A 576,716-nucleotide genomic window follows, 5' to 3' on the forward strand; every position below is an offset into this window, starting at 1 on the left:
GGTCCTGTATTTGGCTGCATCCATCTTCCCCTCAATTTTAACCATCTTCCCTGTCCCTGCTGAAGAAAAGCAGGCCCAAACCATGATGCTGCCACCACCATGTGTGACAGTGGGGATGGTGTGTTGAGGGTGATGAGCTGTGTTGCTTTTACGCCAAACATTTCGTTTTGCATTGTGGGCAAAAAGTTAGATTTTGGTTTCATCTGACCAGAGCACCTTCTTCCACATGTTTGGTGTGTCTCCCAGGTGGCTTGTGGCAAACTTTAGACGAGACTTTTTATGGATATCTTTGAGAAATGGCTTTCTTCTTGCCACTCTTCCATAAAGGCCAGATTTGTGCAGTGTACGACTGATTGTTGTCCTATGGACAGACTCTCCCACCTCAGCTGTAGTTCTCTGCAGTTCATCCAGAGTGATCATGGGCCTCTTGGCTGCATCTCTGATCAGTCTTCTCCTTGTCTGAGCTGAAAGTTTAGAGGGACGGCCAGGTCTTGGTAGATTTGCAGTGGTCTGATACTCCTTCCATTTCAAAATGATCGCTTACACAGTGCTCCTTGGGATATTTAAAGCTTGGGAAATCTTTTTGTATCCAACTCCGGCTTTAAACTTCTCCACAGCAGTATTACGGACCTGCCTGGTGTGTTCCTTGGTCTTCATGATGCTCTCTGCGCTTTCAACAGAACCCTGAGACTATCACAGAGCAGGTGCATTTATACAGAGACTTGATTACACACAGGGGGATTCTATTTATCACCATCAGTCATTTAGGACAACATTGGATCATTCAGAGATCCTCGCTGAACTTCTGGAGTGAGTTTGCTGCACTGAAAGTAAAGGGGCCGAATAATTTTGCATGCACCACTTTTCAGTTTTTTATTTGCTAAAAAAGTTTAAAATATCCAATAGATTTCGTTCCACTTCACAATTGTGTCCCACTTGTTGGTGATTCTTCACAAAAAATTTTAATTTTATATCTTTATGTTTGAAGCCTGAAATGTGGCAAAAGGTTGAAAAGTTCCAGGGGGCTGAATACTTTTGCAAGGCACTGTATATATATATATATATATATATATATATATATATATATATATATGATCCAGCACACAGGTGCCGTCCTGTAGCAGTAAAACTGCTATAGGAAGGACTTAAAGTAGCTAATGTGGCCACATGACCATATTTGGGTAATGACAGTCCAAATATGACCATGTAGTCATATTGGGACAAGGATGTCATAAGCATCCCAACCCCTTTGTTTCATGTGGTGGAATGCTCTGACTGCGGCTGATTGGTCGTTGATTTAGCTTAAACTTATGTTTAAACCAAACCAGAGCACATCTCGTCACCCACTCCTTTATCTTTTCCCCAGCACATATTAATATTTCTTCTCTCTAACCACTGTAAGTCTTGCGAGTTTCTCATGAAATGTTCATTGTATCTTCTTTAGACCAGTGTTTCTAAACCAGAGTGCCATCTGGGTTCCCGGGGTACCGCTAGCACAGAACCCAGTTTTCCCTGGTTTAGCATCATGAGTTGCCATGGTGCAGGTGGGCCATCTGCCAGCCCCAAAACATCCAGTGACACTCTAGGGCCAGGACGAATGGCGTCATTGGCCTCTATGGTGATGGAGGCCAGCTCACTGGAACATGGCAATTTATGACTTTGATGCAGGGCCTCCTGCATCCTTCACCCTTTTGCACTGTGCTGGAGCCAAACATTTACGCTATGATGTGAAGAGGGGACTGTATGATTGAAAGGCTCTATTCTGGATGGGTTTGAGGGCTATGTGATAGGAGACTGTGTGTTGATGGCATTCTATTGTTCTCGGGAGGAACTGATGTTATGGGGAACTCTGATGTGATAAAAATTGCCAGCACAAAATGGATCTTTAGATTGAGTCCAAATGATTTTTTATTGAAGAATGATCATACCACAAACAGAAGAATGCAACATTTTAGAGCCGCGAATGACCCCTTCATCAGGGATGTAATGGGGGAGGATATATAGGGAGGCTGATGTGATGGGGTGCTCTTATGTAGAGGGGGCCTCTGATGTGATGGGGGTCTATGGTGTGAAGGGGTGACTCTCACGTGAAGAAGGGACTCTGAAATGATGGTGGGACCTCCTACATGATGGGAGACCTCTGATGTGAAGAGGACTTCTGATGTAATTTCATCAATGTGATGGTATACATTGTCCCAGTCTCAGGTTTCCCATAAGTAACATTTAGTTTTTTTTTTTTACAATTTAGACTGAAGTGCCTCAAGATTTTTAATACTTTTTCAGGTGCCCTCCTAATCCCTATCTGATCACTGGACAAATAACCCCTATCTAAATGCTCATTTATACTCACCTTAAACTATGGTAATGCATTGCCACAACCCCAAGTCTTCCCTTCTATTTACTTTCTGCTTGGGTTATATATTGTCTTCATTATGTAGACTTCCTATTGGATATCCAGTGGTTGGGTCCTCTCATGATCCAGAAGAGGACTGACATCACCAAAGGTGGGCAGTCGGGGACCAGCAATCTGGTTTTGCAGTGCCCCAGAGCCGGCAGTGGCAAGAATTGGTGAGTGTATCTGTAACAAAGGGAGAGGGAGAGTGGAGTTAGGGTTAAAAATATTTTAGACCAGAGCTACTAGACTGAAATTGTATCTATTTGGGATGTATCTAGTTACCTATGCTGATTTATTTGACTTATGATGCAATCCATTCCATGTAAGGATCAGAACAATTTTCACTTTCGTTTTTCTCACACCGGGACACAATAACTCTATAGGAAATTTCATCCGCTAGAGAGTATTTCCTAATAAATATTTGTAGATTTTGTTTCTACATCATGTTTGTTAAGTCTTTTGTTTAGCTGGATTATGCAAATAAGCCAATCATTTATCAGTATATATAGAGGCATGTTGGAGCTATTGTGCTACACCTGATTGATTCAGATTTCGACTGCATATGTCGGTGAGTACTTGATCAGGTACTATTTGAATTATATTTATATGATTCTATTTGTATGTACTGTAGCTGCAACACAAAATAATTCCTGCGGGCTGTTTCTATTTTCTAACCATTAAAACATGCACTCCAACATGGGTAGGTTTCCAAATAGTGACAAGAGTAGATCATGCTCTGTTGGAAGCCTGTGTGATGGGGTTACAAAGCAGGAGCAATGAGTGCTGTCACCCTTAACAAGAAGTGTTTCAACAAAGACCTTCATGGCAGGGTCATCGGGGGCTGTTTTACTGAAAACTACTGATTTGAGAAGATTGAAAATAACTTTTAAAATTATATTAAAATTGTGAACTTTTTTTTAATAATATTTTAGTAATTGGGTTTACATTTACTGTTATATGTTTTCAGTTTATTGATTTTTTTAGGTGGTTGAGTCAACATATACTTTTCCCACTCTAATTTGATCTTGTTGAAGCTTACACAAGGACCAAAGCTGTAGAAATTTGTGGTGAGGCCCCATAGCAAAACCATTAAAGTAGCCCACAGTAACCTCAATCTGGAAGACTATTCCTCTAGTGATACAACATACTAACTGTTATTATAGCAGTTGTATAGAGCAGCAATTCCAAACCAAGGTTCCTCCAGAGATTGCTGAGGTTTTCTTGAGCTGATTGACCTTCCATCTGTTTTTGCATGTATAGTTCCAGGTCCAAATCCACCATGTCCAATGTCATTTGGCAGAATCAGCAGTATAATACCAATGAACTTTTTTAGCCGTTGGTAAGTGTGTCATTCAGACTACCAATGAAACGAGCATTCTTCTCACTGACCACCAATGTAAGGGGAATCCTTCCCACTAATCACCGATGTAAGGTACATTCTTCACACTGATCACCAATGTAAAGGGCATTCTTCCCACTGATCGCCAATGTAAGGAACATTCTTCAACTGATCACCAGTGTAAGGGATATTCTTCCCAATGATCACCACCAATATAAGGGGCATTACTCCCAAAGATCACCAATGTAAAGGGCATTCTTCCCCCTGATCACCATAGTAAGGTATATTCTTCTCAATGATCACCAACGTAAGGGGCATTCATCCCAATGAAAACCAATGTAAGGGGCATTCTCCGCACTGATCACCAATGTAATGCTGCGTACACACGACCGGACTTTTCGACAGCAAATGTCCGACGGAACGAATCCGCCAGACAATTCGATCGTGTGTAGGCTTCATCGGACCTTTGCTGTCTAAAAATCAGACGGACTTTAGAAATGGAACATGTTTCAAATTTGAACCAGTTCCTATTGAGAAATCCGTTCGTGTGTATGCTAGTCCGACGGACAAAAACCGATGTTAGGGCAGCTATTGGCTATGAACTTCCTTATTCTAGTCCGGTCGTACGTCATCACATTCGAATCCGTCGGACTTTGGTGTAATTTTGTGTGTCCAAGTCCGTTCGTTTGTAAAGTCCGTATGAACTCTGCCGAAAGTCCATCTTGAAGACCGTCGGACCTAGTCTGCCGGAAAGTCCGGTCGTGTGTACGCGGCATTAGAGGCATTCTTCCCAATGATCTGTAGCTGAACCAATGTAACTATAGCAAATTTGCTGTACCTAAACTTTATCTTTAAGCCCTTGATATAAGTCCTAGGTTACAGATATAACCCTAACAGATGGTCTTCATGCCTGGTGATATTCAGGCATCTGGCATTGTGCCATAAAAGGCAAGATAATGAGACCCATACTCTACTGCAACAAAAGCATCAAGTATTTCAATTTGTCTGCGGTGGGTGAACAGTATGGCAGAGGAGCAAACAGAATGTGATTGTAAGCACCAGGGGAGCAATTGTCTGCTCTAGATGTCCTAGAGCCATGTTAGATGTCTTAGCGTAGCCCTAGATATCCTAGGGTAGTCTTAGATGTCCTAGAGTAGTCATAGATGCCCTAGAGCAGTATAATAGCTTATATACAGTTACTATTACCTCAAATGTTTTTTTCTTCCATCCAGTCCAGCTGTATTTGGAATATGTCAATCTTGAAGATTCTTGGACTACTCTTGCTTCATGTGGCTTTAGTGACTCCAGGTGTTCAGATATGCCAAGACCCTGATGAGAATGCCTACTCAATCATCACATGTGGAGCTCCTGGGAAGGATGGTCTACCAGGCATGAATGGAATAAATGGATCGAAAGGGGAAAAGGGTGAACCTGGTAAAAATAGACACAATTGTAATACAATTAAAGACGTGTAGCCCAAGCCAGACCCCAATCCAGCAGGTGGATTCTGGGGGTTAGTGAACCTCCAGAATCCCTGGAAGTAGTACACCAATGCAGGACCCTGTATCCCATGTGACAAATTCAATCAAGAAGAGCTGATGTCAAAAGTACAGGAAGAACCTTTAGAATTGGTGTTACTGGTTACTGATCCCCTTTGCAGGCTGTGAAGTAAGAAGAATGTAAGTACCTTTCTTAGTAATGTAGGTTTATTGTCCTCAGGGATTCTGGTCATCACTGCCAGCATTAAAATAACCCTATATGCCTGACACAGTCTTCCTCAGTTAGAAAAACATTCATAGCTGTTTGTAGTTAAAAAAAATAAATAAAAATAGTTTAACCTCTTTGGATCTTTGGACCTGCCTAATAAATTGAAAGTCTGAAGTGGTTCAGTTTTGCTCAGCAGGTTCTGGGCTTCTGTGTAAAATTGATTTGGACTTCTATGGAGTTTCCAGATCACTTTTATAAACATAGAATGCATAAGGTCCCTCATTTATGGTTAACCAAACTGCTGAGCTGTGAAGGCATTTAAAGAGTTACCTATTGATAAATTTGAGTTTGGTCATTTTTTGCCCTTTCGAAGGCGTGCAGTTTTTAGGCTTGACATGTTTAGCATCCATTTAGCCAACGCTACCTCATCTTTTATTTTATTTTGAATTAAATTGCCTTTGTGTTCATTAAAATAAAGGTTTGTGTATTAGATTGTTGAGGGGGCCCTGCTTAACTTGAAAAATTATATCTGATGGGAGGTCCACTTTAGTTCTTTATATGTATTCAATAATTAGGTCTGCCTGGAACACCGGGGAAAACTGGACAAACTGGACCAAGAGGAGAACAGGGGCCAGCAGGACCAAAGGGAGAAAGAGGAGACAGAGGAGCATCAGGTAATCTCTGGACTGTAAATTTCCTGCCAATTCAAAAATGAAATCCATGGTACATAGGTATAGAAGTCTTCATTGGCAGAAAACAGGAATAACCGCTTTCAATCCTTGGATTTCAGTTATTTTAATCATTGTGGCTCAGCATCACATCTGCACATTAATTATTGCAGTCTGCATGCAAATGCAGTCTGCCTAGGAACATCCACTCCTCCAGACTGACATCCATCCATCAAATCATTTTGATATTTGCATACCTCCCAATAGGAATGGCTGAACGGTTCGCCCGGCGGTCGTTTCGTGGCGAATTTCGGCTGTTCGCCGTCCGCCCGATCGGCGGAGTATTGCCACCGTTCGCCCGGCGGACTTCCGTGTTTACTGTGTAAAAGAACTTTTTTTTTTTTAACAAATATTTTTTATTGAGAGGACAAGCATTACATCATATAAGTCAAAACATTCACAATAAGTATAAATGCACTGAACAATATATTCAACTTGTGGTAATTCAAACAATAAAGCTAGTTATAGATTGAGTCATCATAAAAAGCTACAAAAGAAAAGTGCCTGACCTCTCATGGATAACTTTTGTGTACATATATTGATCAAAGTAGGTTGATAAACCAAAGGACTGAAAGAAAAATGCAAGAGTCAGAATAACAAAACTTATACAATATTCCTGGTGCTGACCCATGGTGCCCACAAAGAGTACAGTCTATGGGATTTCCCTTCCGTGGAGGCAAGAATCTGTTCGTATTTGAAAGTTTCATCTATTTTTTTAATAAGCTCACTGACATTGGGAGAGGTAGGGTTTTTCCAGTGACATGCGATTAGGAGCCTAGCTGAGGATAGAATCTGAATCGTTATCATTCTGAGAGGCGGGGGGAATAAGTCAATATTTAAATTCAGAATTGCCAATTCTGGAGTGGCTTCTCTAATAACGCCAGTAGTTTTGGAGATTAGAGAAAATACTCCCCTCCAAAAACTCCTTAAATGAGGGCATTCCCATACCATATGAATCAAAGTGCCCATCCTCCCACATCCCCGCCAGCAATCATGAGAGGAATCCTTCTTGAACTTCGCCATAATGTAGGGGGTATAATACCATCTAAGCAGCATTTTTTGGGTAGTCTCCCAATGGGAAACGGATCTGATGAAGCGACTATTACTTCGTATCGCTACTTTCCACTGACTTGTAGAGAAGGATTGCGCCAGATCCCTTTCCCATTTCAAAATGGGGGACATTTTGCTAAATTGGCCTTTTTCCTGTAATAAATTGTAAAAGAGTGAAATCCCCCCCTTTACATTCGTCCCAGTGGACCAAAATGACCATGCCTGATGAGGTATTTTAATGGAAAAACCCCTATGTTGGGATAGAAAGGAAGATATTCTTAAATATGAGAAATAAGCTGATGATGGCAACGAAAATTTGTCTACCAGGGTTTTGAAGGGAATTAATCTATCCTTCTCCCACAGGTCCGAAACCCATGAGATTCCCAGCTGTTCCCATATTTCTATATTTAAGTCCTCCAGCACTGCACATAAAGAGGATATGGGGGCATGTATCTCCGTTAAGTTCTGTTGATCCTGTACGCTGTATATAAAGTTGTTCCAAACGTCCAAAACTAATTGAATCGTGGGATGTTTCGATGTAAGTTTTGTGTCTGCGAAAGAGGAGGCCAACAATGTAGCATATAAGGAGTTGGGATGTAACCAAGATTGCTATATCGCTACCCATTTTTTCTCAACTTTATTGGGGAACCAGAACTGCAATTGATCTAGCAAAGATGCCATATAGTAATCTTTCAACACAGGAAAACCCATTCCACCCGCCTCCCTCTTCCTACAGAGAATATTTTTAGGACATCTGGGCTTTCTCCCTTGCCATACAAAATTTGAAAGTTGAGTTTGGGCTGAAGCAAAGAAGGACAGGGGGATTTGTGTAAAAGAACTTTGACCTATGATGACACATCCATCATGGGGTACAGGACAGCCAATTGAGACATTACAGCACATGGACACTTGGACATTCCCCCTAACTTATAAATAGACCCGATCCGGCGGCCATTTTACATTCTTTCTTCTGTCACTATAGGGAGAGGTTGCTGTGTGGAGCAGGGAGAGATTGCAGTGACCCAAATCACTAGCTATTTGGTACACAAAAGTTCTTTTCAGGACTGGTATAGGTGTTAGGTGTAGTTCAGGATAGAGGTTTGAGGCACTGCTGTGCTACTGATTTTTGCAGCAGCCTGCCTTTTGTCAGTGTAGAGAGAGGGACAGGACGCTGTTTGCTGCAGGGACAGTCAGTTTAATCATTAGCTGTTACTATTAGGTCCACAAAAGTGCTATTCAAGTTATTGTTCCAGCAGCCTCTGTTTTTTCAGTTTAAATAGGGACAGGCAGGAAGCTGTGTGTGAGGCAGTGAGGGACAGTCAGTTCAATCAGTAGCTGTTACTATTAGGTCCACAAAGGTTCTTTTCAGGACTGGTATGGTAATAGACTTGTACACGTATAATATTCTTTCTTCCAAATATAGAAAGAATATTATACTTGACTGCTGCCCTTCTGCTGCAGTAGTCCTTTATCAGTATAGGGACTGAGGTACAGTCTGCTAATCATTCACAACCTACTTGTTCCACAAAGGTCCTTATAAGGACTGGTAAGGTATAGGGTACTACAGTACATAGGGTTGAGTGAGGTACAGTCTGCTATTCCTTAAGGACTGGTATAGGTCCACAATACATAGGGTTGAGGTGCACTACTGCTGACTGCTGCCCTACTTCTGCAGTAGTCCTTTATCAGTATAGGGACTGAGGTACAGTCTGCTAATCCTTCACAACCTACTTGTTCCAAAAAGGTCCTTATAAGGACTGGTAAGGTATAGGGTACTACAGTACATAGGGTTGAGTGAGGTACAGTCTGCTATTCCTTAAGGACTGGTATAGGTCCACAATACATAGGGTTGAGGTGCACTACTGCTGACTGCTGCCCTTCTTCTGCAGCAGTCCTTTATCAGTATAGGGACTAAGGTACAGTCTGCTAATCATTCACAACCTACTTGTTCCACAAAGGTCCTTGTAAGGACTGGTAAGGTATAGGGTACTACCGTACATAGGGTTGAGTGAGGTACAGTCTGCTATTCCTTAAGGACTGGTATAGGTCCACAATACATAGGGTTGAGGTGCACTACTGCTGACTGCTGCCCTTCTGCTGCAGTAGTCCTTTATCAGTATAGGGACTGAGAGTTTTGTCACAGGGTCATTTAAAAATGACAGGCAGAGGAAGAGGCAGGCCCGTCCGCAGGGGTGGTAGGGGTAGGGCAGGAGCAACAGGCTTGAGCCAAAGTGGGAAGTTGCAGAAGGTGCGTTCAATTACTTTAAAGGACGCACCAGACTTGGTTGAGTGGCTCACTCAGCCTTACTCTTCTGCACCCTCCTCATCCTCTCGATCTGCACCCTCTTCTTCACTCTCTGCTATGTGCACCCCCAAAGACCATACCATCAACAACACCACCACCACAACATACCTTCCGCTTGAGTCACAGGAATTATTTTCCGATCCATATCAAGACATTTCTGATGCGCAGCCACTCTTGGTATTGGATCAGGAAGAGGAGGTAGCAACAACCGCCACTCAGCAGTCTGACGACAGTACCCAGATCAGCCTAAGGAGGAGGTTGGTCCCCGGTGTTGCTGCCTACTCCGAGATCTCTACTTATAGCAGTGGGGAAGGTGACGTAGATGATGACGTGTCTAGTGATGTCACGTGGGTGCCCACAAGAGAGGAAGAGGAGGGGAGTTCAGAGGGAGATATGGACCAGCAGATAGGGAGGAGAAGCAGGAATAACTTACATTCCACAGGAGGGACAAAACAGACTGCAAATGTAACAGGAGCGAGTCATCGACCATGAACGGTCACATCTGGGGCTCCCAGGACACCGGCACATTGCTCCGCAGTGTGGGCTTTTTTTAACGTGTCCGCTGCTGACAATAGCGTTGCCCTCTGCAATCTTTGCAGTCAACGCATTAGTCGCGGTAAGCCCAACACTCACCTAGGGACGACCGCCTTAAGAAGGCACATGATCAGCCATCACCGAGCCCAGTGGGAGCAACGGAACACACAAAGCCACACTCCAGGCTCTCACCGTCCAGCCTCGTCTTCTACTTCTTCTCCTCTCTCCTCACAATTGTCCTCCACTCCACCTTCCATCACGCCAAGCTCACGTTTTTCTGTAAAAACCAGGCTTCCGTGGGCCTAATGTTCGAGCGTAAAAAAAATGATGACGCCGGATAACCCTCTTGCCCAACGGTTGACGGATGGCTTGTCAGAACTCATAGCCCGCCAACTACTGCCATATAAACTGGTGGACTCGGAGGCCTTTCGAAAATTTGTGGCCATTGGAACACCACAATGGAAGGTCCCAGAAAGGAAGTATTTCTCACAGAAGGGCATCCCAGAGCTATTTGGCCATGTTCAGCGGCAAGTGAATGTATCTCTGGCACACAGTGTCGGTGCCAAGATGCATCTGACCACAAACATGTGGTCTAGCAAACACGGGCAGGGAAGTTATATCACTTTTACTGCCCACTGGGTGAACCTTCTGACGGCCGTCAAGCATGTAACCCGTGGCACCCGTGTAGATTTGGTTTTACCGCCACGGATTGCATGCAGGCTTGGCTCTTCTTCTGCTCCTCCTCCTACTCCATCCTCCTCCCTCTCCTCCTCGGCTGACTCCTCCTTTTCCGCTGCTAGCGTCTCTTCCGCTGCGCCGCCCAAGCTCCCCAGAACCTATTCGACATGCCAGGTGAGACGTTGCCATGCCGTGCTGCGTCTGTTGTGCCTGGAAGCCAAGAGCCACACTGGCCCGGCACTCTTTTCAGCTTTGCGTTCACAGGCAGATCAGTGGCTAACACCGCTCAATTTGACAGTTGCTAAAGTGGTGTGTGACAACGGTGCCAATCTGCTTAGCGCATTGAAACAGGGCAAAATTATGCACGTGCCATGCGTGGCACACGTTTTAAACTTGGTCGTGCAGCAATTCATTGTCAAATACCCTGGGGTCCAGGACATCTTGCGGCAGGCAAGGAAAATCTCGGCCCATTTCAGAAGATCTTACATGGCCATGGCTCGCCTTGCTGACATTCAGCGGCGACACAATCTGCCGGTCAGACGTCTTATTTGCGATTGCTCGACGTGATGGAACTCAACCTTCTATATGCTTGATAGGCTGCTCCAGCAGAAACGTGCAGTTAATGTCTACCTGTATGAACTCTGCGGCAGAACAGGTTCTGGGGAGCTGTGTTTTTTTTCACCGCGCCAGTGGCTGCTCATGCGTGACGCATGCAGACTTCTGCGGCCATTTGAGGAGATCACTGGTCAGTCGCAGCCATGGCGCCATCAGTGACATGGTACCTTATGCCTTCTTTATGGAGCGTGCATTGCGTCGTGTCATTGATCAAGCTGTGGAGGAGCAGGAGCGGGAAGATGAGGAAGTCGCAATGCTGGATGAATTCCCAGGGGGGGCTACTCTATCTGAGACAAGTGAACAACAGGAGTCTGAAGAGGAGTCAGAGGAGGATGGTGCCGGGGCGGATGAGGAGGAGCAAGAAGAGCATGCTTTAAACCTTTCTGGGATCCCTGTTGTTGTGCGTGGATGGGGAGAGGAGAATGAAGAGGATGACATTATCCTGGATGATGAGCAGGAGCCAGGCCACCACACCGCTTCCAGTTTAGTGCAAATGGGGGCCTTTATGCTCCAGTGTTTTAATAGGGACCCCGGTATAAAAAGCATAAGGGTCAAGGACCAGTACTGGGTGGCAACTTACTTAGACCCCCGGTACAAACACAAAACGGCGGAAATGTTACTGCCGTCACAGAGGGCTGTCAGAATGGAGCACTTCCAGGCCTTGCTTCGAGAAATGCTGCATTCTGCTTTTGCGTGCGCTGGCAGAGGAGCAATTCCCACTCCCAGAGAAGGAGTTCCAGGTACCAATCTAACAGCGCCTGCAAGAAGAGGCCGGTTTGAAGATGTGTTGGTGACTTCGGATATGAGGTCATTCTTTCAGCCGACCCATCGACAGGTGTCATCCGGATCCAGCATCAGGGAACGCCTAGACCGTCAGGTGTCCGACTACATCGGGTTAACGGCCGATGTGGACACTCTGAGAAGTGATGAACCCCTGGACTACTGGGTGGGCAGGCTTGACCTCTGGCCAGAGCTTGCCCAATTTGCAATCGAACTGTTGGCCTGCCCCTCGTCCAGTGTCCTATCCGAAAGGACGTTCAGCGCAGCAGGGGGGATCGTGACCGATAAGCGTACTCGCTTAGCTCACGACAGTGTTAACTACCTCACATTTCTAAAAATGAATGAGGCGTGGATCTCGGAGGAATTCAACACATGTGACCAGTAGACCATGTATATGTCTATAAACAATTTTTTTAATCGAGCACACAGACCTTCTTTCTTCATTTGGCTCACTTCCTTGTCCAAAAAAAGCACACCGTACTATATGCCCGTACCCTCCTGTTTGAAGAGGTTGAGCGGTGTCATATTTCTACTGGGGCTGCTTATTATGAGGGGCTCCCACCATCCCTGTGCTGTGCTGACTTCCTCCTGGGGCTGCTTATTATGAGTGGCTCCCACCATCCCTGTGCTGTGCTGACTTCCTCCTGGGGCTGTACCTCTGCTGTGCATTTTATGAGGGGCTCTCACCATCCCTGTGCTATGCTCATTATGAGTGGCTCCCACCATCCCTGTGCTATGCTCATTATGAGGGGCTCCCACCATCCCTGTGCTCTGCTGACTTCCTCCTGGGGCTGCTTACGGTGCAGGTGTCAGTGCTGTATATCGCGGTGCTGGTGTCAGTGCTGTATGTCACGGTGCTGGTGTCAGTGCTTTATGTCACGCTGCTGATGTCAGTGCTCTCTATCACGGTGCTGCTGTCAGTGCTGTATATCACGGTGCTGGTGTTAGTGCTTTATGTCACGCTGCTGATGTCAGTGCTCTCTATCACGGTGCTGGTGTCAGATCACTCTATCACGGTGCAGGTGTCATTGCTGTATGTCACGCTGCTGATGTCAGTGCTCTCTATCACGGTGCTGCTGTCAGTGCTGTATATAACTGTGCTGGTGTTAGTGCTTTATGTCACGCTGCTGATGTCAGTGCTCTCTATCACGGTGCTGGTGTCAGATCACTCTATCACGGTGCAGGTGTCATTGCTGTATGGCACGCTGCTGATGTCAGTGCTCTCTATCACAGTGCTGCTGTCAGTGCTGTATATCACGATGCTGGTGTCAGTGCTTTATGTCACGCTGCTGATGTCGGTGCTCTCTATCACTGTGCTGGTGTCAGATCACTCTATCATGGTGCTGGTGTCATTGCTTATTATGAGTGGCTCCCACCATCCCTGTGCTGTGCTGACTTCCTCCTGGGGCTGTACCTCTGCTGTGCATTTTATGAGGGGCTCCCACCATCCCTGTGCTATGCTCATTATGAGTGGCTCCCACCATCCCTGTGCTATGCTCATTATGAGGGGCTCCCACCATCCCTGTGCTCTGCTGACTTCCTCCTGGGGCTGCTTATGGTGCAGGTGTCAGTGCTGTATATCACGGTGCTGGTGTCAGTGCTGTATATCATGGTGCTGGTGTCAGTGATTTATGTCACGCTGCTGATGTCAGTGCTCTCTATCACGGTGCTGGTGTCAGATCACTCTATCACGGTGCAGGTGTCATTGCTGTATGTCACGCTGCTGATGTCAGTGCTCTCTATCACGGTGCTGCTGTCAGTGCTGTATATCACGGTGCTGGTGTTAGTGCTTTATGTCACGCTGCTGATGTCAGTGCTCTCTATCACGGTGCTGCTGTCAGTGCTGTATATCACGGTGCTGGTGTTAGTGCTTTATGTCACGCTGCTGATGTCAGTGCTCTCTATCATGGTGCTGCTGTCAGTGCTGTATATAACGGTGCTGGTGTTAGTGCTTTATGTCACGCTGCTGATGTCAGTGCTCTCTATCACGGTGCTGCTGTCAGTGCTGTATATCACGGTGCTGGTGTTAGTGCTTTATGTCACGCTGCTGATGTCAGTGCTCTCTATCATGGTGCTGCTGTCAGTGCTGTATATAACGGTGCTGGTGTTAGTGCTTTATGTCACGCTGCTGATGTCAGTGCTCTCTATCACGGTGCTGGTGTCAGATCACGCTATCACGGTGCAGGTGTCATTGCTGTATGGCACGCTGCTGATGTCAGTGCTCTCTATCACGGTGCTGTTGTCAGTGCTGTATATCACGGTGCTGGTGTTAGTGCTTTATGTCACGCTGCTGATGTCAGTGCTCTCTATCATGGTGCTGCTGTCAGTGCTGTATATAACGGTGCTGGTGTTAGTGCTTTATGTCACGCTGCTGATGTCAGTGCTCTCTATCACGGTGCTGGTGTCAGATCACTCTATCACGATGCTGGTGTCAGTGCTTTATGTCACGCTGCTGATCTAAGTGCTCTCTATCACGGTGCTGGTGTCAGATCACTCTATCATGGTGCTGGTGTCATTGCTTATTATGAGGGGCTCCCACCATCCCTGTGCTGTGCTGACTTCCTCCTGGGGCTGCTTATTATGAGTGGCTCCCACCATCCCTGTGCTGTGCTGACTTCCTCCTGGGGCTGTACCTCTGCTGTGCATTTTATGAGGGGCTCCCACCATCCCTGTGCTATGCTCATTATGAGTGGCTCCCACCATCCCTGTGCTATGCTCATTATGAGGGGCTCCCACCATCCCTGTGCTCTGCTGACTTCCTCCTGGGGCTGCTTACGGTGCAGGTGTCAGTGCTGTATATCACGGTGCTGGTGTCAGTGCTGTATATCACGGTGCTGGTGTCAGTGCTTTATGTCACGCTGCTGATGTCAGTGCTCTCTATCACGGTGCTGCTGTCAGTGCTGTATATCACGGTGCTGGTGTTAGTGCTTTATGTCACGCTGCTGATATCAGTGCTCTCTATCACGGTGCTGGTGTCAGATCACTCTATCACGGTGCAGGTGTCATTGCTGTATGGCACGCTGCTGATGTCAGTGCTCTCTATCACGGTGCTGCTGTCAGTGCTGTATATCACGATGCTGGTGTCAGTGCTTTATGTCACGCTGCTGATGTCAGTGCTCTCTATCACGGTGCTGGTGTCAGATCACTCTATCACGGTGCAGGTGTCATTGCTGTATGTCACGCTGCTGATGTCAGTGCTCTCTATCATGGTGCTGCTGTCAGTGCTGTATATCACGGTGCTGGTGTTAGTGCTTTATGTCACGCTGCTGATGTCAGTGCTCTCTATCACGGTGCTGGTGTCAGATCACTCTATCACGGTGCAGTTGTCATTGCTGTATGTCACGCTGCTGATGTCAGTGCTCTCTATCACGGTGCTGATGTCAGATGACTCTATCACGGTGCAGGTGTCATTGCTGTATGTCACGCTGCTGGTGATCATCTCCTGTACCCTCTTCTTTGCCTACCCTGACCTTCCCTCTCCTCCATTGCCTTCATGCGCTCCACAGTCCTGAATTGTCACAACAATTTCACATATAAAAAAAGAATGCTTGTAGTTGTCGATCCCAGATTCACCTCATACATGTGTTATGTCATTGGCCATGTGGTGGGACTATGCTTGCACAGCTAGTAATTATTTTGTGGCTGCAAATTTGACCTGTAGGTTTGCAAAGTTCACCTCCCATTGAAGTCAATGGGGCCCGCCGCGAACGTTACGGTTCGTGAACTATCGGCTGCGTTCGCGGTCCGCGTTCGCGAAACGTCCCGTCGGAAGTTCGTCCATCACTACCTCCCAACTTTTGAACTTCAGAATGAGGGACACTTAAGGGAGGAAGCGACTGGCAGCACACTGTACGCACAACGGCAGATACAGATACGTTGTTCAACACTTAACAGTGGGAGGGGCTTAATGGGTACAGAGTACAAGGTTTAGGAGAGTACTAGATACAGAGTGCGGGGTTCTGAAGTGTGTTATGCACAGGGTTCATGGCTCAGGATAGTGCTATTTACAGAGTGCAGGATTCTGGAGTGCGTTATTTACAGCAAGGTGGGCTCTGCAGTATGTTATGCACAGGGTGCAGGTTTCTGTAATGAACTATGTACAGAGTGCAGGAGAGTGCTAGGCACAAAGTGCAGGATTCTGGAGTGCATCACCTATAGAGTTCAGGGTTCTGGAGTGCATTATGTACAGAATGCAGGGTTCTGGAATGTGTTACGTACAGAGTGCAGGGTTCTGGAATGTGTTACGTACAGAGTGCAGGGTTCTGGAGTGTGTTATGTACAGAGTGCAGGGTTCTGGAGTGTGTTATGTACAGAGTTCAGGGTTCTGGAGTGTGTTACGTACAGAGTGCAGGATTTTGAAGTGTTAAGTACAGAGTGTAGGGTCCTGGAGTTTGTACAAACATACAAACACACACAAATACAAACATACAAACACATACATACACATACAAACACACACATATGCACTTTAGAGTTGATTTTTTATTGTCTACACATAACATTTCACATTATATATTGTTCACAATTTATGTTGTATCCACTAGTGACATCTAGTGGTCATTTATTATATTGCACTTTACACGTTATGCAGATATTGTTTAGTAGTGTTATTCACAAGGTAGTAGGGAGCATGGTTTATTATAAATTTTCCATACACTAAAGGTCATTAGCCTTATAACTAGCAGTCCCTATAAATATAAGTATTAGCATTTGCGCAGGTAAGGGAATATCAACAATTTACAACTTTCCCCAATTTTATACTGTTTATACTGTTTGAAAAAGGCTATGCATACTATAATGAGTTTTTTTCTCTTGATTTGGCCTGTTCAGAGTTAGCAGCTCTGACACAATTGTATTATCCTGATCCTGCAAGTCCACACACTGCATGATTACTGGGAGAAGGGAAGTCCACATAACCATTTTGTTGACCCCTAGGTAGCTCTTTATAACCAGGACAAACCATTTTGCATCTGCATGTAGCTTATAATGTGTAGCATCAGATGGAATCATATTCGACAAATTCTTTGAATTTTTTAGAGATGAACATATTCACACTGATCTTGATCTAAGTGGTGGTTCTCAGGAAGGGTAGAGTCAGTGTTTAAAGACCTCTTCCTTACCAGTTACCACTGCTTTCACAACTGTAGGGTTCTTTTAAAGGCTTATGAGGTGATAGTTTATTTGCACCACAGGTCCTGTTAGAAATTTGTTGGGGATGAAGAAGAAACCAGGGAAGTCAAAAACCAAGCAGATTAAACTAAAGCTTTTACTCTTTCTTGACTAACTAGGCCCTCCTGGATTACAAGGGATTTCCGGACCAACTGGAGCAAAAGGGGAAAGAGGAGTCAATGGGGCACCAGGTAACCGGGAACTTTGCCCACTAAAGTGAACCCTCTCTGTTTACATGAATGATTTGTATGACTTTAAATGAAACCACAGAGAGGAATATATGAACCGTAGCTGAATGTGAACTGGTATAACTGGGTTTGCAAAACAGGGTGCCTAGGTTTATGAAGGCTTCTATCAGAGGTTATATGGTAAGGAGCCGAACACCCCCCCCCCCCCCCCCGGCACCAGAACATGTGAACATGCAAAAAATGTTTGCGAAGAACCGTGCTCCTTTTAAAGGCTTATTTGCAAGTTATTTCCATAAAAAGTGTATGGGGACCCAGGTCCTGCCCCAGGGGACATGTATCAATGCAAAAAAAAGTTTTAAAAACAACAATTTTTTCAGGAGCAGTGATTTTAATGATGATTAAAGTGAAACAATAAAAATTAAATATCGTGCCCGGTGGTCCCTTTAGTCTGCCTGTAAAGTAGCACATCTTTCCGATGTTTATTACAGTCCTGCATAAAAATGACATTTCTAAAAGAAAAAAATGTCATTTAAAATTGCTTGCGTCTGTAATGTATTGCCAGATTCCGGCAATATAGATGAAACATTTTTTTTCTTTTAAATGGAGTGGGATCCACCCCCAAAATCTATACCAGGCCGTTCAGGTCTGGTATGGATTTTAAGGGGAACCCTTTAAAAAAATGGTGTGGGGGTCCCCCCAAAATCCACACCAGACCCTTATCAAAGCAAGCAGCCTGGCAGGCCAGGAAAGAAAGGAGACGAGCGAGCCCCTACAATGTACCCCTACCCACATGGGGGACTGGGATCTGGGGGCTCCCTTGTTAAAGTGGCTTCCAGATTCCAATAATCCCCCTGCCCTCAGACCTCCATAACCACCGGGCAAGGGTTGTGGGGATGAGGCCCTGGTCCCCATCAACATGGGGACAATGTGCTTTGGGGGACCCCAAAGCACCCTCTCCATGTTGAGGGCACGTGGCCTGGTATGGTTCAGGAGGGGGGGCACTTGCTTGTCCATCTCCCATCCTGACCTTCCAGGTTGCATGCTGGGATAAGGGTCTGTTATTTTTTTAATTTTGGCTCAGGGTTCTCCTTAAAATCCATACCAGACCTGAAGGGCCTGGTACGGATTTTGGGGGGAGGGCCCATGCAGGTTTTTTTTAAATTTTGGTGTGGCTTTCCCCTTAAAATGTAAGGTTTTTTAGTAAATACTATTTTAGCAATCCTTCTAACAATATTCTTGTTGTATATAAATGTTATCCTATATGTTGTTCTATCTTTAATTCATGTGGTCACTGTATTACATGGCTTTTCAGGAGCACCTGGTACACCAGGGGTTGCCGGACCAACAGGCACAAAAGGAGAAAGAGGAAGCAGCGGACTTGCAGGTAAATAAGGAACATATTGTTTGTGTACATGAAGGAAATTAAGACTCATTTCTTTTTTCTCTGGTCTGCATTTCAACCCAAGCTTCCATTAATGGTATCTCACCAAAACTCTGCTGTAACTCAAAACCCACTTTCATCAAAAAATCTTTTGCTTTGGATAGAACAAGAGAAGGTCAGTGTGAGGTATACACTCAGTCTAGGGCAGGGGTCTCCAAACTCTTTAAACAAAGTGCCAGTTTACTGTCCTTCAAGCGTCAAGGGGGCCAGACTTTGGCCAATGAATGCAGAAAATGTCCCGGCATAAGTGGGAGTAAACACTGTCCCATTACTGGTTTTAACAGGAGGAATAGCGAATAGCATTCTATTGATGATGTCAGTGGGAGAAATGATGGCCCATTATTGGTCATGGCAGGAGAAACAGTGCCCTATCAATGGTGTAAGTGGGAGGAATAATGCCCCATAATTGGTCATAGTAGGAGGAACAGTGCCCCACAGATGGGGTCAGTGGGACGAATAATGCCCCATAATTGGTCTTAGTAGGGGGAGCAGTGCCCCATGGATGATGTCAGTGGGAGGAATAGCACCCCATCATTGGTCTTGGTAGGGGGGACAATGCCCCATAGATGGTGTCAGTGGGAGGAATATTGTTCCATCATTGGTCTTCGTAGGAGGAAGAGCGCCCCATTATTGGTGTCAGTGGGAGAGAGGGTGTCTCATCATTGTCAGTTGGAGGAATAGTGTCCCGAGGGCCGGATAGAAGCAAGCAAATGGGCCACATCTGGCCCCTGGGCCGCAGTTTGGAGACCACTGGTCTAGGGTGACCACATTTCCAAACTTCCATTCAGGGACTCCCCCCAGCATGCACCGGTCAGTGATGTCCCAAGGGGGCGGTGCCACCTAGTGACGTCTCATTTAAGAAATGTCACTCGGCTTACAATGTAGTCGGCGGATGGCCGTGTTTGAGAGTGGAGTGGGGGTTTATATGCAACTTTAGTGCCTCAGATAAAAAAATTATTTGTTTAATGTATGTTTGCAGTTTCATGTAGCCACTTAGATTCAAAGGGTGTAATTGTTCTTTCAATGTTCGGCTAACATACATTAAACAAATGCTCTTTATATCTAAGGCACTGACAGGGCTGGACTGGGACAAAAATTTGGCCCTGGAGTTTATCCAGACCAGCCCACTTTAATTTTGCAAACAAGCACAAAAACAGTATATAAAACTATACTTAATTGTGCAAAAAAACATAAGTAGCATAACATAAGGAGTCCTCACTAACCTCTTTTATTATTTCACTTATTCTCCTCTGTATTTTTCTCATCTTTCTCACATCGCTGCGAGAAGTTGAGGGCAAGCCACGCAGCTATTACTTTGTCACTGAAACCGGCCCACTGAGCCATCGGCCCACCGGGAAACTCCCTGTAGTCCCAATGGCCAGTACATGCCTGGGCACTGAAGTTGCATATAAAAAAAAAACATACTTTAGACTACAAAAGGAATACAAATGACCTAAATTCAAACTAAATTCAGCTATAGGGAACTAATAGTACTTAATGTACCTGATGTCTGTAACACATTGAGGAGGAGGACTGAGCACTGCAGCATTCAGTATTCTATCTGGGAGTCTGGACTCTCAGGACTCCCACGGCTAGAAGACATGCCAAACACTGTCATGTGGGCATGATGTCCATGGCAGGAGGCTCCTCCTTTGTGAAAGTGAAGGGGAGGGGGCTTTGTCCACCTCTTGTTGTGTGTCTCCAGGAGAGGCAGGAAGCCTCAGGCCACACGTCGCGCCGGGGTGATGTCATCGTCAATCAGTGCAGCCTTTCTCTGCATTAATATAGAAATGGAAACGGCTGCATCAGCTGTGTCAGTTTCATACCAGGGCACTGTATTGTCCCGAAATGAGGATGCCCGGAACCCAGGACAGACCTACAAAATGCAGGACTGTCCAGGGCAATCCGGGACACGTGGTCGGGTTATGTCAGTCTCACCTGGCAAAAAGATTTTCCCAATTGCAGGACAACAATCTAAATACCAGCAAAACTGAGAGTGATTGTCACTGGGAAAGGTCAGGTGATCAATTAACCCTTTACACACAGAAAGCAGCCACAAAGTTGTAATGTAAACATGCACCATTCACTGTATCCCCTGTTGTCATGCTGTCCTTTAAAAAAAAATGTTTGTATCACTCAAAACCATACGCAGACAGGAATGTAACAGAGTTTTTACTATTACAAAACAGACATAAGCGACAGTAAAATTAAAAGGGCTAAAAAATGAAAAAATACTTAAGAATAGTCTGGTTCCAATGGTAAAATGAGTGCCCCCAGCCAATTTTGCAAAGCTAACTACACCCAATCAAAAGGTCTGTGTGGTATGTTGTAGGTGTGCTGGAGTGTTTTTAAAATGCCCAAAACCCTTAACCATTTGCATACTGGGCACTTTCACTCCCTTCCTGACCAGGAAAATGTTCAGCTTTCAGCTCTGTCACACTTTTATGATTGTACGGCCATGCAACACTGTAACTAACCAACATTTTTATAATTTTTTTGAGACAGATAGAGCTTTCTTTCGTTGGTATTTAGTCACCACTGAGTTTTTTTTTTTTTTTTTGCTAAGAAAAATGTTGAAAGAAGACGTTTTTCTTACAAAATTTCTGTTATTAAATTTTGTGAATACGTTTTTTTTCTCCTTCACTGATGTGCGCTGATGGACACTGATTGGACACCGATGAGCACTAAAGAGGTGGCACTGATGAGGAGGCACTAATATGCAGCACTGATGGGCACTGATAGGCGACACTGATGAGCACTGATAGGTGGCACTAATGGGCACTGATAGGCGACACTGATGAGCACTGATAGGTGGCACTGATGGGCACGATATGCAGAACCTATAGACACTAATTGGCAGCACTGAGGGACACTAATTGAAGACACTGATGGACAGGACTGATGAGAAGGCACTGATGGGCACTGAAAGGCAGCACTGATGGGAACTGATTGGCATTACTGATGGGTACTTTTGGGGCTACACTGAAAATGATGGCACTGATTATCAGTGCCCTGGATTTTCTGTGCAGATCTCTCCTGTGAGGAAATGCTGCTAACGACTCTTCTCTCGTCCCACGCTGTCAACGTGTGGAAAGGAAAGCTGATAATCATAATTTCCTTGTTTACATGTGATCAGCTGGGATTGAATTGCTGATCACATGGGTAAAGAGCCTCGTCATCAGCTCTTTACAAGGATCGGTGATACGCCATGTCTGAGGGCCAGAGCTCACCACCGATCGTCGAGCTACTCACCCCCGTGGGCACACATGCGTGGCCAGAGTGAAATTACGTCATATGATGTCCTCCCAAAACAAGAGAGCCACCGCCCGCTCATCATTTGACAATACAGTGTGCGGGAGGCAGTTTTTGCCCACAATCCTGAGTAAGTCTTAGCCCTTGTACACACGGTCGGAGAATCTGTCGGAATGAGTCTTATCGGACCGTGCCGTCAGATAATCCGACTGTGTGTGGTATGCATCGGTTTCCTTCCGAATCTCCGTCCGACCCAATTTTCCAACATGTTGGAAATATTTCCCGACCAACTGGGCCAGACGGACCTAATCCGATCATGTGTAGAGCATTTTCATCGGACCAAGTACCACGCATGCTCAGATCAAATTCCTACATTAAAGGTATTGGTTACTAGCCTGAATGTAGTCCCATCGTAACGAAATTACGTCATCACGTTCTGAAAGATCGGATTTTTCGCCAACTTGGCCCGACCGTGTGTATGCAACAGTTTCGGACACAATCCGTCGGACTAAATCGGACCAGCAAAATCCGACGGATTTGGTTGGCAAAATCTCCGACCGTGTGTACGTGGGCTCACTGTATATTCATAGGACAATGCCCCACAATCAGAAAACCATAATTTCCTTCATCAGAGAAGGAACTTAAGATTTGAAAGAGAAAACTTGATATACTGTATACAGTATCTAATGTATATTTCTCCTAGGAGTTCTAATTAGTCCTACTAGCCTTCTTGCATAGCCGTGTTTGGTGTCAGAGTACTGTTCTCTTCTACATTAATGTAACTGTTTTTTAGGAACCTCATGACATTTGTAGGACTTAAGCCCCCTAAAAATGCATATCCATAACCTTCCACCCATGACAGGCACCCCCTCCAAACCCGATCCCCACCTTTAACAAACCACGGACAAGGTACGGAGTAAATGGCCAACCGGCTTTAATTTATTAACAAAATATATACTTTAATAAAAATACCATAAATAACTTTAAATTGTAAACATTCCCAGCCTTTAAACGGGTCATGGGTACTAGCATAACAACATACTGGTCACTGCGAATGACTTCCCACTTTTTGACCTCTTGACCTCCAGACAGAATTCCCCGTCTCGGAGGCTATACCCAAACCATCGCAGTGACCTACCTCTTTTTAACCCTTCCAGGTTAACCCCTCGTAACCTGAAAGTACATTAACCACCCCCATCCCATGGATGGGTACAACAGTCTTTTATACCTGTAATCTCCCTTTTCCTACTCAAAATACCCAAGCACCGCCTGCGGACCACCCCTATAACCCCAACCTGACATATCCAATAGAACCAGGGAGGGTAGGTGGGAATCGCTTCCTCCTCTGCTCTCCGAGTGAAAGCATGGTACGCCGCTATCACGTACCATGCCGTAGCTCCGCCCCCCAGCTCCGCCTGGCCCTGCTCTTAAAGTGGCCCGAGGCTCCTTTCTTAAAACAGCGACAGGGCTGTCCCTGCACCTGTCATGCCGTCCCTGCGCTGACCCCCCCCCCCCTTTAGGGGTGTATGGCTGTGGGATTCTCTTTACAGTAAGAATTATAGAAAATGTATGAAATGGAGTTATGGAGAGTTCAGCTCAAAATCAGTAAAGGTTATTTCATCAGCCTCATAGTTATATATTTCTTAAACTGCACAACAGACCATATACAATAGGACCATTTAAGCACAGGGTTTTTTTAGAAGTCCTTAGAAGGCTTATGATGTCTCAGCATTCTCTTAAATTGGACTGCCCTTTGTGAAATGTGTTGCCTTCCATAACTGCTTAAACGAAAATAGGATATTCTAATCTGACTGTTCTTTTATCGACTTTTGAATCTTGGAGAAAAAGCTATGCCCACAATGTGAGGTTCATCACACCTTATTATCATCACTGTGGGATCCTCTGTTTTTTTGCAGTCTGTGTCCCTAATAGTTCAATTCATCCCTCACTTTTAAGAACTAGAAGATTGGAAATCAATTTTCTTCAGGGTTAAATGAGCTCTAGAAAATGATATAACAAAATGCTTTCAATGACAGACCAAAAGCGAGTGAGATGACAAAAAACTGATCATCAGCATGGCCCGTGGTCTCTCTGCAGAAGATATTTTCCCCATTACTGAGTTGCCAGGCCATGTTCTGCACTGTGTCTCTGTATGGAGGTGGTCACCTTGCTAGAGGCAGGGTTTTGCTTTCTTATGTCAGAGCCTCCAGCAAGGAGAACAGTGAGTAGCACAGTGGTAATATCATCAAATCTCACTCCATATTTGATGACTAAGGATGAGCCGAACACCCCCCTGTTCGGTTCGCACCAGAACCTGCGAACAGACCTAAACTTTGTGTGAACTTTAGAACCCTATTAAAGTCTATGGGACTGGAAAGTTCAAAATTTAAAGTGCTAATTTTAAAGGCTAATATGCAAGTTACTGTCCTAAAAAGTATTTGGGGACCTGGGTCCTGCCCCAGGGGACATGGATCAATGCAAAAAAAAGTTTTAAAAATGGCTGTTTTTTCAGGAGCAGGGATTTTAATAATGATTAAAGTGAAACAATAAAGGTGTCTATAGTATGCCTGTGAAGGGGGGCATGTTTACCATGCTTAGAACTGTCCCTGCACAAAGTGTCATTTCTGCAGATAAAAAATTCTTTTAAAATCACTCGTGGCTATAATGAATTGTCAGCTCCGTAATACAGAGAACACTCAGGCTGGATTCACACCTATGCATTTTGTGCTTTTTGCATTTTGCAGATTTGCAATAAAGATCGTGTTCCATAGGAAACCATGTTAAATGGACTGTAGTGCAAATCTGCAAAATGCAAAAAGCACTAAAACTGCATAGGTGTGAATCCAGCCTAAATGAGTGTTCTCTGTATTATGGGAGCCGACAATTCATTCATTGATTAAAAAAAAAAAAGCGTGGGGTTCCCCCAAATTCAATTACCAGGCCCTTCAGGTCTGGTATGGACATTAAGGGGAACCCCGCATCAAATTTAAAAAAGAAATTGACGTGGGGTTCCCCCTAAAAATTCATACCAGACCCTTTATCCGTGTACGCAACCTGGCAGGCTGCAGGAAAAGAGGGGGGGACGAGAGAGTGCCCCCCCCTCCTGAACTGTACCAGGCCACATGCCCTCAACATTGGGAGGATGCTTTGGGGGTCTGTGACCCCTCAAAGCACCATGTCCCCATGTTGATGAGGACAAGGGCCTCATCCCCACAACCCTGGCCGGTGGTTGTGGGGGTCTGTGGGAGGGGGGCTTATCAGAATCTGTAAGCTCCCTTTAACAAGGGAACCCCCAGATTCTAGCCTCCCCCTGTTTGAAATGGTAAGGGGGTACTCCTACCATTTCACAAAGAAAGTGTAAAAAATGGTTAAATAAGACAAACACACTTTTGAAAAATTCCTTTATTAAAAATAAAAAAAATTAAAAAAAGATTCCAGCGGTGGTAATCCACTCTTGTTATCCAGGCAGGTTTCCGTTACAGCAGAGGGGGCGGGGTCACCCATACGTCATTGGGGGAAGCCCTGGCTTTCCTCACTAGCGTCAGAGGGGGCGGGGTCAGGTGATGGGTGGCCCCGCCCTCCTAATATACGAAACGTCAGTCACCGGGATCCCCGCAGTGTCTCCTCAGTGGAGATAGAAGATGGATGCATGGATGGACTGCGCTAGACTGAAAATCACCCGTCGCTGGATCAGATCAGCCATCGCTGAACCCCGGAGAGATGATCATCTGTCGCTGGATAGCAAGAGTGGATTACCACCGCTGGAATCTTTTTTTATTTTATTTTTATTTTTAATAAAGGAATTTTTCAAAAGTGTATTTGTCTTATTTAACCATTTTTTACACTGTCTTTGTGAAATGGTAGGGGTACTTTTGTACCCCCTTACCATTTCAAGCAGGGGGGGCTGGATCTGGGGGTCCCCTTGTTAAAGGGGGCTTCCAGATTCTGATAAGTCCCCCGCCTGCAGACCCCCCCAACCACCGGCCAGGGTTGTGGGGATGAGGCCCTTGTCCCCATCAACATGGGGACATGGTGCGTTGAGGGGTCACAGACCCCCAAAGCATCCTCCTAATGTTGAGGGCATGTGGCCTGGTATGGTTCAGGAAGGGGGGGCGCTCTCTCGCCCCCCTCTTTTCCTGTGGCCTGCCAGGTTGTGTGCTCGGATAAAGGGTCTGGTATGGATATTTAGGGGGAACCCTGCGTCAATTTTTTTTTCATTTGACGCAGGGTTCCTCTTAATATCCATACCAGACCTGAAGGGCCTGGTAATTGAATTTGGGGGACCCCCACGCTTTTATTTTATTTTTTTTATCAATGAATGAATTGTTGGCTCCCGTAATACAGAGAACACTCATTGAGCGTTCTCTGTATTACGGAGCCAACAATTCATTATAGCCGCGAGTGATTTGAAATTAATTTTTTTTCTGCAGAAATGACACTTTGTGCAGGGACAGTTCTAAGCACGGGAAACATGCGCCCCTTTACAGGCATACTATAGACACCCCCCAGGTACGAAATTTAAAGGAATATTACACTTTTATTGTTTCACTTTAATCATTATTAAAATCCCTGCTCCTGAAAAAACGGCTGTTTTTAAAACTTTTTTTGCATTGATCCATGTCCCCTGGGGCAGGACCCGGGTCCCCAAACACTTTTTAGGACAGTAACTTGCATATTAGCCTTTAAAGTAGCACTTTAGATTTCTCCCATAGACTTGTACAGGGTGTTCCAGCTTTTCGAATTTGCCGCAAACAGCCCAAATTGTTCACTGTTCGCTGAACAGGCGAACAGGCAATGTTCGAGTCGAACATGAGTTCGACTCGAACTCGAAGCTCATCCTACTGGTGACATAGTTAGAGGCAGCAGTGCCCTACATCTCACACTGCAGATATACAGTTATTGGGCAGTAGGTACAAGAATGCCTAAACACCCTCACATATCTATTAGCAGAAAGTAAACAGACAGACTGTCATCAATATTTTGCTTAAAATTATGATCTTCAACCAACATATATTCATAGGCTGCAATTTATTTTGACCTTCTTCTGCACAGATTATTTAAAGTTTTAACTGTATGGGTTTTGTTTAATTAACACTTTTAATAAATATGTTCTATAACTAACAGGACCACAGGGACCGAAAGGTGAAAGAGGAGACAGCACGGCTCCAGGTAACAGGCCATGTCAATTGTTCCTTACATAATCACATATTACATTGATTTCATTCAGTATTAAACTGTTCAGCCAGATTCACATCTACAGTATCTGGTCTGTTTTTCTTTAGCACATTTCTTAATGCTGGTTGTAGCACGTCTACACACCTGTAAGAAGTAGTCTGAGTAGCGCCTTTCAGTGACCAACGTTTTTAAGACTGGATGAGTCCCCCCTGTGGCACCAAGTGTGCCTTAGCAAACTAGGCACTTGCTTTTTTTTTTTCCACTCAGTGTAAATCCATTTAATTGCTATGGGACCACCTCAGCTTTCAGCTCAACGTCCCTTCCAACAATCACATCATAGTGGTAAGTTTTTTTTTTTTTTTGTTATTGGGAGTGTTAGTACCAGACTTACTATTTTTCATATTAATCTTCTAATCCCTCTCTGTCACACATTCCCATTTTCTTCATCCTCTTTACCCCTGACCCCCCCCCCCCCCCTCCTGCCTATCTGTGGAGGCACTTGCTTTTTGACCTGCACACACACTCTGCCTGTGCTACCTTTCTTTCAGTAGGATTATTGTGGTTATACACCCTGCCTCTTTCTCTATCTGGGAAGTACGTTGGATTAGCAACGTCTCCTGGTTTTCTCCTGTGGGCACAATATAGCAGTTGTTATCATGCTTCCTGTGTTACTGTGGCCTTCCTCTCTACTGCTGTGAAGATCATGAGTAGCCCTCTGGGGACCATGCATTTACAAGCATTGCAGATCTTAAGAGCAAGGAAAAAGGATCGGATGGTCTTGCTAGCTCAGGCTCAGTTGTTAGCTCTAATAGGGGTGGTAGTTTACCTACTCAGGACCCTTGTAACCTTTACTCTGATGGTTGCTCACCTTCCTATTAACATTCCTGGGCTCAGAGTAATTCGGTTGTCTTCACTTTCGTGAGAATATCCTAGGAAAGTAAGACAATACCATGGCCATGGCTTACATAAGCACTATAGAGATATCAAAAGTCATGCCACACGAAAGAAAGCTGACTTAATCCTTTCTTGGGCAGACCTGCAGGTTTCAACCTTGTTCATAGTAAACATCCCAGTTATCGAAAATGGTCAGGCAGACTTTTTCAATTGTCAGCATCTAGATCCAGAAGAATGTTCTCTCCTTTCAGAGGTATTTCAAGCTCTTTGCCACAGGTGGTAGACAAAAGACATAATTATGCTACCGTCCAGATTCAACATCAAACTGGACAGGTTTTTGCCAGGTCTAGGGACCCTCATGCCTTTTCAGTGGACTTGCTGGCGAAGTTCACTGGTTCAGCCTTTCTGTCCCTCTAGATCAGGTATGTCCAAAGTCTGGCCCGTGGGCCAATTGTGGCCCACATTCCGGTTTCGAATGGCCCGCCTGGTAATTTGGACATATATGTCTTTTGTGGCCCCCAACGAATCTCCGAGCGCCAGGGGCACAAAAGATATATATATTCTGGGTGCCTAGAAGGGGACAGGAAGGGGACGGGATGAGTGCCGTAAATACAGGAGTATTTCCTGTTTACATGGTGGCCTCTCTAATAGGAGGTCCCATCTTCTACGCTGCCATTGGACGACTGTTCTGCCCCTATTAAATATTTACACCTTAAGCAAGATATTGTCCTTCCCTCTTTTTATCTTGCTCAAAAACAACCAAAGAAAAGTCCCCTGCACACACTCAGTAGACTCTCTAGAAGTGGTGGTTTCTGGACAGGTGTAACAGTATAACGCCAATCCAGTAAGACAGTTAAGCACTGGTTCTCCATTTGAGAATTTCCTCAGCAGGTAGTTTCCAAACTTTTTTCTCCTGCTCCAGCTCACTCTCCTTTTGGGACTTGTAGTCCCACATAGTTCTTCTATTAATTTATCTATCCTCCTAGGAACTAAATCCTCTATTATTCTTTGAGCCCTTCTCCCATTTTCAAATGTCAGGCTTTCCTTTTCCCAGGCTGTCCTGCAGCTAATCATGGTGTCCTATTGCTGTCCCAGGCATAGACAGGGATTCTTTCCCATGGTTGGGCTACACTCCCCGAGCCTGTTAAGGCACACTCCAACAGATCTGTTATTATTGCTTCACAAGGTTTTTAGCAGCAGGGCTTCTATTCACATGTTTAATTTCTGCCATAGGAATGAGCTTGATGTTCGAGTGGAACATAAGTTGCACTCGAACATTGGGTGTTTGCCCGTTTCCCGAACAGCAAACAATATGGTTACAGTTTCTAATACGCTTCAGGCAGTGTAAACAGTATATAATACAGTGCAACTGGTGTACCATTTCTAATACAGTGCAGGCAGTATACACAGTATATAATACAGTGTAGTATGCTGTGAAAAGAAAAAATCCCCATCATGTCTGGAATTCCACCATGGGGAGGCAGACGCTCACAGGCTAATAAAAGAGGGGAAGCAGCCTTTGTGTCTACAGTCAACAGTGGTGGTCGTCGACATGGTTCATTCTCTGCAGGTGGCCTTGGGGCATGCTTGTCCTTTTTTTTTCTGCTGCTGGCTGTGTTATTGAGCCACAACATGCAGAAGAGTTGGTGGAGTGGATAATGAAGCTGTCCTCATCCTACTCATCCTCTGTCACCCAGGCTCATAGTAGTTTGCCTTCTGGCGCCGCTTCAAAAGCGGCCTATTACACTGGCTCCTTGTCCACAGTCATTCCTTCTGTAGCCCCACCATCATGCACAGAGGAGTCCCCTGAATTATTCGACTACAGTGTCGGTTACATGCTGCTGGAGGATGTGCAGCAATGTGAAGGCTCCAATGTTGGTTCCCAAGTGGAGGAAGGGAGTAACGTGAGCCCACATCATAGAAAAAGGCAGACTTCTCCTTTCTCCTCATCTGGGATCTCAAACCCTACTATACCTCCAGTCCTCTCAAATACCTGCCCCGGGAGGAATTAAGGTATAGCAATAGGTGTCACAAGTACTTGCAGCCAATCTGCGAGCAGTACACCACCAGTTGATTTCAGCAGGCAAATTTCCCTATCTCAAATGTTAAACCGTAAAAAGAAATTCGATCCCAGCCATCCACATTCTCTCATCTACATCTAAATGCTAGCTTGGCCAAATTTCTAGCACTGCAACTGCTGCCTTTTCAGCTGGTAGACTCAGGCCCCTTTCGTGAATTTGTGGAATGTGTTGTACCATAGTGACAGGTTCCAAAACGCCATTTCTTTTCAGGTAAGGCCAATCCAGCTCTCTACCAGGGCTGTCTTTAAGGAAGGGCCAAAGGGGCAGCTTCCCTGGGCCCTGTCATTGTTGTGGGGCCCAAAACAGCTGCCTCATACTTGCCAACTATCCGGGTTTAAATTTCCTTGTCCCTTGAAGTTTTAGTCCTGTGCTGTGTCCTAATATCTCAGTGTGAAGTGCTGGTACTAATGCTGCACAGCTCTGCCCTATTGTTGTGTACAGATGACGCACCTGCAGGCCCTGTGTTTACATGTAAATAACCGGCATTCATATGTAAATATTGGCGACAATACTAAATAAATAGCTGCGGTCGGCAGCATTGATATGTAAATAAAGGTAGCATTTGTATGTAAATCATGCACCCCTGCAGTGAGGAGATGATGTGCTGTAACCTCTAGCAACCAATCAGTGAGCCATAATGTGTGCTGTAACCTCTAGCAACCAGTCAGTAAGCAGTAAGGATATGCTGTAACTGCTGGCAACCAATCGCATTTGCTGCCTGATCTGATACAGTAAACTGATTTTAAGTCTAGCTGCTATTTATTGTATGTCTCAGAGCAGGTGGAGAGTGAAATTGCATGGGGGAAGCCCAAGGGTCCATTCAATATTAAAGACTGCCCTGCTCTCTACTGCCACGTGGAAGGCTATGTTTTGGCCTAATTGGACAGGGCAGTCAGCAGTAAGGTTCATATTACCACTGACTCATGGTCCAGCAGGCATGGGCAAGGACATTACCTTTCCTTCACGGTGCACTGGGTAACTCTGCTGGCAGCTGGAAAGGATGCAGGACAGTTTTTAGTGTTGAAGCTTGTTCTGCCACCATGCCACAAAAAAGGCTAGTGGTGATTCTGCCACAACATCTGTACCCAGGCTTATAAGATCTTCTGAAGTAGGTCAAAAGTCTGTGGTCCTTTCCACCGGTCCTACAATGTCAGTGCTCAGCTGGCTGGCATTCAAACGGAATGCAACCTGCCCATCAACCGTCTCATTTGTGACATGCCCACCAGGTGGAACTCAATGTTGGCAATGCTGTAGCGGCTGCACACCCAGCAGTGGGCCATCAACCAGTACCTGTGCGAGTATGGCACCAGGACAGAGTCAGGGGAGCTTGGCTTCTTTTCGCCACTCCAGTGACTACTGATCAAGGATGCATGCACTGTCCTGTCATCATTTGATGAGGCCACAAGGATGGTGAGCAGCAACAATGCATGCATTAGTGACACTGTCCCTCTGGTCTTCTTGCTGGAACACACGATTTGTGGAAACATGGACAGGACACTTGAGGCAGAACAGCGGGAGGAAGAAAAGGACTTCCTTTCCTCTCAAGGCCCCCTTATCCAGATAGCATTCCTGCGGGTGCGCCAAACACACAGGAAGAAGAGGAGGAGGAGGACGATTGTGTCAGCATGGATGTCAAGGATAACATGCAGCAGTCTTAAAGGGATGGTTTTCAGTCACCAGAAACCCAAGAAGTTGTACGTGGCTGGGAGGAGGTAGTTATGGAGAATGTGATCCTTATGCCGCGTACACACGATCGAATTGTATGACGTGCATTTCAACGGACAATCCGCTCGTGTGTGGGCTTCAGCGGACTTTTTCAGCGTGAAGTCCGGAGTACTAAGAAGGTCGGTTTGCACACCAATCTTCCCGTCGTACTTTGGTTTCAGCGGACAATACGGTCGTCAGTATGCTAGTCCGACGGACTAAGAATGGCGCATGCCCAGAAAGGATTTACAGGGCGGAAGCGCTCTGTCTTGTAAAACTAGTGTTCGTATTGAAGCTAGCATATTCGTCATGCTGCTAATTTTGTGATCTTTTAATATAGCACATTCTTTTCTTCTTCATAATGCGAGAAAAGTGAAGTTGCTTTGCTGCTTATATTCACACAGAGTTATCACAAATGTCTTTATTCATCCTCATATTATGATTAATATTCCAATTCGAGAATAAATAGAAAAAAAAAAAAAACGGATGAATTAAGCTGAAGTCTGAAAAGCGCGAATCGTCTCTAACCAAACTTCCACTAACGCAAAGTCAGCAGAAGGAGCCCAAAGGGTGCTTTGCTGTGTCAGGGACTTCCTATTTCTAGTCCCGTCGTACGTGCTGTACGTCATTGCGCAAGCTTTCGTCGGACTGTTTGTGTATCCGTGTGTGGTCAAGTCCGTTCAGTAGAAAGTACGCCGGATTGTCCGTAGGATTGTATGACGGACTAAGTCCGTCATACAATTCGATCGTGTGTACGCGGCTTTAGTGACCCAGAGGACTCAGAATGGAATGCCTCTGCAAACTCACGCTGCATGCCCTATCTGATTTTGAAAATCCTTCAAAAGAACCCTAGAATTGGTGGTTTTAAGGAGAGGGATCATTACTGGCTGGCAACCCTTCTTGATCCACGTTAAAAGAGTAAAGTTGCAGATCTCATCCTGCCTTCGCAGAGGGAGTAGAGGATGAAACACCTTCAGGAGGCCTTGAAGAAAAGTGTGTGTAATGAATTTCCAGACACTGGGAGGTTAACATTTCCTGGTGCTGGAGAACGTGCTTCTGAGGCTTTGTTCAGTCAGAGGAAGAGCGGTGGAGAAGGTGGCTGGCTGACCGATGCCTTTAAACAATTTTTCAGTCCTCAGTGCCAAGGTCCAGCAACCATTACCAACGTCTGCATTATATGGTGCAGGGATATCTAGGGGGAAGAGCAGACTTGGAGACCTTCCCAACAGAGCATTCACTGGGTTACATGGTCTTGAGGTTGGTCCCCTTGCCAGAGCTTGCTCAATATGCAATTGAGTTACTTGCCTGTCCTGCATCCAGCGTGCTTTCTGAATGCACATTCAGTGCTGCTGGAGGGTTTGTAACGGATCAAATCGTGCCTGTCCACAGACTCCGTTTATAGGCCCACATTTATAAAAATGAATCAGTCTTGGATCAACAGCTATCAAGCACCTGATGTTTGGGGATTGAATTTGCTATGCATCTGGGATCCCTTGAAGACTATGCCTATCTATGCTACCAGGGGTGAACTGAAAACTCATGGGGCCCCTGGGCAATAGGAGATTATGTGGCCCCTAGGCAATCAGAGATTATGGGGCCACACAGTATATACATACACACATACACAGTATACAGAAACATCTTTCTATTGGCTGAGAAGGTACTGGAGACTTGGGGCAGCTATAATCTCAGGATTTTTAGACCAAAAGGATGTCGGTAAGGGACATTTCAGCGACAGATATACAGTGCCTTGCGAAAGTATTCGGCCCCCTTGAACTTTTCAACCTTTTGCCACATTTCAGGCTTCAAACATAAAGATATAAAATTTTTATTTTTTGTGAAGAATCACCAACAAGTGGGACACAATTGTGAAGTGGAGCGAAATCTATTGGATCTTTGAAACTTTTTTAACTAATAAAAAAATGAAAAGTGGGGCGTGCAAAATTATTCGGCCTTCTTGCGTTAATACTTTGTAGAGCCACCTTTTGCTGCGATTACAGCTGCAAGTCGCTTGGGGTATGTCTCTATCAGTTTTGCACATCGAGAGACTGAAATTCTTGCCCATTCTTCCTTGCAAAACAGCTCGAACTCAGTGAGGTTGGATGGAGAGCGTTTGTGAACAGCAGTTTTCAGCTCTTTCCACAGATTCTCGATTGGATTCAGGTCTGGACTTTGACTTGGCCATTCTAACACCTGGATACGTTTATTTGTGAACCATTCCTTTGTAGATTTTTCTGTATGTTTGAGATCATTGTCTTGTTGGAAGATAAATCTCCGTCCCAGTTTCAGGTCTTTTGCAGACTCCAACAGGTTTTCATCCAGAATGGTCCTGTATTTGGCTGCATCCATCTTCCCCTCAATTTTAACCATCTTCCCTGTCCCTGCTGAAGAAAAGCAGGCCCAAACCATGATGCTGCCACCACCATGTGTGACAGTGGGGATGGTGTGTTGAGGGTGATGAGCTGTGTTGCTTTTACGCCAAACATATCGTTTTGCATTGTGGGCAAAAAGTTGGATTTTGGTTTCATCTGACCAGAGCACCTTCTTCCACATGTTTGGTGTGTCTCCCAGGTGGCTTGTGGCAAACTTTAGACGAGACTTTTTATGGATATCTTTGAGAAATGGCTTTCTTCTTGCCACTCTTCCATAAAGGCCAGACTTGTGCAGTGCACGACTGATTGTTGTCCTATGGACAGACTCTCCCACCTCAGCTGTAGTTCTCTGCAGTTCATCCAGAGTGATCATGGGCCTCTTGGCTGCATCTCTGATCAGTCTTCTCCTTGTCTGAGCTGAAAGTTTAGAGGGACGGCCAGGTCTTGGTAGATTTGCAGTGGTCTGATACTCCTTCCATTTCAAAATAATCGCTTGCACGGATGTTTAAAGCTTGGGAAATCTTTTTGTATCCAAATCCGGCTTTAAACTTCTCCACAACAGTATTACGGACCTGCCTGGTGTGTTCCTTGGTCTTCATGATGCTCTCTGCACTTTCAACAGAACCCTGAGACTATCACAGAGCAGGTGCATTTATACAGAGACTTGATTACACACAGGTGGATTCTATTTATCACCATCAGTCATTTAGGACAACATTGGATCATTCAGAGATCCTCGCTGAACTTCTGGAGTGAGTTTGCTGCACTGAAAGTAAAGGGGCCGAATAATTTTGCACGCACCACTTTTCAGTTTTTTATTTGCTAAAAAAGTTTAAAATATCCAATAGATTTCGTTCCACTTCACAATTGTGCCCCACTTGTTGGTGATTCTTCACAAAAAATTAAAATTTTATATCTTTATGTTTGAAGCCGGAAATGTGGCAAAAGGTTGAAAAGGTGGCAAAAGGTTGAAAAGGTGGCAAAAGGTTGAAAAGTTCAAGGGGGCCGAATATTTTCGCAAGGCACTGTAAAAAACACACAGATTTTTACACACTGTCCCTGGTTTTACTGAGGCTGGCAGCCCTGATGAGCCCCCTAGTGGCCCGGGGTCCTTGGGCAGTGCCCGAGTGGCCGAATGGTCAGTCCGCCCCTGTATGCTACCTATCCTATTCCTCCTCAATCATGATGATGCTAGCTTACAACAATATTTGTAAGGCACCGCCAACACCAAATTTTTCTGTCCCTGTTTAACAGGGGCATGTAATTAGAAATTTTGAAATAATATTTAACAGCAGGGACCGTTCCTGCGACCAACAAGAATAACTGTGAGGTGTTACTGTGTTCTGGCACCACCAACACCTAGGGCCCAATGTTTCTGCCCCGTTTAACAGGGCCATGTAATTACAATTTTTGAAATAATATTTAACAGCAGGCCCCATTCCTGCACTCAACAAGAGTACCTGTGAGGGGTTAACATGTTCTGCCACCACCAACACCTAAGGCCCAATTTTTAAGCAGAGTATATAGCGCAGTCCGTATAGTATATATACTGCAGTTCAGAGTATGTAGTGCAGTCCATATAGTAAATATAATGCAGTTCAGAGTATATAATGCAGTCAGTGTAGTATACATAATATAGTGCAGGATATATAGTGCAGTGTACAATATATAATATAGTGTATTGAAGTGGTTAAGGGGAGTCCTATGACAGAATTTAAAAAAAAATTACGTGGAGTTTCCCTTAATATTCTAATATCCATACCAGACCCGGAGTGCCTGGTGTGGACTTTTTTCATGTATTTTTATGTATATTGCTGGGATCTGGCAATACAATGTAGCCGTGAGCAATTTTAAATACATTTTTTTTTCCTTTAGAAATTTCATTTTGCCGCAGTACTGTTTTAAACATTGGGAAAATGCGCTACTTTACAGGGAGACACGATATTTAAAGGAATATTTAATTTTTATTGTATCACTTTAAGCATTCTTAAAATCACTGCTCCTTTAAAAACTTTTTTTGCATTGATGCATGTCCCCTGGGGCAGGACTTGCATATAAGCCTTTAAAAATGGGATTTTTATATACAGCTTACCTGTAAAATCCTTTTCTTGAGAGTACATCACGGGACACAGGAGCTTCATTACATAGTGGGTTATATAGGCACCTCTGGTGATTGGACACTGGTTGACCCTAATTAAGGAGAATTCCTCCCCTATATAACCCCTCCCATCTGGGAGGCACCTCAGTTTTGTAGCAAAGCAATAAGAAACCACGTAAAACCCAAGAGGGGCGGGAGCCCTGTGTCCCGTGATGTACTCTCAAGAAAAGGATTTTACAGGTAAGCTGTATATAAAAATCCCATTTTCTTGATCATACATCACGGGACACAGGAGCTTCATTACATAGTGGGATGTCCCATAGCAATGCTCAGATTGAGGGGAGGGAGACACAGATCATAAATATAGACCGCCAGGGACCGGAGGACCTACACTGCAGCCTGCAGTATACTGCGCCCGAAGGCGATATCCTCTTGCCCTCTGACATCCACCTGATAGAATCTGGTGAATGTGTGGACTGATGACAAAGTTGCAGCCTTACAGATCTGAGCCAGGGAGGCCTGGTGATGCACTGCCAAAGAAGCACTAACAGCCCTAGTAGAGTGCGCTTTCACCCGAAAAGGAGGAATCTTCCCCTTTAAACCATAGGCCTGAGAAATAACTTGTCTGATCCACCTTGAGAGAGTGGATTTTGACGCCGCCTGGCCCTTTCTAGGGCCTTCCGGCAAAATAAATAAGCAATCAGTTTTCCTTATCTGAGTAGTTGCCTGAAGATAAATACTGATTGCTCTAACCACATCCAAAGTGTGTAAAGATTCTTCTTCTGTGGACTGAGGGTCCGGAAAAAAGGATGGTAGGATTACATCCTGATTCAAATGGAAACCCGAAACCACCTTAGGTAGAAAGGACCTGTTGGGACGCATGACCACCCGGTCCTTATGGATAATTAAATACGGCTCTTTGCTGGAAAGAGCTGCCAATTCTGATACTCTTCTAGCCGTAGATATGGCTACCAAGAAGACCAGCTTTTTAGTCAGGAGAACTAAAGAAGCCAGATGCAAAGGTTCAAATGGTTGCCCCTGTAAGGCCGAGAGAACCAAATTCAGATCCCATGGGCATACCGGAGGTTTAACTGGCGGTCTTGTCCGCATGGCCCCCTGGATAAAAGCCCGTACTAGGGAATGTGATGCAAGCGGCTTTTGAAAAAATATTGACAGGGCCGAAATCTGCACCTTGATAGTGCTTATGGCCAAATTTATTTCTAGGCCTGACTGGAGAAAGGCCAAGATTCTGTTAATGACATACTTTCTAGGATGCCATTTCCTGAGCTCACACCAGGAAACATATGTCCTCCAGACCTTGTAATAAATAAGCCTGGAGGCCGGCTTTCTGGCATTGACCAGAGTAGAAAGGACTGGCCCCGAAAGGCCACGGTCCCTCAGAATGTGGGTCTCAGCAGCCAAACCGTCAAATTCAGACTGCGTAAAGCAGGATGGTAGATTGGACCCTGTGAGAGCAGATCTGGCCGGAGAGGGAGGGTCCATGGCCTGCCTACTGCCAACTTCATGATTTCCGCGTACCATGGTCGCCTGGGCCAAGCCGAGGCCACCAAAAGGACCGACTTTGTCTCCCTCTTGACTCTTCCCAGGAACCGCGACGGAAGCGGGCTCAGGGGGAAGGCATAGATCAGATTGTACTGATCCCAGGGAACTGTCAGAGCATCTGACCCCTGAGCAAGTGCATCTCTTGTCCTTGACACAAACTTGTCCAGTTTCCTGTTGAACCTGGATGCAAACAGATCTACGTCCGGAGTACCCCACTTGTGACATATGTTCTGAAACACGTCGGGGTGCAGAGCCCATTCTCCTGGGCACAACTGCTGGCGGCTGAGAAAATCCGCCTGCCAATTTTCCACTCCTGGAATGAAGACTGCAGAAAGACACGGAACATGCTTTTCTGCCCAGACAAGTATGCGATTCACCTCTTTTTGGGCCACCAGACTTCTGGTACCACCCTGGTGATTGATATAAGCCACTGCTGTGGCATTGTCGGACTGAACCCGAACCGGGAAACCTCGCAGTCTGTAAGACCACTCTATGAGAGCCATGTAAACTGCCCGGATCTCCAAGATATTTATGGGCAGTAGTTTCTCGGTCGCAGACCATTTCCCCTGCGAGCACGTTTCCTCCAATACAGCTCCCCAGCCTGTCAGGCTGGCATCTGTTGTGATAATCTTCCATGGAAGAGGAAGAAAAGTTTTGCCCTTCAGCAAATTCTTGGTTTGCAACCACCAGACAAGACTCTTGCGTGTCCCTGGGGATAGACGCATAGGAAGATCCATGGATTGGGGCTTCCTGTTCCAAGCCGCAAGGATGCTTTTTTGCAGGGGCCTTGAGTGGAACTGGGCGAATGGGACGGCCTCGAAGGAGGCGACCATTTTCCCTAACAGTCTCATGCACAACCGAATGGGGTAAGATCTTCTGCCCAGAATCAGGCGCACCAGATCCCCAATGGCCAAGGCTTTTAGCCTTGGAAGAAACACCCTGCCCTGAACGGTGTCGATGACCATACCCAGGTATTCCAACCTGGTGGCCGGTTGTAGGGACGGCTTTTCTAGGTTTATGATCCAACCTAGGCGTTCTAGGTGTTCTAGCGTTTTGGTGACGCTGTGACTTAGGAACGCTGCTGTTTTCTCCATGAGAAGCAAGTCGTCTAGATAAGCCATGACGGCTATGCCCTGAGCTCTTACGTTTGCTAAGAGAGGGTCCAGAATCTTTGTGAAGACTCGAGGGGCCGTAGCAAGCCCGAATGGCAAGGCCACAAATTGAAAATGGCGCCGCTCTACCGCGAACCTTAGAAATTTTTGGTGTGCGGAAAAAATTGGCACATGGAGATATGCATCCTTGATATCTATTGATGCCATGAATTCTACCCCTTGCAGGGAGGAGACCACAGTGCGGATTGACTGCATTCGGAAGGACCGGATGTGTAAAAACCGGTTCAGATCCTTCAGATCCAGGATAGGTCTGACACTTCCATTTGGTTTTAGAACGGTGAAGAGATTTGAGTAAAACCCCGAACCCTGTTCTTTCGGGTTCACTTCTACTATCACCCCCTGGGATAGTAACTGATCCAAGGCCAGAAATAGCGGTTTTTGCTTTACTGGATCCCTGGGGATCCTTAACCTTAGGAAACGAGAAGGTGGAATCTCCTGAAACTCTAGCCTGTAGCCCAGAGATACTGAAGAGATCACCCACTTATCCTGGATCTCTTCCCGCCAGGCTCCTGCAAACTGCAGGAGCCTTCCCCCCACTCTGCCGAGCGGGGGCGCCCCTCCACAAGGAAGCTTTTGGGCTCTGCTTGGCAGGCTTTCGCCCCCAAGTCTTTTTCTGCCCCTGGGCTCGGCCTTGAGCCTTTCTAGTAGAGGAGGACTGAGAAGGCCGTCGCCACTGCTTAGAGCTTGATGCTTCGGGAGAGAGAGCACGCCTGAATGAAGGACGCTTGCTCCTTTTGACTGGAAGGAGAGTAGATTTACCCCCTGAAATATTTTGGATGAATTTATCTAATTCTTCTCCAAACAAACGTTCCCCTTTAAACAGGAACCCAATCAAATGCTTCTTGCATGACAGCTCAGCTGCCCAATTCTTTAGCCATAGGGCCCTTCGCATGTGAACCAACATGAGAGACAAACGTGATGCTTGTTGGACGGAATCCAAAATCGCATCAATTATGAAACACAGAATGTGAGGCAATTCTGCATAATTTTCTACTTCCTCACTGGGAAGGAGCCCAAGCATCTGCTTAACCTGTTCCTTGAGGAACTGACACAACCCCACGGCTGCGACTGTAGGTTGCACCACAGTGCCAGCCATGGAAAAGGAGGCTTTTAATAAGGTTTCCAGCTTTTTATCAGCTGGATCCTTGAATACCTGCACATTATCCAAAGGACAAGTTAGGTTCTTATTCACACAAGAAACAGCCGCATCGACAGATGGGACCCCCCACTTCTTGGTGAAACTTTCCTCCACAGGATAATGCATAGAAAACCTTTTAGGAGGAGCAAACAGTTTATCGGGATGTCCCCAATCCTCATACATCAATTCATCCATTAAGGGATGAATTGGGAAGGAATAGGCAGTCTGTGGGTCTTTCCTGACTCCAAGGGAAGAAACAGAGGATGTAGCGACTTCAGCAGCAGGCATTCTGAATGTGGTACGCACCAATTCAGTATAATACTGCACCTGCTTTCTGAGTGCCTGGGAGGAGGGGACTATCTCCTCTTCCTCTGACTCATCCGACTGCTCATGATCCCTATCTCAAGATAGGGATCCCTCCTCATTTTCAGAAGAATCATCTGAGAGAGGGATTTCAGCAGAGGGAGGGGTCCTACCCCTTTTCCTGCTATCTTTCAGGGAAGCAGAAATAAAATTCATGATTCTCCCTTCAAAACCCTCCAATGTAGCCCTAAGGGAGTCCTCAGTGACATAAACCGGGGCTGAGACATTAGGAGAGGCTGCAAAACCTGACAGGGGCACTGACTCGTCTTGAGAGGCTGGCTCCAGTCTTGCAGGGGGGGATGGTAACTTACAGGCACTTTTGGAACCCCTGGACCTAGGCGGTGATTTACCAGTGCCTTTGCTACCTCCCCCTGAGACCCTCTTACGAGGAGACATAGTCCTAAGCTACAAAGCAGAGGTACTAGTACAAGTGCAATCACTGTTGTGCTTAAAGTCTCACAATAATATATATGCTTAAACTGCACAACCTGATGCTGAGTAGGTGTCTAAGGTTTGCCTGGATCCAATCCCCAGGGATGCTTACTGCCCACAGCTCCTGTGTCTCCAATTACAGCCCCCTGATGCTCTGGGCTTTTTAAAATTGCCGCCTGGCGCCTGCGCAGTACAGCGCCGTGCACACTGACATGCACGGCTCGCAACCACACCCCCCCCTCCTCCATTAGGCCGGGAACGCGCCCGGCGCGCGTGCACGAGGACCGCGGGATCCAGGGGGGGAAGGAGAACCCAAACGGAGCTGCGTGGGACCCCCGAACTACGTGGGACCCCTGTTTACCTTGTTGTGGCAGGGACTGCAATGGAGACGTGAGTCAGCTGAAGAACCAGGCTTCACTGAGCGTGTGTATTGAAAGGCATGTAAGTATGCATCAGGCTGCTCTTACTCCCTCTAGTGGTGGAACCAGGTAAGACATACAACTACTCATAATGAAGAAATCCATTCATATATTTATATATACAGGATTAACTTCCCTTACCTGTCCTCGCCGCAGGAATTGCTGAACCAGACAAATTCCAGCCTTCACCCATCACGGCGGGTATTGTTAGCCAACCTTCAGGTTTATCTGGGGCTCTTTACCGGAAGAACCTCCTACCTGGGCCATGTAGAAAGCTCTGCCAGAAACTTTCGTGCGCTCTGTATAAACAGTACACCAAGTCTGGTTTTCCCAGAGCCCAGTCTTCCAATGGAGAGGACTTGCAGGCAAAACCTCGCTTCTTCGGCTGACGAGGCCCGGGTACCATACCATCTTGGGAGTCAAAATATCGGCCCGAGGTATGGATCCGGTTTGTTGTAGCCCTTAGGCCCTCGCAGGGACCTGCATAGAGCTAATGTTTTATGTGACCAACCACCATAGACACTGGCGAAAAAACTGAGGTGCCTCCCAGATGGGAGGGGTTATATAGGGGAGGAACTCACCTTAATTGGGGTCAACCAGTGTCCAATCACCAGAGGTGCCTATATAACCCACTATGTAATGAAGCTCCTGTGTCCCGTGATGTATGATCAAGAAATTAGCATTTTTGATGTTTCACATCATGCCAGTTTAAGAAGTCAGGTTCTGCAAGTGGCTCTCTGAGTCTGTCAAGCCTTCATTACCTGTTTGTTATGTGGGCCTTTTCAGAGTGGTTGCTGTTTGGTCAGTCCTCAGCTGGACTGCTTTCGGACATTCAATTTTTTTAATGATTAAAGACCATGTACACAGTATAACTAAGAAAATGGGATTTTTTTACTTATTGGTAAAATTTGTTTCTTGGAGTACAGTACCAGACACTGGTCCTCCGTCTTTGTTCTTATGACCTCTGTTATACAGAGAGATTGTCCGTGCAAGCCTCTTTTTATGTCCAATAAACTGAAGGTAGCTGCATTGAACCCAGGCATAATGAATAAATAGCCTATGTCAGATAACATACTCCAAGAAATTATTTACTGGTAAGTACTTTTAGTGTCTGGTAAATGCTAGAACATTCAATTGTGTCTTCTATCTCTCAGGAACTCTATTTTAAGATCTCTGAGTTCCTGGGTCTAAAGAAATGCTGTGCCGATTATGAGAGGTTCTCAACACCGATGCTGGATTTTTTATTTATTTAAAATTATGGAGAGTGTAGAAGGAGAAACTGGAATGCACAAAGGGGAACAGAAACATCAAAAACTCACAGGGGCACAGGAAAAGAATTAGGAACTATGGCAGGGAGAGCTCACTGGCAGAACATGCTTTTGGATACAAGGATCCTTCTTATTTTGCTTGGCCATTAACTTTCCGATGCAACTATGATTATGTTCAGGGATAAAAATAACTAAACTGTAAAGTGGTTTTATACTTCTACTACTGATGTTAAAGCCCTAGGAACACATGCAGTCCATACATTAAATGCTCAGATCTTGGAAACCACAGAAGTCAAAAGGAATAGTTGAACATAGTAAAGAGACAAATGTTTGGTAGTCTGGACACATCCATAGGAGGTTTCTGCTTTGGGTAATATGGTGGAAATGCTCATTTGTTTTGCCATTAGTCAATTAGAGCTACAGACTGGAAAACTGGAATGAAAAGTTTCCTCTCAAATTCTCAATGTCTCCTGACCAATCAGAAGTAAATAAAGTTTACATTTTTGGCCCTTAGCATATTAAAGAAAAACAAATTATTTATCATGTGATATTTACACCTTAATCGTGTCAACTCTTTTCTTAGCAATCGAAAATCTTAAATTGCAAGTGACTGGTTTGGATAGACGGATGAGAGATCTGCAATCAGACCTTGAGAAGCATGGAAAAGGTTAGCTGCATGCCTTTTATTTGGATGACTTTCACCTTGGTAATGTATATCTCGTGTTTGGGGCCAATGGGTAGGTAGGCAGATGTTGCCTTGAGCTCTTCGGTGAGGGGAGGAAGGCTAAAAGGATTGGAAGTCCATCCTATGAAGCAGTCCGCAACTCATGGCATGGTCAGAAGCAGTCTGTTAACCCAATAAAACAAACGCTAAAAATTAGTGTGGCAAGCTTAAAGCCCAACTACAGGAAACCCAAAAACGTTCCCTTGCAGTGTGGGCACAGCCACACTTTAAGGGAGGATTTTTAGGCATCCTTGAGTTCAGCTTTAAGTGCACAAGAGCTTCTGCTGGGCCTTCAGTTTAGATTTTTAGATTTTAGGAAGCTGAGCTCTCTAAATGATAATTTTTAGATGGAGGTCATCAATGGTTGCCACAGTTGTCCACTTAGAGGATCTCTTTAACCTAATAAAAAGTGGTAGATGTTACTTTCTAATATATGTTCCAAGTCTAATGATGAAAATATTTTCTCTTTCTCTTATTCCCACTGTTACAGCTTTATCCTTTACAAAAGGATTCACTAGAAGCGGTGACAAAATTTATATTATAAACGGCATTGAAGCCAATTATTTTGACGCCAAAACTAGTTGTGCTATTAGTGGAGGTCAGCTGGCCTCTCCCCGAACCCCCGAAGAAAACCAAGCCATCTTTTCTCTCCGTAAGCAAGTTGATAAGCATGCATACATGGGTATAAACGACCTACAGAAAGAGGGTGATTTTAGATATCCGTCTGGAGGAACCATCATCTACTCCAACTGGGCCCCAGGTGAACCCAACAATGTTGGTGGCAAAGAGCACTGTGTGGAAATGCGTGAAACTGGAAAGTGGAATGATGAGAATTGCACACAAAAACGGCTTTTTGTTTGTGAGTTTTAAATCAATGCAAATAAGCTGATTCTGTGAATAATAATAATTGTTTTAATAAAAAGAAAAACATTTCAGTGTCAGGATACAACCGGCCTCTGGCAAGAATTTCAACCTACATAGTAATGGCTCCTATACTATCTATTGTGTTTAATTCTGTAATTGAGTGTTCCTGTTATTCCAACAACATTTACTAAAATAATATGAATGTATCTATACAGTTGTAAGTTTATCTTAATACAATACACTTAGGATATACCTCCATTCCATATTATCAGTATACATCCATTGAAGTATATATTTCCAATAGTAAGTATTTTACATAAATTATCCTCTTACATGTATTACCTATACAACAAATGTAATCTTAAAGCGTTTCTTAACCCTGATTCCACCTACCAGCCACTAATACCTTGATCATGTCATACTGTCAATATAGTCAGCCCAGATATTTCATTAGCTTTACTTTTGTGTTTTCCCACAACGTCTATTCAGCCCCAAACTTTTTCCCCTTTTCTCCATCCCTACACCTACAATAGCACAGTAGTACTATAACAGTCATTAAGGGGCTTTTATGGCAGTCACTGCTACACTAAGTCAGAGTCCTAATTGTAAATACTCTGGCATCACTTCTGACTTCTAGATCTTAAAACAAAAATCATCAAAAAAATCACATTAAAATGAAAAGAAAACATATTAAAAATGACAAATTTCCAATTCTTAGTTTCTTCTGAAACTATGCCATGGTCCTGGAGTGAAACACCCTCATGTATAGTCAGATTGTTGGCTTCCTGGAAACATCTGTTCAGGCGTTATCATCATCAATCTATAGATTTGTCTCATGTACCTCTCATCCATGTGTGTTCTATTACTCTATTTGCATTAAAATGTGACTTCTTCTCTATTATTCAATGTTACCATGCTGCTTATGCTTTGATGATGTGCTATCGAACATGCTGTAAACCTGACTTCTAAATGTTTGCAATTGGAACTTTCATTTTCATATTATGTGACCTCATTTTAGAAATAAAGGAATAAAAAAAAAATCTCCAATTCCTTTATTTTAATTTCTTTAATCTTAATTAATCTTTAATCTATCTATCTATCTATCTATCTATCTATCTATCTATCTATCTATCTATCTATCTATCTATCTATCTATCTATCTATCTAATCTATCACACACATACTGTACATCTTGCTTCCTTATAAGGTTGAATATATTTTTATTTTTGCATTTTTTTTAATTTTTTGTTGTAGAAGAATAATCTCTACATCAGAAGAGTGAGAAAACAATCTTGTCCATATAAAAAAAGATGTAGTAACAACAGTATTAAAGTACATCTTCTGAAGCAGTGGAGCCCTCATGTGTCCTGACATGGGAATATGCCATCATAGAGAACAAAAATATATAGGAATGAGGGCAAATATGACAACAATTAATTTTGCTTCCTTTTTACTGTATGTATCCCCTTACACAGGGGTCTCCAAACTTTCTAAACAAAGAGACAGTTTACTGTCCTTAAGACTTTTGGGGGCCAGACTATGGCCACTGGGAGTAAAAAAGGTCCTGATGTCAGTTGAAAAATACATTGCCCTAACTTTGGTGTCATTGGGAGGAATTCGTTTCTGGTATCAGTGGATGAAACAGTGTCCCAGGGGCTGTATAAAAGCAAGCAAAGGGCCACATCTGGCCCCTAGGTCACACCTTGGAGACCACTTCCCTAACAGGCAGATAAGGGTTCTTTCCCACAGTGTGCAAGATATCAGGATATACGCTATACACATTACCAAATGTATTGGGACTCCTGCCTTTACACGCACGTGAACTTTAATGGCATACCAGTCTTAGTCCATAGGGTTCAACAGAGACGGCTCTAGGCTTTGTGAGGACTTAGGCAAACCTTAGACATGAGGCCCCACTAACTCCCACAATGAGAAAAATAATTCAAGCAATAAAAATTAATGGTATAAATTGCATATATAAAGAGCCTTAAATCCTATGAATTATGAATTTACAGTTTCTAGAACTTTGTCTAACCAATTCTTCTTTAATCAAATATATATACACTACATATATATTATATTACATATATATATATATATATATATATATATATATATATATATATATAAGAGGGCCAGTATGGTGGCCCGTAATTATGGGAGGAGCCCGGAGGGTATATAATCAGACCACCCACAACGGTCTGTGTCGGTTCCAGTGCAAGGTACTGCACATCAAGGGGCCGACTCGTCTCAGCTCCCTCACGGTCGGCTATCTGTGCGTCCAATCGCAGGTGCACTTCGGCTTCTTCGTTCGTGGTCTTCGTCGGCGGTTCCCGCTCATGGTCGCAGGTAAGTAGTATCCGAATCTTTTCATATCATGTGCAAACTTGCGGCTTATCGTGCTTACTATCCTGCACCCCTTTTGCAAAACCTACCTCTGAGTTGTTGACACTCATGTCCCGACATCTTTCGGCACAGGCATAGTACATTTGTAAATTCCTTCTACCAAACATACGATTCATTCATAGATCCAAGCCTCCGAGTCGCTGTCGGTCGTTCTCCAATATCACTCGCCATAGGCTTCACTAGTTATAAGATTCACTGTTCTCATCCTTTTTTGAGATAAACAGGTATTGTTTGTATGGGTTTCTGTGGCTGATTGAGGTGTAATTAAACCCACCTGATGTCTTTCCTGCACTTGACTAGCCTGGGGGATGGGTGGTTGATAGGTGTTTGGTTTCACAGCAAGGAATGGCATACACTCTACAACCAATTCGTATCAGATACTCCTTACTGCCAATTTATATCAGATTCATCTCATACATTTTTTAAGCTGATTCGTGTCAAATGCATTGCACAGGCTGACTCTGCCAACTCACTGCGTGTCCACGTAGTTGTACCTTCGGTCGTATATCTTCATCGATTGTCCCACACTCGGACCGCTACACACTCGCTGTTGCAGGTAGGACTTTGTTGTTACCGCTCCTCCAAACTCTAGTAGTTACGTTATCATGTTCGTTTATCATGTTCGTTTTGCAAAAAGTCGCACTTACGCCACCGTAAGTCTTTCCATGTCATCTTTCATGTATTTCATGCTTTCTACCCAACGCGGGTTTACTCGAGCCATTCACTTCACGGCGATGCGGTCAAATCCGACATTCAAGCCCCTTACTCACCTCGCGTCTACGGCCGATTCGAAACTAGTCGCAACTTCGCTTCTATGTTTCGGATCCTCGGCAATCACAAAGCCCCTTCAACCGCCATCACCATTTAGTTGATTCGAACCCAGCCATATCATCGGCAATACGGTCAGATCTGTCATACGAGCCCCGTAGTCACCTCACATCTATGGCCGATTCGAAACTAGTCGCAACTTCGCTTCTATGTTTCGGATCCTCGGCAATCACAAAGCCCCTTCAACCGCCATCACCATTTAGTCGATTCAAACCCAGCCATATCATCGGCAATACGGGCAGATCTGTCATACGAGCCCTGTAGTCGCCTCGCATCTACGGCCGATTCGAATCTAGTCGCAACTTCGCTTCTATGTTTCGGATCATTGGCAATCACCAGCCCCTTCAACCACCATCACAATTCAATCAATCCGAACCCAGCCATATCCTTAGCGATGCGGTCGGATCCCATATATGAGCTTCTCAGTCGCATCTACGGAAGATTCGAGTCTAGTCGCAGCATCGGCGCAACGATTCCAGTCCTTGCCAAACGCAACTCTAACAACCAAGCCGAATCCTGTTGCATCTCCGACTCAAATGAGTCAAATCAGACTATTCCATAGCTATAGCCCAGTTCAAACTAGTCACATCGACTGTACGAATTCAGCAGTACTTACGTTTGACTTTCTCAGTCTATCCATACATGATCATACACAATTCTCTCCACCAATTTTCTCAGTGTTGCGCACGGTCATTCCTACATAATCACATTTCCTCTATAACCTTTTCTTTCGCATTTCAACAAAGCTCCTTGCAATCGCTGCAAGCATCAATGCAATGGCTCAAATACGGCCACTCATCTCCAGTAGCAACACAGCTGCTCACCTCATTCATCCATTCATTCATTCTCACCTCATAATTCAAATAAAGCCGCTTCCTTGCAATCGCTGCAAGCATTTCAGCAAGTGGCTCAAACTGCCACTCATCGTCTCCAGTAGCAACACGGCTGCTCATCATTTTCTCTGTCGCTTTCCCCTTTTTAGGCCAGTTAGAACACCAGATAGTCCACCCTGCACCAGGTTTGGACAGTATCTCCCAAAAAACCCCCCAAAAAAACAAAAAAAACAAAAACAAAACCAAAACCCATTGTTGAGGGCTTGCATCTTCACCAGGGGGCCAGCTTTGCCCCAAAGAGCTCTTTGCAATCCCCCTTGTCAAAACGAAATTCTCATGTCACCTTACTACAGGCTCCCGGTCAACTCAGTTCTCGACCCCAACCAGTCGACTTCACAACTAGTGCATAAAGTCAGGTGTTTAGTTCAATGGGATTCCCCCTTTCTCTTAAACATTCTTTCACTACATATTTTTACTTCACATACAGAATTTGACCTGCTCCTGAGGCGTTAGCAACTGTCACAAACTTCTGTGCACTTTGTGCACTCTGTTTTCGAAGCACAAGCCTTCCATACGCAGACAAGGTCGCCTAATCTCCATACTTGCTGGCAGTGCAAGCATTAGTAGACCGAAACCCACGTCAATTAACTACAGATTGCAACATTCCTACTTAGTATACCAGACTTCAGCTACCCACCCCAGTCCGCCCTGGGGCGCTCTGGTTCATTATTCTGTGCCGAGCACAGACTGACACCCGAGCTATCGGTTACCTAGCCAGTCACCTCCTGGCTCACCTCGGTTGTCACGCATTCTTTTGAGTTTTCTAAAGTCACACTCAACAGCGCTCGAGCGCAAACCAACTGTCACTATAGCTGTCGTTCCTTGTCCTGTTCTTCTTGTTTCCTTCCGCCTTTCATCTTATCTACCCAACGCAACTATCCCCTCCTACCTTTGCAACTTACCTCAAACATACGCACCCCCCCCCCCCCCTTACTTTTAGTTGACGCCATGTCGCAGGCAGACAGTGAGGACTTTGCCTCAGCCCTGCCATCACCCTTTATGGGCTCAGTAAGCAGCGGTTTACAGTCTCACAAGAGCTTGGATCAATAAAAAAAATAACTCATAGCAGAACGGTGTCGCAGGAGTAAATCCTACCCTGCCGCAGCCAGGAAACCAAGCCTTTAGGCTACTGTTTCCACCGCCAGTGGCACCCCTTCCAGGCACCACTTCAGTCTATCTTCTTTGCGACTACTCAGCGGTACTCCTGGGTCACCACACTGTCAACAGCAGTCGCCAAAGTCCAAGCAGAGTGACAGCCCTGGAGGTACACCCAGCCGTGCCCCTACCAGCTCCAGTCACCACCGTCATTCCCGTACCTTCACTTACAGATACACCCAACTTCTGCACCATCGTCTTCCCTGCACACCTTGTCCTAGCAGGGCATCTAGGAGGACATCTTGGATGACAGCGACGTTAACTTAGCATCCCTCCTCATAGCAGTACACAACTTGGCCTAAAACAAGTCATATTCGCGGTGAGATGTCTCAGTCATCCTGAAGGCCAGAGACCCTTTACTTAATCGCAAGCTCACTGTCACAGAGTTTGTGCTGGCCTTGGGGACAGTCAGAGACATGTTAGGCAGAGCAACCCCAACAGGAGGGTAGAATTGGACCCGTATCTGCATGATACAGGAAATGGTCGGAGACTGCAGACATAATACAGGAGATGGTCAGAGACTGTAGACATACTAAAGGAGATGGTCAGAGACTGCAGATATACTACAGAATATGGTCAGAGACTGCAGACATAATACAGGAGATGGTCAGAGACTGCAGACATACTACAGGAGATGGTCAGAGACTGCATATATGATACAAGTGATGGTCAGAGAGTTTGTGGACATGACACAAGAGATGGTCAGAGACTGCAGACATACTACAGGAGATGACCAGAGAGTGTGCAGACATAATTTGGCTGAAATTGCACCCGGGTCACTCGTGCATTGCACAGAATGCACAGCGTGTTCCTGTGTTTTTCACTTTGCTGCACTAACATGCCTAGAAAGGGGGCACTCGTTTGGGCACCTGGAGCAATTGTGCATATCAGTTGTGGGGTGCCAAGGGCCACTCCCTCTGTGGTAGACAGCATCTCTTTGATTGGGGGGGAGAGGATATGTGCTAAGGGGGTGGATTTCATATCCAAACCCCCTTGGAGCACAAGTCCTAAAGTGCCCCCTAAAACATATCCTCTCCCCCCAAATCATTCAAAGTGAACTGCAGGCTGCTTACGGGCGGCATGCGGGAATGAAAATAGCCTGCACGAATGCTGGAAAGGGTGAGGTACAGGTAAATTAGGCAACCGCGGGGTCCCTGGGATTTGCGAGGCCTGAAGCGGTCGTCTAATTTGCCTAATTAGAGAGCCGCCTCTGCATTTAAGCTTAAAGTATGAGAAGATCTGTACCATGATCACCACAAAAAGATGACACGGCCATCTGATTCATCTGAGGATGCACAGACAAAGCCACACCACACTATTCCAGGCTCCTCCGAACCCTAAACGGATCGGGAGCATCTTGATGTTAAAAGGGATGCAGTTTCTCAGGCCCAGGAGAAATCCAAATTGGGATATTATTGTGAAGCCACATTTCTACAATGTGAAGGAGGAAGTCATGAGGAGGTGGAGGGAAGCAGACCATCTCACTATCCAGGGCCACCCTGTTCAGGTGTTCGCTGACCTATCCCCTTACAATATCCAGAGGAGATGATCCCTTAAACTGCTGCTGCTTGTACTATCCCAGAAATCTATTAAATATCGGTAGGCCCTTCAAGTTTACCTTTACTTATCAGAACAAGTCACATGGCTTCGCTACCATCCAGGAAAGTGATGGGCTTCTTCATCTCTCAAGCTACCTCAGTAATGCCTGAATCTGCCTCTTCACACAAGACCCCAGGATCTTTTAAGCGACCACCTCCAGTGAGCCCTATCGCCCCTCTATAGTAGAGGCAACACACCAAGCGATCCAAGGACGCTCAACCTCCTTGATACCACATCTGACTTGACTGGTGCTTTCTTTTTCTATTTTTTAAAAGGTCTTATTCTACCTGGTTTTATACTGACTCAAGTATCCCCTCAACGCTGATGAACATTTTTTGATTTTTCTTTATCTAAGTTATGTAGCTAATGTACTGTTCCGGAAAAAATAATGTTTCGTAACAATTTGCTTTCTCCTTTGTTATTGTCTTAGCCGTGTTTACGGGTGGGTGTGTGGGCACATTTCTGTTGGTGTGCACGGGTGTGCATGTGTACATGTGCACACTGAAAGTTATACATGTTTGACTGTTACTTCCCACACATTCACCCAGTACAGTTCCTATATATAGTTATTAGAACTATCTGTTTGAAGGGAGGGCCTGGGCAGCTCTTTTTGCCTCCCAGGCTATCACTACAAATTTTTCTCCTTTAACACATTTGCCTGTTTATCTGGTTATAATGACTCTCATCTTGGTCCTCACCCTAAGATCTCACTAGCCAACCCCCTTTGTGGGGCTGTACTTACTAAGATTGGTCTAGGCCTGAGCAGACTACATGCGTCTCCATCTGCCTCAATGCTGAGGATTTTCCTTAAGGTGGAGGCAGATCCCTGCCCTCCGATTTGGTGGGCATTTTCAAGGTACCCTGCCCATGTGGGATTTGGCAGGCCCATTCCCACCCTGGTAGAATCCGCGGTATCCAAAGGGAGGATGCCACGTGAGCCTCTACCCTTTCTCTTCTTGCTCTCTTTCCTCCTCCTATGCTCACATTCTCTTCTTCGGATCTTCCGATCTTAGCTCCCACTCTTTTCCACTCTATGGTCCTGTGTGATACAATCCTTGCCAACCCAGCACTCACCTCTGAACTCTGCCCTTTAAGACACCTCTTTAATAATCCTCACTTCCCACCAGGTTTGGACATCAGAGCATTCCAGTGGTGGTTAAATAAAGGCCTATTTAGAATAGGGCCCTTTTTTTTCGCTATGAGACCTCTTATTCTGAACCACTGTGTACAAAAACTGGAGATGCCCAAATCCGAAAACTTCAGACTGATTCAAATCCACAATTTCTTGCTCTCTATTTGGAAAGCTGGTTCAGAAGTCCCGAGAGTCACACCCTATGAAAAAGGGTGCTGCGCTATCAGAGATCAGAAAGTGGGCATATCTTTGATATACACTTCTTGGGCAGACTTCAGGCAAGCCTTCGTATGCTTTAATATGTGAACAAGACTTGACTATAGATTGGGACATGGAAACCTGGTATCAACACTTCTCCCGTTCCTTTAAAGGTATTGTTAATGTTTCGCTAGTAGAGGCTAGTGTCAAACTCCTGACCTGCTGATATTTGGTCCCCTTTCGCCTAGCCCATATCTTACCTAGGGCTTCCTCCCTATGTTTTAGGGGTTGTGGCCAATGGAGAGATCTACTCCATATATGGTGGAATTGTCCCTGTTTAAGGGGTTTCTGGATAGGGATGAGCCGAACACCCCCCGGTTCGGTTCGCACCAGAACTTGCGAACGACCCCCGCGTTCGGTACGAACGTTAGAACCCCATTGAAGTCTATGGGACTCGAACGTTCGAATTGGAAAGTGCTAATTTTAACGGCTAATATGCAAGATAGTGTCCTAAAAAGGGTTTGGCGACCTGCCTCCTGCCTCAGGGGACATGGGTCACTGCAAAAAAAAGTTTTAAAAACTACCGTTTTGGCGGGAGCACTGATTTTAATGACGATTAAAGTGAAAAAAAAAAAGTGAAATATTCCTTTAAATATGGTGCCTGGGGGGTGTCTGTAGTATGCCTGTGAAGTGCCACGTGTTTCCCGTGTTTAGAACAGTCCCTGCACAAAATGACATTAAACGGAAATAACACCATTTAAAACTGCTTGCGGTTTTAATGTTATATCTGGTTCCTGCAATATGGTTGAAAATCATTCAGAAAAATGGCATGGGTAGCCCTCCCTGCCCATTACCAGCCCCTTTGGGTTTTGTACGCATATTAAGGGGAACCCCGTACCCATATTAAAAAAAAAGGAAATGCGTGTGGCCCCCAGGCCCTATATACTCAGAACAGCAGTATACAGGCGGTGCAAACAAGACAGGGACTGTGTAGGTTTGTTGTGTTAAGTTGAATCTGTTTGTAATTTTCAACTGGTACATTTTTAAAGTGTAGCTCCAGTCAAAAAAACTATTTTTAAGCTTTTTGGAAAACATAGGGAAGGGTTATCACCCCTGTATAATTTGTTTTGTCGTCCATCTTTTTTCATCTCACTTGCTGTTGTCTCCTTCCGTTTGCAAGTAGGAGATGTTTGTAAATTGGATGTTTGAAAGTAGGGGCCTGCCCTATATGCTCTTCAGAAATGGCGGAACAAGGTGTTGGTTTTGCAACAACATTGTAAGCCCTCAAAGTGACTCTTGGTGGGCGCTGGAGCGCCCTGCTGTGAACGATTATATCAAGAATTGTAATTACATGCCATTGTTGAACAGTGGTAGAAAAATTGACCTTTGGTGGTTGTGGTGCTGGTGCCACAACACTATAAGTCCTCACCGTTACTCTGGGTGGGCACAGGAAGGGGCCCTCCTGTGAAATATTATATCAAGAATTGTAATTACATGTCCCTGTTAAACAGGGGCAGAAAAATTGGGCCTTAGGCACTGGTGCCATCACACTGCAACCTCTGCCATACACTCTAGTTTTATTGCAGGAATTAGCCCTGCTGCAAAGCATTGCATCAAAAATTGTACTTAAACGCCCCTGTTAAACAGGGGCAGAAAAATTGGGCTGCTGGCATCACCCAGAACCAAAAATGTTCTTCCAACATATCAGCGGAGGAGGAAGAGGATAGACAATCAACATAACAGGACAGTCACTCAGCATCAGCATAGGCAGTCTTGAAGGGATGTGGTATTTCAAAAAAAATTATTCGGTTACATCAGCTTCAGGTGCTTGGTAGCTGTGGGTGATCCAAGACTGATTCATCTTGATGAAGGTCAGTCGATCAACTGATTCGGTGGACAGGCGCACCCTGTGATCGGTAACGAAGCCACCAGCAGCACTGAAGGTGCGTTCCGAAAGAACGCTGGATGCAGGACAGGCCAGTAGCTCAATTGCATACTGTGCAAGCTCTGCTCCAGTGATCCATCCTCAAGACCCAGTAAGCCAGAGGATTTTCGGTGGGAAAGGTGTCCAAGTCTGACCTTGCCCCTAGGTATTCCTGCACCATGTAAATTAGACGCTGGCGATGGGTGCTGGAACCAATCATACCTTGGGGCTGCGGACTAAAAAATTGTCTGAAAGCATCAGTCAGACGGCCACCTTCTCCACCGCTCCTTCTGACTGATGCCTCAGCAACACGTTGTCCAGGACCAGGAGTTTGTGACCTCCCAGTCTCTGGGAACGCGTTGCACAGACCTTTCTGCAAGGCCTCCCGGAGATGTCTCATCCTCTGCTCCCTCTGCGATGGCAAGATAAGGTCGGCAACCTTACCCTTGTACCGTGGATCAAGGAGAGTGGCCAGCCAGTAATGGTCCCTCTCCTTGATCCGAAGAATACGAGGATCCTTCCGCAGGCTTTGCAGGATCAGGGAGGCCATGCAGCGTAGGTTAGCTGAGGCATTCGGTCCGGAGTCCTCTGGGTCACTAAGGACAACATGATCCGCAGCTACCTCCTCCCAGCCACGTACAAGTCCACGTGTTTCTTGGGACTGTAAATCATCCCTATAAGACTGCTGCTGCTGATGCTGAGTGCCAGCCTCCACCTCCATGCTGACACAATCATCCTCCTCCTCCTCTTCCTCCTCCTCACCCTCTTCCTGTGTGATGGGTGGCACAGCAGGAACACTGTCTGGATAAAGGGGGCCTTGAGAGGCAAGGAAGTCCTCCTCTTCCTGCCTCTGTTCTGCCTCAAGTGCCCTGTCCATTATTCCACGCAGCGTATGCTCCAAGAGGTGGACAAGAGGTATAGTGTCACTGATGCATGCACTGTCACTGCTCACCATCCTTGTGGCCTCCTCAAACGGTGACAGGACAGTGCATGCATCCCTGATCATGCCCCACTGGCGTGGTGAGAAAAAACCAAGCTCCCCTGACCCTGTCCTGGTGCCGTAGTCGCACAGGTACTCATTGATGGCCCTCTGCTGCGTGTGCAGCCGCTGCAGCATGGCCAATGTTGAGTTCCATCTGGTGGGCATGTCACATATAAGGCGGTTCTTGGGCAGGTTCAACTCCTTTTGGAGCTCAGCCAGCCGAGCACAGGCATTAAATGATCGGCGGAGTGGGCCGGGATGGGAGGAGCCGTGGACACGTAGCGGCCGTCGGCTCGCGTCCTTTCCCCCCGCCGCACCCGCCCATGCCTCCTGATCCACCCGCCCCGCCCACCCGCCATCAGCTGTTCGCTTCCACGAGGCGAGCGGACGCCCCGGATCAAGCCAGGAGAGAGAGCGAGCGGAGAATGCTTCCTGTGAAGCGGAGACACAGCGGTGGGAAGGTGGCTCTGTAGGAAGCCTTACGCCCCCCCCTCCTTTCAGCGGAGCAGGCTTGACGGCACGGACCTTCTCTACCCTCCATAGGTCGGTAAGGCAAAGAATTAGAGGGTCATTGACAGAGTGGAGGAGCAGTGAGAGGTGAGCAACCGTATGGATGAGTGGAGGGGAGATGGCCCGCTGGAGATTTGGTCATCATCAGTGATCAGAAGTTATCATTCTAAAGACCTCTCTTTGAAAGCGGTAAGGTACATACATGTATAAACTGGTTAACGATTGCTGCTAATGTGACATCTACTACCTGCCTATCAGTGTACTACCAATACCGCCTGATTAGTCGGACACGGACCTTTCCACCCCTGCACAGGCCGGCAAGGTTATGAATGAGATAATCAGCGACAGAGTGGAGGAGCAATGATAGCTGAGCAATCTGTATGAATGAAAGGAGGGGTGATGGTCGGCTGCATATCTTGTCATCATCATTGACTAGAAGCTGTTATTGTAATAACTTTTCTTGGAAAGTGGTAAGGCGGATATATATATAAGCACGCTAACAACTGCTCTTAATGTGATTTCTTCTCTGGAACTATCAGATTGTTACCAACACTGCTTGATTAGCCGGATATAAACCCTGCAGGGGGAGGAATGATGAGAGGTGAACAGATGGACATTTGAAGGATTAATAATCAGTAATGCTATGTGGAGTTCTTTTTCTTTTTCCTCTATTCACAATTTTAGATAGAGGCATAAAATAGCGGTCGGGTTGGGGGCTCATTTCACAATTGTCGGTCCTTCGCCCATCGTGCACCCAGCACTCCCTGACAGCAATCTTATCTTGTAGCTGCCTGCAGGCATACAGGTACAAGGGAGTGAGGTATCCCGCCCCCAGAAAGTGATCTGAGCAACCCGGACCCCATAAGAGTTATAGGGAAAGGGACAGGGCCTGGATCTGGGTGTTAACCTGCAACAAAGGAGAATGCCGGGGAAGATGAATAAAAGGGGGGGTACGGGACCTGTTAGCCCGGGGGGGATACAACGATACTTAGTGGGGGAGATAAGTGTGCTGGAAAGCAGCCAGGAAACCCCTAGCCAGAAGACATCAAGAAAATCAGGTGCAGGCATGAGTAAAACTATAGACACGGGAGAAGTGCGGGGAGCAGGAAAATCTAAGGACGTAGGCCCAACTCGTACCAGGACGGGGGGGGTAAGCTCCCGAGATGAAGATAAAGGGAAAAAAAGGGAAGAACTGGGGAGAAAAGGAGAGGCTACCCCCCTATCCGAAATTCAACCTGAAATCCAACCCGAATTAGGAGGAGCCCTAGTGCTGGCAGACCCACAAGTGAGCCTGAGCATGCTGAGAGAGGTATTTACAGAGGCATTGACCAAGGTTGAAACATCACTTAAATCTGATATAGCCGGGATTAAGACAGATATTGGCCGAGTGCTAGGAAGGGTGGAAGAGTTGGAGGAAAGAATGAATGGATATGAACAAAATATGAGGGATCTAAAAGAACAAGTGAAATTAGCCCAAAAAACAAACAGATCGATCTTATATAAAATCGAGGACCAAGAAAATTGCGGAAGAAGGAAAAATTTAAGGATAAAAGGCCTAGAAGAAAAATTTAGGAATGAAGAGCTCCCTAGGGTGATGCAGGATTTGTTCAATCCCATTCTAGGTAGGACGGAGAAGGACAAATTAAAAATAGACAGAGTACATCGAGTCATGGGATACCGCGCCCAAGCCACAGAAAAACCTAGAGACGTAATAATTAGATTCCATTTTTTCGAGGATAAAGCGTTAGTGTTGGAGAATATCCGAAGGTTGGACAAAATTTTGTTTCAGGAGGCGGAGATACAGATATTCTCGGACCTAGCAGGGGTTAGGGGGTAATCTCTCTCTCAAACAGGGTTTAGGTGCTCTCTCTCCCGCTCTCTCGCCCCCCCCTTCTCTCTTCCCCCGCGTCGACCTCCGGTGGGGGGGGATGTTTCCCTCCCGGAGGGGCGGGGGAGGAGAGGAGGGGGAGGGGATCAGTGAGATATGACAAGACTGAAATTGATAACATATAATGTAAGGGGTATAAGTACTCCCCAAAAAAAGTTCAGAGTTAATAGGGAGTTGGAATTGTATGGAGCGAATGTGGTCTGCTTGCAGGAAACACATTTATCACACGAGGCTACAGGGAGACTGACGTCCCGGGGGTTCCCAACATGGTTCTACGGTGACTCTACAACATGTAACGCCAGGGGGGTAGCAATAGGCTTTGAGAGAAGTGTTAGGTTTGAAGTCGAGAAACAGATGGCCGACCCGGAAGGGAGATTCTTGTTTATAAGAGGGAAACTATCGGATGGAATATACACCTTCGCGAATATATACTCTCCAAACAGGGACCCAGATAAATTTTTAAGGAAGGTTTTGGAACTATTAGCGGAGTTTAAAAAAGGTAAACTGATAGTAGCGGGAGATCTGAATATGAGCATCGACCCTCGGGTGGACTCCTCAGCTGGGTCCCCGCGATGGCCGGAGCTTAGATATAAAAAAATAAAGGCCCTGCTCTTAGAATTTCAGTTGGTTGACGCTTGGAGGATTAAACATCCGAACAGCAGAGACTATACTTTCTACTCTTCGGTGCATGGGACATTCACCCGAATTGATTATGTTCTGATTGAACATCAAATGCTCCCAGCTCTCAAAGATACAGTAATAAAATCTATCTCCTTATCTGACCACGCCCCAGTCATGGTGCAGCTGGAGCTTGTAATGGATCAGGCTAAAAGAGAGACATGGAGATTAAATGAAACTTTGATCCAGGACCCAGAAACTAGAAGCAGAATTGAAATAGAACTAGAAGAGTTTTTTATAAGAAATGATTCCCCTGCGGTTACGAGGAGTACGATATGGGAGACCCACAAAGCATATATACGAGGAATCCTAATAAGCATCGGGACAGGGAAAAAAAAGGAAATAGGGAAAAGGTTACAAGATCTAAATAAGGAGATTTGGGAACTGGAGCAACAAACTAGATCAAAGGGGATCCCAGAGAAAGTAGAGCTAAAAGAGAAGAAGCTACAATTAGAAGAACTTATGGAGGAGGAAAGGGTGCGAGTTAACCACTGGGCAGAGAGCATAAGATACCAGGAGGGGAACAAACCTGGGAAATGGTTAGCGAGAGTAGTGCGGGAGAGAAGGAATGCGTCTTTTATACCCAAAATTTAAAATGAAAAGGGGGAAATGAAGCACTCCACCCCTGAAATAGCGACGGTCTTCCATAAATATTATAGTCTGTTATATAAGGTAGGACAGGGAATGGAGAAAAACAGAGCTACTGAGTATTTAAAAGGGATAGATCTTCCTAAAGTCCCAGAGGAAGAGCTGGAAATGTTGGAGACCCCGGTCACGGTAGACGAGGTGGCGAGGGCAATAAGAGGGATGGCAATAGGGAAAAGTCCAGGCCCGGATGGGTTCCCAATTTTATATTATAAAAAGTTTGAAAAGATATTGGCCCCCAAATTATGCGAGTATATGAATGCAGTTGCAGAAGGGGAAGATCTGAGGGAAGAGGCATTGATGGCTTACATAACTTTGATATTAAAGGAGGGGAAGGAGCCAACAACCCCTGGGAGTTATAGACCAATCTCTCTCCTGAACACGGATGTGAAGATATTCTTAAAAGTGATAGCAGAGAGATTGAAACCGTTGCTCCCCCAATGGGTCCATAGGGACCAAACGGGGTTTGTTATGGGCAGGGAGGGGAGGGATAACTGTCTTAAAACCCTAATGTTGATTCATGGGGCGGAGAGCAGTGGACCCCCAGTCGCCCTGTTATCGGTGGATGCTGAAAAAGCATTCGACAGGGTAGACTGGGGCTTCATGTTTGAGACTTTAAGATATCTGGGGTTAAAAGAAAAAATATTACGATGGATAAAAGCATTTTATTCCCGCCCGTCGGCAAAAATTAAAATTAACGGTAACCTCTCCCCGGTAGTGAAGCTGTACAATGGAACTAGACAGGGATGCCCCCTGTCTCCAATGCTGTTTATACTCGCCTTGGAACCCTTGTTGGCTTCAATTAGGAAGAATGGAGACATAAGGGGGGTGAGAATGGGCGGAGAAGAGTATAAGATCTCTGCGTATGCGGATGACATATTATTTTATGTTTCGGACCTCAGGGTGACTTTGCCAAATATAATCAGGGAGATCCATAAATATGGGAAGCTGACAAATTTCAAGATTAACATGTCAAAAACTGAGATTCTGAACATAACGGTACCAAAAAAAGAACAAGAGGAACTCCAGAGGTTCTTCCCTTTCATCTGGTGTAGGGAAGATTTGAGGTACCTGGGAGTAAAAATCACACCCACATTGTCATCCACATACGCAGCTAATTATACAGATATATTGAATAGGGTGAAAGAATGGATAAAACGCATGAGATATAAACCCCTGTCGCTAATAGGAAGAGTAAACGCGTTGAAAATGTTTATTTTACCAAAACTGATATATGTGTTTCAAATGATCCCAATAAAAGTTCCGCAGGAGTTCTTTAGGAAACTCCAAACCCTAATTTTAAAACATATATGGGGACGTAGGAATCCTAGAATCTCATATGCGACTCTGGAAAGGGGGAAAGTAGAAGGGGGATTAGCCGCCCCGAACTTTAGAAGATATTATCAGGCAGCAGTAATTTCACGGGTGGTGGATTGGGTGTATGATAAAGGCGATAAAGGGTGGGTAAATATAGAGAAAACACAAAGTGGAGTTAATTTAGGAAAAAGGATCTGGATACCTAGGGACTACCGTGACTTGGGGAGAAGCACTAACCCACTAACTACTAATTTGTTTAGAATATGGGATAAAGTGGGCGAATTAAATCACTGTTTATTTTACCAAAACTGATATATGTGTTTCAAATGATCCCAATAAAAGTTCCGCAGGAGTTCTTTAGGAAACTCCAAACCCTAATTTTAAAACATATATGGGGACGTAGGAATCCTAGAATCTCATATGCGACTCTGGAAAGGGGGAAAGTAGAAGGGGGATTAGCCGCCCCGAACTTTAGAAGATATTATCAGGCAGCAGTAATTTCACGGGTGGTGGATTGGGTGTATGATAAAGGCGATAAAGGGTGGGTAAATATAGAGAAAACACAAAGTGGAGTTAATTTAGGAAAAAGGATCTGGATACCTAGGGACTACCGTGACTTGGGGAGAAGCACTAACCCACTAACTACTAATTTGTTTAGAATATGGGATAAAGTGGGCGAATTAAATCACTGGCAGCACAATTCACCTTTAATTTCTCTATTAGACACAAGTTTTTTTAAACCAGGGAAGGAAGAATATGTTTATTTCACAAAATGGGCAAAAAGGGATGATATTTTTTTGAAAGATGTGATGAATGGGGATAGAGTTTGTACTTTAGGAGAAATAAGACAAAAATGGGGATGTAGGAAATTAGACAGTTGGAGATATGCACAAATTAAACATTTTGTTCAGGCGCTACCCCGACCACTCCGCGGGGAAGGAGATCTTAGACCTATGGAGAGAATGCTTTCAGACCCGGGCTGTAAAAAAAAAAGTTTGTCCAAAATCTATAAAATTCTGCAGGAGGAAAAGGAACCAGGAGAACCATTGTTTTTAAAAAAATGGGAAGAAGAGTTGGGTACTCTGGGAGATAAGGAACGTAGAAAGAAGATTTTAAGAATAGCAGGTACAATATCTAAGGACAATATGTCAGCGGAAATGTCATTTAAATTAATGGCAAGATGGTATATTGTCCCACAAAGAGCGCATAAGAGAAGGCCGGACATATCAGCACTCTGCTGGAGGGGTTGTGATAAGGTGGGAACTTTTGCACATATCTGGTGGGAGTGTGGTAAGATTGGCCCTTATTGGGAGAAAATAATAGGAAACATCTTCCAGATAACAGGGGAACAGGTAAAGAAGGATCCTTGGACATGTCTATTCCATGACACAGATAAAACAATAGGGGAATATAAAAATTCATTGATACCTCACTTATTGATTGCTGCAAAAAGCCTGATCCCAAAGAGATGGGGCTCTGTTGAACCCCCATCCATGAGGGAATGGTTAGCTAAAGTAGAGTGGTTAAGATCAATGGAGGAATCAATATTTAAAAGAGGAGATCAAGTGGAAATTTATCATAGCAAATGGGGAAAATGGTTGGAGTATAAGAAACAAGGGAATGTCCCAGAATGAGTGGTCCCGAGGGGAGAGGAGGGGGAGGGCGGGAGAGAGAGACGGAGAGAGAGAGGGGGGGGTTGGGGAGGGAGATCTGAGGGGGAGGGGACGGGAAAATATAAATTTATGGAATAGGAAGCATATTTTTGTAACATTCCTACTTTTTTGAAATTCTTTAAAATAAATAAAAATAAAATGGAGGAAGATGTTAAAAAAAAGAAAAAAAGGAAAAAGGATTGCATGTGATGTCAAAGTAGCACTGCCAATAGGCAAAATAGTGGCGATGAGAAGAAGGGCACCAAAAAATCACAAGGGCGTAAAACTTGCCACAAATTTGTTGACAAGAGAGTATGGCGTGCTATAAACTGATGCAAAAAAAAAAAAAAATGATCGGCGGAAATGCACACAGACTCTCCTGGCCTGTTTCAGGACATCCTGTAAGCCGGGTACCTGCCAAAGAACCGCTGCACCACCAGGTTAAGGACGTGAGCTACACAGGGCACATGGGTCAGTTGTCCCTGTCGGAGGGCGGAGAGGAGGTTGGTGCCATTGTCGCAAACCACCATTCCTGGCTTAAGCTGGCGTGGCGTCAACCACCTCTCGGCCTGCCCCTGCAGAGCTGACAAAACATCCGCCCCAGTGTGGCTCCTGTCCCCCAAACAAACCAGCGCAAGCACGGCATGGCATCGTTTTGCCTGCGTACTTGCGTAGCCCCTGCAACGCCTACGGAGCACCGCTGGTTCTGAGGACAGAGCACTGGAAGAGGCCATGGAGGAAGAAGAAGAGGAGGGGGTGGAGGAGAGAGGTGTGTCACAACCAATAGTAGCATTTTGGAGGCGTGGTGGCGGAACAACCTCCAACACTACTGCACCTTGTCCTGCATCCTTCCCAGCAGCCAGAAGAGTGACCCAATGGGCCGTGAAAGACAGGTAACGTCCCTGTCCATGCCTGCTGGACCATGAGTCAGCGGTAATATGCACCTTACCGCTGACCGCCCTGTCCAGCGAGGCAAGGACATTGCCTTCCACATGCCGGTAGAGAGCCGGAATCGCCTTCCGTGAGAAAAAGTGGCGTTTGGGGACCTGCCACTGAGGAACCGCACATTGTACAAACTCACGGAAGGGGGCCGAGTCTACCAACTGAAAAGGCAGCAGTTGAAGTGCTAGCAATTTAGCCAAGCTAGCATTCAACCGCTGGGCATGTGGATGGCTGGGAGTAAATTTCTTCCGCCGGTCCAGCAGCTGGGGCAGGGACATTTGCCTGCTATAATCGGACGTGGATGTACCACTAGCAGAGTTCCCGGAAGCACTTGGCTGTGACACACCTAATTCTACACCTTCATTCCTCTCAGAGCAGGTGTCAGAGAGGACTGAAGGTCTAGTGGGGTTGGAGATGCCAGCTGATGAGGAGCAAGGAGAGGTCCGCTTTGTTCTTTGGTGTGGGTCTTTGAGGTATGCTTGCCAACAAGCTGCATGGCAGGTCAACATATGTCTGGTCAAGCATGTGGTGCCCAAGTGGCTGATGTTTTGGCCACGTGAGATACACTTGAGACATATGTTGCAAATAGCAGCGGTGCGATCTGATGCACTCGTCTCAAAAAAGGCCCACACCAAAGAACTTTTAGAATAACGCGCAGAGGAAGCGCTCTGCGCAGGCGGAGCTCTGCGGTGTGATTCAGTCGGTGTGCTGCCCCTAAGCTGGCCCCCGGAGGGCATCCTGCCTCTTTGGACATGTGCCTCCTCCTCCTCCTCCTCCTCCTCCCTCCTTCCAGGCACCCACGTGGAGTCAGTGCCCTCATCATCCCCTCCCTCTTCATCGCTGTAGCAAACCTGGCAGTATGCTGCAGCTTGTGGAACATGACTGCCAGATTGCTGTGCTTCTTGAGCATCCTCTCTCTCTGCGCTCACGCTACTGCCTTCCTCTAGCTGAGTGTCATCATCAGAGCCCACCAAACACTGGGCATCCTCCTGGAGCATGTACCCAACACTGTGCTCAAAGAGTTCAGGAGACTCCTCAGGAGGACGTGGTGGGTCTAGGGAAGGAGTCACTGATGATGACATTGAGAGGAGGGAAGACGATGTGTTGGCAGCTGCTTTTCTACTACCCTGAGACTGGGTGAGAGAGGATGAGGAGGATGAAGAGGGCTTGGTCATCCACTCTACCAAGTCGTTGGCATGTTGCGGTTCAACATGTCCAGCTGCAGAAAAGAAGGACAAGCATGTCCCATGGCCACGTGCTGATGACAATGCACCGCGTCCACGACCAGCACTGTTGTCTCTAGACACAGAGCCTGCTTGCCCTCTTTTATCGGCTCGCGCCTGTCTGCCTCTCCTTGCTGGCCTTCCAGACATGGTAATAGCCTGAAGGGAGTTGGGTAAAACAGTAGTTGGGTAGTTTATATTGTGCTGGAGGCACACAACACCCACTAACTCCTGCAGATGCCTTTTTTATAGAACAGCAGAGTTAAAGGGGTATATACAGATGTATACTGTGCTGTGCTGGAAGCACACACAACTTCCAATAACTCCTGCAGATGACAATCGGGCCCAAATAGAGAACAGCTATGTAGGTGGATAATAGCGGTATGTACTGGGTACAGAGCACGCACACAGCACGCACTATCTCCTGAGTGACACTACTGACTGCAAGCTCTATTGTTAAAGATGGACCACTAGCTATATAGGTGAGGTGAATATCACGGTGTATACTGCGGTCAGGGCACGCAGACAATAACCAGAAAACAGCAGAGTTAAAGGGGTATATACAGATGTATACTGTGCTGTGCTGGAAGCACACACAACTTCCAATAACTCCCGCAGATGACAATCGGGCCCAAATAGAGAACAGCTATGTAGGTGGATAATAGCGGTATGTACTGGGTACAGACTGCACGCACACAGCACGCACTATCTCCTGAGTGACACTACTGACTGCAAGCTCTATTGTTAAAGATGGACCACTAGCTATATAGGTGAGGTGAATATCACGGTGTATACTGCGGTCAGGGCACGCAGACAATAACCAGAAAACAGCAGAGTTAAAGGGGTATATACAGATGTATACTGTGCTGTGCTGGAAGCACACACAACTTCCAATAACTCCCGCAGATGACAATCGGGCCCAAATAGAGAACAGCTATGTAGGTGGATAATAGCGGTATGTACTGGGTACAGACTGCACGCACACAGCACGCACTATCTCCTGAGTGACACTACTGACTGCAAGCTCTATTGTTAAAGATGGACCACTAGCTATATAGGTGAGGTGAATATCACGGTGTATACTGCGGTCAGGGCACGCAGACAATAACCAGAAAACAGCAGAGTTAAAGGGGTATATATAGATATACAGATGTATACTGTGCTGTGCTGGAGGCACACACAACTTCCAATAACTCCCGCAGATGACAATCGGGCCCAAATAGAGATCAGCTATGTAGGTGGATAATAGCGGTATGTACTGGGTACAGACTGCACGCACACAGCACGCACTATCTCCTGAGTGACACTACTGACTGCAAGCTCTATTGTTAAAGATGGACCACTAGCTATATAGGTGAGGTGAATATCACGGTGTATACTGCGGTCAGGGCACGCAGACAATAACCAGAAAACAGCAGAGTTAAAGGGGTATATACAGATGTATACTGTGCTGTGCTGGAGGCACACACAACTTCCAATAACTCCCGCAGATGACAATCGGGCCCAAATAGAGAACAGCTATGTAGGTGGATAATAGCGGTATGTACTGGGTACAGAGCACGCAAACAGCACGCACTATCTCCTGAGTGACACTACTGACTGCAAGCTCTATTGTTAAAGATGGACCACTAGCTATATAGGTGAGGTGAATATCACGGTGTATACTGCGGTCAGGGCACGCAGACAATAACCAGAAAACAGCAGAGTTAAAGGGGTATATACAGATTGTAGACATGTCACTGGAGAAGTGGTTGAGGGGGTGTACATCTCACCTAGGTTGCTACACAGTGTGAGATGGTAAATCCAGGATGGATCAGTTTCTCAGCAGCGATATGCTGCTGAGTTGTTATTTAAATTTTGCCGGGCCTGGGTTTATATGGAATGGCAGGTAGGTTTGGTAGAGGGACCTGTCATTCCACATCCCCCGATCCAGTTCTGGGTTTGGGATCAGGTGAGCTTTGATCCTAATCAGCCTGGGAAGCTAAAGGCTCTGCAGAGTCTGCAGGTGATTGCTTCTCAGCCAGGGAATGAACAATCTGTGTGTTGAAGGAAGCTGCAAGCACAGCCACTGCTGGAGCTAAAACTCACCCTGCGATGTCCAGGCGAAAGACGCTGTGTTTGTAAGTGTCAGATAGGTGAGCAGAACCTGTTAGTAAGCGCCCAGCCGGGCTAGGACTTTTATTTTTGTTGTACTTAGAAAGCACGGTGTTGCTGTATATTTTGTTTGCTGGACTGTTTGTACCACGAATAAACGCCAAGATCTGCTTTATCAAATTCCAAGTCTGCTGTGAACTGTGTCCAAACACACCCTACCCCGGGAAGATCCCTTACAATTGGTGGAGGTAGCGGGCAACGCGGTTGCTAGGGGCAACGGTGTGGACAGACTTGGCTACAGCTGCTGATGTCCTGGGTGAAAGCTGCAACTACACTCCAAAAACAGTCCAGCAACATGGAGGAGATGCTGAAGCAGTTTATGCAAGTGAGTTTGCAACAACAGCAGGCTCAGACAGAGGCCAATAGACGACATGAACAGTCCATGGCTGAACAACAGCAGATGATCGCTGCACAACAGCAGGCTCAGATAGAGGCCAATAGACGACATGAACAGTCCATGGCTGCACAACAACAACTTATTGAGCACCTGATAGCAAATCGAGAGGCGCCTGTGGTGATGGGAGCCGCTCCAGAGATTTTTTCTGGGAGAAGGACTGTGCAGAAAGCGCTGCAAAAGATGACTGCTGAGGACGATGTTGAGGCCTATCTAACAGTATTTGAGCGCGTGGCTGAGCGAGAGAAGTTACCAGCCGCTGAGTGGGCAGAGGTAATTGCGCCCTATTTAACAGGTGAACCTCAAAAGGCCTACTATGACCTCAGTGAGCAAGAGGTTAAGGACTATACTCGGCTAAAAGAGGAGATACTTGCCCGACTAGGAGTTACTACTGCAGTCCGTGCCCGGAGGGTACGCAACTGGAGCTACAGTCTGGACAAATCAGCGAGGTCCCAGATGTATGACCTAATCCATTTGGCAAGAAAGTGGTTGGAGCCAGACACTTCTACTCCTGCACAAATCCTAGAGAAGGTCGTGATGGATCGCTACCTCCGAGCCCTTCCTACTGACTTGCAACGCTGGGTGGGACAAGGTGATCCTAAGAATGCAAACGAACTTGTCAACCTTGTGGAGAGGTTCCAGGCGACTGAGGACTACCTCCGTGATGTTCCTGCAGCATCTTCACCTCCCCGGAGCGCCAGATCTGTGCCGTCGGCTGGTAAGAGACTTCCATCTATTGGGGGAGTGTGGAGGGGTGCTGATGGGGGGAAAAGGGCTCAAGTGGTGTCTCAGGGACAAAAGACTGGTGATGGTCCCGGGTGGCTAAGGGGCTCTGAAAAGGACTCCTTGCCAAAGAGACCAGGCCCTATCCAGTGTTGGAGATGCCATGAGGCGGGACACGTGTCGGCCCATTGCCCTCTTACCTCTGAACCCATGGAATGTGACGCTAGCCGGCGTCAGTCGCTATTTGCGGAACCATCTTGTGCTGCAGTTCCTGGACTAGAGACTGAACCGCAAATCTGCGATATTACAATCAATGACTTTCCTGTTAAAGCGTTAATGGACTCAGGAAGCCTTGTAACCTTGGTGCATGCTAGCCTGGTGACTGGGGACTTAGAGTCTAAAAAGCATATGAGCGTTGTGTGTATACATGGTGATACAAAAGTGTACCCTATAGTGCTGGCTAAAGTCGGGACTGAACAAGGCACAGTACAATATGAAGTGGGTGTGGTTAAAAACCTCATGCATAATGTAATATTGGGGCGCGATTTTCCTTTATTCTGGGCTCTCTGGGAAAAAAGAAAAATCCCCAAAAGGAGTGAGGATACCTCTAAGGTGGTTGCCTTGTCCACTGTGAATGATAAAAGTGTGCAGGATGAAAATGATTGTTTTCCTTTGCAGGTCCTGGCTGGGGAGGAGGAGGCTCCTCCCACTGAGCAAAATATACTAGACTTAGAGGTGTCTAGCGATAATTTTGGGACTGCACAATTACAGGACCCCACTCTCAAAAATGCGAGAGAGCAGGTTGCTGTTATGAACGGGGTACCTCAGGAACCAGATGCTGAAAAAAGATTTCCACATTTTTCGGTGACTAATGATCTTTTCTATAGAGTTAATAAGGTTAAGGATGAGATTGTGGAACAGCTTCTGGTACCTAAGCCGTACCGGCGTCAGGTGCTTGACATGGCACATAACCATGTTCTTGGGGGACACTTGGGGACTGACAAAACGCGAGAGAGGGTTCTCCAGAGGTTTTTTTGGCCGGCCATATATGATGACATTAAAAAATACTGTGAGTCGTGCCCCACATGTCAGGTTAGTGCCCCAGTGTCACATTTTCGCAGTCCTTTGGTTTCGCTCCCTATTATAGAGGTGCCTTTTGAGCGTATTGCCATGGATTTAGTGGGTCCCATTGTAAAGTCAGCTAGAGGACACCAGTATATTTTGGTAGTCCTGGATTATGCGACCCGCTATCCTGAGGCTGTACCCTTAAGAAACACTGCATCTAAAACAATTGCATGTGAGTTGTTTTATATGTTCTCTAGGACTGGGATCCCCAAAGAAATCCTAACTGACCAAGGTACGCCATTTATGTCGAAAGTAATGAAGGAATTATGCAGACTATTTAAAATCTCACACATCCGTACCTCTGTGTACCACCCCCAGACGGACGGATTGGTGGAGAGATTTAATAAAACTTTGAAACATATGTTGAAGAAAGTGGTGGCAAAAGATGGGCGTGACTGGGATCATTTATTACCCTACCTCATGTTTGCTATTAGGGAGGTGCCCCAAGCGTCCACAGGGTTCTCACCATTCGAGTTGGTCTATGGTCATCACCCTAGGGGTCTACTAGACATTGCAAAAGAGACATGGGAGAATGAGTCCACCCCATACAAGAGTGTTATTGAGCATGTAGCACAAATGCAGGACCGTATAGCCACTGTAATGCCCCTGGTAAGGGAACACCTCCAGAGGGCTCAAGAGGCCCAAAGTAGAATTTACAACCGGTCCGCAAGAATCAGGACATTCAACCCAGGCGATAGGGTCCTTATACTAGTCCCCACTGTTGAGAGTAAATTCTTGGCGAAGTGGCAAGGTCCCTATGAAATTGTTGAAAAGGTCAGTGAGGTGAACTACAAGGTGCACCAACCAGGTAGAAGGAAGCCTTTCCAAGTTTATCACATAAACTTGATCAAGCCCTGGAAAGACAGGGAATCCTTGGTGGCGACAAATACTGTTAATAATTTGTCACCACCAATCCCTCCAGTCAAGGTAGGTGATACTCTATCAGTGTCACAGAAACAGGAGGCTCAGGAATTTTTACAGAAAAACAAAAACAAGTTCTCTGACCTCCCAGGGCGTACACACCTCATCCATCATCACATTGAAACTGAGCCTAGAAGCAGAGTAAACCTTAAGCCCTATAGGATACCCGAGGCACGTAGGGAAGCCGTATCTGCCGAGGTAAAACGTATGCTTGATCTGGGGGTAATTGAGGTGTCCCAGAGTGAATGGTCCAGCCCAATTGTGCTAATCCCAAAGCCCAATGGAACTTGGAGGTTCTGTAACGATTTCAGAAAGTTGAATGAGATCTCCAAGTTCGATGCGTATCCTATGCCCAGGGTAGATGAGTTGATTGAGAAGTTGGGTAACGCCAGGTACATAACCACCCTCGATCTCACAAAGGGCTACTGGCAGATTCCACTTTCTGGTGAGGCTAAAGAGAACTGCATTCTCCACCCCTGATGGGCTATTCCAGTATGTAGTGATGCCATTCGGGTTACATGGAGCGCCTGCAACTTTCCAGAGGTTGATGGACTTGATTCTGCGACCACATCGTGATTACTCAGCTGCCTACCTCGATGATGTGGTCATTTTTAGCCCTGATTGGGAAAGTCACCTCTGTAAGGTACAGGCCGTGTTGGATGCCATAAGTGATGCGGGGTTGACCATAAATGCCGAGAAGTGTGCTCTAGCCCTAGAAGAGGCCAAATATCTAGGCTACATTATTGGGAGAGGGTTGATTAAGCCACAGCTAAATAAAATTGAGGCAATACAGAATTGGCCTAGACCCCTGACAAGGAAACAGGTTAGAGCTTTCCTGGGTATTACGGGGTATTACCGTAGATTTGTGCCGAACTTTGCCTCAGTTGCTGCTCCACTAACTGACTTGACAAAGGGCGGAAAGACAGCAATGGTCACGTGGACCCCAGAGGCCGAGAAGGCTTTCCAAAGCCTTAAGTCTGCCTTGTGCCAACCACCTGTCTTAGTTACCCCCGATTTCAGGCGAGAATTTCTGGTCCAGACAGATGCCTCTAACACAGGCTTAGGTGCAGTACTCTCACAAATAGTGAATGGTGAGGAGCATCCAGTGACGTACTTGAGTAGAAAACTAACCCCGGCCGAGAAAAATTATGCCATTGTGGAGCGAGAATGTTTGGCAGTAAAGTGGGCCCTAGAATCGTTAAAGTATTACTTGCTAGGCAGGAAATTCAAGTTGGTGACAGACCATGCCCCCCTAACATGGATGAAGTTAAACAAGGAGAGAAATGCAAGAGTGACTAGATGGTTTCTCTCCCTACAAAACTTTAATTTCACTGTGGAACACAGGCCAGGGAAATTACAGGCAAATGCTGACGCATTGTCAAGGGTAAGTTGTCTGTGGGGACAAAAGGCTCAGCCCTCCGGTCTGAAAAAGAGGGGGGGGATATGTAGACATGTCACTGGAGAAGTGGTTGAGGGGGTGTACATCTCACCTAGGTTGCTACACAGTGTGAGATGGTAAATCCAGGATGGATCAGTTTCTCAGCAGCGATATGCTGCTGAGTTGTTATTTAAATTTTGCCGGGCCTGGGTTTATATGGAATGGCAGGTAGGTTTGGTAGAGGGACCTGTCATTCCACATCCCCCGATCCAGTTCTGGGTTTGGGATCAGGTGAGCTTTGATCCTAATTAGCCTGGGAAGCTAAAGGCTCTGCAGAGTCTGCAGGTGATTGCTTCTCAGCCAGGGAATGAACAATCTGTGTGTTGAAGGAAGCTGCAAGCACAGCCACTGCTGGAGCTAAAACTCACCCTGCGATGTCCAGGCGAAAGACGCTGTGTTTGTAAGTGTCAGATAGGTGAGCAGAACCTGTTAGTAAGCGCCCAGCCGGGCTAGGACTTTTATTTTTGTTGTACTTAGAAAGCACGGTGTTGCTGTATATTTTGTTTGCTGGACTGTTTGTACCACGAATAAACGCCAAGATCTGCTTTATCAAATTCCAAGTCTGCTGTGAACTGTGTCCAAACACACCCTACCCCGGGAAGATCCCTTACAAGATGTATACTGTGCTGTGCTGGAAGCACACACAACTTCCAATAACTCCCGCAGATGACAATCGGGCTCAAATAGAGAACAGCTATGTAGGTGTATATAGTGGTATGTACTGGGTACAGAGCACGCAGACAGCACGCACTAACACTACTGACTGCAAGCTCTATTATTAAAGCTAGATCACTAGCTATATAGGTGAGGTGAATATAGTGGTGTATACTGCGGTCAGGGCACAGACAGTAACCACTACACAAGAGCAAAATAGTAAATCAGCCAAAAACGATTGGTGTGTAACTGTGTTGAAGGTACACAGAACACCCACTGCTTCAGATGCTAACAAACACTACACGAGGCCGCCTGAAAGGCAGCTTTATATAGTGTGGGGCGTGCACTACACAGCCTGAGCTATGATTGGCCACAGGCAGGATGCCTGTGGCCAACCATTGCTCTCCTCGCTACTGGCGCTGCGATTGGCCAAGCATGCGGGGTCACAGTGCATGCTTGGCCAATCGTGAGACAACAATGCATTGCGCCATCGCAGTGCATTGTGGGCCACACGAATTTTGCCGCGAACGGCCCAAACGTTCGGAATTCGGCGAACGCACGAACGACCGATGTTCGAGTCGAACATGCGTTCGACTCGAACACGAAGCTCATCCCTATTTCTGGAATAGGGTTTTCTACTTGCTGCGGAAGGTCACAGGCGTGGCTGTCAACAAATCGCTGCTCATTGCCTTAATGAATGAAAAAATAAAAAAGATACCTGTGAGCACCCAAAAACTGATCTACTTTATTCTATTGGGGCAAAGATTACCATTGCACATGCCTGGAAGCAGCCTTCTGTGTCCTACCTGACAGCAAAGAGGAAAATACCTTGGATATTGGCCCAAGAAAAAGCAATAGGTATTATTCAATACAGTGTTAAGAGATTTGACATGATCTGGGCACCCTGAACTGACTATGTCTTCTTCTTATCATAACTGACCAGGTTTTCTTCCTCCCCCTTGGTGTCTATGCTGACCTCTGTCTCTCTTCTTCTCCTCTTTTCTATACTCTCCTTGCCTCTAGTGCTTTCCTCTCTTACTCTTTTGCTATCCCTTAATTGCTTCCTTTGTCCTGTTTCACGTCATAGCGTGATCAGCAACACAGCTTTTCTCAATGTAGAAATATTCTCAAGTTCCTATAGGTTATGTTGGCGAGCATTATGTATATAAGTTTTCATACCTAGAAGTGAAAGGTTGTATGTTGTGGCAAACTGCCCAATCCACCCACTACTGGGATTACATCTTGGGAGCTCAGCCTGGAGGGCCTGGGAAGCCTACACTCCCGAGTCCTCTCTAGTGATCTTCACAAGGACATGATTACTACTGAGGTTCTTGATCATCTCTTTATTCCTCTTATAGTAAGGCATAACTTTGTTCTCAGGCTAATAATCTTTCCTACCTGGTTAGCTTGATTTCTACCTCACTCCCCCAATCTCTCTCCCATATATATGCTCAGCCTGTATTATGTTGTACTCTGTTGTCGACTTCTTTTGTTCAACCTTTTATATGAAACTTGTTACTGTATTATACTTGCATAACAATAAAAATATTGAAAGATAAAAAGATGACAAGGCCATATGAAAAAGATACTTGGGGTATATGGATGCTGGAGTCAGCAAATAAAACAGAGGAAATTACTGTTTTTACTATGGGATTTAAGGAAAAGTCATTCCAAACAAAGAATCAAAATTGGGATGATCAGGGAGACAAGGAGCAATTGTCAGGACTTGGGCCTTATGCAGTTCCCCTGTCTTTGTCAGCAAAGTGCTCAGGGGCTGACATGAACTGTCACCTTTCAGTGGCTGACAAAGGGGGAGAGCTACAACATAAGTCTGATACTCCAGTAAAATGTGAAGTACAGGGGGATTGGGAGGTACAGGAAGAGGAAGGCAGAGCAGCAGGACATGGAGAGGAAATGGCCATGCTAGCAATAAGGGAGGAAAGTCTCCAAGCAGAAAGGACACTTTCTGTCCTGCTGCCGGGAGAGGATGTGAAATTAAATGTCACTGGAAAAAGCTGTACTAAGCGCACGGGAAAAACACTGCTAATCTTTGCAGCCAGGTGGTTAGCGAAACCGTATGAACATTTGAAAGTGCAAAACACATCCCCAAAAGAAGCGCTAGAAATACCAAAGATAACCTCAGTACTTTAGAAGCTTCTATGTCAAATTCTGAGGCTATCCACCAGCAATTAGTACTAGAAAACCAAAGCTTACAGGAGGACGTTCATCAGTTGGAAAAAGACTGAAGAATGCAGAAAGTGAACTGAAACCATTATCCGTCGGCTGTTAGAAGCCGTTTGCTCAGTTCTCAGAGTGGATAACAAAGCAACGGATTCGGGTATCTCTGAACTCAGGTGGACATCCTCCACACCTAAGGTATGTACCAACAAGAATAAATCCCTGGAAGGTAAGATAAAATTTCCCCTATATCTTGTAAATAGCCAGCTACTAATCCAGTTGTAGCCATCGAACATTCTTGTCTAAAACAAACCTGCTTGTTAAGAGATGCTGTACCACATTAGATAAGATAAAGTGTTAATTATGTGGGGTATTTAGTCACATATCTAAGTTCTATCTATCCAGTCCCATTGAAAAAGTCAGTAAACATAATCCATATAGGACCACAAGACGTGATTTTGAAGTGTACTCTGCACGTTTTGCCACGTGGCCTAGGTGTAAGAAGTATGGTCCACCTAGGTCATGGATCCCATTCCAAAATCCTGAGAATGCATCCATACAGGCTGAGAAGGGGCTAATGAAATGGGATGGATCTCTGAAAGAATGCAAACCTTACAAAACAGATGTTATGGGTTTAAGAAGAAGTTCCAGTTATTATACAAAACATGCTGATATGTGTGATGTCTAGAGTTGTCTTTAACCTAGCTAATTGTGTGAGTGTGTGCATGGAATATGGAATATATGTTGCGTCATCTAACTCTGAGCTCTACTGTCTCAACTGCTGAGAACCCACCCAAATGACCACCCCTTCTTTCTGACCAGGTCGGTGAGAGTGTAAAGTGAACTGTATTAACATGCAAATTACCTGAGCCAAGATAAATATCTCTAATAGTGAATTAAAATGTGTATTTACTAAGATGTGTTTGTTTTCCAGAGAGACAGTTCTGCGAGAGGTTCGTTGTGGTGAGGTATTATGATTTGTAGATAAATGGTACCCCTAAAAGATTTATTACGAGTTGCTAATTCTTTTTCTCACCATGGTGAATACATTTTTTTGGGGGAAATTAATGGTATACCATGAAACAAAAATCCATGTGGTAGTAATGAAATTAGAGCTCAACAATTTTTGGTATTTTAAAAAGTGCTAAAACAAATAAGAAAGACTTTCTTTATAGAATGTAATGTAATGTATATTTGTGTTTCATATGCTAATGTCTTGTTACAGGTACTGTATATATAACCAGTGCTTTATTTTGTGTCTCGTCGAAAAACATAATGTTTATTATTCAATTTTACTGGTGTTTTATCCCTCAGATTCGATAATTGGGTTTCATGGCTTTCAGAATAAAACGAAATCACAGCCTCCATAGACAACTTTAAACAAAATTGTTTTTCTTTTTCCTGCTTTGTCGGGATTCACATGTGAATGTTTTAGGCCTTCAGCACCAGTATTTAGTTGGTGCTTCTATTTGTCAGTCCGCTCAGCTGTGTTTTGGACTACCTAGTGTGTGTTGTATGTTCTGATCCGACATGTATTAAGCTTTGGTGTGAACGAGTTTCTTTGCTCCACTGATTAGCAGAACCAACTAACTGAAGTCTGCATCTCCAGTTCTCACTTAGTTTTTTTTAATGAAAAGTTGAGTAAGAATGCAGGGGATAATTGTCACTCTAAGCCCTGGTCGGACATTCTGACGGAAAATGTCCGATCGGACTGTGTTGTCGGATAATCTGACTGTGTGTGGGTTCCATCGGACTGTTTCCGTCGGAATATCCGACGGGCAAAGTTTTAGAGCTGGGCTATAAAACTTTCCGGCAACATGATCCGATCGGACTTTGTCCAATTGTGTGTAGAGAATTCCGATCGGACAAAGCGCCACGCATGCTCAGATCAAATTCCTAGACCAAAGCTATTGGCTACTAGCCTGAACGTAGTCCCGTCCTAACGAAATAACGTCGTCACGTTATGTACGATCTGATTTTCCGACAGCTTTGTCTGACCGTGTGTATGCAACACAAGTTTTGGACAAAATCCGAATGTCCGACCGTGTGTACGAGGGCTAACACATATATTATATGAATCTCTGTCTCTGCCAGTGTTATTGCATTTAGTGGTAAGAGTGTTTTTCTTTTATCCAGAGTTTAAATTGGATCTGTCATAGATCTGTTACATATCTGTTTCCTATTCCTAAAGATCAGTGGCTACGCTGATACTTGCAGTTCCAAGGCTTTAAAGGGTAAAGGTCTTATGTTACTTTTGTGTAGACTTGTGTTTATGACTGCCTAAACCCCCTGCTGTTATTGTAATTAGTTACATGCCCAGCCATGCCTGGCTGTTCAAGGTATGTTAATGTCCCTAGCAGTCTATCTGTGTATCCCCATGTGTATTTGAAGCCTGTTTCCTGCCCAGTGTCACCATGCAACTCTATTTGTTTCCTATTTGTCTGTTTTTACATGGTAATTTGTTACCAATTGTCTAATGTGTCTTTGGCATATCTGTCACTAATATCTTTCGTTTCAATTGTTGTGTTTCATTGTTCAGTGATCCAGGTGCCTCAGTGCTGCAAGGGACTTTTCTTTACCTGTTGGCCAGTTGTGTCTGGTAGCAGCAGTTCCCTGAGCTGGATACACATAATGCAATTTTTGTTTTTCAGTTTCCTTTAGATTTACCTTCAGATGCGTAGTACGAGGACCTGCCTGATTGCATACAAGTTGAGAGTGTATATGTCTGACCTCATTTTGTATTGTTTTGGGTGAGTCTGGAGAAGAGTTGTGTAGGAAGATTGTTCTTGTTACCAGCTCTTGGCTGTTCCAAGGGCCCTCACTTTCGTTATATGTGTGGGCATGCTGTATTCTCCTCAGTTAATACCCATAGGTGTCCTTCCTGTCCTAGACTCGTGTACCTTAACTAGTTGTCTGTGTCCTGCATGTCAGGAAGACCAACACCCCAGTGTTGCACTATGCCCGTATCATTTATGTAAGTCCTGTCTGAAGAGTGTAGGAAGTCTATTTTGTATGGGTGAAGGATAGGCTTGTCTGATTACCAAATTGATAAAGGACGGTAAAGGGGTGCAGCTTCTATAAAGAATCGAGTGTACCTGTTGGCAGGTGGTTTTCAATCTGGGTATTCAGACTATTTCCCATACTTATGATAAAGAGAGGCTTAATGGAGCCTGCCTTTGAAGCTGGAGGTGGGGCACTGGGTACCTTAAAACACTATGGAGCTGCAGATACTCAGGACCACATTAGGAGGTCTTGTGCTATATATCAGTGAACGGGTTAGGAAATCCAACTTGCTCTGTCCAGCATCCAGGACCTCGGAGAAGTGACTGACTCTTTCTCAGTGGGACAATTTTCACTTTGCAAGAACAGGCAGGTGGGGATAGTATCCAGGTGGCCTATGCGTCTTAGTAGATTGGTGGATGACTCATTTCCAGGATGGTCAAAATTGATCTTGCACTATTCTCATCCCTAATGGCAGAGATGTAACATTGTGCAGATATTACAGTCAATTTGGGTACTATCCTATCAGGCTTTACTGTGTTACACCCCGGAGTCCATCTTGTTCTGACGTTTTGAGTCCAGACAGCCTCAGATGACTGGTACTGATGAGTGCTGGAGAAAGGAAGGTGTTGTGTTTCCTTGGGAAAAGGACAGAATCGTGAGACAACAATGCTGGCACAGGAGGGGGTCGTGTCTAATGGATGCAGGGTTAGTGTCCCAACTGGTCTTAAACAAAGTTAAAAATACTTGGACCAGGGACCAGAGTACTGGTTCTGGTATCACATGTTTAACCAGTTGCCGACCGCCGCACGACGATGTACGTCGATAGCATGGCACGGGCAGGCATATTGGCGTACATGTACGTCCCTTGCCTCCCGCGGGTCGGGGGCCCGATCGGGCCCCCGCCCGGTGCCTGCGGCGGTCGGTATTCGTGCGGGAGCGATCCCGGACGAGGGGACGGCCATTCGTTCATGGCCACCCCCTCGCGATCGCTCCCGACGAATAGGAATCCCCCGTGACATCACTTCCTCTCCTGTAATGTAAACACAGGAGAGGAAGTGATGTATTCTCTCCTCCGTGTCGGTATTTTTCGTTCCGACACGGAGGAGAGCGGATCGGTGAGTTGCACCAACACTCTACACACACAGTAGAACATGCCAGGCACACTCACACCCCCCCTTTACCCCCCGATCACCCCCCCAATTACCCCTGCCCCCCAGTCACAGTGACACCAATGTCATTTTTTTTTTTTTTTTTTTTTTTTTTTGCATTGGTGTCATTTGTGACTGTAATAACTGTTAGGGCAGTTAGAGTTAGCCCCCTTTAGTTCTAATGTACCCCCCTAACCCCCCCAATAAAGGTTTAACCCCGTGATCACCCCCCGTCGCCAGTGTCACTAAGGCTGGGTTCACATTGCAGCGGTTTATGAGAACGAATGTGATTCGCACCGCACTGCAGTGCAAATCACATCCGATCTCTGTGCGATTCGAGTTCAGCCATTCGCCGCACCCGCCGCACCCGCCACACCCGCCGCACCCACCGCAAATTCGCACGGGACCCTTTTTTTGGCTCGCAGCAGAATCGGATCGCATGGGTGTTCACACCATGCGATCCGAGTTTGCAGATCGCACTGCGATATGCGAACTGATCTGGGGGTGTCAGTAACATTTCACTGACACTCCCAGCAGTTCGCATAGGGCAGTGTGAACTGCCGCCGGGAGGCATGCGATGCGGGAACCCGCCGCGGATTTGCGGCGTTTCCGCATCGCTCCAGTGTGAACCCAGCCTAATAAGCGATCATTTTTCTGATCGCCGTATTAGTGTCACAGGTGACGCTAGTTAGGCAGGTAGGTATTTAGGTTCGCCGCAGCTTTTTATAGCGCCGGGGACCCCCATATACTACCGCATAAAGCCCCCTGATTGCCCCCTAGTTAACCCTTTCACCAGTGATCACCATATAACTGTTACAGGTGACGCTGGTTGGTTAGTTATTTTTTATAGTTTCAGGGCACCCGCCATTTATTACCTAATAAAGGTTTAACCCCCTGATCACCCGGCGGGTGTCATTTGTGACTAATAACTGTTAGGGCAGTTAGGGTTAGCCCCCTTTAGTTCTAAGGTACCCCCCTAACCCCCCCAATAAAGGTTTAACCCCGTGATCACCCCCCGTCGCCAGTGTCACTAAGGCTGGGTTCACATTGCAGCGGTTTATGAGAACGGATGTGATTCGCACCGCACTGCAGTGCAAATCACATCCGATCTCTGTGCGATTCGAGTTCAGCCATTCGCCGCACCCGCCACACCCGCCGCACCCGCCGCAAATTCGCACGGGACCCTTTTTTTGGCCCGCAGCAGAATCGGATCGCATGGGTGTTCACACCATGCGATCCGAGTTTGCAGATCGCACTGCGATATGCGAACTGATCTGGGGGTGTCAGTAACATTTCACTGACACTCCCAGCAGTTCGCATAGGGCAGTGTGAACTGCCGCCGGGAGGCATGCGATGCGGGAACCCGCCGCGCATTCGTGGCGTTCCCGCATCGCTCCAGTGTGAACCCAGCCTAATAAGCGATCGTTTTTCTGATCGCTGTATTAGTGTCACAGGTGACGCTAGTTAGGCAGGTAGGTATTTAGGTTCGCCGCAGCTTTTTATAGCGCCAGGGACCCCCATATACTACCGCATAAAGCCCCCTGATTGCCCCCTAGTTAACCCTTTCACCAGTGATCACCATATAACTGTTACAGGTGACGCTGGTTGGTTAGTTATTTTTTTATAGTTTCAGGGCACCCGCCATTTATTACCTAGTCTCACTAGTGTACCCCTAAATTTAGGGGTGTCTACTTTCCAAAATGGGGTCATTTGGGGGGGGTTTGTGCCATCTTGGCATTTTATGGCCTTCAAAACTGTAACGCCCTTAGAAAGCCTGAAGGCGGTGCTTGGTTTTCGGGGCCCCGTACGCGGCTAGGCTCCCAAAAAGTCCCACATATGTGGTATCCCCGTACTCAGGAGAAGCAGCAGAATTTATTTTGGGGTGTCATTTCACATATGCCCATGGCATGCGTGAGCAATATATCATTTAGTGACAACTTTGTGAAAAAAAAAAAAAAAAAAAAAAGTTTGTAATTTTCCCGCAACTTGTGGCAAAATATAAAATATTCCATGGACTCAACATGCCTCTCAGCAAATAGCTTGGGGTGTCTACTTTCTAAAATGGGGTCATTTGTGGGGGTTTTGTGCCATCTTGGCATTTTATGGCCTTCAAAACTGTAATAGGTAGTGAGAAGTGAACTCAAAAATGTACGCCCTTAGAAAGCCTGAAGGCGGTGCTTGGTTTTCGGGGCCCCGTACGCGGCTAGGCTCCCAAAAAGTCCCACATATGTGGTATCCCCGTACTCAGGAGAAGCAGCAGAATTTATTTTGGGGTGTCATTTCACATATGCCCATGGCATGTGTGAGCAATATATCATTTAGTGACAACTTTGTGAAAAAAAAAAAAAAAAAAAAGTTTGTAATTTTCCCGCAACTTGTGGCAAAATATAAAATATTCCATGAACTCAACATGCCTCTCAGCAAATAGCTTGGGGTGTCTACTTTCTAAAATGGGGTCATTTGTGGGGGTTTTGTGCCATCTTGGCATTTTATGGCCTTCAAAACTGTAATAGGTAGTGAGAAGTGAACTCAAAAATTTACGCCCTTAGAAAGCCTGAAGGCGGTGCTTGGTTTTCGGGGCCCCGTACGCGGCTAGGCTCCCAAAAAGTCCCACATATGTGGTATCCCCGTACTCAGGAGAAGCAGCAGAATTTATTTTGGGGTGTTATTTCACATACGCCCATAGCATGTGTGAGCAATATATCATTTAGTGACAACTTTGTGTAAAAAAAAAAAAAAATTTTTTTTTTTGTCATTATTCAATCGCTTGAGGCAAAAAAATAAAATATTCAATGGGCTCAACATGCCTCTTATCAATTTCCTTAGGGGGTCTACTTTCCAAAATGGGGTCATTTGGGGGGGTTTTGTACTGCCCTGCCATTTTAGCACCTCAAGAAATGAGATAGGCAGTCGTAAACTAAAAGCTGCGTAAATTGCAGAAAACGTACCTTAGTTTGTAGATGTGACAACTTTTGCGCAAACCAATAAATATACAATTATTGACTTTTTTTTTACCAAAGACATGTGGCTGAATACATTTTGGCCTAAATGTATGACTAAAATTGAGTTTATTGGATTTTTCTAATAACAAAAAGTAGAAAATATCATTTTTTTTCAAAATTTGCGGTCTTTTTACGTTTATATCGCAAAAAATAAAAATCGCAGAGGCAATCAAATACCATCAAAAGAAAGCTCTATTTGTGGGAAGAAAAGGACGCAAATTTTGTTTGGGTACAACATTGCATGACCGCGCAATTACCAGTTAAAGCAGCGCAGTGCCAAAGTGTAAAAAGACCTCTGGTCATTTACCAGCAAAATGGTCCGGTCTGAAAGTGGTTAATGATGCACTGTTTTCAGCATCAGATTAAATTGTACTCAGCAGGGTATACTACCTCGAGGAGACTATTATACATCTCCTCTTGCCCTTGGCGTGGATATAGCAGGAACACCAGGTTGTACCCCGATCAAACCTGAAGAAAAGTTTTATAGCAAACCTGACATCCTCTTACACTGACTGAAACTTCCATTGGGATTCGGGGAGGAGTTAAAAGTTGAGTAGTTGGGTAGTTTGGACAACAGGATTTAGTGCCAACAGTTTGTGCAGGGCGTGAATAGAAGGGCCCTGCTCGAGAGGTTTATGATCTAAGGGGAGGAGGGTGGTAAAGAAAATAAAAATAAATAGCTGCTGGGAATTATCTGATATGGCGTTAACATTTTAGGTGGAGCCGGTGTAGGCTTCCCAGAATAAAAGAGTTTTTAGGGATTATCTAGTGGTAGACAGGGTAGGAACTGGCTGGACATATTGGGGTAGGGAGTTCCAGAGGTTCTGGAGCGGTCCTGATGTTGAGCATGGGAGGAGGTAACAAGGGAGCTGGAAATCAGGATGTCTTAGGTGGAGCAGAGTGGGCAGTTTAAGTGATATTTCAAAATCGAAAGAGGTTAATCCAAATATCTCAAACTAATGCCGCGTACACACGTAGCCTTGTCTGAGCATGCTACCCGGCCGGCCAGGAAAGGGGGGGCGATCGAGCGCCCCCCCTCCTGAGCCATACCAGGCCGCGTGCCCTCAACATGGGGGGAGCCTTGGGGAAGGGGGGGCCACGCGCCCCCCCCCACCCCAAAGCACCTTGTCCCCATGTTGATGAGGACAAAGGCCTCTTCCCGACAACCCTGGCCGTTGGTTGTCGGGGTCTGCGGGCGGGGGGCTTATCGGAATCCGGGAGCCCCCTTTGATAAGGGGGCCCTCGGATACCGGCCCCCCCACCCTATGTAAATGAGTATGGGGTACAATGTACCCCTACCCATTCACCTGTAAAATAAAGTACAAAAAAACACAACACACAAGGATTAAAGTTTATTGCACAGCTCCGGGGTCTTCGGGGGTCTTCTCGCTGGACTCCTCCGCTATCTTCTTCTAGCTTTTTTACTAGCAGAGGAGCCCGGCTTTCTTCCTCGCCGCCGCCCTCTTCTTCCGACTTCGGGGGTCTTGTCCCCCTCTTTGGTTCTTCTGCCAGGCCACCACGCCTTCTTCTAGCTATTTTACAGGTGGTGGCTCGATCTGCTTAACATCTCCAACACGTTTCTGACATGGTGGGTTCGAATTTATAAATTACAGTTGGAGTGCAATACCAGCATGATTGTATTTTATAGCTGGCTGTTGGTCCAAAAAAGGAGGGAGTTGGTTGTGGAAATGAGATGAGTTTGGGGTGGTTTTTATGTGCCTCTTTCGAAAGGCATCAGTGCTCTGAAGCAGGGTTTTTTGTCCAATGTCTTTAGAAAGTGTGTGAGCTGTAGGTATGTCCATGATGGGATAGGGGGCTTATCCTTGAGTGTGGCAAGTCAGGAGGCTGAAAGTATTTGCTCTTGATCATAGAAATTATGTGCCATGATTTGGTCTCAGGACCAGAACTGGTGTAGGAAGCTGTTAGTCATGCCCAGGGGGAAGTCTGGGTTCATTTTTATCTGGGTCATGGGGCCTGGAATGGTCGATAATTGGGTGTGTTTATTTTCTATGGAAACAGGTTATGGTGGGTTTGATTAATGTGTGTGAGCCAATGTACTGGGAAGTGTGATTACTCTGCATCCATGGCATGGATTTAAGAGGCAGGGCTGTAAAGAATGCCTCTAGTCCTACCCAGACTTTCGTTGATGCATATAAATTCCAGTCAATGATACAAGTCAGATAGACGGCCTTGTAGTAGTTCTGTAAGTCCAGTAGGCCGACCCCCCCTAATTGTTTGGGCAGGGAGAGTATACTTTATTCTGGGTCTATGATCCCCCATAGGAATTTGAAGCAGAGGCCTCTATATGTCATGAAAAAGGCAGGTGGGAGGTGGATGGGTACTGTTTGTAATATGTATAAAATTCTCGGTAGGGCGTTAATTTTTAGGATTGCTGCCCTACCAAACCACAAGAAAAGTGGTTTGTTCCAGTTTCTTAGGTCTGCTGTCAGTTTGTTCAAGATTGGTATGTAGTTTCTTACGTATAGGTCTTGCAGCTTGGATGGGAGTTGAATACCCAAGTAGGTAATTGCATTTTATTTCCATTGGAAAGGGAAGTTTTCTTTACATTGTGCCACTAGCGGTGAAGGCAGGGAAGCATTAAGGTCAAACGATTTTGAAAAGTTAATTTTCAGATTAGAGATCACATTGAAGTGGTGGAATTCTTTTAATAGAACTGGCAGCGTTGTGTGGGGGTTTGTAAGGAACAGAAGTATGTCGTCTGCAAATGCAGAGAGTTGTGACCATTTTTCCCTTTAACCAGCAATCCCAGTGCCATCTTGTGATGGGTTTTTGGGATTGATTTATCCACTTTTTTGCTTTTTGTGGATGCCAATTAATATATAATCCCCTTTCCTGACAGACTCCATGGCAGCAATGTGTGGGTTAAGTCTCGCCTCCACTACCCTATAGGACACTATTCCCATAAATCTTATAAACAGATACTCTAGTTGGAGTGCAGGAAGGAGCCCTGCTGCAAAGTATTGCATCAAAAATTGTAATTACTCACCCCTGTTAAACAGGGGCTGAAAAATTGGGCCTTAGCCACTGGTGGCGGCACCCAGAACCAAAAATGTTCTTACAAGCTATCAGCATGATCATTGAGGAGGAAGAGGATAGTCACTCAGCATAACAGGATAGTCACTCAGCATCAGCATAGGCAGTCTTGAAGGGATCTGACATTTCAAAAAAAATTATTCGGTTACATCAAAATCAGGTGTTTGGTAGCTGGTGGTGATCCACGACTGATTCATTTTTATGAAGGTCAGTCGATCAACCGAGTCGGTGGACAGGCGCACCCTGGGATCGGTTACAAAGCCTCCAGCAACACTGAATGTGCTCTGGCCAGTGATCCATCCTCAAGCCCCAGTAACCCAGAGGATTTTAAGTGGGAAAGGTTTCCAAGTCTGATCTTGCCCCTAGGTATTCCTGCACCATGTAAATCAGATGCTGGCAATGGTTGCTGGAACCGGTCATACTTTGGGACTGCTGACTAAAAAATTGTCTGAACGCATCGGTCAGGCGGCCACCTTCTCCACCGCTCCTTCTGTGACTGACCGAAGCCTCAGAAACACGTTGTCCAGGACCAGGAATTTTTAAACTCCCAGTCTCTGGGAATGCATTGCACAGACCTTTCTGCATCCTCTGCTTCCTCTGCGACTGCAAGATAAGGTCTGCAACCTTACCCTTGTATCGTGAATCAAGGAGGGTTGCCAGACAGTAATGATCACTTTCCTTGATCCAACGAATACGAGGATCCTTCCGCAGGCTTTGCAGGATCAGGGAGGCCCTGCAGTGTAGGTTAGCTGAGGCATTCGCCCGGAGTCCTCTGGGTCAATAAGGATGACATGATCCACCTCCTCCCAGTCATGTATAAGTCCACGGGTTTCTTGGTGATCCCTAAAAGACTGCTGCTGATGTTGAGTGCCAGGCTCCACCTCCTTGCTGACACAATCCTCCTCCTCCTCATCTTCTTCCTGTGTGATCGGCAGGGCAGCAGAAACACTGTCTGGATAAAGGGGGCCTTAAGAGGTAAGGAAGTCCTCCTCTTCCTGCCTCTGTTCTGCCTCAAGTGCCCTGTCCATTATTCCATGCAGCGTGTGCTCCAACAGGTAGACAAGAGGGATAGCGTCACTGATGCATGCACTGTCATTGTTCACCATCTTCGTGGCCTCCTCAAATGGTGACAGGACAGTGCATGCATCGTGGGGAAAAAACCAAGCTCCTCTGACCCTGTCCTGGTGCCGTAGTGCACAGGTACTCATCGATGGCCCTCTACTGCATGTGCAGCCACTGCAGAATGGCCAATGTTGAGTTCCACCTGGTGGGCATGTCACAGATTAGGCGGTTCTTGGGCAGGTTAAATTCCTTTTGGAGGTCAGACAGGCAAGCACTGGCATTATATGACCGGCGGAAATGCACACAGACTTTCCTGGCCTGCCACAGGACATCCTTTAAGCCCGGGTACCTGCCCAAGAACCGCTGCACCACCAAGTTAATGACGTGAGCCAAACAGGGCACATGGGTCAGTTGTCCCTGTCGGAGGGTGGAGAGGAGGTTGGTGCCATTGTCGCAAACCATCATTCCTGGCTTAAGATAGCGTGGCATCAACCACCTCTCAGCCTGCCCCTGCAGAGCTGACAGAATCTCTGCCTCAGTGTGGCTCCTGTCCCCCAAGCACACTAACGGAAGCACCACATGGCATCTTTTTGCCTGCGCACTTGTGTAGCCCATTGAATGCGTACGAAGCACCGCTGGTTCCGAGGACAGAGCACTGGAAGAGGCCAAGGAGGAAGAAGAAGTGGAGGGGTGGAGGAGAGAGATGTGTTAGAATTACCAGTAGTAGCATTTTAGAGGCGTGGTGGTGGAACAACCTCCAACGCTACTGCACCTTGTCCTGCATCCTTCCCAGCTGCCAGCAAAGTTACCCACCTCGCCGTGAAAGATAGATAGCGTCCCAGTCCATGCCTGCTGGACCATAAGTAAGCGGTAATATACACCTTACTGCGGACCGCCCTGTCCAGCGACGCCAAGACATTGCCTTCCACATGCCGGTAGAGAGCCAGAATTGCCTTCCGTGTGAAAAAGTGGCATTTGGGAAGCTGCCACTGAGAAACTGCACATTGTACAAACTCACAGAAGGGGGCAGAGTCTACCAACTGAAAAGGCAGCAGTTGAAGTGCTAGCAATTTAGCCAAGCTAGCATTCAACTGCAGGACATGTGTATGGCTGCTTTCTTTCGGTGGTGAAGCAGCTGGGGCAGGGAAATTTGCCAAGTACAATCGGTCGTTGGTGTACTACTAGCAGAGTGCCCGCAAGTGCTTGGCTGTGACACACCTAATTCTACAACTTCATTCCTCTCAGTGCAGGTTTCAGAGAGGACTGAAGGTACAGTGGGGTTGGAGATCCCAACTGATGAGGAGCAATGAGAAGTTCGCTTTGTTCTTTGGTGTGGGTCTTTTAGGTACGATTGCCAACGAACTGCATGGCAGGTTGACATATGTCTGGTTGAGCATGTGGTGCCCAAGCGGCTGATATTTTGGCAACGCGAGTTACTCTTGAGACATATGTTCCAAATAGCAGCAGTGCGATCTGATGCAAGTCTCAAAAAAGGCCCACACCAAAGAACTTTTAGAATAACACGCAGAGGCAGCGTCCTGCACATGCAGAGCTCTGCGGTGGGATGCAGTCGGTCTACCTTTAAGCTGGCCACTGGTGGGCATCCTGTCTCATTGGAGATGTACCTCCTCCTCCTCTTTCTCCTCCTCCTCCTCTCTCCTATCAGGCACCCACGTGGAGTCAGTAACCTCATCATCCCCTCCCTCCTTATCACTGGAGCAAACCTGGCAGTATGCTGCAGCTGGTGGAACATGACTACCAGATTGCTGTCCTTCTTGGGCACCCCCTCTCTAGGCTCACATTACTGCCTTCCTCTAGCTGGGTATCATCATCAGAGCCTTCAAAACGCTGGGCATTCTCGTGGAGCATGTATCCAACACTGTGCTCAAACAGTTCGGGGGACTCCTCAGGACATGGTTGGGCTAGGGAAGGAGTGACTGATGCCATTGAGCCAAGGGAAGAGGCCACGTTGGCAGCTGCTTTTCCAGTACCCTGAGCCAGGGTGAAAGAGGATGAGGAGGATGAGGAAGGCTTGGTCACTCACTCTACCAAGTCTTCGGCATGTTGTGGCTCAACAAGGCCGGCTGCCAAAAAAAAGGACAAGCATGTCCCATGGCCACATGCTGATGAGGATGCACTGTGTCCACGACCAGCACTGTTGCCTCTAGACACAGAGCCTGCATACCCTCTTTTACTGGCTTGTGACTGTCTGCCTCTCCTAGTTGGCCTTCCAGACACACTAATGGCCTGCAGGGAGATGTAGCTGCACAAAGCTGGGATGTATATACTGATATACTGCAGCTAGCAGAATCAACTGCCTGCCAGTAGTATTATTAGTATGAGAACACCAGCAATTGGGATAGCTTTAAGTGCACACTGTGCAGAATACACAGTACACCAACTGTAATCACTGCAGCTGCCTGCGGTATAGGATCAGAAGAACACCAGCAATTGGGGTAGCTTTAAGTGCACACTGTGCAGATGAAACAATACACCAATACACCAACTGTAATTACTGCCGCTGCCTGCCTGTGGTATAGGATCAGAAGAACACCAGCAATTGGTGTAGCTTTAGGTGCATACTGAGCAAAGTAACCAGTAAACCAACTGTAATTACTGCAGCTGCCTGTGGTATAGGATCAGAAGAACACCGGCAATTGGGGTAGCTTTAGGTGCACACTGTGCAGATGACACAATACAATAACTGTAATTACTGCAGCTGCCTGCCTGCGGTATATGATCAGAAGAACACCAGCAATTGGGGTAGCTTTAGGTGCACACAATGCAGATGATACAATACACCAACTGTAATTACTGCAGATGCCTGTCTGTAGTATAGGATCAGAAGAACACCAGCAATTGGGGTAGCTTTAGGTGCACAATGTGCAGAGTACACAGTACACCAACTGTAATTACTGCAGTTGCCTGCGGTATAGGATCAGAAGAACTCCAGCAATTGGGGTAGCTTTAGGTGCACAGAGTGCAGATGACACAATACACCAATTGTAATTACTGCAGCTGCCTGCCTGTGGTATAGGATCAGAAGAACACCAGCAATTGGGGTAGCTTTAAGTGCACACTGTGCAGAGTACACAGTACACCAACTGTAATTACTGCAGCTGCCTGCCTGTGGTATAGGATAAGAAGAACACCAGCAATTGGGGTAGCTTTAGGTGCACACTGTGCAGATGACACAATACACCAACTGTAATTACTGCAGCTGCCTGCCTGTGGTATAGGATCTGATGAACACCAGCAATTAGGGTAGCTTTAGGTGCACACTGTGCAGATGGCACAGTACACCAACTGTAATTGCTACAGCTGCCTGCGGATAGGATCAGCAGAACACCAGCAATCGGGGTAGCTTTAAGTGAACACTTTGCAAAGGACACAGTACACAGGAACGACTCTAGCTAAACTGAATACAGTATATATATATATATATATATATATATATATATATATAGACACAACACCTAAGATGCATATATATACACAATACACTGACTGTAGCTAACTGACTAGCCTCCTGCCTGCTCTATCTAACTCAAATGAAATGAAATCACACTGTCTCTCTGTCTATCTGTCTCCGCAGCCACAAGACACTACACAAGGCCACCACGCAGGTGGCCTTATATAGTGTGGGGCGTGTACTAAACCCTCTGAGACATAATTGGCCAAAGCCACCCTGGCTTTGGGCAATTACGGCTCTCTGTACAGATGGCCAAGCATGCGGTACGTGATTGGCCAAGCATGCGGGTCGTAGTGCATGCTTGGCCAATCATCAGCCAGCAATGCACTACGATGGCGTAGTGAATTATGGGCCATGACGCGCCACTCGAATTTGGTGTGAGCGGCCCATAATGTTCAGGATTCACCGAACAGACGAACAGACGATGTTCGAGTCGAACATGGGTTCGACTTGAACACGAGGCTCATCCCTAGTCTCCACATGTCGAGATGCTAGAAGTAACCTTGGACTCTGAACTGTCCTTTCTGCAACACATCCATTCCTTGTCCAAACCATGCCATCTCAACCTCTGCAACATCTCCAGAATACACCCCTTTTAACTAATGACACCACAAAGTTTCTAATTCATTTCCTGGTCATCTCTCACCTCAACTACTGCAACTCCCTCCTCATTGGATTACCTTTATATAGGCTATACCCCTTAAGTTCATCATGAATGCCACTGCCAGACTCATCCACTTTACCAACTGCACAGTGTCTGCCATCCCTCTCTGCCTGAAAACATAACCTGTTGGGGCGCCTTGAGGACTGGAGTTAAGATACACTGTGATAATACATAGATGATAAGTCAACTCTGAGTTTGAAGAATTTTTTTAATATAATTTTTTGTTCATATAATCAAAGATATTTTTTTAGAAATTCTGAAGAATTATTACATACATTTATTAAAACTGACTATGTTTGGTAATGATTTGAGGAAATGAGGATCTGAGCCTTGTAAGGAAGATGTTAAATGTAACATGCACTAATAGAAATATAAACACATCCATTGCTGACAACCTTTAGAAAATACATGGCCTGGCTGCGTCTGGCTCCAATACTGTTTGAGCTTCTTATCTAGAACAAGTATGGAAATTTGAGAACCAGAACCCTGATCTGCAAACTTGTTCATAGCTAAAAAAAAGGTTTTGAAAATACTAAATAGTATTTTTGAAAAAAAAATAGAAAATAGTAATACAAAGTAATACTAATATGAAGTTATATGAAGCAATACTTCATATGTCCAGGTATTTGAGAGCTTGGGACTCACCTCCTTCCCAACCATTGGGTGCCTATGCAACCAGTCACAAAACCCCAGATGGGGAGGAGAGTCCTAAGCTTTGTGTAAGCTCCAACTAAGCCATATTGGATATCACATAAGGGAAGATGAATATAACAAATAATGAGAATTGGGTTGGGTTAGGAAATTAAGTAAACAGGGTCACTTCAGAAGCTAATAGCTTCACCAGATCCATAATCCCAGAGGGTAAGACCAATGCATTTCTGAGGATTTAGAACTCACAAACGACAAGTTTTGACATTTCACAAGGGTAGTCATTCCATTTTCCAGAATAAAGAACCTCCACACAATCCTCATTTATTCCCCTATGATTATTGGGTTCTTCGTAATCCCAGTTCTGGTAGGAGATGACCATGTTGATGAGATATTGGAAAATTCCCTGTGTCTGTTTGTCATTCATACCAAGGACTGCATTTGTGCCAAATTGGTTGCGGAGGGTAAGTATAGCATTATTCTCTGCCGAGTTTAGCGGTACAGCCAGCTGACCTCCAGCTGTTTTACAAATGGTTATGGCTGCATCATAGGTGGCTATAGCACCGCTTGAAATATAAATTTTGGCACCGGCTGTGGCTCGCTGTCCCGTTGGTAAACCTGTAACAAGAAGAGGAAAAGGGATAAGGAAAGAAACCTATTTGATCATAGAACTGTACTTTAGTTGCTTAGTAAAATAAAATATATTCTTTGCTGGATGATTACCTATGTAGCACCCTCCTAGTTAGGTTGCTAATAGGTTTAGGTAAAATGTTTACATTTTTTTTTGGCTCCTTGTAGCCAGTGCAGCAGAATTTGCTTACTTCTGGCTGTTATGGGTTCTGCTTCCTACAGCTTCCCCTTGCATTCCAATAGGTTCTGGAATATAGTGGGTTGGGAAAGGCAGACCTTAGCGCCAGGAAAGTGTTCAGCTGCTGGTGGCACTGTGGCTCCTAGACCTATAAGCTGCAGTTCCGGTGTCCACCAGTGGGTGTCTCAGCAGCCAGAAGCTCATGGTAATCAGGCATCACCTGATGTTCATAGCAGGAAGTGTATTTAAGCCCTGCCTATGCCTTTCCTCTTTGCCTTGGTGTTTGTTCCATGTACCCCTGACCTGCGTTCATACATCCTGATTCTGAACCCTGACCCTGCAGCATGATCCCTTACTTCCCTGCTTGTTCCTTCTCCTGTTTACCCTCTCCCTCTTACCTTTCTCCCAGCTCCCTCTGCCTAATCTCCCGTGTATGACCCTGACTCTGACACTGACTATTCTTCTCATATCCTGCTATCCATATATACTTGGTTTGGGCAGTTGTTCAATATGTGTTCACTCACTTATTAGGTGCTCAGGTTTGATTTTTACAGTTCTGGTATATTGGAGGTGTGTTTATATATATGTTATCCACTTATTCTTAATAAATTACATTATTTTACATTTTACTTGTGCCTGGTATTCTCTGTAGAAGTCCACACATTTCTGGTCACACCTGTTTCTGACATTTGGGCAGAATATTCATGCAGCCTCAGCCAATCCGTGGTCGAGAGGATGATTAACCAGCAAGAGGCTGAGGTGTGCATAAATCTTTTGGGGCTGCAGAGTCCTTGCCCTGGTGGAGAGAACCCCAGCCTGGAAGGGCTGTTTGCCCTCCTAGGCCATCTAGCTGAAGACTGCTGAAGGCCCACTGCAGTCTCAACCCAGGAAGAGTTGGCAGATGAACTTTTGATGATATGGGAATTGTCTGTAAAAAAGTCTGCTGAGGATCTGGCCGAGAAGCTCACGGTACTAGGTGGGTGTTACTGGAAGGAGGCATCTATGTATACAGGGACATAGTGAGTAAAGACTGAGATCCTGGAGAGACTTTCTGCTTTTGTCTTTTTCTGTGAAGAGACTGTTCCACATTTGCTGGCTCTGAGCTGTTTCCAGTGTGGGATCTCTGAGCTGCATGACCACAACCACTTATCTTAGAGGCCTACTTTGAAGAAGTTAACCTTTACTAGAGCGTGTCCTTGGTTAAAGTTACGCTGGTTCTGGGGTCTCCCAAGGCTAACCCTATCCCCATGGAAGTTCTTTAAACAATAAACCTCCAAAAAACAAACTTCTGCCTGGCTATTGTGTAGAGAGACTGGAAACTGCTGTGTGCCTGGCTGCTGTGCACCCAATTGGTAATAGAACCTGGGACAAACAATACAATATGGCTTGGGGTCTGACTACACCTACCTAACAAGTAAATGTCATTGCCCGGCATTGCTTCTGTGTGATAGATACTAGCACAGGTTGCCCCAGTCAATTCATGAAATTGCTGGAAGATCTACTTGCTGTAATCCGGTCTACCTGGCTATTCAAATTCCCCCTTGTCTGTGTTGGTCTTTTTCCCATCTCCTGTCACAGTACACAAACAGACTAAGCTAAGATCTGTCTGTGCTTCCAGATAGTATCGAGCCTCTTTCAGGCTCGAGCTAGAAATTGGCAGCTGGTGGAGAAAAAGCCCTCTTTCTTTTTTAGACTTTTTAAAAATGAGACCCATTGGTAGCTTAAAGGGTCAGTTCACTAAAAAAACTATGTTTTATTCTTTGGTGAATGCTGGAGAGTTGACCCCCAGATAGCCCCTTTTATCGCTGTACTCTTGATATATCTACACTAAGATTTTGGGTCTGCACACCTATTGTGCCCATTATGAGGGATTCACACTAACCTTATGCTGAGTTCTCAAGTGTGCTATTTCCATAGTGTGGTCATGGTTAATGCTAATCTATTGTAGTACTCCTTAAACTTTTTTCAGTCACAGTATCCTTTATAAAATTGCAAAACCTTGAGGCACACTATTCTAAAATGTGTAAAGTATGACTTATCAATGGGAAACCTGAGCCTGGGACAATGCACACAGCGACTTTAAAGAAATTGCATAGTTATATAGTTACATAGTTATTCAGGTTGAAAAAAGACACATGTTCATCTAGTTCAACCATAAACAAAAATAAAAATAAAATAAAATATATCATACAATCCCATATACCGAATACTATACCCACAGTTGATCCAGTGGAAGGCGAAAACCCCCCAGAAAAGCATGATCCAATTTGCTACAGCATGGGAAAAAATTTCTTCCTGATCCAAGAGAAGCAATTGGATTTTCCCTGGATCAACTTTACCTATAAATGTTAGTACTCAGTTATGTACATTTAGGAAATAATCCAGTCCTTTCTTAAAACAATCTACTGAGCTGGCTAGAACCACCTCTGGAGGGAATCTATTCCACAATTTCACAACTCTTAAGCCTCATACACACGATCGGACTTTGTACAAACTTTCCTGTGGATTTTTTCTCAAAGGGCGTCGGCTGTGAACTTGTATTGCATACACACGGCAGGACTTTTTCAGTCAACTTTCACCAAATGACGTGTTTTTTCTGCTCTTTCCCGCCACCTTTGGTCAACTTCTGTATTGATGTCTGATCTTTTTGAATTAGTTCTGAGCATGCGTGTTTGTACTTTGTACAAAAGTCCTATGGTTTTCTGTACACACGATCGGACTTTGCTCCATCTGACTTTTGTTGCCGGAAAGTTTGTCCATTCGCACAGCCAACAAAAGTCAGATGAAAACCAAAAAAGTTTGTCTGATGGAACATACACGCGGTCCGATGTTGCCTTAAAACAGCTAATTTGCATGTTTGTTGTCAAAAAGTCTGATCGTGTGTATGGGCCTTTACTGTGAAGAAGCCTTTCCGTATTTGGAGATGAAATCTCTTTTCCTCTAGACATATAGAGTGCCCCCTTGTCATCAGTGTTAACATCACTTTAGTAGCTCTTTCACATCAGAGTTCTCTCCTTCATGTCAGAGGCCCCTAAACATCAAACTTCCCCCTATACATCTGAGACCCTCCCATCACATTAAAGTCTTTCCTCTAAACAAAAGCCCCCCCCCATCACATCAGAGTACCCCCACGCCAGAGTCCTCCCCTCACATCAGAATCTTCCAATCACCACAGAGTTCCCCCATCATAGAGCTCTCTCATTCATGTGGAAACAGTGAATAGTGGGTCTCATGCTTTCAGCAGCCCAGGGAAACCCAATTGGCAACCCTGATGCCATGGCACCCTGGTTGTGAAACAATGGTTTAAAGCATCCAGCTAACCTTTGCTCTGCGAGATTAATGCTGATTTAAGTCGTGTGTCCAAATCCAAGATTTGCTTTTTAAGATCTTCAAGTGCTAAGAAAAGAGAAGTCAGTTAGTACTCCCAAAACTTAAAACAGCAAAGACTACTTATTTTTTAAGCCTACAGGTAAAACACATTCAGCGAATACTGTGTATTTGCTATATACTTTAAAGCCACATAATACAGATTACAGTGAACCTGTGCTTCATGTAAAGGAGGCTAAACTATAGCAAGACTGAAACCAATCGCCTACAGGTGCCCGAGAATACAATGAGAGAATTTCCAAGCTCCTTGGAAGCCCAGACACCAGAAGAAACTCAGTTATGGGCTTTGCAGTCAGAGCTCTGACCTGCCCAGTCCTGCTTTCTACATATCATTATTGGTCAGTAAAGCCATTAATCGTATAGAAGGACTGAGAGTATGATGAAGGAGGCATGAGAACTCTTACTTCAGAACCAAAGTTGCTATTTGCATAATGGAGCTTCTCAGGTTTTTGTACTTCCCGATTGGCTTCTGAAGCTTCTGAAAAGTAAATGTAGGCAACAATGGCCTTCTATCTTATAGCCTTGGTTTTGGTTTGAGGTTAATTTAAGGAAAAAACATAGGGCCATGCAAAAGGTTACATTTTGGAATCTCTTCTTCTTCCCGCACTGCTTCATTTTCCCAGAGTTACCAAGAGTTCTAGTTATGCGGGAGCATGTAACTCACCCCTCTTCCTCCCACATGACTACTCTGATGCTTGGTGATTGGCTAAGCAAGCAATTCATGTACTGTGATTATTTAACATATTTTTGTTTATAATTCACTATAAAATGAACCCCCGCTGCCGCCTCCCGGACCTTTAAGAGCTTCTAAATCCTGGGAGGAAGAGGTGCAATTCCGGTCATGTGACTGCTGTGATTGGCTGTCACAGTGGTCACATGAGTGGAAAGCTCCTAATCGCATGTATGCATTTGGGAACATTCCTGTCCCCGCCGATGACTGTGCTGGGAGTGCACAGGGCGAACGCTCTCAGCAAAGAAATCTGTTTACACCGGGCTGCATATATACAGCCTCTCTGGCATTAAAGACCATCTGCCGAGCTGCCACATATGTGTGATACATCGGCGGGAAGAGGATAAGAAAATTGAATTAAAAAAAAATACATTTTATCTACTCATATCTACTAGCATATCTGAAGAGGTTAAAACATGTTATATATCACCACCCACTTTGGAGTTAGAGCGATAATCCCTGGTCCCTCGTTTATGGTTAACTCTAAACTAATGAGCTATAAAGAAATTTAAAGTGTCACCTGTTAATAATTTTGGGTAACACCATTTTTTGCCATTTCACTGGCATACAACATTTTGAGGCTTGACATATTTGATCTCTACTTGACCCATCTTTTATTTTGAAGAAAAAAAAATGGGGTTAAGTTGTTTTTGCATGCACTGAAATTCATTTTAGTATATTTCTTCCTAAAAAATATGGGTATAAAAAACAGTTGCATAGTTATATTATAATGTGAAACTCATTGAAGATGACTTTATAAGCACCATAAAAAAAGGAGGGATATAATAAACAGGAACATAATGTCAATAACATTATATTGACTGAATCCTTGTGGCTGACAGAAGCCAGTGTTCAAAAAAAGACTAGAAAAACGTAATCTGAATAAATGATCAGGATGGCTTACACCCAAGAGTTCTCAAAGAACTAAGCCATGTTAGGCCCCTTTCACACTGGGGCACTTTGCGGGGGCGCTACAGCACTAAAAATAGCACCCGCAAAGCGCCCTGAAACAGCCGCTGTTGTCTCTCCAGTGTGAAAGCCAGAGGGCTTTCATACTGGAGAGGGGCACTTGCAGGACGGTTAAAAAAGTCCTGCAAGCCGCATCTTTGGATCGCTGTAGGATCGGTGTATTTACCACTCCTAAAGCGCCCCTTCCCAGCGGCTGCAGCAGCGATTTGCGGGTGGTTTTAACCACCTCAGATCTCTCAGGGAAGGATACCATTGTAGAGATGAGCTTAGGCTTTTTAGAGCTTGAAGGAGTCCCTCTTGAGCCCTTTTTTGGGGTGTTTCTACCTCCCCTTCTGACCATAGTCTGATGCACAAATGCAGAGGTACTGCTAGAAGAAATTGCACTTATTGCTTGAGCAAATAGTCCAGCAACTGAAACTGCTATTATTGCTCAGCCTGGTGCTTTAGTAAATGTACCAAGGGAATGCCTGTGTTACCACTTGCATGCCCCCTTTTGCTCATGTGTCCCTCCGACAGTTGCAGACAGCAATGCCAATGCCATGCAAAGCCACGCCCCCACTCTATTCCCACTGCCCCCCCTCCTCTTTTAAAAAAAAGAGCCTTTCATGAGCGCGGGCCTCTGATCTGATGGGATTTGCATGTGTGTGTGTGTGTGTGGGGGGGGGGGGGGTGACGAGGAGGCTGTGACAAACCGCAGTGCAGGCAGTGGAAAATAAAGCGGCATCCACCGATCGTTTCCAGCTTCCCCCTCTATCTAAAGAGAGAGATGGCTCTGTGTCCCGTGATATATGATAAATAAATTGAATTTCTTCATAAATTTTGGCTAATATGTATTCTGCTACATATTTTTGGTAAAAAAATAAAACCCAGTAAGCATATATTGATTGGTTTGGGCAATAGTTATAGCGTCGACAAACTATGGGATATTTTTATTCCTTTTTATTTATTTTTTTACTAATAAAAGAGATGATCGGCAACTTAGAACATGACTGTGATATTGCAGCCAACGTTCTGACACTAACTGACACTTTTTGGGAACCAGTGACACTAATACAGTGATTAGTGCTAAAAATTATGCACTGTCACTGCACTAATGTCACTGGCCGGAAAGGGTTTACCATCAAGGGCGATCAAAGGTTAACTGTGTGTCTAGCCAGTGTTTTACTACAGTGTGGGAGGTGCTTTTACTAGGGAAAGATCCGGATCCTTGTCCCTGCTTTGCATAGACTCAGGATCAATGTTTTCCTCCTGTCAAAACGGCGATCTGCCTTGTTTACATTCTGCAGGCAGATGATAGGCAGGTGCCAGTGGACATCGAGTCCACGGTAGCTACTGATCAGCTCCCACTGTGTATAATCACAGCAGGAGCGAGCTGCTGGTAGAGCGCATTCAAGGCCCCTACCTGGGATACGTGATCGTGCACGCAGTTGCCGCCCTGTAGCAGTAACACTGCTGTGTATAGTTAGGGAATGGTTTTTCATGAGAAATAATTTTCAACAATTGAAATTTCAAATAAATATATGTTTAGGACTATTCTTAAAGCTTTTTGATTAAATAACCCCCGCCTACCATAAAGAAAAATATAGTGTATGGTATCCCCTCTCGTTCTGGGGCAATGTCATATGGCGTTGCCCCAGTGTCACTGCCTTGCAGTGCGGCAGTCACGCCATGTTCCTAGGACACAACGTGACCTCGATCTCTGTAAAGAGCTGATGACATGGCTCTTTACTCATGTGATCGGCTGTGTCCAATAACAGATGATCACATGTAAATGAGGAAGTGTTGTTTATCGGCTCTCCTTGCCTCACACTGACAAAGTGTGAGGTGAGCAGAGCCAATCAGCGGCATCACCTCGCAGGGGAGACTGTACAGATAATCAGGGCACTGATCATCAGTGCAGCCCCAGCAGTGCCCCGATCACCCGATTGTTCTGCAATAAACAAAGCTCCCGCTGATTGGAGAACTTTGGCTCTAACTCAGCGGGATCACTGCTTTCTAATAGAGAAAAAGGGTCCCATTCTGCAGCATGCTAGCTGGGGACAAGCTTTTCTATTCAAGGTGTGACTTATAGTAAAAAACTAAGGCTTTGCACAGTTCAGAAAATGTTAAAATGAGGATGAACCAGATTACACCTAAAGTTCACAATTTCAGCTGCCCTTCTATATGGCATGAACAATGCATTTATTTGAAATATGTGTTTAGAGAGCCTTATTTCACATAAACACTCATGAGCTAGACATTTTATACAATCCAACCTTAATATCTTCAAATAAATGATTTGTAGACGCAACTATGTGCTCTCCTATATGGCTTCATTTTTACCTGCATTTGCACTGTCTCCTCTTTCTCCTTTTGCTCCTGGTGTCCCCTGTTCTCCTCTTGGTCCAGGTGGTCCAGCAACCCCTGCAGGTCCCTGTGATCCTGGAAGTCCCCGTGGTCCTGCTGGCCCTGTTTAATCAAGTCAATGCATTTACTGACAGAGTTTATGTTTTCAATAATAAAACACACAGATATAGGTATATTTAAGAACAACCCCGGTTCTGTGTGCACCAGAACTTGCGACCAGGCAAAAAAATTGTGCAAACACCGTTAAAGTCTATGGAACACAAACATGAAAACTCAAAAGTTCTAATTTTAACCACTTCAGCCATGGAAGGTTTTACCCCCTTCCTGACAGAACACTTTTTACAATTTGGCACTGCGCTGCTTTAACTGGTAATTGCGCGGTCATGCATTGCTGTAGCCAAACAAATTGTGCATTTTTTTCCCCCACAAATAGAGCTTTCTTTTGGTGGTATTTGATCACCTCTGTGGGTTTTATTTTCTGCGATATGAATGAAAAAAGACCAAATATTTTGAAAAAAAAAAGATATTTTCTACTTTTTGTTATAAAAAAATCCAATAAACTCAATTTTAGTCATACATTTAGGCCAAAATATATTCAACCACTTTGGAAAAAGAAATGTCAATAAGCGCAAAAGTTATAACGTCTACCAACTAGGGTACATTTTCTGGAATTTACGCAGCTTTTAGTTTATGACTACTTATATCATTTCTTGAAGTGCTAAAATGGCAGGGCAGTACAACCCCTCACCCCCCAAATGACCTCATTTTGGAAAGTAGACACCCCAAGGAGATTGCTAAGAGGCATGTTGAGCCCATTGATTTTTTTTTTTCACAAGTGATTGAATAATGACAAAAAAAAAGTTTTTTTACAAAAAGTTGTCACTAAATGACATTTTGCTCACACATGCCATGGTTATATGTGGAATTGCACCCCAAAATACATTTTGATACTTCTCCTGAGTATGGGGATACCTCATGTGTGAAACTTTTTGGGAGCCTAGCCATGTACAGCACCCCGAAAACCAAGCACCGTCTTCAGGATTTCTAAGGGAGTACATTTTTGATTTCACTCCTCACTACCTATCACAATTTTGCAGGCCATGAAATGTCAAGATAGCACAAACCCCCCCCCCCCCCCCCCCAAATGACCCCATTTTGGAAAGCAAACACCCCAAGCTATTTGCTAAGAGGCATGTTGATTATTTTGCAGATGTCCCTTTTTGTCACAAAGTTTGGAAAGTTGAAAAAAGAAAATAAATAAATGTTTCTTTTCTTTGTTCATTTTCAAAAATAAATGAGAGTTGCAAAATACTCACCATGCCTCTTAGTAAATACCTTGGGGTGTCTACTTTTCCAAAATGGGGTCATATGCCCCCCTGAAGGCGGTGATTGGTTTTCGGGGTCCTGAACACGGCTAAGCTCCCAAAAAGTCTCACACATGTGATATCCACATACTCAAGAGAAGCAGCAAAATGTATTTTGGGGTGTAATTCCACATATTAGACATATGTGGAAATTCATACATTCAGGAGGATCTGAAATACAAATTTTTATGCATACCAATTTTGTACGAAATATGAAATTTAGTTTACAAACTTTGGATCCAAATTCCATTACAAAAGAATCGAACAGAATTTTCGTTAATTACAATTATTCATTATGATGAAATTAAAAACCCCAGGAAGTCAGCACAGCACACGGATGGTGGGAGCCCCTCATAATGATAAATTCATCATAACGAAAATTTGTATTTCGTACGAATCCGAATTGAATTTTAGACACGAATTACAAATTAATTTTAATACGAAACGGAACAGAACAAAACAAATTTATTGACCACACACACGTCTACCACATATGCATATGGCATGTTTGAGCAATATATCATTTAGTGACAACTTTGTGCAAAAAAAAAAGGTTTGTCATATTCCAAAAACTTGTGGCAAAATATAAAATATTCCATGGAATCAACATGCCTATCAGCAAATAGTTGGGGTGTCTACTTTCCAAAAAGGGGTCATTTGGGGGAGTTGAAATGTCCTGGCATTCTATGCACAACATTAGAAGCTTATGTTGCCCATCACCCACTCGTCTAACCCCTTGAACACAAAGCCCTTTCTGATACTTTTTGTTTACATGAAAAACATTTTTTTTTTTGCTGGAAAATTACTTCGAACTCCCAAACATTATATATATATATATATATTTTTAAAGCAAAGGCCCTAAAGCTTAAGATGGTGGGTTTTGAAAATTAGTTTTTTTACACAGTATTTGTGCATCGATTTTTCGAACGCAATTTTTTGGGAAAAAAAAAACACTTTTTTTATTTTAATGCACTAAAACACACTATATTGACCAAATGTTTGATGAAATAAAAAGTATGATCTTATTCTAAGTACATGGATACTAAACATGGCAACTACATACATTTTTAAAAGCCTTTAAATCCTTTACAGGTTACCACTTAAAATTTACAGAGGAGGTCTACTGCTAAAATTACTGCCTTTGATCTGAACTTCACAGTGATACCTCACATGTATAGTGTAATTGCATATGACACCAGACCAACGCTTGCGTTCGCCTTTGAGCATTAGTATGGGGGGGACAGGGGTGCTTTCTTTTTTTTAAAACTGTTTCTTTCATTTTTTTTTTTTTATAATTTTTATTGTTATCTCAGGGAATGTAAATATCCCCTATGATAGCAATAGGTAAAGGTACTCTTTTTTGAAAAAAATTGGGGTTTCGGTGTGATAAAATGCTTTCCCAATTTCCCAGTGGCACTGTTTACATCTGGCGAAACCTAAGTCATGAAATTCTTGTAGCTTACGGTTTCTTAGGCCATAGAGATGATTGGAGCCATTCTGGTCTCTGATCAGCTCTATGGTCAGTTGGCGGAACCACCGGCTGCATTCTCGCGTTCCCTGTTGGGACAGGAGATCACGAGAAAACCATGGAAGATGGTAGAAGGGGGATGTTCCCTCCCACTGCTTGTAAAAGCAGTCTAGAGGCTAATTAGCAACTAGGATTGCTTTTAGATGAAAGCCAACCGCTGGCTGAAAAGAATGATACCTAAACCTGCAGGCATCAAGTCCAGCAGCATACCAGTACGTTGTTGGGAATATATTGTAATGTTCTTTTTTTCATGCAGCCAGTGAGCCGTAGGAAAAAAAGAGATTGTTCAGTGGGTATGCCCACCATTAGAATACTGCCCTTCATCCACCCACTTCTAATGATGGGCATACATGCACCATTTTTTTAATTTTTTTAACTGTAGTGGTGAAATCACCTCCTACAGCAATGGAGTCACTGATTTACATATAATGAGAGCAAACGCTGTTGCTGTCAAGATGAATAAATCAGTGTTGCAGCTGAATGGCATACCTGAAAAGCAAACAATGGTAATGATAAAACATTAACTCATCTAAAACAACTTGATTTTTTAACGCAATCTGTGCCTAAAAAATATATGCTGAAGCATTTGGGGCAATCCGCCCCTAATGTTAGGAGCAAATCGCTCCTCCACCTCTGCCCCCATGCTTCGGATATATGCTCTTTTTTTCATTGTTTTGGTGAAATCACCTCCTACAGTGCTGGAGTCACGGCTTTACGTATCGTGGGAGCAAATGCTGTTGCTGTCAGAATAAATAAACCAGTGCTGCAGCTGAATGGCATACCTGCTAAGCAAACGTTAGGTTTTTCCAACAACAAAAGTGTTATACCTGTACATGTACTGCCACTTTAAGGCTGGCTCCACCCATGGGTGATGCCAAGGGTCAAGGGGTATGGTAGCCATCTTGGACACATGTAAGAGCCTAATAAGATGTACTGTCCTGAGATGCATGTTGCAGTGTACAGTGAGTACTGGAAATAAACTTCCATTGTTCCAGACCAAAGTCTTGTGTCTCTCACAACACAGAGGATATAACAGTGGCGACAAGGATGGGATCTACAAAGTGTCTATCAGTCTGAGAGAGAGACAAAGACATTGTGGATTGTTACCTGGATAAAAGCAATCACAGATCCCAGCAGGAAAATGTCATTGATCGGGACATTAAGTGAATTTGATGGAGAACAGACATCCTGGAGTTCCTGGGTGGAGAGACTGGAACAGTATTTCAGTGCAAATGCCATCCCAGGTGAAAGGCAAGTAGCAGTATTTCTGACAGTGGTCGGTGCTCAGACATATGACACTCTCAGGGATCTCCTTTCCCCTGTAAAACCAGCAACTAAGACATTGGCAGAGCTCCTGACACTGTTAGAGGGTAGCTTCCAGCCTAAACCACTAGAGATTGCAGAAAGATTTCGTTTTTATCAGAGGCAGCAGCAGCCAGGTGAAGAAATTAAAGCTTATGTGCTCGCCCTTCGCAGACTAGCCTCTACCTGTTCTTTTGGGGAGTACCTACCTACTGCACTGAGAGATAAGTTTGTCATGGGACTGAATTGTGACTCTAGCCAAAAGAGACTGTTAACAGAGAAAGACCTTACCCTTGCAAAGGCAATTGAGATAGCTTCAATGATGGAAATGGCTGTGAAAGATACAGAGGAATTGAACCCCCAGGGCAGAAGAGAAGAGGTGAAACAAGAAGTTTTCAGAACAGCAGTCAAGCCCACAGTCACAAACTGGAAATACAGACCTCCACCAAGCCGGGGGTCAGCTTGCTACCATTGTGGGAATACAGACCATGATCACAAAGTCTGCAGGTTTAAGGATCAGACCTGTCATAATTGTGGTAAAACAGGACATCTGAAACGAGTTTGCCGGAGCAAGAAGGTGCGAGATAAACAACCTCTGAACCCCAAGACAAAGACCTATATGGTGGGAAGATATACATCACCATCTGAGTCAGAGGATGAGGAAGTTCTCCACAGTTTAGACATACATCATATGCATTCAGCACCCTCTGCAATGACTGTAGAGGTAACCATTGAGGGAAAGAAACTAAAGATGGATGTAGACACAGGAGCAGCAGTTTCAGTTATCACTCAGAAACAATGGAGACAACTTCAGACCCGAACAACTGTCCGCCCAACGCCAATCAAACTGCAGACATACTCAAAGCAGATACTCCACCCACTGGGTTATGCAAAAGTGCAGGTATTGTACAAGGGTCAGACAAAGAGACTGCCATTATATATACTAGAGAATGGGGGACCCCCTCTCTTTGGGAGAGACTGGATTGCTCACTTTGGTATGCCAGACATCACCATAAATCCCTGTAACACTGTGACAATTCCATTAGGAGATAATGAGGGATGGGTGGTGTCCCTGAAGCAGCGGTTCCCAAAGATCTTTGATGACCAGTTGGGGAAAATAAAGCATGACTGTGTGAGACTCAAGCTGAAACCCAACGCCCAGCCTAAATTCTTCAAAGCTCGCACAGTACCTTTCGCACTCTGAGCAGGAGTGGAAGCAGAACTAAGTCGGCTGGAGGAACAAGGTGTCATCTCAAAGGTAGAGCACAGCGAGTGGGCATCACCTGTTGAACCAGTGAAGAAAGCGAATGGGGACTTGCGCATTTGTGGCGATTTCCGCATGGCACTGAACTCCCAACTGGAAATAGACCAGTACCCTCTACCCAGAGTAGATGACATTTTTGCCTCTCTTGCAGGGGGTCAAAAGTTCACCAAGCTTGATCTCAAACAAGCATATTTACAGTTTGAGGTCCATCCTTCTTCCCGCAAGTTTCTGACCATCAACATCCACAAGGGACTGTATGAGTACAATCGGATGGTGTTTGGTGTAGCCTCTGCCCCAGCCATTTGGCAACGGAAGATGGATGAGATTTTGGCGGACATTCCTTTCACTCAGTGCCTGTTAGATGACATGCTCATCACGGGACGGACGGACCAGGAACACAAGCAAAACGTGGAGCTTGTGTTGGAAAGACTCCAAGAGCAGGGTCTGAAAGTGAACTTAGCAAAATGCCAATTCATGGTGCCAAAATTGGAGTTTTGTGGCCACCTTGTGGATGCAGACGGTATACACACCACAGAAGCCAAGGTTGATGCCTTAGTCAAAGCTCCTGCCCCAACCAATGTCCAGCAGCTGCGATCATACCTTGGCTTGCTGAACTATTACCACAAATTTCTGCCAGATCTGGCACACACCTTGTTTCCGTTGAACAAGCTTTTGGAGAAACACTCCAGATGGGACTGGTCGGCTGCATGCCAACGCGCTTTTGAAGTCTCTAAGCGGAAGCTGTTGGCGTCACGCATGCTTGTTCACTATGACCTCCAGAAGCCTCTGACCTTGGCTTGTGATGCCTCACCCTATGGTCTGGGGGCTGTACTGTCTCACATCTTACCTGATGGGTCAGAAAAACCAGTGGCATTTGCCTCCAGGTCTTTGACAAAAGCAGAAAGCAATTACTTACACATTGACAAAGAGGCTCTTGCGCTGATATGGGCAATTAAGAAGTTTCATCTTTACCTGTATGGTAGGGAATTCACCATACTGACAGACCATAAACCACTCCTTCAGATCTTTAGCCCTGACAAAGGCATCTCTCAGACTACTGCGGCCTGCCTCCAACGCTATGCCCTGTTCTTGGGAGCGTACAGTTATAAAATCCAGTATCGCGGTCATGATGCCAATGCTAATGCGGATGCAATGTCCCGACTGACAGGGAGGTCAATGGACTCCTCTCCACCGGTCAAGAGTTGTCGTTACACCAGCCTGTCCTTCTTGTCTTCTGGGGAGATAGCAGCCCATACAGCCAAGGATACCTTTCTGAAAACAATACTCTCCTGGGTACGGTCCGGTTGGCCTGCAACCGTCACACAGGATTATGAACCTTATTTCCGTAGGCGTATGGAATTAACTGTGGCTGGTAACTGTGTTTTATGGGGAGACCGAGTGATCATTCCACAGACCCTCCGGAGACACATTCTGGACTTGCTACATACTGGTCATCCCGGGGGCACACGTATGAAACAAAAGGCCCGAGGCTATGTGTGGTGGCCAAACTTAGACTCGGATATCACAACATATGTGAATGCTTGTGCTGGATGTGCACAAACTGCAAGAGACCCTCCTCGAGGGTGCGTCCAGCCCTGGACTTGGCCCACGGTTCCTTGGTTTCGACTACACTTGGACTTTGCAGGTCCGATCAGAGGACACATCTTCTTGATCATAGTGGACGCCCATTCAAAGTGGCCTGAGGTCATTCCTGTTACTCAGCCAACAACTAAGGCAACAGTTTCCATACTGTTACATCTCGCTGCTACATTTGGATACCCCAGAGAAATCGTCACAGACAACGGTGCACAATTCACCAGTCAGGAGTTTCAGCGTTTCTTGACTGCCCACAACATCAAACACAAGTTGACCGCACCTTACCACCCAGCTACAAATGGTCAAGCAGAGCGGTTTGTGCAGACTTTTAAACGCTATTTCAAAGCTACAGTGGTTACAAGTAAACAGCAGTCCCTGTCACCCCAGCAGCTGGACTCCTTCCTTTCTGCTTACAGAAACACACCACATGCAACCACCGGGAAAACTCCAGCAGAACTCCTTCTGGGTCGGCAGCCATGGACTGTTTTGGACATGCTCCGCCCACAAACAGTCCAGGAACATGTACTGCAGTCCCAAGACAAGATGGTCAAACACCATGAGATCCCCCGATTCACAGCCCAACAAAAGGTATGGGCCCAATCTTATGGGGCTTCCAACACCCGTTGGCTTCCTGCTGTCATTGCAGAGACTTTGGGACCCAAGATGTATAGGGTCTGCCTGGAAGATGGTTCTATTTGCAGAAGGCATGCGGACCAACTGCGCCCTCGTTTTCAGCTGCATGAATCCCTGACGCCGGCTGAACCACCAGTGTTGCAAGGAACTGCTCCCAGCGGATCAGGATGCATGGGAACTGATGATTGGGGGGACTCTGATCTTTTGAACTCAGCTCCAACAGAGCCCTCCAGCCCTGGTCCGGAGGTTGGTTCACCCACTGAGCTGGGGGATCCCTTCTTGGCACCGCCAGTGCCCATTCCAGTCGACCCTGTTTCCTCCGATCCCGAGTCGATGGGTGCCCGCCCTCAACGACACTGTCGCCCTCCTGACCGGTTTCAGCTTCAAGACCGGTTACGAGACTTTCGAGCGGGGCCGCCGAAAGTGATCCAATGACATTGTATCCCCGCAACTGTCCCTGGAATCTTGCTCTCACATCTGGATGCAGGAAAAGTCCTGTGCATCTCCTGTGTTTGGAGGACTGTTATTGGACAGTTATTAGTTAATGTTTTGTGCCTTTTCTCGTTTTTTTTGTTTGTTTTTTTGTTTTGTTTTTTTAGGGATGGATGGAAGGTGTTATACCTGAAGGGTTCCACATGTACTGCCACTTTAAGGCTGGCTCCACCCAGGAGTGATGCCAAGGGTCAAGGGGTATGGTAGCCATCTTGGACACATGTAAGAGCCTAATAAGATGTACTGTCCTGAGATGCATGTTGCAGTGTACAGTGAGTACTGGAAATAAACTTCCATTGTTCCAGACCAGAGTCTTGTGTCTCTCACAACACAGAGGATATAACAAAAAGCATGGATTTTTTTCCAAAGGATGTAGGCTCTTGCATACACACGGTCACACAAATGTTGTTAGAAATTCCGAATGCCAAGAATGCGGTGACATACAACACGTACAACGAGCCGAGAAAAATCAAGTTCAATAGCCAGTGCAGCTCTTCTGCTTGATTCCAAGCATGCGTGGGTTTTTTTGGGTTGGAATCGTGTACACACATTCAGAATTTCCAACAGCAAGTCTTGTTGTTGGAAAATTTGATAACCTGCTCTCAAACATTTGTTGGTGGAAATTCCGACAACAAATATTTGTATGAAGCATACACATGGTCGGACTTTCAGGCAACAAGCTCACATCGAACATTTGTTGTCGGAAAATCCTATTATATGTATATTGCCCATAAGACATACCATACCTGAAAAGCAAATACAATAAAAAATAGTAAAAATAAAACATTACAGTTCTAAAATACAGTAACAATAGAGAGAGAGAACAATAGAGATAGAACAATAGAGAGCGAACAATAGAGCGGCCAATAGAGAGCGAACATAAAAGAGAGAACAATAGAGAGAGAAGAAAAATAAAACCACAACTATTTTTGGCTTTTTTATTTTTTGTGTGTGTGTTTTTTTTTATTGCACTTTTATATAAACTATAAACTCGAAACTTTCCAGATTAGGGTCTCTCAAAATATTTCGAGATCCTGTGTAAGTGTGCCCTAGGACTGTGCAATGCTGTACCCTATGCTAATACTCCACTAGTGTGTGATAGCATTCAAAACATTCACCAATCCGAAGACCAGGTTGGTCAGGACAGGAGGGACAATAAAAGCATCTGTCACACCTATATCCATGCTTTCTGCAGACACAACATCTTATTTGGGGTGATCATTGGGTAGGGGTACCAGGAAGGACATCCAGAAAAATGCCTCCCATGCAGCCATCTCACTGCATTTGGATTGGGAAGTTGGGCCACAGCACCATCTGGAAACAGAAGGGCTGTGATGTTCTCTTCCTGGAATTTAAGGAAGGATCCAGTTCATCCTGAAGCTTTGTATAGCACATAAGCCATCAGCAGAGCCAATTAGAATAAATATACAGGCACTTTTTTATACCAGCATCTGGCCTTATGGGCTATTAGGTATGGTGCCAACAACTGGTCATTGAGGTCCACCCCTCCTATATTAAGGTTATATTCGTGGACACAGAGGGGTTTCTCTATGACACCAGTCGCCGTTTGAATTTGGACCGTCGTGTCTGTGTGAAGGGAGGACAGAAAGAAAACATTCTTATTATCCCTCCACTTCACAGCGAGCAAATTATTACATCTCAAGCAAGCTTCCTCCCCCAGCCTAAGACGGCAATCTACAAGCCACTGGGGTAAGCCCCGGCGATTAGATCGCACAATGTCACATGCCTCAATTCCATGATCAAACAAGTGACTAAAAAGTGTCACGCTTGTGTAATAATTGTCCACATACGAGTGGTACCCCTTTCCAAATAAGGGTGACATCAAGTCCCACACAATCTTACCAGTGCTCCATATGTGGTCTGGGCAGTACTCTGGCTCTATGTAACTATCTCTTCCCTCGTTAACCATAAAAGTATATGTATAGCCTGATGCCCTGGTACAGAGCTTATACATCTTGACCCCATATCTGGCATGCTTGCAGGGAAGATACTGTTTGAATGACAGGCAGCCAGAAAACGTAATCAGGGACTTATCAACGTAGACAACTTGATCAGGAGTAAACAAGGCTGTAATCTGCTCGTATCGTGTCCTGGTCATGCAAGAACACAGGCATATGGTGAATTGGGTCAGTGCACTAATATGACCGCAACTCACTTTTTTTTAGTTATGCCCATGAGGAGGGATAGGCCAAGGAAAATCTTAAAGTCAGAGACCATAATAGTTCTCCAATCTCTGGCAAGGGTCAACTGGAGATTAGCGGCGATGAATTGAGCAGCATACAAATTGCTTTGGTTGACAAAAGATCTATAGAGATCTTCCTTGAAAAACAGCGAATAAAAATCAAATGACATAAAATCAACTCTTTCCACCTGAATTCTGGGTTGGCCAGTGAATGGGGGAAGTACAGGTGCTGCAGAAGTGGTGGGCTCCCAATTCAGATTGGCAAATGCAGCAGGAAGGTCACTATGGGCTTGACAGGCTTAACTTTGTCTTCTTGGTGGCTGCGGGACACTAGTTGTGCTAGCCACCTTACCACCTTGAACTGCACTTATGGGCCTTGCCACGTCACCACCTGTTTACTGCAGTGCTGGATGTACGACCAGGATGTACTAGGCTGCTGGTGCTTGCCAGTTCACTAGTACTGGCTCTCTGCTCCATACGAAAGCCCTGTGGTTCTTGCACCTCACCAACAGCAGAAGAGGGTTGGGTACGCCTGACCTTGGCAGGGACCACTACTCCTTCGTCAGAGCTATCTGTCTGTGTGCTGCTGCTGTCTACAGGTTTGTATTCTGTGCCTGAATCTGACAGATGGGTGACTTCCTCATGTAGGACTCTTTTCTAGTGTACCTTCGAATGGACATTTTGGCCTCTAAATGTACTGGTACAACTAGTGAGACTCACAGGATAAAAGAGCACCTGGCTGTCAGTGACTGATTCAAATGCTACCAAAAAAACTGTTAGCATTCGCAGGGAACAGGCTTGATATCTTGCGAATGCTGCAGTTATGTGTTTAGTGTTTTTTAAGCAACAGTGATCGATTGATACTCCAATTGAAACACTGAAACCTAATCAAGCTGCTCCACAAAACCTCACCTAGAGATGCTTTATGGTCGTGGAAGTAGCTGTTCTATAGACATGGAGATGGCTGTTCTATGGACCAAGAGGTGGTTGCTCTATGAACCTAGATATGGCATTACTATGGTCCCGGAAGTAACTGCTCTGTGGACTTAGAAATTTCAATGGATCTAGTGGTAGCTGCTTTATAGCCCTGGAGCTGGCTCGAACAATCTGCAGCTTCTTTATAAACTTGCCTCATACAGTTTAAGCATTTGAAAGCATTCAAATATTTTTTTCATACCTGTTTCTCCCTTTTCCCCTCTTTCTCCATTTGTTCCATTTTTGCCATTCTTTCCAGGAGCTCCACATGTGATAATAGAGTAGGCATTCTCATTTGAGTCATAGCACACTTGTGTGGCTGGTGTCACTAAAGCTACATGAAGCAAAAGAACACCAAGCACCTTCACAATCTGTATATTCCACATTTTTTAGTCTGTAGAGGAGAAAGAAATTTTTTTGTCACTGACCGCCAAAAAAAACTTCAAAACACAATATTATCTGCAGACAAGCAAATTAATTGCACATGGCTCCCGTATTAAAAAAGAGGAACAGAAAGAGATTGAAGATCTATTAGATAGAATTCATAAACTTGAAGTCAGACATAAGATACACTTTCGATCTCGTAGATGCCCAAGAATTGGAGAGCCTGCGAATAAAGCTGTTACAGTGTCTGGATCAAAAGACCAAAGATAGGTATAGATATTTTGCCCATTGTTTTTATGAGCAGGGAAATAAGTGTGGTCGGTTGTTGGCAACACATCTAAAAAAACAATAAGAATCTCACCACATTTATTCTCTGTTGGTAAATAAAAAACAAGTAGTAGATACTCAATTAATAGCGGTAGAATTCCACCATTTTTATACATCTTTATATAATGTTTCCTCTCCTTCTTTGAATGCTGCAATGACTTTGTTGCCATCTGCGGCCTTGGAAGAAATGGAACGTCCAATTACTACAGAGGGATTGGATAATAGTAATAGCTACATTACCTTTAGGTAAGAGCCCTGGGCCGGATGGCTTCACAAATGTATATTATAAAAAATTCCTTTCAACTTTGATACATTCTCTTTGCAATTATCGTAACTCTATGACTGCTTCAAACCCGCTGTCCTCAGAAGCTGTACTGGTCCATGTTGTGATCCTTTCAAAATCTGGGAAGGATCCACAACAATGTGCGAACTATAGGCCCATATCCCTTCTTAATTCAGATATTAAAATCTTTTCTAAAATGTGGTGAAATCAATTCATCTGGATCAGACTGGCTTTATGAAGAATCGAGAAGCTAGAGATAACACAATTCAAGCTATTCATATTCTTCACTAGGCTCAAAATGGACCTAAACAAACTCCACGAGCGGTAATATCAATGGATGCTGAGAAAGCATTTGATAGGGTAAATTGCAATCCCACAAAGCTTTTTTAAACGTATGCGCAGAGCCTTTCAGACTTTTGTATGGAATGACAAACATCCCAGACTGGCTTATCATATACTGCGCAGACCTAAGTGGGAGGGAGGGGTCGGGCTTCTCGATATCACTCTATACTATAAGGCCATGTTTCTAATACGTGTCCTAAATTGGTGTTATGACACAACAAATAAAAAATGAGTCTCTTTGGAGAAAACAATGGCAGGTAGGAACTTGGCAGGGGCACCTTGGATTCCAAGCGTGTCAAGGGGTCTTTCAGAATGGACATCTCCCTTAACGTTGACATCCTTGTCGATATGGGATAAAATGAATATAATGGGCAAACTGGCCCCACAGACATCTCCTTTGGCCCCAATGGGGGTATATCCTTGGTTCTCCCCAGGGGAAGAACTTAGAACACTGGGAGTATGGGGTACAGATGGGAATACAATGTTCGCCCCAAGGGGTAAATTGTCCCCCCTTTTGGAGCTGACATCATCTCTTGGGAGATCTAGAATAAGATCTTTAAGCTTTTTAACTGCATTTTAAGTGTTATGTTTTCATATCTCAGAATCTGGACACCTATTAGCTCAAATGTATAGACTCGTCCTTAGTGGGCAATACACCTCAACTCCATATTGTATTAGAGAATGGGAGAGAGAGCTGGGGTGTCATTTTGCATCTTTACAACTTAAGAGATTGATTAAAAGGACCCAAGCCTCCTCTATAAGTTCTCAAATTCAGGAGATGTCATATAAATTCTTAAACAGATGGTATCAGACTCCTATGCCTAGCACAGATATACGTGACAAGAGATGATCGCTGCTGGAGAGGTTGTGGACAACGGGGCACATACATCCATATATGGTGTATGTGCCCCAAGATTAAACCGTTTTGGGAACCAATTGCACCATGGATTAAACAACTGACAATTAGACCCATAGAAGTTACTCCTTTACATTTTCTGTTTCATGGGATGCCATGTTCTAAAAAGCTCTATAAAAAAAGCATTACACCTTATCTGTTTAATGCAGCAAAAGCATTAATACCAAGGCTCTGGAAGCAGGAGAGAGCCCCCACTAGGGATGAGCCGAACACCCCCCGGTTCGGTTCGCACCAGAACTTGCGAACGGCCCCCACGTTCGTTACGAACGTTAGAACCCCATTGAAGTCTATGGGACTCGAACGTTCGAAATGGAAAGTGCTAATTTTAACGGCTAATATGCAAGATACTGTCCTAAAAAGGGTTTGGGGACCTGCCTCCTGCCTCAGGGGACATGGGTCAATGCAAAAAAAAGTTTTAAAAACGGACGTTTTGGCGGGAGCACTGATTTTAATGACGATTAAAGTGGAAAAAAAAAGTGAAATATTCCTTTAAATATGGTGCATGGGGGTGTCTATAGTATGCCTGTGAAGTGCCACGTGTTTCCCGTGTTTAGAACAGTCCCTGCACAAAATGACATTAAACGGAAATAACACCATTTAAAACTGCTTGCGGTTTTAATGTTATATCTGGTTCCTGCAATATGGTTGAAAATCATTGAGAAAAATGGCATGGGTAGCCCTCCCTGCCCATTACCAGCCTATTTGGGTCTTGTACACATATTAAGGGGAACCCCGTACCCATATTAAAAAAAGGAAATGCGTGTGGCCCCCAGGCCCTATATACTCAGAACAGCAGTATACAGGCGGTGCAAACAAGACAGGGACTGTGTAGGTTTGTTGTGTTAAGTTGAATCTGTTTGTAATTTTCAACTGGTACATTTTTAAAGTGTAGCTCCAGTCAAAAAAACTATTTTTAAGCTTTTTGGAAAACATAGGGAAGGGTTATCACCCCTGTATAATTTGTTTTGTCGTCCGTCTTTTTTCATCTCACTTGCTGCTGTCTCCTTGCGTTTGCAAGTAGGAGATGTTTGTAAGTTGGATGTTTGAAAGTAGGGGCTTGCCCTATATTATAGCGGTATGTACTGGGTACAGAGCACGCAGACAGCACGCACTATCTCCTAACACTACTGACTGCAAGCTCTATTATTAACCACTTGACCACTGGGCACTTAAACACCCTTAATAACCAGACCAATTTTCAGCTTTTGGTGCTCTCACATTTTGAATGACAATTACTCAGTCATGCAACACTGGACCTATAGGAAATGTTTGTCCTTTTTTTCACACAAATAGCGCTTTCTTTTGGTGGTATTTAATCACCTCTCAGTTTTTTATTTTTTGTGCTATAAAAGAAAAAAGACCGGAAATTCTGCGAAAAAATGAATTTTTCTTTGTTTCTGTTATAAAATTTAGCAGATTAGTAATTTTTTCTTCATAATTTTTTTTTTACTGGTTACATGTTTTGAGTTGCAGAGGAGGTCTAGGACTAGAATTATTGCTCTCGCTCTAACGTTCTCGGCGATACCTCACATGTGTGGTTTGAACACCGTTTTCATATGTGGGCGGGGCTTACGCGTGCGTTCGCTTCTGCATGCGAGCACATGGGGACATGGGCGCTTAAATTTTATTTTATTTTTTTAATTGTTCATTTTACTTTATTTATTTTAGTTTGACATTTTTTTCCCCAAAAATATTTTTTTGATCACTTTTATTCCTATTACAAGGAATGTAAACATCCCTTGTAATAGGAATATGGGGTGACAGGTCCTCTTTACAGTGAAATCTGGGGGTCAATATGACCCCACATCTCACCTCTAGGCTGGGAAGCCTGAAATAAAAAATAAAAAAAAGATTCTGGCTTTGATCGTACTGGCGAGTTGGTAGAAGCACCGGAGGGCGGTGAGGGGTGGGGGGCGTCTATGGCTGGGTATTTCAGGGTATCACCGAGTATGGCTGGGTATGGCAATTTATTGCAGGGTATTGCAGAGTATTGGCGGGGTATTGGCGGGGTACTACAGAGCAATAGCAGGGTACTGCAGAGTATTGGGGAGTACTACAGAGTAATGGCAGGGTACTGCAGAGTAATGGGGGTTACTTCAGAGTAATGGGGGGTACTGCATAGTAATGGCAGGGTACTGCAGAGTAATGGCAGGGTACTGCACTGCAGAGTAATGGCGGGGTACTGCAGAGTAATGGCAGGGTACTGCAGAGTAATGGCAGGGTACTGCAGAGTAATGGCGGGTACTGCAGAGTATTGGGGGGTACTGCAGAGTATTGGGGGGTACTGCAGAGTAATGGCAGGGTACTGCAGAGTAATGGGGGTTACTGCAGAGTAATGGGGGGTACTGCAGAGTAATGGCAGGGTACTGCAGAGTAATGGGGGTTACTGCAGAGTAATGGGGGGTACTGCAGAGTAATGGCAGGGTACTGCAGAGTAATGGCAGGGTACTGCAGAGTAATGGCAGGGTACTGCAGAGTAATGGGGGGTACTGCAGAGTAATGGCAGGGTACTGCAGAGTATGCACTGGTATTGCAGAGTATTGGCAGGGAATTGAGGGGTTAAATTCGGTGAGCAGCGATGTGGGCACTGCAGATGCAGCCCACATCGCTGCTGACACCGATCTCTTTCCCCTCCGCTGTACCGATCGGTACAGAGAGGGGAGGGAGGAACCGGCGTCATAACATGACGCCGGTTTGTTTACAAGTGATCACTCCGTCATTTGACGGAGCGATATCGTGGTAAACGGCCGCGACGAGCGGCCGTTTACCGTGATCCGTGATGCGCCGGGTCCTGTGGACCCGGCGGTCACGGATGCTCTCGAGTGCGCGCCCCAGGGGGCGCGCGAGAGCAGAATTCTGGGAGGCCGTTAATTAACGGCCTCTCAGAGTTAAACAACCGCCCTGAAGCCCTTAATCGGCAATGGGCGGTTGTTAGGTGGTTAAAGATAGATCACTAGCTAGCTATATAGGTGAGGTGAATATAGTATAGTGGTGTATACTGCGGTCAGGGCACAGACAATAACCACTACACAACAGCAAGATAGGAAATCAGCCAAAAACGATTGGTGTGTACTGTGTTGAAGGTACACAGAACACCCACTGCTTCAGATGCCAACACACTACACGAGGCTGCCTCAAAGGCGGCCTTATATAGTGTGGGGCGTGCACTACACAGCCTGAGCTATGATTGGCCACAGGCAGGATGCCTGTGGCCAAACATGGCTCTCCTCGCTGCTGGCGCTGCGATTGGCCAAGCATGCGGGGTCACAGTGCATGCTTGGCCAATCATGAGCCAGCAATGCACTGCGCCACCGCAGTGCATTGTGGTCCGCGCGCGCCACACGAATTTTGACGCGAACGGACCAAGAGTTCGGATTTCGTCGAACGGACGAACAGCCAATGTTCGAGTCGAACGTACGTTTGACTCGAACACGAAGCTCATCCCTAGCCCCCACCTTGATGCAATGGAAAAAGGAGGTTAATGCAATAATGGAGGTGGAATGATGGTTATTTACAGTTAAGGATCAAAAGGATAAGTTTAAAGATATATGGGCAGGTTGGATGTATTACTCAAGAGAAATATCAGCTGACTAGGGTTACTGGTGATCCCCTTATATTGGTTAAAGTATATATAACAATAGATTTCCCCCTTAGATGCACCTGTTATTAGTTAATGGTTAATTTATTTTAGTATGAGAAAACCCACATGGGAAAGGTTTTTTCTTTCCAACCAGTTGATGGAACAGATATGAGAAGGAGAGGAGGAGAGTGAAGGGACAGTTGGTGGGAGGAAAGAGATGAGAGAGGGAGGGGAAGAGGGAAAGGGCAAAGGGAAATAGATTTTTTTTGTTAAGGGGCTTTTAAAGTTATATGCACTAAATATAGATCACTTGAGTGTAGTTTTTAAATTTATATTGTAAATGTTTTAGAAATTTTAGATTATGTTTGGTATAAATGGATTATAGTGAATTTTCACTGCACATTTGAAGAATTGTAGATGAACAGTGTTCATCCCTAATTATAAAACATGTTTATTTATTTATTTAGTTATTTATTTATTTATGCACATATGAGGAAATGGAACAGGGCATCCCTAAATTAAATTCATTTTTTTTTTCTCCTTCCTTCTTTTGTTGCTGTCTTTCTCCTTTTCACGCTCTCTTTCATTGAAGAGAGGCAGGATTTAATGCTAGAGGGTTTCTGGGGTTCTTTTTTGTATTTTTTTTTGTATTTATTTATTTATTTTATTTATGTTATGTGTTAATTGTATATAAATATACAGTAAGTAGAAAAAACAAGGTATTTATAAACATTAAAATTTGTACAATGTAGATAAAAAAGGAATATATGTTGATATATGTTAATGTTCTCCCAATTGGAGATGTTTATTATAGCACTTTGATTCAATAAAAAAATATTAAAAAAAAAAAAATTATTCATACTGGTTTCTCCCTTTTCCCCCTCATTTTCCATCTGTCTAATTTCTGCAATTTTTTTCAGGAGCTCCACATGTGATAATAGAGTAGGCATTCTCATTTGAGTCATAGCATACTTGTGTGGCTGGTGTCTTTAATAGGGATGGGCTGAACGGACCCCTTTTCTGTTCGCACCAGAACTTTCAAACACCAGGAAAGTTCGGACCAGTATAACAAACTCCATTAAAGTCAATGGGACCCGAAAGTTAAAAATCTAAAGTGCCCATTTTGAAGGCTTATATGCAAGTAATTGAGCATACAATCATTATAGGGGTCCGGGTCCTGTATCAATAAAAAAAGTTAGCAAAAATTAATTTTTAAATGAACAGTGATTTTTTGATTTTTAAAGTGAAAGCATAAAAATGAAAAACTCCTTCCAATATAGTGCCTGGGGGGTCCCCTTAGTCTACCTATAAATTGGCACATCTGTACCATGTCTAGAATCTGCTGCAGGGATAATTGCATTTATGCAGCCAAAAAAAATTATTTTGCTCAGTAACAGCTGGGGAGCCAGTGTGCATGATGAGGCCACAATGTAATGCACTGGGAACAAGAGAGATTAGAGATTTTTTTTATATATTCTGGTGTCACAGAAACAAGTGTGTAAAAATTGGCCTTTGGGTGTCAGTGGTGCCTTATAGAGGTACTCTTGATGAAAGCAAGAATTGGCCTTGCTGTAAAAAATCGCAATGCTATGCACCTGTCAAACAGGTGCAGAAAAATTGGTCTTTGGGTGTCAGTGGTGCCTTCCCACCATAACCCTATAGAGGCACTCTTGATAAAGGAAGAATTGGCCTTGCTTAAAAAAAATTGCAATGATATGCACCTGTCAAACAGGTGCAGAAAAATTACTCTTTGGATGTTAATTGTGCCTATGAAACCTATACCAATAACATTCTTCCAGATGAAATGATTGACCACCCTCAAAGCTAGGCAGCCTCAAAGTCCTGCAGAGATTCCACATCCCAAAAAGACTTAATCAGTGACATCGGCATCAGAGGCTTCATAGCTGGTAATCCAGGACTGATTCATTTTTTATAAAAGTCAAACGGTCCACGGAGTCTGTGGACAGACACGTTCTATGATCAGTAACAATACCTCCTGCAGCACTGAATGTCCATTCTGAAAGCACGTTGGGCAGCCCAACAACTCAATAGAAAAAGTAGAGTACTAATGCGCTATCTAGAAAGTGCTTGACAGTCAATATTAAAAAGCTAAAAATATATAAAAAAAAATTGAAAAATAATATTTTCATATAAAGTGCTTAGTGGAAAGTAGAAAGCAGCTAGACTTCTATAGTGTTACTGGCACCAATAAATCTGTGTATAAATAATGAAGTAGCGCTAAAAAAAAAAAAACAAGTGCAAATGTGCTTAGAAATACACTGATTCCTCCTGAAAATGTGTCTTAGCACAAACAATTATTAACAAACAATTATAGTGATGAATAAAACGTTCAAAACACGAATAAGTCTGATCCAGTGAATAAAGTGCAATAAAATCCAGTGAATAAAGTGCATCACATCTTCTTATTATTATTCAATTAATTAGATTAAAAATGATCACATTTCAATATTTAAAGTGCATCAATAATCAGTCTAAAAAAATGTTCCCATCAAAAAGTACATCCAAAAAGTAGTTTGACAATTCAAGGAAATGTTCAGTCTCTTAATTCTATGTGATCAAGCAGAGATGAGGGGGTCAGGGATGAATAAGGGAGTCCAATCTAAAATACTGCTATGAATATATTCAGAATCCTCCCCCAGTTGTACCAGCCTCTCACCTTCAAGGAAGACCCCCACGGGTCAAATGGTGTATCAATGGACAACAGTGTGGTCACTTTTTCCTCCTTGATGGATCCAGGGCTTGTATAGCATGGGCAAACTCACTAAACAGAAGAAATGATGCCCTGCCTAATGACTGACCACCATGTCCACCTTTGCCTGTGGACACATTTTTTGCTGACCCCCTTACTGTGCCAAAGGAGCATCTGCCTCATCTAATGATGAAATGCGTCTGGAGGAAAGCACGTAGTGACGTTACCACTCAATCTTACTAGGAGGATGGGCTCTGTGTGTTTGTGCCGGCTGGCATCTTTTTAATATGCATGCAATCTTATACTTAAATGTAAGAGCATTACCTTGCTTTTTAATTAATGCAATTGTCGCAGTATCACGCTATGGTCAGTTTGCTTTCTTTTGGAGCATCAATTTGAGTATAAGAGAGGAAGTGATTTATACGATCCAGCCTTCGTGACATTCGCAAGCTAAAGGCCTTGGCTGGGTTATAGCCATCTGCCCTTTATGCTTGCCATCTGGTAAGCAGATATCAGTTACAGTGGTTGGGCACTCTCTTGTCTGTGTGTATACACTGTGGTGACATCAAGATTTACAAGTGTTTCATATGGAATTTTCTTATATAGTTTATGGTTTTAAATGGATTTACTGATTGAGACTTTTTTTAGCGCAGCTTCTCCATTTCCAATGTAAAAAGGTGTTTGGTGCACTTTAATTTGAGTACTCACACTACACAGACACTCTCCACGGATACACTATAGTATACTGCAATATAATGTGCCAAACATACAGTGGCGCACAGAATTATATTTTACTACAGTATATATACTACAGTAACTCACACAGAAGTAAATGGCACTAAACTGGCAGGAACACACAAAACTATATGCCGTTAAACTGACAGTAACACACACAAAACGATATGGTGTTAAATTGGCAGTAACACACACAGAAGTAAATGACATTAAACTGGCAGTAACGCACGCAAAACCATATGGCGTTAAACTGGCAGTAATGCACACAGAGCTATATGGCGTTAAATTGGCAGTAACACACGCAAAACTATATTACGTTAAACTGGCAGTAATGCACACAGAAATAAATAGCGCTAAACTGACAGTAACGCACCAAACGATATGGCGTTAAACTGCCAGTAACGCACACAAAACTATATGGCGTTGAACTGGCAGTAACACACAAAGCATTATGGCGTTAAACTGGCACTAAAGCACATAAAACTATATGGCTTTAAACTGGCAGTAACGCACATAGAACTATATGGCGTTAAACTGGCAGTAACGTACGCAAAACTATATGATATTAAACTGGCAGTAATGCACACAGAAGTAAATGGCGTTAAACTGGCAGTAGTGCACAAAACTATATGGCGTTAAACTGGCAGTAACGCACACAAAATGATATGGCGATAAACTGGCAGTAACGAACACAGACGTAAATGCTGTTAAACGGGCAGTAATGCACACAGAACTATATGGCATTGAACTGGCAGTAGTGCACAAAACTATATGGCGTTAAACTGGAAGTAACACACACAGAACTATATAGCGTTAAACTGTCAGTAACGCACACAAAACTATATGGCATTAAACTGGCAGTAACACACAGAACTATGTGGCACTGAACTGGAAGTAACGCACGCAAAACGATATGGCGTTAAACTGGCAGTAACACAAGCAAATAGATGGTGTTCAACCATCACTACACTGATGCTATCTGAACTGTCCCTACTCTAGCTATACACTAATCTAAAGATTACTGACACGGTCTTACTACACTACACTGAAACTATATGTCCTGTCCCTATTCTACACTAATGTATGTATGAATGACACGGTCTCACTACACTCACACTATCCCTAGACTGACACTAAACTAATATTCTAGACTGACAATTGAAGCAAAATAGCACAGTATAGCACACTAACTAACTGATAGCACTGAACAGAGCCATGTCCTATCTCTCTGCACGTCGAAATCACACTGAAAATGTCTGCCATTAAAAGAATACTTTTATACTGTGGGACGGGAATGAGCCGTGATTGAATAAAGTCATGATGACAGTGTCCAATCGTGATTCTGACAGCTTTCACCGCTTCAGCCAATTAGGGCTTGCAATGCACTGTTTAGCACCGCAATGCATTATGGTCAGTACTGGGGGGTGAAAAAATGGTCGAACAGCTGTATCTCCTCTTTAAATTGGTCATTGGTAAGCATATCCTTTTATATTAGTGGTCAGTGGGAAGAATGTCCCTTACATTGGTGGTCAGAAAGCCACACTTACGAACAGCTAAAAAAATTATTGGTATAATTCAGCTGACTTTGCCAAATGGCACTGGACCTGGAACTATGCAAGCACCATCAGATAGAAGGTCAATCAGTCACAGCTCAAGGAGTCCCAAGTAACCTCTGGAGGAACCCTGGTTAAGAATGGCTGTTCTATACAACTGCTGTGATAACAGACATTATTCTGTGTATAGCTAGAAGAATAGTCTTTCATATGGAGATTGCTGGGGGCCCCTTTAATGTTTTTGCTATTGGGCCTCACCACAAATATCTACATCTTTAGTCCTTGTGTAAGCTCCAATCAGCTCAACTTAGAATGGGCAAAGTACATGTTGATTTCAACCAAACTCAACCATCTAAAAAAAAACAATAGACTGAAAAAAAAAGGGTACAGTAGATATATTAATCAATAAGATGTTAATATAATTTTAAAAGTAATTTTCACTCTTCAAATCAGTAACATAACCTCTGATGATCCTGCCATGAAGGTAATTGTTTAAGCACTCTGTTCCTATCTCTTTTCACGGGCGTTGTAACCCCACCACATGGGTTGCATGGTCTACACTTGTCACTATCTGGAAACCTATCCGAGAAAATTCTATACTTAGTGCATGTCTAGTTGGCTACAGAGAGGCTGCAGGAATTATTCTGTGTTGCAATTACATAGAAATGCAATCATATAAATATCATTCAAATAGTACCCGAAAGTGTAATTCTACTCACCGACTTGAGCACGTAGAAATCTGAATCAGGTGTAGTGCAATAGCTTCAACCTGCCTCTATATATATATATTGATAAGATGACAGTTTATGTGCATAATCTAAATAAACAAAAGACTAGAAATATGTATAAACACAGTAAAATTTTGCATATTTTACTGTGTTTATACATATTTCTAGTCTTTTGTTTATTTGACATTTTGACATTTAACATTTGACATTAGAGTTTGACATTTCCTGTAGAGTTACTTTGTCATGGGTAATAAGGAGGACACCCTTCTGAAAAAAGTGTGGGAACAAGGAAATTGTTCTGTTCCTAACATTGAATGCATGGCATTAATAAGTCTAGTAAATCAGCATAGGTAACTAGATACTTTCTATATGGAATGACCAATAGGAGGAACATTTTCAGTCCAGTAGCTAAACATTCAAAATCTCCATTATGGGCTAACATCATTTTTTCCCCAATCCTGCCTCTCACCATGATCTAACCCATCCTACAAGACATTTTCCCCATTTAAAGGAAAAAGTAAGTATTTGCAATATCTCACATTACAACGTCCCAAGTGATTGCGGACTCACCTCTTAGCGGTGCAACCCAGAGTTTTTTTGGGTAAAGGACCCCAAATAAGGAAGTCACAATAGGACCATGCAGCTTAATCATGGGAAAATTTTAATCAAAAATTAAAGTACAAAAAACACTGCGTAAAAAACTCCACCAACACCTTCACAAAGTCTAAAATAGGTCTAAAATGATAATGTTGTCTGGGATAGATGCAACTGTGATCACATAGCACACACACATACACAGTCATACTAATAGTCAGTATATAACATCATAAAGCTGTCAGCTATAAGGAATGTAGTCTGTATTGGGCACTAAATGTTAGTAATGCTACTTTCACACTGGGGATGCAAGAGCGTTGGAACTATAGCGTCACTTGTTTTAGAGACATTTTTTGGCTGCTAGGGGAGTGCTTTTAACCCCCCCACTAGCGGCCAAGGAAGGGGTTAAAAGTGCCTGTGTTGCAGCACTTTGGAAGCGGTGCCCATTCATTTCAATGGGTAGGGTGTTTTGGAAGCACTGTACATGGCGCTCCCAAACCACCCCAAAGATGCTGCTTGCAGGATTTTTCTCTGTGCTTTAAGACTTAGAAGGGATTGCAATTTCTTACGTAGGTCAAGCAAGAGTGTATCAGTTTCCAGTGCTAATGATTGTTTATGCTTACTTTCAAGTTCACCTATAGCCGTGTCAGATTAGTAAGTTCCTTTTCCGTCTCCCTCTATTTGGCAGTGCCAGTTTTCATAAATTCTCCCCGTATTTTGTGTACACTTATGGGCTGCCCACACTGTCAGTGGTCCCATCAGTGATGTTTTCCTTAAAGTACAGTTTTATCGCTTCTGTTATCTTTTCTACAGTTGATGTGTCTGGGAGTAATGAGGAATTCAACCTCCAGTTGGGGGTTCCAAGTCGTCTAACAGTTTTGTGTAATGACACTGAGATCGGTGCATGGTCTGAGAACGTTTTTATGCCTATCTTGGCAGTTCGCAAAAGGTGTAGGTCTCACTGTGATAATAAAATGTAATCAATGCGTGTAAATTTGTTGTGTAAAGCCGAGTAGAATCTAAAATCTCTACCTGTGGGATTGCTCAAGCGCCAGGTATCAAATAAAGTAAGTGAAGTTAGAAGTTTTATTAATTTTACGTCATTTTTTTGTATAGCAAACTGGATTTGCCATCTGATGTGTCCTGTAGGGGGTTTAGCGCCAAGTTAAAGTCCTTGCAGGACTTTTCTAACGTCCTGCAAGTGCACCACCCAGTGTGAAAGCACTCAGGCGTTCACATTCGGGCAGCATGGGAAGCAGTTTTCAGGCACTTTACATGCACATTTTCTAGTGCTAAAATGCCTGAAAACTGTCTCAGTGTGAAAGGGGTCATAATTATTATGGCCCATTCAGGTCTGTAGCAGATGGATATTTAGGTGGATCACCAGATTGGGCTTGTCCTCATCTGGATTAGGAATGTATGCACAATAGTGGGACTGAATGTAGAGTAGCACAGGGCTGGAGCGGATAGAGTCTCTTGGACCTTCAGCACTGTATAGTATCAGTTATTATGCAAATTTATTAATACTGATATGAGTCAGTTGGTTCAAACACTCATACAGGCAGCAGTAAAGTGCACCCACACTGTAAGCAAAGTATGGGGTCGTTGGATCTGCTCACCCAACCAATACATCAGTATGTCAAATTTCTGGATCAGAGTAGGAGCGCATGGTCCTTGCAGATCTATATCTCACAGGGAATTAGGTTGGCTGCCAATGTTGGTACTCAATTGCTCTGGTCTCTCGCAGGGGTTAGAGCAGTCTGTAGTCATCTAGTCAGTATGCGTGGCCTGTGCTGAAGATGGCATCCACTGCCTCAATAGGTACATCAAGGGTGTGCCAGTGTGAAGCCACGTCAACCCCCCCCCCCAGTGACAGCAGGCAGGCATCTTCTCATGGCACCCATTGTCACTGTTTTGAAAATAACATGGCCGTGTGGTGCTCCTCCGGCCTGGACACATCATTCATTCACAGTCCTCTAGGAATGGGAAACTACAAGTCCTGAAATTCTTTGCAGCTGTCGACTCGAAGTTTCCATGAACTACCATGGTGCTGTTGAGCGCTCTGGTAGTTCATTGTCTTTTTCTGTTAGCCCTTGTACACACGGTCGGAGATTCCGACAACCAAATCCGTCAGATTTTGTCAGTCGGATTTTGTCCAACGGATGTTGTCCGAAACTGTTGCATACACACGGTCAGACGAAGTTGTCGGAAAATCCGATCGTTCGGAATGTGATGACGTAATTTCGTTACGATGGGACTACACTCAGGCTAGTAGCCAATAGCTTTGATGTAGGAATTTGATCTGAGCATGCGTGGCACTTTGTCCGATCGGAATTCTCTACACATGATCGGAGTATGTCCGATCGGAGCATTTTGTCGGAAAATATTTCCGGTTAGTTGGAAAATTTGGTCGGACGGATATTCAGATGGAAACAGTCCGATGCAGACCACACACAGTTGGAATATCCGACAAAACGCTCCGATCGGACACATTCCGTCGGAATCTCCCATCGTGTGTACAAGGGCTTAGTGTTTATCTTCTTGTATGAGGTATGAGCAGATACACTGTCAAGTCTGGAGGAGTCCTTTCCAGGCTCCAAATAAAATAAAATAAAATGTAAATGCACATGTCTTTACCTGCAAAAATAAAATAAATAAATAGATGCGGCGCTACCTAAAATACATAAATAATAAATAAAGCTGATATGTCCAAATAGGACTAAAGTGCAAATGGGATATTAACCCACTATAATATAAATGGTGAATTTGCAAATAAAATATGTATTATGCAATAAATGAGAACCTACATAAATATTCCAAGTACATAAAAAGATTCAAAATATACGCGTTGCCCTTTGAAAAAGTCACGAGGTGTGACGCAACGCGTCAGGGAAGGAGTTTGGTGTCGCACATACTACTTCCGGTTACGGCCGAAACCGGAAGTTCACGTCTGCCGAGTGTATTCCTGTGTTTTCTTTCATGTAAGTGCGGATATCTTTTATCTAATAAATTGTTACTAGTTACTACACATAAAAAACCCCTTGTGTTCTTCCATTCCATATTTACTGGATATCTTGGAGAAATTGGGAGGAAGTTAACTGCTTATATATACAGCGATACACTAAACAGCGGTAGAACACTGAGACTGGATGAATAAGGATTCAGCAGCATTTCTGATTACATACAGCGCTTTTTTGCCATATATTGGAGGTGAGAGGCTGGGGGAAATAGGTGGTGCACATAATAGGCACTGAAGTTTGCAGTGGACTGTCACCTCTGGAAATCACTTTACAATTTCTGCATGGACTTTGTTTTTTATTAGTTCATAATTATCTGTGCATGGTTTTGTGGACAATCATTTGCTAATATTGCATTTTTTGCACACAATCACTGGATTGGTTTATATTTGTTTTCACATATCTTTTCACGTATATTTTGAATCTTTTTATGTACTTGGAATATTTATGTAGGTTCTCATTTATTGCATAATACATATTTTATTTGCAAATTCACCATTTATATTATAGTGGGTTAATATCCCAAATGCACTTTAGTCCTATTTGGACATATCAGCTTTATTCATTATTTATGTATTTTAGGTAGCGCCGCATCTATTTATTTATTTTATTCACTTATTTTTGGTGTTGAGATCACCGTTTTTTGCTGGCTGCTTCCTGTGTATACTATTTTATTTATTTAGTCGTATAGTTAACTACTAGGTGGAGCACATTAGTATTTCTTAATATATTTACCTGCAAAAAGTTGTGCATTTATTTTTATTTTTTTCATAGGTGAACTTAGCCTTTAAGCCCGATATACTCACCTAAGACCCCCCACAGGTTCTGTAAATCCAACTGTGATGAAGTCTGAGATCATTGGTCCCCTACTCTTCCCAGTGATGATGTCATTCTCTTCTGAATCCTGAGTGACCCCACCACTGGACATCCAAAAGGAAATGTCAATGTCATGAAGGCACTGAAGGAGCCAAGCGGAAAGTAATCAGAAGAGAAACTCTAGGCTATGGCATTACGTGACTAAGTAAAAAGGGCATTTACTTTTTTTTGATACAGCAATCAGATAGAGGTAGGTGTGAGAAAAGAGGAAGCAGTGGGCAGTACCCCCAGTATAAAATGTAAAAAAATTTACAATGGACAATGCATACAACTGCCTTGATGAAATTACATCAGAAGAAGCCCTTCACTTCAGAGGCGATAATTACTACCTGAGTTTGCTGGTAATATCAGCAGGTGGTAATTGGCTATCCCCTGAGGGTGTTGGAGTCTGGTTGGAGAGAGTGTGCAGCTCAGTCATGCATGTGTTTGAGTGCAATCTGCTCCTGTTTAACCTCCTGAGGAGGAGAAGAGTTGACATCATGGCACCCAGGCATTTTACTGTGCACACTTTAATGGAAGCCCTGAAAAGGTTTAATCAGACAAAGGAGCTCATTCTTGCACTTGAGTTTAGTGTTAGAAACCACAACCCAGCAAAGTCACACAATACCTGGCATGACAAAATTGTTAGCGGTGCTCCACTTCCTGGGAAAGGCATACTTCCAAATGGTTGCTGGTGACATGGAAGGAACATCACAGGCTTCTTTCTCACGTGTACTAGAAAGAGTTCTTCGTGACTTCCATACCATAGCAGATACTCACATATATCATATGCCTTATATGCCATCATTGTGGAATTATATAAACAGTGGAGTTCATGCCATGGTATCCATGCCCAATGTATTGAATGCTATTGATTGCACACATGTCCACTTTTTCCCATCCAGTCACAAGGGGCATATACTGTATACCTCAATAGAAAGGCAAATCATCTTATCATTATCCAAGTGGTTTGTGATGCCGAATTGTGATTGATGTTGTCAGAGGTTTTCTTGTATCTGTGTATGATGCACAGGTGGGCAGGGTCTACTGTGCCCGTGCATGTAGGGTAACACTTGCGCAGAATATGCTTGTCAATGTCAGGGACCAGGCAGAGACTGCGGACATGTGAAAAATCAAGCATTAAAGCAGTTCCCTGACTTAGAGATGAACCTTCACTATGTGCCGTAATAAAGTGCAGAGTTCCTCTGAAAAGTGACTTGTCCCATGTCACTACACCCTGTCCCATGTCACTACACCCTGTAACTTGTATGTTGTATTAGAAGCGACATGTTGAGTCTGCACCCAATTCGGCATTCCAGCGTACCTCTGTTACCTCACTCCCAGTAGCAGAATGGGGTCCTGCTGAACACATAGTATATGCCTCATGCATGCTCTCATTCAACCTGCCCTTCCTATACCATGTGACAAGGCCATAAATCTCTGAGATGCTAGTCTTCTCCCAGTTGTCACGGGAGACCTACTGCTTGGGAGGGAGCCAGAACATTGACCCCTTCATTACCAGAGGACCAGTCACCTTACTAGGTACCATGCCTAATGACTGGTTGATTTTAGATTGTTCCTTACCTTTCCCTGACTCTAACTAATATAGCATAATGGCCCAGGCATACCTACACAAGGTGAGAAACCATATAGGCATTGTGTATGACTTGGATGCTGTCTGTGGCTCCCATTATCTTTAGCGCCATCTGTGTGCTCACAGGTGGATCTCTAAACCAACTACACGCTCTCCACTCTGACTACCAGCTTGACCCACACAGCTCCCAGTCTCAACACTCCCTCTCTTTATATAACTGGTGGGCCCGCCAAAATCAAAAGCCTAGGAACTAAGCCAAAAATGTTTTAACCCCTTTCCCAACCTGGGCCGGCTGTTGGAACTAACAACACATGTTTCAACTTGCCCATACACATATTCTACGATAGTCACAGCTGTAGATCCATATTTTAGGAGATTTAGGCAGGATATCCTTGTCCACCCTCATTCCAAAACTTGAATTGTTAATGAGCATACCTTTGTAGTTCTTCTTAAATCAAATACATATTTTTAGAAGACAGATCTTGGATTCAAATGCTAATATTTGTATATAAGGTCTGCCGGCTTAATAATGCTATTAAGAATTGGCTTGTATATTTTGTTTTGGTGACTTGCATGTTTGTATTCACATTGCAGACCATGCCATGGTTTTCTCTAGTTAATTCAAGCTATTAAGTTGATTCTGATAATGTGATCTCTGTGCTTCTATCCCTACAACTATACTAGTTGTAAAAGATACAAGCTGTAAGATCAGCCAACATTCAATTTTGCTTTCCACAATCCAAATAATATTAATAATTAAATCAGTGTAGCATGCCCTGCTCCCTTAAAGCACTTTTCCACCCTATATCCTTAAAATAGTGAATCCCCAATTCCTTAAAATAAAAACAAAAAAACTCAATATATAAGTAATACCTCCCATTATAATGCATAAAATAGCCAGAACAAAAAAACATTCCCACTCCACTCATATACTGTGACCTTCAACGTGTCCTTTCCATTTACAAGTGCATATGAATACAGAAAATTCCATTACATAATATATTTCACACAGTGCATCTATAATGTGAGATTTTCAATCAATTCATGCATAATTATAGTCCTTGGTGAACCAGCGTGTGAAATATGCAGTATTTTTTTTTCTTCCACACGTGAGCCCTCTTCTACACCATATGCTTATGGTGATGCTCTCATTCTGACAGATAATTGTCTAGAAGTGTGGCCCACATGTTGTAGCCCACACAGGCATTCTAACATTTAATCATATATGGGATATCCGCACTTCCATAAAAACTTCACACATAAATTATGAAAAATAGCAGCCAACACAATTTGTTTGATTCACAAACAAAAAGCATAAAAAGTCCACATTTGGTACTAAGAATAAATATTAAATGTCTTTAAAGTCTGGAAGAGGAAGAGATGAGATCCCTGCATCAGCTACAGTGTGAATTTGCAGCACATCACACCACAGTGCCAAATCCAATCTCCTTACCAGAAAGAGAATAATTACAAACATGTAACAGAATCTGTCAGCAACTCCAACATCAAGGACGTTCAATGGATGGATATGCATATGTGCTGTGGCAGCATCACAGGACAGGCTTACATTAATCACCTCTTTCCAAACTCAACTAGGACATCTGATATCCAAGTTCACTCATAACATTCCCCCAATCATGAGACCGGTGTCACAAACAAATGAAAAACACCACATAGTGAAGCCGGTAGAGGAATGTTAAGCAATTTATTAAAGGTTGTACTTCCATAAGAGTAGATAAAAATGAATATTTGGTTAAAAAGCAAGTGTTGCTGCGGCTCAGAGCATGCTTGTTTCTCCAGAGGCCCGCCTAACGCATTTCCTCCAATAGCACATTGTCAGAGGCGTGGCCTTATGACACAAGCATGCATATCTATGTTCATTCCGGATGTCGCATCAATCAGAAATTGACACTTGGAACGCACAACATATCTGTCCAGGCTTAAAATTTGCTCCAGATAAATTAAATTTGGGGCCTTTATTGATGTGCAAAAGTACATCAGAAAAATAACATCAAAATATATCTTCTCTCTTATCCCCCGAGAGGGAGGGATGCCATTGAAGGTGGAGTGAGGCACTCAGGATTGTCCAATGCCTCTCTTTCAATCCACCAGGGAATGAATGTACTTCCATCTAGCTTGGTATTTAAAGACTTAGTGATGAAAGACATCGAAAAATTAAGGATCAAAAGAGACAGCAATAATCAAAGGTTTAAAGAGAGTTGGAATCCCTGAAAAGTATAGAGTAGGTATGAGCTGAACACCCCCCCATTCGGTTCGCACCAGAACATGCGAACAGGCAAAAAATTAGTTTTTGTTTTTTTAAATTGTATTTTTTATTGAAAAATTTCAAAGAGAATATACAAAAGGAAGTATAACATCAAACAATTGTCAGTGTCAGCAATGTTACAGACAAAAGCAGAAGAATAAGCAAGAAAAAAAAAAAAAGCAACAAAAATGCAGTGGTCAGGCAATATCTGGTCACAAACGCACCCATTGTACTAATTCACCCAACATGCTTAAAAGAGTCAGGGGGAAGCGGCTGGAGGGGGATGGGGAAGGATCCATTGTGCAAGTAGGCCAAACATATGGACAACCCACATAAGAAGCATAGCCATCCACTGGATCTGGGATACGCTCATTCCCCGAATAGCCTATACCAGACTGAGGCAGCCTCAGGGTGAAACTCACATAGGTGTAGGGGTGAGGGAGAATACCAAAGGATTCCTGAGAGGGCTATAGGTAGGGGACAGTGGAAATACCTCACCACACATCTGTTCAAGGGGTTGAGCATTGCCAGGGGGGGCTGTAGGAAGCCCTGGGTTAAGCTGTGAATGGTCCCACAAGTCCCAAACTCGGAAGAACCTAGGCAGTGTGTCATGAACAGTAGCGATAAGGTGCTCCATTCTACGAATCTGTTCCAGAGTTTGTAATACCTGTGGGAGCGTGGGCGGAGATTGCGATAGCCATCTCAATGGTATGGCTCGTTTCGCTGCCAATAGAATAAAACCTATTCATTTCTGGGCGTTTGTGGATAGATCAGGAAAGGGCAAGCCTAGTACAAAATGGATTGGGGTTAGCGGGAGGGAGGTGTCGAAAAGTTTTTGCAGGTATGCATGGATAGAGGACCAAAAAGGTTGAATGACAGAACATTCCCAGAAGATGTGAAAAAGAGAGCCAGTATCCTTCCGGCATCTCCAGCATAGTGGGGAGACCCCAGAATGGTATTTATGTAGAATCTCCGGAGTCCTATACCAAAACATTAGAATCTTATAGATTGTCTCCCTTTGTTCTACACATCGAGATGATTTAGAGGCTATCTCCCAAATTTTCTGCCACTGGGGAGTAGTTATGGTCCGGCTAATAATCCAGGACAACTTGTGCATATAGAGGTGACTGGAGCCAGGGAGAGAGGGAGTGATCTGTAGGTATTTGTAAATCTCAGAGATGAGACAGGTTTGGTATGGGCCTTGGGAACATAGAATCTCAAAGGGGGTAGGTTTGTTCAGGGTAAGGGTGGGATTTTTGGAGATAAAATGTCTAATAAAGATAAGATAATAAAAGATAACGTGTCTAATTTGGAGATAGGAGTAGAATAGACCTTTGAGAACCTGAAATTTACGTTGGATGTCTGCGAAAGACAGAAGCGAATGAGTAAGTGGGTGTACCAAATTACGGAGTTGGAAGATTCCAGCATGCTTCCAGGGGAGCATACGAAAGTAAGATAGGCTGTCTGGAATGTCAGGGTTAAACATTACATTTAATAAGGGTGAACATGGGGAGGCCAGGGAGAAACGCTGGGAACATTTCTTCCATATGGAAAGAGTAAAGAGCATGGGACATAGGCAAAGATTTCTAAGCTGATGAATGGAAGTCTCCAACTCTGCCCAGACCATCGAGCAGGGGTGGACCGGGGTTGTAATACTCATTTCAATGTCAGACCATACACTGGACGACATCCTGTGTGACCACACTATGATCGGTTTCAAATGTGTAGCAAAATAGTATTTAAGAAGGTCAGGGGCCCCTAGTCCACCTCCGGCTCTGGGAGCGAGCACAACTGAGCTAGCTATCCTATGGGCTTTATAGTGCCAGATAAAATTAAGAAAAGACCTCTGGGTCGCTTTAAGTTGGGACATGGGAACGGGGATTGGTAAGGTTTCAAACAAATATAGAAGTCGTGGCATGACAGACATCTTCAAGACATTGATTCGACCCAAGAGAGAAATGGGATAAGGGTCCCATTGTCGCAAGAGTCGGTCAATGTCCCAGAAGAGTGGCGGGAAATTAGCTTGATAAAGACTAGAGTAGGAGGATGTAAGGTTAACCCCTAGGTATTTAAGGGAGTCAGTACACCAATGGTAAGTGTAGTTACGCTGCAAAATAAGGAGATCTGAGGGGGGAATAAGAATAGGTAAAGCTTCTGTCTTGTTGGTGTTGATTTTATATCCAGAGAGGGAGCTAAATTGTTGCAGTAGGGCATGTAAATTGGGAAGGGAGGTGTGAGGCCTGGTCAAGGTCAGCAGAATATCTTCAGCATATAGAGACAATTTATATTCTGTTTGGCGTAATGTCACCCCTCAAATATCAGGGTGATTACGAATAGCAGCTGCCAAAGGTTCCAGACAAAGAATAAAGAGCAAGGGGGACAACTGGCAGCCCTGTCTAGTGCCATTGCTCAAAGAGAAGGAGGGTGATAGATAGGAGGATAGCTGGACCTGCGAAGAGGGTCTGGAATAAAGGGCACGTAGGGCATCAACAAAGGGACCTTCAATGCCAAAGTGAGAGAGCGTGGCAAACATAAATGGCCAGCTGAGTCTATTGAATGCTTTTTGAGCGTCGAGGCTCAATATTAGGGCTGGGCGGTTTGTTTTATTTAGTAAATCTATCAAATCTACGGTGCACCTGGTATTGTCACCCGCATGTCTAGCCATTACAAAACCCACTTGGTCCTTGTGGATGAGCTGTGGTATTAAACGGGATAACCTATTCGCCAAGATCTTGGTGAAGATTTTGTAGTCAGAATTTAGCAGCGCAATGGTCCTGTAGTTATCCGGGAGGGAGGGGTCTTTACCTGGTTTCGTAATTACAGAGACATGGGCATGGAGAAACTGGGGGTCAGATATGGCGCCTTTCAGTAAGGAGGAGAATAGGGAGAGTAAGTGTGGGCCCAGAATCAGAAGAAAGGTTTTGCAGTAGGGCCAGGGGCTTTTTGAGTGGGAAGATTCTCCACCACCTTTGCCAATTCCTCAGGGGAGATTGCGGAGTTTAGGGATGGAAGATGGTCAGGAGAGTTTGGGAAGGGGTAACGATTCCATGAAGGAATTAAATTTCTCTTGGGTAAAAGTGTAATAGTCATCAGTGAGCAGGCAGTTGTACAACTTATGGTAGAATTGGCCAAATATTTTGGACATCGTGAGAGGGCAATAAGAGGGGGTACCATCAGGCTGTTTAAGGGAGTCTGGATAAGCTTGGAACGGCCGAGGTTTGAGTTTGTTTACCAGCATCATGTGGGGCTTGTTAGAGTACTCGTAAAATTTCTGTTTGGACCATAAGAGGGATTTATCTATTTTCTGCATATCAAGTGATCTAAGGTGGTTGCGTAGGTAGACCACATTCCTGAGCCCGGACACCGTGGGAGAAGAGAGCAAACTGTCCTCAGTTTTGCGAAGCCTGAGAAGAGCCGAGGCTCGCTGATGCGTGGCATCTCTTTTGAGTGGGGAGCTCGTAGCAATACAATGCCCGCTGAACACAGTTTTATATGCCTCCCACAGGGTAGCGGGCCCAGAGATGGTGCCAGTGTTAAGCTTAAAATAATCAGTAAGGCATTCGGACAGTCGAACTTTAGTCTCAGGGTTATGCAGGAGAGTCTCATTGAGCCGCCAGTGACTGGTTCGGGGGGAGGCTGAGGATAGGGAGAGTTCCAAATGCATGGAGGAATGATCCGACCAGGGGACGGGATTAATTTCCGAGGAAACCTCAGCTGTTAAGAGGGGCGTGGAGATGAAGAAATGGTCTAATCTAGAGAAAAGTTTATGAGGGTGTGAGTAGAAGGTGTACTGTTTCTCACTAGGGTGTTTAATCCTCCCTATGTCTAAGAAACATCGGGCTCTGATAAGTCTGCGGAACGATTTGGAGAGGGAGTCCGAATTGGAGGGGGTTTTGGAGGGGAACAAGACACGCTTATCTTTACCAGGGGACATGATCATATTAAAATCTCCACCAATCACTATAAAAGGATGTGCAAACTTATCTAACATGTCAAAAACAGCAGTAAGGAAGTGAACCTGACCAGAATTGGGAGTGTATACGTTAAGGATCGTGAGAGATTGAGACTGAAATGTACAATCCAGAATAATAAATCTGCCCTGGGGGTCCAGGTATGAAGACTTAACTTGCAACGGACAGAAGCGAATGATCAGGACCGCCACACCTGCCTTACCAGATGGATCCGAAGCCAAAAAAGAGGTTCGTAAAAGTTTTGCTGGCGAATTTAAGGGAGCCCCCAGGACTCTCTTGGATCAGTATCATGTCAGCCTTAGAAGCTTTAAACTCTTTCAGAGCCAATCACCTCCTCCAAACAGAGTTTAAACTTTTCACATTACTCGTAAAAAATTTCAGCGACATAACAAATTAAACTGATGATAGAGCATATGTGGAATTACAGAACATTCAGTGTGTATAGGATCCCATGTTGTAGGGAATAAGAAGCAAGAAAAAAAAACGAAATAAGAAAAAAAAAAGAAAGCCTGACACTCTGGAGATCATTAGTATAATGGCAATATAGACAGCGACAATTATCAAAAAATAGCGGCTATTGGTCACCAAGAAAAAAAAGGAGACCGAGGCCATAACAATATAAACTTCCATAAAAGACAAAATGTAAACTTGAGTAGACTCACCGGGATATGTGAAGCACTGGAGAAGAGCTGTAGGTAAAAAACAAAAAGGCAAAAAAAGCAGTCCATGGAGGGACTGCATGGACAACAAAAAACAAAAAAACAAAAATGTAGATGACATCCGAAGAGAAACCTGGAGAAAAATAACCTCCAGAAAGCCCAGGTCTGAGCCTAGGGCCAGAGCGGGGGTCATGAAGACAACCTAGTATGGGGGAGGGGGGCCAAGAGGCCGCACCCCGCCTTCCATAGCCAAAAAATCTAGTTCAGCCAGCCTATGAAAAGAACCGAGCAGCTGTTCAGGAAGAAAAAATAACAGTCAATAAGCAACATAGTAGAACTGTAAACAGTGAACAATGAACGGTGCACCCCGTGGGTGTCGGGATATAGGTAGGGGGAATCCACCATGGTATTACGGCCAAAAACTGCGCCATGGAAGGTCCAACAAAGCCCCAGAGGGGGTAGGTAAACTCAGCTGTGTTCCGATGCGGTTCCCCTCAAGTTGGGGGTCTGAAGGACGGTCTCCTTTGAGGGGTGAGGTTTTGATCTAGAAGGCTTTGGTTGAACTGGGGTCCAAATCCGGGCTGGAAGTGCAGACGGCCTAGGAGTAGAGGGAAGCGGTGTAGGCTCCTCATCTGGAAGAGGAGGCAGGCCAAGGCTGTGCATGAAGGCATCGCTTTCATGTAGATCTCGAAGAGAGAATTGCGTGTCTTCTCGGGTCACTGAGAGGCGAAAGGGGAAACCCCATCTGTACAGAATCTTGTGGGTTTGGAGATGAAGCATCAGTGGGCGGAGGCTCCTTCATCTCGCTAAAGTAATGGGCGAGAGATCATTAAATATTTGGATCTTGGCTCCTTTAAAGTCCAGCCTGGGTTGGTTACGAGTAGCGAGTGTAAGAGCTTCCTTGCTATCAAAGTAGTGGAACCGAACCACCACGTCCCTTGGGTTAGCTCCCGCTGGGGGTTTGGGCGCCAGAGACCTGTGTGCCCTGTCTAAGCGCCAATCAATATCCAGGATCTGAGGGGCCACCACATTAAACAAGCTCAAAAGGTGGGAGTGGAGATCTCTGTCTTCTACCGCTTCAGGGATGCCTCTGATTCATAGGTTCTGTCTGCGTTCATGTTTTTCGAGGTTCTCCTGTTGTGATTGGAGTTGGGAAACAGAGTGCTTAACGGCGGCATTGTCTTCCTCCAAAACTTGGACATAGTGAACCAGTTCATCAAATTTAGTCTCCAGGGTGTCTGTTTGACAGCCTAATTGATTGATCTCCCCTCTCAACTCCTTGGCAAGTTTCCCAACTTCCTGAGTTATGGAGTGAGTGATAGCTTTGAGCAAGGATTGAAGTTTAGCATCTGGGACATCTGCTGTCAGCAAGGCGGGCGAACCCTGGTCTAGGGTGGGCGAGAGGGCATACGGAGTGCCCAAATCTGGTTTGTGGCGAGTGTGAGGGTCCGGTGTAGGGTCTCCCTCAGATTGGGAGGAGGGGACGGGTTTGTGTCAATAGCGGTCCATGGTGGATGAAGATTGGAGGAGAAGTGCAGAAGCGTAGGACTTTCTTTGGTCTCCTATTTTCCCCATGGGGTGCACGGCTGGGCTGAATGGGTGAGGATGCGACTCCCGGAGGTAGTAAATCTGCAAAACATTTAACAGGAGTCTTGGGAAGGCGGGGGTGAGGACATGGTTGTCATGGCAGGGGGACTCACATTTTCTAATAGTCAGTAGGCCTGGCCAGGCTGGCACAGGGGTGGGAGGGGGGGGGTAGGAGAGGCGCGGGCAGTATAGGGAGGGATGGGGGCAGAGCAATCAGCCCAGGTGAACGTTGGGGGAGGCCAGGGGCACAGGGGAGATAAAGGGGGGTGGAAGCAATAGAGTACCTGGCTAGAAGGCAGGAGCACTGTGCTGGAGACTGATGAATCCGGGCAGGGGGTTGAGAGCAGCAGGGAAGAACGGTCCGGAATCCTCCAGGCCCCCCGACGGGCTTCACTACAGGTGGGGTGCGGCGTTGTAAACGATCCGCCTCTTCAGGGGCTTCCAGCACCTCCGTTGATAGGGTAGGCCTCACAGGCCTGAGGCCAAAGATGGCGGCCGGCCGTGGGTGTGTGGGGCTCCGCAGTAGGCCTCAGTGCGGTCCGTAAATGCTCCGCATCCCCTCCGGAGGTGGGCCTCTTCCCGGTCGGCTGTATGGAGGCGTCAGCTGCGCCACAGAGCACAGGGGGCAGCGCGGAGGTCCGGGGAAGCGGTAGGCCCCAAGATGGCGGTCAGGGCTCTGATAGCAGGAGGCTGGCCACGAGCCTGAACAGGACTGGCCTGAACGGCCAGCGGAAGAGGCAGGAAACCCCCCGGGATGGAGCAGGAAGGGTCCGGTACTCACTGGGGAGAGTCTAAGGCTCTCTCCCCGCACGGATCACTCAGATGGCGGTGGATTAGGCGGCGGTTGTGTTGGAGCCCAGGCACAACACGTCCGCTCCCGCCGACTTTCGGTCACACCCGGCAAAAAATTAGTTTGAACACGCGAACATCATTTAAGTCTATGGGACACGAACATGAATAATCAAAAGTGCTAATTTTAAAGGCTTATATGCATGGTATTGTCATAAAAAGTGCTTGGGGACCTGGGTCCTGCCCCATTGTGTTTTTTAACCTTTTTGTCACTTTTTTTGTGAAATGGTAGGGGCACACACCATTACTAATTCACACAATTCACACGGGGGTGGGATCTAGGGTTCCTCTTATTAGTACTTTGGATTTCTCCCATAGACTTTTAAAGGGTGTTCCGCGGCTTTCGAATTTGCTGCGAACACACAAAATTGTTCGCTGTTCTGCAAACTGGCGTACAGCCAATGTTTGAGTCGAACATGAGTTCAACTCGAACGTAAAGATCATCCCTGGTAGAGAGGACATCATAGTCCGCCCTACCGATAAGGTTGATGGGATTGTTGTGTTAGACAGAACAGCTTATGTGGGTGAAATGAACAGAATTCTTTCTGATACTGATGCTTACATACCTTTGCACAACAATCCAACCACCAAATATAAAAAAGAATTGACCAAAATCATTGATTCAAGATTGTAGGGATAACTTACTCAGAGAAGAGGAGAAGGGTTTTTTAATACCAATAGCACCAAGAGTACCAATCATTTATTACCTTCCCAAAGTCCACAAAAATTAAGCTAACCCACCGGGGAGGCCCATAATTAGCAGTTTGGACTCTGTTACTTCAAGAATTGGGAAGTATATTAATGGTTTTCTACAGCTCCTAGTTTCACAAACTCCATCCTTTTTAAAGGATGCTGCTCAAGTTATTACATTATGGCTATGGCTGATATTGCTTCTCTCTACACTATTATATCACATCAAGATGGATTCGAAGCAGTGAATATGTTCCTGAAAAGGGACATTAACCTTTTACCCACCCAAAGGGATTTTGTGTTTACCAATTCACACAATTCACACGGGGGGTGAGATCTGGGGGTCCCCTTGTTAAAGGGGGCTTCCAGATTCCAATAAGCCCCCTGCCCGCAGACCCTCACAACCACCGGGCAAGGGTTTTGTGAATGAGGCCCTTCTCCTCATCAACATGGGGACAAGGTGCTTTGAGGGGCTACCTCAAAGCACTCTCCCAATGTTGAGGGCATGTGGCCTGGTTTGGTTCAGGAGGGGGGGCTATTTCTCTTCCCCCCTCTTTTCCTGCCATCTGCCAGGTTGCGTGGTCGGATAAGGGTCTGGTATGTGATTTTTGGGGGGACCCCGGGCCATTTTTTTAAAAATTTTGGTGCGGGGAACCCCTTAATATCCATACTAGACCTGAAGGGCCTGGTATGGAATTTAGGGGGACCCCAATGCATTTTTAAAATAAATATTGGTTCAGGGTTCCCCTGCGGGGAAATCCCCATGCCATTTTTATCAATGAACTTTTATGTGTATTGCGGACTGACAATTCATTATAGCCGCAAGTAGTTTTAAATGACTTTTTTCCTTTAGAAATGTCATTTTGCTGTCAGACTGTTCTAAACACGGGAAACATGTGCCCCTTTACAGGCATACTATAGACACCCCCCAGGTACAAAATGTAAACGGATATTACCCTTTTATTTTTTCACTTTAAGCATTATTAAAATCCCTGCTCCCGAAAAAAACAGTGTTTTTTAAAACATTTTCTGCATTGATATATGTCCCCTGGGGCAGGACCCAGGTCCCCAAATACTTTTTTTGACAATACCATGCATATAAGCCTTTAAAATTAGTACCCATAGACTTTTAAAGGGTGTTCCGCGGCTTTCGAATTTGCTGCGAACACACAAAATTGTTCGCTGTTTGGTGAACTGGCGAACAGCCAATGTTCGAGTCGAACATGAGTTTGACTCAAACATAAAGATCATCCCTGGTAGAGAGGACATCATAGTCTTCCCTACCGATAACATTGGTGGGATTGTTTTGTTAGACAGAACAGCTTATGTGGGTGAAATGAACAGAATTCTTTCTGATACTGATAATTACATACCGTTGCACAACAATCCAACCACCAAATATAAAAAAGAATTGACCAAAATCATTGATTCAAGATTGTAGGGATAACTTACTCACAGAAAAAGAGAAGGCTTTATTGATACCAATAGCACCAAGAGTACCAATCATTTATTACCTTCCCAAAGTCCACAAAAATTAAGCTAACCCACCGGGGAGGCCCATAATTATCAGTTTGGACTCTGTTACTTCAAGAATTGGGAAGTATATTAATGGTTTTCTACAGCCCCTAGTCTCACAAACTCCATCCTTTTTAAAGGATTCTGCTCAAGTTATTACATTATGGCTATGGCTGATGTTGCTTCTCTCTACACTATTATATCACATCAAGATGGATTTGAAGCAGTGAATATGTTCCTGAAAAGGGACATTAACCTTTTACCCACCCAAAGGGATTTTGTGTTGAGTCTACTTAGGTTTGCCATGTCTGATAATTATTTTTGGTTTGGTGGCTTCTTGTATTGGCAAAATAGGGCAGTCACCATGGGCGCTAAGTTTGCCCTGAGCATGGCAAACCTATTTATGGCTAAGTGGGAGGAGGACATCATCTATACCAACAGGAGCCAGAGCTGGACTCTGGAGGAGGTATATAGATGACGTCCTCCTCCTATTGGACTGTGACCTAAGCTCTTTGGAAATGTTTATGGAGCAGCTCAATACCAAATCTTTGAGTAGTTCCTGGCAATATGAGACTAGTCAAACTAAAATCCATTTTCTATATCTTAATATTGAGATTAGAGAGGGATCTTTAGTTACTTCCATGTACTTTAAAAATACAGATTGAAACGGCTATATAGGACAGGGGAGTTGTCATCATCCCACGTGGCTAAAAGCTGGAGATTTAAGCAGGATATCCCTGTCCACCCTGCCTGTGTACATCCATTTGAGGCGGAATTGTACCAATAAAGATGAATTTTTGGTACAGATCTGAAGAATTGGATGGGACCATAATAGAAGTGGGAAATATGGATAGGCTGCTATTTTGGATGGTACAGGGAGGCCCAAAGCAGCTAAGAAAGATCATAATTTTTCATTTGTCACCACTTTCAAAGACTAAAAGGCTTTTTCCCATGCCGTAAATGTGCTATATGTAGTTTTTTCTAGCAATAAAAGTTTTTTTGAACATAGTTAACCACTTCAGCCCCGGACCATTTTGCTGGCCAAAGACCAGACCACTTTTTGCAATTCGGCACTGTGTCACTTTAACTGACAATTGCGCGGTTGTGCGACGTGGCTCCCAAACAAAGTTGACGTCCTTTTTTCCCCACAAATAGAGCTTTCTTTTGGTGGTATTTGATCACCCCTGTGGTTTTTATTTTTTGCACTATAAACAAAAATAGAGCGACAATTTCGAAAAAAAAAAACGCATTATTTTTTACTTTTTGTTATAATAAATATCCCCCAAAAATATATATATAAAAAAAAATGTTCCCTTAGTTTAGGCCGATACATATTCTTCTACATATTTTTGGTAAAAAAAATCGCAATAAGAGATTATTGATTGGTTTGCGCAAAAGTTATAGCGTTTACAAAATAGGGGATAGTTTTATGGCATTTTTATTAATATTTTTTTTTTACTAGTAATAGTGGTGATCAGCAATTTTTATTGTGACTGTGACATTATGGAAGACACATCGGACATTTTTGAAACATTTTTGGGACCATTGTCATTTATACAGCAATCACTGCTATACAAATGCACTGATTCCTGTGTAAATGACACTGGCAGTGAAGGGGTTAACCAGTGGGTGGCAATGTAGGGGTTAAGTGTTCCTAGGGGTGTGTTACTAACTGTTGGGGGCTGGGCTTTCATTTAGTGAACACTGATCTCTGCTCCAATCACATGGAGCAGAGATCAGCCTCCCTGGTTGCTAGGCAGAATGGGGAGATGCTGTTTACAATGGCATCTCTCCGTTCAGCCGCCCCGTGAGATGATCGTGGGTATGCCCGCAGGGATCCAGTCTGCGGGACTCGCGACCGGACTCACGGGGGTTCCGACCAGCACGCGAGCACGCCACCGGCGGTGCACTCGCGATGGCAGGCCGGCATTAAAGATTGGACATACCTGTACACCAATATGCCTGCCCGTGCCATTCTGCCAACGTACATCGGTGTGCGCTGGTCGGGAACTGGTTAAATAACATGTAAAACTATTATATCGTTAACAGAATACATCAACATCTGTAAAGTTTAATACAAATTGAACATAATATCGATAAAAGATGTAGCAGGAAAATATCAACAATAACAGTCTTTTCGCATTTATCTTTAAGATTTACAAATCTTTGATAAATTAAATAAAGTCCACTACTGTACGAAGGAAGCAAAGGACTCCATTTGCAGCAGGGAAGAAATAGAATTCAAAGAAAAATAGTATAAGATCGAGATGGAAAGTAAACAGATAAAAAAAAATAAAAAATAAAGGGTCAAAATTGCCCAATAGGGGCCACAGGTACAAATATGTTAATGGCAACTCATGGATGATAGAGGTAGGATGGTCAGCCTTCTAAATGATACAGCAAATGTTCAGAAACTCCCTCACCCTGTTGTCAGTCTATCATAAGTTTCTATATATTTTAATTGAAACCTGGTGGACCATGTTTTGTGGAAATTTGTCAGAAGTTTCATCAGCTATAGCAAGCGTTTCTTCCATTTCGGAAATATGATTTACTGTGCGGGCCCATTCTCCGAATGAGTGTACTTTTGACAATTTCCAGTATTTAGGGATCAAAGCTTTTGCAGCATTCAGGAGGTGTCAAGTCAGAGATCGCTTATACAGTGGTGTGAAAAAGTGTTTGCCCCCTTCCTCATTTCCTGTTCCTTTGCATGTTTGTCACACTTAAGTGTTTCGGAACATCAAACCAATTTAAACAATAGTCAAGGACAACACAAGTAAACACAAAATGCAATTTGTAAATGAAGGTGTTTATTATTAAAGGTGAAAAAAAATCCAAACCATCATGGCCCTGTGTGAAAAAGTGATTGCCCCCCTTGTTAAAACATACTATAACTGTGGTTGTCCACACCTGAGTTCAATTTCTCTAGCCACACCCAGGCCTGATTATTGCCACACCTGTTCACAATCAAGGCATCACTTAAATAGGAGCTGCTTGACACAGTAAGGTCCACCAGAAGATCCTTAAAAGCTACACATCATGCCGAGACCCAAAGAAATTCAGGAACAATTGAGAAAGAAAGTAATTGAGATCTATCAGTCTGGAAAGGGTTATAAAGCCATTTCCAAAGCTTTGGGAATCCAGCGAACCACAGTGAGAGCCACTATCCACAAATGGCGAAGACATGGAACAGTGGTGAACCTTCCCAGGAGTGGCCGGCCGCCCAAAATTACCCCAAGAGCGCAGCGACGACTCATCCAAGAGGTCACAAAAGACCCCACAACAACGTCCAAGGAACTGCAGGCTTCACTTGCCTCAGTTAAGGTCAGCGTTCATGCCTCCACCATCAGGAAAAGACTGGGCAAAAATGGCCTGCATGGCAGAGTTCCAAGGAGAAAACCACTGCTGAGCAAAAAGAACATCAAAGCTCGTCTCAATTTCTCCACAACACATCTTGATGATCCCCAAGACTTTTGGGACAACATTCTGTGGACCGATGAGACAAAAGTGGAACTCTTTGGAAGGTGTGTGTCCAAGTATATCTGGCGTAGAAGGAACACTGCATTTCATAAAAAGAACATTATACCAACAGTAAAATATGGTGGTGGTAGTGTGATGGTCTGGGGCTGTTTTGCTGCTTCAGGACCTGGAAGACTTGCCGTGATAAAAGGAACTATGAATTCTGCTGTCTACCAAGAGATCCTGAAGGAGAATGTCCGACCATCTGTTCGTGTACTCAAGCTGAAACGAACTTGGGTTCTGCAGCAGGACAATGATCCTAAACACACCAGCAAGTCCACCACCGAATGGCTGAAGAAAAACAAAATGAAGACTTTGGAGTGGCCTAGCCAAAGTCCTGACCTGAATCCTATTGAGATGTTGTGGTATGACCTTAAAAAGGCCGTTCATGCTCGCAAAACCCTCCAATGTAACTGAATTAGGACAATTCTGCAAAGATGAGTGGGCCAAAATTCCTCCAGGACGCTGTAAAAGCCTCATTGCACGTTATCGCAAACGCTTGGTTGCAGTTGTTGCTGCTAAGGGTGGCCCAACCAGTTATTAGGTTTAGGGGGCAATCACTTTTTCACACAGGGCCATGATGGTTTGGATTTTTTTTCACCTTTAATAATAAACACCTTCATTTACAAAATGCATTTTGTGTTTACTTGTGTTGTCCTTGACTATTGTTTAAATTGGTTTGATGTTCCGAAACACTTAAGTGTGACAAACATGCAAAGGAATAGGAAATGAGGAAGGGGGCAAACACCACTGTATCTATCTAGAGGATAATTAGAGATGTGCAAGAGACAACATGCTTGGGTGAACTTAATCTTAGTGCCAGTGATGTAAAGAATTAGTTCACAGATTTTACTCCAATAGGAAGCTATTTTAGGACACTCCCACCAGATGTGCAGCATGTCTTCTCTAACCTCTCCGCATCTCCAGCACAGATCAGAAGTCTCCGGGTACAATTTTTTCACCTTCACTGGTGTTGCGTACCACTGTGGTAACAATTTGTAGGAATTTTCTTGCAATCTTATTCTAATTGAGTATGCTAGAATACATGCACTCTCCCACTGTGGGTTTGAGAAGTGCATTTGGAGAGCAGATTCCCATTGGGTTCTGAATCTGGCCGAATCTGCAGTATCTGATTGGAGACAAGAATACATCGTAGAGGTAGTTTTCTTGATCTGGTTGCCAGTCAAACAGATTGATTCAAACGAGGTAGGTTCCCTGACCATATCTCCCTTCCTATTGGAAGAGGGAAGGTAGTCACAAATAGGGATGGGCCGAACAACCCCCCCAAGTTCGGTTTGCACCAGAACTTTCGAACATCGCAAAAGTTCTGAACTGAATAATGAACCCCATTGAAGTTTATGAAACCCAAAAAATCAAAAGTGCCTGGCTTTTCTTTCAAAAACTGCAAACAGGTGTGGAAAAATTGGTCTTTGGGTGTCGTTGGCATCTTCACACCATAAGGGTCCATTCACACAGGGGCAACACGACTTGTAGGCGACTTGAGTGAGGCAACTTGGACACGACTTGAGTTTAGATCACAGCGCGACTTGGGACGACTTCAACACGACTTGTGATGACTTCAACCTGACTTGGGACGACTTACAAGTCTCCCCAGGCCAGGCAACTTTTGCCGTGGCCAATCAGAGAATGAGCTCTGAAGGGGGAACTCCACGCCAAATTTCTGAAAAAAAATTGGCGTGGGTTCCCCCTCCAAGAGCATACCAGGCCCTTAGGTCTGGTATGGACAATGGGGCGGTGTCACATGGTATATGTCACATGGGTTGGTCACATGGGTTGATGTCACATGGGGACTATGACATCGTAAGGGGGCGGGGTCACCATGTGACACCAACCCATGTGACATATACCATGTGACACCGCCCCATTGTCACTATATAAGTGGCCGCGCAGCGCGGCTCTGGCATTCCGGCCGGAGAGATCGTCGAGGCAACATCTCCTGGAGAAGAAGAAGAAGAAGCAGAAGAACGGAAGGCGGCGGCGGCGGCGGCGGCGGCGGCGGCGGCGGCGGCGACAGCGGCGACAGAAGACCGGGCCACCGCCTGTAAAAGAGCTATAAGAAGGCGCGGTGGCCCGGCAGAAGAACCGAAGAGGGGGACAAGACCCCCGAAGTCGGGAGAAGAGGCCGGCGGCGGGGAGGAAGAAAGCCGGACTCCTCCGCTAGCAAAAGAGCTACAAGAAGATAGCGGAGGAGTCCGGTGAGAAGACCCCCAAAGACGGAAGACCCCCGGAGCCGTGCAATAAAATATTTTAACCCTGTGTTGTGTTTTTTTTGGTACTTTTATTTTACAGGTGAATGGGTAGGGGTACATTGTACCCCATACTCATTCACATAGGGTGGGGGGCCGGTATCCGGGGGCCCCCTTATTAAAGGGGGCTCCCGGATTTCGATAAGCCCCCCGCCCGCAGACCCCGACAACCAACGGCCAGGGTTGTCGGGAAGAGGCCCTTGTCCTCATCGACATGGGGACAAGGTGCTTTGGGGTGGGGGGGCCGCATGCCCCCCTCCCCCAAGGCACCCCCCCATGTTGAGGGCATGCGGCCTGGTATGGCTCAGGAGGGGAGAGGCCGCCCGCTCGTCCCCACCCCCTTTCCTGGCCGGCCGGGTAGCGTGCTTGGATAAGGGTCTGGTGTGGATCTGGGGGGACCCCCACGCCATTTTTTCGGCGTAGGGGGTTCCCCTTGGAATCCATACCAGACCTAAGGGCCTGGTATGCTCTCGGAGGGGGAACCCACGCCAATTTTTTTTCAGAAATTTGGCGTGGAGTTCCCCCTTCAGAGCTCATTCTCTGATTGGCCACGGCAAAAGTCGCCTGGCCTGGGGCGACTTGTAAGTCGTCCCAAGTCAGGTTGAAGTCATCACAAGTCGTGTTGAAGTCGTCCCAAGTCGCGCTGTGATCTAAACTCAAGTCGTGTCCAAGTTGCCTCACTCAAGTCGCCTACAAGTCGTGTTGCCCCTGTGTGAACGGACCCTAACCCTATAGAGGTACTCTTGATGAAAGCAAGAATTGGACTTGCTGTCAAAAATAAAATCATATGCACCTGTCGAACAGGTGCGGAAAAGTTGGTCTTTGGGTGTTGTTGGCCCCTTCATATCATAACCCTATAGAGGTGCTCTTGATGAAAGCAATAATTGGCCTTGCTGTCAAAAATTTTAATGATATGCACCTTTCAGGTGCAGAAAAATTGGTCTTTCTTTGGGTGTTAATTTTGCCCTACACCAAAAACATTCTTCCAGATTAATTCAACACCCACCATGCTAGGCAGCCTAAAAGTCCTGCAGAGATTTCACATCCCAAAAACACTTTATCAGCGACATTGACGTCAGGGGCTTCATAACTGCTGGTAATCCAGGACTGATTAATTTTGATAAATATCAGACGGTCCACCGAGTCTGTGGAAAGACACATTCTATTATCAGTAACAAAATCTCCATTTGCACAGAATGCCCATTCGGAAAGCACGCTGGACGCAGGGCAGCCGAGCAGTTCAATTACATACTGGGCAATCTCTGGCCAGTGGTCTATTATCATGACCCATTAAGCCAGTTGATCGTCATCTGGAAAGCTCTCCATCTGTGTTTTCTCCCTTAGATAATCGTCCACCATGTGATGCAGACGCTGACGATGTGATGTGGAAGCTGACAGCTGGGCAACGAGAACTATAAAAATTGTGAAATGTATCACTTCTCTACCACTCCTCTAATGACCAACACACAAACAGGGATTATGTTACTGATGCATGCATTGTCACAGCTAACCATCCTTGTGGACTCCTCAAATTGTGACAGTACAGTGCATGCATCCTTTATGAGCAGCCATTGGCATGCGGAAAAAAGCATAGCAGGCCTGAGCCTGTCTTTGTGCCATACTCACACATGTACTCTTTGACGGCCCTCTGGAGAAGCTAACGCACTGAAATATATGGTGCTAAGCTTGCAGTAATGCAATGAACTGTACTGCGTTAAACTGAAAATAATGCACTGAAATATACAGCGTTAAACTTGCAGTAATGTACAGAAATGTAATGCGTTAAACGGCATGTAGCTAACTGAAATATAGACAAAATTGCAGTAATGCAATGAAATATACTGTGTTAAATGGTTACTGCACTCACAATGACTAAACTATCCCTACAGTCACACTAATGTAAAGATAAATGGTGTTCGCACTACACTCACACTGACTGAACTATCCCTACAGTCACACTGATGTAAAGATGAATAGTCGCAATACACTCTCACTGAACCATACTTAGATTCACACTAAACTGATATTCTACACTGACAATAGAATCACAATAGCACACTATAGCTCATTAACTGTCTAGTAGCGCTGAACAGAGTGCTGTTCTATTTCTCTCCACGCTGATATCACACTGAAAATGGCCGCTATTGAAAGAATAATTTTATAGTGTGGGATGGAACTAACAGCAGTGAGCCATGATTGGACAGAGTCATCATGACAGCATCCAATCATGGCTCTGACAGTGCTTGGTGCCCTGATTGGGCAAAGCCCTCATTGTTTCAGCCAATCAGGTCTTTCAATGCACTGTGCATTGTGGTCGTTAGGCAGGCCAAACAAATGGTTGAATGCCCTGCCTTCAACCTAAACTTTCAGTGTATCTACTGTATATCTATACACACACATATAAGTTGCTTCCTTTTACGCTGAATATATTTTTTATTTGCATTTCCTTAAACAATACATCTCTACATCAGAAACGTAAGAAAACAATCTTGTCCATTTAAGAAAATATGTAGTAAAATCAATATTCAAGTGCATCTCTAGACTCAGAGGAGCACTCATGTCTCCTGACATGGCGATATGCTGTCACAGAGAGCACAAATATATCAAAATGAGGGCACATTATATATATCAAAAATGTATTTTTCTTAGTTTTATATGAAACATAGAAACAGAGAAAAGTGGCGGCAGATTAAAAAACAAGTAGTCCTTGAGTCCCATGTTTTAGTATTTTTTTTTTGTTTGTTTTTTGTTTGTAAGTTTTTTGACTGAGTGTAGATCTTTTTTTCACATTACAACAAAAAAAATTAAGTAGCTCAGACAAGTTTTGACTACGGTAACAAAGCCAAAATATTAAAGAATCATGAAAGATTCAATACAATCAATGCAATACAATCAAAATGACTAAAAGAGGGGCAAAGTTGTCAAAACAACAAAATGCTATCTTATATAGAGTACAGCTCATCACAGCAAGTGATCAACAAAAGCCAACTATGAACGTATAAAGTATTCTCTCAGCGTAATATCGAAGTTTCCTAAAGGAGAGAAAAAAACAAAACAAACATGAGAGAAGAAATGCATCATATTAACAAGCCATGAACTACATAAAAATAAAGTATAATGTAGTAAAGTAAAATATAGCAAAATTAGTACGGAGGAGTAAGTATCAGGAAAGGGGTTCTGTATGTTGATATAACATAGGAGAACCAACATTCATTATTTGAATCTTTCCAAAAGTGTAACAAGCTTTCCAGGGGAATTTTGTGTATTTAAGGTGATAGTAGAATCAAAATAAAAATCAGGACTTCTAAAATCATATCACGTGCATAGATCTTTTAAATTAGTATAGGTATCGGAAAACTTAAAAGTAAACCAAGTATTTCATGTTTTATGGAAACTAGAGATATTATCAGATCTCCAGCAAATATCGGATGTTTGTGGAAACCAACTCTTGACTTTACCTAAATAGCACACCACTGAGTTAACATTTTATATGACGTCCCTTGAGTGTGGCTGCTAAGGAAGCATTTGTGTGCCATGATGCAAGCTCGTTGCCATTGTTTGTCAGAGAAGTTAGCTCGCAGGGCCGATTCCCATTGACTCTTCAATCAATGAGGTGCTTTCATTTTCTATTGTTGTAGACAGGCATAAGATAGTGAAGTAGCCCTTTGGACAGGTTTATCTCGTAAACACATCGATTCAAATGAGTTCAAAGGCCTGGTAATGCATTAATTCTGGTTATAACTAGTCAGGTAATTGCGTGATTGGAAATAAGACCAGAAAGGAAAGTTTGGCACATAACAATCTTCCTTCAAAAGGTGTAAACTTTTATTTCACCAGCCTGCACACAATGGGGGTCATTTACTGAGATTCCCGACAAGTCTTGGGAGGCCACTGACCATTTGTCTCCTCTCTGCTTTGACAGTTCTCATATAGGCAAGGGGCAGGAACACCCAGTTATCTCACCTGTTGGCACCGCCCCCTTCTGATGTCACATGACACATTACACCCTCTCAATGGGCCATTGTTTGCCTGGGGATACAACTACTACATATTAAACAGTATTCCTCATTTCTGTAGCACTGGGTGGCTACATACCAAACTTTCCAGAGATGGACCAAATGTTTTTATAGCTCATATGCTATGTATGCATGATGTCACTTCCTAAAATTTTTGATATCAGTTCGTTTTTTTCCTCAATATCGATTTTATGGTGAGTGGAGTCATAGACATGTTCAACCGTAATAAATTGTTGTGCTATTAAAGGTTATATATTTTTTGGTGTATCTAGTCATATGCATAACTGAGCTCTCATCCCCTCCCTCCTCCCCATCTACATTATCATTATTGTATTTTTTCTTTGAGAACATACATTTCAGATATATATGTTTATCACTGTTGATCAATTAATCATAATTATTACAGTAGGCAGCACATTGAGGGTCCTAAACGTTCAGTGTATCTACTGTATACGTATACACACACACACATTCTGCTGCTTTTTTGGCTGAATATATTTTTCTTTGCATTTCCTTAAAAAATACATCTCTACATCAGAAGAGTAAGAAAACAATCTTGTCCATTTAAGAAAATATGTAGTAAAGAGTAAGAAAACAATCTGGTCCATTTAAGAAAATATTTAGTAAAACCAATATTCAAGTAAATCTCTAGACTCTGAGGAGTCTTGACATGGCAATATGCTGTCACAGAGAGCACAAATATATCAAAATGAGGGCACGTTAAATATACCAAAAATGTATTTCCCTTCTTTTTATATAAAACATAGAAACAGAGAAAAGTAGCGGCAGAAAAAAAAACAAGTGGTCCTTGAGTCACGTGTTTTAGTATATTTTTATTTTTATTATTTTATTTGAGGACAAAGTTTCCTAAAGGCGAGAAAAAAACAAAGCAAAAACATGAGAGAAGAAATGCATCATATTAACAAGCCATGAACTACATAAAAACAAAGTATAATGTAGTAAAGTAAAATATAGCAAAATTAGTACAGAGGATTAAGTATCAGGAAAGGGGTTCTGTATGTTGAAATAACAAATAGGAGAACAAACATTCATTATCTGAATTTTTCCAAAAGTGTAACATGCTTTCCAGGGGAATTTGTGTAGACACTATTTCAGGTTATTGTAGAATCAAAATCAGGACTTCTAAAATCACATCACATGCCCAGATCTTTTAAATTCCTATAGGTATCGGAAAACTTAAAAGTAAACCAAGTATTTAGTGTTTTATGGAAACTAGAGATATTATCAGAGCTCCAGAAAATATCAGATGTTTGTGGAAACCAACTCTTGACTTTAACCTAAACAGCATACCACTAAGTTAACATTTTATATGACGTCCCTTGAGTGCGGCTACTAAGGGAGCATTTGTGTGCCATGATGCAAGCTTGTTGCCATTGTTTGTCAGAGAAGTTAGCTCGCAGGGCCGATTCCCATTGACTTATCAATCAATGAGGTGCACACAGACTTTCAGCTATTCTTCAGCATACAAAGGGTTATTCCACCATTTTGTAAAAGGGAAGACAATAGAACACATGGTCTAACTTCAAGAACTCTTTTATACCTTTTAAAACGAATGAACAATACTAGAATTTTATCATTGTACTATTTTTGTAAGTATTATTTTTCTACTTTAGTGTATACAATAAAACACACATTTTGATTTACGCTGACTCAGAACTAATTAAGGAAATTCATCTCACAATCGCAAGTTTGTCTTACCAAATACAGTGGTGTGAAAAAGTGTTTGCCCCCTTCCTCATTTCCTGTTCCTTTGCATGTTTGTCACACTTAAGTGTTTCGGAACATCAAACCAATTTAAACAATAGTCAAGGACAACACAAGTAAACACAAAATGCAATTTGTAAATGAAGGTGTTTATTATTAAAGGTGAAAAAAAATCCAAACCATCATGGCCCTGTGTGAAAAAGTGATTGCCCCCCTTGTTAAAACATACTATAACTGTGGTTGCCCAACCTGAGTTCAATTTCTCTAGCCACACCCAGGCCTGATTATTGCCACACCTGTTCACAATCAAGGCATCACTTAAATAGGAGCTGCTTGACACAGTAAGGTCCACCAGAAGATCCTTAAAAGCTACACATCATGCCGAGACCCAAAGAAATTCAGGAACAATTGAGAAAGAAAGTAATTGAGATCTATCAGTCTGGAAAGGGTTATAAAGCCATTTCCAAAGCTTTGGGAATCCAGCGAACCACAGTGAGAGCCATTATCCACAAATGGCGAAGACATGGAACAGTGGTGAACCTTCCCAGGAGTGGCCGGCCGCCCAAAATTACCCCAAGAGCGCAGCGACGACTCATCCAAGAGGTCACAAAAGACCCCACAACAACGTCTAAGGAACTGCAGGCCTCACTTGCCTCAGTTAAGGTCAGCGTTCATGCCTCCACCATCAGGAAAAGACTGGGCAAAAATGGCCTGCATGGCAGAGTTCCAAGGAGAAAACCACTGCTGAGCAAAAAGAACATCAAAGCTCGTCTCAATTTCTCCACAACACATCTTGATGATCCCCAAGACTTTTGGGACAACATTCTGTGGACCGATGAGACAAAAGTGGAACTCTTTGGAAGGTGTGTGTCCAAGTATATCTGGCGTAGAAGGAACACTGCATTTCATAAAAAGAACATTATACCAACAGTAAAATGTGGTGGTGGTAGTGTGATGGTCTGGGGCTGTTTTGCTGCTTCAGGACCTGGAAGACTTGCCGTGATAAAAGGAACTATGAATTCTGCTGTCTACCAAGAGATCCTGAAGGAGAATGTCCGACCATCTGTTCATGTACTCAAGCTGAAACGAACTTGGGTTCTGCAGCAGGACAATGATCCTAAACACACCAGCAAGTCCACCACCGAATGGCTGAAGAAAAACAAAATGAAGACTTTGGAGTGGCCTAGCCAAAGTCCTGACCTGAATCCTATTGAGATGTTGTGGTATGACCTTAAAAAGGCCGTTCATGCTCGAAAACCCTCTAATGTAACTGAATTAGGACAATTCTGCAAAGATGAGTGGGCCAAAACTCCTCCAGGACGCTGTAAAAGCCTCATTGCACGTTATCGCAAATGCTTGGTTGCAGTTGTTGCTGCTAAGGGTGGCCCAACCAGTTATTAGGTTTAGGGGGCAATCACTTTTTCACACAGGGCCATGATGGTTTGGATTTTTTTTCACCTTTAATAATAAACACCTTCATTTACAAATTGCATTTTGTGTTTACTTGTGTTGTCCTTGACTATTGTTTAAATTGGTTTGATGTTCCGAAACACTTAAGTGTGACAAACATGCAAAGGAACAGGAAATGAGGAAGGGGGCAAACACTTTTTCACACCACTGTATATATGTAAGACATATATATATATTTGCATATTTTTACATTGGCTCAGCCAGGCAGTCAATCATACGTCGGAAGTTTTTTTTTTAAAACTTCCTTCCTTTGATCAGAGGGGAAAGAAGTGATGAACAGAAATAAACTTTGCAAAGATTGAAAAGAACCTAGTGGAAATTCGATCGATTGATTGTGAAAGACCGGAGAATTTCAGTCATACAGAAGTAAATCGAGTCCAGCGGGAAAATGGAAAAGTTTTATATTTGGTGAGTAGAAAATTAATATGGAATTTGTAGATCATTTTTTAGATGATCAAGGTAAATTAGAATTTACAGGTTTATCGAAACAGGTCTCTGATGCTGTTTTATGGAAATCCATGCATAATCAATGCTTGTAAGCAAATACTGAAATTGAGAAAGCTAAATTTCATTAACGAAACAAAGAGGAAATTACGTAATGTAATGAAGTTAATTACAGTTTTTAATACAATGATATTTGATAAGCCAGAAAAACAAATGATTTGTGTAGTGAATCAAACAGCAAGTCAAAATGTAACTGAAAATATGCAAACACATGAAAATGTATTTATTGAACCTAGTTGTTCAGGTTGTGAAACTTTTTGTACGTATATTGAGCATTTAGAGAATGAAGTAGAATTGCAGAATAATGCAACTTCAAAAAACAAACATATCTCGGTAATTACAAAGAAAGATGAGAAAAAGCAGTCAGATGCAGCAAAATCATCGTTTATACCAGATAATCCTATTGACATACAGGATCCTTCGATGGATGATGTTTGAAAACAGAAACTATTAGAAAGAGTGTCTAGACTTAAGTTGCAAATACATGATCAGCTGATGAAAATATTGAAAGATATCCCGGGGATGTCTTTGAAAGTTTTTGTGATCGTTTCAACTTGAGTGACGAACAAAGGAATAACATTTTTTGTTTATGGATTCCTAGTCACATAGGAAGATGTTTAACCACTTGAGATCCGCGCTATAGTAAAAAGACGTCTACAGCGCGGATCTCAATTTCCGGGACTACGTCTATTGACGTCGTCCCCTTTAAGAGTTCCCCGCGCGCTCCCGGGAGCGCGCATCGGGGAAAATCTGTGTTGGCCGTGTCCGCTGGACACAGCCAATCACAGATCGCTGTAAACGGCCAATCACAGCGGCCGTTTACAGCGCGATCGCCTCCTCCAATGGGTGATGATCTCAAATGTAAACAAATGAGATCATCACCCATTGCCGAACGTGTCTCCTCACACAGCGATAGCGTGTGAGGAGACCGAAGGTTTTTGTGAGTGTGTGAAGTGACAGTAAACTTATAAAAACCCGACCTGTGCCCAGATCTACCCTGCCAGTGCCCAGATCTACCCTGCCAGTGCCCAGATCTACCCTGCCAGTGCCCACCTGTGCCCACCTGTGCCCACCTGTGCCCACCTGTGGCCACCTGTGCCCACCTGTGCACCGCCAGTGCCCACCTGTGCACCGCCAGTGCTCCATCTGTGCACCACCAGTGCCCGCCAGTGCCCCGCCAGTGCCCGCCAGTGCCCGCCAGTGCCCGCCAGTGCCAGCCAGTGCCAGCCAGTGCCAATCGGTGCCCATCTGTACCAATCGGTGCCCATCTGTGCCTCAGCAGTGCCCATCTGTGCCGCCTAAGCAGTGCCCATCTGTGCCGCCTCAGCAGTGCCCATCTGTGCCGCCTAAGCAGTGCCCATCTGTGCCGCCTAAGCAGTGCCCATCTGTGCCCATCTGCTGCCTTATCAGTGCACATCCGTGCAATAAATCAGTGCACAATCTTTATGATTTGCACCATAGCTTGTAGACTCTATAAATTTCACACAGATCATATAATATGCAAAAATTTGGGTTATTTTTACCAAAGATGTGTAGTAGTATAAATTGTGGCCAAAATTTATGAAGAAAAATTGCTAATTTGCTAAATTTTGTCACAGAACCGAAGAAAAATTCATTTTTTTCAAAATTTTCGGTCTTTTTTCATTTATAGCGCAGAAAATAAAAAACCGAGAGGTGATCAAATACCACCAAAAGAAAGCTCTATTGGTATGAAGAAAAGGACAAAAAAATCATTTGGTTACAGTGTTGCATGACTGAGTAATTGTCATTCAAAATGTGAGAGCACTGAAAGCTGAAAATTGGTCTAGGACTGAGGGGGGTTTAAGTGCCCAGTAAGCAAGTGGTTAATCAAATCACCCTATCTTGATAATTATGGAGCTGAAGTTCATAGTAATGCATCTGAAAGACTGCGTCAGTTGTTGAAGTGTATTACTGGGGAAGAAACCCCAACAGCTGAGTTATTGGATTCTTTAAAAGTAACAATACATGATGATCCGTTTCATTTTAGTGAAACATTTGCAAAGGCATTCAAAATGGTTTATGCAGTGGATGAAGAGAATTCCGCATTAATAAGGGCATTTGTTCGAAAATTTACATATTTAGACCCTGCATCAATGGTGTTAGCTAGTCAAAAAGAAACTTTGGATGACGCTACCTCAGTTATACATCTTGCAAGAAGGCAATTGAAGCAGAGTAATTTAAAATCAAAAATTTCTGTCATTCAGAATAGCAATTCTGAAATAGACAATCAGAAGGATGTTAAAGCAGGCAATGCTGCCACCTTCAGGAATGGCAGGGCAAGACAGTTTGATAATAAAAGACAATTACTTGTTTTTTTTTGTCAAAAGCTTGGCCATTATAAATCTCAATGTAGACAGTATTTAAAACATATTGAATTGAAAAACATTGGAAAAGAAAATGGATTAGTATCCAATAAACCTTCTGCCCCACCTTCAACAGAAGAAGTTACAAATTTTTCTCCTTACACCCCTCTGAGGAGAGAGTTAAAAGAGATTGGAATGAATATGAATGCACATTCAACCAGTGATAGCAATGGGTGACAGCCTTTGTTATCTGCCCTATGACAGATAGAGGAAAAGGAAATAATTTATCATTCTCTAGTTCATATTGCCCCTATATTTTTAGACAAGAGTGGTCGCCCTTATTTAAAAGCTAAAATGAATGGACAAAAAATAAAAACTCTTTTAGACACAGGTGCTCAGATTAGTGTCACTGGTTTAAATTTACCTGTTTTATCATACGCAGCAGTTTGTACAATTGTCGGGTTTAATGGAACAGGTGATTCTCAAGCTAAAATGTGTAAAAATTTTCCTTTTGAAATTCCAGGTTATTTGCAAACTGAAGTAGACATGTGGTTCTGTAAGGGATCTGAAAATATAATCGGAACTGATATTTTGTATCAAAGAGGATGGATTATTGATTTAGGCAATGGAGTGATTTGCAAGGGTTCAGCTAATCATAAGCCTGTGGTAATTGATCCAGCTGATTATTCAGAAGTGGGAAGCATCTGTTTAACAGAAGCAGTTGACACCGATTACAAATGGCCTGATACAGGAGAGAATTTGAAGTTAAAACAAGTGATACAGTCACACAAAAAACGTTGGAGTCAAAAAAAGAATGATGTTGGCTTATTTAAGGATATTTTAGTCAATGTCGAAGGAAAGGATCATCCCTTTGTGAAGCCATATAAATAACCACCAGATTCTGATGAACCTGTTTCATTGATCATACAAGAGTTTTTGGAACAGGGTATCATCAGGAAAGCAAATTCGGTAACAAATAAACCAACCACGGGAACTGTTTAAACTGGTTAATCAATCAATGAATCCGGTTTGTCTAGAACCCCCGGAAAGCGAATCCCAGGATTACTGTGACAAACTGTCGGATTTTTTCATCGATAAAGTCAAAACCATCAGGGAAACAATTTGTCAGAAGAAAACATCCAACCTCAGCCAGCAAAAACATAAAGAGGATGTCCGCACCAACATACCGCAACCGCCAAAATTTTCACTATCCCCAATTACCGTAGACACCGCAAAAAACATCATTAATAAACTGCGTGACAGTACCTCACCTATTGACATCATCCCCACAAAACTACTGAAAGAATGCTCCGACATCGTGGCTCCAACCATAACTCACCTCATAAACCGATCATTCCACGAAGGGATTGTTCCCAGCATCCTCAAACAAGGCATTGTCAAACCTCTACTCAAGAAACCAAACCTGGACCCTCAGGATCCAAACAACCGTAGGCCGATTACAAGCCTCAACACCATTTCTAAGATCATGGAGAAAGCTGTAGTACATCAGCTACAACTTCACCTGGATACTCACAAACTCCTGGACCCGCTGCAATCAGGCTTCCGCCCGGGTCATGGAACAGAAACAGCTCTCCTCAAGATTTGGGATGACGCCCTCGAAGCAGCAGATGACGGAGAGCCGTGTCTCCTCGTACTGCTAGACCTAAGTGCAGCGTTTGATACAGTAGATCACAATACTCTACTCGTCCGCCTCACAGAAGTAGCCGGAGTCCAAGACATAGATCTCCATTGGTTCGCGTCCTTCCTAGGAAATCGGTCACAGACAGTGAAACTAGGAAAATTCCTCTCCGAAACTCGGGCAGTCACCTGCGGAGTCAGTCAAGGCTCTCCATTGTCACCCGTTCTCTTCAACATTTACATTCGCCCACTCCTTCAAATCATCAGATGCTCAGATCTCTGCTTCCACTCTTATGCTGACGACACACAACTTTATTTCCGGATCAATGGAAAAAAAGATCACCAACAACAACTTGAAAACTGCCTCAAATCAATAGAGGACTGGATGACCACCAACTCCCTCCAGCTGAACCAATCAAAGACAGAGCTTCTTATCTTACACCCAAATCATAAGCCCGCAACCAAAACCTCCTGGTCTCCCCCAACCGTCTTTGGGCAGACTATCTCCCCAAAGACCAAAGCGAAGAGTCTCGGGGTTATTTTAGACGCACAAATGTCAATGGATGCGCAAATAGGATATGTACGATCTCACCATCTACTGCGCATGCTTCGCAGACTCATCCCTTTTATCCCAAAGAATGACAAAGCAGTGGTAGTTGGAACAATCATTAATTCAGGACTGGACTACGCAAACTCGCTTTACATAGGATTACCACAATATCAACTTGCGCGATTACAACTGATCCAAAACACGGCGGCAAGGCTGATAACAGGAAAAAAACCCTGGGAATCCATTTCTCCTTCACTGAGGAGCTTACATTGGCTAACCGTAAAAAATCGGATCACGTTCAAGACCCTTTGCCTCACCCACAAATGCGTGCATAGAGAAGCTCCGCAATACCTAATGGAGAAAATAAATCATTACACACCAAACCGCAGTCTTCGATCAGCCAACAAAAACCTCCTCCTCGTGCCCAAAGCCCGGTATAAATCCAAGGGTGATCGGAGATTCGCTGTCCAAGGGCCTCTGCTATGGAATGCTCTACCAATCAACATCCGCCTGGAAGAAAATCACCTGGCTTTTAGGAAAAAACTCAAGACCTTCCTCTTTTAGCAGATGATCAAAGCTCGCCACAGCGCCTAGAGGCGATTCAGTTCGCATTGTGCGCTATATAAGTATTTCATTCATTCATTCATTCATTTATGGGTAGTGGCTTAACGAGATGACCCTAGTGCATACAGACTTTTGATTGATCTAAGAATGCTAAACAAATACATACCCTGTTGTTCACCTATTGTAGCGGAAACACCAGATATCATGTCACAATTAAATGCTAATGCAAAAGTTTTTTCTGTATTAGATATTGCAAATGGATTTTTTAGCATTCCTTGGCCAAAAGCTGTCAATATAAATTTTTATTTGTTTTCAAAAATATATCACATGTTTTCACAAGACTTCCCCAAGGCTTTCATAGCTCTCCATCTATATTTCATCAGGCGTTGGCAAATGTTTTATCAAGGTTCTCTAGACCCGTTTGTTTGATTCAATATGTAGATGACATACTTCTTTCAAGTGAAAACGAGGAGGAGCATTTGACTCTTCTGGCAGAATTGCTGACACGTCTGCAGGAAGAAGGCCTAAAGCTGAATACACGCAAAGTTCAGCTCATGAAAAGTGAGGTAAAATTTCCAGGAATTTTGATTGGTCCAGGGAAAAAGCAGCCTTTGCAGGAGCGTATAGAGGCTATTGCATCTTTACCTGTACCAACTACATTCAAAGCATTGAGACAATTTTTGGGATTGGTGAATTTTTCCAGAGATTTTATTGAGTCATTGGTAGAGGAGGCGAAACCGCTATATGACTTGTTAAAACATACAGAGGATAATGAATTTGGTCCCTGGACAGAAGTCCAGCAAAAAGCTTTTGAAATGTTGAAAAATTATTTGCAGTCAGCTCCTGCATTAGCGACAGTGGATAAACAAGCACCATTTGCTTTGCAAGTACATGCTTAAGAAATTGCCATCTCAGCTGTTTTTCTTCAGAAACAGGGAGAAGATTGGATAATTCTTGGGTATTTTTCACGTTTAATTACCCCAGTAGAGAGGGGATTAGACAAATGTGTTCAACAATTAGTGGGTGTGCATTATGCAGTAAAAGCAACAGAGCATATTGTAGGGTTTAACAAAATCATTTTATAAACCCCACATAGTACCTTGAAGTTCCTTTTTGAGAAAAATGTTCCTGGAGTCTCCAATCAAAGATTTTCTCAATGGTTGTTGGCTCTGTCACCTAAACAAATACATGTTGAACACAATGCTAAGTATATCCTTCCTCAGTTGATGGAATACAATGGGCTAGAACATGAATGTTTGTGTGAAGTCCATGATACCCATTCTCCTCTCTTTCATAGAGAGGCAGAGAAAATTGATAAACCTGTATTTGTTGTTAGTTTGAGATATTGTATGTCAGGCAATTATTACAGTGGGTATTCAATTTGGTATCCAAAACGTAATCTTGCCATACAACACAAGTTGCCAGGACATTTTTAAGCTCAACGAGCAGAACTTGAAGCAGTAAAAATTGCATTGACTATTGACAAGGAAGAGAAGAGAGGTTCACTAGTGATTTATAGTGACGTAGAGGTTTTGTGGATTCATCCAATAAGACTCTTGTGCAGAAAGAGACATTAGAAGCAGTTTTTGACCTTGCAGAGAGTAATCCTCTTGCATATGCTATTGTAAAAATTCCAGCACATAAAAAAGTTGATAGTGAGTTATGTAGGTAATAGAACAGCAGATTCATTGGCAAAGGAAGCAGCTTTGCATGGGAAGTTAGTAGTTCAACCTAAAATGGTCTCAATTAATGTTGTGAAGAAAACAGACACACAGATTCCTTAATTTTCAGAGGAACAAAAAAGGGACACGTCACTTTTTTCTCCTTCATCGGTTGACACAGGCTCTTTGGTTTATGAAAACGGGATCTTATGTCATGACTCGGAATTCTATGTCCTGTTATACCACAACACCTACAGGTGGTATTCACTAAATATAACCATGACAGTTTAGGTCACATTGTTAAGCAAAATTACTTGAAATTCTTAAAGAGAAATTCCATTGGGACAAAATGGAGGAGACAGTAGACAGTGGAATTAAATCTTGTCTAATTTGTGGACAGGTGAATCCTAGACCAAAGGGTCAGAAACCTTCTTTGCAAAAAATTCCTCCAGCAGATGGACCTTGGTCTTCTATACAAATAGATTATATAGGGCCATTACCATCAGGAAAATATGGATTCAGGTTTGCTTTGGTGTTGGTGGACATTTTCTCAAAGTGGATAGAGATACTCCCCGTACGCAGAGATGATGCTTTAACAACTGCTAGGATGTTGATTATTCATTAATCATCATTACTTTTTTCAGGAATTAACTATAAAAATCTAACCTGAAGAAATTGCGTATTCAAAAGGAGAAAAGATGTCAGCACAACAAATGAAAAGTGTAAAAGAGAGAAAATGTATCCTCATCACAGGATTCATCTTTTCCCTAGTGACAATTTTATCTGTGGTAAAATATATCACGAACTGTTCCAGTTATGCAGAGGTTAAGGATTGAAGAATTACACAACAAAGATCACGTATTATTCAGAAATAAGAGAGATGTAGACATTGATATCAATGCAGATGAACTAAAAAATAACAATGCTGACATCATTACAAAAGGACAAAAATGATATTGATATTAATGCTCATGATAAAAATCATGATTTTAGATATGTTGATATTAATACAGCAGTAGATTTGTATGGATTTGTATGTGTAGGACAGGGATATGATTTCTGTTTGCAATTGTATTTCATTCACAGCAATAATATTAAAATCAAAGTTAAAATAGAATCCAAAACAAATTTTGATAAAATGCAGGGATCTTATAGACTAAATAACAAAACCGGGACTTTTGAATGTAACATATTGTTGAGGAGTTTCTGGTCTATATATATTTAAAAGGTAATGATTCAACAATATGGTCTGGAGATGTTACTAATACTATGTCAAGATCTGGGAAAATACTTTATTCCTTTGATCAATTTTATTACCTTTTTCAAAGTTTCGTGAAGATATTAAATCCAAAATATTTAAATATAATTGGAGATGAAAAAGGGGACGTTGTAAGAACATGGGATTTTAAAATAACAAGAAAATTTACTCAAATAAGGGTCAAAATTGATATTACCATAGTTGATAGGATTGTTAAAGAAATTAATATTTTCCCACAATCTTTGAAAATTATGGAAGATAAAGATAATTTGCATTTGATATGTAATACAAAAATATCTTTACCTCAAAATTCATTGTTAACTTGGAAAAGGAATGATGAGTTTTTGGGTAGTTTTCTTTACAATTCTACTATCATAATTCATAAAGGAATTTTTGGTAGTGTGAATTGGATCAATGATACATTTGTTTATCAACAAATGAGAGTATCTTTGAATGATACTGGTATATATGAATGTTGCATATCAATAGGAAAGTATCCGGTGAAATGTGTTAAGGCAAGTGTTATTGTTATGTCTCCAAGGAAAACTCAATGTGTCAATAAGTAAAGTTTCTCTGCGAGTCCTTTTCAGATTAACCATTTCCAATCCAGAACTCTTTTGAGAGAGGTAACATTTGTCATTATTTTGTGGAACTTTAATGTTTCAGAATGGAAAATTTCTACAAAGTTTCCACAATGTCAAGGACATTTGGTTAATATGGAATTGGGTATTGAGAGATGGTTTGGAATTAATATTAGAAATGATAACAGAAATAAGCGTGGTATTGTTGAAGGTATTTTAGGAGGGATTGGCACAATCGGGAGTATAACAAATCGTATGGATATTAATACTTTAAAGTCTGATCTAGAAACCGCTGGTTTAGTGGGAAGTAATGGTATTAAAATACAAAGACATTTAATATCAGATTTTAGGAAATATGGTTATTAAAACTGCTAATATCATGGGTCCATCTATTTTACATCTTCAAAATATTACTCTTGATTTGATGATAAGTGAACAACATTCTCATATAGCCAGAGCATGCTTAGAGATTCAAACTGAATATTCCACTAATTTTAAAATAATTGCGCAAGCATTTCAGAGTGGAATAACTCCTCTTGGCATGTTACTATATTTACCCAAAGAATATGCATATGCTATAAATCATACAGATTTATGGGTAAATAAATGGATAGGATGCAAACAGGTCATATGTTATAGTTCTTCTATGATTCCAATAGCCGGAAAAGAACAAATTTTGGTTCCAATCACTGTTTTGGGATTACCTGTCAGCAATACACAATTATTATACTATAAATTACAGTATACAGATTTTGTATTTAACAATGAAAATTCTGAATTAGAACAATTAGATCTGTCATCATGTTTACAATTCCAGTCTAAAATTATCTGTTTACCTAATCAAGATAACAGTATATTTCATTCTTGTTATCATAATCACACATTATGTTAAGCAAGAATAGAAAAAGTTGAAACAATTTTTGAATTAATTACTCGTGTAGATAAAAAGAAGGTTTGTTTTCAGATTATGTCAGATACAGAAAGTGTTAAAACTTTTTTCTCTTCTTGTACAAATACAGGAAACCTAAATCAAGGTTTGTATTGTATATGAGCCATTCTTGCAATAAGTATTAATGGGTTGAGAACAATTTTAACAAATATGTTTATGAAAAATATTAGCGCTCTTCCTACACAGTATAATATTTCCCAAATAGATGAATTTCCATGGGAAAAATGGTTTATTAATAGCTTTGGCTAAGGAATTGCAAAATGCAGAAGTATTGTTTAAACATGAACAAGGTAATTTGCAAGAAATATCACATCAATGGTCAGAATATTCAGGAAGTAATTGGTGGAAAAAATTTAATAATAGTGTATCAATTTGGGGAAAAACTTTGATAACTTCAGCAGCAGGAAATATTTTATCACATCCTATTGTAATTCTTTTTATTATTATTATGTTATTTCTTATATTCCAGTTATGTTTGATGTTTAGAATGAAAAAATTATATTATCGAATTAGAAGTGAAATTAAGAAAGAAGATGATTTATTGCAAAACAAGCTTAAAAGGAGAATGGGTTTTGGAGTTACGAATTCAGTTACACATGACAGAACATTTGGCGTTATTGGATCAGAGTCTGGGTGATTATGACATGTATGTTTTGAATGGATTTATATCTGAAAAATATGATTAGTATTCATATTTCAGAGGGGAATGTTATATTCTTAATATCTAAAATTTCAATTGGCTTTATTATACTTTATTTAGAATATGAATTCTCCATATTGTGTGAAAGAAAACTTTGAATCAATTAATCTCCATATTATCACATGCTGAAACTGAAAAAGTAGACATTTAAAACTTGTCAGGATTTTGATGAATATTGTAAATCTTATTTATGCTTTTAAAGACATTTTCCTATGTAACTGATATTTTGTTTAAAGTCTAAGGCTCCCCTTTCCCCACTTCCTGTCATTAGAATGGTCAGTCTGTGTCTGAAGAATACCAGATGTGAAAAGTAGCCCCCACTTATGAATAGAGGGAGGGTTTATTCTTTTGGCGCAAATTTAGAAGCTTTGAGTTCATATAAGCAAAAGCTAGTAGGAAGACTGCCCCCTTTTGCATCTACACTCAGCTCTGAATACATCCATCTATTTCTGCACACAGACTTTCAGCTATTCTTCAGAATACAAAGGGTTATTCCACCATTTTGTAAAAGGGAAGACAATAGAACACATGGTCTAACTTGAAGAACTCTTTTATACCTTTTAAAACGAATGAACAATACTAGAATTGTATCATTGTACTATTTTTGTAAGTATTATTTTTCTATTTTAGTGTGTACAATAAAACACACATTTTGATTTACGCTGACTCAGAACTAATTAAGGAAATTCGTCTCACAATTGCAAGTTTGTCTTACCAATTATATATATAAGACATATATATATTTTTACATATTTTTACAGCGTAATATCGAAGTTTCCTAAAGGAGAGAAAAAAAACAAAACAAACATGAGAGAAGAAACACATCATATTAACAAGCCATGAACATGAAAATGAAAATAAAGTATAATGTAGTAAAGTATATTATAGCAAAATTAGTACGAAGGCGTAAGTATCAGGTAAGGGGTTCTGTATGTTGATATAACATAGGAGAACCAACATTCATTATCTGAATCTTTCCAAAAGTGTAACATGCTTTCCAGGGGAATTTGTGCAGACACTATTTCAGGTTATAGTAGAATCAAAATCAGGACTTCTAAAATCACATCACATGCCCAGATCTTTTAAATTCTTATAGGTATCGGAAAACTTAAAGGTAAACCAAGTATTTCATGTTTTATGCAAACTAGAGATATTATCAGATCTCCAGCAAATATCAGATGTTTGTAGAAACCAACTCTTGACTTTAACCTAAACAGCATACCACTGGGTTAACATTTTATATGACGTCTCTTGAGTGCAGCTGCTGAGGGAGCATTTGTGTGCCATCATGCAAGCTTGTTGCCATTGTTTGTCAGAGAAGTTAGCTCGCAGGGCCAATTCCCATAGACTCTTCAATCAATGAGGTGCTTTAATTTTCTATTGTTGTAGCCAGGCATAAGATAGTGAAGTAGCCCTTTGGACAGGTTTACCTCATAAACACATCGATTCAAAAGCCTGGTAACGCATTCATTCTGTTTATAACTAATCAGGTAATTGCGTGATTGGAAATAAGACCAGAAAGGAAAGTTTAGCACATAACAATCTTCCTTCAAGAGGCGTAAGCTTTTATTTTACCAGCCTGCACACAATGGGGGTCATTTACTGGATGGTTGAGCTAGCACAGGTTTTTATTTTTGAGTATCTAGTCATATGTATAACCTGAGCTCCCATTCCCTCTCTCCTCCCCATCTACATTATCATTGTTGTATTTTTTCTTTGAGGACATACATTTCAGATATATATATGTTTATCACTGTTGATCAATTAATCATAATTATTAGAGTAGGCAGCACCTTGAGGGTCCTTAATGTTCCGTGTATCTACTGTATGTGTATATACACACACACACATTCTGCCTGCTTTTTTGGCTGAATACATTTTTATTTGCATTTCCTTAAAAATACATCTCTACATCAGAAGAGTGAGAAAACAATCTTGTCTATTTAAGAAAATATGTAGTAAAGAGTAAGACAACAATCTTGTCCATTTAAGAAAATATGTAGTAAAACCAATATTCAAGTAAATCTCTAGACTCAGAGGTGTCCTGACATGGCAATATGCTGTCACAGAGAGCACAAATATATCAAAATGAGGGCATGTTAAACATACCAAAAATTTATTTTGCTTCCTTTTATATGAAACATAGACACAGAAAAAAAAAAGAAGTGGTCCTTGAGTCCTGTGTTTTAGTATTTTTTTGTTTGATTTTTGTTAACTTTTTTGACTGAGTATAGATCTTTTTTTCACATTACCGAGTTTATTGAAAGCTTAATTATAACAAAAAAATTAAATAGCTAAAACAAGTTTTGACTACAAGTAACAAAGCCAAAATATTAAAGAATCATGGAAGATTCAATACAATCAATCTAATACAATCAAAAATACTAAAAGAGGGGCAACCACCAGCTACCAAGCACCTGAAGCTGATGTAACCAAATATTATTTTTTTTGAAATATCACATCCCTTCAAGACTGCCTATGCTGATGCTGAGTGACTGTCCTGTTATGTTGACTGTCTATCCTCTTCCTCCTTCCTCTTGGAAGAACATTTTTGGTTCTGGGTGATGCCACCAGCCCAATTTTTCAGCCCCTGTTTAACAGGGGTATGTAATTACAATTTTTGATGCAATGCTTTGCAGCAGTGCTCATTCCTGCACAACAAATAGAGTATATGGGAGAGGTTGCAGTGTCGTGGCACCAGCACCAGTGCCTAAGGCCCAATTTTTCAGCCCCTGCTTAACAGGGGCATGTAATTACAATTTTTGATGCAATGCTTTGCAGCAGGGCTCATTCCTGCACTCCAACTAAAGTATCTGGGAGAGGTTGCAGTGTTGTGGCACCAGCAAGCAGTGCCTAAGGCCCAATTTTTCAGCCCCTGTTTAACAGGGGCATATAATTGCAATTCTTGATATAATATTTCACAGCAGGGCTGGTTTCTGTGCCCACCGAGAGTAACTGTGAGGACTTATAGTGTTGTGGCACCAGCACCACCACCACAACCACCAAAGGCCCAATTTTTCTACCACTGTTCAACAATGGCATGTAATTACAATTCTTGATACAATCGTTCACAGCAGGGCGCTCCAGCGCCCACCAAGAGTCACTTTGAGGGCTTACAGTGTTGTGGCAACACCAACACCTTGTTCCACCATTTCTGCAGCACATATAGGGCAGGCCCCTACTTTCATAAAATCCAGCTTACAAATGTCTCCTACTTGCAAACAGAAGGAGACAACAGGAAGTGAGATGAAAAAGACGGACGGCAAAACAAATTATACAGGGGTGATAACCCTTCCCTATGTTTTCCAAAAAGCTTAAAAATAGATTTTTTGGCTGGAGCTACACTTTAAAAATGTACCAGTTCAAAATTACAAACAGATTCTACTTAAGACAACAAACCTACACAGTCCTTGTCTTGTTTGCACCGCTTGTATACTACTGTTCTGAGTATATAGGGCCTTGGGGCTCCACACCTTTCCTTTTTTAATATGGGTACAAGGTTCCCCTTAATATCCGTACAAGACCCAAAGGGGCTGGTAATGGGCAGGGGGGGCTACCCATGCCATTTTTCTCAATGATTTTCATCCATATTGCCGGAACCAGATATTACAAGCAGTTTTAAATGACTTTTTTTCATTCATTTTGTGCAGGGACTATTCTAAACACGGGAAACACGTGGCACTTCACAGGCATACTATAGATACCCCCCAGGCATGATATTTAAAGGAATATTTCATTTTTTTGCACTTTAATTGTCATTAAAATCAGTGCTCCCGAAAAAAAGGGCCATTTTTAAAAACATTTTAGGCATTGACCCATGTCCCCTGGGGCAGGAGCCAGGTCCCCAAACCCTTTTTAGGACAACATCTTGCATATTAGCCATTAAAACTAGCACTTTTTATTTCGAACGTTCGAGTCCCTTAGACTTTAATGGGGTTCTAAAGTTCGCAGGAATGTTTGGTCTGTTCCAAAGTTCTGGTGCGAACCGAACTGAGGGGTGTTTGCTCATCCCTAGTGGCAAACTTCTAAAACAGGGAGATAGGGACTGGGACAGCACAAGGCTGCACCTAGTTGTTAGTTAGGGAATCTACGTGTGTAGTAAGCTGACCAGGATTTCTTTTTTCATGTTTCATGTTTCTTTTTGTTGTGCTGTTATATTTGGGTCTTTTCTCCTCTTAGGGGTAGAATACAGTGGCGTAGCGTGGGTTGTTACCGCCCGGGGCAAGGCAAGTAATTTGCGCCCCCCTTAACCTGTGGACTTTTTGCACTCCCTGAGTTGCTTCCTTTCCTACAATAGTACTGACCAACCTGATTCCTACACTGACCTACCAGATTCCTTTGCCGACCACTACACTGACCTACCTGATTCCTATCCTCACCACTCCACTACACTGTCCACTAAACTCCCCTACACTGTCCACCCCACTACACTACACACCCCACCACACTACACTGCCCACCCCCACTACAATGTCCACTAAACTCCACTGCCCACTAAACTCCACTACACTGTTCACTAAATTCCACTACGCTGTCCACTACACTGCCCACTAAACTCCACTACACTGCCCACTAAACTACACTACACTGCCCACCCCACCACACTACACTGCCCACTAAACTCCATTCCACTCCACTACACTACACTTCCCACTAAACTACACTACACTGCCCACTAAACTCCACTATACTGCCCACTAAATTCCACTACACTGCCCACTAAACTCCAATACACTGTCCACACCCCACTACACTGCCCACTAAATTCCACTACACTGCCCATTAAACTCCACTACATTACACTGCCCACTCCACCACACTACACTACACTGCCCACTAAATTCCACTACACTGCCCACTAAACTCCACTACACTGTCCACTAAACTCCACTACACTGTCCACTAAACTCCAATACACTACACTGCCAACTAAATTCCACTACACTGCCCACTAAACTCCATTACATTACATTGTCCACTCCACCACACTACACTGCCCACTAAACTCCTCTACACTGCCCACTAAACTCCACTACACTACACTGCCCACCACACTACACTGCCCACTAAACTCCTCTACACTGCCCACTAAACTCCACTACACTACACTGCCCACCACACTACAGTGCTCACTAAACTCCATTCCACTCCACTACACTTCCCACTAAACTCCACTGTACTGCCCACCCCACTACACTGCCCACTAAACTCCACTACACTGCCCACTAAACTCCACTACACTGCCCACCCCACTTACACTACACTGGCCACCCCACTACACTACAGTGCCCACCCTACTACACTACAATGCCCATGCCACTAACACTACACTGCACACCCCACTTACACTACACTGCCCACCCTACTAATGCTACACTACCCATCCCACTAACGTTACACTGCCAACCCATCTCAACACTACACTGCCCACCCCACTTACACTACACTGCCTACCCCACTACACTGCCCACTAAACTCCACTACACTGCACTGTCAGTCATGCTGCATGTTTGTTCGCTGGCTGAAATGAATGCATGGATGTGGTGTGACTCTCCCTAACTGCTCGCTGGCTGGTGGCTGCTCCCTCCTCTGAGACGACTCACCTGCTCTTTTTCATTGATCAGTTTGCCACAATGCCAACGGGGAACGATGGCGGCAGCTCAAATAAGGAGGCGGGACGGGACTCCAGGAACAGCCTGTGATCACAGACAGGACAGGCCAGGCCCGCCGCAGTTTATTACCCCATTCACCCAATCACTGGGCACCAGCTGAGATTAAACATGGCCGCCGGATCGCAGGGGACACAGAAAATAGTAATTTGGAGGATTGAGGCAAAGTGACACACAATGGTGTGGGATTTCGCCCCCCCATATTTCGTGCCCGGGGGGCCATAGCATCCCCTGCCCCCCCATGCTATGCTACTGGTAGAGTATATTATCTAATACTACATATCCTTTTGTATTTACAGTTTATTTATGTACCCAACTCCTGATGAATGGCATATAGCCATGAAACGCGTTGATTTTCCATGGGGTGCTCAGTCAAGTCTGGCTCATTACCTATTCACTGTCCCATATATACATTTTATACATTCTAAATTCATTGGGTACTATAACTGTAAATGTGTATGTGTATCTTTTTTTTTTGTTTTTACAGCAGCTCTGTTGCATGTGGTGTACCAATGCCTGTTATTAGGAAATATCTTGTATTAAATCTACAATTAATCATGCTCAGGATTGATATTATTCATCTTATTGCCAAATGCTGTTTCTATGACACGTGTACATATTTGTATTTATACCATTTTATCACTATTCATTACTTCTCATGTGCTACCAAACTGACATATATGTATCCATTATGTTCATGCCATGTGTGCATGTGTATATATATATATATATATATATATATATATATATATATATATATATATATATATATATGTGAAGATACTTTTTACTTATTTCATACTATTGTCACTAAAAAATAATGTTTACTAACCACTCTGCCTCCACAAGACAATTGCCTCATTCAAAGTCCCATATTCCTTTCTTATTTACCTGAATCAGGAGGTAATTTAAAGTCCTAAAATCCCCCCTCTCATTTATGTACAATGACAGTTAGTATTCCATATCACTTATCTAGTCTTTCAGATGGACATTACAGTGGGCCCCTTTATTGGTTTATATAAAAAGTAAGGCCCAGAGCATTACCTGCAAGGTAATTAAGTGCAGGGCCAGCATGACAGGGGTTAACGGGGCTTATAGTGAGGAAGGGGGTGGCGCTGTTTCTGGGGATGAAAGTGAAGAGCGGAGGGGGAAGGAGCCGGCATCGAGTTAGTTAGAACGGAAGGGGAGTCACCATTAACACGAGGAGTGAGGGGAAGGAAGTTCCCTCCTGCCCACCCTACAATTTAGAGGATAGGGTGGGGGTATGCAGCAACACAGGTGGTGGGTTGCGGCAATTGGCGGGGAGCAAGATCCTTTTTTGGGTCAGATGGGCACAGCAAAAGGCATGGTGTAGGGACTCGTCTGAGGGACAACTCCCAGTTGGTATATGGGTACCTGATAGTCATCTCAAGCCAAAAAGTAACTAGCAGGTACAGTTATGGTTATGCCTATGGGGAACCTTGCACTTAATTTTGTGTAAAACTGGATATATATTAAAAAGGTTTATTTTGTTAATTATTATGTTAATTATTTTATATTTGGTTAATAAAAATGTACCCCATATCAGTGTCGTGTGGCCAATAGTGAGGAGTGGGGGGGGGGGGGGTAATGGGATAGCAGGCACAAGCCATAGCTAATGTCATAGTCATCAATTTCAATCAGCGCATACAAATATATACTACAAAAGACTTGCAAGCTGAACACCACAAAGGCAAATCACAAATCCCCAAACATGAATACAAAACAATAAAAAGGTGCAGCGCAATAAAAAAAGTTCATAAGCTGATTGAAATGCGGGATGATATTTTAGATAAGCACCTGGTGATAGATGCAGTCTTGAACTAAATCATCTCAGTGACAGGTCCTCCACCATAAGAAATGGATACTCTTACCAGGTGTGTTGGACCACTGAATGAACAAATGTTCAGCAGTGCAAGTTCCCACACATGGGGTGAAGATGTTACTCCAATCCAGCGAAATGACAACCAGGAATCAATCATACAGATTAAAGGATAAAAAAAGAAGGAATGATCTCAGTGCAGACTGTATAGATCGTAATTTATTCCAAAAATATAGTGGCTAAAATGCCGGTATGCAAGAAACTGTAAAGCATAAATCCTTTGTAAGAAGCGGCAGTGTGAATGCTAAAAACAGCGGTATGAAAAACGCACACTGAGTTCAGATGGATCACAGGTGACGACCGTAGACAGTAACTCCTCCGTACGCACGTTATGCCTAGAACTCACTTCGTCAGCAGTGGGTGGAGCTACCACATCACTCGTCATTTAATATATAGTAGCCCAGTGTTCATGGACAGGGCTGGACTGGGACAGAAATTCGGCCCTGGACGTCATCCAGACCGGCCCACTTACGTTTTGAGTGTCCCATCAGCATCCCCTTTACATCAGAGTCCCACCACCAGCTCCTTACATCAGAGTCCCACCACCAGCTCCTTGCATCAGAGTCCCACCACCAGCTCCTTGCATCAGAGTCCCACCACCAGCTCCTTGCATCAGAGTCCCACCACCAGCTCCTTGCATCAGAGTCCCACCACCAGCTCCTTGCATCAGAGTCCCACCACCAGCTCCTTGCATCAGAGTCCCACCACCAGCTCCTTGCATCAGAGTCCCACCACCAGCTCCTTGCATCAGAGTCCCACCACCAGTTCCTTGCACCAGAGTCCCACCACCAGTTCCTTGCATCAGAGTCCCACCACCAGTTCCTTGCATCAGAGTGTCCCCCTCCCACATGTACTCACGGTTCTAAAGGCAGCCTTTCTTCTTCCTCTCTCCAGTCATGTGATAACAAGCGATAGGGGAGAGAGGAAGGAAAGTCTGCTGACCGTGTCTATCTCCCCCTGCAGGCTGGAGGGAGCAGAAAGCCTAATGCTCTCTCCAGCATATCTCGGAGACTGCTCCTCCTGACAGGAGTGAAATCGAAATCACTCACTGTCAGAGAGGAGCGGCTCCAGGACTGCACCAGACCGGCCCACTGAGCCATCGGCCCACCGGGAATCTCCCGGTAGTCCCGATGGCCAGTACATGCCTGTTCATGGATAGCATCATGAGTGCAAGGAATGCCGTGACCGGAAATCCGGGAAACTGACTTATCCATTAGCACAAACAGATACCAAATCCTATGGGGACACCAGTGCGCTTGTAAACAACACAATGTAAACATCACATACTAAAAATCACTCAATTGATGAATATAAAATATAACATATTTGCCAGATCAATACAAAGTGATGAATAATCTAAATACATAGAAATGGCTAAGAAACATACAATATATTTTTTATAAAATACATTATAAAACATTATGAAAATGGACGAAAAACCCGCAACCATCTGAAAAATATATATAAATAAAAAAAATATATATAAAAAAAAAATATGAAGAACACATATGCTGTATCAAATAGCAGGGGGAACTTTCTTATGACCTACTTGTCTGAGATAAAGCAATTGAGGTCAAAGTCGACGTTCAACCCTCCTGGAACCAACACGCACATTTTCGTGGATCAAGAAGGATTCACGCCGACTAAGTTGACGAACATAATTCCCTCCTTTCCAATGCTGGTTAAACCTTGCAAAGCCCCAAAATTGGGTAATTGCAGCTGTCTTTTGTCAGTGTAGGGACAGGACGCTGTGTGGAGCAGGGACAGTCAGTTTAATCACTAGCTAGCCATTACTATTAGGTCCACAAAGGTCCTTTTAAGGACTGGTATAGGTGTACAGTACATAGGGTGCTGGTGCACTGCTGCTGACTGCTGCCAAATTATGCAGCTGTCTTTTATCAGTGTAGGGACTGAGGGACAGTCTGCAAATCACTAGCTACTAGGTCTACAAAGGTCCTTGTAAGGACTGGTATAGGTGTACAGTATATAGGGTTGTGGTGCACTGCTGCAGACTGCTGCCCGATTCTGCAGCTGTCTTTTATCAGTGTAGGGACTGAGGGACAGTCTGCAAATCACTAGCTACTAGGTCCACAAAGGTCCTTTTAAGGTCTGGTATAGGTGTACTATTTGGTGTGCAGTATATAGGTGTGTAATACACGTATAAAATACTTGCACATATAGAAAGCATAGTATAGTGCATTACCACTGTGCAGCATTGTGACTGCTGAGCGGTTCAGCAGTGATACTACAAAGAGTGACAAACGCAATAAAAAAAAAGTATTATAACTGGTGTGATAGACCAGTGGCCCCCAAAAATGACAGATTGAAGCAGGGTGTTATATACCTTCTTACACATACATACTGCACTTCCCTAGAGACTTTTGGCACAGGGTCATTTAAAAAATGACAGGCAGAGGAAGAGGCAGGCCCTTCCGCAGGGGTGGTAGGGGTAGGGCAGGAGCAACAGCCTTGATCCAAAGTGGAAAATTGCAGAAGGTGCGTGCTATTACGTCAAAGGACGCACCAGACTTAGTTGAGTGGCTCACTCAGCCTTACTCTTCTGCACCCTCCTCATCCTCTCGATCTGCACCCTCTTCTTCACCCTCTGCTGTGTGCACCCCCAATGACACTACCACAAACACCACCACAACCACAATATACCTTCCGCTTGAGTCACAGGAATTATTTTCCGATCCATATCAAGACATTTCCGATGCACAGCCACTCTTGGTATTGGATCAGGAAGAGGAGGCAGCAACAACCGCCACTCAGCAGTCTGACGACAGTACCCAGATCAGCCCGAGGAGGAGGTTGGTCCCCAGTGTTGCTGCCTACTCCAAGATCTCTAATTGTAGTGGTGGGGAAGATGATGTTGATGATGACGTGTCTAGTGATGTCACGTGGGTGCCCACAAGAGAGGAAGAGGAGGGGAGTTCAGGGGGAGATATGGACCAGCAGATAGGGAGGAGAAGCAGGAAGAACTTACATTGCACAGGAGGGACAAAGCACACTGTTAATGTATCAGGAGCGAGGCATCAACCATGTATGGTCACATCTGGCACTCCCAGGACGCCGGTACATGGCTCTGCAGTGTGGGCTTTTTTTAACGTGTCCGCTACTGACAATAGTGTTGCCATCTGCAATCTTTGCATAAGTCATGGTAAGCCCAACACTCACCTAGGGACAACCGCCTTAAGAAGGCACATGAGCTGCCATCACCAAGCCGAGTGGGAGCAACGGAACACACAAAGCCACACTCCAGGCTCTCACCGTCCAGCCTCATCTTCTACTTCTCCTTCTCCTTTCTCCTCACAATTGTCCTCCACTCCACCTTCCATCATGCCATCCTCACGTTTTTCTGCAAAAAGGCAGGCTTCCGTGGGCCAAATTTTCGAGCGTAAAAAAAATGATGACGCCGGATAATCCTCTTGCCAACGGTTGATGGCTGGCTTGTCAGAACTGATAGCCCGCCAACTACTGCCATATAAACTGGTGGACTCGGAGGCCTTTAGAAAATTTGTGGCCATTGGAACACCACAATGGAAGGTCCCAAGAAGGAAGTATTTCTCACAGAAGGGCATCCCAGAGCTATATGGCCATGTTCAGCAGCAAGTGTATCTATGGCACACAGTGTCAGTGCCAAGATGAATGGATGGCATTATACTGTAAGTCAAGTAAATCTCCATAGGTAAATAGATACATTCCAAACTGGGTGGAAACAGAATACATTATATGTGAAATGACCAATAGGAGCCCATTCTGGGCTAAGAATATATATTTTTTTTTTCACAACCCTGCCTCTCATCCTCTGCCTCTAACTCATCCAACTAGACATGTTCCACCTTCTCTTGTTAAGCCAGATATACTCACCTAAGATCCCCATCCAGGTTCGTCACCACTGCCGGTCCCAAATGACTGCAAATCCAGTGTAATGGAGTCATAGATCACTGGTCCCCTACTATCCACCTGTGGTGATTTTATCCTTTTCTAGGTCCTGGGAGAAGTCCACCACTGGACATCCAATAGGAAGTGTTCATGTCATTAAGGCACCGGAGGACCAAAATGGGAAGGCAATACATGGATCTTGGCGACAAATTATTCTATAATTTCTTCTGATTATAGAATCCCCTATTACCACCAACTGCCTAGGCCTACCTGCACTCCCGTCACCACCCCCACTAGAAGGGCTGCTCTCCCTGCTGTTAGGGGGAGCAATGACATCTAGGGCTGCCATGAGCAGCTCATACAGGGCGCAGGGGCAACACCCCCCTGATCCATGTGCCCAACCCCTAATCTACATGTAGGGTACCAGATGCATGGATTTAAATGTTTTTGTTTAACCACTTCAGCCCCGGACCATTTTGCTGGTCAAAGACCAGACCACTTTTTGCAATTCAGCACTGCGTCTCTTTAACTGACAATTGTGCAGTCATGCGACGTGGCTCCCAAACAAAATTGACGTCCTTTTTTCCCACAAATAGAGCTTTCTTTTGGTGGTATTTGATCAGGCGTTAAGTGTTCCTAGGGGTGTGTTACTAACTGTGGGGGGCTGGGCTTTCATTTAGTGAACACTGATATTTGCTCCAATCACATGGAGCAGAGATCAGCATCACTAGTTGTTAGGCAGAATGGGGAAATGCTGTTTACAACACCATTCTGCCGACGTACATCGGCGTGCGCCGGTCGGGAACTGGTTAAGCACATGATTAGAGCCTGAGGCTAAATTGGCTTCAAAAATGGTGGGCTGCAAAAAGGGGTGATGGCCCGATTGGTCACAAGTCCTAGGTCCTGTTTGGCCGGGAGGAGAAGCAACTGCCAGGACTCAGGAGACATGAGGAGGAAGCTGCCAAAGCTGCGACCTGGATGGGGTAAGTGCGGGGCTGGCGGGGACCTGGTGGGCAAGCAAAGCAGGGATCGATCGAGCGATAGGGGAGTGGTGATAGTGGCTGGATGGAGGCTGGGGGTAGTTTTTACATTTATTTTGTGGAAATTCTTGTTCGAAATTTGGCAAGCCAAGGCAAATTTCATTGAAGTCTATGAGTAGGTAAATCTTGGTGTTAAATTCTGGCAATTTTTAGGGCTAATAATCAAAACTACTGCAATCATAGGCATAACAAGGGGGACATATCCAAAGCAAGAACTTTTTTTTTAAACTAAAATACAGTGTAACAGTCCTTCACTTGTTCTATAATCTCCTATTGTATATCTTCACTCAATGTCACTTTACACTTTCACGTGATATATATTACATTTAGGAGAGACAAAAAAGACAACATAGGAGGTGCGCATGCAACATGGCTGGTGCATTACCAATGGCAATTTTATGAATAATAAAATCCATAAAAAGTGGGTACTCGCAAAACACAACTTTCAATTGAGCCATAAAAATCACAGGCTGTATGCACATGTGCAGCACCATACCACAGGGTAAGGGCCGGTTCACACTGCAGGCGAGGCGAGGCGAGGCGACACCGACTTGCCTCGCCGCGACCTGCCGCGACCTCAGCGACAACTTGCAGATGACTTCTGTATAGAAGTCAATGCAAGTCGCCCCGAGGTCGCCCAGAAGTAGTACAGGAACCTTTTTTCTGAGTCGGAGCGACTCGAGTCGCTCCTCTCAGAACGGTTCCATTGTACAGAACGGGGGCGACTTGTCACACTGCGGCGAGGCGAGTCGTGTCGCCTCGCATCGCCCGCAGTGTGAACCGGCCCTGAGGCTACTAGACATAATTCTACTTCGATTCCAGTTGCTATGGAGACTGACCACTGGGGAGAGAGGACCCATTACCTGCACTAGGTACCACACTTTACATCTGGCTTCAATGTACCTTGTGCTAGTTCTTGGTTACCCATAGCAACTGCATTCTTTCTCCTTATCTTCTTAGGTTAACCATTGTAGTAGTGTTGCTTCCTACCCTATGTGTGCTTTGCTGACCCAAGTTCTTTCCATATGCCAGAACCAACATGCACTCATTTGAATAACTTCAAACCAGGCTCAGAACAGTGGTTGCATCTTTTTTTTACAAGTCTTTAGCATACAGTTCAACGTGAACAACGCCAATAACCTGACCCTAGCCTTTACAGGTGATGGTCCATTGTTGGCATTCCCCGGGTTACCGGTTCCTCAGATTGACTGCACAACAATCACAGCATTCTCTATCTTGATTAGGCTGAAGCTCTGAAGTCCTGGGAACCCAGTCTTTGCCCTTTTTATACCACAGGTGGGTAGGCTGGATCCAAAAAGTCTGGGAACAGCAGAACACAAATTAACTCTTTCACTCTGAGCCTGGGCCAGCCACTGACTGAACTAGCATACCTGTAGGCAACCCTTGTTAGAGAGTACCTTCAGTTGTACTGGTTCTGGAGTATCCCAAGGCACACCCTTTCCCCATTAACCTTCTTCAAACAATAACCACAAAAAAAAAAAAAAACTTCTGCCTTGTTATTGTGTGGAGAGACTGAAAACTGCTGTGTGCCTGGCTGACGTGCACCCAATAGGGAATAGAACCTGGGACAAACAGTGAGACTGGCTTGGGATCTGTGCTACATACTTACAGTATCTCACAAAAGTGAGTACACCCCCCACATTTTTGCAAATATTTTATTATACCTTTTCATGTGACAACACTAACGAAATGACACTTTGCTACAATGTAAAGTAGTGAGTGTACAGCTTGTATAACAGTGTACATTTTCTGTCCCCATAAAATAACCCAACACACAGCCATTAATGTCTAAACCGCTGGCAAAAAAAGTGAGTACACCCCTAAGTGAAAATGTCCAAACTGTGCCCAAAGTGTCAATATCTTGTGTGGCCACCATTATTTTCCAGCACTGCCTTAACCCTCTTGGGCATGGAGTTCACTAGAGCTTCACAAGTTGCCACTGGAATCCTCTTCCACTCCTGCATGATGACATCACAGAGCTGTTAGAGACCTTGCGCTTCTCCATCTTCCATTTGAGGATGCCCCACAAAGGCTCAATAGGGTTTAGGTGTGGAGACATGTTTGGCTAGTCCATCCCCTTTACCCTCAGCTTCTTTAGCAAGGCAGTGGTCATCTTGGAGGTGTTTTGGGGATTGTTATCATATTGGAATACTGCCCTGCGGCCCAGTCTCCCAAGGGAGGGGATCATGCTCTGCTTCAGTGTGTCAAACTACATGTTGGCATTCTTGGTTCCCTCAATGAACTGTAGCTCCTCAGTGCCGGCAGAACTCATGCAGCCACAGACCATGACACTCCCACCACCACGCTTGTCTGTAGGCAAGACACACTTGTCTTTGTACTTCTCACCTGGTTGCCGTGACACACGCTTGACACCATCTGAATCAAATACATTTGTCTTGGTCTCATCAGACCACAGGACATGGTTTTAGTAATCCATGTTCTTAGCCCTTGTACACACGGTTGGACATTCTGACAACCAAATCCGTTGGATTTTATCAGACGAATCTTGTGCGATGGATTTTGTCTGAAACTGTTGCATACACACGGTCGGACAAAGTTGCTGGACAATCCGATTGTTCAGAACGTGGTGACATTATTTCATTATGATGGGACTACGTTCAGGCTAGTAGCCAATAGCTTTGGTCTAGGAATTTGATCTGAGCATGCGTGGCACTTTGTCCGATCGGAATCATGTTGTCGGAAAATTTTATAGCCCAGCTCTAAAACTTTGTTGGTCGGATATTCCGACAGAAACAGTCCGATGGAGCCCACACACGGTAGGATTATCCGACAACACGGTCCGATCGGACATTTTCCATCAGAATGTCCGACCGTGTGTACAAGGGATTAGTCTGCTTGTCTTCAGCAAACTGCAGGCTTTCTTGTGCTTCATCTTTAAAAGAGGCTTCCTTCTGGGACGACAGCCATGCAGATCAATTTGATGCAGTGTGCGGCGTATGGTCTGAGCACTGGCAGGCTGAACCCCCACCCCACCCCTTCAACCTCTGCAGCAATGCTGGCAGCACTCATATGTCTATTTCCCAAAGACAACCACTGAGCATGTGCACTTAACTTCTTTGGTCATCCATGGCAAGGCCTGTTCTGAGTGGAACCTGTCCTGTTAAACCGCTGTATGGTCTTGGCCATTGTGCTGCAGCTCAGTTTCAGGGCCTTGCCAATCTTCTTATAGCCTAGGCCATCTTTATGTAGAGCAACAATTCTTTTTTTCAGATCCTCAGAGAGTTCTTTGCCCTTTTTGCCCTGAGATGTCATGTTGATCTTCCAGTGACCAGTATGAGAGAGTGAGATTGATAACACCAAATTTAACACACCTGCTCCTCATTCACACCTGAGACACTAATGAGTCACATGGCACCGAAGAGGGAAAATGGCTAATTGGGCCCAATTTAAATATTTTTAATTAGGGGTGTACTCACTTTTGTTGCCAGCGGTTTAGACAACAATGGCTGTGTGTTGAGTTATTTTGAGGGGACAGCAAATTTACACTGTTATACAAGCTGTACACTCAGTGTTTTCACATGAAAAGATATAATAAAATATTTACAAAAATGTGAGGAGTGTACTCACTTTTGTGAGATACTCAGGGCAGGACTTACCATTGGGCTTGACTGGGCTCAAGCCCATGGGCCCCCGCCCATTAGGGGGCCCCACGGGCCCTGCCGAGATACATAGCCGAGTGTACCCGGCTAGGCTCCGCTTACAGTCACGCCCAGTCCCTCCCTATGATGGACATAACACAGGGACTGGTCGTGACTGTGAGCCTAGCCGAGTACACTCGGCTCAGCTCGGGACTGCGAGAGGACCCTAGAGCCACTGTAAGGACATATTCAGGAAAGCCGCGATGACGTCACTCCCGGGCATGCGCAAGGGAGCCGGGACGCGCGGCATTGCGTGGCATCTTCGTCATTGACGATGCCACGCTCAGTGCGCCTGCGCGCCACTGTCTACGGCGCATGCGCCGTAGACAGCGGTGCCTGTCTTCGGGAAAATATCTCCTAAACCGTATAGGTTTGGGAGATATTTCTTGGACCTACAGGTAAGCCTTAATCTAGGCTTACCTGTAGGTCAAAGTGGTTTGTAAGGGTTTACAACCACTTTAAAGTTAGTATATAGTGAAATACATTACTTACAACTCCGTCTGACTACTTAGATGTTGAATTTTAAAAGCAGCAAACTTCTGTCAGATTAGCATACCTGTGAGATGGGTTGCCGCTGCTTTTAAAGTTCAAGATCTAAGTAGTCAGATGGAGTTCTAAGTCCTGTATTTCACTATATAAACTGACTTTACTGTTATAAATACGTGTAAAATGCAAAACTCCGGTGGGTGTAACAACATGTCCGCTTTACCCCTTCTTAGTGTATCCTTACTGTGGACGAGTGTGGGGTGTAGCAAGATGGCGGCAACGGAACACCACTTCCGTATCAAGACTGCAGTGACAAGGCTGCAAATGACACTGGACAAGGCTTCAGACGCATGGGCAAGGCTGCAGATGGACACTGAAAAGGCTGCATTTAAATGTAAGTTTTTTCCTTAAAAAAAGAAACTTCCCTCCTAAAAGTTTTTTTTCCTTAAAATTCCCTAAACTTGGGGTACGTGTTATACACCGGTGCGTGTTATACGCCGATAAATACTGTAATGTATGGAAGGTAGGGCCTGAAATTGACTCAAGCCCAGGGGTCCCCACCACCCTAAGTCCTGCCCTGGAGATACTGTATACCTGTTCATACTGTCGCTAGGTAAATGCAATTTAGTTATGTTAATTACTGCCAGTCAGAATACTGAAGGTGTTTAACACTATCTCTCAGAGTAACATTATGGTCTTATTGATTGTATGATTGCACTTGTTAATTGTTTCTTTTTTAGGCTATATATGGCCTAATAAATCCTTTGAAATACCTTCAAGGTGTGTCAGTAAGTGCTGGGTTACTGAAATGTGTCATCTTCATGCGTGCAGAGAAATCGCAAAACAATTCAGTGAATCTTCCAGGAGTAGTGCTACATATATTTTGATTTGTAAAAATCTGTGTATGGAAACTCTGAACATAAGTGGCTTTTCTTTTCATTATTTTTATACAATTTCTTTAGAAAATGAACATGTAGAATTTAAGTTTTTTATTTATTGATGGATATACAGCAAGAATAAAATGTAATATGCTGTCACAGCTTTAGTTTACTGAAACTCACAGATAACTAGGTATTTAGCACTACATGGGATGTCATTCCAATAACCATTGGCCCACATTTCCACACAGTCTTCATTGTACATGTAGTCATCTGGCTGTAGTGCGCCCCAGTTGGTAAAAATAACCTTTTCACCTGTTAAGTATGTGAATTTTCCTTCTACTTGTGAATCTGTTACACCTAGGAATGCTGGAATTGACCCTCCCTTAGTGTTGATTATCTCTAGTATTGCACTATTTTCTTCCGCATTTCTTGGAGTAGCCAAACTTCCTCCAACTCCTTTACATATATTTTGGGCATCGTTTTGGTTTTCTTTCCGGCCATTAGTCACAAATACTTTACCACCAACTTCTTTAGCACCAACATCAAGAAACAGCATAACTGAAAAAAATAAATAAAATTAGTTAAATGCATAACAGATATGGGAATCTAGACATTTGTAGAATAAAACTTGCTTTAGAAACCATCAGATGTAGTGTACCCATAAACAAAGACGTGTAATGACATGTGACTATATACACCCTCCAATAGCTTGACTAAGATGTGCCCCCACATTTCCTGGAAACACATATAATTATAGTTAGTGAAAGAGATTGGTGGCTACAGTCTTAGCCCTTGTACACACGGTTGGATATTCCGATGGACAATGTCCGATAGGACCATGTTATCGGATAATTCGACCGTGTGTGGGCTCCATCGGACTGTTTCCGTTGGAGTATCCGACGGACCAAGTTTTCCAGCTGGGCTAAAAAAAATTCTGACACCATGATCCGATCGGACTTTGTCCGATTGTGTGTAGAAAATTCCGATCAGACAAAGTGCCACGCATGCTCAGATCAAATTCCTAGACCAAAGCTATTGGCTACTAGTCTGAATGTAGTCCCATCGTAACAAAATTACGTCATCGCGTTCTGAACGATCGGATTTTCCGTCAACTTTGTCTGAACGTGTGTATGCAACAGTTTTGGACAAAATCCATCGGACAAAATCAACGGATTTGGTTGTCAGAATGTCCGACCGTGTGTACAAGGACTTATACTGACACTGTCTTCAAGGGTACCCGATTAAAAAAATCTTTTAAAAACAAAATAAACTAGACATATTTTTTCTGGCATTAAGGTGCCCTGGAGACCATTTACAATAATCATTGTTTGTTATGCCTGTGGGCATTCCAGGTTTGATTTAAAGTGGTGCAACTTAACCACTTCCCAACCGACGCACGCCGATGTACATCGGCAGAATGGCACAGGCAGGCATATTGGCGTACAGGTACATCCAATTTTAAATGCCGCCCTGCCATCGGGACCCCCGTGAGTCCGGTCACGGGTCCCGTGGACTCGATCGCCGTGGACTCGATCGCCGTGGGCATACCCGCAATCGCCTCACGGGGCGGCTGAACTGGGAGATGCCGTTGTAACAGCATCTCCCCGTTCTGCCTAGCAACAAGTGACGCTGATCTCTGCTCCATGTGATTGGAGCAGAGATCAGTGTTCACTAAAAGAAAGCCCAGCTCCCCCACAGTTAGTAACACACCCCTAGGAACACTTAACCCCTACACTGCCACCCACTGGTTAACCCCTTCACTGCCAGTGTCATTTACACAAGAATCACTGCATTTGTATAGCAATGATTGCTGTATAAATGACAATGGTCCCAAAAATATGTCAAAAATGTCAGATGTGTCCGCTATAATGTCGCAGTCACAATAAAAATCGCTGATCGCCGCCATTACTAGTAAAAAAAAAAAAAAAATGAATAAAAATGTCATAAAACTATCCCCTATTTTGTAAACGCTATAACTTTTGTGCAAACCAATCAATAATCGCTTATTGCGTTTTTTGTTTTTTTTTACCAAAAATATGTAGAAGAATACATATCAGCCTAAACTGAGGGAAACATTTTTTTTTTAAATATATTTTTAGGGGATATTTATTATAACAAAAAGTAAAAAATAATGTGTTTTTTTCAAAATTGTCGCTCTCTTTTTGTTTATAGCGCAAAAAATAAAAACCGCAGAGGTGATCAAATACCACCAAAAGAAAGATCTATTTGTGGGGAAAAAAAGGATGTCAATTTTGTTTGGGAGCCACGTCGCACAACCGCGCAATTGTCAGTTAAAGCGACACAGTGCCGAATCGCAAAAAGTGGTCTGGTCTTGGGCCAGCAAAATGGTCCGGGGCTGAAGTGGTTAAAGCCTGACTTCAACCATGATATAATACTACTTCAGCACTACTTCTGTGAAATTTGTAACAATTTGATATGACTTCAGTGCTACTTCAGTGAGAGAGGCTGTCCATGTCACAGGGAGGAACCGTGATGTTATGAACAAAAGTTTAACTTGCAAAGGGTTAATATTTAACTTCTTTCAGGCCCAAGTGGTGCTGACACAGGTACAATTTGCAGCACAATTTACATTATAGTCTATGGCAGTGAAATCACGCTAAAGTCCTGAATAAGTAATGCATGAACTACTTCTCAAATTGCATTACTTGAAATCATACCTATTAAGGCCGCGTACACACGGACGGACTGTTCGTCCAACTTTGTCCGCTGAACAGTGTTTCAGCGGACAGTCCGCTCGTGTGTGGGCTTCAGTGGACAGTTTCAGCGGACAATCTGACGAACAAAGTTTTTCGGAATTTCCGTAAGACTGTCCGCTGAAACTTGGTTTGAGCGGACAGTCCGCTCGTGTGTAGGCTTGTTCGGCAAACTAAGTCTCGCGCATGCTCAGAAAGAATTTACACGGCGAAGGTTGCATTGCAGTGTATCGGACGCCAAATTTCTCGTCCCGTCGTACGTGCCGTTCACGTCATCGCGCAAGTTTTCAGCGGACTGTTCGTTCGTCGTGTGTGGTCAAGTCCGTTCATGCTAATTTTGAACGGACTGTTTGTCAAACTGTTTGACGAACCTAGTTGGGCGGACAGTCCGCCCGTGTGTACGCGGCCTAAGATACTCTAATGCCACGTACACACAATCGGAATTTCGGCCTGCAAAAGACCGATGAGAGTTTTTGGTAGGAAAATGCGACCGCGTGTACGCTCCATCAGTCTTTTGCTGGTTGAATTACAGCCAGCAAAAGATTGAGAGCATGCTACCAACTTTTCGGTTGGGAAAAGTTCCTATCCGAAAATGCAATCGTTTGTGGCAATTCTGACGTACAAAATTCCTACGCATGCTCGGAAACAATTCGACGCACGCTCGGAAGCATTGAACTTAATTTTCTCGACACGTCGTAGAGTTGTACATCACCACATTCTTGACGGTCGTAATTTCAGCGAACTTTTGCGGGAACGTGTGTATGCAAGGCAAACTTGAGCGCAATCCTGTCAGAAAAGCCGTCACATCTTTTTCCGATGAGAAATCTGATCGTGTGTATGCGGCATAACAGAAATACATTAGATGCATGTTGTACCTGAAGTCTTACTGATGTGACTAGGGACTAAGTGTGTTCATGATTTCCTATATCTTAGTATGTTGTATCCTTTAAGATGTACATCTAATGCCACGTACACACGACCAAACTTTTTGACAGCAAAGGTCAGATGGAACGAATCCGTCGGACAATTTCAATCATGTGTGGGCTTCATCGGACCTTTGTTGTCCAAAAATCAGACGGACTTGTAACACAGGCAGGCTTCCGTTACATCAGAGGGGGGCGGGGTCACCCATACGTCATCGGGAAGCCCGGGTTTCCCCTTGCGTCAGAGGGGGCGGGGTCAGGTGACGGGTGGCCCCGCCCTCCGCATATAACAAACGTCAGGCCGCCGGGATCACGCAGTGTCTCCTCCGTGGAGACAGAAGATGGATGGATTTGCTGCGCTGATTCAGATCAGCCATCGCTGGACCCCGGAGAGATGATTGTCCGTTGCTGGATAGCAAGAGTGAATCTTTTTTTTATTTTTTTTATTTTTAATAAAGGAATATTTCAAAAGTGTGTTTGTCTTATTTAACTATTTTTTACACTCTCTTTGTGAAATGGTAGAGGTACTTTTGTACCCCCTTACCATTTCAAACAGGGGAGGTGGGATCTAGGGGTCCCCTTGTTAAAGGGGGCTTCCAGATTCTGATAAGCCCCCCGCCCGCAGACCCCAACAACCACTGGCCAGGGTTGTGGGGATGAGGCCCTTCTCCACATCAACATGGGGACAAGGTGCTTTGAGGGGTCAAAGACCCCAAAGCATCCTCCCAATGTTGAGGGCATGTGGCCTGGTATGGTTCAGGAGGGAGGGGCCGCTCTCTCACCCCCCCTCTTTTCCTGCGGCCTGCCAGGTTGCGTGCTCGGATAAAGGGTCTGGTATGGATATTTAGGGGGAACCCGTGACAAATTTTTTTTAATTTGACGCAGGGTTCCCCTTAATATCCATACCAGACCTGAAAGGCCTGGTAATTGAATTTGGGGGACCCCCACGCTTTTTTATTTTTTATCAATGACTTTCAATGAGTGTTCTCTGTATTACAGAGCCGACAATTCATAATAGCTGCGAGTGATTTTAAAGGACTTTTTTTCCTGCATAAATGACACTTTGTGCAGGGACAGTTCTAAGCACCAGAAACATGTGCCCCTTCACAGGCATACTATAGACATCCCCCCCCCCCCCCGTACGAAATTTAAAGGAATATTACACTTTTATTGTTTCACTTTAATCATTATTAAAATCACTGCTCCCGGAAAAAACGGTAGTTTTTAAAACTTTTTTTGCATTGATACATGTCCCCTGGGGCAGGACCCGGGTCCCCAAACACTTTTTAGGACAGTAACTTGCATATTAGCCTTTAAAATTAGCACTTTAGATTTTGAACGTTCGAGTCCCATAGACTTTAATAGGGTTCTAAAGTTCACACAAAGTTTAGGTCTGTTGGCAGGTTCTGGTGCGAACCGAACAGGGCAAATGGGCACAAGAACTGCTGCACCACCAAGTTAAGGAAGTGAGCCAAACAGGGCAAATGGGCAATTATCCCTGTCAGAGGGCAGAAAGGAGGTTGGTGTCATTGTCGCAAACCACCATTCCTGGCTTAAGCTGGTGTGGCGTCAACCACCTCTGAGCCTGCGCCTGCAGAGCTGACAGAATCCCTGCCCCAGTGTGGCTCCTGTCCCCAAGCACACCAGCTCAAGCACTGCATGGCATCTTTTTACCCTTAATCTCCTACGGAGAACCGCTGGTTCCGAGGACAAATCAGCACAGGAAAAGGCCACGGAGAATGAAGTAGAGGAGGGGATGGAGGAGAGAGGTGTGGCAGAATCACCACTAGTAGAATTTTGGAGGCATGGTGGTGGAACAAGCTTCAACACTACTGCACCCTGTCCTGCATTCTTCCCAGCTGCCAGCAGAGTCACCCAATGCGTGGTGAAAGATAGGTAATGTCCCTGTCCATGCCTGATGGACCATGAGTCAGCTTTAATATGCACCTTACTGCTGACCGCCCTGTTCAGCGAGGCATGAACATTGCCTTCCACATGCCGGTAGAAAGCCGGAATCGCCTTCCCTGAAAAAAAGTGGCATTTGGGAACCTGCCACTGAGGTACCACACATTCCACAAATTCAATGAAGGGGCAGAGTCTACCAACTGAAAAGGCAGCAGTTGAAGTGCTAGCAATTTAGCCAAGCTAGCATTCAACCACTGGGCATGTGGTTGGCTGGGAGCGAACTTCTTTCGCCGGCGGAGCAACTGGGGTAGGGAAATCTGCCTGCTAGAAACGGATGGTGTACCGATAGCAAATTGCCAGCAAGTACTTGGCAGTGGCACACCTAATTCTACACCTTCATTCCTCTCAGTGCAGGTTTCTGAGAGGACTGAATATATAGGATATATAGTGGGGTTAGAGATCCCAGCTGATGAGGAGGAGCAAGGAGAGGTCCACCTTGTTCTTTGGTGTGGGTCTTTTAGGTAATGTTGCCAACGGGCTGAATGGGAGCTCGACATATGTCTGATTAAGCATGTGGTGCCCAAGCGCTTGCTGTCTAAACCACGCTTGATACACTTCAGACATATGTTGCAAATAGCAACGGTGCGATCTGCTGCACACATCTCAAAAAAGGCAACCATACCGAAGAACCTTTGGAATAACGTGTGGAGTCACCAGCACCCTGCACTGGTGGAGCTCTGCGGTGTGATGCAGTCCGTTGGCTGCCCTTAAACTGGTTCCTGGAGGGCATCCTGCCTCATTGGAGATGTGCCTCCTCCTCCTCTCTCCTATCAGGCACCCACGTGGAGTCAGTGGCCTCATCATCCCCTCCCTCCTCGTCATTGGAGCAAACCTGGCAGTATGCTGCAGCTGGGGGAACATGACTGTTTGTTGTCCTTCTTGGGCAACCCCTCTCTCTGGGCTCATGTTACTGCCTTTCTCAAGCTGGGTACCATCATCTGAGCCTTCAAAACGCTGCGCATCCTCCTGCAGCATGTACCCGACACTGTGGTCAAACAGTTCGGGGGACTCCTCCAGTGGGACTAGGGAAGGAGTAACTGATGATGACCTTGAGTCAAAGGAATAGGCTGCTTTGGCACCTGCAATGGCAGCCAAGGTAGCCTCGGTGAGAGAGGATGAGGAGGATGAGGATGGCTTGGTCTGTGACTGTCTGCTTCTCCTTGTTGGCCTTCCAGACATACTGTCTTTGATGTACTGTAATTGGTACCCAAGGAATGGCCTGCAGTGAGATGTAACTGCACAAAGCTGGGATGTATATATATACTGATTATAGTGCAGCTCGCTGAATTGCCTGCCTGCTTGTAGTATTATTAGGAAGAAAATAACAGGAATTGTCTGAAGTGAGCTTTAGTTGCACAATGGGCACAAGATGTAGTACACTGACTGAAAATACTGCAGTTGCCAGCCTGTGGTATTATTAGGAAGAGAATACCAGCAATTTAGCTGCACACTGTGCCCAGTATACAGTACACAAATATACTGCATCTAGCTGAATCAACTGCTTGCCTGTGGTATTATTAGGAAGAGAACACCAGCAATTGTCTGCAGTTAGTTTAGTTGCACACTGTGCACAGGATACAGTATACGTACTGAAAATACTGCAGCTGCCTGCCTGTGGTATTATTAGGAAGAGAAAACCAGCAATAGTCTGCTGTTAGCTTTAGTTGCACACTGTGCACAGGAAACAGTACACTGACTGAAAATACTGCAGCTGTCCGCCTGTAAGTATATTAGGAAGAGAATAAAAGGAACGGATCTAGCTAAACTGAATACAGTATATATATATATATATATATATATATATATATATATATACACACACAACACCTGGGATGCATATATATACTAAATACACTGACTGCAGCTAACTGACTCACCTGCTCGCTCTATCTAAAGCAAATTAAATGACACTCTCTCTCTCTCTCTCTCTCTCTCTCTCTATCTCTCAGCACGCCGGAACACACTACACAACGCCGAATTCCAGGTGGCCTTATATAATGTGGGACATGTACTAACTCCCGTGAGGCATAATTGGCCAAAGCCACCTTTAGCCAATTATGGCTCATCGTTCTTACGGCGCTGTGATTGGCCAAAGCATGTGGGTCATAGCGCATGCTTGGCCAATCATCAGCCAGCAATGCATTGCAATGCCGCAGTGAATTATGGGCCGTGACACGCGCCACTCCAATTTGGCGCGAATGGCCCATAATGTTTGTAATTAGACAAACGATCGAATGGCCGATGTTTGAGTCGAACTCGTAGCTCATCCCTACTAAATAGCCAAGCTCTCTGCTAATTTCCCTCTAAGCTCCCACAAAATTTCAGATGCTTTTATGTTGTGTGTCGGAGAACTTGTCAGAAGTTATCATGCTGATAACAGAAGAATGGAGCAGCAGAAAGACACAGCACTTAGACCTTTTGAGAGACATAAGTGAACACTACAGATATATGTGCCTAGATAAAATTTCAGGAATGGGGTTTACAACCACGTTAAATATACGAAACATAAAGTATGAATAAAATACAGAAACTTAGAGGTGGCAACATGTACCAAAATGTATGTTGGGTGCTCAACAATGCAAATACTTTAATAAAAAAATACTCTACTTGGGAGGGCCTACCTCAAGCATCATGAATTTTATTCATTCTATCAATCTCATAACTGGTACACTTTAGGGACTGATTTGAAAAGCACATCTTCATGTCTATATCGGTATTCAGTATTACCACTTTTTGTCCAGGAGGACCATTTCTTCTCTAAGGAAGCGATTTGACTTTCCAAATCTGTAATTTTCTTGATCGCCACATCTACAATTACAAAGACAATGTTTATTAATTTCATCTGAAATATACAACCTGCATGGTACTGCAAAATGATGTGACATATCTGCAGAAAATATTTATATTTATATCTACATCAGGTTAAAATTTGTAATTTGTATAATTTAAGTTAAAGTGTATCTACAGTATAACAAAAAACTTTTCTTGATGTTTTGGATAGTGTGGCATCAGTACTCAGATTCCTTCCATTATTGTCTAATTAAAATGTTGAGGAAATGAGAAGAACTCTCTAAGCCCCTGTACACAGGGTCGGACATTCTGCCAACCAAATCCGTCGGATTTTGTCCTACGGATTGTGTCCGACGGATTGTGTCCGACGGATTGTGTTAGAAACTGTTGCATACACACAGTCGGACCAAGTTGTCGGAAAATCCGATCATTCAGAACGTGATGACGTTATTTCATTACGATGGGACTACGTTCAGGCTAGTAGCCAATAGCTTTGGTCTAGGAATTTGATCTGAGCATGCGTGGCACTTGGTCGGATCAAAACTCTCTACACATGATCGGAGTATGTCCGATCGAACCAGTTGGTCGGAAAATATTTCCAACGTGTTGGAAAATTGGGTCTAACGGATATTCCGACGGAATCAGTCTGATGCATACCACACACAGTCGGCTTATCCGACAACACGGTCCGATAGGACACATTCCAACGGATTCTCTGACCGTGCGTACAAGGGCTAACAGTGCCTGGCTTATAGTATAATCTGACAGAAATTTTAACTTTTCCCTACTCCTCTCTATCCAGAATGAAAAAAAAAAAAAGTTTGGACTATAAATATATTTTAAACTGGTACTCTTTCATGTGTGTATGATACATAGTGGTATGTTATTTTTTACCATAAAATAAATCATTATTATACTGTGTACAATCATAGCCATGCACCTGCATATAGCTTTAGTGGAAATCTATACTTTTGCCACGTACACATGAGCGGAATTCTCATTGGACTGAATCACGATCACACCAAAGTCCGACCGTCTAGAGCGCGGTGACGTACACCAGGTCTGACGAGACTATAAAACGGAAGTTCAATTGTGAGTACGCTTTGGGCCCCTTCTGACAATTTCGTGTTTATCTCGTGTTAGTAGAAGTTTGGTGAGAGACGATTTGCGCTTTTCAGAGTTTTTACAGATCGTTTAATTGTTGTTCAGTTTGTGCTTGTGGGGTTGCTATCTGCTTTTCAGTGCGTGTAATCAGTTTGTATTTGTTAATTCAGTGCGTTCTTGTCTGCTCGTTGCAGATTTTCAGCTCACTCTTCACAGGCCTTGCTGTTCTTCAGTGCGTTTGGTTGAAGTGGTTATAAATCCTTACAAACCACTCTGACCTACAGGTAAGCCTAGATTAAGTAGGTCCAAGAAATATCTCCTAAACCCACATGGTTGAGGAGATATTTACTAAAAGACAGCGGCACGCAGGCGCACTATCGCCGCTAGATAGCATGCCGCTGCTAACTGCGATATGCCGTTAGTGGCGGCTTCCATGTGCATGCGCAGGAGTGACATCATCGCTGCTCCGGCGATGTGAGTGGCCGGAGCAGCGATACCAGGAAGAAGATGGATGCTCTGGACTACAGGGGACAGCGGTGACATCGCTGGCTCCTGTGTCAGGTAAGTGACACATCATGGGCTACAATGCAATGCATAGTAGCCCATTATGCTTTACCTTTGCAGGGAGACAAAGAGGAAGTAAACCCATCAGGGTTTACTTCCTCTTTAAGTTCGTTCTGACCAGCTGACCATTTTGAAACCATGTTGCATGTACGTACTCATCGTAGAGTTTTTGATTTGCTTCGGCTTTGTGTTGGGGTTCATTCCTTGCCCCAAGCCCAGTCCATGAACAGGGTGGGGAGGAGTTCCGAATTTTGAGATTCAAAGTCAGAATTCTGAGATTAAAAGTCAGAATTCTGAGATTCAAAGTCAGAATTCTGAGTTTATAAATATAGTAGTCTCTATTAAGAAGATTTTAGGACCAATGAGCAATAATGTAGTAACACCCACAGACCATCATTCTGCAGACATACATGTCTTCTGCTCTATATATGGATATGTAAATGTATCTTAGTTACAGCACACAGTATAGGGAAGCAGGCAGTGCTGGGTTCTCTGGTTCCTCTACTGTATTATTAGTTTCTTCTTTTTGCTGTCTTATCCTTCTTCTCTGTCATCTTCTCCAACAAGAAGAGCCATGCTGGAAACGTGTGTATTGTGTGTGAGTGGGGGAGACAAAGCTTCCATTGATAACAAAACACAATGGCCAGCGCAGCTCTGCACCCCAACTTGTAGGAAACATTGCACTATTGTCCCTACATGAGGGAATTGTGAATGGCTAGAAGGCAGCACGACAATGTGTTTTATTGTCATTGATAATGGCAATTACTTGTCTGAACTAACAGAGTTGCTTCACCAACAAATTAACCTCATATTAAACATAAAAGCAAGCTCAGCCAGCTTAAGCCCTTGTACACACGGTCGGAGATTCCGACAACCAAATCCGTCGGATTTTGTCCGTCGAATTTTGTCAGACGGATCTTGTCCGAAACTGTTGCATACACACGGTCGGACAAAGTTGTCGGAAAATCCGATCTTTTAGAACATGATGATGTAATTTCGTTACGATGGGACTACATTCAGGCTAGTAGCCAATAGCTTTGATGTATGAATTTGATCTGAGCATGCGTGGCACTTTGTCCGATCGGAATTCTCTACACATGATCGGAGTATGTCTGAAGCATTTTGTCGGAAAATATTTCCGGCAAGTTGGAAAAGTTGGTCCGACGGATATTCCGACGGAAACAGTCCGATGTAGACCACACACAGTCGGAATATCCGACAAAACGCTCCGATCGGACACGTTTCGTCAGAATCTCCAATCGTGTGTATAAGGGCTTAGAGCAGCAGGCTTATATAGGTGAAGACAAGGGTTCTAATCCAGGTGACAATGTATGTATTTATATTTTTTTTAAATATGAGATAGTGAGGGCTTAAATTGTATTTTATCAATATATCAAAATTGATTTCAAGGTATATTAACAAAGACACACTGATATATTGAGCCCACAAAGTTGTAGAATATACTGGCTACTATAAATTAGAGAGTAGAGATTTAGAAGAAAAAACAGTGTATATATTAGGGTGATCAGATGGGAGTATCAGGGGGTCATCTTCAGTTTCCTCCGGGGGCAGGTCACAATTTCAGAACAGATCGATCATAGCAATTACTTGACAAGCTAGCCTGGGACTACTTAGAAGCAGTATTACTGAAAATGGGTTTTGGAGAATGCATATTAAACTTAATAATGTCTTTGTACACAAATCCCAGAGCGAGAGTGTGAGCTAACGGGCTTCTGTCAAACGCCTTCCAAATACGAAACGGAACACGCCAGGGATGCCAATTATCCCCCTTTCTGTTCATCCTCACAATGGAACCCCTTTTACGCAAATTATGCGAAAACACAGATGTCCGAGGAATCACCACAGACAGCAAGGAATACAAGACAGCAGCATTCGCAGACGACATTCTCCTTTTCCTGTCCGACCCCCTCATATCTATCCCAAACCTCCTCAAGGATTTTAACCTATTCCAATACGTAGCACATTTTAAAGTACACTTTTCCAAATCCCATGCCCTAAACATAACCTTAACAGAGAACCAGGTCTCACTATGTAAACAAAATTTCCCATTTATCTGGAAATCAGATGCATTAACATATCTCGGGATCCAACTGCCCTTGAAATTATCAGACCTCTTCCGGACAAACGACCTCTCACTTATCAAAACAATTTCTGAAGATTTCAAAAAATGGAATAAAGCCCACTTCTCCTGGTTTGGGAGAACGGCCATAGTCAAAATGAACATCTTACCACGACTACTCTATCTTCTCCAAACAATCCCCATAAAACTACCCAATTCATTCCTTCTAACCCTTAGAAAAATTACCAGAACATATATTTGGAACCAAAAACACCCCAGAATTAGTTACGAGCAACTAATAAAACCCAAAAACAAAGGGGGAATAGGAATACCCGACATACAACGCTACTATTGGTCGTGCCATCTGCAATGAATTGTTGACTGGCATACCCACCAACAGACTAAAGACTGGGGTGTCATAGAGAACTCATTCTCCCCCCAACACATTAGTGGGACCCTCCGGATCAGAAAAACCCTCCTACCAGAAGCACTCACAAGACACCCAACCATGAGTCCCACACTGGAATGCTCCGAACAAGTCAATCGCAAACTCAAACTATCTAAAATACCAGGGCCGCGCACACCATTACTGTTTAACCCACAATTCCCTCCTGGAATGGGGAAACACCCACTAGCCAAAAAACAACCTGAAACGGGCCTACGTGTACAACATCTAATAATAGATGGTAGACCACTACTTCATGACCATATAAACTCAGCATGGGCCTTACTCAACCTGAGCTTATTGGAATACTGGCAACTCAGGAATTACATAAAGAGTATTCAAAACACAACGGACCTAACGGAGGCCCTAACCAATTTTGAAAAACTATGCTTAAAGAGGAAGTAAACCCTTCCAAACAACTTGGACCTATAGGTAAGCCTAGATTAAGGCTTACCTGTAGGTCCAAGCAATATCTCCTAAACTTATATGGTTTAGGAGATATTTACCCGAAAATGGGCACCGCTGTCTACGGCGCATGCGCCGTAGACAGCGGTGCGCAGGCGCACTAAATGCGGCAAATCCAAGAATGGATTTGCCAAATTTGTCGACTCCCGTGCGCATGCGCGGGAGTGACGTCATCGCGGCTTCGCCGTATGGCAGCGGCGGAGCTGCGAGACGCGACTCCCGTGCGCATGCGCGGGAGTGACGTCATCGCGGTTGCGCCGCTGTGATTCGTCGGAGCTGCGAGACGCCACAAGCAACATGGATGCGGCGGACTACAGGGGACAGCGGCGACTTCGCTGGCTCCTGTGTCAGGTAAGTGACACATAATGAGCTACTATGCGATGCATAGTAGTCCATTATGCTTTACCTTTGCAGGGAAAAAAAGAGGAAGTAAACCCATCAGGGTTTACTTCCTCTTTAAGCCACACCCCACAACGACATGTTATTTCCACGCTCCACAATATGTTAACACTCAAAATTGCTCAGGAATAGCGTGCAAGGCTTGGGAAAGAAATCTTAATGTAGATATGACAGAAGGAATGTGGGAGGAAGTATACCGGAATGTGCACAAGAGCTCTTTGAATGTCTCTATACAAGAGACAAATTATAAAGTCATGACGCGATGGTACCGCACCCCCGCCATACTACACAGATTTAACACATCACATCCAAACAAATGCTGGAGGTGCCATAATCCACCTAGTGACCTCCTGCATATCTGGTGGTCCTGTCCAATTATCCAAGAGTTCTGGAAACAAGTCCATGCACTAACGGAAAAAATTACCTACAGACGTGCTAGAATACTCTCCTGCACAATTCCTTTTGCATCTCCAAAAAACAAACAATACAGCATACCACAAATCACTAACAATACTGTTAATTAACGCAGCAAAAATGTGCATAACCCCCATATGGGGCTCACCAAAAGCCCCCTCCTTGTCAGATTGGTTCAAAAGAATAAACAAAATTGCAGAAATGCAGGAACTAATTGCAATCTCTAGAAATAACCCACACAAATTCTCCAAACTTTGGGCATGCTGGCTTCACTTAAAGAAATCTGAGGAGTACCTTCGAGAAATGCACTCGTGAACACCTTACCCCCTATGCATGCAGCATAACATTTAATGCACATCGGGAAATAAATTATCAAAGAACATCCAACGAACTAAGCAATAATCAAATCGAACATCACACGAACCTCCCCCTGGGAGAAACACGTGAGGAACCCCATAAGGAACAACAATACATAAAAAGTGCCACTTAGGATTGCATAACAACATATAGAATGTGTAACCAAAACGTTGTAACCCTTGCTCAGCACTTGTTCCCATTCTAGTCCCAACCCCCTCCAACCCCCCCCCCCCTCCCCAAAATGGAAAAAAATGACCCTGCATCGGTCGTGTCACTGGATGGAAAAAAATGACCCAGCATCGGTGGTGTCACTGGATGGAAAAAATGATCCTGTATTGGTGGTGTCATTAGCTGGAAAAAATTTTCCCTGTGTCAACGGTGTAGCTAAGAGGAAAATGGCACTGCATCAGTATCAGTGGGGATAAACTACAGCCAATCAGTGAAGGGGAGATATCGGTGCATGCATGTACATTGTAGCACACACACAGATTACCTTTATAGTGCAGAGCCCAGGGCTAAGTCATGAGACATGGTAGTTATCATACAGCTTCCAGGGAGTCTTCTGAAATTGAGAAACTGGCCCCATGTCAATAAAAATCCCCCTAATATATACACAGATTTGTAAAAAAAAATCCCTACTCTCTAATTTAAGCCCCTTTCACACTGGGGCGGTGGGTGTGTCGGCGGTAAAACACTGCCATTTTTAGCGGCGCTTTACTGCCAATTTTGTGGCGCTATTTGCCCACTAGCGTGGAGCTTTTACCCCCCACTAGCAGCTGAGAAAGGTTTAAACCACCGCAAAGCGCTGCCCTATTGATTTCAATGGGCAGGAGAGCTGAAGGAGCGGTGTATACACCGCCCCAGTGTGAAAGGGGTCTTATAGTAGTCAACATATACAACAATTTTAGCAATATGTCTTTGTTAATATACCTTGAAATCAATTTGGATATATCAATAAAATACAATTTAAGCCCTCACTAACTCATACTTTAAAATAAATTTAATATAAAATAAATATATTGAAAAAAAATAAATAAATAAATAAATAAAAAAAAAAAATATATATATATATATATATATATATATATATATATATATATATATATATATGTATATATATATATATATATAACCATAAAATGTGTTCTGAACTGGACTAAAACCCACAGCTTAAACAATATGAGCCTGTCACTCTCACCACTATGCTATCACTTAAAGATTTTTAATTAGTGCTTTTTATGTTTCATATGAGATTAATTCTCAGTGAAACCACTGTACTAGTCCAGACAAGTAATTGCTATGATCGATCTGTTCTGAAATTGTGACCTGCCCCCGGAGGAAACTGAAGATGACCCCCTGATACTCCCATCTGATCGCCCTAATATATATACTGTTTTTTCTTCTAAATCTCTACTCTCTAATTTATAGTAGCCAGCATATACTACAACTTTGTGTGCTCAATATATCAGTGTGTCTTTGTTAATATACCTTGAAATCAATTTTGATATATTGATAAAATACAATTTAAGCCCTCGCTATCTCATATTTAAAAAAATATAAACACATACACTGTCACCTGTATTAGAACCCTTGTCTTCATCCTATATAAGCCTGCTGCTCTAAAGCTGGTTGAGCTTGCTTTTATGTTTAATATGAGGTTAATTGTTGGTGAAGCAACTCTGTTAGTTCAGACAAGTAATTGCCATTATCAATCCGTTATGATAATAAAACACATTGTCCTGCTGCCTTCTAGCCATTCACAATTCCCTCATGTAGGGACAATAGTGCAATGTTTCCTACAAGTTGGGGTGCAGAGCTGTACCGGCCATTGTTTTCTGTTATCTATGGAAGCTTTGTCTCCCCACTCATACACAATACACACCTTTCCAGCATGGCTCTTTTTGTTGGAGCAGATGACAGAGAAGAAGGGTAAGACAGCAAAAATAGGAAACTAATAATACAGTAGAGGAACCAGAGAACCCAGCACTGCCTGCTTCCCTATACTGTGTGCTGTAACTAAGATACATTTACATATCCATATATAGAACAGAAGACATGTATGTCTGCAGAATGATGGTCTGTGGGTGTTACTACATTATTGCTCATTGGTCCTAAACTCTTCTTAATAGAGACTACTATATTTATAAACTCAGAATTCTGACTTTGAATCTCAGAATTCTGACTTTCAAACTCAGAATTCTGACTTTGAATCTCAGAATTCTGACTCTGAATCTCAGAATTCTGACTTTTAAACTCAGAATTCTGACTTTCAAACTCAGAATTCTGACTTTTAATCTCAGAATTCTGACTTTGAATCTCAGAATTCTGACTTTTAATCTCAGAATTCTGACTTTCAAACTCAGTATTCGGACTTTTAATCTCAGAATTCTGACTTTCAAACTCAGAATTCTGACTTTTAATCTCAGAATTCTGACTTTCAAACTCAGAATTCAGAATTTTTTTTTTTTTTCAAAAACATAATTCTGTATTTTTTTTTTGATGGTCCCATTGCTCTTCCATATTATTTCACATAAACACTCATGATCTAGATATTTTATGCAATCCAACCTTAATATCTTCAAATAAATGATTTGTAGACGCAACTATGTGCTCTCATAGATGGCTTTCTCTTTACCTGCATTTGCACTGTCTCCTCTTTCTCCTTTTGCTCCTGATGGCCCCTGTTCTCCTCTTGGTCCAGGTGGTCCAGCAACCCCTGCAGGTCCCTGTGATCCTGGAAGTCCCTGTGGTCCTGCTGGCCCTGGTTAATCAAGTCAATGCATTAACTGACAGAATTTATGTTTTCAATAATAAAACACACAGATATAGGTATATTGAAGAACACCCCTGGTTCTGTGTGCACCAGAACTTGCGAACAGGAAAAAAAATTGTGCAAACACCGTTAAAGTCTATGGAACACAAACATGAAAACTCAAAAGTGCTCATTTTAACCACTTCAGCCACAGAAGGTTTTACCCCCTTCCTGGCCCGAACACTTTTTACAATTTGGCACTGCGCTGCTTTAACTGGTAATTGCGCGGTCATGCATTGCGGTACCCAAACAAATTGTGCTTCCTTTTTTTCCCACAAATAGAGCTTTCTTTTGGTGGTATTTGATCACCTCTGCAGGTTTTATTTTCTGCGATATGAATGAAAAAAAAAACAAATATTTTGAATAAAAAAAAGATATTTTCTTCTTTTTGTTATAAAAAAATCCAATAAACTCAATTTTAGTCATACATTTAGGCCAAAATGTATTCAACCACTTTGGAAAAAGAAATGTCAATAAGCGCAAAAGTTATAACGTCTACCAACTAGGGTACATTTTCTGGAATTTACGCAGCTTTTAGTTTTTGACTGCCTATCTCATTTCTTGAGGTGCTAAAATGGCAGGGCAGTACAACCCCTCACCCCCCAAATGACCTCATTTTGAAAAGTAGACACCCCAAGGAGATTGCTGAGAGGCATGTTGAGCCCATTGATTTTTTTTTTTTTGTCACAAGTGATTGAATAATGACAAAAAAAAAGTTTTTTTTACAAAAAGTTGTCACTAAATGATATATTGCTCACACATGCCGTGGTTATATGTGGAATTGCACCCCAAAATACATTTTGATACTTCTCCTAAGTATGGGGATACCTCATGTGGGAGACTTTTTGGGAGCCTAGCCACGTACAGGACCCCAAAAAGCAAGCACCATCTTCAGGATTTCTAAGGGATTACACTTTTTATTTCAGTCCTCACTACCTATCACAATTTCGCAGGCCATGAAATGTCAAGATAGCACAAAACCCCCCGAAATGACCCCATTTTGGAAAGTAAACACCCCAAGCTATTTGCTAAGAGGCATGTTGAGTATTTTGCAGATGTCGCTTTTTGTCACAAAGTTTGGAAAGTTTAAAAAAGGAAATAAATAAATGTTTCTTTTCTTTGTTCATTTTCAAAAATAAATGAGAGTTGCAAAATACTCACCATGCCTCTTAGTAAATACCTTGGGTGTCGACTTTTCCAAAATGAGGTCATTTGCCCCTCTGAAGGCGGTGATTGGTTTTTGGGGTCCTGAACACGGCTAAGCTCTCAAAAAGTCTCACACATGTGGTATCCACATATTCAGGAGAACAGAAAAATGTATTTTGGGGTGTAATGCCACATATTAGACATATGCGGAAATTCGTACATTCAGGAGGATCTGAAATACAAATTTTTATGCATACCAATTTTGTACGAAATATGAAATTTAGTTTACAAACTTTGGATCCAAATTCCATTACAAAAGAATCGGACAGAATGTTCATTAATTATGATTATTCATTATGATGAAGTTAAAAAACCCAGGAAGTCAGCACAGCACAGGGATGGTGGGAGCCCCTCATAATGATAAATTCATCATAACAAACATTCGTAATTGTTACAAAAAGTTAACAAAACTAAAAGTTAAAAGTCCAGGAAGTCAGCACAAGGATGGTGGGAGCCCCTCATAATGATAAATTCATCATAACGAAAATTTGTATTTCATATGAATCTGAATTGAATTTTAGACACGAATTACGAATACAAATTGATTTTAATATGAAACAGAATGGAACGAAACAAATTTATTGACCGCGCACATGTCTACCACATATGCATATGGCATGTTTGAGCGATATATCATTTAGTGACAACTTCGTGCAAAAAAAAAAGTTTGTAATTTTCTGGAAACTTGTGGCAAAATATAAAATATTCCATGGAATCAACATGCCTATCAGCAAATAGCTTGGGGTGTCTACTTTCCAAAAAGGGCTCATTTGGGGGGAGTTGAAATGTCCTGGCATTTTATGCACAACAGAGAAGCTTATGTTGCGCATCCCCCACTCGTCTAACCCCTTGAACACAAAGCCCTTTCTGATACTTTTTGTTTACATGAAAAACATTTTTTTTTTAGCTGGAAAATTACTTTGAACTCCCAAACATTATATATATTTTTTTTAAAGCAAAGGCCCTACAGCGTAAGATGGTGGGTTATGAAAATTTGTTTTTTACACAGTATTTGTGCATCGATTTTTCAAACGCAATTTTTTAATTAAATTTTAAAGCACACTATATTGACCAAATGTTTGATGAAATAAAAAGTATCATCTTATGCCAAGTACATGGATACCAAACATAACATGTTTTAAAATTGTGCACAAATGTGCATTGGCGATTAACTACATACATTTTTAAAAGCCTTTAAAGCCTTTAAATCCTTTACAGGTTACCACTTTAGATTTACAGAGGAAGTCTACTGCTAAAATTACTGCCTTCAATCTGACCTTCACGGTGATACCTCACATGTATGGTGCAATTGCTGTTTACATATGACACCAGACCAACGCTTGCATTCGCCTTTGCGCATGAGTACGGGGGGACAGGGGTGCTTTCTTTTTTTTTAAACTGTTTCTTTCATTTTTTTATTTATTATCATTTTTATTGTTATCTCAGGGAATGTAAATATCCCCTATGATAGCAATAGGTAAAGGTACCCTTTTTTGAAAAAAATTGCGGTCTTGGTGTGATAAAATGCTTTCCCAATTTCCCAGTGGCACTGTTTATATCCGGCGAAAGTCATGAAATTCTTGTAGCTTACGGTTTCTTAGGCCATAGAGATGATTGGCCTAATTAGCCACTAGGATTGCTTTTACATGAAAGCCAACCACTGGCTGAAAAGAATGATACCAAGATGATAACTAAACCTGCAGGCATCATTCTGTTATAATAAGTCCAGCAACATACCAATACGTTGTTTGGAATATATTGTAATGTTCTTTTTTTCATGCAGCCTGTGAGCTTTATGAAAAAAAGAGATTGTTCGGTGGGTATGCCCACCATTAGAATACTGCCCTTCATCCACTAACTTCTAATGATGGGCATACATGCACCATTTTTTTTTTTTTTTTTAACTGTTGTGATGAAATCACCTCCTACAGCAATGGAGTCACTGATTTACATATCACGAGAGCAAACGCTGTTGCTGTCAAGATGAATAAATCAGTGTTGCAGCTGAATGGCGTACCTGAAAAGCAAACAATGGTAACGATAAAACATTAACTCAACTAAAACAACTTGATTTTTTAACGCAATCTGTGCCTAAAAAATATATGCTGAAAAATTGGGGGCAATCCACTCCTAATGTTAGGAGCAAATCGCTTCTCTACCCCTGCCCCCATGCTTCGTATATATGCTCTTTTTTTTGCTCAAACTTGTCTTGCATACACACGGTCACACAAATGTTGTCGGAAATTCTGAACGCCAAGAACGTGGTGACATACAACACGTACTGTACAATGAGCCGAGAAATATTAAGTTCAATAGCCAGTGCAGCTCTTATGCTTGATTCCGAACATGCGTGGATTTTTGTGGGTTGGAGTTGTGTACACACGCTCAGAATTTCCGACAAAAAGTTGGAAAATTTGAGAACCTGCTCTCAAACATTTGTTGGTGGAAATTCCAACAACAGATATTTGTATGAAGCATACACACGGTTGGACTTTCAGACAATAAGCTCACATTGAACATTTGTTGTCGGAAAATCCTATTATGTGTATATGGCCCAGAAGACATACCATACCTGCAAAGCAAATACAATAAAAAATAGCAAAAATAAAACATTACAGTTCTAAAATACAGTAACAATAGAGATAGAACAATAGAGATAGAACAATAGAGAGCGAACAATAGAGCGGCCAATAGAGAGCGAGCATAAGAGAGAGAACAATAGAGAAGAAAAATAAAACCACTATTTTTTATTTTTTTTATTTTTTCTGTGTGTGTTTTTTTATTGCACTTTTATATAAACTATAAACTCTAAACTTTCCAGATTAGGGTCTCTCAAAATCTTTCGAGACCCTGTGTAAGTGTGCCCTAGGACTGTGCAATGCTGTACCCTATGCTAATACTCCCCTAGTGTGTGGTAGCATTCAAAACATTCACCAATCCAAAGACCAGGTTGGTCAGGACAGGAGGGACAATAAAAGCATCTGTCACGCCTATATACATGCTTTCTACAGACATGACATCTTATTTGGGGTGATCATTGGTTAAGGGTACCAGGAAGGACATCCGGGAAAATGCCTCCCATGCAGCCATCTCACTGTATTTGGTTTGGGAAGTTGGGCCACAGCACCATCTGGAAACAGAAGGGCTGTGATGTTCTCTTCCTGGAATTTAAGGAAGGATCCAGTTCATCCTGAAGCTTTGTATAGCACATAAGCATTCAGCAGAGCCAATTGGAATAAATATACAGACACTTTTTTATACCAGTATCTGGCCTTATGGGCTATTAGGTATGGCGCCAACAACTGCTCGTTGAGGTCCACCCCTCCCATATTAGGGTTATATTCGTGGACACAGAGGGGTTTCTCCATGACACCAGTCGCCGTTTGAATTTGGACCGTTGTGTCTGCGTGAAGGGAGGACAGAAAGAAAACATTCTTATTATCCCTCCACTTCACAGCGAGCAAATTATTACATCTCAAGCAAGCTCCCTCCCCCAGCCTAAGACGGGTAATATACAAGCCACTGGGGTAAGCCCCGGCGATTAGATCGCACAATGTCACATGCCTCAATTCCATGATAAAACAAGTGACTAAAAAGTGTCACGCTTGTGTAATAATTGTCCACATAAGAGCGGTACCCCTTTCCGAATAAGGGTGACATTAAGTCCCACACAATCTTATCAGTGCTACCTATGTGGTCTGGGCAGTTCTCTGGCTCTACGTAACTCTTCCCTCATTAACCATAAAACTATATGTATAGCCTGATGCCCTGGTACAGAGCTTATACATCTTGACCCCATATCTGGCACACTTGCTGGGAAGATACTGTTTGAATGACAAGCGCACCAGAAAACATAATCAGGGACTTATCAATGTAGACAACTTGATCAGGAGTAAACAAGGCTGCAAACTGCTGGTTGATCTGCTCGTATCGTATCCTGATCATGCAAGAACACAGGCATATGGTGAATTGGGTCAGTGCACTAATATGACCGCAACTCACTTTTTTTAGTTATGCCCATGAGGAGGGATAGGCCAAGGAAAGTCCTAAAGTCAGAGACCATAATAGGTCTCCAATCTCTGGCAAGGGTCAACTGGAGATTAGCGGTGATGAATTGAGCAGCATACAAATTGCTTTGGTCGACAAAAGATCTATAGAGCTCTTCCGTGAAAAACAGCAAATAAAAATCAAGTGACGTAAAATCAACTCGTTCCACCTGAATTCTGGGTTGGACAGTGAATGGGGAAAGTACAGGTGCTGCAGAAGTGGTGGACTCCCAATTCAGATTGGCAAATGCAGCAGGAAGGGCACTATGGGCTTGACAGGCTTGTCTTTGTCTTCTTGGTGGCTGCGGGACACTAGTTGTGCTAGCCACCTTACCACCTTGAACTGCACTTATGGGCCTTGCCACGTCACCACCTGTTTACTGCAGTGCTGGATGTACGACCAGGATGTACTAGGCTGCTGATGCTTGCCAGTTCACTAGTACTGGCTCTCTGCTCCATACGAAAGCCCTGTGGTTCTTGCACCTCACCAACAGCAGAAGAGGGTTGGGTACGCCTGACCTTGGCAGGGACCACTACTCCTTCGTCAGAGCTATTTGTCTGTGTGCTGCTGCTGTCTACAGGTTTGTATTCTGTGCCTGAATCTGACAGATGGGTGACTTCCTCATGTAGGACTCTTTTCTAGTGTACCTTCGAATGGACATTTTGGCCTCTAAATTTACTGGTACAACTAGTGAGACTCACAGGATAAAAGAGCACCTGGCTGTCAGTGACTGCTTCAAACGCTACCAAAAAAACTGTTAGCATTCGCAGGGAACAGGCCTGACATCTTGCGAATGCTGCAGTTATGTGTTTAGTGTTTTGTAAACGACAGTGATCGATTGATACTCCAATCGAAACAATGAATCCTAATCAAGCTGCTCCACAAAAACTCACCTAGAGATACTTTATGGTCCTGGAAGTAGCTGTTCTATAGACATGGAGATGGCTGCTCTATGGACCAAGAGGTGGTTGCTCCAAGGGTCTGGAGGTGTTGTCTAAATGGACATGGAGGTGAATGTTCTATGGACTGGGAAGTGACTGCTCTATGAACCTGGATGTGGCATTACTATGTTCCCGGAAGTAACTGCTCTGTGAACTTAGAAATTTCAATGGATCAATGGATCTAGTGGTAGCTGCTTTATAGCCCTGGAGATGGCTCGAACAATTTGCAGCTTCTTTATAAACTTGCCTCATACAGTTTAAGCATTTGACAGCATTAAAATATGTTTTTCATACCTGTTTCTCCCTTTTCCCCTCTTTCTCCATTTGTTCCATTTTTGCCATTCTTTCCAGGAGCTCCACATGTGATAATAGAGTAGGCATTCTCACTTGAGTCATAGCACACTTGTGTGGCTGGTGTCACTAAAGCTACATGAAGCAAAAGAACACCAAGCACCTTCACAATCTGTATATTCCACATTTTTTAGTCTGTAGAGGAGAAAGAAATTTTTTTGTCACTGACCGCCAAAAAAAACTTCAAAACACAATATTATCTGCAGACAAGCAAACTAATTGCACATGGCTCCCGTATTAAAAAAGAGGAACAGAAAGAGATTGAAGATCTATTAGATAGAATTCATAAACTTGAAGTCAAACATAAGATACACTTTCGATTTCGTAGATGCCCAAGAATTGGAGACCCTGCGAATAAATCTGTCACAGTGTCTGGATCAAAAGACTAAAGATAGGTATAGATATTTTGCCCATTGTTTTTATGAGCAGGGAAATAAGTGTGGCAACGCAACTAAAAAAACAATAAGAATCTCACCACATTCATTCTCTGTTGGTAAATAAAAAACAAGTAGTAGATACTCAATTAATAGCGGCAGAATTCCACCATTTTTATACATCTTTATATAATGTTTCCTCTCCTTCTTTGAATGCTGCAATGACTGTGTTGCCATCTGCAGGCTTGGAAGAAATGGAATGTCCAATTACTACAGAGGGATTGGGTAATAGTAATAGCTACATTACCATTAGGTAAGAGCCCTGGGCCGGATGGCTTCACAAATGTATATTATAAAAAATTCCTTTCAACTTTGATACATCCTCTTTGCAATTATCGTAACTCTATCACTGCTTCAAACCCGCTGTCCTCAGAAGCTGTACTGGTCCATGAAAAGAAAATTGAGTAGAATTGGTGCTATACCTTTAAATCAATAATAAGTTTCAACTTACAAAGTCCTATAACCATTGGTGCTGTAAAATTGCTGCTAAGTGAAATATTTAGAAATTATTAATATATGCATGCCGTTTATTGCAAGGTCCCCTTACTAATATAAATTTCAAGTGCACCTTCTGAAAGAAAAAAAAATATATATATATGTGCAATTCTAAACGTTATAAGCCATTAATCAACATTTATAACCCATGCCAGTGATTGTGGCAAAAAAATATAATAAAAAATTAACAAACAGGGGAATTGTAATGTGCAAAAAGTTCAAATCTTCCAATTTCCTTTCCTATACTGTAAGTGTGGAAATATAGACAGATGCTTTATATTATGCAAAACAATTCACGGCCAAAGTTTTTATTTCCAAGTGGTGACATGTGCAAATTCCAGAACAACTGGTCCATGTTGTGGTCCTTCCAAAATCTGGGAAGGATCTACAACAATGTGCCAACTATAGGCCCATATCCCTTCTTAATTCAGATACTAAAATCTTTTCTAAAATATTGGCCCTTTGATTACAGGAGCATGTGGTGAAATTAATTCATCAGGATCAGACTGGCTTTATAAAGAATCGAGAAGCTAGAGATAACACAATTCAAGTTCTTCATATTCTTCACTAGGCTCAAAATGGACCTAAACAAACTCCACGAGCGGTAATATCAATGGATGCTGAGAAAGCATTTGATAGAGTAAATTGCAATCCCACAAAGCTTTTTTAAACGTATGCGCAGAGCCTTTCAGACTTTTGTATGGAATGACAAACATCTTAGACTGGCTTATGATATACTGCGCAGACCTAAGTGGGAGGGAGGGGTCGGGCTTCTTGATATCACTCTATACTATAAGGCCATGTTTCTAGTACGTGTCCTAAATTGGTGTCATGACACAACAAATAAAATATGAGTCTCTTTGGAGAAAACAATGGCAGGTAGGAACTTGACAGGGGCACCTTGGATTCCAAGAGTGTCAAGGGGTCTTTCAGAATGGGCATCTCCCTTAACGTTGACATCCAGTTCGCATTGTGCGCTATACAAGTATTTCATTCAATGAATATAATTGTCAAACTGGCCCCACAGACATCTCCTTTGGCCCCCACGGGGATATATCCTTGGTTCTCCCCAGGGGAAGAACTTAGAACACTGGGAGTATGGGGTACAGATGGGAATACAATGTTTGCCCCAAGGGGTAAATTGACCCCTCTAGGAGCTGACATCATCTCTTGGGAGATCTAGAATAAGATCTTTAAGCTCGTTAACTGCATTTGAAGTGTTATGTTTTTATATCTCAGAATCTGGACGCCTATTAGCTCAAATGTATAGACTGGTCCTTAGTGGGCAATACACCTCAACTCCATATTTTATTAGAGAATGGGGGAGAGAGCTGGGGTGTCATTTCGCATCTTTACAACTTAAGAGATTGATTAAAAGGACCCAAGCATCCTCTATAAGTTCCCAAATTCAGGAGATGTCATATAAATTCTTAAACAGATGGTATCAGACTCCTATGCCTAGCACAGATATACGTGACAAGAGATGATCGCTGCTGGAGAGGTTGTGGACAACGGGGCACATACATCCATATATGGTGTACGTGCCCCAAGATTAAACCGATTTGGGAACCAATTGCACCATGGATTAAACAACTGAGAATTAGACCCATAGAAGTTACTCCTTTACATTTTCTGTTTCATGGGATGCCATGTTCTAAAAAGTTCTATAAAAAAGCATTACACCTTATCTGTTTAATGCAGCAAAAGCATTAATACCAAGGCTCTGGAAGCAGGAGAGAGCCCCCACCTTGATGCAATGGAAAAAGGAGGTTAATGCAATAATGGAGGTGGAATGATGGTTATTTACAGTTAAGGATCAAAAGGATAAGTTTAAAGATATATGGGCAGGTTGGATGTATTACTCAAGAGAAATATCAGCTGACTAGGGTTACTGGTGATCCCCTTATATTGGTTAAAGTATATATAGCAGTAGATTTTCCCCTTAGGTGCACCTGTTATTAGTTAATGGTTATTTATTTTAGTATGAGAAACCCCACATGGGAAAGGTTTTTTTTTTTTTTACAACCAGTTGATGGAACAGATATGAGAGAATTTTCACTGCACATTTGAAGAATTGTAGATGAACAGTGTTCATCCCTAATTATAAAACATTTTTATTTATTTTTTATGCACATATGAGGAAATGGAACGGGGCATCCCTAAATTAAATTTGTTTTATTTCTCCTTCCTTCTTTTGTTGCTGTCTTTCTCTTTTTCACACCCTCTTTCAATGAAGAGAGGCAAGATTTAATGCTAGGAAGGTTTTTGGGTTTTGTTTTTTTTGTATTTTTTTTGTATTTATTTATTTTATTTATGCTATGTGTTAATTGTATATAAATATAAGTAGAAAAAACAAGGTATTTATACACATTAAAATGTGTACAATGTAGATAAAAAAAAGGAATATATGTTGATATATTTTAATGTTCTCCCAATTGGAGATGTTTATTATAGCACTTTGATTCATTAAAAATATATATAAAAAAAAAAATCTTCATACTGGTTTCTCCCTTTTCCCCCTCTTTTTCCATCTGTCTCATTTCTTCAATTCTTTTCAGAAGCTCCACATGTGATAATAGAGTAGGCATTCTCATTTGAGTCATAGCATACTTGTGTGGCTGGTGTCTTTAATAGAGATGGGCTGAACGAACCCCTTTTCTGTTCACACCAGAACTTTCAAACACCAGGAAAGTTCGGACCAGAATAACAACCTCCATTAAAGTCAATGTGACCCGAACGTCAAAAATCAAAAGTGCTCATTTTAAAGGCTTATATGCAAGTAATTGGGCATACAATGGTTATAGGGGTCTGGGTCCTGCCCTGAGGGACATGTATCAATAAAAAAAGTTTGTGAAAAAAGTAATTTTTAAATGAGCAGTGATTTTTTGATTTTTAAAGTGAAAGCATAAAAATGAAAAACTCCTTCCAATATAGTGCCTGGGAGTCCCCTTAGTCTACCTGTAACGTGGCACATCTGTACCATGTCTAGAATCTGCTGCAGCAATAATTGCATTTATGAAGCCAAAAAAATATTATTTTGCTCAGCAACAGCTGGGGAGCCAGTGTGCATGATGAGGCCACAATGAAGTGCACTGGGAACAAGAGAGATTAGAGATTTTTTTGATACATTCTGGTGTCACAGTAACAGGTGTGTAAAAATTGGTCTTTGGGTGTCTGTGGCACCTTATACAGGTACTCTTGATGAAAGGAAGAATTGGCCTTGCTGTAAAAAATCGCAATTCTATGCACCTGTCAAACAGGTGCCGAAAAATTGGTCTTTGGGTGTCAGTGGTGCCTTCCCACCATAACCCTATAGAGGTACTCTTGATGAAAGCAAGAATTGGTCTTGCTTAAAAAAAGTTGCAATGATAGGCATTTGTCAAACAGGTGCAGAAAAATTACTCTTTGGGTGTTAATTGTGCCCATGAAACCTATACCAAAAACATTCTACCAGATGAAATGATTGACCACCCTCAAAGCTAGGCAGTCTCAAAGTCCTGCAGAGATTCCACATCCCAAAAAGACTTAATCAGTGACATCGGCATCAGAGGCTTCATAGCTGGTAATCCAGGACTGATTCATTTTTTATAAAAGTCAAACGGTCCACGGAGTCTGTGGACAGACACGTTCTATGACCAGTAACAAAACCTCCTGCAGCACTGAATGCCCATTCTGAAAGCACGTTGGGCAGTCCAACAACTCATTAGAAAAAGTAAAGTACTAATGCGCTATCTAGAAAATGCTTGACAGTCAATATTAAAAGCTAAAAATATATAAAAAAATATATAAAAATAATATTTTCATATAAAGTGCTTGGTGGAAAGTGGAAAGCAGCTGGACTTCTATAGTGTTACCGGCACCAATAAATCTGTGTATAAATAATGAAGTAGCGCTAACAAAAACAAAAACAAGTGCAAATGTGCTTAGAAATACACTTATTCCTCCTGAAATTGTGCCTTAGCACAAACAATTATAGTGATAAATAAAACGTTCAAAACATGAATAAGTCTGATCCAGTGAATAAAGTGCAATAAAATCCAGTGAATAAAGTGCATCACATCTTCCTATTATTATTCAATTAATTAGATTAAAATTGACCATATTTCAATATTTAAAGTGCATCAATAATCAGTCTAAAAAAATGTTCCCATCAAAAAGTGCATCCAAAAAGTAGTTTGACAATTCAAGGAAATGTTCAGTCTCTTAATTCTATGTGATCAAGCAGAGATGAGGGGGACAGGGACGAATAAGGGAGTCCAATCTAAAATACTGCTATGAATATATTCAGGATCCTCTGCCAGTTGTACCAGCCTCTCACCTTCAAGGAAGACCCCCACGGGTCAAATGGTGCATCAATGGACAACAGTGTGGTCACTTTCTCCTCCTTGATGGCTCCAGAAACAGAAGAAATGATGCCCTGCCTAATGACTGACCACCATGTCCACCTTTGCTTGTGGACACATTTTTTGCTGGCCCCCTTACTGTGCCAAGGGAGCATCTGCCTCATTTATAACATCTGCTAATGATGAAACGCGTCTGTAGGAAAGCACGTAGTGACATTACCACTCAATCTTACTAGGAGGATGGGCTCTGTGTGTTTGTGCCGGCTGGCATCTTTTTAATATGCATGCAATCTTCTACTTAAATGTAAGAGCATTACCTGGCTTTTTAATTAATGCAATTGCCGCAGTATCACGCTATGGTCAGTTTGCTTTCTTTTGGGGCATCAATTTGAGTATAGGAGAGGAAGTGATCTGTATGATCCAGCCCACCGGCACCAGTGTTGACATCCGCAAGCTAAAGGCCTTGGCTGGGTTATAGCCATCTGCCCTTTATGCTTGCCATCTGGTAAGCAGATATCAGTTACAGTGGTTGGGCACTCTCTGGTCTGTGTGTATACACTGTGGTGACATCAAGATTTACAAGTGTTTCATATGGACTTTTCTTATATAGTTTATGGTTTTAAATGGATTTACTGATTGAGACTATTTTTTTAAATTTTTTTCCATTTCCAATGTAAAAAAGTGTTTGGTGCACTTTAATTTGAGTACTCACACTACACGGACACATTCCACGGATACACTATAGTATACTGCAATATAATGCGCCAAACATACAGTGATGCACAGAACTATATATTACTACAGTATATATACTACAGTAACTCCCACAGAAGTAAATGGCGCTTAACTGGCAGTAAGGCTCGATTCACACTAGCGCATTTTTTGATGCATTTTGCAGAAATGCAAGGAAATTTTTTAACATGGGTTCCTATGGAACATGTTCACATCAATGCATTTTTGTGCCTCTGCGTTTTTGGAAAGGGTTGGGAACTTTTTTTCATGCAAAATGCAGCAATTTGCATGTAATAGAAGTCAATGGACCTGCATCAAAAACCGCGTTTTTGCCACGATTTTGCCGCGATTTGCGTTTTTTTTTTTTCTCCATTTTTTTCCCTGTATATATCTGGTTGCTAAGCAACCACAGTGTAAAAAAAAAAAAAAAAAAAACGCAACACGTGGCAAAATCGCCGCAAAATCACGGTAAAAATGCGTGTCCAAAAACGCGGCAAGCACCACAAAAAGCACTGCAAAAACGCCCAAAAGCAACATGCATAGATGTGAATCGAGCCTAACACACAAAACTATATGCCGTTAAACTGACAGTAAAACACACAAAACGATATGGTGTTAAATTGGCAGTAACACACACAGAAGTAAATGACATTAAACTGGCAGTAACGCACGCAAAACGATATGGCGTTAAACTAACAGTAATGCACACAGAACTATATGGCGTTAAATTGCAGTAACACATGCAAAACTATATTGTGTTAAACTGGCAGTAATGCACACAGAAGTAAATAGCGTTAAACTGGCAGTAACGCACCAAACTATATGGCGTTAAACTGCCAGTAATGCACACAAAACTATATGGCATTAAGTTGGCAGTAACGCACAAAGCTATATGGCGTTAAACTGGCAGTAAAGCACACAAAACGATATGGCGTTAAACTGGCAGTAACGCACATAGAACTATATGGCGTTAAACTGGCAATAAAGCACGCAAAACTATATGATATTAAACTGGCAGTAATGCACACAGAAGTAAATGGCGTTAAACTGCCAGTAGTGCACAAAACTATATGACGTTAAACTGGCAGTAACGCACACAAAACAATATGGCGTTAAACTGGCAGTAACGAGCACAGAAGTAAATGCTGTTAAACTGGCAGTAATGCACACAGAACTATATGGCATTGAACTGGCAGTAACGCACACAAAACTATATGGCATTAAACTGGAAGTAACTCACACAGAACTATATAGCGTTAAACTGGCAGTAACGCCCGCAAAACTATATGGTGTTCAACTGGCAGTAACATACAGAACTATGTGGCATTGAACTGGAAGTAACGCACGCAAAAAGATATGGCGTTAAACTGGCAGTAACACATACAGAGGTAAATGGTGTTAAACTGGCATTAACACAATCAAATAGACGGTGCTCAACCATCACTACACTGACGCTATCTGAACTGTCCCTACTCTATCTATACACTTATCGAAAGATTACTGACACGGTCTCACTACACTACACTGAAACTATATGACCTGTCCCTATTCTACACTAATGTATGTATGAATGACTGACACTAAACTAATATTCTACACTGACAATTGATGCAAAATAGCACAGTATAGCACACTAACTAACTGATAGCACACTGAAATCACACTGAAAATGTCTGCCATTAAAAGAATACTTGTATACTGTGGGACGGGAATGAGCCATGATTAAATAAAGTCATGATGACAGTGTCCAATTATGACTCTGACAGCTTTCACTGCTTCAGCCAATTAGGGCTTGCAATGCACTGTTCAGCACCACAATGCATTGTGGTCAGTACGGGGGGTGAAAAAATGGTCGAACGGCTGTATCTCCTCTTTGAATTGGTCATTGGTAAGAATATACTTTTATATTAGTGGTCAGTGAGAAGAATGTCCCTTACATTGGTGGTCAGAAATCCACACTTAAAAAATATTGGTATCATTCGGCTGACTCTGCCAAATGGCACTGGACCTGGAACTATGCAAGCACCATCAGATGGAAGGTCTATCAGTCACATCTCAAGGAGTCCCAAGTAAGCTCTGGAGGAACCCTGGTTAAGAATGGCTGTTCTATACAACTGCTGTGATAACAGATATTATTCTGTATATAACTAGAGGAATAGTCTTTCATATGGAGATTGCTGGGGGCCTCACCACAAATATCTACATCTTTAGTCCTCGTATAAGCTCCAATCAGCTCAACTTAGAATGGGCAAAGTACATGTTGATTTCAAGCCAATTTACAACCAAACTCAACCATCTAAAAAAAAACAATAGACTGAAAAAAAAGAGTACAGTAGATATATTAATCAATAAGATGTTAATGTAATTTTAAAAGTAATTTTCACTCTTTAAATCAGTAACATAACCTCTGATGATCCTGCCATGAAGGTAATTGTTTAAGCACTCTGTTCCTATCTCTTTTCACGGGGCGTTGTAACCCCACCACATGGGTTTCCATCAGAGCATGGTCTACACTTGTCACTATCTGGAAACCTATCCGAGAAAATTCTATACTTAGTGCATGTCTAGTTGGCTACAGAGAGGTTGCAGGAATTATTCTGTGTTACAATGTTACAATTACATAGAAATGCAATCATATAAATATCATTCAAATAGTACCCGAAAGTGTAATTCTACTCACGACTTGAGCACGTAGAAATCTGAATCAGGTGTAGTGCAATAGCTTCAACCTGCCTCTATATATATTGATAAGATGATGGTTTATGTGCATAATCTAAATAAACAAAAGTCTAGAAATATGTATAAACACAGTAAAATATGCAACATTTTAAGGAAATTCTCCCTAGAGTTTGACATTTCCTGTAGAGTTACTTTGTCATGGGTAATAAGGAGGACACCCTTCTGAAAAAAGTGTGGGAACAAGGAAATTGTTCTGTTCCTAACATTGAATGCATGGCATTAATAAGTCTAGTAAATCAGCATAGGTAACTAGATACTTTCTATATGAAATGACCAATAGGAGGAACATTTTCAGTCCAGTAGCTAAATATTCAAAATCTCCATTATGGGCTAACATAATTTTTTCCTCAATCCTGCCTCTCACCCTGATCTAACCCATCCTACAAGACATTTTCCCCATTTAAAGGAAAAAGAAAGTATTTCCAATATCTCACGTTACAGCATCCTACGTGATTGCGGACTCACCTCTTAGCGGTGCAATCCAGAGTTTTTTTGGGTAAAGGACCCCAAATAAGGAAGTCACAACAGGACCATGCAGCTTAATCATGGGAAAATTTTAATCAAAAAACAAAAAACACTGGGTAAAAAACTCCACCAACACCTTCACAAAGTCTAAAATAGGTCTAAAAAGATAATGTTGTCTGGGATAGACGCAACTGTGGGCACCAAATGTTAGTAATGCTACTTTCACACTGGGGACGCAAGAGCGTTGGAACTATAGCGTCACTTGTTTTAGAGACATTTTTTGTCTGCTAGGGGAGTGCTTTTAACCCCCCCACTAGTGGCCGAGGAAAGGGTTAAAAGTGCGTGTGTTGCAGCACTTTGGAAGCGGTGCCCATTCATTTCAATGGGCAGGGTGTTTTGGAAGCACTGTACATGGCGCTCCCAAACCACCCCAAAGATGATGCTTACAGGACTTTTCTCTGTGCTTTAAGACTTAGAAGGGATTTTATTTTCTTACGTAGGTCAAGCAAGAGTGTTTCAGTTTCCAGTGCTAATGATTGTGTATGCTTATTTTCAAGTTCACCTATAGCCCGTGTCAGATCAGTAAGTTCCTTTTCTGCCTCTATTTGGCAGTGCCAGTTTTCATAAATTCCCCCCATATTACACACTTATGGGCTGCCCACACTGTCAGTGGTCCCATCAGTGATGTTTTCCTTAAAGTACAGTTGTATCGCTTCTGTTATCTTTTCTACAGTTGATGTGTCTGTGAGTAATGAGGAATTCAACCTTCAGTTGGGGGCTCCAAGTCGTCAAAGCCCTTGTACACACAGTTGGACATTCCAACAACAAAATCCGTTGGATTTTGTCCTACAGATTTTGTCCGAAACTGGTGTTGCATACACACGGTCGGACAAAGTTGTTGGAAAATCCAATCATTAGTAATGTGATGACGTTATTTAGCCTGGGACTATGATCAGGCTAGTAGCCAATAGCTTTGGTCTAGGAATTTGATCTGAGCATGCGTGGCACTTTGTCCAATCGGAATTCTCTACAAACAATCGGACAAAGTCTGATCGGATCATGTTGTCGGAAAATTTTATAGCCCAGCTCTAAAACTTTGTCGGTTGGATATTCCGACGGAAACCGTCCGATGGAACCCACACAAGGTCGGATTATCCGACAACACGGTCCAATCAGACATTTTCCATCGGAATGTCCGACCGTGTGTACAAGGGCTAACAGTTTTGTGTAATGACACTGAGATCGGTGCATGGTCTGAGAACGTTTTTATGCCTATCTTGGTGGTTCGCAAAAGGTGTAGGTCTCGCTGTGATAAGAAAATGTAATTAATGCATGTAAATTTGTTGTGCAAAGCCGAGTAGAATCTAAAATCTCCACCTGTGGGATAGCTCAAGCGCCAGGTGTCAAATAAAGTGAGTGAAGTCAGAAGTTTTTTAATTTTACGTCGCTTTTTTGTATAGCAAACTGGATTTGCCACCTGAAGTGTCCTGTAGGGGGTTTAGCGCTAAGTTGAAGTCCTTGCAGGACTTTTCTAATGTCCCGCAAGTGCACCACCCAGTGTGAAAGCACTCAGGTGTTCACATTCGGGCAGCATGGGAAGCAGGTTTCAGGCACTTTACAAGCGCTATTTCTAGTGCTAAAATGCCTGAAAACTGCCTCAGTGTGAAAGGGGTCATAATTATTATGGCCCATTCAGGTCTGCAGCAGATAGATATTCAGGTGGATCACCAGATTGGGCTTGTCCTCATCTGGATTTGGAATGTATGCACAATAGTGGGACTGAAAGTAGAGTAGCACAGGGCTGTGGTGGATAGAGTCTCTTGAACCTTCAGCACTGTATAGTATCAGTTATTATGCAAACTTATTAATACTGATGAGAGTCAGTTGGTTCAAACACTCATACAGGCAGCAGTAAAGTGCACGCACACTGTAAGCAAAGTATGGGGTCGTTGGATCTGCTCACCCAACCAATACATCAGTATGTCCACTTCCTGGATCAGAGGAGGAAAGCATGGTCCTCGCGTGTGTGTATATCTCACAGGGAATTAGGTTGGCTGCCAATGTTGGTACTCAATTGCTCTGGTCTCTCGCAGGGGTTAGAGCAGTCTGTAGTCATCTAGTCAGTATGCGTGGCCTGTACTGAAGATGGCATTCACTGCCTCAATAGGTACATCAAGGGTGTGCCAGTGTGGAGCCACGTCACCCGTGATGTCAGTGCATCACTCACGTGGTGTGTTTTCCACACTTACCTTGTTAAAGGATAAATATACCTTTTGGCACATGTTAGATATTCTACCCATATCTAGGTTGGAACTTGTAACATGTTGCAGTAGCTGCAGCCTCTCAACCCCCCCCCCCCCCCCCCAGTGACAGCAGGCAGGCATCTTCTCTTGGCACCCGTTGTCACTGTTTTGAAAATAACATGGCCGTGTGGTGCTCCTCCGGCCTGGACACATCATTCATTCACAGTCCTCTAGGAATGGGAAACTACAAGTCCCAACAGTCTTTGCAGCTGTCGACTCGAAGTTTCCATGAACTACCATGGTGCTGTTGAGCGCTCTGGTAGTTCATTGTCTTTTCCTGTCAGTGTTTATCTTCTTGTATGAGGTATGAGCAGATACACTGACAAGTCTGCAGGAGTCCTTTCCAGGCTCCAAATAAAATAAAATAAAATGTAAATGCACATTTCTTTACCAGCAAAATGATGTGCATTTATTTTATTTATTTATTTTTCATAGGTGAATCTAGCCTTTAAGCCAGATATACTCACCTAAGACCCCCCACAGGTTCTTCATCACCACTGATCCTGGAGGACCATAAATCCAACTGTGATGAAGTCCGAGATCATTGGTCCCCTGCTCTTGCCAGTGATGATGTCATTCTCTTCTGGATCCTGAGAGACCCCACCACTGGACATCCAAAAGGAAATGTCAATGTCATGAAGGCACTGAAGGACCCAAGCGGAAAGTAATCAGAAGAGAAACTCTGGGCTATGGCATTACGTGATAAGGTAAAAAGGGCATTTACTTTTTTTTGATCCAGCAATCAGATAGAGGTGGGTGTGAGAAAGGAGGAAGCAGTGGGCACTGGGCAGTACCCCAGTATAAAATGTAAAAAAATTAACAACGGACAATGCACACAACTGCCTTGATGAAATTACATCAGAAGAAGCCCTTCACTTCAGAGGCGATAATTACTACCTGAGTTTGCTGGTAGTATCAGCAGGTGGTAATTGGCTATCCCCTGAGGGTGTTGGAGTCTGGTTGGAGAGAGTGTGCTGCGCAGTCATGCAGGTGTTTGAGTGCAATCTGCCCCTGTTTAACCTCCTGAGGAGGAGAAGAGTTGACATCATGGCACCCAGGCATTTTACTGAGCACACTTTAAGGGAAGCCCTGAAAAAGTTTAATCTGACAAAGGAGCTTATTCTTGCACTTGAGTTTAGTGTTAGAAACCACAACCCAGCAAAGTCACACAATAGCTGGCATGACAAAATTGTTAGCGGTGCTCCACTTCCTGGGAAAGGCATACTTCCAAATGGTTGCTGGTGACATGGAAGGAACATCACAGGCTTCTTTCTCGCGTGTACTAGAAAGAGTTCATCGTGACTTCCATACCATAGCAGATACTCACATATAGCATATACCTTATATGCCATCATTGTGCAATTATATAAACAGTGGAGTTCATGCCATGGCATCCATGCCCAATGTATTGAGTGCTATTGATTGCACACATGTCCACTTTTTCCCACCCAGTCACAAGGGGCATATACTGTATACCTCAATAGAAAGGGAAATCTTTCCATCATTATCCAAGTGGTTTGTGATGCCGAATTGTGATTGATGTTGTCAGAGGTTTTCTTGTATCTGTGTATGATGCACAGGTGGGCAGGGTCTACTGTGCCCGTGCATGTAGGGTAACACTTGCGCGGAATATGCTTATCAATGTCGCGGACCAGGCAGAGACTGTGGCCATGTGAAAAATCAAGCATTAAAGCAGTTCCCTGACTTAGAGATGAACCTTCACTATGTGCCGTAATAAAGTGCAGAGTTCCTCTGAAAAGTGACTTGTCCCATGTCACTACACCCTGTAACTTGTATGTTGTATTAGAAGCGACATGCTGAGTCTGCACCCACTTCGGCACTCCAGCGTACCTCTGTTACCTCACTCCCAGTAGCAGAATGGGGTCCTGCTGAACACATAGTATATCCCTCATGCATGCTCTCATTCAACCTGCCCTTCCTATACCATGTGACAAGGCCATAAATCTCTGAGATGCTAGTCTTCTCCCAGTTGTCACGGGAGACCTACTGCTTGGGAGGGAGCCAGAACATTGACCCCTTCATTACCAGAGGACCAGTCACCTTACTAGGTACCATGCCTAATGACTGGTTGATTGTAGATTGTTCCTTACCTTTCCCTGACTCTAACTAAAATAGCATAATGGCCCAGGCATACCTACACAAGGTGAGAAACCATATAGGCATTGTGTATGACTTGGATGCTGTCTGTGGCTCCCATTATCTTTAGCGCCGTCTGTGTCCTCACAGGTGGATCTCTAAACCAACTACACGCTCTCCACTCTGACTACCAGCTTGATCAGCTCCCAGTCTCAACACTCCCTCTCTTTATATAACTGGTGGGCCTGCCAAAATCAAAAGCCTAGGAAATAATCCTAAAATGTTTTAACCCCTTTCCCAACCTGGGCTGGCTGTTGGAACTAACTACACATGTTTCAACTTGCCCATACACATATTCTACGATAGTCACAGCTGTAGATCCATATTTTAGGAGATTTAGGCAGGATATCCGTGTCCACCCTCATTCCAAAACTTGAATTGTTAATGAGCATACCTTTGTAGTTCTTCGTAAATCAAATACATATTTTTGGAAGACTGATCTTGGATTCAAATGCTAATATTTGTATATAAGGTCTGCCGGCTTAATAATGCTATTAAGAATTGGCTTGTATATTTTGTTTTGGTGACTTGCATGTTTGTATTCACATTGCAGACCATGCCATGGTTTTCTCAAGTTAATTCAAGCTATTCAGTAGATTCTGATAATGTGATCTCTGTGCTTCTATCCCTACCTATACTTAGCTGTAAAAGATACAAGCTGTAAGATCAGCCAACATTCAATTTTGCTTTCCACAATCCAAATAATATTAATAATTAAATCAGTGTAGCATGCCCTGCTCCCTTAAAGCACTTTTCCACCCTATATCCTTAAAATAGTGAATCCCCAATTCCTTAAAATAAAAACAAAAAAACTCAATATATAAGTAATACCTCCCATTATAATGCATAAAATAGCCAGAACAGAAAAACATTCCCACTCCACTCATATACTGTGACCTTCAACGTGTCCTTTCCATTTACAAGTGCATATGAATACAGAAAATTCCATTACACAATATATTTCGCACAGTGCATCTATAATGTGAGATTTTCAATCAATTCATGCATAATTATAGTCCTTGGTGAACCCAGTGTAAATTCCTACAATTCCAGTACACTATTCACCAGTGTGTGAAATATGCAGTATTTTTTTTTCTTCCACATGTGAGCCCTCTTCTACACCATATGCTTCATATGCTTATGGTGATGCTCTCATTCAGACAGATAATGTCTAGAAGTGTGGCCCACATGTTGTAGCCCACACAGGCATTCTAACATTTAATCATATATGGGATATCCGCACTTCCATAAAAACTTCACACATAAATTATGAAAAATAGCAGCCAACACTATTTGTTTGATTCACAAACAAAAAGCATAAAAAGTCCACATTTGGTACTAAGAATAAATATTAAACGTCTTTAAAGTCTGGAAGAGGAAGAGATGAGATCCCTGCATCAGCTACAGTGTGAATTTGCAGCACACCACACCACAGTGCCAAATCCAATCTCCTTACCAGAAAGAGAATAATTACAAACATGTAACAGAATCTGTCAGCAACTCCAACATCAAGGACGTTCAATGGATGGATATGCATATGTGCTGTGGCAGCATCGCAGGACAGGCTTACATTCATCACCTCTTTCCAAACTCAACTAGGACATCTGATATCCAAGTTCACTCATAACATTCCCCCAATCATGAGACCGGTGTCACAAACAAATGAAAAACACCACATAGTGAAGCCCGTAGAGGAATGTTAAGCAATTTATTAAAGGTTGTACTTCCATAAGAGTAGATAAAAATGAATATTTGGTTAAAATCAAGTATTGCTGTGGCTCAGAGCATGCTTGTTTCTCCAGGGGCCCAGCTAACGCATTTCATCCAATAGCACATTGTCAGAGGCGTGGCCTTATGACACAAGTATGCCTATCTATGTTCATTCCGGATATCGCATCAACCAGAAATTGACACTTGGAACGCACAACATATCTGTCCATGGCTTAAAATTTGCTCCAGATAAATTAAATTTGGGGCCTTTATTGATGTGCAAACGTACATCAGAAAAATAACATCAAAATATATCTTCTCTCTTATCCCCCGAGAGGGAGGGATGCAATTGAAGGTGGAGTGAGACACTCAGGATTGTCCAATGCCTCTCTTTCAATCCACCAGGGAATGAATATACTTCCATGCAGCTTGGTATTTAAAGACTTAGTGATGAAAGACATCAACAAATAAAGGATCAAAAGGGACAGCAGTAATCAAAGGTTTAAAGAGAGTTGGAATCCCTGGAAAGTAGAAAGTAGGTATGAGCTGAACACCCCCCCCCCCCCATTTGGTTCGCACCAGAACATGCGAACAGGCAAAAAATTTGTTTGAACACGCGAACATCGTTAAAATCTATGGGACACGAACATGAATAATCAAAAGTGATAATTTTAAAGGCTTATATGCATGGTATTGTCATAAAAAGTGTTTGGGGACCTGGGTCCTGCCCCAGGGGACATGTACCAATGCAAAAAAAAAGTTTAAAAAATTTCAGTTTTTTCGGGAGCAGTGATTTTAATAATGCTTAAAGTAAAAAAAAAGTGTAATATTCCTTTAAATTTCGTACCTGGGGGGTGTCTATAGTATGCCTGTAAAGGGGTGCATGTTTCCCATGTTTAGAACAGTCTGACATCAAAATGACATTTCAATGCATGGGGGTCCCCCTAAATTCCACACCAGGCCCTTCAGGTCTAGTATGGATATTAAGGGGAACCCAGCACCAAAATTAAAAAAAAAATGGCGTGGGGTCCCCCCAAAAATCACATACCAGACCCTTATCCGAGCACGCAACTTTTATTTTTTCACTTTAAGCATTATTAAAATCACTCCTCCCGAAAAAAACAGCAGTTTTTAAAACTTTTTTTGCATTGATACATGTCCCCTGGGGCAGGACCCAGGTCCCCAAATACTTTTTTTTGACAATATAATGCATATAAGCCTTTAAAATTAGTACTTTTGATTTCTCCTATAAACTTTTAAAGGGTGTTCCCTTGCTTTCGAATTTGCCGCGAACACACAAAATTGTTCACTGTTTGGCAAACTGGCGAACAGCCAATGTTTGAGTCGAACATGAAGATCATCCCTGGTAGAGAGGACATCATAGTCTGCCCTACCAATAAGGTTGGTGGGATTGTTGTGTTAGACAGAACAGCATATGTGGGTGAAATGAACAGAATTTTTTCTGATACTGATACTTACATACCTTTGCACAACAATCCAACCACCAAATATAAAAAAGAATTGACCAAAATCATTGATTCAAGATTGTAGGGATAACTTACTCACAGAAAAAGAGAAAGCTTTTTTGATACCAATAGCACCAAGAGTACCAATCATTTATTACCTTCCCAAAGTCCACAAAAATTAAGCTAACCCGCCGGGGAGGCCTATAATTAGCAGTTTGGACTCTGTTACTTCAAGAATTGGGAAGTATATTAATGTTTTTTTTACAGCCCCAAGTCTCACAAACTCCATCCTTTTAAAGGATTCTGCTCAAGTTATTACATTATGGCTATGGCTGATATTGCTTCTCTCTACACTATTATATCACATCAAGATGGATTTGAAGCAGTGAATATGTTCCTGAAAAGGGACATTAAACTTTTACCCACCCAAAGGGATTTTGTGTTGAGTCTACTTAGGTTTGCCATGTCTGATAATTATTTTTGGCTTGGTGGCTCCTTCTATTGGAAAAATAGGGGAGTCACCATGGGCGCTAAGTTCACCCTGAGCATGGCAAACCTGTTTATGGCTAAGTGGGAGGAGGACATCATCTATACCAACAGGAGCCAGAGCTGGACTCTGGAGGAGGTATATAGATGATGTCCTCCTCCTATGGGACGGTGACCTAAGCTCTTTGTAAATGTTTATGAAGCAGCTCAATACCAACTCTTTGAGTAGTTCCTTGCAATATGAGACTAGCCAAACTAAAATCCATTTTCTATATCTTAATATTGAGATTAGAGAGGGATCTTTAGTTACTTCCATGTACTTTAAAAATACAGATTGGAACGGCTATATAGGACAGGGAAGTTGTCATCATCCCACGTGGCTAAAACCGGGAGATTTAAGCAAGATATCCCTGTCCACCCTGCCTGTGTACATCCATTTGAGGCAGAGTTGTACTAATAAAGATTAATTTTTGGTACAGATCTGAAGAATTGGATGGGACCATAATAGAAGTGGGAAATATGGAAAGGCTGCTATTTTGGATGGTACAGGGAGTCCCAAAGCAGCTAATGTCACCACATTCAAAGACTAAAAGGCTATTACCTATGCCGTAAATGGGCTATATGTAGTTTTTTTTTAGCAATAAAAGTTTTTTTGAGCATAATTAACCACTTCAGCCCCAGACCATTTTGCTGGCCAAAGACCAGATCACTTTTTGCGATTCGGCACTGCGTTGCTTTAACTGACAATTGCACGGTCCTGCAACGTGGCTCCCAAACAAAATTTACGTCCTTTTTTTTCCCACAAATAGAGCTTTCTTTTGGTGGTATTTGATCACCCCTGCGGTTTTTATTTTTTGCGCTATAAACAAAAATAGAGCGAAAATTTTGAAAAAAACACATTATTTTTTACTTTTTGTTATAATAAATATCCACCAAAATATATAAAAAAAAATGTTTTTCCCTCAGTTTAGGCCGATACGTATTCTTCTACATATTTTGGGACAAAGAGAGGGAAATTGGGACTTTAAATGAGGTGGTTGACTCCTGTAGATCAATGCAGAGAAATTTTATTGTAGGAGTAAGAATTTGTCAATACATGATGATAATAAATTCCATAAGTAACCATTATCATATCTGTACATATACATTATATAGTATTATCAGTAGTAGATAAATTTCATGTGAAAAAGTCATAAATAAATATTATCATATTTGTACAAAACTAATATCATCATGTTCACAAATATATACATGATAAGCACATGGCAATCATATGACATAATCGATTCCCATTAAGGCTGGCAGCCTAATTCGTAATTAAAATGATTAAAAGTGTAACATATCCAGATATTCCTGATGGGCACATATCTACATCCATTATAGCCTAATGTGTTTCTGTGTAGGAGCACTTCATCAGGGGGGGATGTGTAGCGAGTATCTGTAGAAAAGGTATAGCGTACAAATTAATTATAATATTGAAGTACAACAGGACAGGACACAACAATGTCATCCACCCTGAGTACTTACATGCCAGTAAACAGCGATGGCATGCAGCAGGAACAGAACCGGAGCCGTAGGAGTGGTCCATCCCAGGAGCTGAGGTGATCATATGCCCCATAGCCAAAAGGAACGCACAAGCTGAAACCCCCAAAAAGGAGACGCAGACCCCTTATGTCCAAAGTGTGACCAAATGGTGGGGAAAACCCAAAATGAATTTTTTGATGTGACCTGTAATGATAAGTAAAGTGACCATGGTTTAGTGAAAAATAATAAATAGGGATAAAAACATGGAGTGTAAATAATAAGGTGAAATGTTGTACAGTGTAAAAGTAAAAATGGTGGTGATATGAACCACCTGAAAAAAGTGTGAAAAAAAAGTCACAATGACCCATATAGTGAAAGGGTAGGGAAGAAAGACCAATGCTAGTAAAGCACTGCCATTGGGTCACATCTGTGTTTGCCTTGTGTGTGAGTGTGAAAATCAAAAAGCTTACCGAAGGTGAACGTGCCATGTGTTTGTGGGGGAAATGGAAAGGGGGAGGGGCCATCACCAACGTCACGCGCTCGACAGATAAGGGGGAGGGGTCCAAGCACGTACGATTCCCCGCCGCCGGCCAGATGAAAACAAGTCATGGCACCGTTGCGGTACCACGGAGTGACGTCACATCAAGCACGGGGCCGTTGGGTCTGGCGCCGATGCATTGTGGACACCCACCCTCCACCTCAAGGAGATGCTTCTACATATTTTTGGTAAAAAAAAAATCACAATAAGCGATTATTGATTGGTTTGCGCAAAAGTTATAGCGTTTACAAAATAGGGGATAGTTTTATGGCATTTTTATTAATATTTTTTTTTTTTACTAGTAATAGTGGCGATCAGCGATTTTTATTGTGACTGCGACATTATGGCGGACACATCGGACATTTTTGACACATTTTTGGGACCATTGTCATTTATACAGCAATCACTGCTATACAAATGCAGTGATTCCTGTGTAAATGACACTGGCAGTGAAGGGGTTAACCAGTGGGTGGCAGTGTAGGGGTTAAGTGTTCCTAGGGGTGTGTTACTAACTGTTGGGGGCTGGGCTTTTTTTCATTTAGTGAACACTGATCTCTGCTCCAATCACATGGAGCAGAGATCAGCCTCACTAGTTGCTAGGCAGAACGGGGAGATGCTGTTTACAATGGCATCTCCCCGTTCAGCCGCCCCGTGAGATGATTGCGGGTATGCCCACAGCGTTCGAGTCCGCGGGACCCGCGACCGGACTCACGGGGGTCCCGACCAGGGAGGCATAAAATATTGGATGTACCTGTACGCCAATATGCCTGCCCGTGGCATTCTGCTGACGTACGTCGGCATGCGCTGGTCGGGAACTGGTTAAGTAACATGTAAAACTATTAAATCGTTAACAGAATCCATCTGTAAAGTTTAATACAAATTGAACGTAATATCGATAAAAGATGTAGCAGGAAAATATCAACAATAACAGTCTTTTCACATATCTTTAACCACTTAAGGACCGCCGTATTGCCATTGTACGTCAGCACAATGGCACAGGCAGGCACAATCACGTACATCTACGTGATTGCCTTCCAGCGGGTGGGGGGTCCGATCGGACCCCCTCCCGCTGTTTACGGCGGTCCGATTCGGTCCAGGAGCGCTCCGTGATGAGGGGATGGCCGTTGGTTTTCGGCCACCCCCTCTGGATCGCTCCTGGCCAATGAGAAGCTTCCTCCCCTGTGTATTGTTTACACAGGAAGGAGGAAGTGATGTCATTCTCCTCGGGGCGGTCTTTTTGACCGGACTACGAGGAGAAGAGTAAAAGTAAGTGTGCACCAACACTACACTGACATGTAGGTACACACAGGCACACAAACCCCCCCCGATCCCCCCCCCAATCGCCCCCCGATCCCCCCCCCGCCCCCCCTCCCCCCCCAGTCACAGTGTCACTGATTGCATTGATCATTTCTTTACTGATCAATGCATTCAGTGTCAGTTGTGACAGTAAAAACTGTCAGGACAGTTAGTGTTAGGTCCAGGGTAGCCCCCTATCACCCCCCAATAAAGATTTAACCCCCTGATTGCCCCTAGAGTTAACCCTTTCACCCCCTTTTGCCAGTGTCACTAAGCGATCATTTTTCTGATCGCTGCATGTGTCGCTAGGTAGCTAGTTATTTTTTTAGGTTCACCGCCAGGTTTTTATATCGCTAGGTACCCCGATATACTACCCAATAATGTTTTTAACCCCCAGATTGCCGCTAGTTAACCCTTTCACCCCCTTTTGCCAGTGTCACTAAGCGATCGTTTTTCTGATCGCTGCATTAGTGTCGCTACAGTCGCTAGGTAGCTAGTTATTTTTTTAGGTTCACCGCCAGGTTTTTATAGCGCTAGGTACCCCGATATACTACCCAATAATGGTTTTAACCCCCTGATTGCCGCTAGTTAACCCTTTCACCCCCTTTTGCCAGTGTCACTAAGCGATCATTTTTCTGATCGCTGCATGTGTCGCTAGGTAGCTAGTTATTTTTTTAGGTTCACCGCCAGGTTTTTATATCGCTAGGTACCCCGATATACTACCCAATAATGGTTTTAACCCCCTGATTGCCGCTAGTTAACCCTTTCACCCCCTTTTGCCAGTGTCACTAAGCGATCGTTTTTCTGATCGCTGCATTAGTGTCGCTACAGTCGCTAGGTAGCTAGTTATTTTTTTAGGTTCACCGCCAGGTTTTTATAGCGCTAGGTACCCCGATATACTACCCAATAATGGTTTTAACCCCCTGATTTCCGCTAGTTAACCCTTTCACCCCCTTTTGCCAGTGTCACTAAGCGATAATTTTTCTGAACGCTGCATCAGTGTCGCTAGTGTCGCTAGGTAGCTAGTTATTTTTTTAGGTTCACCGCCAGGTTTTTATAGCGCTAGGTACCCCGATATACTACCCAATAATGGTTTTAACCCCCTGATTGCTGCTAGTTAACCCTTTCACCCCCTTTCACCAGCGATCACAGTATAAGTGTCACTGGTGACGCTGGTTAGCCAGTTAGTTATTTAGGTTCCCCGTCAGGTTTTTATATAGCGCCAGGGACCCCCATATACTACCTAATAAAAATTTGAACCCCCTGATTGCCCCTAGTTAACCCTTTCACCACTGATCACCGTATAAGTGTTACGGGTGACTCTGGTTAGTTTGTTTTTTATAGCATTTTATATTCAAATCCGGAAGGCAGTGCTTGGTTTTCGGGGTCCCGTACGTGGCTAGGCTCCCAAAAAGTCCCCCACATGTGGTATCCCCGTACTCGGGAGAAGCAGCAGAATTTATTTTGGGGTGTAATTTGACTTCTGCCCATAGCATGTGTGAGCAATATATCATTTAGTGACAACTTTGTGCAAAAAAAAAAAAAGTTTGTAATATTCCCGCAACTTTTGGCAAAATATAAAATATTCCATGGACTCAACATGCCTCTCAGTAAATAGCTTGGGGTGTCTACTTTCCAAAATGGGGTCATTTGGGGGGGGTTTGTGCTATTTTGGCATTTTATGGCCTTCGAAACTGTGATAGGTAGTGAGGAGTTAAATCAAAAATTTGCACCCTTAGAAATCCTGAAGGTGGTGATTGGTTTTCGGGGTGCCGTGCGCGACTAGACTCCCAAAAAGTCCCACACATGTGGTATCCCCGTACTCGGGAGAAGCAGCAGAATGTATTTTGGGGTGTCATTTCACATATGCCCATAGCATGTGTGAGCAATATATCATTTAGTGACAACTTGGTGCAAAAAAAAAAAAGTTTGTAATATTCCCGCAACTTGTGGCAAAATATAAAATATTCCATGGACTCAACATGCCTCTCAGTAAATAGCTTGGGGTGTCTACTTTCCAAAATGGGGTCATTTTGGGGGGTTTTGTGCTATTTTGGCATTTTATGGCCTTCGAAACTGTGATAGGTAGTGAGGAGTTAAATCAAAAATTTGCACCCTTAGAAATCCTGAAGGTGGTGATTGGTTTTCGGGGTGCCGTGCGCGACTAGACTCCCAAAAAGTCCCACACACGTGGTATCCTCATACTCGGGAGAAGTAGCGGAATATATTTTGGGGTGCAATTCCACATATAACCATGGCATGTGTGAGCAATATATCATTTAGTGACAACTTTTTGTAAAAAAATTTTTTTTTTTTTTTTTTTGTCATTATTCAATCCCTTAGGACAAAAAAAATAAATATTCAATGGGCTCAACATACCCATCAGCAATTTCCTTGGGGTGTCTACTTTCCAAAATGGGGTCATTTGGGGGGGATTTGTACTGCCCTGCCATTTTAGCACCTCAAGAAATGAGATCGGCAGTCATAAATTAAAAGCTGTGTAAATTCCAGAAAATGTACTCTAGTTTGTAGACGCTATAACTTTTGCGCAAACCAAAAAATATACGCTTATTGACATTTTTTTTACTAAAGACATGTGGCTGAATAAATTTTGCCCTCAATGTATGACTAAAATTTAGTTTATTCGATTTTTCTTATAACAAAAAGAAGAAAATATCTTTTTTTTTCAAAATTTTCGCTCTTTTTCCATTTATATCACAAAAAAAAAAAATCGCAGAGGCAATCAAATACCATCAAAAGAAAGCTCTATTTGTGGGAAGAAAAGGACGCAAATTTCGTTTGGGTGCAATATTGCATGACCGCGCAATTACCAGTTAAAGCAGCGCAGTGCGAAATTGCAAAAAGACCTCTGGTCCTTAAGGTGTTTATTGGTCCGGAGCTGAAGTGGTTAAGATTTACAAATCTTTGATAAATTAAATAAAGTCTACTACTGTATGAAGGAAGCAAAGGACTCCATTTGCAGCAGGGAAGCAATAGAATTCAAAGAAAAATAGTATAAGATCGAGATGGAAAGTAAACAGATTAAAAAATAAATAAATAAAGGGTCAGAATTGCCCAATAGGGGCCACAGGTACAAATATGTTCTATTAATGGCAACTCATGGATGACAGAGGTAGGATGGTCAAGCTTGTAAATGATACAGCAAATGTTCAGAAGCTCCCTCACCCTGTTGTCAGTCTATCATAAGTTTCTAAATATTTTAATTGAAACCTGGTGGACCATGTTTTGTGGAAATTTGTCAGAAGTTTCAACAGCTATAGCAAGCGTTTCTTCCATTTCGGAAATATGATTTACTGTGCGGGCCCAATCTCTGAATGAGTGTACTTTTGACAATTTCCAGTATTTAGGGATCAAAGCTTTTGCAGCATTCAGGAGGTGTCAAGTCAGAGATCGCTTATATCTATCTAGAGGATAATTAGACATGTGCAAGAGACAACATGCTTGGGTAAACTTAATCTTAGTGCCAGTGATGTAAAGAATTAGTTCACAGATTTTACTCCAATAGAAGGCTATTTTAGGACACTCCCACCAGATGTGCAGCATGTCTTCTCTAACATCTCTGCATCTCCAGCACAGATCAGAAGTCTCCAGGTACAATTTTTTCACCTTCACTGGTGTTGCGTACCACTGTGGTAACAATTTGTAGGAATTTTCTTGCAATCTTATTCTTATTGAGTATGCTAGAATACATGCACTCTCCCACTGTGGGTTTGAGAAGTGCATTTGGAGAGCAGATTCCTATTGGGTTCTGAATCTGGCTGAATCTGCAGTATCTGATTGTTGGAGACAAGAGTACATTATAGAGGTAGTTTTCTTCATCTGGTTGCCAGTCAAACAGATTGATTGAAACGAGGTAGGTTCCCTGACCATATCTCCCTTCCTATTGGAAGAGGGAAGGTAGTCACAAATAGGGATGGGCTGAACAACCCCCAGTTGGGTTTGCACCAGAACTTTCGAACATCGCAAAATTTCTGAACCGAATAACAAACCCCATTGAAGTTTATGAAACTCGAAAAATCAAAAGTGCCTGGCCTTGCTTTCAAAAACTGCAAACAGGTGTGGAAAAATTGTTCTTTGGGTGTCATTGGCATCTTCACACCATAACCCTATAGAGGTACGCTTGATGAAAGCAAGAATTGGACTTGCTGTCAAAATTTTTAATGATATGCACCTTTCAGGTGCAGAAAAATTGGTCTTTCTTTGGGTGTTAATTGTGCTCATGAAAACTACACCAAAAATATTCTTCCAGATTAAATCAACACCCACCATGCTAGGCAGCCTAAAAGTCCTGCAGAGATTCCACATCCCAAAAACACTTTATCAGTGACATTGACATCAGGGGCTTCATAACTGCTGGTAATCCAGGACTGATTAATTTTGATAAATATCAGACGGTTCACAGAGTCTGTGGAAAGACACATTCTATTATTAGTAACAAAATCTCCATTTGCACAGAATGCCCATTTGGAAAGCACGCTAGATGCAGGGCAGCCAAGCAGTTCAGTTGCATACTGTGCAATCTCTGGCCAGTGGTCTATTCTCATGACTCATTAAGCCAGTTAATCGTCATCTGGAAAGTTCTCCATCTGTGTTTTCGCCCTTAGATAATCGTCCACCATGTGATGCAGACACTGACAATGTGATGTGGAAGCTGACAGTTGGGCGACGAGGACTATAAAAATTGTGAAATATATCACTTCTCTAGCACTCCTCTCTTGACCAACACACAAACAAACCAACACACAAACATGCATTGTCACAGCTAACCATCCTTGTGGACTCCTCAAATGGTGTCAGTACAGTGCATGCATCCTTTATGTGCAGCCATTGGCGTGGGGAAAAAAGCATAGAAGCCCTGAGCCTGTCTTTGTGCCATACTCACACATGTACTCTTTGACGGCCCTCTTGAGAAGCTAACGCACTGAAATATATGGTGCTAAACTTGCAATTACACAATGAACTGTACTGCGTTAAACTGAAAATAATGCACTGAAATATACAGTGTTAAACTTGCAGTAATGTACAGAAATGTAATGCGTTAAACGGCATGTAGCTAACTGAAATATGGACAAATTTGCAGTAATGCAATGAAATATACTGTGTTAAATGGTTACTGCACTCACAATGACTAAACTATCCCTACAGTCACACTAATGTAAAGATAAATGGTGGTCGCACTACACTCACACTGACTGAACTATCCCTACAGTCACACTGATGTAAAGATGAATGGTCGCACTACACTCTCACTGAACTATACCTAGATTCACACTAAACTGATATTCTACACTGACAATAGAATCAGAATAGCACACTATAGCACACTAACTGTCTAGTAGCGCTGAAGAGAGCCCTGTTCTATTTCTCTCCACGCTGATATCACAGTGAAAATGGCCACTATTGAAAGAATTATTTTATAGTGTGGGATGGAACTAACAGCCGTGAGCCATGATTGGACAGAGTCATCATGACAGCATCCAATCATGGCTCTGACAGTGCTCTTGCCCTGATTGGACAAAGCCTTCATTGTTTCAGCCAATCAGGTCTTTCAATGCACTGTGCAACAGCACAGTGCATTGTGGACGTTAGGCAGGCCAAACAAATGGTTGAATGCCCTGCCTTCCACCTAAACTTTCAGTGTATCTACTGTATATCTATACACACACACATATATTTTGCTTCTTTTTAGGCTGAATATATTTTTTATTTACATTTCCTTAACAATACATCTCTACATCACAAAAGTAAGAAAACAATCTTGTCCATTTAAGAAAATATGTAGCAAAATCAATATTCAAGTGCATCTCTAGACTCAGAGGAGCCCTCATGTGTCCTGACATGGCAATATGCTGTCACAGAGAGCACAAATATATCAAAATGAGGGCACATTATATATACCAAAAATGTATTTTGCTTAGTTTTATATGAAACATAGAAACAGAGAAAAGTGGCGGCAGAAAAAAAACAAGTGGTCCTGGAGTCCCGTGTTTTAGTATTTTTTTTTTGTTTGTTTTTTGTTTGTAAGTTTTTTGACTGAGTATAGATCTTTTTTTCACATTACCGAGTTTATTGAAATTTTAATTATAACAAAAAAAAAAATTAAGTAACTAAGACAAGTTTTGACTACGGTAACAAAGCCAAAATATTAAAGAATCATGAAAGATTCAATACAATCAATACAATACAATCAAAACGACTAAAAGAGGGGCAAAGTTGTCAAAGCAACAAAATGTTACCTTATACAGAGTACAGATCATCACAGCAAGTGATCAACAAAAGTAAACTATGATCGTATAAAGTATTCTCTCAGCGTAATATCTAAGTTTCCTAAAGGAGAGAAAAAAAAAAAAAAACTTGAGAGAAGAGATGCATCATATTAACAAGCCATGAACTAGATAAAAATAAAGTATAATGTAGTAAAGTAAAATATAGAAAAATTAGTACAGAGGCGTAAGTATCAGGAAAGGTGTCCTGTATGTTGATATAACATAGGAGAACCAACATTCATTATCTTTCTTTTCAAATGTTTTTATTGAGATTTTTAGCAGAGTTAGTTACAACAAGGGTTACAAAACAAAAAAAAATAATATAATAATGTAATAAAAGTAACATAACACAGTATATGAAAAATTAGTACAGAGGCGTAAGTATCAGGAAAGGTGTCCTGTATGTTGATATAACATAGGAGAACCAACATTCATTATCTTTCTTTTCAAATGTTTTTATTGAGATTTTTAGCAGAGTTAGTTACAACAAGGGTTACAAAACAAAAAAAAATAATATAATAATGTAATAAAAGTAACATAACACAGTATAATGTAGTGACAGGGTTTTCTCAGCACAATATAGCATAGAAACAAATAATCCACAATAAAGAATAAAGTAGTATTCCCAAGTATCTAATATTCATAGTCATAAAGGGACTCGAACAAGAGTAAGTCTCTTAGAATTTGTATAATAAAGTCCGTAATATAATTATTGTAAGATTTATAAGTAGCGATATGGATAATGGCCACTTCTGGACCCCAAGACACCCCTCACAGGGATCTATCTGTGTCTTGGAGTACCTAGGCCAACATCCTAAAGGAAATTCAAGCACAGTAGTTATCTTTTATGAAGGAAAATAAAGATCTATTCTTACTCCGCAGCTCAATTCAGATAAACAAACATGTGATATATTTGTCACTTTGCTATGAAATTATTTTTAAAGCCATCCAAAAAAAAAAAAATATTAAAACGCACAGGAGTTCTTTCTTCTATATGATTAAAGAATCAGCATCATCTAAATTGTGGAAGTATAATTTTTGTACCATGTACTCCAAGGTTCCCATAGTTGTTGTTGCTTAATATATAGGGATTTGTCATTAGGAAATAACAATTCATAGGAGTGGTGGAGTTGGGTTAATTCTATAACTTCTGTCATAGTAGGAAGAGAGTCAGTTTTCCATTTTCTAGTTATGGATAGTCTCACAGCTAAAAGTATATGTGTTACTACTTTACGATATTGTTTGGGAATCGTATGTAAATTCATATTCAGAATGGCTAGTTCTGGTGAAAGTTGAAGGACAATACCTGTTGTTGTTCCCCTTGAATTTTGCTAGGATATGTGGAGTCAGGTATTGTCTTTGAACAATTTTTTGTGCCAGTTCCCATAGTGTAACACATGCAGTGGCCCTATATATGCTTCGTAGGGAAGCCATCCATTGTTTAATTGAAAAGTCTTGCCCCAAATCTTGTTCCCATTTAAGGAAGGAAGGTAGTTTGCTGGGTATGTTTTTTTCCCCTAGAATTGGGTATATTGTAGCTACTCCTTTCTGTGAGGTGGCATGGTTATTGAGGAAAGACCATATTTTAACCGGGATTGAAGCTCTGAGTTGTGGATTGTGTAGCAGACACTTTTCTATTTGAATATATGTAGATCGCTCAGAATTCGGAAGCTGTAATTCATTACTTAACTAAGAAAAAGACTTTAATGAGCCCTGTTGGAAGAAGGAACCAAGTTTGATATCCCGACCCAAATTCCAGACGTGTAATTGTACGCCAGGAATTAATGTTGGTATAATTGTTAGAGGAGGGTTTAACACCGTGATTGGAGTTTTATCCCATTTGTATGTGATGATTCTCTGCCAAGAGTGTAGCGTCGCTTTCACCGTTGGTGGGTATTGAGCTGTAATTGTGGACTTAATTTTCCTACTAAGTAACCAGAATTGCATATTAGGCTGTCGTGTGATGTCTTTCTCAATTTGTCCCCATAAAGTTTTAGGAGTAGGCAAGAACCATTCTTGCAATTGGGTCAAAAGAGTTGCGTCATAATAATCCTGTAGATCAGGTACGGTCGCACCACCTATATTTCTATGTTTAATTAGTATATGGTATGCGCAACGGGATTTTTTGCCATTCCATAGATATTTTCCCAAACTGCTTTGTAAGGATTTAAAGTAGTATTTAGGGATACATATTGGAAGGGACCTGAGTTGATATAATAATTTTGGTAAGGTCATCATTTTGAAAGCTGCCAGGCGACCAGCCCATGTAAATTCGAATTTCAACATTCATTATCTTAATCTTTCCAAAAGTGTAACATCCTTTCCAGGGGAATTTGTGTAGACACTATTTCAGGTGATAGTAGAATTAAAATCAAAATTCAGGACTTCTAAAATCACATCACATGGGCGTGGCTTGCGCGCTGAAGAAGATGGCTGCTTAAGCCTAGAGCTCTCCATAGTCGGCCCTTTAACAGCAAAAAACAGGCAGGTATTCTCCTCTAAAAACATACCTGCAGTACTCCTGGGACAGTAGGGGCAATAATGTCTCACAAAAGAGGACAAGAAAGGGGACCAAAAAAGCTGTCATCATTTACATTTAAACAGAGCAGTGAGCTGACTAAAATCCAAGATGGGCGCCGCCGGAGCTGTGAGAAAAAATAATAAAACTCACACAAACCTTTCTGATAGCCATCCACCTGAAATGGATGAGGAATTATCATCCTCATATTCTAATGGCTCCTCTCAACTATCCCCAACATCCCAGGGACCCGCAAAATCGCGGCTGAAGCTGGATTCATCATGTCAGGCAGCTGATACTGTGAACACAGCTCTGCATAGTGATAATGTTATGTCCTCATTACAGACATCTATAGCTGCTTTCCCAACATCAGGTCAGCCAGTACTAGATACCACTAATCTATCCTCCATGATTTATAAATTCTCTCTTGATATGAAACATATGGTAACAGATGGTAGACTGCAATACGTTAAAAACAAAATGGAGGAATGCACTAAAACAGTGAATGAGCTAGTGGATGCATGTACAGAACAAAAAGATGATTCCATGTGGGTCAAGATGAAATTGGCAGATCTCGAGGACCGCTCACGTCGAAACAAAATTAAAATGAGAGGAATACCAGAGTCAGTTCTACCTATGGACTTACGTAACTATGCAAATACACTATTTTCAACATTATTGCCAGAATTATCGCAGATTGAACTTACAATCGATCGTATTCATAGAATTCCCAAACCAAAACATCTAGAAGAATTAATTCCCAGAGATGTTATTCTGCGAATTCATTTTTATCAAGCTAAAGAGCAAATTCTCTCCAAAGCGAGGGAGCTAACTGCTCTGCCACCACCATACTCAGATATACAATTATTCGCCGATCTCTCGCAATTTACACTACAAATGAGAAGACAGTTCAAAACTGTAACAAAGGCATTATCTAATCATAAGATCACATACAAATGGAGACATCCAGCCACTATCTTGACCACTTACAACGGGAAACACTTTGCTATATCTACCATTGAAGATGGCATGCAATTACTCCAAACATGGGGTATTATAGTTGATCTTCCACATAACACCCCTGCCTTGAAGGAAACACCAAATTTGTTCCACTTTGGACAAAAACGTGAACAAAATAAAATTAAATACAAATGAACTACTCCTGCCTGTTAACTCATATGCATTACTGACATATACGGTCTGGTTTGATGCTCAATACCTTACTATTTGAACTTCACCCCCTATCTTGGTCAGCATTCCTTTGAGTGGATTACTGCTGACTCTTGGAAAATATTTTTTTCTTCACTCTTTTATTTTTTTTTCTTCTCTCTCTCTCTTTTTTTTTTTATAATTTTTTTTTTCCCCTTGCAATATATATTGCCAAATAACTACTAATAGAGTAAGAACTCGTTTATTTCATAGGTTTGAAAAAAAAATAATCTACATTGTTGTGTACATGATTTAATAGTAACTATGAACTGATCATATAACAAATACTTAGATATTTAGTTTAAGCGTTATAGAAACTAGAGAATATTCTTTTAGGATTATATAGAATTATAGTAACATATAATTTTGATATATATTAATATGTCTTTCAAAATATTGTCCCCAAATGCAAGGGGACTGAATCACCCAGCGAAACGAACCTCTATGTGGAGGTCTGCCTTATCCTTTAATTGAGACATATTATGTGTTCAAGAGACACATTTTGCTAAAGATGCATCTCCCAAATGTCAACATAAACATTTTCCTCATATTTTTCAAACAAAATTCTCCAAAAAACAAAGAGGGGTGTTAATAGCTATTAGAGATACTATTACATTTCAATTAGATAATTGTATCACTGACCCTGAAGGTCGCTATATTTTTTTGGATTCGTACCATTAACAATATTCAATACAATTCAATATTCAATACACCTTTGTATCTATTTATGCTCCGAATATGAGGCAAATGAATTTCATAAAAAAAAGATAGAGGAGGCGAAGAAAGTTCAAAAAGGATACCTCCTGATATGTGGACATTTCAATTAGATTCCAAACAATGATATGGTTTCTTCTGCTAAGTCCAAACGCTATGCTTCTCCCCTTGATAAGTTGATAACTTTGAATGACTTATTTGATGTGTGGAGATGTGGACATGCTAATGAAAGGGAGAACCCCCAGAAAGCGAATCCCAGGATTACTGTGGCAAACTGTCGGATTTTTTCATCGATAAAGTCAAAACCATCAGGGAAACAATTTGTCAGAAGAAAACATCCAACCTCAGCCAGAAAATACATAAAGAGGATGTCTGCACCAACATACCGCAACCGCCAAAATTTTCACTATCCCCAATTACCGTAGACACCGCAAAAAACATCCTTAATAAACTGCGTGACAGTACCTCACCTATTGACATCATCCCCACAAAACTACTGAAAGAATGCTCAGACATCGTGGCTCCAACCATAACCCACCTCATAAACCGATCATTCCACGAAGGGATTGTTCCCAGCATCCTCAAACAAGGCATCGTCAAACCTCTACTCAAGAAACCAAACCTGGACCCTCAGGATCCAAACAACCGTAGGCCGATTACAAGCCTCAACACCATTTCTAAGATCATAGAGAAAGCTGTAGTACATCAGCTACAACTTCCCCTGGATACTCACAAACTCCTAGACCCGCTGCAATCAGGCTTCCGCCCGGGTCATGGAACAGAAACAGCTCTCCTCAAGATTTGGGACGACGCCCTCGAAGCAGCAGATGACGGAGAGCCGTGTCTCCTCGTACTGCTAGACCTTAGTGCAGCGTTTGATACAGTAGATCACAATACTCTACTCGTCCGCCTCACAGAAGTAGCCGGAGTCCAAGACATAGATCTCCAATGGTTTGCGTCCTTCCTAGGAAATCGGTCACAGACAGTGAAACTAGGAAAATTCCTCTCCGAAACTTGGGCAGTCACCTGCGGAGTCCCTCAAGGCTCTCATTTATCACCCGTTCTCTTCAACATTTACATTCGCCCACTTCTCCAAATCATCAGATGCTCAGATCTCTGCTTCCACTCTTACGCTGACGACACGCAACTTTATTTCCGGATCAATGGAAAAAAAGATCACCAACAACAACTTGAAAACTGCCTCAAATCAATAGAGGACTGGATGACCACCAACTCCCTCCAGCTGAACCAATCAAAGACAGAGCTTCTTATCTTACACCCAAATCATAAGCCCGCAACCAAAACCTCCTGGTCTCCACCAACCGCCTTTGGGCAGACTATCTCCCCAAAGACCAAAGCGAAGAGTCTCAGGGTTATTTTAGACGCACAAATGTCAATGGATGCGCAAATAGGATCTGTAGTCAGTGGATCTCACCATCTGCTGCGCATGCTTCGCAGACTCATCCCTTTTATCCCAAAGAATGACAAAGCAGTGGTAGTTGGAACAATCATTAATTCATGACTGGACTACGCAAACTCGCTTTACATAGGATTACCACAATATCAACTTGCGCGATTACAACTGATCCAAAACACGGCGGCAAGGCTGATAACAGGAAAAAAACCCTGGGAATCCATTTCTCCTTCACTGAGGAGCTTACATTGGCTAACCGTAAAAAATCGGATCACGTTCAAGACCCTTTGCCTCACCCACAAATGTGTGCATAGAGAAGCTCCGCAATACCTAATGGAGAAAATAAATCATTACACACCAAACCGCAGTCTTCGATCAGCCAACAAAAACCTCCTCCTCGTGCCCAAAGCCCGGTATAAATCCAAGGGTGATCGTAGATTCGCTGTCCAAGGGCCTCGGCTATGGAATGCTCTACCAATCAACATCCGCCTGGAAGAAAATCACCTGGCTTTTAGGAAAAAACTCAAGACCTTCCTCTTTTAGCAGATGATCAAAGCTCGCCACAGCGCCTAGAGGCGATTCAGTTCGCATTGTGCGCTATACAAGTATTTCATTCATTCATTCATTCATTCACACATATTTGTCACCACGGCACAATACCTACTCCAGAATTGACTTATTCTTGACAGATAAATGGCTGCTTGACAAGATTTCATCCTCCCATATACATATGGCCATGTGGTCGGATCACGCTCCCATTAGCATGTCTATAACAACCACATCATCCCAACCAAATTCATATATATGGAGAGCTAATAACTATATTCTCCAAAATGAAAATTACTCCACAACACTCCAACAACACCTTACTGAATTCTTTTCAATTAATTTGACGTCTATATCTGACCCAATGATATTATGGAATGCTCCTAAAGCTGTTATGAGAGGGGTGTTTATGCAATTAGGTTCTAAAGCTAAAAGAAAGAGAACACAGAGAATGGATGAACTTACTAAGGAGATAGCCAAAGCTGAGGAACACAATAAAAATTATCCTTCTCCTTTCATTAAAACACAAATTTTCCAGTTACGTAATGAATTAAGAACCCTACTTCTAGAGACACATGAGAAATCCTATAAAAAATTCAGAGCTACCACTTATGCAACAGGGAACAAAGCAGGGAAAACAATGGCATTACGTATTAAAGGTTATCAGTCTAAGACTATTTCCATTCCTCTACCATCCTCACACTAATGAAAAATTGCTTAAGCCTTCTTCAATAGCTGAAGCATTTAGCTCATATTATAATAATTTATATAACATTAAGAACGATGGCGATACCCATCAACCTTCTCAGGAGGAGATTGACACCTTTTTGAAGAGTGTCAAACTTCCATCTATTTCCCCACAACAATTAGAATTTCTCAATTCTCCCTTTACTATCCCTGAAATTCTACAAACTATCCATATTCTTCCTAACTTGAAATCACCTGGTCCAGATGGCTTTACAGGGGAATATTTAAAAAAAATTCAAAGTACTCTAGCACCTATACTATGTGACATTTATAATTTAGCAGCCAATTCTTCATCATTTCCCAATGAAATGCTGAATGCTCTTGTTGTAACTCTTCCAAAACCAGATAAGGAACCATCTTCACCTAAAAATTTTAGACCAATTTCCTTACTCAATTTAGATGTTAAAATTTATGCGAAACTTATAGCCAAAAGACTAGATAGTTTGTTACCCTCTCTTATCCATAGAGATCAATCGGGTTTCACCAAAGGAAGACAAGCATCGGATGTTACTAGAAGAATGATAAATATAATACACCATGTAGAACTCACTAAATCGACATCCCTGTTTCTGTCGCTTGATGCTGAAAAAGCATTTGATAGAGTTCATTGGGGATACCTGTCATCAGTTCTGACTAAATTTGGCTTAACAGGTCAATTCAACAAAGCAATATTAGCCCTGTACTCTGTCCCCTCGGCTCGAGTGTATACTACGGATTCTTTATCTCCTCCATTCCCAATAACAAATGGTACACGACAAGGATGCCCCTTATCCCCCCGAATTTTTAACCTTGTTATTAAACCCCTAGCTGAGAGTATTAGGTCCAACAAAAAAATTCTAGGAGTTACCATTGCTGAACAAGAACATAAAATCAACCTTTTTGCAGATGATGTTGTTCTTATGATTACTGATCCTGTGAAATCATTACTGGAAATTCAGGAAACACTAACTATGTTCAGCAAAGTTTCTTATTATAGGCTTAACGCGAATAAAGCTTGTATATTGAACTTGGGGTTATATGAAAATACTACTAAACATCTTAAATTAAAATTCCCTCATACGTAAACTGAAAGTACAATTAAATATTTGGGTATTCAATTATCAAATTCATGTAAATCACTGTTCCAATATAAAATTATTGCATTTCATAATGCATTACAAGAAAATCTCACTATACTAGCATCCCATGAATTTTCATGGATGGGACGTTTGGCAGCATTTAAAATGCTTCACTTTCCACAAATTTTATACTTTATTAGAACTCCCATTTCCAATTCCGTAAAAAAAATTCCAATCCCTTCAGACTGTTTTCTAGATTCATCTGGCAGGGTAAAAAATCTAGATGTGCTCATTCAAACTTAGTGAAGAAACGTCAATCTGGGGGAACAGGGTATGTGGATTTCTAAGATTATTATTTAGCCTCGGTTCTCACACAGTCTAAGGAATGGTTTCTGTCTCCTCCATCTACAATTTGGGGGAAGATGGAAACTGCTAAGATCCCAGGAAATAATCTATCAATATGGATTCCTTACATGGCACTTGGAGCCAAGATACCTTCTCGCATCTCCCCAAAAATATTAGCAACACTTAAATCCTGGGTTCGATTTCTGCATCTAACTTCCTCACACCCTCTTCCTACCAAAGTCCAAATTCCGCTAAATACTCTACATAATTTCATGAAGACAACCTCATTTACACCATGGATAGAGAAGGGAATTAAATATCTATCTGATCTACTTGATAATGGGGTGATCAAACCATTTCCTACACTTCAAAAGAAATTTCAATTGCAAAATTCAGATTTATTCCTCTACATCTGAACTAAGAATTGCATTTCCAACCTCCCATCATGGACCTATAATGTTCCCCAATCGGTTTGGTCCTTCCTTAAGATCCCCATACATCAACAAAAAGGGATCTCTCTTTTCTATAATCTTCTTCAACAAAAAAGTGTGTTTACAAAGACTATCACTTTAATTAGATGGGAAGAAGACTTAGGATACACCTATACAGTTGACCAATGGGAAAAAGCTTGTAACACCACAGATAAAGCCACATGCTGCTCTACATCATGGGAAGTATCCATTAAATTGACTCAACGCTGGTATCTTACTCCTGAGAAAATATCTAAATTCAACGGCACATTTGACGGCAAATGTTGGAGATTGTGTGGCAAAAAAGGTGATATGTTACATACATTTTAGACATGCCCTAAACTTGAGAAGTATTGGGAACAAATCTTTCAAGTTATGTCTGAAATTACCAAAACAGTCATTCCTCCAAATCCCTCACTGGCTCTGTTATCCATTGATCTTGATCGATATCCTATCCAGTTTAGAGATGTGTTTACACATATTTTGCTGTCAGCCAGGATCAGTATAACGAGGAACTGGAAAAATCCTGATCCTCCTTCCATAAAAGAAGTGATAGAATCAACTCAAACTCATTACATTTATGAATCAATTCTAGCTCTTCGGCCTCACAAAAAAGAACATACTCATAAAATATGGCAGCCATGGTTAAAATGGGCTAGTCCCCAAAACATTGCATGAGTTCTTTGTTCCTAGATAACTTGAATTAAAAAATTATTTACCCCGCTCTAATATTTTAATCTTTGTTTTGTATCTATTAAATGACAGGTTACTATTACTGTCCCTAACACAGTTTAGCACCCATAGGGGTGTTCGGGAATATATTTAGGTTCATCATCTTTGAATTACTTGAATTGGCAGTATATAAATATACGAAGATAATATTTATATTACTTTTGTGTATTGTCTCCACAATGAATGTATTAATAACCTCCCGATTGTTATCTTTAATATCCCTATTATAATTGAGATAATTAATATGGTTTTCTTTATATTATATTTTTTATTATTTTTGGATACTATTATCTATTTATCTAAATACTGTAACTGATCTGTTATTTAGTCATAATTTCTGTCATTTGTCTTGATAAAAATGTAAACTATAATAAAAAATATTAATTATAAAATCACATCACATGCCCAGATCTTTAAAATTAGTATAGGTATTGGAAAACTAAAAAGTAAACCGTGTATTTTATGTTTTATGGAAACTAGAGATATTATCAGACCTCCAGCAAATATCAGATGTTTATGGAAACCAAACTTTGACTTTAACCTAAATAGCACACCACTGGGTTAACATTTTATAGGACATCCCCTGAGTGCGGCTGCTAAGGGAGCATTTGTGTGCCATGATGCAAGCTCGTTGCCATAGTTTGTCAGAGAAGATAGCATGCAGGGTCAATTCCCATAGACTCTCCAATCAATGAGGTGCTTTAATTTTAGATTGTTATAGCCAGGCTAAACATAGTGAAGTAGACCTTTGGACAGGTTTACCTCATAAACACATGGATTCAATATAGTTCAAAGGCCTGGTAATGCATCAATTCTGTTTATAACTAGTCAGGTAATTGCCTGATTGGAAATATGACCAAAAAGGAAAGTTTGGCACATAACAATCTTCCTTCAAAGAGTAAAAGTTCCTTCAAAGTAAGCTATTATTTCACTGTGCCTGCACACAATGGGGGTCAATTACTGAGATTCCCGACAAGTCTTGGGAGGCCACTGGCCATTTGCCTCCTCTCTGCTTTGACAGTTCTTATATAGGCAAGGGGCATGAACACCCGGTTACGTCACCTGTTAGCACCCCCCCTTCTGGTGTCACATGACACATTACACCCTCTCAAAAGGCAATTGCTTGCCTGGGGATACAACTACTACATATTCCACAGTATTCCTCATTTCTGTAGCACTGGGTGGCTGCATACCAAACTTTCCAGAGACGGACCAAATGTTTTTATAGCTCATATGCCATGTATGTATGATGTTATTATTATGTCAATTTCTACAATTTTTGATATCAGTTAGTTTTTTTGCTCAATAACGGTTGTATGGTGAGTGGAGTCATAGACATTTTCAACCGTAATGGTTGGTTGAGCTATTACAGGTTTTTATTTTTGAGTATCAATCATATGCATAACGTGAGCTCCCATCCCCTCTCTCCTCCCCCTCTACATTATCATTATTGTATTTTTTCTTTGAGGACATACATTTCAGATATATATGTTTATGACTGTTGATTAATTAATCATAATTATTAGGGTAGGCAGCACCTTGAGGGTATTAAACTTTCAGTGTATCCACTGTATATCTATACACACACATACATTTTGCTTGCTTATTTGGCTGAATATATCTTTTTTGCATTTCCTTAAAAAATACATCTCTACATCAGAAGAGTAAGAAAACAATCTTGTCCATTTAAGAAAATATGCAGTAAAGAGTAAGAAAACAATCTTGTCCATTTAAGAAAATATGCAGTAAAAAGTAAGAAAACAATCTTGTCCATTTAAGAAAATATGTAGTAAAACCAGTATCCAAGTAAATCTCTAGACTCTGAGGTGTCCTGACATGGCAATATGCTGTCACAGAGAGCACAAATATATCAAAATGAGGGTACCAAAAATGTATTTTTCTTCCATTTATATGAAACATATAAACAGAGAAAAGTAGCAGCAGAAAAAAAAACAAGTGGTCCTTGAGTCCCGTGTTTTAGTATTTTTTTTGTTTGTTTTTTGTTAACTTTTTGAGTATAGATCTTTTTTTCACATTACCGAGTTTATTGAAAGCTTAATTTTAACAAACAAAATGAAGTAGCTAAAACAAGTTTTGACTACAGTAACAAAGCCAAAATATTCAAGAATCATGGAAGATTCAATACAATCAATACAATACAATCAAAAAGACTAAAAGAGGGGAAATGTTGTCAAAGCAACAAAATGCTATCTTATATAGAGTACAGATCATCACAGCAAGTGATCAACAAAAGCAAACTATGACTGTATAAAGAATTCTCTCAGCGTAATATCGAAGTTTCCTAAAGAAGAGAAAAAAACAAAACAAACATGAGAGAAGAGATAGATCATATTAACAAGCCATGAACTACATAAAAATAAAGTATAATGTAGTAAAGCAAAATATAGCAAAATTAGTACGGAAGGCGTAAGTATCAGGAAAGGGGTTCTGTATGTTGATATAACATAGGGGAACCAACAATCATTATCTGAATCTTTCCAAAAGTGTAACATGCTTTCCAGGGGAATTTGTGTAGACACTATTTCAGGTTATAGTAGAATAAAAAACAGGACTTCTAAAATCACATCACATGCCCAGATCTTTTAAATTCTTATAGGTATCGGAAAACTTAAAGGTAAACCAAGTATTTCATGTTTTATGGAAACTAGAGATATTATCAGATCTCCAGAAAATATCAGATGTTTGTGGAAACCAACTCTTGACTTTAACCTAAACAGCATACCACTGGGTTAACATTTTTTTTTTTTTGTAATTGTTTATTTTAAATTTTCAACATCATACAGAAGAAAATATACATGAGATATTAATATTAACGTATCAAGAATGCAGGTATACTTTGATTACAAGGCATACAAAATCTAAACATATAGAGGCATAGCGATGTGATTAAAGTAGTGATCTTCCACCGTATCTTTAAGGGGGTTATAGACAGAATCTGTAAACAGACTATGTAACTTCAAAGAGAGCTTTAAGGAAAAAATAAAAATAGATTTCAGACCTTCTCTCGGGGACATGTATGTATCCAGGTTTATCTAAGTAGGAGCAATCCTATCAGAACCATATGTAGACTCATCCCATGTTGACCAAATTTTAGAAAATTTCTGCATCTTATCCTCCACTACGGCCGTCAAGTGTTCCATTCTGCGTATGTCAGCTACAGTGGTGATCAATTGCGGAAGTGTAGGTGGAGAGGTGGACAACCATAACCTGGGTATGACCCTTTTAGCAGCCAAAAAGATAAAGGACAACAATCTGCGCAAGGCCTTAGAAATACCAGAGAAAGGGAGGCCTAGCAGATAATGCATGGGCGTCAGGGGAATAGGAGTGCCAGCCAGTGTTTCTAACAGATTTTGGACTTGGAGCCAGAACTGGTGGACTAGGGGGCAGTCCCAAAAAATATGGTAGTGAGAGCCGACTTCCCCACCACATCTCCAGCATTGTTTCGAAATTAACCTGTTACGGGCATGTAGAATATCTGGAGTCCTATACCAGTGCATTAGAACTTTGTAAGCAGTTTCCTTGTGGGTCACACATCGAGATATTCTGGAAGTGTGCTCCCATATGTTCCCCCAGTCCACCAGGGAAATATCGTGTTGTAGAATCTGAGACCATTTCCTCATGTAGTGGTGGGTGTTCACCGTCATAGGTATGGCGTCATGTAATATTGTGTAAATAGTAGAGATCAGTCTGGGTTCGTAAGGACCCTTAGCACATAGGCTCTCAAAGTCTGTGGGTTTGTCCAGAGTCAGAGAAGGGGACCTGATAGAGAAAAAGTGTCTGATCTGTAAGTATGAATGTAGAAGCCTTTGGGGGATCTGGTGTTGCTTTTGCAAGGTGGGAAAAGTCAATAAATGGCGTGTCGCCGGGTTAACAAAGTGTCAGAGTTGAAAGAGTCCCGCTTGGGTCCATGGTAGCATACGATCATAGGACAGGCTATCTGGGATGTCTGGGTTAAATAGGATATTTAAAAGCGGTGGACACGGTGAGGATAGGGAAAAGCGGTCATTGCACCTTTTCCAGATATTCAACGTGAACAACATGGGAGCTAGGCATATGCGCCGTAATTGGGGCATATGAAGGGCAGTAGAAGGCCAAAGCATATAGCAAGGATGTACCGGGGCTGTAACACTCATTTCTATTTCTGACCATCTATTTGGGGCCTTCCGGGAGGTCCAGGAGGTAAGAACTCTCAGGTGTGTGGCATAATAGTATTTAATGAAATCTGGGCCTCCGAGCCCCCCCCTATTCCTCCGAGCCAGGACCACTGTCCCCGCTAACCTGTGGGAAGCGTTATTCCAAACAAAACGGAGGCTTCTCCTTTGAAGGGATTTCAACTGTGACATAGGGATAGCCACAGGTAGAGTTTCAAACAAATATAATAACTTAGGGAGGATAGACATTTTAAGGACATTGATTCTGCCCAACAGGGATAGGGGGAGAGATGTCCAGTATGTCAGCAAGCGATTAATTTCCGAGAACAGGGGGGGGGAAATTGGCCTTATATAAAGTATCATAGGAAGCAGTAATGCGAACCCCCAGGTATTTAAGTGAGTGAGGACACCAGTGGTAATTATACTTACTTTGAAGCAAAGATAAGAGGGACGGGGTTATGCTTACAGGTAATGCTTCGGTTTTAGTATCATTAATTTTGAAACCCGAGAGGCTACCAAAAGTGGAGAGTAGGTGGTGAAGGTGTGGTAGGGATGTGTGCGGGTGGGTGAGAGTTAGGAGGACATCGTCCGCGAATAAGGATATTTTATATTCTGCGTTGCGAAGGCAGACTCCTTTAATATCTGAACATTCCCGTATAGCCGCAGCTAGGGGTTCCAGACTGAGGATAAAGAGCAATGGCGATAGAGGGCAACCCTGTCTCGTACCGTTGCTAAGGGAAAACGGACGGGACAGATGGGAGGAGAGTTGTACCTGGGAGGTGGGCTTCGAGTATAGGGCTTGGAGGGCATGAATAAAGGGGCCTGAAAATCCAAAGTGGTTTAGTATCGCAAACATAAATGGCCAGCTAAGGCGGTCAAATGCCTTTTGGGCATCTAAACTGAGTATCAAAGCGGGGTTTTTAGTTTTAGTAAGCAGGTCTATAAGGTCAATTGTGCGGCGAGTATTGTCCCCCGCATGTCTTGTGGGAACGAAACCCACCCTCTCTATGGATCAACGCTGGCAGCAGTAGAGAGAGCCTGTTCACTAGAATCTTGGTAAAGATTTTGTAATCAGAGTTCAATAAGGCTATGGGACGATAATTGTCAGGGAGGGAAGGCTCCTTATCTGGTTTAGGGATAGTGGTTATGACTGCATGTAGGAACGAGGGGTGTGGTATTGTGCCCTGGAGCAGTGAGTAGAATATTGTCAGCAGGTGTGGGGACAGGGATTCTAGGAACGTCTTATAATAGGAGTATGGAAGGCCATCTGGTCCTGGGGCCTTATGTGTGGGGAGATGTTTAATTACGTCAACTAGTTTGTCAGTGGAGATAGGTTGGTTTAAGGAGGAGCGTTGCTCTGGTGAGAGTTTTGGGAGGTGAATAGATGATAGGAAGGAGTCCAACTTGTCTTGTGGGAACTGATCCTGTGTGCCCGTGTTCAGGCAGTTGTAAAGTTTGTTATAATATTCTCTGAATACTCCGGACATGGTCTGAGGGCAGTGCGTTGGTGTGCCGTCTGATTGCATTATATAATCAGGAATGGATAAAAAGGGCCGGGGCTTAAGTTTGTGGACAAGCATCCTATGTGGTTTGTCTGCAAACTCATAGAACTTTCGCTTAGACCATAACATTGATTTTGAAATGTCTTTTGTGTCTATAGCCTTAATGTGGTTGCGAATTGTAGTCACTGCACGCAAGCGATCCACCGTAGGGGAGCGGAGTAACCGCGCCTCCGCGACCTGCAGCTGGGCCACAAGCTCCACCCTCAGCCTAACAGAGTCCCGCTTCAGACGTGAGCCAGCTGAGATGCACTCCCCCCTAAAAACTGCCTTGTGGGTCTCCCACACAGTAGATATATCTGAAATGGAGCCTACATTGAGATGGAAAAACTCCTCCAATCTCTTGAGCAGTCTATCTTTGGTTTCAGCATGTCGCAATAGAGACTCATTCAGTCTCCAGTGGCAAGTTTTAGGTGATGCGTTATGGAGCGTCACATTGAGAGTGATGGGGGCGTGATCAGACCACGTGATAGGCTCTATTTCAGAAGATACCACATTGGGTAGCAAGGGTGCAGTTATTAGGAAGTGGTCCAGTCGGGAATACAATTTATGTGGGGGGGAGAAAAAGGTGTATTGGCGATGGGTGGGATGTTTCACTCTCCATGCATCAAAGAGATTGTGGGAGCGGATTAGTTTGCGAAAGGAGGTGGACAGTTTAAGAGTTTGGAGGGACGGGGTTTGTTGAGAGAGTGCTAATCTATCCCTACCAGGGGACATACACATGTTGAAATCCCCGCCTATGATTGCGAAAGGCTGAGAGAAGGAGCGCAGCCGATCCAATACTCTAGTGAGGAAGCCAATTTGTCCCGTATTAGGGGCATAAATATTAGTTAAGGTAAAGGAGGTGTTCAGGTGAGAACAGTTCAGGAGTATAAACCGACCTTGGGGATCTAGGATCGAAGCAAGGATCCGTATAGGGCATGAACGTTTAATCAAAATGGCTACTCCAGCCTTCCCAGATGGGCTGGAGGCCATAAAAACAGTAGGGTACAGCTTGGAGGCAAATTTAAATGAGCCCTCCGGGCGGAAGTGCGTCTCCTGAACCATTATCACATCAGCCCCTGAGGATTTGAATTCCCGCAGGGCTAGCCAGCGTTTTCTTAAGGAATTCAAGCCCTTAACATTACAGGAAAATATTTTTAGAGCCATAATACATTCATGGAATAATTAGCAGATGATATTGGAATCTGGTACATGTGGTTGGAGTGCTCTGATCTAAGGAGGTCTGGAAGAGGCATATACACATCAGCATTTCCTAGTAACATAATATTGTATGTCAAGTTTACAACCTGCAGCGACATGCAAGAACCAGGACAGGTCAAAAAAGGACCTGGTAAAAACTTTAAAAAATTGAAAAAAATAACCTGAGTAAAATATAGAGAGACAAAAATGAAGAGACAAAAAACAAAAAACATAAAACATGTATCTTGAAAGCCTGAAGGATATAAAATCTTCAGGAAGCCAAGGCAGAATACCTTGGACCTATAAAGGGACATAACAAACATTAGGAGTGGTAAACTATGTACCGCTCCCGCAAAGAATGATTAACCTCGGACTCTTAACATTTGAACAGTGGTCAGACATACCACCATCGACTGGGAGTACAATACCAGCTGGAGGGGCCCCGCGGGGGGGGGGGAGGAGGCTCGTTGAGCACTACAGAAATGGGAGAGATTTAAAGTTAGGGGGATGTTCCCCGAAGAGTTCCTGAAGAGGTCCGATAGGTTCCTGGAAACCAAGGGTAAGGAGGTGCAATTCGGACAGGCGCCGGAACTTCAGGCAGGTTGTTTAGGCACGTTGGGGCGTTGCGGTGTGGAGAAGCCTCTCTGATGTCTCCGACGAACTGGGGTCCAAATTGCCGTAGGGGCTTGGAGAGGTTTGGGGGCCAGAGCGGGCGGGGGGAGTTGGAGGTCCTCTTCCGGGACAGGTGGGAGGCCCAAATTGCGAATGAAGGCCTCACATTCATGCAATTCTCTGATAGAGTATTGTGTGCCATCTTTGGATGCTGACAGCCGAAAGGGAAACCCCATCTGTAGGGGATTTGGTGTAGTTGGAGGTGTGCAGTGATTGGTCGGAGGTTGCGCCTTTTGGCCAAGGTGATGGGAGAAAGGTCGCTGAAGATCTGGATCTTAGAGCCTTTGAAATCGATGCGATTTTTATTGCGTGTGGCTGCAGTTAAAGCTTCCTGGCTGTCATAATAGTGGAAACGGACTATAATGTCCCTTGGATTGGATCCAGGAGGAGGTTTAGGGGCCAAAGATATATGGGCTCTGTCTAGACGCCAATCGATATCTGGTATGTGCGGAGCCAGAGTGACAAACAGATCAAGCAAGTATACCCGCAACTCCTTATCACTGACTGTTTCAGGGACTCCACGAATCCTCACGTTTGAGCGACGTTCTCTATTTTCCAAATCTTCTTGTTGTAGTTGTATTTGGGAGACTGTGTGTTTAAGAAATGCGTTTTCGTCCTCCAATACGTGCATGTATTGCACATTCTCATCAAATTTAGATTCCAAAGTGGCAGTACGCTCTCCAAGCTGGTCGATCTCTCCCCTAAGCTCCCAAGCAAGCTTTCCAACCTCTGTAGCTATATTGCGTGTCAAATCCTGTAGGAGTGTCTGTAGTTTCAGGTCCAGGACCGTTACCGTAATTGCTTCGGCAGGATTTGTTTGCTGGGTAGAGCCACCTTTGTGAAGAGAACTAGGTGTGGAGGGCAGGGGGTCGGTGGCCTCTAGTGGTTCTGCCAACGTGTGTAAGGCTGGAGATTGCGATCTGTGTAGGTATCGCTCCATGACGTGTGCAGGACAGGAGGTCGATGGCGGGATAAAGCCTTGATATATATTCTTTTGAAAACCAACTTTGCCCATGTAGTATCCGGAGGGGTCCGGGGGGCAGCTGATAATGACCCTGTGTATGTGAGAGCTTATGAAGCGGTGCAGGGTCCCTTAGGAAAGGAGCGGTATATTAAGCCATACTAAGACATGGTGTCAGCGTTGTTAGTCGCCCATGAGTTCTGCTAGTTTGCGCTGATTCCAACAACTGAAATTATGAAAGTCTCAGGAGAAGGGGGGTATGTCTCTTTAGGGGCTTGTTGAAGAGGCTGTGTAGGGAGAGCTGACTGGTGAATAGATGACTCCCGTGAACTCACCGTAGCCGTCTGCCTTGATGGTCAAGCAATTTCACCCAGACCAGGGGGGGCCACGGAGACTCCGAGCGGAGATGGCGGAGGCCAAGCCAGGTGTAGCCTGGAGAAGGGGCCTTAGCCGGAGCTCTAACCCACTAGGGCGGTAGTCAGGCTGTGAAGAGCCTGAACCCAGGAGGAGGCCGGGTCGGAGAGAGGGCCGTGGAGCCGTGGGGATGGGGAGAGTGTCCAGAACACAGCGGGGCGAGGTCTGGGGAAAGCAAGGGCCCCCTGGGCTAAGACAGTGCCTCACCTGCGGACCGTGGAGCTCACAATCACCGCCTCTTCCTCAGCTGTCTTGGGATCTTGGAGCGTGGGGGGAGAAGATGGCAGCTGTAGTGTCCAGATTCCAGTGAGTGGGCCCCCTGCCAGGTGCTGGGGCAGGAAGGTGTGGTAGCTGGCAGGCTTCACTGGGCCTCGCTAGGCCTCACTAGGCCGCATCCGCGGCAGACAGTCCCGGGGGCCCCACGGACCTCCAGAGGTCCCCAATTAGTGACTAGGGCCGACCAGGTGGCAAGGGGAGCCGAGCAGCCCACCAGGAGGGCCTCCGTTAGTGTGATTGAGGAGGGTGGAGGCCGGGAAGACGGCCGCGGCGTCCTCCCGCCGGCCGCTGTTGTAGGAAAGTGCGGGGACTGGCTGGCTGTACTAGGCCGCACTAGGCAGCATCCGTGGCAGACAATCCCGGCGGCCCCACGGGCCTCTGGACCTTACCGGGCACGGAGTAGGGCAGTCCGGATGGCAGGGAGATCCACTGCCAGGTCCCCCGTTGAAGTGGTGGAGGAGGATGAAGGGCGGGGAAGATGGCGACGGCGGCCGAGGACGGACTAGGCCGGCGTCTCTCTCCGCGGATCCCAGGCCAGTCTCGTCCCAATTTTCTTCCAGGCTGAGGCAGGACAGGTGGTGGGGTGCATAGGCCGAAGAATTGGGGAAAAACGGCCGTGTATGCACCCGGATTGCTGCGGATTACACTTGGCACTCAGGAGCAGTCTGTGAACACGTCCGTCCTGGGTCACTTCCGGGTACGCCCCCTGGGTTAACATTTTATATGACATCCCTTGAGTTTGGCTGCTAAGGGAGCATTTGTTTGCCATGATGCAAGCTCGTTGCCATTGTTTGTCAGAGAAGTTAGCTCGCAGGGCCAATTCCCATAGACTCTCCAATCAATGAGGTGATTTCATTTTCCATTGTTGTAGCCAGGCATAAGATAGTGAAGTAGCCCTTTGGAAAGGTTTACCACGTAAACACATTGATTCAAAAGAGTTCAAAGGCCTGGTAACGCATTCATTCTGTTTATAACTAGTCAGGTAATTGTGTGATTGGAAATAAGACCAGAAAGGAAAGTTTGGCACATAACAATCTTCCTTCAAAAAGGTGTAAGCTTTTATTTCACCAGCCTGCACACAATGGAGGTCATTTACTGAGATTCCCGATAAGTCTTGGGAGGCTACTGGCCGTTTGTCTCCTCTCTGCTTTGACAGTTCTTATATAGGCAAGGGGCATGAACACCCGGTTACCTCACCTGGTGGCACCGCCCCCTTCTGATGTCACATGACACATTACACCCTCTCAACAGGCCATTGTTTGCCTGGGGATACAACTACTACATATTCTACAGTATTCCTCATTTCTGTAGCACTGGGTGGCTACATACCAAACTTTCCAGAGATGGACCAAATGTTTTTATAGCTCATGTGCTATGTATGTATGATGTTATTATGTCGCGTTCTACAATTTTTGATATTCGTTTTTTTTTTCTCAATAACAGTTGTAAGATTAGTGGAGTCATAGTCATGTTCTACCGTAATGGATGGTTGAGCTATCACAGGTTTTTATTTTTGAGTATCTAGTCATGAGCTCCCACCCCCTCTCTCCTCCCCCTTTACATTATCATTATTGTATTTTTTCTTTGAGGGCATACATTTCAGATATATATGTTTATCACTGTTGATCAATTAATCATAATTATTAGAGTAGGCAGCACCTTGAGGGTCCTAAACGTTCAGTGTATCTACTATATACGTATACACACACACACACACACACATTCTGCTTGTTTTTTTGGCTGAATATATTTTTATTTGCATTTCCTTAAAAAATACATCTCTACATCAGAAGAGTATGAAAATAATCTTGTCCATTTAAGAAAATATGCAGTAAAGAGTAAGAAAACAATCTTGTCCATTTAAGAAAATATGTAGTAAAACCAATATTCAAATAAATCTCTAGACTCGGAGGCGTCCTGACATGACAATATGCTGTCACAGAGAGCACAAATATATCAAAATGAGGGCACATTAAATATACCAAAAATGTATTTTGCTTCCTTTTATATGAAACATAGAAACAGAGAAAAGTAGCAGCAGAAAGAAAAACAAGTGGTCCTTGAGTCCCGTGTTTTAGTATTTTTTTGTTTGTTTTTTGTTAACTTTTTTGACTGAGTATAGATCTTTTTTTCACATTACCGAGTTTATTGAAAGCTTAATTATAACAAAAAAAATGAAGTAGCTAAAACAAGTTTTGACTACAGTAACAAAGCCAAAATATTAAAGAATCATGGAAGATTCAATACAATCAGTACAATACAATCAAAAAGACTAAAAGAGGGGCAAAGTTGTCAAAACAATAAAATACTATCTTATATAGAGTACAGATCATCACAGCAAGTGATCAACAAAAGCAAACTATGATCGTATAAAGTATTCTCTTAGCGTAATATCGAAGTTTCCTAAAGGAGAGAAAAAACAAAACAAACATGAGAGGAGAAATGCATCATATTAACAAGCCATGAACTACATAAAAATAAAGTATAATGTAGTAAAGTAAAATATAGCAAAATTAGTACGGAGTCGTAAGTATCAGGAAAGGGGTTCCGTATGTTGATATAACATAGGAGAACCAACATTCATTATCTGAATTATTTCAAAAGTGTAACATGCTTTCCAGGGGAATTTGTGTAGACATTATTTCAGGTTATAGTAGAATCAAAATCAAAATCAGGACTTCTAAAATCACATCACACTCCCAGATCTTTTAAATTAGTATAGGTATTGGAAAACTTAAAAGTAAACTAAGTATTTCATGTTTTATGGAAACTAGAGATATTATCAGATTTCCAGCAAATATCAGATGTTTGTGGAAACCAACTCTTGACTTTAACCTAAACAGCACACCACTGGGTTAACATTTTATATGACGTCCCTTGAGTGCGGCTGCTAAGGGAGCATTTGTGTGCCATGATGCAAACTCGTTGCCATAGTTTGTCAGAGAAGTTAGCTCGCAGGGCCAATTCCCATAGACTCTTCAGTCAATGAGGTGCTTTCATTTTCTATTGTTGTAGCCAGGCATAAGATAGTGAAGTAGCCCTTTGGACAGGTTTACCTCGTAAAAACATTGATTCAAAAGAGTTCAAAGGCCTGGTAACGCATTCATTCGGTTTATAACTAGTCAAGTAATTGTGTGATTGGAAATAAGACCAGAAAGGAAAGTTTGGCACATAACAATCTTCCTTCAAAGAGGGGTAAGCTTTTATTTCACCAGCCTGCACACAATGGGGGTCATTTACTGAGATTCCGAACAAGTCTTGGGAGGGCACTGGCCATTTGCCTCCTCTCTGCTTTGAAAGTTCTTATATAGGCAAGGGGCGAGAACATCCGGTTACCTCACCTGTTGGCACCACCCCCTTCTGATGTCACATGACACATTACACCCTTTCAATGGGCCATTGTTTGCCTGGGGATACAACTACTACATATTCCACAGTATTCCTCATTTCTGTAGCACTGGGTGGCTACATACCAAACTTTCCAGAGATGGACAAAATGTTTTTATAGCTCATATGCTATGTATGTATGATGTTATTATTATGTCACTTTCTACAATTTTTGATATCAGTTAGTTTTTTTTCTCAATAACAGTTATATGGTGAGTGGAGTCATAGACATGTTCAAACTTAATAAATTGTTGTGCTATTAATTTTTTTTATTTTTGAGTATCTAGTCATATGCATAACATGAGCTCCCATCCCCTCTCTCCTCCCCCTCTACATTATCATTATTGTATTTTTCTTTGAGGACATACATTTCAGATATATATGTTTATCATGATCAATTAATCATAATTATTAGAGTAGGCAGCACCTTGAGGGTCCTAAACATTTAGTGTATCAACTGTATACGTATACACACACACACATTCTGCTTGCTTTTTTGGCTGAATATATTTTTATTTGCATTTCCTTAAAAAATACATCTCTACATCAGAAGAGTAAGGAAACAATCTTGTCCATTTAAGAAAATATGTAGTAAAGAGTAAGAAAACAATCTTGTCCATTTAAGAAAATATGTAGTAAAACCAATATTCAAGTAAATCTCTAGACTCTGAGGTGTCCTGACATGGCAATATGCTGTCACAGAGAGCACAAATATATCAAAATGCGGGCACGTTAAATATACCAAAAATGTATTTTGCTTCCTTTTATATGAAACATAGAAACAGAGAAAAGTAGCAGCAGAAAAAAAAACAAGTGGTCCTTAAGTCCTGTGTTTTAGTATTTTTTTTGCTTGTTTTTTGTTAACTTTTTTGACTGAGTATAGATCTTTTTTTCACATTACCAAGTTTATTGAAAGCTTAATTATAACAAGAAAAATGAAGTAGCTAAAACAAGTTTTGACTACAGTAACAAAGCCAAAATATGAAAGAATCATGGAAGATTCAGTACAATCAATACAATACAACCAAAAAGACTAAAAGAGGGGCAATGTTGTCAAAGCAACAAAATGCTATCTTATACAGAGTACAGATCATCAAAGCAAGTGATCAACAAAAGCAAACTATGATCGTATAAAGGATTCTCTCAGCGTAATATCGAAGTTTCCTAAAGAAGAGAAAAAAAACAAAACAAACATGAGAGAAGAGATAGATCATATTAACAAGCCATTAACTACATAAAAATAAAGTATAATGTAGTAAAGTAAAATATAGCAAAATTAGTACGGAGGAGTAAGTATCAGGAAAGGGGTTCTGTATGTTGATATAACATAGGAGAACCAACATTCATTATCTGAATCTTTCCAAAAGTGTAAAATCTTTTCCAAGGGAATTTGTGTAGACACTATTTCAGGTTATAGTAGAATCAAAATCAAAATCAGGACTTCTAAAATCACATCACGCTCCCAGATCTTTTAAATTAGTATAGGTATTGGAAAACTTAATAGTAAACTAAGTATTTCAAGTTTTATGGAAACTAGAGATATTATCAGATCTCCAGAAAATATCAGATGTTTGTGGAAACCAACTCTTGACTTTAACCTAAATAGCATACCACTGGGTTAACATTTTATATGACATCTCTTGAGTTCGCCTGCTAAGGGAACATTTGTGTGCCATGATGCAAGCTCGTTGCCATTGTTTGTCAGAGAAGTTAGCTCACAGGGCCAATTCCCATAGACTCTTCAATCAATGAGGTGATTTCATTTTCTGAATCTAGATTTTTATTAGATTTTAACAGGTATTACAAATGATAATGCGTTACAGTAGTATCAAAAAAAAAAAAACATACATTCGTTGACTAGTCAATTATGGAATCAACCTAGAGTGGGTCAGTAATAAGAGAAAATGTGAGTGATGTAGAATACAGGTGCTTACAAGTAATAGAGATGTTGCCTTGTTGCTAAGTAGTCTGAGGGGGCCTTGGAGCCTCCTCCCGGGCACCCCTTACGGGAGCACTGCTGTGACCAGGAGGAGAGTCCAGCCCCCCTGTGGTAAGTAAAATATTAGTCGTCTAGAACAGAAGGCGCAACTACAAGTATACTATCATAATACGTATGATTGACAACATAACCGTGGTGTATAGGGTAACAATATTAACATTCCTGTATTTAAAAATCTGCGGGCGGATTTTCGATAGTGCTCTCATACGACAATGGAAGGACAGTTTGGCATTTGATCCATGTTGCCCATGGCTGCCATGCCTGGGAGTTATGTGATAGGGTACCTTGGCAACGAGCTATCGTTTGTTCGTAGGTAAAATGCAAGTGGGTCATTCTCACCACTTCTCCCACCGTGGGCAGTGAAGGATTTTTCCATAGTCTAGTGATACATAGTCTGGCTGAGAGTAATACATGTAGAATTGTATGTCTGAGGTGGTTGGGGTATGTATCTAGGTTCAGGGAAAGAAGTGCTAGGCTGGGTTGAGAGATAACAGGCACATGAACTATTTCAGAGAGCAGTTGGAAAATTGATTCCCAGAAGGAAGTCAGTTTGGGACAGCTCCAAAGAGTGTGGAGCATGTCGCCTTTGTCGCCACATTGTCGCCAACATCGGTTATCATGGGGTCTGCCAAATTTCGACAATCTCGTGGGAGTCAGATACCAACGCTGTACTATTTTGATAGTTAGTTCCCAAAGATTAGAGCATTTGGTGACCTTAAATGTGGAGTTATAAGCAGTAGCCCATTGTTCCGAGGTGTAAGTATGGCCTAAATCTGATTCCCATGCAAGCAGTGAGTTATTCTTGATGAAAATACTTTTTTGTCTCAGTAAATTGTAAAAGAGGGAAATGCCTTTACTGATAGTAGGTTGGGTGATTTCATTTTCCATTGTTGTAGCCAGGCATAAGATAGTGAAGTAGCCCTTTGGAAAGGTTTACCACGTAAACACATTGATTCAAAAGAGTTCAAAGGCCTGGTAACGCATTCATTCGGTTTATAACTAGTCAGGTAATTGTGTGATTGAAAATAAGACCAGAAAGGAAAGTTTGGCACATAACAATCTTCCTTCAAAAAGGTGTAAGCTTTTATTTCACCAGCCTGCACACAATGGGGGTCATTTACTGAGATTCCTGATAAGTCTTGGGAGGGTACTGGCCGTTTGTCTCCTCTCTGCTTTGACAGTTCTTATATAGGCAAGGGGCATGAACATCCGGTTACCTCATCTGGTGGCATCGCCCCCTTCTGATGTCACATGACACATTACACCCTCTCAACAGGCCATTATTTTACTGGGGATACAACTACTACATATTCTACAGTATTCCTCATTTCTGTAGCACTGGGTGGCTACATACCAAACTTTCCAGAGATGGACCAAATGTTTTTATAGCTCATATGCTATGTATGTATGATGTTATTATTATGTCGCTTTCTACAATTTTTGATATCAGTTAGTTTTGTTTCTCAATAACAGTTATATGGTGAGTGGAGTCATAGATATGTTCAAACGTAATAAATTGTTGTGCTATAAATTTTTTTTATTTTTGAGTATCTAGTCATATGCATAACATGAGCTCCCATCCCCTCTCTCCTCCCCCTCTACATTATCATTATTGTATTTTTCTTTGAGGACATACATTTCAGATATATATGTTTATCATGATCAATTAATCATAATTATTAGAGTAGGCAGCACCTTGAGGGTCCTAAACATTCAGTGTATCAACTGTATACGTATACACACACACACATTCTGCTTGCTTTTTTGGCTGAATATATTTTTATTGGCATTTCCTTAAAAAATACATCTCTACATCAGAAGAGTAAGGAAACAATCTTGTCCATTTAAGAAAATATGTAGTAAAGAGTAAGAAAACAATCTTGTCCATTTAAGAAAATATGTAGTAAAACCAATATTCAAGTAAATCTCTAGACTCTGAGGTGTCCTGACATGGCAATATGCTGTCACAGAGAGCACAAATATATCAAAATGCGGCACGTTAAATATACCAAAAATGTATTTTGCTTCCTTTTATATGAAACATAGAAACAGAGAAAAGTAGCAGCAGAAAAAAAAAACAAGTGGTCCTTAAGTCCTGTGTTTTAGTATTTTTTTGCTTGTTTTTTGTTAACTTTTTTTACTGAGTATAGATCTTTTTTTCACATTACCAAGTTTATTGAAAGCTTAATTATAACAAGAAAAATGAAGTAGCTAAAACAAGTTTTGACTACAGTAACAAAGCCAAAATATGAAAGAATCATGGAAGATTCAGTTCAATCAATACAATACAACCAAAAAGACTAAAAGAGGGGCAATGTTGTCAAAGCAACAAAATGCTATCTTATACAGAGTACAGATCATCAAAGCAAGTGATCAACAAAAGCAAACTATGATCGTATAAAGGATTCTCTCAGCGTAATATCGAAGTTTCCTAAAGAAGAGAAAAAAAACAAAACAAACATGAGAGAAGAGATAGATCATATTAACAAGCCATTAACTACATAAAAATAAAGTATAATGTAGTAAAGTAAAATATAGCAAACTTAGTACGGAGGAGTAAGTATCAGGAAAGGGGTTCTGTATGTTGATATAACATAGGAGAACCAACATTCATTATCTGAATCTTTCCAAAAGTGTAAAATCTTTTCCAAGGGAATTTGTGTAGACACTATTTCAGGTTATAGTAGAATCAAAATCAAAATCAGGACTTCTAAAATCACATCACGCTCCCAGATCTTTTAAATTAGTATAGGTATTGGAAAACTTAATAGTAAACTAAGTATTTCAAGTTTTATGGAAACTAGAGATATTATCAGATCTCCAGAAAATATCAGATGTTTGTGGAAACCAACTCTTGACTTTAACCTAAATAGCATACCACTGGGTTAACATTTTATATGACATCCCTTGAGTTCGCCTGCTAAGGGAACATTTGTGTGCCATGATGCAAGCTCGTTGCCATTGTTTGTCAGAGAAGTTAGCTCGCAGGGCCAATTCCCATAGACTCTTCAATCAATGAGGTGATTTCATTTTCTGAATCTAGATTTTTATTAGATTTTAACAGGTATTACAAATGATAATGCGTTACAGTAGTATCAAAAAAAAAAACATACATTCGTTGACTAGTCAATTATGGAATCAACCTAGAGTGGGTCAGTAATAAGAGAAAATGTGAGTGATGTAGAATACAGGTGCTTACAAGTAATAGAGATGTTGCCTTGTTGCTAAGTAGTCTGAGGGGGCCTTGGAGCCTCCTCCCGGGCACCCCTTACGGGAGCACTGCTGTGACCAGGAGGAGAGTCCAGCCCCCCTGTGGTAAGTAAAATATTAGTCGTCTAGAACAGAAGGCGCAACTACAAGTATACTATCATAATACGTATGATTGACAACATAACCGTGGTGTATAGGGTAACAATATTAACATTCCTGTATTTAAAAATCTGCGGGCGGATTTTCGATAGTGCTCTCATACGACAATGGAAGGACAGTTTGGCATTTGATCCATGTTGCCCATGGCTGCCATGCCTGGGAGTTACGTGATAGGGTACCTTGGCAACGAGCTATCGTTTGTTCGTAGGTAAAATGCAAGTGGGTCATTCTCACCACTTCTCCCACCGTGGGCGGTGAAGGATTTTTCCATAGTCTAGTGATACATAGTCTGGCTGAGAGTAATACATGTAGAATTGTATGTCTGAGGTGGTTGGGGTATGTATCTAGGTTCAGGGAAAGAAGTGCTAGGCTGGGTTGAGAGATAACAGGCACATGAACTATTTCAGAGAGCAGTTGGAAAATTGATTCCCAGAAGGAAGTCAGTTTGGGACAGCTCCAAAGAGTGTGGAGCATGTCGCCTTTGTCGCCACATTGTCGCCAACATTGGTTATCATGGGGTCTGCCAAATTTCGACAATCTCGTGGGAGTCAGATACCAACGCTGTACTATTTTGATAGTTAGTTCCCAAAGATTAGAGCATTTGGTGACCTTAAATGTGGAGTTATAAGCAGTAGCCCATTGTTCCGAGGTGTAAGTATGGCCTAAATCTGATTCCCATGCAAGCAGTGAGTTATTCTTGATGAAAATACTTTTTTGTCTCAGTAAATTGTAAAAGAGGGAAATGCCTTTACTGATAGTAGGTTGGGTGATTTCATTTTCCATTGTTGTAGCCAAGCATAAGATAGTGAAGTAGCCCTTTGGAAAGGTTTACCACGTAAACACATTGATTCAAAAGAGTTCAAAGGCCTGGTAACGCATTCATTCGGTTTATAACTAGTCAGGTAATTGTGTGATTGAAAATAAGACCAGAAAGGAAAGTTTGGCACATAACAATCTTCCTTCAAAAAGGTGTAAGCTTTTATTTCACCAGCCTGCACACAATGGGGGTCATTTACTGAGATTCCTGATAAGTCTTGGGAGGGTACTGGCCGTTTGTCTCCTCTCTGCTTTGACAGTTCTTATATAGGCAAGGGGCATGAACATCCGGTTACCTCATCTGGTGGCACCGCCCCCTTCTGATGTCACATGACACATTACACCCTCTCAACAGGCCATTATTTTACTGGGGATACAACTACTACATATTCTACAGTATTCCTCATTTCTGTAGCACTGGGTGGCTACATACCAAACTTTCCAGAGATGGACCAAATGTTTTTATAGCTCATATGCTATGTATGTATGATGTTATTATTATGTCGCTTTCTACAATTTTTGATATCAGTTAGTTTTGTTTCTCAATAACAGTTATATGGTGAGTGGAGTCATAGATATGTTCAAACGTAATAAATTGTTGTGCTATAAAAAAATTTTATTTTTGAGTATCTAGTCATATGCATAACATGAGCTCCCATCCCCTCTCTCCTCCCCCTCTACATTATCATTATTGTATTTTTCTTTGAGGACATACATTTCAGATATATATGTTTATCATGATCAATTAATCATAATTATTAGAGTAGGCAGCACCTTGAGGGTCCTAAACATTCAGTGTATCAACTGTATACGTATACACACACACACATTCTGCTTGCTTTTTTGGCTGAATATATTTTTATTTGCATTTTCTTAAAAAATACATCTCTACATCAGAAGAGTAAGGAAACAATCTTGTCCATTTAAGAAAATATGTAGTAAAGAGTAAGACAACAATCTTGTCCATTTAAGAAAATATGTAGTAAAACCAATATTCAAGTAAATCTCTAGACTCGGAGGCGTCCTGACATGACAATATGCTGTCACAGAGAGCACAAATATATCAAAATGAGGGCACGTTAACCACTTAAGCCCCGGACCAATTGTCAGCCTAAGGACCAGAGGTATTTTTACAATTTCGCACTGCACTGCTTTAACTGGTAATTGCGCTGTCATGCAATGTTGTACCCAAACTTCATTTTCTTCCCACAAATAGAGCTTTCTTTTGATGGTATTTGATTGCCTCTGCGATTTTTATTTTTTACAATATAAAAGGAAAAAGACTGAAAATTTTGAAAAAAAAAGATATTTTCTACTTTTTGTTATAAGAAAAATCGAATAAACTAAATTTCAGTCATACATTTAGGCCGAAATGTATTCAGCCACATGTCTTTAGTAAAAAAAAATGTCAATAAACGTATATTTATTGGTTTGCGCAAAAGTTATAGCGTCTACAAACTAGAGTACATTTTCTGGAATCTACACAGCTTTTAATTTATGACTGCCTATCTCATTTCTTGAGGTGCTAAAATGGCAGGGCAGTACAAACCCCCCCCCCCCCAAATGACCCCATTTTGGAAAGTAGACACCCCAAGGAAATTGCTGAGGGGCATGTTGAGCCCATTGAATATTTTTTTTTTTGTCCCAAGTGTTTGAATAATGACAAAAAAAAAAAAAGTTTACTAAAAGTTGTCCCTAAATGATATATTGCTCACACATGCTATGGGCATAAGTGGAATTACACCACAAAATAAATTCTGCTGCTTCTCCTGAGTACGGGGATACCACATATGTGGGACTTTTTGAGAGCCTAGCTGCGTACGGCACCCCGAAAACCAATCACTGCCTTCAGGATTTCTAAGGGTGCAAATGTTTGATTTCACTCCTCACTACCTATCACAGTTTCAAAGGCCAAAAAAATGCCAAAATAACACAAACCCCCCCCCCCAAATGACCCCATTTTGGAAAGAAGACACCCCAAGCTATTTACTGAGAGGCATGTCGAGTCCATGGAATATTTTATATTTTGCCACAAGTTGCGGGAATATTACAAACTTTTTTTTTTTTTGCACAAAGTTGCCACTAAATGATATATTGCTCACACATGCTATGGGCATATGTGAAATTACACCCCAAAATACATCCTGCTGCTTCTCCCGAGTATGGGGATACCACATGTGGGGGACTTTTTGGGAGCCTAGCCGCATACGGGACCCCGAAAACCAAGCACCGCTTTCAGGATTTAAATATAAAACGCTACCAACTGTTAGCGATCGCAGGGATCAGGCCTGACTCTGCAAACGCTGCAGTTATGTGTTTAGTGTTTTGTAAGTGACAGTGATCGATCGATACTGCACTTGGGTGGGCTGGGCGGAGGGGCAAAACGCAGGTGCTAGCAGGTATCTGGGCTGATCCCGCTAACAATGCGTTTTTTTGGAACCCTAAACTGCTGGGGACGCTAGTATAGATCTGATCAGATATTGATCTGTTCAGATACTATACCACTACAGGAGGTGTATGCTTTGCGCGTGGGTGTTAGCGGTACTGGCACTAACCTAGCGCTGCCTGGGGCGACGCAGACCCTATCTGACCCTAAAACCTAATTGATATCACCCGTTGGGTGATCAGGGGATTAAACCTTTATTGGGTAATATATGGTGGGTGCCCTGATGTTATAAAAAGCAAACTAACTAACCAGAGTCACCCATAACACTTATACAGTGATCACTGGTAAAAGGGTTAACTCTAGGGGCAATCAGGGGGTTAAAACCTTTATTAGGTAGTATATGGGGGTCCCTGACGCTATATAAAAACCTGACGGGGAACCTAAATAACTAAATAACTAACTGGCTAACCAGCGTCACCAGTGACACTTATACGGTGATCGCTGATGAAAGGGTTAACTCTAGGGGCAATCAGGGGGTTAAAACCTTTATTGGGTAGTATATGGGAGTTCCTAATGCTATAAAAACCTGGCGGTGAACCTAAAAAATAACTAGCTACCTAGCGGCACCAGTGACACTAATGCAGCGATCAGAAAAACAATTGCTTAGTGACACTGGCAAAAGGGGGTGAAAGGGTTAACTCTAGGGGCAATCAGGGGGTTAAACCTTTATTGGGGGGGTAGGGGGCTACCCTGGACCTAACACTAACTGCTCTGACACTTTTTACTGTCACAACTGACACTAAATTCAGTGATCAGTAAATAAATGATCACTGCAATCAGTGACACTGTGACTGGGAGGGGGGAGCGGGGGGATCGGGGGGGGGCGATCGGGGGATGACAGTTTGCCTATGTGTACCTACATGTCAGTGTAGTGTTGGTGCACACTTACTATGTCCTCTCCTTGCAGTCCGGTCAAAAAGACCGCCCCGAGGAGAGTGACATCACTTCCTCCCTGCCTGTGTTTACACTACACAGGCAGGGGAAGCTTCTCATTCACCAGGAGCGATCGAGAGGGGATGGCCAGAAACCAACGGCCATCCCCTCATCCCGGATCGCTCCTGAAGCGAAAAGGACCACCGCAGCCAGCGGGAGGGGGTTCGATCGGAAACCCCACCCGCTGGAAGGCAAGCATGTACGGGTATGTGCTTGTGCCGTACATGCCATTCTGCCGACGTAGATTTACATGCTGCGATCTTTAAGTGGTTAAACATACCAAAAATGTATTTTGCTTCCTTTTATATGAAACATAGACACAGAGAAAAGTAGCGGCAAAAAAACAAAACAAATGGTCCTTGAGTCCCGTGTTTTAGTATTTTTTTGTTTGTTTTTTGTTAACTTTTTTGACTGAGTATAGATCTTTTTTTCACATTACCGAGTTTATTGAAAGCTTAATCATAACAAAGAAATTAAGTAGCTAAAACAAGTTTTGATTACAGTAACAAAGCCAAAATATTAAAGAATCATGGAAGATTCAATACAATCAATCTAATACAATCAAAAAGACTAAAAGAGGGGCAACCACCAGCTACCAAGCACCTAAAGCTGATGTAACCAAATAATTTTTTTTAAATATCACATCCCTTCAAGACTGCCTATGCTGATACTGAGTGACTGTCCTGTTATGTTGACTGTCTATCCTCTTCCTCCTCCGCTGATATCTTGGAAGAACATTTTTGGTTCTGGGTGATGCCACCAGCCCAATTTTTCAGCCCCTGTTTAACAGGGGTTTGTAATTACAATTTTTTTTTTTTAAATGTATTTTTATTGAAGAAAAAAGATTTTCGTACAACAGATGAATTCGTACACATTGATACAAATAGTCAAGATTGATAATGTAACACCATCAAAGAAAACCGCCTCAGGCGGGAAATAGACTGTTAACATTTCAATACAGCACATCAAAAGGTAAAAAGAAAAAGGACACACCACGAATCTACCAATAAAGATACATAGAAAAACCAAAGGATATATATATCAGTGTGGGAGGGGTTGTGGAGTAGAAATCCCAAGGCCAAACCTGAGAAAAACATTCCCTAGAGTAAATGGCCAAAAAAGTTAAGGTATAGTCTCAGGGTTAACCGTGGAAATGTCCCACTTGTCCCATATTTTAGAAAACTTGGGTAGAGAATCTTGTACCAACACAGTCATACGTTCCATCCTGCGTATATATGCAATAGCAGAGATTAGCTGCGATTGGGACGGAGGGGAGGTGGACAACCAAAGAGTAGGAATCGTTCTCTTAGCAGCTAGAAGAATATAGGCTGTCAATTTCTTGGCGTGTTTAGATAACGCCGCGATAGGCAGGCCTAACAGGTAGTGTTTAGGATCTAATGGAATATCTACCTCCAAAACAGATTGTAGTAGGGATTGGACCATGGACCAAAAAGGCACAATCAAAGGGCAGCTCCAAAAAATATGGTAATGGGTGCCCTCATCTCGTTGGCATCTCCAACACAACTTAGATACGGAATGATCATATTTATGTAACATTTCAGGGGTTTTGTACCAAAACATTAGTATCTTATAGGCCGTCTCTCTCTGCTCCACACATCTGGAGACTCTAGAAGTAGAGTTCCAGATGTCCTGCCATTGGGAAATGGTTAAGGGGGATGGTAAAATTGTAGCCCATCTTCTCATGTAGAGATGTGTGTCTGTGGTGGGTGAGATTGAATTGTGGAGGACACTATAAATAGAGGATATAAGTCCTTTCTGGCATGGGCCTTGTGAGCACAAAGTTTCAAAGGTGTTAGGGTTGGCCAGAGTCAGGTCAGGAGATCTAGAGTGGAAATAATGTTTAAATTGAATGTAAGAAAAAGAGAGTCGATCTGGAATGCCATATTTGTCCTGAAGCTCAGGAAAGGATAGGAATTTGCGAGATACTGGATGCACCAGATGGCGGAGTTGAAAAACGCCAGACCTATACCAAGGAAACATATTCTTCACCGAGAGGCTGTCAGGCATATCCGGATTAAAAATGACATTCAGCAGGGGTGAGCATGGAGAGGAGAGAGAGAACCGTTTGTGACACTGTTTCCATACGGAGAGAGTAAAAAGCATCGGTCCCAGGCATATACGCCTAAGCTGAGCCATAGAGGAGGTCAGATCAGACCATAGCATGGAGCATGGATGGACCGGGGTGACCACGCTCATTTCTAGCTCCGACCATCTACTGGTAGCAAAATATGACGACCAGGAGACAGCCGCCACAAGGTGCGACGCATAGTAATACTTCACGATATCAGGGGCTCCCAGTCCTCCATGAGATCGTGGAGCAAAAACCACTGTTTGGGCAATCCGATGCCTCTTATTCCCCCATATAAATTTAGCAAAGGCTCGCTGAATATTCCTAAGCTGAGGCATGGAGATAGCAACTGGTAATGTTTCAAAAAGATATAAAAACTTAGGGAGTATGGCCATTTTCAATACGTTAATCCTACCCAGGAGAGATAGGGGACAGAACGACCAACCTCTGAGTAGGCCATGCGTTTCCGCTATTAAGGATATATAGTTAGCTTCATAAAGGGAGCCGTACTTGGCGGTCAGGTTAATGCCGAGATATTTGAGAGAAACGGGGCACCAACGGTAGGGGTACGTGGATTCCAAGGAAGCTTGAAGTGCGGGGGGAATATGAATAGGGAACGCTTCGGTTTTAGTCGTATTTACCTTATAACCCGAGAGCCTACCGAAGGAATCTAAAAGAGTGTGAAGTTTGGGAAGGGAGGTTAGGGGTTTCGTCAGTGTGAGGAGAATGTCGTCCGCAAAAAGAGACAGCTTGTATTCTTTCAGTCTGAGGGAGACTCCCCTTATGTCTGAATCCACCCGTATATCTGCAGCCAAGGGTTCTAAGCATAATATAAACAACAAGGGGGATAGGGGGCATCCCTGTCTGGTACCATTACTATGTGTGAATAGCGGGGATCTGTAAGATGCCAGTTGGACTTGGGATGTGGGAGACGAGTATAGGGCATGCAGGGCTGATAGGAAAGAACCAGAAAGGCCAAAGCGCTGGAGCGTTGCAAACATGTAGGGCCATCCCAGCCTGTCAAAGGCTTTTTGTGCGTCTAAACTCAAAACAATAGCCGGGCGAGACATTTTATCGAGTAGATCTATGAGGTCAATGGTACGCCTGGTGTTATCCCCAGCCCGTCTGCCCAGTACAAATCCCACCTGGTCATTATGAACCAGGGCGGGGATCAATAAGGAAAGCCTATTAGCTAAAATTTTGGTGAAGATTTTATAGTCGGAGTTGAGTAAGGCTATGGGTCTGTAATTATCTGGCAGTGTAGGGAATTTACCCGGTTTTGGGATAACTGTGATATGTGCGTGGAGAAACTGAGAATGCGGAATAATGCCCCTTTGCAGGGAGGTAAAAAGATTAAGCAGATGGGGGCTCAGTGTCGGGAGAAAAGTTTTATAATAAACATAAGGAAGCCCGTCAGGACCCGGGGATTTATGGGACGGAAGGTCTTTTACAACCGCAGCCAGCTCCTCCGGTGTAACGGGGGCATTTAGGGTGTCCACTTGTGGGGAAGACAACACTGGTAATTTTAAGGAAGCACAGAAATCATCAAAGCTACCTTGGGAGAACTCATGGTTAGGGTCAGAAGCTAGGCAGTTATATAATTTTTTGTAAAAAGTGCCAAATACTTTAGACATCGTCAAGGGGCAGTAAGTCGGAGTGCCGTCCGGCTGTAGCAGGAGGTCAGGATAGGAGTGAAATGGACGGGGCTTAAGCTTGTTCACCAACATCCTATGAGGCTTGTTGGCAAATTCATAGAACCTCTGTTTAGCCCAAAGCAGAGCCTTAGAACACTTGTGCATATCTAAGGATTTTAACCGTTCGCGGAGAGAGGTCACTGTGCGAAGACGCGGCACCGATGGGGAGGACACAAGCAGAGCTTCAGCTTTTTGCAATTGCGAAAGGAGGTCTAGTCTCTGCGCTGCCGAGTCCCGCTTAAGGCGAGAGCCAGCCGAGATACATAATCCTCTAAAAACAGCCTTGTGGGCCTCCCAAAGGGTGGACACGTCCCGCACCGACCCTTCATTAAGCTGAAAAAATTCGGCTAACCCGTGGGATAGATGGGTTTCAGTAACCGGATCGCGGAGGAGAAACTCGTTGAATCTCCAGTGGCAGGTCTTAGGTGTGGAGAGGGTGAGGACGAGGTCGAGCTGGACCGATGCGTGATCAGACCACGTCATGGGATTTAACTCCGAGGCCACTGCCGACGTTAGAAGAGGCGCCGAAACAAAGATGTAGTCCAATCTAGAGTACATCTTGTGTGGGGGAGAGTAAAAGGAGAATTGCCGATGTGTAGGGTGTTTAATCCTCCAGGTGTCTAAAAAGTTATGAGACCTAATGAGCTTGCGAAACGCAGCGGATTGACATCCGTTTTTAAAGAGGGATTGTCAGAGAACAGGGTCTGCCTATCCTTCCTAACAGACATGGCCATATTAAAGTCCCCGCCAAGGATCATGAATGGCTGGGCATAGGTGCCCAGGCTGTCCAAGACCTCAGTGAGGAAGTGAATCTGGCCTGAGTTGGGAGCATAAACATTGATTATAGTAAGAGAACGAGATAAGTAGTCACAGTCCAGGAGGATGTATCTGCCCTGAGGATCAATAAATGAGGACTTAACCCGTAGCGGGCATGTCTTTTTAATCAGTATTGCCACCCCGGCTCTACCAGAGGGGTCGGAGGCCATAAAAGAGACCGGAAAATGTTTGGCTGCAAATTTAAGAGATCCCCCCGGGCGAAAGTGGGTCTCCTGGACTAAGACCACATCCGCGTTGGAGGACCTGAACTCCTTCAAAGCCAACCAGCGCTTATGGATTGAGTTCAGGCCCTTAACATTGTAAGTAAGTACCCTCAAAGCCATCGTATAGAAATCAGAGAAAGCTTAAGATACCCGTAATATACATATAAAAAACGGACATAACCATACCAACCATGAAGAAATCGGGACTCGCGGTGTGTCCTAGAAGTAAAAGGCAAATGAAGACATATAATAACAACAATGTGATTATAAAGTGTAGTAGAGTGCATCCAAATTGAACAAAAGATGAAAAAAAGGCAGAAAAATAGGCCTAAAAAATAGAAAAAAAAAACATTACTAATAGAAAAAAGGCCTGGGGGGTAAAAACCACCCAGGAGTCCACAGCCGTAGCCGTGGAACCAAAGAAGGCACATCAGGGGTTCCAGCTCATCTGGAGAGACCCCGCCCCCTTCCAGCAAAAATTACAGGAAATAAGAGCAAAACACTGTAGTCCCAACAACCAAAAAAGAACAGGGGCAGTGGAAAATAGAACCTGTAACTAAAGTTGCAAATATCCCTTGTTAAAGAGGAAACATGGTGAGATAGGGGCCGAGGCCGAGATCAGCCAAACATAACACATGGAAGCTTCCATCAGGGAGGGAGTCTAGGATGCAGGTTACGCTGAGGGGTAGAAAAGGATTTCTGCGACTTCTGGCGTGCAGGGGTCCAGATCCGAGCAGGAATGGAGGAGGGTCTGGGCGTCGTCGGAAGCGGCATGGGATCCTCGTCTAGAAGCGGTGGTAGGCCCAGGTTACGTATGAAAGCTTCACTCTCCTGAAGATCTCTCATAGAGTATTGAATCCCATCTTTAGTAGCAGAAAGGCGGAAAGGAAACCCCCAACGATATGGGAACTGATGATTTTGCAGATGGGCAGTCACGGGGCGAAAGCTGCGACGTTTGGCAAGAGTAATAGGGGATAAGTCACTAAAAATTTGTATCTTGGCTCCTTTAAATTCCAAACGGGATTTGTTCCGGGTGGCAATGGTCAAAGCCTCCTTGCTATCGTAGTAATGAAAGCGTACGATAATGTCTCTAGGGTTGGCTCCGGCAGGTGGTTTTGGGGCCAGGGATCTGTGGGCCCTATCCATTCTCCAGTCTATGTCCGGGACTTTAGGGGCAACAACGTTAAAGAGGCTGAGTAGGTATGGTTTGATCTCCCCCTCACTAATAGCCTCCGGGACGCCTCTGATCCGAAGGTTTTGACGAGGTTCCCTATTCTCCAAATCTTCCTGTTGGGATTGGAGCTGAGAGACCGATTATTTCAGACCGGCGTTGTCTTCTTCCAAAACGTGGACATATTGTATCAGGTCATCAAATTTGGTTTCCAGGACATCAGTCCGTTCTCCAATCTGGGCAAGCTCCCCCCGCAGTTCATGGGCCAGCTTACCCATTTCCTTAGAAACATTACTCGTCAAGTCTTGTAGGAGAGCTCGCAGTTTATCGTCAAGCACATCAACTGTGACTGGGGCGGACATTGCGTCTGAGTGGCTGTGTGACAAGGAATGTGGACTGTCGTGCGCCGGTGCTTGGGATGCCACTTGTGCGTACGTGAAAGAACCTGGAGAAGGGGCTGGGGAGGCCGGCCTGCTTAAAAATCGATCCAGAGTCTGTGTCTGTGAGGGCCGCAAATCCGGGGACGTAGACTGAGGAAGGTGTTTCGGCCCGTATTTCACCATGAGGCGTTGGGACTAGGCGTATATTCAGTTACATGCGGTGGTTCCCATAGAAAAGTAGCGACTGTGAGCAGCACGGGAGCATTGGAAGGCGGCTAAGGCCTACGTAGGATGATCACATGGCTGTCAAACAAGTGGGACCCAAGATGAGACCCAAAGATAGTATGCTGCCGTTCAGAAGGCCCGAACCAACCGTGGGGGGGCGGGGGGATGGAGCAGGAGTGCAGGCCGCAGCAGTTCCAAACAGCCGGGGGGGGGGGAGATCCAGACACCACTTCCCCACTGGGTTAAATAAGGGGAGAAGGCACAAGGTAAGGCAAAAAACCAGGGTAAGTAGCAAGCAGGTGCAGGCCACAGGCAGCAGGAAAAGGTGATGGGTGAACCAAGATGGCCGCTGAGCAGGCCAGGGGTAGGTGCAGTGCAGGAGGATGTGACCGGTGAATGCAGGCAGACACTCAGGAGGGTTGGCAAACTGGACTGAGGCAGGGGCAATGCCTGTGCTGGCTGGGGCAATAATCTGGCCACAGGAGAGGGCAGGCACGCTGCTGGAGGCCTCGGGTGTAGCAAGATGGCCGCCGGAGCTCACCTGTCCAGCTGGGGTCTGGGAGTCCCTTTAGGCATCTGAGCGGTGATCAGCGGTGGTCTGGCGCAGGAGAGGCTGTCCCGAGGGGTCCACGGTAGGCGACTGCTGCAGTCCCGGCTGAGGGGGGACCCAGGATGTACCGTCCGGAGGCTCCGGGTAACGATGTAGGCCGCAAGATGGCGGCGTCCGGCCTGTCTCGCCGCCTGCCGCCGCAGGGCGAAAACGGCGGCGGATCCAACAAAAATAACGGCTCCGTCCGGAGCTCCGATGTCCCACCGGCGGGATGGAGAGGTCGGCGGGCAAAACAGGGATGCGGTGGACGAGGATGGGGTAAGATTGAGCTAGGCCTCGGCGGAGCTCTCCCCAGACACGTCCGATGTCCTCGACTTCCGGCCACGCCCTAAGTAAAAATTTTCAGTAAAAAGAATACACTAGCGTTAATTTTAGGGCACTCAAAAGCAATATATTAGCCACGTTTTTGGCAAAATATGAAGGATAAGGTTGCACTGAGTAAAAAGATACCCAGCATCCTGATGCCATCCAGTGTGTTTGCCAGGGATAGACACTGTAATCGTAATTACAATTTTTGATGCAATGTTTTGCAGCAGGGCTCATTCCTGCACAACAAATAGAGTATATGGGAGAGGTTGCAGTGTCGTGGCACCAGCACCAGTGCCTAAGGCCCAATTTTTCAGCCCCTGTTTAACAGGGGCATGTAATTACAATTTTTGATGCAATGCTTTGCAGCAGGGCTCATTCCTGCACTCCAACTAGAGTATCTAGGAGAGGTTGCAGTGTTGTGGCACCAGCAAGCAGTGCCTAAGGCCCAATTTTTTAGCCCCTGTTTAACAGGGGCATGTAATTACAATTCTTGATATAATATTTCACAGCAGGGCCCGTTCTTGTGCCCACCGAGAGTAACTGTGAGGACTTATAGTGTTGTGGCACCAGCACCACCACCACAACCACCAAAGGCCCAATTTTTCTACCACTGTTCAACAATGGCATGTAATTACAATTCTTGATACAATCGTTCACAGCAGGGCGCTCCAGCGCCCACCAAGAGTCACTTTGAGGGCTTACAGTGTTGTGGCAACACCAACACCTTGTTCCACCATTTCTGCAGAGCATATAGGGCAGGCCCCTACTTTCAAACATCCAACTTACAAACGTCTCCTACTTGCAAACAGGAGACAACAGGAAGTGAGATGAAAAAGACGGACGGCAAAACAAATTATACAGGGGTGATAACCCTTCCCTGTGTTTTCCAAAAAGCTTAAAAATAGATTTTTTGGCTGGAGCTACACTTTATTTTTATTTTATTTTTTATTTTTTTTTAAAAAAGCTTTATTGAAAATAACAAATGGAGTACAAAGTAAGGCATGAAAAAAATTAGAAGAAAACATATAAAAGGGATTACAGACATATCCCAGGTAAGATACAATGTCAATAAACCACAGTGACAAGGAGCATAATATTCAGATAAATGCTTATAATCAAAGGTACATTCCAGTTCCCTATGTAGAAAGGGAACTGAAGGGGGGGAGGGAGGGGGAGGAGGAAGCGAGAATAGGCAGAGGGAAGTAAGAAAGGTGGATGTCAGTAGAGGAGCAGGGTTAGTACATAGTTAGTAAACATTGTTGTCTGTCATCATGTCAATCACATCACAGTGGGTTTAGGTTATTCTAGGAGAGTGTAATTCAGTAAGGGTACCTCAGCATGGGGGTTATCACCGGGGGGGAAGATTACAATTCAATCAGGTGCAGGGTTTAGCTCTAGGGTCAGAGAGCCAGGGCTTCCAGTAGCTATGGAATTTACCCAGGGACATTTGCGATTTTGCAAAAAGGTGTTCCATCAGCAGGTGTTCATTTAAAATAACAATGACATTGCCGATATTGGGAACAACGGGTTGCTTCCATTGGCGGGTTATAGCTAGCCGAGCTGCTATGAGAATTTGCGTAACAATAGGTCGGAAATGTGGAGGCCAGGCCAAGATGTCAAGACCAAATAAGGCCATCTGCGGGGTGATGACACGAGACAAACCAGTTAATCCATTGATGAAATTAGTGATGTCCGTCCAAAAAAGTTTTATGAAGGGACATCCCCACCAAATATGAAGTAAGTGTCCGTCTGCGTTGCAATTTCTCCAACATTTGCTGGAGTGAGTAGGGAAAATGCGGGCGAGTTTTATAGGTGTATGATACCAGTTGTACAGAATTTTAAGGACAGTCTCCCGGTGGGATATATTTCTTGAGTATCTGGTTGTGAAGTGGATTGCTCGATACCAATCTGTTGATGGAAGATGAAAGTTCAATTTGGCCTCCCAGTGGGTAATAGCCGGAGGGTTGGCGGGTTGAGACTGCTGGACCAGAAGGGTATAAAAGCAGGAGATGCCGCGGATTTTGATGTTGGACGAGGAAAGAAGCTGTATGATGAACTTGGTGGAGGTGCAGGTGGACGTTGGGATTGAGGCGAGGATGTGGCGTACTCTCAGGTATATGTAGAAGTCTTTGTGAGGGAGAGAGAATCTACTAGTGAGTTGTTGAAAGGAGAGGAGCTGGGAGGCCTGAAACAGGTCTCCTATAGTCCGAATGCCATGCGTTATCCATCTTTGCACAGGTAAATCTGGGGAGAGGAAGGTAATCGCTGCGAGGGGTAATTGGCGGAGAGCATGAGGGTGAATTCCCCCTGCGTTTTGTAGTAGGGATTTCCAATTAGTCAGAGTTGCGTTCAGAGTGGGTAGAGAGGATTCATTGGGGTGATAGCCCATCCATACAGCAGCCAGAAGGTGTGAAGGGGCTTGTGTAGGTCCGTTGCTTCAATGAGGGTCCAAGGCAGTAGTGAAGACATATCCCAGAGTTTCTTGGATTGGTCGAGCAATGTTGCTTTATAATACAGTTTAAGGTTGGGCACTCCCATGCCGGCAGACTTCGTTGGTGTGTAGAGCGAGGAGGCTTTAACTCGTGGTTTGCGGCCTGACCATATGAATTTGTTAAGCAGTCGTTGTAGACCAGCTATGTCAGATTGAAGCATTGGTATCGGTAAAGTTCTGAACATATAAAGAATATGTGGTTTTGCCTGCCCAGGAGGTCTGTACCTGTAGGAGCGAAGTGGTAAGAGCCTGTAGTTTCTGGGTGAGCCCAGCTAAGTTAGTACGCAGTATTAGAGAGGCGGGGGAGGTCAGCTGTATGCCCAAGTAGGTCAAAGAGGAGTTGGGAGCCCAGGAAAACGGGGATATCGAGGAGATATTGAATTTGAGCTGCGGGGGTAAAGATATCCCTAGCATGGCAGATTTAGAGTGGTTTAGTTTGTATAGGGAGATAAGACTGAATTGCTGTAAAAGATCACATAGCGGGGGCAGAGAGCACAGGGGATCAGTGAGCCAATGGAGCTACACTTAAAAAATTTACCAGTTCAAAATTACAAATAGATTCTACTTAACACAACAAACCTACACAGTCCCTGTCTTGTTTGCACCGCTTGTATACTACTGTTCTGAGTATACAGGGCCTGGGGGCCCCACGCCTTTCCTTTTTTTTTAATATGAGTACGGGGTTCCCTTTAATATCCGTACAAGACCAAAAGGGGCTAGTAATGGGCAGGGGGTCTACCTATGACATTTTTCTGAATGATTTTCATCCATATTGCCGGAACCAGATATTACAATAAAACCGCAAGCAGTTTTAAATGACTTTTTTTCATTCATTTAGTCCCCGGACTGTTCTAAACACGGGAAACACGTGGCACTTCACAGGCATACTATAGACACCCCCCGGCACGATATTTAAAGGAATATTTCACTTTTTTTTTGCACTTTAATTGTCATTAAAATCAGTGCCCCCGAAAAAAAGGGCCATTTTTAAAAACATTTTAGGCATTGATCCATGTCCCCTGGGGCAGGAGCCAGGTCCCCAAACCCTTTTTAGGACAACATCTTGCATATTAGCCATTAAAATTAGCACTTTTTATTTCGAACGTTCGAGTCCCATAGACTTCAATGGGGCTCTAAAGTTCGCACAAATGTTTGGTCCGTTCGAAATTTCTGGTGCGAACCGAACGTGTTTGCTCATCCCTAGTGGCAAACTTCTAAAACAGGGAGATAGGGACTGGGGCAGCATAAGGCTGCACCTAGTTGTTAGTTAGGGAATCTATGTGTGTAGTAAGCTGACCAGGATTTCTTTTTTCATGTTTCATGTTTCTTTTTGTTGTGCTGTTATATTTGGGTCTTTTCTCCCTTAGGGGTAGAATACAGTGGCGTAGCGTGGGTTGTTACCGCCCGGGGCAAGGCAAGTAATTTGCGCCCCCCTTAACCTGTGGACTTTTTGCACTCCCTGAGTTGCTTCCTTTCCTACAATAGTACTGACCAACCTGATTCCTACACTGACCTACCGGATTCCTTTGCTGACCACTACACTGACCAACCTGAATCCTATCCTGACCACTTCACTACACTGTCCACTAAACTCCACTACACTGTCCACCCCACTACACTACACTGCCCACTAAACTCCACTACACTAGACTGCCCACCCCACCACACTACACTGCCCACCCCACTACACTGTCCACTAAACTACACTGCCCACTAAACTCCACTACACTCTTCACTAAATTCCACTACACTGTTCACTACACTGCCCACTAAACTCCACTACACTGCCAACTAAACTCCACTACACTACACTGCCCACCCCACCACACTACACTGCCCACTAAACTCCATTCCACTCCACTACACTACACTTCCCACTAAACTACACTACACTGCCCACTAAACTCCACTACATTGCTCACTAAATTCCACTACACTGCCCACTAAACTCCACTACACTACACTGCCCACTAAATTCCACTACATTGCCCATTAAACTCCACTACATTACACTGCCCACTCCACCACACTACACTACACTGCCCACTAAATTCCACTACACTGCCCACTAAACTCCACTACACTGTCCACTAAACTCCATTACACTACACTGCCCACTAAATTACACTACACTGCCCACCCCACTACACTGCCCACTAAATTACACTACACTGCCCACTAAAATCCACTACATTACACATTCCACTCCACCACACTACACTGCCCACTAAACTCCACTACACTGCCCACTAAACTCCACTACACTACACTACACTGCCCACCCCACTACAGTGCCCACTAAACTCCATTCCACTCCACTACACTGCCCACTAAACTCCACTGTACTGCCCACCCCACTACACTGCCCACTAAACTCCACTACACTGCCCACCCCACTTCCACTACACTGCCCACTCCACTACACTACAGTGCCCACCCCACTACACTACAATGCCCATGCCACTAACACTACACTGCACACCCCACTTACACTACACTGCCCACTCCACTACACTGCCCACCCCACTTACACTACACTGCCCACCCTACTAATGCTACACTGCCCATCCCACTAATGCTACACTGCCCACCCCTCTAACACTACACTGCCCACCCCACTTACACTACACTGCCTACCCCACTACACTGCCCACTAAACTCCACTACACTGCACTGTCAGTCATGCTGCATGTTTGTTCGCTGGCTGAAATGAATGCATGGATGTGGCGTGACTCTCCCAAACTGCTCGCAGGCTGGTGGCTACTCCCTCCTCTGAGACGACTCACCTGCTCTTTTTCATCGATCAGTTTGCCACAATGCCAACGGGGAACGATGGCGGCGGCTCAAATAAGGAGGCAGAACGGGACTCCAGGAACAGCCTGTGATCACAGACAGGCCAGGCCCGCCGCAGTTTATGACCCCATTCGCCCAATCACTGGGCACCAGCTGAGATTAAACATGGCCGCCGGATCGCAGGGGACACAGAAAATAGTAATTTGGAGGATTGAGGCAAAGTGACACACAATGGTGTGGAATTTCGCCCTCCCCCCCATATTTCGTGCCCGGGGACATAGCACCCCCTGCCCCCCCCCCCATGCTATGCTACTGGTAGAATATATTATCTAATACTACATATCCTTTTGTATTTACAGTTTATTTATGTACCCAACTCTTGATGAATGGCATGTAGCCATGAAACGCGTCTATTTTCCATGGGGTGCTCAGTCAAGTCTGGCTCATTACCTATTCACTGTCCCATATATACCTTTTATACATTCTACATTCATTGGGTACTATAAGAGTCGGTTCACACTGCAGGCGATGCGAGGCGACACCGACTTGCCTCGCCGCGACCTGCCGCGACCGCAGCGGCAACTTGCAGATGACTTCTGTATAGAAGTCAATGCAAGTCGCCCCGAGGTCGCCCAGAAGTAGTACAGGAACCTTTTTTCTGAGTCGGAGCGACTCGAGTCGCTCCTCTCAGAACGGTTCCATTGTACAGAACGGGGGCGACTTGCCAGAGCGCGGCGAGGCGAGTCGTGTCGCCTCGCATCGCCCGCAGTGTGAACCGGCTCTAACTGTTAATGTGTATGTGTATCTTTTTTTTGTTTTTACAGCAGCTCTGTTGCATATGGTGTACCAATGCCTGTTATTAGGAAATATCTTGTATTACATCTACAATTAATCATGCTCAGGATTGATATTATTCATCTTATTGCCAAATGCTGTTTCTATGACACGTGTACATATTTGTATTTATACCATTTTATCACTATTCATTACTTCCATGTGCCACCATATATAAATATAATATATATATATATATATATATATATATATATATATATATATATATATATATATATATCTTTCAGATGGACATTACGGTGGGCCCCTTTATTGGTTTATATAAAAAGTAAGGCCCGGAGCATTACCTGCAAGGTGATTTAGTGCAGGGCCAGCATGACAGGGGTTAACGGGGCTTATAGTGAGGAAGGGGGTGGCGCTGTTTCTGCGGATGGAAGTGAAGAGCGGAGGGGGGAGGAGCCGGCATCGAGTTAGTTAGAACGGAAGGAGTGAGGGGAAGGAAGTTCCCTCCCACCCGCCCTACAATTTAGAGGATAGGGTGGGGGTATGCAGCAACACAGGTGGTGGGTTGCGGCAATTGGTGGGGCGCAAGATCCTTTTTTGGGTCAGATGGGCACAGAAAAAGGCATGGTGTAAAGACTCATCTGAGGGACGGCTCCCAGTTGGTATATGGGTACCTGATAGTCATCTCCGAGTTGAGGATTCCACAACTGGAAGCCAAAAAGTGACTAGCAGGTGCAGTTATGGTTATGCCTATGGGGAACCTTGCACTTCATTTTGTGTAAAACTGGATATATATTAAAAAGGTTTATTTTGTTAATTATTATGTTAATTATTTTGTATTTGGTTAATAAAAATGTACCTCATATCAGTCGTGTGGTCATTACTGAGGAGTGGTGGGGTAATGGGATAGCAGGCACAAGCCATAGCTAATGTCATAGTCATGAAAGGCAATCAGCGCATACAAATATATACTACAAAAGACTTGCAAGCTGAACACCACAAAGGCATATCACAAATCCCCAAACATGAATACAAAACAATAAAAAGGTGCAGAGCAATAAATAAAGTTCATGAGCTGATTGAAATGCAGGATGATATTTTAGATAAACACCCGGTGATCAGTGGCGGCCCGCCCATAGCTGGCGCCCGGGCGCCGCCCCCCCTCCAGGCAGTCACAAAAAAAAAAAATTTTGAAAAAATAAATATATATTTTTTTTAAATGGCCCTTTAAAAAAAAAAAAATGAAAAAAAGTCCTTAAGTGCACTGTGTACGAGCGCCGGACACAGTGCAGCGCTGGACATAGTGCACTATGTGAAGCGCCACGTCAACGCAATCACAAGATTGCAGACGGGGTGCTTCATTTGCGGGGTTTTTACCCGCCTTGTGGCGCAATTAAAAGTGCCGATCTGCATCCGCCCGGCGCCCATAGGTTTACTATGCTATGGGCTTTGAGTGACAGACTAGTTAGTCTGTCACTTCCGGTCTTCCCCTGTGTCAGACCAGTGCGCCGAACGGAGGAGCAGAGGAGCAGAGGAGCAGAGGAGCAGAGGAGTGAACTCCTGCGCTATGAAACAACAACAAGGTAGATGCTGGAAATCCACAGGAGGGGGGGCAGAGCTGAATGATTCCACTGACAGCCAAACGAGGCACAGCAACACCAGTGGAGATATTAGGATCACTGACGATCACACAAGGCCGGTCTCCTTATTTCTACAGGATGGATGGAGGGGGAGGTTTCACACGGGCTGTGAGTTTGTCAAGTGCTGATCGTCACAATGCTTCTATTATCTCCACTGGCGTTGCTGTGTCTCGGTTTGGCAGTGTCAGTGGAGGCTCTTGTGAAACACACAGACCATATGAAGCCTCCCCCCACCCACCCATCCCTCTGTCCCTGATTCATCCCACCCACCATCTCTCTGTCCCTGATCCATCCCACCCACCCACCATCCCTCTGTCCCTGATTCATCCCACCCACCAGCTCTCTGTCCCTGATCCCTGATTCATCCCACCCACCCACCATCCCTCTGTCCCTGATTCATCCCACCCACCATCTCTCTGTCCCTGATCCCTGATCCATCCCACCCACCCACCATCCCTCTGTCCCTGATTCATCCCACCCACCATCTCTCTGTCCCTGATCCCTGATCCATCCCACCCACCCACCATCCCTCTGTCCCTGATTCATCCCACCCACCAGCTCTCTGTCCCTGATCCCTGATCCATCCCACCCACCCACCATCCCTCTGTCCCTGATTCATCCCACCCACCAGCTCTCTGTCCCTGATCTCTGATCCATCCCACCCACCCACCATCCTTCTGTCCCTGATCCATCCCACCCACCATCTCCCTGTCCCTGATCCATCCCACCCACCCACCATCCTTCTGTCCCTGATCCATCCCACCTACCATCTCTCTGTCCCTGATCCATCCCACCATCCTTCTGTCCCTGATCCATCCCACCTACCATCTCTCTGTCCCTGATCCATCCCACCATCCTTCTGTCCCTGATCCATCCCACCTACCATCTCTCTGTCCCTGGTCCATCCCACCCACCATCTCTCTGTCCCTGATCCATCCCACCTACCATCTCTCTGTCCCTGATCCATACCACCATCCTTCTGTCCCTGATCCATCCCACCTACCATCTCTCTGTCCCTGATCCATCCCACCATCCTTCTGTCCCTGATCCATCCCACCTACCATCTCTCTGTCCCTGGTCCACCACACCAACCATATCTCTGTCCCTGATCCATCCCACCCACCATCTCTCTGTCCCTGATCCATCCCACCATCCTTCTGTCCCTGATCAATTCCACCTACCATCTCTCTGTCCCTGGTCCATCCCACCCACCATCTCTCTGTCCCTGATCCATCCCACCAACCATATCTATGTCCCTGATTCATCCTACCCAACATCTCTCTGTCCCTGATCCATCCCACCATCCTTCTGTCCCTGATCCATCCCACCCCTCCATCCCTCTGTCCCCGATCCATCCCACCCATCCATCCCTCTGTCCCTGATCCATCCCACCCACCCATCCCTCTGTCCCTGATCCATCCCACCATCCTTCTGTCCCTGATCCATCCACCCATCCCTCTGTCCCTGATCCATCCCACCCACCCATACATCTGTCCATGATCCATCCCACCCACCATCCCCCTGTCCCTGATCCATCCCACCACCCCTCTGTCCCTGATCCCATCCCACCCACCACTGATCCAACTCCCCACCCCACCTCCATCCCTCTGTCTCTGATCATCACCATCCCTCTGATCCCACCACCAAAGGCAAACATGTAAGATATTGCATTATTGCAGTCACTAAATGTGATGACTGTATTTGTTTTATTTTATTAGGCTTTCTTGTACTTCATTGTCTGCGGTGACCTCTGCCTATTGCTGTTTCCCGAGCACCTTTTTTGTGTTTCCTGTTTTTTTTTCTCTGGTGAACGAGGAGTGTGGCTGGGCTGTCAGACATATTGATGTGTCATTAGAACCTGGTGTATAATGTAGAGCCTGGTATATGATGTACAGAGCCCTGTCTATAATGTAGAGCCTGGTATATGAAGTATAGAGCCCTGTGTATAATGTAGAGCCTTGTATATGATGTACTACAGGGGACGGAGTTGGTGGATTCTATAATGGGTGGGGCTTATGAGAAGTGGGATGGGTCAAAAGTGTGGGCGTGGTCTAGCGCCCCCCCATCTTAAAACTTCACCAGCCGCCACTGCCGGTGATAGATGCAATCTTGAACTAAATCATCTCAGTGACAGGCCCTCCACCATAAGAAATGGATACTCTTACCAGGTGTATTGGACCACTGAATGAACAAATGTTCAGAAGTGCAAGTTCCCACACATGGGGTGAAGATGTTACTCCATTCCAGCGAAATGACAACCAGGAATCAATCATACAGATTAAAGGATAAAAAAAGAAGGAATGATCTCAGTGCAGACTGTATAGTTCGTAATTTATTCCAAAAATATAGTGGCTAAAATGCCGGTATACAAGAAAATGTAAAGCATAAATCCCTTGTAAGAAGCGGCAGTGTGAATGCTAAAAACAGCAGTATGAGAACCGCACACTGAGTTCAGATGGATCACAGGTGACGACCGTAGACAGTAACTCCTCCGTGCGCACGTTACGCCAAGAACGCACTTCATCAGCGGTGGGTGGAGATACCACATCACTCGCCATTTAATATATAGTAGCCCAGTGTTCATGGATAGCATCATGAGTGCAAGGAATGCCTTGACCGGAAATCCGGGAAACTGCCTTATCCATTAGCACAAACACCTAACCAAATCCTATGGGAACACCAGTGGGTTTGTAAACAACGCAATGTAAACATCACATACTAAAAATCACTCAATTAATGAATATAAAATATTTGCCAGAGCAATACAAAGTGATGAATAATCTAAATAAATAGAAATGGCTAAGAAACATACAATATATTTTTATAAAATACATTATAAAACATTATGGAAATGGACGAAAAACCCACAACCATCTGAAAAATATATAGAAATAAAAAAAAATATATAAAAAAAATATGAAGAACACATATGCTACATCAAATGACAGGGGAACTTTCTTATGACCTACTTGTCTGAGATAAAGCAATTGAGGTCAAAGTCGACGTTCAACTCTCCTGGAACCAACACACGCATCTTGTGGATCCAGAAGGATTCACGCCGACTAAGTTGACAAATATAATTCCCTCCTTTCCAATGCTGGTTAACCCTTGCAAGGCCCCAAAATTTGAGACATTTGGGGTCTCTGTTAGAGCTGGCCTCACGTTCGCCCGGCGGTCGCAGCAAATTTTTTGCGTGTTCACGATTCGCCAAACCGGCGGACTATTGGCGCTGTTCGCCCGGCGGACATATGCGTTTACATTGTGAAAGAACTTTGACCCATGATGACACATCCATCATGGGGTACAGGACAGCCAATTGAGACATTTCAGCACATGGACAATTGGACATTCCCCCTACCTTATAAATAGACCTGATCTGGCGGCCATTATACATTCTGTCTTATGTCAGTGTAGGGACAGGACGCTGTGTGGAGCAGGGAGAAACTGTAGTGACACAAATCACTAGCAATTAGGTCCACAAAAGTCCTTTTAAGGACTGGTACAGGTGTACAGTATATAGGGTTCGGTGCACTGCTGTGCTGGTGATTGCAGCTGTCTTTTGTCAGTGTAGGGACCGGATGTTGTGTGGAGCAGGGACAGTCAGTTTAATCACTAGCTAGCTATTACTATTAGGTCCACAAAGGTCCTTTTAAGGACTGGTATAGGTGTACAGTATATAGGGTGCTGGTGCACTGCTGGTGACTGCTGCCCGATTCTGCAGCTGTCTTTTATCAGTGTAGGGACTGAGGGACAGTCTGCAAATCACTAGCTTCTATATTCCCAAAGGGTCCTTTTAAGGACTGGCATAGGTGTACAGTATATAGGGTGGTGGTGCACTGCTGCTGACTGCTGCCCGATTCTGCAACTGTCTTTTATCAGTGTAGGGACTGAGGGACAGTCTGCAAATCACTAGCTACTAGGTCCACAAAGGTTCTTTTAAGGACTGGTATAGGTGTACAATACATAGGGTTGTGGTGCACTGCTGCAGACTGCTGCTCGATTCTGCAGCTGTATTTTATCAGTGTAGGGACTGAGGGACAGTCTGCAAATCACTAGCTTCTAGATTCCCAAAAGGTCCTTTTAAGGACTGGCATAGGTGTACAGTATATAGGGTGGTGGTGCACTGCTGCTTATTGCTGCCCGATTCTGCAGCTGTCTTTTATCAGTGTAGGGACTGAGGGACAGTCTGCAAATCACTAGCTACTAGGTCCACAAAGGTCCTTTTAAGGACTGGTATAGGTGTACAGTATATAGAGTTGTGGTGCACTGCTGCTGACTGCTGCCCGATTCTGCAGCTGTCTTTTATCATTGTAGGGACTGAGGGACAGCCTGCAAATCACTAGCTACTAGGTCCACAAAGGTCCTTTTAAGGACTGGTATAGGTGTACTATTTGGTGTGCAGTATATAGGTGTGTAATACACATATAAAATACTTGCACATATAGAAAGCATAGTATAGTGCATTTCCACTGTGCAGCATTGTGACTGCTGAGCGGTTCAGCAGCGATACTACAAAGAATGACAAACGCAATAAAAAAAAAAGTATTATAAATTGTGTGATAGACCAGTGACCCCCAAAAACGACAGATTGAAGCGGGGTGTTATATACCTTCTTCCACATACATACTGCACTTCTCTAGAGACTTTTGTCATAGGGTCATTTAAAAAATGACAGGCAGAGGAAGAGGCAGTCCCTTCCACAGGGGTGGTAGGGGAAGGGCAGGAGCAACAGTCTTGAGCCAAAGTGGGATTATGTCAAAGGATGCACCAGACTTGGTTGAGTGGCTCACTCAGCCTTACTCTTCTGCACCCTCCTCATCCTCTCGATCTGCACCCTCTTCTTCACTCTCTGCTATGTGCACCCCCAAAGACACTACCACCAACACCACCACCACCACCATATACCTTCCGCTTGAGTCACAGGAATTCTTTTCCGATCCATATCAAGACATTTCTGATGCGCAGCCACTCTTGGCATTGAATCAGGAAGAGGAGGTAGCAACAACCACCACTCAGCAGTCTGACGACAGTACTCAGATCAGCCCAAGGAGGAGGCTGGTCCCCGGTGTTGCTGCCTACTCTGAGATCTCTAATTATAGCGGTGGGGAAGGTGACGTCGATGATGACATGTCTAGTGATGTCACGTGGGTGCCCACAAGAGAGGAAGAGGAGGGGAGTTCAGAGGGAGATATGGACCAGCAGATAGCGAGGAGAAGCAGGAAGAACTTACATTGCACAGGAGGGACAAAGCAGACTGCTAATATCCAAAAAATAGATACACCAATCACGTTCCCTCCAAATAGTGTATCACCACAGTGCTCCAATCACTACCACCCTAACCTAAGCTGCTACTTAAATAAAAATTCTATCGAATAGGTGCACCGGATATTGTTTCTTTTTAATAGAAAAAATAGCTAATGCCACGTAGCGCTATAAAATGTGAATAATTTAACTCTCACTATATACCTAAATTACATATATTCACACAAGTGAAACTAACAATATATATAATCACATATAAATATGCAATACAGAATATGAGTGCTATAAGTGCAATTACTTTAAGTGCCACCAACTTTGTATACATAGAGATATATAAATCTTCATATATCTATGCTTAAGTGTATAGTGAAACCCACTAACCACACAAAATAATCCAAGAAGGACAACGGTAATAAATGACATCACCATAAAAAATTATATATTTAAAATGTGAATCAGTCCAATACAGGTAATCCACGTGAGAGTGATGATTAGTGTCCAAAACAACTTATTTGCTCCTTCACCACACCTTCTGTGAATGTGAAACCCCCATTGTGAGTACACTCACCAGCTAATAAGCCTCACACTCACGTGTTTGGCCAATAAAACTTTAAATCCTCTTAGAAGATGAACGCTATGGGGCATCCCAGTATCGAAGCCTGTATCCCTGGATCTCTTCTGGTTAGAAGTGTACATGTATATACCTCAAAAGGAATGACAATGGAAGCCTCCAATAGCGTTAATAACGTTAAAAAACTTTAATCATTAAAACCAATCTCTATGCACTCACATGAACAGTGAAAAAATATAAGCCAAATCAAAGATCAATCCACTTCACACTTGAACTTCAACAGGTGCTTGAGTATGCCGGGGCATTGGTGGTCACGGCGGACCTCTATACAGGGAAACGGGTAGCTACTTCTCACCCCTCCTCACGCGTCCCGCCTGGTCCCACCCAGCAGGTTCGTGTTTCAGTTAGAGCACCTTAACCAGCTTCCTCCGTTCCCTCCGTCCAGCGTCACCTCCCGCCGTCACATACTCAAGCTAATTACTCAATGATGTTTGCCAGATAGCCACGCCCCCGACATGTTTCGTCATACCCAACTTATTCATGGGATTGAGTAATTAGCTTGAGTACGTGAATATATGTAATTTAGGTAGATAGTGTGAGTTGAATTATTCACATTTTATAGCGCTACGTGGCATTAGCTATTTTTTCATTTAAAAAGAAACAATATCTGGTGCACCTATTTGACAGACTGCTAATGTATCAGGAGCGAGGCATCAACCATGTACGGTCACATCTGGCACTCCCAGGACGCTGGCACATGGCTCCGCAGTGTGCGCTTTTTTTAACGTGTCCGTGGCTGACAATAATGTTGCCATCTGCAATCTTTGCAGTCAACGCATAAGTCGAGGTAAGCCCAAAACTCACCTAGGGACAACCGCCTTAAGAAGGCACATGAGCTGCCATCAGCGAGCCCAGTGGGAGCAACAGAACCCACAAAGCCACACTCCAGGCTCTCACCGTCCAGCCTCGTCTTCTACTTCTCCTTCTCCTCTCTCCTCACAATTGTCCTCCACTCCACCTTCCATCATGCCATCCTCACGTTTTTCTGGAAAAAGGCAGGCTTCCGTGGGCCAAATGTTTGAGCGTAAAAAAAAAGATGACGCCAGATAACCCTCTTGCCCAACGGTTGACGGCAGGCTTGTCAGAACTGATAGCCCGCCAACTACTGCCATATAAATTGGTGGACTCGGAGGCCTTTCCAAAATATGTGGCCATTGGAACACCACAATGGAAGGTCCCAGGAAGTAAGTATTTCTCACAGAAGGGCATCCCAGAGCTATATGGCCATGTTCAGCGGCAAGTGAATGTATCTCTGGCACACAGTGTCGGTGCCAAGATACATCTGACCACAGAAACGTGGTCTAGCAAACATGAGCAGGGAAGGTATATCACTTTTACTGCCCACTGGGTGAACCTTCTGACGGCCGTCAAGCATGTAACCCGTGGCACCCATGTAGATTTGGTTTACCGCCACGGATTGCATGCAGGCCTGCCTCTTCTTCTCCTCCTCCTACTCTATCCTCCTCCCTCTCCTCCTCGCCTGACTCCTCCTTTTCCGCTGCTAGCGTCTCTTCCGCTGCGCTGCCCAAGCTCCCCAGAACCTATTCAAAATGCCAGGTGAGACGTTGCCATGCTGTGCTGCGTCTGTTGTGCCTGGAAGCCAAGAGCCACACTGGCCCTGCACTCCTTTCAGCTTTGCGTTCACGGGCAGATCAGTGGCTAACACTGCTTAATTTGACAGTTGGTAAAGTGGTGTGTGACAACGGTGTCAATCTGCTTAGTGCATTGAAACAGGGCAAAATTCCACACGTGCCATGCATGGCACACAACTTAAACTTGGTCGTGCAGTGATTCGTTGTCAAATACCCTGGGGTCCAGGACATCTTGCAGCAGGCAAGGAAAATCTCGGCCCATTTCAGAAGATCTTACACGGCCATGGCTCACCTTGCTGACATTCAGTGGTGACACAATCTGCCGGTCAGACGTCTTATTTGCGATTGCCCGATGCGATGGAACTCAACCTTCTATTGCTTGATAGGCTGCTCCAGCAGAAACGTGCAGTTAACGTCTACCTGTACGAACTCTGTGGCAGAACAGGTTCTTGGAGCTTGTTTTTTTTTTCACCGTGCCAGTGGCTGCTCATGTGCGATGCATGCAGACTTCTGCGGCCATTTGATGAGATCACCAAACTGGTCAGTCGCCGTCATGGCGCCATCAGTGACATGGTACCTTATGCCTTCTTTATGGAGCATGCATTGCATCGTGTCATTGATCAAGCCATGGAGGAGCAGGAGCAGGAAGAGGAGGAAGTCGCAATGCTGATGAAAGGAGTCAAAGGAGAATGGTGCTGGGGCGGATGAGGAGGAGCAAGAAGAGCATGCTTTAAACCTTTCTGGGATCCCTGTTGTTGTGCGTGGATGGGTAGAGGAGAACGAGGAGGATGACATTATCCTGGATGATGAGCAGGAGCCAGGCCACCACACTGCTTGCAGTTTAGTGCAAATGGGGGCCTTCATGCTCCAGTGTTTTAACAGGGACCCCCGTATAAAAAGTATAAGGGTCAACGACCAGTACTGGGTGGCAACGTACTTAGATCCAAACACAAAATGGCGGAAATGTTACCACCGTCAAAGAGGGCTGCCAGAATGGAGCACTTCCAGGCCTTGCTTCGAGAAATGCTGATTATGCTTTTGCATGTGCTGGCAGAGGAGGAATTCACACTCCCAGAGAAAGAGTTGTGGGTACCAATCCAACAGCGCCTGCAAGAAGAGGCGGTTTGAAGATGTGTTGGTGACTTCTGATATGAGGTCATTCTTTCAGCCGACCCATCGACAGGTGTCATCCGGATCCAGCATCACGGAACGCCTAGACTGACAGGTGTCCGGCTACATTGGGTTAACGGCCGATGTGGACGCTCTGAGGAGTGATGAACCCCTGGACTACTGGTGGGCAGGCTTGACCTCTGACCAGAGCTTGCCCAATTTTCAATGGAACTGTTGGCTTGCCCCTCGTCCAGTGTCCTGTCTGAAATGACGTTCAGCACAGCAGGGGGGATCGTGACCGATAAGCACACTCGCCTAGCTCACGACAGTGTTGATTACCTCACATTTCTAAAAATGAATGAGGCATGGATCTCGGAGGAAGTCAACACATGTGACCAGTAGACCATGTATATCTCTATTTATTTAACCACTTGGGATCCGCGCTATTGCAAAATGACGGCAATAGCGCGGACCCACATTTTCGGGACTACGTCTATTGACGTAGTCCCGGTTACGAGCGGCCTGCGCGCCCCCTGAGGGGCGCGTGCGGCGCGCTCTGTGATCGGCGAGTCCGTGAGACTCGCCTGATCACCGATCCGTGTAAGGGGTCGATCCCGACCCCTTATCACGTGATCAGCTGTCAGCCAATGACAGCTGATCATGTGATAAAACGGAGCCGGTAATCGGCTAGTATTCCTCCTCGCGCTGACAGCGCGAGGAGAAAAAAAAAAAGCCGATCGCCGGCGGCCGTGTTCGGGACATCAGTCCCGATCACGGCCAGCAATTTAAAAGGACACCTGCCCCCTGCCAGTGCCCACCTGCCACCCGCAGTGCCATCCTGAAATAAAGTAAGTGCCCCCCTGTCAGTGCCACCCAGCAGTGCCCATAGTGCCCACAGTGCCACCCAGCAGTGCCCACAGTGCCACCCAGCAGTGCCCACAGTGCCACCCACAGTGCCACCCAGCAGTGCCACCCACAGTGCCACCCAAAATCTGCCTCAGGTGCTGCACCCCAGTGCCGCCCATCAGTGCCCAGCAGTGCCGCCCATCAGTGCCCAGCAGTGCCGCCCATCAGTGCCCAGCAGTGCCGCCCATCAGTGCCCAGCAGTGCCACCTATCAGAGCCACCTATCAGTGCCACCTATCAGTGCCCATCAGTCCCATCTATCTGTGGTACCTATCAGTGCCCATCCGTGCCACCCATCCGTGCCACTTATCCGTGCCACCCATCCGTGCCATCTTATCTGTGCCCATCTTTGCCCATCAGTGCCGCCTTATCTGTGCCCATCGGTGCCGCCTTATCTGTGCCTATTAGTGCCGCCTTAACTATGCCTATCAGTGCCCACCAGTGCAGCCCATCAGTGCCCACCAATGCAGCCCATCAGTGCCCACCAATGCAGCCCATCAGTGCCCACCAATGCAGCCTATCAGTGCCGCCTAATCAGCGCACTTCAATGAAGGAGAAAAATGACCCGTTTGCAAAATTTTATAACAAACTATTAAAACATGATTTTTTTTTTTTTGCATCTTTTTTTGTTTGTTTAGCAAAAAATAAAACTCCGAGCTGTAACTAAATACCACCAAAAGAAAGCTCTATTTGTGGGAAAAAAATGATAAAAAATTCATTTGGGTACAGTGTTGTATGGCCGCGCAATTGTCACTCAAAGTGCATCAGCGCTGAAAGCTGAAAATTGGTCTGGGACTGAGGGGGGTTTAAGTGCCCAGTAAGCAAGTGGTTAATCAAGCACACAGACCTTTTTTCTACCTTTGGCTCACTTCCTTGTACAAAAAAAGCACACCGTACTATATGCCCATACCCTCCTGTTTGAAGAGGTTGAGCGGTGTCATATTTTTGGGGCCCAGCAGCGAGTTGCTGGTATCAGTGCTGCTGTCAGTGCTCTCTATCTCGGTGCTGGTGTCAGTGCTCTCTCTCTATCTCGGTGCTGGTGTGGTGTCAGTGCTCTTGATCTCGGTGCTGGTGTGGTCTCAGTGCTCTCTATCTCAGTGCTGGCGTCAGTGCTCTCTATCATGGTGCTGGTGTGGTGTCAGTGCTCTCTATCTCGGTGCTGGTGTCAGTGCTCTCTATCAGGGTGCTGGTGTAAGTGCTCTCTATCTCGGTGCTGGTGTCAGTACTCTCTATCACAGTGCTGGTGTCAGTGCTCTCTATCTAGGTGCTGGTGTCAGTGCTCTCTATCTCGGTGCTGGTGTCAGTGCTCTCTATCTCGGTGCTGGTGTCAGTGCTCTCTATCACAGTGCTGGTGTCAGTGCTCTCTATCTCGGTGCTGGTGTCAGTGCTCTCTATCTTGGTGCTAGTGTCAGTGCTCTCTATCTCGGTGGTGGTGTCAGTGCTTTCTATCACGGTGCTGGTGTCAGTGCTCTCGGTGCTGGTGTGGTGTCAGTGCTCTCTATCTCGGTGCTGGTGTCAGTGCTCTCTATCACAGTGCTGGAGTCAGTGCTCTCTCTTTATCTCGGTGCTGGTGTCAGTGCTCTCTCTCTATCTCGGTGCTGGTGTCAGTGCTCTCTCTCTATCTCTGTGCTGGTGCTGGTGTCAGTGCTCTCTATCTCAGTGCTAGTGTCAGTGCTCTCTATCACGGTGCTGGTGATCATCTCCTGCACCCTCTTCATAGCCTACCCTGACCTTTCCTCTCCTCCATGGCCTTCATGCGCTCCTAAATTGTCAAAATTTCACAGATAAAAAAAGAATGCTTGTCGTTGTCGATCCCAGATTCACTTCATACTTTTGTTATGTCAGTGTCCATGTGGTGGGACTATGTGTGCACAGCTAGTAAGTATTTTGTGGCTGAAAATATGACCTGTAGGTTTTTAAGGTTCGCCTGCCATTGAAGTCAATGGGGCCCACCGTGAACTTTGTGGTGCGTAAACTTTTGGCCGCGTTCGCGAAAACGTCCCGTCGGAAGTTCGTCCATCTCTAGTCTCTATTGTGGCAATATCTGAAATGCTTGGAGACATTATGAGTCCTCAAGCCTTTTTGATGTTGTTAATGTGCTTGGCGATAGGGATGCTGAGAGGTCTAGAGGTCCTCCCTAATTCATCCATCTGAACTCAGTGTGCAGTTCTCATACCGCTGTTTTTAGCATTCATGCTGCTGCTTCTTATAAGGCATTTATACTTTACATTTGCTTGTATACCGGCATTGTAGCGACTATATTTTTGGAATAAATTACGATCCATACAGTCTGCACTGAAATAGTTCCTTCTTTTTTATTCTTTACTATGTATGATTGATTCCTGGCTGTCATTTCACTGGATTGGAGTACCATCTTCACCCCATATGTGGGAACTTGTGCTTCTGACCATTTGTTCATTCAGTGGTCCAACACACTTGGTAAGAGTATCCATCCCTTTAATGGTTTAGCTACAGGTCCTCACCAAACATTCCTACAGTCTTGGCTCTTGTGTAAGCTCCAGCCAGCTTAAATTGGAACCAGGAAAGGCATATACTGACTTTAAGCCAATTTCAAACTAATGCAACCAACCAAAAATTCAATAAGCTAACAAAAAAATGATTTAACCCCAATCCCTAAGGTATCATATAAAATTTTAACATGTTAATGTAATTTGGAAAGTAATTTCCAATCTTTTTAAATCACCAATTTTTAGTACTATAACCCCTGCCATGAAGGTCCTTGTTTAAACACTTCCTATGCTGTCCATGTCTCTGTGCTCCTGCTCTGCCCCCACATAACATGGGGTTCCAACAGAGTATGGTCCACTCTTGTTACCATCTTGAAACCTATCCTGAGAAAAATATAGACGGAAAACATCCGATCAGACCGTGTTGTCGGGTAATCCGCCCGTGTATGGGCTTCATCTGACTTTTTCCGTCGGAATGTCCAATCAACAAAGTTTGAGAGCTGGATATAAAAAATTTCCGACAACATGATCCGATCGGACTTTGACGTTTGTAGAGAATTCCGATTGGACAAAGTGCCACGCATGCTCAGATCAAATTCCTAGACCAAAGCTATTGGCTACTAGCCTGAACATAGTCCCATCGTAACGAAATAACGTCATCACATTACGAACGATCAGATTTTCCGACAACTTTGTCCGACCGTGTGTATGCAACACCAGTTTTGGACAAAATCCGATGGATTTTGTTGTCGGAATGCCCGACCGTGTGTACAAGGACTAAGAGAGGCTAGGATGTGGAATTCCCTTCCACAGGCGGTGGTCTCAGCGGGGAGCATCGATAGCTTCAAGAAACTATTAGATAAGCACCTGAAAGATCGCAACATACAGGGATATACAATATAATACTGACATATAATCACACACATAGGTTGACTTGATGGACTTGTGTCTTTATTCTACATCATCTACTATGTAACAATGTAACTATGAATGGATGACATTATACTGTAAGTCAAGTAAATCTCCATAGGTAAATAGATACATTCCAAACTGGGTGGACACAGAATACATTATATGTGAAATGACCAATAGGAGCCCATTCTGGGCTAAGAATATTTTTTTTTTTTCACAACCCTGCCTCTCACCCCCTTCTAACTCATCCAACTAGACATATTTTCCCTTCTCTTGTTAAGCCAGATATACTCACCTAAGATCCCCTTCCAGGTTCGTCACCACTGCCGGTCCCAAATGACTGCAAATCCAGCTGTGTAATGGAGTTGTAGATCACTGGTCCCCTACTATCCACCTGTGGTGATTTTATCCTTTTCTGGGTCCTGGGAGAAGTCCACCACTGTACATCCAATAGGAAGTGTTCATGTCATGAAGGCACCGGAGGACCAAAATGGCAATACATGGATCTTGGTGACAAATTATTCTATCATTTCTTCTAATTATAGAATCCCCTATTACCACCAACTGTCTAGACCTACCTCCACTCCCTTCACCCCCCCCACTAGAAGGGCTGCTCTCCCAGCTGTTAGGGGGAGCAGTGACATCTAGGGCTGCCATGAGCAGCTCATACAGGGCGCAGGGGCGCCGCCCCCCTGATCCATGTGCCCAACCCCTAATCTACATGCAGGGTACCAGATGCATGGATTTAAATGTTTTTGTTTAAGCACATGATTAGAGCCTGAGGCTAAATTGGCTTAAAAAATGGTGGGCTGCAAAAAGGGGTGCTCTGCGCCCAGGGCCCACCTAGTTGTGTGACATTAGCATATTAATATTCACTAATGTCTTCCTGTTTCTCCTCCCGGCCAATCAGGAAACCTGATTAGCCGGGAGACCCAGGACCAGATTGGTCACAAGTCCTAGGTCCTGATTGGCCGGGAGGAGAAGCAACCGCCAGGACTCAGGAGACATGAGGAGGAAGCTGACGAAGCTGCGACCTGGATGGGGTAAGTGTGGGGCTGGCGGGGACCTGGTGGGAGAGCAAAGCAGGGATCGATCGAGCGATAGGGAAGTGATGATAGTGGCTGGGTGGAGGCTGGGGGACACCCCCCCCCCCCCAAGAAAATTGAGCACCAGCCGCCACTGGACATGAGAATATACAATAAAGCAAGTGTTACTCCAGGAGTAGTTTTTACATTTATTTTGTGGAAATTCTTGTTTGAAATTTGGCAAGCCCAGATTTTCAGGCAAATTTCATTGAAGTCTATGAGGAGGTAAATCTTGGTGTTAAATTCTAGCAATTTTTAGGGCTAATAATCAAAACTACTGTGATGATAGGCATAACAATGGGGACATATCCAAAGCAAGAACTTTTTTTTTAAACTAAAATACAGTGTAACAGTCCTTCACTTCTTCTATAATCTCCTATTGTATGTCTTCACCCAACTGAGCTCCCAGTCTTTCACTAGACTACCAGATCTGCTTGCCACTGGATCCCCTGTGTGCTGCCCCAATAGGAATAGAATTTATATATATTGTTTTCCTAACCATTTTTCTATGGACGTTTAAGTTCACATGCTGCCATCTAGTGACCTTTTGTGGTAATGCACTTGTTTCTCAAGTTTATTTTCCCTTATGTTATGACACACTTCCTTTGTATGTAATGCTCCCCGCTTCTTCCTTTGTTTTTGTACTTCCTGTGTCATCAATGCACCAATGCAGCTATTAAGCATCATGTAGCAGGGCAAATGTATTCTGCATTGTAAGCTGCAGACAATATCATCTTTTGACCGCACAATACCACAATCTGTTGTATCCTGTCATCTGCTGTATCCTGATGTTCAGAATAAAAGCACCTCTGTGGATGGAATCCGTTTTGGTGAGTTCAAGCTATCTGATGAGTATTGTCCTCAGTGATTATACCTTTTACAGGCCAGGCATAGAGGTCTCACAAGGGATAATCCCTTCACAACAATCCTCACACATCTCAAACACCTCCTATGATGCTGCCCCCTCCTGTCCCTCTGCCCACCTCCTGTGATGCATGCCCCCCTCCAGTCCCTCTGCCCACCTCCGGGGACGCATGCCCGCCTCCTGTTCCTCTGCCCACCTTCGATGACGCATGCCCACCTCTTGTCCCTCTGACCACCTGCGGTGATGCATGCCCCCCCCTGCCCAACTCCAGTAATGCATGCCACCCTCCTGTCCCTCTGCCCACCTCCTGTGATGCACGCACTCTCCTGTTTCTCTGCCCACCTCCTGGGATGCTGCCCCCCTCCTGTCCCTCTGCCCACCTCCTGTGATGCTGCCCCCTCTCCTGTCCCTCTGCCAACCTCCTGTGATGAATGCCCCGCTCCAGTTCCTCTGTCTACCTCAGGGGACGCATGCCCCCCTCCTGATCCCTCTGCCCACCTCCGGTGATGCATGCCCGCCTCCTGTCCCTCTGCCCACCTCCAGTGATGCATGCCCCCCTCCTATCCCTCTGCTTACCTCCTATGTTGTATACCCCCCTCCTGCAACCCTGCCCACCTCCGGTGATGCATGCCACCCTCCTGTCCCTCTGCCCCCCCTCCTGTCCCTCTGTCCACCTTCTGTGACACTGTCCTCACCTGTCCCTGTGCCCCCTCCTGTGATGCATGACCCCCTCCTGTCCCTCTGCCCCCTCCTGTCCCTCTGCCTACCTCTGCCTAGTGGTGATCTTCAGGTGGATGGGGTGGGCATAGACTGCCAACTACACCGAATTGTGGGTGGGGCCACTCACCCTAGACGTGGGGGTACCTTTCGCCATGAGCTCGCTCCTCAATGCCCGGGACCAAGCAGGGACTGCGGTTATGTGAGAATCAAACATTAAGACAGTTTCTGACTTAGAGATGAGACATGTCAATGTGTGAAGTAATAAAAGTACAGAGTTCCATGTCATTTCTGTCCCATGTCACTTTACACTTTCACGTGATATATATTACATTTAGGAGAGACAAAAAAGACAAAATGGGAGGTGTGCACACCTGGTGCATTACCAATGGCAATTTTATGAATAATAAAATCCATAAAAAGTGGGTATTCGCAAAACACAACTTTCAATTGAGCCATAAATATCACACACTGTATGCACATGTGCAGCACCATACCACATGGCAAAGCTGACAAGTTTCACGGGCGCACCCCCTTCCTCAGAGCTCAAGACACCACTGAGCCTGTGCCCTCCACATCAGTCCAGTGTACCTCTGCCACCTCACCAGGGCAGGACTTACCATTGGGCTTGACTGGGCTCAAGCCCATGGGCCCTGCCCATTAGGGGGCCCCACGGGCCCTGCCGAGATACATAGCCGAGTGTACCCGGCTAGGCTCCGCTTACAGTCATGCCCAGTCCCTCCCTATGATGGACATAACACAGGGACTGGGCATGACTGTGAGCCTAGCCGAGTACACTCGGCTCAGCTCGGGACTGCGAGAGGACCCTAGAGCCACTGTAAGGACATATTCGGCGACCCAAATGACATTCCGTCTCCGCCATCTTTCTACACCCCACACTCGTCCACAGTAAGGATACACTAAGAAGGGGTAAAGCACACATGTTGTTACACCCAACGGAGTTTTGCATTTTGGACGTATTTATCACATTAAAGTTAGTATATAGTGAAATACATTACTTACAACTCCGTCTGACAACTTAGATGTTGAATTTTAAAAGCAGCGAACGTCTTTCAGATTAGCATACCTGTGAGAAGGGTTGCCGCTGCTTTTAAAGTTCAAGATCTAAGTAGTCAGACAGAGTTCTAAGTCCTGTTTTTCACTATATAAACTGACTTTACTGTTATAAATACGTGTAAAATGCAAAACTCCGGTGGGTGTAACAACATGTCCACTTTACCCCTTCTTAGTGTATCCTTACTGTGGACAAGTGTGGGGTGTAGCAAGATGGCGGCAATGGAACACCACTTCCGTATTAAGACTGCAATGACAAGGCTGCAAATGGCACTGGACAAGGCTGCAGACGGATGGGCAAGGCTACAGCTGGACACTGATAAGGCTGCATTTAAATGTACGTTTTTTCCTTAAAAAAAGAAACTTCCCTCCTAAAAGTTTTTTTTTCCTTAAAATTCCCTCCTAAACTTGGGGTACGTGTTATACGCCGGTGCATGTTATACGCCGATAAATACTGTAATGTATGGAAGGTAGGGCCTGAAATTGACTCAAGCCCAGGGGCCCCCCACCACCCTAAGTCCTGCCCTGCACCTCACTCTTTGTGACAGAATGGTGTCCCGCCATGCATGAAGTGTGAACCTCATGCCTGCACTTATTAACTCCTTCCTAGTCTGTGATCAGACTAAGGCTACTAGACATAATGCTACTTTGGTCCCAGTTGCTATGGAGACTGACTGCTTGGGAGAGAGGACCCATTACCTGCACTAGGCACCACACTTTACAACTGGCTGCAATGTACCTTGTGCTAGTTCTTGGTTACCCATAGCAACTGCATTCTTTCTCCTTATCTTCTTAGGTTGTTAGAGAGTACCTTCAGTTGTATTGGTTCTGGAGTATCCCAAGGCACACCCTTTCCCCATTAACGTTCTTCAAACAATAACCCCCCCCAAAAAAAAAAAAAAAAAATTCTGCCTAGTTATTGTGTGGAGAGACTGAAAACTGCTGTGTGCCTGGCTGATGTGCACCCAATAGGGAATAGAACCTGGGACAAACAGTGAGACTGGCTTGGGATCTGCGCTACATACTTACAGTATCTCACAAAAGTGAGTACACCCCTCACATTTTGTAAATATTTTATTATACCTTTTAATGTGACAACACTGAAGAAATAACACTTTGCTACAATGTAAAGTAGTGAGTGTAAAGCTTATATAACAGTGTAAATTTTCTGTCCCCCTAAAATAACTCAACACACAGCCATTAATGTCTAAACCGCTGGCAACAAAAGTGAGTACAACAAAAGTGAAAATGTCCAAACTGGGCCCAAAGTGTCAATATTTTGTGGCCACCATTATTTTCCAGCACTGCCTTAACCTTCTTGGACATGGAGTTCACTAGAGCTTCACAGGTTGCCACTGGAGTCCTCTTCTACTCCTCCATGATGACATCACAGAGCTGTTAGAGACCTTGCGCTCCTCCATCTTCCATTTGAGGATGCCCCACAAAGGCTCAATAGGTTTTAGGTGTGGAGACATGTTTGGCTAGTCCATCACCTTTACCCTCAGCTTCTTTAGCAAGGCAGTGTTCATCTTGGAGGTGTGTTTGGGATTGTTATCATATTGGAATACTGCCCTGCAGCCCAGTCTCCGAAGGGAGGGGATCATGCTCTGCTTCAGTGTGTCAAACTACATGTTGGCATTCTTGGTTCCCTCAATGAACTGTAGCTCCTCAGTGCCGGCAGCACTCATGCAGCCACAGACCATGACACTCCCACCACCATCCTTGACTGTAGGTAAGACACACTTGTCTTTGTACTCCTCGCCTGGTTGCCGCGACACACGCTTGACACCATTTGAACCAAATACATTTGTCTTGGTCTCATCAGACCACAGGACATGGTTTTAGTAATCCATGTCCTTAGCCCTTGTACACACGGTCGGACATTCTGACAACCAAATCCATTGGATTTTGCGCGACAGATTTTGTCTGAAACTGTTGTATACACACGGTCGGACAAAGTTGTCGGACAATCCGATTGTTCAGAACGTGGTGACGTTATTTCATTATGATGGGACTACGTTCAGGCTTGTAGCCAATAGCTTTGGTCTAGGAATTTGATCTGAGCATGCGTGGCACTTTGTCCGATCGGAATCATGTTGTCGGAAAATTTTATAGCCCAGCTCTAAAACTTTGTTGGTTGGATATTCTGACGGAAACAGTCCGATGGAGCCCACACATGGTCGGATTATCCGACAACACGGTCCGATCGGACATTTTCCGTCAGAATGTCCAACCGTGTGTACAAGGGCTTAGTCTGCTTGTCTTCAGCAAACTGCAGGCTTTCGTGTGCTTCATCTTTAAAAGAGGCTTCCTTCTGGGACGACAGCCATGCATATCAATTTGATGCAGAATGCGGCGTATGGTCTGAGCACTGACAGGCTGACTCCCCACCCCACCCCTTCAACCTCTGCAACAATGCTGGCAGCACTCATATGTCTATTTCTTAAAGACAACCGCTGAGCATGTGCACTTAACGTCTTTGGTCATCCAAGGCAAGGCCTGTTCTGAGTGGAACCTGTCCTGTTAAACCGCTGTATGGTCTTGGCCACTGTGCTGCAGCTCAGTTTCAGGGCCTTGGCAATCTTCTTATAGCCTAGGCCATCTTTATGTAGAGTAACAATTCTTTTTTTCAGATCCTCAGAGAGTTCTTTGCCCTGAGATGTCATGTTGAACTTCCAGTGAACAGTATGAGAGAGTGAGATTGATAACACCAAATTTAACACACCTGCTCCTCATTTACACCTGAGACACTCGGCTCAGCTCGGGACTGCGAGAGGACCCTAGAGCCACTGTAAGGACATATTCGGCGACCCAAGTGACATTCCGTCTCCACCATCTTTCTACACCCCACACTCGTCCACAGTAAGGATACACTAAGAAGGGGTAAAGCACAACAGAGTTTTGCATTTTGGACGTATTTATCACATTAAAGTTAGTATATAGTGAAATACATTACTTACAACTCCGTCTGACTACTTAGATGTTGAATTTTAAAAGCAGTGAACGTTTGTCAGATTAGCATACCTGTGAGATGGGTTGCCGCTGCTTTTAAAGTTCAAGATCTAAGTAGTCAGACAGAGTTCTAAGTCCTGTATTTCACTATATAATTATTTCACTATATAAACTGACTTTACTGTTATAAATACGTGTAAAATGCAAAACTCCGGTGGGTGTAACAACATGTCTGCTTTACCCCTTCTTAGTGTATCCTTACTGTGGACGAGTGTGGGGTGTAGCAAGATGGCGGCAACGGAACACCACTTCCGTATCAAGACTGCAATGACAAGGCTGCAAATGACACTGGACAAGGCTGCAGACAGATGGGCAAGGCTGCAGATGGACACTGAAAAGGCTGCATTTAAGTTTTTTCCTTAAAAAAGAAACTTCCCTCCTAAAAGTTTTTTTTTCCTTAAAATTCCCTCCTAATAGAGAAAAATTTTAGTCTTTATGGTTCCTGGTCAGGAGTGTGAGTCTGGTAGGAAGGTAGAAAGGGGGGGTGAGTCTTGAGTGTTTTTTTTTTTTTTTTGGGGGGGGGGGGGAGTGTGGTAATACACGGCGAGAAGGAGTGGAGAAGGGATATGTGGTATATATGTTGTGAAAATAGTGGAATAAGGTCACTAAGAAGCCCCCTGAATAACACCTGGGTAGGTGGGGGGAGGGTCGGTGTCAGGAGGGGTGGGAAGGGAGGGGAAAACAGGGGGAAGGTTGGGGGGAAAAAAAATATGTGTGTACTAATGAACGGGGCTCAGGAGATAACTCAAATAAAGAAAAGATATAAAATACTGGGAGGTAAAAAACAAGGAAAACTGATTGGTTACACGGGGAAAAATTGTAATAAACAATTATATAGCACAACTCACATTAGGAGATATATAATAGATGAAATAGCGGTGTTGGTTAGAAAATATGTCATCTTAGTGGGGATCAAGGTCTTGGAAGCCTGGTTTAACTCAATAAAGAAGGTAGCGAGGAGATGGAAGGTACTGGGATATAAGGAGATTTCAATCTCTGTTTTTTTTAGAAATATCCCCCGCCTTGTTATCTCCTTCTTTCTCCTTGATTTTCTCTTTTTCTGTCTGTTTACTTTGTGAATGCAGGATGGGAAAATTAAGATAGGCTCCTGGAATGTGAGGGGCCTGGGAACACAGGTGAAACAAAAAGCGGTGTTTTCTATGATGGAGGGATACGGAGTTGGGTTGGTCTGTCTGCAGGAGACTCACTTAATTAAAGATACAATACATCGGCTGCAGAATAGAAAATATCAATATCAATATCATTCTGTATACTCGTCATATAGTAGAGGGGTGAGTGTCATGGTAAGAACAGGGGTGAATTTTGCTTGTAAGCGGGTCATCCAAGATGAAAGGGGTAAATATATATTTTTACATTGTTTAATTGAAAATAGAGAATGTGTGCTGGCAAATATCTATATTCCTCCACCATTTAAAATGGAAGTGTTGTTTAAATTATATGAATTCTTACTGGGGGTAGATGGAATTCCTATTATAATAGTAGGGGATTTCAATACAGTTTTAGATACCAAAATGGATAGATTCCCAGAAAAGATACTGGTGGAATCAGCTGGGCATGGGAGGCTGGGTCAATACATGGAAGAAGTAGGACTACTGGATTTATGGAGAACGGGGAATCCGGGAGCCAGGCAGTATACTTGCCGTTCGGCCTCGCATTCCACGTTGTCCAGAATAGATATGACACTGGGGAATGACCTGGCCCTACAGCTGGTGGAAAAGATTGAATATCAGCCCAGGGGCATATCAGATCATTCCCCAGTGACAGTAACCTTAAAAATTAGTGAACGAAGGGGACAGAAGGTATGGAAATTGAACCCTCTTTGGTTAGAACTAATAAAAAAAGAGTCAGAAGAAGGCCCAGAGAAAATCCAGGTGGAACTAAAAGAATTCTTAAAAAACAACCGAGGCACAGTAGCACCAGGGATATTATGGGATGCTCTGAAAGCATTTTTGAGGGGGCTCCTGATTCAATCTATAGCAAAAATCAATAGAAAGTCAAGAGAGCAGGAGGCAAGTATAGGGAGAGAAGTGTTAGAGGCTGAAAGGAACTATATCAGTGACCCTACCCTGGGAAAAGAAAAAATGTGGCTAGATAAACAAGAAGAATTTAGGTTAATGGCTTTGAAAAAAGCAGAGTTACAACATATGTTCTCTCGTCAAGTCTCTTTTGTAGAAGGGGAAAGTATGGGGAAAATGTTAGCACAATTAGTGAAGAGTAATTCTGGTCCATCTTCAATACCGGTGATTAGGACAATGGAGGGGGAGGTTACAACTGAAACTGGGAGTATAGGTCAAGCATTTAGAGAATATTATAAAAAATTATACACCGCACAGAAAACAGGGATGGATGAGCAGATGGAGACATTTCTGGGTCACCTAGAGGTACCATGTTTGAAACAAGAAGAAAGAGAAGAATTGGAAGCCCCAGAACTTCAGGAAGCAGTTGCAAGCATGTCAAATCAAAAATCGCCCGGGCCAGACGGACTCCCGATTGAAGTATATAAAAATTTTGGCGAGATACTGCTCCCTGAACTTCTGGAGACACTAAGAGGAGTAGGTGGGGAGGGCAAATTGCCCATATCAATGATGGAGGCAATCATAATTTTGCTGTATAAGGAAGGCAAAGACCCATTAAATGTAGCAGCGTACAGACCAATTTCTCTCCTGTGCACTGATGCAAAGATACTGGCTAAGGTATTAGCAACCAGACTTAACCGAGTTATAGCAAGATTAGTGCACATGGACCAAACAGGATTCATAGCCAATAGGTCAACCAGCATGAATATTAGGAGAGCTTTTTTGAACTTACAGATTCCAACAGATAATGATACCCCGGGAGCAGTTGTGGCACTAGACGTAACAAAAGCATTTGACAGTGTAGAATGGGGATACATATGGAAAGTATTGGAGAAATTTGGTCTGGGTCCTTCCTTTATTGGTTGGATTAGGATGCTATATGATAAACCTAGTGCAAGACTAAAAATCAATAATGAGCTTTCCGATAAAATAGAGCTGGGGAGAGGAACGAGGCAGGGGTGTCCATTGTCACCCCTACTCTTCGCTCTCGCTATAGAGCCCTTGGCCTGTGCAATTAGAGCAAATCGGGAGATAGTTGGTTTTCTGAGAAAAACTGGGGAGGAAAAAATTGTGCTTTACGCAGATGATATTCTGCTATTTCTGGGAGATATGAGACATTCATTGATAAAAGCAATAGGAATAGTGCAGGAGTTTGGTGGTTTTACTGGGCTGGAGATTAACTGGGAAAAGTCGGAATGTCTCCCTATGGACCCAGTTGATCAACAAACAGCCCTAGGAGTACCCCAAATGGTAATAGTGGACAAATTGAAATACCTTGGAATTACCCTGACTAAGGATCCCAAGCAATTTATAAGTTATAATTTAGCCCCCCTATTAGTTAAGTTTAAACAAAAAATTGTTATATGGAGGCGACTTCCTCTATCGGTGGCTGGCAGATGTAATCTGATAAAAATGATTTGGATGCCCCAACTTCTTTATATACTGCATAATACTCCGATATGGATTAACAGAAGTTGGTTCAATAAGATCGAGATGTTGTTTAGGGAATTAATATGGAAGGGAGGACAGGCCAGATTGCGACTGCGGATGCTTCAGCTACCGGTAGAGGAAGGAGGCTTCGCAGTCCCATATCCGGAGTGTTATTTTTGGTCAGCACAACTTCAACAGTTAGGGGGAATTGAGGTGGCGAATGGAGGAACTCCAAATGGGAGACTGGTCTTAACAGCCTCACCACATAGGACGCTGATCGAGACCCTAGAAGCAGACTCATTCCAGTATAGATGTCCTACAGTAAAAATGATGTTAAAGATATGGCATATGGTTAAAAAAAAATGGGATATAGGGAAATAACAAAGTACACCCCTCTATGGAATAACAAGAAGCTACAAGAATTATGGCGAGTCGGTAAAATCTTAGAATGGGAAAAATGTGGCATTGAAAGGTTGAACCATTTATATAGAGGCACGGGTATCAAAACCTTTGAGGAACTGCAAACAGAATTTAAGATACCACAAAACTCATTATATGCATATATACAAGTGAGGCATGCTATAAAGACACAGTTTGGAAACCTGTTATTGGTGTGGGAAGAATTGCCGTTGATACAACTGGTAGCGCAAGCAGGACCCACCAAAGGATTAATATCAAAACTCTACTCCCACTTAGATAAACAGATTAATTGTGAGAGGAAAAGTAGGGTTGAGAAGGAGAAATGGGAGCTAGACGTAGGTAATATAACACAGTCACAGTGGAAAACGATTCTAGAGTCATGCCCAAAGATCTCGGTCTCTCCCCCCCATAAGATATCACACCTGATGGTGATTAACAGAGCGTATTAGACCCCCCAGAGACTATTTAGATTTGGTAAAAGAGCAGACGATAGCTGTCCTAGGTGTGGGGGGATGGGAAACTTAATACATATGCTCTGGAAGTGTCCTAAACTATTCCGATATTGGAAAGGAGTAGTAGAGACATTAAGTAGAATCTTCGAGACAGTAATAGAACTAAACGCTGTGGTGTGTATTCTAGGATACAGAAATGAGAGAGCAGAGAGAAAGGGAGTAACCACTGTAATTTTAAGATGTTTATTTGAAGCCAGGAGGATGATCACTAGGAGATGGCAATCAAACTTAGCCCCCACAGTAGAAGACTGGGTGAGAGCTGTAAATGAGTATCTATGTAAGGAGAGAGCAGTATACGCAAAACGAAATAACTTAAAAGAGTTTAACAAAAACTGGCAAGATTGGTTAGAGGAGATGCATACCCCAATATAAATTATAAGAACTAAAGGAAGATGAGGTGGGGGGGGGGAGGTGGGAGGGAGTAGGGAAGAGAGGAATAGGGGAGTTGGTATCACTTTAAGAAATTAACCTTAAAGGGAAAGGTGAAAAGGAAAGAAGAGAAATGCATGGAAGGGCAAAAGTATAAATACAGCACTTGAGGGGAGGGGAAGGGGGGAGGAAGGGATAGAAAGGGAGAAAAGGTGGGGGGGTTAATTAAATAGGAAAAATGAAGGTAGTGAAAAATAGTTGAGGAGGGATGTTGGGGTGTTATGGTATTGTTTAAAATATCGTTTTCATGTTGTTATTTATTTTTGGAGTATGGGCACATATACATGACCCCCCCCTTTCTTAAATCCCAGACTCTGGAATGGAAGGAACCTGTACTGGATTATTGGTAACTTCGGGTTATTGTTAAAATGATTAAAAGGATGTCTATATAAGATATGAAAAATGTTCTAATAAAGATTAATATTAAAAAAAAAAAAAAAAAAAGAAAAAAAAAATCCCTCCTAAACTTGGGGTGCGTGTTATACGCCGAAAAATACTGTAATGTATGGAAGGTAGGGCCTGAAATTGACTCAAGCCCAGGGGCCCCCACCACCCTAAGTCCTGCCCTGGAGATACTGTATGCCTGTACATACTGTCGCTAGGTAAATGCAATTTAGTTCTGTTAATTACTGCCAGTCAGAATACTGAAGGTGTTTAACACTATCAGAGTAACATTATGGTCTTATTGATTGTTTGTATAAGTGCACTTGTTAATTGTTTCTTTTTTAGGCTATATATGGCCTAATAAATCCTTTGAACGACCTCAAGGTGTGTCAGTAAGTGCTGGGTTACTGAAATGTGTAATCTTCATGCGTGCAGAGAAATCGTGAAACAATTCAGTGAATCTTCCAGGAGTAGTGCTACATATATTTTGATTTGTAAAAATCTGTGTATGGAAACTCTGAACATAAGTGGCTTTTCTTTTCATTATTTTTATACAATTTCTTTAGAAAATGAACATATAGAATTCAAGTGTTTTATTTATTTATGGATATACAGCAAGAATAAAATGTAACATGCTGTCACAGCTTTAGTTTACTGAAACTCACAGATAACTAGGTATTTAGCACTACATTGGATGTCATTCCAATAACCATTGTTCCACATTTGCACACAGTCTTCATTGTGCATGTAGTCATCTGGCTGTAGTGCGCCCCAGTTGGTAAAAATAACCTTTTCACCTGTTAAGTACGTGAATGTTCCTTCTACTTGTGAAGAAGTTACACCTAGGAATGCTGGAATTGACCCTCCCTTAGTGTTGATTATCTCTAGTATTGCACTATTTTCTTCCGCATTTCTTGGAGTAGCCAAACTTCCTCCAACTTCTTTACATATATTTTGGGCATCGTTTTGGTTTTCTTTCCGGCCATTAGTCACAAATACTTTACCACCAACTTCTTTAGCACCAACTTCATGAAACAGCATAACTGAAAAAAAAAATAATGATTTAAATGCATAACAGATTTGGGAATCTAGACATTTGTAGAATAAAACTTGCTTTAGAAACCATCAGATGTAGTGTACCCATAAACAAAGACATGTAATGACATGTGACTATATACACCCTCCAATAGCTTGACTAAGATGTGCCCCCACATTTTCTGGAAACACATATAATTACAGCTAGTGAAAGAGATTGGTGGCTACAGTCTTATACTGACACTGTCTTCAAGGGTACCCGATTAAAAAAATCTTTTAAAAACAAAATAAACTAGACATATTTTTTTCTGGCATTAAGGTGCCCTGAAGACCATTTACAATAATCATTGTTTGTTATGCCTGTTGGCATACCAAGTATGATTTAAAGTGGTGCGACTTAACCACTTCCCGACCGGCGCACGCTGATGTACGTCGGCAGAATGGCACAGGCAGGCATATTGGCGTACAGGTACATCCAATTTTAAATGCCGCCCTGCCATCGGTACCCCCGTGAGTCCGGTCGCAGGTCCCGCGGACTCGATTGCCGCGGGCATACCCGCGATCGTCTCACGGGGAGGCTGAACGGGGAGATGCTGTTGAAAACAGCATCTCCCCGTTCTGCCTAGCAACAAGTGATGCTGATCTCTGCTCCATGTGATTGGAGCAGAGATCAGTGTTCACTAAAAGAAAGCCCAGCCCTCCACAGTTAGTAACACAGCCTTAGGAACACTTAACCCCTACACTGCCACCCACAGGTTAACCCCTTCACTGCCAGTGTCATTTACACATGAATCACTGCATTTGTATAGCACCGATTGCATTATAAATGACAGTGATCCCAAAAATTTGTCAAAAATGTCCGATGTGTCCGCTATAATGTCGCAGTCACAATAAAAGTCACTGATCTCCGCAATTACTAGTAAAAAAAAATAAAAAATTTATAAAAATGTCAACTCTATAACTTTTGCGCAAACCAATCAATAATCGCTTATTGTTTTTTTTTTTACCAAAAAATATGTAGAAAAATACGTATCGGCCTAAACTGAGGGGAAAAAAAATTTTTTTTATATATTTTTGGGGGATAATTATTATAACAAAAAGTAAATAATAATGCGTTTTTTTCAAAGTTGTCGCTCTATTTTTGTTTATAGTGCAAAACATAAAAACTGGAAGGGTGATTAAATACCACCAAAAGAAAGCTCTATTTGTGGGGAAAAAGGGCGTCAATTTTGTTTGGGAGCCACGTCGCACGACCGTGCAATTGTCAGTTAAAGTGCCACAGTGCCGAATCGCAAAAAGTGGTCTGGTCTTTGGCCAGCAAAATGGTCCGGGGCTGCAGTGGTTAAAGCCTGACTTCAACCATGATATAATACTACTTTAGCACTACTTCTGTGAGATTTGTAACGATTTGTTATGACTTTAGTGCTACTTCAGTGAGAGAGGCTGTCCATGTCACAGGGAGGAACCGTGATGTTATAAACAAAAGTTTAACTTACAAAGGGTTAATATTTAACAGGCCCAAGTGGTGCTGACACAGGTACAATTTGCAGCACAATTTAAATTATAGTCTACGGCAGTGAAATCACACTAAAGTCCTGAATAAGCAATGCATGAACTACTTCTCAAATTGCATTACTTGAAATCATACCTATTAAGATACTCTAATGCCGCGTACACACGATCGGAATTTCGGCCTGCAAAAGACCGATGAGAGTTTTTGGTAGGAAAATGCGACTGCGTGTACGCTCCATCAGTCTTTTGCTGGTTGAATTACAGCCAGCAAAAGATTGAGAGCATGCTACCAACTTTTCGGTTGGGAAAAGTTCCTATCTGAAAATGCAATCGTTTGTGGCAATTCTGACGTACAAAATTCCTACGCATGCTCGGGAAACAATTCGACACAGGCTCGGAAGCATTGAACTTCATTTTCTTGACTCGTCGTAGAGTTGTACGTCACCACATTCTTGACGGTTGTAATTTCAGCGAACTTTTGCGGGAACGTGTGTATGCAAGGCAAACTTGAGCGGAATCCTGACAGAAAAGCCGTCACATCTTTTTCCGATGAGAAATCTGATCGTGTGTATGCGGCATAACAGAAATACATTAGATGCATGTTGTACCTGAAGTCTTACTGATGTGACCAGGGGCTAATAGTGTGTATTCCAGATGTCACAACTGGAGACCAACATGAGAAAGCACAATGTTACATAGTTACTTACATAGTCAGTAAGGCTGAAAAAAAGACAGTTGTCCATCCAGTTCAACCTGTGTAGGTGTATGCGTATCAGTGTCTGTCATGATTTCCCATATCTTTGTATGTTGTATCCTTTAAGATGTACATCTAATGCTACGTACACACGACCAAACTTTTTGACAGCAAAGGTCAGATGGAACGAATCAGTCGGACAATTTCGATCGTGTGTGGGCTTCATCGGACCTTTGTTGTCCAAAAATCAGACAGACTTTAGAAATAGAACATACAACTTATGTAGGCATGGGGCGGGACATGACGGCACATTCCCGGGGCATGCTGGGACGGTGCCGTCATAAGGGGAGGGGTCACCGTGTGACAACCAACGGCCAGGCTTGTCGGGAAGAGGCCCTTGTCCTCATCAACATGGGAACAAGGTGCTTTGGGGTGGGGGGCCCCCCTTCCCCAAAGCACTCACCCCCCATGTTGAGGGCATGCGGCCTGGTATGGTTCAGGAGGGGCCGCTCGCTCATCCCCACCCCCTTTCCTGACCGGCCGGGCTGCATGCTAGGGTAAGGGTCTGGTATGGACCTTAGGGGGGACCCCCACGGCATTTTTTTTGCAAGGTGTCAATCTCGCCGATAAAATTGGCGAGATTGACTTCCTTTTCTAGTCCTCAACTAGAGTAACTCATCATGTTCAAAATGAACGGACTTTAGTCCATGTGTGGGCAAGTGTGGGCAAGTCCATTCATTTAGAAGTCTGTCATAACTCCATCGAAAGACCGTCGGACCTAGTCTGCCAGAAAGTCCAGTCATGTGTGAGCAAGTCTGTTCATTGGGAAAGTCCGTTGGAACTCCACCAAAAGTCAGTCGGGAAGTCCATCGGACCTAGTCTGCTGGAAAGTCCGGTCATGTGTACGCGAGATAAGAGTCTTTTAAAAATATCCATACTCCAGGCAGTCGCCACCAATTGTGGGAGAGAGTTCCAGATCCTTATTGCCCTATCAGTGAAGAACCCTCTATGCACTTTAAATAGGGAGTCCACCTGAAAAAAAATGTTAAAAGCTAGCAGCTACAAATACTACAGCTGCTGACTTTTAATAAATGTACACTTACCTTTCCTGGGGTCCAGCGATGTCGGCAACCGAGGGCGATCGATCGATTGGCTCGCGGCTGCTGCCGCCGCCATTCTCCGTGAGGCAATCAGGAAGAGAAGAATTTTGGCTTCACTTCCCCGTTCCCTACTGCACATGAGCGAGTCGTGCAGAGCAATGGGAATGGTCCGCTCTGTCTCTGGGACCCGTGTGTGTCCCAGCAGGTGGGACAGGAAAAGGCATAGACTTCCGTGGGAGTCTATACCCGGAAGTGGGTGCAAATACCTGTCTTAGACAGGTATCTGCACCCCCTCCCTCCTGAAATGTACCAACTGTGGCACCGGAGAGGGGGGGTTTCGATGAGCGGAAGTTCCACTTTAGGGTGGAACTCCGCTTTAAGGTTAAACTGCCTCTCCTCCGGTCTCATTGTGTGCCTCCATGTCCTTTTAAAATCCCTATGACTTAATAGTTTATTTCATATGCTGGGATCCCCATTGAGATATTTGTAGATTGCTATCATGTCCCCTCTTAAACGTCTCATCTTCAGCGAGAATACATTTAGTGTTTGCAGTCATTCCTCGTAATTGAGGTCCTCCAGTTCCCGTATTAGTTTCATTGCACTTCTTTGGAATCTCTCCAGCTCCAGCACATCCCTTCGGAGGACTGGTGACCGGAACTGGATGGAAAACTCCAGATGAGACCTAATCAGAGTTTTATAAAGAGAGTCCCAGAGCAAAATGCCAGAAGAAATAGGCGCAGGCACGGCATTCCAGTGCTGGACAGTTGCCGCTTTAAACGGTTGGGACACTTTAAGAGCGGGAGAGGGGAGGAACTGGGGGCAGAGCCTGGGCTAAGGAAGTGAGATGGTTAGGGGAAGTGACGTGCAGTCACAGAGCGGAGGAGAAAGCGTTTCCCACCCACCCGCCCTAAAGTAGGGTTTAGGTAAAGGGAAGTTGTGTGGTAAGGCAGCTCTTTGGGTTGCTGGGAGAGGAGATCGGAGAAGTACATGTGTAAAAACATGCTGTACCCATCCATGTGATGGGAGTGGTTTATGGTACTTCCAGGTACAGGGGGTACCTGGAAGGGTTAAAAGGGGTAGGTCACTGTTAGGTTTGATAACGACTCAGAGTCAGTGGATTCCAACTGGAGGCATAAGGTTGAAGTTAAAATAGGTGGTAGCAGTGACCAGTGGGTGGGCATTTCCCCCACCCAACCAGGAACCAGTTTAAAAGTTGAAGTGTTGGTAATGTTAATTTATGTTATTTATTAAAGTTTATATTTGTTAATAAAATAAGGCCGGATGGCCATTTACTCCAAAGCCTAGTTGGGTCTTTTGTAAAGAGGGTTTTGGAGGGTGGTATGTGGGCATGGGGTAGTAGGCATTAGGTTACTGGGCCTAAGTCCTACAAGGTCAAGTGTCAGGATTATAATTTTGTCCCTAGAGTATATCCCCTTTTTTATGCATGCTAATATTCTGCCTGCTTTGTTAGCTGCAGCTTGGCACTGAATGCTGTTGCACAATAAGTTATCTATTATCACCCCCAGATCCTTCTCCATCCTTGATTCCTTCTCCCAGCTGTTCTCCACCTAGTGAATATTTTTAATTTATGTTTTTTGACTCCAAGTTCATTTCTTTACATTTCTCCACATTAAACCCCATTTGTCATTTGTCTGTCCACTCCTTTATTTTATTCAGGCCATTCTGCAAAATGTCCTGTTGAGAGTTCATTACTCTGATTATCTTTGTTTGATCTGAAAAAAACTGGGACTGAACTAGTTATCCCATACTCTATATCATATATGAATATGTTGAATAGAATTGGTCCCAAGACAGAACCTTGGGGTACCCCACTAACCACTCGAGACCAATCTGAGTACATGTTATTTATCACTACCTTTTGGACCCATCCCTGTAACCAGTTTCTTACCCAAGCACAAACCCTATGGTCCAAGCCTGCGTACCTCAGCTTGTAAATTAAGCTTTTATGGGGGATGGTATCAAATGCTTTTGCAAAGTTTAGATACACCACATCCACAGGCCTCCCCCTATTTAGATGGCAGCTCACCTCCTCATACAATGTAAGCAGATTGGTCTTGCAGCAACATAACCTCATAAACCCATGCTGATTACCACTAATGATATTCTTCTCCTCAGTAAATCTTTGGATATAGTCCCTAATCATCCCCACCAATAATTTACCCTCTATTGATGTTGGGCTGACTGGCCTATACTTCCCAGGAATATGTCTCTGGCTTTTTTTGAATATTGGTACCATGTTGGCTTTTCTCCAATCAGGAATCAACCTTTGGCCTGGCTAATTATAACAACCTTTGGCCTGGCTATAACTTGATTGAGTTCTCTGAGGACTCTCAGGTGTAAGCCATCTGGTCCTGGTGATTTATTTGTGATAAAGCGTAATTCCACTTTAGTTGAGAAAAAAAACATTTCCCTGTGGGTGATCTATGTACATTGCAAGAATTATAACAATCTTTGCTGCAGATTCCTACCTTTTGTTATTGGCTATAACTTGACTGAGTTCTCTGAGGACTCTCAGGTGTAAGCCATCTGGTCCTGGTAATTTATTTGTGTTAAAGCGTGACTCCACTTTTGTTGAGAAAAAAACATTTCCCTCTGGGTGATCTATGTGCATTGCAAGAATTATAACAACCTTTACTGCAGATTCCTACCTTTTGTTATTTTGAAGTAATCCATGTGTGTTTGTCTGTGCCTCTGTATTGAGTGGGTCTAATGGGAGTGGTTTCATAATTAACTGTCAGGTGTGCAGCTGCAGGGCACTAATGGGGAAATCATCTGGGCCTGTAACCCTTTAGACATGTTCCTTTGGGAATTATCTCACCAAAAATGTTGCAGGGGATGCCTGAAATCTGACTTGTATCTTAGGAAGACTTCTGGCAAAATTGATGAGCCAATCACACAAGCAGGAAATTATGTTTCTGGGGAGTGTCCAGTATGCATCTGTCATAGGCATGTGCACAGGGTGTACCAGGTGTGCCTGGGCATACCCTAATGCCCATGCACACCCCAAGGCTTTTTTTCCTGTCAAAATGTGTGATGTCCTGTACACATAACCAGTTTTCCCATCAGAATCAACTCTGAAGGTTTTTCCGACAGAGTTCAGACGGAATTAAGCTGACTTGCGTACACATGATTACACCAAAGTCCGACCGCCAAGAACGCGGTGACGTATAACACGTACAACGGGACTAGAAAAAGTAAGTTCAATAGCCACTGCACCACCCTTTGGGCTCCTTCTGCTAATCTCGTGTTAGTAGAAGTTTGGTTAGAAATTATTTGCGCTTTTCAGACTCCTGCTTTTTCAGATCGTTTCACTGCTGTTCAGTTTGTGCTTGTGGGTTTGTGTCTGGTTTTCAGTGCATGCAGTCAGTTCGTATCTGTTTTTCAGTGCGTTCTTGTCCACTCGTTGCTGATTTTCAGCTCGCTCTTCACAGGCCTTGCTTTTCTTCAGTGAGTTCTGTTAAAGTGGTTGTAAACCCTTACAAACCACTTTGACCTACAAGTAAGCCACGATTAAGGCTTACCTGTAGGTCCAAGAAATATCTCCTAAACCTACACAGTTTAGGAGATATTTACTAAAAGACAGTGACAGCTGTCTATGGCGCATGCCTGTATGTGTGTGCATGTGTCTGTATGTGTGTGCGTGTGCATGTGTCTGTATGTATGTGTGTGCATGTGTCTGTATGTATGTCTGTATTATGTACGTGTGTGTATGTATGTCTGTATGTGTGTACATGCATTTGTCTGTATGTGTGTGTGCGTATTTGTGTGTGCATGTGTCTTATTGCTCAAATGAATTTTAATGGTTCTAAGAACCAAAAACTAAAACAATGTCCCCTTTTTATACACAGGATGAGCTCAGCCAGGAGGAGGGTCTGAAAAGTGGCAGCCAGGAGGAGGCTGTGCCCAGTGGTAGCCAGAAGGAGGCCGTGCCCAGTGGCAGCCAAGGGGAACCAGTTTCCAGTGGCAGCCAGGATGTAATTTGACGCCCGCCCAGGATGAGAGATCCCATCTGCGGGCGTCATATTACTATGGGTGGGTAGGGAAGTGGTTAAAGAGAGTGTGGAGTTTTAGTTCGGTAGGGAAGTGGCTTTCCAGTATCCATGGTAACAAGGCTAATGAGAGATTTGTGAAAAATCTTCCAGTCTAACCCAATCTTTTGTGGATCCATGAAGGTTCCAGTCCAGAATTCTGGTCAAATGCACTGCTTTATAGTAGTTGATAAGGTCTGGCAGGCCTATTCCTCGTAGGTGTTTGGGTAAGGCTAGTTGTGAGTATTTAATCCTAGGTTTGCGACCTCCCCAAATGAAGTTGGAACAAATGTTTCTGTAAGTTGTGAAGAAGGTCAGTGGCACATGAATAAGGACAGTCTGTAGCGTATATATTGGATTCTTGATAAAACATTTTCAGAATTTCTGCCATTCCGAAGCATGAGAACACCGGTCTATTACAATTTTTGAGGTGTTCTGTAAGTTTGTTTAGTATCGGTAAGTAATTTTTCGTTTCAAAATTTTTATTATCAGTTAACAGAAGATTTACACAGTACGGTGCAATCAAAATTCAAATAGAACAATGGATAAATAACAAGCGATCAATGATATTGCATCCTATTCTTAATAGAACAGTTTCAAGGAGAAAAGAAGAACGCGTCGCTCAAATCAAGGTGGAGAGTAATTGTTTAGTTAAACAATCGGAAACCCAAACATTCCGGAGTCACCGGGGTTGGAGAAATAAGTTACTCCCAATAATAAGAAATATAATGTACAGGGGAGTACAGGTACTGCTTGAGCAAAGTTTTCAGGTATAGGGAAGAAAAAAGAAAAGAACAATTAGACTAGGAACAAGGATAAGAGTAGTGGGGGAGGAAGGAGAGGGAAGAAGAGAGAGAAGCGAGAGAGAGAAAGAGAGAGATTGGTCGATCGGTCCGCACGGACCCAGGCCGCCATGCACTGAAGATGGTCTCATCTGAATGAGTAGTTCAGGGTTCCAAGAGATTGGGGTCTAAATCAGGGGGAAAAAAGTGCTGTATCCAAGGCTGCCAAACCCTATGAAATCGGGACATGCGGTCTAAGATTTTTGCTTCAATCTTGCAATGGATCATGGCCTGTGTGACCCTGTTTTTAAGTTCTGCTACAGGGAGTGTCGGAGTCTTCCAGGCTCTAGCTATCGTTTGTTTAGCCGCTGTGGTTAGCTGAAGGAATAGGGATAACTGACTGCGGGTACAATTTCGGGGGGTGTTAAGTTAAGTAGGGCTAGAGATGGGTCCGGTGACAAGGAGTCCCCCATGAGTACTGACGCCATCTGAAATGTCGCTATCCAAAATCGTTGGGCAACCTGGCACGACCACCAGATATGGACATGAGTGCCTGCTTCACTACAGCCTCTAAAGCATGTAGCGGGGTACCCAGGGACAAACTTAGCTTTTCTGGCTGGGACCATATACCAACGCATAAGAACTTTAAAGTTAGCATCCCAGGCAATAACATTTTGGGAGGCTTTACTGGTATTGGCCCAAATCGTAGTCCATGCATCAGCATCCAGTTCTATACTGAGGTCTGTAGACCATCTAGTGGCATAAGGCGGAAGGGATGCGGGGGGAGAAGAGAAATGAGAATATAATTGAGAGATAATACCCGGGGCATGCGGGTCAGAGTCACATATTTTCTCATAAATTGACATGTGGTCGTGTGCGCTAACGGGTTTGGGCATCGAGTTAACAAAGTGGGCAATTTGTAGGTAACGGAAACTTTCGCTATTGGGAATGTGAGATTGGGTTTGCAAAATGGGGAAAGCTTTGATGCGCCCATTTTTTGTTAAGGTGCAGATTCGGTCCAGGCCCGCCCGAGACCAAGCCGCAAATAGGCTTGGCTCGGAGAAGGCCGGGCCAAACGATGGGTGTCCAAAGATGGAAAGTAAAGGCAGGTGCTGGGATTTGAGCCGAAAAGACTTGTGGATCATGTCCCAGACTTTAAGGGAATGCAGTGTAACCGGATTAGTGGGGTTGCCTCTCTGCGTGGGGGGGGAGCCATAGGAGATTGGATATGTTTAAAGGGTAAGTATCTACGGCCTCAAGACTAACCCATATCGGTATTTCCGTTTTCGCATGGTATAAGGTGAGTTGGGCCAGCTGAGCTGCATAATAATAGTAGCAAAAGTTGGGCACTCCTAGTCCGTCCTGTGTTTTGTGGCGATAAAGGGTAGATTTAGTGACTCTGGGTCTGGTAGCTCCCCAAATGTATTTAAGTACTTTGCCCTGCACTAGGCAGTGGTAATAGGGTGGGATTCGGATCTGGAGGACCCGGTATAAATAAAGTAGTTTAGGTAGCAGCGACATTTTGACTGCCACGATTCGACCCAGCCACGAAACACAAATCGGTTGCCAGGCAGCCAAGAGATTAGTCAATTTCCGTAATAAAGGGAGATAATTATATTGAAATAGGTGCGAAGGGTCTTTTGTTAAGTGAATACCTAGGTATGGAATAGAGGATGTGGACCATTGGAAAGAGAAATTGTTACGGAGGAGGCTGAGCTCATACCTCGGCAGAGATACGTACAGGGCCCTAGACTTGGCTTGATTGACGTCTAAACCTGAAATTTCGGTACATTTCTCCAACAACCTGCATAAGCTAGGCATGGTGGTATGGGGGGCCGTAATGAACAGCAGGGCATCATCTGCAAACATGCATATCTTATGGGTTGTGCTTGCTATTTCCAACCCCCTAATGTTGGGATCCGCTCTAATTAGTGCAGCCAAGGGCTCGATAGCTAACGCAAACAATAGGGGGGAGAGGGGGCAACCCTGTCTTGTTCCTCATTGGATGGGGAAATATTCTGATCTGTAACCAGCATACCTCACGTATGCACGAGGTTGGGTATATAGGGCTCCTATCCAATTAAGGAAGTGAGGACCAAACCCCCAATGACGTAGTATGACCTGGAGGTAAGACCAAGACACTGTGCCAAATGCTTTACGCATGTCCAACGAGAGCAAGTGCATGGGGATTTTACGGGTTCTAGCAATATGTTGCAATAGAACGACCCTCCGAACATTATCGCTGGCTTGTCTCCTGGGGATGAACCCCACCTGATCCTTATGTACCAACTTCCCTATTAATGGGTTTGGCCGAAGTGCCAAAACTTTGGCTAAAATCTTGATATCAGTGTTAAGTAATGATATCGGCCTGAAGTTGGACCATAAAGTGGAATCTGAATTCGGTTTAGGGATCATCGATATAATGGCCGTTAACGCATCTCTGCCAAGGGAGTGCTGCGGAAGGAGGGAATTAAAGGAGCTAGTAAGAAGGGGAGAGAGTATGTGAGCAAATTTCTTATAATAAGTCGCCGGCAGTCCATCTGGGCTGGGTCTTTTATGGGGCTTGAGGGATTTGATAGCCGCAAGAACTTCTATATTGGAAATAGGTGCTTCCATTGACTCACGGTCAGTGGTTGAAAGGTGAGGGAGGGATATCGTATGGAGGAGAGAGTCAGCTCGAGCGCTAGAGAAGGGGGCGCCGGGTTCATATAGTTTAGCCAAAAAGTTTAGCCAAAAAGTTTAGCCAAAAATTCTGATAAATTCTGATAAAATTCTTATAGGATTGCTAGTCAGCCCGCCCTGTGCTAGCCGAAGTTTAATAGGTTTAAAGGATCTCTCAGGTTGCCGCAGGCGCATAGCTAGGAAGGTATCGGGTTTATTTGCTTTGGTGTAAAGTGTATGGGCTGATTTGCGGATTGTCTTATCTGCCTCCTCAGCTAGCAAGAGATCCAAGGCAAGTTTAGTTTTGTCTAGGGCAAGTCTATTGGTCTCTGTGGGGACGGACTGAAATAGGAGAAAGTGGCGCTGAAAATCATCTTCTAGTTGTTGTAGCTGGGCTTGTCTATCTCTTTTGAGGTGGGAAGATACCGAGATGCAGGTGCCCCGTATAACTGGTTTGTGGGCTTCCCAGAGTAGAGTAGGGGATATACCCGGCGTGTCATTATTAGACACATAATCATTAAGAGCTGTTTGGATGTCTAAACAGTAAGATTGGTTTGACAGTAGGGTTTCACTCAGACACCAAGTTCTGTCTGAGTTTCATGGGACAACTGAGGAAACAGTCGTGATCAGTGCGCAGTGATCAGACCAGGTTATCGGGTGGATGCGAGAATGTAAAAGGGTGGGTGCAGCAGATATCGGGATAAAGATGTGATCGATCCTCGAGAAGGATTTATGTGGGTTCGAATAAAAAGTGAAATTTTTCTTGAGGGGATTACATTCTCTCCATGTATCAATAAGCGCTGCATGTGCGAGTTGAGTGCATAGACGTTTAGAGAGAGAAAAATGTTCTGATGCATATGGGGACCTGTCTAAATGTGGATGTAGAACTAGGTTGGTATCACCACATACAAACAACGCTCCTTTAGCATGTGTTTTGATTATCTGTAGTAAATGTGGAAAAAATGGGTTAGGATTTGTGTTGGGGGCATAATAGGACACAAAAGTGACCTCTGTGTCCTGAATATGTCCAGTGACTAATAAGTAACGGCCCTCAGGGTCTCTGATTTCAGATATTAAAGAGAACAGTAGGGAGTGATGGAAGGCTAAAAGGACTCCCCTATGCTTTGTGGCGGAAGAAGCGGTATATACTTGGGGAAATTTGGCATTGAAAAATGTGGGTGTGGTGTTGGCGGCAAAGTGAGTTTCTTGCAGAGCAACTACCTTAGCTTTCAGCGAGAGAAAGGTTCGAAAAGCTTTGACCCGTTTATTAGGGGAATTGAGCCCCTTCACATTTAGGGATAAAATATTCAAGGGAGCCATAGGGATCGGTGAAGGGGAGCAAGCGATAGCGGCTCCAGGGCCGCGCGCACCGACCGACCACGGTGAAAGAAAAGAAAAGAAGAGAAAGGGCAGAGAAAGATTAGGAATAGAAAAGGGAACAGAGGTAAGAAGAAGAGGAGAAAAAAGATGAAAAACGTTGCACGGAGCAGGATGATCCGAACCGTCCAATCAGTGGGTGCGACAACCAACCCGTCAACTAGCCAGTCAACCGGAGGTCGCATCATCAAAGGGGGGAGCAGTGACAGCTCACCGCTGCGAACCTGACAAGTACACATAAACATTTGCTATCAGAAAACAGTTTCTATAATACAACACGATTCTAAAATAGACTAATTCGAGAATGTCTAAAGAGAAGAATAGTAAAACATTGGGGGTACCAAGTGACGGAGAGCATATTGACCCTGCTAGGAATAAACAGAATTTGAGGGGTAGTGAAATATCAAATGAAAAGGAAGGGGGGTAAGGGGTAAGGGCACGGATAGGGATAAGGATGGGAATAGGGATGGGAAAAAATAAAAGGGAGAATGGGATGGGAACGAGGATGGAATGGTCAAGGGAATAGGTATAGGTACAGGCAACATAAGCATCATAATCAATTGTTATAGTGTGATTAGCTAACTCTCAGGGAGCGATCTGGCTCCGAGTCGCCAACTCGCAAGTCCGGGTCAGATCGTCAGCCCGTGGAAAAACAACTAGGACGACTAAGAAATATAACTTTAACTACTTTAGTGGGGTTATTATCAAACGTACAGTGATAGTACATAAAGATTCCAAAACAGCATATGGTATAGTAGTTCTATGCAGTCGAGAGGGGAGGGGATCAAGGGGGAAGAGAGATATAGGGTAGTAAGGAAGCAGTGTAGGGTGACAGACAACAAGGATTACATTGCTAACAGATAAACCATGGTGAAGCGCATCTCAGAAAAATATCTGATACCAGGTAGAAAACGTGCCCACCTATGTCAAATAGCTGTGACATAAAAATAGTCATAATGGCGTAAAAAAAAAAAAAAGGGGGGGGGGGGGTAGATGGCATCAAAAAAGGGAGAAAGTCAGCCCCTAATAGAAAGTCAAGGTTCTCAGAGGAAAATTAGAACATCCAGGAAATGTCATACTCAATGTCCAACAGGGACAGTAGTGTGGTTAGATTCATGTTGGTAGTCATCCCAGTTCCCGAGGCAAGCCAGGATATGGCTAGGAGGGCGAGGAAATAAAAATATAAGCGATTGGATAAAGAGGTTCAGCGAGGTACAAATACCTTGGGGCTAGGAAAGCCCAAACCAGATGGACGTTTAGGTGTGCCTCGCCGGATCGAGGATGAGCCCAAGAGGTCATGTTGATTTCTCTTCAGAGTGGCTATGTAGGGGTGAGGTGCAGCCCTTGCTGGGGTTCGAGGCATCATAGTGTCGGCTTGGATAGATGGGGCTGACGGAGCAAGCTGGAGGTTTTCCAAGAGGGTCTGGAGGGTCGCTGGTGTTGAGCAGGTGTGCTGTTGTCCCTGGTATGAGAAGTAGAGAGCAAATGGGAACCGCCAAGCATATTTAATTTGGTGTTGCTGAAGAATTTGTAATTGAGGCTTCATGGCACGCCACTTCGCTATGGTCAGCGGGGCCAAGTCTGTATACAGCTGGTATGTGTGCCCTTGAAACTGAAGGTTATTTTTATTACGGGCTGCGGCTATGAGTTGTTTTTTTGTTCGGAAGTAATGCAGTTTAATGATTATATCCCGAGGGGGACCGTCTGCTTGGCGTCTGGTGAGTGCCCTGTGGATGTGATCAAATTCTAATCTTTCGATCGATATGGAGGGGGACAACTCTTGAAAAAGGGCTGTCGAAAAGGATTGGAGGTCATCTATTGATTCGGGGATTCCCCTCAGGCGCAGATTCGATCTCCGTGAGCGATTCTCAGCGTCCTCGAGTCGGGAGAGCAGAGCGGCGTTCTCTTCTCTAAGGGCCTCCTGCTCTTGTGCCAATTTGCGCAGACTGAGTTCAGTGTCATCAGCCCTAGTTTCTAGGTCAGCTGTGCGCTGGCCTAGTTCACGTATCTCACGAGTCAGCCTATCAGTTATCTGATCCGACGTGGCTTTTAGGGCTTTTTTAAGCATTAAGTCCATATGTGCAAGAAAATCAGCCTGTGACATACCTGAGGCTTGTAGTGTAGGGGAAGCCGGAGGTTCCAGCCCCTCTTCATCTTCCTCGCCGCTGCTTCCATGGTTCTGGGGGAGGCCGTGCTGTTGTGAGGCAGCAAGGGCTTTCGCCGCCATCTTGGTGGAAGCGCGCGCTAAGGCTTCTTTAATAGGCTTCGACTTCTGTTTCCCTCTTTGTCCCGTTAGAACCATCCCGGGAGGAGGGCGGAAGGATGCCCGAGGTTCTCCGCTGGGTGTAGAACCGGCTGTAGCTAAATCGGTGCTGTATAGATCCCGGTATCGCAGCGGTGGGTACGGAGCTCTAGTGGATTGCGTCCGCCATGATGAGCTCCGCGCCCCCGGTAAGTAATTTTTCATGTATAAGTTTTGATAATTTGGCAGGAAGTTGTATTCCTAGGTAAATGATTGCCTCCAATTGAAACTGGAAGGGGAAATTTGCTTTGCAGTGTGCAACCAAGGGCGAATGCAAGGAAATAATAAAAGCAAAATATTTAGTGAAGTTAATTTTAAGGTTGGAAATCAGGCCGAATTTTCGAAATCCTTCAAGTAGAACTGGTATTGTGATATGTGAATTTGTGAGAAATAGAAGAATGTCATCCGTGTATGCGGCTAATTTGTATCCACTCTGGTTGTCAGAGATACATTTAATGTCGGTAATTTGCGTTATGGAGCATAGTAGGGTTTCAAGTGTGAGGACAAAGAATGGGGGAAAGGGGGCTTCCTTGCCTTGTTCCATTGTGGATAGGGAAGACATTCAAAGGGTGTTATTTACTCTAATTCTGGCTGAAGGTTTGGTGTATTAAGGAAAATTGTTGCCCATACTTACCGTAATTTTCCTTTCCTGGATCCTCCCCATGTCAGCCTACTATGGGTCAGCTCCGCCCCCTCTGACCCCTCCAAGACACACCAGTGTTCAAAAAATACCCACCTCGTGATGGATAAACTGGGTCAGAAACCTCTGGCTGACATAGGGAGGATCCAGGAAAGGAAAATTACGGTAAGTATGGGCAACAATTTTCCTTATTCCTGGACCTCCCCATGTCAGCCTACTATGGGATGTAGCAAGCTTTCTAAAAAGGGAGGGAAGACAAAAAATAAGCCAAACCCTCAATGCTACTCAAATTTTTAATGGGTGACAGCCGTCATAATAACCATAGAGCCAAATGTCTCCTCAGACGGGCAAGCCAATTAAGCCTGTAATGCCTAATAAAAGGTGTTGAGCATGCTCCAGTTTACTGCTCTGCAAACTACCTCAGGGGCGACCTTTGCGTATGCTGCCCAGGATGCTGCCATACCCTTCATCGAATGTGCTTTGATCTCTGAAGGAGGAGGAAGGCACAGAGTTTTGTATGCAATATGCATGGTCTTTGACAAATCTGTAAGAAAAAACTCTGGATGTTGCCTGCATACCCTTTTAGGCCCCATTGGGGAAAAAACTACAGCTGTTCTGCTTTTAGACCATTTCAGGTAGGCTGAAACCGCAGAGCCCAGGTCTAACCTACTCCACTCATCATCAGCTGTATCCGCCGGAAAGGCTGGGAGAATGACCTCCCAGTTCATATGAAATCATATGGCAACCTTAGGTAGTAAGCTTGGAATCGGCCTAAGGACTATCATGTCTGGGAGCACCAAACAATATGGTTCTTTAGATGAGAAGGCGCACAACTCGGAGACCCTTATGGCCGAGGCAACAGCTAGTAAAAAACAAAAAACTGTTAAAAGAAATAATGAACAAGAGAAAGCTTGATCAAATGGAGGAACCAGCGATGTTCCCAAGACTAGTGTTAAGTCCTCTTTTTGCAAAAATGATTTCAATGGAGGTCCAATTTCCATGGCTACCCCTAAAAATCAGATCGCAATTTGAGCTGTTTGAGGCAAATTTGAAAAGCTGGAACACCCTGTTCAAGTCTATGGGAGAAATCTAAAGTGCTAATTTTAAAGGCTAATATGCAAGTTACTGTCCTAAAAAGTGTTTGGGGACCCAGGTCCTGCCCCAGGGGACATGGATCAATGCAAAAAAAAGTTTTAAAAATGGCAGTTTTTTCAGGAGCAGTGATTTTAATAATGATTAAAGTGAAATAATAAAAGTGTAATATTCCTGGTAATTGAAGTTAGGGGAACCCCACGCTTTTTTTTTTTTTTTTTTTATCAATGAATGAATTGTTGGCTCCGTAATACAGAGAACACTTATTGAGTGTTCTCTGTATTACGGGAGCCGACAATTCAAAGTGATTTTATAAGACTTTTTTCCTTGTGAAATGACACTTTGTGCAGGGACAGTTCTAAGCATGGGAAACATGCGCCCCTTCACAGGCATACTATAGACACCCCCCAGGTACGAAATTTAAAGGAATATTACACTTTTATTGTTTCACTTTAATCACTATTAAAATCACTGCTCCCGGGAACCGAACCTGAAATGTTTAACACACAAGACAGCGGTTCCACCTCTCCTTGTAGCTCACCTACAACAAGGAGCCCTGTGAAATCCAAACCCAGATTAGATCCGGAGATCTCCACACAGAGCAACAGGTACTCTGCACTAGAAATGGAGGTGAGTGGTGCACACAACAGTGACTCGGCTGCACATTATCCAGCAGACCCGATCGCCATGTTTCCAACTACAGGGCAAACGCTATCAGATACCACATTAAAAGATATGCTCATGAGTCCTCCCCACGGGCCTTTATCCCAGCAGGCGGCCGTCCTCCCTGTACTCCCGGCGGCCATCTTGGGACTCCCAATGAAGCCACAGATGAACTACACCCAATGCTCGGAGGCCTTTCCGCGCTTGCTGCGCACGGCCTCGGACCCAGGCATGGCGGGGTTGCATTCAGGGGCACTAGACTATGCAGGGGGAGATGAGGACTTCCCATCCCTGACCAATCGGCCCTACCTGTCCCCACCCTATGGGCGCGCGGATGCCACCACCACCAGCGGATCCACCCGCTCGGGCCCTCCCTCACCTGGGGCACTGAGATCCCCGAGACTGGGGCGCCCGGACTTACCGCCCCCTCATGCTGCAACGGCTCTCTCCTATGCCCAGGTGGCCAGCACTTCGGCCAGGGCACCGTCACCACAGGTCCTGGAGGGGGGCCGCCTGCTCCCACATGGCCCGGACTGGACTGAGCCCTGGGAGGAGACACCTGCCTACCCGGCCACTCCGAATCCTCCCTGGAGAGCGGATTGTCTCCCCCGGCACCCACCCGATGACTTCCAGCGGGCCCGGGGACAGGAGATGCACCCCCCGCTGCCCTCCCCATGGCACGCATATCTTCAAGCGATGCCGACCAAGGATGATTTCAAACAACTAATAGAGGACGTGAAGTCAACCTGCAGATCTGAGATCCAAACCCTCCAGTCAGGTCTTAAACATCTAGCTGACAGGGTGGAGATGGCGGAGGAGGAAATCCAAGAAACAAAACTGGCTGTCCACCGTACCCAGGTTCAGGGATCGGAACATCGCACCCTCCTCAGGGACATGCAACGCCACCTGGAGGACCTGGATAATCGGGGGCGCAGGAACAACATTCGTGTCCGAGGGATTCCTGAAGCGGAGGGCCAGGAGGATGTCCATAATGTCCTGCGATCGTTCTTCAATGATGTCCTCGGGGAGGCCCACACCCATAATATTGAAATGGACAGAGCACACCGAGCACTGCGGCCTAAAGGCTCCACGGCCAGGCCCCGTGACATTATTTGCAGGCTGACTTCATATCCACTGAAGGAAGATATCATGAGGCAAGCCCGCCTCGTCCGCAACGTGACCCACGGCGAGCACAAGTTCAGTTGTTTCCGGACCTATCCTGGGTCACCCTGCAGAAACGCAGACTACTCCAACCACTGCTGCGTATCCTCCAAGACGAGCACATCCCATACCGCTGGGGATTCCCCTTCAGCCTTACAGCCCGACACCAAGGCCGGACGGCGATCTTGCGATATCCGGAGGACTTAAAGGCTTTCTGCGATACTTTGGGGCTTAAAGCCCCCCAGCTTCCAGACTGGGACCTTGTCACAACCCCCCCTACACCTCCTACAGTGTGGCAGACCGTTCCTTCATCCAAGCGCCTCCGCGGTCCAGAGATGTCCCCCAGAGGCAGAAGCAATCCACAACGCAGGTCGTGAACGTGTTATTATCGGGCCTGATCAGTTACCTGAGGAGACACTAGTTTCTTATTGTTCTCCCCTGGGCTTGTTGCTGCCCTCCCCACTGGAGCTACCCTGGCCATAGGCCACGTACATAATGCCTCTGGCATCTTAGCCACAGATTTTTTTTGAACACTATGGGCTAGTCTCGGATGAGACTTTAGAGAGATGGTAGCCGTGTATCTTTTACCACCCCCCCTCTTAGACTGCTGAACTTTTAATACAAGCAGTTTCTAAAGGTCTTGTATGTTTGTCTCTGGGTTCCCCTGGGCCCCCCTGGCTCACCCTACCCGAGCGGGGCTGGTGGGTCTCACGGGAAGCCGGTTAGACCTAGGCCAGCTGGCCTCTACGTGTCCACTGCTGATGTTATTGTTCTTTATGTTTGGTTTTACTGTTCTAAATGTTTTTCTCTTCTTCCTAGCTTTTCCTCACCCCTCCCCATCCTGTGATGGTAATTGGCTCCACAGCATTAGTCGTCTACACGCCTGGATCACCTCCCGTGCGGTGCCTCGCTGTCTGGAACGATTCCACCTGCATCAGATGAGTATATACGCCCCCCACCCCAATACCCATGACTAAGATTCTGTCATTGAATGTCCACGGTTTAAATTCCAACCGTAAAAGGCAGCTGGCATTGGGGGAATTTAGGCGGTCGGGAGCGAGTATTATAATGGTGCAGGAAACTCACTTTGATCGAGAGGGCTCTTTTGCGTTCGCATCCAGATATTTTCCGCAGCATTACCAAGCATCGGGTCCCCATAAACGAGCTGGTGTAGCCATATTGATTAAACAAGGTTCCCCTTTTACGTACTCGTCCCATTACGCCGACCCCCGAGGTCACTTCCTCATCCTCCGGGGACGGTGGCTAGACAGGGAGATTACACTTTGCGCAATATATGTCCCAAATGCTAAGCAGATAGGATTTCTGAATGGAGTACTGACCCGCCTTTTCCTAACAGACCACGGGGTGTTGGTGGTGGGGGGGGACTTTAATCTTACCCACTCGTTGCTGTCGGATCGTCAGGGGGTGGGCCCCAGGGCTCCTACCGCTCAGGCGCTTAGGGACTCGAAACAATTCTGACAACTCACTAGACGGTATGCCCTATTTGATGCCTGGCGGGCCCTCCATCCTGGCGATCGACAGTACACATTCTATTCGGCCCCCCACCGCACCCACTCCCGCATTGATTACCTATTTGTCAATGGTGCTGCCCTGTGCATGACCCACACGGCGCAGATTCTACCAATTTCATGGTCGGATCATGCCCCGGTGGTATTGACCCTGGATCTGGGCTCCCTGTACCTGGCGTCTCAATGCGTTCCTGCTCCAGCACCTCCCCTCGAAAACAGAACTCCTTACTACCCTGCAAAATTATCTAGAGGAAAATGACACTGGAGAAGTGTCCGTGCCCACTTTGTGGGAGGCCCATAAGGCGGTATTGAGGGGCAGATGTTTGGCCCTCTCCTCTGCCATGAAGAAGGATGTGAAGGCTGTGCAGCTACACACGGAAAGGGAGCTTAGAACTTTAGAGAAGCGTTTGCAAAACGCCCCCACCCTAACTCTCCTAAAGAAAATCACGTCCCTCAGGGCAACTTTAGCTGAACTCGCTCTGGGTCGAGTTGAACAGGCCTTACTTAAGTTGAAGCAGCTGTTCTATGATAAGGGTAATAAGGCCCATACACTCTTGGCGAGAAAGTTGAGGGACAACGCTTTGATGTCGACCCCACACCAGATTCAGGACAGATCGGGCCGATTGGTCTCTCACCCTAGAGACATTGCCCAATCCTTTGCTGACTTCTATAGGACCCTCTACAATAATCATGACATCCCGACCAATCCTCCCTCGCCCGATCTTGCCGCGCGAATGCAGCAGTATCTAGACCATAGTGGAATATCAAAGCTCCAAACAACAGATTTAGACTCCTTGAACTCCCCGATTACACAGGAGGAAATAGAGCAGACCGTCAAATCCCTACCCAATCGTAAAGCCCCAGGCCCGGACGGTTTTCCGTATGAGTATTACAAGGCGTTTCTTCCGTCCCTGCTCCCCACTATGTGCAGGCTGTTTAATGCATTCCTGCAGGATACCCCGATCCCACGGGATATGCAGAGCTCCTTCATTACGGTAATCCCTAAACCGGGGAAGGACCCCGCCATGTGTGCCAGTTATAGGCCAATAACCCTGCTGAACTCTGACCTCAAAATCTTTACCAAACTCCTATCTCTGCGCTTAAGCGTGGTCCTTCCGTCCCTGATCCATAAAGATCAGGTGGGCTTTGTCCCCATGCGCCAAGCAGGGGATAATACCAGGAAGATCATAGATTTGGTGGAGGTGGTGAACAGGGAGGGAGGCCAGGCCTTGCTGTTGGGTCTGGACGCAGAGAAGGCGTTTGACCGCCTGGGGTGGCCCTTCCTGTTTGCCACGCTTCGCCACATAGGGATCAGAGGACCCTTTTTCAGGGCTATCCAGCACCTATACCTGAACCCTACGTCCCAGGTCAAGCTCCCCTTTGCCCTCTCTACCCCACTACCTGTACATAATGGCACCAGACAGGGGTGCCCGCTCTCGCCCCTGCTCTTCACATTATGTGTCGAGCCCCTGGCGGCCACTATCCGGAGAAACCCGGACATTAAGGGCATAATGGTGCGAGACAGGGAGTTTAAAATCTCCCTGTTCGCAGACGATGTTATACTCTCGCTGATACAACCCAGAACCTCCCTCCCTAACCTTCACAGGGAACTGGAACACTATGGGGCCCTGTCGGGATATAAAATAAATACCTCTAAGTCAGAGGCACTCCCAATTAACACCCCGGTAGAGGAGGTAGCACGTCTCAAATCCAACTTCCCCTACAGCTGGAGGACTAAGGCACTGCAGTACCTAGGGATTTATATCACCCCGCAGTACTCCACGCTCTATCAGGCGAACTTTCCTCCCCTTCTCCATAACATTAGAACCCTCCTCCAACAGTGGAAGAAACACCATCTCTCACTCCTTGGGAGGATTGCGTCTATAAAGATGACGATCCTCCCGAAGCTATTATACCTCTTTCAAACCCTACCCATACCAGTCCCCTACGGCCAACTGAATCACTTACAGGCTGACTTACTGAACTTCACGTGGAACTACAGAAGGCATAGGATCCCGCGCTCTGTATTGGAGGCAGCCCGATTGGATGGCGGCCTGGCTTTCCCTAACCTCACTAAGTATTACCAGGCGGCACAACTACGGGCAGTAACCTCTTGGTTTACGCTCCGGACATATAATAAATGGACCGAGATAGAGAAGTTATGGCTCGCCCCGATACACCCCAATAGTCTGCTATGGAATACGAACGCGGAGGTAGAATCTGCACGGCTTCTAGGCCCGATGGCACTACTCCGAAAGCTCTGGAGCGCACTGTCGCGGCAACATGAGCTATCATCAGAAAGCTCGCTCCTGACCTCGTTTGCCTGTAATCCCAAACTGCCAGATAGCCTGACTCATCGGATGTCCTCACCGTGGACCACTAGAAACCTTTTCCATTATGGCCATCTGGTAGATCCCTGCACCCGTGAACTGCGTTCCTTTGCTGACTTACGGTCCAAATTTGATCTCCCGAAGCAGGTTTTCTACGGGTATCTCCAAATCCGACACTATGCCTTGACATTTGCACCGAGCCTGCAATTCTCCACTCCGACCCCCTTTGAAAACCTCATCTTGGCAGGCTCGACCCAAAAAGGTCTGATCTCGGACATCTATACAATACTGAATGACAGGCCCATTATCTCAGCGGGCAAGCACAAATATATGCTTAAGTGGGAAAAGGCACTGGGTGAGGAGATACCCGTGGACCAGTGGAGGGTCATCTGGTTTTAGGCATCCAAGTCTTCGATATGCACGCTCTATAAAGAAAATATTTATAAAATACTCTACTTCTGGTACATGACCCCTGATGTAATCCACGCCATCCATCCGGCAAGCTCTGATCGCTGCTGGAGATGCCTGGGAGACAGGGGAACATTGTATCACATATACTGGGAATGTCCACTGATAGTACCCTACTGGGAGTCAGTACGTCAACTCCTGACTCACCTCTTAGAGAGGGACGTCCCCCTCACCCCTAAATTTTTCCTGCTAGGGCTGTCGCCCCTGAAAATCCCGGCCCCACAGGGGAAACTGGTCAGGCACATTCTCACGGCAGCTCGCTGCCTAGTGGCACTGAACTGGAAGCGCCGGACCCCTCCACTGGAGGGAGCACTATATGCTAGGGTTAAGGAGGTAGAGACAATGGAGAAGATGACAGCGAGGATGCAGGACCGCCTGGACGCACACAACCTGATTTGGGAACTGTGGCACCGCCGAGAGGATCCTAGTAATCCAAAGGCAACCCAGGTATTTGCTGATGTTGGTTGAGCCTTCCATCTCCCCCCTCCCTCTCCCCCCCCTCTTTTTACTTTTACCCTTTATTTTTCTCTCTCTCCCTCTTTCTCCTACTTTCTTCTTTCATCTATCTCTGTCCATGGGTATCCTCTTGGGACCCATGCGACCGCTTATTATGCCGGCAGGATGATACGTTTGACTGTGATTACATAGGTTGTATATATAGCCTGCGCTGGACAATCTTGCGAAGTGTATACTGGCACATGGTCTGTGGATAGATAGTGACACAGTACTTGAAAAATTAGATGTTACATGTTTTTCCCGATTGAAAGTTTTATATTGTTGATCGAAAGCACTTCAACTGTATGTCGAATATCTTTCAATAAAACGTTATTGATAAAAAAAAAAAAAAAAAAAGATATGCTCATGTCCCTGAGAACATCACTACAATCAGACATGATGTCATGCTTCCAACAATGCAGAGCAGAGATCACTGAGCTTGGGGACAGAGTGCATCAAGTTGAAACGAGAATGTGCGATGTCACCGCATCCTTTAATACACTCATGTCCCAGCAAGATTCTATCTCCAAAATACAATCAAAATTAGCAGACCTCGAGGATCGTTCTTGCAGGAATAATTTGAAAATACGTGGCATACCTGAAAGCGTGGCAGCACAACAGCTCCAGTCATACGTTACCGACCTTTTTCATGCCGGAGCACCATCACTATCTCCGCTGGATCTTAAGATAGACAGGATCCATAGAGTGCCCAAACCATCCTTATTGCCACAAGAGGTTCCAAGAGATGTGTTACTCAGGGTTCATTTTTTCCAAACCAAGGAGCTAATTTTAGATGTCTTCCACAAAGCGGAGAACCTCCCAGAAACGGCCGCAAATCTACAAGTGCTCCCGGACCTCTCACAGCACACATTGCAACTGCGGCGCAACATGGCGACGTTTACTAAAGCACTGCAAAATCACAAAATAGTATATAAATGGAAATACCCGGCTAAACTCATCGTCTCTTACCAGGGCTCTAATCACCTTGTCAATTCGTTGGATGATGGGTTACAGCTCCTCCGACAATGGCAAATTATATAATCAGATACGAGCACGGATCCACCTCCACAACACAAGACTCCACCTGGTAAATTACAACCAGAATGGCAACCCAAGCATCAAAGACGATCCAGCTCACGACGCACCTGAGTTAAGGATATAAGTTCCTACCTACAAGCTTACATTAGGATTCCCCGAATGCTTATGGTACCGTCCACCGTACCTTAGCACCCACTGCTTGGGCAGTTATTCTGCCTGGTCCATTTGGACTTTGTTCAATAGTTTTTTTGAGAGTTTCTTTTTCTTTTTTCCTCCTTTTTTTGTTTTTTGTTTTTTGAAGTTACAACTCGGCGGTTATGCTCAAGCTCAAGCTACTCCATATATCTCCAGCTAGGGAAACGGGAACTGCTGTTTTCTCGATCACACAACTTCCTAGCCACCGTTCCTGGCAGTCATCCCGGATATTGACTGTCTCAAGGGAAAACTTTTACTTCATCACTGATCCCTATACAACTCACTATAGGCTTCCTGACTTCGCCAACGATACAAATTTATTTTTTCAACAAAAAATGATAAAGTGCCATATCTTCCCTAGACGATGCCGGCATCAATTAACATATCATTTAACTGTTTTGAATGACCGTTAAACTTCTATCAATCAATGCGAGAGGCCTCAACCACCCGGCCAAGAGAAGATCCCTCTGGAAGGAGGCTATCCAACACAAAGTGGACATCCTGGCAGTTCAAGAGACTCACTTTCATAGCTTAGCCACACCCAAAAGTTCCCACCCAAATTTCCCGCATGTTTTCTTGTCCTCTACTACAACTAAGAAGAGGGGGGTAATGCTGGCTATAAGAGACACCATGGCGTTCGAATTAAAAGACTCCTTTATTGACCCAGAAGGTCGCTTCATCATACTGGTCTGTATTATAAATAAGCTTCCTATTACTTTAACGTGTGTATATGCTCCCAACTCGCATCAACTGAAATTCGAAAAGCGGGTTATCAAGCAAATGTCAAAAATGTGAGCGGGGAGCATATTAATATGTGGGGATTTCAATATGATTATAGATGATAACTTAGACACTTCTTCTCGAGCCAAACAGCGTGGCACGAATTTCCGGGATTTTCTTATTAAAGAGGAATTGTATGATGCTTGGCGCTGTTTAAACGCAAATGATAAATCGTTTACATATTACTCCCCCAGACATAATTCGTACTCCAGATTGGACATGCTTCTTGTTGATAAGGTGCTGTTGCAGAGAGTCTCCCACTCTACTATATACGACATAACGTGGTCAGACCACGCCCCTGTGGTCATACAGATAGAGGGTGGGAGTGCCTATGCTACAGCACGCTTATGGAGATGCAACGATTACTTAATTCAAGACCCAAAACTTCAAAAAGCCATTGCCCAACAGCTAGAAGAGTTTTTTCGTTTTAATACTCCCAATGTCACAAATCCCTTCAACAATTGGAATGCCCACAAAGCATATATCCGTGGTATCCTTATTAAACTGAACTCAGGAGTATATAAGGCACGCTCAGCTAGGGTCACGGATCTTATTACTGAAATTCGTAAACTAGAGAAGGAAAACCAAACCGCACCTACAGTAGCTCTAGCCTCGAAACTAGCCAACACACGTTTCCAACTCAGGGAATTATTTAGTATACAACACGATCAATACATGAATAAGCTCAAATTAAACTATTATGCCAATAACAACAAAGCAGGCAAATTTTTAGCCAATCGACTTAAAGAACATAGATCCAAAACAGTAATCCCGCACTCGTACTACCCTGACACCTCTAAAAAAATAGAAAACCCACATGAAATTGCAAATGCCTTTGCAGATTATTTCTCGTCACTATATAATTTAAAAGATGACCCCAAAACCACTCAGCCATGTAGAACAGATATCGATGGTTTTTTATCTAAATTGAAATTGCCCTCGCTTTCAGAAACCCAACTTCAAGCACTAAACGACCCCTTTTCCACAGCAGAATTGGAAAAAGCTATAAAGTCCCTCCCCCTCAACAAAGCCCCGGGGCCGGATGGCCTATCCAATGGATATTACAAAGCCTTCAACCATATATTATCTCTGAACCTTTTACCACTATTTAATGAGGCCAGGATAAAAGGCACCTTTCCACCAGAAATGCTCAAAGCATATATGATTACCCTACCAAAACCAGGTAAACCCCCGGATGTTCCAGCTAATTTTCGCCCCATATCTATTTAAACGGAGACGTCAAGCTTTATGCAAAAATGCTAGCTAACAGGCTACAGTATATGATATTATACCAGAACTGGTGAAACCAGACCAAACAGGCTTCACCAAAGGTCGTCAGGCATCGGATGCCACCAGACGCCTTTTAAATATAATCCACCAGGCAGAAACTTGAAAAACGCCTTCTCTGCTTCTATCTGTGGATGCAGAGAAGGCGTTTGACAGAGTCCATTGGGGATATATGGAAGCGGTTCTACGTAAGTTTGGATTCCAGGGGGAGTCGTTATCAGCCATACTAGCCTTATATTCAAGCCCAGCAGCGCAAGTCTATACGTCAGGACTACTGTCAAAAGAATTCAAGATCACGAATGGGACCCGCCAAGGGTGTCCGTTATCGCCATTCGACCATTCGAACCCACCCTCATATCTCAGGCTTTAAGTACCACCAGACCACTCATGTAATCAATCTTTTTGCGGATGACGTGATTCTCCTTCTTACAAACCCTACCGCTTCATTACAATTCACACACGATGTCCTCAGTAGATTCGGCAGCTTGTCATATTACAAAGTTAACTTCAACAAGTCCTTAATACTAGACCAGGGCATTCACCATCCTGCTAGAGAACATTTAAAAAAAAAACTCCCATATTTATGGGCAGAGAAATCTATCCCCTATTTGGGCGTTCAACTATCGGCAAAAATATCACAGATAGCTGAGACAAATATTAAACTCCTACTTTTAGATATACGGAAAACATTGAACACCATGGCCAAAACTGAACTATCCTGGGCAGGCAGAATTGCATCCTTCAAAATGTTTATCCTTCCTAAAATATTGTACGTTTTCAGAACCCTCCCCATCCCATTTAAAGCATCCCATTTCCATGAATTAAATAAATCCCTTAAATTGTTTATTTGGGATGGGAAAAGAGCCCGCTGTTCCCACAAGATTCTTATGCGACACAGAAAGGTGGGTGGGATGGGTCTCCCGGATATAAAAGACTATTATTGGGCATCCATCCTAGCTCAAGCCAAAAACTGGTTTAATATACATCCCTCTCCTCTATGGGTGAATATAGAAGCAGCTGTTAACAAAGTATATCCTTTAAGTTTATTACTGATTGCAGACTCCTGGAAGCCGTTAACCGTAATGTCCCTTTCCCTGACCACCAAAGCCACGTTGCTAGCATGGAGATACTTTTTGGCTCAACCAAAAAATGATAACTCATTTACCACCATAAAAATCCCATTGCAAACACTTGGGACACTACTCCCTTACAGTCATATCACCAAATGGATAGAATTGGGAATAGAAGGAGTAGAAAAGCTTCTAGATAAAGGCATTCCTCTAACATTTCAGACCCTACAATCTAAATACAAATTACCTGCTTCACATATCATGTTATATAAACAAATCTCATCATTCTTGGTCAAAAACCCTTTGCCGAAAATCAAAATAAACACCCGTGCGTGGCGTTTTTTTACGACTAAACAGGACAAATGTAGAGGTATATCTTTTATCTATAATTTACTTCAATCTAAACAAGAATTTATTAAATCCCCAGCGATACTATCATGGGAGAACGATCTAGGTACAACCTATGAAACCGACCACTGGTGCGATGCACTACGATACAACTACAAGGCCACAAGCTGTATTAGCCATTGGGAACTAACCCAAAAAATACTAACAAAATGGTACAGGACTCCTTTTCAACTGGCCAGGATGTTCCCCACACACTCCATATTATGCTGGAGAAATTGCGGTACCCCCGGGACAATCCTACACATATTCTGGCAATGTAAAAACCTAACTAGTTACTGGAGGAAAATATTCACCGTTCTCGCTGATATCACTGGGATAATACAAACACCAGATCCAGCACTAGCAATCCTCCATATAGGCATACACAATTACCCTACCCAATTCAGGTTAGTTGTTATTCATATTTTAATCACCGCAAAACTAGTCATAGCCAGACACTGGAAAAATACCCTCTCTCCGAACCCCTCAGAAGTAATGGCACAGGTGAATCTTAACTATCACTATGAAAGACTATTGTCGATCAGGAGAACCTCTTGCAAAACTTTTGACAACAACTGGAAATGTTGGAAAGATTGGTACGGGCGTTGAAAACATCACCCTTTCCCTCTTCCCTTATCCCCCCATTCCCCTTCCCTGACACCCTTACAACTATATCATCTACAATAATAGCACTAAAGTAAGAAGTCTGTTAATTGTTTAGGTAGCCGAGACTTTACTGCAACTTGTCTTAATAGCTGGATTCCAATTTGTTTCACTTCCCTTTCCCATGTCGAACCTCCTCCGGCGAGGTGAGATCCCAGATGGGGCGCTAGAGGAGGCTAGATAGGGTCCTATAACGGGACAACCAGCTGGATTGGGCACCGATACCATTCATAACAGTAAATGGAAGTATCTTACAACAAGAGTGTCCTCTGCCAAGTAATGTACTGTATGATGTAGATTGTTATAATGCAATAACTGTTCATAACTGTATTCAGTATTATCTGATTGTATCTGTTAAACCTCAATAAAAAATATATTGAAAAAAATAAATAAAAAATCACTGCTCCTGAAAAAACGGCAGTTTTTAAAACATTTTTTTGCATTGATCCATGTCCCCTGGGGCAGGACCCAGGTCCCCAAACACTTTTTAGGACAGTAACTTGCATATTAGCCTTTAAAATTAGCACTTTAGATTTTGAACGTTCGATTCCCATAGACTTTAATAGGGTTCTAAAGTTCACACAAAGTTTAGGTCTGTTCGCAGGTTCTGGTGCGAACCGAACAGGGCAAATGGGCACAAGAACCACTGCACCACCAAGTTAAGGACGTGAGCCAAACAGGGCAAATGGGCAGTTGTCCCTGTCAGAGGGCAGAAAGGAGGTTGGTGCCATTGTCGCAAACCACCATTCCTGGCTTAAGCTGGCATGGCGTCAACCACCTCTGAGCCTGCGCCTGCAGAGCTGACAGAATACCTGCCCCAGTGTGGCTCCTGTCCCCCAAGCCCACCAGCTCAAGCACTGCATGGCATCTTTTTACCTGCATGCTTGCATAGCCCCTTAATCTCCTACGGAGCACCGCTGGTTCCGAGGACAAATGAGCACAGGAAAAGGCCAAGGAGGATGAAGTAGAGGAGGGGGTGGAGGAGAGAGGTGTGGCAGAATCACCACTAGTAGAATTTTGGAGGCGTGGTGGTGGAACAAGCTTCAAAACTACTGCACCCTGTCCTGCATCCTTCCCAGCTGCCAGCAGAGTCACCCAATGCGTGGTGAAAGATAGGTAATGTCCCTATCCATGCCTGATGGACCATGAGTCAGCTTTAATGTACACCTTACTGCTGACTGCCCTGTTCAGCGAGGCATGGACATTGCCTTCCACATGCCGGTAGAGAGCCGGAATCGCCTTCCGTGAAAAAAAGTGGCGTTTGGGAACCTGCCACTGAGGTACCACACATTCCACAAACTCACGGAAGGGAGTAGAGTCTACCAACTGAAAAGGCAGCAGTTGAAGTGCTAGCAATTTAGCCAAGCTAGCATTCAACCACTGGGCATGTGGTTGGCTGGGAGCGAACTTCTTTCACCGGCGGAGCAACTGGGGTAGGGAAATCTGCCTGCTAGAAATGGACGGTGTAACGATAGCAGATTGCCAGCAAGTACTTGGCAGTGGCACACCTAATTCTACACCTTCATTCCTCTCAGTGCAGGTTTCTGAGAGGACTGAATATATAGAATATATAGTGGGGTTAGAGATCCCAGCTGATGAGGAGGAGCAAGGAGAGGTCCGCCTTGTTCTTTGGTGTGGGTTGAATGGGAGCTCGACATATGTCTAATTAAGCATGTGGTGCCCAAGCGCTTGCTGTCTAAACCACGCTTGATACACTTCAGACATATGTTGCAAATAGCAACGGTGCGATCTGCTGCACACATCTCAAAAAAGGCAACCACACCGAACAACCTTTGGAATAACGTGTGGAGTCACCAGCGCCCTGCACTTGTGGAGCTCTGCGGTGTGATGCAGTCCATTGGCTGCCCTTAAACTGGCCCCTGGAGGGCATCCTGCCTCATTGGAGATGTGCCTCCTCCTCCTCTCTCCTATCAGGCACCCACATGGAGTCAGTGGCCTCATCATCCCCTCCCTCCTCGTCACTGGAGCAAACCTGGCAGTATGCTGCAGCTGGGGGAACATGACTGTTTGTTGTCCTTCTTGGGCAACCCCTCTCTCTGGGCTCATGTTACTGCCTTCCTCAAGCTGGGTACCATCATCTGAGCCTTCAAAACGCTGCACATCCTCCTGCAGCATGTACCCGACACTGTGGTCAAACAGTTCGGGGGACTCCTCCAGTGGGACTAGGGAAGGAGTAACTGATGATGACCTTGAGTCGAAGGAATAGGCCGCTTTGGCACCTGCAATGGCAGCCAAGGTAGCCTGGGTGACAGAGGATGAGGAGGATGAGGGTGGCTTGGTCATGCACTCTACCAACTCTTTGGCATGTTGTAGCTCAACACAGCCAGCTGATGAGAAAAAGGACAAGCATGCCCCACGGCTATGTGCTGATGAGGATGCACCGTGTCCATGACCAGCACTGTTGCCTCTAGACACAGAGTCTACTTGCCCTCTTTTATTGGCCTGTGACTGTCTGCCTCTCCTTGTTGGCCTTCCAGACATACTGTCTTTGATGTACTGGAATTGGTACCCAAGGAATGGCCTGCAGTGAGATGTAGCTGCACAAAGCTGGGATGTATATATATATATATATACTGATTATAATAATGATAAAGAATGGTGTTGCGCTCCACATAAAAACTAAATTAAATCCAATAATAGTGAATAAATAATCGCATACAAAATCTAAAAAGCACACCTATGCGATTATCACAAAACAATTGATTTAAACTGTATCAATACCCTATATACATAAAATCATTTTAAAGTGACCAGTAAAATATTCAGGTAGTACACATATTCCTAGTATCATTTATAAGGTGACCAGTATAAGTAGTACACATATTCCTAGTAAAGTGCAAGTGAAACAATAGGTAGCGGAATCGCAGATAATAATAATAATAATCCAAAAGAGTGTGCAATCCAAAATGTGTCTCAATCCATAAAAGTGCATCCAAGTGAAAAAAATATATACGTTTAAAAAATTGTATAAAAGTAAGATCCAATAAATAAATAAACAAAAAAAATAAAATAAAAAAAAATAAAAAATAAAAATAGATATAAAACACATTCCAAAAAAAGATTCTTAAAGTGTCTCTATTTGTAGAAAAAATAGCAATCCGTATCAGGTCATGCAAATAAGTGAGTCCACACTGTGCTGTGTAATAGACTAATTCTGTGAACAAACACGGGATAGTTCCACCGGTGATCTCACAACTCCTCAAGACGGCAATTCACTCCAGGTACTCAGCCATGGACCACAGATCAAACCCGGAAAAAAGAAGAGGGGCTCCAATAGTGAAGTAATATCAAACAGGTTTTATTGTAAAAAGGACAGCGACGTCCGGGGTACGAACGAGGAGTCCGTTCGTTTTTTAGCTGTAATTTTCGCTCTTAATTGTGCTACTAAATGTGAGTACCCAGGACTATGTGCTTTTTACAATAAAACCTGTTTGATATTACTTCACTATTGGAGCCCCTCTTCTTTTTTCCGGGTTTGATCTGTGGTCCATGGCTGAGTACCTGGAGTGAATTGCCTGGGGGGTCTATATCAGCTGAGGACATACACCTTAACCATTGGAGCGTATTGCTGTTTAACTGACAGCAGTGAGGTAAGGTACCCACTGCACTCAGTGTGTGAGCACCCGTCTTGAGGAGTTGTGAGATCACCGGTGGAACTATCCCGTGTTTGTTCACAGAATTAGTCTATTACACAGCACAGTGTGGACTCACTTATTTGCATGACCTGATACGGATTGCTATTTTTTCTACAAATAGAGACACTTTAAGAATCTTTTTTTGGATTGTGTTTTATATCTATTTTTATTTTTTATTTTTTTTATTTTATTTTTTTTTGTTTATTTATTTATTGGATCTTACTTTTATACAATTTTTTAAACGTATATATTTTTTTCACTTGGATGCACTTTTATGGATTGAGACACATTTTGGATTGCACACTCTTTTGGATTATTATTATTATTATCTGCGATTCCGCTACCTATTGTTTCACTTGCACTTTACTAGGAATATGTGTACTACTTATACTGGTCACCTTATAAATGATACTAGGAATATGTGTACTACCTGAATATTTTACTGGTCACTTTATAATGATTTTATGTATATAGGGTATTGATACAGTTTAAATCAATTGTTTTGTGATAATCGCATAGGTGTGCTTTTTAGATTTTGTATGCGATTATTTATTCACTATTATTGGATTTAATTTAGTTTTTATGTGGAGCGCAACACCATTCTTTATCATTATTATAATTTGAGGGGAGGGTTTGCACCTGTCAGTGTTTTGCTGCAACCATATTAGCTCTTTTGTTTAACCATTGTAGCGCGAGGATAACCAACAATTACCATATACTGATTATAGTGCAGCTCGCTGAATCGCCTGCCTGCCTGTAGTATTATTAGGAAGAAAACAACAGGAATTGTCTGCAGTGAGCTTTAGTTGCACAATGGGCACAGGATGTAGTACACTGACTGAAGATACTGCAGTTGCCAGCCTGTGGTATTATTAGGAAGAGAACATCAGCAATTTAGCTGCACACTGTGCCCAGTATACAGTACACAAATATAATGCATCTAGCTGAATCAACTGCCTGCCTGTGGTATTATTAGGAAGGAAACACCAGCAATTGTCTGCAGGAAGCTTTAGTTGCACACTGGGCACAAGATGTAGTACACTGACTGAAAATACTGCAGTTGCCTGCCTGTGGTATTATTAGGAAGAGAACACCAGCAATTGTCTGCAGTTAGCTTTAGTTGCACACTGTGAATAGGATACAGTACACTGACTGAAAAAACTGCAGCTGATTGCCTGTGGTATTATTAGGAAGAGAACACCAGCAATTTTCTGCAGTTAGCTTTAGTTGCACACTGTGCACAGGCTACAGTACACTGACTGAAAATACTGCAGCTGCCTGCCTGTGGTATTATTAGGAAGAGAAATCCAGCAATAGTCTGCCATTAGCTTTAGTTGCACACTGTGCAACTAAAGCTAATGGCAAAAGGAACGGATCTAGCTAAACTGAATACAGTGTGTATATATATATATATATATATATATATATATATATATACACAACACCTGGGATGCATATATATACTAAATACACTGACTGCAGCTAACTGACTCACCTGCTTGCTCTATCTAAAGCAAATTAAATGACACTGTCTCTCTTTCTCTCTATCTATCTCTTAGCACGCCTGAACACACTACACAAGGTCGAATTCCAGGCGCCCTTATATAATGTGGGACGTGTACTAACTCCCGTGAGGTATAATTGGCCAAAGCCACCCTGCCTTTGGCCAATTATGGCTCACCGTTCTTACCGCGCTGTGATTGGCCAAAGCATGTGGGTCATAGTGCATGCTTGGCCAATCATCAGCCAGCAATGCATTGCAATGCCGCAGTGAATTATGGGCCGTGACACACGCCACTCAAATTTGGCGTGAATGGCCCATAATGTTTGTAATTCGACAAATGGTCGAATGGCCGATGTTTGAGTTGAACTTATGTTCGTCTCAACCTAGTAGCTCATCCCTACTAAATAGCCAAGATGCTTTTATGTCGTGTGTCGGAGAGCTTGTCAGAAGTTATCATGCTGATAACAGAAGAATGGAGCAGCAGAAAGACACAGCACTTAGACCTTTTGAGAGACATAAGTGAACACTACAGATATATGTGCCTAGATCAAGTTTAAGCAATGGGGTTTACAACCACTTTAAATATACGAAACATAAAGTATGAATAAAATACAGAAACTTAGTAATCTAATGACTGGTACACTTTAGGGACTGATTTGAAAAGCACATCTTCATGTCTATATCGGTATTCAGTATTACCACTTTTTATCCAGGACCATTTCTTCTCTAAGGAAGCGATTTGACTTTCCAAAGCTGTAATTTTCTTGATGCTCGCCACATCTACAATTACAAAGACAATGTTTATTAATTTCATCTGAAATATACAACCTGCATGGTACTGCAAAATGATGTGACATATCTGCAGAAAATATTTCTATTTATATCTACATCAGGTTAAAATTTGTTATAATTTAAGTTAAAGTGTATCTACAGTATAACAAAAATCTTTTCTTGATGTTTTGGCTAGAGTGGCATCAGTCCTCAGATTCCTTCCATTCTTGCCTAATTAAAATGTTGAGGAAATGAGGGGAACTCTCTAACAGGGCCTGGCTTATAGTATAATCTGACAGAAATTTTAACTTTTCCCTACTCCTCTCTATCCAGAATGAAAAAAAAAAAAAGTTTGGGCTATAAATATATTTTAAACTGGTACTCTTTCATATGTGTATGATACATAGTGGTATGTCATTTTAGTTTTCCCATAAAATAAATCTTTATTATACTGTGTACAATGATAGCCATGTACCTGCATATAGCTTTAGTGGAAATCTATACTTTTGCCACGTACACACGAGAGGAATTCTCATCGGACTGAATCACAATCACACCAAAGTCAGACCGTCTAGAGCGCGGTGACGTACACCAGGTCCCACGAAGTTCAGTTGCGAGTGCCCTACCCTTTGGACCCCTTCTGCCAATTTCGTGTTTATCTCGTGTTAGTAGAAGTTTGGTGAGAGACGATTTTCAGACTCATGTTTTTCAGATTGTTTAACTGTTGTTCAGTTTGTGCTTGTGGGGTTTGTATCTGCTTTTCAGTGCGTGTAATCAGTTTGTATTTGTTAATTCAGTGGGTTCTTGTCCGCTCATTGCAGATTTTCAGCTCACTCTTCACAGGCCTTGCTGTTCTTCAGTGCGTTTGGTTGAAGTGGTTGTAAATACTTACAAACCACTCTGACCTACAGGTAAGCCTAGATTAAGGCTTACCTGTAGGTCCAAGAAATATCTCCTAAACCTACATGGTTTAGGAGATATTTACAAAAAGACAGTGGCATGCAGGCGCACTATTGCCGTTAGCGGCATACCTCTGCTAACGGCGATATGCCATTCCATGCACATGAGTGGGAGTGAGGTCATTGCTGTCCCCTGTAGTCCGGAGTGTCCATCTTCTTCCTGGTATCGCTGCTCCGGCCACTCACAGCGCCGGAGCAGCGATACCAGGAATAAGATGGATGCTCCGGACTTCAGGGGACAGCGGTGACATCGCTGGCTCCTGTGTCAGGTAAGTGACACATAATGGGCTACCATGCAATGCATAGTAGCCCATTATGCTTTACCTTTGCAGGGAGACAAAGAGGAAGTAAACCCATCTTTAAGTTCGTTCTGACCAGCCGACCATTTTGAAACCATGTTGCGTGTACGTACTCGTCGTAGAGTTTGTGCTTTGCTTCGGCTTTGTGTTGGGGTTCATTCCTTGCCCCAAGCCCAGTCCATGAACAGGGTGGGGAGGAGTTCATGGATGAAGAATTGGTTGCTCCAGCGTGACCAATTCTTTCACATGCCTTTGCTTCGTGAGATCCGTGAGAATAATCCTGATGATTTCAGGAAATTTCTCAGAATGACGGACCCCGTTTTTCACCATCTGTTGGCTTTGCTGACCCCTTACATCAGCAGGCAGGATACCTGCATGAGGCAAGTCATTGGCGGTACTTGGCGACTGGGAGAAGACTGCCGGACCTCAAGTTCTCGACAGGCATCTCCCCCAGGCTCTGGGGACCATTATCCCAGAGACCTGTTCTTCCATCATTCAGGTCCTGCAGAAGGACAATATTAACGTAAGATTTATCCTTTAACATCAAATTTTATTGTATTTAATGTTTGCTAATGTATTGTATTTCTTTCCTCAATCCTTTATTACCATGAACGCAATATGCTGTGAATGTCCCCTTTGTCTTCATGTATGCTGTAATATTTTAATGCTCCTTTTTGTCCTTTATGCCTATTTGCCTTCACTAGGGATGAGCTTGGTGTTCAAGTTGCATGCTTGGCCAATCACAGCGTCGGCAGCGAGGAGAGCCATGATTGGCCACAGGCAGGATGCCTATGGCCAATCATAGTTCAGGCTGTGTAGTACACGCCCCACACTATATAAGGCCGCCAGCGCGGAGGCCTTGTGTAGTGTGTTGGCATCTGCAGGAGTTAGTGGGTGTTTTCTGTGTACCTTCAACGCAGTATACACCGTCCGTTATCCACCTATTTAGCATTCTTGCTCTTCTGTAATTGAGCTATCAGCCATCTGCAGGAGTTTCTGGGTGTTGTATGTGTGGCCTGAGCACAGTATACACCATTATCCACCTATATAGCTAATTATATTGCTCTTCTGTTATTGAGCTATCAGCCATCTGCAGGAGTTTCTGGGTGTTTTCTGTGTGACCTGAGTGCAGTATACACCATTATCCACCTATATAGCTATATTGCTCTTCTGTAATTGAGCTATCAGCCATCTGCAGGAGTTTCTGGGTGTTGTCTGTGTGCCCTGAGTGCAGTATACACCATTACCCACCCATATATCTATATTGCTCTTCTGAAATTGAGCTTTCAGCCATCTGCAGGAGTTTCTGTGTGTTGTCTGTGTGCCCTGAGTGCAGTATACACCATTATCCATCTATATAGCTATATTGCTCTTCTGTAATTGAGCTATCAGCCATCTGCAGGAGTTTCTGGGTGTTGTCTGTGTGACCTGAGTGTAGTATACACCATTATCCACCTATATAGCTAATTGTATTGCTCTTCTGTAATTGAGCTTTCAGCTATCTGCAGGAGTTTCTGGGTGTTGTCTGTGTGACCCGAGTGCAGTATACACCATTATCCACCTATATAGCTAATTATATTGCTCTTCTGTAATTGAGCTATCAGCCATCTGCAGGAGTTTCTGGGTGTTGTCTGTGTGACCTGAGTGCAGTATACACCATTATCCACCTATATAGCTAATTATATTGCTCTTCTGTAATTGATCTATCAGCCATCTGCAGGAGTTTCTGAGTGTTGTCTGTGTGACCTGAATGTAGTATACACCATTATCCACCTATATAGCTAATTATATTGCTCTTCTGTAATTGATCTATCAGCCATCTGTAGGAGTTTCTGGGTGTTGTCTGTGTGCCCTGAGTGCAGTATACACCTTTATCCACCTATTTTGCTCTTCTCTAATTGAGCCATCTGCCATCTGCAGGAGTTAGTTGGTGTTGTGTGCCTCCAGCACAGCACAGTATACACCGGTATCTACCCTTTAATTCCTGTTGTTCTATAATAAAGGCATCTACAGGAGTTAGTGGGTGTTGTGCGCCTCCAGCACAATATACACTACCCAATTGCTGGTTTTCCCATCTCCCTTCAGGCCATTACTATGTCTGGAAGGCCAACAAGGAGAGGCAGACAGGCACGAGCTGATAAAAGAGGGCAAGCAGGCTCTATGTCTAGAGACAACAGTGCTGGTCATGGACGCTTGACCAGATATATGTTGATCTGCCATGCAGCTCGTTGGCAAGCGTACCTCAAAGATCCACACCAAAAAACAAAGCGGACCTCTCCTTGCTCCTCATCAGCTGTGATCTCCAACCACTCTAGACCTTTAGTCCTCTCTGAAACCTGCGCTGAGAGGAATGAAGGTGTAGAATTAGGTGTGTCACCGCCAAGTGCTTGCGGGCACTCTGCTAGCAGTACACCCATGTCCGATTGTAGCAGGCAAATTTCTCTGCCAGAGCTGCTGGACCTTCAAAAGAAGTTTACTCCCAGCCATCCACATGCCCAGCGGTTGAATGCTAGCTTGGCTAAATTGCTAGCACTTCAACTCCTACCTTTTCAGTTGGTAGACTCGGCTCCCTTCCGTGAGTTTGTGCAATGTGCGGTTCCTCAGTGGCAGGTCCCCAAACGCCACTTTTTCTCACGGAAGGCGATTCCGGCTCTCTACCGGCATGTGGAAGACAATGTCCTTGCCTCACTGGACAGGGCGTTCAGCGGTAAGGTGCATATTACTGCTGACTCATGGTCCAGCAGGCATGGACAGGGACGTTACCTGTCTTTCACGGCCCACTGGGTCACTCTTCTGGCAGCTGGGAAGGATGCAGGACAAGGTGCAGTAGTGTTGGAGGTTGTTCCACCACCACGCCTCCAAAATGCTACTACTGGTTGTGATACACCTCTCTCCTCCACCCCCTCCTCTTCTTCTTCCTCCATGGCCTCTTCCAGTGCTCTGTCCTCGGAAGTAACAGTGCTCCGTAGGCGTTCAAGGGGCTACGCAAGTACGCAGGCAAAGCGATGCCATGCCGTGCTTGCGTTGGTTTGTTTGGGGGACAGGAGCCACACTGGGGCAGATATTTTGTCAGCTCTGCAGGGGCAGGCCGAGAGGTGGTTGACGCCATGCCAGCTTAAGCCAGGAATGGTGGTTTGCGACAATGGCACCAACCTCCTCTCCGCCCTCCAACAGGGACAACTGACCCATGTGCCCTGTGTGGCTCACGTCCTTAACCTGGTGGTGCAGCGGTTCTTGGGCAGGTACCCGGGCTTACAGGATGTCCTGAAGCAGGCCAGAAAAGTCTGTGTGCATTTCCACCGATCATTTAATGCCTGTGCTTGGCTGGCTGAGCTCCAAAAGGAGTTGAACCTGCCCAAGAACCGCCTTATATGTGACATGCCCACCAGGTGGAACTCAACGTTGGCCATGCTGCAGCGGCTGCACACGCAGCAGAGGGCCATCAATGAGTACCTGTGTGACTACGGCACCAGGACAGGGTCAGGGGAGTTTTTTTTTCTCACCACGCCAGTGGGGCATGATCAGGGATGCATGCACTGTCCTGTCACCGTTTCAGGAGGCCACAAGGATGGTGAGCAGTGACAGTGCATGCATCAGTGACACTGTACCTCTTGTCCACCTCTTGGAGCATACGCTGCGTGGAATAATGGACAGGGCACTTGAGGCAGAACAGAGGCAGGAAGAGGAGGACTTCCTTGCCTCTCAAGGCCCCCTTTATCCAGACAGTGTTCCTGCTGTGCCACTCATCACACAGGAAGAGGATGAGGAGGAGGTGGAGGATGATTGTGTCAGCATGGAGGTGGAGGCTGGCACTCAGCATCAGCAGCAGCAGCAGTCTTGTAGGGATGATTTACAGTCCCAAGAAACCCGTGGATTTGGACGTGGCTGGGAGGAGGTAGCTGCGGATCATGTTGTCCTTAGTGACCCAGAGGACTAACGACCGAATGCCTCAGCTGACCTACGCTGCATGGCCTCCCTGATCCTGCAAAGCCTGTGGAAGGATCCTCGTCTTCTTCGAAAAAGGAAAGGGACCATTACTGGCTGGCCACTCTCCTTGATCCACGGTACAAGGGTAAGGTTGCCGAACCTTATCTTGCCATCGCAGAGGGAGCAGAGGATGAGACATCTCCGGGAGGCCTTGCAGAAAGGTCTGTGCATCGTGTTTCCAGAAACTGGGAGGTTACAAACTCCTGGGCCTGGACAACTTGTTGCTGAGGCATCCGTCAGAAGGAGCGGTGGAAAAGGTGACCGTTCAGACAATTTTTTAGTCCACAGCCCCAAGGTATGATCGGTTCCAGCAACCATCACCAGCGTCTGATTAACATGGTGCAGGAATACCCAGGGGCAAGGTCAGACTTGGACACCTTTCCCACCGAAAATCCTCTGGCTTACTGGGTCTTGAGGATGGATCACTGGCCAGAGCTTTCCCAGTATGCAATTGAGCTACTGGCCTGTCCTGCATCCGTCAGTGCTGCTGGTGGCTTTGTTACCGATCAAAAGGTGCGCCTGTCCACTGACTCGGTTGATCGACTGAACTTCATAAAGATGAATCAGTCTTGGATCACCCACAGCTACCAAGCACCTGAAGTTGATGTAACGAATAATTGTTTTGAAATATCACATCCCTTCAAGACTGCCTATGCTGATGCTGAGTGACTGTCCTGTTATGTTGACTGTCCATCCTCTTCCTCCTCCACTGTTCAACAATGGCATGTAATTACAATTCTTGATATAATCGTTCATAGCAGGGCGCTCCGGCGCCCACCAAGAGTCACTTTGAGGGCTTACAATGTTGTGGCAACACCAACACCTTGTTCCGCCTTTTCTGCAGAGCATATAGGGCAGGCCCCTACTTTCAAACATCCAACTTACAAACGTCTCCTACTTGCAAACGGAAGGAGACAACAGGAAGCGAGATAAAAAAAAGATGTACGGCAAAAAAATTATACAGGGGTGATAACCCTTCCCTATGTTTTCCAAAAAGCTTAAAAATAGATTTTTTGACTTCTGCTACACTTTAAAAATGTACCAGTTCAAAATTACAAACAGATTCTACTTAACACAACAAACCTACACAGTCCCTGTCTTGTTTGCACCGCCTGTATACTGCTGTTCTGTGTATATAGGGCCTGGGGGCCCCACAACTTTTCTTTTTTTAATATGGGTACGGGGTTCACCTTAATATCAGTACAAGACCCAAAGGGGCTGGTAATGGGCAGGGGGGCTACCCATGCCATTTTTCTCAATGATTTTCATCCATATTGCCGGAACCAGATATTCCATTAAAACCGTAAGCAGTTTTAAATGACTTTTTTTTCCATTAAATGTCATTTTGTGCAGGGACTGTTGTAAACACGGGAAAAACGTGGCACTTCACAGACACCCCCCAGGCATGATATTTAAAGGAATATTTCACTTTTTTTTTACTTTAATTGTCATTAAAGTCAGTGCTCCCGAAAAAACTTCAGTTTTTCAAAACATTTTAGGCATTGACCCATGTCCCCTGGGGCAGGAGCCAGGTCCCCAAACCCTTTTTAGGACAACATCTTGCATATTAGCCATTAAATTTAGCACTTTTTATTTCGAAGGTTCAAGTCCCATAGACTTCAATGGGGTTCTAAAGTTCGCACAAATTTGCGGTCCGTTCGAAAGTTCTGGTGCGAACCGAACTGGGGGGTGTTCAGCTCATCCCTAGCCTTCACTAATCTCCCCAGCATGCTATGCTGGGCACATATCCACCTAGTCTAGTCACTTAACAATGTATTTTGTCAGCTCCATTGTAGTGCTTTACCCTAACCCCCCCCCCCCCTTAAAATGTGTCCAAATGGTATGTGTATACTTAAATTAATCTATAAGCACCCCTAAAAATGTTTCCAAATGGTCTGTGCATCCTTAGATTAATCTATAAGCCCCCCTTAAAATGTGTCCAAATGGCATGTGTATCCTTTCAATTAATTTATAAGCCCTTCCCTTAAAATGTTTCCAAATGGTCTGTGTGTCCTTAAATAATTCATAACCCCCCCCCCCCCCCCTTAAAATGTGTCCAAATGGTCTGTGTGTTTAAATTAATTTATAAGCCCTCCCTTAAAATGTGTCCAAATGGTATGTGTATTCTTGAATTCACTTATAAGCCCCCCCCCCCCTTTAAAATCTTTCCAAATGGTCTGTGTGTCCTTAAATACATTTTTAACCCCCCCCCCCCCCCCCCACCTTAAATGCCCTTAAATGTTATGAATGGGCCACCTGAGGGGGTGAGGAATCTGATAAGTGGGCCTTATATTTTAGTCTTTAAATAATACTTAGAATAAAACAAAAGAGGTAAATGCTGCGCTAGAGAAAACAGTCAAATAATACAAAGCTGCCAGCACCGTAAAGACTGATACCAAACTCCAAATAGAAAATAAAAAATATAAGTGCAGCGCTAATTAATGATAAGAGAGATTAAAGTGAAAAATCCTTAATGTTCTCTATCATTTAACATACACCTATGATAAAAGTTATAGATCCTTCATTAAATTGTAAGTGGGCAAACTTCCAAAATCTGCAGGGAATTAAATAATTATTTTCCCCACTGTGTGCACACAGTGGACAGAGCATCTGTTTGGATGGAGCTAGAATCTTGTGCCATGTGCTTAATCCAGACAGTGATAATCTTGGAAGACAGAAGCAATGTCATGTTGCATGAAAGGGTCCTCCAAAGAAAAGAGAACTTGGCACACAGGCTTATTCACCATGAAGACCACGAGGGTCTTGTTAAGAGTATGCAATACAGGCACTGGCCACATGAGTAGGAAACATTCCTAGATAGGATAGCATTGAGCAATGCAGGTGAGATTTTGCTGATCTAAACTCCCACCCAGAAAGAGGAAGAGGTGTGGTTTGAAGCTTCAGTAACCCCATTGAAAACAAAGTGGCTCAGGAACAGTGTGCACTTAGGACATGCAGTAAATACCTGGTTTGGGCAGGCACACTAGGCACCACAATGGGGAGGCGTGTAGACCCAGTAATGCCAACAGAGGCACACCATTGAAGCCTACGTTTACTCAATTCAATAACAAAATCAGTACAAGGGATATTACTTAACTTTAGTGTGATGTGTTCCTTTTGCTGCTGTGTCTTGGTTTTTTAGAAATCTTCCTCCTCTGATGTCCCCCCAACCCCACCGCCATAATCTTCCATTACAGTAGTGGTTAAAAGAACTGAGGGAGCTCTTCAGGCACTCATCTAGAGTGCTCACCTATGCCAGCCCTTTCTGCCCCACTGCTCCATTCTTAAGGCCCATACACTCGATCAGACTTTTCGACAACAACGGTCCAACGGACGTGTTTTATTGGACAATCCGATCGTCTGTATGCTTCATCGGGCAATTGTTGTCGGAATGGTATGTGTATTCTTGAATATGTTGAGGACATGTGGCCTAGTATGGTCGGGGGGGGGGGGGGGTGCGCTTACCAGTGTCTGACGTTTTTATAGCTCTAGCGCTGGAGCCTCAGAGTGCGCTGGTCCTGGGGTTTATTGGAGCTTAAAAACCCTTTTGCCACTTACAGCTCAAAAACACCTGTGTGTGTGAGGCCATTGAAGAGGCGTTTTTAAGCTGTAAAAAAAGCTCCAAAACATGGCTGTAAAAACGTCCATGTGTATGAGGCCTAATACTGAATTAAAATAAAGCAACATGTAATTATGTGAGCAAGAAACTTTCCCTTTCAAGAAAAATGGTCTTTTACCTGGACCCATGCTGTCTCCTCTTTCCCCTTTCGGTCCTTGTGGTCCTGTCAGTTATGAAACATATTTAATGAGAGAGTTAGTGAAAAAAACTGATAAAGTTATATCTTTATATACTGAGTTATATCTTTATATACTGAGTGCAGAAGAAGGTCAAAATAAACTACATCCTACAAATATCCTTTAGTCGAAGATCTTTATTTTAACCAGAGGTGTCGAATACAGTGTAGCGGTGCCCCCGTGGGGTCGCTGAGTACAGTAGTTCCACATTCACCTCCAGTCACACATTTCTAGACAATGAACAGTCCATCAGCTTGTTTTTGTGTTTTTTATATGAAGGATTAAATGTGGAAGGGGAAAAGGGAACATGGGATGCCCAAGTAATTGATCTTCTCAGGTGAACAAGGTATTTGGAATCTGAATTGGAAGTAAGAGTAAACTCCACTTTCTCTAATGCTCAATGCTTGATTCCTGGTACAACTAGCACATGGCTAGGCCCCACTCTGAATAAGGCCTAGCAATTTAAGATCCACCATTTGCTGGCAGGGGTACACAGTCCCCTTTGATGTAGCAACCAATGACAATGAAAAAAAAAGAGTACTTGTGCTAGCTGTAACAGTCCTGTGCAAGTCCCGCCAACCCTCCTGGCTGCAGCAACCTGTCTGGAATGCCAGTAACACCACAGTCTCTCCCTCTGCCTCTACATCCAATCCTGGCATGTCTCTCCCAGATCTTCTCACTGTGCGTGTCATTCACCGACCCGGATGCATCCCTCCTGATGATTTGCCCGGCAATGTTCCCCGCTGTCCTTCTCCTGCTTCTGTTCAGGACACCCTTGATGTGGGTTGTATGAGAGGTCCCTTTACAGCTCCCGACCTCTGGCCCAAAGCCACCCCCCCCCCCCCCCAGATAGGCCGCGACAGCCTAACACTCCATAAATCAGTACTTCCACCCGACAACTCCTCCCACAGCAGGCTGATCCTAAGTATATATATTAGAAGCCTGCCCTCTGCCAATGTAAGCTGTTGTGGAATCATGTGGTTCAGCCCTATGAGTGCCCCAAGCACATCCTGTCAGACCAGGGCCCCGATTTCCCCAAAAAAGGTATTTTCAGAGTTGTGTTGATTAAACAGAATTTGTAAATCCCACATGCCTCCCTACCATCCACATGGCAATGGGGTCTGGGAATGCTTTAATCACAAACTGTTGGGTATGCTGTGGACCCTATAGCATGGGGAGACCACTGGCACTAGCACATAGGGGAACATTGTCTGGGCCTACAAGAACATATCCCTTCTTCCTCATGTTTGGATGTAGGGAGAGGCTCTCTGCGCTGTTGAACACACCAAAGCAAGCTGCCCTCTAAAAGCCCAAGGAATGGGTGCAAGAGCAGTGGGAAAGGCTGAGAAAGGCTCAACAGCAGGTTCTTATCAGGAGGTGGCCGAGGAAGCCACCCTGGAACTGTTGCCACTGTAGCTGGGAGATGGAGTGCTAGTGAAAAACCCAACATTTTAAAGGGGAGTAGACTGGAAACATTGTGGGAGACCACCCCATACCGGGTAGAGAAACAGCCATTCTCACTGCTATAATTATACAATGTGGTGTCTGAGGGCCCTGAAGTCAACAGGATGCATCTCCATCAGAATCTGTGTATGGGGTGGAGACAGCTCCATTAAGCCCCCTACAGACTCACAGGATTTTAATCCTGCGAATATTCCCCTTGTTAAAGAGGTCCAGTTGAGTGGTATCAGCCACCCATCGACATGATCCCCACTGATTATCCCAGGTCTGAAGATGAAACCACTGCCGCTTCTTTAGAAGATCACTTAGCAGAGGACTGGGAAAGTTCTAGGAGTCCTGAGGAACTTGTGGACTCCTGTGAGGACACTAATGAGAGCTCAGGTGAGGGTACCCATGATAACTCCCAAGCATCTGAAGCTCCTGGGCAAGCTCAAGTAAATGACAATCCTGATGATGAGCTGGAGGATTCCAGCGAGTGTTGCTGCCCTATTTGGTCTAACCGGGGGGCAACTGCTGGCCAAATATTCTGTTGTATAACATACTGCTTGTTGTTGTTGTGTTCTTTTCAGTTAACCATCTGTTTATGCTGTCTAATCTCACTGTTTTATTGTGTTTTGTGAGAAGCGATGCTGAGGACTGCATCTGCCAAAGCCAGGAAGTGTAGGCAGGTGTAGATTGACCTTCTTACACAGGTGGCACTGCTGCATCCACCATGCAGGGACAGTAAATTTCAAGAGGAATAGGCATTCCTCATTTCTCTTAGGCTTTCATACGTGTCATTGGGTGGGCTGCTGTCAGAAAACTGCCACCCAGGTAACCTCTGTGGCCATCTTTAGTGAGGGCAAAACTTAAAAAAAGCTCTACCTCACTGCCATTGTGAGTGTGGCTAGGTTAGGGACAGTAACCTGCTTGACAGGGGGAGTGTTTCTAGCGTAGGGAAAGGTTCCAGAGGAGTGACAGCACAGGGATCGTCATCAGAACTCAGAAGTCCCACCTACTGCTCTGAGTGTTGCCACTTGTTTCATACTGCTGGATAGACTCTGTTATTGTATCTGGAATGGTCTGACAATATAACTTTGCATTTCCAAACACAGTGTGTGCCGTGAGTTTCCTCTGGGTCCCTACCACCTGGGCCTTTCCCCACCCCACAGCCTACGGGGTTTAGAAACAAATCATTAAAATATCCATGAGAAAACTAAGCCATGCTTTTAGATTGATTTTCATTTAAAGTCATACAAATCATTCATGTAAGAAGAGAGGGTTCCCCTTAGTGGGACAAGTTCCCAGTTACCTGGTACCCCATTGGCTCCTCTGTCCCCTTTTGCTCCAGGTGGTCCGGCAATTCCTTGTAATCCAGGAGGACCTAATCAGTCAAAAAAGAATAAAAGCTAAAGTTGAATCTGCTTAGTTTTTGACCCCTCTGGTTCCTCCTTTACCCGCTCAAAAAATGTGCAAATAAAGTTTTTAAATGCAGTTGTAACATTAAATATAGAATAAAATGATATTTTTCTTAATTCAGTGGTCAACAGTTAGACAGATGTTTTGCAATTAAACTGAACTTAACATCCAGAGTTAAGAATTTACCTGAAGCCCCTGTGTCACCTTCTACTCCCTTTAGTCCTGTTGGCCCCTGCTCTAGGGTTGCCAAATTTTATTCAAGTCAAACCCTAACACTTTAGACGGGCACAGCAATTTATGTGTAAACTACATATATTTTGCAATTAAATAACATTTCTAATCATATGAAGTTAATAACAAGAGTCCCCTTTACATCAGAGTCCACAGAGTTCCCACTTTATATCTGAATCCACAGATTTCCCCTTTTACATCTGAACTCGCAAGGTTCCCTTTCACTGTAAGGGGAGACTCTGTAGACTATGGTGTAAGGGAGAACTCTGGGGCCTCTAACATATGGGGTGCTCTAGGGACCATGATTTAAGGGGGAACACTGAGAACTCTGATGTACAGAGAAGACTCTGATGTAAGGGGAACCACTGTGGCCTCTGGTGTAAAGGGGAACTCACCCCTTGGCAGTCAGAACCTCTCATCCAGATGTATCTAAGGCTGCTGGACTTAACATTTCCAGCTCCCACTTTCCTTTTCTGAGGCACGGTGCCGGGGTTTGGGATCTCCTGTCTGTGTGTGTGTTTGGGGGGAGGGTTTGTTAGTGTTGGCTTTGGGCACTGTGAAAGAGTAACGGTCTCAGCTTAGACAACTGCAGCCAGCAACCCTGCTGGGAAGCCATAGACCAGTCTAAATAATATGTCTGGGTTTCAGGCAGTCTGAAACCTGGACGCATGATTCCAAACCCGGACTGTCCAGGGGAATCCTGGACAGGTGGCAACCCTACCCTGCTCTCCTCTTGGCCCAGTTTCTCCAGTTTACCCTGGTGGTCCAGGCAGACCTGGTTTTGAAATACAATTAAAGTGTTAAAAGTGGACCTCTCATCAGATATAATTTTACAAGTTAAGCAGGGTTGTAACTACAGATCTTGGGGCTCGATAGCAACATTTTAATGAGGCCTTTCAGCGATCTAATGCACAAACATTTATTTCAGTGTACACAAATGCAATTTAATCTACATATTTTGCAAAAAATAAAAGATGATAGTGTCGAATAGATAGATACCAAACACGTCAAGCATAAAAACTGCGTGTGCCTGTGAAATGGCACCAAATTCCTGTATTCAGTCCAGCTTACATCGCTGCTGTGGCTACTGATCCCAGCACTACCTCTTCAGGTACTGCCAACCCAGCTGGCTTCAGCTGCCCCTTTCACTAGCCCTCCAGGCAGTGGTGACTGATGATCAATATTTTTGGGGGGGCAGCAAATCAATGCTCCCCAAAACCCTCATCCCAGGAAATGGACGGGAATGCAGAGATCCCCCCATGGGAGACGGACAGTAATGCAGTGACGCCCCCCCTCCTGCAGGAGATGGATGGGATTGCAACAATCACACTCCGCGGAATGTGGCACCGATCAGAGGCCTACTTATCTTAGGGAGGAGGCAGATCAGGCAGACATGGATCCGGCCTGCAGCTCCTCCCTCTGGGGCCAACGCTTCTCCGTGCCTTGACTGCCAGTGCAAGTGACTGCCTGGCAAGGGGATTCCCTCCCCTATCCTGGCAGCGCACTGCGTACCCACAGAGAGGGCTCGGCGTGCCAGCTGTGGCACGTGTGCCATAGGTTCGCTATCACTGTACTAGAGGGTGCTACAATCTCTTGACAGCTCATCAGTTTATAAACCATAAATGAGGGACCTTGTGCCCTCTATTCTCCTCAAAAACGTAAAAGTGTCCGGGCAACGCTATAGCTGCCCAGATTACTTTTAAACAAAAGGTGGTGTAAAACCCATTTGAGTAAAAAAGTTTTCTCATAGCCAGTGTAGAAATACTGGCAGTGTTTGTGTTTACTACACTGTCTATGATAAAACTTTTTTACTCAAATAAAACAAAACAAACGGATCTACTCGATGCGGAGTCTGTTTACTTCCTTTTTATGTACTGCTGCTATTTTTGGATAAACGAAATCTGAACCAGAGGTGGAGGTGCTGACCTGAGTGATGGAGTAAGGCTTTCTAAATTCGTCTTTCGGGTGAGTTTAACCCCTTAGGGGGACGTGGGGAGCACCGTGTGGAGGAGTTTGGTGTGATGTGCACTTACTATCTCCTAATACTCACAAAACTCACCCTATTTAGCTCTCTTATGGACTTATGGTCTACTTTCAGTACATCTGTTGTAGTATGAGAAACTTTTAGCAACACTATTTTGAGTATATGGGAATGTATATATTTTAACTATGTACATGTATGTCAATTTGATATGTTGACTGGAGCGCTGCTTAGATTACTGAAATCTGATTGCTTTCTAATGTTTTGCAAACGTTTTTTTTAATCATTTATATATTTTAACTTCTGCAATCAATAATAATTCAGTAATGAATCTGGGTTGTCTATGTTTAGATTACTCTAACCCCCTTAACAGTGCCACTTCCACCACCAGGCCTCAAAGCAACTGTGAGGGCTGCTATGGCTAGTGTAGAGTGTGAGTCTGCTTAATAACGTGTTGGTGTAATACTTCCAGAAAACGTGAAGGGAGTTCCCACTTGTCCAGAATCATGGCTCCCAATTGTCCCTTATTTGGAGGGACTGTCCCTGATTTGGAGCAATGTCCCTTTTTCCCTCTTTTCTCCTCATTTGTCCCTCATTTTGGCCTGATCTATATAGTTGTATATAAAATGCACTATTTATCTTTCAAAAAGTGTTTCCCAGTGCTAAACCTTCATCCAATTTCTAAATTGCTGCATTTATAAATTTTAAAAGCCAATATAAAGGAATGGTAGTATAAAAAAAAAAAGTTCTTGTGGATTTATCTAATCTTTTCTTTTTTTTTTTTTAAAGTTAAATCTCCTTTAAAGGGGTGTGGCAGGGGTATAGCCCATACAAACATACTTTTGCTAGTAGGTGTCCCTCATTCCCATTTTTAAATGTTGGGAGGTATGCAGAATCCAGCTTGTGAAGTATTAGGCTACAGATCGTTATTGGTATTAAAATTGTGTTCATTGTTACCTGGTTCCCCCTTTGCTCCATTTGCCCCATTCAAGCCTGGTGGACCGTTCTTCCCGGGAGCTCCACATGTGATGATGGAGTAGGCATTCTCATCAGGGTCTTTGCATATCTGTGTTCCTGGAGTCACTAATGCCACATGGAGCAAAAGTAGACAAAGAACCTTCATAATTGACATATTCCAATTACAGCTGATCTGTATGAGAGAAAGAAACACCTGTGGCTACTATTACAGCAAATAAGTTCATGTTCTGCTCTAGGACGTCTACTACAGGTCTATTCTAGGAGAACTAAAGTCATTCCAGGACATCTAGGGCTAGTCTGGGACATCTAGAACACTCAAGGACATATAGGGCTACTCAAGGACATCTAGGGCTACTCTAGGACATCTAAAGCTACTCTTGGACATCCAGGAACAATCCAGAATATCTAGGGCTACTCTAGGACATCTAGGGACCCGCAATGACATTTAGGGCCATCCCAGGCTATCTAGGGCTACTCTGGGGCATCAAAAGCTACACTAGGACATCTAGGACCCCTCCAGGACATCTTGAACCACTCCAGGACATCTGGTTCTACTCTATGACATCTAGGGCCTCTCCAGAACATGTATGGTCACTCCAGGACATCTAGGGATACTCTAGGACAACTAAAGCTACTCTAGGACATCTAGGACAAGTCAGGTCATCTAATGCCACGTACACACGAGCGGACTGTATGGCATACTTAGTTCGTCATACAATCTGACGGACAGTCCGTCGTACTTTCCACTGAACGGACTTGACCCTTGACCACACACGGATGCACAAACAGTCCGTCGAAAGCTTGCGCGATGACGTGTACAGCACCTACGACGGGACTAGAAATAGGAAGTCCAAGACACAACAAAGCAACCTTCCGCCGTGTAAATCCTTTCTGGGCATGCACCATTCTTAGTCCGTCGAACTAGCATACTGACGACCGTACTGTCCGCTGAAACCAAAGTACGACGGACAGAATTTCGAAAAAACCAAAATACTTAGTACGCCAGACTGCACGCTGAAAAAGTCCGCTGAAGCCCACACACGAGCGGATTGTCCGCTGAAATGTGTTTCGACGGACTAAGTACGCCATACAGTCTGCCCGTGTGTACGCGGCATAAGAATACTCTAGGATACCTAGCGCAGGCAATTGCTCTCCCGTTGCTTATAGTCACATTCTGTTTGTTCTCCTGCCATACTGTTCGCTCACCCAGACAAGGTGAAATATGTGGTACTTTTTTTGTTGTATTTTTTTTTGCGGTGCAGTGCCAGATTTTTTATAGTTGCATTGGTCCAAATAGGATCTATGTAAGTATGCATGTTGTCCATTAGGTTCAAATAGCTTTCTGTTGTTGGAAAATAATATAATCAGAGAGTGTTTTTTCAAAACATGAGAAAGGGAGAAGTGGGGGAGTAGAGCATGCAGAATGCAGTTGAGATCACACATGATTGAGAGACTGTACTGAATATAAACACGGGGGTATAGTTACAAAAACATTTACCATGCTGATTTCTTAAGCATTCGCACAGGTGCAAAAAAATGATTGCCGCATTGCTTGTAATATCATTATCTCCTATGATTGTCAGCGCCATCTAGTGGCCATAATGCAGCATTTTACCTAAAATACCTCAATCAAAAAGATATTGCATTATGGCCACTAGATGGAGCTGATGATCTTAGGTGATAATCATTTTACAAATAATGCAGCTCTCATTTGTTGTGTCCTAATGCTTAAGACACAGCAATATCTTATATCTAGACCCCTAGGAAGCACTGTTTTATTTAATGATCATTTATTTTGTGAAAAAATCTACTTGATAAACAGGAAAAGTCACTGCAAATTATTTATATAGTTCACTTATTATGATTTATTACATTGCTTTATTAGGTATTTATGTAAGTTAGTGTTTAGAACACTGCAGATTTTGATTTATATTTATATACTAAAATTAAAGTTTTTGTGTCCGAAGTTCAGCATTAATGATATCAGTTCAGATCATGGAACTGCTGTGGGTCCAGGATCAGAAGGGAACCAGAGCTATCTGGCTAAGCAGTCATTTATATAGGTAACATTAAGCAAATACATTCGGATTGCATCAACAAGTATCTAAACCCAAAATAAAAAATATCATATTGCAGCTCACTAGTCATTATTCTGTATGCGATGACTGCCTTTGTTTTTTTTACTCAGGCCTTTATCTTTATTTTCACCTGGTGATCCTGCCAGTAACACACTTCCTATCATATGGAGAGCATGCTTATTTACTGTTCTGTAAGTGATGACAGCTTTGTCACCCTGTGGCAGGACTACAGAACACCCCCCACCCCTCTACTTATCTCCGTACCATGGGGGGAAGTGCTCTCTAGTGCACAGAGGTGGCTGGGTACAAAGTAAAAACTGCTTCAGTGTGAAAGTGGTCTTTCGGGTGATCAGTGGGAAAAATGCTCCTTACAATAGTCATCACTCGTCAGTGGGAAGAATGCTCCTTACCAGTAGGGATGAACTTCGTGTTCGAGTCGAACATACGTTCGACTCGAACATCGGCTGTTCGCCCGTTCGGCGAAGTCCGAACATTTTGGTCCGTTCGCGCCAAATTCGTGTGGCGCTCACGGCCCACAATGCACTGCGATGGCGCAGTGCATTGCTGGCTCATGATTGGCCAAGCATGCACTGTGAACCCGCATGCTTGGCCAATCGCAGCGCCAGCAGCGAGGAGAGCCATGATTGGCCACAGGCAGGATGCCTGTGGCCAATCATAGCTCAGGCTGTGTAGTGCACGCCCCACACTATATAAGGCCGCCAGCGCGGCGGCCTTGTGTAGTGTGTTGGCGTCTGAAGCAGTGGATGTTCTGTGTACCTTCAACACAGTACACACCGATCGTTTTCGGCCGATTTTCGATCTTGCTGTTGTGTAGTGGTTGTTGTCTGTGTGCCCTGACCGCAGTATACACCACTATATTCACCTCACCTATATAGCTAGTGATCTATCTTTTATAATAGAGCTTGCAGTCAGTAGTGTTAGGAGCTTGTGCATGCTGTCTGCGTGCTCTGTACCCAGTACATACCGCTATATCCACCTACATAGCTCTTCTCTATTTGAGCCCACTTGCCATCTGCAGGAGTTATTGGAAGTTGTGTGTGCCTCCAGCACAGCACAGTATACATCTGTATATACCCCTTTATCTCTGGTGTTCTATAATAAAGGCATCTGCAGGAGTTAGTGGGTGTTCTGTGTACCTTCAACACAGTACACACCGATCGTTTTCGGACGATTTTCGATCTTGCTGTTGTGTAGTGGTTGTTGTCTGCGTGCCCTGACCGCAGTATACACCGCTATATTCACCTCACCTATATAGCTAGTGATCTATCTTTTATAATAGAGCTTGCAGTCAGTAGTGTTAGGAGCTAGTGCGTGCTGTCTGCGTGTTCTGTACCCAGTACATACCGCTATATCCACCTACATAGCTCTTCTCTATTTGAGCCCACTTGCCATCTGCAGGAGTTATTGGAAGTTGTGTGTGCCTCCAGCACAGCACAGTATACATCTGTATATACCCCTTTATCTCTGGTGTTCTATAATAAAGGAATCTGCAGGAGTTAGTGGGTGTTGTGTGCCTCTAGCACAATATACACTATCCAACTGCTTTTTTACCCAACTCCCTTCAGGCCATTACCATGTCTGGAAGGCCAGCAAGGAGAGGCAGACAGGCGCGAGCCGATAAAAGAGGGCAAGCAGGCTCTGTGTCTAGAGACAACAGTGCTGGTCGTGGACGCGGTGCATTGTCATCAGCACGTGGCCATGGGACACTCTTGTCCTTCTTTTCGGCAGCTGGACATGTTGAGCCGCAACATGCCAACGACTTGGTAGAGTGGATGACCAAGCCCTCTTCATCCTCCTCATCCTCTCTCACCCAGTCTCAGGGTACTAGCAAAGCAGCTGCCAATGCATCATCTTCCCTCCTCTCAATGTCATCATCAGTGACTCCTTCCCTAGACCCACCACGTCCTCCTGAGGAGTCTCCTGAACTCTTTGAGCACAGTGTTGGGTACATGCTCCAGAAGGATGCCCAGTGTTTTGTAGCCTCTGATGATGACACTCAGCTAGAGGAAGGCAGTAGCGTGAATGCAGAGAGAGGGGATGCTCAAGAAGGACAGCAATTTGGCAGTCATGTTCCACAAGCTGCAGCATACTGCCAGGATTGCTACAGCGATGAAGAGGGAGGGGATGATGAGGGCACTGACTCCACATGGGTGCCTGGTAGGAGAGAGGAGGAGGAGGAGGAGGAGGCACATGTCCAACGAGGCAGGATGCCCTCTGGGGGCCAGCTTAGGGGCAGCACACTGACTGAATCACACCGCAGAGCTCCGCCTGTGCAGGGCGCTGCCTCTGCACGTTATGCTAAAAGTTCTTTGGTGTGGGCCTTTTTTGAGACGAGTGCATCAGATCGCACCGCTGCTATTTGCAACATATGTCTCAAGCGTATCTCGCGTGGCCAAAACATCAGCCGCTTGGGTACCACATGCTTGACCAGACATATGTTGACCTGCCATGCAGCTCGTTGGCAAGCGTACCTCAAAGACCCACACCAAAGAACAAAGCGGCCCTCTCCTTGCTCCTCATCAGCTGGCATCTCCAACCCCACTAGACCTTCAGTCCTCTCTGAAACCTGCTCTGAGAGGAATGAAGGTGTAGAATTAGGTGTGTCACAGCCAAGTGCTTCCGGGCACTCTGCTAGCAGTACACCCACGTCCGATTATAGCAGGCAAATGTCCCTGCCCCAGCTGCTGGACCGGCGAAAGAAGTTCACTCCCAGCCATCCACATGCCCAGCGGTTGAATGCTAGCTTGGCTAAATTGCTAGCACTTCAACTGCTGCCTTTTCAGTTGGTAGACTCGGCCCCCTTCCGTGAGTTTGTACAGTGTGCGGTTCCTCAGTGGCAGGTCCCCAAACGCCACTTTTTCTCACGGAAGGCGATTCCGGCTCTCTACCGGCATGTGGAAGGCAATGTCCTTGCCTCGCTGGACAGGGCGGTCAGCGGTAAGGTGCATATTACCGCTGACTCATGGTCCAGCAGGCATGGACAGGGACGTTACCTGTCTTTCACGGCCCATTGGGTCACTCTTCTGGCAGCTGGGAAGGATGCAGGACAATGTGCAGTAGTGTTGGAGGTTGCTCCGCCATCACGCCTCCAAAATGCTACTATTGGTTGTGAGACACCTCTCTCCTCCACCCCCTCCTCTTCTTCTTCCTCCATGGCCTCTTCCAGTGCTCTGTCCTCAGAACCAGCGGTGCTCCGTAGGCGTTCCAGGGGCTACGCAAGTACGCAGGCAAAACGATGCCATGCCGTGCTTGCGCTGGTTTGTTTGGGGGACAGGAGCCACACTGGGGCGGATGTTTTGTCAGCTCTGCAGGGGCAGGCCGACAGGGGGCTGACGCCACGCCAGCTTAAGCCAGGAATGGTGGTTTGCGACAATGGCACCAACCTCCTCTCCGCCCTCCGACAGGGACAACTGACCCATGTGCCCTGTGTAGCTCACATCCTTAACCTGGTGGTGCAGCGGTTCTTGGGCAGGTACCCCGGGTTACAGGATGTCCTGAAGCAGGCCAGGAAAGTCTGTGTGCATTTCGGCCGATCATTTAATGCATGTGCTCGGCTGGCTGAGCTCCAAAAGGAGTTGAACCTGCCCAAGAACCACCTTATATGTGACATGCCCACCAGGTGGAACTCAACGTTGGCCATGCTGCAGCGGCTGCACACGCAGCAGAGGGCCATCAATGAGTACCTGTGCGACTACGGCACCAGGACAGGGTCAGGGGAGCTCAGATTTTTCTCACCACGCCAGTGGGGCATGATCAGGGATGCATGCACTGTCCTGTCACTGTTTGAGGAGGCCACAAGGATGGTGAGCAGTGACAGTGCATGCATCAGTGACACTGTACCTCTTGTCCACCTCTTGGAGCATACGCTGCGTGGAATAATGGACAGGGCACTTGAGGCAGAACAGAGGCAGGAAGAGGAGGACTTCCTTGCCTCTCAAGGCCCCCTTTATCCAGACAGTGTTCCTGCTGTGCCACCCATCACACAGGAAGAGGATGAGGAGGAGGAAGAGGAGGAGGAGGATGATTGTGTCAGCATGGAGGTGGAGGCTGGCACTCAGCATCAGCAGCAGCAGCAGCAGTCTTGTAGGGATAATTTACAGTCCCAAGAAACACGTGGACTTGTACGTGGGTGGGAGGAGGTAGCTGCGGATCATGTTGTCCTTAGTGACCCAGAGGACTCCGGACTGAATGCCTCAGCTAACCTACGCTGCATGGCCTCCCTGATCCTGCAAAGCCTGCGGAAGGATCCTCGTATTCTTCGGATCAAGGAGAGGGACCATTACTGGCTGGCCACTCTCCTTGATCCACGGTACAACGGTAAGGTTGCCGACCTTATCTTGCCATCGCAGAGGGAGCAGAGGATGAGACATCTCCGGGAGGCCTTGCAGAAAGGTCTGTGCAACGCGTTCCCAGAGACTGGGAGGTTACAAACTCCTGGTCCTGGACAACGTGTTGCTGAGGCATCGGTCAGAAGGAGCGGTGGAGAAGGTGGCCGTCTGACTGATGCTTTCAGACAATTTTTTAGTCCGCAGCCCCAAGGTATGATCGGTTCCAGCAACCATCGCCAGCGTCTGATTTACATGGTGCAGGAATACCTAGGGGCAAGGTCAGACTTGGACACCTTTCCCACCGAAAATCCTCTGGCTTACTGGGTCTTGAGGATGGATCACCGGCCAGAGCTTGCACAGTATGCAATTGAGCTACTGGCCTGTCCTGCATCCAGCGTTCTTTCGGAACGCACCTTCAGTGCTGCTGGTGGCTTTGTTACCGATCACAGGGTGCGCCTGTCCACCGAATCAGTTGATCGACTGACCTTCATCAAGATGAATCAGTCTTGGATCACCCACAGCTACCAAGCACCTGAAGCTGATGTAACCGAATAATTTTTTTTGAAATATCACATCCCTTCAAGACTGCCTATGCTGATGCTGAGTGACTGTCCTGTTATGTTGATTGTCTATCCTCTTCCTCCTCCGATGATATGTTGGAAGAACATTTCTGTTTCTGGGTGATGCCATCAGCCCAATTTTTCTGTCCCTGTTTAACAGGGGCGTTTAAGTACAATTTTGGATGCAATGCTTTGCAGCAGGGCTAATTCCTGCAATAAAACTAGAGTATATGGGAGAGGTTGCAGTGTCGTGGCACCAGCACCAGTGCCTAAGGCCCAATTTTTCTGCCCTCTTTAACAGGGGCATTTAAGTACAATTTTTGATGCAATGCTTTGCAGCAGGGCTAATTCCTGCAATAAAACTAGAGTATATGGGAGAGGTTGCAGTGTCGTGGCACCAGCACCAGTGCCTAAGGCCCAATTTTTCTGCCCCTGTTTAACAGGGCCGTTTAATTACAATTTTTGATGCAATGCTTTGCAGCAGGGCTAATTACTGCAATAAAACTAGAGTATATGGGAGAGGTTGCAGTGTCGTGGCACCAGCACCAGTGCCTAAGGCCCAATTTTTCTGCCCCTGTTTAACAGGGCCGTTTAATTACAATTTTTGATGCAATGCTTTGCAGCAGGGCTAATTACTGCAATAAAACTAGAGTATATGGGAGAGGTTGCAGTGTCGTGGCACCAGCACCAGTGCCTAAGGCCCAATTTTTCTGCCCCTGTTTAACAGGGACATGTAATTACAATTCTTGATATAATATTTCACAGGAGGGCCCGTTCCTGTGCCCACCCAGAGTAACTGTGAGGACTTATAGTGTTGTGGCACCAGCACCACAACCACCAAAGGTCAATTTTTCTACCACTGTTCAACAATGGCATGTAATTACAATTCTTGATATAATCGTTCACAGCAGGGCACTCCTGCCCCTGTACGCCTGTATACTGCTGTTACGCCTGTATACTGCTGTTCTGAGTATATAGGGCCTGGGGGCCACACGCATTTCCTTTTTTAATATGGGTACAGGGTTCCCCTTAATATGCGTACAAGACCCAAAGGGGCTGGTAATGGGCAGGGAGGGCTACCCATGCCATTTTTCTCAATGATTTTCAACCATATTGCAGAAACCAGATATAACATTAAAACCGCAAGCAGCTTTAAATGACGTTATTTCCGTTAAATGTCATTTTGTGCAGGGACTGTTCTAAACACGGGAAACACGTGGCACTTCACAGGCATACTACAGACACCCCCCAGGCACCATATTTAAAAGGAATATTTCACTTTTTTTTCCACTTTAATCGTCATTAAAATCAGTGGTCCCGCCAAAACGGCCGTTTTTAAAACTTTTTTTTGCATTGACCCATGTCCCCTGAGGCAGGAGCCAGGTCCCCAAGCCTTTTTAGGACAGTATCTTGCATATTAGCCGTTAAAATTAGCACTTTTAATTTCGAACGTTCGAGTCCCATAGACTTCAATGGGGTTCTAACGTTCGTACGAATTTGGGGTCCGTTCGAAAGTTCTGGTGCGAACCGAACCGGGGGGTGTTCGGCTCATCCCTACTTACCAGTGGCGGCTGGTGAAGTTTTAGGATGGGGGGCACCAGACTCCGTCCTTTTGATCCCTACCACTTCTCATAAGCCTCACCCCTTAGACAATCCACCAACTCCGTCCCCTGTATTCCAGTTGCTTCCACCCATAGTGTCAGGAGTAGGGATGAGCTTTGAGTTCGAGTCAAACTCATGTTCGACTCGAACATTGCCTGTTCGCCTGTTCAGCGAACAGTGAACAATTTGGGCTGTTCGCGGCAAATTCGAAAAAGCCAGAACACCCTATACAAGTCTATGGGAGAAATCTAAAGTGCTAATTTTAAAGGTTAATATGCAAGTTACTGTCCTAAAAAGTTTTTGGGGACCTGGGTCCTGCCCCAGGGGACATGGATCAATGCAAAAAAAGTTTTAAAAACGGCAGTTTTTTCAGGAGCAGTGATTTTAATAATGATTAAAGTGAAACAATAAAAGTGTAATATTCCTTTAAATTTCGTACCTGGGGAGGTGTCTATAGTATGCCTGTGAAGGGGCGCATGTTTCCCGTGCTTAGAACTGTCCCTGCACAAAGTGTCATTTCGCAAGGAAAAAAAGTCTTTTAAAATCACTTTCCATTGTCGGCTCCCGTAACACAGAGAACACTCAATGAGTGTTCTCTGTATTAGCCGACAATTCATTCATTGATAAAAAATATATTTTTTTTTAAAAAAAGCTTGGGGGTTCCCCTAAATTCAATTACCAGGCCCTTCGGGTCTGGTATGGATATTAAGGGGAACCCCGTGTCAAATTTGAAAAAAAATTGACGTGGGGGTCCCCCTAAATATCCATACCAGACCCTTCAGCTCTGGTATGGATATTAACGGGAACCCCGCATCAAATTAAAAAAAAAAGGACTAGGGTCCCCAAACACTTTTTAGGACAGTAACTTGCATATTGAGACAAAAAAGAAAAATGGACGATAACACCCCAATATGGGGTCAGAGGGCGCTGATCACCCCTGGTATATTGAGAAACAGAAAAGACAAAGATATCCCCGAATGGGGTTTTTTTGCCAGCATATATTACCTGTAAAGGCTTAATGGTATGTATGTATGTATGAGTAATGACGTATGACAATTTATTGAAAGTAACAAATGTTTATTAATAAAAAATGAGGATTAGACAGGTGACACAGTGGTCAGGGACTGAGCTCAACTATGCGAATAAAAATATAGCATATTACAAATGTAAACAGAAATACAATTGTGATACTTAAACTATGATGTAACCTAAGGTACAATAAAAATAGATAATGTAGACCCTTTACGCGTTTCGACCCGCTCGGGGGTCTTCTTCAGAAGGTTTTTATCTATTATAGAAAAGGGGAAGACAAATATAAATATACATATATACCCATACATGATGCACTGTGCTAGACTAGAGACAATCTGCTGTAGGCAGAATGTACATCAGACATTGCATGGCTACATACTGACAATCAAATAGTATATATTATACAATAAATACCTATATCATTCACATAGGGAATCCTCTTTAAAAGACAGAACTGGAATCCGCCACTTCTCCCGTATCCTTCACAGATGCGCCAGACTTGTGTAGTTGGAAAAGAAAGTCGCTGGCTCCACCCAAAAGGGAGAGCAAGGAAACTAGGTCCGAGGGGTAAATGGCTTACAGGGGATCATATCATATTACTACCTCCAATCAAAAATAGTGGAGGAGAATATAGGTATAAGTAGCCACAGGTGGGAGGGGGGATTTGACCTACAATGAAAAGGAAAAAGAAATATAAAATGTATATGTATGTAAAAAAACCCCATGTGGGAACTATCGCCTCTGTATGGGGAGATAGGTAATATACCCATATACGATATCCAAAGTACATGGGTATAAAGATAGATCCTATTATTTAGTATAGGGTACTATACAAAAATAAAGTGTAGGTAAGTGCTGGGAAATGAGGGTGAAGAGTACCCAAAAAGAAACCAGCAAACAAGAAACACCAAGTGGAGAAAAGAGTGAACAAATGGAAGTGAACAGAGAAATATAAACGCACCATGTGCAGAATCAAACGTAATACAACGTGACTATAGTGAGGAAAGAAAAAGAAAAAATGTGAGAAATCACAAGAAGTGCTACAAAGTGTAGTGTGCCACAGCTGAACAGGAGTGGTACTGAGATTAGACTGTGTATATATACCTGTACGTAATTTCAAGTGGATACACGTTAAAATCACGAAGCCCAGGAGGGGCAGTATGATGACAGTAGTGAAAGGATAATAAAAAAACGGTGGGCTTAGCAGCGGAGCCCCTCACATTCCTATGTTAACATAGGACAGAAGGGGTTTTGTATCTGCAAGTGAGTGAAAAATAATAATATTAAACTCCTACAAGCAGAGTTATATGTAAAGCAATAAAGCAATTGTAGGAAAGCATAAGTGAGATGGTTCAGTGACTTACCCTGACGTATAAAAACCGTGCAGGTGCTGTCTTGCGGCAAAGGAAGTGGAGTGGCAGTGTGGGAGGGTGGGGTATATATACCCCATGTGTAATTTGGCTCCTTAAATGAGGTCAATCCCCCTTAGCAATCTTCACCTGTTGCGCCATGACCTTATTGGTCGCCATATTGGCCGACCGGATGTGGTCCCCTCGGCGTTCCGGAAGTGACCTTCCCAACATGGCGGGAGGTGCACGGTAACGTCGCACCGGCGTGACGTCAGCACGTCGCGTCGCACGCGTATGACGCGCATGCGCAACGAGGTGCCGAGTCCGGTACCGTTCCGGAACGCCGCCGACCAGATGTGTTGTCCCGGGGTAACGGGTGGTACCTACCCGTACATATCCCGGGACCGAAAGGGGGGAGGCATGTGCGCATCAGTGCCGCCCCCCTCTTCTGGTCGTGAAGCCATGCCCGAAGGGTCCGCCCTATATTCAGCAAAATGAACCACAAGTGACAGCAAATGGCGCCCTCTAGTGGAGGAAAAGGGAAATGCACCCGGACTTTCCGTCATAAAATATATGGGACAAATACCACATATTATAAATAAAGAATAAATACCATTAAGCAAAAAAATAACAAAAACATTTCATAAAGAATATATATATATATAAATATATGCTTTACAGGTAATTCGGGTATACATGAGAAGAAGAAAACCACTGGTGATTACATAGAACATGGCCGACCAATTATAGGATAATACAATATATATTCCATAATCCGTTAGTCATGTCACACATGTGCACACGCATGTCCCTCAAGCACGGAACAAGTATAAGTATAAAAAAATTAATTAGTCAGACATCTCAGAGGATAATTAGTGAGATGGCTGTATATATAGGCATGTGCACGTGTGCGACACGTCAACTATATGAATGACCCAAGGGGCCACAGAAAAAGCCAAGCAAAAGAGTAAAAAAAGATAAAAAGACTAAAGCTAGGGGAGGGCCAAAAATATCTTCGGATTTAAAGGGAGACATGGAGGACATGTGGTATACTCGCTCAACATTATTGTGTTTTGCCTGAAATGAATCCTTTCAGAAATGGAGCGAATGATATAGCTTCATTCAAGCCTGGGGAGATCGTCGCATTTAGTTTAAAGATCCATCTCTGTTCGAGTTGGAGAAGGGCCTTGTTCCAATCTCCTCCTCGACTCGGGATATGTATGCGATCTAAAGCAACAAATGAAATTAAAGGCATCTTGTAATTATGTGTAGTTACCACATGTCGTCCAAGGGGTACATAAAAATTCCCAATCTCCATATGATAAACATGTTTAGCTACCCTTTTGTGTAGTTCCAACTTTGTTTTTCCTACGTAGTACGCCCCACACTCACATTCCATGAGATACACGATCCCACGTGTCTGGCAATTGACAAAGTGGGACGGACGGAATGTTCGGCCATTCGGAAGACGAAAGATTTTGTCACGTTTGATGTACTTACAAGAAGAGCAATGCCCGCAAGGGAAAGAACCCAAAACTGAGCAGTGCCCTGCTCGCTTCGCTTCATCTCTGTATTCGCTTTGTACCAGTTTGTCGCGTAAAGAGGTGGCACGTCTATAAGTAATAGAGGGATATCTCGAAACTAGTTTTCCAATTTTTTGGTCATCTTTCAATATAGGCCAATGTTTCTGGAGGATGTGACGAATCGGAGCATGCTGTCGGGAAAAACGAAGGATGACCCTGGCGGAACGTGTGCCAGGGCCATCTCTCGCCGTCCCAGGATGCAAAAGGCTGCTGCGAGATTGGGCTAAAGACCGATTGTACGCCTTGCGTAAACATGATCGGCTATACCCACGGGCTAGAAGTCTAGTCTGTAGTTGGGCGGCTTCAACCCTGAATAGGACATCATCCGAACAGTTCCTGCGTAGCCGCAGGTATTGGCCGTAAGGTATAGACTTTTTTAGAAATGTTGGATGGAAACTGTCTGCATGGAGTATAGTATTCCCAGCAGTGCTTTTACGGTACAAGGTGGTGGAAATTGAGTTAGTGGGGGAACGCCCAATTTTGATATCCAAAAAGGTGATCAGATGATAATTATATGACATGGTAAATTTTAGGTTGTACTCGTTAATATTAATTAGAGAGATAAATTCAAGTAGCTGATCTTCCGTACCCTCCCATATGACGAGAATGTCGTCGATATAACGCCGCCACAGATGGATGTGGCGCGTGAAATCGACGAGTCCCTCATCAGATAGGAGGGATTCCTCCCACTCCCCCAGGTACAGATTGGCGTAGGCCGGGGCACAGCATGTGCCCATGGCCACGCCCTGCACCTGGAGGTAGTGGGAGTTATTAAATACAAAATAGTTGTGATGTAAAATGTACTCCAATCCCTGGATGATAAAATCATTCAAGGTCTGATCGTGCAACCCCCTGTGTTGTAGGATGTTCCGTATAGCTGCAATCCCCTTGCTATGGGGTATCGAGCTATAAAGGGCTTCTACATCAATGGCAACTAGCCAGGCATTGGCCGGTAGCGTTACATTATCAAGGATCTGCAGTAGATGTATAGTATCCTTGACATATGACGGCATCTCTATTACGAGGGGTTGCAAGAAGGAGTCAATTAATTTACTAAGGTTTTCAATTAACCCCCCCCTGCCCGAAATTATGGGTCTACCAGGTGGATGAGAGGGATTTTTGTGAATTTTGGGGAGACAGTAAAAAGTAGCTTCCGTAGGAAACTTAGTATTGATGAAAAGATATTGGTCCCGGGTGATACTTCCCATTTGTAGTGCTTTGTCTATCAATTCATAGAATTGTTGATGGAAGGTTAGTATTAGCCTAGTGGGGATAGTTCTATACCAGTCAGCATTGTTCAGTATGTCCTGGCACATGCTGACATAATCGGCATTGTCCATTAACACCACATTTCCCCCCTTGTCCGAGGGTTTAATGGTGATGTTAACGTTGTTCCCTAGTGATTGAATGGCTTTGTACTCTTCACTACTTAGATTCTTGGGGTAAATTTGCTTACGACGAAGTTTGGAAATGTCCTTCAACACTTGTTTAACGAAAATCTCAATACATGGGTTTAAACTCAAAGGGGGGAAGGAAGCTGAGGGTTTCTTTAGAGATGAATGGTGTTTCCCCAAGTCAGTAGTATTTCCTAGGAGAGACTCCAAATCAACCAAATCAATCAGGTCCAGAGTGTTGTTTTCCTCGTATAATAATGTTAGATCACGTAGGGCTCTAAGTTCTCTCATGCCTAACTTGGGTATCTCACGGTCCTCTCCATCGACATTCTCCTTCACATGCAAGCTCTGAAGAAGTAGCCTGCGTGCGAAGAGTTGAATGTCGGTTGTCACCTCAAAGATGTCAAATTCTTCCTACGGGCAAAAAGTAAGACCTCGTAAAAGTACATTTATTTCTGTTGGGGTCATACTATAAGATGATAAATTAATTACACTCATGGATTCGGTGGGATTCTGGTAACAAAAGTGTCCAGATTGCCCAATCCCCTGTTGTTTGGGGGAAGGGGGGGCCCCCGTATGGCATTTAAAGTATTAGATTTAATCTCGGGGTACCTGTTCCATAGTATTTGTATCCCCCCTATGTTGTAGTGTATTTATGACATCCTGAGTGACCGATCTATTAGCATACCCATTAGGTGATTCATTTGCAGATCTGGTCCCACTGGAATTCGGTATCGGGGCCTGTTTATTATCAGATTTTGTTTGAGTCTCCCCAATGTTACGTTTCTTTCTTTCTTGGTCGGGTGAGTCTCTATTATAGTTTCTCTTAGGTTTCCTACGCCCTTTGTTCGATATAATGGATTTAGAGTGACCAGTGGGTGCATTGTTAGATTGCAACGCGTCCACTTCCTTAGTGTGAGTATGTTTGGTTAAACTACCTTTTGAAGTGGATATGTTAGTATTCCATTTATAGGCCCGACCTTCGGAGAAGGTCGATTTATCCCTCCAAAACTTAGTTTCCTTTTTGCGCAGAATGTCACGATTAAAGGTCTGCAGGCCTTCATCAAGTTTGGTCCGCAGATCCGAGAAACGTGTACTGCGCAAGAAGGGTGTGAGGGCAATTTCCAAATTGTTAATCTCACCATCAAGGGTTACCATTTGTCTATTGTATTCCCTGATGAGAATAACCATCATTTGTTGTGAACATAATTTAAGATTCTCTTCCCATTCTATCTTACATTCGTTACCGATGTGATCCATATTTGGGAAGATCTGGACCCGAAGTCCTAAAGGGTTAATATTATTTTCAATATATCTCTCAAACATTTTGATATGCCAAAAAAGTGCTGACTTTTTTTCCAAAACTTTCGTAAATTTTGAAAAAAGAGTAGAGATTTCTGTCTCTGCTCGATCACCATTTTCAAATTCGATTTCATAACTGGACATTAGATTGTTCCAATCATCCCCTTGAAAGCTATTCATGTTGACAACAACGGACAAAAAACAATCGACAAAAAACAGTGCCAAATTCAAATGGTAATAAACCAAGTAAAGCTCATGTCCCGGACCTCATATGTTACATTGTGGTTCATTTTGCTGAATATAGGGCGGACCCTTCGGGCATGGCTTCACGACCAGAAGAGGGGGGCGGCACTGATGCGCACATGCCTCCCCCCTTTCGGTCCCGGGATATGTACGGGTAGGTACCACCCGTTACCCCGGGACAACACATCTGGTCGGCGGCGTTCCGGAACGGTACCGGACTCGGCACCTCGTTGCGCATGCGCGTCATACGCGTGCGACGCGACGTGCTGACGTCACGCCGGTGCGACGTTACCGTGCACCTCCCGCCATGTTGGGAAGGTCACTTCCGGAACGCCGAGGGGACCACATCCGGTCGGCCAATATGGCGACCAATAAGGTCATGGCGCAACAGGTGAAGATTGCTAAGGGGGATTGACCTCATTTAACCACTTTCAGACCGGACCATTTTGCTGGTAAATGACCAGAGGTCTTTTTACACTTTGGCACTGCGCTGCTTTAACTGGTAATTGCGCGGTCATGCAATGTTGTACCCAAACAAAATTTGCGTCCTTTTCTTCCCACAAATAGAGCTTTCTTTTGATGGTATTTGATTGCCTCTGCGATTTTTATTTTTTGCGATATAAACGTAAAAAGACCGCAAATTTTGAAAAAAAATGATATTTTCTACTTTTTGTTATTAGAAAAATCCAATAAACTCAATTTTAGTCATACATTTAGGCCAAAATGTATTCAGCCACATGTCTTTGGTAAAAAAAAAGTCAATAATTGTATATTTATTGGTTTGCGCAAAAGTTGTCACATCTACAAACTAAGGTACGTTTTCTGGAATTTACGCAGCTTTTAGTTTACGACTGCCTATCTCATTTCTTGAGGTGCTAAAATGGCAGGGCAGTACAAAACCCCCCCAAATGACCCCATTTTGGAAAGTAGACCCCCTAAGGAAATTGATAAGAGGCATGTTGAGCCCATTGAATATTTTATTTTTTTGCCTCAAGCGATTGAATAATGACAAAAAAAAAATTTTTTTTTTTTTTTTACACAAAGTTGTCACTAAATGATATATTGCTCACACATGCTATGGGCGTATGTGAAATGACACCCCAAAATAAATTCTGCTGCTTCTCCTGAGTATGGGGATACCACATATGTGGGACTTTTTGGGAGCCTAGCCGCGTACGGGGCCCCGAAAACCAAGCACCGCCTTCAGGCTTTCTAAGGGCGTACATTTTTGAGTTCACTTCTCACTACCTATTACAGTTTTGAAGGCCATAAAATGCCAAGATGGCACAAAACCCCCACAAATGACCCCATTTTAGAAAGTAGACACCCCAAGCTATTTGCTGAGAGGCATGTTGAGTTCATGGAATATTTTATATTTTGCCACAAGTTGCGGGAAAATTACAAACTTTTTTTTTTTTTTTTTTTTTTTCACAAAGTTGTCACTAAATGATATATTGCTCACACATGCCATGGGCATATGTGAAATGACACCCCAAAATAAATTCTGCTGCTTCTCCTGAGTACGGGGATACCACATATGTGGGACTTTTTGGGAGCCTAGCCGCGTACGGGGCCCCGAAAACCAAGCACCGCCTTCAGGCTTTCTAAGGGCGTAAATTTTTGAGTTCACTTCTCACTACCTATTACAGTTTTGAAGGCCATAAAATGCCAAGATGGCACAAAACCCCCACAAATGACCCCATTTTAGAAAGTAGACACCCCAAGCTATTTGCTGAGAGGCATGTTGAGTCCATGGAATATTTTATATTTTGCCACAAGTTGCGGGAAAATTACAAACTTTTTTTTTTTTTTTTTTTTTTTCACAAAGTTGTCACTAAATGATATATTGCTCACGCATGCCATGGGCATATGTGAAATGACACCCCAAAATAAATTCTGCTGCTTCTCCTGAGTACGGGGATACCACATATGTGGGACTTTTTGGGAGCCTAGCCGCGTACGGGGCCCCGAAAACCAAGCACCGCCTTCAGGCTTTCTAAGGGCGTTACAGTTTTGAAGGCCATAAAATGCCAAGATGGCACAAACCCCCCCCAAATGACCCCATTTTGGAAAGTAGACACCCCTAAATTTAGGGGTACACTAGTGAGACTAGGTAATAAATGGCGGGTGCCCTGAAACTATAAAAAAAATAACTAACCAATCAGCGTCACCTGTAACAGTTATATGGTGATCACTGGTGAAAGGGTTAACTAGGGGGCAATCAGGGGGCTTTATGCGGTAGTATATGGGGGTCCCTGGCGCTATAAAAAGCTGCGGCGAACCTAAATACCTACCTGCCTAACTAGCGTCACCTGTGACACTAATACAGCGATCAGAAAAACGATCGCTTATTAGGCTGGGTTCACACTGGAGCGATGCGGGAACGCCACGAATGCGCGGCGGGTTCCCGCATCGCATGCCTCCCGGCGGCAGTTCACACTGCCCTATGCGAACTGCTGGGAGTGTCAGTGAAATGTTACTGACACCCCCAGATCAGTTCGCATATCGCAGTGCGATCTGCAAACTCGGATCGCATGGTGTGAACACCCATGCGATCCGATTCTGCTGCGGGCCAAAAAAAGGGTCCCGTGCGAATTTGCGGCGGGTGCGGCGGGTGTGGCGGGTGCGGCGAATGGCTGAACTCGAATCGCACAGAGATCGGATGTGATTTGCACTGCAGTGCGGTGCGAATCACATCCGTTCTCAAACCGCTGCAATGTGAACCCAGCCTTAGTGACACTGGCGACGGGGGGTGATCACGGGGTTAAACCTTTATTGGGGGGGTTAGGGGGGTACCTTAGAACTAAAGGGGGCTAACCCTAACTGCCCTAACAGTTATTAGTCACAAATGACACCCGCCGGGTGATCAGGGGGTTAAACCTTTATTAGGTAATAAATGGCGGGTGCCCTGAAACTATAAAAAAATAACTAACCAACCAGCGTCACCTGTAACAGTTATATGGTGATCACAGGTGAAAGGGTTAACTAGGGGGCAATCAGGGGGCTTTATGCGGTAGTATATGGGGGTCCCTGGCGCTATAAAAAGCTGCGGCGAACCTAAATACCTACCTGCCTAACTAGCGTCACCTGTGACACTAATACGGCGATCAGAAAAATGATCGCTTATTAGGCTGGGTTCACACTGGAGCGATGCGGAAACGCCACGAATGCGCGGCGGGTTCCCGCATCGCATGCCTCCCGGCGGCAGTTCACACTGCCCTATGCGAACTGCTGGGAGTGTCAGTGAAATGTTACTGACACCCCCAGATCAGTTCGCATATCGCAGTGCGATCTGCAAACTCGGATCGCATGGTGTGAACACCCATGCGATCCGATTCTGCTGCGGGCCAAAAAAAGGGTCCCGTGCGAATTTGCGGCGGGTGCGGCGGGTGTGGCGGGTGCGGCGGGTGCGGCGAATGGCTGAACTCGAATCGCACAGAGATCGGATGTGATTTGCACTGCAGTGCGGTGCGAATCACATTCGTTCTCATAAACCGCTGCAATGTGAACCCAGCCTTAGTGACACTGGCGACGGGGGGTGATCACGGGGTTAAACCTTTATTGGGGGGGTTAGGGGGGTACATTAGAACTAAAGGGGGCTAACTCTAACTGCCCTAACAGTTATTACAGTCACAAATGACACCAATGCAAAAAAAAAAAAAAAAAAAAAAAAATGACATTGGTGTCACTGTGACTGGGGGGCAGGGGTAATTGGGGGGGTGATCGGGGGGTAAAGGGGGGGTGTGAGTGTGCCTGGCATGTTCTACTGTGTGTGTAGAGTGTTGGTGCAACTTACTGAACCGCTCTCCTCCGTGTCGGAACGAAAAATACCGACACGGAGGAGAGAATACATCACTTCCTCTCCTGTGTTTACATTACAGGAGAGGAAGTGATGTCACCGGGGATTTCTATTCGTCGGGAGCGATCGCGAGGGGGTGGCCATGAATGAATGGCCGTCCCCTCGTCCGGGATCGCTCCCGTACGAATACCGACCGCCGCAGGCACCGGGCGGGGGCCCGATCGGGCCCCCGACCCGCGGGAGGCAAGGGACGTACATGTATGTCCTTATGCCTGCCCGTGCCATTGTACCGACGTACATCGGCGTGCGGCGGTCGGCAACTGGTTAAGGAGCCAAATTACACATGGGGTATATATACCCCACCCTCCCACACTGCCACTCCACTTCCTTTGCCGCAAGACAGCACCTGCACGGTTTTTATACGTCAGGGTAAGTCACTGAACCATCTCACTTATGCTTTCCTACAATTGCTTTATTGCTTTACATATAACTCTGCTTGTAGGAGTTTAATATTATTATTTTTCACTCACTTGCAGATACAAAACCCCTTCTGTCCTATGTTAACATAGGAATGTGAGGGGCTCCGCTGCTAAGCCCACCGTTTTTTTATTATCCTTTCACTACTGTCATCATACTGCCCCTCCTGGGCTTCGTGATTTTAACGTGTATCCACTTGAAATTACGTACAGGTATATATACACAGTCTAATCTCAGTACCACTCCTGTTCAGCTGTGGCACACTACACTTTGTAGCACTTCTTGTGATTTCTCACATTTTTTCTTTTTCTTTCCTCACTATAGTCACGTTGTATTACGTTTGATTCTGCACATGGTGCGTTTATATTTCTCTGTTCACTTCCATTTGTTCACTCTTTTCTCCACTTGGTGTTTCTTGTTTGCTGGTTTCTTTTTGGGTACTCTTCACCCTCATTTCCCAGCACTTACCTACACTTTATTTTTGTATAGTACCCTATACTAAATAATAGGATCTATCTTTATACCCATGTACTTTGGATATCGTATATGGGTATATTACCTATCTCCCCATACAGAGGCGATAGTTCCCACATGGGGTTTTTTTACATACATATACATTTTATATTTCTTTTTCCTTTTCATTGTAGGTCAAATCCCCCCTCCCACCTGTGGCTACTTATACCTATATTCTCCTCCACTATTTTTGATTGGAGGTAGTAATATGATATGATCCCCTGTAAGCCATTTACCCCTCGGACCTAGTTTCCTTGCTCTCCCTTTTGGGTGGAGCCAGCGACTTTCTTTTCCAACTACACAAGTCTGGCGCATCTGTGAAGGATACGGGAGAAGTGGCGGATTCCAGTTCTGTCTTTTAAAGAGGATTCCCTATGTGAATGATATAGGTATTTATTGTATAATATATACTATTTGATTGTCAGTATGTAGCCATGCAATGTCTGATGTACATTCTGCCTACAGCAGATTGTCTCTAGTCTAGCACAGTGCATCATGTATGGGTATATATGTATATTTATATTTGTCTTCCCCTTTTCTATAATAGATAAAAACCTTCTGAAGAAGACCCCCGAGCGGGTCGAAACGCGTAAAGGGTCTACATTATCTATTTTTATTGTACCTTAGGTTACATCATAGTTCAAGTATCACAATTGTATTTCTGTTTACATTTGTAATATGCTATATTTTTATTCGCATAGTTGAGCTCAGTCCCTGACCACTGTGTCACCTGTCTAATCCTCATTTTTTATTAATAAACATTTGTTACTTTCAATAAATTGTCATACGTCATTACTCATACATACATACATACCATTAAGCCTTTACAGGTAATATATGCTGGCAAAAAAACCCCATTCGGGGATATCTTTGTCTTTTCAGTAACTTGCATATTAGCCTTTAAAATTAGCACTTTAGACTGTGAACCTTCGAGTCCCATAGACTTTAATAAGGTTCTAAATTTCACACGAAGTTTAGGTCTGTTCGCAGGTTCTGGTGCGAACCGAACAGGGGGGTGTTCAGCTCATCCTTAGTCAGGAGTATACAGCTCAGCCTCACAGATCAGGGTATACAGCTCAGCCTCATAGATCAGGGTATATAGACCCCCATGAGTACAGACCTCCCCAGGAAAAACCATACCATCAGCACAGACCCCCCCAGTACAAACCCCTCCCCCCAACATCAGCACAGACCCCCCCACCCTCCCCGGACAAACCACCTCTCCACCATTGTATAAATATAATTCAAATAGTACCTGAAAGTGTAATTCCATTTACCGACTTGCTCACATAGAAATCTGAATCAGGTGAAGTGCAATAGCTCCAATGTGCCTCTATATATACTGATAAGATGCTGGCCTACGTGCCAATCTAAATAAAAAAATTCCTCAGGATGATATTTCCTTTAGATTAACTGTGTAATAAAGATCACAATCTTTTCCTGAAAAATGTTTGAGTATAATGAAAGTGAACATTTTTCTGCTCCTTACATTGCTTGTATAACATTTTATACAGTAAGTCTAGTAAATGAGCAAATCCCAAACTGGGTGGACACAGGATACATTATATGTGAAATGACCAATACGAGATACATTTTCAGTCCAGTAGCTAAACCGTTTAACCACTTAAGCCCCCGGAAGAATTGGCTGCCCAATGACCGGGCCATTTTTTGCGATTCAGCACTGGGTCTCTTTAATTGTGCGGTTGTGCGACATTGTACCCAAAACAAAATTGACGTCCTTTTTTCCCCACAAATACTGTATTTAAAATCAGGGGAAAATCGTGGGTGCCTGTTGTACGCTGATCCCCCGACGATGGTGAGCTTCTCGGCGGCTTTCAGCCATTCTCGGTGAGAACAGGTGAGAGCCGCCGAGAACGGCCGAGAGCCACCGAGAGCTACCGAGCGCCACCAAGATACACAGGACATCCAGCTCTGTATCTCAGCGGCAGGGCTGGGCTTACCATTGGGCTTGACTGGGCTCAAGCCCATGGGCCCCATTCAATAGGGGGCCCCACGGACCCCGCCCATTTAAGTTTTAAATATCTTCATATTAGTTACAATTTAATTATCGTTTTATCTATTTTTATTGCTTTTATTAATCTCCTGGTTCGTTTTTAATTATTACATTGTTTACTGTGTATATGGTTGTTTCCGCACATCCGGCCACTTCCCTTAAGCATGTGTGTATATATATCTGACCTTGTGAATGATCAGCTAGATCGGACGAAACAGCGAATGCTGTGAAACGCGTCATCTCATTGGCCACAATGTCACTTCCGGTCCGCGGTGTTTGTGTTCCATATTGGAACGCACTTCCGGCTTCTGTCTTCCGGTTCACGGACGCCATCGATACTGCACGGCGTGTATCGCCTACACTGCCCTTGAGACATACAGAGCATGGAGAAGAGTTACCACCACCATCACTTCTCATCATCTTCCTGTGGTGCTTCTGAGAATGATCGCTTACATCGTGGACCCAGGACTAATACCAGGACAGTATCCCCCACTTATACGCTTATATATTATCTACTTTTGTGAGTAGCCATTTGGCTGTTTTGTCTTGTCCAATTAAACAGAAGTTCTTTAATACTGCACTGAGTCTGGTGCACCTTGTCCTTTTCTATTTCTGTTTTATAGAGCTGTGCTTCGCTCTCCAGGTTGCAGCCATCCAAGCAATCCTAATGATTGTTCTTATACATAATATTTGGGACTATTTTAGGACTATATGGAATTGTTCCTTGCGCCATCTCTCCGTTTCTCTTATCTTGAGGTTTGCTGATTGGCTATTGGCAGTTATGTATCATTTTGTTCTATTTAAAGTAATGTATAGAAGGTAGGGCCCGAAAGTGACTCAAGCCCAGGGGCCTCCACCACACTAAGTCCTGCCCTGCTCGGCGGCACCATTTTTAAACGGCAAGGCTGCAAATTACATTGACAAGGCTGCAATGGACACTGGCAAAGCTGCAATGGACAATGGCAAGGCTGCAATGACAAGGCTGCAGATGGACACTGACAAGGCTGCATTGATGGGCATTTAAATGTAAGTTTTTTCCTTAAACTTCCCTCCTAAAAATAATTTCCTTAAAATTCTCTCCTAAAGATGGGGTGCGTCTTATATGCCGTTACATACCGTAACTTTCTTTTGGTGGTATTTGATCATCTCTGTGATTTACATTTTTTTGCGCTATAAACAAAAAAGTACGAAAATTTAGAAAAAAACACAATATTTTGTGCTTTTTGCTATAATAAATATCCACATTTTTTTTTTTTAAGTGTTTTTTTTCCCCTTAGTTTAGGCCATTATGTATTCTTCTACATACTTTTGGTAATAAAAATCGCAATAAGCGTGTATTGATTGGTTTGCACAAAAGTTATAGCACCTACAAAATAGGGGATAGATTTTATAGCATTTTAATTATTATTTTTACTAGTAATGGCGGCGATCCACGAATTCTTTTTTTTTATTTTTTTATCGGGACTGCAACACATTTTTGGGACCATTTATACAGCGATCAGTGCTATTTAAATGCACTGATTACTGTAAAAATGTCACTGGCAGGGAAGGGATTAAAACTATGGGGCAATCAAAGGGTTAATTGTGTTCACTAGGGTTGATTCTAACTGTAGGGGGAGGGGACTGACCTAGAGGAAATGAGATTGTGGTTCCTAGCTATTAGGAACTCACAATCTCTTTCCTCAAAGAACAGAACAGGGACGTGTGTTTACACACACACACACACACACACACACACACACACACACACGTCTCTGTTCAGCTTCTCGTGCACGCGATTGCTTGTGGGCGGTGGTGATCACGACCGCCGGTCATGAGCATCAGCACCCCCGCGATGCAGCCTGCTATCCCGCTTAAAGAGACCGATGTACAGCTACGACGGTTCGCAGATCGTCCTGACTTGCCGCCGTATAATGAGCAAGTGGTTTTTAAAGCCACATTCTTTGCAAAAATTATATTTTTTTCCCCAATTCTTTCTCTCATTCCCTTCGAACCCAGTGGCGTCTGGTGGTAATTGTTTTTTTTCTTTTTGGGGGCGGAGGCCACGGCAAAACCATGCCAGGTTCCCCCTCCCCATCTATGCTGGCTAGAACTTCTCCCACGCTTCACCGGCGGCTTCCCCAGCTCTCTGTGGTCATTAGACATGTGCATTTCGTTTCATTCCGAATCGAAATTCGGACGAATTTTCATTATTCGGACATTCGGATGCATCCGAATTACCAAATTACAATGCTAACGAATTCAACCGAATTTGGAAAATATTTCCAAAAATTACCCGAATTTGGGGCCACGTATCTCGAGGCCACTTATAGCTAGAAACCCCAAATTTATAGTATAACTAGCACTACAACATCTCCAAATTTGGGGTGTCTAGCTCCAAGTGACCCTGAGTTAGGGGGCCCCAAATTCGGGTCACAAAATGTCAAGCACTTTTCTGCAGCAGAGAATGACATTTTGTGACCTGACTTTGGGGTCACGTATCTCAGGGTCACTTGGTGCTAGAAACTCCAAATTGGTGATTTTGTAGTGCTAGTTCTACTATGTTTGCATACCAAATTTGGGGTTCCTTGCTGCAAGTGGCCCCGAGATACGTGGCCCCAAAGTCAGGTCGCAAAATGTAATTCTCTTCTGCAGAAAAGTACTTGACATATTGTCCATATATCGGGGTCACTTGGTGCTAGGAACCCCACAACTTGTGGCAGGTGACGTGGCATGTGGACAATCCAAAACTTGGTCATGTGGCACTCGTGGCAGGTCACGTGGCACTCGTGGCTGGCCACGTGGCACTCATGGCAGGTGTCATGTGAAGTGGACAATACACAACTTGTGGCAGGTGATGTGGCAAGTGGACAATACACAACTTGTGGCAAGTGACGTGGCAAGTGGACAATGACATACAGCATATGTACTTGCCTTGCGATCGACATCCGTGACTTCTTCAATCAGGCATGCTGACAACTTCATTGATGTGATAAATTTAAATGAAATAAGATATGTGTGTTTTTTTGCATTGGTACACTGCAAGTATGAGAAGGTGATGTGACAGATGTATATAAGTAAGTAACTAACCATCTTCCAAAATTTCTAATTCAAATAGAAAAGATTAGAAAAAAAAATTAATAGAATAAAATAGAAAGAATATACAACCATCTTCTGAAATTCAAATTTCAAATAGAATAAATTTGAATTTTGAATAGTATGAATTCACATTTTTAAAGAAAAGATTATAATAAAATAGAAAATAGACTAGAAAAACGATAGAGCAGAACAGAATAGAATATATTATATTTTATTCTGTTCTGTTCTATTGTTTTCTAATCTATTCTTTTATATTCTATTAAAATCTTTTCTATTAAAATCGAAATCATTCTATACGAAATTCGAATTTCAGAAGATGATGGTTTTATAATATATATATATTTCTTTCCGACATTCGAATTTCGTATATAGAATGATTTAGAATTTGAATAGAAAGATTAGAATAGAAATAGAGAATAGACTAGAAAACCAATAGAACAGAATAGAATATATTATATTTTATTCTATTCTGCTCTATTGTTTTTCTAGTCTAATCTTTTATATTCTATTAAAATCTTTTCTATTCAAGTCAAAATCAGTATATACTAAATGTGAATTTCGGAAGATGTTTTTTTTTTTATTTCTTTTGCAGATTACTATTTGTTTCCATAAGATCTCCTGCAGACTATTAGCATCTATATCTTTTTTTGCAGATCTCCTACAGACTATTAGTATCTATTTTGTTTTCTCACCAGATCTCCTGCAGACTATTAGCATCTATTTCTTTTCTTTTTTTAGCAGATCTCCTGTAGACTATTAACAGCTATTTCACATCTTTCTTTTTTTTTTGCAGATCTCCTGCAGACTGTTAGAATCAATTAAATTTTTTTGCAGATTACTATTTATTTCCATCAGATCTCCTACAGTATAGTAACATCTATTTCATTTTATTTGCAGATCTTCTGCAGACTATTAGCATCTATTTCATTTTTCTTTTGTTATTTTGCATTTTGCCTATCACATCTAGCTGACGATCAACAGCCACAGGAGATAAGGCTACTGAACCACCACTGCACCCAGCCAGCGCAGAGACTGACTCTACAGGACTTCATGATGTGCTTCATTTACCTTACCGAGATGTAAGTGCTTTTATGCCTTGTTAAAAATAGGATTTTTATAACAGCTTACCTGTAAAATCCTTTTCTTGGAGTACATCATGGGACACAGAGCACCATAGTAATAACTATGTGGGTTATACGCCACCTTTAGGTGAATGGACACTGGTACTCCAAAAAAAACACAAGTCCCCCTCCCTATATAACCTCTCCCATACCGGGAGTACCTCAGTTTTTGTAGCATGATGTGGGTGGGATCTTTGTGTCCCATGATGTACTTCAAGAAAAGGATTTTATAGGTAAGCTGTTATAAAAATACTATTTTCTTTATCGTACATCACGGGACACAGAGCACCATAGTAATAACTATGTGGGATGTCCCAAAGCTATGCCACCTGAGGGGAGGGAGACACAAAGCGAAACAGCCGCCGCCAGGTGTGAGGACCTATACTGCTGCCTGCAGCACACTGGGCCTGAAGGCGGTGTCCTCCTGCCATCTTACATCCGTTTGATAGAATCTTGTGAATGTATGTACTGACGACCAAGTAGTGGCCTTGCAAATCTGAGCCACAGAGGCTTGGTGATGCACTGCCCATGAAGCACTGACTGCCCGGGTAGAGTGCACTTTAATCTGAAAGGGAGGAACCTTTCTTTTCAAACCATAAGCCTGACTAATCACCTGACGAATCCATGTAGCAATAGTAGATTTCAATGCTGCCTGGCCCTTTCTGGGAACTTCTGGCAACACAAACAAAACATCAGTATTCCGTGTCTGAGCTGTCGCTTTCAGATACATATCTGAATATATACATATAACCTTTCCCTTCAAAGAAAAGGATGCGTCCGAGCCCGGAAGACTCCAGTGTATATGCTGTTTGTTCGTTTCTTCAATTGTAAGTGGATATTATATTATTCTTAAAACTATTTTTTAAATACTACACCATGGAGTCCTCTGCTTGCCTTTCCATGCTTTTGAGTGCTGCCAATCTGAGAGCTTTTATGTTTATAATTCCGAAGTTTGATCGCCCCCCCCCCACAAAACCCATCTGGTTGCGTTGGATTAGAGAAGGTATGAAATCTGCTAATTGTTGGCTAGGAGCTTGGCATATACTTTAATGTCTGTGTTTAATAAAGATATGGGTCTGAAGTTACTTGGTGTTGTTGGATCTTTTTCCAGGTTTTGGTAAAGTGACTATGTACGCTTTTAGCATCTCTGGGGGGAATGTTGCTTCTTTAGAAGCCTTTGTGAAGACCTTTTGCATGGGTGGAGCAAGTGTATTTTGTGAAACCGTCTGGTCCAAGTGATTTGCCATTGGCGATTGTTGACCCAATTTCAAATGTTGTAAATGGGGATTATTATGATTCTCATGTAGGCCTTATGGGCATTCCAGAGTGTGAATGGGTTATCTATGGAATTTTCATTGTTCTGAAAGAAGAATAGGAGGTGTTGAGATATTTCTTTGGAGGTTTTTGGTTCTTGTAACAATCTTATGTAGCGGCCATAACCCTCGATTTGGCGGCCTTGACTTTTGGGCTTATCGGTTACTTCCGCTTCCCAGGGTTAGTACCCAACAACTTTTGACGCTGACACCATAAAAGTCCTTTAGGCCGCGTACACACGGGCGGACTGTATGGCCTACTTAGTCCGTCGAAACACATTTCAGCAGACAGTCCGCTCGTGTGTGGGCTTCAGCTGACTTTTTCAGCGTGCATTCTGGCGTACTAAGTATTTCGGAATTTCCGTAATTCTGTCCGTCATACTTTGGTTTCAGCGGACAATCCGCTCGTGAGTAGGCTAGTTCGACGGACTAAGAATGGCGCATGCTCAGAAAGGATTTACACGGCCGAAGGGTGCTTTGCTGTGTATTGGACTTCCTATTTCTAGTCCCGTCGTACGTGCTGTACACCTCATCGCGCAAGCTTTCGACGGACTGTTTGTGCATCCGTGTGTGGTCAAGTCCGTTCATTCGAAAGTATGACGGACTGTCCGTCGGATTGTATGACGGACTAAGTAGGCCATACAATCCGCCCGTGTGTACGCGGCCTTAGAAAGGTTTTTATTTGCAGGGGTAACATCCAACAAACACAGTTTCGTATGGGAACTGAGGGCAAGGGTGAAGAAACTCAGACACCTTGAACTGCTAGTCATCAGAAAGTCTCTAATACAACCCAGAGAGTAGCCACTCGCAGCTGGGCGCTTCAAGGCTGAACAAATCTCTAGCCAGAGTTTATGGCAGTCAGCCATTTGATCCGGAACTTACAAAGTCTTTGACCTTGAATAAAGCTTGCAACTGAAAATGAAAAGGAACCTTTCTTCGGTACCTGGAACGTTCTCTGTCTCCTTGGCAGTACTGGAAAAGTGTGGATTCATTAGTGTCCTTGACAACCCAGCAACCAGTCACTTCTTGAGATGCCAGCTTGTTGGCCCTCCTCCGAAGAGTCCTCCCCTGACCGCTTACACAGGCTTCGGTGCCCTTCCAATTTGAGGGCACACCCGAACGCCTTGAATCCTCCTTCAGTTACTGCACCTCGGACCAGCCGGGTTCTGAGACAGGGGAACAGATGGATCCTTACCCCAGACCATGCGGGTCTAATGGGGCTAGTCAAAACGACCATGTTGCGTGGCGGCACACGCTCCCTTGACCGGGACCCCTCGCTGGGCTACCCGGTCCAGATACAGGAACAGGCAGCTATGGCCTCACGAACGACCCTGAACATGTGACTCCAACATCTTAAGTACCCTTCCCCAGACTCCTCAGCGGGGCCAGATGCATCCACTGATTGGCTCCGGGGAATGCTGATACCTAAAGCGTCCAACCAGGCCTGGTTCTGGGCCTTTCATGTGCACCTAACTGTACACATGGCCAGGCAGAACTCTAACACAGCCCAGCCAAACTGATGCCAAAGTTAAACCTACACAATCAGCCCTCAGAACCCCTTTACTGTTCTGCGGAAAAACTAAATTTGTACATAGCAGACACCTTGTCCAAAGTGTCACCGCTACACATCCCCCCCAGTCATTTAGACGATGTCCCCATCATCTAGGCAAAAACCAGGGCAAAAATCCTATCCTATTTTTAAAAAAAAAGGAAAAAACAGATGCGGTACCTGAGTTTTTCGTAGGTATTGGGAAAGGGAAGAAAGGGAAACACATTTAAAACATTTAACATTTTCACAACACATTTAAATGCTGTACATATACCACCCAGCTAAACAGACTAACCCACCCAATCTCCAATGAGCTTGACAGTCGATCTCGGTGCATCCTAAAAAAGAAAAAAACACAACATACAAGGCAATACTGTACACTATACATTTTGTTTTAAAGAGTGAAATTCCACTGCTGCTTCAATGGAATTTCCTTCTTCAAAGACACATAAAATTCTTTTTTTTTCTTTGTTTCTTTCCTTCCGAATCACGCCACCTAGTGGTCAGAGCCGCTGTAACTGCAAGTCTTTTAGAAACCAGAATGCTGTGAGCTAAGAGCCTGTAGAACTTTACATGTAGTTTCCTGTAGCAAACACCTGCCTATCTACCCCACAGTCCTTGTAACTTGCAGAAAGATATCGCAAAAACTGAAGACACAAAGAAGTTCTTTTTGCGAAAATTTAAAAGACTTGACTCCAGGAACAATTCACCAATAAAACCATGGATCGGGCAAAATTAGGTCTTTTCCTTGTGCATCTACGGTAGTGATAAAGTATATAGCACTCTCTTTATCCAGTCTGCAGATCACAACTTGTCACAATAGACATGCCAACCATAGTTCCAATGCAACAGACATCCTTGGAATCAGTCAAACATTTTCCGGACGAAAAATGTCTTCCGCAGTGGCTTTTAGACCTTAACCACTTGCCGACCGCCGCACGACGATGTACGTCCTATTTTTGAAGAGGGATATCTCGGTAACGGCAGCAGCTGCTGCCACAACCGAGATATCCATCTCTTCAGGCGGCGGTCGGCTGTACGATAACGGTGGTCTCCGCGGCGGATTCGCCGTGAGATCACCGCTATCGGCGGTGGGAGAGGTGCCACCCCCCTCCTGCCACCCTCCCGCACCTTCCGACGCTTACCGGAGCCGTCGGTAGCGGCGGAGGCGATCGGGTCCTTTCGTCTGCTGGGCATAGAGAAAAGTGAGGCTAAGATGGCCCCCAGTCGTCTCTATACCATAGGAGGGCGGAAGCGACGTCAAAGCGTCACTTCCGCCCATACCTCTTAAAGGTATATTTTTTTTAGATGTCAGATTTTATTTTATTTTTTTTTAAAATTTTTTTTTGCATTTTAGCCCAAATATGAGATCTGAGGACTTTTTGACCCCCCAGATCTCATATTTAAGAGGACCTGTCATGCTTTTTTCTATTACAAGGGATGTTTACATTCCTTGTAATAGGAATAAAAGTGATTCATTTTTTTTTTTTTTTAAAACAGTGTAAAAATAAATAAAATCAATTAAAATAAATAAGAAAATTTTTTTTTTTTTAAAAACACCCCGTCACGACGAGCTTGCGCACAGAAGCGAGCGCATACGTGAGTAGCGCCCGCATATGAAAACAGTGGTCAAACCACACATGTGAGGTATCGCCGCGATCGGTAGAGTGAGAGAAATAATTCTAGCCCTAGACCTCCTCTGTAACGCAAAAAATGCAACCTATAGAATTTTTTAAATGTCGCTTATGGAGATTTTTTAGGCTAAAAGTTTGACGCCATTCCACGAGCGGGCGCAATTTTGAAGCGTGACGTGTTGGGTATCAATTTACTCGGCGTACCATTATCTTTCACAATATAAAAAAAAAAATTGGGCTAATTTTACTGTTGTCTTATTTTTTTATTCAAAAAAGTGAATTTTTTCCCAAAAAAGTGCGCTTGTAAGACCGCTGCGCAAATACGGTGTGAAAAAAAGTATTTCAATGACCGCCATTTTATTCTCTAGGGCAGTGATGGCGAACCTTGACACCCCAGATGTTTTGGAACTACATTTCCCATGATGCTCACCTACACTACAGTGCATAAGCATCATGGGAAATGTAGTTCCAAAACATCTGGGGTGCCAAGATTTGCCATCACTGCTCTAGGGTGTTAGAAAAAAAACAATATAAAATGTTTGGGGGGTTCTAAGTAATTTTCTAGCAAAAAAAACTGTTTTAAACATGTAAACACCAAGTCTGAAAAAGAGGCCTGGTCCTTAAGTGGTTAAGGTGATCCTGGACATCTTCCGTACGCCACTCCTTCCAAATCTCTCCCACCATGTTCATGACTTCCCTGAGCACATAAGGGAGTTCAAGTCCATACTCTGTTGCCACCCGCTTGTGAAAGTCTCAGGGGCCTAAGCAACCCCGTCATGATCGGGCAGTGTCTATGCACGGAAAACATTTAGAACTAAGCTAAAAGCTTTTAAAAGTTAAAACCTTTACTCACGGCAGTCTGGGTTCAAAATACCAATCGTCTCCCTCGTCGGAGCCGGTCTTAGTTGGTGAACCAGGCGAGGAATCTCCAGCAGGCCAATAACTTCCCACAGCATCATTCACAGCTCCCCAATATATATACAGAATACTCAAGCGCTGATGGAAAAAAAATATATATATATATATATATATATATATATATATATATATATATATATATATATATATATATATATATATATATACCAAAAATTACTTACTGAAAATAGCTGCACCTAAAAACAGTGATCCCTCACTTGTGCAATATTAAAATTATATAAAATATATTAGTGCGCTAAATTCAATCCTAAGTATTCAAATCAAATCAAATATTATTAGGGAGGAGGAGCCAAGTGGCGTTGAGCCTTCGGTGTGCAGAGAGGCTGTGAGGAGGAGTACAATCTGACGCTCTATCTGAGGTTTATGTTTTTAACTGGTTTCGTAAGTAGGATTACTAAAGGCAGTGTAGTATCATCCTGTGTAACACACTAATAACTAATAACACACTATCCCTGGTTCTCTTTCCTTTCTTACATGTCCGCTAATGGTGGAGTAAGATAAAGAGGAAGGAAAAACGCTATATAAGCTATAGGCAGCGATGAGAATGTGTACGATCAAAATGACTGAGGCTGAAAAGACATATTATTAATTGCAGATTATATATGAAGTTTTGAAGAGATCAGCGCACTATGTTATGAAGCTGGAAAGAGACTAGTGCACAGAAATGAACTGTACCTGATTGCAGAAACATTGGATGTTCAAGTGATGAATGAATTTGTTGGATTCATTTGGTTTTGCTTGCACATTGTGTATAATTAGATATTGAGCAACAGGATTTTTATGCACAAAAGGCACTTTATTATTTATATTTTTTTAATTGTATGGATTAATTTGGTGTATATTCATCATCCTTTAAGCACGCATAGCACTTTACATTTGCATTGAGTATATGTAGATAATCACATGGATTCATTTGGTTTGCACATATCCTAATGCTGCGTACACACGACCGGACTTTTCGAGGGACTAGGTCCGATGGTCTTTCCGACAGACTTTCGGCGGATTTCCGACGGACTTTCCGAATGAACGGACTTGGCCACACACAATCACACCAAAGTCCAACGGATTAGAACGTGATGACATACGACCGGACTAGAATAAGGAAGTTCATAGCCAGTAGCCAATAGCTTGCCCTAGCGTCGGTTTTTGTCCGTCGGACTAGCATACACACAAACGCATTTCTCAGTCCGGCGGAGTTCCGGTGGGAAAATTTAAAACATGTTCTATTTCTAAAGTCCGCCGGATTTTTGGCAAGCAAAGGTCCGATGGAGCCCACACACGATCGAATTGTCCGACCTTTGCTGTCAAAAAGTCCGGTCGCGTGTACGTGGCATTATGCACGTAAGCACTTTATAATTACGTGGATTAATTTCGTTTGCACATATCCCTATGCACGTTAAGCACTTTATATTTGCATTGATTATATGTAAATAATCACATGGATTAATTTGGTTTATACATATCACTTTTACATATTTATTATTAAGAGATTTATATGCACAGGGATTCAATAATTTATTGTGAATGCTCAGATCATTGAATATTCATATTGAGTATTTATACAATAATATTTGAATTGATTTGAATACTTAGAATTGAATTTTGCACACTAATATATTTTATATAATTCACAGCTCCCCGTGGTAGGCATTTAAACACTTTCCCCCAAATATCTGGTCTAGGGGTGCAGAAGGCAGGCCTGCCTCTGCAGTGGCGAAGGTTGCTTTAGAAACTGGTGCTGCAGCAGCAGATTTCTCCTGCGGGGTCACGTCCGTGACTTCTGTAAAAGTCTCTGGTACCTCAGAAGGGGCAGTATCCCTTCTGGCATTCTGAGCCCTAAAGGACGATGCCGGGGCATACCCGATGGACTCCTCAATGGAGATACCTGTGGCCCAGTCATACTGGAAGGCCTGGGGTTGCACAGTGGGTTGTTCGACCTTGAATATGTACTCGCCGCACTTCCGACACCTGGTGAACGGCCGAGGGTTTTCGACCAACCCATCACACCTTCCGCACAACATTCCGAGGGCCTCGACATCCCTGATGTTGCACAGAATGAACCGCCCCTGCAGCAGTAACCGAATGCCCGTGTCCACGATCACTGTGCCGGGCATCTGCATACTTGCTGGACCCCTCACCGTAGGCATCCTGGGTCCGGGTGCTGACTGCACGTGCGGAAGCCAGTGCATTCTGAAAAACTTTTTCTCCAAGCTTCCGATAAAAAAAGTAAACAGCTTTTTCCTGATGTAGCCTCCACCGAAGTGACGTGGTTGTATATGTGGGAAAATCTGCAACCTGTCAAAAACTCCAACCATGTTTGATGGCACAGTGGCAGCGTTTGACGGGCACGGTGGCTGCTTTGTATCGTGTATGTTAAAACATGTGCATTGCTTTAGTAACAAGGGATTGTATACGAAGGGCGCGCAGGCACAGTGAAGTTGGTGTATTTGATTTATTCAGGGGTAATCAAGAGGTAATCGCAGGTTAATGAAAGGCCACGCAGGCGCAGTGTGGAGTTGGCGTTTTTGATAAGAAGACAACGTGAAGCAGGCTGCTCTCATGCATGTGCAGTACATTCGGTTGGAGAATTTGATAAGTTGGAACTTATGACAGAAGACCGGCATTGCAAGTGTGGGCACCCAGCTGTGACAGCTTGCAGCTTCACAGCCGAGTGCGCACTGCACATACATGAGTCACGCTGTCCTGAATGTCCAGGCAATCTTCTGGGACGTGTGACGTGTCCCAGAGGTTTCACGGAGGGAGGGGGAGGAGGAGGAGTCGCCTAGGTAGCGAGGCTGGAAGTGGGAGATGGGTACCTGTCAAAACTAGGTACCCACTCCCCCGCCCCCCAAAAAAATGACATGGCAATGTGGCATGTCAGGTAGTTAGGACTCCTTAAAGTGGAACTTCAGTAATTTTTTCAGCTTTCAATCTATTAAATCTGCGACTGCCTGCATCAATCAACTAGAAGAACTGGGTCTACAGCAACTGATAAAGACTCCCACGCATGGGTCAGGACACACCCTGGACCTCATTTTCAAACAGAACATCGACGTCAACATACTCGACAACATAACTCTGCCATGGACGGATCACCACGCCATCAAATTCAAAATCACTACCAACATCACCAACGCAAAACGGAAACCTGTAACAACGCACTGGACCAGATCGCATAAAAAACTGTACTCCGAAGCCTTCAAAACCACTCTGTCCAAAAAAATATCTACAATAACTTTAAACCACTCTACGGAGGAAACACTCAACTCCCTGAACAAAGCATTACTGCAATCAGCAGACTCGGTAGCACCAAAACGCAGGGCTCTCATCAGGAAGAAAAATGCTGGATGGTATAATAGCTCCCTCTCCGTACTAAAGCAAGAACGCAGAAGAGCGGAAAGAACATGGAGAAGAAATCCCACTGAGGAAAACCTATTTAACTACAAAGGTCTCACAGAGAATTATCGGAAAGCAATCTTCAAAGCCAAAAAGGACCACTTCTCATATACAATCTCAACGGCCGCAAACCAACCACGGGAACTGTTTAAACTGGTTAATCAATCAATGAATCCGGTGTGCCTAGAACCCCCAGAAAGCGAATCCCAGGATTACTGTGACAAACTGTCGGATTTTTTCATCGATAAAGTCAAAACCATCAGGGAAACAATTTGTCAGAAGAAAACATCCAACCTCAGCCAGCAAATACATAAAGAGGATGTCCGCACCAACATACCGCAACCGCCAAAATTTTCACTATCCCCAATTACCGTAGACACCGCAAAAAACATCATTAATAAACTGCGTGACAGTACCTCACCTATTGACATCATCCCCACAAAACTACTGAAAGAATGCTCCGACATCGTGGCTCCAACCATAACCCACCTCATAAACCGATCATTCCACGAAGGGATTGTTCCCAGCATCCTCAAACAAGGCATCGTCAAACCTCTACTCAAGAAACCAAACCTGGACCCTCAGGATCCAAACAACCGTAGGCCGATTACAAACCTCAACACCATTTCTAAGATGATGGAGAAAGCTGTAGTACATCAGCTACAACTTCACCTGGATACTCACAAACTCCTGGACCCGCTGCAATCAGGCTTCCGCCCGGGTCATGGAACAGAAACAGCTCTCCTCAAGATTTGGGATGACGCCCTCGAAGCAGCAGATGACGGAGAGCCGTGTCTCCTCGTACTGCTAGACCTAAGTGCAGCGTTTGATACAGTAGATCACAATACTCTACTCGTCCGCCTCACAGAAGTAGCCGGAGTCCAAGACATAGATCTCCAATGGTTCGCGTCCTTCCTAGGAAATCGGTCACAGACAGTGAAACTAGGAAAATTCCTCTCCGAAACTCGGGCAGTCACCTGCGGAGTCCCTCAAGGCCCTCCGTTGTCACCCGTTCTCTTCAACATTTACATTCGCCCACTCCTTCAAATCATCAGATGCTCAGATCTCTGCTTCCACTCTTACGCTGACGACACGCAACTTTATTTCCGGATCAATGGAAAAAAAGATCACCAACAACAACTTGAAAACTGCCTCAAATCAATAGAGGACTGGATGACCACCAACTCCCTCCAGCTGAACCAATCAAAGACAGAGCTTCTTATCTTACACCCAAATCATAATCCCGCAACCAAAACCTCCACCAACTGTCTTTGGGCAGACTATCTCCCCAAAGACCAAAGCGAAGAGTCTCGGGGTTATTTTAGACGCACAAATGTCAATGGATGCGCAAATAGGATCTGTAGTCAGTCGATCTCACCATCTGCTACGCATGCTTCGCAGACTCATCCCTTTTATCCCAAAGAATGACAAAGCAGTGGTAGTTGGAACAATCATTAATTCACGACTGGACTACGCAAACTCGCTTTACATAGGATTACCACAATATCAACTTGCGCGATTACAACTGATCCAAAACATGGCGGCAAGGCTGATAACAGGAAAAAAACCCTGGGAATCCATTTCTCCTTCACTGAGGAGCTTACATTGGCTAACCGTAAAAAATCGGATCACGTTCAAGACCCTTTGCCTCACCCACAAATGCGTGCATAGAGAAGCTCCGCAATACCTAATGGAGAAAATAAATCATTACACACCAAACCGCAGTCTTCGATCAGCCAACAAAAACCTCCTCCTCGTGCCCAAAGCCCGGTATAAATCCAAGGGTGATCGGAGATTCGCTGTCCAAGGGCCTCGGCTATGGAATGCTCTACCAATCAACATCCGCCTGGAAGAAAATCACCTGGCTTTTAGGAAAAAACTCAAGACCTTCCTCTTTTAGCAGATTTATCAAAGCTCGCCACAGCGCCTATAGGCGATTCAGTTCGCATTGTGCGCTATATAAGTATTTCATTCATTCATTCATTAAATCTTCTGCCCTTGTTATTTTAACTTTGGATAGTAAAACATTTTTTTATGCCAGTAAATACCTTATACAGCCCACTTTCTGTTTCTTGTCTGGTCATTAGCCTAGGCTTATGATATCATGCACAGCTCTCTCTCTCGTGAGAGTTTACCAGGAAGCGAGGGGAGAGTGAGTCATAAGAGGACCAATGAGAGCTGCAGAGCTGCAGAGCTAGAGGTGTGCCTCCTGTGTAAATCCAGGAAGTGAACAGGCAGCACCTTCACCTGCTCACGGTTAAAATAGATGCAGCCAGACTGGAGGGAGATTAGGGAGGGAGTGACATTATATATAAAATATATAAAATAATATGCAAAGTGTTTGGAAGGAAGCTTCAGAATGGCAAAGATGTTTTTATTTTTCAAATTATGTGAGCAGACTGCAGTTCGTCTTTAAAGTGGAAGTTCCACTTTTGGGTGGAACTCCGTTTTAATTAACAAAAAACAGACACTAGCTAAGTTTTGACTACAGAACAAAGCCAAATAAATAAAGAATTATGTAAGGTATACAACCATACAATCAAAAAGCCTAAGAGAGGGGCAAAGTCATCAAAGCAACAAAATGTTATCTTATATAGAGTACAGTTAATCACAGCAAGTGATCAACAAAAGTAAATGATGATCGTATAAAGTAATATTTAGGTTTATAAAGGTAAGAGCAAAAAAATAAAAAACAAACAAAAGAAAATAAATAGATTATATTAACAAGTCATGAATAGAGTTGAGTGGACACCTGGATATTGGGGTTTGACGGGTTTGGCCGAACTTTGCAAAAAAGTTTGAGTTCGGGACCCGAACTTGATCCCGAACCCGAACCCCATTGACGTCAATGGGAACCCGAACTTTTGAGGACTAAAGTGGGTTTAAAAAAGTAATGGAAAGGGCTAGAAGGCTGCAAATGGCAGCAAGATGTTGTTAAGAGCATGGCAAGTGCTCTGCAAACAAATGTGGATAGGGAAATAACTTAAAATAATATAAAATACATAAAAATAAAAAATAATAATCTTGACCTAAGAGGACGAGGTCCAAATAGAGTAGGAGGTTGAGGTGGCGGTGTAGGTGGAAGTGGCGGTGGAGGAGGACGAGGTAACACTGTTTTTTTTTTTTTTTTTATAACAATAGATTTTTATTGAAAATTTCCACAAGAATAGCAGCAGAGAAGTTTAACATCATAAATACAAGCAAACTGTAGTATGGTCATATGGCATTGTGAATTCAGTCCATACAAGCAATAAACATTTAAGTTACATTATTTCTTTAATGGAGACCAGATTCCTGCCATAGCAATTATATATGTTACCCACTATGTGATATGAAACTATTAGAAAGAAGAGAAATAGCGATCTAAGTGTGTATGAATATAATAACCACTGGGTAGTCTCCAGAGAGTAGGAGTGAAACATTTAGGTAGGGAGCATGCGATCCTCCAACCCGAGCGCCCCATCTGGGATCTAACTGCGCCCGAGCCAGTGGACCGCACCCCCCCCCCCCTTTGTTATGGGCCGTGAATAGCTCTACTCTTGGGTATCTAGCAATGCACATTAATTAGTTAACTACATAATAGGAATCCGTAGTTAAACTTTGTTTCTCTTGTACCAATTCAGCCACAGTTCCCATTCTTGGTAGGCCTGCCTGTATTTGCCTAGAGAGGAGGCAAACATCAGTTCGTAAGAAATGTGTAAGTGCGTTGTCTGGAGAATTACCAAGAATGAAGGCGCTACCAACGTCCTCCATCCCCTGGCTATCTCCAGCCGTACACTCAAGAGAATATGTGTTATAGTTTTCCTTAAATGAGGACGTAATTTGTCTATACCTAGAGATAGAATGGCTAGACCTGGGCATGGATGCACAGTGGTGTTTGAAAGTTCGGATATTGTTTTAAATATGGCAGTCCATATGGGTTGTATTAGCGGACAGTCCCAAAAGATATGAATGAGTGTGCCTCTATAGCCACAGTTCCTCCAGCACAATGGTGAGGCTTGCGGGGTATAGCAGGTGATTTTCGAGGGAGGTACCACCTCAACAGCAACTTCTGGTAAAGTTCCCACAAGTTGGCGCTTCTGGTGGTCTTGTAGGTAGAAGATATGGCAATACGCCATTGATCGTCGGTGAATGACTTGGATAAGTCTAACTCCCACGATCGCATTGAAGGGGTTTTAATAAATATTGTTTTCTGCTGTAGAAGACTATACATTAACGAGATTCCCTTAATAGATGTGGTAGGGTTATTGAAGTAAAGATAGACCCTCCACGGTAAAACAGTGGATGGGTCGGGAAGTGTTGAAAGTAGGTGGGAGACTTGATTATAGGTAAAAATGTCATCCTGTTGTAATCCGAATTCCAACTGTAATGCCCTAAAGGTTTTCGTTCCTGGTCCTATTTGTAATGCGGTAACCGTAGTAACACCTTTGGTTAACCAGTGTTTAATTTTTAAGTTCGGGATTAAGAGTTGTAGGCTAGACAGGTTTAGCGGAATGGATTTCGAGGGAGCATCGTCTAGTGGGGTGCAGAGTAAGATTTTCCAAGCCTCTATGGCTGCCACCATAGGTGGAGAAATGTTGGGGGGTAACGCGGGCATGAATCTAGCTGCTAAGAGTAGATCCAGTGGGTTCCTTTAAGGGCATTGGAAGGTTTTCAACTCGATCCATCTAGTGTTGGCTTTACCTAAAAACCACTGTCTGATTTGGGCTAGACACGCTGCCAGATAGTAATCTTTTAGAGCGATATGTCCAAGCCTCCTACCAATCTGGACTTGATGAGTTTGTGAGATGCACACCTAGCTTTCTTCCCCTGCCACAGAAAATTGTTCAGCATGGATTGAGCTTTAGTAAAGTATATGTTTGGGACTGGAATAGGGAGAGTACGAAACAGGTATATAAATTGAGGGAGAATTGTCATTTTTAGAGTAGCTAGTCTGCCGGACCACGTTAGTTCTATTTTGGATATAGAGTGGAGTTTGGGTTCTAAGTGTTGGAGAAATGCTGTGTAATTCGCCTCAACTAATTGTGCGGTTCTAGCCGTTAGTGTAATGCCTAGATACTGTATCCCATTGGAGTTCCAAGAATAAGGGTACGTTTTCTCTAGCCGAGCTTGAATGGTAGGGTTGATGCCCAGGCTAAGAATGTGGGATTTGCTTTCATTAACCTTATAGTAGGATACTCGGTTGAACAAAGTCAAAGTTTCAGAAATCGCAGCCAGGGAAGACTCCACTTCCGTCCTGATCAAAATGATATCGTCAGCAAATAAGCTAATAGTATGGGTGTCTGCGCCAGCTGGGAAACCTCTAATTTCAGGGTGTCCTCTGATATATATAGCTAGGGGTTCCATTAACAGGTTGAATATTAACGGGGAGAGTGGGCACCCCTGCCTTGTGCCATTAGAAATTGCGAAAGGTGTGGATAATACCCCGGATGCATTAACTCTAGCCGAGGGATTAGAATATAAAGCCAGAATAGCTGTGAGTATATTACCACTAAAACCAAAGGCCTCCAGGACCCTTGTCATGTAGAGCCAGTGTATGCGATCAAAGGCCTTCTCCGCCTCTAGAGTCAGAAGCAGAGAAGGCCTTTTCTGTCTCTCGGCCATGTGGATGATATTAAGCATTCTACGAGTGGCGTCCGACGTCTGCCTGCCCATGGTGAACCCTGTTTGATCCAGATGAACAATTGTGGGGATTATTTCAACTAAGCGGAGAGCGATTAGTTTAGCATACAGCTTCACATCCGTGTTGAGGAGCGAAATCGGCCTGAAATTAGAGGGGGTGTCAGGAGTCTTCCCTGGCTTGGGTATAGTAACAATTATTGCTTCTAACATTTCAGGAGGGAAAGAGGCAGAGGCGGCCGCATCATTAAAGACTTTCACTAAGTAAGGGGTCAGCATTGGAGCAAATTCTTTATAATATTCCCCTCCAAATCCATCCGGTCCCGGAGATTTATTTAATGGTAAAGCGGCAATAGCTTTGTGGATGTCGGTATCAGTAAATGGTTCGTTTAAGGATTGCAATTGGGCGGGCGTCAGTTGGGGAATGGAAATGGAGGAAAGAAAGTTGTTAATTGTGTCTAATTGCGGTTGGTGTGTCAAAGGGTCCTTTTTAAGGTTGTATAAAGATTCGTAATAAGAGCTAAATGCATCCGCTATTTGTGTGGGGTGGTACACCTTTTGCTTAGTCACAGGGTGAACTATGAAAGGAATTTTAGATTTATGTCTGTTGCCCCTCAAATTGTGCGCTAGGAGTTTACCTGCTCTGTTAGCATGCACATTGTAGTTCATCTTCATTCGCTTGGATGATTTTTCGAATTCCTCTAGGAGCAGGAGCCTAAGATCATGTCTGAGTTGGGACAATCTTTCAGATAAGGCCTGGGTGGTGTGAAGTTTGTTTTGTTTTTCTGCGTCTGCAAGTGCTTTAGTTAGATCATTAAACCGCTGCAGCCTCTGCCTCTTTGCCCTCGCCCCCAACTGTACCATAATTCCCCATATAAATGCCTTATGGGCATTCCATAATACACAATTATCAGTAACTGAACCATCATTATGATCAAAAAATTCCTGAAGGCTGATTTGAACAGTGTTTCTAGAATCTTTCTGCTGGAGAAGATAAGAGTTTAGTTTCCATAATGGACTCCTCTGTACAGCTGTTGGATCGGCAATGGACAACACCACTGGGGCATGGTCCGCCCAAGATATTGTGCCAATAGAGACAGATTTTGACATTAATAATACTCTCTGATCAACTAGAAATAAGTCTATTCGTGTGTAGACCCGGTGGGGTGAAGAGAAAAAAGTGAAATCCCTTTCAGCCGCATTGAAGCAATGCCGAGCATCATATAAATTGTTGTTGTGGATGGAGGGTAGTAGTTTAACCGCATTTCGGTTGGAAGTCGAGGTCGAGTCACATGTCGGGTCCGGAGTGGCGTTAAAGTCTCCGCAGAGTACTAATAAACCTTGTTGGATCTTCCGGATCTTCCTAAGAAGTTTGTTAAAAAAAATTTACTTGGTGCACATTAGGGGAATATACGGTGGCGATTGTGTAGGTGGAAGAGTTCACATCACAGACCAGAATCAAGAATCTGCCGTTTGGATCTTTAACTTCTAGATGTACCTTAAGCGCCACTGTATCTCTAACAGCTATGAGAACTCCTCTAGACTTGGAATCAGCGTTGGCAGTGAAGACATGGGGGTAGCTTCTGTGTGAGCATTTGGGGGAGTCGAAGAGCTAAAGTGTGTCTCCTGTGCGCAGATAATATCACTATTATGGAGCAAAGCTTCCCTCCATAGGGATTTCCGCTTTGTGGGATGATTAAGTCCTCTAGTGTTGATAGTGAGGATTCTCAAAGCCATATGTCTAGGGATCTATGTGCTGAGATGTCGCGTTGATAAAGACCTGAGGTGGCGATGCATTAGACAGTAGGAAATTGGGGGCTTAACAATGATGACTGTCCCATAGTCAGTAACAAAAGGGGTGTACTCACATTGCCGATCATAGAAGCAAGGGGTCCTCCTGAAGGATCATAAGAAGTAAAATTCCAGTAGTCCGGGGTCTCTGTCATCATGGTCTCCTGAAGGGGTACAAAGGGTCCTGCTTTCGGTGCAGGTAGCCATCTCGTGGAAAGAAAACAAAACATATTAGGAAAAAAGAAGAGAAACAAGCATGTAGAAACGAAAAAAAAAAACATAACCAGTGCAACTGAGCACCAAACAGGGTGCTCCACTTAGGGAGTAACAGGTCACCAGCAGTCAGCGGGAAACTGCTGCTATTTTTGGGGGTTTAGTCCGACCGTACAAGTCACGGCCCTACACTCCAGGGATTCAAAGTTACTAATGACCATCCGATAAGGTCATGTATGAGAACGAGCGTTCCTTCCAGTGACCTCCTTCCAGTCCTTGTCCACCTGTCTAGGAGTGCTGGTGGCTGGAGGAGTAACCACATCCTCAGGCAGAATGTCCCATGCTCGCAGGAGAGCTATACCCTCCTCTATAGAAGAGATCGCATATGTGCGATTTTCTCGTGTCACTATGAGCTTCGTGGGGTGACCCCATTTGTATGCAAGTTTGTGGTTCCGGAGAGCTTTTGTAACTGTGTTCAGGTTCCTCCGTTTCTGTAAGGTGTATTGGGATAGATCTGCAAAGAATTGCAAGTTCTGATACTGTGGGGGAGTAGCATCCTGCTTTCTCATGTACATCATGAGGCTTTCTTTAACGTGAAAGAAATGTAGGCAGAGGAGGACATCCCGTGGTATTTGCTCAGACAGGTGGGAAGGTTTGGGCAGCCGGTGTATTCTATCAATGGTAACGTCGAGATCAGTGAGCTCAGGGATAAGGGTTTGAAAAAGCGTTTTAGCATAAGGGTGCAGGCCAGATTGTTGCACAGATTCGGGGATACCCCTGATTTTCAGGTTGTTTCTCCTCGACCTGTCTTCCAAATCGGCCAATTTCGCCCTAACCCATGCAGTGTCACTTTCTTTTTCCTCATATCCATCGACCAAATCGTTGATCGTATCAGCGTATTCGCCCATTTTCACTTCTATGTGATCTACCCTTTCACCCAGCTCATGTATATCCCGATTGAATTTGTGCATGCAGGATGCCATGTCAGATTGTATGGTACTTCTAAGGGACAACAGCATGTCTTTTAACACAGTGTCCATCACAGGTTGATTCTGCGTAGGGAAGGATTCGATCGATTCCGGCATGTCCCTCGTGTCATCCCCAGACTCGGAGCCTGGGCTATCCAATTCGTGCGATCCGTTGCCCTCCAGCCTAGGTCTGGACTTAACTGGGCTCCGGGTCGCTGGGGAAGGTGGGGAGGGGGGCCGGGAATCGGGTGAGTATGTAATTTTAGAAGGATTCCCTTTCTTAGTGTGATGTTTTGCTGGGCCTGCGGGGACGGAGTAGGCCTCGGCGGCATCTTGCTTACCCTCCATGGCTTTCGAGTGGAAGAAGTCCGTTAAGCGTTGCGGGCGCCTCGGGTTACGCCATTTGCCAGGCATGTTCACGGCTGTTGCCCAGGCTGAATCGCCGGTTTTTGGGGTGGAATCGTTGGTCGGATGGTTCGCTAATAGCCGCTTAATCCCTGAAGCGCCGGAGCTCTGGATCTATGCGACCATCCAGCTCCGCTGCAGGCCACGCCCCCGTAACACTGGTTTTTAATTACATTTTTTTTTTAAATTAGGGTACACCCCAAAAGTGTGAGAAAGATAAAAAATACAACAATGGCTGGGTAAGGCCGGTATACATGTCTATTCTGCACAAGGTACGGACAAGTCCCGTGGGATCCATGCATGGTTCATTTTAATGAACGTGAGCTTGTCCACATTGGCTCTGGACAGGCGGCTGCGCTTGCCTGTGATAACGCCCCCTGCCGTGCTAAATACACGTTCAGATAATACACTGGCTGCAGGGCAGGCCAGCACCTCCAAGGTGTAAAGGGCAAGCTCAGGCCATGTGCCAAATTTGGAGACCCAGAAGTTGAAGGTGACAGACCCTTCATTCAGCACGTGTAGGTGTGTGCACACATACTGCTCCACCATGTTGGTGAAATGCTGCCTCCTGCTAACACATTCCATATCAGCTGGTGGTGCTGGTTGTTGTGGCGTGCTGACAAAGCTTTTCCACATTTTGGCCATGCTAACCCTGCCTTCTGAGGTGCTAGCGGTGCCCCGGCTGCATTGACGACCTCTTCCTCCTCCTCTGTCTTTGCCTTGTGCTTCCACTGTGCCCCCACTGTAAGGTGGGAATGCCACCAGTAGCATGTCTACCAGTGTGTGCATGTACTCGCGCATCTTACAATCATGCTCCAGTGAGGAAATTAAGGACGGTACGTTGTCCTTGTAACGGGGATCCAGCAGCGTGGCCACCTAGTAATCAGCACCAGTTAGAATGTGGGCAACTCGATGGTTGTTGCGGAGACACTGCAGCATGTAAGCGCTCATGTGTGCCAGGCTGCCCAGAGGCAAACAAAAGCTGTCCTCTGTGGGAGGTGTATCGTCTGTGCCCTCTATATCCCCCAGCCACGCACCAGTGATGCCCATGAGCTGGTCTGGGTGCCACCCTGCTGTGAACATGGTTCCTCCTCCTCCATCTCCTCATCCTGCACCTCGTCATCCTCCAGAACTTTGCCCTTGCTGGACAATTGTGTACCTGCCGTTTGTTGGTGCAGGAACCCACCCTCAGAGCCACTTGTGAATGACTGCCCTGAAAGCCTTGGAAATGATCCCTCTTCCTCCTCCTCCTGTGCCACATCCTCTTGCATCATCGCCCAAAGTGTTTTTTCAAGGAGGCATAGAACTGGGATAGTAAGGCCGAGAACGGCATCATGAGCACTGGCCATGTTGGTGGAGTACTCGAAACAGCGCAACAAGGCACACAGGTCTCGCATGGAGGCCCAGTTATTGGTGGTGAAGTGGTGCTGTTCCGCAGAGCGACTCACGCGTGCATGCTGCAGCTGAGACTCCACTATCGCCTGCTGCTCGCACAGTCTGGCCAGCATGTGCAAGGTGGAGTTCCACCTTCTGGGCGCGTCACATATGAGGCGGTGAGCGGGAAGGCTTGAGTTACGCTGCAGAGCTAACAGGCGAGCAGCAGCAGGGTGAGAATGGAGAAAGTGCGCACAGACGGCCTGCACTTTCTGCAGCAGCTCTGGCATATAGGGGTAATTTTTAAGGAACCTCTGTACCACCAAATTCAGCACATGCGCCAGGCAAAGAATGTGCATCAAACCGGCTAGGCCCAGAGCTGCTACGAGATTTCACCCATTATCACACACCACTAGGCCGGGCTTGAGGCTCACTGCCACCAACCACTCATCGGTCTGTTGTTCCATGTCCCTCCACAACTCCTGCGCAGTGTGGGTTTTTTCCCCCAAACAGGAAAGTTTTAAAACTGCCTGCTGTCGTTTACCCCTGGCTGTGCTGAAGTTGGTGGTGAAGGTGTTACGCTGACCGGATGAGGAGACGGTAGAGGATGAGGAAGCGGAGTAGGAGTAGTTAGTAACAGGAGGTAAACTGAAGAGCCCTGCAATCCTCGGTGGTAGAAGGACATGCGCCAAACTGCTATCCGCCTCAGGCCCAGCTGCCACTGCATTTACCCAATGTGCTGTTAGGGAGATATAACGTCCCTGACTGTGCTTACTGCTCCACGTATCGGTAGTTAGGTGGACCTTGCCACAGATGGTGTTGCGCAGTGCACACCTGATTTTGTCCCCCACTTGGTTGTGCAGGGAAGGGATGGCTTGTCTGGAAAAGTAGTGGCAGCTGGGCCCAACATACTGTGGGACAGCCAATGCCATCAGGCTTTTAAAACTCTGCGTCTCCACCAGACGGAATGACAGCATTTCAAAGGCCATGAAATTAAATGCTGTCATTCAGGGCCAGGGATCGCAGCTGGGTAGGGGGGTACTTCCTCTTCTGCTCCAGTGTTTGGGAGATAGAGAGCTGAACACTTCCATGGGACATTGTGGAGATGGTTGGTAACCCAGGTGGTAGTGTTGCTGGCAGATCTTCTTTTTGCGGGGTGGCAGGTGCCACTGTCACTACAGAGTTGGATGAAGAGGCCGAGACTGCAGCAGAAGAGGAAGCAGGAGGAGCCAGAGACCTTTCTTGGTTTTGGAGGTGTTTACTCCACTGCAGCTTGTGCTTTGCACTTAGATGCCTGGACATGCAGGTTGTGCTCGGGTTGAGAACATTTATGCCTCGCTTCAGGCTCTGATTGCACAGCGTGCAAACCACTCGTGTCTTGTCATCAGCACATTGTCTGAAGAACTGCCACGCTAAGGAACTCCTTGGACCTGGCTTTGGCGTACTGTCTAGGGGACAAACACTCCGCTTTTGCACCCTGCTCCCTCTTCTGCTGTGCTGGTGGCTCTGTGCGACCACCGCTTCTTCCTCCGAACTACACAGGTCACCTGTATGACATTGATTCCATGTGGGGTCGAGGACCTCATCGTCCTCCACATCATCTTCCACCCAGTCTTCACCCCTGCCCTCCTTGTCAGTCTGCACAATTACGAAAGCAGCAGCAGTTGGCACCCGTGTTTCTTCATCATCTGAGACGTGCTGCGTTGGTCCTCCTATGTACTCATCTTGAAACATAAGTGGTTGGACATCGGTGCATTCAATCGCTTCCACTTCTAGGGCAGGGCTAGGTGGATGGCCCTGGGAAACCCTGCTAACAGAGACATCAAAAAGCAGAAGAGACTGCTGCTTGATTTGGGGCTCAGACTGCTTGGCTGATTTCCAAGGAGGTGAGGTGAAAGACTTATGGACATCGGCTGCAGGTGCCAACTCTGATTTTTCAGCAGGAGACTGGGTGGGAGACAATGTGAAGGAACTCAAGATACACTATTAATGGCCTCCCCTCTAGTATATCATCACAGCGCTCAAACACCCCTCCCCCCAGCTGCCACTTAAATATTTAAATATATATCTCAGAAGGTGAAAAAAGAGAAAAACTGACAATAGCAATACGAGAATCACCTTGTGGCGCTTAAAAGAAGAGAAAACTGCTGAATAACAGTGTACTACAGTGTTCAAAATAAACCACGTGAAAATTATAAACGCATGTGCATAAATACAGTACAATAAACATTGAAGTAAATTGTGATTAAATATCCACAAATAATAATAAACAATCACATATTGGTGATGAAGTAAATATGTGACAGAAAATAAATAAGTAGAAAAAATAAATAAAAATATAAATAATATTCTACTAGTAGTGATCTAATATCGATGTGAGCAATAGTGATCAAAGTCCCCAAAATAATTTTTTTTCAAAGTTCAATAATCAAGCAGACACAATTATTTTCAAATATGAAAATTATAGTGGTAGTAACATTAGTTCAAAAGCTCCTTTTCCAGTGAAAGTTCTACAACAAAGTGTCCATAAAACGAAAAGCCTCCACCGCACCCTTGGTGTTCATGCCCCCCTTATTTAGAACACTCACCAGCAGTATTGCCCAGCACTCTCGTGTCGGGCAAAAATCGCTTTTAGTAAATAAAGATGATTAATATTTCTCCAGCCAACTCTTGTAACAGACTTCGCAGCAGAGGGTAATGATTTAATATCTAAGGCCGCGTACACACGGGCGGACTGTTCGCCAACTTTATCCGCTGAACAGTGTTTCAGCGGACAGTCCGCTCGTGTGTGGGCTTCAGCGGACAGTTTCAGCGGACAGTCTGACGAACAAAGTTTTTCGGAAATCCCGTAAAACTGTCCGCTGAAACTTGGTTTGAGCGGACAGTCCGCCCGTGTGTAGGCTTGTTCGTCAAACTAAGTTCCGCGCAAAGGATTTACACGGCGAAGGTTGCATTGCAGTGTATTGGACGTCGTATTTCTCGTCCCGTCGTACGTGCCATTCACGTCATCGCGCAAGTTTCAGCGGACTGTTCGTTCGTCCATGCTAATTTTGAGCGGACTGTCCGCTCAAACTGTTTGACGAACAAAGTTGGGCGAACAGTCCGCCCGTGTGTACGCGGCCTCAGAATTACCTCGGGGAGACAAAAGAGACTTCCCATAGTGCAAAATTGCAAAACTGTTTTTAATCTCAATAAAAGAATCGATTAAAATCACACTCACATGGATCAAATTAAAAGCAGGCACTTCAAATAGACATTCCACTTATCAATCAGGAGATCCTTCCCTCATAGGCATTGGTGAGCACTCTGGAAGCAGGCTAGGTTAATACCAAAAAGCACCGTCTCTATATATGGTAGCTGTGTGGTACCTGACAGCAGACAACCAAACTTGAAAGCAGCACCAAAAAGTAATGTCCAGCAATATGCAGCAAACACTGCAAAATTATATATTTTTTTGCTCTAAATGGGTCTTTTTAGAATAGCAGAATAGAGCAACAGTATCTAAAGGGTGTATCTCACACGTACAGATACAGACTAGGCCGCAATTTAAGATTTTTCACCAAAATGTGTTTTTTTGAATATCAAAATAGAGCAACAATAGTGCAAAAATAGAGCACCTAAAGTGTGTATCTCACACAAACAGATATGCAGGAAACACTGCATTTTTAATTTTTTTTGCCCTATATGTGTTTTTTTGAATACCAGAATAGAGCAACAGTATCTAAAGAGTGTACCTCACACATACAGATACAGATTAGGCCGCAATTTAAGATTTTTCCCCTAAATGTGTTTTTTTATGAATAGCAGAATAGAGCAACAGTATCTAAAGGGTGTATCTCAAAGGTACAGCTATGCAGAAAATGCACCCAAAATTTTTTTTTTGCCCTAAATAAAACTGAATAAAATAACGGTATCTAAAGTGTGTATCTCACACGTACAGATATGAAGGAAACACTACAAAATATTTTTGCCCTAAATTGGTGTTTTTAGAATAGTAGAATAGAGCAACAGTATCTAAAGGGTGTATCTCACACGTACAGATATGCAGAAAAGGCACCAAAAAATTTTTTTTGCCCTAAATAATATTTTTTTAAATAGCAGAATAGAAGAACAGTATCTAAAGTGTGTATCTCACACGTACAGATATGCATAAAACGTTGCCATAATTTTTTTTGCCCTAAATATATATATTTTTTTGGAATAGCAGAATAAAACAACAGTATCTAAAGTGTGTATCTCACCAAATACAGATATGCAGAAAACGCAGCAAAAATGGGATTTTTATATACAGCTTACCTGTAAAATCCTTTTCTTGAGAGTACATCACGGGACACAGGAGCTTCATTACATAGTGGGTTATATAGGCACCTCTGGTGATTGGACACTGGTTAACCCCAATTAAGGAGAATTCCTCCCCTATATAACCCCTCCCAAATGGGAGGCACCTCAGTTTTGTAGCAAAGCAATAAGAAACCACGTAAAACCCCAGAGGGGCGGGAGCCCTGTGTCCCGTGATGTACTCTCAAGAAAAGGATTTTACAGGTAAGCTGTATATAAAAATCCCATTTTCTTGATCATACATCACGGGACACAGGAGCTTCATTACATAGTGGGATGTCCCATAGCAATGCTCAGATTGAGGGGAGGGAGACACAGATCATAAATATAGACCGCCAGGGACCGGAGGACCTAAACTGCAGTCTGCAGTACACTGCGCCCGAAGGCGATATCCTCTTGCCCTCTGACATCCACCTGATAGAATCTGGTGAATGTGTGGACTGATGACCAAGTTGCAGCCTTACAGATCTGAGCCAGGGAGGCCTGGTGATGCACTGCCCAAGAAGCACTTACAGCCCTCGTTGAGTGCGCTTTCACTTGAAAAGGAGGAATTTTACACTATAGGCCTGAGAAATAACCTGTCTAATCCACCTTGAGAGAGTGGATTTTGACGCCGCCTGGCCCTTCCTAGGGCCTTCCGGCAAAATAAACAAGCAATCAGTTTTCCTTATCTGAGCATTTGCTTGAAGATATATACTGATTGCTCTAACCACATCCAAAGTGTGCAAAGATTCTTCTTCTGCGGACTGTGGGTTTGGAAAAAAGGATGGTAGGATTACGTCTTGATTCAAATGGAATCCCGAAACCACCTTAGGTAGAAAGGACCTGTTGGGACGCATGACCACCCGGTCCTTATGAATAATTAGATACGGCTCCTTGCTGGAAAGAGCTGGGAGCTCTGATACTCTTCTAGCCGTAGATATGGCTACCAAGAAGACCAATTTTTTAGTCAGGAGAACTAATGAAGCCAGATCCAAAGGTTCAAATGGTTGCCCCTGCAAAGCCGAGAGAACCAAATTCAGATCCCATGGGCATACCGGAGGTTTGACTGGCGGTCTTATCCGCATGGCCCCCTGGATGAAAGCTTGCACCAGGGAATGCGATGCAAGTGACTTCTGAAAAAACACTGACAGGGCTGAAATCTGCACCTTGATAGTGCTTATGGCCAAATTCATTTCTAGGCCTGACTGTAGAAAGGCCAAGATCCTGCTAATGACATACTTTCTAGGATGCCATTTCCTGAGCTCACACCAGGAAACATATGCCCTCCAGATCTGCCTGGAGGCCGGCTTTCTGGCATTGACCAGAGTAGAAAGGACTGGCCCCAAAAGGCCACGGTCTCTCAGAATGTGGGTCTCAGCAGCCAAACCGTCAAATTCAGACTACGTAAAGCAGGATGGTAAATTGGACCCTGTGAGAGCAGATCTGGCCGGAGAGGGAGGATCCATGGCCTGCCTACTGCCAACTTCATGATCTCTGTGTACCATGGTCGCCTGGGCCAAGCCGGGGCTACCAAAAGGACCGATTTTGTCTCCCTCTTGACTTTTCCCAGGAACCGCGACAGAAGCGGACTCGGGGGGGAAGGCATAGATCAGATTGTACTGATCCCAGGGAACTGTCAGAGCATCTGACCCCTGAGCAAGTGTATCTCTTGTCCTTGATACGAAATTTTTCAGTTTCCTGTTGAACCTGGATGCAAACAGATCTACGTCTGGAGTACCCCACCTGTGACATATGTTCCGAAACACATCGGGGTGTAGAGCCCATTCTCCTGGGCACAGCTGCTGGTGGCTCAGAAAATCCGCCTGCCAATTTTCCACTCCTGGAATGAAGACTGCAGAAAAGGCATGGAACATGCTTTTCTGCCCAGACAAGTATGCAATTCACCTCTTTTTGCTCAACCAGACTCCTGGTACCGCCTTGGTGATTGATATAAGCCACTGCTGTGGCATTGTCGGACTGAACCCAAACAGGGAGACCTCGTAGTCTGTAAGACCACTTTATGAGAGCCATATAAACTGCCCGGATCTCCAGGACATTTATGGGCAATAGCTTCTCGATCGCAGACCATTTCCCCTGCGAACACGTCTCCTCCAACACTGCTCCCCAGCCTGTCAGGCTGGCATCTGTCGTGATAATCTTCCATGGAAGAGGAAGAAAAGTTTTGTCCTTCAGCAAATTCTTGGTTTGTAACCACCAAACGAGACTCTTGCATGTCCCTGGGGATAGACACCTAGGAAGATCCAAGGATTGGGGCTTCCTGTTCCAAGCCGCAAGGTTGCATCTTTGCAGAGGCCTTGAGTGGAACTGGGCGAATGGGACGGCCTCGAAGGAGGCGACCATTTTCCCTAACAGTCTCATGCACAATTGAATGGGGGAAGATCTCCTGCCCAGAATTAGGCGCACCAGATCCCCAATGGCCAAGGCCTTTGGCCTTGGAAAAAACACCTTGCCCTGAGCGGTGTCAATGATCATACCCAGGTATTCCAACCTGGTGGCAGGCTGTAGGGATGACTTTTCTAGGTTTATGATCCAACCTAGGCGTTCCAGGTGTTCTAGCGTTCTGGTGACGCTGTGGTTCAGGAATGCTACTGTTTTCTCCATGAGAAGCAAATAGTCTAGATAAGCCATGACGGCTATACCCTGAGCTCTTAAGTTTTCCAAGAGAGGGTCCAGAATCTTTGTGAAGACTCGAGGGGCCGTAGCAAGCCCGAACGGCAAGGCCACAAATTGAAAATGGCGCTGCTCTACCGCGAACCTTAGAAATTTTTGGTGTGCGGGAAAAATTGCCACATGGAGATATGCATCCTTTTTTTTTTTTTTAAATAATTCATCTTTATTGAGAAAATTTTTCGGTACGAAATAACAATATGTCCCACATTTCACAGAAATCATCATTTCATACATATATAATACAATGGCGAGGGCGTACCCAAACTCCCGCCGGGTTCGCCCTACACCCCAATCCCTCCCCAACCCCCCCCCCCCTCTTCGAGCACACGCTGCTAATACCAACCCTTCCTATAATGGTTGGCTGGTTGGGGAGTAATAAACACTCATTGGGACACAAGGCAGTGAACCGGGGAAGCCGGAGAGAGAAATCTGTCGCCCCCAGCCCATCCGGCATACACTAACCCACCCTCTCAGGGGACTCCCCTACGGGATATCCCATGTCGATCAACCAAGGATTCCATATTGCTCCAAATTTTTTAAGATTGTTTTGTTTAATATACGTTGCTCTCTCACACCAAATGGTGGCGTTAATTGTGTTGACCCATTGTTCGATTACCGGGGGGTTTTTAGCTTGCCAATTTATGGCTATCAGCCGTCTGGCCTGATACAGACATCTCAGGACAGGTAACTTAATTAGAGGGGGAATATTATCCTCTTCAAAAATCCCCAATAGACATATCCTAGCCTCTGATTTCAAGTTGATCTTATAAATCTTGTTTATTCTGAGTACTATTTCTAACCAGTACCCATACAGTTTTGGGCATTTCCATACCATATGCAGAAGGTCCCCCGTTGCCCCACATCTGGGGCAGCTATCACTGGGTTTCTTACCCATTTTCCACAATTTCTGGGGAGTGTAATATACCCTATTTATAAGAAACAGGTGTGATACCTGCTGCGATGGGGATATAGAGACCAATCTCCCCTGTGTAAGAATCTTGTCCCATTGTTCCTGGGTAATCGGGCCCACATCTCCTATCCACCTCCTCCTGCTTTTATCTAGGCCCTCTCCCTTCAGGATCCTACCCCTAATCTTTGTATAAAATCTGGAGATCTGGCCTTTTTCTTGTCTATGGTCCATGAGTCCCTGTAGCAGGGGGATTTCAGTCCTTTCAATCTCCAGCGATCCAAATTGAGCTTGAATACCATGCCTCAACTGTAGATATTTATAGAACGTCTTATTAGAGACATCGAATTCCTGTCTAAGAGTTTCAAAGGTTTTCATTACATTCCCTTCGTATAATTGCACCACCCTGTTGATGCCCTGGCTGCCCCATTCTAACGATCTATCTATTTTATTTAGTTCGGATAGATAACGGTTATGCCATAAGGGCGTATAAATAGTTACTCCCACATATCCCATGCTTTGTTTTACCTTATGCCACACCTTCCTCATTAGTATGTTAGTAGGGCCTCTATGGGCAAATGAGTTAGCCTCCAAGGCTTCAAGCACTAAATTGTGGGGTGTCCCAACCATCATCAATTTATGGTTTGGCGACCCTCCCTCTTGGAGCCCTGCCCCCTCTAAGTGCTGGAGTTGTGCTGCTAAGAAATATGCTCTCAGGTGGGGTATGGCCAATCCTCCCTCCGCTACGGGAAGCTGCATCGTCTGAAGCCCGATCCGGGCATGTCCCTTTTTCCAAATTAGGTCTCGAATAAGAGAATCCATTTTTGGAACCATTTCTGGTTAATCCAGATTGGGGAATTGTGTAGGATATATAATATTTGGGGCTGCCAGATCATTTTTATTAAGTTGCAGCGTCCCGCAACGGAGAGAGGGAGACCACACCACCTATTAAGTTTCTGCTTCAGTTTCGTTAGTAATGGTACTAAGTTCTCATTAAGATACTGGTTCACTTCCCCCGAGATCCAAATACCTAGGTACTTCAGTCTAGACACTGTCTCTAGACCAATAACCGTCGGTGACGCCCATTGGACCCCGGATCTGGATAGCGGCAAAAGGGCTGATTTGCTCCAGTTAATTACAAGGCCAGATTGTTGACCAAACTCCCCCATCATCTGCACTACCCTGTTCAGGGTTGAATCCACGTCTCCAATAAAGAACAGGACATCATCCGCGAACAGGGCAATTTTATCTTCCTCTACTCCACGCTGGAATCCCCGGATGTCCGGGCTTGATCTGGCCAGGACAGCCAGGGGCTCCATGGCTAGTACAAACAAGAGGGGAGACAGTGGGCACCCCTGTCTTGTACCTCTCTCCAGCTGAAAAACCTCAGAAAACTCAGTTCCCATCTTAATTTTTGCCCTGGGTCTATTGTATAGTAATTTTATCCATTGGGTAAAATGAGGACCAAAACCAAACCTCTCCAACACTCCCCACAGATAGTCCCATTCCAGGCTATCAAAAGCCTTAGTCGCATCCAAGGCCAGGATAGCTCCTGACCCATCGTTGTCCCTGGGAGTTTGAATATTTAGGAAGACTCTTCTGATGTTAGTGCTGGTTGACTTGCCTGGAATAAAACCTGACTGGTCTGGGTGTATAAGTTTGTGGATGTATTTATTTAGGCGGGTTGCTAGGGCCTTGGCTAGGATTTTGATATCTGAGCACAGCAGAGATATTGGCCGATATGATGAGACCTCCTGTTGATCCTTCCCCTCCTTGAGTATTAGAATTATATTAGCTTCCAGCATCGAGGGGGGAAGTTCCCCCACCTCGAATGCATGGTTCAATGTTTCCAAGAGTTCCGGCAGTAGCACTTCACCGTAGCGCTTGTATATTTCTGCCGGCAACCCGTCTGGGCCTGGAGATTTATAATTAGGCATTGCGGCTACTGCTTCTTTTAACTCCTCTAGCGTAAGTGGTAGATCAAGACTCAATTTGTCCTGTTCTAGTAGTGTTGGAATTGCTGCTTGGAGTAAAAAGTCAGTGGCAAAGCTGCCTTGACCCCGCAATGCTGATTTATATAAGTCGTTGTAGTAGTCATGGAGTACTCCCATGATTGCAGGGGGGCTAGAAATGAGATCGCCATTTGGTGACTTAATCACCTGGACTGTTGTAGGCGAGCTATTAGTTTGGACCAAAAGGGAGAGGGCTCGTCCCACCCTCTCTCCTTCGCCAAAATAGTGCTGGCGTTGAAAAATTTGCCTATTCTCTGACTTTTTTAAGAGGGACATTTTATAGACTTGTTGGCTATCAAGCCACGCCTTCTGGCTTACAGGGGATGGAGCTTCTATATATGCCCTCTCCGCCAGAGCAACTCTATTGCGTATTACTAACTCCTGTTCTCGAGCTTTCCTTTTAATTATTGCAATTTGTTGAATTAGTGTGCCTCTAATATAGGCTTTTAGGGAGTCCCAGACCATTCCGGGTGAAGCTGAGCCCTTGTTTATTTGAATAAATTCCCCTATCTTATCTAGGAAGGGGGAGGAGCCATCCATTAACTCCAACCAGCCAGGATTTATCCTCCACTCCCCTAGGCCTGTTCTGGTGCCCAGGATCACAGTCATGGACAGGGGGGAATGGTCTGAAACCCCCCTTGCCCCATATTCTATTTCCTGTACCACCTCTACTGCCTCTTTATTGCCCAAGGCCATGTCAATTCTTGATAGTGTGTGATGGGTCCTAGAAAAGCAGGAGTATTGTCTCTCCTGAGGGTGTCGTGTTCGCCATAGGTCGCACAATCCTATTTCGGACAAGAATCCCTGCAATCGCCCTGCTCTAGCCCCGTCGGGTTTGGGAAACCTATCCAGGCTCCCATCTAGTATTTCATTAAAATCGCCTAGTACTATCCACGGGACTCCCGGCTTATTCAGGCAAAACACCAACAGTTTATACATAACCTCCAGCTTAAAGGGCGGGGGGATGTAAATGTTGGCTAGAATGTAGTGTTGCCCTCTCATGAGACCATATAGAAAGACAAATCTCCCCTCCTCATCAATAGAGGACTCTTTACACAGGAAATCCGTACCTTTCCTAACTAAAACGCTCACACCTCTTGAATATGATGTATGGAAGGAGTGGTAATAAGATTGGAATCTCCGATTGTTTAGCTGTGGTGCTGTGCTAGGGGTTAAATGTGTCTCTTGTAGAAAGAGTAAACCAGGGCCGTCTCTCTCTGTTTCAATCATGACCGCTGCTCTTTTCTTTAAATCACCCAGCCCCCTCACATTCCATGAAACAATGCTTACACTATTCATAAACCTTGGTAATTGCCAGGTTAATTGGGGGCAGGGGGGGAGAAGGGGATGCCCCCAACAGGTCCCCTCCCCTCTCCCACCCATATTCCCCCTCAGCCCCCCATACCCACAGCGTGTGCTCGAAGTTCCCCCCATCCCTCCCCCCCCCCCCCTCCCACCCCTGCCCACCCAACACCCTCCCCCCTCCCACCCCCACTCCTCTTCCCATCAGGGCATCCCCTAGGGGTTCCTACAGTGGCCCTCTTATACATTCACCCCGGAGCTCAGGGCGCCCTACCCCGCCTCCCCACCCCTCTATTACACCTAGAAACCCGTCTTGTCTGTTTCCGCCCCTAATATTTACCCAGGACCGTCTAGACCCATCGTTCGGTTAAGGCCATCTCCTAAAACCGCAAGGAGGAGGAAGAGAAAAGAAGAAGGAAAAAAAAAAAGAAGAAGGGGGGAGGAGGAGAAGGAGGGGGCCTGCATCAAGAAAATCACTAGCAGGTAACCCATCCATACACCTCCTTCACTACTTCAACCTACATAAACCCTAATTTCAAAACAACAGCAAATTATACCATTTCCCCGAGTGGCAATATTTAGTGCTTCTTATCACCTAAAACCTTTACACGTGCTAAACTAGTGACACTATTGTTCATTTCACCCAAATATGGTGAGGGAAAAGAAAAAAAAAAAAAAAAAAGGAAGAAGGGGGGGGGACCAAACATAACCTCCACCTTTCTAATAAATATCACATTAGTTAATTAGTGTCCCTAGTGTCCCCTAAATTGCTAAATACGCCAACGCTAGACTATAAATCCATTTGTGCTTATAATAATATGCATATAGTGTCATTTTTCCTTCATGTCAATCTCGTATTTACTCTCCGTATAACAGTATCCCAATTTGCATAAAATACCACTACTAAACTTGTGATTCTATTAGTGCATTCAATCCTATTAATTAGTTGCTACTTCCTATAAGTCTCAGGTTAAACTCGAAAAAGAGAAAAAAGAAAAAAAAAAAAAAAAAAAAAAAAAAAAAACAAGAGGGGAAGAAGAGGCAGGAGGAAGGGGGAACCATGAGGGATCCCCAGCTGGACGAACCCAAAAACGCTGGAAAACACTAAAGGTCCCCTTTATGTTCCTCGAGCCACCGCCTCGCCTCATTTGGGGTACTAAAGAAAAAGGTTGAACCCAGGGCGGTCATACGTAATCGGGCCGGGTATAATAAAGCATAAGGTATATTGTGTTCTTGAAGGGTTCGCTTAATAGGGATAAATTCTGCCCTCTGCTTCTGTAGGTCTGGTGAAAAGTCCGGGTAAAATGACACTCTAGTCCCCTTGTAGAGAATGTCCCTTAATTCTCTGACCCTTCTCATCAAGATAAGGCGATCATTGTAGTTCACGATTTTCAGTATAAGCGGCCTAGTGCGGCCCTCTAGTGGCCTAGCTCTAATTGGCACTCTATGTGCCCTTTCTATAGCAAAGAGTGCTGAAAAAGAGTCGTCTCCCAAAATTCTCTAAACCAGTTTTCCAAGAAGGCTATAGGGTTAGAGCCCTCACTCCCCTCTGGTAGGCCAATCAGGCGTATGTTGTTCCTGCGGTTTCTGTTCTCTATTTCATCTATTTTTGATGACTGGCTGGTAATCTGTTTCTGTAGCCCAATTATTTTTTGCTGAAGTGGATGAAACTCGTCCTCAATCGTGCTTAGTCTTTCCTCAAGTACTGTGGTTCTCTCCACGGTATTGCTCAACAATTGACCCATGGAGTGTAAGTCCATCTTAATGCTAGTTAGCTGATTGTCCAGGCCGCGGATAGAGTCTTTACATTCATTGACTGCAGCCAATATATCCCGCAGCGTAGGTTCACCTTCCCCTGCTGATGGAGATATTGCTGGGCCTATTGCATTGTGCATTGCCGTGTCCTCTGCTAGCGCCGGATTATTTGCTTTATTTCCGATGGGTGACGCGATAGGATTTGATGCTAGTTGGCTAATGCTTCTCCTATCCGAGGACGCCCCTTGTGACCTTGCTTGCCCAGCTATCTGATGGTGTCCTTTCCTGGTTGGTGAAGTTGTATGAGCATAACGTTCGAGTTTTGCAGCAGCTGCCGCTGAGGCCTGGCTAGCTTTTTCTTTGCCCGCGCGGGTTTTTAAATTCCCGTCGCTATGTAATGTGTCCTCCGTAGCCCTTTTGCTAAGCATGGTCTTCCCCTAGGAACGGTTTAGCAGGTAATATAGCGATGATATAGAGGTTATATACCAAAGGTAGGTAGGGCCCTTAAGTCTCTCTAGCCTCTGTGTGGTTTCAATGGAATACAATGCAAATAACTCAGCGCCCTTGGTCCAAGTGCTCACCCACCTCCGGATCAGTATGATCACAGACCTTGGTTCAATGTGGTTGCCGTGTAATACCAAGTAGCCTGAATTATACAGTGCCTTTGATCTCTTGCATCCTTATTTCGACCTTCAGCAATCCGAGCCAATAATTGGGGTTTTGCTGGTCAGGGGACAGGTAGGGAGGAGGAGGGGGGGTGTTAACTGCATATAGACTTAATTGTCACCAGTACTCACACCAAATAAGCCTTGCCACCTGCGTTTTAACTTATGTTGCACTCTCCTCACCCCCCCCTTGTTGCCCCGTGTTACCGCTTAGCCTGGGCCGTTGCCACAGGCTACTGGAGCGCTTCGCTTCGTTGCTCCGGCTTCCGAGGTCTCCGGTCTTTAAGCAGGTTTCAAAACGCCCGCCGCCGCACTGCGATGCGTATACAGTCTCGCGATGGCTCGAACCGGCGGCGTGGGTTCCCTTCGAATCCTCTCGGCTTCCCTCGGCAACCTTCGGTCTCTGTCGGGGACTTTCGGGGACGCTGTTCGCTCTACACTGCTCCACGGAAGACGCTGTAGAGAGATCTCGCGATAGCTCGGCCCGCCGCGGGAACTTCCACCGCCAGCCTCAGGAACACGGACACCACTCCTCTTCAGGCGGCCACCGCTGATTATTGCAGGAGAAGAAGAGACAAAACGGGCATGGTATGTGCTGCTTCTACTCAAAGTTGAGCATTGCCTCTAGGCTTCTAGCGAGGGAGCAGAGGGAGACGAGGCCCGGGCGTCCGCTCACTCACTCACTCACTCTCTCATCCGACCACGCCCCCGGAGATATGCATCCTTGATATCTATTGATGCCATAAACTCTCCCCCTTGCAGGGAGGAGACCACAGTTCGGATTGACTGCATTCGGAAGGACCGGATGCGTAAAAACCGGTTCAGATCCTTCAGATCTAGGATAGGTCTGACACTTCCATTTGGCTTCGGAACGGTGAAGAGATTTGAGTAAAACCCTGAACCCTGTTCTTTTGGGTCCACTTCTACTATCCCAGGGGGTGATAGTAAGTGATCTAAGGCCAGAAATAGCGTTTTTTGCTTTACTGGATCCCTGGGGATCCTGGACCTTAGAAAGCGAGAAGGTGGAATCTCCGAAACTCTAGCCTGTAGCCCAGAGATACCGAAGAGATCACCTACTTGTCCCGGATCTCTTCCCACCAGGCTCCTGCAAACTGCAGGAGCCTTCCCCCCCACTCGGCCGAGCGGGGGCGCCCCTTCACAAGGAAGCTTTTGGGCTCTGCTTAGCAGGCTTTCGCCCCCAAGTCTTTTTCTGCCCCTGGGCCCGGCCCTGAGCCTTTCCTGTAGAGGAGGGTTGAGAAGGCCATCGCCACTGCTTAGAGCTTGATGCTCCGTGAGAGAGAGCATGCCTGAATGAAGGAGGCTTGCTCCTTTTGACTGGAAGGAGAGCAGATTTACCCCCTGAAATTTTTTGGACGAATTTGTCTAATTCTTCTCCAAACAAACATTCCCATTTAAACGGGAACCCAATCAAATGCTTTTTGCATGACAGCTCAGCGGCCCAATTCTTTAGCCATAGGGCCCTTCTCATGTGTACCAACATGTGGGACAAACGTGATGCTTGTTGGACAGAATCCAAAATCGCATCAATCATGAAGCACAGAATATGAGGCAATTCTGCATACTTCTCTACTTCCTCGCTGGGAAGGAGCCCAAGCATCTGTTTAACCTGTTCCTTGAGGAACTGACACAACCTCATGGCTGCGACTGTAGGTTGCACTACAGCGCTAGTCATGGAAAAGGAGGCTTTCAATAAGGTTTCCAGCTTCTTATCAGTTGGATCTTTAAATACCTGAGCATTATCCAAGGGACAAGTCAGGTTTTTATTCACGCAAGAAACAGCCGCATCAACAGATGGGACCCCCCACTTCTTGGTGAAACTTTCCTCCAGAGGATAATGCATAGAAAACCTTTTAGGAGGAGCAAACAGTTTATCAGGATGTCCCCAATCCTCATACAATTCATCCATTAAGGGATGAATTGGAAAGGAATAGGCAGTCTGTGGGGCTTTCCTGACTCCCAGGGAAGAAACAGAGGACGTAGCGACTTCAGCAGCAGGCATTCTGAATGTGGTACGCACCAATTCAGTATAATACTGCACCTGTTTTCTGAGCGCCTGGGAGGAGGGGACTCTCTCTTCTTCCTCTGATTCATCCAACTGCTCAAGATACCTGTCCCAAGACAGGGATCTCTCCTCATTTTCAGAAGAATCATCTGAGAGAGGAATTTCAGCAGAGGGAGGGGATCTACCCCTTTTCCTGCTATCTTTCAGGGAAGCAGAAATAAAATTCATTATTCTCCCTTCAAAACCCTCCAATGTAGCCCTAAGGGAGTCCTCAGTGACATAAACCGGGGCTGGGACATTAGGAGAGGCTGCAAAACCTGACAGGGGCACTGACTCATCTTGAGAGGCTGGCTCCAGTCTTGCAGGGGGGATGGTAACTTACAGGCACTTTTAGAACCCCTGGACCTAGGCAGTGATTTACCAGTGCCTTTGCTACCTCCCCCTGAGACCCTCTTACGAGGAGACATAGTCCTAAGCTACAAAGCAGAGGTACTAGTACAAGTGCAATCACTGTTGTACTTAAAGTCTCACAATAAATATATATGCTTAAACTGCACAACCTGATGCTGAGTAGGTGTCTTAGGTTTGCCTGGATCCAATCCCCTTGGATGCTTACTGCCCACAGCTCCTGTGTCTCCACTTACAGCCCCCTGACGCTCTGGGCTTTTTAAATCTGCCGCCTGGTGCCTGCGCAGTACAGCGCCATGCACACTGATGTGCATGGCTCACAACCACACTCCCCCTCCTCCATTAGGCCGGGAACGCGCCCGGCGTGTGTGCACGAGGACCGCAGGATCCAGGGGGGAAAGGAGAACTCCACCGGAGCTGCGTGGGACCCCCAGACTACGTGGGACCCCTGTGTTACCTTGTTGTGGCAGAGACTGCAGTGGAGACGTGAGACAGCTGGAGAACCAGGCTTCACTGAGCGTGTGTACTGAAAGGCATGTAAGTATGCATCAGGCTGCTCTTACTCCCTCTAGTGGTGGAAACCAGGTAAGACATACAACTACTCAAAATTAAGAAATCCATCATATAATTACATATATATAGGATTAACTTCCCTTACATGTCCTCGCCGCAGGAATTGCTGAAACAGACAAATTCCAGCCTTCACCCATCACGGTGGGCAGTGTTAGCCAACCTTCAGGTTTATCTGGGGCTCTTTATAGGAAGAGGCTCCTACCTGGACCATGTAAAAGACTCTGCCAGAAACTTTTGTGCGCTCTGTATAAACAGTACACCAAGTCTGGTTTTCCCAGAGCCCAGTCTTCCAAATAGAGAGGACTTACAGGCCAAACCTCATTTCTTCGGCTGACGAGGCCCGGGTACCAAACCATCTTGGGAGTCAAATATCGGCCCGAGGTATGGATCCGGTTTGCTGTAGCCCTTAGACCCTCGCAGGGACCTGTACAGAGCTAAAGTTTTACGTGACCAACCACCATAGACACTGGCGAAAAAAAACGGAGGTGCCTCCCATTTGGGAGGGGTTATATAGGGGAGGAATTCTCCTTAATTGGGGTTAACCAGTGTCCAATCACCAGAGGTGCCTATATAACCCACTATGTAATGAAGCCCCTGTGTCCCTTGATGTATGATTAAGAAATATCTTTTTATTGCCCTAAATGGGTGTTTTTAGAATAGCAGACTAGACCAACAGTATCTAAAGGGTGTATCTCACAGTAACATATGCAGTGCTGGTGCACTGAGCTTGCATAAACTGCCCGCCAACACCAACCTAACAGATGTATAAAAGTTATCTTTTCTCTGGCACTGGGCTCAGGGCAGTGAAAAAAGATTGTGCACTGCACCCACCAGAGGCGTTGCTAGGTGTCAAAAAGACCAGGGGCTTCAGCCCAAAGGCCGATAGTGGCACCGCGGAGGGACTCGGGGTGGTCGTGTCGCGGGTGTGTTTGGCAGAGAGATGGGGTTGTGTGGCGGGGGTAAGCTAACTTGCTGGTTGCTGCCTGGCTTACTAGTGCTGCCCATCAATGATGCATCGATGTATGACTCACCTACCTGACACACACTGACCTCACCTACCTGAAATACATACACTAATGGACAGTACAGACATACATACACTGACCTCACCTTACCGGCTACCTGACATACATACACTACACTGACCTGGCTAACTGACATACACTGAATTCACCTAAGATGAGTATTATATATACCTATATTTAAGTCAGTATTAATCGTATGCAAGGAGCAAAAATAGAATATATGCATGGGCATTGCGCACACATATTCCCTTTGTGCAATGCACACACCAAAACACATTGGCAGAAGAGTAAACTTAGACTCAATTAAAAAAATATGCATACAAAATTTCTTAATAAGTTGTATTTTTATTATACTTAAAACAAAGTCATCAACATCCAATATATGGGTGGGAGAGAGACAGAGTCACGCTATGTCTCCTCTAATATTAAAAAACACAACTAGAAACATATAGTAGAGTATCCCCTCCCACAGAATTAGGTATATTAAATTATAATATCCAACACTGTGCATGAAAGTTTACCCTGTATTGATGCCCACCATATACTCTAAAAAGTCTGAGAGTGAATCCCCTCTTGTGTGCTCACACTGCTAGATCGTACTATATCAGGCCATTACAAAATCCACAAAGGTAAGTAAAGGACAACAACATTTAATAATAGAAATAATAATACATAAAATATAAGAAATTAACCACATCAATACCAGGCACTTAAACACCTTCCCGCCCAGACCAATTTTGAGCTTTCAGCGCTGTCGCAATTTCAATGACAATTGCGCGGTCATGCTACACTGTACCCAAATGAAATTTTTTTCATTTTTTCCCCACAAATAGAGCTTTCTTTTGGTGATATTTTATCACCTCTATGGTTTTTATTTTTTGCTAAACAACTAAAAAAAGACAGAACATTTTGAAAAAAAAAATTTTTGTTTCAGTTTCAAAACCTTGTAAATAAGTATGTTTTCTCCTTCACTGATGGGCACTGGTGGGGCGGCACTGATGGGCACTGATAAGTCAGCACTGATGAGGTGGCACCAATGAAGTGGCACTGATGAGGTGACATTGATGGGCACTGATATGTGGCACTGATAGGTGGCACTGATGGGTGACACGGATGGACACTGATAGGTGGCACAAATTGGCATGGATAGCTGGCACAGATGGGCATGGATAGGTGGCACAGATGGGCATGGATAGGTGGCACGGATGGGCATGGATGGGCACTGATAGGTGGCATGGATGGGCACTGATAGGCGGCATTGTATTGTACTGATGGATGCCAATCAGTGCCAAACAATAATGCATGCCAATCAGTGATGCCCATTGTGGGCACTGATTGGCATACATCATGGGCACTGACTGGCATCCCTGGTGGTCTAGGGTGGCATGCCTGCTGCTGGGCATCCCTGGTGGTCTGGTGGCGTCCCTGGTGGTCCAGTGTGCAGCACAGACCCCCCCTCTCAGAGGAGCAGCCAATCGGCTCTCCTCTACTCACGTCTGACAGACGCGAGTGAGGAACAGCCGATCACTGGCTCTTCCTATTTACACTGTGATCAGCCGTGATTGGACACAGCTGATCACGTGGTAAAGAGTCTCCGTCGGAGACTCTTTACCGAGATCATAGTTGAGGGGTGTCAGACTGACACCCCGCAACAATGATCGCCGTGATGTGCACCCCCGGGGGCTCGCAGTGGCTCAAAATCTTGAGGACGGTCTATGACGTCTTTGCTGCCGTCATTTGCTAAGACTTTGCTGCCGTCATTTGACAATGGGCGGGTGGCAAGTGGTTAATGTAGACTAGAATATAAGTGTCTTAAATATCGTATATCGTATATAACATCCAACGTTAATCAAGGATCAATAAAAGTCCAAAAATAGTGCAAAACTGTATATCTCTTGTGCCCATAAAGTGCAGAGTGCAAAAAAAAATAATCCAAAAAAGATGTGCAAAATAAAAATTGTATATGCAAAAAACTGTAAAAAAAACAGCAAAGCAAAGCTTTTTTATATATGCCACATTATGCCCTGTACACACGAGCGGACTTTTCAACATCCAAAGTCCGAAGGACCGAGTCCGTCAGACTATCCGATCGTGTGTGGGCTGCAACGGACTTTTGATTCGCCAAAGTCTGACGGACTTTAGAAATGAAGCATGCTTCAAATTTTCCCGAAGGAACTCCGCCGGACCCGGTCCCCTTCGAAAACTCCGCTCGTGTGTATGCTACTCCGACGGACTAAAACCGACGCTAGGGCAGCTATTGGCTACTGGCTATGAACTTCCTTATTTGAGTCAGGTCGTACGTCATCACGTTCGAATCCGTCGGAGTTTAGTGTGATCGTGTGTGGCCAAGTCCGTTCGGCCGAAAAGTCTGTCAGAACTCCGTCGGAACTCCGGCGGAACTCCTTTGGAAGTCTGTCGGACATAAGTCCTCTCGTGTGTACGGGGCATAAGGCTACCAGCTATATAAATAATGCGCTCAGTCAATATGTATCAGTTCACAGGAACCATGAGGTAGATCAAAAACAGATTATAGGTGAGTCACCTATAATCTGTTTTTGATCTACCTCATGGTTCCTGTGAACTGATACATATTGACTGAGCACATTACTTATATAGCTGGTAGCCTTATGTGGCATATATAAAACAGCTTTGCTTTGCTCAGTTTTTTTCACAGTTTTTTGCATATACAATTTTTATTTTTTATTTTTTTGCACTATTTTTACATATTTTTTTTTGCACTCTGCACTTTATGGGCACAAGAGATATAATACTGATTTGCACTATTTTTGGGCTTTTACTGATCCTTGATTAATGTTGGATCAGAGCTAATCCTCCAGGCTCCAGCCTCCAGCTAAGTTATTAATTATGCTTACCAAGCCCTCCTGCCGCCGTTCGCGTCCCCACAGCGCCACACTGCACATAAGCGAGGAGCGTCGGCGGTGCCGCTCTGCGCATGACCAAGGAGCGTCGGCGGCACCGCACTGCGCATGAGCGATGCATAATTATAAAATAAATGTACCAGACTCTGGGCTTTTCGGGAACATGTTCGGGGGTTCAGCCACTGCTAGCCACCCCCTACCGATGCCCCTGGCACCCACACAACAAAATCAAGCTAGATCACTGAGTAATTTGATTTCTGAATCAGGACTCCTATCTAATTTTTTCCCTCAAAGCAGCAGCAACCTTTCCCTACAAAGCAGAGTGACGTGCTGTGCTATGTGCCTATAGCTTATATAGATGCTGGGTCACATGCTGCACTGGCCAATTTAGTAGGCATGGCTATGATGGCTTCTAAGGCACACAAGTTTAACAAATGTTGATTGGCTGCCCTGCAGCTTTTTAAAATGTGCCATTATATTGCCTAACACCGAAATTGAACCTGAACATACAGTAAATTGTTCGGGTTCGCTCAACCCTAGTCATGAACAACATAAAAATAAAGTATAATGTAGTAAAGTAAAATATAGCAAAATTAGTATGGAGTCATAAGTATCAGGAAAGGGGTTCTGTATGTTGATATAACATAGGAAAACCAACATTCTTCATCTGAATCTTTCCTAAAGTGTAACATCCTTTCCAGGGGAATTTGTATAGACAATATTTCAGGTGTTAGTAGAATAAAAATGAGGACTGCTCAAATCACAAAGTGCCCAGATCATTTTAATTAGTATAGGTATCGGAAAACTTAAAAGGAAACCATGTATTTCATGTTTTATGGAAACTAGAGATATTATCAGATCTCCAGCAAATATCAAATGTTTGCAGAAACCAACTCTTGACTTTAACCGGAGCGGCATACCACTGCGTTACATTTTATTTGATGTTTCCTGAGTGAGGCTGTTAAGGGAGCATTTGTTTGCCATGATGCAAGCTCTTTGCCTTTGTTTGGCAGAGAAGTTTGTTTCCCAGGGCATTAACATAGACTCTTAAATCTATGAGGTGCTTTAATTTTCGATTACTGTAGCCAGACATAAGATTGTGAAGTAGCCCGTTGGACAGGTTTACCTCGTAAACACATCAATTCAAAAGAGTTTAAAGGCCTGGTAAAGAATTTCTTCTGTTTATAACTAGTCAGGTAATTGCACAATTGGAAATAACCAGAAAGGAAAGTTTGGCCGGGGCTGAATAATTCAATAAGACAATGGCCCAAAACACTGCTCAAAATCTACTCGGCCATTTATGCAGATGAACAAGCACAATGTTCTGGAATGGCCATCCCAGTCCCCAGACCTGAATATCATTGAACATCTGTGGGGTGAAATTAAACTGCTGATCCAAACACCCAAATATTTATAAATAACAATCATGGAAATTGTCAGGGGTTCCTAAACTTTTGCATACAACTGTAGCTCCACTTCATTATGACCGATGAATGTATCTTAGCTGGATCAGGAGGCTGATCAGCAATTTGCTGATGTCCTTGTCTTCTCCACTTCGGATGCAGGATCTATGTGGGGTGTTCTTACAGATGGAATTAAAAAAAAACCTGAGAAATTAGTAGCTTAGCATGGTTTGACTATCCCATCCATCTAGCAATTGTGGCATAACATACTTGTAACACTTCTTAGAACCACTGAAAGGACTCAGAGATTTGCTTTGTGGCACAGGGACACTACTTTGATCAACAAAGGGGATCTGGCTTAAACACTACTCTGTTCAGGAGAATGATTTAAAAGGACTCCCTGACAGACCTTTTTTTTAATTTTTCATTAAATTGTTGTGTGTAATCTTTTCTATTTAATAAATCAATTATATAAATCACAGTGTCCTATGTCTGGCCCTCTTGGTAGAACTTTCTTCCCCCTCTTTTGTTATATATGATTTTAGGGTTGCTAGGATTGCATCTTTTGGTTATCCACTCAGATGAAAGATTGATAATTTCTTGTAAATTATAGCTTAATTTAATAGTATTTAACAGTTGATCCAGGCATCCAATTATTTTTTCCCTGACAGACCTTGCAGGTGCCCTTTAATTTATTATGTATTCCTAGTGATGGGTAAAGGGAAGTCTACTTAAGGTAAAAAACAACAAGGGAAGGTTGTTCCCTGGACTCAGAAGGCTGGACAGGTATGTATCCAAAGCACACCAAACCCAAGACTTCCTTCACATCTGAATGCTGGCATGTTAGCTGTGAAAAAGCACCCTTTACACCTGCATGCAAATGCATTAAAATAAAGTGAAAAAGAGCTTGGAAAACACCTGATCGTACCTACTCCATTAATATCAGGTGTACTACCTGATGTCTGAACCCATACCCCACTCCAATACCACTGGGTGCCTTTTGGTGTTAGTAAGGGATACATTAAACAGAACCCTACTACAGGAGGTTAAGTCTATATAGCAGGAGCAGAACACTCACATTGGTTTGCTACGACCAGTTCTGCTTAAAGGGGGATATGAAGAAAACATATACAGTATCTCACAAAAGTGATTAAACCCCTCACATTTTTGTAAATATTTTATTATATCTTTTCATGTGACAACACTGAAGAAATTACACTCTCTACAATGTAAAGTAGTGAGTGTACAGATTGTATAACAATTTGCTGTCCCCTCAAAATAACAACACACAGCCATTAATGTCTAAACCACTGGCAACAAAAGTGAGTACACCCCTAAGTGAAAATGTCCAAATTGGGCCTAATTAGCCATTTTCCCTCACGGTGTCATGTGACTCATTAGTGTTACAAGGTCTCAGGTGTGAATGGTGAGCAGGCATGTTAAATTTTGTGTTATCGCTCTCACTCTCCCATACTGGTCACTGGAAGTTCAACATGGCACCTCACGGCGAAGAACTCTCTGAGAATCTGAAAAAAAGAATTGTTGTTCTAAATAAAGATGGCCTATACTATAAGAAGATTCCCAAGACCATGAAACTGAGCTGCCGCACGTTGGCCAAGACCATACAGCAATTTAACAGGACAGGCCTTGCCATGGTTGACCAAAGAAGTTGAGTGCCCATGCTCGGTGTCATATCGAGAGGTTGTCTTTGGGAAATAGATGTATGAGTGCTGCCAGCATTACTGTAGAGGTTGAAAGGGTGGGGGGTCAGCCTGTCACTGCTCAGACCATACGCCGCGCACTGCATCAAACTGGTCTGCATGGCTGTTGTCCCAGAAGGAAGCCTCTTCTAAAGATGATGCACAAGAAAGCCACAAACAGTTTGCTGAAGACAAGCAGACTAAGGACATGGATTACTGGAACCATGTCCAGTGGTCTGATGAGACCAAGATAAACTTATTTGGTTCAGATGGTGTCAAGCATGTGTGGCGGCAACCAGGTGAGGTGTACAAAGACAAGTGTTTCTTGCCTACAGTCAGCATGGTGGTAGGAGTGTCATGGTCTGGTGCTGCCGGCACTGGGGAGCTGCAGTTCATTGAGGGAACAATGAATGCCTACATGTACTGTGACATACTGAAGCAGAGCATGATCCCCTCAATTTTGAGACTGGGCTGTAGGGCAGTAGTCCAACATGATAACGACCCCAAACACACCTACAAGACGACCACTGCCTTACTAAAGAAGCTGAGGGTAAAGGTGATGAACTGGCCAAGCATGTCTCCAGACCTAAACACCTATTGAGCATCTGTGGGACATCCTCAAAGGGAAGGTGGAGCAGAGCAAGGTCTCTAACATCCACCAGCTCCGTGATGTCGTCATGGAGGAGTGGAAGAGGACTCCACTGGCAACCTGTGAAGCGCTAGTGAACTCCATGGGGTAGTGCTGGAAAATATTGGTGGCCACACAAAATATTGACACTTTGGGCTCAATTTGGACATTTTCACTTAGAGGTGCACTCACTTTTCTTCCCAGTGATTTAGACATTAATGGCTGTGTGTTGAGTTATTTTGAGGGGACAGCAAATTTACACTGTTCTACAAGCTGTACACTCACTACTTTACATTGTAGCAAAGTGTCATTTATTCAGTGTTGTCACATGAAAATATATAATAAAGTATTTACAAAAATGTGAGGGGTGTACTCACTTTTGTGAGATACTGTAGAACTGTAAACCTATTGAGTTAGGTATATGGGTCAGATAACTTCTGATACTGCATCTTCGGGTAATACCCATATAAACGAAAGTTCTTACTACAAATGGTAATTTTATAACTTCTTCCAGTGTCATACAACCCTACCGGGTTACAAGCACAGGGAATGCCTCAGGTATGCCTGAATGTAAGGGACTGAATTTTGACCTCTGAAGCTTCTGCAGCCAGAATTACTGGCCCCTTCTGTGTCCATAGGAAACTAAGGTCTGAAAAAAAAGTGATACATGTATGATTAATATCATAAATATAAATATCATAGACAACAATGTTGTGTATTTCTGAAGTGCAGCTAGATAGACCATCACAGAAATGACAAGACATGAGCTTCAAAGTCCCGAATTTCAAAAGTGCAACAAGCTATGGCTATATAATAAATATACATAGGAAAGACACAAACAGTCTTCAGTGTTGCATATTCCGATGTGCAGCCAAATGTAAAAAACAGAAAAGACACAGAAACTTGTAGTGTTGTGCATTTCTGAAGTGCGCCAAAAAAAAAAAAATCAGCAATATAAGGACAGAAGGACACAAACTTCAGAGCTGTGTTGCTCGACAAGGTACAGCCGTATAACCAATATGAAAACAGAAAAGGTTCAACGTTGTGCCTTTCTGATTAGTAACAAAGTGTGGTCATAACAGAAAAACACTTAACAAATTTTAATGCTGTGTGTTTCTGATTATCAACAGCGTGTAGTCGTATAACCAACAGAAGTGTCGTTAGCAATTCCAATGCTGTACCTTTCTAATTAGCAACAGCGTACAGTTATATAGCAGAAGTGTCACTAGCAACATTAATGCTGTGCATTTCTGATTAGCAGCAGGGTACCGTCTTTTGATTGGCAAACTTTAAATGCTGAAAATATTTTATTTTGGGTGCACAGCAGGCCTTCCATTTGATGACAGCTGCAATTATTAACCACCCCTGCATGTTTTTGTCACCGGGGACTCCTGGGGTGAAGATCTGGGAGTTACCTGTACCCATGTACATGCTTTTAAAATATACATCTTCTGAACATCTGTAAGTTTTGTTTGTGTTTTTGATACTGCATATTATCATACATTATGCCAGCAGAATTCTGGGAGGCCGTTAATTAACGGCCTCTCAGAGTTAAACAACCGCCCTGAAGCCGTTAATCGGCAATGGGCAGTTGTTAAGTGGTTAAAGCTAGATCACTAGCTATATAGGTGAGGTGAATATAGTGGTGTATACTGCAGTCAGGGCACAGACAACAACCACTACACAGCAGCAAGATAGGAAATCAGCCAAAAACGATTGGTGTGTACTGTGTTGAAGGTACACAGAACACCCACTGCTTCAGATGCTAAGTAACACACTACACGAAGCCGCCTCAAAGGCGGCCTTATATAGTGTGGGGCGTGCACTACACAGCCTGAGCTATGATTGGCCACAGGCAGGATGCCTGTGGCCAATCATGGCTCTCCTCGCTGCCGGCGCTGCGATTGGCCAAGCATGCGGGGTCACAGTGCATGCTTGGCCAATCATCGGGCAGCAATGCACTGCGCCAACGCAGTGCATTATGGTCCGCGCGCGCGTCACTCGAATTTTGACGCGAACGGCCAAAACGTTCGGAATTCGCCGAACGCACGAACAGCCAATGTTCGAGTCGAACTTACGTTCGACTCGAACACGAAGCTCATCCCTAATAATTATCTACATACGTCTTTCAAACATCTCTTGACTAAATTTGTGCCTTAAAAGTCCACCACATAGGGGATCCTCTTCTCTTTTCTTGAAACGTTAAATGCTGTGCATTTTGAATTAGCAACAGTCATAAAACCAACAGAAATGGCATTAAAAACTTCAAAGCTGCCCATTTATGAATAGCAACAAGGTACAGTCTAATGCCCTGTACACAAGGTCGGAAATTCAGACGGAAAAGGTCAGATCGGATTATATTGTCGGTAAATCCGATCGTGTGTGGGCTCAGACTTTTTCCGTCGGAAATTCCGATAGAAAAAATTTGAAAGCAGGATCTCAAATTTTCCTAAAAAAAAAATCAGATCAGACTTTTTCCGATCGTTTGTAGAAAGTTCCGAAAGGACAAAGTGCCACGCATGCTCAGATCAAATTATGAGACCAAAGCTATTGGCTGCTAGCCTCAACGTAGTCCCGTCGTAACGAATGAACGTCATCACGTTCCGAATGATCTTTTTTCCGACCGTGTGTATGCAACGCCAGTTTAGGACAAAATCCGTCGGAAAAAATCGGACGCATTTTGTGGTCGGAATGTCCGACCGTGTGTACAAGGCATTAAAGCGGTGTTCAAATACTGCAGCTACTGACTTTTAATATATTGACACTTACCTGTCCAGGGCGCCCGCAAAGTCGGGTCCCAAAGCCGATTTGTCCCTCGGCTCTCGGGTGGAGGTGCCGCCATCAGCTGCCTTGTGGCTTCACTCCCTGGTTCCCTACTGTTCATGTGCGAGCCATGCTGCATATCTTCACTGGTCCCTGCTGTCTTCTGGGACCTGTGTGTCTCCCAGAAGACAGCGGGGGGGATGGGGGAGTAGGTGCCGGACGTCACTGTGGTGATCTATGCCAGGAAATGGGAGCTAATACTTGTATTACACAGGTGTAGTGGTACCCCCCCTAAAGGCTGCTGATTTGGTTACTTAGCAATCCGCCAATCACCCTGCTGCCAGGCTCCCCATGATCATTTAAGACAAGGAACAGTCATTTGCATGGTTTTGTTACGTTTATTGCAGGATACAACTTGGATGGAACAAGGGTTTATATGAGATGCCCATAGCCATTGGTGTATTGTACAATAATACTGAATAGCCTTGGCTTGAAAATTGTTGTACATCTAGTATTCTCAGCAAACTATTGAAACACTAAGCCCTTGTACACACGGTCGGAGAATCTGTCGGAATGAGTCTTATCGGACCGTGTTGTCAGATAATCCGACTGTGTGTGGTATGCATCGGACTGATTCCGTCCGAATCTCCGTCCGACCAAATTTTCCAACATGTTGGAAATATTTCCCGACCAACTGGACTGGTCGGACATACTCCGATCATGTGTAGAGCATTTTCATCGGACCAAGTGCCACGCATGCTCAGATCAAATTCCTACATCAAAGCTATTGGCTACTAGCCTGAATGTAGTCCCATCGTAACGAAATTACGTCATCACGTTCTGAAAGATCGGATTTTTCCCTAACTTGGCACGACCGTGTGTATGCAACAGTTTCGGACACAATCCGTTGGACTAAATCCGACGGGCAAAATCCGACGGATTTGGTTGGCAAAATCTCCGACCGTGTGTACAGGGGCTGACACAGCCTCTCCCCAAAGAATCAATGAGTTAGACAGCCACACAGTCTTTGGAAGATTTAACCAATGTGCTAACCAGACCAGAGATAACACAGTATTTCCCCCGATGGCCTGACACATGGTAATTGGCGGACTACTGTTCCCAGCCAGTCCTTTACTATCAATTCTGCGTTCCCCGGCCACAGCATTCAGCCCTATTCTCGATAACTTCACTTGTTCTGTTCACACTGAACTTTGACTACTTGGCCGTTTTGTGTCCCTAGTCAGAGAACACCGATCTACTCTCTTCCGCTTTGCTGTTACTCCTTCTGTATTGAGCTTGTCCAGCATTCAAGCCCTGTGTTCCCCAGTCCCAACAGCCCGATACTTTTTCCAAAGACGAAGATCTTTATCTAGAGCTCCTTCCTAGTGGTTACATCCCTCCTAATTGGTCAGGGCTCCTCACATGAGCGGCCTGCCACTCAGACTTCAGGTCCCTATTCCAGAACCATCTTCTGAAAGCAGGGGAGGCATCTCCGAATCCGAGCACAGGTGACCACACCCACCACTACACTGAACACTCCCAATCTCAAAATCAAAACAGACAGGCCCAGCGCACAGCATAAGCCTGCCTAAATTTACCTACACATCTCCTGAAAATCATATTCTAGCACCTACCTTTAGGTAGAGGGTGCTACACAGGTATCTTCTCCCTCCTCCCCCCTGAAAGGTGCAAAATGTGACACCGGAGGGGGGAGGATTCCAAAAAGTGGAAATTCCATTTATGGGTGGAACTCCGCTTTAAGAACAACAGAGGTGTCACTAACCAACTTTCAATGCTGTGCATTTTCGATTAGCAACAGCGTATAGTCATATGACCAATCAGAAATGTTACTAACAACTTTAAATGCTGTGTATTTCTGATTAGCAACAGAGTACAGTCCTAAGAATGACAGAAAAGTAGCTAACAACTTTAAATGCTGTTCATTTTATATCAGCAATAGCATACAGTCATAACAGAAAGGTCACTAGCTATTAAAATGCTGTGCATGGGCGCATGCGCGAGGCTTCCAAGATGGCCGTGATCATCTAAAGCTCCGCTGCCTCGCGGAACGACGGAACCCCTACCGCACGACACGGCCACCCTTCCGCTTACCGAGCTGTAGGGACAGACTCCCGGAGAGTTGGGGCACATAACCGAATGACCGGGGGACCGGCTAAACGCAGCCTGGGCCTGCTGTTCGCATCACTGGACGTGTGGGAGAAATCCAAGATGGCCACCGCAGCACAACTCCTATCCCAGGACCACAGATCCACAGGCTTGGCGGATTTCAGGTCAGATACAGACTTTCCTCCTCTCCACACCACCCCAGGCAACCTCAGGGGCCCACCCAAGGAGGCCACGCCGTCCCCGGCCTCCACGGTCTCCCTGCTGGAACGCACCCTCCAGGAATTCCCCCCATCCCCCGCGGGGACACACAGGGCTGCCCAGGCTGCCATGGCCTCACATGAGGCTGCTCATGCAGACCCAGTCTCCCACATGGATGCCCTGTTTGGCAAATTCTCTGAACTGTTGGAAAGGGGCCTCTCCCAAACTGCCATGAAAATCACGGGGGAATTAAAAGCTGACTTTATTAACCTGGGCTCCCGGATCGAAACGATCGAGCATAAAATGGAGGATACAATTGCCAGATCCATCCAAAACTCCAGGCACATTTATTCAGTGCAGGAGCAATTAGACCTAGCCATGGCCCGTATTGATGACCTTGAAAATAGGTCACGCAGATACAACATCAGAATCCGAGGGCTTCCGGAATCGATAACTGATGTGTCCAAGGCAGTGCATGACCTCATTACTCAGCTAATCCCTGACATCCCAGCTCCTAAACTAGAACTCGACAGGGTCCACAGAACCCTTGGCCCTCCTAGGAAGGATGGCACTCCGCGTAATGTACTGGCCAAGCCACACCATTTTTCGGTGAAAGAAGAAGTTATGAAGAGAGCCAGATCCCTGCAACACGTCACATACCAGGGCCACCAGGTTCAGATCTTTGCGGACCTCTCCCCCTCCACCATACAGAGACGGAGAGCCCTGAAACCCCTCTTGCTTGCACTGTCACAAAGAGACATAAAATACAAGTGGGCATTCCCATTTGCGGTCAGGTTCACGGATAAAGGGAAGACATATGCTTTCTCCACATTCCCCGAGGGGGAAAAGCTCCTCACCAGGCTAAAAATTATTTCTCAAGAAGCTGACATGGACACTTCTAACTATGGCCAGGGCTCACACAAACGGCCCACACCTAACAGCCCACAATCCCCGTTGTGGACCCCCGGAAGAGCCAAGAAGGTCAAGGACAATGCACCCACCTGAGTAACATTCAGGCCCCCACTTCGACTCTCCATTGTGTGTCTGACCGTCCGAGGTCCTGGAGAGGGCCAGAGGACTTTTCCCCAACCATTGGAAGTTTGGTCCTCTACCCTTGTTGCCCTCCCCCTTCCTAGGACCTGTGCTACCCCTTTCCCCCTTGCCTTCAAGAGCCCTGGATGCTATGCAGTCTTCCATCCGCCTTCTGGACTGTCCACAACCCCTTACATTATCTGCACCCCCTCGAAATAGGCCCTCCGGGCTTCTTAATGGACACTATAGAGGGCTGCAGTCCCCAGCACTATCCCCGGATATGTAACCTCACTTTATGGTTGATGACCAGCTTGTACTGATCAGCCCCAGTGTCTCCTAAACACTAAGTTTGGCCGTGCCTTAAGTTCTTTATTTTTGTTAACTTTTATTACTGTATACTGTTGAATCTACAGATCGGGTTGTTTCCCGACTAGGGGTCCCCAGTTCCGCGAGGGACCACTTGCGCAACTCCCCCTCCCTCGGTCTCTCTCGGGTGCCTGAGGGTCGGGACATCTGACCTTATGGGTCAGCTGTTTACACTGTTCTTTCCCAGGATTTCGGGGGGGTGTGTCCTGCCCTGATCTCCTCTTTCCTTCCACAGGAACTCTTTCTTTCCTTGCCCTATCTCTTTCTGTCTCCCCACTAGGTGGTAAGCTACTCCTGTTGAATGTTTGCATGACTCTGTCGTTTTTTCAGGTATGGCTGAGCTAACCCTGTCGGCAATGTATTCCACGAGAAAAATCACAGGCCGTCAATCCCAACACTGTTGCCGGGAACCCCGCCACTGACTGGGTAAGTGAGGTCGTCTTCAGATGCTGGGCTCCCCCTCTGCTCCATGGCTGATCAACAAGCTGTTAGGCTTAAGATAACTACCCACAACATACAGGGCCTTAATTCCCCCGTCAAACGTAGAAAAGCTCTTGATTACTATAAATCCCTGAAACTGGATATAATCCTACTTCAGGAAACGCACCTTCCTGTCCGGTATAGTCCCAAGTTCCTTCACGCCCACTTCCCTCAGTTCTACCTAGCCAACGCAGAATCCAAAACCAAGGGGGTGGCCATCCTGATAGCCAAAACGTGCAAATTCAATAAAAGTTTTGAAAAGGCGGATCCGGAGGGCAGGTTTTTACTTGTAAAGGGCACTGTGGGAGACTACCTTTATTCCCTGGTCTCCTACTATGCCCCGAACACGGGTCAGGTCAAATTCTTTGAATCCCTGCTGCGCGCCCTTGCGCCTCTTTTAGAGGGGACGGTTATTGTCGGAGGGGACTCTAACGTCGCCTTTGATCAAGGCCTCGACAAATCCTCCTCCTCTCATGCCCAATTAACCCGGCCCACGAAGGCAAGCCTGCGGACCGCCAAATTGCTCCACGCTTATGGTTTATCCGATGCTTGGCGGGAATTAAACCCCACAAAGAGAGACTATACCCACTTCTCAGCACCACACCAATCCTATGCAAGGATTGACCACATCCTCGTCCCCTCTTCGCTCCTACCCTGGGTGCTCAAAGCCTCCATCACTGACACGGTGGTCTCGGATCACTCTCTGGTAATAGTGACGGCCCTCGGGGGTTCGAGTGGGACACACCCCAGACATTGGAGGTTAAACGAATCTCTCCTGTCAGAGCCATCACGAATTTTGGATCTTGACAAAGCACTGCAGGAATATTTTTCTATTAATGCGACACCTGAAGTCTCCCCCGAAACCCTGTGGGCGGCGCACAAAGCATTTATTAGGGGAAAACTCATTCAACTAGGAACTCAAATAAAACGGGAAAGGCAATCAACCATCCTTCAGCTAGAAGAGGAATACTCTAGACTCAGGGCTCTTCACAAACGGGACCCCCTTCGCACCCCCACCTCCTTGCTTGACAAGACTCGTTTAGAACTCAATCTCGCTCTTACCATGAAAGCAGAAAAATCGGTTAGGTGGTCTGGCCACAAATTTTATTCACAGGCAGATAAAATAGGCACACTCCTGGCTAATAGACTCTCCCCTAGAACCAAACTAAGCACCCTCCCTCGGATCAGAAGTGCAGGACGCCTGCCCACGTCTAACCCGGTCACAGTTCTGAATGCCTTTCAGGACTTTTACACCTCTCTTTACAGCAGTCCTCCATCTCCCAAAGCAAACCTTCTTCCACAGTTTTTGGAGGGACTCCCCATCCCTGTCTTGTCGGACGCTCACAAACAAGTCATGGAAGGCCCCTTTCAGGCGGAGGAGATTTTGGGAGTCATAAAGGAACTCAAAAAAAGCTCCGCCCCAGGCCCCGATGGTCTTTCGATCCCTTATTATAAAGCCTTTGCCAACACGCTTGCCCCCCACCTGGCCAATCTCGGCAATCATAAAGCTATTGGAAGCCCCCTAGATCCCCACCTTAACACGGCGTACATTACGGTCATACCCAAACCTGATAAGAACCTGGAGGATGTCAGTAACTACAGGCCGATATCCCTCATTAATAATGACCTCAAAATTCTTACGAAAGTCATGGCCAATAGGCTGGCCTCTTTTATCGGACGCTATGTCCAGAAGGATCAAGTTGGATTTATACCTGGCAGGCAGGGACCTGACCAAATTCGGAGGGCGGTTGACATTATCTCCATTCTGCAGTCTAATTGGGAAGGGGGACCCAAACAATCTGGCTTTCTCCTTTCCTTAGATATCCAGAAGGCTTTCGATTCGGTCTCCTGGCAGTACATCTTCCAGCTCTTTGACAGGTGGGGATTTGGGGCTCGCTTCCTTGGCTTACTACGGGCCTTATACTCTCAGCCGAGGGCCCAAATTCGACTTCAGGGATACCTATCCACTCCCATTCCCATTACTAGAGGGACTAGACAAGGGTGCCCCCTTTCACCCCTGATATTTGCAATAGCCATTGAAACGCTAGCGATAGCAGTCCGCCATAATATAGACATTGGAGCTGTCCAGTGTGGCAGCCAAACGCACAAATGCAGACTCTTTGCAGACGACATACTGTTATTCCTTACTTCCCCCCTCACAATCTTGCCCAATTTATCTTGAGTACTAGACGACTTTGCCAAGGTCTCAGGCTTACAAGTCAATTATTCTAAGTCTGTGGCACTGAATATTTCTCTTCCCACCCACCAAGTTATCTCAATGGAGTGACACTGCCATCAAATATTTGGGTGTCTCCCTTACACCTAAGACGGAGATGTTGTATGCTCACAAATACCCCAAACTATACAGACAGTTGGAATCTGATCTCTGTTCATGGTCTAAACACGAACTGTCCTGGCTTGGCCGGATTAACTCCATAAAAATGACCCTTCTTCCCAAAATCTTATACTATTTCCGAGCCCTCCCCATACCGGTCCGGAAGGACCATCTATGCTCTCTGCAAAGCAAAATACTGAAATATATCTGGAGCAACAAAGGGTACCGTCTGTCGCAAAACACGCTATTCCTGCACAGACGCAGGGGTGGGTTGGGTCTGCCTAATCTCCACAAATATTACCTTGCAGCTCGCCTGGCCCAACTCTCCACGCTCTACTCCAAATACGAGAAACCGGATTGGCTGTCCATTGAACGCTGCTCTGTACCCTCTTTTACACTAGATTATCTATTGTGGTGCCCACCCAAAGCCAGGCCGCCCATCATGTCTCCATCCCTCTCTCACTCCTGTGCCCTATGGGACGGTCTCCGCAGAGAGCCTTCCCTGGTCTCCACTTTAAGACCCCTTGCTCACATCTTCCGAAATCATGATTTTCCCCCTGGCCTGAATATTGAGGCCTTCAGGTGGTGGCTGGACAAGGGACTATACCGGATAGGTCATTATTTCACTTCAAGGGGTCCAATTTCCCTTGCCTATTGTATTGAACACCTAGAGCTACCAGACTCAGAGAGGTTCCGCTTCCAACAAATATCGCATTTCTTACACTCGCTTTGGAAGAACAAGCCCCTTCCTCCCCCCTTTACTGATTACGAAGCCTGGTATGGTAGGATCGGGGAGCAGAGGGGCGGTATTTCAGTGATCTATGCAGCTCTCACTGCCCCAATGGGCAAATCCCCCTATATGACAGCATGGGAGTCTGACCTTCAGACCTCTGGCAGTCTTGAAACCTGGCAGCTGGCCCTAGCCAGATCCTTTCGTGGGATCCAAAACGTCTCATTCATGGAGGCTAGCATCAAATTGATAACCAGGTGGTACCTCACTCCAGCCAGGCTGGCCAAAATTTATCCCACGGCAAACCCCTTATGTTTTAGGGGGTGCCAACTTCGTGGCTCCATGATCCACATCTGGTGGGAATGCCCTAGGCTTCGTTCGTTCTGGACTAAAATCTTTAACTTGATTCACAGGGTCACAGGCTACCAGGTTCCAAAAACTCCTGAGGTTGCGTTGCTCAATGCCCCTGCTCCTTTGTTGCCTGGTTACACTCAGAAACTAACCCATTTTATCCTCTTAGGAGCCAAAATTGCGATTGCCTCCGCCTGGAAGCAACCCAGACCCTCCTTTCTCGCAGTAAAGAGGAAGATATCCTGGATAATGTCCCAAGAAAAACTGTCAGGCATTCTGTCGGATACCATGCCTAAATTTAGAAAGGTGTGGGACCCTTGGGCTCGATACATGGGAATATCCCTTCTGCCGGGAATGCCCCCAGGCTCTCCCCTAGCGACCCGATCTCATCCTTAAAGCTCTCCCTCTCTTATTGAGTGCTAAGCATTCTGCCACTGTACCCCACCACCCTTTTCGGAAATAGCTTACCCCTTTACCCCTCTGTTTTCCTCTTTTCTTCCTCTCTTCTCTCTTCTGTCCTTCTTGATTTCCTGTTTTTATGGTTTGCTCAACAGAGCTATAATTGACAGGTTCACCGTACAGACAAATTGTTTGCAGAGGCGCCCACTGTGGACAGCTCATCGAATACTTTCTCCCTTTGAGAGGGGGGACCCGGGAGAGTACCCCCCCACCCTGACACAGCAAGCTCCCTCTTAGGGGTGTTGGGGTGGGGGCTCCTGGTTGCTCCCCCCCACAGATAACTTGGATGGGCTCCTCACGGGGGGTGACCCTTAGTTTTATTGATTAGCCCCTCGCTATGGCGGGGCAGGATGTTTGTACTTATTTGCCATTTTCTGTTTTCCACAACTGTCTTCTTTTATTATTACTTGCACTGTGACAGCGGGCTTGCCCTGCTGAAGATTGTTTGTTTTACTGGTATGTTATTGCAAGTGCCTTTGTCATAAAATAAAATCTTTTGAAAGTAAAATGCTGTGCATGTCTGATTAGCAACAGGGTACAGTCTTATGATCAACAGAAAAGTCGCTAACAACCTTAATGCTATGCATTTCGGATAAGCAACAAGGTACAGTATCATTTACTGTAAAGAAGGGGGGTTACTCCTGCGCTAGTACAAAAAAGGGGGGTGAAGACAAGGTTGCTGCAGACACCGTCGGGGTCAAACACTACCCGTAATAGATAAAATACAACAAAGGATTGGTGTTGCGCTCCTTGATAAAATTATGTTCAAAAGAAACGATTTTACCAGTCATACAATATAAAGTGTAAATGAACAGAATATATAAAATTTAAAGTGCAATAAGTGTCACAGTGTGAATTGTGCCAAGCAATAGATCTAAAAAATAACTAAAATCCACAATTCTAAACAAGAGGTAATTGGTGCAATTTGACACATAAACTAAATGAAATCAATAAATCTCTTATAGATGGAATGCTAAAAAATATTAAAATTAAATCAGTGGCATAAGGTTTAACGTGTCCATGTAGTGGGTAAATTGCAGAGTGCCGAGTGCTGGTGTTCTAAAAAAACATCCAATAGCAATAGGCAATCTTCCGTGACTTTTCAGTGAAGTGAAGCTTCAGTGTATATAACACCCGCAGGTGTACTAAATCGTTACCTTACTGCTGTAGGGTAAACAGCATTGAGAGTTATGGAACAAATCACTCATTGTCCATCTGCCTGTGTCCGTCTGCCTTGGACACAGGCAGACGGACACTGGAAGTGTAATCAAGAAACGAGCCCGGCTTTTGTTTTTACATCGGTCGCTTTTCTTATTGCAAATATGAGTAAAGTATTGTTATTTTTAAAAATAAATACAACATTTTTAAAATGCTACACCTAGAAGGCTCTATATAGCCTCTTTTATATACGGACCTGTGTACATCTGAGCACCATCTGCTGGTACTATACTGGAAAGGAGGCTCATACACACACTGATGATCCATAGGAGGGATGCGCAAGGACCCCCCCCCCCCCCCCCCCACACTACTACCTGAGTGATTTGTTCCATAACTCTCAATGCTGTTTACCCTACAGCAGTAAGGTAACAATTTAGTACACCTGCGGGTGTTATATACACTAAAGCTTCACTTCACTGAAAAGTCACGGAAGATTGTGTATTGCTATTGGATGTTTAGACTGGACTATGGCTTCCCAACAGGGTTTCTGGCTGCAGTTGTCTAAGCTGAGAGTGTCTGTTAAACTCTTTCACACTGCCCGAGAGAGGACTTGATCTGCACCTATCCCCCCACCCCTACCCCTTCATGTCTGCCCACACTCCAATCCCCAGTGCTGTGCCTCAGAAAAGTTGGGGCTGGTAATTTGAAGTCCAGCAGCATCAGATACATCTGGATGAGAGGTGCTGAATGCCAAGGGGTGAAGGAGCTCACCATGCACCCCTGTCTGTGAATAAAGTCACCCCCTTCTCCCTCCTGCCTCTGAGTGAGTACACTAAGGCAACTCAAGGTTCTCAGAGCACCCCTTACATCAAAGTTCCCCTTTATACAAGAGGCCACAGTGTTTCCCCTTACATCAGAGTCTACTCCATACATCAGAGTTCTCAGTGTTCCCCCTTAAATCATGGTTCCTAGCACATCCCTTATGTTAGAGCCCCCAGAGTTCTCCCTTACACCAGAGTATACAGAGTCCCCCCTTACAGTAAAAGGGAACCCTACGAGTTCAGATGTAAAAGGGGGACTCTTGTTATTAACTTCATATGATTAGAAATGGTAATTAATAGCAAAATACATGTATAGTTTATACTATGAAAACAATTGCTGTGCGCCGCTAAAGTGTTTGAGTTTGACTTGAAGAAAAGGTGGCAACCCTAGCTACAGCCCACCCTTGGGATGAATTAGAAGTATAAATTGTTATCCTGCAACCCTTAATTAACTGGTTTCTGGTTCAATCCTCTATGCAAGAGCTACATATACTAACCTGTATCCAACGATTGCTTGTAAAACGCCCTACAAGTGTCTGATTGCCTCCAGGCTAAGATTGTAACCACCTCTTGTTGAGGCTGGCTTAAAGCGGAGGTCCACCCTAAAGTGGAGCTTCTGCTCATTGGAACCCTCCCCCCTCCGACGCCACAATTGGCACCTTTCGGGGGGCAGGGGGGTGCAGATACCTGTACAGTACAGGTATCTGCACCCACTTCTGGCATAGATATCTGCAGAAGGTACGCCCCTTTCCGCAGAATCTACGCCCCTTTCCGAAGGTCCCTCGCTGCCTGCTGGGAAACACACAGATCCCAGAGACAGCGGGGACCATCCTTATTGCGCAGCACGACTCGCGCATGCGCAGTAGGGAACCGGGAAATGAAGCCGCAAGGCTCCACTTCCTGATTCCCATACCAAAGATGGCGGCGGCAGCACCCGAGAGACGATCGAGAGATCGGCTTCGGGTGCCGACATTGCGGGCACGCTGGGCGGGTAAGTGTCATTATTTTAAAAAAGTCAGCAGCTGCAGTATTTATAGCTGCTGGCTTTTAAAAAAAAAAAAAAACGGCGGACTCCCGCTTTAATTGATCTCTAGGTCTGTGCTCGTTAAGATCTTAGATGCTTGGGAGGTTTGGCCTCGCTCCCACGTGTGTGTGTGTCTGTGTGTCTGTCTAACTCAGCATTTCTCAACTCCAATCCTCAAGGCGCCCCAACAGGTCATGTTTTCAGGCTTTCTATTATTTTGCACAGGTGATTAGATCAGTTTCACTGCCTTAGTAATTACCACAGCCGTTTCATCTGAGGGAAATTCTGAAATCATGACCTGGTAGGGCGCCTTGAGGCCTGGAGTTGAGAAACACTGATCTAACTACACCCTACACTTACTTTGAAAGTGGTAGAACAACAGCTATTGTTACCGTAGAGTACTCACCTACCTTTAATGCCGTGTACACACGACCAGACTTTGAGGGACTAAATCTGTTGCGGATGCAGGAACGATACAGCATGCCTCAAGATGGTGCCTGCAGCCCTGCTTCTCCTTTACCACAAACTGCACAGGACATCTCTGCTCCACTTCAGGTCTGTAAGTACTCCCCACTTGTCACAAAGGCTGACTTAGACAAGAGCCTGGAGTCTATTTACAGTAAAATAGCCACCAAGTTCCAAACAGATTTGCACAAAAGCACGAATACCCTAACACAGGAAATCTCCGCTTTAGGAGCCCGTACTGATTGCTTAGAAACTAAGCATGATGAACTCAGTATAGCCCATAATAACCTCTCTAGAGAATTTGAATCCCTTACTGCGACTGTCTCACAATTACAGTCCCAAGTCGAGGACCTTGACAATCGCAACCACAGGAATAATCTCAGGATCAAAGGGGTTCCTGAGACCACCCCTGACCTTATCCATGCTATGCACAAATTATTCCAGTCCCTCCTGCCAGAACATGAGCTGGATTCTTTTACCTGTGACCGTATACACCAGGCACTCCGCCCGAAACCCCCACCTGATAAACCCCCTTGAGACATTGTCGTCTGTTTAAAGGACTTCCTCATTAAAGAAGAGATCCTTATCTTCTGTATGATGTTGAAAATTTAAAATAAACAATTACAAAAAAAAAAGAAGAGATCCTTAGGGCTGCCCTCAACTCTCACAATATCTCCCTGCATGGTACAAATATATTTAGACATATCTCCTGCAACCCTGGACAGATGCCTCAGGATGAAGGAAGTGACCACAGTGCCAGCAAATGCACACATTCGCTACAGATGGGGCTTCCCCTTTAAACTCTCAGTTCCCCATAATGGCACAACATATACAGCAATTACAATCTTGTCAGGACAGGAAAATTTTAGTTAAATTGGGCCTCCTAGATGCTGAAGTCCTACCTCGTCCACCCTCCACTCCCAGGCCAATGTCCATCTGGCGCACACCCTCTCCGAGATGTGACCGCAGATGCCTCAAACAGGACTCTGGCCAAAAAGTCCATCAAAACTGAATGCAGGCACTTTGTCGTCATCATTAGGGATTCTTTCCCAATGCTCACATTGAATCCTGACTATCCTCTGGAGTTTTCTGAGATCTAAGCACCATTTAATGTCCGTTTTTGGAAGTTTTGGTATCCAACTTATCCTATGTTGCACACTATCTCTTACTACTTTATTCAGCAAACCTCCGGACTACCATGAAGGTTTGATCTCCCCATCCCAGATGACTTTTATACCCCCTCACATTATACATTCCAAATACCCGCATATTTTGCCATTTATGCAACCCGCATCCTGTTTGGCTAAGTACTAACCAGCCCCCTTTTTTTTTCTGGGGGGATTGGTTACATCCTCTATTCTTTTCTGGTATGGTAATTTTTCCAGGACTTCCGTTGATATCTATAAGATACTACCCTCAGACTCTTAGTCATGGAGACCACCCATATCAATTTGTTCTTGCATGCACACATAATGTGTTATTTTCTTACCTAGTAGGCTATTTCGGTGGATATCGATGCTATGCTACCCCACTCCCCTCATATCTTGACTTCTTATGGAATTCTGGATATGACCTTAGGAGTTAAGGGCGCTTTTGTCTCTTACATATATAACTTCGCTGTTTCAGGTTCTTGCTACTTGCAACCTGACCCGTCAAAAATCCAGCTCTTAATCATTATGCTGGTGGTTTTTTTTGTTGTTTTTTTTCGGTTGAACTGTTTCAAGTTATGTTTTTGTTATTTCACTTGCCGAAGCATTTCAGTCACAGTTTATCTTGCAATGGTCTTAATACTGTATATTGTATAAGGTATTGCCAGATTGGCATTCTCCTTGTGAAGGGGGGTTTTGAAGCTGTACTGACATTGCCGCTATCCCCTTCAGGTGAGCTTAAAATATTTTCTTTACAGAAATGGTGATAACATGTATTACACATAACATGCAGGGCTTTAATTCTCCCCACAAATGAAAAAAAAAGCTTTTACTAACTATAAGAAACTGCGAGCCCAATTTATATTATTACAGGAGACTAATATTGCCTCTAATAAACACCCAACTTTTTTCCATAGATCATATAAGCAAGCTTTTTATACCCTGTACCAATCCAAATGTAGAGGGGTGGCGATATTTTTACATAATTTATTCCCCCTAGAGGTGAAACAGGTCTATAAGGATCCAGACAGCAGGTTCCTTATAATCAAGGGTTTAGTGGCTGGGAGGGAACTCACAATAGCAAATGTATACACCGATAATGTAGCGCAAGCTGCCTTTTTCGCCTCCTTTAAAATTCTTAAACGATATTCTTCAACACACGTTTGTAGGTGGAGATTTCATCCTGATGGCCCATCCCCAGATAGACAGAAGCACTGCTTCCCAGCTCAATTCAGCTTTCCCTACATCACTAAGCAAAACACTACAGTCATTCCAATTATCCGATGCATGGAGAGCACACAATACAGGTGCAAGAGATTTCACCTTTTTACTCTCACCCCCATAACTCTCTTGCTAGATTATATTACATCTATTGTACACCCATCATTCTGGCTAACTCCACACACTGTGCTATTCACCTCTGCCCTTGGTCTGACCACAACATGGTTACCTTAGCTACCTCCTTAATTGGCCTGTCAAACACCCCCTACTCATGGAGATTGAACGATTCCCTCCTCACTGACCCTTTAATACGACAAGAAATTTCTACTTCTATTCAGGAATATTTCACTATAAATGCCTCTCCAGACAGTACCTAGCCCTCCCATAGTACTCTCTGGGTTGCCCATAAGGCAGTTTTGAAAGGCTGGCTCATTAGTATAGCATCCTGGAAAAATAAAGAACGCTGGCAACAAATTTATTCTTTAACCACTGAGTTAGACAAATGACACAAAATTCAAATAGGGAGCCCGTTGAGGTCTAACGTACGTATAGTAGCTCAGAAAAGACTTGAGCTGGATGCCCTATTATCAGCTAAGACTGAAAAATCTCTTTGTTGGTCCAGGGCCAGATTTCTCCTGCATAGCAACACTGCATCCTCTATGTTTGCCCATAAATTGAATCAAAGCCCATCTCTATAAACTCCGTAATTCAGCCGGTAATGTAGTCTCACACCCCAAGGAGGTTCTGAATATTTTTTGAAAATTTTTACTCTATCCTCCCTCCCCTACCTATCAACATCACACACAGACTCCCTTACAGCTAGTTACTACAAACATTATGCCTCTATTTTAGTTCCATGCCTTACAACTATGTTTAACAAAATTCTCAAGGGAGACCGGTTCCATACTGAAATGACCTTGGCCAACATGTCCCTTCTTCTCAAACCCCTTAAGGATCATCTGCTCCCGCAAAATTATAGACCAATATTGGTCATTATAATGACCTCAAAATCTTTAGTCGGGCCCTAGCTAACAGACTTACCAATATTGTTGAATCTCTGACCTCTCCTGACCAGTCGGGTTTCATTCCGAACAGATTAATCACTGATAATATCCTATTGACACTGAACTTCCTCCAGGATGCTAATCTACACAAGAAACAGGTCCTTTAATTGAGTCTAAATATTAATAAAGTGTTCAATAGCGTACTCTGGCCTTACTTATTCCCTATCCTACAACATATGGGTTTCAGGGATGAATTTCTGACGGGTATACAAGCCTTTTACCACCACCCTAAAACAAGAAATAAACTGCCGGGTTGTAACTGAGTTTTTCTTTCTTATTGTTTGCTCTAGCATTAGAACCCCTATCAGATAACATCCAGACATATCAGGATACCCGTTGGCATACACCCCCTCTAAACTCTGCATGTATGCAGATGATGTCATGCTCTTTCTAACCCAACCCCAAATCTCCCTACCAAATTTATTCGCCTTACTATCCAAATTTGCCTCTATTTCTGGACTTACAGTAAATGTAACAAAATCAATTGCACTCCTGGTTAATATACCCCCTGCTCAGTGTGAGACTGTCTGGAAATCCTTCCCATTTCATTGATCGACAGATAAAATACTCTATTTGGGCATCTATATCACACCACAGTGGTCCTCCATTTTCGCAGCGAACTATCCGGCATGTGAGTCCTGTCTTCGGAATATGCTTAAATCCTGGAGCACCTACCGTATTTCATTTCTTGGGAGAGTCACGGCAATCAAAATGACCCTTCTACCAAAACTTTGTATCTATTCAGAGCCCTACCTATCATTACCCCAAATCCCCCATCCAGACTTTAGGCCATGTTTCCTGGGGCTTCTGGACTATGCTTCAGGGGCTGTCAGCTCCCAGGTACCTTTAAGCATATATTTTGGGACTGTGGCCTTCTTTCTCCAGTTAGGAGAGGGGTGACAGACAGCCTCTGCAATATCTGGTACCCCTCTACAACTCAAAATCTCCATGTGCCTACTTGGAGCTTCAATCCCGGGTATCTCCCGGGTATCTCCATAAGGAAGAATGTCTTATACACACTATCTGTATAGCTACCCTATGGTCCATTGCTCTGCACTGGAAGTCCCCTACGGTACACCTGTCCTCTGTTCTAAACAGAATGTATTCCATTATGCTAATGGAGAGGACTTTGTATATGCTATGTGATAAAATGCACTTGTTCGACAGCAGGTGAGAGGCTTGGAAGGCCCACAGGAATGTTTTCCTGCCACAGGACTAAATGCCCGTCTGGGTTACCAGAACTCACAGAATTAATACGCTCAGGTATACCTTCCACCTACGCTTGAAAGAAAAGAAAGAAAGTTATGTCAGTTATTAATGATCAGTAATTTATTTTTCTGATGACTTTTTGTATTTTTTCGGAATTTTGATTTTTTATTTTGATTCCTAAAAATGTCCTAATAACATTCAGTTAATATTAAGTATAATTATTATTATAATTTTACTTGCCTCAATAAAAAATGTTTGTAAAAAAATAATAATAAATAGTTGTATTAATCACGGGGGACTTTCACCCCCTTCCTGACCAGGCCAATTTTCAGCTTTCAGTGCTGTAACACTCTGAATGACAATTGCGCAATTATGCAACACTGTACCCAAATGACATTTTTTACACTTTTTTTCACACATATAGAGCTTTCTTTTGTTGGTATTTAATCACCGCTGTTTTTATTTTTGCTAAATAAATGAATTTCTCCATCACTGATGTGTGCTGATGAGGCTGCACTGATGGGCATTGACAGGCTGCACTGATGGACACTGATAGGCTGCACCGATAGATGAACACTGATGGGCACTGGTAGGCGACACTGATGGTCACTGCTAGACAGCACTGATGGGTGCCATTGATCCAGCTTCTGTTGACATCGCGATCAACACAGTGGTGTAGTGGGAAGCACTCTCACCTAGCAGTAAAAAGGGTCCCTGGTTTGAATCCCAACCATGACTCTACCTGCCTGGAAAATAAATTATAGTTTGAAACGTGCAGTGGAACAAATGTGGTACAGGAACAGTGAAAGTCTTGTGCTGTCTATATTCGTGATGGAAATTTCACCAGAACTGCTGTCCCTACTAACTTCCACCAAAAGGTGGAGTCAGAGATGAAAAAGTGTGATATGGTAGGTCTTGGCGCTGCTCCTTATGGCTGATGGAAGTGTGTTATAATCTCTGTGAATGATAATCTTGTGTGAGGGAGAAGACCCCTAAGGTTAATTAGATAAAATACCACTAACACTGCAACTATATATGTCTTATCCTTTGTCCTAAAAAATTCTTATTTTTATGTGTTAGAGGCTCGGTCTGTGTTTGACTATTATCCGTATTGTTCGTATGGTCTTCCAAAACCTCTCCCTTATTTAGGCCCAATATTAGCAACCAATGTTCCTTTGTTTAAAAACAAAAAACTTTTTATAGGATTGATCTGTGTTAGAGCCTCTGGAGTTTTTTGTGTGAAACAACTCTAGTGATAAAAATAAATAATTTCCTATATGACCTTTAATTGAGTGATTTATACTTATAAATCTCTGCAAATAAATGTGCTTCTAGAAGCGCCAAAAAATCAAAAATAAAACTTACAGACGTTGTGAAAAAAATGTATATATGGTTACAACCATGGATGATTAGTTAACCTATTGTCACCAACTTCTCACGTGCTTACATGCACGGGAGATAGATAGGTGTAAATATTTTAAGTGTCACCTCTACCATTCTATTTTCATATATAAAGTGACTAGTCCTTTTCATACAAATCGTGCGTGATCCGTGCTCCTATTGCCAATGCCCTCACCGGAACCTCTTATCCCTCAAGGGGTATTACGCAATCACAGTAATTTTTATATATTATATATTTTTATTTGCTTGTTTCGCTTGTATATCTCTTATAGAAATATGAGTAGATTATTTGTTATAATAAAATCTTGGTTTTAAAAACGGAACTACACTATGGGCATTCCCTTCTCTTCTACGTGGTGAATATATGAGACCAATACAAAATAGTGCCATTGCACCGAAGCCTAGAAGCCCCCGAATTGCTACACAGTGGCTACCTGCCTGGAGTTTGCGTGTTCTCCCTGTGCCTGCGTGGGTTTCCTCTGGGTACTCCGGTTTCCTCCCACACTCCAAAGACATGCTGGTAGGTTAATTGGCTTCTGTCCAAAATTGGCCCTAGTATATGAATGGGGACCTTGGATTGTGAGCTCCTTGAGGGTAGGAACCGATGTGAGTGTGCGATGTACAATGTACAGGGATAGGGAAAATTGTAGATGCTCACTCAGGTTGAACTGGATGGACTGGTGTTTTTATTCAACCTTACTAACTATGTAACTATGTAATCTAACTCTAATGCCCCATACACAAAGTCGGACTTTCTGATGGAAAATGTGTGATCAGAGCTTGTTGTCGGAAATTCAGACCATGTGTAGGCTCCATTGGAATTTCCGTTGCACAAAGTTTGAGATCTGGATCTCAAATTTTCCCGACAACAAAATCCGTTCTCGTAAATTTCCGATTGTGGGTAGACAATTCCGATGCACAAAGTTCCACGCATGCTCGGAATTAAGCAGAAGAGCAGCACTGGCTATTGAACTTAATTTTTCTCGGCTCGTCGTACGTGTTGTGCATCACCACGTTCTTGACATTCGGAATTTCCGACCAACTTTGTGTGACCATGTGTATGCAAGACAAGTTTGAGCCAACATCCGTCTGAAAAAATCCCATGGATTTTGTTATCAGAATCCGATTGCATGTACGCGGCATAAGATGTTTGAAATAAAAGACTTCAATTCATGTAAGTCTACCTATGTAGTATATGCGATTTAATGTATATTGGTCGCACAAAACGCACTTTAGGTAAACGTGTATTAGAACATATCAATGACATTAGGATTGGTTACAAAGAGCAAAGCATCTCAATGCACTTTAAAATTAAACATAACAGTGACCCCTCAGGATTAAAATCCTGAGAAAATGTATTCTGATTGGCGAGGCAGTAATAGAGTAAGGGTATTATCTAAATGTGAAACAAAGTGGATTTATTTAACTGATACCCTGAGTCCAAGAGGAATGAACGTCAAGCTAGATTTAAATTGTTTTATTAGTGATTACTAAGTTTTTTATCAAATTGTATTAATTGCTAATTTTTTATATTTGGAGTTGGTTTTATGAATTTTATTGTGATATATAATTTTATAGATTTATGTTTTATTTATTTAGTGAATGAATATATTATAATTTGCATTTTACATGTATGACCCATTAATCTGTTTCCATAGTATAATTATGTATATTATTCTGATATATATTATTCTGTTTTACACATGATGTCGTAATGATATACATAGGGGGTATCATGTATCAACATAGGTTTAAGAGTCTAACATGGTGATATGCTATTATCATATATGTAGATTATATACACTCAAATTATCTAGGATATTAATATTGCATTTAAGACACAATTTAATGCATGTGGGAGTAGCATTAGATATTCATAGGATGCTATATACTCCAACATATTTCTGGTCTAGGAATCTAATCAACATAGCTAAGGGACAGTCAACATATACTATAAACATAAGTTAATTAAACAACGATCTACCTGGATGACTCAGTGCCCACCAGAATATTCAGCACCAAGCCCTTACACCATGGATACAAAGTACATAACACATCATAAACATAAACATCCCACAATGGTTAGATAATAAAGTGTACAGTGGTCACAATATCAATCACCTCTGCATGAGATGATCAGACAGACAGAAACAATAGGTGACTTAATTAGCACAATTAACAATATGTGCAAGATCCTTAGAAAGCACACTATGGGAGAGATCTACTTACAATAAACACATTATAGCAGGAGACCCAGACAGGTGGCTTGAGCTGATGCTATTAACATCTGCTATGAGTCTCACAGTGTGAAGCAGATATTGTTGGTAGCGAGGCATCTAGGCCCTAAACATGGATTCTGTGCCTAGATTTCCAGAGCCTGTGTGTTTTGGGTAGAAATGAACTTCAATCAGAAACAAGACCACTCCAATGGTCCCCCAGGCATACACCTCCCAAAGAGTAGTGTTCCCTTAAAAGCCAGAGCCCATAGTCAGTGGGTAAGAGTCCTCTCCAAAAGCCCCTATTCTGGCTGGGTTTGTCATACCATACAAAAAAATTTAAAACTTATAGATTTACTTAACCCTGATTCCACCTACCAGCCACAATTGCCCAAATCATGTCATACCGTCAATATAGTCAGTCCAGATATTTCATTAGCTTTACTTTCATGTTTTCCCACAAAGTCTATTCAGCCCAAGACCATTTCCCTTTTTCTCCATCCCTGCACATATAATAGCACAGCAGTACTATAACAGTCAGCGAGAGTCTGACAGTCACTGCCATAGTAAGTCAGAATCCTAATTTTAAATACTCTGGCATCACTTCTGATTTCTTCTATGTCTTAAAACATAAATCATATATATATATATATATATATATATATATATATATATATATATATATATATATATATATATATATATATATATATATATACACACACACACACACACACACATACATATATATATACACATATACATACACATATATATTTTGCTTCCTTTTAGGTTGAATATATTCCTACTTGCGTTTCCTTAAAACAATACATCTCTACATCACAAGAGTAAGAAAACAACCTTGTCTATTTAACAAAATATGTAGTAACAAGTACATCTCTAAGATCAGAGGAGCCAGCATGGAAATATGCCACCAGAGAAAACAAAAATATATCAAAATGAGAGCATGTTAAATATACCAAAATGCATTTCGCTTTCTTTTATGTAAACATAGAAAAGTGAAGGCAGAGAAAAAATCAAGTGGTCCAACGAATCTGCCGTTATTTTTTATTGATACATGGTTTTAGTATTTTTTTTGTTTGTTTTTTTTTGTAGTATAGATTTATGTTTGTCCCAAGCGTGGGAAGTCTATTCCAAGCATCAACTACCCTTTCAGTAAAATAATGCTTTCTAAGATTCTTTTGAACTTTTCTCCAGTTAGTTTGAGGACATGTCCCCATGTTCTTGTTTTTAGATTCGTATTGAAAATACTGCCCTCCTAAACCTTATTCACCCCCTTGATGTATTTAAAGGTTTCAATCATGTCTTTCCTTTCCTCCAGACTGTACATATTAAAGCGGAGTTCCACCCAAAAATTGAACTTCCGCTTTTCGGATTCCTCCCCCCCTCCAGTATCACATTTGGCACCTTTCGGGGGGAGCAGATACCTGTGTAATCCAGGTATTTGCTCCTACTTCTGGGCATAAATCTCTGCAGTATCCACAGTGATCTACCCCATGTCTGACCCCTCCTCTGTCCCCCACGCTGTTTTCTGGGAGACACACAGGTCCTAGAAGACAGCAGGGACCAGTGAGAATGTGCATGCGCAGTAGGAAACCAGGCTATGAAGCCACAAGGCTTCACTTCCTGATTCTCTTACCTAAGATGGCGGCGCCTCCACCCGAGAGCCAAGGGACAGATCGGCTTTGGGTGCTGACATCGAGGGCACCATGGACAGGTAAGTACCCATATATTAAAAGTCAGCAGCTGCAGTATTTGTAGCTGCTGACTTTTAATTTTTTTCTGGCGGAACTCCGTTTTAAGTTCCTGAAGTCTCTTTCCAAATGTTTTATCCCCAAACCTTTCATCATTTTTATTACCTGTCTCTGGACTCATTCTATCTTATCAATATCTTATTGTACGTGAGGTCTCCATAACTTCCCACTCACTGCTGGTTATCCCTCTAGTGATATAAAGATATATATATATAAAGGAATCTGGTCCTTCTTCCCCCTTACTGGTGACACCTCTAATAATAACTAAAGATCTATATAGGGGAATCAGGGCCTCCTTCCCCCTGCTGGTGACCTCTCTAGTGATTAAAGGTGTAGTTAGAGGAATCATGACCTCCTTCCTCCCACTGGTGACCCCTCTAGTGATAGAACGTTTACATACCTTCTCCACTCCCCAAAATTACAGACCCCTCGGGGCTTTATTATGATTGTATTTAAAATGTTTGGAAACACAATGCCTTGTGAAACCATTCTTAATATTGCAAATATATACCCTTATTCTTCCATGTAACTGTTTAGAAGTGTGACGCACATATTGTAGCCCACATGGGTATTCTAACATATAAAACCACTTCTGTTGAACATGATGAAAAATACTTCAAAACATAGTGTTTCCCTGTAGCTGTTGCCGTAAACTTTGCTTCTTGCAATGCTGCCCCTGACCTCCTTGCATGCGTAAGACTTTCCACATACGTAGAAGCCTTACTGCCTGGGGAACCGAAAGATAAGTTGTTTAGGAGGATCTATCACACTTTCCACTCTTTTATGTTTCAGTGTTGGTGTCTTACTATATATACATTTAGGGTATTCTAGTAGGATAGTGAGCAAATGTTGATCTTTCCTTAAATTAAATCTTTCTTGTACCATTTTTTTTTTTTATACATTTTTCTATTTTCAGATATTGAAAATTGGAGTCTAAAATAATTGGTCTCAGAATCCTTCCTATTGGAGCCTTTCTTCACTGAATCAACTAAAAGTTCCTTTCTTTCCATAATTCTTACTTTGACAACCTGTTGAGAAATAAATGCTTTATCATAACCTTGTAAATATGTTTCCTTGTTCTTACAGATAACTTTCTATCAATGATTTACTGATAAATCTATCTCTGATCATGTGTGCCTGCACTAGGTAGGTTTGCTCTTCTATACAATTTCTGAGAAATTGAATAAAGTGGCACTTTGGAATGTTCCCTAGCCACATATGATGAAGGCAACTTCCTCGAGGAATATATGCATTTCTGTCAGAGGGTTTGAAATAACTATTTTCCATATGCTGTTTCCAGGAGAGTTTTATATTCTTGTTATTTGTGTCCATCTTCCTTTTGAAGTCTTCCAAGTCTTCCAAGATTTCCCTGTGTACTTCCCTTATGAACAGGGTATCATTATGTAGCACCTAGCCCACATTTCCAGGGGCCTAGTGATGAACCTCAGAGACAGGGAGGGCTGACATACTTCCTCAGGTTGCAGGTTACTAGGCATAAGGGGAAGATAGAAATTGGGCGGCAGTCACTTTTATGCTTGAACAGAGAGAAGTTTATTTCTCATAACAGGAAAAATGTGGGACCCTCTTATGCCGCGTACACACGACAGGACTTAAGTCCGGCAGACTTTCGACGGAGTTCTGACAGAGTTCTGCCGGACTTTCCGATTGAACGGACTTGGCCACACACAATCACACCAAAGTCCGACGGATTCAAACGTGATGACGTATGACTGGGCTAGAATAAGGAAGTTCATAGCCAGTAGCCAATAGCTGCCCTAGCGTCGGTTTTAGTCCGTCAGACTAGCACACACACACACACACGGGCGGATTTCTGGGTCCCACAGAGTTCTGGCGGAAAATTTTGAAGCATGCTCCATTTCTAAAGTCTGTCAGACTTTTGCGAATCAAAAGTCCGTTGCAGCCCACACACGATCGAATAGTCTGCCGGAATCATTCCGTCAGACTTTGGATGTTGAAAAGTCCGGTCGTGTGTACGGGGCTTTAGTCAAAAACAGTAATGATCAGCAGACAGGCAGGCTCCTCAAAAATCAAAAGTGCACATTTTAAAGGCGAATATGCAAGTTATTGTCCTAAAAGGTGTTTGGGGACCCGGGTCCTACCCCAGGGGACATGTATCAATGCAAAAAAGTTTTAAAAACTGATTTTTTGGGAGCAGTGATTTTAATAATGCTTGAAGTGAAAAAATATTCATTTAAATATCATACCTGGGGGGTGACTATAGCATGCCTGTAAAGTGGCGCACGTTTCCCATGTTTAGAACAGTCCCTGCACAAAATGACATTTCTAAAGGAATAAAAGTCATTTAAAACTGTTTGCGGCTGTAATGCAATGTCGGATCCCGGCAATATGGATGAAAATTATTGAGAAAAACAGCATGGGTAACCCCCCAGCCCATTACCAGGCTCTTTGGGTATTGTATGGATATTAAGGGGAACCCCGCACCCAAATAAAAAAAAGAAAAGGCAGGGGCCCCTGGGCCCTATATACTTTTTATATACTCTTGTTCTTAAGTTAAATCTGTTTGTAATTTGGAACAGGTACATTTTATAAGTGTAGCTCCAGCCAAAAAAAAAAATCTATTTTTAAGCTTTTTGGATAACATAGGGAAGGGTTATCGCCCCTGTAACATTTGTTTTGCTGCCTGTGCCCCTGTTCAGCAGATTTCACCTCACTTTCTGTCACAATGACAATTGAATTTAGAAAATTTGGGGTTATTAGGGAAACAAGGATTGGTAATAAAACATCAGCAGAAACACCTTTTTACCATATTAACTCTTACAGGAGAGAATTTTCATTCCTAGGGGTAGATTTCCTCTCACATCCTGTTGTCTTCCTTCATTTGTAAGTATGAGTCGTTTGTCAGATGTTTGAAAGTAGGGAACTGCCTGTATATACATACTATACAGCCTGCCCTATATACTCTGCAGAAAATTGTGCCTTAGGTGTTGATGGTACCAAAACACCGTAAGCCCTCACAGACACTTTTGGTGGGCACTGGAATGGGCCCTGCTGTGAAATATTATATCAAGAATTGTAATTACATGCCCCTGTTGAACAGAGGCAGAAAAATTGGGCCTTTGGTGGTGGTGTGGTGGTGGTGCCACAACACTGTAAGCCCTCACAGTCACTCTTGCTTGGCACTGGAAGGGGTCCTGAGGTGAAATATTATATCAAGAATTATAATTACATGCCCCTGGTGAACAGAGGCAGAAGAATTGGGCCTTTGGTGGTATGGTGGTGGTGCCACAACACTGTAAGCCCTCACAGTCACTCTTGCTTGGCACTGGAAGGGGTCCTGAGGTAAAATATTATATTAAGAATTGTAATTACATGCCCCTGTTGAACAGAGGCAGAAAAATTGGGCCTTTGGTGGTGGTACCACAACACTGTAAGCACTGACAGTTACTTTTGGTGGGTGCAGGAACGGGCCCTGCTGTGAAATATTAGATCAAAAATTGTAATTATATGCCCCTGTTAAACAGGGGCAGAAAAATTGGGCCTCAGGCACTGGTGGTGGTGCCCTGAAACAAAAATGTTCTTGGAAGCTATGAATATGAACATTGAGGAGGTATAGGATAGTCAGCATAACAGGATGGTCACTCAGCATAGGCAGTTTTCAAGGGATCTCACATTCATAGTAAAATTAAATGGTTACATCAGCATCAGGTGCTTGGTAGCTGGTGATCCAAGACTGATTCATTTTTAGGAAGGTGAGCCGATCCACTGAGTCTGTGGACAGGTGCACTCTTACTCTTTGATCACAGTGGATGATGGGACTGTGACATCATAATGGGTGGGGACATCATCCGGCGATGTCCCTATATAAGTCGCCGCGGGCCTGTCGTGGCCAGGGACAGCGACGAGGCAATAGCTCAAGAAGAGAAGAACAGAAGAAGAGAAGAAGAGAAGACAGCGGCAGCGGCGACAGAAGACCGGGCCACCGGGCCACCACTTGTAAAAAAGAGCCAGAAGAAGGCACGGAGGCCCAACAAGAAGAACCGAAGAGGGGGACAAGACCCCCGAAGAGGGTGGCAAGACCCCCGAAGTCGGAAGAAGAGGGCGGCGGCGACGAAGAAGAAAGTCGGGCTCCTCCGCTAGTGAAAGAGCTAGCAAAAGAGCAGAAGATAGCGGAGGAGTCCAGCGAGAAGACCCCCAAAGACGGAAGAAGACCCCCGGAGCTGTGCAATAAACTATTTTAACCCTTGCGTGTTGTGTTTTTTTACATTTTTTTTCACAGGTGAATGGGTAGGGGTACATTGTACCCCATACTCATTCACATAGGGTGGGTGGCCGGTATCTGGGGGCCTCTTATTAAAGGGGGCTCCCGGATTCCGATAAGCCCCCCGCCTGCAGACCCCAACAACCAATGGCCAGGGTTGTCGGGAAGAGGCCCTTGTACTCAACATGGGGACGAGGTGCTTTGGGGTGGGGGGGCCGCGCGGTCTTTTAAGTACTGTTGCCAATGGACTGCTTGGGAGGTTGACATATGTCTGGTCAAGCATGTGGTGCCCAAGCGGCTGCTGTTTTGGCCACGCTTAATACACTTCATATGTTGCAAACAGCAACGGTGTGATCTGCTGCACACGTATCAAAAAAGGCCCACACCAAAGAACTTTTCAAAATACGCAGGGAGTCAGCAGCGCCCTGCACATATGGAGCTCTGTGGTGTGATGCAGTCGGGTGGCTGCCCTTAAGCTGGCCCCTGGAGGGCATCCTGCCTCGTGAGATGTGCCTTCTCCTCCTCTCTTCTATCAGGCACCCATGTAGAGTCAGTGACCTCATCATCCTCGTCATTGGATCAAACCTGGCAGTATGCTGCAGCTGGGGGAACATGACTGCCAGTTTCTTGTTCTTCTTGGGCACCACCTCTCTCTGGGCTCACGTTACTGCCTTCCTCAACCATCATCGTAGCCTTCAAAACACTGCACATCCTCCTACAGCATGTACCCAACACTGTGGTTGAACAGTTCGGGAGTCTCCCCCATTCATGATGGTGGAGATAGGGAAGGAGTGACTGATTACATTGAGCCAATGGAATAGGCTGCTTCGGCAGCTGCATTGGCAGGCAAACTACTCTGAGTCTGGGTGACAGAGGATGAGGACAGTTTAGTTATCACTTCCTGATTCCCTTACCGTAGATGGCGGTGCCTCCACCTGAGAGCCGAGGGACAGATCAGTTTGGGATGCAGACATCGCGGGCACCCTGTACAGGTATGTGTCTATTAAATTAAATGTCAGCAGCTGCAGTATTTGTAGCTGCTGACTTCTATTTTTTTTCTGCTGGAACTCCGCTTTAAGTTCCTGAAGTCTTTGTTTTATCCCCAGATCTTTCATTATATTTGTTACCCGTCCCGGACTCATTCTATCTTATCAATATCTTTTTGTACGTGAGGTCTCCAAAACTTCCCCCTGCTGGTTATCCCTCTAGTGATATAAAGATATATATATAAAGGAATCAGGTCCTCCTTCCCCCTACTGGTGACACCTCTAGTGATAACTAAAGATCTATATAGGGGAATCAGGACCTCACTCCTCCTTCTGGTAACTCCTCTAGTAATATAAAGATCTATATAGAGGAATCAGGACCTCCTTCCTCCTGCTGGTAACCCCTCTAGTGATAGAAAGATCTATATAGAGGAATTAGGAACATCTTTCATTGCCTGGTGATGGTCATGCACGCGACCTGTATGCTTTGGCCAATCACAGCACAATGTACTAAGAGAGCCATGACTGGCCAAAGGCAGGGTACCTTTGGCCAATCTTGGCTCAGGGGCCAAGTCCACACCCCACTCTATAGGGAGAGGGGAATGGGGCAGAGAGAGGGGAGATAAGGAGGGGGCAGAGAGAGGGGGGCAGGAAGAGGGGTTTTAGGGGGAGAGGGAAAGACAGAGGGGAACAGGGAGAGACAGAGGGGGGCAAAGAAGGGGGGGCATAGAAAGGAGGACAGAGGGAGGGGGCATGTAGGGGCAGAGAGGGGGGAGAGACAGAGGGGTGCAAATAGAGGGGGTTGGGTGGCATAGAAAGGGGGGCAGAGAGAGAGTGAGGGGGATGGGGGCAGAGAGAGGGGGACAGGGAGAGAGAAGAGCAGAGAGAGGGTCAGGGTCTGGTCAGTGACAGAGTTCAGCTCACTCACTTGGATGGTCCAGGGGGATTCACAGTCAGCGGCTTTAATGTGGCTGCCGGCTTTCCCCCGATGCCCACACACTGACAGCAGGGTTGATCCAGAGGATGCAGCGACAGCAGCTGCCAGAGGACCTTTGTCCCCGCCCATCACCATGACCTATCTGACAGCTATCACAGCCAGTGGCAGAGCCAAAGGAAGTGCTCCAAATCCCTGTTGGCTCTGTGCTGCAGGTGGTGGGCGGGCCGGCAATGATAAGAAGCCTGCAGTTTCAGTAGCAGCAGAGAACCTGACCTGAACACTGCCGTTCACAGCACACTCCCATCGGCCCAGTCAGCCCCTGAATTGCTGCCCCTCTCAAATTGTCCCCTCTGTCCCATGGACCGACTGGGACCCATGGTAGGTCCTGCCCTGCTATACAGGGTACGCAACAATGACATGATCGTTTTTCTGAAGTTCTTCTGAGCCCTGCCTATCGTAATGACTTCACAGATACTCCCATCTGATGGATTGCAACCCTATTGGATTTTTTCAAAGATAGGAGGAGTCCTAGCCACATCACGCTTAAATACGTCTCCATATAACCTATTGCTATTCAGCATGTGGACATTCTGCTGTTCTCACTCACTGGCGATCCCAGGCCAAACCTGAATCAAGTCCATAGCTGGTTGTCAAAACATCAAGTTAACAATATTCATAATGGCTCTTATCAGGGTACTGGAGGTGGGTAAATATAATAAAGACAGCATGTCTGCAATTCATTCTTCATAATATGCAGGCTTACCATACATTTATTTTTATACATTGGTGCATTACTATTATTCCCCTAACACCGTAAAAAAAAAAAAAACACACACTTTTATTCCTAACATAGATAATTTAACAAAAATTCAGAACTGTATATAAAAAAATACTGTATATGTAAAAACATATACAAAATGGTTAAAATGTAAATCCAAAAACAATCTAAAAACATGACTATGCATTTTCATAACTCTAAAAATCTATAGGACACTTAAAGAGGAAGTAAAGGCAATAAAAAAAAATGCAACCTGCAAGGCAAAGGCATAATGAGCTAGTATGCATAGCATACTAGCTTATTCTGAATAACTCACCTGAGAACGAAACCCCCAAAGCGGTCCTCTGTCTTCATCTTCGCCGCTGCCATGTATCCCAGAGTGACTTCCAGGTCTCGCTGCTCTGGCGCTGTGATTCGCCGGAGCCGCGATGACATCACTCCCGGACCATAGACATCGGTGCTTGTCTTTTTCTAAATATCTCCTAAACCGTATAGGTTTAGGAGATATTTCTTGGACCTACAGGTAAACCTTAATCTAGGCTTACCTGTAGGTCAAAGTGGTTTGTAAGGGTTTACAACCACTTTAATGACACAATAAAATGCACTGATGCAGATCCCCATAGAACCTCCTTTTAGATGAAGGTAAAAGGTGTTTTTCTACAAAGAATCTTTGAATCAAAAATCCACCATGATGCTCTTTGACTCAATTTCTGAATTCAGTTCCCACCTCTTTGGTGTTTACATACGTTCTCTACTCCCCAAAATTACAGACCACTTGGGGCTTTATTATGATTTGTTTTATGTAATCAATGCATTGTGTGTGAATGGTATAGGGGTAATGATATGGTAATGCCACTCTTTATGTCCCTGCAATGCTATGTAAAAGCCAAATATGAGCACATCAGTCAGCATTACACTTCTAGCATATTCAGATTTCATGGGAAATATCCAATGTTTGGAAACACAATGCCTTGTGAAACCATTCTTAATATTGTAAATGTGTTTTTTATTCTTCCATATAACTGCTTAGAAGTGTGGCGCACATATTGTAGCCCACACGGGCATTCTAAAATATAAACCACTACTTCTGTTGAACATGATGAAAAATCCTTCAAAACATAGTGTTTCCCTGTAGCTGTAGCTGTAAACTTTTCTTCTTGCAATGCTGCCCCTGACCTCCTTGCATGCGTAAGACTTTCCACATGCGTAGAAGCCTTACTGCCTGGGGAACCGAAAGGTAAGTTGTTTAGGAGGATCTATCACACTTTCCACTCTTTTATCTTTCAGTGTTGGTGTCTTACTATATATAAAGTTAAGGTATTATGGTAGGATAGTGACCAAATGTTGATCTTTCCTTAAATTAAATCTTTCTTGTACCATTTTTTTTTTTTTATACATTTTTTGTTTCAAAATCCTTCCTATTAGAGCCATTCTTCACTGAATCAACTAAAAGTTCCTTTCTCTCCATAATTCTTACTTTCTCAACCTGTTCAGAAATAAATGCTCTATCATAACCTTGTAAATATGTTTCCTAGTTTTTACAAGTAACTTTCTATCAATGATTTACTGATAAATCTATCACTCATCATGCGTGCCTGCACTAGGTATGTTTGATCTTCTATACAATTTCCGAGGAACTGAATAAACTGTCAATTTGGAATGTTCTCTAGCCACATTCAGAGGGTTTGAAATAACTCAATCTTTTCCATAAAATCTTCCAATCTTTCCCTGTGTACTTCCCTTATGAACAGGATATCATTATGTAGCACCTAGCCCACATTTCCAGGGACCTAGTGATGAAGGCAAGGAGGGCTGACATACTTTCTCAGGGTTAAGGTCACTAAGCATAGTGGGTGATGTACAAGATAGAAATTGGACGCCAGTCACATTTATGCTTGAACAGAGAGAAGTTTATTTCTCATAACAGGAAAAATGTGGGAGAAAAATGTGTGAGAGAGGGGATAGGGTACAGGACCCCCTTAGTCAAAAACAGTAATAATTAGTAGACAGAAAATGGTGAGATAAGGTAGACATCAGTACAGGAAAAGAGCCTTTAAGCTGAACCAGCACATCTGTATTTGTAGAATAAGCTGTCTCCTATAGTAACTGAACTTAACTCACAGAAGGTGTAGGAATTCTATGGATGGTATCATCTTGAATAGGGATGAGCCGAACACCCCCCCCCCCCCCCGGTTCAGTTTGCGGCATGTAAATCTAGTTTTGCCTCAGAACAGTAGGGGTTTTGGGAGTTAATTACAGGTTGGCCTTACCATCAGTCTGGCCAGGCTGTGTTTGGAAATTCTGCCTGGTCATGTGAGCGGTGAGGCGCACATGACAGGCCAGAACCAGGCCTGGTTGGATGTTTGCGTATCGCCCTTCTCGGAGCCAATCAGTGGGAGTCTGGGAAGGGGTACTTTTTTTTTTATACTTTATCTCTTTATTAGATTTTCTTTACCATTTAAAACATACTATACAACTGTAAGGGCTTACCTAGATTGGAGTCCATGTTGCAGAGATGTATGCTCACCCTTGCAAATAAACACAGCCCACAGTAACAAACAGATAAGCTACCTGGGCTGTGAATCTGTGCATGGGGGCTTGACAGGAATTTGCCAAAGGATTGTCCAGGTAAAGCCGTAGTCAGGGATTCCAGAAGACAGAATAAACGATATACAAGCCAGGGTCGGTAGCCGGGGTCAGTCTTGGAACACAGGAACCTTTGGCAACAAGAGACAATGAACTGACCAAGCCCTCAGAGTGAGGCAGTGTTTTATACCCTAGCTGATTAGGTAACCTGCCACAGCTGATCCAAGAGTGACAGGTACAAACAGAATTGCCCACAGTACTTATGCAAAACTAGACATGGCTGGAAAGCAGGCAGAATAGAACTGAGGTGTGGCTCAGAGGTAAGGTAACGGGAACAACTACTGGCAGTCATGAGTTCAATACCACCCAGAGCCACTTGAGGCGTGACTACACCTGGCTGTCCAAAATACACGGTAGGGACCGTGACAGTTCCCTCCCCTTAGGAATGCCCTCAGAGCATGGAACATCCCATTTCTTTTGGGCTTTCTTAGTTTTAGAAGTTCCAGTTGGGTAGACTTTCGTCGCTCGCAAGGCTCTTTCGAAAGTCTTCAGGTCCTGCTTACGGACTATGGTGCCATTTGAGGCATACGTACAGTCAGGAGATAGCGGGATCACCGGCACAGGAACTTCAAGCGGGAACACCGGCACAGGAACTTCAAGCGGGGACACCGGCACAGGAACTTCAAGCGGGGACACCGGCACAGGAACTTCAAGCGGGGACACCGGCACAGGAACTTCAAGCGGGGACACCGGCACAGGAACTTCAACTGGGGAAACAGGCACCGACACTTCGAGCTGGATAGCAGGCAGAGATTCAGGGACAGCAGGAAGGATCCTAGAAGTACCCACTTGGAGAACCTTAGACCGAGGTGGGCGAATTGGACAGAGAGATATAAGATGCCCTCTCCCCCCACAGTAAAAACAAAGACCACAGTCTCTCCTCCGCTCTCTTTCACCTTGTGATAGCTTGGGCCGGATGGCCCCTATCTCCATGGGTTCTACGTCTCCCAGGGAAGGTGTGCGTGTGACCTTAGGAGCGTCTAGGCTTTGTGGGGTAAGGACTTCAGCTTCATGACTTGGAACATACTGTGATGGTATGGAGTCGTATCTGTACCGGGTACTTCTGTCCTTGGATGCCCGCAGGCCACGTGAGCAAAGAGTAGACTTGGGAACTCTGGTCTTAGAAACACGAATGTAAGAATCCAGAGCAAACATGAATGCCTCCCAGCTATCCAAGACTGGACTCCTTTCCTGTAAAAGCTGATGAGCCCATGTTTTGCATTGTCCAGTGAGCAGGTTGATGGAAGCACGAATCTTAATAAAGTCAGTGGCATAGGTCCTAGGCTTAAGGGCAAACAACAGCTCACAATCCATCTTAAAACAAAAGAAGGATGCACGATTACCATCAAACTTCTCAGGCATCAAAACAAACGGTTCTGGACATGCAGGTTCCAGGGTTGGGTGTACTGTGCCTCTAAACAAACGGACTTCTTGCTGCAGCTCAGCAATGGTCTGGCCCAAGCTGGAGACTTGTAGAGCAAGGGAGGTGAGCATCCTGTACATCTCTGCAGACTCCCTGTTGGTCAGTTCATTATGTAAGAGCTTACCTAGATTGGAGTCCATGTTGCAGAGATGTATGCTCACCCTTGCAAATAAACACAGCCCACAGTAACAAACAGATAAGCTACCTGGGCTGTGAATCTGTGCACGGGGGCTTGACAGGAATTTGCCAAAGGATTGTCCAGGTAAAGCCGTAGTCAGGGATTCCAGAAGACAGAATAAACGATATACAAGCCAGGGTCGGTAGCCGGGGTCAGTCTTGGAACACAGGAACACAGGAACACAGGAACACAGGAACACAGGAACACAGGAACACAGGAACACAGGAACACAGGAACACAGGAACACAGGAACACAGGAACCTTTGGCAACAAGAGACAATGAACTGACCAAGCCCTCAGAGTGAGGCAGTGTTTTATACCCTAGCTGATTAGGTAACCTGCCACAGCTGATCCAAGAGTGACAGGTACAAACAGAATTGCCCACAGTACTTATGCAAAACTAGACATGGCTGGAAAGCAGGCAGAATAGAACTGAGGTGTGGCTCAGAGGTAAGGTAACGGGAACGACTACTGGCAGTCATGAGTTCAATACCACCCAGAGCCACTTGAGGCGTGACTACACCTGGCTGTCCAAAATACACGGTAGGGACCGTGACAACAACATTAGCATATAAAGTATATAAAACAAAGGTTCCATACAGATTTCATATAGCCCTTTTACATCCTTCCATTCCCCACATTCATCTCGTTCCCTCACTCACTCAAGCCCACTCCTCACACTATTTCTCACTAACAGACCTTGTCCTATTAAATATCCACACCTATATTCATTTTCTCATACCACAACTTCCATATCCTATCAAATTTTTTGATACCACCCTGTCTTATATATGCTACCCTTTCTTTGAGAATAACCCTATTCATATTCTGTAGCCACTCTCCACTAGTAGGGGGTGTTGAGGACTGCCATTTCTGGGCTATAAGTTTCCTGGCTTGGAAGAGACACCTTACTTTTGCTAATTCCTTGTTTTTGGGGTCCCCACCTCCCTTGATCCATCCCAGTACGCACCCCATAGGTTCCACTTCTACTGCCATCTCAAATACTTGGTTAATTATCCTCACTACCTCGCTCCAGTACCTATGTAGCTTGGGGCATCTCCAGAACATGTGGATCATATCTCCTTCTGTCCTTCCACACCTAGGACACGCCGCATCCCGCCTTCTACCAAACTGAAAAAGCCTCTTGGGAGTGTAGTATGCTCTGTACAGCAGATATAGGTGAGAAAGCTTTTGAGGAGGAGAGATAGACACCCACGGTGCCAACTCAAGAATCCTCCCCCATTGAACTTCCGAGATGTTTCCCACATCTACTTCCCATTTATTCCTATTCCTTTGCTCTTGCGTTCTTACTTGAGTCTTCTTACACAGATTTAGATAGATTTTAGATATTAGCCCTTTCCCCGATTTTACTCGTAGTATATCCTTCATTACTGGGATCTCACACCATTCTATTGCCTCCAGCCCAAACTGTTTTTCCAAGGCGTGCCTAACTTGCAAATATCTAAAGAAAGACTTCTTCGGGATTGCAAACTGGTCTCTTAGCTCATGAAATTGTTTCAAATTACCGTTATGATAAATCTGGTGGATAAACTTTATACCGCATCTTTCCCATTGCCTTATTTGTCCTATTTTTTGTATCTCATTCAACTAATTATTATTCCAAAGGGGGGAGTACTCCGTAAATCCTCTATATCCCAATATACTTTTAGCTACCTCCCACACCTTTGTCATCAACCCCAGAGTAGGAATATCTCGCTCAGAGATCCCTGACTCCAGTGTCACTGCCAATGTTCTACCAAATAATTGTTCTAAAGGGGTTTTCTTCTTCCGACCTTCATCCTCTAGGCCCTCTCCCGCCAGATGTTGCAGCTGGGCCGCTAAGAAATAGTTGAATGGATGTGGGAGTGCCACTCCCCCTCCATTGCTTGGGAGTTGAAAAGTTTTTAAACTGATACGCGCTTGACCCCCTTTCCAAATCAATTCTCTAAATATAGAGTCCACCTTATAAAACCATTTTTTGTATATCCATACTGGAGAATTGTGAAGGACATATAAAAGTTGTGGTAAAACTATCATTTTAATTAGGTTACATCTGCCTGCTGTTGACAAGGGTAATTTCTTCCAGATATTGATTTTGTGTTTGAGTTTAGATAACAGTGGGACCAGATTATTCGCTATATACTGTTTGGGATCTTTAGTGATGCAAATACCTAAGTATTTCATTTGAGTCACCATCTGGATATGTGCCGCTTCACAAGGTAAGGGACTATCTAGGGGGTCAACAGGCAATATACAGGATTTCTCCCAATTTATCTTTAGTCCTGCCAGATGTCCAAAATCTTTAATTCTAAGCATTACTTCCCTTATAGAATGCTGCATCTCTCCAAGAAGTAGGAGCAGATCATCTGCAAATAATACTATTTTTTCTTCCTCATTTCCTCTCCTAAATCCCTTTATCCCCGTATTTAATCTAAGGGACACTGCCAAGGGTTCGATTGCCATGGCAAACAATAGGGGGGACAAGGGACACCCCTGCCTCGTTCCTCTCTTCAATCGAATCCCGGCCGAACTATCATTATTTATTCTTATCCTCGCTTCCGGGGATCTATATAGCATTTTCACCCATTTTATGAATACCGGACCCACATGGAATTCCCTCAAGACCCTCCACAAATAGCTCCACTCTATAGTATCAAAGGCCTTGGCGGCATCTAAGGATAGGGCAGCTCTCTGGCCATCCCCATCCGCTGGTATTTGAAGATTTAAAAAAACCCGCCTTATATTTATACTTGTAGAGCTACCAGGAATAAAACCTGATTGATCGGGGTGGATGAGCTTCTCTATTACTCTATTTAACCTAGCCGCCAAAACCTTTGCTAGGATCTTTACGTCTAGATTCAATAGAGAGATGGGTCTATATGATGAGGGGTCGAGGGGATCCTTATTTTCTTTCGGTATCACTATTATTGTTGATTCCATCATTGAAGACGGGAGCTCTCCCGTGTTCAATGACCAGCTCAAAACTTTTAACAGTTCAGGCATTAACACCTCGCCAAAATGGCGGTAAACCTCCACCGGGAGGCCGTCAGTGCCTGGGGCTTTTTGTCCTGCCATTTCCTGCACCATACACCGAATCTCTTCTATTGTTATAGGGCCATCAAGGGTGTCACTATCTTCCTTAGAGAGATGAGGTATTGTCAACTCCTTAAAAAATGTATCCATTTCTTCCTCCTTCTCAGCCTGGTTAGAGTGGTAAAGATTCTCATAGTAAGCTCTAAATCTCTCTAGTATGTCTAGCCCGTTTGTGGATATCCCCCCTTCTACCATACTAATCCTTGTTACCATAGAGGGTGCTGAGTTTGTTTTCACTAAATGTGCTAGCATTCGGCCAACCCTTTCACCTTCCCCGAATACTTGTTGTTTCTGGAATACATATTTGTTTTCTGCTTTCTCTAGCATTATCTGACGGTATTTCTGTTGCGCTTTCAACCATTGTCTCTGATTATCGAACGTTGGGGCATTTATATACTGTGCTTCTAATTCTTCCACTCTCCTCGAGGCAACTTCCTCTCTTTCCCCAGTTTTTTTTTTTATTTTAGATATCTGTTGTATCAAAAGACCCCGAAGATAGGCTTTTAATGTATCCCAAATGATCCCCGGCGAGGCCGTGCCTGTATTCAGATCAACATATTCCCTTAATGCGTCAAGTAATTCTTTGGGTTCTCCCATAAGCTCCAGCCACGGGGGACTAAATCTCCACCCTCGTTGCTGGTTTCCTCTCCCTATCTCCAAAGAGGCCATTATTGCCGAGTGGTCAGATAAATTCCTTGGCATATATTTTATTTTACTTACTAATCCCACTGCCTCATCATTCCCCAAAATCATGTCTATCCTTGACAAGGTTGAATGTGTCGTAGATAGGCACGAAAAAACCCGGGATTTTGGGTTCTGGATTCTCCAAATGTCTTTCAGTCCCATTTCTCCCATAAACTGTAAAAAACGACCTTCTGTCATACCTCCTTGTTGTAGCCTTCCTTTAGGGAACCTGTCCATTGCTTTATCAGTAACCATATTAAAGCCCCCCACAATTATCAGTGGGGTTCCCGGCCTATCCAACACAAACTCAACCAGTGCATATAGGACATCCATGGAAGGGGACGGCGGTATATAAATATTAGCCAAAATCAGGGTTTTTCCCTCTATCATACCGTGTAAAAAAACATACCTCCCCTGATCATCAATCTTAACCTGAAGGCAACTAAAGGGTATCCCTGCTTTAATCAGGATACTGACTCCCCTAGAAAAGGAGGTGTTTACTGAATGATATTGAGTAGGGTATTCCCCCCACCCTAATTGTGAACTAGAAGAATTTGTGAGGTGTGTCTCCTGCAAGCAAAAGAATGTTACTCCATGTGACCTAGCTATTGACCTAACCGCCATCCTCTTCCTCGGGTCTCCCAAACCTCTAACATTCCATGAGTATAAAGTGAAGCTTTTCTCTTTTAACCTTGTGGATTCACTCATTGATAATTATAGTGTCCCTCCTTATTATAAAATTTGTGTAATCCCCCTTTGTCATTTAGTTCTATGTGGTCATCTCTTACCCATTGTTCCGTTGTGGTAAAATATTTTTTATACAGTGCTCTTCTATTTATAATGTATTTCTCCCCTCTTTCTCTACAACCTATATACCAATCACTCCTTATAGCCCCTCCCTCCCCCTCTCTCCAATCACACCTATCACCCACCTCACACACTTCTCCTATTACCTCACTGGGCGCCTTCTGGGGCCTTCTAATGTGACCTTCCCATACAAAAACATCCCACCCCATTTTCCCATGGGTTAATCCCTCCCCTCTCCCCCTCCCCTCCTCCCCCCCCCCTCCCCAGAAACCCACCAAACACAAAATGTGTCCCATACATCAAACATAGGCGGAGAGCAGCACGTTAACCCCCCTATGTAAAGGGGTGTCATACGTGTCGGTCCCCTCCTTCTCTATCTCTCCCTCCCCTCTCTTCTCCACCAGTAGTGAAAGCAACTTTTTACCAATTATCCCCCCCCCCTCCCCCCTCCCACTCCCCACTACAACACAGATGTACCTGTATTCCCCCCCCCCCCAAAACAGGGAGAGAGGAGGGAGGGGGGAGGAACCAAGAAAAAAGACAGACACAGCAATCATTTCTACAGTCTCTGGGATTGGGACTCCAACCACTCCTCAACACTTCTAGGGTTATCAAATATTCTTGCCCCTTCAGGGGCGTTTAACCGTAATCTTGCTGGATATAATAAAGCATAAGTCACATTTATCTGGCGGAGTTTACGTTTTACTTCCCCAAATTTGGCTCTCCTTCTTTGGAGATCTGGCGAAAAATCCGGGAAAATCGATACTCGGGAGCCATTATATACAATCTTGCCCATCTCTCTAGCTCTCCGTGTAATAGTCTCCTTATCTTTATAGAACAATAATTTAGCCAGGAGTGGTCTTGGAGGAGCACCAGTCTGTGGGGGTCTTGCGGGGACCCTATGTGCTCTTTTGATAGCCAAAAATGGTGAAAAAATATCTTGACCAAACATTTCTCCAAACCATTTAACCAAAAAAGCTATGGGGTCTGATCCTTCGCAGTGTTCTGGCAAGCCTACTATCCGAATGTTTTTCCTCCTCATCTTATTCTCCATTTCGTCTAGTTTACTTTCCTGCTTGGTCAGCTGATCTCGCATGGACCTGACTTCCCGTATCAAGGGGGCTAGGTCGTCCTCCACCTGACTAACTTGACCCTCTAAGGCTGTAGTCCTTTCCTGGATTTTTTGAATGTCCTGTCTAGCATAGGATAATTCTTCCTGGATGGTGATAAGTTGAGCACTCATTCCTCCCAGGGATTCTCTGCATAGGTTTACTGCCGCTAGGACCTCTTTTAACGTTGGTTCAGGTTCAGATTCCAATACCGCCCGGGGCCCCTCCTCACGTGGGCCAAGTGCCCCTTGCAAGTCCACAGCAGTAGTCTGACCCCGAGTGGTCTCCGCATCCTCACCTTCCTCCAATGCCATCTCAGGGTGATTTAACCCGTGACTTTTCCTAGTGCCCTTGGCCCCTGATAGCCTGTTAGTTTGATTTTGTTGACCCTGTTGGGTGCCTTTCAAAGGGGTCTGACTAAGCCCCTGGCCGGGATTATGGGCATATTTTTCTAATTTTGCGGCCGCGGCTGCCTGGCTTGCTTTCGTCGCACGATGCGACGGCATAGTGGCTTTTACCGTTTGTGTAAGGCTAGTATACAAAAATAGGAGCACTTGGTATCCTTCTCAACCCCGAATCCAATCAAGTAATATGCCAAAAGGAAAAAAAATATAAAGGGGGGAGAGGGGAGTATAACCCAAAAAAGTCAGTAATCCTCCCTTCACCTTTGTTTTCTCTCAAGGCAATTGGTGATTTATCTATATAGACTCAAGCAGGTGTATAGACTCAAGCAGCAAGCAGATATATAAAACAGGATTGGAAAAAAGTATAGAGGTCAATTCGGATTCAGTTTACCCCCTGTCCCATAGTAATTTTCATAGCGTGGTATATTACCCCAGAGTTAATCAACCCCTGGGGGAGGATAATGCCTCAATAAGACAGCATAAGTCTGCTTAAAGCCGTTCCACTCGATATTTAGCAACACTGGCAGACTTTTAAAGATAAGTTGATGACTCCTCCAAATGAAGCAGTTCCTTATGTTATCTCTTCAACAGGCTGCTTAAACGTCAAAGCTGGGGCAGAGGGAACACCAAACAAGCCAATGTATAGGGTGGAAGTTTAAAGATCTATTCAGCGTCCTTTCAAATCATATAGAATCTTTATCACAGTTCATAGTCCAGTTCAAAAAGCTCACTGGATGATACACACTCACCACCCTGTTTCACCGCTGTTTCTCACCCCTCTCTCCTGAGGTCGCCTGCCTGCTTCACATGTCCTGTTTCACTGGGTGTAGGGATGTTGAGAGAGCCTGCTCCTCTCCCTCCTTGTTTCTCCAGTCTCCACATTCCAGTCCCGAACCGATCGTCAGGTCCGGTCGTTCTACGGACGACAGGGAGAGAGCCGACCCGTCCGGTGTTCAACCCACTGCCGCTGAGTCGCAACCTCCGCCGTACGGCAGGATGACAAATGGAGGAAAGAGAGGATGTCTATTCGGCGTGGGGTTCGTTCGGGCTATTATCCATCTGCATATGAGCGGGGGTGGCGAGGGAGGACGCCACTCAGCATGGAGACATGGAGGGGAGAGCGAGACGCTGGCTCACTCGCACGCGCACAGCCTCCTCCTGCATCCAGTCACGCCCACCATGGTAAAATATTCGGGAAGGGGTACTTAAGAGGTGTGGGTCACGTGTTGAGGAGAGGAGTTCGTGAGGCCCGTGTGGTCTGTTCTGGTTCCAGGACCAGGTAGCCCCGTGAGGGGTCCCGGTCATGGGGTGTTCGACATCCCACAACATGTTCCTGTTAGAGGCCCCTAGTAGACCTGCCTGGTCTGGGGCAGGGATCCGTCTGTTCCCGAGTCTTGGAACCGGCTGGTCCGAGGCACAGTAATTGAGGGAGGATTCAAGGTGTCCCGGTGTGCTCTCAGCTTGGAGAGGCGCCACAGCTCATGGAAGTGACCGGGGGAGGACTCTTTGGAGGAGGGCCGGCAAGTGGCATCCAAAGAAGTGCCTGGTTACTGAGTTGGGAAGGACATTGACGAATCCACGCTTTTCTTTGCTTACCTGGGAGGTGCCAGAGCCTAAAGAACCAGAGTCTATTGCTTGTGCAGCTGTCTCCATGTACCCTGGTGTTTTGCGCAGCCTTGCCGAGCCTTGTACACTGCTCCGGGTGCCTATGTATCCACTGCTGTACCTCAGAGACTGGAACCATGTCTCACGGTGCCCCCTGATGACACGGTTTCGTCGGAAGTACCTTGCGTCACTTCCGCCTGTTGGAACACACAAGCCCCACCCCTACGCCGCACGCTGAGACCGGAAGAGCCACATAGGTCACCGGCATGGCCGACCAAGCGTCTCTCATCATCTGGCCCAGGAATAACCTGAGATACCACAAGTGGCGGTACTGTGCTGTAGGGGGATATGGCAGTAGTCACCTGGGGTCCTGCTCTCTCTGAACTAATGGCAGCAGTGGGGCTAGCATCACACTCAGGACTGAGGGATGCCCAGGCAGAGGAGAGTCAATGCCAGGGGCTCTCCATAAGCCAGTCCTAAGACATGGAGCTCCCTTGGTTCCTTAGCGTACTCCTTCCTGTCCGGCAGGAAACACAATAACTGAAGAGGGAGGAGGAGCCCTATGTCTCAGAGGCTGTCCTGGAAGATGAAAGGAGAAATTATAATTTTAGCAAGGAATGGGGCTTTAAAAAAACACTTGCTCGTTATACGGCAGCAGGTCGGCACAATCCCGCAAACCGTTGTAGCTGTACATCGGTCCCTTTAAGCGGGATAGCAAGCTGCATCGCGGGGGTGCCGATGCTCATGACCGCCGGTCACGATCACCACCGCCTGTAAGCAGTCGCGGGCACGAGAAGCAGAACAGGGACATGTGTGTGTGTGTAAACACACACGTCCCTGTTCTGTTCCGTGAGGAAAGACATTGTGAGTTCCTAATAGCTAGGAACCAAGATCTCTCATTTCCTCTAGTTCAGTCCCCTCCCACTACAGTTAGAAACACACTAAGGAACACAAGTAACCCCTTGATGGCCCACTAGTGTTAACCCCTTCCCTGCCAGTGACATTTTTACAGTAATCAGTGCATTTTTATAGCACTGATCGCTGTATAAATAGTGCCAAAAATGTGTCAAAAGAGTCCGATGTGTCCGCCATAATGTTGCAGTCCCGATACAAATCGCAGATCGCCGCTTTTACTAGTTAAAATAATAATAATAATGCTATAAATCTATCCCCTATTTTGTAGACGCTATACCATTTGCGCAAACCAATCAATATACGGTTATTGAGATTTTTATTACCAAAAACATGTAGAAGAATACATATTGGCCTAAATGAAGGAAAAAAAATCACTTTAAAAAAAAAAAATGTGGATATTTATTATAGCAAAAAGCACAAAATATTATGTTTTTTTCATAATTGTCGCACTTTTTTGTTTACAGCACAAATGATAAAAATCTCAGAGACAATCAAATACCACCAAAAGAAAGCTCTATTTGTGGGAAAAAAAGTACATCAATTTTGTTTGGGTATAGTGTGGCACGACCGCGCAATTGTCAGTTAAATTGGCACAGTGCCAAATCGCAAAAAATGGCCCGGTCATTGGGCAGCCAATTCTTCCAGGGGGTTAAGTGGTTAAACGGTTTAGCTACTGGACTAAAAATGTATCTCCTATTGGTCATTTCACATATTATTATTATACAGGATTTATATAGCGCCAACAGTTTACGTAGTGCTTTACAACTTGATGGTAGACAGTATAAATACAATACACTTTAATACAGTAGGAATCAGAGGGCCCTGCTCCTTAGAGCTTACAATCTAAGAGGGAAGGTCAAAAGATACAAGAGTTAATAAGTGTGGGTGATGTGCTGATTGAGAAGATAAATGTACAGTTGGATTCAAAGCTTTGCGGTGACATTGGTTAGGAAGGGGCGTATCTTGGTGGTTGAGGCCACAAATTTTAGATAGCAATAGGATGTGGGGTGGAAAGGTTTGTTTGGAGTCCAGGATTACACCTAGGACCTTGGTGTGTGGGGGGGGGGGATAGGTTGATAGTTGAGCCATTGGTATTGACAGAGAAATCAAGGGAAGCGGCACCTGAGGGAGGAAATATCATGAGCTCGGTTTTGGATAGGTTGAGTTTGAGGAAGTGATGTGACATCTAGGCTGATATGTCTGCTAGTAAGTTGGTAATGCGTGAGGAGACGGAGATGGAGAGAGCTGGGGGTGGAGAGATAGATTTGGGTGTCATCAGCGTAGAGATGATATTTAAAGCCGTGGGAGGCAATCAACTGACGCAGGGAGGTGGTGTATATTGAGAAAAGGAGAGGTCCAAGAACAGAACCTGGGGGGGACCCCAACGGAGAAAGGAAGAGGAGAGGAGGAAGTAGAGTTGTAGGTGACACTGGAGGAGCGGTGGGATAGGTAGGATGAGAACCAGCGAAGAGTACAGTCACGGAGACCAAAGGAGTAGAGTTTGTTAAGGAGGGGGTGGTCCACTGTGTCAAAGACAGCAGAGAGATCCAGGATAAGTAGTACAGAATAGTGTCCACTGCTTTTAGCCATTAGTAGGTCATTTGAGAGTTTAAGGAGAGCAGTTTCTGTGGAGTATTGAGGGCGAAATCTAGACTGAAGGGGATCAAGAAGTTTTTTTTTTTTCCAAATATTTTATTGAATAAAGAAGAGGATACAGAAACAGTAAGCATACATGAAGATATATAATAATCAAAAAAGTAACACAGATTGGTATGGCCCGTATAGAACAAAGATAATACGGGGCAAATTACAATGCGAAATGGAGCTTAGTATTGCATTAATAACAGCACATAGATAGGAAATGACAAGCATATTTGTGTAATGGGGTCTAGTCGGTATAAGTTATGAGGACCAAGAAGAGTCAGCTCGTCGAGGTTCTCATCAGATAGATCTCAGGGGGCGGGGCCAAGCTAGTGGTATGAAGGGGGGTGAATCATCTATATTCAATGCATGGAGCATAAAATAGTACCCGTAACGAGGATAGGGATGGGGTGGGCGGGAAGGGTAAAGACAGAGGGGTAGTAGGGGTTAGGAAGGAGGGGGGGATAAAGGATCCGTTCACCGATGTTCTCCTTGGCAAAAACGGGGCATATAGAAACGCACAGTAGCATGCAGTAGGTCAGGTCTTTTGTGGCTTGGGTCCGGACAAAATTGGCAACATGTAAATAAAGGAGAGATATGAGAAACGGTCAATCATGGCATGAGTAACAGGGTAGATTAGATGTGTATGGGTCTTAGTGGTATTGCCTGAAGGGGCAGCGGAGGGTGAAACAGGGTTCGGCGAATTATACTAAGTGACTTTGTATGCGGATATATTCGGGTGTAGTTTTAAAGTGTTTCCAACACGCCCATTTTGTGTTATATTTGGCAGGGGTATCTCTTGCTATGTGGATTAATTCCTCCATTTCTGAAATTCTGTTTATTCTATGGAGCCAGTCTTTAATAGAAGGGACAGTCTGAGACTTCCAGTGGGTCGGTATGCATTGTTTGGCTGCATTGATCAGGTGGATAGTTATTGATTTACGATAGGACGTTTGTGGCAGAGTAGTGTGATGTAGTAGGAATTGGGCCGTTGTATAAGGTAGTTCGTATGTCGTAATGTCCTTAATCAATTTATGGATAGACCTCCAGAAGGGTTGGAGCAGGGGGCAGGACCACCAGACGTGAAGTAATGTACCTCTATGTTGGTGACACCGCCAGCAACAGTCCGGGACAGAGGGGTCCCATTTGTGTAGTCTGTCTGGTGTTCTATACCATCTCGCTAGTATTTTGTAGCCGTTTTCCTGAGTGGAAACGTTTACAGAGCCTTTGTGGATATTGAAGAGGGCTCTTTCCCAATCTTCTGTCGTAAGGGTGACATCCAAATCTTTCTCCCATGAGGAGCAAAACTTGGAGGTTGTGACGTCGTGATCCCGGAACAATAGGGAGTGCGTCTGGGATATAAGATGTGATAAGGGTGTAGTCGAAGAGCATAGGGTCTCATAGGGCGTTAGTTCACGGGAGCAGTCTGTTTTTTTCCTTATTGACTGTAGGTAGTGGGTGATTTGTTGGAATGTCCAGGTTGGTATAGGTGGTTTTTGCATAATAGTAGCTATTTGGGCTCGTGTCAGTGGGTATCCGTTCTTGTAAAAGTGTTGCATTAGAATTTGTGGTTGTGACCAGTGTGCTTGAAGAAAAGTTTGGTGTGATCCCGGTTGGAAGTCGGGGTTCAGGTTCAGTGGTGTCAATGGCCCCGGGATGGTAGAGAGGGTGGTGTGTGCGCACTGTTTCCTGAAACAGTGTAGTGTTGGAGCTAGGAGTGGGTGCGTTTTGATTTCCTTGATGCTAAGAGAGGACTGGATCCATGGTAAAGATCTAAGTGGAAGGGACGTGAATGAGGATTCTAAGTGTACCCAGTCTTTGTTATTTGTGTGGATATTCCAATCTATGATCCTTGTCAGATGTACTGCTTTGTGGTAATTAGAGAGATCTGGGAGTCCTATGCCACCGAGGTGTTTGGGCAAGGATAGTTGGTCATATTTAATTCTGGGTCTGTGGGAACTCCAGAGGAATCTGGTACACATGCTTCTGTAAGATCTGAATAGAGCTTGGGGGAGGTGTATCGGCAAAGCCTGAAGGGTGTAAAGGATTCTTGGGAGTACGTTCATTTTTAATATTGCGGCTCTACCAAACCAGGAAAATGTCGGCTTGTCCCAACGTTTCAGGTCAAGCGTGAGTTGTCGTATCAGGGGTAAATAGTTCCGTGCGTAAAGATCTGTCAGGTCCGTTGTAATTTTTATACCTAAGTAGGTGATGTGGTCGTCCTGCCAGTGAAATGGGAAGTTGGCTTTACAGAGGGTGACATCGTCTGGGGGAAGGGAAATATTGAGGGCATAGGACTTGGTAAAATTTATCTTGAGGTTGGATAAATGGTTGAAATTTCGAAATTCTTGCAGGAGAATTGGAATTGTGGTATGGGGTTGTGTTAGGAATAGTAGGATGTCGTCAGCAAATGCAGCCAGTTTGTATTCCTTAACTTTAGTTTGGATACCTTTTATGTCAGGGTTTTGTCGTATACTATTCAAAAGCGGTTCTAAGGTAAGTATGAAGAGGATGGGGGATAGTGGGCATCCCTGTCTAGTTCCATTGCGTATGGGGAAGGCATTCGACAGGGTGTTATTAACCCTGACTTTGGCCGTGGGATTGCGGTAGAGTGATTGAATGAAAGTGGTTAATCTAGGTCCGAGGCCAATGGTTTGTAGGACAGCTTGCATGTAATCCCATGCCACCCTGTCGAATGCCTTCTCCGCATCTAAGGACGGGAAGAAACCCTTTTGTTTAGAGCTTGAGATGAGGTGATGTAGGTTAATGGCTTTAATGGTATTGTCCCTGGCTTCTCGGCCAGGGACAAACCCTACCTGGTCGTTTTTAATGAGGATGGGTAACAGGGGAAGGAGTCTATTGGCCAATATTTTCGCGAACATTTTGATGTCTGCATTCAATAGGGAAATAGGTCTATAATTGGCAGCTTGTGTGGGATCTTTGTCTTCTTTAGGGATCACCACGATGTGAGCCTCAAGCATATCAGCATTGAGATCACTGGAGGTGGAGAGGGAGTTGAAGGCTTTCCTAAAAGGGAGTTGTAGAATGTCAGAGAAGGCTTTGTAGTAAATCGATGATAGTCCATCCGGACCAGGGCTTTTACCAGACTTAGTTTGCTTGAGTGCTGTATCCCATTCTAATTGTGAAATAGGGCTATCAAGTTCCTGAAGTGTTTCTGTTGATGGAAGTTGAGGACAGTATTTGTGCAGGAATGTCGCAATGTCCCGAATTCTGGCTTGGGAAGGGTGGTGGGGTGCGTGTGGTCCATCAAGGTTGTACAGTTTGGTGTAGAAATTTTCAAATTCCCTAGCAATCTCTGTGTTCTTCGTGTAGATATCACCTGAGGAAGAGCGTAGGTTATGTACGGTATATTTCGCATGTCTAGAGTGGAGGGCCCTGGCCATAAGGTGACTGCTTTTATTACCGAATTCATAGAATTGCTTTTGGGAAAACATATAGTTTTTCCTGATGGATTTACCCAGTTCTTCCTTAATGGAAGATCTGGTTTCTAGAAGCTCCTGAAGGGTCTGCGAGGCTAAAGTTTGTTTATGAGTTGCTTCTAGGAGTTTTAGTCTGTCGAATCGTTTTTGGAGGCAAATTTTTTTTCTTTCCTGATTTTAGCGGACAATGAGATCATCTTTCCTCTTATTACGCATTTGTGGGCGGCCCATTGGGTCATATTGGATGTGTCTGGAGTGTCATTTTCTTTAAAGTAGTCTACTAGGCACTGTCTTAGTTCTGTCGTGTGTATCGTGTCTGTAAGTAGAGAGGGGTCTAGTCGCCAAATTCGTGTATATGTCTGCAAGTCTGGGAGTGTTAGTGTGACTGAGATAGGGTGGTGGTCTGATAAGGTCATTGGTTCTATACTTGAAGTCGTCAGGTACGAGAGGTCAGGTTGAGTCAAGAAAAGGTAGTCAAGTCGCGAGTACCGGTTATGGGGGGTGGAAAAAAAGGTATAATCTTTCTCTTTAGGATGCAAAGTGCGCCAGGTATCATGCAAGGAAAGCTTTTGGAGGATCAGTTTTATTTGTCGGAGGGCGCTGTATGGAAGGTGGGACGTGCCTGTTGACGTGTCCATGAGTGGGTTTAACGGGGCGTTAAAGTCTCCTCCTAGTAGTAGTATGCCGGACTGAAAGTTGAGCAGATTAGTGAGGACTTCTCTGAAGAAAGGCACTTGTGCTTTGTTGGGGCTGTAAATATTAGCGAGGGTTATCGGCTTTTTGTGCCATGTACCTTTGAGGAAGATGTATCTACCCTGTTCATCAGCTAGAGTATCTGAGATTTGTATGGGGACATGTTTTGATAGTAGTATTGACACGCCTTTAGATTTAGAATTTGGTGTTGTTGCGTGGTAGCCATGTGGATAGTAATTATTGGAGAATTTTGGTGTATTTTGGGTGCTGAAATGCGTCTCTTGCAGAAATATTACATCTGCTTTCAGGCTTTTCATGTGGATCAGTGTCTGTTTTCTTTTTTCCAGAATATTTAGACCCTTTGCGTTTAGGGAAACTAATTTAAGCTTAGGATGGATGGAGGTAGTGCGGGGAGAGGTCATCGTTGTAGACCAGTGACGTCCCCTACTAAAGAGCACTGGTATCTGAGAGCAAAGCAGTGATATCGGAGAACAGCGGCGAGCAGTCAGGGGGAGGAAGAGGTGAGAAGTAGAGGGAGAGGCAAGGAAGGGGGGAGAGGGAGGGATGTATTAGGGAGCTCCGCGGGAGCTAGGGTAGGCCCAACTGTGTATTCAGAGAAGTACACAGCTGGAGAAATATAAACAGAAACTGGGGTCGGGGTAACTTGATTAGCTACACCCGACAAAAATATTTGTCCAGGTTTGGTCAGGGATGTCTTAAATAAAGAGCCCTGTGGGTGGGGGTGGTTGGTGTTGAAGTCGAGTCAGTTCAGTGTCCAAGTTCCCGTGAGGTCAAGGTGTTAATATATACGACTATCCAGTGTACACAAAGTGTGCATTATGGAGGGGACTTTGGTGGTAACCTTGTCGACAAATTATAAGAAGCGGGGACAATGAAGGTAGAATTGTATAACAGTGGAAAGAGTATTAGGAAGTCTAAAGTTCTGAAGTTCAGCACGTCTTTGGCAAGTTTAGACCTCAGGGGTTACCGGGGGGGAAAGGCCTCTAGTGTACAAGTGCGACTGAGGAAGGTATGGCGGTAGGGGATACACATCCGGACGTGGTCCAACAGGTTAAAGAGACCAGCATGTGTTCTGGGTACATGGGTGGGCTGGGTTAGTATGTGTGCGGGGGGGAGGTTGCCACTATTTGGTGTACAGCTGATCAGAAAGTACATCTTAACAGTAGGATCATAGGAAGGTGTCGTGCAGTAAACAATTTGAGCAGAGCAGTCGAAGGCCTACAAATATAGCTGCCTCTGGGTTAGACATTAAGATTCGTAAACGGCGTAGTGCAATTACAAAATTAACCTATAACAAGAAACTGTAATCTTCTCACCGCACCTGCTTCTCTTAGTTGTATCACAGAAAATACTAACTTACAAACAGAGTTTCGTAAAATGTGTGAAGCATGTATATATAACAGGAGAGAAAAAAGCAATTAACATAGTGTATTCAATATGCAGTTCAGAGGCAGTCGGTCTCTAGCAAAGGGGAGGGAGACTATAGATCAAAGCTCTCCCCAAAATGAGGGAGCTGGAAAATGAGGTTCTCTGAGAGAGGTGCTGTGACACTGGGTGTCCGGTTCTAACGCATATGTCCCAGCGGGGGGTGGGTTAATTATGGGTGTTTTAAAGGACACACCGGGGTCTACGGTGTGTGGGGAGGAGAGAGACCGAATCCCTCGAGGCTAGTGACGAAGGAGAGATGAAATAGAGCACCAGGGAGAAGGAGTTTAGGGGGGAGTTGGAACAGTGAGGCATAGGGAAGATGTTCATGGTGACAGTACGTCCGACAGAACCGGCATAAATCCACGAACGTTAGTTGGATAGTCTCCCACGATCATCGTATTGTGTCCATTACCTTCCCGATGTGGGGCTGACCGGGCGGTTATAGTGTGTTCTTCGGGGGAACGTTTATGCGTTCTGACCGGGGGGTCAGGATACTGGTGGGGAGCGAAAAGGCTTACTCACCGATCCTGTCGGAAAATTCAGTGAAGGCTAATCGGAGAGTCCGTATTTTGATGTGCACATGGGAGGCAATGTGGTCGTCGTGGAAGTGTTGCATTCTCATGTGGGAAGCCAAGTAGTCGTGAGGACCTTCGGAAAAGAGATCGTAAATGATCCGCTCTGTCGAATTGATCGACGAATGCCCGGGGGACTGTGGAAGTTCAGGTAAAGCAGGTTAGGTTTGCGTCGTGTATGGTATCTTCCGAAAACATCTTACGAGCGTCTGTGTCTCCTGTAGTCCGGAGAGGCCGAAGGGCTTTGGTTTCGCAGGTTGCCTGAAGGACGTGGAGAAGTTGGTAGATCGTCGGCGGCGGCCGATGTTAAAATTACCAGCCTCATTTACACCATCCATGGAGGTAACCCTGGGTATGGTAGGTAAGCGAAAGTCACTGTACCAGTCCGAAACATCCACTGAGGGCAGGTTGAGGACAGTGCAGAAGTGATCTAAATCCTCAGGCACACAGAGATTGACAGTATGGCCGTTGGCTGAAGCTGACAGGCAGAATGGATATTTCCAACGGTAGGGTATAGCTCGAGACCGGAGGACATCCAGTAGTGGCTTCAATTCCCACCTCCGTTGGAGAGTGATGGAGGAAAGGTCCTGGAAGATTTTTATTTCAGCTCCATGGTGCAGTATTCTGCCTCTCTCTCTTGCTTTTCTCATTATTTCTTCCTTTACAAGAAAGTCCGTGAGGCAGCATATCACATCTCTCGGCGGTTCTGCTTCCCTTCCCCTGGGGCGGAGAGCTCTGTGAATGCGCTCGAAGGTAATCACTGTATCCGGTGGTCTGTCTAGCAAATCATTGAGGATGAGAGACACTTTGCGGGACAATTGTTGTGCCTCAAAAGATTCTGGGAGGCCTCTCACCCGTAAATTGCGGCGTCTCCCTCGGTTGTCGAGGTCCTCCAAATGGCGGTTAATTTCTCTGAGGTGAACCGCATGTGATTCCGAGACCTGTTGAACGTGACAGAGTGCGGATTCTTGGCGGGCCTGTGTTTCCTCTACTTCTTCCACCCGTATAGCCATCGTGTGGAGATCCGCTCAGAGATGGCTGCCGAAAGTGTGGATTTAATTTCAGCCGCTACTGCCCGTAAGTCCGCAATGCTCAGAGCCTGAGATGTCGGTGGAGTAGCGGCGGGCGCCGGAGGGCTGCGGCTCCGTGATCTGTGTGCGGGCCTACTTGCTGGTGGGGCCTCGTGCGTTGCGGCCTGTGAATCCGGTGCGGTGCCACGGGATCTGGCTCTGAATATCTCCGGAATGTGCTGGGCTAGCGAGGGTTCTTGGCTCCTAGATGGTCTGGAGCTCGCCGGGGGGATATTCTGCTGTGTACTCCCCATGATAGGCGGGTAGGGAGTCGTAGTGTAAGATTGCTGGACCTCTGGGAACGGGAGAAGAGAATTAAGCGTCCATCTTCTTCAGGCACCAAGCCACGCCCCGGGATCAAGAAGTTTATTCATGTTCAGATTAATGAGTTGTAGACCAGTCTTTCATGAAGTTTGGAGGAGAAGGCGAATAAGGAGATCGGACGTAATTTGTTAAGATTGGTGGGGTCCAGTGAGGGCTTTTTAAGTATGGTGGAGACTAGCGCATGCTTTAGAGAGTTTGGGAAGATGCCACAAGAGAGGGAGAGGTTGAAAATGTGAGTTAGAGAGTATAGAATTGAGTCAGAGGGTGAGCGTAGCATTTGCGAGGGAGTAGGATCCAGGGGGCAGGTGGTTAGATGAGTGTTAGATAAAAGTTTAGCAACCTCATTAATAGTAGCAGGGTTGAACGAGGGAATTAATGATTGTATCTGTGGACATGGGTTGTTGCATGGGGGAGGTTTTTGCGCATTGGAGATCTCCTCATGAATTGTATCAATCTTAGTTTTGAAGTGATTGAGCAGTGAGTGAGTTGGTGGGTGGAGGCAGTGGAGGACAGAGTAGAGTGTTGAAGGTAGAGAAGAGTTGATGTGGAGTGGATGAGAAGGTGTTAATAAGTGTGATAAAGAAGGTCTGTTTGGCAGTGCGAAGGCAGGAATAGTATTTTAGGAGGGCAAATTTATATTGTGTGAAGTCTTCCTGGAACTTATGCTGCGTACACACAATCAAACAATCCGGTGGAAAAGTCCGGCGGACTCAAGTCAAATCACCCCGTGTGTGGGCTCCGGCGGACTTTTTTACCCAAAAGTCTGGTGGACTAAGAAAGTAGTTTTGCACCAAAGTATGTCCGTCGGACAATACGGCCGTGTGTGTGCTAGTCCGCCATACTTTTGAAATGAACGGACTTTCCCGCGCACAGAGAAAAGTCCGTTCATTTTGAGCGCGGCTCCAGGTAGCCAGGAACCAACGAAGGAAGTGCCGCTGGCCCAGTCACCTGGTATGGAGTTAAAGGGGAAGACCCCCTAGGTCCATATCAGGGGGGCTTCCCCTTTAACTGGGTTGCGTGCTCGGATAAGGGTGTGATATGGACCCCCTAGGTCCATATGAGACCCTTATCCGAGCACGCAATCCAGCCGGTCAGGAAAGGGGGTGGGGAGGAGCGAGCGCCCCCCCCCCCCACTGAGCCATACCAGGCCGCGTGCCCTCAACATGGGGGGTGCTTTGGGGAAGGGGGGCCACGCGGCCCCCCCACCCCAAAGCACCTTGTCCCCATGTTGATGAGGATAAGGGCTTATCTGAATCCTTGAGCCCCCTTTAATAAGGGGGCCCCCGGATCCCAGCACCCCACCCTATGTGAATGAGTATGGGGTACAATGTACCCCTACCCATTCACCTGTGAAAAAAATGTAAAAAAAACACAACACACAAGGGTTAAAATAGTTTATTGCACAGCTCCGGGGGTCTTCTTCCGTCTTCGGGGGTCTTCTCGCCGGACTCCTCCGCTATCTTCTGCTCTTTTGCTAGCTCTCTTACTAGCGGAGGAGCCCGGCTTTCTTCTTTGTCGCCGCCCTCTTCTTCCAATTTCAGGGGTCTTGTTCCCCTCTTCGGGGGTCTTGTCCCCCTCTTCGGTTTTTCTTGCCGGGCCTTCGCGCCTTCTTCTAGCTCTTTTACAAGCGGTGGCCCGGTCTTCTATCACCGCCGCCTTCTGTTCTTCTCTTCTTCTGTTCTTCTGTTCTTCTCTTCTTGAGCTGTTGCCTCGTCGCTGTCTCTGGCCACAATGACAGGCACGCGGCGTGCGGTGACTTATATAGGGACAACGCCGGATGATGTCCCAGCCCATTATGATGTTGATGTCACAGACCCAGAGGATGCTCGCTCATCCCCACCCCCTTTCCTGACCGGCCAGGTTGCCTGCTCGGATAAGGGTCTGATATGGACCGGGGGGGGGGGGGAACCCGGCTACGTTTTCTGAGACTTCTGGTGTCATCTGTTTGCCAGGGTTGTAGCAGTCGGGGTCTAATTCTGCGTGTAGTGAGGGGGCAAGCTTGTCTAGGGAGGAAGACAGTGAGCTGTTGTAGATGAAAATGGTTAGGTTGGGGCAGGACAGGGGTGAGATTTTTTCATAGATCAGTAGCAGAGTAGATAAGAGAAGGTTTGAGGTGGTGAAGGTTTCTACGTGTAGCTGTTAGGCAGTTGGAGGGAGAGGAGGTGGAAGACAGGGAGAGAGCAAAACTAATAAGGTGGTGATCAGAGAGTGGGAGAGGATTGTTGGAAAGTTTGCACAGAGTGCACAGATAGGAGAAGACAAGGTCAAGGGTGTTGCTATTAGAGTGAATAGGAGCCTGTATCCATTGCTTCAGGTCAATCGATGAGGTTAGACTGAGAAGTTTAGAAGTAATAGTAGGGTTAGTGTTAATGGGGATGCTGAAGTCACTGGGAATAATTGTAGGGATTTCAGAAGAGAGAAAGTAGGGTAGCCAGGCAGAGTCAATTCATCAAGGAAGGCTGATACTGGTCCAGGGAGCCGGTAGATGACAGCAATTGTTAGAGAAATAGGAGAGAATAAACAAATGCAATTCGTCTCAAGAGAGGAGAATGTCAGAGAGGGAGGGTGGGTGAAGTACCTGATAGGTGCTACATGGGGCTAGAAGGATTCCCACTCCACCTCCCTTCCGTCCACTTGGTCTGGGGGAGTGAGTTCAGAGAAGGCCACCATGGAAGAGAGAAGCAAAAGTAGTATCTGATTCATGAAGCCAGGTTTCAGTAATGGCAAGTAGGTTAAAGGAATTTGTGATAAAGATGTTGTGGAGGGCGGTGAGTTTGTTACAGACAGAGCGTGCATTCCAAAGGGCACAGGAAAAGAGGGGGCTGGTTTTGGAAAGAAGAGGAATAGAGACCAAGTTATGTTGTGGCTGCTGTCAGAGGGTGTAGGGGGATGGGAGCATTGGGCAAAGACATATGATGGTGGCCCTGGGTTTGGGGATATGTCACCAGAGGTTAGGAGAAGCAGGAGGGTGAGGGAGGTAATGTGGGAATGTGATTTATATGAAGGGGCATGTCTCAGAGTACTGGAGGTTTTATCAGTATATGGATGTAGAATGAGCAAGAGTTGGCAGGAGCAATAGAAGGGAGAGGGCAGAAGGCAGGGTGATATGTATATGCAGGGGGTGGAGAAGAGGGGTGAAGGTAAAAGAGTTGGAGGAGAGAGTGTCAGAAGCAGTGGTAGAGAGCACATGTTACAGAGTAGAAGGAGAGACAGGGTCACCTGCGGTCTGTTAGGTGCTTTTCAGTGCAGTTTGCTATATTTGTTTGCTTTGTGCAATCGCTGAAGTGCAGAGATTGAAGTGCATATCACTTAGCCCTTGTATATACGGTCGGAGATTCCAACAACCAAATCCGTTGGAGTTATTCCGACGGATTAATTCCGGACCAGGTCCGGAAGTGATGTTGCATACACACGGTCGGATTAAGTTGTCGGGAAATCCGATTGTACATAACGTGATGACGTTATTTCGTTACAACAGGATTACATTCAGGCTAGTAGCCAATAGCTTTGGTCTAGGAATTTGATCTGAGCATGTGTGGCACTTTGTCCATCGGAGTAGGCTACTGTGGCAGCACGCAGGTAAAGTCACCTGGTTGTATCCAGGATGGGAAATATGTGTGCCCTAGATTCAGGCTTTATGCAGACTTTTACAATTAGAGGGGAAGAGTTAATGAGCCCAGCTGAAGTAAGTGGGCTCATTAAGACCTCTACAAAAAACCCCAGCATGCTTAGGGAGATGCTCCATCCTGGAACCAGTTTTGTGTTGTATAGACTGGGGAGTGTGACACCTGTTCTGTGCGGTGAGTTAACGCCTGTGTGGCAAACCTCTACAACAGAGACAGAGACTGGTGCAGCACAAGGCTGCACTCAGTTGTTAGATAGGGAATCTAAGTGTGTAATTAGAGGTCAAGCTGACAGGATTTATTTTCATGTTTTATTTTTGTTTGGCTGTTATATGTTTCACTGCATGTAGCATAAATAAACTGCATTTTTTGTTTTTTTTGCACCTACAACGCTGTCTGCTGTGCCTGATTTTGTGTTGTGAACCCATCCAGGGGGTCACACACACCCGCTGCCGAGCTAACCCCTCACAGTTGGTGGAGAATTTTGGCAGTTTTTATTTTTTATTTTTATTTTTTTAAGGCCAGCATGGAGGAGATACTGAGACAGCTGGCTCTAGCAAATGCAAATCAGCAGCAAACAAATGCGGGTTTACAAAAGAGCCTTGCAGCTCAACAACAGAGCCTTGCAGCCCAGCAGCAGACAAATGTAACTTTGCAGCAGAGTCTGGAAGCTCAGCAGAAAGCCCACCTGCAGAGTTTGGAAGCTCAGCAACAAGCCCAGCAGCAATCTGAAGCCCGCTTCATAGACCTGTTGCAGAAGCAAGAGCAGAGTTTTCAACAGCAAATAGAGACATTAATACAGCAACGTCCGCAGACCAATGAAGCAAGTGGTTACAATAATACCGCATCCTTTGGTGTGAGCCATTTACTGACAAAAATGACTGGAGAGGATGATCCGGAGGTGTTTTTGACCACATTTGAAAGGACTGCTGAAAGGAAAAAGTGACCTAAGGAGCAATGGGCTGGACTGGTGGCCCCTCTGTTAACTGGGGAATCGCAGAAAGCTTATTATGACCTAGAGCCTGACCAAGCAAAAGACTATGTGGTGCTAAAAACATAAATATTGGCACGGCTGGGTGTCACCCTGGCCGTCCGGGCTCAGTGTGTGCATAATTGGACTTTTCAGGTTGGAAAACCCCCCAGGTCTCAAATGTATGATCTCATTCACCTGAGCAGAAAGTGGCTGCAGCCAGAGACTTTGACCGCACCAAACATTGTGGAACGTGTGGTTATGGATCGTTTCCTGAGAGCTCTTCCTACTGCCATCCAAAAATGGGTAAGCCATGAAGACCCAGAAAATGCAGATAAACTTGTGGATCTGGTTGAGAGGTACTTGGCTACAGAGAACCTGACCACCTCTTCCAGGGACTCACGGACTTTCTACCCTAAGACCAGATCATCCCCAGTGGCGGGTAAGATGACTCCAAGGGGTGAGGGTGGAGAGAGTGAGAGGGTGGGAGTTCTACCTAAGGTCTGGCGGGAGCAGCCCAGGAAGCCCAGGCTGCAAGAGGCAGCGAAAAAGATTATTTGCTACCGCTGCCGGCAAGAGGGACATATTGCAGCCAATTGCCCCATTGTGGATGAGCCTATGCAATGTGACTTTATAAGGGAGAGACGACAGTTGCATGCACTGCCATTCGGGGACCTGAGGCCGCGTACACACGGGCGGATTGTCTGCCCAACTAAGTTCGTCAGACAATCCGACAGACAGTCCGTCCAAATTTTGAATGAACGGACTTGACCACACACGATGAACAGACAGTCCGCTGAAAGCGTGCGCGATGACGTACGGCACGTACGACGGGACTAGAAATAGGAAGTCCAAGACACAGCAAAGCACCCTTTGGGCTCCTTCTGCTGACTTTGCGTTAGTAGAAGTTTGGTTAGAGACGATTCGCGCTTTTCAGACTTCAGCTTAATTTGTCCGTTCACTGCGGCGCAGTCTACCTGTGAGGTTTGTATCTGTCTTTCGGTACGCGTGGATCAGTTGTACCTGTTATTAGGCGCTTCTGGTCCACTCGTTTCTGGGTTTCAGGTCGTTCTTCATAGGTCTGGCTGTTCTTCAGTGCGTTCAGTTGAGCTTGTTTGTTCAGCCGACCGTTTCAAAGCCATGGAGAGTGGACGTACTCGGGAACGAGTTCGTGCTATATTGGGGCTTGGTGTTGGGGTTAATACTTTGACCCGAGCCCAGTCTGTGAACAGGGTGAGGAGGAGTTCATGGACAAAGAATTGGTTGCGCCAGCGTGACCAATTCTCGCATATGCCTTTACTCCGTGAGATCCGTGAGAATAATCCTGATGATTTCAGGAATTATCTCAGGATGACGGACCCCGTTTTTCACCGTCTGCTGGCTTTGCTGACCCCTTATATCAGCAGGCAGGATACCTGCATGCGGCAAGCCATCACTCCGGAGCAGAGGCTCGTCGCCACGTTGCGCTACTTGGCGACAGGGAGAAGCCTTCAGGACCTCAAGTTCTCGACAGGCATCTCCCCCCAGGCTCTGGGGATCATTATTCCAGAGACCTGTTCTGCCATTATTCGGGTCCTGCAGAAGGAATATATGAAGGTAAGTTTGTTCTTTTAATATTGCATTATATGAATTATATGCATTGTATGTTTGTATTCATTTCATCATGACTTTTAATATCCATGACAGGAATATGATGTGAATCTCCCCTTTATATGAATGCATGCATTTTGTTTTGTTTTTTTTGTTTTTTTTTTTGTTTTTTTTTGTGTCATTTTTTTTGAGCTTTTTACCTTTTTGTGTCCCACGTGCATATTTGCTTTCACTAACGTCCTCAGCATTCAATCCTGGGCCCCTATACACCCACAGCTGAGACTGTTCTTCTCTATAATTCATATTGTCAGCTCCATTGTACTATTTTACTGCCCCCCCCCACCCTTTGTATACTCTTTGTATACACCCTTGTGTGTGTGTGTGTGTGTGTGTGTGTGTGTGTGTGTGTGTGTGTGTGTGTGTGTAGATATATAGATATAGATAGATAGATAGATAGATAGATAGATAGATAGATAGATAGATAGATATGGTTTGTCAACTCATTAATTAGTCACCCCACTCTAATTGGTTCCAGGTATTGACTACTCATTAATTAGTCCCCCCACCGCACTTTAATTGGTTCCAGCTATTGTCTACTCATTAATTAGTCCCCCCACCCCACTCTAATTGGTTCCAGCTATTGTCTACTCATTAATTAGTCCCCCCACCCCACTCTAATTGGTTCCAGGTATTGACTACTCATTAATTAGTCCCCCTACCCCACTCTAATTGGTTCCAGCTTTTGTCTACTCATTAATTAGTCCCCCCACCCCACTCTAATTGGTTCCAGGTATTGACTACTCATTAATTAGTCCCCCCACCCCACTCTAATTGGTTCCAGGTATTGACTACTCATTAATTAGTCCCCCCACCCCACTCTAATTGGTTCCAGCTATTGTCTACTCATTAATTAGTCCCCCCACCCCACTCTAATTGGTTCCAGCTATTGTCTACTCATTAATTAGTCCCCCCACCCCACTCTAATTGGTTCCAGCTATTGTCTACTCATTAATTAGTCCCCCCACCCCACTCACTCACCTAACTTATGTCCCCTGGTCCATCAGAGGGCTGATTAATCTGTGAATTGGGCCGCCTATATTTTTTTTATTTTGCAGAAAAAAAAATTAGATAGATAGATAGATAGATATGGTTTGTCAACTCATTAATTAGTCACCCCACTCTAATTGGTTCCAGGTATTGACTACTCATTAATTAGTCCCCCCACCGCACTCTGATTGGTTCCAGCTATTGTCTACTCATTAATTAGTCCCCCCACCCCACTCTAATTGGTTCCAGCTATTGTCTACTCATTAATTAGTCCCCCCACCCCACTCTAATTGGTTCCAGGTATTGACTACTCATTAATTAGTCCCCCCACCCCACTCTAATTGGTTCCAGCTTTTGTCTACTCATTAATTAGTCCCCCCACCCCACTCTAATTGGTTCCAGGTATTGACTACTCATTAATTAGTCCCCCCACCCCACTCTAATTGGTTCCAGGTATTGACTACTCATTAATTAGTCCCCCCCACCCCAATCTAATTGGTTCCAGCTATTGTCTACTCATTAATTAGTCCCCCCACCCCACTCTAATTGGTTCCAGCTATTGTCTACTCATTAATTAGTCCCCCCACCCCACTCTAATTGGTTCCAGCTATTGTCTACTCATTAATTAGTCCCCCCACCCCACTCTAATTGGTTCCAGCTATTGTCTACTCATTAATTAGTCCCCCCACCCCACTCACCCACCTAACTTATGTCCCCTGGTCCATCAGAGGGCTGATTAATCTGTGAATTGGGCCGCCTATATTTTTTTTATTTTGCAGAAAAAAAAATTGCAATATTTCTGTTTAACTTTTGTTCCAAAATGTTTTTGAGTTTTATTTGTTATGAATTGTTTTTATTTAATGACTATTTTTTTTTTTCCTGTGTTTGACTCCCCAGTTTCCTTCCACGCCACAGGAATGGCAGACTGTGGCTTCCCAATTCGCTGCCCGTTGGGACTTCCCCAACTGCGGAGGGGCGATCGACGGGAAACATGTGAGGATTGTGCCCCCACCCCATTCGGGGTCCTACTATTGGAATTATAAGGGGTTCCATAGTGTGGTGCTAATGGCGGTGGTGTCGGCACAGAGTGACTTTCTTTATGTGGATGTGGGGAAGAACGGCCGGATGTCTGACGGAGGAGTCTTTAGGCAGACCGAGTTCTGCCACCGTCTCATCACTGGTGGCCTGGACTTGCCACCAGATGCCGAGAATGTGGAGGGTCTACCGTTTGTGTTTCTAGCTGATGAAGCGTTCGGTCTGAGTGACCATCTTATGAAACCCTTCCCCCAAAGGACCCTCACCCCGGAGAGGAGGGTTTTTAATTACCGGCTGGCCAGAGCAAGAAGGGTTGTGGAGAGTGCCTTTGGCATTATGGCCAGCCGGTTCCGTCTGTTACTGACAGCGATCAACCTAGCAGAATATAAACTGAACTATGTGATTCTGTGCTGCTGCATTCTGCACAATTTTCTCCGAAAACTTTCAGGGAACCAGTACCTGCAGCATATTGGGCCTGAGGCCGGACTAATATTTCCAGAACTGACAGGGCTGGATCATGCCCTTCCTGGCTTAGCCCCCCAAATAGCACGTGAGGTGCGTGACCGCTATGTCAGCTATTTTAATGGTAGGGGGGCTATTCCAATGCCAGCTGAGCAATAAAAATGTATTTTTCTTGAAATATGTATTGTCTGTTCAAATATTTAAGTTTGGTTCTTGTTTGCTTGTCTCCTACATTCTCCTAATTCAGGGATATGCAATTGGCCAACCTCCAGCTGGTGCAAAACTACAAGTCAATCATGCCTCTGGGTCTCATGCTTGTGGCTGTCAGTCTTGCTATGCTTCATGGGACTTGTAGTTCTGCAACAGCTGGATTTCCACTAATTGCATATTCCTGTCCTAGTGCATTTGTATTGCAAAGTGGTTTTTGCCAATAGTAAATAAGGCCCTTTGTGACAGAAAACACAAAATTACTTCCCAAACTGGTATTGAGTATTGAAAGAAGAAGACACACACACACACATCTTTTTTTTATGGAATTTTTAATAGTGCACATTCCAACCAGTGCCTCTTTTTTAGATATTTTTCTTTTTGTTTTTTTTGTTTTTTGGTAATTTTTTTTTTTTTTTTTGGAAACATATAAATATATAGATATATCTATATATATATAGAAAATAAAATTATAAAACAAATACATAAAATCGTATTTTTAACTATTTACATAAAACAAGGGGTAAAGCCAAATTTTGAAGATGCACACCAAAAATTGGTAATGTCAACATGTGCTATGTACCATCATGAGTGATCAATGGACGCGTTTGGTGTTTGCAATCCCTTCCTCTCACATACTAGAATGAGGAAGGGTTTGCAAACACCAAATGCGTCCATTGCGATCCTCTGATGGCACATAGCACATGTTGACACACCTTGTGCATCTTCAAAATTTGGCCTCTAAAAACAATGTTCTAAAAACATTAAAAACTTTTTGGCAAGGAAATGAAGAACATGATCTTCCGTTTTAGGGAAAAGGGGCTTAGATTCTCCCTAAAACATCGATCATGTTCTTCATTTCCTGCCTCATAGTGTCCAGTTGTCTCTGCATTTCATCGATCTTGCCATTCCAGGCCATGATCTGCCCAATCAGCCTCTGGGCACTGTCTGTGGAAAATGGCTCCGCGGCTTGTCCTTCCACAACCAGATCATCACCTAAAAACATGTGTAGATAAAAAATTGGTTAAAATATACAGCCATTAATTGTTTACCTTAAGCTGGGTTGTCAGACCCTCTCTTTGTGGGGTGTGTATCTCCACCACCTCTTCCTCCTCCACATCTAGCCCTGGGCTGGGCTGATCCAGCTCGGACACGGGGCTTGGCTGCTCCATCTCTGACACGGGGCTGGGCAGCTCCATCACGGACACGGGGCTGGGGCTAACTGCCCAATCAGGCTGGTGAGGTCGGGGGGTCCTGGGCTGCTCCGCCTCTTGTCTGAGTCTTTGTTCCCCTATGAGAATGAAAAAACAAACAAAAAAAGGTATACTTTTAAGCATAGTGATATTTGAGTTCAGAAATTGGAATATGAAACATTGGTTTGAAGTGGTGTACAATTATTAGCTGGTTATTACAAGCTCCTAGTTTAATACATCATTAAAATGACATTTTTTTAGTTAGGCTGTGTTCAGACTGCTGCGATGTGCGAACGCTGCAAATCTACTGTGGTTTCACGCATCGCATGCCTCCCGGAGGCAGTTCGCACTGCCCTATGTGACCTGCTGGGAGTGTCAGTGTAAAGTTTTATTGACACCTCCAAATTAGTTCTCATATCACAGTGCATGACCAGTGTATAACCTAGGTGACTTCTTCCCCTTTCAATCTTTAACACTGCTACGCCCCTTAACTTCTAAACACCCCAGAAACTGAGACCACACCAATCTGGAGTAAAACATGGCCGTAGCAGCCAATTATCTTTATTATAAAATTATTCAAAATAATTAACATAAATAACATAAATAACATAAATAACATAAATTAACAAATCTAAACTCAAGTATTAAGGCACTTCCTCCCTTAAACTCCTCCCGTTGGTCTGTGCTAAGATAAACCCACCAAACACCATCATAAAAAACTTCCGGCACTGCGGTCCCCAACTCTAATAGACCTCAAGCTGACAAACTAGCTCAGAGGCCAAACACTGACCGCAGTGCACCTAATACCAACTTCAGCTAAAAACCCCTGTTAGCTGTACACCACCGACGGGTACTATACCACCGATAGGTCCCGCACTCTTCGATCACTGGGGTAAATCCTTCATCTGCACAGACCAACACCATGCCGCTGCCACGACAGCTCAACTGAAAAAGAAAGCAAACACGTTACTAAAAACAACATCCCCCCCAAAGCTAAGGGAGGGAGGGTGGGAAGCTCGCTCCTACTCTGCAGACTGAGGAGGGGAGGAGCCGCCCCCTCTAAACTATACTTCTGCTCCTCCCCTCCCAGAATGAACCCTGTACCGCCCTCTCAGTCCCTGTTAACCCTGGTCATGCCCCCTGCGCCTACTCTGTTGAGTTCTGCTCCGGGCTTTCTTGACCAGTGTATAACCTAGGTGACTTCTTCCCCTTTCAATCTTTAACACTGCTACGCCCCTTAACTTCTAAACACCCCAGAAACTGAGACCACACCAATCTGGAGTAAAACATGGCCGTAGCAGCCAATTATCTTTATTATAAAATTATTCAAAATAATTAACATAATTAACATAAATAACATAAATAACATAAATTAACAAATCTAAACTCAAGTATTAAGGCACTTCCTCCCTTAAACTCCTCCCGTTGGTCTGTGCTAAGATAAACCCACCAAACACCATCATAAAAAACTTCCGGCACTGCGGTCCCCAACTCTAATAGACCTCAAGCTGACAAACTAGCTCAGAGGCCAAACACTGACCGCAGTGCACCTAATACCAACTTCAGCTAAAAACCCCTGTTAGCTGTACACCACCGACGGGTACTATACCACCGATAGGTCTCGCACTCTTCGATCACTGGGGTAAATCCTTCATCTGCACAGACCAACACCATGCCACCGCACGCAAGGGCAAAACCTTACCAGTGTGTGCCCTGCCACACCCTCAATGCCCTCTGAATGCCATCCTGAATACCCAGGGACCATAAATCCGTCCCTACATCATTCAGGTGCACCCCATCTCTCCTAAGGTAGCGCCAAGTGTCCACCTCCAACTCCAAGTGCCTCACCGCCAACCCCCCATTCCTGACCACAAAACCACTAATCTCTTTATTGATCTTCTTTCTGGCCCTGTTAATTTTGTCAACGGACCTTGCGAACCTCCAGGACGTACGACCCACCATGTCCGACCACACAATGAGCATGCGTGGGAAGGCAAGGCGGAGCTGGCAAAAATCAAGCTTAATGGCCTTCACTAAATCCAGCATGGTTGAAACACCCAAGTCGTTGCCTCCAACGTGCAACACCAGCACATCAGGAGGCCCGCCCAGGCGCGCAATTCTATGCACTTCCACCACCGCCCTGTCCCATAGCATGCCCGGCACACCCAGCCACCGTATAACTGCATCCTGCCTGGAAAACCCGAGTTGACGACCGTCCGGGCGGGCATCCCCCCATCTGGCCCCCCAACAAACATATGAGTGGCCAACTATCCACACCAACCCCTGCCGTCCGCCTGTAAGAAAAAAGAGAGAAGACATACGCCCAACGTCAATAAGAAAACACCAAACAGCACAACCCCCCTAACAGTCCCCTCCTGAAGTTAAACCAATAAATGCGGGCGTACGTAAGACAGGAACTGCCGAGATTCCCATCGCCCAATGCGCTTTACCGCCGCTTCATCCAAACCCCACCTAACCGCTTCCGTCGCCGCCCCTATACGGAAAGAATGCGAAGAGAATTTTTGCTCCCCCAAACCCAACGCAACCAGGCATCGCTTAAAAATTGCCGTAAACTGAAAACGCGAAAGCGACCGTCCATCCTGATGCACCAAAAAGGACCCGCCCACAACCGGACGCACACTCAAAAAACTGCACACCAACCCAATAGGGCACAAGGGCGAACCGGGAAGCGCAAACACTTGCACCATCTTACCCTTGCCCCGCTGATCCGTTTTTGACCGGCTCACCAGAATGGACAGCCGGTCACTCTCACACACCACCTCATCCAATCCCAGACCCCCTTGTTGCCGCTGGGACGGGCTCACCAACTCGCTAACCCGAAAAGCCCCAAAAAACGCCAAAGCAAAAGCCGCCCTAAACAAGGCCACCTCATAGCTCGAAGAACAAATCCCAGAAAGCTGCGTCAGCAACTCCCCTAACAGCGTGAACGAAACCGGGCGCCTAGCATCCCTGCTAGGATGTGCGCGTCTATAACCCTTCATGGCCTGCCGCACCCAAAAATCCTTAGTCAAGTCAGGTAAACCCCGCATCTTGAACCAAAATGCCAACCCAGCCAACTTTTTATTAAGCCCTGACACGGAAACCCCCAATTCCAAATTCCTGGAAACAAAATAAATCACCAGCAAACGGAAGTCCCGATCCTCCCGACCCCCAGCAACCTGCTCCACGAGGGCGGCCCATTCCGCCCACACTTTACTATACGCTGACCACGTAGTCTCGCTCACCGACCGCCTGATCCAACCGGCTATTCCTCCATAGCAATCTTCCACAGCCATTCCGGGCAAGGGACCCCACGTTCCTCCGCCCCCGGTGCCAACTCCCAAAACCTGTCCCACTGGAAGCGAGACAAAGCATCAGCGATAACGTTCTCCACCCCCGGAAGATGTACAGCATACAGAAAAACGTTTAACTGTAAACAGCGCAGAACCAGGTGCCTGAGCAACCTGACCACCGGCGGAGACGCCGCAGACACCCGGTTGAGCACTTGAACCACCCCCAGGTTGTCCCCATGGAAACGCACTTTCAGATTCTGAAACTCCTCGCCCCACAATTCCACCGCCAGCACCACCGGAAAGAGTTCCAGCAGCAACATGTTCTTGACCAGGCCCGCCGCCTTCCACGACTCCGGCCATGGCCCCGCGCTCCACTTTCCTTGGAAAAAGGCCCCAAAACCCGCCGCCCCTGCAGCGTCTGTGTAAAGCTCCAGGTCAAAGTTGCTGACCGGGCCCGACATCCACAGCGCCCTGCCATTGAAGTTAGCCAGGAACGCGTGCCAAGTCGCCAGATCCTCCCTATGTGCTTTCACCAGACGCACATAGTGCTTGGGTGAAGTAGCCCCCGCGGTGCTGGCCGACAGCCGTCGGCAAAACACCCTCCCCATGGGCAGTATGCGACACGCGAAGTTCAACTTACCCAACAATGATTGCAACGGCCTAAGCTGAACCTTGCGCAGCCCTAGCATCCCACGAATGTCATCCTGCAGCGCCTTCAGTTTGTCCTCCGGCAGCCTACATTCCATCCTCTCCGAATCCAAAACAATACCCAGGAAACTCAACACCGTGCGCGGACCCTCCGTCTTGTCCGGCGCCAAAGGAACTCCAAACTTCTCGGCAACATGCTCCAACGTAGCCAACAACACCGCGCAAACTTCGGAAGCAGGCGGGCCCACGCAGAGGAAGTCGTCCAGGTAGTGTATTACTGAATTCAGTCCCGCGACGTCCCGCACAACCCATTCCAGAAAGGAACTGAATTTCTCGAACAGCGCGCACGAGACGGAGCAGCCCATAGGCAAGCACCGATCTACATAAAATTCCTCCTGCCACTTACAGCCCAGCAGGCGGAAGCTATCAGGATGTACGGGAAGCAAGCGGAAAGCCGATTCAATATCAGTCTTTGCCATCAGCGCCCCTCTGCCATATTTCCGAACCCAAAAAACTGCCGCATCAAACGACGTATAAGACACCGCACAAATGGCGGGATCAATGGCGTCGTTCACCGACCCACCTTTTGGATACGACAGATGATGAATCAGCCTGAATTTGTTGGGCTCTTTCTTGGGCACCACACCCAACGGCGAGACCACCAAATTCGGAATAGGCGCCACCGAAAAGGGGCCCCCCATGCGCCCCAACGACACTTCCTTTCGCAATTTGTCCGACACCACCTCCGCATGTTGCAAAGCCGACCGCAGATTGCGGGCCAAGGGGGCGCTACACCCAACTGCGCCGGAATCCGAAACCCCTCCGCAAACCCCTGTGCCAGCAATTGCGCCGCCTCCCGATCCGGATAGCTAGCGAGGAAAGGCAACATCCTTCCCACCCTCACCGGCGTGGTCCCCTTTTCCCACAGCATCACTGGGCCTGCCTTTTCCTTGCTTAAAACAGCGGGACAAGGGATGTCCCCCCCCACCACAGCCGGAGCACTCATGCTTGTACTTGCATGACCCTCCGAACTTGCAGGAGCCCTCGTTGTACTGCCAGCACACCCCTTTTTTCCTTGTGGCCGATTGTCCGGAGGCAGCGGACCCACCGGCCCCACCCTGAAAAAACTGGCTGGGCGACCGCGCTGAGGTCATAAGGTGCATCCACAAACTGATGTCCTTATGATCCCATCTTAAAGACGGGCGAATAGCCCTCCGCTGACTAAATTGTTCGTCGTAACGCAACCAAGACGTTCCACCGTAGACGCGATATGCTTCTCCCACGGCGTCCAGGTAGCAGAAAAGGGCCGAACAGTGCTCCGGGTTCCTTTCCCCTATCACGCTTGCCAATATGGCGAACGCCTGCAGCCAATTCACAAACGTCCGAGGAATGAGCCTATATCTCCTCTTCTCCTCGTCCTCCGGCCTAACCCTATCGAGATTAAACTTTTCCAATGGCAGGAGAGCGAAAATCTCCACGTATTCGTCCTTCCAGATCTTCTCCTTAACTTCCGGCCTCAGATGGGCCCCCAGGGGCCCCTCGAAGCACACATAAACCTCGCATTTCGCCGCATCCGCTAGGCGAACCAAGTCCTGCTTTTTTGCGGTGTCAGCGGTGGCCCCCCCCTGGGTGTCCCCTCCACCCCTTGATCAGCCACCGTCGCCGCCGGGGCGGCCGGCGCCACCACCGGGGCGGCAGGCGCCGCCGTCTCCACCGACATGCCCACCGCACCCCCCGACCCCCCCCAGTACCACCAACCCCCGAGCTCGGGCCCACCCACGCCGCCATCGGGGGAAGACCCCCGCCCCCGTCCGACTCAAAACGCCGGACCAACTCCTTCAGACCCGCCAGGAACCCCTGCAAACCCGCGTCCCCCACCTCGCGGCCGGACGCCAATGCCTGCGGAGTGGCCGGTGCGGTCCCCGATGGCCGCCCCTTGCGGACCCGCCCCGCCCCCACCTCCCCCCCCACATCAACATTAAAAGCAGATAAAAAATGTAAGGACTCACCGTGTTGCCTGGATGGAGCCCCACCAGCCGAAGGTCCCGAGTCCACCACTGCCGGACGCTCCTGCTGCCCATCGTCGTCCGACCGCGACAGCTCCCCCTCCGAGCGACTTTCCGGGAGTTCCTCTTCGCTAGCAGACTGCCCTCCAGCGGACGCGTCGCTGGATGACGGGGATCCGCGGACCTTCCTTTTCCTCCGCAACGCACCAGATCCGCATGCCGACTTCTTCACCGACTTTCCGGGACCGACCCTCTTGCTGCTGCCCGCAGTGCCGCTCCAGGCCACTGCCCAACGCCAGCACGACTCCACCGCCAGCCTGCGCCCGGTGACCCCCAGCCGGAGTCCCCTGCCGCTTGCCAGTCCCAGAGGGGCCACCTGCTGTCTGTCCCTGCAGCCCAGCAGCCATCTTCCCCTGCAGTCCACCGGAAAGCCCCGCCGCCGCCATGCCTGGAGTCGGGGCCCTGTGGTCCTCACGTGGCCTCCCCACCCTTCCAGCACCAGTCTTCCCCCTGCCAGGCTCCCCCACCACCTTGCCGGCCTCATGTATCCTCTTCCTGGAGCTCCCCCCGCCAACGGCGCCGCCGTTCGCGTCCCGGGCGGGCCAGAGGGGGGGGGGTGATGACCCCCACCGCGTGCACCAACAGTCCCAGGGAGGGGGGAGAAAGGGGCGGGGTCCGGCGAGAAACGGTCCGGAGGCCGCTCGCGCCGCGCTCGCGCCGTCTCCCGGCGTCTCCCGGCCGGGCCGCACTGCCGCTGGGGTCGACTCACCCAGCGCCGCTGCTAGCCGTGCCTCCAGCCATCCAGGGCCCCTGGACGCCGATTCAGCCTTCAGCCGGGCGAAAAGATCTTCCACCGCTGCCATAGCTCCACTAAGCTCGCTCCTACTCTGCAGACTGAGGAGGGGAGGAGCCGCCCCCTCTAAACTATACTTCTGCTCCTCCCCTCCCAGAAAGAACCCTGTACCGCCCTCTCAGTCCCTGTTAACCCTGGTCATGCCGCCCTGCGCCTACTCTGTTGAGTTCTGCTCCAGGCTTTCTATCTTTAAACTCGGACAGGAATCGGACCACATGGTGTGAACACCCATGTGATCCGATTCGGCTGTGGACTAAAAAAAGGGCCATGTACAAGTTTGGGCCGGATGCGATGCGAATTCAGCCATACTATATGTATGGCTGAAATCGCATCACACAGAGATCAGAGCACTGCAGTGCGGTGCAAATCACATTTGATCTCGTACATTGCAGCAATGTGAACCTAGCCTTTAACCAAACTGTGATACTTTATATCTTTTGTCCAAGTTTCACAGACGGACACACTCGAATCATCCCCTGGAGTACCTGTGTGTGATTATGTCAAAAAATGTTCTATGATGTCCCAAACTACACTAAATGATTCCCAGTCCAGATGTTGAACCAGCATTTTATCTATCTATCTATCTATCTATCTATCTATCTATCTATCTATCTATCTATCTCATTTTTTTATTGAGACTACATTGCACTGAATAAATTTATGAAACTTTATTAAAAATGTATATCCTAAATTGAGTGTAACAATTCAGTTTATCATGAACAATACAAAAAAATTAATAACTAATTAAAATCTAATCCAACACCAGATAAATTTACACCATATACAAATTCATGCTATTTACGCCCACATATACGAACAACCATATGCGCTCATTACATGAACTATTGACTACACGAACTATCAAATTCGCCATATTTACATACAATACCTACACGAACGATTACGATTAAATCGCCAGATTAACATATAATACCTATACGAACGATTATGTCCGACAGTCACGATAAACGCGGAGTTTACTCACTTTTTTTCAGGGCCTTTTTAAAGCGATGATATTGGTCCGGCTCCCTGGACTTGATGTCGGAACATCGTTTCCGGAGCTGGTCCTTGCCTCTTCGTACCCCAAATTTGCTATGCAAAGTTGTGACGACCATGTCCATGATGCCGCTTTTGCGGATATTGGGTTTGGGGTACGGCCCATTATCCCCATCATAGTCCTCCCTTCTCAATATAGCCACCATCTCCACCATCTCTTCAAAGGCCATGTTTGTGGCCTTATATCTCTTTCTTTCTCCGGAAGCATGGGGTTCAGGGCTTTCCTCCGCGCTGCTCATTGAATTTACGTCCGCCATTTTCACCTATCAATCTCCCACAGCAGGACGAGGGTAAAAGGGGCGGGGAAATACGGTCACACGGAACGTCGGGGCGGGCGACGCAGGCGGAGCTTGAACGCATGCGCTGTATATAAAGCGCTGCCGCGAGACCGTACGCTTGTCCGAACGGAAGCAGCGAGTGCTACACGCGACGGTAAGATAGTTATCGTTTTATTTTATTTTAATTTTAAGCCTGCGTTAGGAATGTGTATAGTGAAATTTCATCTTATTGATGGTTAATTGATTTTTATGTGGGTTGGTGTTTGAGTGGGGTTGGTGTTTTGTGTGGTAGTGTGGGGGTGGGGGTGGGTGTGTGTGTGGGGGTAGTGTGTGTGTGTGTGTGTGTGTGTGTGTGGGGAGGTGGGTGTATGGGGGGGTAGTGTGTGTGTGTGGGGGGAGGTGGGTGTATGGGGGGGTAGTGTGTGTGTGTGTGTGTGGGGGGGGGGGGGGGTAGTGTGTGGGGGTAGTGTGTGTGTGTGTGTGTGTGTGTGTGTGTGTGGTAGTGTGTGGGGGTAGTGTGTGTGTGTGGGGGGGTAGCGTGTGTGGTAGTGTGTGTCTCGCCTACATTGTCACAATATAAATAGTGTGCATTTGGTCTGAAATTTTTTTTGTTTTTAAGTATTTATTTATTTATGTATTTTTTTTTTTGTTTTTCAGAAATCGAAATGCAAAAATATAATCCAGACCCCTTTAAGGAGGAGGCCTTCCTCTCTACATTTATTGATATAATAGAGTCACACAGGAGCCTTTGGGATTCCAAACACCCACAATATTCTAACCGTCTTGGCCAGAGGAAGACACTGGAGACAGTTTTGACGTTTGTGAAAACCCGACTCCCCCAGGCAGACACTGACTTTGTGAGCAACAAAATTCAGAACCTGCGTAGTGTGTATAGGCGGGAGCGCAAAAAGATCCTAGAGTCCCAAACATCAGGATCAGCAGCAGGTCAGGTCTATGTACCTAGGCTGTGGTATTATGACAAGCTGCGTTTTCTGCATGACACGTCAGAAGCCAGGCCGTCACTTTCTACTCTTCCGTCTACCCTTCCCTCCACCCTTACCTCCACCTCAGGTGAGCCATCCCTGGAAGATCCAGACCCTTCCTTGCTGGACGAAGTTGATGCGCCCAGCTGGAGCCAGGTATATTTTAGTTTCTAAAGTTTGGATTGCTCAAATATTAATCATGTAAAGTTCAATGTTTGAATTGCTTCCAAATCTAGGATTTCATCACAAATTAAATTAGATATAAGGATACAGTAGTTTCCACAAATGTGGCTCAAATCTTGGTGAACTGATGGAAAAATGATGGTGTCAAAATGATAGCCTTTTGTATTTCAAGACAAATGTATTTGCAAGTGAGAACTGTAAAATTGTTAGTGATTGATGATTTCTAAATATAGACATATTTTATTTATTGATTTCTTTGTTTTTTTACACAGGATGAGCTCACCCAGGAGGAGGCCGGGACCAGTGGTATGGAGGAGGAGACCAGCCACACGCAGGAGCTAGCTGGGCCCAGCAGGAGTCGGACCGAAAGCCAGGTCCCTCCCCTCCGCCTAGCCAGCAAAAGGCCCAGGAGGATGACACGTACAGAGGAGGAGTCCTTGGCACTTATACGCCAAGCCACCCAAGTGCTGAGCAAACCCCCCAATCCTGAGGAGGCCTATGGTACTTATTTGGCTAGTAAGTTACTAGAAATGGAAAAAGCACAGCGCAACTTGTGTGAAGCCATTTTTTTTTATGCCATTCAACGGGGTCTGAAGGTTGAGCTAACACCGACCACCAAACTGTATAACGCAGACCCTACTGCTCCTCCTCCTCCTCCTCCTATCACAAGTCCACCACCAGAGGCACAGCCTCCAGTGAAGCGTGGAGGGAAGGCAAGACGGAAGAGGCGGAAGTGACTGCCTGGCTTCAGTCTGCTCTGAAAGAAGACGCAGGCTGTTGTAATACCACAGTCTGGGGACATAGATCTCATCTGCTGCTGTTCCTGGTCTTTGGGATTCTAGGACCATGTTGTGCTCCCTATTTACATGTTACACAGGTTCTGAATTTTGGTGGCCACTCACTTGATGTGTGCCTGGGGGACAAAAGGCTTCACAAACGTCAAAATTGTCTCCAGTGTTGCCTCCCTCTTGATTTAGTTTTGTTCTGACAAAAAATAAATATTTATTATTTCAAAAAATATTGTATGTTTTTTTTTTTTTGGCTTAAAAAACAGAGTTTATTTGTGAGTAGGCAGGTACATGTCAAAAGACTCTGGGGGTTATTTACAAAACACACGTTCATGTAAATATGCTAACTTCAAGTGCATTTTTTAAAGCACTGCAAGTGCACTTGGAAGTGCAGTCGCTGTAAATTTGAGGCTTAACATTTGAAATGAGGGGAAGCTCTGCTGATTTTGAACATGCAATCAAGTGTAAGCTAAAATGCTGGTTTGGGTATCTATCTATCTATCTATCTATCTATCTATCTATCTATCTATCTATCTCTACTTACATAGTCCTGCTTGGCCAAAAAAAATGCAAGTCCATCTTGTTTCAAACCCCCCCCCCCCCCACAAAAAAAAAAAAAATAAATAAATAAATAAATTAACTGACAATAGTAGTTCCAAAAATATATAGTAATAGATAAATTCTATAATTAAAAAAAAAAAAAAAATATATATATATATATATATATATATATATATATATATATATATATATATATATATATATATATATATATATATATATATATATATATATATATATATAATTTTTTTTTGTTTTTTAATATATATATATATATATATATATATATATTTTTTTTTTTTTTTTTTGGTTTTTTTGGGGGTTTTTTTTTTAAATTATGTTTTAATATATTTTTCTAAAATTGGAAGATTAATCATAGGATGAGGATGAATAAAAACATTTGGTATAACTCTGTGTGAATATAAGCAGCAAAGCTACTTCACTTTTCTTGCATTACGAAGAAGAAAAGAACGGGCTATATTAAAAAACCACAAAATTAGCAGCATGACGAATATGCTAGCTTCAATACGAACACTAGTTTTACAAGACCGAGCGCTTCCGCCCTGTCCGCCCTGTAAATCCTTTCTGGGCATGCGTCATACTTAGTCCGTCCAACTTGCCTACACACGAGCGGACTGTCCGCTGAAACCAAGTTTGGACGGACAAAACCAAGTTTCAGCGGACAAAATTACGGAAATTCCGAAAGACAAAGTCCGTCAGACTGTCCGCTGAAAAAGTCAGCTGAAGCCCACACACGAGCGGATTGTCCGCTGAAACATGGTTCAGCGGACTAAGTTGGGCAGACAATCCGCCCGTGTGTACGCGGCCTAAGTGACCCGGTACTGTGGTCTTTCAGGGCCAAATAACAGGGGCACTTTAGAGAGGATAATCATCACATAACTACCATTTATGTCCCTCCCTCTCCCAATTTACCTGCTGGGGGTCAAGCAAAACTCCACTCTTCTTATTTTAATTATTATGATCAGGACTAATAAATACCTTGTGTAAAAATGAATGCAGCATTTCCTACCCCACTTTTAAGTACACAATGGGGTTTATTTACTAAAGATGGAAAGTGCAAAATCAGGCTCACTTCTACATTGAAACCAATCAGCTTCTAACCCTAGATTTTTCAATTAAGCTTTGGTAACAAAACCTGGAAGCTCATTGGTTTCTATGCAGAAGTGAGCTTGATTTTGCACTTTCCAGCTTTAGTAAATAAACCCCATTGTGTACTTAAAAGTGGGGTATGCCTGTAATTGTTTCCAGCCCTAGGCCCTTTTTCATATTTACCAGACAAACCTTAACTGCTTTGCTAAAAAAAGGCTCTGATTTACATACACTAACTCAAGCTCAAATGACACACAAGCAGTTGTATAGGTCGGAGGAGCATTACACATTACCCCTATGCTGCTCTGAGTGGTTCAATTACAGGTTGTCTGAAAGCAAATGGGTTTCCGGTGAGCCATTTGTTTGGAAAACCAAGAATGCTCTTTGACACGTGTCACAGGTTAACCCAGCAATTCAGGGGCCCTGTCACCTTGCTTGTACAGTCTTAGAAATTGGCTTCTAGGCCTGAAAACTGCATAATGAGGAGGGGTCACATGGTCCCCCATACCTGGAAGGACTAGGTATTCTATGACCAGGGCCGCTGATAAGGCAGTACAACCGGTCCTTTAATACTGGGCCCAGGCCTCATCAGCTAAACAGGGGGGGTCCCTGTTTAGCTGATGAGGCCTGGGCCCAGTACTAAGTACTGTTTTTTTTTATTGTTCATTTCTGCCTAAATGGATTTTACTAGACCACATCCCCCTCCTACTTTCTTGCCAGTAATACAATTACATATCCCTGGGCACCATCGGGTCAACAGTGAGGCCCAGAAGGTGGGAGCAAAGATTTCATTTTTGTGGAGTGTCGCTGTGTTTACTGCACTTTGAGAGGTGGGGAGAGGGGTGTAGGTGGAGTTTGGGGGGAACCCAGTCAGGAACCTGTATGGAGCCCCATGATTTCTAACAATGGCCCTGTTTATGGCAGCTGGAATAAGTGGAGTAACTATAACTGGGTCAGGGATTTTAAAGAAGACCACTTCATTTTCCTGGAATAGGCAAGGAGATAGGTTCTCTATAAATGTTCACAAAAAAATAATATGTATATATATACATATATTTTTTAGGGATATATAATATTAATTTAGGAATGTAAAATTATTAAAATAATTTAAAATAATACTGACCCATAGAAACCAGACTTATGTGTCATTAAATACTGATCCATTTGTCCACATCCAGAGCCCTCCATTATTCTCTCTCTTCAGGCCAATCCAGTAATCTGATGAGCCTTTGAATCGTTGAAGAAACTCCTGGTGGGAAAAAATTAAAGTAAATTTTAGGACTGATAACACAAGCTGGCTGGGTGTGATGGGTTTGTGTCCTCGGGACAATCGTTAAGGAATAGGGATGAGCTTCGTGTTCGAGTCGAACATACGTTCGATTCAAACATCGGCTGTTCGCCCGTTCGGCGAATTCCGAACGTTATGGGCCGTTCGCGCCAAATTCGTGTGGCGCTCACGGCCCACAGTGCACTGCATCATCGCAGTTCATTGCTGGCTCATGATTGGCCAAGCATGCACTGTGACCCCGCATGCTTGGCCAATCACAGCGCCAGCAGCGAGGAGAGCCATGATTGGCCACAGGCAGGATGCCTGTGGCCAATCATAGCTCAGGCTGTGTAGTACACGCCCCACACTATATAAGGCCGCCAGCGCGGCGGCCTTGTGTAGTGTGTTGGCGTCTGAAGCAGTTAGTGGGTGTTCTGTGTACCTTCAACACAGTACACACCGATCGTTATCGGCCGATTTTCGATCTTGCTGTTGTGTAGTGGTTGTTGTCTGCGTGCCCTGACCGCAGTATACACCGCTATATTCACCTCACCTATATAGCTAGTGATCTATCTTTTATAATAGAGCTTGCAGTCAGTAGTGTTGTCTGCGTGCTCTGTACCCAGTACACACCGCTATATCCACCTACATAGCTCTTCTCTATTTGAGCCCACTTGCCATCTGCAGGAGTTATTGGAAGTTGTGTGTGCCTCCAGCACAGCACAGTATACATCTGTATATACCCCTTTATCTCTGGTGTTCTATAATAAAGGCATCTGCAGGAGTTAGTGGGTGTTTTGTGCCTCCAGCACAATATACACCTGTATCTACCCTTTATTGCTGTTCTCTAATAGAGCCATCTGCAGGGCTTAGTGGGTGTTGTGTGACTCCATTACAGTATACCCCTTTATCTCTGGTGTTCTATAATAAAGGCATCTGCAGGAGTTAGTGGGTGTTGTGTGCCTCCAGCACAATATACACTACCCAACTGCTGTTTTTCCCAACTCCCTTCAGGCCATTACCATGTCTGGAAGGCCAGCAAGGAGAGGCAGACAGGCGCGAGCCGATAAAAGAGGGCAAGCAGGCTCTGTGTCTAGAGACAACAGTGCTGGTCGTGGACGCGGTGCATTGTCATCAGCACGTGGCCATGGGACACGCTTGTCCTTCTTTTCGGCAGCTGGACATGTTGAACCGCAACATGCCAATGACTTGGTAGAGTGGATGACCAAGCCCTCTTCATCCTCATCCTCTCTCACCCAGTCTCAGGGTACTAGCAAAGCAGCTGCCAACGCATCGTCTTCCCTCGTCTCAATGTCATCATCAGTGACTCCTTCCCTACACCCACCACGTCCTCCTGAGGAGTCTCCTGAACTCTTTGAGCACAGTGTTGGGTACATGCTCCAGGAGGATGCCCAGTGTTTTGTAGCCTCTGATGATGACACTCAGCTAGAGGAAGGCAGTAGTGTGAATGCAGAGAGAGGGGATGCTCAAGAAGGACAGCAATCTGGCAGTCATGTTCCACAAGCTGCAGCATATTGCCAGGTTTGCTACAGCGATGAAGAGGGAGGGGATGATGAGGGCACTGACTCCACGTGGGTGCCTGGTAGGAGAGAGGAGGAGGAGGAGGAGAAGGAGGAGGTGGAGGAGGAGGCACATGTCCAACGAGGCAGGACGCCCTCCGGGGGCCAGCTTAGGGGCGGCACACCGACTGAATCACACCGCAGAGCTCCGCCTGTGCAGGGCGCTGCCTCTGCGCGTTATTCTAAAAGTTCTTTGTTGTGGGCCTTTTTTGAGACAAGTGCATCAGATCGCACCGCTGCTATTAGCAACATATGTCTCAAGCGTATCTCGCGTGGCCAAAACATCAGCCGCTTGGGCACCACATGCTTGACCAGACATATGTTGACCTGCCATGCAGCTCGTTGGCAAGCGTACCTCAAAGACCCACACCAAAGAACAAAGCGGACCTCTCCTTGCTCCTCATCAGCTGGCATCTCCAACCCCACTAGACCTTCAGTCCTCTCTGAAACCTGTTTTGAGAGGAATGAAGGTGTAGAATTAGGTGTGTCACAGCCAAGTGCTTCCGGGCACTCTGCTAGCAGTACACCCACGTCCGATTATAGCAGGCAAATGTCCCTGCCCCAGCTGCTGGACCGGCGAAAGAAGTTCACTCCCAGCCATCCACATGCCCAGCGGTTGAATGCTAGCTTGGCTAAATTGCTAGCACTTCAACTGCTGCCTTTTCAGTTGGTAGACTCGGCCCCCTTCCGTGAGTTTGTACAATGTGCGGTTCCTCAGTGGCAGGTCCCCAAACGCTCACGGAAGGCGATTCCGGCTCTCTACCGGCATGTGGAAGGCAATGTCCTTGCCTCGCTGGACAGGGCGGTCAGCGGTAAGGTGCATATTACCGCTGACTCATGGTCCAGCAGGCATGGACAGGGACGTTACCTGTCTTTCACGGCCCATTGGGTCACTCTTCTGGCAGCTGGGAAGGATGCAGGACAAGGTGTAGTAGTGTTGGAGGTTGTTCCGCCACCACGTCTCCAAAATGCTACTATTGGTTGTGACACACCTCTCTCCTCCACCCCCTCCTCTTCTTCTTCCTCCATGGCCTCTTCCAGTGCTCTGTCCTCAGAACCAGCGGTGCTCCGTAGGCGTTCCAGGGGCAAGTACGCAGGCAAAACAATGCCATGCCGTGCTTGCGCTGGTTTGTTTGGGGGACAGGAGCCACACTGGGGCGGATGTTTTGTCAGCTCTGCAGGGGCAGGCCGAGAGGTGGTTGACGCCACTCCAGCTTAAGCCAGGAATGGTGGTTTGCGACAATGGCACCAACCTCCTCTCCGCCCTCCGACATGGACAACTGACCCATGTGCCCTGTGTAGCTCACGTCCTTAACCTGGTGGTGCAGCGGTTCTTGGGCAGGTACCCGGGCTTACAGGATGTCCTGATGCAGGCCAGGAAAGTCTGTGTGCATTTCCACCGATCATTTAATGCCTGTGCTCGGCTGGCTGAGCTCCAAAAGGAGTTGAACCTGCCCAAGAACCGCCTTATATGTGACATGCCCACCAGGTGGAACTCAACGTTGGCCATGCTGCAGCGGCTGCACACGCAGCAGAGGGCCATCAATGAGTACCTGTGCGACTACGGCACCAGGACAGGGTCAGGGGAGCTCGGTTTTTTCTCACCACGCCAGTGGGGCATGATCAGGGATGCATGCACTGTCCTGTCACCGTTTGAGGAGGCCACAAGGATGGTGAGCAGTGACAGTGCATGCATCAGTGACACTGTACCTCTTGTCCACCTCTTGGAGCATACGCTGCGTGGAATAATGGACAGGGCACTTGAGGCAGAACAGAGGCAGGAAGAGGAGGACTTCCTTGCCTCTCAAGGCCCCCTTTATCCAGACAGTGTTCCTGCTCTGCCACCCATCACACAGGAAGAGGATGAGGAGGAGGAGGATGATTGTGTCAGCATGGAGGTGGAGGCTGGCACTCAGCATCAGCAGCAGCAGCAGCAGTCTTGTAGGGATGATTTACAGTCCCAAGAAACACGTGGACTTGTACGTGGCTGGGAGGAGGTAGCTGCGGATCATGTTGTCCTTAGTGACCCAGAGGACTCCGGACCGAATGCCTCAGCTAACCTACGCTGCATGGCCTCCCTGATCCTGCAAAGCCTGCGGAAGGATCCTCGTATTCTTCGGATCAAGGAGAGGGACCATTACTGGCTGGCCACTCTCCTTGATCCACGGTACAAGGGTAAGGTTGCCGACCTTATCTTGCCATCGCAGAGGGAGCAGAGGATGAGACATCTCCGGGAGGCCTTGCAGAAAGCTCTGTGCAACGCGTTCCCAGAGACTGGGAGGTTACAAACTCCTGGTCCTGGACAACGTGTTGCTGAGGCATCGGTCAGAAGGAGCGGTGGAGAAGGTGGCCGTCTGACTGATGCTTTCAGACAATTTTTTAGTCCGCAGCCCCAAGGTATGATTGGTTCCAGCACCCATCGCCAGCGTCTGATTTACATGGTGCAGGAAAACCTAGGGGCAAGGTCAGACTTGGACACCTTTCCCACCAAAAATCCTCTGGCTTACTGGGTCTTGGGGATGGATCACTGGCCAGAGCTTGCACAGTATGCAATTGAGCTACTGGCCTGTCCTGCATCCAGCGTTCTTTCGGAACGCACCTTCAGTGCTGCTGGTGGCTTTGTTACCGATCACAGGGTGCGCCTGTCCACCGAATCAGTTGAACGACTGACCTTCATCAAGATGAATCAGTCTTGGATCACCCACAGCTACCAAGCACCTGAAGCTGATGTAACCGAATAATTTTTTTTTAAATATCACATCCCTTCAAGACTGCCTATGCTGAGTGACTGTCCTGTTATGTTGATTGTCTATGCTCTTCCTCCTCCGTTGATATCTTGGAAGAACCTTTCTGGCTCTGGGTGATGCCATCAGTCCAATTTTTCTGCCCCTGTTTAACAGGGGCGTTTAATTACAATTTTTGATGCAATGCTTTACAGCAGGGCTGATTCCTGCAATAAAACTAGAGTATATGGGAGAGGTTGCAGTGTGGTGGCACCAGCACCAGTGCCTAAGGCCCAATTTTTCTGCCCCTGTTTAACAGGGGCGTTTAATTACATTTTTGATGCAATGCTTTGCAGCAGGGCTAATTCCGGCAATAAAACTAGAGTATATGGGAGAGGTTGCAGTGTCGTGGCACCAGCACCAGTGCCTATGGCCCAATTTTTCTGCCCCTGTTTAACAGGGACATGTAATTACAATTCTTGATATAATATTTCACAGGAGGGCCCGTTCCTGTGCCCACCCAGAGTAACTGTGAGGACTTATAGTGTTGTGGCACCAGCACCACAACCACCAAAGGTCAATTTTTCTACCACTGTTCAACAATGGCATGTAATTACAATTCTTGATATAATCGTTCACAGCAGGGCGCTCCAGCGCCCACCAAGAGTCACTTTCAGGGCTTACAATGTTGTGGCAAAACCAACACCTTGTTCCGCCATTTCTGCAGAGCATATAGGGCAGGCCTCTACTTTCAAACATCCAACTTACAAACATCTCCTACTTGCAAACGGAAGGAGACAACAACAAGTGAGATGAAAAAAGATGTACGACAAAACAAATTATACAGGGGTGATAACCCTTCCCTATGTTTTCCAAAAAGCTTAAAAATAGTTTTTTTGACTGGAGCTACACTTTAAAAATGTACCAGTTGAAAATTACAAACAGATTCAACTTAACACAACAAACCTACACAGTCCCTGTCTTGTTTGCACCGCCTGTATACTGCTGTTCTGAGTATATAGGGCCTGGGGGCCACACGCATTTCCTTTTTTTAATATGGGTACGGGGTTCCCCTTAATATGCGTACAAGACCCAAAGGGGCTGGTAATGGGCAGGGAGGGCTACCCATGCCATTTTTCTCAATGATTTTCAACCATATTGCAGGAACCAGATATAACATTAAAACCGCAAGCAGCTTTAAATGACGTTATTTCCGTTAAATGTCATTTTGTGCAGGGACTGTTCTAAACACGGGAAACACGTGGCACTTGACAGGAATACTACAGACACCCCCCAGGCACCATATTTAAAGGAATATTTCACTTTTTTCCACTTTATTAAAATCAGTGCTCCCGCCAAAACGGCAATTTTTAAAAACATTTTAGGCATTGACCCATGTCCCCTGGGGCAGGAACCAGGTCCCGAAACCCTTTTTAGGACAGTATCTTGCATATTAGCCGTTAAAATTCGCACTTTTAATTTCGAACGTTCGAGTCCCATAGACTTCAATGAGGTTCTAACGTTCGTACGAATTTGGGGTCCGTTCGAAAGTTCTGGTGTCGAACCGAACCGGGGGGTGTTCGGCTCATCCCTATTAAGGAACAATTTTATTGGATTCTTTACTACGCCCAGTTAAATGCCAAACTACGGGGTGGTTGGCCACAGTCCAGTTTCTCCAACCTGCTTCCAATAACTTTTTACTGTCCATGTGTCACCAAGCAATGCCGCAACTAGACATGATCAGGTGACAACCTTTTTTCAGGAATACAATTCACATATAATTCACATATAATAGAAATCTGTGTGCTGACAAGAGATAACATAGGTGAACTTTGTGGGACACCTTCTACACTAATGTCTTTCAGCTGGGTCATCCAAGGCCTACTAGAAGGTCCTATTCTCAAGAAATTGCTGTTGGGTTCATGTCACCGTGTGGTCCTGAGGTGTACACTTGATATACAGGTTTGCAGGATTCAGTAAATCTACAGTAGTAGTTGAGGCTACCCAAATTCATCATGGTTTGCATACATTCTCTAGCATAGGGGGCTCCAAACTTTCTAAACAAAGAGCCAGGAGTAGAAAATGCCCCAGTGTCAGTGAAGCCGCGTACACACGGGCGGATTGTATGGCCTACTTAGTCCGCCGAAACACATTTCAGCGGACAGTCCGCTCGTGTGTGGGCTTCAGCGGACTTTTTTCCGTAATACTGTCCGTCATACTTTGGTTTCAGCGGACAATCCGCTCGTGAGTAGGCTAGTTCGACGGACTAAGAATGGCGCATGCTCAGAAAGGATTTACACGGCGGAAGGTTGCATTGCTGTGTATTGGACTTCCTATTTCTAGTCCCGTCGTACGTGCTGTACACGTCATCGCGCAAGCTTTCGACGGACTGTTTGTGCATCCGTGTGTGGTCAAGTCCGTGAGGAATAGTGCCCCATCATTGGTATCAGTGGGAGGAATAGTGCCCCATCATTGGTGTCAGTGAGAGGAATAGTGTCCCATCATTGGTATCAGTGGGAGGAATAGTGCCCCATCAATGGTGTTAGTGGGAGGAATAGCGTCCCATCATTGGTATCAGTGGGAGGAATAGTGCCCCATCATTGGTGTCAGTGAGAGGAATAATGTCCCATCATTGGTATCAGTGGGAGGAATAGCGCCCCATCATTGGTGTCAGTGGGAGGAATAGTGTCCCATCATTGGTGTCAGTGAGAGGAATAGTGTCCCATCATTGGTGTCAGTGAGAGGAATAGTGTCCCATCATTGGTATAAGTGGGAGGAATAGTGTCCCATCATTGGTGTCAGTGGGAGGAATAGTGCCCCATCATTGATATCAGTGGGAGGAATAGAGTCCCATCATTGGTGTCAGTGGGAGGAATAGCGTCCCATCATTGGTGTCAGTGAGAGGAATAGTGTCCCATCATTGGTATCAGTGGGAGGAATAGCGTCCCATCATTGGTGTCAGTGGGAGGAATAGTGCCCCATCATTGATGTCAGTGGGAGGAATAGTGCCCCATCATTGGTATCAGTGGGAGGAATAGTGTCCCATCATTTGTGTCAGTGGGAGGAATAGTGTCCCATCATTGGTGTCAGTGGGAGGAATAGTGTCCCATCATTGGTGTCAGTGGGAGTAATAGTGTCCCATCATTGGTGTCAGTGGGAGGAATAGTGCCCCATCATTGGTGTTAGTGGGAGGAATAGTGTCCCATCATTGGTGTCAGTGGGAGGAATGACTCATTATTGATGTCATGGAGAGGAATAGTGCCCCAAGGGTCGGATAAAAGGCAAGCAAAGGGCCCCATCTGCCCCTCGGGTCATAGTTTGGAGACCACTGCTCTAGAAGCTCATTATGCCTCATGTAATAAACTAGTGACTGATCATTGGAACGGGTCAAATCTTCCCCCAAACCCAGAAGAACCCATCATGGTACGAGGTCACTCAAACCTGAGTTTTCACCCAGACAGACATACACACCAATCAACTCACCAGCTCTTCCTGGGAACTGATAAGGGCGAGTGATGCATTGTGGGAGACACAGAAGTCCTGGCTGTTTTGCCACTCATTATATTGCTTGGAGAAATAATAACATTTCTTTCTGTACCAGATCCAGTCATCTTCACATGGAGCTTCAAGGATGACCTCTGGGCAGGCGTCGTACTTCCCTGAAATGGAAAAATACACGAGTTTTACATTGGCGCGGGGGAGGGGGGGTTCATCAATGAGCCGCATCTCAGGGGGACAAACATCAGCTTGGTTCAATTTTTCAAACTAGCATTGGTGGGGCAAACATATTATGAAGGGGGAAGGTTTTGCTGAGTTTTCTAGAAATTCAAATTCCAATTTTGGAAAGTCAGCTAAAATCTGACTGGTGCACAAATAGAAATAGATAGATATATTATTGTATCTAAGCAGTGTAAGTACCTGACAAATGTGATATTTCTGCAACGGCATGTGTGTGACCCCATCTGGCCGCTACTGCAGCTTTTTGGGGGGCAGGGGGGCAGTCAGTGTGTGCTACAACTGACTCAACTGCCTATTTTTACCAGATGAGCGCTTTTTAATATGTGTGTTATGATTATCAGAATTTTTTAAAACAAGTATGTTTTATTTCAGGCAGTGAGATCCCTTCTCTTTTTTGCTATCTTTGAACCTTGAATGTGTCCTGAGGAAGCCTAGCGGTGAAACGCGTTGACGCACAAGGGCTCACTGCCTACTTTTAACTCTCGAATGCTCTATCCATGCTATGTATTGTTTTTTCAATGAAACATTGTTATTTTTCTATACCTCTCTATTGTTTTCTATGCCTATAAAGTCCGACCCAGGGCTACTTAGCAAGTATCCCTTTTCTTTTTGTTCCCCTTCAATTTACGGATGTGTCTATGTGAGCTCTCTCTTTCTTACTTATGCCTATTTTTACCATCCCCCTGGCCACCCATGTAAATAAACCCTAAAAGAAGAAGATTTTGATTTGGTCCAATGGGCAATGTGAACGCTTTCATTATAGAGCGCTTTTCATACATTATGCCCAGCAACCCATGTCATTGTGTGATGTCCCTTACATAACAGTGTCCTTCTTAGCCCATATACACACGGTCGGACATTCCCGACAACAAAATCCGTCAGAGTTTTGTCTGACGGATTTTATCCGAAACGGGTGTTGCATACACACGGTCGGACAAAGTTGTCGGAAAATCCGATCGTTCGTAACGTGATGACGTCATTTAGTTACGACCGGGCTACGTTCAGGCTAGTAGCCAATAGCTTTGGTGTAGGAATTTGATCTGAGCATGCGCTGCACTTTGTCTGATCGGTATTCTCTACACATGATCGGACAAAGTCCGATCGGATCATGTTGTTGTAAAATTTTATAGCCCAGCTCTAAAACGTTGTCGGTCGGATATTCCGACGGAAACAGTCCGATGGAGCCCACACACGGTCGGATTATCCGACAACACGGTTCCGATCGGACATTTTCCGTCGGAATGTCTGACTGTGTATACAAGGGCATATGGGCTCACCTCTGGTGGAATGAACTGTCCACAGTGCTGCAAAAAGTACAATGTTGATCAAAGTAAATGCCAATATTAGATATTGAAGACTCTTGCCAATGTGTTTTTTGGTACCTGCAAAACAATAAAAAAAAACTGAAAAAACTTCAGATATACATTATAGTGATACAACAAAACACACATGGAGGCTTCTTTCAGAAAGAATGGACTTGTAGAGCGTCTGTCAACTCTTTCACAGCTGTCCTCATTAAGGAGGTTTATACTTTTTTTTTTATTATTATTATTTTTTTTTTGGACTGATGTGAAAGTGACAGAAATCTTCCTACTTACTTCATATTTTATGGTTGTCGGAAAAAACAGAAACGAGTGGAAAAACCTCTAAATAGCCCTCGGACAGCAATAACAAGACATATTTAGTTAAAGCGGTTGTAAACCCTCACATATACCCAGTGAAGTGACCAGCCTCAGGTGATACATAGAGATGAAACTAATCCTCCTGCATAAGTTGTACTGGTTTATGTGCAGTCTTATACCCTCTACAGCAGTGGACGTCAACCCCTGTCCTCAGGGCCCACTAACAGGCTGGGTTTTATGTATTACCTTGGGGAGATGAAAACTAGAATACTGCAATCACTGAGCAGCAAATGATATCACCTGTGATGTATTTCAGTTATCTTGCAAACCTGGCCTGTTAGTGGGCCCTGAGGACAGGAGTTGATGACCGCTGTTCTACAGCCATTAAAAGTGATGAATTTTTAAAGCTTGTCTGAGCTGTCAGAAAAAAAAAAAAGGTGGCGGGGAGCTGAAGTTACACTCTGCAGAGCTCAGTGAGGAGAGCTCTGAGAGCTGATTGGAGGGAAGAGACACACCCACCTTCACAAAGCACACAGGAACAGAGCTGAGGCTGTCAATCTGCTGGGGGTCCCCCCTTTTTCGGCCATTAGTGGGGATTAAAACCGCCCCACCATCAGCCGGAATACAGCCGCTAAAACGATGGAAAAGTGGCGACTCCCACGCCTCCCCAGTGTGAAAGGGGCCTAAGTGCTCTGGATTGCGACAAGTACAAACTTTAGAGCAGTGGCATCCAAACTGTGGCCGGGGGGTTGGATGTGACCCTTTGCTGGCCTTTATCCGGGCCTTGGGGCACTGTTCCTCTCACTGATACAAGACACTATTTCTCCCAAAGACGCCAACGGCGGGTGACTATTTCTCCCACTGACATGAATGTCCAGCCCCACTGAAGTCCGAAGGACAGTAAACTGGCCCTTTGTTTAGAAAGATTGGAGACCCCCCCTGCTATAGAGGGGTATGCTTTGTTTATATTTCACGTCTGAGGTTTGCAACCGCTTTAAGTTAAGAAAGATATAGAACCTCTGTCAGGAGTTTACTGATTTTATAAAATACAGGCAGCACCAGAAGGCCAAACAGATGTTAAAGTCCAGATGTAGTATACATTCAATCCCTACACATTTCCTGGGTTCTGAGGGCCCCACTTCATCAGGGCTTAACAAGATTGGACAAAAGGGAATGCGGACAGTAGGGGGTGAGTATCTTCACAGAAATTGCACCATCAAGATGATCCCCTCCTACTGCTGGGGCTCCCGTTTGTCCAGCTAGAGTCTAGGTATGATCTCTGTTGTGTACTTACATTGGCACAATATAAGTAAGTATATCTCACACCTAAGAGATCATCGGGCAAGTTTTAGTAGCTGAACTACTACATTGATCGCCAAAATCTTCTAAATCCAGTGCCTTTTGCAAAGTATCCATAGGGGGTTGCTTGCTAGGCACCACTGCCATTCATAAAACGTTCTGTATTTTTTTCTATAAATAAAAGACTATCTCTGATTGGATAAGGTAGTGGGGTGGGGCGGTGACATCATAATCTGCACTTCATCCAATCAGGGAACACCTTGTGTTAATTGAAAAACGCAAGGTGTTCTGTGAATGGTGGCAGCGTAGAGTGAGGGACCCTCTTTGGCCACTATGCAGAAGGGCAGCCACTCAGCAGTGGATCCAGGAGATTGCGGCAGTCAGTGTAGTATCCATGACCACAGTGATTTTCAACTGAGAAGATGAAATGTAATTACCTCAACACGATGCTGAATGTATAAGGCACCACAGACAGTGAGGTCTCCGATAACCTCAGTCAGGTTTCTTTGACTTAATAGCAGCCCTGCTCTTCTACCCTGCACTCCCCCTCCCTCTGAGAGAGAGGTGGTCTCCCCCCAGCAGGTCAACACCCCCCCTTTACAGTGACAAATACTGTGATCCAATCAGCAATGTTCACGCTTCAAGCTGATTGGAGCACAATGTGCAGAGGGTGTGTCAGATTGGTAGGGATAGTCCATTGCTCATACAGAAGGTGCAGAGGTCCTCACCTTCAGCAGCATTATTACGTCACAAATAAAAGAAAGACTATTACAGGTGTAATTATTTCTTTTTCCCCGACTTTGTCTAGGCTGTAAAAGCTTAGGGGCTACAACTGAGCTTTACATTTCCTCAACCAACAATCCCCCGGTTCTTACCATGTCTTGATAAATCCTGCAGAGTTTCTGGTTTGGAAATGACAAATTCGAGGTATTGTTCTTCCACCGTAATTTCTCTCATTGGGCAGAGGAAAACTTCTTTATTACTCCGTTGAGTTTTTGTTACGATCTATAAAAGAGAAAAATCACTTAGGAATGAATGGGATTTCCACATGAAAATGCACGTGTGTTCATGGGAAGAATGTGGACATCAGTGAAAACACACTTAGCCCCTGTACACACGGTCGGAGATTCTGCCAGCCAAATCCGTCGGATTTAGTCCGACGGATTGTGTCCAAAGCTGTTGCATACACACGGTCGGACTAAGTTGTCGAAAAATCCGATCATTCAGAACGTGATGACGTAATTTCGTTACGATGGGACTACATTCAGGCTAGTAGCCAATAGCTTTGATGTAGGAATTTGATCTGAGCATGCGTGGCACTTGGTCCGATCAAAATTCTCTACACATGATCGGAGTATGTCCGATCGAACCAGTTGGTCGGGAAATATTTCCAACATGTTGGAAAATTGGGTCCGACGGAGATTCAGACGGAATCAGTCCGATGCATACCACACACAGTCGGATTATCTGATGACACGGTCCGATAGGACACGTTCCAACGGATTCTCCGACCGTGTGTACAAGGGCTTACAGTATGAGTAAAACACATACTGTATCTCCAACCACAACCATAAACTGGGCTCTCCCATTGATCATGTAGTCCAGTGCCCTGAGAGAAAAATGGGGGCAAACACCAAGGCCAGTGGGTAGGTGGGGTGGGGGGGGGGGTCTAGGCTGCATTTTAGGTCTGTTTTTGGGTATAATAGATGAAAGGTGAGATAACCTACACTGGATCTTTAGTACAATAGTACATGTTCACTTTAAAAAGACCCCATCACTTCAGCAATTCAGACATTCCAACTGAGCCACTGACCTCTCCAATGATCTTGCACCATTGTCTCCTCCATCATAGCCAACCCAACATACTCAGTGAAGGAGAAGGGATCTCACCACTCCAGGAGCACACATGCAGGCTGTAAACTGTCTCTTCGGTTGGGAAGCCACAGGTACTGGCTATTACCACTAGCAACAGACAAAAAACAAGCTCTGGACTGCCGCACTCTTCAGAAGACCACTTTCTTTTATTGGAAAATCACATCACAGCTCAACAAACACACCGAACAAGGAAAAATTGCTGAGTCGTCAATTTTTCCTTGTTCTCTGTGTTTTTTGAGCTGTGATGTGATTTTCCAATAAAAGAAAGTGGTCTTCTGAAGAGTGCGGCAGTCCAGAGCTTGTTTTTCATTTTTCGTCTGTTGCCAACATACTCAGTGCTTTGGGATATGGAGGTGTTTAGACAGTATATTAACCTAGCAGCCAATCACAGGGCTATAAAGGATGGATAGACCCCATTTTTCCCTGTAGGCTCCAACACCAGGTTTGGGTAGCAGCTGCAACGGAGGAAGGAGCAGTGGGGTAGCACTGGAGAAGCAAGTATTAATGTGTCAATGGCCTTGAATGGGCAATTATGGGACAGTGCCTTTTAAAGCTGAACTCAATAATTGATAAATAAACCTGCCCTTGAAGTGGGCCCCTCCAGCACTGCAAGAGTTAAATGCTCAGTAAGTCTAGTGGTAGAAGAATAAAGTGTAATACTTACCTTTTTCCTCACCCTGGCAGGCTCCAGGGCTCTCCTCTTCTATCCAATGCTCCAGATTGTGGTCAGGCCCTCTCCATCCTCACATGCAATGCAAGGTTTCGCATTGTACTAGAATGATGTCAGCAGTGGACCACTGGCCGGAGCACCAAGAAGTAAAGGCTCTGGTGGACCGGTTGCACAGTTGGGAGCAAATCTGCCAGAGCGAGGACTTACACAGTTAAGTACAGAAATTCGTTTGGTTGAAAAAATGCACAAGTCCATCTAGTTCAACCAATAAAAGGTAAAAAAAAAATGAAGATAAGGATTACACTTTAACCCTTTACCCCAAGACTTAATGAGCATTTAACCCTTTTCATGGGGAAGGAACAACTGGAAGGGATATTTTATTTTCTGCCTTAAGTATTGCATGGAGGAAACTGTAATTCCCAGTACACGCGATCGGACTTTCCGACAACAAAACCGTGGATTTTTGTTTGAAGGTTGTTGGCTCCAACTTGTCTTGCATACACACAGTCACACAAATGTTGGCCAACAATTACGAACGTAGTGACGTACAAGACGTACACGATATTTCCATTACGAGCGCTAGTTATATCTCCGGCTCCTACTTGATTCCCGAGCATGCGTGGACTTTTGTCCGACGGACTTGTGTACTCAAGACAAACATTTGTTGGCGGAAAATTCGAGAATCCGCTAGCCAACATTTGTTGGCGGAAAGTCAGACTACAAATGTTCGATGGAACATTCACACGTGCTATGACTAAGCACTGTGTTCGGTGTGAAACATGTCAGCGGCTGTGCAGTTAGTCTGTTTACCAGCCTAGATGCTATGATTTTAATTACATTTTTGAAATAAAGTTGAATAATTCGGAGTGCGGCTATCCAGCTACATCTTTTCTACTTCAGTTCTTGGAACATGCACACGGTTGGACTTTCCTCCAACAAGCTCACATCCAACATTTGTTGTCGTAAAATCTGATCGTGTATACGGGGCATAACACTAACCTCCCTGGTGGTATTCCCGAGTCTGGCTCGGGGTGGAATTTCAATACCATTATCGGTAACCCCGGGATCGCATTGCAGGATACAGAAAAAGTTACTTACTTTGTGCCCTGTATCCTGCGATGTCTCCCCGCTGTGTGTGCGAGCTGTCTCCTCGCTCGATTCACACAGTGCCCGAGTGCCGCCGAGCTCCGTTCCCTGCGTCTTTGCGACGCACGGGAGCGGAGATTGGCGCCAAATTCAAAAAAGTCAAAACATAGTACATATACAGTACACTGTAATCTTACAGATTACATTACTGTATAAAAAAAAATACACATTCCCTTTGTCCCTAGTGGTCTGTCCAGTGCCCTGCATGCACTTTTATATTATAAATACAGTTTTTTCTGCCTGGAATTTGGAGATTGTCCATAGCAACCAAAAAGTGTCCCTTTATGTCAAAAGTGGTTTTAGACCAACTAGAAAACAGCGATAATAAATTCGAATCACTCGCAGAATTGAGCGATAGCGATTTGTGGGGAGATCCGTCATCAAACACTAAATCTAATGACAGCGACAATTCTGCAGATGAGCAAATTTCAGTGTTTTTGATTTGATTACATTATTGAATAATTTTTATTATTATTATTATTAAATTATTATTTGCTATAATTATTTATAGTTATTTATTATATTATAATTTATGAATTTGTGTTTCAAACTTTATCATACCCGGGATGTCTGCTAAACTCTGGTTTGGACAGATTTAAGTGAGTTATTCCTAAGAATTACAGGCCTACAATATAAAACGCCAAATTTCCATGCAAAACAATTGTACCGCTTTCAGCACCTAAAATCAGAAATAATCATACCACCAGGCAGGGGCGGACTGACCATTCGGGCGCTCGGGCACTGCCGAGGGCCCCATGCCACCAAGGGGCTGCATCAGGGTTGCCAGCCTCAATAAAAACAGGGGCAGTATGTAAAAATCTGTGTTTTTAAAAAAATCCCAAGATTATAGCTGCCCCGCCTCTCCAGTACCTTTTCAGTGTGTGTATGTGTATTCTGTGTGTGTATACTGTGTGTGTGTGTATATTGTGTGTCTGTGTGTGTATACTGTATGTGTGTGTATACTGTGTGGCCCCATAATCTATTGCCTGGGGGCCCCATAATCTCCTATTGCCTGAGGGCCCCATAATCTTCTCCTATTGCCCCCATAATCTCCTATTGCCCGGGGGCTCCATGAGTTGTCAGTCTGCCCCAGCCACCAGGGAGGCTAATGCCGCGTACACACGATCGAATTGTCCGGCGTACTTAGTCCAGCAAACAATCCGGCCGATAGTCCGGCGGACTTTCTACCGAACGGACTTGGCCACACACGGACACACAGAAAGTCCGGCGATTGCTAGCGTGATGACGTGCAGCACGTATGACGGGACTAGAAAAAGGAAGTTCAATAGCCAGTAGCCAATAGCTTCCTTTTCGTACTTGCTTCTGAGCATGCGTCATTCTTAGTCCGCCGGACTAGCATACTGACGAATGTATTGTCCGCTGAAACCCAAGTCCGGCGGAAAGATCGGACTGCAAAAATACTTTATAAGTCCGCCGGACTTTACGCTGAGAAAGTCCGCTGAAGCCCACACACGAACGATTGATTGTGTGTACGTGGCATTATACATACTCCATCAGCTTTCCATTACTTCCAATACAAATCAAATGATCCATTCATAATCATTGTCCAATATACATTTTTTTTTATCAATGTATAGACATCTAAATACGTAAACCAGAAAAAATAAAATAAAATTACACTACTAAAACCAAAAACACACCAGCAATTTTTTACAAGGAAAACCTTATGGAGACCGGAGCAACCAGATTTTATCATTATTTTAGATCAGTGATGGCGAACCTTGGCACCCCAGATATTTTGGAACTACATTTCCCATGATGCTTATGTACTCTGCAGTGTAGGGGAGCATCATGGGAAATGTAGTTCCAAAACATCTGGGGTGCCAAGGTTCGCCATCACTGTTCTAGTTAATAAAATAGTTCTCAGGCACAATGACAAAAAACATTTCACAAGCAGCAAAAGCCAGCATTGCATTCTTTGTACTGTACTGTAAACATAGCCATGCATTGGGGGAGATTTACTAAAACTGGAGCACTCCGAATCTGTTATACTTACCTCCACTGTGCAGCTTGTTTTGCACAGAGTGGCCCCGAACCTGCTCTTCTGGGGTCCCTCAGCGGCTGTCTCTGCTTCCTCCCGCAAGTACTTCTCACATTCATGCGAGCTCCCTCACATGGTGAGAAGCACCTGCGGGCACGCTCCCGTAATACAGCCGGCGGCTATAGCCACTCGCTGTATAACACGGCCCCGTCCCCAGGCGCGCCGCGTCATTGGATGTGCTTGACAGCAGCGTGAGCCAATGGCTGCGCTGCTTTCAATCCATCCACTCCAGCCAATCAGCGGCCAGGCTGAGCAGTGAAGAGGATGTCGGAGGCGAGCGCGGGACTTTCGAGGGGTCAGGTAAGTAAAACGGGAGGGCTGGGGGCGCCGGCACTGTCAGATGTTTTTTCACCTTAATGCATAGAATGCATTAAGGTGAAAAAGTATTTACCTTTACAACCCCTTTAAGCTTTGACAATAAAACCTGGAAGCTGATTGGTTTCTATGCAGGCAGGGGTGTCGGGAGGGGGTGGCTGAAGCCCCGAATGTGACCCCCTAAAGCCCAGAGTGTCAGCTCTGCAGGGTCTCCATTGGCAGCCCCGAGCGTCGGGACCAATCTGATCCCAAGCGCCGCTGAGTGTGGCCGAGTGTGGCCAAGTGCCATAGCAGGTCCCGCCTTCTGGAGCCTGCACGTCTATGATGGACATCCCACTGGTCCAATGCTGGGACCGCGGGACGTGTGACGTCCATCATAGGTGCTGTTGGATCCAGAAGGAGGGAATTACAAAGTGACTGCCGCACCACATCCCCGCTTGGCGCTCAGGCGAGCCGCTCTCCTCTCCTCCTCGGCTCCTCCTCTGAGGACTGGCTGCTGTGACACCGCACACTGAGGTAGGTCAGACAGTGTAGGTAAATGTCAATGTAGGCAGGTCACTGTATGTAAATGTCAGTGTATGTAAATGTCAGTGTAGGTTGGTCAGTGTATGTTTAATGTCAGTGTATGTTAAATGTCAGTGTATGTAATTGTCAGTGTATGTTAAATGTCAGTGTATGTAATTGTCAGTGTATGTTAAATGTCAGTGTATGTAAATGTCAGTGTATGTTAAATGTCAGTGTAGGTTAAATGTCAGTGTAGGTAAATGTCAGTGTAGGTAAATGTCAGTGTAAGTAAATGTCAGTGTAGGGTAAATGTCAGTGTAGGTTGAATGTCAGTGTAGGTTGAATGTCAGTGTATGTGTAGGTCAGTCAGTGTAGGTAGGCCAGTGTATGTAAATGTCCAGTGTATGTAGGTCACTACCGTCAGTGTAACGGCCCAGCCAAAAAAACCTGCGTCGCGTACAACATCCTCGCCCCCCCCCCCCATTTCCAGCCTTGGACTTTGGGCTGAAGCCCCTGGTCCTTTTGCCACCTAGCAATGCCCCTGCACCAGACTTTGCACTCTCCATCTTTGATAAATCTCCCCCCTATGTGAGATTTCTTTTGTTTAGCCACACGAGCTGAGTGAAAGAAATAGCTTGATTCCCCCACCACGCTAAACAGCATGGATGGAGGAATGTGCAGCATCAGCCATTGCATGCTGACAGCCAGCACCATTGGGTATGTGGGGAAAGCACTAGTCATAGTACAGCTGAAACCTCCAGATGTAGACAGGTGCGCAGGCGCAGGTGTGCGGGTGCCTGTCGTGCAGTATGCGCACGAACATGCGCATTTGCGGGCACCAACGGAACTATTTATCCTGCCACTTTATAAAACTCTGGTTCAGACACATCTGGAGTTCTGGTCACCAATCCTCAGAAAGGATGTGCTGAAGCTGGGGAGAGTCCAGAGAAGGACAACTAAACTAATATGGGGCTGGAGGACCTCAATTTTGAGGGACGACTACAAGCACTAAATTTATTCTCCATGGAGAAGAGACGCATGAGAGGAGACATGATAGCGAATACAAATATCTCAACGGTGATCCCAGTGTAAGTATGAAACTTTTCAGTCCCATGGAGTGTAATGCCCTATACACACGGTTGGAAATTCAGATCCAAAAAATCCGTTCGATTTTTTTTCCGACGGATTTTGGCCTAAACTTGTCTTGCATACACACGGTCGCACAAAGTTGTCGGAAAATCTGATCGTTCGGAACAGGGTGACATACAAATGGTACGACGGAACTACATAGAGGCCAGTACCCAATAGCTTTCGTCTCCAAATTTTTTCTTAGCATGCACGTGGCACATTGTACGTCGGAATTCTCTACACACAATCGGAGAAAGTCTGATCGGATTTTATTGCCGGAAAAAATTTAGATCCAGCTCTCAAACTTTTTGCGTCGGAAATTCCGACAGAAAATGTCCGATGGAGCCCACAAATCCAATCCAGGGACAAAACCAGGGACAGACTTGGTCTGGGGACAGTGTCCTCAATCTGGGGACTGTTCCTGGAAACCGGGGATGTCTGGTCACCCTAACCTAAAGGCATATGAGTGGGGTGAGGGATGCCAGCCCAAGGGAGCTGGGCCAAACCTTCCCCAAGAAAGAGACCCCTACAGAACTATGGCCCAGTGAAGGCAACTGTGGCAGGATCTGACCCCACTGCTGATGGTGTCACACCTTATAACCTCAATGGGCGAATGGGGCACCTCACCACAGAACCCTCTAGATGTGGTCAGTCGTGGTCAGGGATAGGATGCATGAGTGGGATAGACAATGCAGGTCTCTGGTAGCTGAGCCAGAAAAATAATTCATCAGCTACAAAGGGAATATCCGATGGTCCATCTTGTAAAAAAAAAAAATTCTCCTAAGCCGGCAAGTGAGACGATCATAAATCCGTGTATGGGGAATGCTAAACAACCAGCAGATGGTAATATCAACAGGGCACGTAATACATCCTCATGGGGTACATGTGAGCACCGACAAACCCCTAGCAAGCAGGACCGTCTTAATAGCATCATGGGCCCCTGGGCAAAGTAATGCTCTGGGGCCCCTACAATGGAGACAGTGCAGGTAAACAGACATCAAGTAGGTAGGAGGCAGACAAGCAGAGCTTCCCCTTTTGGGTGGAGCTCCACATTAACTACATGAATAATCATACACACACATCTACTGTATATATACATACACATAATACACACACATCTACTGTATATACACACACACACACATATATACTGTATATATACACACACATATACTGTACACACACACACCTACTGTATATATACACACACCTAACACACACACACACCTACTGTATATATACACACACACATAACACACACACACACCTACTGTATATATACACACACACATAACACACACACACCTACTGTATATATACACACACACCTACTGTATATATATATATATATATATATATATATATATATATATATATATATATATACACACACACACATAATACACACACACATATCTACTGTATATATACACAAACACATACATATATATATATATATAAATATATATATATACACACACACACACACACACACACACACATACATATATAAATACACACAAATATAAACACATGCAAATATAAACACATGCAAAAAGCCTTTTAACTGGTTGCCGACCGCCGGCCGTCAAATGACGGCCAGGCGGCACACCTATTGTGGCGGGAGGACGTCATATGACGTCCTCCCGTTTAAACAGGGAATGCGCGCGATCGTGCGCGCGCATCCCTGTTTCTTCGGTGGCGGCGTGTCACGGAGACACCGCTTGCCACCGAAGGGGGTGAACAGCCATTCGTTATGGCTGTTTACCACGTGATCGGCCGTGATGAAGTCACGGCCGATCACAGATGGTCACACCCCGAACGTGCACGGCGCATGCGCGCGTTCGCGAGCGCGCTGCGCGTGCACGTCGGTGGCGGCGTGTTCCCCGGGAACACTGCTCGTCACCGACGCTGGTAAACAGCCATTGGCCGGCTGTTTACCCACGTGATCGGCTGTGATCCTTTCACAGCCGATCACTAAAATGTAAACAAACCGCGGTAACGGGATGTTACCGGGTTCTCCTCCTCACACACCGATCGTGTGTGAGGAGGAGATTGCGGTAACATCTCGTTACCGCATACAGTGTACACCAATCACACTGATTCCCCCCCCCCCCAATAAAGAGGACCTGTCACCACCCCTCATAGTACCTGTCAATCACAGTCCATCAGAGTACCTGTCACAGTCCATCAGAGTATTTGAGTACCTGTCCCAGCCCATCTGAGTACCCAAGTACCTGTCCCAGCCCATCTGAGTACCCGAGTACCTGTCCCAGCCCATCTGAGTACCCGAGTACCTGTCCCAGCCCATCTGAGTACCCGAGTACCTGTCCCAGCCCATCTGAGTACCCGAGTACCTGTCCCAGCCCATCAGAGTACCCGAGTACCTGTCCCAGCCCATCAGAGTACCCGAGTACCTGTCCCAGCCCATCTGAGTACCCGAGTACCTGTCCCAGCCCATCTGAGTACCCGAGTACCTGTCCCAGCCCATCTGAGTACCCGAGTACCTGTCCCAGCCCATCTGAGTACCCGAGTACCTGTCCCAGCCCATCTGAGTACCCGAGTACCTGTCCCAGCCCACCTGAGTACCCGAGTACCTGTCCCAGCCCATCAGAGTACCCGAGTACCTGTCACAGTCCATCTGAGTACCCGAGTACCTGTCACAGTCCATATGAGTACCTGTCACTGCCCTTCAGAGTACCCAAATACCAGTCACCAAACCATCAGAGTACCTGTCACCAGGCCATCAGAGTACCTGAGTACTTGTCACCAGGCCATCAGAGTACCTGAGTACTTGTCACCAGGCCATCAGAGTACCGGAGTACTTGTCACCAGGCCATCAGAGTACCCGAGTACTTGTCACCAGGCCATCAGAGTACCCGAGTACCTGTCACCGTCCATCAGAGTACCCGAGTACCTGTCACAGTCCATTAGAGTACCGAGTACCTGTCACAGTCCATTAGAGTACCGAGTACCTGTCACAGTCCATTAGGGTACCCGAGTACCTGTCACAGTCCATCTGTGTACCCGAGTACCTGTCACAGTCCATCTGTGTACCCGAGTACCTGTCACAGTCCATCTGTGTACCCGAGTACCTGTCACAGTCCATCTGTGTACCCGAGTACCTGTCACAGTCCATCTGAGTACCCAAGTACCTGTCACAGTTCATCTGAGTACCCGAGTACCTGTCACAGTCCATATGAGTACCTGTCACCGCCCTTCAGAGTACCCAAATACCAGTCACCAAACCATCAGAGTACCTGTCACCAGGCCATCAGAGTACCTGAGTACTTGTCACCAGGCCATCAGAGTACCTGAGTACTTGTCACCAGGCCATCAGAGTACCTGAGTACTTGTCACCAGGCCATCAGAGTACCCGAGTACCTATCACCAGGCCATCAGAGTACCCGAGTACCTATCACCAGGCCATCAGAGTACCCGAGTACCTGTCACCAGGCCATCAGAGTACCCGAGTACCTGTCACCAGGCCATCAGAGTACCCGAGTACCTGTCACCAGGCCATCAGAGTACTCGAGTACCTGTCACTAGGTCATCAGAGTACCCGAGTACCTGTCACCAGGCCATCAGAGTACCAGAGTACCTGTCACCAGGCCATCAGAGTACCCGAGTACCTGTCACCAGGCCATCAGAGTACCCGAGTACCTGTCACCAGGCCATCAGAGTACCCGAGTACCTGTCACCAGGCCATCAGAGTACCCGAGTACCTGTCACCAGGCCATCAGAGTACCCGAGTACCTATTTGCAGCCCATGTCTCATAGAATATATGTTGGGGTTTTTGCTTTCCAAAATGGGGTCATTTTGTGGGTAATTTCACTGTCCTGGTGGTCCAGGACCTTCAAAAGTGTGATGGGTAGGAATGAAATGATATGTGTCATTTATGCTCCTAGAACACCTGAACGTTCTACTTCAATGTTTGGCCTCTCTATGTGGCCAGGCTGTGTAAAAGTCCTACACATGTGGTATCACCATACTCGGGAGGAGTAGCAGAATGTATTTTGGGGTGTAATTTTTTCTATATACATGCTATGTGTTAGAAATATCTTATAAATTGACAATTTTGTGTAAAAAAAAAATGCGTTTAAATTTTTTTCCACATATTCCAAAAACTTCTGGAAAAAAATGAACCGTTCAAAAGACTCATTATGCCTCACAGATTATACGTTGGGGTGTTTGCTTTCCAAAATGGGGTCATTTTATGGGAAATTCCATTGTCCTGGTACTCCAGGGCCTTCAAAAGTGTAATAGGTGGTTGAGAAACGAGATGCGTAATTTTTGCTCGTAGAACGTCTGAAGGTACTACATCAATGTTAGTGCTCTGTATGTGGCCAGGCTGTGTAAAAGTCTTACACATGTGGTATCGCCGTACTCGGGAAGAGTAGCAGAATGTATTTTGGGGTGTAATTTGTTGTATGCATATGCTGTGTGTGAGAAATAACCTGATAATATGACAATTTAGTAAAAAAAATAAAAAAAAATAAAAAATCTTCATTTTGTAAAGAATTGTGGGAAAAAATGACAACTTAAAAAAACTCACCATGCTACTTACTTAATACCTTGGGATGTCTACTTTGTAAAAAGGGGTCATTTGGGGGGTATTTGTACTTTCCTGACTTGTTAGTGTCTCAAGAAATGAGGTACACCTGATGTACTGAAGGCCTCATCAGAAGTGATCAATTTTCAGTGATTGGCACCATAGTTTGTAGACTCTATAACTTTCACAAAGACCAAATAATATATACTAATGTGGGTTATTTTTACCAAAGATATGTAGCAGTATAACTTTTGGCCAAAATTTAGGAAGAAAAATTACTAATTAGCAAACATTTATGACAGAAACCAAGAAAAATGCATTTTTTTCACAAAATTTACGTTTTATTTTATTTATAGCACAAAAAATAAAAAACCCACTAGTGATTAAATACCACTAAAAGAAAGCTCTATTTGTGTGGAAAAAAGGAAGCAAGTTTCATATGGATACAGTGTTGGATGACTGAGTAATTGTCATTCAAACTGTGAGAGCGCTGAAAGCTGAAAATTGGTCTGGTCAGGAAGGGGGTGTAACTGCACTGTATTGAGGTGGTTAAAAAACTGCAGTACTTTATCTAATTGGAAGGTCAGGTAAATTGTTTTTTTTTTTAGCAGCAATGAGAAACAAAATAATTTGTAAAAATTCCTTGTGTTTATTATCCAGAACACAAGTTAAACATCATTGGGTGCAAAATATGTTTATAATAAGAGCTCTGGTATATAAAGTGCAGAAGAGTTCCAGGTAGAAGAAGGTGCATATATCATTTACAATTCCTTTATAAAGTGATTCTACTAAATTCAAATAGATTTCCATAACATTTAATTCATATGACCATATGATATACACAATACCCCAACGCATTTCAACCTTGGAAAAAATGATTGCGGTCTTCTTCAGGGGGGTTATTTTCACATTTCTGCAAGTATATCGAAAAGGACAAATTTTAACATTTCATTTAATTCATATGAATTAAATGTTATGGAAATCGATTTGAATTTAGTAGAATCACTTTATAAAAGGAATTGTAAATGATATATGCACCTTCCTCTACCTGAAACTGTTCCGCACTTTGTACACCAGAGCTCTTATTATAAACATATTTTGCACCCAATGATGTTTAACTTGTGTTTTGGATAATAAAACAAAGGATTTTTTACAAATTATTTTGTTTCTCATTGCTGCTTAAAAAAAAACAACCCACGGGAAATTTACCTGACCTTCCAATTAGATAATGGGGTGTGCGGCTATCTCACATTCTCCATGCGCCCCCCCTGAAAAGAGAGGAGGAATTTAGGGACTTTTAGGAAGCCTAGACCTGGTAAGGTCACGTATTTCCATCCCTGTGGGACTTTAAATTAAGTCATGACCCGGTAAGGTCAAGTATTTCCATCCCTATTATATCAAGATAAAAGGGGAGCAAGGAAATTGGGACTTTATATGAAGCACAAGATAGCAATGGACTCATTTAACGTCACTGTGTTTACTATGTACTTTGATACCAACAGTGTGTGTATGTTTATTAGTTATTCACATGAATAAAACTCCCTTGTTCAGCCTGATTACCTTTTTGCTATCACGTGCTTCATATAAAGTCCCGATTTCCTTGCTTCCCTTTTTTCTCCCCCCACAGGGTTGAAAGGAAAAAATAAATAAAATAGTGTGTATAAGGCTTAAAGGGGTTGTAAAGGTAATCATTTTTTCAACTTAATGCATTCTATGCATTAAGGTAAAAAAACAAACAAAAAAAACCCCGACAATGCCAGCCCCCCCAGCCCCCACGTTTTACTTACCTGACCCCTCCAAAGTCCCGCGCTGGCCCCCGACATCCTCTTCGCCGCTCAGCCTGGCCGTTGATTGGTTACAGTGGATGGATTGAAAGCAGCGCAGCCATTGGCTCGCGCTGCTGCCAATCACATCCAATGACGCGGCGCACTGGGGCCGAGTGATACAGTGAGCGTTTATTGAGCGTTTATGGCCGCCGTTTATGAGCGTTTATGGCTGCCGGCTGTATCACGGGAGCGGGCCCGCAAGCGCTCCTCACCATGCAAGGGTGCTCTCATGAACGTGAGAAGTCCTTGCGGGGGGTGAAGCAGAGACAGCCTCCGAGGGACCCCAGAAGACCAGGTTCGGGGGCCACTCTGTGCAAAACGAGCTGCACAGTGGAGGTAAGTATAACATGTTTGTTATTTTAAAAAAAAAATGAAAATGACCTTTAGTGCCGATTCACACAGGGGCGACTCAGATCCGACTTCAAGTCGCTCCAAGTCACCTCAGGTCGCACAACATGTAGAAATCAATGTAAGTGAATGAGAGCTGTCTTAAGGCACACTACTGAAGTCGCTCCGACTTCAGAAAAGGTTCCTGTACTACTTCAATCTGACTTGTAGGCGACTGGTACCCATTGAATTCAATGGAGGTCGCCTCCAAGTCGGATCTCTGATCTCAGAGGCGACTCTCAGAGAATTATCAGCTCTCAAAAGGAGTTCCCCCCTGAGAGCTCATTCTCTGATTGGCCACGGCAAGTCGCCTGGCCTGGGGCGACTTAAAGTAGTGTTGTAAGTCGTGTCCAAGTCGCGTCCAAGTCACGTCCAAGTCACGTCCAAGTTGCCTCCAAAAGTCGTGTTGCCCCTGTGTGAACCGAGCCTAACAACCCCTTTAGGCTCCATGTACACTAGAGCTCATAAACTGCAGTTTATTGGAGTTTGAGCGTTTTTTTTAAAAGCCCATAAATTCCACTCTGTTAGCGTATGTGTCCATGTACACATGGACGTTTTTTAGCTTTAATGAGCAGTGGAATTTATGGGCTTTTTTCTAAACGCCAGAAATTTGCGTTCAAAGTGCCTTTTTTCACTGCGAAAAAACGGCAAACGCTGATAAACGCTTATAAGCGCTCATAAACACTCTTTAATTAGTGTTCGGCATTCTATTTTTTCAATGCATTGTGGGAGTTTGGACTGCACTGTGGGATTTTTTTGGAGTGTCCTCCTAACGCTAATAAACGCTCATAAACGCTAGTACAAAATGCTGTTAAAAGCACGTTTTTCAACCAGCGTTTTTTGCCAGCAATCTGGCATCCAGAAAAAGCTTTTTTGAGCTTCAGTGTGCATGGAGCCTTAAGGGAAACTTGTCTTTGTAAAGGCAAAAGGCACTTAGCTGAATGAATGAAGTCCGGCTGGGTTTAATTGTTTAACCCACGTGCAAGCAAAAATCTATTTTATTTCCGAAAAACTCCTTCCACGTGATTCTGTAATTCTTTGGAAACAAATTTCCACTTTGCTTCACTCCGTTCTCAAAGATAAATGAAAATTCACATGGAAAGTGAACACGTTCTACGACTTTTGTACATCATCCTCGGAGGAAACATTTCATCCTGTCCGGTGTCCCTATACACTGACCAACAGATAAACAATAAGAGCTTTCTAAAGCCCCATACACACTATCAGTTTTTCTGCTGAGTTTTTCCTTCGGATTTACCAAAACCATATAATATGAGGTCAAACCTTAGGAGTTTCAATGTGTATGCAATCAGGCAGGCCCTTCTACTACATGGTTTTGGTAAATCTGAAGGAAAAACTCAGCAGACAATCTGATATTGTGTACGGGGCTTAAGGCCGCGTACACACGGGCGGACTGTCTGACGGACTTGGTCCGCTGAAACGTGTTTCAGCGGACAATCCGCTCGTGTGTGGGCTTCAGCGGACTTTTTCGGCGGACAGTCTGGCGGCCTAAGTCTTTCGGAATTTCCGTAATATTGTCCGTCCAAACTTGGTTTCAGCGGACAGTCCGCTCGTGAGTAGGCTAGTTCGACGGACTAAGTATGGCGCATGCTCAGAAAGGATTTACACGGCGAAAGGTTGCATTGCAGTGTATTGGACGTCCTATTTCTAGTCCCGTCGTACGTGCTGTACACGTCAACGCGCAAGCTTTCGGCGGACTGTCTGTTCATCGTGTGTGGTCAAGTCCGTTCATTCGAAAGTAGGACGGACTGTCTGTCGGATTGTCTGACGGACTTAGTTGGGCAGACAGCCCGCCCGTGTGTACGCGGCCTAAGTCACAATGACTCAGCAAGTATGAACTTCTTAAATAAATGATATTATATTCTGCTCTATGTACAAAGATCTGCTAATATATAGTAAGAACTAATAATATATAGAAAGTAAGAACAAGATTGTGACGGCAATCTAGGTTAGTAGTAGATAGACACGTGTGAATGTATAATATGGAAAGGAGTACATAGAAGATCTCGTCTTACCTTCCTCCTCTGCAGTCTCCTCGCTTCTGTCTTCCTGAGTCACAGATATCCGTATTGTATATAGAGAGGAAGAATGACGCAAGAGAATCACAAGGAGTGTGGGAGGAGCTTAGGAGATTGTTTTTTCGCAACGCAATAAACATTACATAATCTTTCAACTGTAGAAAACCATTCCATCTATCAATACTTATGTTGCTATTTTGAATCCCTTGACATCATTATAAGTTCACATGCCGTGTTTGCGTTTAGAAGCGATTGGGAAAAATGTTTTATTTTTTTTCAAAATAGCCAGAAATAAAAAACTCCTGTAAATGAAACGCGGCTAAATGTGATCCTGATGAGCAGACGTTATTGTTTTTTTTTCAAATTTAATTGTCTGAAGCTGTGGTTTGGCTCAGACTAATTTCTCTAATGCCGCGCACACACGACCAGACTTAAGTCCGACAGACTTTCGACGGAGTTCTGACGGAGTTCTGACAGAGTTCTTACAGAGTTCTGACGGACTTTCTGAATGAACGGACTTGGCCACACACAATCACACCAAAGTCCGACGGATTCGAATGTGATGACGTACGACCAGACTAGAATAAGGAAGTTCATAGCCAGTAGCCAATAGCTGCCCTCGCATCAGTTTTTGTCCGTCGGACTAGCACACACACGAGCGGATTTCTCGGTAGGAACTGGGTCCGGCGGAGTTCTGGTGGAAAAATTTGAAACATGTTCCATTTCTAAAGTCTGTCAGACTTTTGCAAATCAAAAGTCCGCTGCAGCCCACACACGATCGAATAGTCTGCCGGAATCATTCCGTCAGACTTTTGATGTTGAAAAGTCTGTTCGTGTGTACGCGGCATAACAGTTCTGGTTTCTGTACCAGTCCAGCTGGGTTGCGCTGGTTCCCACTTGACCATAGGTGTCGCTGTCACCGTCGGTAGGTGTGGAACAGCAGCAGGCTGGATGCATTGAATGCCACCTCTTGCTCGGAAATGGTTCAGTGGGTGTGATTTCCCTGCTGTGCATTCTGGGAGAGGGTAATTAAGGTACAGACGCCATTTTTTTTCCATTCGTTTTCCGGGGTCCGTGATCCCAACCCCAGGGCCCTCCTGGCCTGGGGTCTGTGTCGCATGGTCTTGCGCTTCGGGGCCGGCTGGCCCAAGGCTTCGCAACTGAGAGGGTAGGCCCAGGAATGTCTTGGGGCCTACTGATCCAGGGGTGGTCCTGTGCTGTCTCACCTGCGGGGGGAGAAGCCAAGAAAAGCTGAAGGATCCAGGGGAGGACTTTCCAGTGTAGGACTGAGCGCAAGGCTGGTGTCTCTGGAGGAGCCTGGAAGCTCAGTTTGAGGAAGCAACCTGGATCAATATCCTTACAGTATCACCGGGTCGGCTGAAAGAATCTGGTACTGTATGGTAGTTCTTCCTAAAAACTCTCAAAAATCTCTAAGTTCAGTTAACAAGTCTGTGGCAGAGACTTTGGCATCTCATCGGCTGCTGGGTCAAGTGAGAGGGGCCTATCTGGTGACTGTTGGATCCAGTCTGTGGAGCTGTTTGTCCTCTGGATCTGACTAATACCTCTAACCCGCAATTACCAGGTGCCTGAACTCCCCTTTATCCTCTAACCCTCTATTGAAGGACTGTGTCTTGTATCTTTTTTTGGTGTTACCCCTTAAATAAAGCTTCAAAAAGGACCGCGTGTCTGATATATCACCATTTGGGCTACTTTCCACGGGACCCCCTTAAGATGAAGAGGCGAGCAGGTGAGGTAACGGTAAGCCCGAATAAAACCAGCAGCTCCTCTGGGGGTTAGTGCTACACGAGTTACCGCGTTTAGGAGCATTTGGCGCTTGATATGCCTCTAAACTCAGCATCTGAACTCATTTTTTTGCTTTCCAAAAAAGGCCTCTGAACTCAACTGCCATTAAAGGATGAACACATGTACACATAAGATAACATTGGATGAGTTCTGGGGCAGCTGAGAAAAGCGTCCAACTCTGAACGTCTGTTTACCAGCCGTGTACAAGAGGCCATACAAGCTGATTTATGTAACTGCTATCAGGAAATGTGAGTTTGTTGGTGAAGGATATTCCGTCTTCTCTATGTACAGACGTCCGCTAATGGAAAGCAGGAACTATACTGTGACCAGTGTTGGACTGGGACAAAAATCTGGCCCTGGACTTCATCCAGACCGGTCCACTTTAATTTTAAGTGTCCCCATCAGCACCCCCTTCCATCAGAGTGTCCCATCAGCACCCCCATCCATCAGAGTGTCTCAATCAGCACCCCCTTACATCAGAGTGTCCCCATCAGCAGCCCCTTTCATCAGAGTGTCCCCATCAGCAGCCCCTTACATCAGAGTGTCCCCATCCTCACCCCCTTCCATTAAAGTGTCCCCATCAGCACCCCTTCCATCAGAGTGCCCCCATCAGCACCCCCTTCAATCAGAGTGTCCCCATCAGCAGACCCTTACATCAGAGTGTCCCCATCAGCAGCCCCCTTACATCAGAGTGTCCCCATCAGCAGCCCCTTACACCAGAGTGTTCCCATCAGCAGCCCCCTTACATCAGAGTGTCCCCATCAGCAGCCCCTTACATCAGAGTGTCCCCATCAGCAGCCCCTTACATCAGAGTGTCCCCATCAGCAGCCCCTTACATCAGATTGTCCCCATCAGCACCCCTTTACATCAGTATCTATCTCCCCCTGCAGGCTGAAGGGCGCAGAAAGCCTAATCCTTTCTCCAGCAAGCGTCGGCAGCTGTTCCTTGGTGACATCGCTATCACTCACTGTCAGTGAGGAGCAGCTCCAGGACTGTGTCTGACCGGCCCACTGAGCCATTGGCCCACCGGGAAACTCCCAGTAGTCCCAAGGGCCAGTACATGCCTGACTGTGACTGCAAAGACACGTGTGAATGTGGAATATGGAGAGGATAGAGCAGTGTTTCTCCACTCCAGTCCTCAAGGCCCCCCAACAGGTCATGTTTTCAGGCTCTCCATTATTTTGCACAAGTGATTTAATCAGTTGCACTGCCTTAGTAATTACCACAGCCCGTATCATCTGAGAAAAATCCTGAAAATGTGACCTGTTCGGGCGCCTTGAGGACTGGATTTGAGAAACACTGGAATAGAGGACCTTAACTGCCGGCTCTGTTGTATCCTCCTGCTCTGTAATCACGAGCTGCAGCGTTCAGACGTATATAGTGAAATGAGAGTTACATAATGATGACACATGACGTATGAGCATGGGCGACCGCAGAACTTTTTTCAAGGGGGGGCATAATTTTAGGCTCACCCATGCGCCGCCCCTTTTTGACAATGTCATTATCAGATTATCATGGTCAGAGACTGTAGACTTAGTACAATCCCTAGGATAGGTAATGGATAATGGCCAACAGGCCCTCTTACCAGACCCAGCGAAACAACACCAGTGATCCCCCCGGCTGGAAGATCGCTCACGCGCCACGGGGGCGACTCTGGTCAGTAGTGTAGCATGTATGTACCCTGGCAGTGACTCAGTCTTTCTCTCTCTGGTGGTGCTGGGCAGCATGGCTCTCTCTGGTGGTGCTGGACAGCATGGCTCTCTCTGGTGGCATGGGGCAGTGTAGTTCTCTCTGGTGGCGCTGGGCAGCGTGGCTCTCTCTCTCTCTGGCTTCTGCCCAGCGCAATCCTTGTTCTTTTTCCTGTAGCACCCTCTCCCTCAGCTTTTTTCCCAGGCTACAGTCTCTCAATCTCTCAATCAAGCTGTATCCTGCTCCCTGTGGAAAATGGGGCCACCAATCTTTGGGACTACATGTCCTATGATTCTCTCCTCTCCTAGTCTCTTTTGATTGGCCCTCAGTTATGGCCAATAGGGAAGGAACAGAGCGGGCAGGAACAGTTGTGGCCAATAGGGAAGGAACAGAGCGGGCAGGAAGCTGGGCGAGGAACCTGGTGAGAGCCGTCGTCTCTTCTCCCTGACAGGAGAAAGGAGGGGGTGACCGGGGTAAACCTGATAGCGCCGAGTTCTCTGCTGGACTGAGCACGGAAAAGAGCCCGCAGTCACGCTACACTGATAGGGGGGCTTGGCAGAACCTTGATGGTGTCACCCCACTGGCGGGTTGCACATGGGTGTGGGCTGCCCGCACCCCGATAGGGATGGAACTGTGTTGAATTTAAGATCTCATCCCTGATTCCAGGGGGGGGCACTTGACCCCCCTTGCCCCTACCTGCGGACGCCCATGCGTATGAGTAATTCCTGGTCACAAGTGCAAAAACTGTTTTTGGCAGCAGAAAAAGAAAAACAGAGCGAGTGCAGAGACAGGCAAAATTAGCACCACATCCCTAAATTTGAATAAACAGACAGAAAAAGGGGTAACAGTAGGGTCCATAAACCCTGGGACTTTAAAGGTGCCGAGTAGTTTGTTGGTAAATTGAATCAAAGGGAGCATATATCACAAAAGATACACATTTTAATTATGAACAAATAGAGAACAATATTTACAATTCAGATGAAAAATTGTGTTGTCTACTTGCTGCTTAAAAAAAAAAAACAGAAGGAGATCTGTCCCCTTCTGTCTGGGCCGATCAGAGGGACCTTAGGGTAGAGCGGGCTGCATCGCTGTTTGCTCTACATATGCAGAGTGGACACAGACCTGCCATCCGCCCGCTACGCTCATTGTGGCCCGTGACCTGTTACCAAGTCGCCAAAGGGTTCCTTGCTCCTCAAAAGGTTGGGCACCCCTGGTGTACAGCGAGTAACCTGATCTTAAACACAGGGAAAACTAAGGAACTGATTGTAGATTTCAGAAGGAACATGACCAGTGTAGTCCAAATATAACACCTTTTTATTACTGTTAACAACCCCTTATACTCCAAACACCCATTCCTATTTCCCTCTTTAACCACGTGACCACTGGGCACTTAAACACCCTTAATAACCAGACCAAATTTCAGCTTTCGGTGCTCTCACATTTTGAATGACAATTACTCAGTCATGCAACACTGGACCTATATGAAATTTTTGTCCTTTTTTTCACACAAATGGAGCTTTCTTTTGGTGGTATTTAATCACCGCTCGTTTTTTATTTTTTGTGCTATAAAAGAAAAAATACCGAAAATTCTGTAAAAAAAAGAATTTTTCTTTGTTTCTGTTATAAAATTTAGCAGATTAGTAATTTTTTCTTCATAAATTTTGGCCAAAATTTATACTACTACATATCTTTGGTAAAAATAAGTACAAATTGGTGGATATTATTTGGTCTTTGTGAAAGTTATAGAGTCCACAAGCTATGGTGCCAATATCTGAAAATTGATCACACCTGAAGTACTGACGGCCTATTTCAATTCTTGAGACCCTAACATGCCAGAAAAGTACAAATACCCCCCAAATGACCCCTTTTTGGAAAGAAGACATTCCAATGTATTTAGTAAGAGGCATGATGAGTTTTTTGAAGTTGTCATTTTTTCCCACAATTCTTTGCAAAATCAAGATTTTTTTTCCTTTTTTTTTTTCACAAAAGTGTCATATTATCAGTTTATTTCTCACACACAGCATATGCATACCACAAATTACACCCTAAAACACATTCTGCTATTACTCCCGAGTACGGCGATACCACATGTGTGAGACTTTTACACAGTGTGGCCACATACAGAGGCCCAACATGCAGGGAGCGCCATCAGGTGTTCTGGAGCACCCAGGACAATTCTGACATTTTTCTCCTACATGTAAAAATCATCATTTATTTGCTAGAAAATTACAGAGAACCCCAAAACATTATATATGTTTTTTTGGCAAACACCCTGGAGAATACAATGGTAGTTGTTGCAACTTTTTATCTCGCGCGCGCAGTTACGCTGAGTAAATAGATACCTAACATGTCACTCTTCAAAATTGCACATGCTCGTGGAATGGCGCCAAACGTCGCTACTTAAAAATCCCCATAGGCGACGGTTTAAATTTTTTTTTACTAGTTACATGTTTTGAGTTACAGAGGAGGTCTGGGGCTAGAATTATTGCTCTCGCTCTAACGTTCGCAGCGATACCTCACATGTGTGGTTTGAACACCGTTTTCATATGTGGGTGGGACTTACGTATGTGTTCGCTTCTGTATGCGAGCACATGGGGACAGGGGCGCTTTAAAAAAAAATAAAAATTTATTGTTCATTTTACTTTATTTTATTTTGACATTTTTCTCCCCAAAAATACATTTTTTGATCACTTTTATTCCTATTACAAGGAATGTAAACATCCCTTGTAATAGGAATATGGCATGACAGGTCCTCTGTACAGTGAGATATGGGGTCAATAAGACCCCACATCTCACCTCTAAGCTGGGAAGCCTGAAATAAAAAAAATAAAAAAAAAGATTCTGGCTTTGATCGTATTGGCGAGTCGGTAGAAGCACCGGAGGGCGGCGGGAGGGGGGGGGATGTCTATGGCTGGGTATTGCAGGGTATCACCGATTATGGCTGGGTATTGCAGGGTATCTCCGAGTATGGCAATTTATGGCCGGGTATTGCAGAGTATTGGCAGGGTATTGCAGAGTATTGGCAGGGTACTGCAGAGTATTGGCAGGGTACTGCAGAGTATTGACGGGTATTGCAGAGTGCAGAGTATTTGCAGGGTATTGCAGAGTATTTGCAGGGTATTGCAGAGTATTTGCTGGTACTGCAGAGTATTGCAGGGTATTGCAGAGTATTTCAGAGTATTTGCTGGTACTGCAGAGTATTGCAGGGTATTGCAGAGTATTGCAGGGTATTTGCTGGTACTGCAGAGTATTGCAGGGTACTGCAGAGTATTTCAGAGTATTTGCTGGTACTGCAGAGTATTTCAGAGTATTTGCTGGTACTGCAGAGTATTGCAGGGTATTGCAGAGTAATGGCAGGGAATTGAGGGGTTAAATTTCGGTGAGCAGTGATGTGGGCACTGCAGATGCAGCCAACAGCGCTGCTGACACTGATCTCTTCCCCCTCCGCTGTACCGATCGGTACAGAGAGGGGGATGGAGGAACCGGCATCATAACATGACGCCGGTTTGTTTACAAGTGATCACTCTGTCATTTGATGATGAGCGGCCGTTTACCGTGATCCATGATGCGCTGGGTCCTGTGGACCCAGCAGTCATGGATGCTCTCGAGTGCGCGCCCCAGGGGGCGCGCGAGAGCGGAATTCTGGGAGGACGTCATATGACGTCCTCCCAGAGTTAAACAACCGCCCTGTAGCCGTCATTCGGCTATGGGCCGGTTGTTGAGTGGTTAAAGAGGAGGGCCGGTTTAAAAAAAAATAAAAAATTAAAAGTCAGCAGCTGCAAACACTGTAGCTGCTGACTTTTAATAAGCACACTTACCTGTCCAGGGCGCCCGCGATGTCGGCCGCCCAAGGCTGATCCGTCCCTCGGCTCTTGGGTCCCGGCGCCGCCATTTTGGCTAAGGGAAACAGGCAGTGGAGCCTTGCGGCTTCACTGCCTGTTTCCTACTGCGCATGCGCGAGTCACGCAGGGCTTTGTGAATGGGACGCGCTGTGTTCTGGGACACACAGCACGACCCATTACCCAGAATATGCCGCACGGAGGAGAGAAGAAAGAAGATCTCCGCGGAGGAGGAAGAGGCAGATTAGGATGATGTGCCTAGCAACAGGCATTTCTGGTAAGTTAAAAAAAAAAAAAATTCAGTTTTTTTTTCAGATTTTTTTCTAATTTTTAATGTATTTTTTTTTCAGGGTGGCCCTCCACTTTAATGAAGAGAACACCCCATTCTTCTGGAGTATAAATGGCCATAACAGCCTTTTATTAAACAATCTGGATAAAACCTCCAATATAAAACTTTGAATATATCACAAAATGAAACTTCAGAACCAACATGTTTCAACCCCAATCTGTTGGCCAATGACGGAGCTACCCACTTTTTCCCGATATCTATCACCAGTGCACTGCGGTACCCTTTTTCCAAACATAATAGGCCTCCAACTGTACCGTTCGGAGACAACCCTCTTCCCGCAGTGCAACCATTCCCGTGTTCCAGCAATCTCTTGGTGGAATACCCGAAAGGGCCATACCCCCACCCCATTTTACCACATCTGTTACTGCTACCGTCACCGACCAACAGACAAAAACCCAGCTAACACGCCAGCTGTATTCGATCCTGAAAAATAAAGCACACATTAACACCATAACACCATAACCTATAAGGGAGGGAGGGAGGGGAAAATCTGCCTCCTCCTTCTGTCCCTGCACACCGCAATGATCCCCAAGCTCTGCCCCTTCCTTAAATACGGCCACTCCCCTTTACTATTCCCTAGCCTACGCCCCCTTGAGCTATTCCATTATTAACTCTATGTGTGTCAGACTAGACACAAAGTCCTGCCCGGCCCTGCACTATTTTCTCTATTGCTTTTGCGTTCCGGGCCTTACTGGCCTGAACCAGCACCCATTTTATTAAAGGCGTGTGCAGAGTTGGTCTCTACCTTTAAGTTTTTGGGAACATGCATTTCTAAAAAACTGATCATGGACAATCAATGTTAAAGCCATTATTAAGAAATAGCAGCGTTTATATTTTTTGCGACTCCTTAGGAAGAATGGCTTGAGAAGGAAGGTACTAGGGACCTTCTATAGCTCTGCCATTGAGGGTACATTAACGTATTGTATTCTACTTTGGTATCCTAGTTGTACGCAGGCAGATAAAAATACTCTTGAGAGAGTGATCCGAACAGCGCAGGAAATTGTAGGGTGTGAACTTGTTTCTCTAGAAGAAATATATGAGACTCGTTGCCTATGTAGAGCAAGAAAAATAGTGAGAGACCAGACTCATCCTGGTTGTCATTTCTTTGAATTATTGCCATCTGGGAGACGGATTTACGGCACTTTATTCTAGAAAATTGGCAGACGTTTTAGCTCCACATTTGACAGCTATGTATAACTCGGTCAAAACTGGGCGGAACTTTTCACCTGACTTCTTGACGGATAATATAGTAATGCTACCAAAACCTGACCGTGACCACTCCTCATGGGCCAACTTTAGACCCACCTCGCTCATCAATATAGATATGGAAATCCTTACTAAGATCCTGGCTAATTGTCTAAATTTGTTCCTTCCTCGCTTAACTAAAGAAGACCAGGTTGGGTTCGTTCCTCAAAGCCAAGCTGATAATGCCCATCAGACGCCATCAGACACATCATACAGCTGCAACACATCGCTCACCATCGTTCCTTGGAAACAATTATTTTATCACTTGATGTGAATAAAGCTTTCGATACCTTATCCTGGCCTTACTTAAAGCGGGAGTCTGCCGGGAGTCCACGTTTTTTTTTTTTTAAAAGCCAGCAGCTACAAATACTGCAGCTGCTGACTTTTAAAATAGTGACACTTACCTGTCCAGCGCGCCCGCGATGTCGGCGCCCGAAGCCAATCTCTCGATCGTCTCTTGGGTGCTGCCACGCCATCTTGGGTATGGGAATCAGGAAGTGGAGCCCTTCGGCTTCATTTCCCGGTTCCCTACTGCGCATGCGCGAGTCGCGCTGCGCAATAAGGATGGACCCGCTGCCTCTGGGATCTGTGTGTTTCCCAGCAGGCAGCGGGGGACTTTCGGAAAGGGGCGTAATCTACGCCCCTTTCCGCAGAGAGCTATCCCGGATGTGGGTGCAGATACCTGTACTGTACAGGTACCTGCACCCCCTCCCCCCTGAAAGGTGCCAATTGTGGCGCCGGAGGGGGGGAGGATTCCAATGAGCGGAAGGTGCACTTTAGGGTGGACCTCCGCTTTAAAGAGGAAGTAAACCCTGATGGGTGTTACTTCCTCTTTGTCTCCCTGCAAAGGTAAAGCATAATAGACTACTATGCATCGCATCGCATAGTAGCCCATTATGTGTCACTTACCTGGCACAGGAGCCAGCGATGTCACTGCTGTCCCCTGTAGTCCGGAGCATCCATCTTCTTCCGGGTATCACTGCTCCGGCCACTCACAGCGCCAGAGCAGTAATGACGTCACTCCCGCACATGCGCACGGGAGCCGACCACTAATGGCATATCGCCGTTAGCAGCGGCATGCTGCTAACGGCGATAGTGCACCTGCGTGCCGCTGTGTACGGCGCATGCGCCGTAGACAGCTGTCACTGCCTTTTAGTAAATATCTCCTAAACCGTGTAGGTTTAGGAGATATTTCTTGGACCTACAGGTAAGCCTTAATCTAGGCTTACCTGTAGGTCAAAGTGGTTTGCTAGCCCTTGTACACACGGTCGGAGAATCCGTCGGAATGTGTCCTATCGGACCATGTAGTTGGATAATCCGACTGTGTGTGGTATGCATCGGACTGATTCCGTCAGGAATATCCGTCGGACGCAATTTTCCAACTTGTTGGAAATATTTTCCGACCAACTGGTTCGATCGGACATACTCCGATCATGTGTAGAGAATTTTGATCGGACCAAGTGCCACGCATGCTCAGATCAAATTCCTACATCAAAGCTATTGGCTAGTAGCCTGAACGTAGTCCCATCGTAACGAAATTACGTCATCACGTTCTGAATGATCGGATTTTTCGACAACTTAGTCCGACCTTGTGTATGCAACATTTTCGGACACAATCCGACGGACACAATCGGACGGACAAAATCCGACGGACAAAATCCGACGGACACAATCCGACGGATTTGTTTGTCGAAATCTGACTGTGTGTACAGGGGCTAAGGGTTTACAACCACTTTAATGGCTGTGCTCTGCCATTACGGCTTTGGCGTCTCGTTTCTGCATAAGTTAATGGCGCTGTATGACTCCCCCCAAGCTAAAATTAAATATTATGTGTTCGAATCCTCCTTTTTTTGTATCAGGAGGAGCACCCGCCAGGGATGCCCATTGTCCCCGCTCTTATTTATTTTGGCCCTGAAACCTTTAGCAAGCTGGATATAAAAGGCGTGAATGTCGTGGGGCGATATTTTGTTGTCCTTAACATCCCCCAGGGTCTCTTTGCCTAACCTATTATCCCTCCTAGATGCCTTTTGAGGCGTCTCTTTCAGGTTTACAAGTCAATTCTACCAAGTCCACAGCCATGTCGGTTAACCTCTCACCCTTCGAATTAGCCACCTTGAAAGATGCTTTCCCGTTCCAATGGCTTCCCTCTTTGACTTATCTGGGCATTCGGCTCACTCCTAATTATGACAGATTATATCAGGCTATTTTTTTTGCCTCTTTTTAAAAAACTCACCGATATGTTTTCTTCTTGGTCACATCTCCCGTTGTCCTGGTTTGGTAGGATCGCAGCAGTCCGCATGTCCTATCTCCCGAAATTGCTATATATTTTTTGGGTACTGCCGGTCCCAGTCCCCTCTCATATCATCAAGCCTGATACTTGCCAACTATCCCAGTTTAAATGTCCTTGTCCCTTGAAGTTTTAGTCCTGTGCTGTGTCCCGATATCTCAGTGTGAAGTGCTGCTACTAATGCTGCCCAGCTCTGCCCTATTATTGTGTACAGGTGACTCACCTGCAGACCCTGTGTTTACATGTAAATAACCAGTATTCATATGTAAATAGCGGCGGCATTACTAAGGAAATAGCTGTGGCCGACAGCATTGATATGTAAATAAAGGTGGCATTCATATGTATATCATGTTCCCCTGCAGTGAGGAGATGATGTGCTGTAACCTCTAGCAACCAATCGGTGAGCAGTAATACTGTACAGTAATCTCTAGCGACCAATTAACAAGCAGAAATAATTTGCTGTAACCTCTAGCAACTAATCAGTGAGCTGTAACCTCTAGCAACCAGTCATTAAGAAGTATTGATATGCTGTAACCGCTGGCAACCAATCACAATTGCTGCCTGATCTGATACAGTAAACTGATTTTAAGTCTAGCTGCTATTTATTGTATGTATCAGAGCAGGTGGAGATTGAAATTTCATGGGAGGGGGCCCCCCCCAAGAAACCTTTTGCCCAGGGTCCAATCAATATTAACCACCTTCAGACCGGACCATTTTGCTGGTAAATGACCAGAGGTCTTTTTACAATTTGGCACTGCGCTGCTTTAACTGGTAATTGCGCGGTCATGCAATGTTGTACCCAAACAAAATTTGCGTCCTTTTCTTCCCACAAATAGAGCTTTCTTTTGATGGTATTTGATTGCCTCTGCGATTTTTATTTTTTGCGATATAAACGTAAAAAGACCGCAAATTTTGAAAAAAAATGATATTTTCTACTTTTTGTTATTAGAAAAATCCAATAAACTCAATTTTAGTCATACATTTAGGCCAAAATGTATTCAGCCACATGTCTTTGGTAAAAAAAAAGTCAATAATTGTATATTTATTGGTTTGCGCAAAAGTTGTCACATCTACAAACTAAGGTACGTTTTCTGGAATTTACGCAGCTTTTAGTTTACGACTGCCTATCTCATTTCTTGAGGTGCTAAAATGGCAGGGCAGTACAAAACCCCCCCAAATGACCCCATTTTGGAAAGTAGACACCCTGAGGAAATTGATAAGTGGCATGTTGAGCCCATTGAATATTTTATTTTTTTGCCTCAAGCGATTGAATAATGACAAAAAAAAATGTTTTTTTTTTTTTTTACACAAAGTTGTCACTAAATGATATATTGTTCACACATGCTATGGGCATATGTGAAATGACACCCCAAAATAAATTCTGCTGCTTCTCCTGAGTATGGGGATACCACATATGTGGGACTTTTTGGGAGCCTAGCCGCGTACGGGGCCCCGAAAACCAAGCACCGCCTTCAGGCTTTCTAAGGGCGTAAATTTTTGATTTCACGCCTCACTACCTATTACAGTTTTGAAGGCCATAAAATGCCAAGATGGCACAAAACCCCCACAAATGACCCCATTTTAGAAAGTAGACACCCCAAGCTATTTGCTGAGAGGCATTTTGAGTCCATGGAATATTTTATATTTTGCCACAAGTTGCGGGAAAATTACAAACTTTAATTTTTTTTTTTTTTTTTTTCACAAAGTTGTCACTAAATGATATATTGCTCACACATGCTATGGGCATATGTGAAATGACACCCCAAAATAAATTCTGCTGCTTCTCCTGAGTACGGGGATACCACATATGTGGGACTTTTTGGGAGCCTAGCCGCGTACGGGGCCCCGAAAGCCAAGAACCGCCTTCAGGTTTTCTAAGGGCGTAAATATTTGACTTCACTCCTCACTACCTATTACAGTTTTGAAGGCCATAAAATGCCAAGATGGCACAAAACCCCCACAAATGACCCCATTTTAGAAAGTAGACAGCCCAAGCTATTTGCTGAGAGGCATGTTGAGTCCATGGAATATTTTATATTTTGCCACAAGTTGCGGGAAAATTACAAACTTTTTTTTTTTTTTTTTTTCCACAAAGTTGTCACTAAATGATATATTGCTCACACATGCCATGGGCATATGTGAAATGACACCCCAAAATAAATTCTGCTGCTTCTCCTGAGTACGGGGATACCACATATGTGGGACTTTTTGGGAGCCTAGCCGCGTACGGGGCCCCGAAAACAAAGCACCGCCTTCAGGCTTTCTAAGGGCGTTACAGTTTTGAAGGCCATAAAATGCCAAGATGGCACAACCCCCCCCCCAAATGACCCCATTTTGGAAAGTAGACACCCCTAAATTTAGGGGTACACTAGTGAGACTAGGTAATAAATGGCGGGTGCCCTGAAACTATAAAAAAAATAACTAACCAATCAGCGTCACCTGTAACAGTTATATGGGGATCACTGGTGAAAGGGTTAACTAGGGGGCAATCAGGGGGCTTTATGCGGTAGTATATGGGGGTCCCTGGCGCTATAAAAAGCTGCGGCGAACCTAAATACCTACCTGCCTAACTAGCGTCACCTGTGACACTAATTCAGCGATCAGAAAAACGATCGCTTATTAGGCTGGGTTCACACTGGAGCGATGCGGGAACGCCACGAATCCGCGGCGGGTTTCCGCATCGCATGCCTCCCGGCGGCAGTTCACACTGCCCTATGCGAACTGCTGGGAGTGTCAGTGAAATGTTAATGACACCCCCAGATCAGTTCGCATATCGCAGTGCGATCTGCAAACTCGGATCGCATGGTGTGAACACCCATGCGATCCGATTCTGCTGCGGACCAAAAAAAGGGTCCCGTGCGAGTTTGCGGTGGGTGCGGCGGGTGCGACACGAATTCAGCCATACTATCTGTATACTATCTGTATACTATCTGTATGGCTGAACTCGAATCGCACAGAGATCGGATGTGATTTGCACTGCAGTGCGGTGCGAATCACATCCGTTCTCATAAACCGCTGCAATGTGAACCCAGCCTTAGTGACACTGGCGACGGGGGGTGATCACGGGGTTAAACCTTTATTGGGGGGGTTAGGGGGGTACCTTAGAACTAAAGGGGGCTAACCCTAACTGCCCTAACAGTTATTACAGTCACAAATGACACCCGCCGGGTGATCAGGGGGTTAAACCTTTATTAGGTAATAAATGGCGGGTGCCCTGAAACTATAAAAAAATAACTAACCAACCAGCGTCACCTGTAACAGTTATATGGTGATCACTGGTGAAAGGGTTAACTAGGGGGCAATCAGGGGGCTTTATGCGGTAGTATATGGGGGTCCCTGGCGCTATAAAAAGCTGCGGCGAACCTAAATACCTACCTGCCTAACTAGCGTCACCTGTGACACTAATACGGCGATCAGAAAAATGATCGCTTATTAGGCTGGGTTCACACTGGAGCGATGCGGAAACGCCACGAATCCGCGGCGGGTTCCCGCATCGCATGCCTCCCGGCGGCAGTTCACACTGCCCTATGCGAACTGCTGGGAGTGTCAGTGAAATGTTACTGACACCCCCAGATCAGTTCGCATATCGCAGTGCGATCTGCAAACTCGGATCGCATGGTGTGAACACCCATGCGATCCGATTCTGCTGCGGGCCAAAAAAAGGGTCCCGTGCGAATTTGCGGCGGGTGCGGCGGGTGCGGTGGGTGTGGCGGGTGCGGCGAATGGCTGAACTCGAATCGCACAGAGATCGGATGTGATTTGCACTGCAGTGCGGTGCGAATCACATTCGTTCTCATAAACCGCTGCAATGTGAACCCTGCCTTATGTGACACTGGCGACGGGGGGTGATCACGGGGTTAAACCTTTATTGGGGGGGTTAGGGGGGCACATTAGAACTAAAGGGGGCTAACCCTAACTGCCCTAACAGTTATTACAGTCACAAATGACACCAATGCAAAAAAAAAAAAAAGCAATTGGTGTCACTGTGACTGGGGGGGGGGCAGGGGTAATTGGGGGGTGATCGGGGGGTAAAGGGGGGGTGTGAGTGTGCCTGGCGTGTTCTACTGTTAGTGTAGTGCTTGTGCAACTCACCGATGTTCTCTCCTCGGTGCCGGAACGAAAACTACCGACACGGAGGAGAGAATACATCACTTCCTCTCCTGTGTTTACATTACAGGAGAGGAAGTGATGTCACCGGACAATTTCATTCGCCGGGAGCGATCGCGAGGGGGTGGCCATGAATGAATGGCCGTCCCCTCGTCCGGGATCGCTCCCGAACGAATTCCGACCGCCGCAGGCACCGGGCGGGGGCCCGATCGGGCCCCCGACCCGCGGGAGGCAAGGGACGTACATGTAAGCCCTTATGCCTGCCCGTGCCATTCTGCCGATGTACATCGGCGTGCGGCGGTCGGCAAGTGGTTAAAGACGGCCCTGGTGACAACCCTAAACAATTCTCTTGATGGAATGATAATGGCTTTGTTGATGTCCATTCTTTGTTCACTCCAATGAGAATTATGACCTTTGAGACCCTTAGATCTTCCAATGATATCCCTCTTTGAGAATACTACAGTTATCTACAAATTAGGCACTTTCATTAGCAACTAATAAAATTTCACCCGACTCCATATACGTTAACCCCTTTTGAAAGCCTCTGTAGGGCCCCACTCCTCTGGCTTAATATCATTGGTTTATTCATCAATCATCTCATCTAGAAGACCCCCAGTGCAGCCCTATCACTTGCAATGGGAGGCAGACTTAGGAAAACAGTTAGATCCGGAGGACTGGCAGATCATGACAATTGCTCTCTCCAAATGTTTCAAGAATGTTTTCATACTGCACTGCTGGGTCAGGGGCGGACACACGTGCCACGGGTGACCCGCTCCCACTGTGATTGGGCACAGCAGGAGCCAATCAGTAGGTCCGGCAGACTAGATGTCTGTGGGGACCCACCGATCGTTCAAGAGAGAGGCAGAACAGCAGTCTGCCTATGTAAACAAGGCAGATCACCGTTCTGTCAGTAGGGAAGGTAGTGACCCTGTGTTTCTGCTAAGCAGGAACACGGATCTCTGCCTTCCCACAGTAAAAGTACCGCCCCCCCACACACACACAGTTAGCAAGCACTCCCTAGGAACACATTTAACCCTTTGATTGCCCCTGATTAGGGATGAGCTTAGTGTTTGACTCGAACATCGGTCGTTCGTCTGTTCGACGAATTCATAACTTTGTGGACTGTTAGCACCAAATTCGTGTGGCACGAATGGCCCACAATTCACTACGCCATTGCAGTGCATTGCTGGCTCATGATTGGCCAAGCATGCACTGTGACCCCGCATGCTTGGCCAATCACAGTGCCGGCAGCGAGGAGAGCCATAATTGGCCACAGGCAGGATGTCTGTGGCCAATTATAGCTCAGGGGGTTTAGTACACGCCCCACCAGAGCAGGACTTAGGGTGGTGGGGGCCCCTGGGCTTTAGTCACTTTTGGGCCCTTCCTTCTATACATTATTGTATTTATCAGCGTATAACACGTGCCGGAATATAACACGCACCCCAAGTTTAGGAGGGAATTTTTAGGACAAAAACTTTTAGGAGGGAAGTTTAAGGAAAAAACTTACATTTAAATGCCCATCAATGCAGCCTTATCAGTGCCCATCTGCAGCCTTTCCCATCCATCTGCAGCCTTGTCAGTATCATTTGCAGCCTTGTCAGTGTAGCCTTGTCATTTTCAGCCTTGTCATTGCAGTCTTGAAGTTTAAAAATGGTGCCGGGTCCTCTCGGCGGCTCTTGGGTCCTCTTGCAGTCCCGAGCAGATCCGGGAGTGTACTCAGCTTGGCTCACGGTCACGCCCAGTCCCTGTGTTATATCCATCATAGGGCGGGACTGGCCGTGACTGTGAGCGGAGTGAAGCCGAGTACACTTTGAGCCCAGTCAAACCCAATGGTAAGTCCTGGCCTGCGCCCCACACTATATAAGGCCGCCAATGCGGCAGCCTTGTGTAGTGTGTTGCGGCGTGCAGGGAAAGAGCAAGATAGGCAGGGACAGTGTTCTTTTCTCAGGCATCTGCAGGAGTTAAAGTGGGTGTTGTGTGCCTCCAGCACAGTATACCCCTGAAGATACCCCTTATTGCTGGTGTTGTCTGTTGCATATCTTGCATATTAGCCTTTACAATTATCACATTTGATTTCAAACGTTCCAGTCCCATAGACTTTAATGGGGTTCTAAAGTTCGTACCAATTTTTGGTCCGTTCGAAGGGTCTAGTGCGAACCGGGGGGGTGTTCAGCTCATCCCTACCCCTGATGTTAACCCCCACCCTACCAGTGTCATTAGTACAGTGACAGTGCATATTTTTAGCATTGATCACTGTATTAGTGTCACTGGTCCCCAAAAAAGTGTCAGTATCCAATTGTCTGACGCAATGTCACGTTCCAGCTATAAATCACTGATCGCCGCCATTACTAGTAAAAAATAAAATAAAAATATCCCATAGTTTGTAGACGCTCTAACTATTGCGCAAAACCAATCAATATACGCTTTTTTGTAATCAAAAATATGTAGCAGAATACACATTGGCCTAAACTGATGAAGAAATGTGATTGTTTACATGTTTATTGGATATGTTTTATAGCACAAAGTAAAACATTTTTTTTTCTGTTTGTTTGTTTTTTAATTGTCGGTCTATTTTTGTTTCAAATATAGGTGTCCGTTTAGTATATTTTGATATTTTACATCTCTCGAGTTCTCTGCTCTTCTCGAGAGATATTTGTTCTCACCCATGTGGCAGTTTAATATATCATGTAGATCACTTCTCCCACTGAGAATAGAAGTGATCTACAAACGCTCTGAGAATCCTGAACGGCTTCTGTTTCTGTAATCTCACGATAGCTCAGGAGATTTCAGTATCAGAATCCCAAAGTGAAATACGAAGCACTCCACATACACTGCACATATTAAGTTAATAATAAAGATATAATCCCCCTACCCAATAAACAGACACCCCATAACTGTAAAACATTATAATTAATACATAACATATGTGCATATTTATGCGAATGGTGTATTCTGAAATGATAGTACCCTATTTGTCATGCAGATATGCACCATTCATATAAAAACAATAAATATATATATTAAATAGTTCAAAGTAATTTTAAAAAAGCATAACAATAAAAATATTAAATTAACAATTAAAATAATAATAAATAAATATATAATAATAATAAATATATATATATATATATATATATATATATATATATATATATATATATATATATATATATACAGTGGTGTGAAAAAGTGTTTGCCCCCTTCCTCATTACCTGTTCCTTTGCATGTTTGTCACACTTAAGTGTTTCGGAACATCAAACCAATTTAAACAATAGTCAAGGACAACACAAGTAAACACAAAATGCAATTTGTAAATGAAGGTGTTTATTATTAAAGGTGAAAAAAAATCCAAACCATCATGGCCCTGTGTGAAAAAGTGATTGCCCCCCTTGTTAAAACATACTATAACTGTGGTTGTCCACACCTGAGTTCAATTTCTCTAGCCACACCCAGGCCTGATTATTGCCACACCTGTTCACAATCAAGGCATCACTTAAATAGGAGCTGCTTGACACAGTAAGGTCCACCAGAAGATCCTTAAAAGCTACACATCATGCCGAGGCCCAAAGAAATTCAGGAACAATTGAGAAAGAAAGTAATTGAGATCTATCAGTCTGGAAAGGGTTATAAAGCCATTTCCAAAGCTTTGGGAATCCAGCGAACCACAGTGAGAGCCATTATCCACAAATGGCGAAGACATGGAACAGTGGTGAACCTTCCCAGGAGTGGCCGGCCGCCCAAAATTACCCCAAGAGCGCAGCGACGACTCATCCAAGAGGTCACAAAAGACCCCACAACAACGTCCAAGGAACTGCAGGCCTCACTTGCCTCAGTTAAGGTCAGCGTTCATGCCTCCACCATCAGGAAAAGACTGGGCAAAAATGGCCTGCATGGCAGAGTTCCAAGGAGAAAACCACTGCTGAGCAAAAAGAACATCAAAGCTCGTCTCAATTTCTCCACAACACATCTTGATGATCCCCAAGACTTTTGGGACAACATTCTGTGGACCGATGAGACAAAAGTGGAACTCTTTGGAAGGTGTGTGTCCAAGTATATCTGGCGTAGAAGGAACACTGCATTTCATAAAAAGAACATTATACCAACAGTAAAATATGGTGGTGGTAGTGTGATGGTCTGGGGCTGTTTTGCTGCTTCAGGACCTGGAAGACTTGCCGTGATAAAAGGAACTATGAATTCTGCTGTCTACCAAGAGATCCTGAAGGAGAATGTCCGACCATCTGTTCGTGTACTCAAGCTGAAACGAACTTGGGTTCTGCAGCAGGACAATGATCCTAAACACACCAGCAAGTCCACCACCGAATGGCTGAAGAAAAACAAAATGAAGACTTTGGAGTGGCCTAGCCAAAGTCCTGACCTGAATCCTATTGAGATGTTGTGGTATGACCTTAAAAAGGCCGTTCATGCTCGAAAACCCTCTAATGTAACTGAATTAGGACAATTCTGCAAAGATGAGTGGGCCAAAATTCCTCCAGGATGCTGTAAAAGCCTCATTGCACGTTATCGCAAACGCTTGGTTGCAGTTGTTGCTGCTAAGGGTGGCCCAACCAGTTATTAGGTTTAGGGGGCAATCACTTTTTCACACAGGGCCATGATGGTTTGGATTTTTTTTCACCTTTAATAATAAACACCTTCATTTACAAATTGCATTTTGTGTTTACTTGTGTTGTCCTTGACTATTGTTTAAATTGGTTTGATGTTCCGAAACACTTAAGTGTGACAAACATGCAAAGGAACAGGAAATGAGGAAGGGGGCAAATACTTTTTCACACCACTGTATATATATATATATATATATATATATATATATATATATATATATACATATATATAAATAAATATATGTGTGTGTGTGTGTGTAAAGTATATATGGCATTTTTCACACAGGCGTATTAACATATACACTTATGCAAATGCAGTGTGTACTGGACTCATCTGATGCTCTTAATTTTACAGCCACCTTGCGTTATCAGCGATGCATCATCTGCGCAGCTGTCAAAATTACAGCATCAGTTGTACTTCTGTAGCCACAACACTGCCTTTATATATATGCCTATATATATGTGTATATCTGTGTGTGTGTATATATATATATATATATATATATATCATATATATATATATATATATATATATATATATATCATCATATATATATATATATATATATATATATATATATATATATATATATATATATATATATATATATATATATTGTGGCAGCAAGCAGGTAAAGTCACCTGGTTGTATCCAGGATGGGAAATATGTGTGCCCTAGATTCAGGCTTTATGCAGACCTTTACAATTAGAGGGGAAGAGTTAATGAGCCCAGCTGAAGTAAGTGGGCTCATTAAGACCTCTACAAAAAACCCCAGCATGCTTAGGGAGATGCTCCATCCTGGAACCAGTTTTTGTGTTGTATAGACTGGGGAGTGTGGCACCTGTTCTGTGCGGTGAGTTAACGCCTGTGTGGCAAACCTCTACGACAGGGACAGGGACAGGGACTGGGGCAGCACAAGGCTGCTCTCAGTTGTTAGACAGGGAAATCTAAGTGTGTAGTTAGAGGTCAAGCTGACCAGGATTTATTTTCATGTTTTATTTTGTTTGGCTGTTATATGTATCACTGCATGTAGCAGAAATAAACCGCATCTTTTTTTTTTTTTGCACCTACAACGCTGTCTGCTGTGCCTGATTTTGTGTTGTGAACCCATCCAGGGGGTCACACACACCCGCTGCTGAGCTAACCCCTCACAATATATATATATTAGGGGTGCAACAGATCGTCACTGATCCGTGATTCGAATGGGTCACCCTGTTCGGATTGGCACACGCAGCAATCCGCGGTCTCGGCCTTAGGAAAGGTCGCGGCTTCGGCCTAGCTCTGGAACAGCAGCTATCTTGGTGCACCCGTCAACCGTTTACGATTTGATCACTCTGTCAAATGATGGAGCGATCACTTGTAAACAAACGTCGGGTTCCTCTCTCTCTTCTGTAAAGTGGAGGGGAGAGATCGGATAGAAGCAGCGCTGTGGGCTGGATCTGTAGTGTCCACAGCGCTGCTCTGTAACAATTGCAGTCACAGTCATCCCTCCATACTCTGCCAATACTCTGCAATACCCTGCCAATACCGTGCCAATACTCTGCCATACCGTGCCAATAGTCTGCCATACCCTGTCAATACTCTGCCATACCCTGCCAATAGTGCTATACCGTGCCAATACCCTGCCAATACTCTGCAATGCTCTGCCAATACCGTGCCGATACTCTGCCAATACCGTGCCGATACTCTGCCAATACCGTGCCGATACTCTGCCAATACCGTGCCAATACTCTGCCAATACCGTGCCAATACTCTGCCAATACCGTGCCAATACTCCGCCAATACCGTGCCAATACTCTGCCATACCCTGCCAATACTGCCATACCCTGCCAATACCCTGCCAATAACGTGTCAATACTCTGCCATACCGTGCCAATAGTCTGCCATACCCTGTCAATACTCTGCCATACCCTGTCAATACTGCCATACCCTGCCAATACCCTGCCAATAACGTGCCAATACTCTGCCAATACTCTACCATACCGTGCCAATAGTCTGCCATACCCTGCCAATACTGCCATACCGTGCCAATACCCTGCCAATACTCTGCAATACCCTGCTAATAACGTGCCAATACTCTGCCAATACCGTGCCAATACTCTGCCAATACCGTGCCAATACTCTGCCAATACCGTGCCAATACTCCACCAATACTCCGCCAATACCGTGCCAATACTCTGCCAATACTCTGCCATACTGTGCCAATACCCTGCCATACCCTGCCATACCCTGCCATACCCTGCCAATACTCTGCCATACCCTGCCAATACTCTACCATACCCTGCCAATACTCTGCCATACCCTGCCATACCCAGCCAATACCCAGCCATACTCGGTAATACCCAGTCCTGCTCAGCCAATTATTATTTGCTGATCCGAAAAATTATCCAATCTGTGACTCCCTGGAACTATCCGTTCCGTGAGTTTTTTGAAAATATATATACCGTATATACTCGAGTATAAGCCGAGATTTTCAGCCTCTTTTTTGAGGCTGAAAGTGCCCCCCCTCGGCTTATACTCGAGTCATCGTCGTCTGCCTGCCCGATCAGCGTGTCGAGCAGACAGACGGCGGCCATTCTACTATTCAAAAGCCACGCCTCCGTCTGTGATAGGCGGAACACTCAATTTCCCAGCAGTCAGTGGTCCGCCTATCACGGACATCCGCTCATCCTCATACTACGGACGAGGATGAGAGGATGTCCGTGATAGGCGGAACACTCAATCACAGACGGAGGCGCGGCTTTTGAACAGTGGAATGGCCGCCGAGGCGCCGACGAAGAGCGGCGATCCTGGCATGGCAGAAGGACGGAGGCTCGGGACGGGACGGAGGCTCGGGACGGGACGGAGGCTCGGGACACAGGTAGGCTGGACACACAAGGCTGCACGGACACACACACAGGGAGGGATGGATGGATGGACACACACACACAGGCATGGATGGACACACACACACAGGCATGGATGGACACACACACAGGCATGGATGGACACACACACAGGCATGGATGGACACACACACAGGCATGGATGGACACACACAGGGATGGATGGACACACACACAGGGATGGATGGACACACACACAGGCATGGATGGACACACACACAGGCATGGATGGACACACACACAGGCATGGATGGACACACACACAGGCATGGATGGACACACACACAGGCATGGATGGACACACACACAGGGATGGATGGACACACACACACAGGGATGGATGGACACACACACACAGGGATGGATGGACACACACACAGGGATGGACGGACACACACACAGGGATGGATGGACACACACACAGGGATGGACGGACACACACACAGGGATGGACGGACACACAGGGATGGACAGGCATGTCTCACCCTCGGCTTATACACGAGTCAATAAGTTTCCCAGTTTTTTGGGGGTAAATTGGGGGCCTCGGCTTATATTCGGGTCGGCCTATACTCGAGTATATACGGTACACACACAGATATATAATCTCTGTGTGTAATTGTATAGTTAATGTATTTGTAACCTGCTGTTGGTGTATTTTTCACTGCAGTTAAGAAAGTTTTTACTTTCATTTTTGGCCACTGGAGAAGGAAGAAGCTATTCTCTGGCAGAGATCTCCTGCTATCTCCACCTCTGGGCTGGAGAAGCCAGAAAGGAGAACTTGAAAGAGAAGCACAGAGATAAAGTGGCATCTCTGTTTACTAAACATGCGGTTTCTGTTGCAGTCAATGCAGCCGTTCTGTGTTCTGAGATGAGAAGAGAAAAAATAGTTCTCCAGCACTCATCTCGGTATATTAAACCTGCAATGCTCTGAGATAAGCAGAGATCATCCTGATCTCAGCTTATCACAGTTTATTAAACGGACACCATAACCAAAAGAATGATCTAATTGTGGGGAAAAAAGGACATAATTTTTTTTTATTTGGGTACAATGTCACACAACAGTGCAATTTTCTGTTAAAATAACGCAGTGCCGTTTCGCAAAAAAAAAAGGCCTGGTCATGGGGGGGGGGGAATCTTCTGGAGGTCAAGTGGTTAAAATACATTTCTGCTGAGTCATTGCTGGGTGGGGGCAGGGGAGTTGAACTGCTGAGTCACTGCTGGCAGAGGGCACTAGCAGGGGAGCTGAACTGCTTGTTCTGTTGAAAAACAACAGACATGCACATCTAAGGAATTGATAAGTTTGTTATATAATAAATGTTTGATTTTGGGTGGAATAGCGATTTCATCAGATTGTAACATGTATGGCCACATACATGTGATAGAATGTTGTACCCTGTTACATAAGAATGCATTATATCTCATAGTCAACAGGAAATTAGTAAACTTTTAGACTCGGTATTTGGAATACATGTATTTCCCACGATATGCTGAGTCATGGAATCTAAGCTTGATAGAAGGTTACACCATTGTTACATAGGACTGCACTGCAAAGTCACCATGAAATTACATTTTAGGATCGCTTCACACCGACTGCCACAATCCAACTCAACGGCTGGTGGGAGATGTGATCTGGTGGGAGATGTGATCTGGTGGGAGATGTGGTCTGGTGGGAGATGTGGTCTGGTGGGAGATGTGGTCTGGTGGGAGATGTGGTCTGGTGGGGGATGTGATCTGGTGGGAGATGTGGTCTGGTGGGGGATGTGATCTGGTGGGGGATGTGATCTGGTGGGGGATGTGATCTGGTGGGGGATGTGATCTGGTGGGGGATGTGATCTGGTGGGGGATGTGATCTGGTGGGGGATGTGATCTGGTGGGGGATGTGATCTGGTGGGGGATGTGATCTGGTGGGGGATGTGATCTGGTGGGGGATGTGATATGGTGGGGGATGTGATCTGGTGGGGGATGTGATCTGGTGGGGGATGTGATCTGGTGGGAGATGTGATCTGGTGGGAGATGTGATCTGGTGGGAGATGTGATCTGGTGGGAGATGTGATCTGGTGGGAGATGGAGATGTGGTGTGGTGTGTTGTGGTGGGAGATGTGGCCTGGTGGTGGGAGATGTGATCTAGTGGGAGATGTGGTGTGGTGGGAGATGTGGTGTGGTGTGGTGGGAGATGTGGTGTGGTGTGGTGGGAGATGTGGTGTGGTGTGGTGGGAGATGTGGTGGGAGATGTGGTGAGGTGTGGTGGGAGATGTGTTGTGGTGGGAGATGTGTTGTGGTGGGAGATGTGTTGTGGTGGGAGATGTGTTGTGGTGGGAGATGTGTTGTGGTGGGAGATGTGCTGTGGTGGGAGATGTGGCATGGTGGGAGATGTGGCATGGTGGGAGATGTGACCTGGTGGTGGGAGATGTGACCTGGTGGTGGGAGATGTGACCTGGTGGTGGGAGATGTGACCTGGTGGTGGGAGATGTGATCTGGTGGGAGATGTGGTGGGAGATGTGGTGTGGTGTGTTGTGGTGGGAGATGTGGCCTGGTGGTGGGAGATGTGGTGTGGTGGGAGATGTGGTGTGGTGGGAGATGTGGTGTGGTGGGAGATGTGTTGTGGTGGGAGATGTGACCTGGTGGTGGGAGATGTGATCTAGTGGGAGATGTGATCTGGTGGGAGATGTGGTGTGGTGGGAGATGTGGTGTGGTGGGAGATGTGGTGTGGTGGGAGATGTGGTGAGGTGTGGTGGGAGATGTGGTGTGGTGGGAGATGTGGTGTGGTGTGGTGGGAGATGTGGTGTGGTGGGAGATGTGGTGTGGTGGGAGATGTGGCGTGGTGGGAGATGTGACCTGGTGGTGGGAGATGTGACCTGGTGGTGGGAGATGTGACCTGGTGGTGGGAGATGTGACCTGGTGGTGGGAGATGTGACCTGGTGGTGGGAGATGTGGTCTGGTGGGAGATGTGGTGTGGTGGGAGATGTGGTGTGGTGGGAGATGTGGTGTGGTGGGAGATGTGGTGTGGTGGGAGATGTGGTGTGGTGGGAGATGTGATCTGGTGGGAGATGTGGTCTGGTGGGAGATGTGGTCTGGTGGGAGATGTGGTTTGGTGGGAGATGTGGTCTGGTGGGATCCGTGCCGACACACCGAGCATCACCGGATCACTTTTATTTTTAACCACTTCAGTACCGGCTGAAATGTTACTTTTAATCCCAGACCCTATATCATTTATAAAGATATTAACCACTTCAGCCCCGGAAGATTTGGCTGCTCAATGACCAGGCCATTTTTTTGCGATTCTGCACTGCGTCGCTTTAGCTGACAATTGCGCGGTCGTGCGACGTGGCACCCAAACAAAATTGACGTCCTTTTTTTTTCCACAAATAGAGCTTTCCTTTGGTGGTATTTGATCACTTCTGGGGTTTTTATTTTTTGCGCTATAAACAAAAAAAAGAGTGACAATTTTGAAAAAAACACAATATTTTGTACTTTTTGCTATAATAAATATCCCCATTTTTTTTTTTTAAAGCAATTTTTGGCTCAGTTTAGGCCAATATGTATTCTTCTACATATTTTTGGTAAAAAATAAAAAAAATAAAAAAAGCGCACCAGCACTTTATTATTTTATGCTGACACTGTTATACTGACAAACCGCTCAGTGTCTACTACCCCTCTCTGCCAATCCCTCCATTGGCTGCCACTCGCCCAGCCAGGACTGGATTAACATAGGGGCTATTGGAGCTGCAGATCCTGGCCCCTTTCTTAAGATAGGCCCATTTGCCCAAAAAAAAAAAAGATAGACTTCGAGGATTGTAACTTGGTGATCAGGAGTCACAGAGACCCCACATTTGAGGGATAGGATAGGCAGCTAAAGACCCACTCCAGCACTGGTTAAAATATGGGGCTGCTATCATCTATGGTTTCGGAGATACGGGGCTCCTTGTGCAGCCTGTCAGAAGCTGCATACAGAGCGGCCAGTTTAACCTCCTGAGATCCGCGCTATAGCCAAATGACGGCTACATTGCCGGGATGATGTCTATTGACGTCGTCCCCTTTCCTGGCTCCCCGCGCACTCCCGGGAGCGCGCATCGGGGAAAATCTGTGTTGGCCGTGTCCGCTGGACACAGCCAATCACAGATCGCTGTAAACGGCCAATCACATCGGCCGTTTACAGTGCGATCGCCGCCTCCAATGAGAGATGATCTCAAATGTAAACATATGAGATCATCTCTCATTGCCGAATCTGTCTCCTCACACAGAGACAGCATGTGAGGAGAGAGATTCTGTGAGTTGAATTAACAGTGCCCAGTACTAGTTCTAATGCCATCTGTGCCCACTTGTGCCATCAGTGCATCATCTGTGCCCACCTGTGCCATCTATGCACCATCTGTGCTCTGTCAGTGCCCATCTGTGCACCGTCAGTGCCCGCCAGTGCCCATCTGTGCACCACCAGTGCCCGCCAGTGGCAATCAGTGGTAATCAGTGCCCATCTGTACCAATCGGTGCCCATCTGCTGCCTCATCAGTGCACATCTGTGCAATAAATCAGTGCACATCTGTGCAATAAATCAGTGCCCATCTGTGTCGCCTCAGCAGTGCCCATCTGTGCCGCCTCAGCAGTGCCCATCTGTGCCCAATATGACCGTTTAAAGTTGAGCTCCAATTGAACCAACTTTGGAACTTTGAACTCCCATTACTGGGACACCTTCCATACTGGTGCACCATCGAGCTGTGTGGGGGGCATGCCAGACAGATCTCTGGTCAGCTTGAAGCAAAATGTGATCAAAGTGACTGACTTTGAGCTCCTGTTTCTGGGGACCACGTGGAGAAAACCAGCCAAAACTTTGCACACTTGTAGGGGAGACTCTTTAGCACCTATGGTGCAAATTTGGAGCCCCTATAACCTAAGGCCGACCTGTACTGACTCCCCAAAGATGGTACCCCTAGGACATCTAATTTTGCCATTGGTGCCTATGTGAAAACTGCCCATGTTTGGGACCCGATTACTCCCTAGTTTTAGGTCCATGTGGCCCCAAACTTTGCATGCATACTCCCAAGACCCTGGGCTATATGGAGCCGAAGAAAGTGAATCATTCTCATGTATGGTTCGGGAAATATGACCGTTTAAAGTTGAGCTCCAATTGAACCAACTTTGGAACTTTGAACTCCCATTACTGGGGAACCTTTCATACTGGTGCACCATCGAGCTGCGGGTGGACCCCCCACCTTGGCACCCCCCCCCCTGAGGGGGGGGATGCCGAGATGGGGGGGCATGCCAGACAGATCTCTGGTCAGCTTGAAGCAAGATGTGATCAAAGTGACTGACTTTGAGCTCCTGTTTCTGGGGACCACGTGGTGAAAACCAGCCAAAACTTTGCGCACTTGTAGGGGAGACTCTTTAGCACCTATGGTGCAAATTTGGAGCCCCTATAACCTAAGGCCGACCTGTACTGACTCCCCAAAGATGGTACCCCTAGGACATCTAATTTTGCCATTGGTGCCTATGTGAAAACTGCCCATGTTTGGGACCCGATTACTCCCTAGTTTTAGCTCCATGTGGCCCCAAACTTTGCATGCATACTCCCAAGACCCTGGGCTATATGGAGCCGAAGAAAGTGAATCATTCTCATGTATGGTTCGGGAAATATGACCGTTTAAAGTTGAGCTCCAATTGAACCAACTTTGGAACTTTGAACTCCCATTACTGGGGAACCTTTCATACTGGTGCACCATCGAGCTGCGGGTGGACCCCCCACCTTGGCACTCCCCCCCTGAGGGGGGGGATGCCGAGGTGGGGGGGCATGCCAGACAGATCTCTGGTCAGCTTGAAGCAAAATGTGATCAAAGTGACTGACTTTGAGCTCCTGTTTCTGGGGACCACGTGGTGAAAACCAGCCAAAACTTTGCGCACTTGTAGGGGAGACTCTTTAGCACCTATGGTGCAAATTTGGAGCCCCTATAACCCAAGGCCGACCTGTACTGACTCCCCAAAGATGGTACCCCTAGGACATCTAATTTTAGCATTGGTGCCTATGTGAAAACTGCCCATGTTTGGGACCCGATTACTCCCCCGTTTTAGGTCCATGCATGCATACTCCCAAGACCCTGGGCTATATGGAGCCGAAGAAAGTGAATCATTCTCATGTATGGTTCGGGAAACATGACCGTTTAAAGTTGAGCTCCAATCGAACCAACTTTTGAACTTTGAACTCCCATTACTGGGAAACCTCCATACTGGTGTACCATTGAGTTGTGGGTGGACCCCCCACCTCTGAGGGGGGGGGTGCCGAGGTGGGGGGGTCATGCCAGACAGATCTCTGGCCAGCTAGAAGCAAAATGTGATAAAAGTGACTGACATTGAGCTTCTGTTTCTGGGGAACCATGTGGTGAAAACCAGCCAAAACTTTGTACACTTGCAGGGGAGACTCTTTAGCACCTATGGTGCAAATTTGGAGCCCCAATAACCTAAGGCCGACCTGTACTGACTTCCCAAAAATGGTACCACAGGACATCAAATTTTAGCATTGGTTCCTATGTGAAAACTGGCCATGTTCGGGACCCGATTGCTCCCCCGTTTTAGGTCCCATGGGCCCCAAACTTTGCATGCATACTCCAAAAACCCTCAACTACATGGAGCCGAAAAAAGTGAATCAATGCCACCTATGGTTCAGGAAATATGACCGTTTCAAGTTGAGCTCCAATTGAACCAACTTTTGAACTTTGAACTCCCATTACTGGTAAACCTTCCATACTGGTGTACCATCGAGTTGCGGGTGGACCCCCCACCTCGGCACCCCCCCCCCTGATGGGGGGGTGCCGAGGTGGGGGGGGTCATGCCAGATAGATCTCTGGCCAGCTAGAAGCAAAATGTGATCAAAGTGACTGACATTGAGCTCCTGTTTCTGGAGAACCACGTGGTGAAAACCAGCCAAAACTTTGCACACTTGCAGGGGAGACTCTTTAGCACCTATGGTGCAAATTTGGAGCCCCAATAACCTAAGGCCGACCTGTACTGACTTCCCAAAAACGGTACCCCAGGACATCAAATTTTAGCATTGGTTCCTATGTGAAAACTGGCCATGTTTGGGACCCGATTGCTCCCCCGTTTTAGGTTCCATGGGCCCCAAACTTTGCATGCATACTCCCAAGACCCTCGACTACATGGAGTAAAAAAAAGTGAATCAATGCCATCTATGGTTCAGGAAATATGACCGTTTCAAGTTGAGCTCCAATTGAACCAACTTTTGAACTTTGAACTCCCATTACTGGGAAACCTTCCATAATGGTGTACCATCGAGTTGCGGGTGGACCCCCCACCTCGGCACCCCTGAGGGGGGGGTGCCGAGGTGGGGGGGTCATGCCAGACAGATCTCTGGCCAGCTAGAAGCAAAATGTGATCAAAGTGACTGACATTGAGCTCCTGTTTCTGGAGAACCACGTGGTGAAAACCAGCCAAAACTTTGCACACTTGCAGGGGAGACTCTTTAGCACCTATGGTGCAAATTTGGAGCCCCAATAACCTAAGGCCGACCTGTACTGACTTCCCAAAAACGGTACCCCAGGACATCAAATTTTAGCATTGGTTCCTATGTGAAAACTGGCCATGTTTGGGACCTGATTGCTCCCCCGTTTTAGGTCCCATGAGCCCCAAACTTTGCATGCATACTCCCAAGACCCTCGACTACATGGAGCCGAAAAAAATGAATCAATGCCATCTATGGTTCAGGAAATATGACCGTTTCAATTTGAGCTCCAATTGAACCAACTTTTGAACTTTGAACTCCCATTACTGGGAAACCTTCCATAATGGTGTACCATCGAGTTGCGGGTGGACCCCCCACCTCGGCACCCCTGAGGGGGGGGTGCCGAGGAGGGGGGGTCATGCCAGACAGATCTCTGGCCAGCTAGAAGCAAAATGTGATCAAAGTGACTGACATTGAGCTCCTGTTTCTGGAGAACCATGTGGTGAAAACCAGCCAAAACTTTGCACACTTGCAGGGGAGACTCTTTAGCACCTATGGTGCAAATTTGGAGCCCCAATAACCTAAGGCCGACCTGTACTGACTTCCCAAAAACGGTACCCCAGGACATCAAATTTTAGCATTGGTTCCTATGTGAAAACTGGCCATGTTTGGGACCCGATTGCTCCCCCGTTTTAGGTCCCATGGGCCCCAAACTTTGCATGCATACTCCCAAGACCCTCGACTACATGGAGCCGAAAAAAGTGAATCAATGCCACCTATGGTTCAGGAAATATGACCGTTTCAAGTTGAGCTCCAATTGAACCAACTTTTGAACTTTGAACTCCCATTACTGGTAAACCTTCCATACTGGTGTACCATCGAGTTGCGGGTGGACCCCCCACCTCGGCACCCCCCCCCTGACGGGGGGGTGCCGAGGTGGGGGGGTCATGCCAGATAGATCTCTGGCCAGCTAGAAGCAAAATATGATCAAAGTGACTGACATTGAGCTCCTGTTTCTGGAGAACCACGTGGTGAAAACCAGCCAAAACTTTGCACACTTGCAGGGGAGACTCTTTAGCACCTATGGTGCAAACTTGGAGCCCCAATAACCTAAGGCCGACCTGTACTGACTTCCCAAAAACGGTACCCCAGGACATCAAATTTTAGTTTTGGTTCCTATGTGAAAAATGGCCATGTTTGGGACCCGATTGCTCCCCCGTTTTAGGTCCCATGGGCCCCAAACTTTGCATGCATACTCCCAAGACCCTCCACTACATGGAGCCGAAAAAAGTGAATCAATGCCACCTATGGTTCAGGAAATATGACCGTTTCAAGTTGAGCTCCAATTGAACCAACTTTTGAACTTTGAACTCCCATTACTGGGAAACCTTCCATAATGGTGTACCATCGAGTTGCGGGTGGACCCCCCACCTCGGCACCCCTGAAGGGGGGTGCCGAGGAGGGGGGGTCATGCCAGACAGATCTCTGGCCAGCTAGAAGCAAAATGTGATCAAAGTGACTGACATTGAGCTCCTGTTTCTGGAGAACCATGTGGTGAAAACCAGCCAAAACTTTGCACACTTGCAGGGGAGACTCTTTAGCACCTATGGTGCAAATTTGGAGCCCCAATAACCTAAGGCCGACCTGTACTGACTTCCCAAAAACGGTACCCCAGGACATCAAATTTTAGCATTGGTTCCTATGTGAAAACTGGCCATGTTTGGGACCCGATTGCTCCCCCGTTTTAGGTCCCATGGGCCCCAAACTTTGCATGCATACTCCCAAGACCCTCAACTACATGGAGCCGAAAAAAGTGAATCAATGCCACCTATGATTCAGGAAATATGACCGTTTCAAGTTGAGCTCCAATTGAACCAACTTTTGAACTTTGAACTCCCATTACTGGTAAACCTTCCATACTGGTGTACCATCGAGTTGCGGGTGGACCCCCACCTCGGCACCCCCCCCCCCCTGACGGGGGGGTGCCGAGGTGGGGGGTCATGCCAGATAGATCTCTGGCCAGCTAGAAGCAAAATATGATCAAAGTGACTGACATTGAGCTCCTGTTTCTGGAGAACCACGTGGTGAAAACCAGCCAAAACTTTGCACACTTGCAGGAGAGACTCTTTAGCACCTATGGTGCAAATTTGGAGCCCCAATAACCTAAGGCCGACCTGTACTGACTTCCCAAAAACGGTACCCCAGGACATCAAATTTTAGCATTGGTTCCTATGTGAAAACTGGCCATGTTTGGGACCCGATTGCTCCCCCGTTTTAGGTCCCATGGGCCCCAAACTTTGCATGCATACTCCCAAGACCCTCGACTACATGGAGCCGAAAAAAATGAATCAATGCCATCTATGGTTCAGGAAATATGACCGTTTCAATTTGAGCTCCAATTGAACCAACTTTTGAACTTTGAACTCCCATTACTGGGAAACCTTCCATAATGGTGTACCATCGAGTTGCGGGTGGACCCCCCACCTCGGCACCCCTGAGGGGGGGGGGTGCCGAGGTGGGGGGGTCATGCCAGACAGATCTCTGGCCAGCTAGAAGCAAAATGTGATCAAAGTGACTGACATTGAGCTCCTGTTTCTGGAGAACCACGTGGTGAAAACCAGCCAAAACTTTGCACACTTGCAGGGGAGACTCTTTAGCACCTATGGTGCAAATTTGGAGCCCCAATAACCTAAGGCCGACCTGTACTGACTTCCCAAAAACGGTACCCCAGGACATCAAATTTTAGCATTGGTTCCTATGTGAAAACTGGCCATGTTTGGGACCCGATTGCTCCCCCGTTTTAGGTCCCATGGGCCCCAAACTTTGCATGCATACTCCCAAGACACTCGACTACATGGAGCCGAAAAAAGTGAATCAATGCCACCTATGGTTCAGGAAATATGACCGTTTCAAGTTGAGCTCCAATTGAACCAACTTTTGAACTTTGAACTCCCATTACTGGGAAACCTTCCATAATGGTGTACCATCGAGTTGCGGGTGGACCCCCCACCTCGGCACCCCTGAGGGGGGGGTGCCGAGGTGGGGGGGTCATGCCAGACAGATCTCTGGCCAGCTAGAAGCAAAATGTGATCAAAGTGACTGACATTGAGCTCCTGTTTCTGGAGAACCACGTGGTGAAAACCAGCCAAAACTTTGCACACTTGCAGGGGAGACTCTTTAGCACCTATGGTGCAAATTTGGAGCCCCAATAACCTAAGGCCGACCTGTACTGACTTCCCAAAAACGGTACCCCAGGACATCAAATTTTAGCATTGGTTCCTATGTGAAAACTGGCCATGTTTGGGACCCGATTGCTCCCCCGTTTTAGGTCCCATGGGCCCCAAACTTTGCATGCATACTCCCAAGACCCTCGACTACATGGAGCCGAAAAAAATGAATCAATGCCATCTATGGTTCAGGAAATATGACCGTTTCAAGTTGAGCTCCAATTGAACCAACTTTTGAACTTTGAACTCCCATTACTGGGAAACCTTCCATAATGGTGTACCATCGAGTTGCGGGTGGACCCCCCACCTCGGCACCCCTGAGGGGGGGGGGTGCCGAGGTGGGGGGGTCATGCCAGACAGATCTCTGGCCAGCTAGAAGCAAAATGTGATCAAAGTGACTGACATTGAGCTCCTGTTTCTGGAGAACCACGTGGTGAAAACCAGCCAAAACTTTGCACACTTGCAGGGGAGACTCTTTAGCACCTATGGTGCAAATTTGGAGCCCCAATAACCTAAGGCCGACCTGTACTGACTTCCCAAAAACGGTACCCCAGGACATCAAATTTTAGCATTGGTTCCTATGTGAAAACTGGCCATGTTTGGGACCCGATTGCTCCCCCGTTTTAGGTCCCATGGGCCCCAAACTTTGCATGCATACTCCCAAGACACTCGACTACATGGAGCCGAAAAAAGTGAATCAATGCCACCTATGGTTCAGGAAATATGACCGTTTCAAGTTGAGCTCCAGAACTTTGAACTCCCATTACTGGGAAACCTTCCATAATGGTGTACCATCGAGTTGCGGGTGGACCCCCCACCTCGGCACCCCTGAGGGGGGGTGCCGAGGTGGGGGGGTCATGCCAGACAGATCTCTGGCCAGCTAGAAGCAAAATGTGAATCAAAGTGACTGACATTGAGCTCCTGTTTCTGGAGAACCACGTGGTGAAAACCAGCCAAAACTTTGCACACTTGCAGGGGAGACTCTTTAGCACCTATGGTGCAAATTTGGAGCCCCAATACTAAGGCCGACCTGTACTGACTTCCAAAAACGGTACCCCAGGACATCAAATTTTAGCATTGGTTCCTATGTGAAAACTGGCCATGTTTGGGACCCGATTGCTCCCCCGTTTTAGGTCCCATGGGCCCCAAACTTTGCATGCATACTCCCAAGACCCTCGACTACATGGAGCCGAAAAAAATGAATCAATGCCATCTATGGTTCAGGAAATATGACCGTTTCAAGTTGAGCTCCAATTGAACCAACTTTTGAACTTGGAAATCCCATACTGGGTTTGAAATCCCATTACTGGGAAACCTTCCATAATGGTGTACCATCGAGTTGCGGGTGGACCCCCCACCTCGGCACCCCTGAGGGGGGGGTGCCGAGGTGGGGGGGTCATGCCAGACAGATCTCTGGCCAGCTAGAAGCAAATGTGATCAAAGTGACTGACATTGAGCTCCTGTTTCTGGAGAACCACGTGGTGAAAACCAGCCAAAACTTTGCACACTTGCAGGGGAGACTCTTTAGCACCTATGGTGCAAATTTGGAGCCCCAATAACCTAAGGCCGACCTGTACTGACTTCCCAAAACGGTACCCCAGGACATCAAATTTTAGCATTGGTTCCTATGTGAAAACTGGCCATGTTTGGGACCCGATTGCTCCCCCGTTTTAGGTCCCATGGGCCCAAACTTTGCATGCATACTCCCAAGACCCTCAACTACATGGAGCCGAAAAAAATGAATCAATGCCATCTATGGTTCAGGAAATATGACCGTTTCAAGTTGAGCTCCAATTGAACCAACTTTTGAACTTTGAACTCCCATTACTGGGAAACCTTCCATAATGGTGTACCATCGAGTTGCGGGTGGACCCCCCACCTCGGCACCCCTGAGGGGGGGGTGCCGAGGTGGGGGGGTCATGCCAGACAGATCTCTGGCCAGCTAGAAGCAAAATGTGATCAAAGTGACTGACATTGAGCTCCTGTTTCTGGAGAACCACGTGGTGAAAACCAGCCAAAACTTTGCACACTTGCAGGGGAGACTCTTTAGCACCTATGGTGCAAATTTGGAGCCCCAATAACCTAAGGCCGACCTGTACTGACTTCCCAAAAACGGTACCCCAGGACATCAAATTTTAGCATTGGTTCCTATGTGAAAACTGGCCATGTTTGGGACCCGATTGCTCCCCTGTTTTAGGTCCCATGGGCCCCAAACTTTGCATGCATACTCCCAAGACCCTCGACTACATGGAGCCGAAAAAAATGAATCAATGCCATCTATGGTTCAGGAAATATGACCGTTTCAAGTTGAGCTCCAATTGAACCAACTTTTGAACTTTGAACTCCCATTACTGGAAACCTTCCATAATGGTGTACCATCGAGTTGCGGGTGGACCCCCCACCTCGGCACCCCTGAGGGGGGGGTGCCGAGGTGGGGGGGTCATGCCAGACAGATCTCTGGCCAGCTAGAAGCAAAATGTGATCAAAGTGACTGACATTGAGCTCCTGTTTCTGGAGAACCACGTGGTGAAAACCAGCCAAAACTTTGCACACTTGCAGGGGAGACTCTTTAGCACCTATGGTGCAAATTTGGAGCCCCAATAACCTAAGGCCGACCTGTACTGACTTCCCAAAAACGGTACCCCAGGACATCAAATTTTAGCATTGGTTCCTATGTGAAAACTGGCCATGTTTGGGACCCGATTGCTCCCCCGTTTTAGGTCCCATGGGCCCCAAACTTTGCATGCATACTCCCAAGACACTCGACTACATGGAGCCGAAAAAAATGAATCAATGCCATCTATGGTTCAGGAAATATGACCGTTTCAAGTTGAGCTCCAATTGAACCAACTTTTGAACTTTGAACTCCCATTACTGGGAAACCTTCCATAATGGTGTACCATCGAGTTGCGGGTGGACCCCCCACCTCGGCACCCCTGAGGGGGGGGTGCCGAGGTGGGGGGGTCATGCCAGACAGATCTCTGGCCAGCTAGAAGCAAAATGTGATCAAAGTGACTGACATTGAGCTCCTGTTTCTGGAGAACCACGTGGTGAAAACCAGCCAAAACTTTGCACACTTGCAGGGGAGACTCTTTAGCACCTATGGTGCAAATTTGGAGCCCCAATAACCTAAGGCCGACCTGTACTGACTTCCCAAAAACGGTACCCCAGGACATCAAATTTTAGCATTGGTTCCTATGTGAAAACTGGCCATGTTTGGGACCCGATTGCTCCCCCGTTTTAGGTCCCATGGGCCCCAAACTTTGCATGCATACTCCCAAGACCCTCGACTACATGGAGCCGAAAAAAAATGAATCAATGCCATCTATGGTTCAGGAAATATGACCGTTTCAAGTTGAGCTCCAATTGAACCAACTTTTGAACTTTGAACTCCCATTACTGGGAAACCTTCCATAATGGTGTACCATCGTGTTGCGGGTGGACCCCCCACCTCGGCACCCCTGAGGGGGGGGTGCCGAGGTGGGGGGGTCATGCCAGACAGATCTCTGGCCAGCTAGAAGCAAAATGTGATCAAAGTGACTGACATTGAGCTCCTGTTTCTGGAGAACCACGTGGTGAAAACCAGCCAAAACTTTGCACACTTGCAGGGGAGACTCTTTAGCACCTATGGTGCAAATTTGGAGCCCCAATAACCTAAGGCCGACCTGTACTGACTTCCTAAAAACGGTACCCCAGGACATCAAATTTTAGCATTGGTTCCTATGTGAAAACTGGCCATGTTTGGGACCCGATTGCTCCCCCGTTTTAGGTCCCATGGGCCCCAAACTTTGCATGCATACTCCCAAGACCCTCGACTACATGGAGCCGAAAAAAATGAATCAATGCCATCTATGGTTCAGGAAATATGACCGTTTCAAGTTGAGCTCCAATTGAACCAACTTTTGAACTTTGAACTCCCATTACTGGGAAACCTTCCATAATGGTGTACCATCGAGTTGCGGGTGGACCCCCCACCTCGGCACCCCTGAGGGGGGGGTGCCGAGGTGGGGGGGTCATGCCAGACAGATCTCTGGCCAGCTAGAAGCAAAATGTGATCAAAGTGACTGACATTGAGCTCCTGTTTCTGGAGAACCACGTGGTGAAAACCAGCCAAAACTTTGCACACTTGCAGGGGAGACTCTTTAGCACCTATGGTGCAAATTTGGAGCCCCAATAACCTAAGGCCGACCTGTACTGACTTCCCAAAAACGGTACCCCAGGACATCAAATTTTAGCATTGGTTCCTATGTGAAAACTGGCCATGTTTGGGACCCGATTGCTCCCCCGTTTTAGGTCCCATGGGCCCCAAACTTTGCATGCATACTCCCAAGACCCTCGACTACATGGAGCCGAAAAAAATGAATCAATGTCATCTATGGTTCAGGAAATATGACCGTTTCAAGTTGAGCTCCAATTGAACCAACTTTTGAACTTTGAACTCCCATTACTGGGAAACCTTCCATAATGGTGTACCATCGAGTTGCGGGTGGACCCCCCACCTCGGCACCCCCCCCCTGACGGGGGGGTGCCGAGGTGGGGGGGTCATGCCAGAGAGATCTCTGGCCAGCTAGAAGCAAAATATGATCAAAGTGACTGACATTGAGCTCCTGTTTCTGGAGAACCACGTGGTGAAAACCAGCCAAAACTTTGCACACTTGCAGGGGAGACTCTTTAGCACCTATGGTGCAAATTTGGAGCCCCAATAACCTAAGGCCGACCTGTACTGACTTCCCAAAAACGGTACCCCAGGACATCAAATTTTAGCATTGGTTCCTATGTGAAAACTGGCCATGTTTGGGACCCGATTGCTCCCCCGTTTTAGGTCCCATGGGCCCCAAACTTTGCATGCATACTCCCAAGACACTCGACTACATGGAGCCGAAAAAAGTGAATCAATGCCACCTATGGTTCAGGAAATATGACCGTTTCAAGTTGAGCTCCAATTGAACCAACTTTTGAACTTTGAACTCCCATTACTGGGAAACCTTCCATAATGGTGTACCATCGAGTTGCGGGTGGCCCCCACCTCGGCACCCCTGAGGGGAGGGGTGCCGAGGTGGGGGGGTCATGCCAGACAGATCTCTGGCCAGCTAGAAGCAAAATGTGATCAAAGTGACTGACATTGAGCTCCTGTTTCTGGAGAACCACGTGGTGAAAACCAGCCAAAACTTTGCACACTTGCAGGGGAGACTCTTTAGCACCTATGGTGCAAATTTGGAGCCCCAATAACCTAAGGCCGACCTGTACTGACTTCCCAAAAACGGTACCCCAGGACATCAAATTTTAGCATTGGTTCCTATGTGAAAACTGGCCATGTTTGGGACCCGATTGCTCCCCCGTTTTAGGTCCCATGGGCCCCAAACTTTGCATGCATACTCCCAAGACCCTCGACTACATGGAGCCGAAAAAAATGAATCAATGCCATCTATGGTTCAGGAAATATGACCGTTTCAAGTTGAACTCCAATTGAACCAACTTTTGAACTTTGAACTCCCATTACTGGGAAACCTTCCATAATGGTGTACCATCAAGTTGCGGGTGGACCCCCCACCTCGGCACCCCTGAGGGGGGGTGCCGAGGTGGGGGGGTCATGCCAGACAGATCTCTGGCCAGCTAGAAGCAAATGTGATCAAAGTGACTGACATTGAGCTCCTGTTTCTGGAGAACCACGTGGTGAAAACCAGCCAAAACTTTGCACACTTGCAGGGGAGACTCTTTAGCACCTATGGTGCAAATTTGGAGCCCCAATAACCTAAGGCCGACCTGTACTGACTTCCCAAAAACGGTACCCCAGGACATCAAATTTTAGCATTGGTTCCTATGTGAAAACTGGCCATGTTTGGGACCCGATTGCTCCCCCGTTTTAGGTCCCATGGGCCCCAAACTTTGCATGCATACTCCCAAGACCCTCGACTACATGGAGCCGAAAAAAATGAATCAATGCCATCTATGGTTCAGGAAATATGACCGTTTCAAGTTGAGCTCCAATTGAACCAACTTTTGAACTTTGAACTCCCATTACTGGGAAACCTTCCATAATGGTGTACCATCGAGTTGCGGGTGGACCCCCCACCTCGGCACCCCTGAGGGGGGGGTGCCGAGGTGGGGGGGTCATGCCAGACAGATCTCTGGCCAGCTAGAAGCAAAATGTGATCAAAGTGACTGACATTGAGCTCCTGTTTCTGGAGAACCACGTGGTGAAAACCAGCCAAAACTTTGCACACTTGCAGGGGAGACTCTTTAGCACCTATGGTGCAAATTTGGAGCCCAATAACCTAAGGCCGACCTGTACTGACTTCCCAAAAACGGTACCCCAGGACATCAAATTTTAGCATTGGTTCCTATGTGAAAACTGGCCATGTTTGGGACCCGATTGCTCCCCCGTTTTAGGTCCCATGGGCCCCAAACTTTGCATGCATACTCCCAAGACACTCGACTACATGGAGCCGAAAAAAGTGAATCAATGCCATCTATGGTTCAGGAAATATGACTGTTTCAAGTTGAGCTCCAATTGAACCAACTTTTGAACTTTGAACTCCCATTACTGGGAAACCTTCCATAATGGTGTACCATCGAGTTGCGGGTGGACCCCCCACCTCGGCACCCCTGAGGGGGGGTGCCGAGGTGGGGGGTCATGCCAGACAGATCTCTGGCCAGCTAGAAGCAAAATGTGATCAAAGTGACTGACATTGAGCTCCTGTTTCTGGGGAACCATGTGGTGAAAACCAGCCAAAACTTTGCACACTTGCAGGGGAGACTCTTTAGCACCTATGGTGCAAATTTGGAGCCCCAATAACCTAAGGCCGACCTGTACTGACTTCCCAAAAACGGTACCCCAGGACATCAAATTTTAGCATTGGTTCCTATGTGAAAACTGGCCATGTTTGGGACCCGATTGCTCCCCCGTTTTAGGTCCCATGGGCCCCAAACTTTGCATGCATACTCCCCAAGACCCTCGACTACATGGAGCCGAAAAAAATGAATCAATGCCATCTATGGTTCAGGAAATATGACCGTTTCAAGTTGAGCTCCAATTGAACCAACTTTTGAACTTTGAACTCCCATTACTGGGAAACCTTCCATAATGGTGTACCATCGTGTTGCGGGTGGACCCCCCACCTCGGCACCCCTGAGGGGGGGGTGCCGAGGTGGGGGGGTCATGCCAGACAGATCTCTGGCCAGCTAGAAGCAAAATGTGATCAAAGTGACTGACATTGAGCTCCTGTTTCTGGAGAACCACGTGGTGAAAACCAGCCAAAACTTTGCACACTTGCAGGGGAGACTCTTTAGCACCTATGGTGCAAATTTGGAGCCCCAATAACCTAAGGCCGACCTGTACTGACTTCCTAAAAACGGTACCCCAGGACATCAAATTTTAGCATTGGTTCCTATGTGAAAACTGGCCATGTTTGGGACCCGATTGCTCCCCCGTTTTAGGTCCCATGGGCCCCAAACTTTGCATGCATACTCCCAAGACCCTCGACTACATGGAGCCGAAAAAAATGAATCAATGCCATCTATGGTTCAGGAAATATGACCGTTTCAAGTTGAGCTCCAATTGAACCAACTTTTGAACTTTGAACTCCCATTACTGGGAAACCCTTCCATAATGGTGTACCATCGAGTTGCGGGTGGACCCCCACCTCGGCACCCCTGAGGGGGGGGTGCCGAGGTGGGGGGGTCATGCCAGACAGATCTCTGGCCAGCTAGAAGCAAAATGTGATCAAAGTGACTGACATTGAGCTCCTGTTTCTGGAGAACCACGTGGTGAAAACCAGCCAAAACTTTGCACACTTGCAGGGGAGACTCTTTAGCACCTATGGTGCAAATTTGGAGCCCCAATAACCTAAGGCCGACCTGTACTGACTTCCCAAAACGGTACCCCAGGACATCAAATTTTAGCATTGGTTCCTATGTGAAAACTGGCCATGTTTGGGACCCGATTGCTCCCCCGTTTTAGGTCCCATGGGCCCCAAACTTTGCATGCATACTCCCAAGACCCTCGACTACATGGAGCCGAAAAAAATGAATCAATGTCATCTATGGTTCAGGAAATATGACCGTTTCAAGTTGAGCTCCAATTGAACCAACTTTTGAACTTTGAACTCCCATTACTGGGAAACCTTCCATAATGGTGTACCATCGAGTTGCGGGTGGACCCCCCACCTCGGCACCCCTGAGGGGGGGGGTGCCGAGGTGGGGGGGTCATGCCAGACAGATCTCTGGCCAGCTAGAAGCAAAATGTGATCAAAGTGACTGACATTGAGCTCCTGTTTCTGGAGAACCACGTGGTGAAAACCAGCCAAAACTTTGCACACTTGCAGGGAGACTCTTTAGCACCTATGGTGCAAATTTGGAGCCCCAATAACCTAAGGCCGACCTGTACTGACTTCCCAAAAACGGTACCCCAGGACATCAAATTTTAGCATTGGTTCCTATGTGAAAACTGGCCATGTTTGGGACCCGATTGCTCCCCCGTTTTAGGTCCCATGGGCCCCAAACTTTGCATGCATACTCCCAAGACACTCGACTACATGGAGCCGAAAAAAGTGAATCAATGCCACCTATGGTTCAGGAAATATGACCGTTTCAAGTTGAGCTCCAATTGAACCAACTTTTGAACTTTGAACTCCCATTACTGGGAAACCTTCCATAATGGTGTACCATCAAGTTGCGGGTGGACCCCCCACCTCGGCACCCCTGAGGGGGGGTGCCGAGGTGGGGGGTCATGCCAGACAGATCTCTGGCCAGCTAGAAGCAAAATGTGATCAAAGTGACTGACATTGAGCTCCTGTTTCTGGAGAACCACGTGGTGAAAAACAGCCAAAACTTTGCACACTTGCAGGGGAGACTCTTTAGCACCTATGGTGCAAATTTGGAGCCCCAATAAACCTAAGGCCGACCTGTACTGACTTCCCAAAAACGGTACCCCAGGACATCAAATTTTAGCATTGGTTCCTATGTGAAAACTGGCCATGTTTGGGACCCGATTGCTCCCCCGTTTTAGGTCCCATGGGCCCCAAACTTTGCATGCATACTCCCAAGACCCTCGACTACATGGAGCCGAAAAAAATGAATCAATGCCATCTATGGTTCAGGAAATATGACCGTTTCAAGTTGAGCTCCAATTGAACCAACTTTTGAACTTTGAACTCCCATTACTGGGAAACCTTCCATAATGGTGTACCATCGAGTTGCGGGTGGACCCCCACCTCGGCACCCCTGAGGGGGGGTGCCGAGGTGGGGGGTCATGCCAGACAGATCTCTGGCCAGCTAGAAGCAAAATGTGATCAAAGTGACTGACATTGAGCTCCTGTTTCTGGGGAACCATGTGGTGAAAACCAGCCAAAACTTTGCACACTTGCAGGGGAGACTCTTTAGCACCTATGGTGCAAATTTGGAGCCCCAATAACCTAAGGCCGACCTGTACTGACTTCCCAAAAACGGTACCCCAGGACATCAAATTTTAGCATTGGTTCCTATGTGAAAACTGGCCATGTTTGGGACCCGATTGCTCCCCCGTTTTAGGTCCCATGGGCCCCAAACTTTGCATGCATACTCCCAAGGACCCTCGACTACATGAGCCGAAAAAAGTGAATCAATGCCATCTATGGTTCAGGAAATATGACCGTTTCAAGTTGAGCTCCAATTGAACCAACTTTTGAACTTTGAACTCCCATTACTGGGAAACCTTCCATAATGGTGTACCATCGAGTTGCGGGTGGACCCCCCACCTCGGCACCCCTGAGGGGGGGGTGCCGAGGTGGGGGGGTCATGCCAGACAGATCTCTGGCCAGCTAGAAGCAAAATGTGATCAAAGTGACTGACATTGAGCTCCTGTTTCTGGAGAACCACGTGGTGAAAACCAGCCAAAACTTTGCACACTTGCAGGGGAGACTCTTTAGCACCTATGGTGCAAATTTGGAGCCCCAATAACCTAAGGCCGACCTGTACTGACTTCCCAAAAACGGTACCCCAGGACATCAAATTTTAGCATTGGTTCCTATGTGAAAACTGGCCATGTTTGGGACCCGATTGCTCCCCCGTTTTAGGTCCCATGGGCCCCAAACTTTGCATGCATACTCCCAAGACCCTCAACTACATGGAGCCGAAAAAAATGAATCAATGCCATCTATGGTTCAGGAAATATGACCGTTTCAAGTTGAGCTCCAATTGAACCAACTTTTGAACTTTGAACTCCCATTACTGGGAAACCTTCCATAATGGTGTACCATCGAGTTGCGGGTGGACCCCCCACCTCGGCACCCCTGAGGGGGGGGGTGCCGAGGTGGGGGGGTCATGCCAGACAGATCTCTGGCCAGCTAGAAGCAAAATGTGATCAAAGTGACTGACATTGAGCTCCTGTTTCTGGAGAACCACGTGGTGAAAACCAGCCAAAACTTTGCACACTTGCAGGGGAGACTCTTTAGCACCTATGGTGCAAATTTGGAGCCCCAATAACCTAAGGCCGACCTGTACTGACTTCCCAAAAACGGTACCCCAGGACATCAAATTTTAGCATTGGTTCCTATGTGAAAACTGGCCATGTTTGGGACCCGATTGCTCCCCCGTTTTAGGTCCCATGGGCCCCAAACTTTGGCATGCATACTCCCAAGACCCTCGACTACATGGAGCCAAAAAAAATGAATCAATGCCATCTATGGTTCAGGAAATATGACCGTTTCAAGTTGAGCTCCAATTGAACCAACTTTTGAACTTTGAACTCCCATTACTGGGAAACCTTCCATAATGGTGTACCATCGAGTTGCGGGTGGACCCCCCACCTCGGCACCCCTGAGGGGGGGGTGCCGAGGTGGGGGGGTCATGCCAGACAGATCTCTGGCCAGCTAGAAGCAAAATGTGATCAAAGTGACTGACATTGAGCTCCTGTTTCTGGAGAACCACGTGGTGAAAACCAGCCAAACTTTGCACACTTGCAGGGGAGACTCTTTAGCACCTATGGTGCAAATTTGGAGCCCCAATAACCTAAGGCCGACCTGTACTGACTTCCCAAAAACGGTACCCCAGGACATCAAATTTTAGCATTGGTTCCTATGTGAAAACTGGCCATGTTTGGGACCCGATTGCTCCCCCGTTTTAGGTCCCATGGGCCCCAAACTTTGCATGCATACTCCCAAGACCCTCGACTACATGGAGCCGAAAAAAATGAATCAATGCCATCTATGGTTCAGGAAATATGACCGTTTCAAGTTGAGCTCCAATTGAACCAACTTTTGAACTTTGAACTCCCATTACTGGGAAACCTTCCATAATGGTGTACCATCGAGTTGCGGGTGGACCCCCCACCTCGGCACCCCTGAGGGGGGGGTGCCGAGGTGGGGGGGTCATGCCAGACAGATCTCTGGCCAGCTAGAAGCAAAATGTGATCAAAGTGACTGACATTGAGCTCCTGTTTCTGGAGAACCACGTGGTGAAAACCAGCCAAAACTTTGCACACTTGCAGGGGAGACTCTTTAGCACCTATGGTGCAAATTTGGAGCCCCAATAACCTAAGGCCGACCTGTACTGACTTCCCAAAAACGGTACCCCAGGACATCAAATTTTAGCATTGGTTCCTATGTGAAAACTGGCCATGTTTGGGACCCGATTGCTCCCCCGTTTTAGGTCCCATGGGCCCCAAACTTTGCATGCATACTCCCAAGACACTTGACTACATGGAGCCGAAAAAAGTGAATCAATGCCACCTATGGTTCAGGAAATATGACCGTTTCAAGTTGAGCTCCAATTGAACCAACTTTTGAACTTTGAACTCCCATTACTGGGAAACCTTCCATAATGGTGTACCATCAAGTTGCGGGTGGACCCCCCACCTCGGCACCCCTGAGGGGGGGTGCCGAGGTGGGGGGGGTCATGCCAGACAGATCTCTGGCCAGCTAGAAGCAAAATGTGATCAAAGTGACTGACATTGAGCTCCTGTTTCTGGAGAACCACGTGGTGAAAACCAGCCAAAACTTTGCACACTTGCAGGGGAGACTCTTTAGCACCTATGGTGCAAATTTGGAGCCCCAATAACCTAAGGCCGACCTGTACTGACTTCCCAAAAACGGTACCCCAGGACATCAAATTTTAGCATTGGTTCCTATGTGAAAACTGGCCATGTTTGGGACCCGATTGCTCCCCCGTTTTAGGTCCCATGGGCCCCAAACTTTGCATGCATACTCCCAAGACCCTCGACTACATGGAGCCGAAAAAAATGAATCAATGCCATCTATGGTTCAGGAAATATGACCGTTTCAAGTTGAGCTCCAATTGAACCAACTTTTGAACTTTGAACTCCCATTACTGGGAAACCTTCCATAATGGTGTACCATCGAGTTGCGGGTGGACCCCCCACCTCGGCACCCCTGAGGGGGGGTGCCGAGGTGGGGGGGTCATGCCAGACAGATCTCTGGCCAGCTAGAAGCAAAATGTGATCAAAGTGACTGACATTGAGCTCCTGTTTCTGGAGAACCACGTGGTGAAAACCAGCCAAAACTTTGCACACTTGCAGGGAGACTCTTTAGCACCTATGGTGCAAATTTGGAGCCCCAATAACCTAAGGCCGACCTGTACTGACTTCCCAAAAACGGTACCCCAGGACATCAAATTTTAGCATTGGTTCCTATGTGAAAACTGGCCATGTTTGGGACCCGATTGCTCCCCCGTTTTAGGTCCCATGGGCCCCAAACTTTGCATGCATACTCCCAAGACACTCGACTACATGGAGCCGAAAAAAGTGAATCAATGCCATCTATGGTTCAGGAAATATGACTGTTTCAAGTTGAGCTCCAATTGAACCAACTTTTGAACTTTGAACTCCCATTACTGGGAAACCTTCCATAATGGTGTACCATCGAGTTGCGGGTGGACCCCCCACCTCGGCACCCCTGAGGGGGGGTGCCGAGGTGGGGGGTCATGCCAGACAGATCTCTGGCCAGCTAGAAGCAAAATGTGATCAAAGTGACTGACATTGAGCTCCTGTTTCTGGGGAACCATGTGGTGAAAACCAGCCAAAACTTTGCACACTTGCAGGGGAGACTCTTTAGCACCTATGGTGCAAATTTGGAGCCCCAATAACCTAAGGCCGACCTGTACTGACTTCCCAAAAACGGTACCCCAGGACATCAAATTTTAGCATGGTTCCTATGTGAAAACTGGCCATGTTTGGGACCCGATTGCTCCCCCGTTTTAGGTCCCATGGGCCCCAAACTTTGCATGCATACTCCCAAGACACTCGACTACATGGAGCCGAAAAAAGTGAATCAATGCCATCTATGGTTCAGGAAATATGACTGTTTCAAGTTGAGCTCCAATTGAACCAACTTTTGAACTTTGAACTCCCATTACTGGGAAACCTTCCATAATGGTGTACCATCGAGTTGCGGGTGGACCCCCCACCTCGGCACCCCCCCCCCTGACGGGGGGGTGCCGAGGTGGGGGGGTCATGCCAGAGAGATCTCTGGCCAGCTAGAAGCAAAATATGATCAAAGTGACTGACATTGAGCTCCTGTTTCTGGAGAACCACGTGGTGAAAACCAGCCAAAACTTTGCACACTTGCAGGGGAGACTCTTTAGCACCTATGGTGCAAATTTGGAGCCCCAATAACCTAAGGCCGACCTGTACTGACTTCCCAAAAACGGTACCCCAGGACATCAAATTTTAGCATTGGTTCCTATGTGAAAACTGGCCATGTTTGGGACCCCGATTGCTCCCCCGTTTTAGGTCCCATGGGCCCCAAACTTTGCATGCATACTCCCAAGACACTCGACTACATGGAGCCGAAAAAAGTGAATCAATGCCACCTATGGTTCAGGAAATATGACCGTTTCAAGTTGAGCTCCAATTGAACCAACTTTTGAACTTTGAACTCCCATTACTGGGAAACCTTCCATAATGGTGTACCATCGAGTTGCGGGTGGACCCCCCACCTCGGCACCCCTGAGGGGGGGGGTGCCGAGGTGGGGGGGTCATGCCAGACAGATCTCTGGCCAGCTAGAAGCAAAATGTGATCAAAGTGACTGACATTGAGCTCCTGTTTCTGAGAACCACGTGGTGAAAACCAGCCAAAACTTTGCACACTTGCAGGGGAGACTCTTTAGCACCTATGGTGCAAATTTGGAGCCCCAATAACCTAAGGCCGACCTGTACTGACTTCCCAAAAACGGTACCCCAGGACATCAAATTTTAGCATTGGTTCCTATGTGAAAACTGGCCATGTTTGGGACCCGATTGCTCCCCCGTTTTAGGTCCCATGGGCCCCAAACTTTGCATGCATACTCCCAAGACCCTCGACTACATGGAGCCGAAAAAAATGAATCAATGCCATCTATGGTTCAGGAAATATGACCGTTTCAAGTTGAACTCCAATTGAACCAACTTTTGAACTTTGAACTCCCATTACTGGGAAACCTTCCATAATGGTGTACCATCAAGTTGCGGGTGGACCCCCCACCTCGGCACCCCTGAGGGGGGGTGCCGAGGTGGGGGGGTCATGCCAGACAGATCTCTGGCCAGCTAGAAGCAAAATGTGATCAAAGTGACTGACATTGAGCTCCTGTTTCTGGAGAACCACGTGGTGAAAACCAGCCAAACTTTGCACACTTGCAGGGGAGACTCTTTAGCACCTATGGTGCAAATTTGGAGCCCAATAACCTAAGGCCGACCTGTACTGACTTCCCAAAAACGGTACCCCAGGACATCAATTTTAGCATTGGTTCCTATGTGAAAACTGGCCATGTTTGGGACCCGATTTCTCCCCCGTTTTAGGTCCCATGGGCCCCAAACTTTGCATGCATACTCCCAAGACCCTCGACTACATGGAGCCGAAAAAAATGAATCAATGCCATCTATGGTTCAGGAAATATGACCGTTTCAAAGTTGAGCTCCAATTGAACCAACTTTTGAACTTTGAACTCCCATTACTGGGAAACCTTCCATAATGGTGTACCATCGAGTTGCGGGTGGACCCCCCACCTCGGCACCCCTGAGGGGGGGGTGCCGAGGTGGGGGGGTCATGCCAGACAGATCTCTGGCCAGCTAGAAGCAAAATGTGATCAAAGTGACTGACATTGAGCTCCTGTTTCTGGAGAACCACGTGGTGAAAACCAGCCAAAACTTTGCACACTTGCAGGGGAGACTCTTTAGCACCTATGGTGCAAATTTGGAGCCCCAATAACCTAAGGCCGACCTGTACTGACTTCCCAAAAACGGTACCCCAGGACATCAAATTTTAGCATTGGTTCCTATGTGAAAACTGGCCATGTTTGGGACCCGATTGCTCCCCCGTTTTAGGTCCCATGGGCCCCAAACTTTGCATGCATACTCCCAAGACCCTCGACTACATGGAGCCGAAAAAAATGAATCAATGCCATCTATGGTTCAGGAAATATGACCGTTCAAGTTGAGCTCCAATTGAACCAACTTTTGAACTTTGAACTCCCATTACTGGGAAACCTTCCATAATGGTGTACCATCGAGTTGCGGGTGGACCCCCCACCTCGGCACCCCTGAGGGGGGGGTGCCGAGGTGGGGGGGTCATGCCAGACAGATCTCTGGCCAGCTAGAAGCAAAATGTGATCAAAGTGACTGACATTGAGCTCCTGTTTCTGGAGAACCACGTGGTGAAAACCAGCCAAAACTTTGCACACTTGCAGGGGAGACTCTTTAGCACCTATGGTGCAAATTTGGAGCCCCAATAACCTAAGGCCGACCTGTACTGACTTCCCAAAAACGGTACCCCAGGACATCAAATTTTAGCATTGGTTCCTATGTGAAAACTGGCCATGTTTGGGACCCGATTGCTCCCCCGTTTTAGGTCCCATGGGCCCCAAACTTTGCATGCATACTCCCAAGACACTCGACTACATGGAGCCGAAAAAAGTGAATCAATGCCATCTATGGTTCAGGAAATATGACTGTTTCAAGTTGAGCTCCAATTGAACCAACTTTTGAACTTTGAACTCCCATTACTGGGAAACCTTCCATAATGGTGTACCATCGAGTTGCGGGTGGACCCCCCACCTCGGCACCCCCCCCCTGACGGGGGGGTGCCGAGGTGGGGGGGTCATGCCAGAGAGATCTCTGGCCAGCTAGAAGCAAAATATGATCAAAGTGACTGACATTGAGCTCCTGTTTCTGGAGAACCACGTGGTGAAAACCAGCCAAAACTTTGCACACTTGCAGGGGAGACTCTTTAGCACCTATGGTGCAAATTTGGAGCCCCAATAACCTAAGGC

General features: G+C 44.7%; 5 protein-coding genes across 8 annotated transcripts; 1 reads left to right on the forward strand and 4 right to left on the reverse strand.

Annotated features, from left to right (window-relative positions):
* Positions 1 to 2,771: 2,771 nt before the first annotated feature.
* LOC143931006 (uncharacterized) lies at positions 2,772 to 45,468 on the forward strand. Of its 2 annotated transcripts, none has more exons than XM_077455724.1 (8): positions 2,772 to 2,979; positions 4,967 to 5,168; positions 6,017 to 6,115; positions 17,420 to 17,491; positions 18,801 to 18,872; positions 27,306 to 27,350; positions 43,444 to 43,527; positions 44,075 to 45,468. In XM_077455724.1, the coding sequence occupies exons 2-8, from the start codon at positions 4,985 to 4,987 to the stop codon at positions 44,452 to 44,454; spliced, it is 936 nt and encodes a 311-aa protein (XP_077311850.1). In that variant the 5' UTR covers positions 2,772 to 2,979; positions 4,967 to 4,984; the 3' UTR covers positions 44,455 to 45,468. The 2 variants fall into 2 exon arrangements, with proteins under 2 accessions (XP_077311850.1, XP_077311849.1); XM_077455723.1 differs by having other exon boundaries at positions 2,786 to 2,963.
* A 44,134-nt stretch (positions 45,469 to 89,602) lies between these two features.
* Positions 89,603 to 374,630, reverse strand: LOC143931008 (mannose-binding protein C-like). 3 transcript variants are annotated; one of them, XM_077455726.1, is made up of 6 exons: positions 374,579 to 374,630; positions 353,022 to 353,214; positions 349,746 to 349,817; positions 346,936 to 346,980; positions 94,190 to 94,264; positions 89,603 to 90,678 (listed from the first exon to the last, which is right to left on the reverse strand). In XM_077455726.1, exons 1-6 carry the CDS (start codon positions 374,594 to 374,596, stop codon positions 90,299 to 90,301), a joined length of 783 nt encoding a protein of 260 aa, XP_077311852.1. In that variant the 5' UTR covers positions 374,597 to 374,630; the 3' UTR covers positions 89,603 to 90,298. The 3 variants fall into 3 exon arrangements, with proteins under 3 accessions (XP_077311852.1, XP_077311853.1, XP_077311854.1); XM_077455727.1 differs by lacking the exons at positions 346,936 to 346,980; positions 349,746 to 349,817; positions 353,022 to 353,214; positions 374,579 to 374,630 and adding exons at positions 98,277 to 98,402; positions 109,860 to 110,051; positions 121,207 to 121,324; XM_077455728.1 differs by lacking the exons at positions 346,936 to 346,980; positions 349,746 to 349,817; positions 353,022 to 353,214; positions 374,579 to 374,630 and adding exons at positions 98,277 to 98,402; positions 109,860 to 110,051; positions 121,185 to 121,201.
* On the reverse strand, positions 180,170 to 212,420 carry LOC143931007 (mannose-binding protein A-like). The gene is made up of 5 exons (XM_077455725.1): positions 212,316 to 212,420; positions 203,597 to 203,788; positions 196,932 to 197,057; positions 188,406 to 188,486; positions 180,170 to 180,634 (listed from the first exon to the last, which is right to left on the reverse strand). Exons 2-5 carry the CDS (start codon positions 203,778 to 203,780, stop codon positions 180,243 to 180,245), a joined length of 783 nt encoding a protein of 260 aa, XP_077311851.1. The 5' UTR covers positions 203,781 to 203,788; positions 212,316 to 212,420; the 3' UTR covers positions 180,170 to 180,242.
* On the reverse strand, positions 303,291 to 339,857 carry LOC143930033 (pulmonary surfactant-associated protein D-like). The gene is made up of 3 exons (XM_077453932.1): positions 339,818 to 339,857; positions 337,882 to 337,962; positions 303,291 to 303,755 (listed from the first exon to the last, which is right to left on the reverse strand). Exons 1-3 carry the CDS (start codon positions 339,855 to 339,857, stop codon positions 303,364 to 303,366), a joined length of 513 nt encoding a protein of 170 aa, XP_077310058.1. The 3' UTR covers positions 303,291 to 303,363.
* Positions 374,631 to 485,645: 111,015 nt separating the features above from the next.
* On the reverse strand, positions 485,646 to 527,016 carry LOC143929845 (C-type lectin domain family 2 member D-like; the record flags this gene model as incomplete). Its single annotated transcript, XM_077453820.1, has 6 exons — positions 485,646 to 486,590; positions 499,375 to 499,500; positions 507,305 to 507,480; positions 508,837 to 508,941; positions 511,356 to 511,485; positions 526,983 to 527,016. Coding segments are annotated over 5 exons (556 nt in total), but the record flags the coding sequence as incomplete, so codon positions are not given.
* Between the last annotated feature and the right edge of the window lie 49,700 nt (positions 527,017 to 576,716).

This window comes from Lithobates pipiens, unplaced genomic scaffold, assembly GCF_037356315.1.
Source record: "Lithobates pipiens isolate NorthernLeopardFrog02 unplaced genomic scaffold, aLitPip1_a1.2 Scaffold_25, whole genome shotgun sequence".
Lineage (NCBI taxonomy): Eukaryota > Metazoa > Chordata > Amphibia > Anura > Ranidae > Lithobates > Lithobates pipiens.

Bases quoted from the DNA above. Each gene is read 5' to 3' on its own strand.
- LOC143931006 (XM_077455723.1), top strand. The intron at 5,169-6,016 runs GTAAAAATAGAC...TTCAATAATTAG, and splicing joins AGGGGAAAAGGGTGAACCTG to GTCTGCCTGGAACACCGGGG. The intron at 27,351-43,443 runs GTAACAGGCCAT...CTCTTTTCTTAG, and splicing joins AGGAGACAGCACGGCTCCAG to CAATCGAAAATCTTAAATTG.
- LOC143931007 (XM_077455725.1), bottom strand. From the start codon at position 203,780: ATGTGGAATATACAGATTGTGAAGGTGCTTGGTGTTCTTTTGCTTCAT. The intron at 188,487-196,931 runs GTAAAGAGAAAG...TTGTAATTGTAG, and splicing joins AGGAGACAGTGCAAATGCAG to ATGTGGCGATCAAGAAAATT. The intron at 180,635-188,405 runs GTAATACTGAAT...TATTTTTTTCAG, and splicing joins GTCCTCCTGGACAAAAAGTG to TTATGCTGTTTCTTGATGTT.
- LOC143930033 (XM_077453932.1), bottom strand. From the start codon at position 339,857: ATGAAGACAAAGGGGACATTCACAGCATATTGCGTTCATG. The intron at 337,963-339,817 runs GTAATAAAGGAT...TTGTAATTGTAG, and splicing joins CACAGCATATTGCGTTCATG to ATGTGGCGAGCATCAAGAAA. The intron at 303,756-337,881 runs GTAATACTGAAT...TTTTTTTTTCAG, and splicing joins ATGGTCCTGGATAAAAAGTG to TTATGCTGTTTCATGAAGTT.
- LOC143931008 (XM_077455726.1), bottom strand. The intron at 346,981-349,745 runs GTAACTGGGAAC...CATAACTGACAG, and splicing joins AGGAGCCAATGGGGTACCAG to GACCACAAGGACCGAAAGGG. The intron at 94,265-346,935 runs GTAAAAGACCAT...CTCTTTTCTTAG, and splicing joins AGGAGACAGCATGGGTCCAG to CACTTGAAGATCTTAAAAAG.